This window comes from Oncorhynchus tshawytscha, linkage group LG30, assembly GCF_018296145.1.
Source record: "Oncorhynchus tshawytscha isolate Ot180627B linkage group LG30, Otsh_v2.0, whole genome shotgun sequence".
NCBI lineage: Eukaryota > Metazoa > Chordata > Actinopteri > Salmoniformes > Salmonidae > Oncorhynchus > Oncorhynchus tshawytscha.
The window spans coordinates 39,787,754-40,351,541 of NC_056458.1; the positions used below are offsets into that span (position 1 = coordinate 39,787,754).

At 43.7% G+C, this 563,788-nt stretch overlaps 8 protein-coding genes and 3 long non-coding RNA genes across 28 annotated transcripts; 6 read left to right on the forward strand and 5 right to left on the reverse strand.

Annotated features, from left to right (window-relative positions):
• Positions 1–107,826: 107,826 nt before the first annotated feature.
• Positions 107,827–111,608, reverse strand: LOC112228095. The gene is made up of 3 exons (XR_002949977.1): positions 111,391–111,608; positions 110,980–111,259; positions 107,827–108,520 (listed from the first exon to the last, which is right to left on the reverse strand). It is a non-coding gene; the product is annotated as an uncharacterized LOC112228095 (long non-coding RNA).
• A 148,355-nt stretch (positions 111,609–259,963) lies between these two features.
• Positions 259,964–267,600, forward strand: LOC121841357. 3 transcript variants are annotated; one of them, XR_006080334.1, is made up of 6 exons: positions 259,964–260,047; positions 260,508–260,577; positions 261,475–261,630; positions 261,785–261,928; positions 264,085–264,298; positions 265,426–267,600. It is a non-coding gene; the product is annotated as an uncharacterized LOC121841357 (long non-coding RNA). The 3 variants fall into 3 exon arrangements; XR_006080335.1 differs by having other exon boundaries at positions 261,788–261,928; XR_006080336.1 differs by lacking the exons at positions 259,964–260,047; positions 260,508–260,577 and adding an exon at positions 260,917–261,162.
• Positions 264,118–308,416, reverse strand: LOC112228317 (septin-8-A). Of its 3 annotated transcripts, none has more exons than XM_024393526.2 (10): positions 308,124–308,416; positions 294,838–294,952; positions 294,357–294,552; positions 293,325–293,511; positions 281,289–281,450; positions 279,846–279,942; positions 275,506–275,674; positions 274,876–275,008; positions 272,248–272,417; positions 264,118–264,280 (listed from the first exon to the last, which is right to left on the reverse strand). In XM_024393526.2, exons 1-10 carry the CDS (start codon positions 308,151–308,153, stop codon positions 264,118–264,120), a joined length of 1,422 nt encoding a protein of 473 aa, XP_024249294.1. In that variant the 5' UTR covers positions 308,154–308,416. The 3 variants fall into 3 exon arrangements, with proteins under 3 accessions (XP_024249294.1, XP_042164923.1, XP_024249295.1); XM_042308989.1 differs by lacking the exon at positions 264,118–264,280 and adding an exon at positions 269,393–270,313 and having other exon boundaries at positions 272,244–272,417; positions 308,124–308,413; XM_024393527.2 differs by lacking the exon at positions 264,118–264,280 and adding an exon at positions 269,393–270,313 and having other exon boundaries at positions 308,124–308,412.
• A 493-nt stretch (positions 308,417–308,909) lies between these two features.
• Positions 308,910–311,560, forward strand: sowahab (sosondowah ankyrin repeat domain family member Ab). Its single transcript, XM_024393525.2, has one exon. The coding sequence runs from the start codon at positions 309,051–309,053 to the stop codon at positions 310,491–310,493; it is 1,443 nt and encodes a 480-aa protein (XP_024249293.1). The 5' UTR covers positions 308,910–309,050; the 3' UTR covers positions 310,494–311,560.
• Positions 311,561–318,858: 7,298 nt separating this feature from the next.
• On the reverse strand, positions 318,859–356,264 carry LOC112228315 (protein Shroom1). Of its 3 annotated transcripts, none has more exons than XM_024393523.2 (8): positions 356,060–356,262; positions 326,366–329,085; positions 326,152–326,204; positions 325,239–325,853; positions 322,509–323,105; positions 322,170–322,275; positions 321,021–321,293; positions 318,859–320,685 (listed from the first exon to the last, which is right to left on the reverse strand). In XM_024393523.2, the coding sequence occupies exons 2-8, from the start codon at positions 328,946–328,948 to the stop codon at positions 320,431–320,433; spliced, it is 4,482 nt and encodes a 1,493-aa protein (XP_024249291.1). In that variant the 5' UTR covers positions 328,949–329,085; positions 356,060–356,262; the 3' UTR covers positions 318,859–320,430. The 3 variants fall into 3 exon arrangements, with proteins under 3 accessions (XP_024249291.1, XP_024249290.1, XP_024249292.1); XM_024393522.2 differs by having other exon boundaries at positions 322,509–323,108; XM_024393524.2 differs by lacking the exons at positions 318,859–320,685; positions 322,170–322,275 and having other exon boundaries at positions 321,150–321,293; positions 322,509–323,108; positions 356,060–356,264.
• Positions 356,265–360,030: 3,766 nt separating this feature from the next.
• LOC112228314 (AF4/FMR2 family member 4) lies at positions 360,031–390,461 on the reverse strand. 4 transcript variants are annotated; one of them, XM_024393518.2, is made up of 20 exons: positions 390,063–390,461; positions 373,479–373,605; positions 368,946–369,665; positions 368,717–368,761; positions 368,526–368,612; positions 368,180–368,213; positions 367,989–368,055; positions 367,647–367,745; positions 367,305–367,458; positions 366,263–367,129; positions 365,897–365,982; positions 365,564–365,816; positions 365,172–365,269; positions 364,820–364,883; positions 364,172–364,308; positions 363,880–363,951; positions 363,662–363,755; positions 363,447–363,490; positions 363,076–363,287; positions 360,031–362,809 (listed from the first exon to the last, which is right to left on the reverse strand). In XM_024393518.2, the coding sequence occupies exons 2-20, from the start codon at positions 373,599–373,601 to the stop codon at positions 362,682–362,684; spliced, it is 3,384 nt and encodes a 1,127-aa protein (XP_024249286.1). In that variant the 5' UTR covers positions 373,602–373,605; positions 390,063–390,461; the 3' UTR covers positions 360,031–362,681. The 4 variants fall into 4 exon arrangements, with proteins under 4 accessions (XP_024249286.1, XP_024249287.1, XP_024249289.1 ...); XM_024393519.2 differs by lacking the exon at positions 390,063–390,461 and adding an exon at positions 378,441–378,629; XM_024393521.2 differs by lacking the exon at positions 390,063–390,461 and adding an exon at positions 376,245–376,288.
• Positions 390,462–392,653: 2,192 nt separating this feature from the next.
• Positions 392,654–400,051, reverse strand: zcchc10 (zinc finger, CCHC domain containing 10). The gene is made up of 4 exons (XM_024393517.2): positions 399,840–400,051; positions 396,946–397,107; positions 396,319–396,363; positions 392,654–394,847 (listed from the first exon to the last, which is right to left on the reverse strand). The coding sequence occupies exons 1-4, from the start codon at positions 400,049–400,051 to the stop codon at positions 394,598–394,600; spliced, it is 669 nt and encodes a 222-aa protein (XP_024249285.2). The 3' UTR covers positions 392,654–394,597.
• Positions 400,052–406,026: 5,975 nt separating this feature from the next.
• hspa4a (heat shock protein 4a) lies at positions 406,027–417,478 on the forward strand. 2 transcript variants are annotated; one of them, XM_024393515.2, is made up of 19 exons: positions 406,027–406,357; positions 409,591–409,648; positions 409,748–409,888; positions 409,975–410,097; positions 410,289–410,388; positions 410,470–410,603; positions 410,698–410,942; positions 411,129–411,205; positions 411,337–411,488; positions 411,709–411,815; positions 411,923–412,056; positions 412,202–412,383; positions 413,121–413,213; positions 413,383–413,529; positions 413,948–414,073; positions 415,167–415,274; positions 415,354–415,473; positions 415,605–415,766; positions 416,580–417,478. In XM_024393515.2, the coding sequence occupies exons 1-19, from the start codon at positions 406,251–406,253 to the stop codon at positions 416,787–416,789; spliced, it is 2,526 nt and encodes an 841-aa protein (XP_024249283.1). In that variant the 5' UTR covers positions 406,027–406,250; the 3' UTR covers positions 416,790–417,478. The 2 variants fall into 2 exon arrangements, with proteins under 2 accessions (XP_024249283.1, XP_024249284.1); XM_024393516.2 differs by lacking the exon at positions 411,709–411,815 and having other exon boundaries at positions 411,885–412,056.
• A 2,811-nt stretch (positions 417,479–420,289) lies between these two features.
• Positions 420,290–436,116, forward strand: LOC112228310 (E3 ubiquitin-protein ligase RNF14). 7 transcript variants are annotated; one of them, XM_024393509.2, is made up of 10 exons: positions 420,290–420,620; positions 427,793–427,836; positions 430,601–430,678; positions 430,815–430,973; positions 431,080–431,210; positions 431,304–431,801; positions 431,899–432,127; positions 432,272–432,444; positions 434,901–435,031; positions 435,217–436,116. In XM_024393509.2, the coding sequence occupies exons 4-10, from the start codon at positions 430,823–430,825 to the stop codon at positions 435,272–435,274; spliced, it is 1,371 nt and encodes a 456-aa protein (XP_024249277.1). In that variant the 5' UTR covers positions 420,290–420,620; positions 427,793–427,836; positions 430,601–430,678; positions 430,815–430,822; the 3' UTR covers positions 435,275–436,116. The 7 variants fall into 7 exon arrangements, with proteins under 7 accessions (XP_024249277.1, XP_024249278.1, XP_024249276.1 ...); XM_024393510.2 differs by lacking the exon at positions 430,601–430,678; XM_024393512.2 differs by lacking the exons at positions 420,290–420,620; positions 427,793–427,836 and adding an exon at positions 428,608–428,626.
• Positions 436,117–443,838: 7,722 nt separating this feature from the next.
• LOC121841363 lies at positions 443,839–447,369 on the forward strand. 2 transcript variants are annotated; one of them, XR_006080369.1, is made up of 4 exons: positions 443,839–444,374; positions 445,301–445,420; positions 445,684–446,309; positions 447,064–447,369. It is a non-coding gene; the product is annotated as an uncharacterized LOC121841363 (long non-coding RNA). The 2 variants fall into 2 exon arrangements; XR_006080368.1 differs by having other exon boundaries at positions 445,684–447,369.
• Positions 447,370–450,075: 2,706 nt separating this feature from the next.
• LOC112228308 (NEDD4 family-interacting protein 1-like) lies at positions 450,076–473,772 on the forward strand. Its single transcript, XM_024393507.2, has 7 exons — positions 450,076–450,271; positions 458,225–458,312; positions 458,592–458,722; positions 461,099–461,186; positions 461,369–461,493; positions 462,119–462,185; positions 473,206–473,772. The coding sequence occupies exons 1-7, from the start codon at positions 450,242–450,244 to the stop codon at positions 473,307–473,309; spliced, it is 633 nt and encodes a 210-aa protein (XP_024249275.1). The 5' UTR covers positions 450,076–450,241; the 3' UTR covers positions 473,310–473,772.
• Positions 473,773–563,788: the final 90,016 nt, after the last annotated feature.

Genomic DNA, 563,788 nt, shown 5'->3' on the forward strand with positions numbered 1-563,788 from the left:
CAAGTAAATAAACAAACAAACACCACCCCTCTGTTTACAAACACCAATGTTCATGGTGCACAGTGGGAGGAAATAGAGATTAGGGGTTTTGGCTTTAAGTACAAGGTTTGTAAGTCAGTACATAAATCATGTAGGAGGTACTATGATTATTCCACTAAGTATACCCGTGTGAGTGGCATTGTATTACTCACCTGAAGTATATTCTCAGAGACGGCTGCAACGCATTGGTAAGATCTTGACAATGCAGTTATTTAATGTTTGTCATCACTCAATTCAAGTCATGTTGGATGTTCTACAGTTAAGAGATAAGATGGGAATGGCCAGAGATGTCTGAGACATACTCCACATTATCTGTGAGCATCTGCAATCACTGTAGAATGCACTGCATCTCCTCTCTTTAACCAAGCCCTGTCTTGTTGTTCCAAAAGTCCTGCTGAAAGAAGACCACTTATTAAGTGACAAGAGCAGCATGAGAGAGGCACACTAACCATGGCTTTAAAACACAGCCTTTGAAGAAGAGGGAGAAGAGTGATATTGTGAAGCCACCTTGCACACCACCAGTGAATGCGCACTCACAAGGCAGAGCAGATTGCTTCACAACGGAGCTAAATAAATGTGGGCTGCCCGTACGTCTTGGGATCTGACGAGTGTTAGAGAGACAAAAGGGGACGAGGAGAAAAAGCAGAGGAGTCTGACAGCCCAGAATAAATGACTCAACATCAAAACCCCTCACATCTCCCACCACATCCCCCCAGACTTGGAGGAACAGAACAAAAGCATTGTGCTACTCTGCGAGGCTGTTCATTAGGTGCTTGGATGTGTTTGCTGCATACTCTTTCGCTTCAAAGAAACCGACTCATTGCAACATCAGTGCCTTACTGCGGGAGAAAAAAAACTTTTCTGGCAGAAGGACAGTTAAGTTAAGTTTTGGGTTACAAGCAGGCTGGCCTTGTAAACTGTGAGAACTCAAAGCCACATAATAATCAAGTGCTGTATTGAGAGAGGGACAGTATTTAAATGGATTACTGGTGGATGTTAAATAGCTTACAGATGGGATGTCCAGCTATGTAAACCTAAATAACCAGATAAATATTTCAAGATCTAGGAGAACAGTAAGTTATTGAGAATAATCCAGAAGACAAATAATGCCTCCATCCATTTTATTAAAATGTCAAATGTAAAAAACAAAAACTTGAAGATGTCATTTCTGACATTGAAATGAAGCAGCTCCAGCTATTGGCAACGAAAACTGCAGGTATTGTGTGTCCTAGTGTGGGAGACAGTTAGTTACTCCAGGGGTAAAATGTATTGTGTAGCCACGCTGGTGGAAAGAACCAATCACTTGAATGTGAAAGACAACTTGATTTGTCCTTTGGAAAGAAAGAGTAATGACTGTCACAGCTTTGACCTTCAATTCCATCTTAATTAGTCAGAGGTGACCTATAGTCCAGGTACATCTGCTTTCCCAACAAAATATAACTGCTACATAACTGCTACACCGAGGCAGCAGGTAGCCTAGTGGTTAGAGCTTTGGGCAAGTAACCGAAAGGTTGCAAAATCAAATCCCTGAGCCGACAAGGTAAAAATCTGTCATTCGGCCCTCCTTCAGTTGTGTCAAATTGGTTTGAAACTCTGTGGTAGATTAGGATTATATTAATTAGCAATATATACACTGAGTATACCAAACATTAGGAATATCTTCCTAATATTGAGTTGTTGTTCATTCTTTACATGTATTTAACCCCCTTATTTTTGGCACTAAACAGTATAAACTGTTCTTCCTAATCTATATGGAATTGTTTTAAGACGGTCATACCGAGGATAATTTTGCCATTTATATATATTTGATAAAACATTATATATATAGATATATAAGAAAGATCAGGAAACATTTGATATTTTTTACATTTATTTAATTAACCCCTTATTTTTGTCACTGAACAGTCTCCATATATACTTCCATACATTTTTTCGACTTGTACCGGGGGACCTTCAGACAAGTCTTGTGAGGCCTGTGGGTGTCCTAGAGCAAAACAATATTAGTGTATGCTACAGACAGAAGTTGGCAGATTGGTTGTACCGACTTCAAACGAGTCCCAAGACGCTTCTGGGGGTCATAGAACACCATCGTGTTTGTGAGAGTCTCATCTTTCCATAGAGGGGTCATAATAGTTTGTAGGGTAAACCGTTTGAACACTACAGACGATTTTGTCAGAAGACCGATTTTATTTCGGGATGTCTCATGGTCTGACAAACACCACTATAGCTCTGTCACCTTTCACTGCAGATGCAGAAGTGTTTCATAGGCGGATGCGGTGAACTGAGACAAAAAAAAAGATATCTCTAGCTTAAAACTGACAGATTTTTATGGGAATTTGTTGTGCAAATTATATTTCTGCGGGGGCACGGACATCAACCTAAGGGGTTAACCTGTCTTCTCCCTTGCATCTACATTTAACAAGTGACATCAATAAGGGAACATAGCTTTTATCTGGATTCCCCCAGTCAGTCTATGTCATGGATGGAAAGAGCAGGAGTTCTTCATGTTTTGTACACACAGTGTATATTAGACATTATGTAAATAAAGCTGTTACATTGCCACTTATTTAATAAATACAGTTAATTTGATAGACCTAATTAAGGCTGCCATGTTTTACCCTCAATTATCCCTTCTTTGCTTAAATATTTATCTTGGACCAGACAATTACCTTATTTCCTTTCAGCGAATATAATTAATATGTCTAGAAAGTCCAGACTACAGACACTCACTTTGACAGCCACTCTATTCAGACACCGTTTCTGACAGAATCTTCTCCAGAAGTTGCACTCCATAATATCATGAAACCATACTTTTCACCTAATAATGAATTCCTTCCCAGAGATGGTGGGTTTCAAAGGTTGACCATTTATTTTCGGAATAGTTATTTCTCATCTTGGAGTTGCCAAAAAAAAAGACTACTGGAGGCATAATCCTGACTTGAGATACACACAACACAACTCAAACTTGCATACACTATGGGCTCACAAGTATTGAAGTTACACCAAATTTGAAACGGAAATATATGTCTAATCAGAGTGCTGCATGCCAGCTGTGGTCACTCCAGGACAGCATACACTCACTGGCAAGTTTATTAGGTACACCCATCTAGTACCGGGTCGGACCCCCCTTTGCCTGCGGAACAGCCTGAATTCTTTGGGGCATTTTACAACGTTTCGGAAACGTTCCACATGGACCAACATCCATGCTGACGCGATGGCATTACTCAGTTGCTGCAGATTGGACGACGGTACATTAATGCTGTGAACAGCCTGTTCCATCTCGATTTTGTGTGCCCACTGGAGCCTCTACTTCTTGTTTTTAGCTGAGGGTAATGAAACCCGGTGTGGTAGTCTGCTGCAATAGCCTATCGGTGACAAGGATAAATGAGTTGTGCGCTCCAAGATGCCATTTTGCACACCATTGTTGTACTGCACCGTTGTGTCTGTTTGTGGCCCGCCTGTTAGCTTGCACCATTCTTGCCATTCTCCTTCATCTCTCTCATCAACAAGCTGTTTTTGCCCACAGGACTGCCGCTGCCTGGATGTTTTTTTGTTTGTCACACCATTCTCTGTAAACCCTAGACACTGGCGTGCGTGAAAAGTCCAGGAGGGGTTTCTGAGATACTGGATCCAGCAGACCTGGCACTGACGATCATACCACTCTCAAAGTCGCTTAGGTCACTTGCTTTGCCCATTCTAAAGTTGAATCTCACATTGACTGAATGACTTGATGGCTGTCTGCCTGCTTCATATAGCAAGCCACAGTCATGTGACTCCATTTTCGTGAATGGGGTGGTGTACTTAATAAACTGGCCGGTGTGAAATTAAAAGTTATTTGCTTGACAAAATTCACATCAAGTAACATTTGGTTCGTTATGTTGTAATAAACAACATCTTGAAATTACATTTGGTGAATATAGTCAGTATATTAAATCTAAAGCCATACCAGGTGCATGATCTTGATAAAATGCCATAAGGTATATCCTGTCTTTCTAACAGAGCAAGATTGGCAACAAATCCTACATCCTACCCATTTTGTTAATTGGTTATCGTGAGAAAAATAACTGCACAGGAAAGGGATTTTGCTGACATGGGGAATCCATTTAAGGAGCTCTTCTTCTCTCCAAAGGAGACCCAAAATAAGCACCATTCTGTGGATTTGATAAAGCTTTAAGCAGGATGCTTGCTGCATAACCTAGATGACTGGATATTTCTGTCAGGAACCATTTAGTTTCAGATCCATCTGAGACTTGTACCTCCATCAGTGTGGGTTTGCTTATACAATAATCATATATGAATCAATTTATCCTCCTGTCCACCATGGTAAGCTTCTCCGGAACATGAAATACAGACACCGCTGCATTCGGTTCCTTCTGTGATCCTCCAGCTTTCAAGCTATTGATGCATTGATTTAATTTGACATGCTTTCTTCACTGCCTCTTCCTTGTCTAATGGAATACAGGATTACGATTTCACTGTTTGTCATTTACCTCACTGTAAATAAGTTAAATCCAATTTGTCACAGTGTTCTTACAGAGATGGTGTTTTCACTTTAACCAAAATAAAAGTGTAATGAAGGTGCGTTATACACCTGCGAACTGTTCCGCCTTGACAGTCTGTTTATCCATTTTAATGGACACCCACAGTTAACTTCTCGGAGAACTTCTCTAATTTTACAGCTTCAAATCCCCTGAAGCAAACAGCTCAGGCATTGTAAATAAAGTAATCAAACTGAACCTTGTGCATTGGAAGGACACTTCAACTCTCAATGTCAAAGCAGGTTTTCTATGGTGATGTTTCTAAAATCCGTGCTACTCCATTTAGTATATGTTACGTTAGGTGACATTACATTGGCCTACCAATGTAATAGCGGTTGTCAATAAAATATGAATTGTAGGAAAATTGTAATTCGTATAATATATTACGAATTCGAAATGTGTATGAAATAGGGCTCAGGTCCTCCGAGAGAGCGAAAGAAAGAAAAAGAGAAAGAGAGAATTAGCGAGAGCATACTTAAATTCACACAGTACACCGGATAAGACAGGAGAAATACTCCAGATATAACAGACTGACCCTAGCCCCCCTACACATAAACTACTGCAGCATAAATACTGGAGGCGGAGACAGGAGGGGTCAGGAGATACTGTGGTCCCATCCGATGATACCCCCGGACAGGGCCAAACAGGCAGGATATAACCCCACCCACTTTGCCAAAGCACAGCCCCCACACCACTAGGGGGATATCTTCAACCACCAACTTACCATCCTGAGACAAGGCTGAGTATAGCCCACAAAGATCTCCGCCATGGCACAACCCAAGGGGGGGCGCCAACCCAGACAGGAAGAACATGTCATTGACTCAACCCACTCAAGTGACGCACCCCTCCTAGGGACGGCATGGAAGAGCACCAGTAAGCCAGTGACTCAGCCCCTGTAACAGGGTTAGAGGCAGAGAATCCCAGTGGAGAGAGGGGAACCGGCCAGGCAGAGACAGCAAGGGCGGTTCGTTGCTCCAGTGCCTTTCCGTTCACCTTCACACTCCTGGACTACACTCAATCATAGGACCTACTGAAGAGATGAGTCTTCAATAAAGACTTAAAGGTTGAGACCGAGTCTGCGTCTCTCACATGGGTAGGCAGACCATTCCATAAAAAATGGAGCTCTATAGGAGAAAGCCCTGCCTCCAGCTGTTTGCTTAGAAATTCTAGGGACAATTAGGAGGCCTGCGTCTTGTGACCGTAGCGTACGTGTAGGTATGTACGGCAGGACCAAATCGGAAAGATAGGTAGGAGCAAGCCCATGTAATGCTTTGTAGGTTAGCAGTAAAACCTTGAAATCAGCCCTTGCCTTAACAGGAAGCCAATGGAGGGAGGCTAAAATCTCTTCCCAACTATTTTGCAACTGATATGGCACAGCTGTCAATTTTTTGGTCCTTAAATGAAATTGAATGAAAAATATATATTTTTATTTATCACAATTTTCTTTAACCATTTTTGGTCTTTAATGCAGGGCCGACAGATTATTTGTTCTGTCTCCTCAGGTGGATTAAACTGAAATTGCAACTAACTTTCTAAGGCTTGCTTAAAAAATAACAATATTTTGGAGAGTCTGTAACAGCTCTCGTCGGTGGAAGGAAGAGTGGACCAAAGCGCAGCGTGGAAAGTAACACCCCACAAAACCCAACCGGAAAATCACAACTTATATATTATCCCCAATCAGAGATAACGATAGACAGCTGCCTCTGATTGGGAACCACACTCGGCAAACAACAAAGAACTCTAACTCTTCGTATAGTTGCCGTTCCACTCTCGCTGCCTCCATCTGCTCCCTTGGACGGCAACACTCCCCGGCCCGTGTCCAGGGGCCTTCCCTCTCCAGGATTTCCTCCCATGTCCAGTCCTCCTGGCCACGCTGCTTGGTCCTTCTTTGGTTGGGTGTTCTGTAACGGCTCTCGTCGGTGGAAGGAAGAGTGGACCAAAGCGCAGCATGGAAAGTGTTCATGATATTTATTTTCAAGAAACACTCAAACAAAAATAACAAATCCAAAATAAATGAAAGCGAACAGTTCCGTCAGGCACAGAAACTAAACTTCCCGTCCAGAATGTCCTCCCATGTCCATTCCTCCACGCTGCTTGGTCCGTTGGTGGTGGGTAGTTCTGTAACGGCCGTTGGTGGAAGAAGGTGAGGACCAAAGCGCAGCGTGGTACGTGTTCGTCATGTTTATTCGAAACTGAACACTAAAATGTAAATCAACAAAGAGACAACCGAAACAACTCGGTTGTGCAACAAACACTAAACAGAAATTAACTACCTACAAAAACCCAGTGGGAAAAAACTACCTAAGTATGGTTCTCAATCAGAGACAACGATAGACAGCTGCCTCTGATTGAGAACCACATCCGGCCAAACAACAAAGAAATCAAAAAGAAAAATAGAATATAGAATGCCCACCCTAGTCACACACTGGCCTAACCAAAATAGAGGATAAAAGCCTCTCTATGGCCAGGGGGTGAAAATTATTATAATTTTAACAGCTAACATTTCATTGGCAATAATACAAATATATTTAACCTTTATTTTACTAGGCAAGTCAGTTAAAAACAAATTCTTATTTACAATGACAGCCTAGGAACAGTGTGTTAACTGCCTTGTTCAGTGGCAGAACGACAGATGTTTACCTTGTCAGCTCAGGGATTCGATCTATCATCTTTGCGGTTACTGGCTCAATGCTCTAACCACTAGGCTACATCCCACCCCTAATGATAAATAGATATGTGGATAGTGGACAACCTTGTTTTACTCCTCTTGACAGTTTAAAACTTTCTGAGATGTAGCCATTATTTTTCTATTTTACAACTAGGCTTACTTCTATACATAACTTTAACCGATTTTATAAGAGATATGCCAAAATTGAAATATTCTAGGCATTTATATATAAACTCCAGTCGTGCTTTATCAAAAGCCTTTTCAAAATCAGCTATGAAAACCTGGCCTGGTTTCACCAATATTTTATTAAGTATTCTATTGTTTCCTGTACGGGTCTTATATTATCTCCAATGTATTGTCCATGTAAAAAACCTGTTTGATTAGGATGAATAATATCTGACAATACCTTTTTAATTCTATGCGCCAAGCATTTAGCTAGAATTTTTGCATCACAACACAGAAGTGTAAAAGGCCTCCAATTTTTTTAATGGACTGGATCTTTATATATACCACATGGATCCAGTTTCAGTAATAATGAAATCAGACCTTGTTGCATGTCCGATAATCTACAGTTTATATAGGAGTGGTTAAACATGCTAATAATGGTCCTTTGAGTATATCAAAAAAAGTTTGGTATACTTCCACTGGTATGTCATCCAGCCCTGGATTTTTCCTGGACTTAAAAGGCTTTACTTGCATCAAGAAGTTCCTCCTCTGTAATTTGGCCTTCACATGAGTCTTTCTGTACACACCTGTGTTTGTCTTGGCTGTGTGCTTAGGGTCGTTGTCCTGTTGGAAGGTGAACCTTCACCCCATTCTGAGGTCCTTAGTGCTCTGGAACAGGTTTTCGTCAAGGATCTCTCTGTACTTTGCTCTGTTCATCTTTGCTACGATCCTGACTAGTCTCACAGACCCTGCCACTAAAAAACATCTCCACAGCACGATGCTGCCACCACCATTCTTCACTGTAGGGATAGTGCCAGGTTTCTAGACGTGATTTCAATCTTGGTTTCATCAGACCAGAGAATCTTGTTTCTCATGGTCTGAGTCTTTAGGTGCAATTTGGCAAACTCCAAGCGAGCTGTTTTGTGCCTTTTACTGAGGAGTGGCTTCTGTCTGGCCACTCTACCAGAAAAACCTAATTGGTGGAGTGCTGCAGAGATGGCTGAACTTCTAAAATGTTCTCCCATCTCCACAGAGGGACTCTAGAGCTCTGTCAGAGTGACCATCGGGTTTTTGGTCACCTCCCTGACCAAGGCCCTTCTCCCCCGATTGCTCAGTTTGGACGGGCAGCCAGCTCTAGGAAGAGTCTTGGTGGTTCCAAACTTCTTCCATTTAAGAATGATGGAGGCCACTGTGTTCATGGGGACCTTCAATGTTGCTGAAATGTTTTGGTGTCCTCCCCCAGATCTGTGCCTGGACACAATGCTGTCTTGGAGCTCTAAATCAATTCAAATCAAATCAAAGAGAGAAATGGTCACATACATTATCAGATGTTAATGAGAGTGTAGCGAAATCCTTTTGCTTCTAGTTTTGACCGTGCAGTAATATTTAACAAGTAATCTAACAATTTCACAACAACTACATTATACACGGAGGTATGAAGGAAAGAATAAGAATATGTACATATAAATATATGGATTTAGCGATGGCCGTGGGGCATATGCAAGATGCAGTATATACAGTCGTGGCCAAAAGTTTTGAGAATGACACAAATATTAATTTCCACAAAGTTTGCTGCTTCAGTGTCTTTAGATATTTTTGTCCGATGTTACTATGGAATACTGAAGTATAATTACAAGCATTTCATTAGTGTCAAAGGCTTTTATTGACAATTACATGAAGTTGATGCAAAGAGTCAGTATTTGCAGTGTTGACCCTTCTTTTTCAAGACCTCTGCAATCTGCCCTGGCATGCTGTCAATTAACTTCTGGGCCACATCCTGACTGATGGCAGCCCATTCTTGCATAATCAATTCTTGGACTTTGTCTGGGGAGTTTCCTGGCCATGGACCCAAAATATCGATGTTTTGTTCCCCGAGCCACTTAGTTATCGCTTTTGCCTTATGGTAAGTTGCTCCATCATGCTGGAAAAGGCATTGTTCGTCACCAAACTGGTCCTGGATGGTTGGGAGAAGTTGCTCTCGGAGGATGTGTTGGTACCATTCTTTATTCATGGCTGTGTTCTTAGGCAAAATTGTGAGGGAGCCCACTCCCTTGGCTGAGAAGCAACCCCACACATGAATGGTCTCAGGATGCTTTACTGTTGGCATGACACAGGACTGATGGTAGCGCTCACCTTGTCTTCTCCGGACAAGCTTTTTTCCGGATGCCCCAAACAATCGGAAAGGGGATTCATCAGAGAAAATGACTTTACCACAGTCCTCAGCAGTCCAATCCCTGTACCTTTTCCAGAATATCAGTCTGTCCCTGATATTTTTCCTGGCAAGAAGTGGCTTCTTTGCTGCCCTTCTTGACACCAGGCCATCCTCCAAAAGTCTTTGCCTCACTGTGCGTGCAGATACACTCACACCTGCCTGCTGCCATTCCCGAGCAAGCTCTGTACTGGTGGTGCCCCAGCTGAATCATCTTTAGGAGACGGTCCTGGCGCTTGCTGGACTTTCTTGGGCGCCCTGAAGCCTTCTTCACAACAATTGAACCGCTCTCCTTGAAGATCTTGATGATCCGATAAATGGTTGATTTAGGTGCAATCTTACTGGCAGCAATATCCTTGCCTGTGAAGCCCTTTTTGTGCAAAGCAATGATGATGGCGCATGTTTCCTTGCAGTTAACAATAGTTCACAGAGGAAGAACAATGATTCCAAGCACCACCCTCCTTTTGAAGCTTTCAGTCTGTTATTCGAACTCAATCAGCATGACAGAGTGATCTCCAGCCGTCCTCGTCAACACTCACACCTGTGTTAATGAGAGAATCACTGACATCAGCTGGTCCTTTTGTGGCAGGGCTGAAATGCAGTGGAAATGTTTTTTGGGATTCAGTTCATTTGCATGGCAAAGAGGGACTTTGCAATTAATTGCAATTCATTTGATCACTCGTCATAACATTCTGTAGTATTTGCAAATTGCCATCATACAAACTGAGATTTGAGTCAGTAAATTGGCAGCAGCCACCCAATGTTAGTGATGGCTGTTTAACAGTTTGATGGCCTTGAGATAGAAGCTGTTTTTCAGTCTCTCGGTCCCTGGTTTGATGCACCTGTACTGACCTCACCTTCTGGGTGATAGCGGGGTGAAAAGGCAGTGGCTCAGGTGGCTGTTGTCCTTGAGGATATTTTTTTCCTTCCTGTGACACCGGGTGGTGTAGGTGTCCTGGAGAGCAGGTAGTTTGCCCCCGGTGGTTAGTTGTGCAGACCTCACTACCCTCTGGAGAACCTTACGGTTGCCATACCAGGCGGTGATACAGCCTGACAGGATGCTCTCGATTGTGCATCTGTAAAAGTTTGGGAGCGCTGTTGCGCCTTCTTCACCACGCTGTCTGTGTGGGTGGACCATTTCAGTTTGTCCATGATGTGTACGCCGAGGAACTTAAAACTTTCCACCTTCACTACTGTCCCGTCGATGTGGATGGGGGGCTGCTCCCTCTGCTGTTTCCTGAAGTCCACGATCATCTCCTTTGTTTTGTTGACGTTGAGTGTGAGGTTATTTTCCTGACATTACCCTCCGAGGGCCCTCATCTCCTCCCTGTAGGCCGTCTCGTCGTTGTTGGTAATCAAGCCTTCCACTGTTGTCTGCAAACTTGATGATTGAGTTGGAGGTGGTAATGGCCACGCAGTCGTGGGTGAACAGGGAGTACAGGAGAGGGCTGAGAATGCACCCTTGTGGGGCCCCAGTGTTGAGGATCAGCGGGGTGGAGATGTTGTTTCCTACCCTCACCACTTGGGGGCGGCCCTTCAGAAAGTCCAGGACCCAGTTGCACAGGGCGGGGTTCAGACCCAGGGCCTCAAGCTTAATAATGAGCTTGGAGGGTACTATTGTGACGACCCTCCCACTCTGTCTGCCGTATTCTCTCTTTGTTGTTTCCTTATTAGGATGTCGGTGGGCAGAGTTGGGAGGGTCGTCAGCTACATGGGAAACACCTGGGCCCGGTATCTCCCAGGATAAATACACCACTTCCCCATTCATGGAGGAGACTCTCTCCATGCAGACACCTTTATGGATTTTGTTGTGTTTCTTGGTGGTTTTTGAGTTGTTTGCTTTAGCATCTTTTCAACACCCTGCATTATCACATTCATGCATGCAAAACACTCACTTACACTACTGATTACTGATTACACACACCATTGTATATTTTCCTTAATTGCTTTAGTTAATAAATATATATTTTGTTACGCCTTATCTCCACGTTGTCTCCCTTTTATTACGGGCTTTGAGCCGGTTCGTGACACTATGGTGTTGAATGCTGAGCTGTAGTCAATGAATAGCATTCTTATATGGATATTCCTCTTGTCCAGTTGGGATAGGGCAACGTGCAGTATGATGGCGATTGCATCGTCTGTGGACCTATTTGGGCGGTAAGCAAACTGAAGTGGGTCTAGGATGTCAGGTAGGGTGGAGGTGATATGATCATTGACTAGTCTCTCAAAGCACTTCACGGTGACGGAAGTGAGTGCTATGGGGCGATAGTCGTTTAGCTCAGTTACCTTAGCTTGGGAACAGGAACAATGGTGGCCCTCTTGAAGCATATGGGAACAGCAGACTGGGATATGGATTGATTGAATAGGTCCGTAAACACACCAGCCAGCTGGTCTGCGCATGCTCTGAGGATGCGGCTAGGGATGCCGTCTGGGCTGGCAGCCTTGCGATGGTTAACACGTTTAAATGTTTTACTCACGTTGGCCGTGGTGAAGGAGAGCCCGCAGGTTTTGGTAGCGGGCAATGTCAATGGCACTGTATTGTCCTCAAAGTGAGCAAAGATCTTGTTTAATTTGTCTGGGAGCAAGATGTCGGTGTCAGCTACGGGGCTGGTTTTCTTTTTGTAATCCGTGATTGACTGTAGTCCCTGCCACATACGTCTTGTGTCTGAGCCGTTGAGTCACTGACGCTAAGCTTGTTTTATTGCCTTGCGGAGGGAATAGTTACACTGTTTGTATTCGGTCAAGTTTCCGGTCGCCTTGCCATTATTAAAAGCCCTGTCTCATTCTCCCTGTGATCCTTAGCTGACATTGCTCAGAATGTGAATGCCAGGGTGACTTTGGAAACCACTAAATTAAAGTGTAAAGTGTTTTTCTGCTTCTGTATCCTTCCGGTAGAAGAGGCTCACCATCTACCATTCTGTTGTTTCCGGCACTGAGCTGTCCTGGGTTTTTGATAGGAAGTTCAACGCTGTTTTTCTGAGAGCATTTATATGAAAGGGAGTAAACACGCAACTCAAGTTGTTTTTGCATTATGATAACTGAAGCATGGCCACACCATGGCATGCTACTCTCATGGAATATATTAAGCTTGGTCCGTATATCATTTTACCTCAGTGTGTTTTGTGGTTCTGAAAAACAAAATAGTTGTTATGAGCAAAACCTACTAGTAACAGTCCGTTACTGTATTTCAGAACATTTCCAAACATGTTGTCAAACAATTTCACCCCAGTGTCTTATCAGATTATCAGTTGGCATTTTAAGCAGTTGTATTTCTTCTCCAAATAAGGCAGGACTCAGATTGACACTGAACAGAACATGATCTGTCCCTGTTGAACCCCTCTTGCTCTTGATTAGTTGCAAAAGGACACTGTTGCATTGGCAGACACATTACATGAATCCAAATATGTCAGATATGTGATTAATTTGGATAGACCTACTTATCTCCCAATGACATCAAGGCATGAATTCACAGGCTTATCTGAAGTCACAACTTGGGCCCAATCTATCTTATACTTTATGTGCAGTCCCCTTGCAATACTTACTCACTAAGTATGTGTGCTATTTATGTCAGGGCTATGTTGATGGCCCAAAGCATCTCTGACAGCTTTAGATACTTCTCAATTTGCTTTTCATCAAATTCTTCATTGAGGATGTTGTTGTTTAGACTTGAGATCTGGAGCATCTATTAGGTTATATTCTTGACAGAACGTCAGTTGGATTACATAGAGGCATTGATGTGTCTGGTTCTTCCATTGTAGCAATAAAAGGTTGCTACAAAAACAAGAACCTGAGAACCCGAAAGAAGCAGACAGACATATTTAAACTGTTTTATTGAATAGAGGGACAGCATTTTTTTTAGATGAAAGATCAAGTAGGTTTATTCCATTAATACAAAATGGATTTGAGATGAGCTTGGTTACCTTTGTTGTCACTCCATACTGCCAAGCCCTTATGGGTCCCAATCATTCCATTATGAATAGAGCAATTAGCTCTGAGGAAGCCTCTGCCAATTCATCACAAGAGCGTGTTCGATTTATCAACCCTTCTCGAGACTGAGCCTGATGGCACTCATATTTATACCCCTTCTGTCTGTCTGTCTGTCTGTCTGTCTTCAGCAACACTTAGCCAGCAGCACTTGATCAAAACTGACAGAGACTGAGGGCACTTTGTCCTTGTCAGTTGAACATGTGGCAAGGGTTGAGGACACTACTATTTTCGTAAACACTTTACTTGACACTGAGAGTCATAACATGTTATGACATGGTCATAACCATGTCGTAACATCTGACATAACCTGTTATAATATGGTCATAACACTGGCATAACACATATATGTATATTTAATTGGAATAAATGTGTAGGTGCCATGACCAGCCATAAAATAACACACTTTATGACACTGTCAAGAAGCATTATGACCATAATAATCACATAAGCCTATAACGTATAGGCCCTTATATCTGTCATCAGCCAAAAAGAGGGTGTCTTGACCTGCTCCTGAAAACTGCTCCTGCATTCATCCCAGTTATCAGCAACAGAGCATTGGGGTAGGTTCATGTATCACACCAATTTGTGCACGATTACAATGACAATTTAATATGGTCAATTTACATTGTTCTTATATAACATAAATACAGTTGAAGTCGGAAGTTTACATACACCATAGCCAAATACATTTAAACTCAGTTTTTCACAATTCCTGACATTTAATCCTAGTAAAAATTCCCTGTTTTAGGTCAGTTAGGATCACCACTTTATTTTAAGAATGTGAAATAATAGTAGAGAGAATTTTTTTAAATATATTTTTTAATGTTCACCTTTATTTAACCAGGTAGGCAAGTTGAGAACAAGTTCTCATTTACAATTGTGACCTGGCCAAGATAAAGCAAAGCAGTTCGACACATACAACGACACAGAGTTACACATGGAGTAAAACAAACATACAGTCAATAATACAGTATAAACAAGTCTATATACGATGTGAGCAAATGAGGTGAGATAAGGGAGGTAAAGGCAAAAAAGGCCATGGTGGCAAAGTAAATACAATATAGCAAGTAAAACACTGGAATGGTAGATTTGCAGTGGAAGAATGTGCAAAGTAGAAATAAAAATAATGGGGTGCAAAGGAGCAAAATAAATAAATACAGTAGGGAAAGAGGTAGTTGTTTGGGCTAAATAATAGGTGGGCTATGTACAGGTGCAGTAATCTGTGAGCTGCTCTGACAGTTGGTGCTTAAAGCTAGTGAGGGAGATAAGTGTTTCCAGTTTCAGAGATTTTTGTAGTTCATTCCAGTCATTGGCAGCAGAGAACTGGAAGGAGAGGCAGCCAAAGAAAGAATTGGTTTTGGGGGTGACTAGAGAGATATACCTGCTGGAGCGCGTGCTACAGGTGGGAGATGCTATGGTGACCAGCGAGCTGAGATAAGGGGGGACTTTACCTAGCAGGGTCTTGTAGATGACATGGAGCCAGTGGGTTTGGCGACGAGTATGATGCAAGGGCCAGCCAACGAGAGCATACTGGTCGCAATGGTGGGTAGTATATGGGGCTTTGGTGACAAAACGGATTGCACTGTGATAGACTGCATCCAATTCGTTGAGTAGGGTATTGGAGGCTATTCTGTAAATGACATCGCCGAAGTCAAGGATTGGTAGGATGATCAGTTTTACAAGGGTAAGTTTGGCAGCATGAGTGAAGGATGCTTTGTTGCGAAATAGGAAGCCAATTCTAGATTTAACTTTAGATTGGAGATGTTTGATGTGGGTCTGGAAGGAGAGTTTACAGTCTAACCAGACACCTAGGTATTTGTAGTTGTCCACGTATTCTAAGTCAGAGCCGTCCAGAGTAGTGATGTTGGACAGGCGGGCAGGTGCAGGCAGCGATCGGTTGAAGAGCATGCATTTAGTTTTACCTGTATTTAAGAGCAATTGGAGGCCACGGAAGGAGAGTTGTATGGCATTGAAGCTTGCCTGGACGGTTGTTAACACAGTGTCCAAAGAACGGCCAGAAGTATACAGAATGGTGTCGTCTGCGTAGAGGTGGATCAGAGACTCACCAGCAGCAAGAGCGACATCATTGATGTATACAGAGAAGAGAGTCGGTCCAAGAATTGAACCCTGTGGCACCCCCATAGAGACTGCCAGAGGTCTGGACAGCAGACCCTCCGATTTGACACACTGAACTCTATCAGAGAAGTAGTTGGTGAACCAGGCGAGGCAATCATTTGAGAAACCAAGGCTGTCGAGTCTGCCGATGAGGATGTGGTGATTGACAGAGTCGAAAGCCTTGGCCAGATCAATGAATATGGCTGCACAGTAATGTTTCTTATCGATGGCGGTTAAGATATCGTTTAGGAACTTGAGCGTGGCTGAGGTGCACCCATGACCAGCTCTGAAACCAGATTGCATAGCAGAGAAGGTAAGGTGAGATTCGAAATGGTCGGTAATTTGTTTGTTGACTTGGCTTTCGAAGACCTTAGAAAGGCACGGTAGGATAGATATAGGTCTGTAGCAGTTTGGGTCAAGAGTGTCCCCCCCTTTGAAGAGGGGGATGACCGCAGCTGCTTTCCAATCTTTGGGAATCTCAGACGACACGAAAGAGAGGTTGAACAGGCTAGTAATAGGGGTGGCAACAATTTCGGCAGATAATTTTAGAAAGAAAGGGTCCAGATTGTCTAGCCCGGCTGATTTGTAGGGGTCCAGATTTAGCAGCTCTTTCAGAACATCAGCTGACTGGATTTGGGAGAAGGAGAAATGGGGAAGGCTTGGGCGAGTTGCTGTGGGGGGTGCAGTGCTGTTCACGGGGTAGGAGTAGCCAGGTGGAAAGCATGGCCAGCCGTAGAAAAATGCCTATTGAAATTCTCAATTATGGTGGATTTATCAGTGGTGACAGTGTTTCCTATCTTCAGTGCAGTGGGCAGCTGGGAGGAGGTGTTCTTATTCTCCATGGACTTTACAGTGTCCCAGAACTTTTTGAGTTAGTGTTGCAGGAAGCAAATTTCTGCTTGAAAAAGCTAGCCTTGGCTTTTCTAACTGCCTGTGTATAATGGTTTCTAGCTTCCCTGAACAGCTGTATATCACGGGGGCTGTTCGATGCTAATGCAGAACGCCATAGGATGTTTTTGTGTTGGTTAAGGGCAGTCAGGTCTGGGGAGAACCAAGGGCTATATCTGTTCCTGGTTCTAAATTTCTTGAATGGGGCATGTTTATTTAAGATGGTTACGAAGGCATTTAAAAAAATACCCAGGCATCCTCTGCTGACGGGATGAGATCTATATCCTTCCAGTATACCCCGGCCAGGTCGATTATAAAGGCCTGCTCGCAGAAGTGTTTCAGGGAGCGTTTGACAGTGATGAGTGGAGGTCGTTTGACCGCTGACCCATTGCGGATGCAGGCAATGAGGCAGTAATCGCTGAGATCTTGGTTGAAGACAGCAGAGGTGTATTTAGAGGGCAAGTTGGTTAGGATGACATCTATGAGGGTGCCCGTGTTTAAGGCTTTGGGGAGGTACCTGGTAGGTTCATTGATAATTTGTGTGAGATTGAGGGCATCAAGCTTAGATTGTAGGATGGCTGGGGTGTTAAGCATGTTCCAGTTTAGGTTGCCTAGCAGCACGAGCTCTGAAGATAGATGGGGGGCAATCAGTTCACATATGGTGTCCAGAGCACAGCTGGGGGCAGAGGGTGGTCTATAGCAGGCGGCAACGGTGAGAGAGTTGTTTTTAGAGAGGTGGATTTTTAAAAGTTCAAATTGTTTGGGTACAGACCTGGATAGTAGGACAGAACTCTGCAGGCTATCTTTGCAGTAGATTGCAACACCGCCCCCTGTGGCAGTTCTATATTGTCTGAAAATGTTGTAGTTTGGAATGAAAATTTCAGAATGATTTATTTCAGCTTTTACTTCTTTCATCACATTCCCAGTGGGTCAGAAGTTTACATACACTCAATTAGTATTTGGTAAAATTGGCTTTAAAATGCTTAACTTGGGTCAAATGTTTCCGGTAGCCTTCCACAAGCATTCCACAATAAATTTTGGCCCATTCCTCCTGACAGAGCTGGTGTAACTGAGTCAGGTTTGTAGGCCTCCTTGCTCGCACACACTTTTTCAGTTCTGCCCACAAATTTTCAATAGGATTGAGGTCAGGGCTTTGTGATGGCTACTCCAATACTTTGCCTTTGTTAAGCCATTTTTCCACAACTTTGGAAGTATGCTTAGGGTCATTGTCCATTTGGAAGACCCATTTATGACCAAGCTTTAACTTCCTAAGATGTTGATTCAATATATCCACATCATTTTCCTTCCTCATGAAGCCATCTATTTTGTGAAGTGCACCAGTCCCTCCTGCAGCAAAGCATCCCCACAACATGATGCTGCCACCCCCGTGCTTCATGTTTGGGATGGTGTTCTTTGGCTTGCAAGCCTCCTCCTTTTTCCTTCAAACAAAACGATGGCCATTATGGCCAAACAGTTCTATTTTTGTTTCATCAGACCAGAGGACATTTCTCCAAAAAGTACGATCTTTGTCCCCATGTGCAGTTGCAAATCGTACTCTGGCTTTTCTATGGCAGTTTTGGTGCAGTTGCTTCTTTCTTGCTGAGCGGCCTTTCAGGTTATGTCGATAAAGGACTTGTTTTACTGTGGATATAGATCATTTTGTACCTGTTTCCTCCAGCAGCTTCACAAGGTCCTTTGCTGTTGTTCTGGGATTGATTTGCACTTTTCGCACCAAAGTACGTTCATCTCTAGGAGACAGAACGCGTCTCCTTCCTGAGCGGTATGACAGCTGTGTGGTCCCATGGTGTTTATACTTGCATACTAGTGTTTGTACAGATGAACTTGGTACCTTCAGCCGTTTGGAAATTGCTCCCAAGGATGAACCAGTCTTGTGGTCTTCAATTTTTGCAGTGTCTTGGGTCTTGGGGGATTTCCTTCGATTATGTCATGCAAAGAGGCACTGAGTTTGACGGTAGGCCTTAAAAGACATCCACAGGTACACCTCCAATTGACTCAAATGATGAGTCAGAAGCTTCTAAAGCCATGACATCATTTTCTGGAATTTTCCAAGCTGTTTAAAGGCACAGTCAACTTAGTGTATGTAAACTTCTGACCCACTGGAATTGTGATACAGTGAATTTATAACTGAAATAATCTGTCTGTGAACAATTGTTGAAAAATGATTTGTGTCATGCACACAGTAGATGTCCTAACCGTCTTGCCAAAACTATAGTTTGTTAACAAGTAATTTGTGGATTGGTTGAAAAACAAGTTTTGATGACTCCAACCTAAGTGTATGTTTACTTCCGACTTCAACTGTATGCTCTTGACACATAGGTTATGGTGTAATGGAATGTTTTGCCTTGTGTGGTAGGTTTTGTGGGTTTTAACGCTCTTATGTATCTGTCATAACCAGCCATAAATTAACTACCGTGGTAGGCTATGTGGGTTTTAACGCTCTTATGTATCTGTCATAACCAGCCATAAATTAACTACCGTGGTAGGCTATGTGGGTTTTGACACTCTTATGTATCTGTCATAACCAGCCATAAATTAACTACCGTGGTAGGCTATGTGGGTTTTAACGCTCTTATGTATCTGTCATAACCAGCCATAAATTAACTACTATGTGGGTTTTGACGTGGTAGGCTATGTGGGTTTTGACACTCTTATGTATCTGTCATAACCAGCCATAAATTAACTACCGTGGTAGGCTATGTGGGTTTTGACACTCTTATGTATCTGTCATAACCAGCCATAAATTAACTACCGTGGTAGGCTATGTGGGTTTTAACGCTCTTATGTATCTGTCATAACCAGCCATAAATTAACTACCGTGGTAGGCTATGTGGGTTTTAACGCTCTTATGTATCTGTCATAACCAGCCATAAATTAACTACCGTGGTAGGCTATGTGGGTTTTAACGCTCTTATGTATCTGTCATAACCAGCCATAAATTAACTACCGTGGTAGGCTATGTGGGTTTTAACACTCTTATGTATCTGTCATAACCAGCCATAAATTAACTACCGTGGTAGGCTATGTGGGTTTTGACACTCTTATGTATCTGTCATAACCAGCCATAAATTAACTACCGTGGTAGGCTATGTGGGTTTTAACGCTCTTATGTATCTGTCATAACCAGCCATAAATTAACTACCGTGGTAGGCTATGTGGGTTTTAACGCTCTTATGTATCTGTCATAACCAGCCATAAATTAACTACCGTGGTAGGCTATGTGGGTTTTGACGCTCTTATGTATCTGTCATAACCAGCCATAAATTAACTACCGTGGTAGGCTATGTGGGTTTTGACGCTCTTATGTATCTGTCATAACCAGCCATAAATTAACTACCGTGGTAGGCTATGTGGGTTTTGACACTCTTATGTATCTGTCATAACCAGCCATAAATTAACTACCGTGGTAGGCTATGTGGGTTTTAACGCTCTTATGTATCTGTCATAACCAGCCATAAATTAACTACCGTGGTAGGCTATGTGGGTTTTAACGCTCTTATGTATCTGTCATAACCAGCCATAAATTAACTACCGTGGTAGGCTATGTGGGTTTTAACGCTCTTATGTATCTGTCATAACCAGCCATAAATTAACTACCGTGGTAGGCTATGTGGGTTTTAACGCTCTTATGTATCTGTCATAACCAGCCATAAATTAACTACCGTGGTAGGCTATGTGGGTTTTAACGCTCTTATGTATCTGTCATAACCAGCCATAAATTAACTACCGTGGTAGGCTATGTGGGTTTTAACGCTCTTATGTATCTGTCATAACCAGCCATAAATTAACTACCGTGGTAGGCTATGTGGGTTTTAACGCTCTTATGTATCTGTCATAACCAGCCATAAATTAACTACCGTGGTAGGCTATGTGGGTTTTAACGGGTTTTAACGCTCTTATGTATCTGTCATAACCAGCCATAAATTAACTACCGTGGTAGGCTATGTGGGTTTTAACGCTCTTATGTATCTGTCATAACCAGCCATAAATTAACTACCGTGGTAGGCTATGTGGGTTTTAACGCTCTTATGTATCTGTCATAACCAGCCATAAATTAACTACCGTGGTAGGCTATGTGGGTTTTGAACGCTCTTATGTATCTGTCATAACCAGCCATAAATTAACTACCGTGGTAGGCTATGTGGGTTTTAACGCTCTTATGTATCTGTCATAACCAGCCATAAATTAACTACCGTGGTAGGCTATGTGGGTTTTAACGCTCTTATGTATCTGTCATAACCAGCCATAAATTAACTACCGTGGTAGGCTATGTGGGTTTTAACGCTCTTATGTATCTGTCATAACCAGCCATAAATTAACTACCGTGGTAGGCTATGTGGGTTTTAACGCTCTTATGTATCTGTCATAACCAGCCATAAATTAACTACCGTGGTAGGCTATGTGGGTTTTAACGCTCTTATGTATCTGTCATAACCAGCCATAAATTAACTACCGTGGTAGGCTATGTGGGTTTTAACGCTCTTATGTATCTGTCATAACCAGCCATAAATTAACTACCGTGGTAGGCTATGTGGGTTTTAACGCTCTTATGTATCTGTCATAACCAGCCATAAATTAACTACCGTGGTAGGCTATGTGGGTTTTAACGCTCTTATGTATCTGTCATAACCAGCCATAAATTAACTACCGTGGTAGGCTATGTGGGTTTTGACGCTCTTATGTATCTGTCATAACCAGCCATAAATTAACTACCGTGGTAGTCTATGTGGGTTTTAACGCTCTTATGTATCTGTCATAACCAGCCATAAATTAACTACCGTGGTAGGCTATGTGGGTTTTAACGCTCTTATGTATCTGTCATAACCAGCCATAAATTAACTACCGTGGTAGTCTATGTGGGTTTTAACGCTCTTATGTATCTGTCATAACCAGCCATAAATTAACTACCGTGGTAGGCTATGTGGGTTTTAACGCTCTTATGTATCTGTCATAACCAGCCATAAATTAACTACCGTGGTAGGCTATGTGGGTTTTAACGCTCTTATGTATCTGTCATAACCAGCCATAAATTAACTACCGTGGTAGGCTATGTGGGTTTTAACGCTCTTATGTATCTGTCATAACCAGCCATAAATTAACTACCGTGGTAGGCTATGTGGGTTTTAACGCTCTTATGTATCTGTCATAACCAGCCATAAATTAACTACCGTGGTAGGCTATGTGGGTTTTAACGCTCTTATGTATCTGTCATAACCAGCCATAAATTAACTACCGTGGTAGGCTATGTGGGTTTTAACGCTCTTATGTATCTGTCATAACCAGCCATAAATTAACTACTGTGGTAGGCTATGTGGGTTTTAACACTCTTATGTATCTGTCATAACCAGCCATAAATTAACTACCGTGGTAGGCTATGTGGGTTTTAACGCTCTTATGTATCTGTCATAACCAGCCATAAATTAACTACCGTGGTAGGCTATGTGGGTTTTAACACTCTTATGTATCTGTCATAACCAGCCATAAATTAACTACCGTGGTAGGCTATGTGGGTGTTAACGCTCTTATGTATCTGTCATAACCAGCCATAAATTAACTACCGTGGTAGGCTATGTGGGTTTTGACACTCTTATGTATGTAAAAATCGAATCAAATTGTATTCGTCACATGCACCGAATACAACAGGTGTAGACCTTACAGTGAAATGCTTACTTACAAGCCCCTAACCAACAATGCAGTTTGAAAAAAACAAACGAATAAGACTATGAAATAAAACGTAACTAGTAATTAAAGAGCAGCAGTAAAATAACAGCAGTGAGACTGTATACACAGGGGGTACCTGTATCAATGTGCGGCGGCACCGGTTAGTCGAGGTAATTGAGGTAATATGTACATGTAGGTAGAGTTACTAAAGTGACTATGCATAGAGACTAGTCAAGGACCATATCACCTCCACCCTACCTGACACCCTAGACCCACTCCAATTTGCTTACCGCCCAAATAGGTCCACAGACGATGCAATCTCAACCACACTGCACACTGCCCTAACCCATCTGGACAAGAGGAATACCTATGTGAGAATGCTGTTCATCGACTACAGCTCAGCATTTAACACCATAGTACCCTCCAAACTCGTCATCAAGCTCGAGACCCTGGGTATCGACCCCGCCCTGTGCAACTGGGTACTGGACTTCCTGACGGGCCACTCCCAGGTGGTGAGGGTAGGTAACAACATCTCCACCCCACTGATTCTCCCCACAAGGGTGCGTTCTGAGCCCTCTCCTGTACTCCCTGTTCACCCATGACTTCTTAGCCATGCACGCCTCCAACTCAATCATCAAGTTTGTGGACGACACTACAGTGGTAGGCTTGATTACCAACAATGACGAGACGGCCTACAGGGAGGAGGTGAGGCCCCTCGGAGTGTGGTGTCAGGAAAATAACCTCACACTCAACGTCAACAAAACAAAGGAGATGATTGTGGACATCAGGAAACAGCAGAGGGAACACCCCCCTATCCTCTCGATGGGAGAGTAGTGGAGAGGGGAATAAGTTTTAAGTTCCTCGTCGTACACATCACGGACAAACTGAATTGGTCCACCCACACAGACAGTATTGTGAAGAAGGCGCAGCAGCGCCTCTTCAACCTCAGGTGGCTGAAGAAATTCGGCTTGTCACCAAAAGCACTCACGAACTTCTACAGATGCACAATCAAGAGCATCCTGTCGGGCTGTATCACCTTCTGGTACGGCAACTGCTCCGCCCACAACCGTAAGGCTCTCCAGAGGGTAGTGAGGTCTGCACAAAGCATCACTGGGGGCAAACTACCTGCCCTTCAGGACACCTACACCACCCGATGTCACAGGAAGGCCATAAAGATCATGAAGGACAATAACCACCCGAGCCACTGCCTGTTCACCCCACCCTCATCCAGAAGGCGAGGTCAGTACAGGTGCAAAGCAGGGACCGAGAGACTGAAAAACAGCTTCTATCTCAAGGCCATCAAACTGTTAAACAGCCATCACTAACATTGAGTGGCTGCTGCCAACACACACTGCCCACTTTAATAATGGGAATTGATGGAAATTGATGTAAAATATATCACTGGCCACTTTAAACAATGCTACTTAATATAATGTTTACATACCCTACATTACTCATCTCATATGTATATGTATATACTGTACCCTATATCATCTACTGCATCTTTATGTAATACATGTATCACTAGCCACTTTAAACTATGCCACTTTGTTTACATACCCTACATTACTCATCTCATATGTATATACTGTACTCGATACCATCTACTGCATCTTGCCTATGCCGTTCTGTACCATCACTCATTCATATATCTTTATGTACATATTCTTTATCCATTTACACTTGTGTGTATAAGGTAGTAGTTTTGGTATTGTAAGGTTAGATTACTCGTTGGTTATTACTGCATTGTCGGAAGTAGAAGCACAAGCATTTCGCTACACTCACATTAACATCTGCTAACCATGTGTATGTGACAAATACATTTGATTTGATTTGACCATATTATGACAGGTTATGGCAGCCGTTATATATCATGACATATATGATTATATTATGACATATTATGACATGGTTATAACGTGTTATGACACTGGGTGTCAAGAAGAGCGTTACCTTACTTTTTACCATTTTTGTGGAAGAAGAACAGAGATTACAGCAGCTTTTGGCCAGCAGCAAGCTACAGCACAAGATACTGTAACACTCACCCACGGCCAGAATGGAACTTTTAGTATATCACGTCAGCGTGAACCATGCCAAGGTCATGCCTGCAGCCATCATGCCCCAGCAAGGCGGTCCTGAGGCTGACCGATGTTTGTCTGTGTTGTTTGATCAGGAGAGGAAGACAGCAGACAAAGGACCTGTGTCTACTCCCAAAGATTCAGGGAATGACTGATGAGTGTTATTATGCTGTGTCTGTTGTGTTAACGTTGTGACTCATCCTGCCTTTGACAACCTCTCCTATTTCTTATTCTCTTTTAATATCAATCTCATGGATGGGGAAGGGAGGGAGGCGGTGGAGGGGTTACTCTGAGAATGTTTAGTGTAACTGGCAAGTATCAAGATTAAAGAATGTGTGCAAGCAGTGATAATGACACAGACATAGCAATTTATCAAGCTTGGTTGTTTTGCTGAGACACATCAAACTAATCACTTTCCCAGCCATCCCGCAACAGCTCAGCAATAACCCGCCCCATATCGATTGAGCTTTAATGCCTCGCAGAGGAACTTTAAATTTGACTCTCTCATTTGAAATGTCAGAAGAATCCATTATTTAATGAAATGTTATTCATAACAGGAATCAATACAGTAATGCCACAAAAGCAAGAAATAGCAATTCTTTTCTCCCTGGACACTAATCATTATGCATTCTGAGTATGCAGAGAAGGGATGGAATTTTTATTTTTAGCTATTGGGTCTCCTCACTCAAACAGGATAATAGAAGTATGAAGGGAGCTTTAATTAAAGCTATTGGAATGATAATACATGCTGAATGTGGACTTGTTTTATTTAACCTACGTCAATGAAGTTTTTAAGATGGTCCACAAGATCAAGTGTTATTTTATTGCCCAATAACCTCTGCATAAGACAGAAAAATACAAACTGTATCGGGTATTATACTGTAATGTGACTAACAGTCTTATATAAAGTGCAGTTTGGCTGCATTTTTAATGCAGAGCTGAACATAATGCTAACTGACTTGGCTTAAATGTCATCAGTGGATGACTTTATGTTTAATTCTCTCATTCAATTTTAGGCTCTTAATGATTTGTTGTGTACTCAGATCAGAGTCACTGACAAGCATGAACCGAATATCAAACTGTTTCAAAATGTGGATGGCTGGCTAAAGAAGACTCTAGTGGAATAAAAGGAGGAACATTCAGCCCGCGCATGGAGAATCTGCAATGCAGGAAATGTAAAACTTGAAGTGTATTTGAGGTTCAAAAAGGCTATTTATAGTAAATGTAAATAGTAAATGTGAGATCACTTCCTTGGACCCCCAGATAAGACTGGATGAATAGTGGGGGGTATCCCAGATCATTTACTTGGATTTACTGATAATATCATAAATGATCTGAGACACCCCCACTGATTATTCAATCTTTTCTGGGGGTCCAAGAAAGTGATCTGGGTACTGTACCACGCCCACTCCAACCCATAATATCCAAATAAGTGATCTAGGATACCCCCACTGATGGTCCATGGAAGTTACCCAGAAGTCTAAATAAGTGATCTAGGATACCCCCACTGATGGTCCATGGAAGTTACCCAGAAGTCTAAATAAGTGATCTAGGATACCCTCACTGATGGTCCATGGAAGTTACCCAGACGTCTAAATAAGTGATCTAGGATACCCTCACTGATGGTCCATGGAAGTTACCCAGAAGTCTAAATAAGTGATCTAGGATACCCCCACTGATGGTCCATGGAAGTTACCCAGAAGTCTAAATAAGTGATCTAGGATACCCCCACTGATGGTCCATGGAAGTTACCCAGAAGTCTAAATAAGTGATCTAGGATACCCCCACTGATGGTCCATCGAAGTTACCCAGAAGTCTAAATAAGTGATCTAGGATACCCTCACTGATGGTCCATGGAAGTTACCCAGACGTCTAAATAAGTGATCTAGGATACCCTCACTGATGGTCCATGGAAGTTACCCAGAAGTCTAAATAAGTGATCTAGGATACCCCCACTGATGGTCCATGGAAGTTACCCAGAAGTTCAAATAAGTGATCTAGGATATATGTCAGGTGTCATGTCCAGATAACTTCCTTGGACCGTGTTCAGTAATTTTGCAATCAATGTTCATAAATTCCAATTATCTTTATCTTTCTGATACCCACAGGTTGTAAAGTTCTGGTCTTAAATAAAACAGACAGAATTCCCAGCTCACAATTGATCAGATCCAGGTTTATTTGCGAGAGCTCTGCCGTGCATACACAAATACGTTCCTTTTTATTAACATTCTAACCTACACACATACATACACACCAACATAGGGATTTTCTCATGAGTCTCACCACAGTTTATAACCACTCAGCTGACAGTTCCAGTCTCCCCCAGATACTAGAGCTCTGGAGGGGCTCTCCCTGTCCTATCTTATCTCTCCAGAGTTACAGCCAGGTCGGTTCAAACATAGGTTAATGACCCTCTTCTTTCTCTTTCTAAACCCACATACATTTCTTTCTTCCTAGATCTATGCTACATAACTCCTTCCTAATGAACAAACATTATTTAACACTACTAGAAAGACAGGTTGTAATTCTGTTAGTTATAATTCTACGTTAAATGTGATCTGGGTACTGTACCACGTCCACTCCAACCCATAATATCCAAATAAGTGATCATTATTCATAAAAAATCCCATAGTAGACTGTCATCTGGGATATCCCAGATTACTTATTTGGACTTCCAGATAACCTCATTGGACTATCACTGGGGTTATCCCAGATCATGTATTTATCTGTAATTAGTTAAAATGCTGCTTTTGAATCTTGTGATTTAGCACTCAAGTCCTATTTAGAGTTTGTGTAACTAAGCTATATATCCAATATTTGATCTCTGATACACAAACACTCTTCTTCAGATGTTCACAACAGTTGTGTTGAGGGAATGCTCATATTGTAGCTGGGTAGCCTCAAATGCCTCGTATGTTTTGTCTTTGTGTGGTTGTAAGGCATTATGCTTGGGTTCATTGGTTTCCATGATGATACAGTTTGGTATTGTTCTGAAGACTTATAGGGGATTAACCTAACGTAGCAGGCATAAAAGAAATGCCTGTAACTAGATCCTCCCTAGATCTTGACGAAAATATAAAAAAATATCATGGGAGGTTCTCTTCTGCACTGTTCAACCATTCCAGTAAATGTGGAGGAGGAGATAAGATGGAGCATCGCCTTGTTAATGTTACATCACTGGCTCTATCTTCCATTTCCCACTGAAAACCAGAACACCCGGTTCTGTCAAACCCACAGAGGCTAATAGGTCATAAAGACCAGATTTGTAAATCTTGGCATTTACAAAAGTAATTTCGGTCTCTCTTTCAAAAAGAATATCCAGTACAAAATTTACAACATCATACACTACATGACCAAAAGTATGGGGACACCTGCTCGTCGAACATCTCATTCCAAAACCATGGGCAGTAATATGGACATGGTCCCCTCTTTGCTGCTATAACAGCCTCCACTCTTCTGGAAAGGCTTTCCACTAAGTGTTGGAACATCCATTCAGACACAAGAGCATTAGTGATGTCGGACACTGATGTTGGGCGATTAGGTCTGATTCCCAGTTGGCGTTCCAATTCATCCCAAAGGTGTTCGATGGGGTTGAAGTCAGGGCTCTGTGCAGCCCAGTCAAGTTTTTCCATACCGATCTCGATAAACCATTTCTGTATGGACCTTGCTTTGTGCACGAGGCACCATCATGCCTTCCCCAAACTGTTGCCACAAAGTTGGAAACACAGAATCATCTACAATGTCATTGTATGCTGTAGTGTTAAGCTGTCCCTTCACTGGAACTAAGGGGCCTAGCCTGAACCATGAAAAACAGCCCCAGACCATTATTCATCCACCAAACTTTACAGTTGGCACTAGGCATTGGGGTAGGTAGCGTTCTTCTCATCTGCCAAACACAGATTTGTCCGTCGGACTGCCAGATGGTGAAGTGTCATTCATCACTCCAGAGAACGCATTTCCACTGCTCCAGAGTACATTGGCTGCGAGCTTTACACCACTCCAGCCGATGCTTGGCATTGCCCATGGCGATCTTAGGCTTGTGTGCAGCTGCTCGACCATGGAAACCCATTTCATGAAGCTCCCAAGTAACAGTTCTGGTACTGACATTGCTTCCAGATGCAGTTTGGAAGTCGATAGTGAGTGTTGCAACCGAGGACAGACGATTTTTATGCGCTGCGCGCTTCAGTACTCGCCGGTCCCGTTCTGTGAGGTTGTGTGGCCTACCACTTTGTGGCTGAGCCGTTGTTGCTCCAAGACGTATCCACTTCACAATAACAGCATTTACAGTTTACAGGGTAGCTCTAGCAGGGCACAAATTTGTAAAACTGACTTGTTGGGTTCCCGAGTGGTGCAGCGGTCTAGACACTGCATCGCAGAGCAAGAGGCGTCACTACAGTCCCTGGTTTGATTCCGGACTGTATCACATCCGGCCGTGATTGGGAGTCCCATAGGGCAGCGCACATTTGGTCCAGCGTCTCCTGGATTTGGCCAGGGTAAGCCGTCATTGTAAATAAGAATTTGTTCTTAACTGACTTGCCTAGTTAACTAAATTTAAAAAAAGTTAAGGTGGCATCCTATGACGGTGCCATGTTGAAAGTCACTGAGCTCTTCAGTAAGGCCATTCTACTGCCAATGTTGTCAATGGAGATTGCATAGCTGTGTACTCGATTATATACACCTGTCAGCAACAAGTGTGGCTGAAACAGCACTAATTTCAAGGGGTTTCCACATACTTTTGCATATATAGTGTAGATACCAATACTATTATATTAAAAATATGATACGTATATGATACATATATGCCGCTGAATTACAGTACCGACCATAGAAGGTTATTGGCACCTTAATTGGTGAGAACAGGCAAGTGTTAATGACTGGAGCGGAATTGGTGGAATATTATCAAGTTTCCAGGAGTTTGATGCCATTCCATTTGCTCCGTTTCGGACATTATTATGAGCCGTCCTCCCCTCAGCAGCCTCCTGTGGTGCCGACAGCCTAAAGATAAAAGGGCACCGATATTGACTTGCTGAAATCAAAGAAGTGATTACTTTGCTTGGGTCAGGGTTCGGTATGAGGGAAGGTCTGAATTAGCTGCAGCGAGGAGAACTGTTCTGAACATACCATGAAATTGAATGTCTTCCGCTGTTCTTCCACTGCAGTAGTCTGGTTTCAAAGCACCACTGTGAATTGATCTGAAACTTCGCCTCTTTTTATCAGCCCAATCGCACGGGGAGAAGAGAAAACATATTACATTTTTTTGGTGTCCAAATTTTTTCAGAAGGGGGTTACAGGTGCAGGTATAACATTCAAAATCGTATTGAATCAGATATATTAATACATTCAGTTATAATACGTGCATTTCATATTTCATACTTTCCTGAGGGCTATTACAACAACATCAAACAATCAGAGAAATGCATACAAAGACAGAATACGAAGACAGAATACGAAGACAGAATACAAAGACAGAATACGAAGACAGAATACGAAGACAGAATACAAAGACAGAATACAAAGACAGAATACAAAGACAGAATACAAAGACAGAATACAAAGACAGAGAACAGCATCAACAGTTTTATAATATTCTGCATTCACGGAAAATAAACAACTGCGCCAAAGCGTAGTTTATATTGTTTAAGAGATATACAGTATCAATGAACACCACTTCTTCCAGGGCAATGGGAGCCTCCATATTTTTCTCTATTCTCAGCCAGGGAGTGGAAGAGTCATGTCTAAACCAATTTATAATTTGGTGAAATGTTAGTGCTTGGAAATACAATTTAAAGTTTGGAACAGATATCCCAACTGCGTCTTTCCTTGTCTCTAAATGTGTTAGTTTAATCCGGGATCTCTTACCTTTACATATAAATATTGAAAATGTGCTGTGGATTTTATCCCAATAGCCGGAAGGGGGAGACGTAGAAAGCATTAAGCGCACAAAAATCATCCAAGGTAATATATAAATTTTCACAATCGAAATTCTGCCGGTTAGAGCGACTGCGATGTTAGTCCATCTACTGAGGTCTGATTTAATCAATTAGAGCATTCTGTAGAATTATTTTGCAATGATTTTACCAAAAAAAGGTAAAATATACATTCCTAAATATTTAAAAAGAGAAATTATTAGGATTTCATAAGTAAAGACAGGTTCAGAAAATGGCTGAAAAATTGCAACATTTACCTGGAGCTAACTCTGCAAATAGCACTGCTGGGTGATTTGAAGAGCCATAGTTAATATATCAATAATATAACAATACTCTTAGTAAATATTTTCATCTTTAATTTACAATCTGTAGAAACAGTGAGAATAGAGGTTTACAGCACAGTTGAGAAATCGAAGACAAATCTAAGGTGTGCGATAGTGAAAACACTGGGTGGTGTCCTTACCTTTTTTTAATAAAAGCTCAATTATTGTTGTATTTAAATTCATTCCAAATTAACCTTTCTGAACGCCTGTGTTAATCATTGAGTAATAGTTGACTTCATTTTTCCAAAGAGTTCAATAGACTTCAGGAGGAGTACCGACCAAACCAGGTGATATGCCTTTATTCATGCTATCCAATGCCCTTTTAAATTCATGGAGAGAGATTTGAGCTCCCAGGACACCAGCTTCCTCAGTTGAGAGAAGAGGAGTTCTGATATATTTTTAAAAGGACTCAATCTGGCTTGGTGTGGACTTACAATCAGGTGTAGAATTCTTAATGGAATCTTGAGTTGATTAATTTGGGTTCTGATAGTAATTTACCTGATTCAGATTCAATGGTTGCGGTATCCACTAATTGATCATTACTGTGAAGATTGTTAGCCAACAAATTGTTTATTGAGAACTCTGTAACATCATTAACAACTTTTTCCAATTCTGATATCTTCTTTAATTGTGATTTATTCAGCCCAGATGTAAATGCAGTTGCATTGTTCTTTAATAAAACCTTTGATGGCGTCACATAAAATCTGATGATCGTTGACTAAATGTTTGTTAATCGTTATGAGTTAATTCAATTCAGTTTCAAGTTGTTCACAGAAAGTAGGATTTTCTAGTAAGTAAACATTAAAGCGCCATCTTGTGTCTCTTTTAGTAGATTTTAAAATGTGTAACTGGCAGTAGTAAGCATGATGATCAGATAGGCTCATATGTTGAATTTAGATTTTCTGGATTAAAGAAATAGAGGATTAGATAATAGTAAATCGATTGGGGAGAATGTTTTGTGCCTGTTGGAATATAAAGTGTACTCTTTGACTTTGAGGTTATGAGTTTGCCAGGCGTCAATGAGGTTGTAATCAGAGAGTATTTGTTAGAAAGCATTAATTGCCTGTGGATTGTAGTTGGTCTTATTAGATTTGTCCCTCATGTCCAAAATGGCATTCAAGTCTGTCCCGCTAACTGTTGGAATTCAGTTCATTCTAACAATATGCTATTCTGAGAATATATTTTTTTGAGAGGGGGTCATATCAATTTAGGGCATACACATTTATAAAGGCAATTTTATTTTTATTATGGATACATTTAAGGGAAGTGATTCTGCCTTTTTGGTCTTCACCTTTACCAACAATCGCTCTGCAGATCCTAAGATGGCGCTGAAGAACATGGCTGACGTTTTATATTCTCCCAACCAGTTGTGCTATTTTGTTATTTTTCTTGCGTTTTGTGTAACTTATTTTTTAACTTATTGTGTACATAATGTTGCTGCTACCGTCTCTTATGACCAAAAATAACTTCTGGACATGAGAACAGTGATTACTCACCGCGGACTAGAAGAAACTTTTTCCTTTAACGAGTCCGATGAGAAGGATGTCCTGATTTCACTGGGCAGGCTTCTGAGAATCCGTAGGCAAGCGAGTAAACTCTCATTGCTATCCGTTCTTCTTGCTAACGTGCAATCATTGGAAAATAAAATTGATTACCTATTATTAAGATTATCCTACCAACGGGACATCAAAACCTGTAACAGGTTATGTTTCACCGAGACGTGGCTGAACGACGATGCAGACAATATAGAGCTGGCAGGATTTTCCATGCACTGGCAGAACAGAGATGCTACCTCTGGTAAAATGAGGGGTGGGGGTGTGTGTCTATTTGTCCATAACAGCTGGTGCGCGACGTCTAATATTAAAGAAGTCTTGAGGTATTGCTCGCCTGAGGTAGAGTATGATAAGCTGCAGGCCACACTATCTACCAAGAGAGTTCTCATCTATATTATTCATAGCCATCTATTTACCACCACAGAACGAAGTTGGCACTAAGACCGCTCTCAGCCAACTCTATAAGGCCATAAGCGAAGAAGAAAATGCTCACCCAGAAGTGGCACTCCTAGTGGGCGGGGACTTTAATGTAGGCAAACTTAAATCAGTTTCACCAAATTTTTACCAGCATGTCACATGTGCAACCAGAGAAAACTAAATCCTAGACCACCTTTACTCTACACACAGAGATGCATACAAAGCTCTCCCGTGCCCTCCCTTTGGTAAATCTGACCATAATTCGATCCTCCTGATTCTTGCTTACAAGCAAAAACTAAAGCAGGATGTACCAGCTCAATATGGAAGTGGTCAGATGATGCAATGCTACACTACAGGACTGTTTTGCTAGCACAGACTGGAATATGTTCTTGGAATCATCAAATGGCATTGAGGAGTACACCACCTCAGTCATCGGCTTCATCAGTAATTGCATTGACGACGACGTCCCCACGGTGACCGTACGTACATATCCTAATCAGAAGTTCATGGATTACAGGCAACATCCACATCGAGCTTAAGGCTAGAGCTGTCGCTTTCAAGGAGCGGGAGACTAATCTGGACTCTTATAAGAAATTCCGCTATACCCTCAGACGAACCATCCAACAAGCAGGTGTCAATACATGATTAAGATTGAATCCTACTAAACAGGCTCTGACGCTCGTCGTATGTGGCAGGGCCTGAAAACTATTACGGACTACAAAGGGAAACTCAGACGTGAGCTGCCCAGTGACACGAGCCTACCAGATGAGCTAAATGCCTTTTATGCTCACTTCGAGACAAGCTACACTGAAGTATGCACAAGAACTGTGTGATAACGCTGTCAGTAGCCGATGTGAACAAAACCTTTAAACAGGTAAACATTCACAAAGCTCTGGGCCAAACGGATTACCAGGACGTGTCCTCAAATCATGCGTTGACCAACTGTCAAGTGTCTTCACTGACATTTTCAACCTCTCCCTGACCAAGTCTGTAATACCTTCATGTTTCAAGCAGACCACCATAGTCCCTGTGCCCAAAGAACCAAAGGTAATCTGCCTAAATGATTACCGCCCCGTGGCACTCATGTCCATTGCCATGAACTGCTTTGAGGGGCTGGTCATGACTCACATCAACAGCATCCTCCCGGACACCCTAGACCCACTCCAATTCGCATACCGCCCCAACAGATCCAGAGATGACACAATCTCAATCGCACTCCACACTCCACTCAATCGCACTGCCCTTTCTCACCTGGACAAAAGGAACACCTATGTGAGAATGCTGTTCATTGACTACAGCTCAGCGTTCAACACCATAATGCCCATGAAGCTCATCACTAAGCTTAGGACTCTGGGACTAAACACCTCCCTCTGCAACTGGATCCTGAACTTCCTGATGGGCCGCCCCCAGGTGGTAAGAGTAGGCAACAACACATCTGCCATGCTGATCTTTAACAATGGGGCCCCTCAGGGGTGTGTACTTAGTCCCCTTCTGTATTCCCTGTTCACCCACGACTCCGTGGTCAAACACAACTCCAACACCATCATTAAGTTTGCTGACGACACAACAGTGGTAGGCCTAATGTCTGAGTTTTTAAAGGAAATTAAGTTTATGTATATATAATTTGATATACAGAAGAATATACATAACTGTCTTATGATTTATTTTATCTTGTTTGATATTGTAAATTTAATTGGCCCTGGCCTATAGGGTGGAGGTCAGAGAACTGGCAGTGTGGTGCCAGGACAACAACCTCTCCCTCAATGTGAGAAAGACAAAGGAGCTGATCATGGACTACAGGAAAAAGTGGTCCGAACAGGCCCCATTAACATTGACGGGGCTGTAGTGGAGCGGGACGAGAGTTTCAAGTTCTTTGGTGTTCACATCACCAATGAACTATCATGGTCCAAATATACCAAGACAGTCGTGAAGAGGGCACGACAAAACCCTTTCCCCCTCAGGAGACTGAAAAGATTTGGCATGGGTCCCCAGATCCTCAAAATGTTGTACAGCTGCACCATCGAGAGCATCCTGGTTGCATCGCTGCCTGGTATGGCAACTGCTTGGCATCTGACCAGAATGCGCTACAGAGGGTAGTGCGAATGGCCCAGTACATCACTGGGGCCAAGCTTCCTGCCATCCAGGACCTATACAAAAGGCAGTGTTAGAAGAAAGCCCTAAAAATTGTTGTTAAGGGATTTTTTTATCAATAATGACTAATTATGTATACATTTCAATCAGGACTGACTAATCGGAAAACTATTATGTTACTGTATAGATGTATGAATTTTCTTTTAATCTTAGTACTGAATATAATGAGTGTAAATATAATCAAGAATTAGAACAATGACTGTCTGTTCCTTGGTAGAAATTAATGAACTTATAGCCAGACTGGTTAGAATGCTTATCTACACAGGCAGACCTTGGCTTGGGTCGTAAATTATCTTAGTAGGGAAAGACGATGTAGGAAGGCTTGAGAACTATACAGCCATTGTACAGCTGGTTGATGAGACGGGGTAGTACGAAAACTAATGACGTCATTTTCAGTTTATAATCTGTGGTAAACTGTATCATGTTCAGTACTCTCGAGAATAAATGCTGTTTTATGCAAATAAGAGTCTTACAAATTCATCAGGAATTGACAGAGTGTTTAATTTTAATTGGGTATTAAAACATAGAGGAATATAATTCCTGTAACAATTGTCAGAAACTCCATTCACCCAAGTCAGTCTGTTTTCTCTGCTACCGCACGGCAAGCGGTACCGGAGCACCAAGTAAAGGACCAAAAGGCTCCTCAACAGCTTCTACCCCCAAGCCATAGGACTGCTGAACAATTAATAAAATCTCCACCGGACAATTTACATTGATACCCCCCTCCTTTTTTGTATACTGCTGCTACTCGCTGTTTATTATCTATGCATTGTCACTTCACCCCCACCTACATGTACAAATGACCTCAACTAACCTGTACCCCCGCACACAGACTCGGTACCGGTGCCCCCCATATACAGTATAACCTCGTTATTGTTATTCTTATTGTGTTACTTTTTATCATGACTTTTTATTTTAGTCTACTTTGTAAAATATATTTTTTCACTCTTCTTGAACTGCACTGTCCTGCAGTTCAATAAATTCGTTAAGGGCTTGTAAGTAAGCATTTCACAGTAAAGTCTACACTTGTTGTATTCGGCGCATGTGACGAATAATGTTTGATTTGATTTTGAGTTTCTGATGTATCATTATGATTACACCCTTAATTTTATTTGGGGCTGATGAAAAAGCAGCCCGTTTGTACAAATGGTTCTCTATTCATTGTGCATCAATTTGGAGCAGGTGTGTTTCTTGGAGCATTGCTATATCGATATGTATCTTGTTGGAATATCAAGACAGCTGGAACATTTAATTGGACTATTGAGGCCTTTCAGATTCCATGAGAAAATAACTAGAGTTGCCATTGTTTTTGTAAAATGTAATTGTTATCTAGAGTTTAAATAAACCAATGGATGTAAAATAGAAAGCAGGACCCACAGGGAAACCCACCCATTAGTCGCTCACCACTCAGAAGATCCTCTCTACAGGCCATTGCCCCTCTCTCCTTCCCTGCCCCGTTCTTCCCTAGCCCCCAGCTCCCCCTCCCCGGTTCCCGACGCCCTGCACTATCATTACAAGGTTGCAGCATAACGGCGAGTGGCAGCCTTAAACATTACATTTCTTTAGCAGCATTTCTTTGGGTCTGAAGGTATTAAGAAAATAAAATAATAATAATGAAGTAAAACATAAAATAAGTAACCAATTCAGACCTTTACAGTTAACTTGACGGGTAAGAGTGGGTAATAAAATATAATAAAATATTGAAAACAAAAAGAAGATATGACATAACTATGTAGGTTTAAGGTCATTCAAATAATATTGCTAATAATAAATGAAGATCTATTTCTGACTAAAAAATAGGACAGCTGTAGGACCAATAGCACTTAATCCATGATTTTCATTTATAATCAGCAATATGCTTTGAATTACCTTAAACCTTCATTTTCCCTCTAAGTTCTATATACTATGCACACAGAAAGAACAGGGTATGTGCAAAAAAGGGGACAGGAATCAACGAGAAGAAGAAAAAAACTAATTTTACCTGTAAATTGTTCTAGATAAGAGGGTCCAATGACTAAAATGCAAATGTAAAAGCAAAAAAGCAATTCTCTAGTAGTTGCCAATATGTGACTGGCCATCTCTTATTGCCAGTAGCAAAAAATATAAATATAAAATTAAATAAAAAATAGTAGAGGAATAGCTACCAATTTATACTGTCATATTTAGCCCAAATATATTCAATGCACTATAGCCACACAAGAAAGCAGTCCCAGTACGTATGACACCTCCATATATGGTGCATTGTTCATTAATTGGCATGGTGTCATCACTGTGTAAATGTCCTAGAACACAGGCAAAATAGCAAGTTCAATGCTCAGCATCAATAGTTATATTGTTCTTTGTACCCAAACATGAGAGGTGTCCTCATCCTAGTCTTATGCTGAGGGCAGCATCGTAGCCATAGGCTAGGCTGCGTGATTGTGCATGGATAGCATACCTGAATAATGAGCCAGCCATGGGGTACCATCTGTCAGCTTGTCCCCTTGTGTGTTGGGTTTGATGTGCTTCTCAAAGAAGTCTTGAGCTTCCTCTGCAGTGGACAATGTGTGTGTGTTGTGTTCTGGAAGGTCAAGATCAGTTTTTCCTGGTGGATGAAGCCTCATCTCAGGTATAGCTTGCTTAGATGGGATCTCACTTCATGGATACCTATTGAATACCTACCTGCCATGGATACCTACCTGCAAGGCAAACAATTCCCGCTTGACTTCAAAGCTGTGGATCCGTACAATCATACAGCAAGAGCAGTTGTAGAGTTGACCCATGCGGTGCGCGATGTTAATCAGCAGCAGGGAATTCAGCTTCTCCTGCACGAACAGTTCACAGAAAATATAACTTATGAAAGACGTTGCCCAATTCCACACCAGTTTCAAGTCCTGAGACCCGCAAATTGAATTTACGTGAATTTTCGAGGGATTCCGTTTTGTCTATTAGGACTTTGATGATCCTTCCTTTGATGATCTTGTTTCCAGGTCATGGAGTCGTACTGTACCTCTGTTACATTGGCTGTCTTCTCCAGACTTTCCACTTTAGTTGAATAGGTATCCATAGTGAGCACTGCCAATGATTAATTTACTGGTTTTAATTGTAAGTCGAGGGCAAACCCCTCACGAACAATCTCTCATATAGTAGCGCTCAGCTCTTTCTGTTGTCTGGTGTTGAAAGCCGCCATGTTCCACAGTTGAATTGTGGATGGACAAATTCTAGCTGCTGGAGGGAAATAGACCTGCCACACATTACCTGTCACACAAACAATGTTCCACAATATGATGTTTAGTATTGACAAGTTTTAGGAAACAAGTCTTTTAATTCATAGTCGTTTGCTAAAGAACCCATACCACCGGAACTGAATATCCAGATGGTGTCCTACTTCAGAAAATATATTTTAGGTTGAGAATCTGAACACTTGTTGAGTTTTGTGGAGGTTTTACCGGGGATATTCTGAGCTCTTTCCATACAGTGACTGATTCAAACGTCATAGTAGGATTTGATATGAGAATAAAATAGCATGACAAACTGTCAACATCAAGCTATGGATTCACCCACCAGAATAACCCAGCACCCATAATCCCTCAACTGTGTCAAGTATATTCCAAATTATGTGACAATTGACACTTCCATCACAGGAGTAGCCCTCTCTCTCACACACACTCTCTTGCTCTCCTTGATAGCTATCATATTGAAACATTGAATATTTACTCCTTCGTGAGAATGAAAAATTCCCAATGACATAAGTATAGTGTTGTGCCTGTACTTACACACAACAGGGGCACCTTCTGTCTTTGTATTATGTGCTCCTGTAAATGTCAAAGGGATTGCAGAGAGGCTGCTTGACAACAATTTAAGCACCCACAGCTATCATGTGACTGCTACTTGAAGTGTAGTGTAAAATGTCAGAATCACAACCAACCATCAGCATTTTTTTTATTCAAAGAACAGTTCATAATTAAATGTGTGTCATAATGTAGCTTTTATTTGCTGTGTTCATTCCATACAGTGACTGATTCAAACATCATACTAGGATTTGTTATGAGAATGAAATAGCATGTCAGTCAACATCAAGCTATGGTTTCACCTCTCAGAATACCCCAGCACCCATAATCCCTCAACTCTCAATAATATTCCAAATGATGTGACAAATTACACTTTCATCACAGGAGTAGCCACCTCTCACTCTCTCTCTCAATACTCTCTCAATTAAATTTCAAGTTAAGGGCATTTATTGGCATGGGATACATATGTTTACAATGCCAAAGCAAGTGAAATAGATAATAAACAGAAGTGAAAAAAATCAAGAAAAAATGTACACTAAACATTACACTCACAAAAGTTCCAAAGGAATAAAGACATTTCAAATGTCATATTATGTATATATACAGTGTTGTAATGATGTGCAAATAGTTAAAGTACAAAAGGGAAAATAAATAAACATAAATATCGGTTGTATTTACAATGGTGTTTGTTCTTCACTGGTTGCCCTTTTCTTGTGGCAACAGGTCACGAATATTGCTGCTGTGATTCCACACTGTGGTATTTCACACAATAGATATGGGAGTTTATCAAAATTGTATTTGTTTTCACATTCAAATCAAATCCAAATCAAATCAAATCAAATTTTATTTGTCACATACACATGGTTAGCAGATGTTAATGCGAGTGTAGCGAAATGCTTGTGCTTCTAGTTCCGACAATAGAGTAATAACCAACAAGTAATCTAACTAACAATTCCAAAACTACTGTCTTATACACAGTGTAAGGGGATAAAGAATATGTACATAAGGATATATGAATGAGTGATGGTACAGAGCAGCATAGGCAAGATACAGTAGATGGTATCGAGTACAGTATATACATATGAGATGAGTATGTAAACAAAGTGGCATAGTTAAAGTGGCTAGTGATACATGTATTACATAAGATGATATAGAGTACAGTATATACGTATGCATATGAGATGAATAATGTAGGGTAATGTAGGGTAAGTAACATTATATAAGGTAGCATTGTTTAAAGTGGCTAGTGATATATTTACATCATTTCCCATCAATTCCCATTATTAAAGTGGCTGGAGTTGAGTCAGTGTCAGTGTCAGTGTGTTGGCAGCAGCCACTCAATGTTAGTGGTGGCTGTTTAACAGTCTGATGGCCTTGAGATAGAAGCTGTTTTTCAGTCTCTCGGTCCCAGCTTTGATGCACCTGTACTGACCTCGCCTTCTGGATGATAGCGGGGTGAACAGGCAGTGGCTCGGGTGGTTGATGTCCTTGATGATCTTTATGGCCTTCCTGTAACATCGGGTGGTGTAGGTGTCCTGGAGGGCAGGTAGTTTGCCCCCGGTGATGCGTTGTGCACACCTCACTACCCTCTGGAGAGCCTTACGGTTGTGGGCGGAGCAGTTGCCGTACCAGGCGGTGATACAGCCCGCCAGGATGCTCTCGATTGTGCATCTGTAGAAGTTTGTGAGTGCTTTTGGTGACAAGCCGAATTTCTTCAGCCTCCTGAGTTTGAAGAGGCGCTGCTGCGCCTTCTTCACGATGCTGTCTGTGTGAGTGGACCAATTCAGTTTGTCTGTGATGTGTATGCCGAGGAACTTAAAACTTGCTACCCTCTCCACTACTGTTCCATCGATGTGGATAGGGGGGTGTTCCCTCTGCTGTTTCCTGAAGTCCACAATCATCTCCTTAGTTTTGTTGACGTTGAGTGTGAGGTTATTTTCCTGACACCACACTCCGACATTCTTTGTTGGTCTGTGTAATCTGAAGGAAGTATGTGTATCTAATATTTTTATACATTTGGCAGGAGGTTAGGAAGTGCAGCTCAGTTTCCACCTACTTTTGTTGGCAGTGTGCACATAGCCTGCCTTCTCTTGAGAGCCAGGTCTGCCTATGGCGACCTTTCTCAATAGCAAGGCTATGCTCAGTCTGTACATAGTCAAAGATTTCCTTAATTTTGGGTTAGTCACAATGGTCAGGTATTCTGCAACTGTGTACTCTTTGTTTAGGGCCAAATAGCATTCTAGTTTACTCAGTTTTTTTGTCAATTCTTTCCAATGTGTCAAGTAATTATCTTTTTGGTTTTTCATGATTTGGTTGGGTCTAATTGTGTTGCTGTCCTGGGGCTCTGTGGCGTCTCTGCGAACAGAGCTCCAAGACCAGCTTGCTTAGGTGACTCTTCTCCAGGTTAATTTCTCTGTAGGTGATGGTTTTGTTATGGAAGATTTGGGAATCACTTTCTTTTAGTTGGTAGTATAATTTTCTTGATATTGATAATTAGCGATTATTGGCCTAATTCTGCTCTCCATGCATTATTTGGTGTTTTACGTTGCACACAGAGGATATTTTTGTAGAGTGCTGCATGCAGAGACGCAATTTGGTGTTTGTCCCATTTTGTGAATTCTCGGTTGGTGAGCGGACCCCAGACCTCACAATCATAAAGGGTTCTATATCTGATTCAATCATTTTTAGCCAGATCCTAATTGGTATGTCAAATTTTATGTAGCTTTTGATGGCATAGAAGGTCCGTCTTGGCTTGTCTCTCAGATCGTTCACATCTTTGTTACCTGTGGCGCTAATTTTTAGGCTGAGGTATGGACAGTCTTTTGTGTGCTCTAGGGAAATGGTGTCTAAATGTAATTTGAATTTGTGTTCCTGGCAACTGGACATTTTTTGGAACACCATTATTTTTGTCTTACTGAGATTTACTGTCAAGGCCCAGGTCTGACAGAATCTGTGCAGAATATCTAGGTGCTGCTGTAGGCCCTCTTTGGTTGGGGACAGAAGCACCAGATCATCAGAAAACAGTAGACATTTGACTTCAGATTCTAGTAGGGTGACGCCGGGTGCTGCAGGTTGTTCTAGTGCCCTCGCCAATTCATTGATATATATGTTGAAGAGGCTGGGGCTTAAGCTGCATCTCACCCCCCAGCCCTGTGAGAAAGAAATTTGTATTTTGTGCCAATTTTAACTTCACACTTGTTGTTTGTGTACATGGATTTTATAATGTCGTATGTTTTTCCCCCAACACCACTTTCCATTAATTTGTACAGCAGACCCTCATGCCAAGTTGAGTCAAAAGCTTTTTGAAATAAAGCAAAGCATGGGCAAAGCAAAGCATGAGAAGACTTTGCCTTTCTTTGTGTTTGTTTGTCAATTAGGGTGTGCAGGGTGAATACGTGATCTGTCATACAGTAATTGGGTAAAAAGCCAATTGAACATTTGCTCAGTACATTGTTTTCACTGAGGAAATGTACTAGTCTGCTGTTAATGATAATGCAGATGATTTTCCCAAGGTTACTTTTGATGCATATCCCCCGGTAGTTATTGTGGTCAAATTTGCCTCCACTTTTGTGGATTGGGGTGAGCATTCCTTGGTTTCAAATATTGGGGAAGATGCCAGAGCTGAGGATGATGTTAAAGAGTGTAAGTATAGTCAATTGGAATGTGAGATCTCTATATGTTATCATTTCATTTAGAATACCATCATTTGTATTATGTGCTTCAACAAATGTCAAAGGGATTGCATAGAGGCTAAAGAATAAAAAACACAGGTATCATGTGTGATGCTACTTGAAGTGTACAAAATTACCCTTAACCATCAAAATGTCTTAATTCAAACAAACATGGCACTTACAATTCCCACGGGGGACCAGTACAAACAGATATGAAAATGTACTGTATGCACTCACTACTGTAAGTCACTCTAGATAAGATCATCTGCTAAATGACATAAATATAATCCAAGATGCATTTCAATGTGGATGCTGGACTGATCTACTCCCGTATCAAATCAAATCAAATCAAATTTTATTTGTCACATACACATGGTTAGCAGATGTTAATGCGAGTGTAGCGAAATGCTTGTGCTTCTAGTTCCGACAATGCAGTAATAAAAAGCAAGTAATCTAACTAACAATTCCAAAAAAAAACTACTGTCTTATACACAGTGTAAGGGGATAAAGAATATGTACATAAGGATATATGAATGAGTGATGGTACAGAGCAGCATAGGCAAGATACAGTAGATGATATCGAGTACAGTATATACATATGAGATAAGTATGTAAACCAAGTGGCATAGTTAAAGTGGCTAGTGATACATGTATTACATAAGGATGCAGTCGATGATATAGAGTACAGTATCAACGTATGCATATGAGATGAACAATGTAGGGTAAGTAACATTATATAAGGTAGCATTGTTTAAAGTGGCTAGTGATATATTTACATCATTTCCCATCAATTCCCATGATTAAAGTGGCTGGAGTAGAGTCAGTGTCATTGACAGTGTGTTGGCAGTAGCCACTCAATGTTAGTGGTGGCTGTTTAACAGTCTGATGGCCTTGAGATAGAAGCTGTTTTTCAGTCTCTCGGTCCCAGCTTTGATGCACCTGTACTGACCTCGCCTTCTGGATGACAGCGGGGTGAACAGGCAGTGGCTCGGGTGGTTGATGTCCTTGATGATCTTTATGGCCTTCCTGTAGCATCGGGTGGTGTAGGTGTCCTGGAGGGCAGGTAGTTTGCCCCCGGTGATGCGTTGTGCAGACCTCACTACCCTCTGGAGAGCCTTACGGTTGAGGGCGGTGCAGTTGTCATACCAGGCGGTGATACAGCCCGCCAGGATGCTCTCGATTGTGCATCTGTAGAAGTTTGTGAGTGCTTTTGGTGACAAGCCGAATTTCTTCAGCCTCCTGAGGTTGAAGAGGCGCTGCTGCGCCTTCCTCACGATGCTGTCTGCGTATCGTTCAACGTAACTGTTAAATCAGTCATCAAGAGCCAGAGGAGCCACAGGCATCATACAAGATGCATTTCAATGTGAGTGGTAGACTGGTCTACTGTTAATCCATCTTGGTTTCACTAGAGAGTAGTGCTAAGGTCGACAGCACCTCCCATTTCTCATTTGGAAAGTAATTATGCTGGACTTACACCTGTTATATTCCTTAAGAACCAAGTGCATTGATGAGCATAGTAACATTGTCAAAGCTTAGTATGGTGTACCATAACATCCATCCTACAGTCTTTTCCTGTTTTGTTCAAGAAACTTGTCGAGAAACCTGTCAACCAGTCAATATTTCCTCATTTTGTGACAGAATACCCACGCTATAAGCAAGGATATCGTTCCAATACAATCAGGTCTCTGGGTTGGACTGACTGGCAGAAATATTTTTTGTTAGACGTTTTCCACTCCTCTGTTGAGGTTTTTATCATGCTGCAGATGACCTTCGTTGACATGTGGAGGTGTCTGTAGGTGGAGAGCCTTGTTATTTTCCCACCCTGCACCTCATTAGTGTACTTGTGACCTTTCCAATTGAACAGAACAATGTTCAGGAGCCTTTTTAAATACTGAAATCTATCCCCCTGACATTTGAGAGAGAAAGAAAGGACATTTTCCTGGATTCTGCCACCCTTAGTTTAGTTTGGGCTATTCGAGGATAAAGGCTAGAATTTTTCTGACATCTTCAGCCTTTGTTGTCCAAACATTTCTCAGTATTGAAAAGTCAAGGTGAGTCAATTACGAGACACATCAGGTAAAGACAAACCCTACTACTGACAAATGTAACCTAATTCAAATGTTTGGACTCCCATGCTAGATGTCTCTCATGCTAGATGGCATAATCCCAATCAATGGGGCATTCAATATTGAACTGTAAAGAATCATCAGCTTTTTCCACATTGTTCAAAGGGATAACTTCCAATGCCCAGTATACTCAGTACAGAAATGGCTACCGATCCATTCCAAATATCGCTTCCTCTGCACTCGGCTGTAGTGTTGTCTCGTCTTTGACCTTGACAGTTTGTTCTCCACTTTGCATTGTGCATCTAATTAGAGCAAGTAGGACTTGTCGCCTCTGCAGGAAGGTTCGTAGCCTCAACTGTCTTCATCTCTCCATCAGAATCAGGGCCTAACATTCTCACTGTGGGACAGTAATTTCCCGCAAGTGTCCATGCATGGGGTCACACTGTATTGATCACTCCTTAACACTGCGTGAAAATTTCCCCCTACAAGATAGCGCCGATAGAGATGGCAGCTTCGCTTCTAGTCCTTAGGAAACTGTGCAGCATTTCATTTTTTATGTATTATTTCTTACATTGTTAGCCCAGCAAATCTTAAGTGTTATAACATACAGCCGGGAAGAACTGTTGGATATCAGAGAGACGTCAACTTACCAGCACAATCAGCGCTACGACCAGGAATACGACTTTCCCAAAGCAAATTCTTTGTATGTACCTCACAGGGCATTTGAACTGATTCCAGAGGCCGACCCAATACAACGCCGTCGGAGGCAAGGGCAAGAGTTGCTTTCCAAAGAGATATCTGGGATTGTAACATACTCTGTTTCACGGAGAAATGGCTAGCTGGGGACATGCTGTCGGAGCCCGTACAGCCAATGGTATTTTCAGTGAATCGCGCCGGAGAGATGTTTGTTTCTGTTGGCGCGATTCACTGAAAATCCCATTGGCTGTACAGGGGGTGTATGTTTCATGATTAATGACTCATAGTGTAATTGTAACAACATACAAGAACACAAATCCTTTTGTTCCCCTTACCTAGAATGCCTCACAATCAAATCCCAACTGTATTATTTCCCTAGAGAACTCTCCTCGGTTATCGTCACAGCGGTATATATCCCCCCGCAAGCCGATACCAAGATGGCCATCAAGGAACTTTATGCATACTGAAAACCATATATCATGAGGCTGCATTTATTGTAGCTGGGGATTTTACCAAAGATAATTTGAGAACAAGGCTACCTAAATTCAATCAGCATATTGATTGCAATACACAAGCGAGTAACACGCTCGACCATTGCTACTCTAACTTCCATGATACATAAAAGGCCCTCCCCGCCTTCCTTTTGGAAAATCTGACCATGACTCCATCTTGTTGCTCCCCTCCTATAGGCAGAAACTAAAATGGGAAGCGCCCGTGCTTAGGCCTATCCAATGCTGGTCTGACCAATCAGATTCCACGCGTCAAGGTTGTTTCGATCACGTAGACTGGGATATGTCCGATTCGCCTCAGAGAATAACATTGATGTATACGCTGACCCGGTGAGCGAGTTTATAAGGAAGTGTATAGGAGATGTTGTACCCACTGTGATGATTAAAACCTTCCCTAACCAGAAACCGTGTATTGATGGCAGCATTCGCACAAAACTGAAAGCACATACCATCGCATATAATCATTTCAAGGCGACTGGAAATATGGCCGAATAAAAACAGTGTAGTTATTCCCTTCGTAAGGCAATCAAACAAGCAAAGCATCAGTATAGTGACAAAGTGGAGTCGCAATTCAACGGCTCAAACACGAGACGTATGTAGCAGGGTCTACAGACAATCACGGACTACAAAAAGAAAACCAGACCTGTTGCGTACATTGACATCTTTCTTCCAGACAAATTAAACAACTTCTTTGGATGCTTTGAGGACAATACAGTGCCACCGATGCGGCCCGCTAACAAATACTGTGGGCTCTCCTTCTCCGTGGCCGACATGAGTAAAACATTTAAACATGTTAACCCTGGCAAGGCTGCCGGCCCAGATGGCATACCTAGCTGCTTCGTCAGAGCATGTTCAGACCAGCTGGCTGCTGTGTTTATGGACATTCAATCAATCCCTATCCCAGTCTGCTGTCCCCACATGCTTCAAGATGGTCACCATTGTTCCTGTTCCCAAGAAAGTTAAGGTAACTGAACTAAATGACTATCGCCCCGTAGCAATCACTTCTGTCCTCATGAAGTGCTTTGAGAGATGAGTCAAGGATCATATCAACTCCACCCTACCTGTCACCCAAGACCCACTCCAATTTGCTTATCACTCCAATAGGTCCACAGATGATGCAATCACCATCACACTGCACACTGCCCTATCCCATCTGGACAAGAGGAATACCTATGTAAGAATGCTGTTCATTGACTACAGCTCAGCATTCAACAACATAGTACCCTCCAAACTCATCATTAAGCTCGAGACCCTGGGTCTCAACCCCGCCCTGTGCAACTGGGTCCTGGACTTCCTGACGGGCCGCCCTCAGGTGGTGAAGATAGGAAACAACATCTCCACTCTGCTGATCCTCAACAATGGGGCCCCACAAGGGTGAGTTCTCAGCCCTCTCCTGTAGTCCCTGTTCACCCACGACTGCGTGGCCATGCATGCCTCCAACTCAATCATCAAGTTGGCAGACGACACAACAGTGGTAGGCTTGATTACCAACAACGATGAGACAGCCTACAGGGAGGGGGTGAGGGCCCTCGGAGTGTGGTGTCAGGAAAATAACCTCTCACTCGATGCAGGCAAAACAAAAGAGATGATCGTGGACTTCAGGAAACAGCAGAAGGAGCACCCCCCTATCCACATTGACGGGACAGCAGTGGAGAAAGTGGAAAGTTCCTCGGTGTACATATCACCAACAAACTGAAATGGTCCATGCGCACAGACAGTGTGGTGAAGAAGGCACAATAGCACCTCTTCAACCTCAGGAGGCTGAAAAAAATGTGGCTTTTTGTCACCAAAACCCTCATTAATTTTTACAGGTGCAGAATTGAAAGCATCCTGTCAGGCTGTATCACCGCCTGGTACGGCAACTGCACTGCCCACAACCGTAGGGTTGTCCAGAGGGTGGTACGGTATGCACAAAGCACCACCGGGGGCAAACTACCTGACCTCCAGATCACCTACAATACCCGATGTCACAGGAAGGACAATAACCACCCGAAACACTGCCTGTTCATCCTGCTTCCATCCAGAAGGTACAGGTGCATCAAGCTGGGACAGAGAGATTGAAAAACAGGTTATATCTCAAGGCCATCAGATTGTTAAACATCCATCACTCACACAGAGGCAGCTGCCTACCTACAGACTTGATATCATTGGCCAGTTTAATAAATGGAACACTAGTCACTTTAATAATGCCACTTTAAGAATGTTTACATAGCTCACGTTACTAATTTTATATGTACAGTTGAAGTCGTTTCAGGTAGCCTTCCACAAGCTTCCCACAATACATTGGGTGAATTATGGCCCATTCCTCCTGACAGCTGGTGTAACTGAGGTATGTAGGCCTCCTTGCTCGCACACACTTTTTCAGTTCTGCCCACAAACTTTCTATAGGATTGAGGTCAGGGCTTTGTGATGGCCCCTCCAATACCTTGACTTTGCTGTCCTTAAGCCATTTTTACTTTGGAAGTATGCTTGGGGTAATTGTCCATTTGGAAGACCCATTTGTGACCAAGCTTTAACTTCCTGACTGATGCCTTGAGATGTTGCTTCAATATATCCACATACAGTGCCTTGCGAAAGTATTCGGCCCTCTTGAACTTTGCGACCTTTTGCCATTATTTCAGGCTTCAAACATAAAGATATAAAACTGTATTTTTTTGTGAAGAATCAACAACAAGTGGGACACAATCATGAAGTGGAACGACATTTATTGGATATTTCAAACTTTTTTAACAAATCAAAAACTGAAAAATTGGGCGTGCAAAATTATTCATCCCCCTTAAGTTAATACTTTGTAGCGCCACCTTTTGCTGCGATTACAGCTGTAAGTCGCTTGGGGTATGTCTCTATCAGTTTTGCACATCGAGAGACTGAAATTTTTTCCCATTCCTCCTTGCAAAACAGCTCGAGCTCAGTGAGGTTGGATGGAGAGCATTTGTGAACACAGATTCCACAGATTCTCGATTGGATTCAGGTCTGGACTTTGACTTGGCCATTCTAACACCTGGATATGTTTATTTTTGAACCATTCCATTGTAGATTTTGCTTTATGTTTTCCTAACAGACCTGCCAAAACTATAGTTTGTTAACAAGAAATTTGTGGAGTGGTTGAAAAACTAGTTTTAATGACTCCGACCTAAGTGTATGTAAACGTCAGACTTCAAATGTATATACTGTATACTGTATCCTTCACCATCTATTCTTTACTATCTATTGCATCTTAGCCACTCTGTCACTGCTCATCCATATATTTGATATGTATATATTCTTATCCCATTCCCTTACTAGATTGTGTGTATTAGGTTTTGTTATGGAATTTGTTAGATATTAGGTTTTGTTGTGGAATTGTTAGATATTAGAAGCATAAGCATTTCGCTATACTTTCAATTACATCTGCTTAACATGTGACCAATACAATTTTATTTTATTTTATTTTATTGTGGTCTGGTCTGTCCCCGAGGCATTCAGACATGGTTCCTAATAAGTAGTGCTAGTTTGGCAGCATAAGACACTGAAAAGGTTAGCCTCCTCTGGCTCAACAGGCCACACATTAAAGCTGGTACCCTAATGCAAGACAGTGGGGGCAAAAGATTGGTAATTGAGAAGCTGGTGGCCAGTGATACAGAGGCCCAGTCGGTAATTGAGTGCCCATTTAATTTCCCCCTGTAAAAGATACTCAGACACAGTGATTGCTGGATACACATCTCTAGATCTGAGAGTTGCCCTTGGCAGGATGTCACTATCTCACCCCTCTTTGGTCAGAGAGACCGACACAGGAGGAACTAGCCATGAGATAATGTTTCAGGAAAATGAGGAATGTCTGCACTCAGTGTTTTCAATGAAAGTAAGAAAAATGTATTCCATCTTCATTTGACAAACATTTCAGCCTTTTCAGTAACAATGTGTACCGACACTGTAGTTGCATTGTTACCGTCTATGTAATAACACAGTTTTAGACTTATATGTGAAATGGGACAGCTTATTAGGCATATCCAGAGGGCATAAACTGTATGATTAGGTCAATTGTTGCGTAATGGGTTATCTTAACAATATGTGACTAGATGTTCTCCCACGAATGTAGATACATACACGATTCATTGCATAATGTGACTTTGTCCAGCACTCGTTGCCTGGCATTCCGAAAATGTTCTGCAAAATAGAAAAATCTACTTTAATTTCCGGAAGACCTATTTACCACTGAGAGATAGGACATGTAATAGATCAATACATTCCAAGGTTTTATTTCCAATTTCATGCTTTTCTGACTCTATCAAAAATGTGTTCCTCACTGATAAATCCCTTCCATAACTACTCCACCGTCGACAGGATTTATAAAGGCGAATCCTGACTGTCATTTCTCAGGTGTCTCATCCTAACAAATTCAGGAATCCTATTTATTAATCAAACACACTAATATGGGCCATAAGTAATATGCCATGGTTCTGGACATGGATACATATTTTCATTCAGGCAGTAGATGGAGAAAATGGGACAGCCCTATGATGGAAGACCTTGCATCAATGGTCTATCAAGCTAGCACATGCAAGGAAGTGGGGGGAGAGACTACCACTGCATGGCAATCCATCTTGGTACATTTCCATTGCATTTCTCAATCTGTGAAAAACATCTAAATAGTTAATTAATGTATTATGAAATAAACACTACTGGCAATGATAGAATCGTTTCTTTGCTTTATTTGCTTTCAAATATGTATGATTTGAAGAAAAAAAACATGTAAGTTATTCACCCCCGTGGGACATAAACACACTTTAAAACGAAAACCAGATATGGTGACTTTATTCAATTGAGTTACACAGACTAAACAAAAGACAACATTGGTTTTGTACTGAAAAGAAACAATATATTTTCTCTCACAATATCTCCATAATACAGTCTTTGATTGTTGCCCGTATTGGAAAGTTGTGATGAAGTGCAGTGGAAACGTTTTCTTCTTACAGCTCTGGATTGTGTCAAAGTTGTGAATGTCTGACTGTGGGATTCAGTTGTAACGGGAGCCAAGATACTCTACATATTTCCCTTGGTGGAAGTGTCCCATAGTGATGTTCCTATAGTGCATCATAAATAAATAGTCCAAAGGGAACCTTGCTTCCTATAGTAACCCTATTAGAAAAGCTGTCCACTCCCCACTAATCCATGGGCCATCATTATGATGAGCCTGACAGCTCTCCTTTTCTCTGCAGGGTCCCAAGTACAACCTCAATTAAGACGTTCCCCAGGCACATCCTCCAGCGATGTGTCCTGTGATGTCAGTCCTGTTTTCATATAGACAGTTTAATTCCACACACTTTGGTTTTCTGTTGTAAAATCAGGTCATTGATTGATGGTAATCTGGGATAATCTCTGCGTCGATGGAGAATCCTCATGATACATGCTTATCACTTAATTTAATCTTAAATACTGCTTCTTTTCCTGAGGGTGGGCAGAAATATCCATGAGAGTGAGAGAACACTATTATGCTTGGCAAAAGTACCACTATTAGCAACTGTAACTTCAACGACGATTACAAGAGCTGGCATACTTTCTTCTTGTTAATGCATGACACAGTAGCTCCAGTATTTGCAATTCACTCATTAGCAAAAGCTAATTATCTGTATCTAAACCATGTCTGAGTGATTTTGACTCTGTTTACCTTACAGTAGCCAACATGTCTGTGTTAGGAGATGGAAGTGAGATTATTTTTCTTAGATTATTTTTTTTCTGTGCTTTTTAAAATCTTTTACCTCTACAGGCCATTTGTGTGAGAGATAAGATAGGGAAGCACACACGCATCGGGGAAAAACACCAAAAGAGCTTTCACAAAAATAGTACCCGCAATTCACAAACTGGAGAAAGGTATTGAATCATGACATCAGTTGCAGAATGTCATTCATATCTCTTCTCTTCATGAGGCCTCTACATATACCCAGAATAATGACCTGGTGGATGTCTCCCTCAATTGAAAAGTGAAGTCTTAAAGTGCTCCTGTAAAACCTCACTACGGTCTAGGAATACATGGAGATAGGTACTGTATGACACCTCCAGAGAGGTCAGGCAGCTCACAAAACCTCTGGGGGAGAAAATGCAGGAGCAACAACGCGAAATAAACAAGTAGTCGATGCTAACATGCTGCATTGTGACATCTTTCACATTTCAATTTAGTCTCAAGCCACAATAATTCAGATCACAGACCAAACATCATGCCATTGGCTTATTAATAAGTTAAAGCCCGTGAAAAAGGTTGCTCAGTTTGACATGTGTTATTATCTATCACATTTCCTATTACGTCCATCCGCCCATGATGGGGAACTTGACTCATGCTTTGTATCGTAATGTCAGGTCAATTTATTGGTATTCTTCATAGGTTAGGGGATTAAATACAGCTCTTTTTATCTCCCAGAAAGCTTTCTCATTTACATGTTTACTCCCCAACACATAGCTTCTTCTCTGTCAATTATAATCCAAAAAGCCTATAATTGCGTAATTATTTCCAATGATCTCATTAGCCTCAGCTTTGAATTGATCTGAATAATCATCACGTACACACCAAGTGACCTCTCAGTAAGCTTCTACTGATGTGGAAGATAGCTATCCAAGCCTCCCCGGGAGTTACTTTGTTCAGTCAAGCATCACAGAATGAACCGTTCAATATTACCTCAGGACAAAAGTAGAATGGTAGGCTTAACAGGTGCTGCCATATGAAAAGGTTGAGGAGCTTAGATCTATAAATGTGAAACTTAGTTTGAGGGCTACAGTGAAAGTCTTGTGGCATGACATTTGAATGAGAACTGTTGCTTGGAAAATGTAAGCTTTTATGGTACAGAAATCACAAGCCTTCAGCGAAGAGCTGTGAATACGAGTGATACTGTGATATTTGGAAGTATTGAATTGGATCATCTACTCACTACTACAGAAAACACATGACAGTACACAGTCATTTAGGAGAAATGTGTGAACATACTTTAAAAAACACTTTAGGGAAATAAATAGAATCATCATGAGGTTCGAAACGACGTGAAATGAAAGAGAAAATTAGTTGTCTATTTTGTTGTGGCTTTATACAAGCTGAATGATTAATAATGGGGTGTAGAATGTCGGCACACACAATATTTCATTCTCTCTGTTCCAAGTCCTCCCCGTAAAGAGTGTTTTGGGAATACAGAAATAGGTTCCAGAGCAGAAACAAATTAAGTCCTTGTGTGATTTTAACTTGATATCACCAGCCAGCAATAAAGTATCGCAGAGACGTCTCCGTCATGCCAAAAACTATGCACGGCTCATAGTTGTCCTTGTGACTATACTTATACCCAAGGGATGACATGTTGTCCCTGTACTGTGCATCTATCAAACCACAGAAAGAGGTAAAAATAACAACTGCAGTCTTCATACTGTATGTCAAGCACATACATAATCACAACCATAGACATCTGAGTGAAAATGTTCAGGGAGGAAAACAGCTAATCCATGTAAACATAAAAGGGCACTTCTTTTTCTTTTTTTGTTTCACCACTGATGCATTTCACCAATTATCCATATTCCGTGGGAAGCTCTGAGGCTGCTGCCTGCCTGCACTGGGTTACGCTGTGCCTCCTGGATCCAGTGTTGGGCATTGGGTTGAAGTAGAGCAACAGTAAAGAGCTACTTGGCCGAGCGGCATTAAAACACCACAAACATGCAGGTTCATTGATTATTCAGCCTGGGAAAACACAGCTGTCAAACGTGGTTGTCTGGAGCATTGACAGTGAAAGGAGGGGATGAATGGCAGGACATTCTAATTAGTATGGTATGTTACGTTTGGTATATTATGTCTGGTATGGTTACATAAGACAGAAGGTTACAAAACTGGAAGGAGGGTGTTTGGTCGGTATAGATGAGTACGCATATAACGCAAACGTCTAGCAACGCAAAGGCCACATGTTTAAAGCTTATGACAGACAACTTTAGGATTTTAGCTAATTAGCAACTTTGCAACTTTTTATTAATTTTTAGTTACTTTGCAACTACTTAGCATGTTAGCTCACCCTTCCCCTAGCCATAACCCTAAGCTTAACCTACCTCCTAACCCTAACCTTAACCCTAACCTTAACCCTAACCCTAACCTTAACCTTAACCCACAGCCTAGCTAAGGTTAGCCACCCAGCTAACGTTAGCCACATAGCTACCTAGTTAACATTAGCAACAACAAATTGTAATTCATAAAATATCATACGAAATGGATGATGTACATCTACAAATTAACACCGTACAAAACGTAACATATCATACAATTGAGTGTCCCAGATTTTTGTTTACTATGTTACATATACCCCCGAGTCCAGGTTGCAGAGTCAGGCAGTCATAAACAAGGCAGATTTTCCATGCACATGGCTCACCTCCTCCCAACACGGGACTACATTTTAGTCTAAAAGACATGGTTGAGCTAGGATGTTTGATGTGGTGCTTTCATAGCTTAGTGAGTGGTCTCTCATGAAATTTGGGGTGGATATGAAATAGAATATGCCCTTTTTAGGTTCCTTAGAGATTAAAGTTTTCCGGGATATGCGAAGAAACCATTACTGTAATGGATCATTTCAACTAGAGCAGTATACTTTCTTCTCTAACACGTAATTCCAGGGGCAGGGTTTATTCCAACAAGTTCAAAGGATGCTTTGAGTTGGTTATTTTAAAAGTAGCATAATGAATGATTACATGAAGAAGGAGCTCAACAGTCACTGGGTGTCTGATCAAATTTCTCATTGGTAAAAGATAAAACATCCCTCAGAGTTCTGGTCCTATGGGGCCATTTCTAAAGGAACAATGCATGAGAGCTCTGGAGCTCTATGTGAAGAAGTAATTAAGAGTTTCAGACAGCTTTAGTTCACGGTTCCCACAACTGCTGGGTAGCTTGTGTGATTCATTAAAGCACCATGTGGAACACGAGGCCTCAGCAGTTACCCCTGTCTTTTTCATCCCTCCAGTAAGTCCAAAAGTGAGCTCCCCTGAGTTACATCTAGCGAGAGGGCACCTTTGGCCACGATGGGAAAGAGACCATTGTGGACACAGTTTGTTGACCAAAAGCAATCTTCTCTATTGTGCCAAAATACCCCACAGAGATGTAAACATTACATGGAAGAATGGCTCTCTGATCAGCCAGGGAGATTGGATGGTGAAGGTCAATGATTTCTCCAGCCCATTGGAGGAGGGGGGCCAGTGGAACATTTTACAAATGGCTTTGGAAGGAATGGCCTTAAAAGTACCTGTCACAGAGGATAAGCTTGATCTCTTCACTGTCTCCTACCTGTGGAAAGAAACACATTCGCCACAATGGCCACAGGTGTTAGCAGTGATAAAACCTTGAATGATCGTGTTCACTGACACATGTTTTTAATAGGGGGTTTTGGGGTTTTTCCCCAAACTTTAATCTCTGTTTAGTACATTGTGCGTGTCTCATATAAGCAGAGATTAAATACTGAACACTCTCTCCATGGTCCTTTGAGATCAATGGACATCTACCCTGCGGTAATAAGAACCTTGTACATTGTCAAACATGGTACAATTAACATTTCTCCAATAGATTGTGTGCCTTAACGTCATGTAGATATCTTACATGACAGTAAGAGTTGACGTTATACATGTATTATTACACACTGTAGAGTGTGTTATTGTGTTCACATACAATTATGTATAGTGTGATGAGTCCTGTGGGAGTTCATGTGACCTTGATTCCATATAGCCCTTTATGTCTTGTATCCATATACAGGGAGACTAAAGAGATCTGACACAGTCATAGAAGTATAATGCAGGACGTCCGTGTGGCTGTGTTGTCTAAGGCATTGCATCGCAGTTGCTAGCTGTGCCACTAGAGATCCTGGTTCGAGTCCAGACTCCAGTCCATGGGAGACCCATGGGGCAGTGCACAATTGGCCCAGTGCCGCCCGGGTTAGGGGAGGGTTTGGCCGGCAGGGATGTCCTTGTCCCATTGCGCTCTAGCGACTCCTGTGGCAGGCCGGGCACATGCACGCTGGCACAGTCGCCAGGTGTACGGGGTTTTCTCCGACACATTGGTGCGTCTGGCTTCCAGATTAAGCGGGCATTGTGTCACGAAGCAGTGCAGCTTGGCTGGGTCGTGTTTTCGGAGGATGCATAGCTCTCGACCTTCGCCTCTCCCGAGTCCGTACGGGAGTTGCAGCGATGAGACTGTAACTACCAATTGGATACTACGAAAAGGGGGTAAAAGTACAAAATAAATTAAAAGAGAAGTATAATGCAGTGTGAGATGTTATGTTCCCTGATTGAAAGAGTGTGTGAAAGTGTTCCTTCCTGTAAAACTAGAGGAAATATTTCACATCCCTACAGCAACTTCGTAACTTTTTGTTATTCTTACGAGGAGCCTTTTTCATTATCCTGGGGTTACGTTGCAAAATAAAAACCTCTATCATCAACTAGATTCAGCCAATTTTTGCTTGAGCGGATGGTCAGACGGCCAGAACATAGGAATAATTTGTGCACTGCAAATTGAACGCAAGAATCCCCCAAAAAACAGAATAATTCCACACATTGATCACATTAGGTTACATTAGACATATGTCTCTCTGTTTATGTGTGGGAATACTTGGGAGCAGGTTTCCTAAATTGAAATCACTTTGAGCTGATTATGTGAGAAAGAAGCAAAAAAAGCTTTTGCTACATCAACATGCAGTATGTACAGACAGGGCCATAATTATTGGCACCCTTGATAGGGATGAGCAAAAAATACTGTATAAAATAAATTACACAAATACTGACCTATATTGTATGCTACATTTTGGGGGGAAATTATATTATTTTATACTAATAAAATTGCTCAGAGAAAGTAATTTTATTAAACAAGTAATACAAGTAAATCTAAAGAAGATAGTGGTCAAAATTATTGGCACCCCTGTTTTCAATACTCCGGCACCCTCTGCCTTGCGAGGAAAACGGTACTGAACTTTTTTCTAAAATGTTTTATGAGATTGGAGAACACATTGGGAGAGATCTTAGACCATTCATTCAGGTATGGGATACCCAAGACCTTCATAAAAACAACCAAATGATTTGTCCTATAGCATACAGTATATGAAATGTATTTTATAAGACTGTTAGAACGTTTGAGTCTAAATGACTGCTCATTGGCTCAAAGGGGGGTCCCTCGAGACCCAGCTTTTCTAGTGTTAAGTATGATGACGGGTACTCAAATAGCCATTACACTGCAATCACTGTTGTGTAAGTAAAGGTTATATACAAAAACTGTGGGTATATAAAAAAAATCAAAACTTATTTGATTACTTATGTGATTATCATGACAGGAAAAACATGGTCTGCAGAGGCAGTTTGTGGTGACATTTTGTTGTTACTGTGAACTAGTAGGATTCTGCAGTCTCTGTTGACTACATCATGTAAGAAACCCTATACAGTAGGATCTTCATTTCAGCCAGTTTGCAACAGTGGGAAATTAATCTTGCAGCAACAGGAAATGTGAATTATTATGTGGATTATAATTAATGGACATTTTTGTAGGGGTTGATACATTTTTCTTAATAAGGGAGAAAAAAAATCCAGTCTGAAATTTCAAAGTGGAAATTACAAACTTCAGAATCCTTTTTAATCCTCAAATACACTACAAGTTTAACATTTCCTGGATTTCAGGAAAGGTCTCCTGCAACAGGGAAATCAAATAAAAATCAACTGCACTGTACATCCGTAGTTATCTTGTTCATTCGCACATACTGTATACGCTGTGAACGAGGTTCATATTTTCTTCCTTAAAGACCCATCAATTTACACACACTTCGGTGTTTGAGCTTATCACAGTCTCTGCCCTATTGCCTATTGACACTGCATACAGACACGCACACACACACACAAGCACGCACACACACACACACACACACTAAACAAATACGTATTCATTACACACCGATTCCTCCCCTTTCCCCTAGTTAGTCTCTGCCCGTCACTTGTGTATCAGACCAGGAAAGAACAGGGATTTATCATGCATGCACACTCCGACACAAACACATGCACACTCAGGCTCGCACAATTAGACATGAAAGCGTAACTAAACTGGCCCATAATAACAACAGGGTTCTCCCCTGCGTTCGTCCTCTAATAGACGACAGCAGTCACAGCTGACGACTGCCCCCAGCTGGAGAGCCAGGCCTAAGATCTCAGCACCTGTTTTCAATATTCTCAGCTCTGTTAGATGGGCTTAAGAGGTCGGAGGTCATGTAATGGTCCCCAACCCTGACGGAGAGGAGCAGTCAGGGAAGGATAGGGGCCCGGGGCCAGGGGACCCCAAACACCCAGGCAATCCCTGGGATCAGAGGAAGGTCTGCATCATCTTCTCCAGGCCTCTTGATGGATGGCGCTGATCAGCCAGTCAATGGTCAACAGTGCCATTGAGATAAATCCAGCAATAAAAGGCCCATTACCTCAGCATCACAGGTTCGTTCTTTATTGCAAAGGACTCTTTATTTGAAGCCTGATGACGACGGAGCTCCTCTTGGCCCAGCTAGTAGCCACCCAGTCACAGCCAACACCACTACCCACTAACCTGCTCTTAAATGTCTGTCAGCGCACTACCCTCTATTCTAATCTCTTAAATGAGTGGTGGATACCTAGTCAGTTGTACAACAATGCATTCAACCTAACTGTGTCTTCCGCATTTAACCCATCCCCTCTAAATCAGGAATCAGGAGAAGCTGAAGATGGAGGCCATCACTGAACTCCATGAGGGAATTGATTGCACTTCAATGATGGTGGCATTTCTTTGTCATCGCGTCAAATCAAAATCAAATCAAAACGTTTTGAATGAAATCTGGACACATACAGTGCCTTGCGAAAGTATTCGGCCCCCTTGAACTTTGCGACCTTTTGCCACATTTCAGGCTTCAAACATAAAGATATAAAACTGTATTTTTTTGTGAAGAATCAACAACAAGTGGGACACAATCATCAAGTCGAACGACATTTATTGGATATTTCAAACTTTTTTAACAAATCAAAAACTGAAAAATTGGGCATGCAAAATTATTCAGCCCCCTTAAGTTAATAAGTTACACCCATTCAGCATTGTTCACACCCTCTTAAACCAGACCCACCCATCTCTTTAAGAATCCACATGAGATCATGAGCTAAACAGTGAGTAGTGTAGTAAAAATGAGTAAAGACTAAAAGTTCAGGTTAACATTCTAGGTAATTCCAGGTAAACAGAAGAAAAAAATCCAGGTAAACAGAAAGTGTCCAGATAAAAAATATTTTATAAATATTAGATGATGCTTACCCAGACACACTTGTCTAAATTGATGGGTCATGTTTTATTTTTTAATTTTTTATTTCACCTTTATTTAACCAGGTAGGCTAGTTGAGAACACCTTTATTTAACCAGGTAGGCTAGTTGAGAACACCTTTATTTAACCAGGAAGGCTAGTTGAGAACAAGTTCTCATTTACAATTGCGACCTGGCCAAGATAAAGCATAGCAGTTCGACACATACAACAGAGTTACACATGGAGTAAAACAAACATACAGTCAATAATACAGTAGAAACAAGTGAGCAAATGAGGTGAGCAAATGATGTGAGCAAATGAGGTGAGATAAGGGAGGTAAAGGCAAAAAATGGCCATGATGGCAAAGTAAATACAATATAGCAAGTAAAACACTGGAATGTTAGATTTGCAGTGGATGAATGTGCAAAGTAGAAATAAAAATAATGGGGTGCAAAGGAGCTAAATAAATAAATAAAATAAAATAAATACAGTTGGGAAAGAGGTAGTTGTTTGGGCTAAATTATAGATGGGCTATGTACAGGTGCAGTAATCTGTGAGCTGCTCTGACAGCTGGTGCTTAAAGCTAGTGAGGGAGATAAGTGTTTCCAGTTTCAGAGGTTTTTGTAGTTCGTTCCAGTCATTGGCAGCACAGAACTGGAAGGAGAGGCGGCCAAAGAAAGAATTGGTTTTGGGGGTGACTAGAGAGATATACCTGCTGGAGCGTGTGCTACAGGTGGGAGATGCTATGGTGACCAGAGAGATACCCCTGCTGGAGCACGTGAAATAAATGTAAATAAATAAATGTAAAATAAATGCTATTACCCCCAGCCACATCCAGTGGTGGAAAAAGTACTAAATTGTCATACTTGAGTAAAAGTATAAATCATTTCAAATTCCTTATATTAAATGAGGCTGCACAATTCTTTTTTATTTTTTATGTTTATTGACGGATAGCCAGGGGCACAGTCCAACACTAAATGCTTCATTTACAAATGAAGCACTTGTGTTTAGTTAGTATTCCAGATCAGATGCAGTAGGAATGTTCTCTTGATAAGTGTGTGAATTGGACAATTTTCCTGTCAAAATGTAACGAGTATTTTGGAATGTAGTGAAGTAAAAGTAAAAGTTGGCAAAAATATAAATAGTGAAGTAATGTACAGATACCCCCCCAAAATACTTAAGTAGTAGTTTAAAGTATTTTTACTAAAGTACTTTAGCCCAAATGCCTTCACATCAGTTCATTAGCATACTTTACATACTGTTACACACGCACTTATCACATAGTATTCCATACATAAGTTAAGGCCATGCAACCTGAGTTGAAACCTGAGTGAGATACACATGTACAGTACATAAACAGATGCATGTGCCATATATTTATGTTGATGCGCCATATATTTATGCGGTGGACAGTTTATACGGTCACATGATGTTGTTGTGGCATGTCACAAAATCATGTTACGACCACACATATCAAAATTTATTTTATATATCAATATTTTGCTAAGTCTTGCTATGTGGATGGATCTCTACAGGTGTAAATGGTACAGCCAAATGGTTACTTGCATAGTAGCAATATCATAAATAGATTGTGTCAAAATAAAATAATATACAGTATGTACAAGAACAATAACGATATAATGACATCAGTGCGAGGTAATTATATGCATATAATCAGGGGTAAAGTGGCTGAGCAGCAGGATAAAAAGTAAAGGTGGCAGCAGTGTGTGGTGTCTGTGTTTGAGAGAGTCATGTGAATAGAGTCATTGCAGATAGTGCTGATAACTGGTCCATCTGAACCACGAATGAACAAGGGAATCTTTGCCCTTGATGCTGGTGCAGGTCATGTGATGTCCATAGCCTCTTTGTCGCAAAACTCCCTGATCTTCTCAAAAAGATACGTTCTATGGGAGGAAAAGATACCATCTATGGGAGGAAGGATGTCAGCATTGCGCAGCAGCTGAAACCTGGTCCCGACAGTCCAAACGCTCCTGGATCAATGAAAGAATGCCATCTATGCATCTTTGTCTCCGTTTCAGCATCACATTTCCTCCACGCAGATAATGAGGGCACACAATTAAAATTCTGAATTACGGCACAGCTATTTCCCTGTGGAAAAGGGACCACAATACATGTCATGTTGATATGATTTTCAGTTTGCTTCCATATGGCTGGCTTCACATGTGTCCAGGGATTATAAGGAAAAATCATCTAAAACAATTGCTATATTGAGCTCTTATCAATAGGCCTAGCTCTTGTCCATGTATAAATTACAGTGCATGGAGAATGCTGTTATTTCTTTCTGAAAAAAAGAAAGTAGATGCTTTTTTCACTTGGAACCGGAAGGTTCGCTCAACCTTATTCATGGTTTCCTTTAGCATGAAGGTGGTGGAATTATGAGGGGAATTAAGTCAAAAGTCAGAGTGGTGCAACGGTCTAAGGCACTGCATCGCAGTGTTGCGGCCTGGGGTTCGATCCCTGTGTCATTACAGGCTGTGCCCAAGAGTCTCATAGGGTGGCGCCCAATTAGCCCAGTGTCGACCGGGTTAGGGTTGGGTTTGGCGCAATGAGCTTTACTTGGCTCACCGCGCTCTAGCAACTCCTTGTGGCGTGCCGGGTGCTTGCAGGATGACTTCTGTCATTAGTTGAACTGTGTTTCCTCCGACACATTGATACAGCTTGCTTCCGGGTTAAGTGAGCGGGTGTTAAGAAGCACGACTTGGCAGGTCATGTTTCGGAGGAAGCCTGACTCGACCTTCGCCTCTCCCTTGCTGGTTGGGGAGTTGCAGCGATGAGACAAGATTGTAATCAAGAAAAATGAGGTAAAAATAAGAATACAGTATATATGTAGACACACCTCAATTTATTCAATCTCCATCCAGAACGAATAGTGGTTGAATATTTTCATGCTTAAGTTCAAGGTCAGAATACGCATAGAGAGAAAAAAGTGTATAAAAAGGGACTTACCTTCTATTAATGCTGTAAGGATTGTCGGTGGTGGAAGAAGAGGAGGACCAATGCACAGCGTGGTAAGTGTTCATATTTTAAATATTTGAATGAACACTGAAACAAAACAATAAACAACAAACGAACAGTCCTGTAAGGTGCAACACAACACTAAACAGAAAATAAACACCCACAACATAGAGGTGAAACCAGGCTCCCTAATGTATGTTTCTCAATCAGGGACAACGATTGACAGCTGCCTCTGATTGAGAACCATACCAGGCCAAACACAGCAATCCCAAATCAATAGAAAAAAGAACATAGACAACCCACCCAATTCACGCCCTGACCATTCTAAAACAAAGACATAATAAAATAACTAAGGTCAGAACATGACAAATGCGAGCTTCACTCAGGTCTGAATCAAGCCCGATGTGGCCTATACAAACAACATACTGCATATGTGACTGACTATGAATGTATTTGTAAGGAATGTGTCTTTGCACTGATTGTTTCCTCTGTGAAATGGTCTGCTATGTAACCTGTACTCAATGCATGCATAATATGCATCCTTCCTGGAAAAACGACATCCTGGATTGACAGTTCTCTCTGGCCAGTCTGTCACTAGGCTAGCCAAGCAAATGCCAGATTGTCAGATTGCAGAGGCTTACGAAGGCATCTGCTGCTTTGATTCTTAATTCTTTATTCCATTTCACAGACAGAAATCAATTCCTACCCAAATACCATTTGGACACAAGGGGAATCCTAATTGATGTGGAGCTCTGCTTGAATATTTGATTGAAGAGGGAAAAAATTATTTAATCCATTTTAGAATAAGGCTGTAATGTAACAGAATGTGGAAAAAGTCAAGGTGTATGAATACTTTCCAAAAACACTGTAGGCTAGTCTTTCCTTACATGTTGTATTGTACTGCTGGATATAAATATATAATACATTGAGGCAGCACATGAGCCTGTTTCCCTCTGGCCACAACTCCAGCTCCAAAACAACTGATCCCCACTGCTCGGCTGAGCAAGATCAATGTGTTTTCATGTTAGTGTTTGTTCTCCTGGGACTGTATGCTTTATGTTTCCCTGGCCCAGCCACCCCCCAAGCAAGGCTGTCCCTCTCTCCTTATAGACTTCCCACTGAGTGACTAATTCTGTCCGTCTCAGCATGGCCAAGACACCGGCACCAGCCATACAGCGTGAAATGGCTGGAGTTACGGAGTCTGTTTGGAGACTGACTCCGGACCGTCATAGCAGGGTGTCTCTCTAAGCCTCCCAGCCACACCACACCCCTCCTTCGACTTCATTAATCCCTTTCGAGTCCATTGACGCACCGGTTCATCAATCTAAGTAAAATAGTAAAAAAATCCCCATTGAAATTTGCCAGTTTAAGCTAGATATATCTGTTTTTTTGCATTGGCTGCGTCTCCATCCGTCGATGTCGCCACTCTGCATCTGCGGTGAAAGGTGTCAGATCTAGAGCGGTGTTTGTCAGACCATGAGACATTCTGAAAATCAGTCTTCTCATTTAAACGTCTGTAGCATCCGTTTTGCTCTACAACCCCCACAAGTGTCACGGGACTCGTCTGAAGGCAACCGGCTCCCGTTTTTAAAAAATCTATGGAAGTATTTTGGTAGTTTTGCGTCTACCTTAAAAAAATAGGTTAAGTATATGTAAAAAATGTAATTAAATTTAAAAAACGAGGCTTTCTTATATCTCCTAGATTTAGGACACTTCTAAACCTGAATTGGACTGTGGAAATCCGAGGGTATGGAGGCTAAGAACACATTGGATGCGCTAGGCCTTCAATGCTCATCCCATCAACTTTTGCTTGATGTTGCCAGAGAGCGACGTAGATATTATGAAGTGATTTAACTGACATGCAATATGGGATTTCTGAAGAAAAGAAACCTTCAGCCATCTTCATTAGATCTCAGGGTGTTTATGTGACACAGACCACTATTTATAACTATCTGGAGGATTCACTGAAACTTAAGTATAAAATGTGTCATGCTTCTTAGGCATTTATGGCAAAAGCATAGTCATAATGCATCTTTCAAGGTTGCATAAAGGAAAGAGAAAGCTTCCCATGCTAGCCATCTCAGTTTATGAGATGTTTCATGCTTCTTAAGCATACATTGCAAAATAACAGTCACGTTGTTTCTTTCAGGGTTGACGGAGGAATTAATGTGGCCTCGCAGGCAAGCTGTCTCACAGTAATATGGAATGGGTTCTTGAAGCATGCCATAGGCACATTTACTCCTCATGGATCAGGGGTCCCACTTTTTCTGCTGCTCATAATACAGGCAATATTGTAGCCTTGTTTCTCCACTCAGAGCCAGCTCATTTCACAGTCCTGAGGAGTATACCAGCTTACTTGCCTAAATATTCTGAAATAACTATTTGTTTTTAAGATAAGCTTGAAATGGACATGGTCTAATTGATTCAACATCTAAAAACACATATCAAAGTTTAGCTGTCATAATAAAATCAAAGTTAGCCTGCTAACTCCTTCATACTGCTTTGTGGTATAACCCTCTGGGCTTAGAGTCCCATACTTCAATTAGCTCTGTGAGATGAGATCACAGCTAATATCAGCGCTGGCAAAGACATTTTGACCAACCTTGAAATGTATGTAGCTCCCTACCCTTGCAGTTAACTGTTTCCACTTTGCTTTATCTTCATCATGGAATTCTGCAGAATTGTGGTCTTTGTTTGTTTCTCTCTGCCCACCTCTCTTCTCAATCTGCTGATGGAATCTCAGGGGTGGGTTCCCCACATGAAGAATAGCCTTTCCTTTACCTGTTACGTGGGACAAAGATTTTCTGTCCATTTCAACAATAGAATGAAAAGGAAAGGCGATTCTTCATGTGGGGAACCCGCCCCTGAGATTCCATCAGCAGATTGAGAAGAGAGGTGGGCAGAGAGAAACAAACAAAGACCACTATTTTGGAGAATTCCAGTCTCAATGCTATTTGATGAAGATAAAGCAAAGTGTTAAAAATCAATAATGTGGTCGATACGTCCCCAAGGGGGTTGACCACGGGATCCCTGTGTCTGAGGCATCATTTTGAGTTGCAGACTGAATGCATGGTGAGACTCACTTTCAATGCCATTGAAGCAGCAAACAGTAGTGTGAAATTAATATCTTGTGGAAAGGTTCTGCGTGTAAACCAAGATAATCTGTAGGGACCGAATAGGATGTGTAGGATAACAGCAGCTGTAGTAGTTCTGGTGTTTGGGTTTTACGTTATTGGTTATTTGGACAAATTACGATTTCGCTGGTATTAGCATCTTTCGAATTTCGAAAGGGGAGGGGACATTCGGCCTGTAACTTGCATAGAGAGAGAGTGGACATCCTCGTTTCGCTTCTGCTCCTCGTTCTAGCATTTCTTGATCTCTTACCTTAACATACTGTATATGGACCCCAGAACACAATCGAGCAGCTGACCAATTACTTGACATTTTAGTTATGGGTTGACCGAGATTAGTGTGAAAAGAATGAATCAATTTGTCATGTTTGAATCATACCACCCGAATCAGTATCAGAGGCCTACAGTGTATGGGTCAAAGTTGTGGTCTGAACTACAATGTATGTTCTGCCTGTATGTGTGTTATGCCTGTATGGTACCCACTGTAGGCCTAGGAGATATTGGTGGGATTCAGTTGTTTGTTACATGAAAACAACCAGCTATTTTTCACAAACACTGTCCTCAATATGCAGGTGATGTTTGTTCTCTCTGACAAGTAATACCCAAGGGAATGCATCGACAGTAGTTCTCTCTCCCTGGGAAGGAGAGGAGGTAGCTATCCCTTAACACACCCAATGTAGCGTATCCATGCAAACTGACTATTGATCCAGAGAGTGTGGACTGCATGTGGGATCGTAATGGCTTTACTTAGCGCAGGGCCATAAAACATAGGATCATCAACCAGGGATAAACTCAGGGATGATCAAATCAATGATATTGAGGTATACTCAAGAAATATTATACAGTGTCAGAATATGCTTGATGAGGTCTTGGGAGATTGGGCACCAATGGAATAGCATCGAAATCAGACAGATTGCTCACCATACAGATGTAGGATATTCATTTCAGCCTGTGTGCTACAGCAATAAAATAATCCTGTGTAACAGTATAACTTTAGACCGTACCCTCGCCCATAACCGGGCGCGAACCAGGGACCCTCTGCATACATCAACAACAGAGACCCACGAAGCATCGTTACCCATCGCTCCACAAAAGCCGCAGCTCTTGCAGAGCAAGGGGAACTACTACTTCAAGGTCTCAGAGCAAGTGACGTCACCGATTGAAACGCTATTTAGCGTGCACCGCTAACTAAGCTAGCCGTTTCACATCCGTTACACCTGCAGCAACAGAAAATGTGAATTATTATGTGGTTTGGGGTTGATACAACATTTTGCATTGCAGGAAAGTTCTCCTGCAACAGGGTGATCAAATTAAGATCCTACATCTGTACTTCCAGTCCACAAAGCCATAGGGCAATTACATGAATTAACACATTTCTCCTGTTGTCTGTAAATCATGGCAAAAGATGACAAACATCTAACGCCGACATGGTATGTATACAGAAAGCAAACAATAGTATAACATAGTAATGACCGCAGGGGTAACATATTTACAGAGGGATTCATATATTAGGGTGTATGGTAAAACTGTAATCTACTCACCATCTGATGTAAAACATTTAGACTTTGATCCATATTAATAGATTCAAATTGTGATGTATAAGTCCAGGAAAGCCTTCAATTAAGTGTCAATGCCAAGCGATGTGAAGGCACCATAGCTTAATGCATGAACAGTTCTAAATGAAATAATGCAGACATTACGATTACAACAGCTAGTTGTCATAGATGGCATATTGTATGCCCAAAAGGTTTTATATTTCATTCGTATAAGTGCACTTACAGTGCCTTCGGAAAGTATTCAGACCCCTTCACCTTTTCCACATTTTGTTACAGCCTTATTCTAAAATGGATTAAATAAATCAAAAATCCTCAGCAATCTACACACAATAACCGCATAATGACAAAGCGAAAAAAGTTTTGGGGAAATTGCAAATGTATTCAAAACAAAAACAGAAATACCTTATTTACATAAGTATTCAAACCCTTTGCTATGAGGCTCGAAATTGAGCTCAGGTGCATCCTGTTTCCATTGATCATCCTTGAGATGTTTCCACAACTTGATTAGAGTCCACCTGTGGTAAATTAAATTGATTGGACATGATTTGGAAAGGCACATACCTGTCTATATAAGATCCCACAGTTGACAGTGCAGGTCAAAGCAAAACCCAAGCCATGAGGTTGAAGGAATTGTATGTAGAGACAGGATTGTGTCGAGGCACAGATCTGGGGAAGGGTACCAAGAACATTCTGCAGCTTTGAATGTCCCCAAGAACACCATGGCCCCTATCATTCTTAAATGGAAGAAGTTTGTAACCACCAAGATATTCCTAGAGCTGGCCGCCTGGCCAAACTGAGCAATCGGAGTAGAAGGGCCTTGGTCAGGGAGGTGACCAAGAACCGATGGTCCCTCTGACAGAGCTCTAGAGTTCCTCTGTGGAGATAAGAGAAACTTCCAGAAGGACAACCAGCTCTGCAACCCTCCACCAAACTGGCCTTTACGGTAGGTTGGCCAGATGGTAGCCATTCCTCAGTAAAAGGCACATGACAGCCCGCTTGGAGTTTTCCAAAAGGCACCTTAAGACTCTCAGACCATGAGAAACAAGATTCTCTGTTCTGATGAAACCAAGATTGAGCTCTTTGGCCTGAATGCCAAGCGTCACGTCTGGAGGAAACCTGGCACCATCCCTAAGGTGAAGCATGGGGGTGGCAGCATCATGCGGGGGGGCTTTGGGGCAAAAGCCCGGACTTGAACCCGATCAAACATCTCTGGAGAGAGCTGAAAATAGCTGTGCAGCAATGCTCCCCATCCAACCTAACAGAGCTTGAAAGGATCTGCAGAGAAGAATGGGAGAAACTCCCCAAATAAAGGTGTGCCAAGCTTGTAGCGTCATACTCAAGAAGACTCAATGTTGTAATCACTGTCAAAGGTGCTTCAACAAAGTACTGAGTAAAGGGTCTAAATACTTACAGTGCCTTGCAAAAGTATTCATCCTCCTTGGCGTTTTTCCAATTTTGTTGCATTACAATCTGTAATTTAAATCGATTTTTTGGGGGGGATTTCATGTAATAGACATACACAAAATTGTCCAAATTGGTGAAGTGAAATGAAAAAATTACTTGTTTCAAAATATTTAAAAAATAAATAAAAACAGATGCGTGCATATGTATTCACCCCCTTTGCTGTGAAGCCCCTAAATAAGATCTGGTGCAACCAATTTTCCTTCGGGAAATCACATGATTAGTTAAATAAAGTCCACCTGTGTGCAAATTAAGTGTCACATGATCTCAGTATATACATCTGTTCTGTAAGGCCCCAGAATCACTAAGCCACTAAGCAAGGGGCACCACCAAGCAAGTGGCACAATGAAGACCAAGGAGCTCTCCAAACAGGTCAGGGACAAAGTTGTGGAGAAGTACAGATCAGGGTTGGGTTATAAAAAAATATCAGAAACTTTGAACATCCCACGGAGCACCATTAATTCCATTATTAAAACATTTAAAGAATATGGCACCACAACAAACTTCCCAATAGGAGGGCATTGATCAGAGAGGCAACGATAGCCCTGAAGGAGCTGCAAAGCTCCACAGCGGAGATTGGAGTGTCTGTCCATAGGACCACTTTAAGCAATTCACTCTACAGACCTGGGCTTTACGGAAGAGTGTCCAGAAAAAAGCCATTGCGTAAAGAAAAAAATAAGCAAACACGTTCTGTGTTCGCCAAAAGGCATGTGGGAGACTCCCTAAACAAGCTTTGCTTTTTGGCCATCAAGGAAAACACTATATCTGGCACAAACCCAACCCCTCGCATCACCCAGAGAACACCATCCCCACAGTGAAGCATGGTGGTGGCAGCATCATGCTGTGGGGATGTTTTTCCATCGGCAGGGACTGGGAAACTGGTCAGAATTGAAGGAATGATGGATGGCGCTAAATACAGGGACATTTTTTAGGGAAACCTTTCAGTCTCCCAGAGATTTGAGACTGGGATGGAGGTTCACCTTCCAGCAGGACAATGACCCTAAGCATACTGCTAAAGCAACACTTGAGTGGTTTAAGGGAAGCAATTAAATGTCTTCGAATGGCCTAGTCAAAGCCCAGACCTCAATCCAATTGAGAATCTGTGGTATGACTTAAAGATTGCTGTACACCAGGGGAACCCATCCAACTTGAAGGAGCTGGAGCAGTTTTACCTTGAAGAATGGGCAAAAATCCCAGTGGCATATCCCAAGAGACTTGAAGCTGTAATTGCTGCGACGTTGGGAGGGTGAATAGTTATGCATGCTCAAGTTTTCTGTTTTTTTGTACTATTTCTTGTTTGTTTCACAGTAAAAAATATTTTGCACCTTCAGAGTGAAAATCAAATGATACAAACCCCCAGAAAATCTATTTTAATTCTAGGTGGTAAGGCAACAAAATAGGAAAAATGTCAAGAGGGCGTGAATACTTCCACAAGCCACTGTATGTAAATGTAATATTTCCATTTTTTATTAGTAATAAATTTGCAAAAATTTCTAAAAACCTGTTTTTGCTTCATCATTATGGGGTATTGTGTGTGGATTGATGAGGAAGAAAAACAATTGAATCAATTTTAGAATAATGGTGTAACGTAACTAAATGTAGTAAAAATCAATGGGTCTGAATAATTTCCGAAGGCACTGTATTTGCATTTTATCACATTGTTTGTCAAAACGGACCTGACAATAAACATTTACTGGAGTTGAAATACTTCAAGGTAACATTGCGTAATGTATTTGTCTTGAAGGCCTAGTGCAGCTGTTTAACATCAATATCAAATCATTTCTGGGTATCATTTCTGGGTACCTTACTGTAATATATTTCCATTAAAATTGACAAAAATAGCTTTTTAGCCAAAAACTATTTCTCAAATATTTTTTTTAGGACTGTCTGGGAGTGGCCCAGTGGTGAGGGGAAAACTGAAAATAGCTGTTATTGAAAGAGAGGTTTGGAACTATTGGTCTATTAACCAATTTACTGCATGCTGATGTCACCATGGAAGACCGAAACTCCGACCCATGCAAACCGTCTGATTAGAAGGCCCTGTATAGATTGTGTTTTCAACCAGCTGCTATCAGGAAATAACACTGATCAAACGTTTTCACACTTTTGCAGTGTTAGTGTAATCAGATGTTGTACAATATGATATAAAACACAGCAATAACATCATTTTGACTGCCCTGGGCCTTTAATTGACACCATAATTGTTCTATATACTCATGAATGCCCTCTGCTCAAACATACTTCAATTCAATTTGGCTTCAATCAAGAAAAAAACCTTCAAGCCTCCCAGTAGTGATTTCCCCTAGAGCGGAGCGGATTGTGTGGAGTAAATCAATGGCTGCCACCTTCCCTGTGTTTATTGTGCTGGGGAGTCCCTGCAGATGAAAGCATGCAGCAGGTTAAAGTGTCGTTCTTTGTCCCAGCGTGGCTCCAGCGGCATGGAGGCTACTGGAAGAGGTCATAAAGCCCATGTGTTATTGTTTAAAACACAACCTACATTTATATATGCCCTATAAAAAGGCACATAACTGATTTTGCTTCAATCCTTGCTACCTGTAAATCATTGTGATCTAGTATTTGGGATTTTATAGTTATGGCCTAATATCTGTGATGGAAGGGCGGCCAGTATATCATTGTGTGGCCTTGAGGTATGTGTACTGCACTACATAAACACCTGTTTCTTCCTAGCCTATATAGAGGTGTGCTGTTAAATACGGCTGTGCAATCGAGATGTCTTAAAAACAATGTTATGTTACTGTTCTCAAAAAATGACCTGAAGAGTTGTACTCAAACTGTACATATCAAAAGACATATCAGAAGATGTCTACACGTTTAAAGATAAAAGGTGTAAAACCAAAACGAAAAAAAAGCTTTGTTGACATGGTCTGCTGCATCTACATTTTCCGAGCCACTGGGTCCGAAGCCTATCCTCCCCTCTTGTCGAGTCAGAGAGCACTTAACAGATGTTCTCCACCAAACTCCTTCACTTCCCTCCCTGTCACACTCACACCTGCTCCGCTACAGCAGCTGTTTACGTGGCCTTTCCATTGGCGGCGGCAATTTGTCTGTATTTTCTGTTGTGGCTTCTAGGTGCTTTAAACATGGTGAGAACATCACAGGGAAATGGTTTAGGGCAGAGGGGAAACAATTAAAGAAAACGTCAAGTCTTAAAAAAATGGTTGGGCAGGTCAAATTTGTTGTTGTCAAACTAGCTCTGGAAAAAAGAGCAGACCTTCCCTTTAATAAAATGATCTATACGCTTGGTCTCCGTGTTCATTTGAAAGGAAATGTATCAAACAAAATGACCAAAATATCCCTGAAAGGGTGAACAAATTCCTCTCACAGTGCCAGTGACTGGGGGTCTTGGTGATATACATGGATCTATATGCTGTTAACATCACCACGTCTCGGGGGGGTCTGCGGTTTGGCATTCAGTCCTGCTCGTCTCTGCTCAAACCCTGGGCCATTTGCATCACCGAGAATATGTGACACGCTCATGTATTTTGAGGTCCCACTGGGGTTCACCTACCTACTAGGAGAATTAATAAATCCCGAAGCCAGAGGACTGCCTGCCACGTTACAATGGAATGGCAATAGCATTCTCCTGACTGCATGTGACGTGAGAACTGTGATACAGATCCAGGTAGCTACAGTACACAGCTTCAATACCTTCAGGACACCACAGCAGGAAGACCAATTCAAGTGACAGATATTTTGACCTTTTTTACTACTTACCAAAAGTCAGATAAACTCATGAATACCTTGTGTATGTTTCTGCACGCAGTTTGAAGGCAGTTGAAGTTGGTTTGTGTTATAGACAGATAAAGCGTGAATTTATTTTGTTAGGCTATTTCTATAACTCAGGTTTAACTCACCTTTTTTTGTTCTAAATGAAATGTTTATCCTTTACATAATTAGGCTATCACAGCCTGAGATTGGTTTGGATGCGTGTTTGATAAGAAAGTATCCCATGCCAGGGCGCACGCAGGGCTACCTCTGTGGACCAGTCTGACTCTGAATAGAGAGAGAATGTAAGTCTACCGTCCGGAGAATCATTGAAGAGAGAAGTTGTCCTGATATTTCTTCTACCTTTCCATGCCTTGCATCATCAATAAATCAGCAGCCTTTCAACATTTTGCTACAATATTTTCCATACGCTTAAGCTATCAGTCCATCGAACACGCACACATCATGAACAGATGAACTTGGTCAAAATGTTTCTTTATTAAAGACAATAAGAAATAATGTATCATTAACTATGCATTATAGTATAACTTCCTTATTTTGAACAAAGGTCACTCAGCTTAATGCTGATAAATATAGCTTAATGCTGCAAAATAGCCTACTAAATAGGCCAAGCCTTAACAAATTAATACAATTGTCTAATTAAACTAGTAAATTCAATAAAACAAATCAATGAAATTGATCACTTGTTAAAAACATGTGACTTTTTCCCCTCACCATATCCCCAATGTGCATGAATGATATTCATGCAGACATTTTTCTTCCCTGTGCTCTCTTTAATTCAGTTTCTTCTTCACATTAAGCAAAGAAAAATGCCGTGTTTCAGAAACTCTTTTATAGACTAGTGGTTATCAATCTTTTCCACTGTGTCCTCCCCCTCTCCCATATCGAGTAGATTAGTAGTGTCTCGTTTTCAGAAAGCGAATACCGATATGCAGTTTTGTCAAGAAATGACATTTTGACAAATTTAGTTTGATGAAAGATAACCCCCCTCCCCGACAATCATTTAAAGCTGCAATATGCAACTTTTTTGAGCAACCTGTCCAAATTCACATAGAAATGTGAGTTATAGATCTTATGCTCATTGAATGGAAGTCTAAAAAGCGGTAGAGCTGTTCTATGTAGCATATTTCTATGCTTCGAGTTCTTAAGTTTTGTTTTTGCGTCTTTTACTTTCGGTTTTGTACACCAGCTTCAAACAGCTGAAAATACAATATTTTTAGTTATGTAAAATATATTTGACAGCGGGATAGATGATTTAATGATTCTCTACACTAGACTTGCTTTGTCACATAAACTGAAATTAGGCAATGTAACAGTAAACAAATGAAAAACAGCAAGAAAGAAATTGAAAATATTTATTTAATATAATCATTTATTCAGAAGGTTAAACCCATAAAACTGTCGACAATATGGCTTTATTTTGTAGTCTTACTGTAGGCCTACCAGTCTAGAGTAGATGTGCTCTAAGATGCCCTCTGGTCGTTTGAATGAGCATTAACAGCAACAACGGCTGACAGTAAAACACACTGTAACGTGCCATACCATACTGTGGCATACAGCACGTTTAACCAAGATATGACGCAACTACTAAATGAGGCCCCACGGTAGTTTCTGGAGCGATTGCTAACTAGCATTAGCACAATGACTGGAAGTCAATGGGATCAGCTAGCATTAGCGCAATCAGCTAGCTGATCCAGTAGACTTAAAATCATTGTGCTAATGCTTATAGCAACAGCTCCAGAAACTTCCTACGGACATACAAATGGTATCCATGAGTTAATCTGACAATGGGTAAGTAGTTGCCATACATGTTAGTCATTTAGCAGATGCTCTTATCCAGAGATACTTACAGAAATCAGTGAGCACAAACATATTCATACTGGTCCCCCGTGGGAATTGAACCAACCATGCTGACATTGCAAGCACCATGCTCGACCAACTGAGCCACACGGGACCATGTTGAACTATTCCTTTAAGTCAGTATTACTTTCCAACTGTAAATAATACCGCCATTGCAGGTCACTGAATCATCGATCTCCTGCTGTTAATAACACCTTTCTCCCTCTCCAACAACATCTCACTTATTCAGTTTCTATTCACACCAATGCTAGGTCTGTATTGCAGAAACAGTCAGCTTTGATTGTCTACTCAGAGCTGCAGTACGCAGGTGTAACCTTTGGTTCAGACTTTGAGAGACTATCAACACCCTAGCTACCAGAGACCAGTCATTTTCAATGAAAGGAGGAGACATGAGGAGACTAGAGAGCATCACATGTTTGTTTGTTCCTTTCATTGTTTGGACAGATAATAACCTTGCTCCCCAGCCTATTTATCTTGCCCTTAAGATCCCCGAGGGAACAACAACAACCAAGAACTCTTTCTTCAAGTAACACTGATTAATTATGAATAATGGTCGTGTCTGAACCTTGTACTGAACCCATGATTTAGTCAATAACTGTGGGAGTAAACCTTAGTAGATTGTACGGATGGCTGGCTTATTCATTTTTCAAGTTTATTTTTTGTCAGTCTGCACCAACTTTTTTGAATGTGCTACTCTACTCATCAGCACTAGGTCAAAAAGTATAGATTTACTTTACTGTCGTTTTGGAACAGGCAATACTCTTTTATCTGTGGCGATGGTGTTTCTGCATGTGATATAACCAGGGATTGGAACCAGTTCAAGGAACAGAACCGGCACCTGGAACAAAAGTGATCCATACTGTTCCGGATCAGAACCGTTATTTTTAAAGCATGGGGATCAGTTAATAATGTTATTTTACATTCCAGGCATTTTCTTCTAGTCCCACAACAAAACGCAACAAAATGCCTATGCAAAGCCCTCGCTCTGTCAATCCAAAACGTATTCCAGTGGCTGACTGCAAGCTGAAAATCTTTACCTGTGTGTTTGTAGGCTACCTGCTCTTGCCCCCTCTGAAGCACAGTCTACTGTACTGACTTTACAAGCTTGATTCAGAAGATAGTGAGCGATTGTATTATAACCTTGTATTTTTATAACCCAAACACCCCACAATAAATGAAATCTCTTAAATGTTTTAGCAAGGTTACTTTATCCTAATGTGGAGAAGCACAGTTGCTTACCCATCAGCGTAATAAAACTAAAGCGTCTCAATACTTCATCTCTTACACACTTATAATTGTCTTGCTTGAAACGGTTGTTTGCCATCAAAAGCACAAGCTGCACACCTCATAGCATAGTGTTTAATTATAATATCTATTAAATAGTCAACTAATTAACACACTGAGTATGATGAGATCACTCGATGCAGACATTAACATGACCTATTCTCTGTATTTGTCACGATGTGTATAAGAATTCTGTCTGTCAGGGTCATCTCTCTCTGTTGGGTGTCTTCAGGCTCCAACTCAACATTCTAGTTAAAATCATGACGCTCCAAACCTAATTAGGGCCCCATTACTTATTTAAATCTAACTTGTTTATGAGAGAGCAGAGGTATGAATAATCCAATAGAGATGGCCTCTAGGGGATTTGGACCCAGCTTTATTAACACCAACTCGTAAGGACGATTTTACGGCAGACCAATTATTTCTAGAACCCCAGCCAGGAACCATTTAGGAGAAAGAGAAGTGTATGACTTAACGACACAGTTTTAAAGACTCTCCCTGGACATATTTTATTTGAACCAGGGGACAGTTTCACCCTAAATGGAAGCAATTGAACTAATGCAAACCAATCATCTTCAATCTCCATGACAACAGAGTAAGTATGGCAGCCAGGCCATGCTGTGCCCAGATGGACCCACTCCTGAGACTTCAAACTGGGTCCATTTCCACATCTTTGTCTGGGTGAAGAGTACAGTCCACTCTCCATGTAAATCATATCAACCTAACCAAAGGTGCTCATGCAGACGCTTTTGCTTCCTGAACGGTATGTAGCCTATTATTGCACAAAACACCCCGTTAAGTTCCTCTTATTCTAGTGAATACAATAATGTCTCAGCTCCTCGAGTGTGGCAGCAGTTGACCCTGTTCAGAAGGCAAGGGCTTTGTCAGTGAACAGCTCTCTCATTCACTAAGCTACTCTATTGTACCTCAGTGAGGGGCTCTATAATGACTTCAATTACAGGTTTCATCATGTCACACACACATCACCACAGATGTAGGGAGTTACAACCCGTGTCTACAAGGCAAAACATAAATTACCCCCCTCCAATTGTGGTCCTGACTGTTTCAGCAATGCATCAACGTGTTTACGCAATGCTTGTCATATGTGCTTAATCCACACAAAGCAAACATGTTGCCAACTCTTCTAAACTCAGCAAAAAAAGAAAACGTCCCTTTTTCAGGACCCTGTCTTTCAAAGACAATAACTTTAATAACTCAAATAACTTCACAGATCTTCATTGTAAAGGGTTTAAACACTGTTTCCCATGCTTGTTCAATGAACCATAAACAATGAATGAACATGCACCTGTGGAACGGTCGTTAACTTCTTATGGCTGGGGGCAGTATTGAGTAGCTTGGATGAATAAGGTGCCCAGAGTAAACTGCCTGCTACTCAGGCCCAGTTGCTAATATATGCATATCATTAGTAGATTTGGATAGCAAATGCTCTGAGGGAGTATAACAGAACTCATATGGCAGGCAAAAACCTGAGAAAAAATACAAGCAGGAAGTGGGAAATCTGAGGTTTGTAGTTTTTCAACTCTTTGCCTATCGAATATACAGTGTCTATGGGGTCAAATTGCACTTCCCAAGTCTTCCACTAGATGTCAACAGTCTTTAGAACCTTGTTTGATGCTTCTACTGTGAAGGAGGGGGTAATGGGAGCTGAATGAGTCCGTCGTCTGGCAGAGTGGCATGAGCTGGTCACGTGCGTTCATGTGAGTTAGCTTGCGTTCCATTGCATTTCTGAAGACAAAGGAATTCTCCTGTTGGAACTGTATTGAAGATGTATGATAAAACATCCTAAAGATTGATTCTATACATCGTTTGACATGTTTCTACGAACTGTAATATAACTTTTGGGACTTTTCATCTGAACTAAGCAATCGCGCATTGAGCATTTGGAGTACTGGGCTAAACGCGCAAACAAAAAGGAGGTATTTGGATATAAATGATGGACTTTATCGAACAAATCAAACATTTATTATGGAACTGGGATTCCTGGGAGTGCATTCTGATGAAAATCATCAAAGGTAAGTGAATATTTATAATGTTATTTCAGACTTCTGTTGACTCCACAACATGGCGGATATCTGTATGGCTTGATTTGTTGTCTGAGCGCTGTACTCAGATTATTGCATGGTGTGCTTTTTCGGTAAAGCTTTTTTTGAAATCTGACACAGCGGTTGCATTTAGGAGAAGTGTATCTATAATTCCATGCATAATAGTTGTATATTTTAACAATGTTTATTATTCATATTTCTGTCAATTGATGTGGCTCTCTGCAAAATCACCGGATGTTTTGGAACTACTAAACATAACGTGCCAATGTAAACTCAGATTTTTGTATATAGATGTGAACTTTATCGAACAAAACTTATTGTTTAACAGGAAGTCCTATTAGTGTCATCTGATGAAGATCATCAAAGGTTAGTGTTTAATTTTATCTCTATTTCTGCTTTTTGTGACTCCTCTCTTTGGCTGGAAAAATGGCTGTGTTTTTTTGTGACTAGGTGCAGACCTAACATAATCGTTTTTTTGTGCTTTCGTTGTAAAGCCTTTTTGAAATCGGACACTGTGGTGGGATTAACAACAAGGTTATCTTTAAAATGATGTAAAATACTTCTATGTTTGAGGAATTTTAATGATCAGATTTCTGTTATGAATTTGGTGCCCTGCACTTTCACTGGCTGTTGTCATATCGATCCCGATTCAAGCCATAAGAAGATTTTAAGACAATAACAGCTTACAGACGGTAGGCAATTAATGTCAGTTATGAAAACTTAGGACACTAAAGAGGCCTTTATACTGACTCTGAAAGACACCAAAAGAAAGATGCCCAGGATCCCTGCTCATCTGCGTGAACGTGCCTTAGGCATGCTGCAAGGAGGCCTGAGGACTGCAGATGTGGCCAGGAAAATAAATTGCAATGTCTGTACTGTGATGCCTAAGACAGTGCTACAGGGGGTCAGGACGAACAGCTGATCGTCAGGGAGTGAGTGCAGTGGCAGACCACATGTAACAACACCTACACAGGATCGGTACAGACTGTCCGCAATAGGCTGAGAGAGGCTGGACTGAGGGCTTGTAGGCCTGTTTTAAGGCAGGTCCTCACCAGATATCACCGGCAACAATGTTGCCTATGGGCACAAACCCACCGTCGCTGGACCAGACAGGACAAAAAAGTGCTCTTCACTGACGAGTTGCGGTTTTGTCTCATCAGGGGTGATGGTCGGATTCACATTTATCGTTGAAGGAATGAGCGTTACACCGAGGCCTGTACTCTGGAGCGGGGTCGATTTGGAGGTGGAGGGTCAGTCATGGTCTGGGGTGGTTTGTCACAGCATCATCGGACTGAGCTTGTTGTCATTGCAGGCAATCTCAACGCGGTGCGTTACAGGGAAGACATCCTCCTCCCTCATGTGCCTCCCTTCCTGCAGACTCATCCTGACATAACCCTCCAGCATGACAATGCCACCAGCCATACTGCTCGTTCTGTGCATGATTTCCTGCAAGACAGGAATGTCAGTGCTCTGTCATGGCCAGCGAAGATCCCAGATCTCAATCCCATTGAGCACGTCTGGGATCTGTTGGATCGGAGGGTAAGGGCTAGGGACATTCCCCCCAGAAATGTCCGGGAACTTGCAGGTGGTGGAAGAGTGGGGTAACATCTCACAGCAAGAACGGGCAAATCTGGTGAAGTCCATGAGGAGAAGATGCACTGCCGTACTTAATGCAGCTGGTGGCCACACCAGAGAGTAACTGTTACTTTTGATTTTGACACCCCCCCCCCTTTGTTCAAGGACACATTATTCCATTTCTGTGAGTCACATGTCTGTGGAACTTGTTCAGTTTATGTTTTTGTTGAATCTTGTTATCTTCATACAAATATTTACACATGTTAAGTTTGCTGAAAATAAACGCAGTTGACAGTGAGAGGACATTACATTTTTTGCTAACCCTGATCTGTACTTCTCCACAACTTTGTCCCTGACCTGTTTGGAGAGCTCCTTGGTCTTCATTGTGCCACTTGCTTGGTGGTGCCCCTTGCTTAGTGGCTTAGTGATTCTGGGGCCTTACAGAACAGATGTATATACTGAGATCATGTGACACTTAATTTGCACACAGGTGGACTTTATTTAACTAATCATGTGATTTCCCGAAGGAAAATTGGTTGCACCAGATCTTATTTAGGGGCTTCACAGCAAAGGGGGTGAATACATATGCACGCATCTGTTTTTATTTATTTTTTAAATATTTTGAAACAAGTAATTTTTTCATTTCACTTCACCAATTTGGACAATTTTGTGTATGTCTATTACATGAAATCCCCCCCAAAAAATCGATTTAAATTACAGATTGTAATGCAACAAAATTGGAAAAACGCCAAGGAGGATGAATACTTTTGCAAGGCACTGTAAGTATTTAGACCCTTTACTCAGTACTTTGTTGAAGCACCTTTGACAGTGATTACAACATTGAGTCTTCTTGAGTATGACGCTACAAGCTTGGCACACCTTTATTTGGGGAGTTTCTCCCATTCTTCTCTGCAGATCCTTTCAAGCTCTGTTAGGTTGGATGGGGAGCATTGCTGCACAGCTATTTTCAGCTCTCTCCAGAGATGTTTGATCGGGTTCAAGTCCGGGCTTTTGCCCCAAAGCCCCCCCATGATGCTGCCACCCCCATGCTTCACCTTAGGGATGGTGCCAGGTTTCCTCCAGACGTGACGCTTGGCATTCAGGCCAAAGAGCTCAATCTTGGTTTCATCAGAACAGAGAATCTTGTTTCTCATGGTCTGAGAGTCTTAAGGTGCCTTTTGGAAAACTCCAAGCGGGCTGTCATGTGCCTTTTACTGAGGAATGGCTACCATCTGGCCAACCTACCGTAAAGGCCAGTTTGGTGGAGGGTTGCAGAGCTGGTTGTCCTTCTGGAAGTTTCTCTTATCTCCACAGAGGAACTCTAGAGCTCTGTCAGAGGGACCATCGGTTCTTGGTCACCTCCTGACCAAGGCCCTTCTACTCCGATTGCTCAGTTTGGCCAGGCGGCCAGCTCTAGGAATATCTTGGTGGTTACAAACTTCTTCCATTTAAGAATGATAGGTGTGATGAGTTTATTATCCACCGTCAGCCCTATTTCTTCTCTGCTTGGCATATACCACAATAGCCAAATAAACTATAACAAAGTACGCTAACATCATGAAACATGCTTATTTTTGCAACCTGACAACCGTTCTTGATAAGACTATATTTCTATTACTGGGCATAACCCATGCACATGGACAGTAAAGGATGCACTAAGAGTTGTGCCAAATGGAGCAAGCATCTGTTCAAATAGCATCACTAACCGAGACAGACACAATATCCCTGGCCCTTAGTCAACTGAGCTACAATATTAATCATTTGAATCTTGTTTGTACCACAAACTGGTACGTGTGATCATTTGGCGCCATTTAGGTGTGTATGCCTCAGGAAGGATTTTCTCCTTTGCTACATCTCCTCTCCCCTGAAGTAACCCTCAGTTTGTGTTGTATCAGCCCACCACCTGTGCTGTCACCATCCTCTCTTTCGCTCTGCCTATTTCATCTGAAGACGTCACAGGTCCATCCAGCTGGCGGTGCATCTGCCTGGGAGTAAGGTCAATTGTACATGCACAGTGTACATTATTGGGCCTGTGCAATATTAATGCCTATATTTGATAAAGATCTTAGCGATTGCAACATTACGCACATCTCTTTGTGAGATGACAGGACTGATAAATGCATAGCAATGGGGCTTTGGATCATTTTTTTCTCCCATCTCTCTCTCTCCATTGTGGGAGAGAGCATCGATAATGAATTCTACAACAAGGTACTGTATGTATGGTATCGAAAACACATTAACTACAGTGACAGGCACAACACAGGGGAGATATCAATCAAGCTATGGCATTGCCAAGGTGGCATCATCCTAAGGCTGAGTAAAAACCATGGCACATAGACCATTACCCCAAAACACAAATCCATCATAGAACAAAACAGGCGGCTTCCCCAGAAAGCCTGCAGATACCACTGAGGTCGCTTTAGTGGGTTTTTCGACAGATTGAGTTTAGACCACGTCTGTGCTTTGTTCGCAAGCCATATTTCACCAAGCAGAGAGAGAAAATGACAAAGTGAGAGAAACAACAGGAAGAAAATAGAAAACAAGGATGGGTAATTGTGCCAGGACACTTTGCCTGCACCTTGGGATTTTTTCCAGTTTCTTTGACTACTTTGTGCCAACTTCTACAAGTGGAAAGAGTGACTTTGAAAATGTTTTATGTGGTCAAAGTAGTAAAGTAGTGGTTTTTTTGCTGGGTTCTTGCAGGAAGTGAACTTTAATTAAAACGGATGACCCACACTTGGCCTATTGACAAGCAGACATTTTGTCTTCATTCGCTGCTTTCCTTCACAGTGCCTCCTTCATAAAATGGATCTAAAATCATTTTTGAACTTAACCTACCATTGACAGTGACTCATACTCTCTACATCCCATCACTAACGATGACCTGGACTTTCATACTTGGCTCCCAGGCAAAACATTTGCAGAATTTACAGAATACTTCAGAAACTGCCCTTCAAACAGATATGACATTAACTTCAAGAATGGAATCCAAGTTTGAGAGCCTCAAACTTTAGACAATGACCTTGTTGTGGTCGGGTGTACACAGTGGGTGGTGATAGGGGTCATCTTTCAAGAAACCATTACCGAGGCATTGCCCTCTCCCATCGCAGTGGGTTGCTATGTAAGTGTTTCCCTCCCTGGGAGAGACTGATATAGCAGAGATGGAGCAGCTGTTTGTCTCCTGACTCTAAGATAAAATGCAGACATTGCACTCTTCCAACTCTTGTGTAAATTAAGCTTAGTTCCTGTTAGATGTTCTGACCAGCACCGGACAGTTTTAATCCTCTAGAGAAACCTTATTCTGCTCTTCTCCCAGAAAAGTAATTATAGCCTAGGAACTTTAAATATACTATTTGCTGATGTGGTATCAGATCATCTTGTCTGTAGAGAACTTGTGGAATAGGTCATTGTCATTTTACAGAAAATGTGTCCTTTACTTTCATGTCAGGGAATTGTAATCATGCAGTAGTTACATAATCATACAGTGTAGCTTCTACATAGTTTGCCATTTCCTGTATTCATACTGTCACGTGTGTTCCCTCACCGGCCTCTAGGTCACCAGGCTGCTCGTTATGGGCCACACCTGTCACGTGTGCTCCCTCACCGGCCTCTAGGTCACCAGGCTGCTCGTTATGGGCCACACCTGTCACGTGTGCTCCCTCACTGGCCTCTAGGTCACCAGGCTGCTCGTTATGGGCCACACCTGTCACGTGTGCTCCCTCACCGGCCTCTAGGTCACCAGGCTGCTCGCTATGGGCCACACCTGTCACCATGTGCTCCCATCAGCGCATTATGACCTCTAGGTCACCAGGCTGCTTGATTACCTGGGCCACACCTGTCACCATCTGGTTCCTTCAGCGCATTATGACACCTTCCCTATATATGTCCCTCCCTGGTTCTTCCATCACCTCCTTGATTACCTTCCCTATATATGTCCCTCCCTCTGGTTCCTTCCCTATATATGTCACTCCATTTGGTTCCTTCCCTATATATGTCCCTCCCTTTGGTTCCTTCCCTATATATCCCTTTGTTCCTTCCCTCCCTTTGGTTCCTTCCCTATATATATATATGTCACTCCCTTTGGTTCCTTCCCTATATATGTCTCCCTTTGGTTCCTTCCCTATATATGTCCCTCCCTCTGGTTCCTTCCCTATATATGTCCTCCCTTTGGTTCCTTCCCTATATATGTCACTCCCTTTGGTTCCTTCCCTATATATGTCCTTCCCTATCCCCCTTTGGTTCCTTCCCTATATATGTCACTCCCTTTGGTTCCTTCCCTATATATGTCTTCCCTTTGGTTCCTTCCCTATACATGTCACTCCCTTTGGTTCCTTCCCTATATATGTCTTCCCTTTGGTTCCTTCCCTATATATGTCCCTCCCCCTGGTTCCTTCCCTATATATGTCACTCCCTTTGGTTCCTTCCCTATATATGTCACTCCCTTTGGTTCCTTCCCTATATATGTCTTCCCTTTGGTTCCTTCCCTATATATGTCACTCCCTTTGGTTCCTTCCCTATATATGTCTTCCCTTTGGTTCCTTCCCTATATATGTCCCTCCCTCTGGTTCCTTCCCTATATATGTCACTCCCTTTGGTTCCTTCCCCAGATGTCATTGTTTCTGTTTCTGTTTCCTGTCTGTGCGTTGTTTGTGTTTCTTGTTTTGTATTATGTTTCATTTATTTATTAAAAACACTCACTCCCTGAACTTGCGTCCCGACTCTCAGCGCACATCATTACACATAGGTTCACCAGAATGGTGTACCTATCAATGTTACTCTCAGATTTACCACTAAGACATGAGTAATTATGCAAGCTCACGTTGCTGTAAATCATTTGACCACTGGAAACCATAACTTAGCCAAGAGTGAGTAAAATCTCGCTGAGGTTTCCTTCATTGTCAGCTCCTGGAGCATTAAAGGGGAACTTAAATTTTGTTATATAAATAAGGCCATATTGTCACGGTTTTCTGTATGTGAAAGAGAGTCAGACCAAAATGCAGCATGGCTATTGCGATCCATGTTTAATGAAACAAAGTAAACACAAATCAAATACAAAAACAATAAACGTAAAACGAAAACTGAAACAGCCTAATACTGGTGCAAAGTAACACAGAGACAGGAACTAGGACAATCACCCACAAAACCCAACAGGCTACCTAAATATGGTTCCCCATCAGAGACAATGACGAACACCTGCCTCTGATTGAGAACCATATCAGGCCAAACATAGAAATAGACAAACAAGACATGTAACATAGAATGCCCACTCAGCTCACACCCTGACCAACCAAAACATAGAAACATACAAAGCAAACTATGGTCAGGGTGTGACAGTACCCCCCCCCCCCCAAGGTGCGGACTCCGGCCGCAAAACCTGAACCTATTGGGGAGGGTCTGGGTGGGCATCTGTCCGCGGTGGCGGCTCTGGTGCTGGGCGTGGCCCCCACTTCACCATAGTTTTAGTCCCCCACCTTGTCCGCTTCCGTGGTCTCCGAACCACGGCGACCCTACTTAATGACCCCACTGGACTGAGGGGCAGCTCGGGACAGAGAAGGGGCAGCTCGGGACAGAGAAGGGGCAGCTCGGGACAGAGAAGGGGGCAGCTCGGGACAGAGAGGGGGCAGCTCGGGACAGTGAAGGGGCAGCTCGGGACAGAGGGGGGCAGCTCGGGACAGAGGGGCAGCTGCTCGGTACAGAGGGGCTCTGGCGCCTCTGGGCAGAGGGGCTCTGGCAGCTCTGGGCAGAGGGGCTCTGGCAGCTCTGGGCAGAGGGGCTCTGGCGCCTCTGGGCAGAGGGGCTCTGGCAGCTCTGGGCAGAGGGGCTCTGGCAGCTCTGGGCAGAGGGGCTCTGGCAGCTCTGGGCAGAGGGGCTCTGGCAGCTCTGGGCAGAGGGGCTCTGGCAGCTCTGGGCAGAGGGGCTCTGGCAGCTCTGGGCAGAGGGGCTCTTCAGACTCCGGCAGCAGCGCCGGACAGGCGGGAGACTCCGGCAGCAGCGCCGGACAGGCGGGAGACTCCGGCAGCAGCGCCGGACAGGCGGGAGACTCCGGCAGCAGCGCCGGACAGGCGGGAGACTCCGGCAGCAGCGCCGGACAGGCGGGAGACTCCGGCAGCAGCGCCGGACAGGCGGGAGACTCCGGCAGCAGCGCCGGACAGGCGGGAGACTCCGGCAGCAGCGCCGGACAGGCGGGAGACTCCGGCAGCAGCGCCGGACAGGCGGGAGACTCCGGCAGCAGCGCCGGACAGGCGGGAGAGGAGGAAGGCTCTGGCAGCGCCGGAGAGGCGGGGACACCTGTAAGGATGAGCCGGAGAGACAGCCTGGTGCGGGGGGCTGCCACCGGAGGGCTGGTGCGTGGAGGTGGTGACGGATAGACCGGACCGTGCAGGCGCATTGGCGCTCTTGAGCACCGAGCCTGCGCAACCTTACCCGGTTGAATGGTCCCGGTCGCCCTGCCAGTGCGGCGAGGTGGAATAGCCCGCACTGGGCTATGTAGGCGAACCGGGGACACCATGCGCAAGGCTGGTGCCATGTAAGCCGGCCCAAGGAGACGCACTGGAGACCAGATGCGTAGAGCCGGCTTCATGGCACTTGGCTCGATGCCCACTCTAGCCCGGCCGATACGCGGAGCTGGAATGTATCGCACCGGGCTATGCACCCGCACTGGAGACACCGTGCGCTTCACAGCATAACACGGTGCCTGCCCGGTCTCTCTAGCCCCCCGGTAACCACAGGAAGTTGACGCAGGTCTCCTACCGGGCTTCGCCATACTTCCTGTGAGCCCCCTCCCCAATAAAGTTTTGGGGCTGACTCTCGGGCTTCCATCCACGACACCGCGCTGCCTCCTCATACCAGCGCCTCTCCGCCTTTGCCGCCTCCAGCTTTTCCTTGGGGCGGCGATATTCTCCAGGCTGTACCCAGGGTCCTTTACCTTCCAACTCATCCATATAATGCAGCCTCTGCTGCTGCTGCTGCTGCTCTGCTGCTGCTGGTTACCACGCCGCTTGGTCCTGTTGTGGTGGGTGATTCTGTCACGGTTTTCTGTATGTGAAAGAGAGTCAGACCAAAATGCAGCATGGCTATTGCGATCCATGTTTAATGAAACAAAGTAAACACGAATCAAATACAAAAACAATGAACGTAACACGAAAACTGAACCAGCCTAATACTGGTGCAAAGTAACACAGAGACAGAACAAGGACAATCACCCACAAAACCCAACACCAAACAGGCTACCTAAATATGGTTCCCAATCAGAGACAATGATGAACACCTGCCTCTGATTGAGAACCATATCAGGCCAAACATAGAACTAGACAAACTAGACATGTAACATAGAATGCCCACTCATCTCACACCTTGACCAACCAAAACATAGAAACATACAAAGCAAACTATGGTCAGGGTGTGACACATATGTTTAAAAAATGTGTGTACTTCCCCTTTAACAAAATCTAAAGATTCTCTATTTAGAGTCCTGGCATACCCCCGTTGTCAAGCTAGGGTTTAAATGAGTTGCCTCACAATGCGTCATATTGTTTCATCGACACCTCTCTCCACCACGCGCCTCTCCACCAGTCACACTGACTCTTCACACAGCAAGACTCCACCAGGCGAGCAGGAACATCCGCCGAATGCACCCTTCTCAAGCACACCATGACTCATCACTTCATCAACAGTCTTATGGAGAGAGAGAGCTGAGAAGAGAGAAAGAGAGAGGGATCCCTGCTGCTGTGGCATCACTGGAGGTGCTGTACCCCAGTACCGGCTTCCTGCCTTTTAATACCAAACTGTCAGCCTAAACTTAATTGGGTGGAGCGTCATCCTCAGGACATATCAATCTCAAGGTGCAGTGTGCACTCTATTTCCTTCTCCCTTTGTTTAGATACAAAAAAAGTGTGACACGACTTCTTGTAGTGACGGAAGACAGAGTGACCAAACATGACATTGAGGTGTAGTTCCGGCAGCTAGAGGGGGTGTCAGGGCCTGTTTCTCCTCTGTCTGCAGAGAGAGGAGAGGTGGATGGAGCCGTGTGATTGAGCCGTTCTAACACCCCCAAGGTCATTTTGTATCATTTCCTCCCATCCCAGTGTCCTCAGCAGCACCTGGGAGGAAATCCTTCACATCTAATTGAAGCCTGAGATTGGCCGTCTATGCTGGCAGTGGCCCTCTCCATTGCCTCAGCAAAGCATTTCATCGCTGTCCATATGCAGACTTGGCTGGGGGTGTGGTTTGAGAGGGGTGGGAGCAGGACTCCCACTGTGGTTCTGGATGTATTGTGGGTTTCACACCTTGGGAATTGGCTACCTTACACAGTTGGGTTTGGCTGCCTTCTGATTAGCACCCTACGGATGGCTACACACACACACACACACACACACACACCTTATTCCAACAAATGCCACACTCAGGGCTCTATAGTGCGACCAATGTGGTCGCATATGCGATTAAATATTTTTCTATATGACCTGGAGTTTTATTTTGGGAGCACCAGTGTGTCGAAGAAAATCCAATAAAAAAATCTATGTGTAACAATATTTTGCCGCAACACTGTTCTCTACACTGCTCAAACAACAGCGGCTGCCTCCCTCAGCTGCTTGCTTCAAGTTCCCAGGTCACATACACCAAGCCCTGGCACCTGTCACTCAGCACACAGTTCCTCCATGCTGTTTAGTCTCTCAGCATGCTGTCAATTCATGCACTAAACATACTGTATTCTTTCAAAACAAAAACTATTCTGCTCTCCATGTTGCTTCTAAATACGAATCAACCTGTTTTCTCTATTGTACTATTAGTCTGTGTATCTTGTTCTCTGCATGACGCAAGTTAGTTAGTTTAATGGAGCTGGAATGTTCCAAAAATAATACTAATTGCGAAAGGTAATCGCTAACTAGCTAAATGTACTAGCTAGGGCAAAGCAAATGTTAACTCTAATACAAGTTGCTACCAGTGGGGTTGTAGATTAGCATGTTCCTGCAATGGCGTGTCCTGAATCAGAATAGTGTTAGAAAAGTACATTGTTTCAAACATGTCTAAAAATAAGCAAAATCAGAAAGCGTACTTTTGAGATATTAGTATTAATATTTTTTATGTTGAATAAATGTATGTCAAACATTGTATTTCAGAATATATAAATACTTAAGAGCACACTATAAAGAGTATAATGACATCAAGATGTCTGTATCAGGTACAGTTCACGGATCATAAGGTCTTACAGGAGGCATATAGGTCAAAAAGGGGCTAAAAAGGCAACTTCCATCGCAATTTTCTCAGACATGGTTTTTATACAAATGTAAAAAGCATGTTAAACATCCTTTCTCCCAATTCAATTTTTATGTGAGAATTGCCAGAACAATCTGTGATTCCAAAAATATTTTCAGGCCATGCTGGCGTGGAATCACCCAAATAAATGAGCAATTATGCAAGCTCATGTTGCTGTAAACTATACTTAATTTGACCACCGGAAACAATAACTCAGTCAAAAGTGTGTAAAGTCTCTTCATCATCAGCTCCTGGTGTATTAAAGGGGACGTTCACCAATATGGATGAACTTCCCCTTTAACAAAATCAATAGATTCTCATTTCAAAATCCTGGCATACTCCCAGTTGTCAGGCCAGGGTTTAAACGAGCTGCCTCACAATGTGTCATATTGTTTCATCGACACCTCTCTCCTCCACGCGCCTCTCCACCAGTCACACTGACTCTTCACGCAGCAAGACTCCACCAGGCGAGCAGCAACATCTTCCGAATGCACCCTTCTCAAGCACACCATGACTCATCACTTCATCAACAGTCTTATGGAGAGAGAGAGCTGAGAAGAGAGAAAGAGAGGGATCCCTGCTGCTGTGGCATCACTGGAGGTGCTGTACCCCAGTACCGGCTTCCTGCCTTTTAATACCAAACTGTCAGCCTAAACTTAATTGGGTGGAGCGTCATCCTCAGGACATATCAATCTCAAGGTGCAGTGTGCACTCTATTTCCTTCTCCCTTTGTTTAGATACAAAAAAAGTGTGACACGACTTCTTGTAGTGACGGAAGACAGAGTGACCAAACATGACTTTGAGGTGTAGTTCCGGCAGCTAGAGGGGGTGTCAGGGCCTGTTTCTTCTCTGTCTGCAGAGAGAGGAGAGGTGGATGGAGCCGTGTGATTGAGCCGTTCTAACACCCCCAAGGTCATTTTGTATCATTTCCTCCCATCCCAGTGTTCTCAGCAGCACCTGGGAGGAAATCCTTCACATCTAATTGAAGCCTGAGATTGGCCGTCTATGCTGGCAGTGGCCCTCTCCATTGCCTCAGCAAAGCATTTCATCGCTGTCCATATGCAGACTTGGCTGGGGGTGTGGTTTGAGAGGGGTGGGAGCAGGACTCCCACTGTGGTTCTGGATGTATTGTGGGTTTCACACCTTGGGAATTGGCTACCTTACACAGTTGGGTTTGGCTGCCTTCTGATTAGCACCCTACGTATGGCTGCACACACACACACACACACACATATTTTTACACACACTCCCACACACCTTATTCCCACAAATCTGCCACACTGAATGATTAAAATAGAGGTAATTGTTCCTGTGCCATAGCTGCCTCACAATACGATTCTATACTATTGTGATTGTTTTCCTGAATGGGCTGAATATGTTGATGGTAGATCATTTTGATGTCCAGATGCAGACCCTTCAGCCCTATTCCAAGAAACATTCATCATCCCATACCAACCTAGTGACCAAATTGACGTTGAGGAAAATGGATGATTTATGCAAAACCAGTCCAAATATGTTGGCCGGTCAATGAAATGAGCATATGTCTGGTTCATGTCTTTAAAATGACCTCATAGTGAAAAGACCTGGTGTGGAAGAACTATCTGATCCACCAGATGGTCAGGAGAAGCAGGAATCTGCCATCAAGCTGAGAAGGCCCCCGGACACATCCTTATGGAAGAACAGGAGTGAAATACAGACTCTTGGCTAATACTTCTCCCCTCTGATCAAATAAATATGTAGGTGATACATCATGATCCCATTTTTTTGTCATAGAATATTCATGTGTCATGATTTGATTCACAACATAATGTGAAGGCAAAACGTCTTTGTGAGTAACAACCTTAACTTTGTCAACACAGTGTTTTATAATAGGAGGCTGCAATGTGAACCACTGTATGTTTCTCTTCTGTTTAAATGAAATTCATTCATTCAATAATAACACACTTTAGCAAGCTGTTCCCCACTCATGGCTTTAAAGGCTTTAAGGCAAGCCAATTATGAATGTTAGATGGGTACCTAATATGAGAAACTGCTTCTAACCAGATTCCTGGAAAGGTCACACATCTCCAGTCTGCTTTATGCTGCTCCCAGACAAGTAAGAGATAGAATCAAGAAATGGCTTCACTGTCACCACTACAGCGGTTGCAAGTATAATGGAAATTCTCCTTCATGCCTTCCAGCAGAAGCCTCACGCTACCTAACTAAGGCTCTGCTATTAAAGAGAATATATTACATGAGACACTTCTGATCTTTCAATGAATAAACACATTAGCAAAAAGAAAAGCCAAAATGGTGACTAACTGTGCAGATGATTCACTGTTGGAGATGGAGGCAAATGGCCAATAACTTTCTCCCCATTAGGCTGATCAAACTTGAGGGAGGACAAATGATGTGCGTACATACTGTCCCATCATCTGTAATCACATCTTTGCACTGTATGCTTATACAATTAGCCGATTAGCCCACTCTGGACGGTGCCATTGAAAACACTGCCTCCATTACCACTCAAAGTGTGTTTATGTGTGAGGAGCTCTCAATCTCTTAGCGAGTGACATTTCATATTTAATTAGACTGGCTCTATGTCATTAGCTTACTGTAAATGAAGTCAATAATCTTCCAGATCTCTTGTCTGGGGCGCGATGAGGCAACATTTAGGCTTTTAGGGCCTCCATTAAAGATCCAATGGCCTCAGTATCGCATCAGGAGACAGAGAAGCAAAATGGATGCTGAAACAGTACATTTCATCTGTCTTCTAAGTTATTTTTGCATGTGTAATTAAGCCTTCCACAGCCTCGCGGAAATCTAGTTAACATAACAAAAACATCTCCATCAAAATCTGTGTTTAAGCTAGAGATATCTGGGTTTTTGCATTTGCTGCATCTCAATACACCACATCCGCCGATATCGCCGTTCCGCATCTGTGGTGAAAGGTAGTAGAGCTAGAGCGGTGTTTGTCAGACCATGAGACGGTCTTCTCACGAAAACATCTAAAGCGTTATGACCCCTCTGTGAAATAAAGTTGACTCATGAACACAATGGTGTTCTCCGTTTTGCTCTATGACCCACAAAAGCGTCACAGGACTCGTCTGAAGTTGGTACATCCTCTTCTGTCAACTTCTGTCTGTAGCATCCCAACAGTTTTGGCTACACTAACATGACCCCCTCTGTGGAAAGGTGAGTCTCTCACGAACACATACATGCTTATTGTTTTGCTCTAGTATTCCCACAATCCTCACAAGACGCATGTCAATGTTGTTTTAAATAGTTTCCTGATCTTTCTCATCCCTGAGCTATAGGACAGACACTTCAGAACAAACTTCATATGAAATAGTTTTGGGGACTATCTGTTATTCCATGTAGTGTTATCTGACGCAATACGAAACATGTCCCAGTCCACGTGATGGAAGCAGTCTTGGAGTGTGGAGTCAGCTTGGTCGGACCAGCGTTGGACAGACCTCAGCGTGGGAGCCTCTTGTTTTAGTTTCTGTCTGTAGGCAGGGATCAACAAAATGGAGTCGTGGTCAGCTTTTCCGAAAGGGGGGTGAATCTGTTATTCAATGTGTTGCTATGGGCTAATAGCAGTAATGCCACATTCAATGTTTAATCAAAATCATTTTGTAATAATTCTAAATCAAATAGCTAAATGATCCTTGGTATGACCATCTAAAAACAATTATATATGTTCGCTTAGTAGAACCCCCCTCCCCCTGCTTCGACAGGGCTTAGACTCTAGAGGGTTTCATTTAAAGGACACGGTACCTCTGCAAATGTATATCATTTGTAAACTTCTTTAGCAAACCATTCATGTGTCATATTGACATATTTCGTGTGTTGTTTTCAATGTCTTGCTAACCTCTGGAAGCCATCCATAAAGTCTTAATTCCTTATCAAAGTTAAAACAAACTCATTAACTCATAGAAATGCTAATGAAATGATTACTGGCCCAACATGAATTATACGTGACTATTTAGACATGGTACATGTTATATTTAGAACTCTCTACAAGAATACTTAATGGGCCAGTGGAGTTCTAAGTCAGAGTGATCATACAGGGTGTTGGCCAAGCAACACACTTCAGAATATTCTTGCCTAATTGGCAAACAAGACTAAATGTCCAGGTAAATATGCAGTGCAGTGCAGTAAAAAGTCCCTTAGTAAGTAACCTCTCAGGAGAGAGCAGCGACAGCCACTTCAGGAGATTGCTGTGCTACCAAAAGGCCATAATTAGCAAGGACACGTATATAGCATGTGTCCATGGCTCAGTGCATCCTGACCAGGACAAGCAGAGGCAGAACACAGCCCATGACAGGACTAGCAGAGAAAGAACACAGCCCATGACGGGACTAGCAGAGGCAGACCACAGCCCATGACGGGACTAGCAGAGGCAGAACACAGCCCATGACGGGACTAGCAGAGAAAGAACACAGCCCATGACAGGACTAGCAGAGGCAGACCACAGCCCATGACGGGACTAGCAGAGGCAGAACACAGCCCATGACATGACGGGACTAGCAGAGGCAGAACACAGCCCATGACGGGACTAGCAGAGGCAGAACACAGACCACAGCCCATGACGGGACTAGCAGAGGCAGAACACAGCCCATGACGGGACTAGCAGAGGCAGAACACAGCCCAGCCCACAGCCCATGACGGGACTAGGACTAGAGGCAGAACACAGCCCATGACTAGCAGGGCACTTTCAGAGGCAGAACACAGCCCATGACAGAGGCAGAACACAGCCCATGACGGGACTAGCAGAGAAAGAACACAGCCCATGACGGAGACACAGCCCATGAGGGACAGAGAGGCAGACCACAGCCCATGACGGGACTAGCAGAGGCAGAACACAGCCCATGACGGGACTAGCAGAGGCAGAACACAGCCCATGACGGGACTAGCAGAGGCAGAACACAGCCCATGACGGGACTAGCAGAGGCAGAACACAGCCCATGACGGGACTAGCAGAGGCAGAACACAGCCCATGACAGGGACTAGCAGAGGCAGAACACAGCCCATGACAGGACTAGCAGAGGCAGAACACAGCCCATGACAGGACTTTCAGAGGCAGAACACAGCCCATGACAGGACTTGCAGAGGCAGAACACAGCCCATGAAGGGACTAGTAGCCCATGACGGAACTAGCAGAAAATAACACAGCCCATGATGGGACTAGGGACTATGACGCAGAGGCAAAACACAGAAGAGGCAGAACACAGCCATGGACGGGACTAGCAGAGGCAGAACACAGCCCATGACGGGACTAGCAGAGGCAGAACACAGCCCATGACGGGACTAGCAGAGGCAGAACACAGCCCATGACGGGACTAGCAGAGGCAGAACACAGCCCATGACAGGACTAGCAGAGGCAGAACACAGCCCATGACAAGACTAGCAGAGGCAGAACACAGCCCATGACAAGACTAGCAGAGGCAGAACACAGCCCATGACGGGACTAGCAGAGAAAGAACACAGCCCATGACGGGACTAGCAGAGAAAGACCACAGCCCATGACAGGACTTGCAGAGGCAGAACACAGCCCATGACAGGACTTGCAGAGGAACACAGCCCATGACACAGCCAGATGACACTAGGAGGCAGAACACAGCCCATGATGGGACTGCAGAGGCAGAACACAGCCAATGACACTAGCAGAGGCAAAACACAGCCAATGACAGGACTTGCAGAGGCAGAACACAGCCAATGACAGGACTTGGAGGCAGAACACAGCCAATGACAGGACTTGCAGAGGCAGAACACAGCCAATGACAGGACTTGACAGGACTTGCAGAGGCAGAACACAGCCCATGAAGGGACTAGTAGAGAAAGAACACAGCCCATGACGGAACTAGCAGAAAAATAACACAGCCCATGACAAGACTAGCAGAGGCAGAACACAGCCCATGATGGGACTAGCAGAGAAAGAACACAGCCCATGACGGGACTAGCAGAGAAAGAACACAGCCCATGACAGCTGAACATATGAAGAACTAAGAGAGCATTTGCTAATACTTAGTATGTCGTTACTAAGACCTACCGCTGGAGCTGTCAAGTCCAACTACTGCATAGGAATTAGCCAAACTAAATATTTATAATCCCTATGGGTCGACGGGAAGTAAGTGGATCCATTTATCAGGGCTATTCTAACTTTGAATCCGTCAGGACTGGAGCACAAGGAGTAATGTATTACTATGGATGTCTGTGCTGTGAGCCAGGTTGAAATCTTGTCCTGTAAAACATAAATTGCTGCAGTTCATTTAGTGTCAAGTGACTGATGGGAATAATGTAATCAGGCAAGGTGGGGACACCGTTATGCAATACTATGTTGACCCAGCAAGGCCACGTTAAATCTCTGTTGGTTTCTGCTCTTTTGGCAATATAAGAGAACCGTGTGGTGCCTCGGTGAGAGAGAGAGAGAGAGAGAGACAGAGAGACAGAGAGAGAGAGAGACAGAGAGAGAGAGAGAGAGAGACAGAGCGAGAGAGAGACAGAGCGAGAGAGAGAGAGAGACAGAGAGAGAGAGAGAGAGAGAGAGAGAGAGAGAGAGAGAGAGAGAGAGAGAGAGAGAGAGAGAGACAGAGCGAGAGAGAGACAGAGAGAGAGAGAGACAGAGAGAGAGAGAGAGACAGAGCAGAGAGAGACAGAGAGAGAGAGAGAGAGAGAGAGAGAGAGAGAGAGAGAGAGAGAGAGAGAGACAGAGAGAGAGACAGAGCGAGAGAGAGCGAGAGAGAGACAGAGAGAGAGACAGAGAGAGAGACAGAGAGACAGAGAGAGAGAGAGAGAGACAGAGAGAGAGAGAGAGAGAGACAGAGAGAGAGAGAGAGAGAGAGAGAGAGAGAGAGAGAGAGAGAGAGAGAGAGACAGACAGAGAGAGAGAGAGAGACAGAGAGAGAAAGGAAACATCACTGGCAATCTCTGTGTTAATGCTGTCGGCTGGAGGTGCCAGCAGGCTTTGGACAGACTAGATCAAGAGAGTTAGGGAGTCAAGGAGAGGCCCTAGGGAGATGAGAGGAAGGTTTCACCTGCTTCTACTGTCCGACTTTGACAAAGTGACAAACTCCCAAAACTTCTAGCAAAATAGGTTTGCCTCGCTGTCATAAATAGGTTGTGTGTTTTGAGTGAAAAGCTTCAACTAGGCACAAGATCATAAAGTCAATGTACTAAACATTTTCATCAATATTTTATCTGATGTCTTATTACCGAACAACAGCTTTACAGGGATAGTATTAGAGTATTTCTCTAGACAATGAAAGTGAGTTAAGGGCTTTCAATTGGCTCATTCATCCCCTCTATTCTCCCCTGTAACTATTCCCCAGGTCGTTGCTGTAAATGAAAATGTGTTCTCAGTCAACTTACCTGGTAAAATAAGGGTTAAAAAAATAGCCAATCCAACCATGACCTAATTGGAACAGTTTACAATGTATATTTTAGTCATTCAGCAGACACTCTTATCCAGAGCATTTAGGGTTGTGTCTTGCTCCTAGTCAGCTCAGGGATTCAAACCAGTGACTTTTCAGTTACTGGCCCATTGCTCTTAAACACTAGGCTACCTGCCACCCCAATGAGCCAAAGAGTGTTTGTCCATTTGACCCATATTCCCTCTGAAATATTTTTCCATAAACATTATGTTTATAATCCTCCCTGGCTGTTATTCCTCTTATCTAAGAAACCTGGGCATGCCTGTTTCTCAGCATTTAACTGGATAGGACATGGAAAACCTGTGTTATCACAATGTATCATTGAGATAAGAGTGAAGATTAGGGTGAACCCTGCATGTATGAAATAGCTTTGCATCATGGAGCTGAATGACGGAAAGGTAAAAGTCAAGAAAGAACGAACAAAACAGATTTGACACAGAAGCACGTTAGCATTTATTGGGATGACCCATGTTCTGGAGGCAGCTCTGCAGAGTGGTCACCAGCTGGCACAGTCATCAAATCAGAATTTTTATCATTTAAAAAAAAATATAGCCCAATCTTACTTTGCAGCTGGCACATCTAGTGGAAATCGCTCAGTTCTGCCTCCAGGACAAGACTATACCTCAACCTGCGACACAGAATGCTGTTTTTCATACGCATCCTTGAGATACATACACCTCCACTTAGCCTCATATGGTTCAACTGACAATGGACATTTTATTTCTCAATGGAAAGGAGAGTTTAATGGAAAATTCTCCTTTAGTATTGTATAACTTGTTATGGGTGCAATACAATGAATGATCCACTTCATGTGATAAGAAATCCTTATCCACAAATCCTTTGGAGCACAGCTTAAAATGATATCTTTCCAAAACACGGAATAGAGTGGAAGGTTCTATTACCCTACAGTATGGGACAGACTTAGTTTGGCCAGTGGATACGCTAAGCTCAGATGATCCTACGTGGATTGCAGCTACAGAAAGACCAAAGTTGATATGAAGCATAGTTGGAGATAATGTCTGAAACCGAGCCGCTACTCACAATATTGAGAGAAGGACACGCAACGAGACAAATGATCTTTCGTTCTCTCCCTTTTAATTTCTACTCTCGGTCTCTTTCACTATCTACCTCTCTAACAATGGTGTAAAGTAACTAAATAAAAATACTTTGAAGTACTATTTACTGTAAGTTGTTTTTGTGGTATCTGTACTTTACTTCACTATTAACCAACACTTGTACTTTGGGGAGTAATATGTTTCACGGGCTGGAAGTCATCTATCAGCAGAGTAGTGCATTGGAGACCTGGGTCTGTAATGATCCTGTTCAGGTTGAGACATTGAGAGAAAAAAATGTTTCCACTGCCACAGAGGTCACAGAGCATTGATGGACAGCCAGGGTCATTGGAACCGGAGGGAACCGTGGATTTGGGAAGCCGCCCCAAACCGAGTGACTCCCAACAGCGTCCTTTATTTTATTAGTGAAACAGAGGCACTATAATACCACCGGTGATGAACACACACTTCCTGACAGCTCTCCCAGCGTGCATGGCTCACAGACCTGCACACACATGAGCTATTATTTCACATCAGCAAGACCAGTAAAGTTAAAGAGAGCCATCAACGCTCTCTCCTCAGACAGAGTGCACATTTCCTCTCACACCCATAAGGGGAACTGCAAGGAGTCAATATGACAGGGCTATCCAGGAAGGTATATATAGAAACATCCTTTCAAATATAGATTATTTAGCTTTTGTGCAACTGTGTACAAAATGCAGATGTGAAACACCAAGTAGACTTCGAGGCTGTTTGGCCTGGAAGCAACACTGTCATCCCTGAACAAAGACTTAAGTATAGTATTTGGACATTATCCAGCTATATTTAAATATAAAAACGAACTTCATTTTAACGAACAAGTTCTTCTAAATACTGTAACAGAAACACCAGCGAGTTTAGACATGGCCATCGTCACCACCCTAACACATTCTCATCCTGGTAGAGAAACTTTCCCAAGTCCTTTACATCCGATGACCTACCTCAATGTAACATTGTGTTTCTTGTGTTCTGACCTAGTTGCTGGTTAATCTTGACTCTGATACTCTCTAAACTCAAGCACTCATCTCTGTCCTACAAAGCAGGTCCAGTTTGTCCACTTCTCCTTAAAATGGAAGCAATAGGCATATAGCATACAGAAACACATGATATGACAAATTACTACACATACACAATGTTTACTGTAATCAATACTTTCTGAACCCTCAGTGGTATGAATGGCTTTCCTCTAGAGTTGTTCATTACTTTGGATGTTCTCCATCTCTGAGGGAGCTATTTCGGACCTGCAGCGGTGAGCAGCGACGTTGTTTTTCTTCCTGGGATCTCTCTTAGCCTCCATCGCAGCCCAGGGGATTTATCAGCTGTTTTTCTCTGCTCACTGAGTATCTCTCAATCCTCCCTCCCCTCTGCTCTGCTCTCTCTGGCACCACACCCATGCCTTGGCCGTGACTTCCCAGTGCAGAGCAATGCAGAGGAGTTTTGTTCAGGTGTCAAAGAACTCCCAGAAAAGTTTGTTGGCCCTGCTTCCTTCCAGTTTTGTTATCAGGGGCATGAGGTTTTAGGTTTAAAGGGCCGCAGCACTCAGCAGTGACTAACTGCACCTCTCCCCTGAAGGACTCAAAGAGGGGAGAGGGCTTAAGGAGAGGCTTGGCAACCACTGAATCGTTGTCTTTGTCCTGACTTAAATAGCTCCCTCAGAGATGGAGAATATCCAAAAGAATGCTCAGAGGTAAATGGAGAACTGGCTCTGGATGCTGGAAAATTCCCCTTCTCAGCGCATTGTAGACAGGCCTCTCTGAGGGCTTTACAGATGATTTTGTCAGACTCACACAGACTAACAAGGGGAGAGTAAGACCAAGAAGAAACAAATCCAGCTAAATGCTGTGTGTTTCTGGTGTGGCCAGGTCCTGTTCTCTTCTCACCAGGCAGGTGTGACGGTGTCATGTAGAATCACAGAGGGATGATAGAGAGGTGGCTCTTTATTCACTATGTTTGCCTTACGTATGATACTAATGTACCTGCATGACTCTGTGCTGTATGCAATGTCTGGTGTATATAAGTCTCATAGGAGATGAATCTCCTCATCTAAAGCAGAAGTTGTGAAGTGTCCACAGAGGGACATATGTTACGTGGGTTGTCAAAGTGCAGCATTAGAAAACAGCAGTGATTCAATCTGAGAGAGGAGCGGAGCCTCACAAGGCAATTAAAAATAATCTCTTTTACAGATACACTCTCAAGACAGGATTTTAATTTGCACTCCATGACACTGTGGGTAAATCTGCAAGTTCATTTACTGTTTCATTACATTTTGCTGTGAAGATGTTTTTATATTTAAATTTGTTTCTAGGTTAACACAAATTGACGAGGACGGGGTCGGTGGGTGTTGGAATATGGGTCTGGCTCTCCGTTTTCCCTGCTAGCAGGCTGTACAGAGGCTTGAGGTTGCAGAATCCCAGCTTATCTATTGCTTATTCATGGGCCTTATTTTTTTAAATGTAATAATATGCATCAGGGTCTCTTGCAATGAAAAGACCTGCTCTAATTGGAACCTGCTTTCTATGCAGAGAATCGACTTTAAAAATTCTGTTGAGAGCGAGAAAGGGGAACATTCTGTGTCTTACCAGAGAGGGGGAAGGGTGGGTGTTGTTACAGCAGGCGCCTTTTAGGGTTTCCATTTGTATAATTCTATTAATTTAACATAATCCATCTGGGTTTGATTATTTTTTAGGAGGGCTCTGCACGGTTCACAGCCTGGGAGCCTTTTTTTTTACATTGTATCTGGGACACATAATTTTTTTTATATTCAAGGGCAAGTGCATTCAGTTAAAGTCACTATCTAGGTTTTGACAGATTTTCATGGGACTATTCTAATATCTACATAAAAATAAAACGTGCATTTTCCCACCAGATGAGTATTTCCATCAAACTGACTTGCGGATAAAAGGCTGTGCTTGATGAAGTTCTCTCTTCACCTATTTTCCCCAGGCGTGGCTGTGAGATTGTTTTGAGCTGTCACCATGCTGTGTGTGAGAGAATGGGACCGCTCTCCATAGTCCAGGCAAGGCAATGCATTGGTCTCTGCTGCTCAGTCTGCAGGTGCAATGTCAGATATTGGAGGACATTTTAAGATGGTTTGCATGCATGAGTCCATCCACTGCTGAAGAAAGAGCGAGAGACGCAGGTTTAAATGGAGCACAATGACATTTGAGACATTTACCAGATGCATGAAGGCAGCCAGGACATTTGAGACATTTACCAGATGCATGAAGTCAGCCATGACATTTGAGACATTTACCAGATGCATGAAGTCAGCCATGACATTTGAGACATTTACCAGATGCATGACGTCAGCCAGGACATTTGAGACATTTACCAGATGCATGACGTCAGCCAGGACATTTGAGACATCTACCAGATGCATGACGTCAGCCATGACATTTGAGACATTTACCAGATGCATGACGTCAGCCATGACATTTGAGACATTTACCAGATGCATGACGTCAGCCATGACATTTGAGACATTTACCAGATGCATGACGTCAGCCATGACATTTGAGACATTTACCAGATGCATGACGTCAGCCATGACATTTGAGACATTTACCAGATGCATGAAGTCAGCCATGACATTTGAGACATTTACCAGATGCATGACGTCAGCCAGGACATTTGAGACATCTACCAGATGCATGACGTCAGCCAGGACATTTGAGACATCTACCAGATGCATGACGTCAGCCAGGACATTTGAGACATCTACCAGATGCATGACGTCAGCCAGGACATTTGAGACATCTACCAGATGCATGACGTCAGCCAGGACATTTGAGACATCTACCAGATGCATGACGTCAGCCAGGACATTTGAGACATCTACCAGATGCATGACGTCAGCCAGGACATTTGAGACATCTACCAGATGCATGACGTCAGCCAGGACATTTGAGACATCTACCAGATGCATGACGTCAGCCAGGACATTTGAGACATCTACCAGATGCATGACGTCAAAAAGGACATTTGAGAATCTACCAGATGCATGACGTCAGCCAGGACATTTGAGACATCTACCAGATGCATGACGTCAGCCAGGACATTTGAGACATCTACCAGATGCATGACGTCAGCCAGGACATTTGAGACATCTACCAGATGCATGAAAGTCAGCCAGGACATTTGAGACATCTACCAGATGCATGACGTCAGCCAGGACATTTGAGACATCTACCAGATGCATGTCAGCCAGGACATTTGAGACATCTACCAGATGCATGACGTCAGCCAGGACATTTGAGACATCTACCAGATGCATGACGTCAGCCAGGACATTTGAGACATCTACCAGATGCATGACGTCAGCCAGGACATTTGAGACATCTACCAGATGCATGACGTCAGCCAGGACATTTGAGACATCTACCAGATGCATGACGTCAGCCAGGACATTTGAGACATCTACCAGATGCATGACGTCAGCCAGGACATTTGAGACATCTACCAGATGCATGACGTCAGCCAGGACATTTGAGACATCTACCAGATGCATGACGTCAGCCAGGACATTTGAGACATCTACCAGATGCATGACGTCAGCCAGGACATTTGAGACATCTACCAGATGCATGACGTCAGCCAGGACATTTGATTCACTTGATTTCTCTCCTTGTTTTCATATCATCAAAAAGATAAAGCAGACCCAGACAGCCAGTGCTTCTTTCCCAGACCCCTAAAGTCACTGGGATCTTATGAGGTGAGTTCACATCTCATATTCCATAAGGCAGAGTTCGTCTGATGCCAGTCGTCAGCAATATTCCCCCTCTGATGATGTTGTGAAATTGCACTGATCTTTGTGGAAGATCAATGTCCTTATAGCTTTAACTAACCACATCTTTGAGGCGTGCATATTATTAGCTTTGAGACCTCTGAGATTATTTTGATAGCAGACAATATATATCTTGCACAGCTTACCTGTTTGATTTTCAGCCAGTGGAGGCTGCTGAGGGGATTTTGACTCATAATAATTGCTAGAATGGAGTGACTGGAATGGTATCAAACACATGTGTGTTTGATACCAATGCAATTACTTCATTCCAGCCATTATACTCCAATCCAGCCTTTATTATGAGCCGTCCTCCCCTCCGCAGCCTCCACTGCTTTCAGCTTCCACCTCTTTGCAAAATACAATCAATCAAAAATGAAGTGTTAGGTAAGGTAGATACAGGTAGATCATGCATCAGATTATCTGTCCTCTCTTCAGATTGACTCTCAGCTGTCAGGATCAATCGTCTGAGAGTGCTTTTTGATAACCAGTCTATGGCGCAGTCCCTTTTTTGTCTGTCTCTGTCCCAATAGAAATCCCTCTGTATTGGGTAAGCTCTGATCTCAATTGGGCCATATTCTTCACAGGATAGTCATGCATTCCAGTAACTCAAACACTGCCCACAGAAAGAATGTCTTGAAAAGTTGTCTTCCAAAACTTTCCACTAACTGTATTGAGAGACTACTTACTCTCTCCCTCACACACTCTTCTAAAGTGTACATCAATCATCTCATGTTATCATCGGAATACATACGGAATACATACAACACTAGATTGAGTACATCAGTGGATGGGATTTGAAGCCAAAACTCCCTTTGGAATGAGATCTAAGAATTGCCTGTACTTATTAGAGATCAATTACTGTACAAGTTTTCAGTTTCTGGGCTTCCGTCTTACAGAGGAAACTAAAGGAATCAATATTCTACAACAAGAAGCACATCTCAAAAACATTCAAATTGTCTAAAATGTGTAACTTCGTCTGGAGTGTGGAAATGTTTTTGCCCATTTCTGTTAGTTTGTTCATGGAAAGGAAGTTTTGGCAGAGAAACAGCTCTTGACCTCTCTGTCCTTGCCCTATCTGGAAGTATTGCAGGTTTCCAGCACTCTAGTCAACTGTGTGTCCTGCCCTCCATGGTTCCCTGCCATGGTCAAACACACACAAATGTGTTCATAATGGCAAACAGACGCAAAGTCATTGACTTGTCATAAAGCCAACATCACTTTCGAATGAGATACTTCAGCAAAGCAAAGAGTCATGGGTTTGGCCTCAAGAGCTAGAACACTACAACACTTGGGAACATCTGTGTGGTTGTTTTTGTGTATGGTAAGGGGGAGGGGTTGTTTGAATATAATTACCGTTCACAGATGAGTCACTGCTAGAAATTAACTGAAACTTCTCCCAAAAATGTATCTAATTTCCAACGACAAAAACTTATCCTAATTAGTATTTCCGTCTAAACGTATCAGCAATTCAGTTGGAAATTATTTTCCAGTTGGTTCTATGCGATAAGTTTCAATAGAGAAAATAATAAAATAATAAATATGCATGTATTTTTATTTGTGTTTAGTGTTCATGTTGAGTGTGAGATAGGGACAGAGCACATTGCTATCCAGTGGAGTCAGCAGAGCAGAGGCTGGTGAGGATGTGTTCTTTTTCATCTCATCGGCCTAAAAGTAAAAGGGAGAGAGAGCTAGATAATTAGCATATAGTTGCATACAAGCGCAAACACACACACACACACGCCCTCCCCTCTCAGAGTATTGAAATGAAACTCGATTTGTGAACTTACACTGCTCTCTTTTCATAAGTTTGCCACGTCAGAGAGGGAAGTGCATTGGCAGTAAGGAGTAAAATAAATTGACATTTAAATAATCATAATCGCTTTCTCAGAGAGCGCTGTGGTTAACATCTCAGAAGGTGCAGGGCGAGGAAGCTCCAGGATAACACAATCACAGTTAAAGTGCAGGGAAAAGTCAAATCTCCCATCAAATAAGCACCAACTCAAAGCCCAGTGAGCCCCTTGCCTAAATCAAACGATGAAGATTAGAGTGAACACCAAAAACCACCTGTCATGTCACAGAACAGGGAGCATAGTCAGTTGGGAACAGCATGGGAAGGTTAGATATGTCACCTAACATCTAAAATCACTTTTCAGCTTGCTCGGATAGTACAGTAGTAAATTAGCAACCAGTGATTGCATGGCAATTTGTGTTTAATACAGCCATTAGCTACAAAGCTTATGATTAGCATTCTATTGACACATACTTTCTGTTGATAAATGACTGTACAGCCTGCGTCCTTTTTTAAGTTATGCCAAAACCATTAGCAGTTAGAGAAATATATTTTTTAAGAATAAATCATTTCTGAGGAAAAATTAGATAAGAGAAAGTTTAAGAATACACCCTCATTTTGTCTGCCACACCTCTACATGATAGGACTTCAGACTGCATAGTTATAATATATAAGCCCTTAACCAACTAGTTATAAGAAAAAAATATATATATATTATATATATATATTTAGTAAATATTTTCTTAACACACACACACACATACATATATATATATATATATATACATATATATATAGAGAGATATAGTGGGGAGAACAAGTATTTGATTCACTGCTGATTTTGCAGGTTTTCCTACTTACAAAGCATGTAGAGGTCTGTAATTTTTATCATAGGTACACTTCAACTGTGAGAGACGGAATCAAAAACAAAAATCCAGAAAATCACATTGTATGATTCTTAAGTAATTAATTTGCATTTTATTGCATGACATAAGAATTTGATCACCTATCAACCAGTAAGAATTCCGGCTTGTTCTCTATTTTTTTTATATATATATATTTTATATTTAGTAAATATTTTCTTAACTCTATTTTCTTAAAACTATGTTGTTGTTTAAGGGCTTATAAGTAAGCATTGCACACCTGTTGTATTCGGGGCATGTGACAAATAAAATGTGATTTGATATTAGAAACCACTAGGTCCTGCTGGCGATCCTAGCCAGCGAAACAGCTCGCTGCAGACCAAGTGGATAGAGTGTTGCTGCTGTTGCAGCTCTGCTCCCAGGCCTCATTAATGAACCCAATCTCCTGTGACATGACCCATGACCACCCAGCTCTGGGAACTGAAACGTAATGTAATAAGATGTATTGCTTTTCTGACTGTTCCCTCCACCCCTCCGCCTCCACCCCATACCCAAACCACCCAGCCAGCCACCCTCTTCAGGAGCTCCTCAGTGGTGACTGGAGGTCCTTTCCTAACAGAGGGCACATCCACATCCCTCACCGCTATCAGTTGCAGGTCCGATTGACACAACCGTAATAGAGAAATCCAATCAGGTATCCCACCTGCACAATGGCCAATATGGGGCTGCCTTAAAGAGATTATATTCAGCTACGGACAAAGTAGAAGAGGAGAAAGGGGGAATTGATTTTTGGGGACAAAGTGAAATAAGACCTGGGCGAGCGTAATCTCCACAAGTTGTGGTTGGGGTTGAGGAGGCGGCTCTGGGGAGAATCACTGACACCCAGAACAGGGCTGACCCATTTGTTCCTCATTGTGATGTTGGCAGCTCTTTGTACATCAATATAAAAAATAACTATCTGGAAACCGCTGGCTTGCCTCTCAAACTAATTATCAGGGAACAAATGGCTTATACTGTAGCCCCCACCTGTTTGTGTTCGCTTTCTGCATTCCTCCAGGTTTCCCAAGTTCACAAATCAGCACTTTACCTTGTGTTTAAAACAGTCCTGGACATTTTTTGCTCTCATTTTCCCTCAATAAATGTGAGATGACAGCAGGGGGATGCTCCCTCATTTCAAATCAGTCATGATGCTTTACTGAGCCAAAGCCCAAAGTTCACCAGGCCCCAAGCCTTCAAGCTACCTTGTGTCCAACGCTTCACTTGTTCCCAGAGAAATGGGATTTCTCATCACAGATAAGGCCGTAATAGCTCTATCTACAGAGTGGATTTCCAAGCCAACCATTTACTTTGAGAGGTCTAAATCGCTAAATCAATGCGGTCACTACAGCTTGGGGTTATGGCATTGCCTGAATGCTATTCTCCTGATAATTAGCTGAAAGTAGTGCTTTGTGCTGTACATTCCAACCCCTTCATTTGGGCTAGGGGTAATTGTAGGCACAAACACAATTAGCAAACAGTGTTTATCATCCTTAACTACATCAAAAGGCTCTCATGAAGGACTATTCCAAAGACACTTGCTTTTTAGGATCTCACAGATGTTTGGGGGGGTATGCAATTACAGTCTCATCACATTGACAATAGATCCAGACAAATGGAGGGTTGTGATAGGAAGAATAATCCAGACGGCACCTTTATATTGAACCATGGCCTGTCATTTGAAATGGGACTAAAGAGGGATTTTTCAGTAGGTCCCTTCCACGTCTCTAAAAGCTCATAAGGGGTTTACCTTTTTTGTCGCAACTCGCACAAGGAAAACCTGAATGACTCCTGTCCAATTTCCATAAGGAGAATAGGTGGTTGAGGATGACACATAAGAGAGGGAGGTCTGACACAAAGGACACCAAGTTAGCTGGACGGCGCGAGTCATCCTCAGCTAGGTGGATCAGATGAACCATTCAGAAAGGCACAATCCACTCCTTTGTTGTCAGTGTGAACAGATACAATACCAAGGTGCAGGTTCAGATGAATATTAATTTAATTGACATAAACAGCACATATTTAGCTATGTCCTTTTCATATACTGTAGTTGTCATGACCTTGTTATGAAGGCCCTATGACTATTCTAGTAATGCAGACTCTATTGTAAGATTATCTGTGTTTGTTCCTGAACAGTTGTGGTTAAAATCTTTATAGGTTGTTAGAATATTTTTTTATATCCAGGTGAACCCAGTGCCGTGTTATTTAGGTCAACAACCTTGGCTGGAGCAGAGGATTTGCTGCCAGACATTGTGAACCACAGACCAGACTATCCACCCAAGCTCTCCTGTTAAATGCCTGTATAAAAATGGCATACATGCATATGTATGGCACAATCTATTACTCTACCATGCATAATCATTCATTAATAATATATAATACTACTAAGTGTAAATCCTTGTATACTGTGCATTCGAAAAGTATTTAAAACCCTTGACTTTTTCCCAAAAGAATTACGTTATTATTCTAGCCTTATTCTAAAATGGATTACATTAAAAAAAATGCTCCTTTACGTTATTTACTTATGTAAATAAGGTATTTCCGTTTTTTTTATTTGTATAAATTTGCACACAAAAAAAATGTTTTTGCTTTTTCATTATGGGGTATTGTATGTTGATTGATGAGGGTGGAAAAAAACAATTAAATCCATTTTAGAATAAGGCTGTAATGTAACAAAATGTGGAAAAAGTAAAGGGGTCTGAATACTTTCAGAATGCTCTGTTTGTAGTTCAAAAATTGCACGGTAGGCAATCTTTAGAATTAGCCTTTAACAGCTAAAAGTAAGAAAATATTAGGATGTGTAAAGCATGGAATAGTCTAACAAAGAGTTGAGCTAGAACACAAATTATACAGATCAAAATCACCTAATTCATTGGCCTAGAATAGCTACCTTTATACCTTTGCAACAAAATGTCAGTTTCATGATTTATAACACAGTAACCTCTATGCATTTCAATGAGCGACTAGAAAACACAGCGAAAACCATTTCACTGCTTTGCCCAGATTAACAATCACAAGGTCACAATATGACTTCTAGCAATAATGACTGGAGTTGCAAATGAAATGTGGCCATTTCATCCGTATCTTCCAGATAGAGTCGGTTTCAATGCAATTGCTATCTATAATGATATCTGTGGTCATTTTGTATGAAGAACTACCATGCTAGGTTTGTGCAGACAGACAGAGACAGACTTCTTGTCTTGGCCTGCCTGGGCTGATATAGTACTTGGAGGACAGCTTAAGCCTGGTGTCATTCCTGGGGACAGCTGATGGGGACTATTGAGGAAACATCTTGAGCACATTCAAGCCAAACCCAACCTGCGATTCTGGTTAATATTTTTCAGTTTGGCTTTGCATTTCAATCTGGTGAAACTTGTTTCCAATATGCTGAGCTTTCACCAATAAGGAAAGTTACTTCCTGTGCAGAAAACACATTTTCAGTCACTTAAAATGCATCATGTTTTGAAAATATATTGATTTTGTATTTACAAAATACTGTATCAATTATTAATTTGTAGACAAACTGGATATTGAATTTGGTTGTCTTCTGCTTGGATAGTTCCATCTGTGCCGCTGACTTAGTCTGGCTTTAATTCCAGTTGGGCTACAAATTTATGTTGGATTCACGTCCTCTTCAACCAAAAATCTAAGTTAAAGAACAGGACTAAAGCAAATTAAACTTTAAAAGCACTTTAAATTAAGTTTGATTTGATCCTATTCTTTAAAAGTAATCATTGGTTGAGAAGGAGACGTGAATCAAACATATCAATTATAGTTTCTCAATTGCTTAGACACAATTCCTGAAACAACTCACCATTCTCAAATCTTCACACACAATTTTAAAAACCTCACACCCAGCAGTACAAATATCTAACTTCTGGGTCCCAAATTAAACTTTGCCCTCAGACAACAAACACAAGCTGTCAAAAACACAGATAACGTGACTGTTTATTACACGCTAGAGGGATTCATTCAAAACACTGCTACCAAAATGTTTAGAATAGGTTTTCAGATAAATAATTTGGAATTTGTAAAATCACAGCATTGACTAGACAGAAAACCCTTTCAGGAACACCCTGGAGAGAGAGATTCAAAACATTACTGTAATAAATGCCTCTTACATTAGTGGATAAGGGAATACTACTGTATATGCTGTTTTGGTCAAAAACCTGACCTTTGAAATGTCACACTGACAAAACATGTAAGGAAGAGTCCATGCACAGTAAAATACCCAATTTTCAAAAGCTTTATTTCCAAATTCAACAAATGTACAGGTTACTCAGCATCAGCATCAGCGTTCTCATCATCTCAGGTCTGGGTCAGGCAATAATAGCTCATCAACATCACACATTATGTTTGCTTTTGCCAGGCAGCGTGGGAAAAATGCCCTTGTGTGCCTTAGAAAACCCTGGATAGACTCCACAGACACATCACCACAGGCATCCACCATTGCCTCCAGGAGGTTTTGCTGTGCAGAGGGGTTGCTGTCACACACTCTCCAACCCCATGCTGAGAAAAATTACTCAATCAGATTCAGAAATATGCTGGCAAAAAAAGAACGGTGAACCTGGTGTGGTCATTGAACCAGAGCAGCCCGATGGAAACTCATGTTATAACAAATAACATATTGGGCTTCCTCTGGTTGTCCTGGCTCCCCTTCCTGTTGAAGAATGTTATTGTGCAGCTGATTGAAGGAGTGGTGTCATGTTGTATGGACCCAATTTGACATGGCGGTGGAGGAAGCCACGATTGCTGATGGCTGCACATAGGGTGACGTTGCCTCCCCTCCGGCCAGGAACTTGTATTATGGCACGGTGACCAATGAGGTTGCGTCCCCTTTTGCACTTTTTTGTTAGGTTGAACCTGCCTCGTCGATGAAGATGTACTCCTGTGGGTCAGCCATGGCATCCAGCTAAAAGATTCTCTACAGAAGTCCAAAAACACACATTTTACTGTACTACAAATACAGTACTGTAGTGTACTACTGTACTGGAATGAAAGATTGGTCATTTGTTACAGTAACTGCAGTACACAGAGGTGTGGACTCAAGTCACATGACTTGGACGCGAGTCAGACTCAAGTCACAAAAAAGTGTAGGGCATCAACTCTTCATTTAACAGCTTACATCGGACAGCAGCCAATCAAATTGTGCCAGCTGAGAAAAAGTTGCACGTGGCAGTGCAGAGGAACGTCTGCGGGTGAATTCAGATGGAGCCCTTGGAAAGATGATTATTATTATTTTCGGATATAAAGACTACGCTGTATCAACAAAAAATGTATTGTAACTTGCAAAACATGCAGGAAGAGAATTACAGATGGAGGCGCAACAACTTCCAACTTTGTTCGACATTTGAAGCTGCAAAAAGAACGGTAAGTCGTGGCTAATATATCCGACAGTGTCACGACCTCCACCGAAGTTGGTCCCTCTCCTTATACGGGCGGTGTTCGAAGTCGCTGACCTTCTGGTCCTTTGGTTTTATCTTGTCTTGTATCAATCACACCTGGTTTCAATCCCATTCATTACATGTTGTGTATTTAACCCTCTGTTCCCCCTCATTGTCCTTGTCGGTGATTGTTTGTTTGTAAGCATTGTGCAAGTTATGTTCTGGTGTGCGACGGTTTTTGTACCCACTTGTTTTATTTAGTTTTTCAGAGTTTGAGTAATTAAACTTCTTTGGGATAGGGGGCAGTATTTTCACGTCCAGATGAAAAGCGCGTCCGAAGTAAACGGCCTGCTACTCAGACCCAGAAGCTGCGATATGTATATTAGTAGATTTGGATAGAAAACACTGCAGTTTCTAAAACTGTTTGAATCATGCCTGTGAGTATAACAGAACTTATTTGGCAGCCGAAACCCAGAGGGCAAAGGGTTCAGATGTTTTTTTTTTGAGGTCACTCTTTTCAATGGGTTAACATTGGGAATCCAGATTTCTAATCGACTTTCCTGCAGTTCCTATCGCTTCCACTGGACGCTTCCACAGTCTTTAGAAATTGGTTGAGGTTTTTCCTTTGAGAAATTAAGTAGTAACACTGTTCAGAATGAGGCTCGAGGGAAGTGTACTCTTTGTTAGAGGCGCGTGACCTGAAAGCACGCTCCACTTTGTTTTCCTCCAGTATTGAACACCAATCATCCCGTATTCAATTTTAATCGATTAATTACGTTAAAAAAAATACCTAAAGTGGATTACAAAAGTAGTTTGAAATGTTTGGACAATGCTTACAGGTAACTTGAGATATTTTGTAGTCACGTTGGGTAAGTTGGAACCAGTGTTTTTCTGGATCAAACGAGCCAAATAAATGGACATTTTGGATATATATATAGATGGAATTAATCAAACAAAAGGCCGTTTGTGATGTTTATGGGACATGTTGGAAGAAGCTCGTCAAAGGTAAGGCATGAATTATATATTTTTTTCTGCGTTTTGTGTTGCGCCTGCAGGGTTGAAATATGCTTTTCTGTCTTTGTTTACTGGGGTGCTATCCTCAAATAGTAGCATCGTTTGCTTTCGCCGTAAAGCATTTTTGAAATCTGACACGTTGGCTGGATTCACAACAAGTGTAGCTTTAATTTGTTATTGAATGTGTGATTTTATCAAAGTTACATTTTTATAGTAATTTATTTGAATTTTGCGCTCTGCATTTTCACTGGATGTTGGCCAGGTGGGACGCTACCATCCCACATATCCCAGAGAGGTTTTTTAAACTGCTCCGTTTATACCAAGTTCTATCTCCTACGCCTGACTTCCCTGCCACCAGCACACACCCTTACAGACAACTATATAATTTATATCTTTGCTAGTATAGCATGTAGGCTAACATTGCACCCAAGATTGAGCTACAACTGGCTAGGCAGTCGGTAGCCTAAATCCTGCCTGATGTTACTGCTGTTCCTAAAACCATTGACATACGTTAGCCCACTATAACCACACAGAGTGTGTGTGTTAAGGTTAGGCGATTGTGTACATGACTATGTCGCCCGATTGAGCCCCATAGCGATCCTCGATAGTTTCTCATGGCTACCCATGTATTTCCATGAAAATATAAAGTTAATTTGGAAAGTAATAAATATGTATATTTTTTTAAATCATTAATGATTTTCCTAAGTGTAATATACTAACTATTACTCTTGTTAAAATATGAAATGGTATTACATTTAGTGAAGAGCACGTTATGACTTGTTTAGGACTCAAAACTCAAAGTTTCGGACTTGAGACTTGCTTGTCTTGACTTGGGACTTGAGTGCTAAGACTTGAGACTACTTGTGACTACTTGTGACTTGTAAAACAATGACTTGGTCCCACCTCTGCAAATTACTATACAGTACTGTATTGATATACTGGAGAGATGGGCCATACTCTATATACTGTAAAGTATAGCAATTACCTGCACAAATGGAATCGTTGCTCCTTAACTCTGTTTGAATTCCTTTCAAAATGCACATGGTACAGCTGCTTTGTTCTTATGTGGTTCTTCTGAACGATCCGGTCAATGGTGGAAATGCTGATGCTGTCAACTCCTTGGAAGACTACCTGGTCTTCAACGATTTGGGTTTGAATGTCCCTCAAACGGATGGTATTACTGGCAATCACCATATTCACCAGGGCAGTCTCCTGCTCAGCTGTGAGAAGTCTCCGCCTACCTCCAAGATGGCCGCCTCTCAGTTCTGCAAAAAATAAAATTTGACCATTACTGACCTATGGTCATCCATTACTGTGGTAAAAACTACACTGAGAACAAAGTGGAGATTCAGTCTATATGCACTGCAACATTACATGTATCAACAAGGCAAATTACCTGTTTTCCATTCAGAAAGTACGGACAATGGATGCAACCATGTAATGGCTTAGGTTTGGTTGTGCTAGCTGTCCAGCTTCTCTCATAGTCCTCCCATGTATGAGCATATGATGAACTAGGGTGACACCGATTTCATCTGAGATTTACTTGTCTTTGTTGTTGTCGTCCTCTTCCTCTATGTTGTCTTGCAACTTGCATTGTTAGGATCCATTGTTCCAAAGCACATGGGTATGCCTCTAGGCCCGCCTCTAGGCCCTATTTATTGATCCTGCAATTCTGATTGGTGTGTTAACAATTTTGAGGCTTAGTGTTTGCACCTGAAGAAAGGTGTGCTCTTTGAGTTTAGGTTGTGATGACTTGAGTTAATTATATTGAGAGCATGTGTTTGCTGAATGAATATATAGTGCAATGAATGATATATTTGGCCACTTTTGTGTTAGGTTTTGCAGAAAGAGTTTTGAATATTGAAACATGTGTGGAAACAGGTGAATAGTGTTTACGGTTAAGGGAAATGTGTGTGGGGTTTTGTGCTACAGGAACCAGTTTTTGTGTTTAAGCAATTGAGGAAAACTGTAAATGAAATTTTGGGCAAAAGGGCAAACTCCGTTCCTTCATTCATTGAATCAGATGGCTCATTCATCACAAAACCCACTGATATTGCCAACTACTTTTTTCATTGGCAAGATTAGCAAATGCTGTCACTACACATCAAAGTATATCTGACCAAATTGTGAAAGACAAGTACTGTAATTTTGAATTCCGTAAAGTAAGTATGGAGAGGTGAAAAAATGATTGTCATCTATCAACAATGTTCCCTTTTGTCTTCCCGCTCTTTCACTCAAAACCAGCCCTGTTCCTTTGTGTAACAAGCTGTCATATGTGGGACATGTGATGCAGCTGTTTTCCAGCACACCTGCTATGGCCATCCATTACAGGCCTGATAAACCCACTACAACCCAGACTATAACAGAAACATTTCTGTAAAACCCAGAGGCAGTGGAGGGTCTTGTTACCCATTACTCACCCATTGGCGAAGGCTGGGCTGTATGTGAAAGAGGGGTGATCACCACTCACCCCTAGTGATCACCACTCTTTTCGTGGGTGTTGTCAACACAAAACATCCACATTGGTAACTATAACCTCGCTCCTCATCTGTCAATAATGTTCCCTGACAGCCAACTCTAGAGAATAGCGTGTTCCATAAAGGAACCGACTGAGGACACAACCCTTATTCTTTTGCTGAGTGGGTTTGTTTGTGTGGGTTTGCGTGTGGGCCCTTGTGCGCATGCTTTTGGTCCTATCTTTTTCACTCAAATGAGAGAAACATCAAGGGAGGGAAGAGCGACAGAGGGATAAACCAGTGACAATCCAGTTGCTTTTTATAGCCGTAAAAAGGCGAAGAAAATGTACTCATTTCCCAAAGCAGATCACAGGCATGGTTGGTTTCCCAGCTCATCCCACTCCTCTCTAGCAGTCTGTTCTCTCTTTCTCTCCCTCCCTCTCCACCTCTCTCCTACTCTTTCTCACTCCTACTCTCTCGCTTTCTATCCCTTACTCTCTCGCTCTCTCTCCCTTACTCTCTTGCTCTCTCTCCCTTACTCTCTATCTCTCTCGCTCTTCTAATCTCTCTCTCCATCTCTCTCCTACTCTCTCTCTCTCCCTCAGTCCCCCAACCCCTCTCTTACTGTATTTCACACCCCTGGCTTTAAGAAGATTGTTTATCTTAAAGCTCTCCTCCAGAGGTGTAAACCTGACAGTGCTTTTAATAGAGTGTGTTTTGTGGAGCACTGGTAGAATGTAGAGACCTGTACATTTTACCCTGCTGTCAATGGGATTAACTGAGCCTGGGCTCAAAACAAAGTGACACGACTGTCTTTTAAAACACATCATCATGGTAATTCATGTAACGTGAACTCTATTTGCATCCAAACCCTAAGCTGCTTAAATTGTGTTCCAGTATTTGTTTGAATACTTCTGTGGCTATAGGACTAAAGGCATTGTCACTGATAATATGTTAGTTACCACAAAGGGAAGTGTTAGCTCAGACGAAGGTTCTGTATTTATTTTCTTAGTCAACTTTGTGTTCTGTTTCATTGTGTTCTTGAACGTAGCCCTGTCTTTCATTTTTGTACATTGATATCACCTGTGTTCGTTTCTCACCTGGTCTCATCAGCTCCCTTTTTAGTTCAGTTCATTCTTTGTGCCTTTGTGAGGTATTGTTCGTTTTGACCCTACTAAGCCTTTTCCAAACTAGTTTTTGAGAACCAGTTATAGCCTTCAGTCCTAGTTTTGATTCCCCTGCCTATTTGCCTACCTGTGTAGGTAGTCCATTGCCTGCCTGTGACCACGGTTCCTGCCTTCTGCGAAGGCGAAATAAACACCTGGAGCACTCTACGTGTGAATCTACACATTTTTCTCCCTGAGTAGTCATTACACAGACACACAGTACCAGTCAAAAGTTTGGACACACCTACTCATTCAAGGGTTTTTCTTTATTTTTACTGTGAAGACATCAAACCTCTGAAATTACACATATGGAATCATATAGTAAACAAAAAAAGTGTTAAACAACTAAAAATATATTTATATTTTAGATTCTTCAAAGTAGCCTTGATGACAGCTTTGCACACGCTTGGCATTCTCTCAACCGACTTCACCTGGAATGCTTTTCCACCAGTCTTGAAGGAGTTCCCACATATGCTGACTCTGCGGTCAAACTCATCCAAAACCATCTCAATTGGTTGAGGTTGGGTGATTGTTGTGGAGGCCAGGTCATCTGATGCAGCACTCCATCACTCTCCTTCTTGGTCAAATATTTAACTAGGCAAGTCAGTTAAGAACAAATTCTTATTTACAATGATGGCCTACCCCAGTCAAACCCAGATGACACTGGGCCAATTGTGCACCACCCTATTGGACTCCCAATCACAGCCGAATGTGATACAGTCTGGATTCAAACCAGGGACTGTAGTGCCTCTTGCACTGAAATGCAGTTTCTTAGACCACTGCGCCAACCTGGAGCCCTTGAATTCTAAATAAATCACCAACAGTGTCACCAGCAAAGCACCCCTACACCATCACACCTCCTCCTGCATGCTTCGTAGTGGGAACCACATATGCGGAGATCATCCGTTCACCAACTCTGCGTCTCACAAAGACAGTGTTTGGAATTAAAAATCTCACATTTGGACTCATCTGACCGAAGAACAAATTTCCACCAGCCTAATGTCCGTTGCTCATGTTTTTGGGCCCAAGCAAGTCTCTTCTTATTATTGGTGTGCTTTAGTATTGGTTTCTTTACAGCAATTTGACCATGAAGACCTGATTCACACAGTCTCCTCTGAACAGTTGATGTTGAGATGTGTCTGTTACTTGAACTCTGTGAAGCATTTATTTGGGCTGCAATCTGAGGCTGGTAACTCTAATGAACCTATCCTCTGCAGCAGAGGTAACTCTGGGTCTTCCTTTCCTGTGACGGTCCTCATGAGAGCCAGTTTCATCATAGAGCTTGATGGTTTTTGCGACTGCACTTCAAGAAACTTTCAAAGTTCTTGACATTTTCCGGATTGACTGAACTTCATGTCATAAAGTAATGATGGACTGTCGTTTTTCTTTGCATATTTGAGAAACACATTAAGAAGGAAAGAAATTCCACAAATTAACGTTTAACAAGGCACACCTCTTAATTCCAAATCAAATCAAATGTTATTGGTCACATGTACATGTTTAGCAGATGTTATTGTGGGTGTAGCGAAATACTGGTGCTTCTAGCTCCGTCAGTACAGTAATATCTAACAAGTAATATCTAACAATTACACAACATATACCCAATACAAACAAATCTAGTAAAGGAATGGAATTAAGAATATATACATATTTGGATGAGAAATGTCAGAACAGCATAGAGTAAAATACAGTAGAATAGTATAGGACACGGTATATACATATGACATGGGTAATGCAAGATATATAGACATTATTAAAGTGACTAGTGTTCCATTTATTAAAGTGGCCAGTGATTTCAAGTCTATGTATATAGAGCAGCAATCTCTATGTGTTAGTGATAGCTATTTAACGGTCTGATGGCCTTGAGATAGAAGCTGCTTTCTAGTCTCTCGGTCCCAGCTTTGATGCACCTGTACTGACCTTTCCTTCGTGATGATAGCGGGGGGAACAGGCAGTGGCTCGAGTGGTTGTTGCATTCCAGGTGACTACCTCATGAAGCTGGTTGAACGAATGCCAAGAGTGTGCAAAGCTGTCATCAAGGCAAAGGGTGGCTAATATATGTTTTGATTTGTTTAACACTTTTTTTGGTTACTACATGATTCCATATGTGTTAATTAATAGTTGCATTGTCTTCTCTACTATTCTACAATGTAGAAAATAGTAAAAAAATAAAGAAAAACCCTGGAATGAGTGAGTGTGTGCAAACTTTTGACTGGTACTGTACATTTTTCAAAGAAATCATACAAGTAGTGCCTTCTTCCTAAATTATTAGATGTATATGTTCAAAAATTCTCAAGAGTCAATGTAATCTGATGAATTATAACTCTACCAAGTAATTTGAGAATACAAGACCTCATGGTTTGGAAGTACCTTTTCTGCCATTGCGGCAAAGAAAGATTGCCTACATTTCATTACCATATTCAGCTCCTCCATGATACATTTTTAAAGTGTGCGTGTGTGTGCATGCATGCTCTCACGTGCGTGCCATAACCACTCTCCACTGTGAAGCAGTAGCTTTAATTCTCTTTGATCTCTCAGGGAAATGAATTCAGTCTCTTTGACAGGAATGTTGATTGACCTCTTTGAGTGTCCAGAGCCTGGAAAGTCTTCCTGCTTCCAGCCTATTCATCTCTTGCTGCTCTGCCTATTGAGAAGGGGCTGCACATGCCCTGTTCACAGATGTAAAGCATCCCAATGTTTAATGAATACCTTGCACTCCATTTCATCAACCCTCTTCAAACCTTCTAGCCATTAATTTTCAGCTTTTTACATTTTTGACTATCTTATTTTTTTGGCAGTTTCCCTTCTGTGTGTCACGTTGTTTCCATGTGCCAAAACTTAGTAGTAGGTGTCCTCTAGGATATTCCTTCTCTCCAAACCTAGATTAATAACATTTCTTTCTTCTTACACAAAAATAAAATCCTTTCAAAATTGCTGGGAAGTTGGGAAACTTCCAAATAAAAACATTTTGTATGTAAGATTTTCCCAACAATTTGCAGGAGTGGATGTACACTGTCTCTTCCTCTCTGCCGGGCATTCTGTCATTTCAGAACTACACAAGAACAGAGCCGTTTCAAAGCCATCAGGATTTGAGCTATAGCTCCTTCCCCATGCTCATCACCTTCCGAACATGTTGAAGGAAAGTGTGCACTTCGTTTTTCAGCTTTAATTATGCATCCCAATTATATCATTACTGAACTAAAGCCACATGTGATTGTCTTCATTACACTCTCCTTAATTTAACAAGGGGATGAGATCATTCTGAAGCACCTCCCTGGGTGGAATTGTAGGCTCAGCCCTAATTTATGTGCTCTCTGTCACCTCTGCCTCATGGCAAATTTAGGCATCTATGTGGATGTATGATCTCTGTGGTAACTTGTGTCTGTAAAGGGTGAACTCTACATGACTCTATGCAAAGGACTTGTATTGTCTTTAGGAATTCTGCCTTATTTACATTGGTCTCATCCTCAAATCAAATCAAATCAAATCAAATGTATTTATATAGCCCTTCGTACATCAGCTAATATCTCAAAGTGCTGTACAGAAACCCAGCCTAAAACCCCAAACAGCAAGCAATGTAGGTGTAGAAGCACGGTGGCTAGGAAAAACTCCCTAGAAAGGCCAAAACCTAGGAAGAAACCTAGAGAGGAACCAGGCTATGTGGGGTGGCCAGTCCTCTTCTGGCTGTGCCGGGTGGAGATTATAACAGAACATGGCCAAGATGTTCAAATGTTCATAAATGACCAGCATGGTCAAATAATAATAAGGCAGAACAGTTGATACTGGAGCAGCAGCACGGCCAGGTGGACTGGGGACAGCAAGGAGTCATCATGTCAGGTAGTCCTGGGGCATGGTCCTAGGGCTCAGGTCCTCCGAGAGAGAGAAAGAAAGAGAGAAGGAGAGAATTAGAGAACGCACACTTAGATTCACACAGGACACCGAATAGGACAGGAGAAGTACTCCAGATATAACAAACTGACCCTAGCCCCCCCGACACAAACTACTGCAGCATAATTACTGGAGGCTGAGACAGGAGGGGTCAGGAGACACTGTGGCCCCATCCGAGGACACCCCCGGACAGGGCCAAACAGGAAGGATATAACCCCACCCACTTTGCCAAAGCACAGCCCCCACACAACTAGAGGGATATCTTCAACCACCATCCTGAACAAGAATCTTGCTGAGATTGTGTCTGGTTGATCAGGTTCCTGTGAACTTGGTTGATTGGTCAATGGTGGTTGGTTTTAACTTGAAAAAGTTACACCTTCAGGTGTTATAAAAGGAATGAAATTCCTCTTATCGTGTATCCTACAGGCATCCAATATTTTTAATTTAAGGGAATCTCATATTAATGATTTGGCTCAAAAGCTGATTCATTAATTTGACAAGTAATGAAATAGTTGATTGCTGTCAAACAATTGGCATGCATAAAAAGGAGACGGAGAAAACTCACATTCTAGAGGTTAGTGTGCATTTGATTAGCAACACCAATTGAAGGCTGATGAGGAAAATATAAACATTTTGGAACTCTTCTCTGACGAGATGCGTTCCAGACACGTTGCTAGGGTAAAGAAACATGAGCAAAATGTTGAAAAGTTTGCCTCCTTAGAGCGAGAGGTGACGCTTTTGAAGCAGCAACGTAAAGTGCTAGAAAAAGTGTGCCAAATCAAATTTTATTTGTCACATACATTTGTTTAGCAGATGTTATTGTGGGTGTAGTGAAATCCGTGTGTTTCTAGCTCTAACAGTGCAGTAATATTTAACAGTAATATCTAACAATTTCACAACAATACACACAATCTAAAGTAAACGACTTGAATTAAGAATATAAAAATATTTGGGTAAGCACAGAGTGGCATAGACTAAGATACAGTCAAATAGAATACAGTATATTCATATGAGATGAGTAATGCAAAATATGTAAAGATTATTAAAGTGATTAGTGTTCCATTATTAAAGTGGCCAGTGATTTCTAAACTTTAAATATTGTTAATCACCAATTATACTAGAGACATGAGGGGTGCCATAGTCTGGTTTATACACCAGAAGATAATGGGTATCTGTAGGAGGAATGTATATATGGTTGAGGCAATTATGCTTGGAATGTACTGAGTGAAGGAAAGACGATCACATCTTGGCAGACACTGATAAGGGTGGAGAGACGTGGTTTATTGAGGAAGGGGGCCGAGGTCAGGTGACGTTAAGGGAGAGAGTACAGTTTATTTCCCATGTCACTTAATTTCCTGATTAGCAAGAAAAATGTCATGTTTAGAGAGAAGGAGATTCCACCCCAAATTGGGGTATATATGCTACCACAGGTGGAACCATGTCTTTGGCTTATGCAGCTGTATGACCTAATGGGGGAATAAACTTGGTTTAAGCTTTATTAAGTATCCGTGAGTTTTAATAGGTTCATTTAGAACCTGACACTATGTACAAGACATTACAGCAACGGGCCCACAGATCTGCACCGGGCCCACAGAGGCACAGCATTCAGGCTCTAGTGATATTTTGCACATCGTTAGTGGTGTTGGCTTTTCAGGCACTCCAAGATGCACGTTTTGCCGCCCCCATATTCAAACTCCCAGCCGCTGTCGAACTCCTCACAGATTAGCGAGTACATTTAGGACAGCAACAGCTCAGGTTTAAATCATTGGGACAAGGAATGCAGGCGCAGAGTCTGTCATTTCGTGCCAGTAGTGAGACTACCTTTCACCAAAATATACTGAACAAAAATATAAACGCAACATGTAAAATGTTCGTCCCATGAGCTGAAATAAAAGATCCCAGAAATGTTACATTCACACAAAAAGCTTTTTTTATCTCAAATGTTGTGCACAAATGTGTTTACATTCCTGTTAGTGAGCATTTCTCCTTTGCCAAGATAATCCATCCACCTGACAGGTGTGGCATATCAAGAAGCTGATTAAAACAGCATGATCATTACACAGGTGCACCTTGTGTTGTGGACAACAAACAGCCACTAAAATGTGCAGTTTTGTTAAACCACAATGCCACAGATGTCTCAAGTTTTGAGGGAGAGTGCAATTGACATGCTGACTGCAGGAATATCCACTAGAACTGTTGCCAGTGAAATTAATGTTAATATCTCTAACATTATTTTATAGAATTTGGCAGTACATCCAACCGGCCTCACAACTGCAGACCACGTGTAACTACGACAGCCCAGGACCTCCACATCTGGTTTCTTCACCTGCGAGATAGTCTGAGACCAGCTACCTGAACAGCTGATGAAACTGTGGGTTTCCACAACCAAAGAATTTCTGCACAAACTGTCAGTTTGCATGGCTGTCGTTCTCACCAGTGTCTTGACCTAACCTCAATTCGTAACCGACTTAATGCTCACCTTCGATGGCCACTGGCACGCTGGAGAAGTCTGCTCATCATGGATTAACTGTACCGGGCAGATGGCAGATGTGTGTACGGCGTCGTGTGGGCGAGTGGTTTGCTGATGTCAACATTGTGAACAGAGTGCCCCATGGTAGAGGTGGGGTTATGGTATGGGTAGGCATAAACTACACACAACAAATACAATTGCATTTTATCGATGTTAATTTGAATGTACAGAGATACCGTGACGAAATCCTGAGGCCTATTGTCGTGCGATTCATCCGCCACCATCACCTTATGTTTCAGCATGGTAATGCATGGTCCCATGTTGGAAGGATCTATAAACAATTCCTGGAAGCTGAAAATGTCCCAGTTCTTCCATGGCCTGCATACTCACAAGACATGTCACCCATTGAGAATATTTGGGATGCTCTGGATCGACGTGTACAACAGTGTGTTCCAGTTCCCGCCAATATCCAGCCATTGAAGAGGAGTGGGATAAACTTCCACAGGCCACAATCAACCGCCTGATCAACTCTATGCGAAGGAGATGCGTTGCACTGCCTGAGGCAAATGAGAGCTCAGTGTGTCAAATCGGAGCGCCTGTTGTCCGGACCTCTGGCAGTCTCTATGGGGGTGCCACAGGGTTCAATTCTCGGGCCGACTCTCTTCTCTGTATACATCAATGATGTCGCTCTTGCTGCTGGTGATTCTCTAATCCACCTCTGCGCAGACGACACCATTCGGAAAACTTCTGGCCCTTCTTTGGACTCTGTGTTAACTAACCTCCAGGCGAGCTTCAATGCCATACAACTCTCCTTCCAACTGCACTTAACGCAAATAAAACTAAATGCATGCTATTCAACCGATCATTGCCGCACCTGCCCGCCCATCCAGCATCATTACTCTGGACAGCTCTGACTTAGAATACGTGGATAACTACAAATACCTAGGTGTCTGGTTAGACTGTAAACTCTCCTTCCAGACTCACATTAAGCATCTCCAATCAAAAATTACATCTAGAATCGTCTTCCTATTTCGCAACAAAGCTTCCTTCACTCATGCTGCCAAACATACCCTCGTAAAACTGACCATCCTACCGATCCTTGACTTCGGCGATGTCATCTATAAAATAGCCTCCAACACTCTACTCAGCAAACTGGATGTAGTCTGTCACAGTGCCATCCGTTTTGTCACCAAAGCCCCATATACTACCCACCACTGCGACCTGTACGCTCTCATTTGCTGGCCCTCGCTTCATACTCGTCGCCAAACCCACTGGCTCCAGGTCATCTATAAGTCTTCGCTAGGTAAAGCCCCGCCTTACCCACTCGCTCCAGCAGGAATATTTCACTGGTCATCCCCAAAGCCAACACTTCCTTTGGACGCCTTTCTCTGCTGCCAATGACTGGAACGAATTGCAAAAATCACTGAAGCTGGTGTCTTATATCTCTAATTTTAAGCATCAGCTGTGAGAGCAGCTTACCAATCACTGTACCTGTACATAGCCCATCTGTAAATAGCACACCCAACTACCTCCTCCCCATATTGTTATGTGGTAGGCTTGATTACCAACAACGACGAGACGGCCTACAGGACAGGGAGGAGGTGAGGGCCCTTGGAGTGTGGTGTCAGGAAAATAACCTCACACTCAATGTCAACAAAACAAAGGAGATGATCGTGGACTTCAGGAAACAGCAGAGGGAGCAGGCCAATTCCCGACAGACGTCCTCGCGCAGACTGCAACGATAATGGTCGATCATGGCCCTGTCGTTCCATCCCGCGCCGGCAGCCAGGGACAAAAACATTATTCTACAATGTAAAAAACAGTACAAATTAAGAATAACCCTTGAATGAGTAAGTGTGTCCAAACTTTGGACTGGTACTGTATATTATTTTAAATATATATACATTTTTAGATATATTTTTCTTAATTATTCCCCCCTACCCTACCATCCCTCCCCTAATTGGAGTAAACTAATGGACAACAACATTTAGGCTTCTACTTCCAGCTTATACATACTATATACAGTGCCTTTGGAAAGTATTCAGACCCCTTTTTTCCAAATTTTGTTGTTACAGCCTTATTCTAAAATTATATATTTTTAAATAATCCTCAGCAATTTACACACAACACCCCATAATGACAAAGTGAAAGTAAAACTTTAAAAAATACCTTATTTACATAAGTATTCAGACCCTTTGCAATGAGACTCGAAATTGAGCTCAGGTGCATCCTGTTTTCATTGTTCATCCTTGAGATGTTTCTTCAACTTGATTGGATTTTTATTGATTGGACATGATTTGGAAAGGCACACACCTGTTAATATAAGGTCCCACAGTTGACCTTATGCAGGATTTTGTCGATGTCCTCTGTGGAGATCTTCCAGACCTTCCAGAAGGACAACCATCTCTGCAGAACTCCACCTATCAGGCCATTATGGTAGTGTGGCCAGACGGAAGCCACTCCTCAGCAATGACTGCAAAGCATGACTGCCCGCTTGGATTTTGACAAAAGGCACCTAAAGACTCTCAGATCATGAAAAACAAGATTGTCTGGTCTGATGAAACCAAGATTGAACTCTTTGGCCTGAATGGCAAGCGTCACATCTGGAGGAAACCTGGCACCATCCCTACAGTGGCGCATGGTGGTGGCAGCATCATGCTGTGGGGATTTTTTTCAGCAGCAGTGACTGGGAGACTAGTCAGGATCGAGACCTTGATCCTTGATGAAAACCTGCATCAGAGTGCTCAGACTGGGGCGAAGGTTCACCTTCCAACAGGACAATGACTCTAAGCACACAGCCAAGACAAAGCAGGAGTGGCTTCGGGACAAGTCTCTGAATGTTCTTGAGTGGCCCAGCCAGAGTCCGGACATAAACCCGATCGAACATCTCTGGAAAGACCTGAAAATAGCAGCAACGTTCCCCATCCAACCTGACAAATACAGGTGTGCCAAGCTTGTAGCGTAATACCCAAGAAGACTCAAGGTTGTAATCGCTGCCAAAGGTGGTTCAACAAAGTACAGAGTAAAGGGTCTGAATACTTATGTAAACTTATGTATACTTATGTACTTCTGATATTTCAGTTTATTTTTAATACATTCGCAAAAAATTCTAAAAACTGTTTTTGCTTTGTCATTATGGGGTATTGTGTGTAGTTTGATGAGGATACAAAACTGTTCAATCACTTTTAGAATAAGGCTGTTCCCTAACGAGATGTTGAGAAAGTCAAGGTCTGAATACTTTCTGAATGCACAGTATATTTGACATTAGTTTTTTTGTTACTTTTTGTCCCATCTTTCAGCTCCCCTCAACCCTCCCATCTCTCTCTGAACACCATCCAGTTTTGATTTCCATCTGCCTCATATTGTTCAACTGTGCTGTGATGTTTCACAAAATTTCTACAGATTGTAAATTAACAATAAAAATTTTTGCTAAGAATATTATTATATTATTGATCGATTGACTATGACTTTTCAGATCACCCAGCAGTGCTATTTGCAGAGTCAACTCCAGGTAAATGTTGCAATTCTTCAGCCATTGCTGAACCTGCAACCAAAATCAAGCTACATGTAGTATGGACAGCAGTGGTGTGTATTCATGTACAGTATGCCAAGGGATGCCAGGCTTCCCCCCAAAAAATTCTAAAGAAAAAAACATAATATAATTTATGTTTCGTCCTTCTGTGTTTCAACATTTTCCTTCAATTCGCAAAAGGCTGAATGTATCTCACAGGAGAAAGCATCCGAGCGAGTGAAACAGCTCCCCTGTGTCTCTCTACGTGTAGGCCATTTATCTGATGCTGTCTGGTCCAAACGAGTATGACATTGTTGCCGCCCGTATCATTGAAAACAAGGAAAGCGGATGAGCATCTGGCCTCCCTTGACAAAAAAAACTAACAAGTTGGCCAATCAGCCTTGAGCTAAATGGTCCTGGCTGAACAACAAAAAAAGTGTCAAAGGAAGCCAGCTTAGATTTGGCATCACTCCTATCAAATCCCATTTAGAGTATGTCATTGACAGAAAAACTTGATTTTAATTGTTGTGTTGTTGTCCTCCGGTGGCTAGCTAACCATCTAGCAAAAATTGTTCCTTTCCTAAATTAGCCATGGATGGAGATAGGGATTTGGACTTGTGGTTTTACTTAATTATCTGTACTGGCCAATGATTATAACGGAGATTCTGATCCAACCATTAATTCATCCATTGTTGTACCCCTGGATTGAGAGGATGAAAGTTCAAAATGTAGCTAGATGTAGCAGACTAAGGTTAACTAGCTAACGTTGCTCATGAATGGAATTTAGGCTACCGAGCAAGCATTTTAGCCAGGTAGCCTAGGACAACAAAAAAGGTACTGTATGACAGAGTGATAGACTGTTTCATCAACATGAAAGAGAGGAGGATGGCATTGGCATTTCTCTACAAGTAGGGGGAGTTTTCTACTTGCACGAACACGCACGCACACACAGAAATCAGGCTTCCTCAGTGATTTAATTTTGTATAATAATTTAAAATGGAAAAACTCTGTTTGAATCCAGTGTCGTTTTGTGCATCAGTTCATTAACCATGTGCCATGGAATCGGTAGGTTGAAAATCTCTTCCCAACTATTTTGCAGTCTATAAGGCACAGCTATACATTTTTAGGTCCTTAAATTAAACTGGTGTACCTTTTTATTTATTACAATTTTCTTTAACCAATTTTGGTCTTTAATGCGGGGCTGACAGACAAGTTCCTTACTTTCTCCCCCTACCTGTATCTGATGGTCCGTTTCAGCAGAGGGAGAGAGCTGCCTTTCCTCCAGTGAGACTGACCAGAGAGATGAGACACCGTCTTCCACCTGATGGCGAAACTCGAGTCGCATCGCATTATTTCTGCCTCATGCACAAATTGATGTTGTTCCTTTGACCAGAAAAGTGAAACATTTCTCGATATTAAAATAGACACCACGATCTGCTAATAATGATAAAAACTCAGGGCTACCGATACACTGGCTACTCCTTCATTGGAGCTTCAGCGCGGGTGGAAGTAGGGAGAAGCAAGTTTTATGTTTTGTAATAGTGTTGAATAAAAATGGTGTTGACAGTGCTGACTAAAAACGTAAAACATGAACTCACAAAAACAGCAGCTGTTTATTGTATTCTTTGACAGTCTCTCTCTGGTCGTGGTTTTAAAAGTGGTATAAAAGTTATGAAATATCATGTAGGCTAGTATGAAACTTTGATGTGGGGTCATGGAAGCTGTAGGCACAGTGATTTGAACTATCCGATTGGCCGAACTATCCGATTGGCCGGCGCAGTAGGTGCACTTGATTTAGCTACAGCTCTACTGGTACACCTGGAAGACAGAGTCTGTCCCTTCAGACAAATGAAATGGTTCAAAATGGGAACACTATCCAGCAACAGGGCTTCTGAATAAAGTGCACTTACCACCAACAGCCCAAGACAAGAAATAGGTGTACAAGGCTTCATCATTGGCCTTTCAACAGAAATGTTTGGTGATCGACTAGGAATGCCTTGAAGATCGACCAGTCAATTGCGATCGACCGGTTGGTGACCACCGCTGTATATAATGACAAGATGTTCTTGTCTCCGTGGTAACAATGGGAGTCGTTGTCCCAAAGGCAGGAAGGTAGGCATTCTGCTTATCATTATGCTAATCGCTGTCTTCTCGCATGGACAGATTTTGATGTGAGTGGACCCTTTCGCTTCTCCTCTTCCTCTCTGGTTTCTTGTATACTGGTCACACCACAGACAGGGAGAACAAGTACAATACTTACTTTTACTGAAAAGTGTTATATTGAAGGATATTGTGTCTCAAACTTCCAATACCAAACTACAGATGGTCATTAGATGATATTGTTACAGTTGCTGTGTGTAAACATCTCCCATTTCGAGCCCTGGGCACATCAGGAGCTGAGTGATGAAATGATCATAAGGTATTATAGCCGGGCATAAACCCACACAGACTTTGTATCAGCAGCCCCCTGTATTTTCACAAGACATTAAAAAATATATATATATATTACACTTGCTGCTGTTTTTACAGTATGCATCTGATTCCAAAGGAAATGCATTTTGAGAACATCCATAATGTATTATATATAGGGAATGTATGCATGTTACAGAACTCATGTCAACTGCCAGCATGACGTTGAGAAAAATGCTTTAGGTTTGATCAAGGGTCTCGTCTCCTGGGAGACGGAGGAGAGAGGGGGGTGTAGTGAGGGTGGAAATGCATTTAATTAAGCCCTGTGTGTCTGAATGGGCTGTATATTTGGCATTCATAGATGGGAGGGTTATTTATATACAAAAGTAGTGTTAATCCACCTTCGCTTTTCGAACGGTGCTATCAAGATATGAAGCATGAGAACTTCCCATGCTAGCCCACCATCTAATTACCCTACTCACTGCATCACACAGACATGTCTCATCTCCAGACTCACTTTAATGGTGTCAAGGTTTCTCACAGGAGGTTTTTCTGATTTTTTTTGCCTTTTAAAAATATCCCCTCTCCATAGTTAGATTTTTCACAACATGTTCAAAGTGAGACATGAGACGACACTGCCCCCCGGAGGAGGAGGTTGGAAGGACTTGGTTATATAATGGAGTTGGTTATATAAGGGAGCAGGAGGAATCATAGCAGAATGCATATGCTGATGAGACCAGATGCAGTAATGTCATGCATAATGTTTTGATGCTGCGGGAAACTTCCCTCCCTCCCTGGAAATAAAAACGAGCATTAAATGTGATTAGAAAGCACGGCCTCAGAAACTTTCAAAGGCCCACTCTGTAAGATATGCATACAATATAAAAGGGGGTACCAACAGAATTGGAAACAATGCCATTTTAACATACCATATAGCACTATTCTGATGAAGGTATTTATACATATATGGGTATCATTAATTCATTGAAAAATTAGAGCAATGTGTACTGACTGGGACGTTAAACCCTCACAGAAGAGCTTGAAACTGAACAAGTTCTCTAAAATACTGAACCTGGTGCTACTGCACATGAATAACTGTATCCCCATGTAAGATATTGGACTACACTCTATTCTGTACATAGGCAGTCACCTTTCTTTGATATTCAGTATGGATATAGAGTTGCATCCTGAGATATACTGTATATTTTTATTTGACCTTTATTTAACTAAGAACAAATTCCTATTTTCAATGATAGGAACAGTGCCTTGTTATTTAGAGGTATGTAATCCACAGCATATAATGGCTCAACACCTTGCTGAGCAATACCCTGCTCTACCAAGCATACCAAGCATACCCTGCTCTATCAAGCATACCAAGCATACCCTGCTCTATCAAGCATACCCTGCTCTATCAAGCATATTCCTTTAACATAACCTCCACTGAAACCTGCTAAACCATTATATATTCACTATAGTTTAGGCAGGGAGAGGAGAGGTAGAGGGAAAGGGAGAAGAGAGGAGGGATGGAGGGAAAGGGAGAAGAGAGGAGGGAGAATTGGACACTTTATGGAAGCGATACTTGCTGAATGCATTTCACTGATTGTTTTATTGTTGCCATGGAGTGCTTTTAGTCCAAGAAAACACTCTGGTACTTTATGAGCCTGGAAACATTGACAGGTGAAAAAGTATAGCTTGATGATCACGGTCGTGATTTGATTAACAGCTATGCGGGATAATGGCTTTTATACTGAAAGTTATTACTTGAATTGTGGGCCAATGGGTGATTAGGAACAGATCGAATGTTATGGTTTGCTCATCATCAACACCATGATGGGAAGGAAGACATTGAAAAGTCCATCTCCATTTAAGTTTGTGCCGATCATGCACAGTAGCATGGATGGCCGTTGAATGCCATGTACAGTAGCATGGATGGCCGTTGAATGCCATGTACAGTAGCATGGATGGCCGTTGAATGCCATGTACAGTAGCATGGATGGCCGTTGAATGCCATGTACAGTAGCATGGATGGCCGTTGAATGCCATGTACAGTAGCATGGATGTCCGTTGAATGCCATACACAGTAGCATGGATGGCCGTTGAATGCCATGTACAGTAGCATGGATGGCTGTTGAATGCTATACACAGTAGCATGGATGGCCTTTGAATGCCATGTACAGTAGCATGGATGGCCGTTGAATGCCATACACAGTAGCATGGATGGCCGTTGAATGCCATGTACAGTAGCATGGATGGCCGTTGAATGCCATACACAGTAGCATGGATGGCCGTTGAATGCCATGCACAGTAGCATGGATGGACGTTGAATGCCATACACAGTAGCATGGATGGCCGTTGAATGCCATGTACAGTAGCATGGATGGCCGTTGAATGCCATGCACAGTAGCATGGATGGCCGTTGAATGCCATGTACAGTAGCATGGATGGCCGTTGAATGCCATGTACAGTAGCATGGATGGCCGTTGAATGCCATACACAGTAGCATGGATGGCCGTTGAATGCCATGTACAGTAGCATGGATGGCCGTTGAATGCTATACACAGTAGCATGGATGGCCGTTGAATGCCATACACAGTAGCATGGATGGCCGTTGAATGCCATACACAGTAGCATGGATGGCCGTTGAATGCCATGTACAGTAGCATGGATGGCCGTTGAATGCCATGTACAGTAGCATGGATGGCCGTTGAATGCCATGTACAGTAGCATGGATGGCCGTTGAATGCCATACACAGTAGCATGGATGGCCGTTGAATGCCATGTACAGTAGCATGGATGGCCGTTGAATGCTATACACAGTAGCATGGATGGCCTTTGAATGCCATGTACAGTAGCATGGATGGCTGTTGAATGCCATGTACAGTAGCATGGATGGCCGTTGAATGCCATACACAGTAGCATGGATGGCCGTTGAATGCCATGTACAGTAGCATGGATGGCCTTTGAATGCCATGTACAGTAGCATGGATGGCCTTTGAATGCCATGCACAGTAGCATGGATGGCCTTTGAATGCCATGTACAGTAGCATGGATGGCCTTTGAATGCCATGTACAGTAGCATGGATGGCCTTTGAATGCCATGTACAGTAGCATGGATGGCTGTTGAATGCCATGTACAGTAGCATGGATGGCCTTTGAATGTCATGTACAGTAGCATGGATGGCTGTTGAATGCTATACACAGTAGCATGGATGGCCTTTGAATGCCATGTACAGTAGCATGGATGGCCGTTGAATGCCATGCACAGTAGCATGGATGGCCGTTGAATGCCATGTACAGTAGCATGGATGGCTGTTGAATGCCATGTACAGTAGCATGGATGGCTGTTGAATGCCATACACAGTAGCATGGATGGCTGTTGAATGCCATACACAGTAGCATGGATGGCCTTTGAATGCCATACACAGTAGCATGGATGGCCGTTGAATGCCATACACAGTAGCATGGATGGCTGTTGAATGCCATACACAGTAGCATGGATGGCTGTTGAATGCCATACACAGTAGCATGGATGGCTGTTGAATGCCATACACAGTAGCATGGATGGCCGTTGAATGCCATACACAGTAGCATGGATGGCTGTTGAATGCCATGTACAGTAGCATGGATGGCTGTTGAATGCTATACACAGTAGCATGGATGGCTGTTGAATGCCATACACAGTAGCATGGATGGCCGTTGAATGCCATACACAGTAGCATGGATGGCCTTTGAATGCCATACACAGTAGCATGGATGGCCGTTGAATGCCATACACAGTAGCATGGATGGCCGTTGAATGCCATGTACAACTTGCATGCTACTCGCTGAAACGTGTTGATCAGTAGACTATCTGATTATCTTCCTATACCTGATCTTCTGTATGTAAAGTCAACCTCCTCATTTTATATCATACGTCTACCACTGCTTTGTATTGAATGTCACCTCCCTTATGAAAAAATATTGTAGTTAGAGTGCAGTAAAATGGCAGTTCAACTGCAGTACACTATGTCCAAAATACCCCATTTGACTGCAGTTACTGCACTTTTACTGCAGTTTCAAAACTGAAATATTTTTTGGGAAGGGCTGAGCAAGCAGGCCAACCAGAGATTCACTATTTGGAAGGGCTGAGCAAGCAGGCCAACCAGAGATTCACCATTTGGAAGGGCTGAGCAAGCAGGCCAACCAGAGATTCACCATTTGGAAGGGCTGAGCAAGCAGGCCAACCAGAGATTCACTATTTGGAAGGGCTGAGCAAGCAGGCCAACCAGAGATTCACCATTTGGAAGGGCTGAGCAAGCAGGCCAACCAGAGATTCACCATTTGGAAGGGCTGAGCAAGCAGGCCAACCAGAGATTCACTATTTGGAAGGGCTGAGCAAGGGCCAACCAGAGATTCACTATTTGGAAGGGCTGAGCAAGCAGGCCAACCAGAGATTCACCATTTGGAAGGGCTGAGCAAGCAGGCCAACCAGAGATTCACCATTTGGAAGGGCTGAGCAAGCAGGCCAACCAGAGATTCACTATTTGGAAGGGCTGAGCAAGCAGGCCAACCAGAGATTCACCATTTGCCTCTGCAGGTGCAGCCAGGGCCATTTCCCACACAACATAACCCCTTTCAGTAGCAGGTGTTGTATTGCTTGCATTTAAAGTGTGAGAAGGTGAACCGTAACCCTAATTAGCGTCTCTTACTAGACAACATATAGTTCAAGGCAATCTGTTTTCTTTCTTAAGTGTTTGACTGGGGGGATTAGCATGTGACCCCACAACCACGGGGTCAGCACTATACTGGCTAATTAGAGCAACTCTAAAACAACTTCACCATGGTTCCCATCCTAACCTACTGGAACAAGCCAATTATTCTGTGCAGAGTGAAACTCTGTCTCTGCAGTAAGCAAGTGGAAAATCTGGGGCAATATGTATCAACGATGTCAAAGGCAAAACTACATAAAGGTCCCTGCTGATCGGCAAAGAATCGGCACATAACTTGGTACGTGCCATCTTGGGTTTAGGGTATGTCATGAAAAGTGATTTTATTCGAGGACAAAGTTAATATGTAAACAAGATACTAATTATGAAGCAGCATTTGTGGCTCGGCTTGGCGCAGGCACCGTGAACATGTCAGACAGTGTGCCAGTACAGACTCCTGCCTGCTAGATAGTAACTAGAGGAGAGAGCCAAGCCTCTGGTCACTTTAGTCCTTGTGGGACAGGGCCAAAATTATGTAACAAATAATAGCTTATGTAACAAATAATAGCAAATAATAGGGACAGACAGCTCATGGACAGAGGGAGGAGAAAGTATCTGCTCCCCACTGTGACCTTAATTCATCTCCCTTGGCCTCCTCATATTTCTCTCTATATCAGAGAACTGACTGGGAAGGAAGATAGAAAGTTAGTTAGACTCTCTGTACTGTGGCTCAACTCATTTGTGGTCTGTGCTCATGTGGGGGAACAGAATAATGTGACTTCAGTAGAAATGAAAGGCTTAATTAACGTGTTTTTGAGTGGAGCAGCTGAAGAGGGGCAGAGAGACTGGTAGGTATTTGTATTTATTGTGGATCCCTAATAGCTGCTGCCAAAGCAACAGCTAATCTTTCTGCAGTCCAGCAGAATTAATGCAGTTAATAGGTGGAGATGGAGGAGAGGGACAGAGACTGGTAGGTAGAGAGGGAGGAGAGGAACAGAGAGACTGGTAGGTAGGGAGGGAGGAGAGGGACAGAGACTGGTAGGTAGAGAGGGAGGAGAGGAACAGAGAGACTGGTAGGTAGGGAGGGGGAGGAGGGGACAGAGACTGGTAGGTAGGGAGGGAGGAGAGGGACAGAGACTGGTAGATAGAGAGGAGGAGAGGAACAGAGAGACTGGTAGGTAGGGAGGGGGGAGAGGGACAGAGACTGGTAGGTAGAGAGGGAGGAGAGGAACAGAGGGACTGGTAGGTAGGGAGGGAAGAGAGGAACAGAGAGACTGGTAGGTAGGGAGGGAGGAGAGGACAGAGACTGGTAGGTAGAGAGGGAGGAGAGGAACAGAGGGACTGGTAGGTAGGGAGGGAAGAGAGGAACAGAGAGACTGGTAGGTAGGGAGGGAGGAGAGGAACAGAGAGACTGGTAGCTAGAGAGGGAGGAGAGGAACAGAGACTGGTAGGTAGAGAGGGAGGAGGGAACAGAGACTGGTAGGTAGAGAGGGAGGACGAGAGGAACAGAGACTGGTAGGGAGGGAGGAGAGGAACAGAGACTGGTAGGTAGGGAGGGATGAGAGGAACAGAGACTGGTAGGTAGAGAGGGAAGAGAGAACAGAGACTGGTAGGTAGAGAGGGAGGAGAGAAACAGAGACAGAGGAGAGGAACAGAGACTGGTAGGTAGGGAGGAGGAGAGGAACAGAGACTGGTAGGTAGGGAGGGAGGAGAGGAACAGAGACTGGTAGGTAGAGAGGGAGGAGGGGAACAGAGAGACGGGTAGGTAGAGAGGGAGGAGAGGAACAGAGACTGGTAGGTAGGGAGGGAGGGAGGAGAGGAACAGAGACTGGTAAGTAGAGAGGGAGGAGAGGAACAGAGAGACTGGTAGGTAGAGAGGGAGGAGACGAAGAGACTGGTAGGTAGTTAGGGACAGGAGGAACAGAGAGACTGGTAGGTAGAGAGGGAGGAGAGGAACGGAGAAGGGTAGGTAGAGAGGGACAAGAGAAACAGAGACTGGTAGGTAGAGAGGGAGGAGAGGAACAGAGACTGGTAAGTAGAGAGGGACGAGAGGAACAGAGAGACTGGTAGGTAGAGAGGGAGGAGAGGAAGAGAGAGACTGGTAGGTAGAGAGGGAGGAGAGGAACAGAGACTGGTAGGTAGTTAGGGACAGGAGGAACAGAGAGACTGGTAGGTAGAGATGGAGGAGAGGAACAGAGAAGGGTAGGGAGAGAGGGATGAGAGAAACAGAGACTGGTAGGTAGAGAGGGAGGAGAGGAACAGAGAGACTGGTAGGTAGAGAGGGAGGAGAGGAACAGAGACTGGTAGGTAGTTAGGGACAGGAGGAACAGAGAGACTGGTAGGTAGAGAGGGAGGAGAGGAACAGAGACGGGTAGGTAGAGAGGGAGGAGAGAAACAGAGACTGGTAGGTAGAGAGGGACGAGAAAAACAGAGGGACTGGTAGGTAGGGAGGGAGGAGAGGAACAGAGACTGGTAGATAGAGAGTGACGAGAGGAACAGAGACTGGTAGGTAGAGAGGGACGAGAGGAACAGAGACTGGTAGGTAGAGAGGGAGGAGAGGAACAGAACGACTGGTAGGTAGGGAGGGAGGAGAGGGACAGAGACTGGTAGGTAGAGAGGGAGGAGAGGAACAGAGGGACTGGTAGGTAGGGAGGGAAGAGAGGAACAGAGAGACTGGTAGGTAGGGAGGGAGGAGAGGAACAGAGAGACTGGTAGGTAGAGAGGGAGGAGAGGAACAGAGACTGGTAGGTAGAGAGGGAGGAGGGGAACAGAGACTGGTAGGTAGAGAGGGAGGAGAGGGACAGAGACTGGTAGGTAGAGAGGGAGGAGAGGAACAGAGAGACTGGTAGGTAGAGAGGGAGGAGAGGAACAGAGACTGGTAGGTAGAGAGGGACAGGAGGAACAGAGAGACTGGTAGGTAGAGATGGAGGAGAGGAACAGAGACTGGTAGGTAGAGAGGGATGAGAGAAACAGAGACTGGTAGGTAGAGAGGGAGGAGAGGAACAGAGAGACTGGTAGGTAGAGAGGGAGGAGAGGAACAGAGACTGGTAGGTAGTTAGGGAGGGAGGAACAGAGAGACTGGTAGGTAGAGAGGGAGGAGAGGAACAGAGACTGGTAGGTAGAGAGGGAGGAGAGAAACAGAGACTGGTAGGTAGAGAGGGACGAGAAAACAGAGGGACTGGTAGGTAGAGAGGGAGGAGAGGACAGAGACTGGTAGGTAGAGAGGGACGAGAGAAACAGAGGCCGGTAGGTAGGGAGGGAGGAGAGGAACAGAGACTGGTAGGTAGAGAGGGAGGAGAGGAACAGAGACTGGTAGGTAGGGAGGGAGGAGAGGGACAGAGACTGGTAGGTAGAGAGGGAGGAGAGGAACAGAGGGACTGGTAGGTAGGGAGGGAGGAGAGGAACAGAGAGACTGGTAGGTAGGGAGGGAGGAGAGGAACAGAGAGACTGGTAGGTAGAGAGGAGGAGAGGAACAGAGACTGGTAGGTAGAGAGGGAGGAGGGGAACGGAGACTGGTAGGTAGAGAGGGAGGAGAGGCACAGAGACTGGTAGGGAGGGAGGAGAGGAACAGAGACTGGTAGGTAGGGAGGGAGGAGAGGAACAGAGACTGGTAGGTAGAGAGGGAAGAGAGAAACAGAGACTGGTAGGTAGAGAGGGACGAGAGAAACAGAGACAGGGAGGGAGGAGAGGAACAGAGACTGGTAGGTAGGGAGGCAGGAGAGGAACAGAGACTGGTAGGTAGGGAGGGAGGAGAGGAACAGAGATTGGTAGGTAGAGAGGGAGGAGAGGAACAGAGACTGGTAGGTAGGAAGGGATGAGAGGAACAGACACTGGTAGGTGGAGAGGGAGGAGAGGAACAGAGACTGGTAGGTAGAGAGGGAGGAGAGGAACAGAGACTGGTAGGTAGAGAGGGAGGAGAGGAACAGAGACTGGTAGGTAGAGAGGGAGGAGAGGAACAGAGACTGGTAGGTAGAGAGGGAGGAGAGGAACAGAGAGACAGGTAGGTAGAGAGGGACGAGAGGAACAGAGACTGGTAGGTAGAGAGGAGGAGAGGAAGAGACTGGTAGGTAGTTAGGGACAGGAGGAACAGAGAGACTGGTAGGTAGAGAGGAGGAGAGGAACAGAGACTGGTAGGTAGAGAGGGACAAGAGAAACAGAGACTGGTAGGTAGAGAGGGAGGAGAGGAACAGAGACTGGTAAGTAGAGAGGGACGAGAGGAACAGAGAGACTGGTAGGTAGAGAGGGAGGAGAGGAAGAGAGAGACTGGTAGGTAGAGAGGGAGGAGAGGAACAGAGACTGGTAGGTAGTTAGGGACAGGAGGAACAGAGAGACTGGTAGGTAGAGATGGAGGAGAGGAACAGAGAAGGGTAGGGAGAGAGGGATGAGAGAAACAGAGACTGGTAGGTAGAGAGGGAGGAGAGGAACAGAGAGACTGGTAGGTAGAGAGGGAGGAGAGGAACAGAGACTGGTAGGTAGTTAGGGACAGGAGGAACAGAGAGACTGGTAGGTAGAGAGGAGGAGAGGAACAGAGACTGGTAGGTAGAGAGGGAGGAGAGAAACAGAGACTGGTAGGTAGAGAGGGAGGAGAAAAACAGAGGGACTGGTAGGTAGAGAGGGAGGAGAGGCACAGAGACTGGTAGGTAGAGAGGGACGAGAGAAACAGAGGACGGTAGGTAGGGAGGGAGGAGAGGAACAGAGACTGGTAGGTAGAGGGGAGGAGAGGAACAGAGACTGGTAGGTAGGGAGAGGAGAGGAATAGAGACTGGTAGGTAGGGAGGGAGGAGAGGAACAGAGACTGGTAGGTAGGGAGGGAGGAGAGGAACAGAGACTGGTAGGTAGGGAGGGAGGAGAGGAACAGGGACTGGTAGGTAGGGAGGGAGGAGAGGAACAGGGACTGGTAGGTAGGGAGGGAGGAGAGGAACAGGGACTGGTAGGTAGGGAGGGAGGAGAGGAACAGGGACTGGTAGGTAGGGAGGGAGGAGAGGAACAGAGACTGGTAGGTAGGGAGGGAGGAGAGGAACAGAGACTGGTAGGTAGGGAGGGAGGAGAGGAACAGGGACTGGTAGGTAGGGAGGGAGGGAGGAGAGGAACAGAGACTGGTAGGTGGAGAGGGAGGAGGGAACAGAGGACTGGTAGGTAGGGAGGGAGGAGAGGAACAGAGACTGGTAGGTAGGGAGGGAGGAGAGGAACTGAGACTGGTAGGTGGAGAGGGAGGAGAGGAACAGAGACTGCTAGGTAGGGAGGGAGGAGAGGAACAGAGACTGGTAGGTAGGGAGGGACGAGAGGAACAGAGACTGGTAGGTAGGGAGGGAGGAGAGGAACAGAGACTGGTAGGTAGGGAGGGAGGAGAGGAACAGAGACTGGTAGGTAGGGAGGGAGGAGAGGAACAGAGACTGGTAGGTAGGGAGGAGGAGAGGAACAGAGACTGGTAGGTAGTTAGGGACAGGAGGAACAGAACAGAGACTGGTAGGTAGAGAGGAGGAGAGGAACAGAGAAGGGTAGGGAGAGAGGGATGAGAGAAACAGAGACTGGTAGGTAGAGAGGGAGGAGAGGAACAGAGACTGGTAGGTAGAGAGGAGGAGAGGAACAGAGACTGGTAGGTAGAGAGGGACAGGAGGAACAGAGACTGGTAGGTAGAGAGGGAGGAGAGGAACAGAGACTGGGTAGGTAGAGAGGGAGGAGAGAAACAGAGACTGGTAGGTAGAGAGGGACGAGAAAACAGAGGGACTGGTAGGTAGAGAGGGAGGAGAGGCACAGAGACTGGTAGGTAGAGAGGGACGAGAGAAACAGAGGCCGGTAGGTAGGGAGGGAGGAGAGGAACAGAGACTGGTAGGTAGAGAGGGAGGAGAGGAACAGAGACTGGTAGGTAGGGAGGGACGAGAGAAACAGGGACTGGTAGGTAGGGAGGGAGGAGAGGAACAGAGAGACTGGTAGGTAGGGAGAGAGGAGAGGAACAGAGACTGGTAGGTAGAGAGGGAGGAGGAACAGGACTGGTAGGTAGGAGGGACAAGAGGAACAGAGACTGGTAGGTAGGGAGGAGGAGGAACAGGACTGGTAGGTAGGGGGAGGAGAGAACAGGGACTGGTAGGTAGAGAGGAGGAGAGGAACAGAGACTGGTAGGTAGGGAGAGAGGAGAGGAAACAGGGACTGGTAGGTAGGGAGGGAGGAGAGGAACAGGGACTGGTAGGTAGGGAGGGAGGAGAGGAACAGAGACTGGTAGGTAGGGAGGGAGGAGAGGAACAGGGACTGGTAGGTAGGGAGGGGAGGAGAGGAACAGAGACTGGTAGGTAGAGAGGGAGGAGAGGAACAGGGACTGGTAGGTAGGGAGGGAGGAGAGGAACAGAGACTGGTAGATAGGGAGGGAGGAGAGGAACTGGGACTGGTAGGTGGAGAGGGAGGAGAGGAACAGAGACTGGTAGGTAGGGAGGGAGGAGAGGAACAGAGACTGGTAGGTAGGGGGGACGAGAGGAACAGAGACTGGTAGGTAGGGAGGGAGGAGAGGAACAGGGACTGGTAGGTAGGGAGGGAGGAGAGGAACAGAGACTGGTAGGTAGGGAGGGAGGAGAGGAACAGAGACTGGTAGGTAGGGAGGGAGGAGAGGAACAGAGACTGGTAGGTAGGGAGGGGAGGAGAGGAACAGGGACTGGTAGGTAGAGAGGGAGGAGAGGAACAGGACTGGTAGGTGGAGATGGAGGAGAGGAACAGAGACTGGTAGGTAGGGAGGGAGGAGAGGAACAGGACTGGTAGGTGGAGAGGGAGGAGAGGAACAGGACTGGTAGGTGGGAGGGAGGAGAGGAACAGAGACTGGTAGGTAGGAGGGAGGAGAGGAACAGAGACTGGTAGGTAGGGAGGGAGGAGAGGAACAGTGACTGGTAGGTGGAGAGGGAGGAGAGGAACAGAGACTGGTAGGTGGAGAGGGAGGAGAGGAACAGGGACTGGTAGGTAGGGAGGGAGGAGAGGAACAGAGACTGGTAGGTGGAGAGGGAGGAGAGGAACAGAGACTGGTAGGTGGAGAGGGAGGAGAGGAACAGGGACTGGTAGGTAGGGAGGAGGAGAGGAACAGAGACTGGTAGGTAGGGAGGGAGGAGAGGGAACAGAGACTGGTAGGTAGGGAGGGAGGAGAGGAACAGAGACTGGTAGGTAGGGAGGGAGGAGAGGAACAGAGACTGGTAGGTAGAGAGGAGGAGAGGAACAGGGACTGGTAGGTAGAGAGGGAGGAGAGGAACAGTGACTGGTAGGTGGAGATGGAGGAGAGGAACAGAGACTGGTAGGTAGGGGAGGGAGGAGAGGAACAGAGACTGGTAGGTGGAGAGGGAGGAGAGGAACAGAGACTGGTAGGTGGAGGGAGGAGAGGAACAGAGACTGGTAGGTAGGGAGGGAGGAGAGGAACAGAGACTGGTAGGTGGAGAGGGAGGAGAGGAACAGAGACTGGTAGGTAGGAGGGAGGCGAGGAACAGGGACTGGTAGGTAGGGAGGGAGGAGAGGAACAGTGACTGGTAGGTGGAGAGGGAGGAGAGGAACAGAGACTGGTAGGTGGAGAGGGAGGAGAGGAACAGAGACTGGTAGGTAGAGAGGGAGGAGAGGAACAGAGACTGGTAGGTAGAGAGGGAGGAGAGGAACAGAGACTGGTAGGTAGGGAGGGAGGAGAGGAACAGAGACTGGTAGGTAGGAGGGAGGAGAGGAACAGAGACTGGTAGGTAGAGAGGGAGGCGAGGAACAGGGACTGGTAGGTGGAGAGGGAGGAGAGGAACAGAGACTGGTAGGTAGAGATGGAGGAGAGGAACAGAGACTGGTAGGTGGAGAGGGAGGAGAGGAACAGGGACTGGTAGGTGGAGAGGGAGGCGAGGAACAGGGACTGGTAGGTAGGGAGGGAGGAGAGGAACAGTGACTGGTAGGTGGAGAGGGAAAATAAAACTCTGCTCATTAGTTTACCATGTTTAGTTTCAGTTTGTGTAATTATCAGTTCTGCCTGCCTTTGATCACTGTCAGTTGTAAGAAAATAAATGAACATGAAGCTCATCGTTCTCTCACGCTGAAAGGAAGTGACCTCTTTGTGATGAGAAAAAAAAGACAGCAACAAAGGAAAGGAACATTCTCTTACAATAACAAGTTAAGACATCAAATACCAAGGTCCTGTTTAAGGGTAAATAAACAAATATACACATCAAAAAAACATCTCCAGTCAAACGATCCTTCACTACATCAACTTTAGCCACAGGGGGAAATCAATCAAGCAAGTAGCAGAGGTTAGGTCATTTCCGCTAGTAATTCATTATCGTTATATTTTATATTGTTCCTACTATAATGACAGACAGACCAACTAGATCACAAATTAAAAACATAACTTGTAACAGTCATCTCGCTAGTTGACTCTAGGTAACTAAGCATTAATGTCCTAGTCGCCTCTCCACCGGCTCTGGAGAGCCTCTATATATCTGCACCGAGGGGAAGCTGGGAATATTAGAAGAACCACCTAATTGACAAATAACTTGCTGTGCATAGATCTCCCGTGAAACATGAATATTTTAGCCTTATATATAAAGATGTCTAGTTAGGTACCTTGCTTTGAAGTAGCCAACCTTATCCATTTGAGCCCTGATTTATTGAATTAGGGAATAATTTTATGAAGACAAAAGTATTTGTTTGTAATGTTGTGGTATTTTAAATTGAGGGTGGCAACCATCCTACAGGATAGCTACTGTGTGTGCAGGCTTTTGTTCAAGCCCTGGTCTAACCACATTGTAGACTAAACATCAGCTGCTCAACAGGACCTTGATAAGCAGACTTGGGTGTTTCAGGGCTGGATCAGAAGCCTGCACACCCAGGATCTCTCCAGATGGAGGGTTGTCAACATGTGACTAAGAGCACAGTTCTATGTGGGGGGCTAAGTGCATTGATCAAGGACAAAACAGCAGGAGGTGGTAGGTCTACATGGGATCAGACACAGCAGCTTTCCAGGGTCAATAATGTTGACTTTTTCATGTAGGTTATGATAATAGTCAATTTGGTTAATAAGGATCGGTGTCCCGCTAGCGGAACAACTTCCAGTGAAACCACAATTCAAATAAATAATCAGAAATATTATGGATTTGAAACATTTAGGTACATATAAGTGTCTTATATTGGCTGAAAGCTTAAATTCTTGTTAATCTAATTGCACTGTCCGATTTACAGTAGTTATTACAGTGAAAACATGCCATGTGATTGTTTGAGGACGGCGCCCCACATCAAAATATTGTTACACCGGCACAGGTTTCATACATTCACAGATAAAGATGAAATATTCCTGATTAGTCATCCAAAGGGTCCCAGCTATAACATGTAGTGTCGTTTTGTTAGAATAAATCCTTCTTTATATCCCAAAAAGTCTGTTTAGTTGGCGCCATCGATTTTTTTATTAATCCACTCGTTCAACATGGATTTCTAAGACTGTGTCCTTCTACTAAAACTGTTATTTCTTATTTGTTTTTGAAGTTACAAGCCTGAAACCTTGGACCACAGCCAATTGTATGCAAGGAACAATGCCGCTAACGTGGCTAGTCTTATGAGCTAGCTAGTTAGCTAGGTAGTCTTGTTAGCTAGCAAGCTAGCTTGTTATCTATGCTGGTTGTTTGCCTGCATAACTGATATGTGTATTTCATGTATTGTGGATAACATTTACATTTACAGTGGGTGAGCTCCATTCCTGACAGGCTGATCAGATTCAGCAGCATTCTTACTTATCAGCCTCTGAGGCTGCTATAAACCTGATCAGCCTGCCAGGAATAGAGCGCACCCAGTCTTGATCATATACATAATGCACTGACTGCTAATCTGCGTGCAAGGAGCTTTACCTATGAATCCTGACTTATCAGCCTCTGAAGCTGCTATTGCATCTGATCAAGCTCTGAGGCTGAAATTGGATCTAATCAGCCTGTTAAGAATGGAGCTCACCCACTCTGCAAATGTAAATATTATCCATAAAAGATGAAGTGTCCCTTACACATACAATGCCATGAAAAAGTATTTGCCCCCTTTCTAATGTTCTCAACCTTTACATATGTTTTGATACTGAATGTTATCAGATCTTCAACCAAAACCTAGTATTAGCTGAGTGAACAAATAACACAACAATTACATACTTATTTAATTTACTTCAGAAACAAAGTTATGCAACACCCAATGCCCCTGTGTGAAAGAGTAATTGCCCCCTTACACTCAATAACTGGTTGTGCCACCTTTAGCTGCAATGAATCCAACCAAGTGCTTCCTGTAGTTGTTGATCAGTCTCACATCGCTGTGGAGGGATTTTGGCCCACTCTTCCATGCAGAACTGCTGCAACTCAGTGACATTGTGGGTTTTTAAGCATGAACTGCTCGTTTCAAGTCCTGCTACAACATCTCAATTGGGATTAGGTCTGGACTTTAACTTGGACATTCCAAAACTTCAAATGTGTTGCTTTTTAGCAATGTTCATGTAGACTTGATTGTGTGTTTTGGATCATTGTCTTGCTTCATGACCCAGCTTCACTTCAGCTTCAGCTCACAGACACATGGCCTGACATTCTCCTGTAGAATTCTCTGATACAGAGCAGAATTCATGGTTCCTTCTATTAAGGCAAGTCGTCCAGGTCCTGAGGCAGCAAAGCCTCCCCAAACCATCACAGTACCACCACCATGCTTGACCTTTTTTACGAGGTTCTTGCTGTGGAATGCAGTGTTTGGTTTTCGCCAGGCATAATTGGAACCAAGTCGTCCAAATAGTTATACTTTTGAATCATCTGTCTATCATGAATACATCCACTCCTATTTATATAGTTTATCTCATGATCGACAAAATAACTTTTGTTATGCAGTGATCATGAGATAAATAAGTTGTGATTTTGACATATTGACCAAAGTAGGGGTAGCTGAAATTCATATATTTTACATAAGATACTGTAAACATTGAAAAGTATGAATTTGACTTTTAAAATTGTTCTAAGGTATTACTGTGTCAAAACAATAATCTTCATTCCAGACAATTTCTGTGTTATTTTGTTATTATTGTGGATCAAGGCCCCGCCATGACAACTCTGCAGTTTGAGCGACATAATATGGTCGATAATGTAGGACAAGGGTGGGCTATAATTTACAACATTGATCAGTAATCTGAAATGATGTTGTTGATGCTAGTGGGTCAGCAAAGAATACCACAACAGGCTCTCAGTACATGTCAGAGTCACCATGGGAAAACTCTATAATAAGACCGTAACAAACCATAACAAATCATAGTCTTTTGAGCAGAATAACTCCTAATAGCGATGGATGTTCTCTACTGTGACTCACCATTGGCAGTCACTGTACTGAGGCCAGTAAATTTAAGAAGCAATTAATGTAATGCCTTAACAAACGTTCACGGAGCACTCAGTTGGATAAGTAGGACTGTCCATAGCCCATTCACTGGCCTAAGTATAGACAGAGAGAAATCCTACAGACTAAGCAAAACACTTGAGGCCAGATTTACTAAGGCGAGGGTCACAAAGACGTCTTCTGCAATTGCAATGTACTACAATACAGGGAAAGCCTGAATTGAATTAATTGACATGAATAAGGATGTGGGTTATGGTAGAGGTAGTAGAGGTTAGGGTAGAGGTAGTAGAGGTTAGGGTAGAGGTAGTGGTAGTAGGGGTTAGGGTAGAGGTAGTAGAGGTTAGGGTAGAGGTAGTAGGGGTTAGGGTAGAGGTAGTAGGGGTTAGGGTAGAGGTAGTAGGGGTTAGGGTAGAGGTAGTAGGGGTTAGGGTAGAGGTAGTAGGGGTTAGGGTAGAGGTAGTAGGGGATAGGGTAGAGGTAGTAGAGGTTAGGGTAGAGGTAGTGGGGTAGGGGGGGGTAGAGGTAGGGGGTTAGGGTAGAAGTAGTAGGAGTTAGGGTAGAGGTAGTAGGGGATAGGGTAGAGGTAGTAGGGGTTAGGGTAGAGGTAGTAGGGGGTTAGGGTAGAGGTAGTAGGGGTTAGGGTAGAGGTAGTAGGGGTTAGGGTAGAGAGGGTAGTAGGGGTTAGGGTAGAGGTAGTAGGGGTTAGGGTAGAGGTAGTAGGGGTTAGGGTAGAGGTAGTAGGGTTAGTGGTAGTAGGGTTAGGGTAGAGGTAGTGGTAGGGGGGTTAGGGTAGAGGTAGTAGGGGTTAGGGTAGAGGTAGTAGGGGCTAGGGTAGAGGTAGTAGGGGTTAGGGTAGAGGTAGTAGGGGTTAGGGTAGAGGTAGTAGGGGTTAGGGTAGAGGTAGTAGAGGTTAGGGTAGAGGTAGTAGAGGTTAGGGTAGAGGTAGTGGTAGTGGGGGTTAGGGTAGAGGTAGTAGGGGTTAGAGTAGAGGCAGTAGGGGTTAGGGTAGAGCTGGTAGGGGTTAGGGTAGAAGTAGTAGGGGTTAGTGTAGAGGTAGTAGGGGTTAGGGCAGAGATAGTAGGGGTTAAGGTAGAGGTAGTAGGGGTTAGGGTAGAGGTAGTGGGGGTTACGGTAGAAGTAGTAGGGGTTAGGGTAGAGGTAGTAGGGGATAGGGTAGAGAGGTAGTAGAGGTTAGGGTAGAGGGTAGTAGGGGTTAGGGTAGAGGTAGTAGAGGTTAGGGTAGAGGTAGTGGTAGTGGGGGTTAGGGTAGAGGTAGTAGGGGTTAGGGTAGAGGCAGTAGGGGTTAGGGTAGAGCTGGTAGGGGGTTAGGGTAGAGAGGTAGTAGGGGTTAGGGTAGAGGCAATAGGGGTTAGGGTAGAGGTAATAGGGGTTAGGGTAGAGGTAGTAGGGGTTAGGGTAGAGGTAGTAGGGGTTAGGGTAGAGGTAGTAGGGGTTAGGGTAGAGGTAGTAGGGGTTAGGGTAGAGGTAGTAGTAGGGGTTAGGGTAGAGGTAGTAGGGGTTAGGGTAGAGGTAGTAGGGGTTAGGGTAGGTAGTTAGAGGGGTTAGGGTAGAGGTAGTAGGGGCTAGGGTAGTGGTAGTGGGGTTAGGGTAGAGGTAGTAGGGGTTAGGGTAGAGGTAGTAGGGGTTAGGGTAGAGGTAGTAGGGGTTAGGGTAGAGGTAGTAGGGGTTTGGGTAGAGGTAGTAGGGGTTAGGGCAGAGGTAGTGGGGGTTAGGGTAGAAGTAGTAGGGGTTAGGGTAGAGGCAGTAGGGGTTCGGGTAGAGGTAGTAGGGGTTAGGGTAGAGGTAGTAGGGGTTAGGGCAGGGGTTAGGGCAGAGGTAGTAGGGGTTAGGGTAGCGGTAGTAGAGGTTAGGGTAGAGGTAGTGGTAATGGGGGTTAGGGTAGAGGCAGTAGGGGTTAGGGTAGAGCTGGTAGGGGTTAGGGTAGAAGTAGTAGGGGTTAGGGTAGGGCAGGTGGTAGTAGGGGTTAGGGTAGGGCAGGTAGTAGGGGTTAGGGTAGAGGTAGTAGGGGTTAGGGGTAGAGGTAGTAGGGGTTAGGGTAGAGGTAGTAGGGGTTAGGGTAGAGGTAGTAGGGGTTAGGGTAGAGGTAGTAGGGGTTAGGTTAGGGCAGTAGAGGGGTAGTGGTAGTGGGGGTTAGGGTAGAGGTAGTAGGGGTTAGGGTAGAGATAGTAGGGGTTAGGGTAGAGGTAGTAGGGGTTAGGGTAGATGTAGTAGAGGTTAGGGTAGAGGTAGTGGTAGTGGGGGTTAGGGTAGAGGTAGTAGGGGTTAGGGTAGAGGCAGTAGGGGTTAGGGTAGAGCTGGTAGGGGTTAGGGTAGAAGTAGTAGGGGTTAGGGTAGAGGTAGTAGGGGTTAGGGTAGAGGTAGTAGGGGTTAAGGTAGAGGTAGTAGGGGTTAGGGTAGAGGTAGTGGGGGTTAGGGTAGAGGTAGTAGGGGTTAGGGTAGAGGTAGTAGGGGTTAGGGTAGAGGTAGTAGAGGGTTAGGGTAGAGGTAGTGGTAGTGGGGGTTAGGGTAGAGGTAGTAGGGGTTAGGGTAGAGATAGTAGGGGTTAGGGTAGAGGTAGTAGGGGTTAGGGTAGATGTAGTAGAGGTTAGGGTAGAGGTAGTGGTAGTGGGGGTTAGGGTAGAGGCAGTAGGGGTTAGGGTAGAGCTGGGGTAGGGGTTAGGGGTAGAAGTAGTAGGGGTTAGGGTAGAGGCAGTAGGGGTTAGGGTAGAGGTAGTAGGGGTTAGGGTAGAGGTAGTAGGGGTTAGGGTAGAGGTAGTGGGGGTTAGGGTAGAAGTAGTAGGGGTTAGGGTAGAGGTAGTAGGGGATAGGGTAGAGGTAGTAGAGGTTAGGGTAGAGATAGTAGGGGTTAGGGTAGATGTAGTGGGGGTTAGGGTAGAGGTAGTAGGGGTTAGGGTAGAGGTAGTAGGGGTTAGGGTAGAGGTAGTTGGGGTTAGGGTAGAGGTAGTAGGGGTTAGGGTAGAGGTAGTAGGGGTTAGGGTAGGGTAGTAGGAGATAGGGTAGAGGTAGTAGGAGATAGGGTAGAGGTAGTAGGGGTTAGGGCAGAGGTAGTAGGGGTTAGGGTAGAGGTAGTAGGGGTTAGTGTAGAGGTAGTGGTAGTGGGGGTTAGGGTAGGGGTTAGGGTAGAGGTAGTTGGGGTTAGGGTAGAGGTAGTAGGGGTTAGGGTAGAGGTAGTAGGAGATAGGGTAGAGGTAGTAGGGGTTAGGGTAGAGGTAGTAGGGGTTAGGGTAGCGGTAGTAGGGGTTAGGGTAGAGGTAGTAGAGGTTAGGGTAGAGGTAGTGGTAGTGGGGGTTAGGGTAGAGGTAGTAGGGGTTAGGGTAGAGGCAGTAGGGGTTAGGGTAGAGCTGGTAGGGGTTAGGGTAGAGGTAGTAGGGGTTAGGGTAGAGGTAGTAGGAGATAGGGTAGAGGTAAGGGTAGAGGTAGTAGGGGATAGGGTAGGGATAAGGGTGAGGGTAGGGGTAAGGTTAGGGTAGGGGTAAGGTTAGGGTAGGGATATGAGTTAGGGTCGAGGTGAGGGTTTATCTTTCCATGTTCTTTTTTCATATTGCTTTTTGTAATGTATAAGGAATGTTATATTACATCTCCTCTTTTACAGTATGGAGATCAAAAAGTCAGCTTGATTTAACTCTAGGTAAGAATTTAAATCTCATTATAATGATCACATATTCTGAGGAGTAAATACTTGAGTTATTGTCTAGAGATGTCAACATCAGATATTCATTAGCACCTTGGTAACGTTTTCTATTTCCACAAGCCACTAAGCTCTAACCTGAGCGTGTCTCAAAATAACCAGTGGGCAAATGAAGCCCACTTTCATGCAAATGAGGCTTGGTGAACTACAGATGTGTTTGCAGAAGACACTCCAATCTCAGATACAGTTCGCACAGATATTTATTAAAGCCAATATCCAAGGGACCTCTTATTCATGATTGTGAAGCTTACATTATGTGTTTGACTCAGCAGTACTCTGTGTTATCTGGTCTAATTCTGGAATACATACATAGGGAGGGCTTGAATATGGCTTCATAAGAGATGTTTGTATGGTAATAATCTCAGAGGGAGGGTTGGTTATAAGAAACAAGAAATCAATAACAATAATTGACACAGCATTTAGAATATCTCAACACTCACTGACTACCACATTGGTGCTACCGGAGTTGAATGCATTTACTGTTCAAATTCTCTCATGGTAGAAACTTCTTCAGTGTAAAGCAATGTAAAAATGTGAATTTCCTGGATACTTGAGGCATTTCCAGAGATGATCTGTGTGTTGATATGGATTGCATGTTCAAGATGCCAGCGGTTAGGATTTCTGAGACTACCTGAACATATGGTTTTAGCCAATATAACACTTGGTGAATTCACTACATGATATGTTGTCTTACATGACACTCTTAAGATGTGTTATAGTGTGGACACTATACAAATCATTCCTACTGAATATGTGGTGTACTTAACTGCAGTATTGTATTATTACTATTCATGGGAACGTTGCTATTATGGACATTGGTGTTGACCGTGACTTTTACCCACCCAGAGTCTGTACATATAAAGTGACTCTACCTCATGTTGAGTTGGGTATATCGCTCTCCTGTTTTCTACCGTTTGGATATGGCTGTAAACATTTATTTTTTGGTTTGACAGTAGAGGCAATGAACGTTGAAACACATGTGGATATTCCTTGTAAAGTTACCACATCTTTTGGAGGATAAAACTTTGAGGTCAACTTGTACGAGACGCTGCGCAAGCTAGCTAAGAAACAGTGAGTTAGCCAGTTAGCTAGTTTTATGAGCAACGGAGAGTAGGAGCCACCAGAGGGAATCGGCGACAGTGAGAATCACTAACAACAACTGTAAATCGCTACCGAGGATCAAGGGCAAGTTGGTGTTACATATGTGGAAAGGTTGGAACACTTTTTCTTGGCAAATGGAATTACAGATGAGGGTAAACAGTGCTCTATTCTCTTGAGTGTGTATAGGGCTAAAGCCTATACCCTAATGAGGAATTTGGCTACACCACGGAGGACGAGATAAATTCCTTTTGTTGCTCTGGTCGCTCTCCTTCAGACTCACCACAATCCAAAGCCTTCAGTGATTGGCCAGAGGTTCAAGTTTAATTGCCATCTTCAGAAAACAGGTCAGTCTGTTGCCAACTTTGTTGCTGAATTACGTCTACTCTCTGAACATTGTGAGTTTGGGGCTGTGTTAGAGGACATGCTCTGTGACAGATCATTCTGTGGCATTAATGAGGACAGCATACAGCTCCGTTTGCTGGGGGAAGCCACACTGACTTTCAAGAGAGCATTGGACATATCTTAAGGGAAGGAGATGGCAGCTAGCAACGCTAAAGATGTTCAAAAAGGCAACAGTGCAGTGCAGTGCATCAACTAGGGGGGCAGCAGGGAAAAGGGAAAAAACAGTGTAATGTTTCAGATGTGGGGGAACACATTATGCAAATTATTAAGTTCACAGACACCATCTGTCACAATTGCCGCAAAAAAGTACATTTAGCTGGAAAGTCCAGGGGTGCTAAGAGCAATCCAGAGGGTGAGCAGACTGGGAAAGGCAAGTTCAAATCAAAGAAGCCGCAGTCAGCAGCACACCACCTAGAAAGAACAGAAGAGGAGGATGAGGATTGTTCCTACAACATGTTTAATGTGAGTGAGCTGCGCTCAGAGCCTATTTATGTTACAGAAGAGGTAGATGGAGAAGAGATGAGGATGGAGGTTGACACAGGGGCCTCTGCATCTGTCATCAGTGAGGAGACATACAGAAAGACCTGGGACTCAGAACAGACTCGCGCCATCACACTGGCAGGGATCATACTGCGTACCTACACCGGAGAGACCATACCATTGCTGGGGGCTCTAGAGGTGTAAATTGCATACAACAGCCAGGAAACGAGAGCACGGCTCCTGGAAGTGAAAGAGAATGGGCCCAGTTTACTAGGGCGTGACTGACTCAACAAAATACAACTGAACTGGGGTGGGATAAAACACAGACAAGTGACTGAGGATGTAATTCAAAGGTACCCTGAGGTTTTCAGAGATGAACTGGGCACGCTGCATGGTACTGCAGTTAAGTCGTTTGTGGATCAACAGGTCGAGACTCGTTTTTTTCAAGCCCAGGACAGTCCCATAGCCACTAAAAAAGGAAGTGGAGGATGAGTTGGAGCGACTGCAGGAAACAAACATTATTCCCATTCAGTTCTTCCGCTGGGCAGCTCCAATCATTCTCGTTCTGAAAAGTGACGGCACTGTGCTTTTATGCTGGACTGTGCTTACAAGCTGGATGCTTACCCCCCCTCCATTGGTGGAGGACCTGTTCGCGACGCTTGCAGGAGGCAAGATGTTTTCTAAGCTTGATATGAGCCACTCCTACCAACAGCTCCTGTTGGATGAGGATTCAAAAGAATATGTCACAGTCAATACTCACAAAGGCTTGTTCAAATACAACTGCTTGGTTCTCGGAGTGGCGTCCAGTCCGGCCATTTTCCAGAGGACAATGGACAATCTGTTGCAGGGGATCCTTCATGTAGCAGTGTGCCTGGACAACATCCTGGTTACAGGGAAGACGGAGGAGGAGCAATCTGGACCAAGTGTTAAAGAGACTTTCTGACCCAGAGCACCATCCAATCACAGAGCGTGACATGCCCAGGTCACAAAATCACAGCACAGGGTCTGTGTCCTGTGGAGGACAAAGTCAGAGAAATTAAGGATGCTCCAAACCCCAAGAACTTATCAGAACTCGGGTCGTTCCTGCTCATGGTGAACTATTATGGTAAGTTCCTCCCTGAGCTGTCAACAGTGTTGGCTCCACTGTACCAGCTGCTCCGCAGAAGACTGTATATGTAAGTGGGGACCAGCACAAGAGAAAGCTTTCAAGGAAGTAAAAGCACTACTACAATCAGCACAACTGCTGGTTCACTTCGACCAAAACATAGAGATCATCCTGTCATGTGACGCCTCGCCCTATGGTGTCGGGGCAGCACTCTCTCATCAGATGGAGGATGGGTCAGAAAAGCCCATTAGATTAGCATTGCGCACGCTGACAAGTGCTGAGAAGGGATATTCAGTTAGACAAGGAAGGTCTAGCCATAGTCTTTTCTGTAAAACGTTTTAATCAGTACCTCTACAGTCACCATATGCACTGACCACAAGCTCCTGATGAGCCTTTTCAGTGAATCGAGATGTATTCCCCCAATGGCTTCAGCAAAGATACAACGCTGGGCTCTTACACTGTTAGCTTACCAATACACCATTGTGTACAGAGCGGGGAAGGACAATGCAAACGCAGATGCGCTCAGACGTCTCCCGCTACCAGAGATGCCCCCCACAGCTGTGGTGCCTTCCGAGACAATTTTCCTAACTGAGAGATTGTCACACTCACCTGTGAATGCCAAATAGATTAAACAGTGGACAGACAGTGATCCTATCCTGTCCCAAGTAAAAGGATTCCTTATGCAGGGTTGGCCTCCTGTCATAGAGGATGATGGACATAAGACCATATGCAAAGCGCAAACTGAGATGAGTGTGCAAGATAGCTACATGCTCTGGAGGCTATTCATAAGTCATGGATAAGGTTCATGAGGCTCAAACAGGTGCCTCTCTGAGTGCCAGATCAACCAGAAGATGGCTCCGTGGGAGTGGCCTGACTGCCCATGGTCCAGGCTGCACATAGACTTTGCAGGCCCTTTTATGGGTTACATATTCCTTGTCATGGTTGACGCGCACTGCAAGTGGCCGGAGCTCAAATTATAATTGTCTTGAGGCACACATTAGGAGCAACATCACAGCAACAATAACCATCGAGAAGCTGAGCCTGGTGTTTGCAACCTATGGTCTGCCTGACTCTCTAATGTTAGACAATGCCACAACCTTCACCTGTGACTGGGTTCAAGAATTCATGCAGAGAAACAGGATTCACCATGTCTGCAGAGCTCCGTTTCACCCGGCCTCCAACGGCTTGGAGCAGGGTAGACTCCAGCAGAAAGCCGAAACCTCACCTGTACCTGCTGCCGCTAGACATCAAACCACGAGTGGAACGGAAAGCTGAAACCTCACCTGTACCTGCTGCCGCTAGACATCAAACCACGAGTGGAACGGAAAGCTGAAACCTCACCTGTACCTGCTGCCGCTAGACATCAAACCACGACTGGAACGGAAACAGAAGAAACAAGAAGAGAGACATGATGCAAGGCAGAGACAGTTAAAGCACAATGACACTGTCTACTTCCGCAACTTCACAAGAAGCCACATCTGCCGGCGCTATGACAAAGAAAAATACAATGTTTTCAGACAAAACAGCTGTGGGTGGTAGAGCACAAGTTGAAACACCACAGGAAAAAGTGTCTGAGGAATAGGAGCATTCAGTGGCTCCAGGAGAGGGTGATGGACTTTTTCTTACAAACACCAGACCTACTCCTGTGCCCTCAGACCCAGCTCCACTAGGACACCAGGAGTACTGATCAGATCACAGCATAGTCACAAGGTCTCCTGACAGACTAACTCTAAAGTTCAGACTAGGAGACTCATGGTGTCAGTGTTTGAACAGCAGACATAGTTGAAAGAAAAAGGACTGTTATCTTTGTTTGTTTACATTTGCAGTAACAGTATTGTGAAGAAAAGACGAGGAAACTGTTGTTTTTTACTTATATACTTAATGTATTTTCCTTGCAGGGGGATTGAAATTAAGCAGTATAGTGTGGACACTATACAAATCATTCCTACTGAATATGTGGTGTACTTAACTGCAGTATAGTATTATTACTATTCATGGGAACATTGTTATTATGGACATTGGTGCTGACCGTGACCTTTACCGTCCTGTGATGTGTTCTAAACAAACAGAGGAAAAGCTCAAACCAAGTTAATTCTCCCACTGGGTCAAACAGCTGCAAAGACAAAGACATGTTTACACAAGCACATATACACTATATGTTGCAGCAGGTAGCCTAGTGGTTAGAGTGTTGATTAAGTAACTGAAAGTTTGCTGGATCAAATCCCTGAGCTGACAAGGTAAAACATCTATTGTTCTGCCCCTGAACAAGGCAGTTAACCCACTGTTCCCCGGTAGGCTGTCATTGTAAATAGGAATTTGTTATTAACTGACTTTCCAAGTTAAATTAAGGTAAAATAAATCAAAAATTACACCCTCCTACTAGACGATGTCAACTCCTTGCACATCTAGACAGCCAATAAATCTCTGTTGCTAGTAAGGAAATTAATTGGTTCCTCTCACTGGTGAAGGCATGGCGCCGGCTCCTGCTAGAACCTTTGTGTGCATGTAAGTAAACTCAGCAAAAAAAGAAATGTCCCTTTTTCAGGACCCTGTCTTTCAAAGATAATTAGTAAAATCCAAATAACTTCACAGATCTTCATTGTAAAGAGTTTAAACACTGTTTCCCATGCTTGTTCAATTAACCATAAACAATGAATGAACATGCACCTGTGGAATGCTCGTTAAGACACTAACAGCTTACAGACGGTAGGCAATTATGGTCACAGTTATGAAAACGTAGGACACTAAAGAGGCCTTTCTACTGACTCTGAAAAACACCAAAAAAATATGCCCAGGGTCCCTGCTCATCTGCGTGAACATGCCTTAGGCATGCTGCAAGGAGGCATGAGGACTGCAGATGTGGTCAGGGCAATACATTTCAATGTCCGTACTATGAGACGCCTAAGACAGCGCTACAGGGAGACAGGACGGACAGATGATCGTCCTCGCAGTGGCAGACCATGTCCAACAACACCTGCACAGGATCGGTACGTCTGAACATCACACCTGCGGGACAAGTACAGGATGGCAACAACAACTGCCCGAGTTACACCAGGAACGCACAATCCCTCCATCAGTGTTAAGACTGTCCTCAATAGGCTGAGAGAGGCTGGACTGAGGGCCGGTAGGCCTGTTGTAAGGCAGGGCATCACCAGCGTCGCCTATGGAAACAAACCCACCGTCGCTGGATCAGACAGGAATGGCAAAAAGTGCTCTTCACTGACAAGTCGCAGTTTTGTCTCACCAGGGGTGATGGTCGGATTCACGTTTATCGTCGAAGGAATGAGCGTTACACCGAGGCCTGTACTCTGGAGTGGGATCAATTTGGAGGTGGAGGGTCCATCATGGTCTGGGGCAGTGTGTCACAACATCATCGGACTGAGCTTGTGGTCATTGCAGGCAATCTCAGTGCTGTGCGTTACAGGGAAGACATCCTCCTCCCTCATGTGGTACCCTTCCTGCAGGCTCATCTTGACACGACCCTTCCGCATGACAATGCCACCAGACACACTGCTCGTTCTGTGCGTGATTTCCTGCAAGACAGGAATGTCAGTGTTCTGCCATGGCCAGCAAAGAGCCCGGATCTCAATCCCATTGAGCACGTCTGGGACCTGTTGGATCAGAGGGTGAGGACTAGGGCCATTCCACCCAGAAATGTCCGGGAACTTGCAGGTGCCTTGGTGGAAGAGTGGGGTAACATCTCACAGCAAGAACTTGCAAATCTGGTGCAGTCCATGAGGAGGAGATGCACTGCAGTACTTAATGCAGCTGGTGGTTAATTTTGATTTTGACCCCCCCTTTGGTCAGGGACACATTATTCAATTTCTGTTAGTCACATGTCTGTGGAACTTATTCAGCTTGTCTCAGTTTTTGAAACTTGTTATGTTCATACAAATATTTACACGTTAAGTTTGCTGAAAATAAAATCCTCAGATCCTGCAGTGCCAGACGTGTCCCCCTGCTTAAGCCAGTACATGTCCAGGCCCGTCTGAAGTTTGCTAGAGAGATCCAGAAGAAGTTTGGGAGAATGTCATATGGTCAGATGATACCAAAATATAACTTTTTGGTAAAAACTCAACTCGTCGTGTTTGGAGGACAAAGAATGCTTAGTTGCATCCAAAGAACATGAACAAGAACTGTGAAGCATGGGGTTGGAAACATCATGCTTTGGGGCTGTTTTTCTGCAAAGGGACCAGGACGACTGATCCGTGTAAAGGAAAGAATGAATGGGGCCATGTATCGTGAGATTTTGAGTGAAAACCTTCTTCCATCAGCACGGGCATTGAAGATGAAACGTGGCTGGGTCTTTCAGCATGACAATGATCCCAAACACACCGCCCGGGCAACGAAGGAGTGGCTTCGTAAGAAGCATTTCAAGGTCCTGGAGTGGCCTAGCCAGTCTCCAGATCTCAACCCCATAGAAAATCTTTGGAGGGAGTTGAAAGTCTGTGTTGCCCAGCAACAGCCCCAAAACATCACTGCTCTAGAGGAGATCTGCATGGAGGAATGGGCCAAAATACCAGCAACAGTGTGTGAAAACCTTGTGAAGACTTACAGAAAACGTTTGACCTCTGTCATTGCCAACAGAGGGTATATAACAAAGTATTGAGATAAACTTTTGTTATTGACCAAATACTTATTTTCCACCATAATTTGCAAATTAATTAATAAAAAAATCCTACAATGTGATTTTCCGGATTTTTTTCTAATTTTGTCTGTCATAGTTGAAGTGTACCTATGATGAAAATTGACTCTCTCATCTTTTTAAGTGGGAGAACTTGCACAATTGGTGGCTGACTAAATACTTTTTTGCCCCACTGTACATTCCTTTTACAGTCATCAACAAGTTCTAGTCTGGTAACATGAATAACTGTATTTCAAGCTAGAATCCAACAGATGTCATCACCCAAAAATGGTACATTTAACATGACAATACCTCATGTTGAGTTGGTTATATCCTGTTTTCTACCGTTTGTCTATGGCTCCAGCTGGGCTGACGCTGCTATCTAGGGTCTCCGACAGGGCTGACGCTGCTATCTAGGGTCCTCCAGCAGGGCTGACGCTGCTTTCTAGGGTCCTCCAGCAGGACTGACGCTGCTATCTATAGTCCTCCAGCTGGGCTGATGCTGCTATCCCAGGATCCTCCGGCTGGGCTGACGCTGCTATTCTAGGGTCCTCCGGCAGGGCTGACGCTGCTATCTAGGGTCCTCCGGCAGGGCTGACGCTGCTATCTAGGGTCCTCCGGCAGGGCTGACGCTGCTATCTAGGGTCCTCCGGCAGGGCTGACGCTGCTATCTAGAGTCCTCCAGCTGGGCTGACGCTGCTATCTAGGGTCCTCCGGCTGGGCTGACGCTGCTATCTGGGGTCCTCCGGCAGGGCTGACGCTGCTATCTAGGGTCCTCCAGCAGAGCCGCGCTGCTATCCAGTATCCTCTGGCAGGGCCGACGCTGCTATCTAGGACCTCCAGCAGGGCCGACGCTGCTATCTAGGGTCCTCCAGCAGGGCTGAAGCTGCTATCTAGGGTCCTCCGGCCGGGCTGACGCTGCTATCTAAGGTCCTCCAGCTGGGCTGACGCTGCTATCTAGGGTCCTCCAGCAGGGCTGACGCTGCTATCTACGGTCCTCCAGCTGGGCTGACGCTGCTATCTAGGGTCCTCCAGCTGGGCTGATGCTGCTATCTAGGGTCCTCCGGCTGGGCTGACGCTGCTATCTAGGGTCCTCCAGCAGGGCTGACACTGCTATCCAGTATCCTCCCGCAGGGGTGACGCTGCTATCTAGGGTCCTCCAGCAGGGCTGACGCTGCTATCTAGAGTCCTCCAGCTGGGCCGATGCTGCTATCTAGTATCCTCCGGCAGGGCCGACGCTGCTATCTAGGGTCCTCCAGCAGGGCCGACGGTGCTATCTAGGGTCCTCCAGCAGGGCTGATGCTGCTATCTAGGGTCCTCCGGCAGGGTTGACGCTGCTATCTAGGGTCCTCCAGCAGGGCTGACGCTGCTATCTAGAGTCCTCCAGCTGGGCTGACGCTGCTATCTAGGGTCCTCCGGCTGGGCTGACGCTGCTATCTGGGGTCCTCCGGCAGGGCTGACGCTGCTATCTAGGGTCCTCCAGCAGAGCCGCGCTGCTATCCAGTATCCTCTGGCAGGGCCGACGCTGCTATCTAGGACCTCCAGCAGGGCCGACGCTGCTATCTAGGGTCCTCCAGCAGGGCTGAAGCTGCTATCTAGGGTCCTCCGGCCGGGCTGACGCTGCTATCTAAGGTCCTCCAGCTGGGCTGACGCTGCTATCTAGGGTCCTCCAGCAGGGCTGACGCTGCTATCTACGGTCCTCCAGCTGGGCTGACGCTGCTATCTAGGGTCCTCCAGCTGGGCTGATGCTGCTATCTAGGGTCCTCCGGCTGGGCTGACGCTGCTATCTAGGGTCCTCCAGCAGGGCTGACACTGCTATCCAGTATCCTCCCGCAGGGGTGACGCTGCTATCTAGGGTCCTCCAGCAGGGCTGACGCTGCTATCTAGAGTCCTCCAGCTGGGCCGATGCTGCTATCTAGTATCCTCCGGCAGGGCCGACGCTGCTATCTAGGGTCCTCCAGCAGGGCCGACGGTGCTATCTAGGGTCCTCCAGCAGGGCTGATGCTGCTATCTAGGGTCCTCCGGCAGGGTTGACGCTGCTATCTAGGGTCCTCCAGCAGGGCCGACGCTGCTATCCAGTATCCTCCGGCAGGGCCGACGCTTCTATCTAGGGTCCTCCAGCAGGGCCGACGCTGCTATATAGGGTCCTCCAGCAGGGCTGACGCTGCTATCCAGTATCCTCCCACAGGGGTGACGCTGCTATCTAGGGTCCTCCAGCAGGGCTGACGCTGCTATCCAGTATCCTCCCGCAGGGCCGACGCTGCTATTTAGGGTCCTCCAGCAGGGCTGAAGCTGCTATCTAGGGTCCTCCGGCAGGGTTGACGCTGCTATCTAGGGTCCTCCAGCAGGGCCGACGCTGCTATCCAGTATCCCCGGCAGGGCCGACGCTTCTATCTAGGGTCCTCCAGCAGGGCCGACGCTGCTATCCAGTATCCTCCGGCAGGGCCGACGCTTCTATCTAGGGTCCTCCAGCAGGGCCGACGCTGCTATATAGGGTCCTCCAGCAGGGCTGACGCTGCTATCCAGTATCCTCCCACAGGGGTGACGCTGCTATCTAGGGTCCTCCAGCAGGGCTGATGCTGCTATCCAGTATCCTCCCGCAGGGCCGACGCTGCTATCTAGGGTCCTCCAGCAGGGCTGATGCTGCTATCTAGGGTCCTCCGGCAGGGTTGACGCTGCTATCTAGGGTCCTCCAGCAGGGCCGACGCTGCTATCCAGTATCCCCGGCAGGGCCGACGCTTCTATCTAGGGTCCTCCAGCAGGGCCGACGCTGCTATCTAGGGTCCTCCAGCAGGGCTGACGCTGCTATCCAGTATCCTCCCGCAGGGGTGACGCTTCTATCTAGGTCCTCCAGCAGGGCTGACGCTGCTATCTAGGGTCCTCCGGCAGGGTTGACGCTGCTATCTAGGGTCCTCCGGCTGGGCTGACGCTGCTATTCTAGGGTCCTCCGGCAGGGCTGACGCTGCTATCTAGGGTCCTCCGGCAGGGCTGACGCTGCTATCTAGGGTCCTCCGGCAGGGCTGACGCTGCTATCTAGAGTCCTCCAGCTGGGCTGACGCTGCTATCTAGGGTCCTCCGGCTGGGCTGACGCTGCTATCTAGGGTCCTCCGGCAGGGCTGACGCTGATATCTAGGGTCTTCCAGCAGAGCCGCCGCTGCTATCCAGTATCCTCTGGCAGGGCCGACGCTGCTATCTAGGGACCTCCAGCAGGGCCGACGCTGCTATCTAGGGTCCTCCAGCTGGGCTGACGCTGCTATCTAGGGTCCTCCAGCAGGGCTGACGCTGCTATCTACGGTCCTCCAGCTGGGCTGACGCTGCTATCTAGGGTCCTCCAGCTGGGCTGACGCTGCTGCTATCTAGAGTCCTCCAGCTGGGCCGATGCTGCTATCTAGTATCCTCCGGCAGGGCCGACGCTGCTATCTAGGGTCCTCCAGCAGGGCCGACGGTGCTATCTAGGGTCCTCCAGCAGGGCTGATGCTGCTATCTAGGGTCCTCCGGCAGGGTTGACGCTGCTATCTAGGGTCCTCCAGCAGGGCCGACGCTGCTATCCAGGATCCTCCGGCAGGGCCGACGCTTCTATCTAGGGTCCTCCAGCAGGGCCGACGCTGCTATATAGGGTCCTCCAGCAGGGCTGACGCTGCTATCCAGTATCCTCCCACAGGGGTGACGCTGCTATCTAGGGTCCTCCAGCAGGGCTGACGCTGCTATCTAGGGTCCTCCGGCAGGGTTGACGCTGCTATCTAGGGTCCTCCAGCAGGGCCGACGCTGCTATCCAGTATCCCCGGCAGGGCCGACGCTTCTATCTAGGGTCCTCCAGCAGGGCCGACGCTGCTATCTAGGGTTCTCCAGCAGGGCTGACGCTGCTATCCAGTATCCTCCCACAGGGGTGACGCTGCTATCTAGGGTCCTCCAGCAGGGCTGACGCTGATATCCAGTATCCTCCCGCAGGGCCGACGCTGCTATCTAGGGTCCTCCAGCAGGGCTGACGCTGCTTTCCAGCATCCTCCAGCAGGGCTGATGCTGTTATCTAGGGTCCTCCGGCAGGGTTGACGCTGCTATCTAGGGTCCTCCAGCAGGGCCGACGCTGCTATCCAGTATCCCCGGCAGGGCCGACGCTTCTATCTAGGGTCCTCCAGCAGGGCCGACGCTGCTATCCAGTATCCTCCGGCAGGGCCGACGCTTCTATCTAGGGTCCTCCAGCAGGGCCGACGCTGCTATATAGGGTCCTCCAGCAGGGCTGACGCTGCTATCCAGTATCCTCCCGCAGGGCCGACGCTGCTATATAGGGTCCTCCAGCAGGGCTGACGCTGCTATCCAGTATCCTCACACAGGGCCGACGCTGCTATCTAGGGTCCTCCAGCAGGGCTGATGCTGCTATCTAGGGTCCTCCGGCAGGGTTGACGCTGCTATCTAGGGTCCTCCAGCAGGGCCGACGCTGCTATCCAGTATCCCCCGGCAGGGCCGACGCTTCTATCTAGGGTCCTCCAGCAGGGCCGACGCTGCTATCTAGGGTCCTCCAGCAGGGCTGACGCTGCTATCCAGTATCCTCCCGCAGGGGTGACGCTTCTATCTAGGTCCTCCAGCAGGGCTGACGCTGCTATCTAGGGTCCTCCGGCAGGGTTGACGCTGCTATCTAGGGTCCTCCGGCTGGGCTGACGCTGCTATTCTAGGGTCCTCCGGCAGGGCTGACGCTGCTATCTAGGGTCCTCCGGCAGGGCTGACGCTGCTATCTAGGGTCCTCCGGCAGGGCTGACGCTGCTATCTAGAGTCCTCCAGCTGGGCTGACGCTGCTATCTAGGGTCCTCCGGCTGGGCTGACGCTGCTATCTAGGGTCCTCCGGCAGGGCTGACGCTGATATCTAGGGTCTTCCAGCAGAGCCGCCGCTGCTATCCAGTATCCTCTGGCAGGGCCGACGCTGCTATCTAGGGACCTCCAGCAGGGCCGACGCTGCTATCTAGGGTCCTCCAGCTGGGCTGACGCTGCTATCTAGGGTCCTCCAGCAGGGCTGACGCTGCTATCTACGGTCCTCCAGCTGGGCTGACGCTGCTATCTAGGGTCCTCCAGCTGGGCTGACGCTGCTATCTAGAGTCCTCCAGCTGGGCCGATGCTGCTATCTAGTATCCTCCGGCAGGGCCGACGCTGCTATCTAGGGTCCTCCAGCAGGGCCGACGGTGCTATCTAGGGTCCTCCAGCAGGGCTGATGCTGCTATCTAGGGTCCTCCGGCAGGGTTGACGCTGCTATCTAGGGTCCTCCAGCAGGGCCGACGCTGCTATCCAGGATCCTCCGGCAGGGCCGACGCTTCTATCTAGGGTCCTCCAGCAGGGCCGACGCTGCTATATAGGGTCCTCCAGCAGGGCTGACGCTGCTATCCAGTATCCTCCCACAGGGGTGACGCTGCTATCTAGGGTCCTCCAGCAGGGCTGACGCTGCTATCTAGGGTCCTCCGGCAGGGTTGACGCTGCTATCTAGGGTCCTCCAGCAGGGCCGACGCTGCTATCCAGTATCCCCCGGCAGGGCCGACGCTTCTATCTAGGGTCCTCCAGCAGGGCCGACGCTGCTATCTAGGGTTCTCCAGCAGGGCTGACGCTGCTATCCAGTATCCTCCCACAGGGGTGACGCTGCTATCTAGGGTCCTCCAGCAGGGCTGACGCTGCTATCCAGTATCCTCCCGCAGGGCCGACGCTGCTATCTAGGGTCCTCCAGCAGGGCTGACGCTGCTTTCCAGCATCCTCCAGCAGGGCTGATGCTGTTATCTAGGGTCCTCCGGCAGGGTTGACGCTGCTATCTAGGGTCCTCCAGCAGGGCCGACGCTGCTATCCAGTATCCTCCGGCAGGGCCGACGCTTCTATCTAGGGTCCTCCAGCAGGGCCGACGCTGCTATCTAGGGTCCTCCAGCAGGGCTGACGCTGCTATCCAGTATCCTCCCGCAGGGGTGACGCTTCTATCTAGGTCCTCCAGCAGGGCTGACGCTGCTATCTAGGGTCCTCCGGCAGGGTTGACGCTGCTATATAGGGTCCTCCGGCTGGGCTGACGCTGCTATTCTAGGGTCCTCCGGCAGGGCTGACGCTGCTATCTAGGGTCCTCCGGCAGGGCTGACGCTGCTATCTAGGGTCCTCCGGCAGGGCTGACGCTGCTATCTAGGGTCCTCCGGCCGGGCTGACGCTGCTATCTAGGGTCCTCCAGCTGGGCTGACGCTGCTATCTAGGGTCCTCCAGCAGGGCTGACGCTGCTATCTACGGTCCTCCAGCTGGGCTGACGCTGCTATCTAGGGTCCTCCAGCTGGGCTGACGCTGCTATCTAGAGTCCTCCAGCTGGGCCGATGCTGCTATCTAGTATCCTCCGGCAGGGCCGACGCTGCTATCTAGGGTCCTCCAGCAGAGCCGCCGCTGCTATCCAGTATCCTCTGGCAGGGCCGACGCTGCTATCTAGGGACCTCCAGCAGGGCCGACGCTGCTATCTAGGGTCCTCCAGCAGGGCTGAAGCTGCTATCTAGGGTCCTCCGGCCGGGCTGACGCTGCTATCTAGGGTCCTCCAGCTGGGCTGACGCTGCTATCTAGGGTCCTCCAGCAGGGCTGACGCTGCTATCTACGGTCCTCCAGCTGGGCTGACGCTGCTATCTAGGGTCCTCCAGCTGGGCTGACGCTGCTATCTAGGGTCCTCCGGCTGGGCTGACGCTGCTATCTAGGGTCCTCCAGCAGGGCTGACGCTGCTATCTACGGTCCTCCAGCTGGGCTGACGCTGCTATCTAGGGTCCTCCAGCAGGGCTGACGCTGCTATCTAGGGTCCTCCAGCAGGGCTGACGCTGCTATCCAGTATCCTCCCGCAGGGCCGACGCTGCTATCTAGGGTCCTCCAGCAGGGCTGACGCTGCTTTCCAGCATCCTCCAGCAGGGCTGATGCTGCTATCTAGGGTCCTCCGGCAGGGTTGACGCTGCTATCTAGGGTCCTCCAGCAGGGCCGACGCTGCTATCCAGTATCCTCCGGCAGGGCCGACGCTTCTATCTAGGGTCCTCCAGCAGGGCCGACGCTGCTATCTAGGGTCCTCCAGCAGGGCTGACGCTGCTATCCAGTATCCTCCCGAAGGGGTGACGCTGCTATCTAGGGTCCTCCAATAGGGCTGACGCTGCTATCTAGGGTCCTCCGGCAGGGTTGACGCTGCTATCTAGGGTCCTCCAGCAGGGCCGACGCTGCTATCAGTATCCTCCGGCAGGGCCGACGCTGCTATCTAGGGTCCACCAGCAGGGCTGACGCTGCTATCTAGGGTCTTCCAGCTGGGCTGACACAGCTATCTAGGGTTCTCCAGCAGGGCTGACGCTGCTATCCAGTATCCTCCCACAGGGGTGACGCTGCTATCTAGGGTCCTCCAGCAGGGCTGACGCTGCTATCCAGTATCCTCCCGCAGGGCCGACGCTGCTATCTAGGGTCCTCCAGCAGGGCTGACGCTGCTTTCCAGCATCCTCCAGCAGGGCTGATGCTGTTATCTAGGGTCCTCCGGCAGGGTTGACGCTGCTATCTAGGGTCCTCCAGCAGGGCCGACGCTGCTATCCAGTATCCTCCGACAGGGCCGACGCTTCTATCTAGGGTCCTCCAGCAGGGCCGACGCTGCTATCTAGGGTCCTCCAGCAGGGCTGACGCTGCTATCCAGTATCCTCCCGCAGGGGTGACGCTTCTATCTAGGTCCTCCAGCAGGGCTGACGCTGCTATCTAGGGTCCTCCGGCAGGGTTGACGCTGCTATATAGGGTCCTCCGGCTGGGCTGACGCTGCTATTCTAGGGTCCTCCGGCAGGGCTGACGCTGCTATCTAGGGTCCTCCGGCAGGGCTGACGCTGCTATCTAGGGTCCTCCGGCAGGGCTGACGCTGCTATCTAGAGTCCTCCAGCTGGGCTGACGCTGCTATCTAGGGTCCTCCGGCTGGGCTGACGCTGCTATCTAGGGTCCTCCGGCAGGGCTGACGCTGCTATCTAGGGTCCTCCAGCAGAGCCGCCGCTGCTATCCAGTATCCTCTGGCAGGGCCGACGCTGCTATCTAGGGACCTCCAGCAGGGCCGACGCTGCTATCTAGGGTCCTCCAGCAGGGCTGAAGCTGCTATCTAGGGTCCTCCGGCCGGGCTGACGCTGCTATCTAGGGTCCTCCAGCTGGGCTGACGCTGCTATCTAGGGTCCTCCAGCAGGGCTGACGCTGCTATCTACGGTCCTCCAGCTGGGCTGACGCTGCTATCTAGGGTCCTCCAGCTGGGCTGACGCTGCTATCTAGGGTCCTCCGGCTGGGCTGACGCTGCTATCTAGGGTCCTCCAGCAGGGCTGACACTGCTATCCAGTATCCTCCCGCAGGGGTGACGCTGCTATCTAGGGTCCTCCAGCAGGGCTGACGCTGCTATCTAGAGTCCTCCAGCTGGGCCGATGCTGCTATCTAGTATCCTCCGGCAGGGCCGACGCTGCTATCTAGGGTCCTCCAGCAGGGCCGACGGTGCTATCCAGGGTCCTCCAGCAGGGCTGATGCTGCTATCCTAGGGTCCTCCAGCAGGGTTGACGCTGCTATCTAGGGTCCTCCAGCAGGGCCGACGCTGCTATCCAGTATCCTCCGGCAGGGCCGACGCTTCTATCTAGGGTCCTCCAGCAGGGCCGACGCTGCTATCTAGGGTCCTCCAGCAGGGCTGACGCTGCTATCCAGTATCCTCCCACAGGGGTGACGCTGCTATCTAGGGTCCTCCAGCAGGGCTGACGCTGCTATCCAGTATCCTCCCGCAGGGCCGACGCTGCTATCTAGGGTCCTCCAGCAGGGCTGACGCTGCTTTCCAGCATCCTCCAGCAGGGCTGATGCTGCTATCTAGGGTCCTCCGGCAGGGTTGACGCTGCTATCTAGGGTCCTCCAGCAGGGCCGACGCTGCTATCCAGTATCCTCCGGCAAGGCCGACGCTTCTATCTAGGGTCCTCCAGCAGGGCCGACGCTGCTATCTAGGGTCCTCCAGCAGGGCTGACGCTGCTATCCAGTATCCTCCCGAAGGGGTGACGCTGCTATCTAGGGTCCTCCAGCAGGGCTGACGCTGCTATCTAGGGTCCTCCGGCAGGGTTGACGCTGCTATCTAGGGTCCTCCAGCAGGGCCGACGCTGCTATCAGTATCCTCCGGCAGGGCCGACGCTGCTATCTAGGGTCCACCAGCAGGGCTGACGCTGCTATCTAGGGTCTTCCAGCTGGGCTGACACTGCTATCTACGGTCCTCCAGCAGGGCTGACGCTGCTATCTAGGGTCCTCCAGCAGGGCTGATGCTGCTAACTAGGGTCCTCCAGCTGGGCTGACGCTGCTATCTTGGGTCCTCCGGCTGGGCTGACGCTGCTATCTAGAGTACTCCGGCTGGGCTGACGCTGCTATCTAGGGTCCTCCAGCTGGGCTTACGCTGCTATCTAGGGTCCTCCGGCAGGGCCGACGCTGCTATCTAGGGTCCTCCAGCAGGGCCGATGCTGCTATCCAGTATCCTCCGGCAGGGCCGACGCTGCTATCTAGGGTCCTCCAGCAGGGCTGACGCTGCTATCTAGGGTCCTCCAGCAGGGCTGACGCTGCTATCTAGGTTCCTCCGGCAGGGTTGATGCTGCTATCTAGGGTCCTCCAGCAGGGCTGACACTGCTATCTAGGGTCCTCCGGCAGGGCTCACGCTGCTATCTAGAGTCCTCCGGCTGGGCTGACGCTGCTATCTAGGGTTCTCCGGTTGGGCTGACGCTGCTATCTAGGGTCCTCCGGCAGGGCTGACGCTGCTATCCAGGGTCCTCCAGCAGGGCCGCCGCTGCTATCCGGTATCCTCTGGCAGGGCCGACGCTGCTATCTAGGGTCCTCCAGCAGGGCCGACGCTGCTATCTAGGGTCCTCCAGCAGGGCCGACGCTGCTATCTAGGGTCCTCCGGCCGGGCTGACGCTGCTATCTAGGGTCCTCCAACAGGTTGGGCATCCATTTCCTACAGCTTGATTCCATCTGGCATGCCTAGAAACCTGAGGGCAACAAAAGAGAGAGGGATTATTCAGCCGTGAATCGGATGTTAGTGCCCTCTGCCCTTGTATGGAACTGTATCGCTATGTGTGGGCTTTGCCGGTGTGAGTGATACTTGTTACCATTCCGCCCCTGCGCACCTTGCCAAGTGTGTTTATGTGTTTGGATGTTTGTTGTGAGCGGAAGTCACTTTCCATCTCTTGTTTATTCCCTTCAGCCTGCATCGTCGTCAGAGTGCCTTCATACTCTGACCACCACCTTTGTTCCTCCTGGCCTACTCCCTTCAGCCTGCATTCTTCTCTGCTTTAGTCACCATGAGGATAATTATCACCCCCAGTGACACTGGAACATGGGACACAGTAGACAGTATGATTTTTACGCTGAGGCTAGTGGCTAGGAGGTTGCTCTCCTTTCCCCCACCCGCCCTCCACCAGAGGTCATAGTTCACAAAAAAGGTTTAAGTTTGAAACGAAAGCATCCGGGTGCTCCTCCGAGGGATGGCTAGAGTGCAAAGCTGTCATCAAGGCAAAGGGTGGCTATTTGAAGAATCTCAAATATAAAATATATTTTGATTTTTTTAACACTTTTTTGGTTACTACATGATTCCATATGGGCAATTTCATAGTTTTGATGTCTTCACTATTGTTCTACAATATAGAAAATAGTACAAATAAATAAAAACCCTTGAAGTAGAAGGTGTTCTCAAACTTTTAAGTGATGTGATCTGTGTAAGTGTAAGTGATCTGTTTATAACAGTTTGATGGTGTTTTCCAGGAGGCGGTGATGTGGCTGAGAAGACAAATGGCAGAGGTCTTCCACCTCCCCTCCTCTCCTCCTCCTCTCCTCCTCCTCTCATTCTATCTGTCGGGGAGGAGAGACATGAAGGGAGTCAGGGCTGTCGATCACACACACATGAATCTTACTCCAGAGTCCCATCCCCAGTGGCCCGCTTAGTACTATCAAAGGTCCGCGCTTCCGCCAAGTCATCGGGGGGCTTGGGGGGACTTGGGGGGCGCCACTGGAGACTTGGAAGCTCCCCCAAGCCCTGACAAGCATTTCAAATCAGAGTCAATCAGAGTAAAGAAGCACCATGCTATTTGACATCATCCTGGAGCTGAGGAAGCACATTAGCCTCTCCTCACAGTCTGCAACACACACACACACACACACACAAAAACACACACACATACACAAACACATTCAAACACACAAACACACATACACAAACACTTTAATTCACTCTCATACTTGTGTATGCTGTGCAAGTAAGCTGTATACTCAGCTACATTTTCTCCAGCATTGCGCTTATAAAATGTTGGCAACAGGGTGGTAGGGGAGTGGAGGATGGTGAATGGGGAGAATGGAGAGGGCATAGATAGCTCAATGTATCTACCATGAAATGAGATTAGAGGTGCTGCACTTCTCCCCAGTCGTGTTGGTGCACTCCAGTCCTTTATTTCACCCTGGCCACTGAGACACTAATATATGGAGACGCTGAACGTTCAGCTGCAACAGAGCACTTTATTCCTGGCCACCTTCCATTACACACGGGTCACTACGGAAATGTCACTCTACACTCTGAGAGGAGAAAATAACAGGAGATTGGCTTCTACCCTGCTGACGTCTGGTTCTCACTCTCTCTCTCTGTTCACTTGACTTTCCACCAAACAATGTATTAGCATACCATCCACAGACTGAAGCAGAGTAGGAAAAGGCTTTGGCAAACCTCGAAGAGGCACAATTATTTTGTGTATGCGGTCCTATAAAAAGAGTGGAAAGTTGGCCGCAAAGGGGGAAGGTTAAAAAGTACTTGTTGGGGTTGTGAACTGGACAGAATCTGATACACAAGGACAAGCTCTTTCCGTTGTCAGTTAGTATGCGTTAAAATTGTTTATGCATGCTTCCGTGCAGACGTATTTATTGTCTGAGAACCAGGTCCAACAGCATTGCCCTGTGTTTGCTCTGATCCCTTACACTGCTGAGAGCTGCTGCTCGTGGTGCTGAATGCTCATTGGACTTCGAGTGGTGAATGATTGCCCACTAAGCAGCTCAAATTGAAGAGAAAGGGGCAGGGAGGTCAAGGGGAGAAGGTGGATTTGTACACACAGGTTTTTGTGCGGCCGTGTGTAAGTCTGAGTTTGTATGTGAGTGTGTCTGGCTGGCTGTGTTCGTATCTGAGAGAAACTACTGACTTGAATCCGAATGAGCAGTAGGTCTCCTCAGGGCCAACGAACTCTCTGTCAGCCAGCCTAACAGTGTCTCTGTCAGTCACTAGTTCTCTCTCTCTGTCAGCCAGCCTAACAGTGTCTCTGTCAGCCAGGAGTTCTCTCTCTGTCAGCCAGCCTAACAGTGTCTCTGTCAGCCAGTAGTTCTCTCTCTCTGTCAGCCAGCCTAACAGTGTCTCTGTCAGCCAGTAGTTCTCTCTCTCTGTCATCCAGCCTAACAGTGTCTCTGTCAGCCAGTAGTTCTCTCTCTCTCTGTCAGCCAACCTAACTGTGTCTCTGTCAGCCATTAGTTCTCTCTCTCTGTCCAGCCTAACAGTGTCTCTGTCAGCCAGTAGTTCTCTCTCTCTGTCAGCCAGCCTAACAGTGTCTCTGTCAGCCAGTAGTTCTCTCTCTCTGTGTCCTGCCTAACAGTGTCTCTGTCAGCCAGTAGTTCTCTCTCTCTGTCAGCCAGCCTAACAGTGTCTCTGTCAGCCAGTAGTTCTCTCTCTCTGTGTCCTGCCTAACAGTGTCTCTGTCAGCCAGTAGTTCTCTCTCTCTGTGTCCTGCCTAACAGTGTCTCTGTCAGCCAGTAGTTCTCTCTCTCTGTGTCCTGCCTAACAGTGTCTCTGTCAGCCAGTAGTTCTCTCTCTCTGTCAGTCCAGCCTAACAGTGTCTCTGTCAGCCAGTAGTTCTCTCTCTCTGTCAGCCAGCCTAACAGTGTCTCTGTAAGCCAGTAGTTCTCTCTCTCGGTCTCCAGCCTAACAGTGTCTCTGTCAGCCAGTTGTTCTCTCTCTCTGTGTCCAGCCTAACAGTGTCTCTGTCAGCCAGTAGTTTCTCTCTCTCTGTCAGCCAGCCTAACACTGTCTCTGTCAGACAGCAGTTCTCTCTCTCTGTCAGCCAGCCTAACAGTGTCTCTGTCAGCCAGTAGTTCTCTCTCTCCGTCTCCAGCCTAACAGTGTCTCTGTCAGCCAGTTGTTCTCTCTCTCTGTGTCCAGCCTAACAGTGTCTCTGTCAGCCAGTAGTTCTCAGCCAGTAGTTCTATCTCTCTCTGTGTCCTGCCTAACAGTGTCTCTGTCAGCCAGTAGTTCTCTCTCTGTGTCCAGCCTAACAGTGTCTCTGTCAGCCAGTTGTTCTCTCTCTCTGTGAGTCCTGCCTAACAGTGTCTCTGTCAGCCAGTTGTTCTCTCTCTCTGTGTCCAGCCTAACAGTGTCTCTGTCAGCCAGTAGTTCTCTGTCTCTGTCAGCCAGCCAGCCTAACAGTGTCTCTGTCAGCCAGTAGTTCTCTCTCTCTGTGTCCAGCCTAACAGTGTCTCTGTCAGCCAGTAGTTCTCTCTCTCTCTGTGTCCAGCCTAACAGTGTCTCTGTCAGCCAGTAGTTCTCTCTCTCCATCTCCTGCCTAACAGTGTCTCTGTCAGCCAGTTGTTCTCTCTCTCTGTGTCCTGCCTAACAGTGTCTCTGTCAGCCAGTAGTTCTCCCTCTGTGTCCAGCCTAACAGTGTCTCTGTCAGCCAGTTGTTCTCTCTCTCTGTCAGCCGGCCTAACAGTGTCTCTGTCAGCCAGCCAGCCTAACAGTGTCTCTGTCAGCCAGTAGTTCTCTTTCTCCGTCTCCAGCCTAACAGTGTCTCTGGCAGCCAGTGACCAGCATGCCAAGGCCCAGCCGCAGCCACCGGGAAGAAAACTGCCCAAGCATTATAACAAATCAGGGAGTTTAGTAGAATGAACACAAACACTAATAAAGGCACTGAAGCAGCCAATGGAAATAGAGAACAGGAAAGCCTCCACACCTTCAAACAGAGGAATATGTAGCTATATGGATGGGTACTAAAGTCCTCCTCTACTCCCTACTGCATATAGCCCACACTTTCCTGAATAAACAGAATGTCACCTTCATTCTCAGAGTCCAGTTGTGATCAGTCTCACTGCCAGTTCAGCGAAAGTACCACAGTTACATAAGTGTAGTTTAATTAAGCAATAAGGCATGAGGGAGTGGCCAATATACCACGGCTGAGGGCTGTTCTTAAGCACGACGCAACGCAGAGTGCCTGGATACAGCCCTTAGCCGTGGTATATTGGCCATATACCACAAACCTCGGAGGTGCCTTGCAATTATTGCGATTATAAACTGGGTTACCAATGTAATTAGAGCAGTAAAAATACATGTTTTGTCATACATGTGGTATACGGATATACCACGGCTGTCAGCCAATCAGGATTCAGGGCTCGAAGCACCCAGTTTATAACACCATTCATACCACAGTGTTGTTGAATACTCGTTTCTGATTGGCTAGAAGAGCATTCTAGAATAGACATTAAAACCAGATAACTGGACAGTTGGAAAAGATATTGGGACAGATGTATCCCTCTTCCTCCCTGTGTGCCTGTGAGACTGTCATTATCGAAAGAGTACAGATTGCTTATCTCGGCTCTGGCGAATCCTTACAGTATATTGATCCATTGTCAATTTCCCCTGCAACTGCTGTGATTCCTAATAGAATAGACTCCTTTAGGCCTGTGTTTTATACAATTGTGTCTATTAATGGTTTCAGTACTATACGTACCTCACGTTTTTTAGAGACTCTCAACAAGTTCACTGTGTGACGTTGAAGGTGTTGTTGACTGTGGGAAGGACAGAGAGTTAAGACAGAAGAGACTTTACTTACATCTCAGACCTGAGGCCAACTGCAGAGGGTCCATCACTTCAGTCTGGGGCTATCCCAACTACAGACCAGCGACCCCCGGGGTGGTGCAGCAGGGAGAAGACACAGAAAGCTTTATATCAGAGTAGAAGAAAAATATATATACAAATCTTCATGGATCTGAAATGATATGATGGATCAGGGATTTTTGGCAATGTAAAGTAATTATACTGAAAGCAACGTGTAATATTCACAAAATGATAGTGATGACGTTGATGGTAATGTGTTAATGAAATGCAAAATGTTATATATTTTTCCCTGTACATCATGAGTTGGCTAAATAATAATGAGAATACATTGTCAGTTGCAGGCAGCAATTACTATAGAATATATATATATAATATATTACTATATTATAGCCAGTGTAAAACCATTTCAGCATCGAGAACACAAACACATTATCTTTATCAATTCAGTTTGATGTCCAAGCCTATTTAACCCCCGGCATGTTCTGAAACTGCAATGAGAATGTTCACGCCAAAATATCAAACTGACTGTGACCGAAATAGCTTCACAGGAAGGTGAAATAGCCTGCAACAACAGAGCACATGCACACAGAGAAGGGATTTGCCAAAATAGGATGAATAAAACAACTTAAAAAGGAGCGAATGTAATCCTTGCTGAGAGAAAATAGACTCAAAGGATTTTAAAACAAGTTGGGGAGGAGCAAGCTGAAACCTTGAAGGTCATGGATGAAGAGCACATGGACTTGACAGGGAGCTCTCTGTCCCTCTCACTGTCTCTCTCTATCTCTGTATCTCTCACTCTGTCCCTCTGTCTGTCTCTCTCCCTCTCTGTATCTCTCCCTCTGTCCCTCTCACTCTGTCCCTCTCACTCTGTCCCTCTCACTCTGTCCCTCTTACGCTGTCCCTCTCACTCTGTCCCTCTCCATCTCTGTCTCTCCCTGTATGTATCTCTCCCTTTCTGCGTCTCTCCGTCTCTGTATCTCTCCGTCTCTGTATCTCTCCCTCTCTCTCTATATATCTCTGTATCTCTCCCTCTCTGTATCTCTCTGTCCCTCTCTGTATCTCTCTGTCCCTCTCCCTCTCTGTCCCTCTCCCTCTCTGTATCTCTCCCTCTCTGTATCTCTCTCCGTATCTCTCCCTCCCTATGTATCTATCCCTCCTCTCTGTATCTCTCCCTCCTCTCTGTCCCTCTTCATATCCGTCTCTGTCCCTCTCTGTCCCTCTCACTCGCTGTCCCTCTCACTCGCTGTCCCTCTCACTCGCTGTCCCTCTCACTGTCTCTCTCCATCTCTGTATCTCTCACTCTGTCCCTCTGTCTGTCTCTCTCCCTCTCTGTATCTCTCCCTCTGTCCCTCTCACTCTGTCCCTCTCACTCTGTCCCTCTCCATCTCTGTCTCTCCCTGTATGTATCTCTCCCTTTCTGCGTCTCTCCGTCTCTGTATCTCTCCGTCTCTGTATCTCTCCCGCTCTCTATATATATCTCTGTATCTCTCCCTCTCTGTATCTCTCTGTCCCTCTCTGTATCTCTCTGTCCCTCTCCCTCTCTGTCCCTCTCCCTCTCTGTATCTCTCTGTCCCTCTCTGTATCTCTCTGTCCCTCTCCCTCTCTGTCCCTCTCCCTCTCTGTATCTCTCCCTCTCTGTATCTCTCTCCGTATCTCTCCCTCTCTATGTATCTATCCCTCCTCTCTGTATCTCTCCCTCCTCTCTGTCCCTCTTCATATCCGTCTCTGTCCCTCTCTGTCCCTCTCACTCGCTGTCCCTCTCACTCGCTGTCCCTCTCACTCGCTGTCCCTCTCACTCTCTGTCCCTCTCACTCTCTGTCCCTCTCCCTCTCTGTCCCTCTCCCTCTCTGTGTCAGCATTCAGATCAGAACAGCAGAGCTGAAGGTATTTAACCCATCACTGTACACCCTGATTAACACCTTTTCAAGTCCTTCTGTCAAAACGATGACACCCAATGTAAGCCCACACCCACACACATGGACACACACACACACACACACACGGACACACACACACGGACACACACGGACACACACACATGCAGGATGAAGCATTTCATCCAACAGCACCCACCCTCTCCATCTAACTCCTGATCATGCAAGGAGAGGGGGTTATTGGAATTGAACATCAGAAAGTCCTGATGCTTGTCATCGATTGATAGCTTTCATCTGTTCGATGGGTGAGTGCATACATGCATAATCGCAATTACAGGGCCCTCCGATCTTTAATCTTCCTCTGATTCATTTCATTTTACCATTCATTATTCGTTTGAAGCTGCAAATGTATATTTCAAATCAAATCAAATATGTTATTAGTCACATGTGCCGAATACAACCTTACAGTGAAATGCTTACTTTACGAGCCCTGAACCAAGAACGCAGTTTAGAAAAAATACAGATAAGAATAAGAGATAAAAGTAACAAGTAATTAATGAACAGCAATAAAATAAAAATAGCGAGACTATATACAGGGGGTACAGATACAGAGTCAATGTTAGTTGAGATAGTATGTACATGTCGATAGAGTTATTAAAGTGACTATGCATAGATGACAACAGAGAGTAGCATGCAAATAGTCTTCAGTAGCCATTTGATTAGATGTTCAGGAGTCTTGTGTATTGGGGGTAGAAGCTGTTAAGAAGCCTCTTGGACCTAGACTTGGTGCTCCGGTACCGCTTGCCGTGTTGTAGCAGAGAGAACAGTCTATGGCAGGCGACAATTTTTAGGGCCTTCCTCTGACACCGCCTGGTATAGAGGTCCTGGATGGCAGGAAGCTTGGCCCCAGTGATGTACTGGGCCGTTCGCACTTCCTTCTGTAGTGACTTGCGGTCAGAGGCCGAGCAGTTGCCATACCAGGCAGTGATGCAACGAGTCAGGATGCTCTCGATGGTGCAGCTGTAGAACCTTTTGAGGATCTTTTCAGTCTCCTGAGGGGGAAGATTTCTCTTTCACATTGGGAGTGAGTACATGCCCTGTCCCATCATATGACTTTAAACCAGCTTCCTATTCTGTCTCAGTGTTGAGGGTTGTACACTTTTAGATGGAAAGTGAAGAATTAAATGTAAAGTTTTTGTAGAACTGTCAGTCTGACCCCTTTCTGTAATATTACAGTTAGCTTCATTATCAACTCAGAGACTTTGTGTTTAGCTGTAGAGTTTTCACAGGGCCACATGTGATCAAAGACAGAGCTTAACTTTATATTCAATGATACCTTGTGTAGCCCTTTCCTGCAGTCAAATGACCTAGGGATCCTGAGTGACGCTACAGACCGGGGTTTGATCCCGGGCTGTATCACAACCGGCCGTGATCGGGAGTCTGTAAAACAGAGTCAGTATAGTACAGTCAGCATTAAAATATCCCAGCTTTTTGAGAAAGTACAGTCTCTGTTGACTCTTTTTGTAGATCAGGTCTGTACATTTTCTCCACTGAAGCTTATTGTCCAAGAGGACACCCAGGTATTTGTATTCCTCTACAATCTCTATATTCTGACCTCTGATAGATGTTGCAGAGGTAGGTGTTGTACACTACTGAAGTCTATGCACATATCTTTGGTCTTGTTGGTATTGAGGACCAAGTGTGATTCCTCACACCACTATTTTTATTATTAGTCATTTTTGTTTGTTTTTTGCCCCCAACCCCCCAAATTCTTTTACAAAACTTGTTTAGTTATTTTTATTGTTGGACATGTAAAAACTGTAAAAACTCTAGCAAATCAGTGATGTTAATTGTTGAAATCTGTTCCAAAGTATTCCCATGCATGATAGAGAGATATACACTGAGTGTACAAAACATTAGCAACACCGTCCTAATATTGAGTTGCTCCCCCTTTTGCCCTCTCTCAGTTCATCAGGGCATGGACTCCACAAAGGTGTTGAAAGCGTTCCACAGGGATGCACATCTACACTGATTGAAGTGGATTGAACACGTGAGCTCAGTAAAGGGATCACAGCTTCCCCCTGAATTCACCTGGTCACTATGTCATGGAAAGAGCAGGGGTTCATTATGTTTTGTACACCCAGTGTAGGTGTACAGTACCAGTCAAAAGTTTGGACAAACCTACTCATTCAAGGGTTTTTCTTTATTTGTACTATTTTCTACATTGCAGAATAATAGCGAAGACATCAAAACTATGAAATAACACATGGAATCAAGTAGTAACAAAAAAAAGTGTTAAACAAATCAAAATATATTTGAGATTTGAGATTCTTCAAAGTAGGCACCTGCAACCTTGATAATAGCTCAAATCAAAATCAAATCAAATCAAATTTTATTTGTCACATACACATGGTTAGCAGATGTTAATGCGAGTGTAGCGAAATGCTTGTGCTTCTAGTTCCGACAATGCAGTAATAACGAACAAGTAATCTAACTAACAATTCCAAAAAACTACTGTCTTATACACAGTGTAAGGGGATAAAGAATATGTACATAAAGATATATGAATGAGTGATGGTACAGAGCAGCATAGGCAAGATACAGTAGATGATATCAAGTACAGTATATACATATGAGATGAGTATGTAAACCAAGTGGCATAGTTAAAGTGGCTAGTGATACATGTATTACATAAGGATGCAGTCGATGATATAGAGTACAGTATCTATGTATGCATATGAGATGAATAATGTAGGGTAAGTAACATTATATAAGGTAGCATTGTTTAAAGTGGCTAGTGATATATTTACATCATTTCCCATCAATTCCCATGATTAAAGTGGCTGGAGTAGAGTCAGTGTCATTGACAGTGTGTTGGCAGTAGCCACTCAATGTTAGTGGTGGCTGTTTAACAGTCTGATGGCCTTGAGATAGAAGCTGTTTTTCAGTCTCTCGGTCCCAGCTTTGATGCACCTGTACTGACCTCGCCTTCTGGATGACAGCGGGGTGAACAGGCAGTGGCTCGGTGGTTGATGTCCTTGATGATCTTTATGGCCTTCCTGTAGCATCGGGTGGTGTAGGTGTCCTGGAGGGCAGGTAGTTTGCCCCCGGTGATGCGTTGTGCAGACCTCACTACCCTCTGGAGAGCCTTACGGTTGAGGGCGGTGCAGTTGCCATACCAGGCGGTGATACAGCCCGCCAGGATGCTCTCGATTGTGCATCTGTAGAAGTTTGTGAGTGCTTTTGGTGACAAGCCAAATTTCTTCAGCCTCCTGAGGTTGAAGAGGCGCTGCTGCGCCTTCCTCACGATGCTGTCTGTGTGAGTGGACCAATTCAGTTTGTCTGTGATGTGTATGCCGAGGAACTTAAAACTTGCTACCCTCTCCACTACTGTTCCATCGATGTGGATGGGGGGGTGTTCCCTCTGCTGTTTCCTGAAGTCCACAATCATCTCCTTAGTTTTGTTGACGTTGAGTGTGAGGTTATTTTCCTGACACCACACTCCGAGGGCCCTCACCTCCTCCCTGTAGGCCGTCTCGTCGTTGTTGGTAATCAAGCCTACCAGCTGTGTACACTCTTGGTATTCTCTCAAGCAGCTTCATGAGGTTGTCACCCGGAACGCATTTAAATTAACAGGTGTGCCTTGTGACAAGCTAGGGGTGGTATACAGAAGATAACCTTATTTGGTAAAAGACTAAGTCCGTATTATGGCAAGAACAGCTCAAATAAGCAAGGAGAAATGACAGTCCATCATTACTTTAAGAACTTTGAAAGTTTCTTGAAGTGCAGTCGCAAAAACCATCAAGCTCTATGATGAAACTGGCTCTCATGAGGACCACCACAGGAAAGGAAGACCCAGAATTACCTCTGCTGCAGAGGATAAGTTCATTAGAGTTACCAGCCTCAGATTGCAGCCCAAATCAATGCTTCAAAGACTTCAAGCAACAGACACATCTCAACATCAACTGTTCAGAGGAGACTCCGTAAATCAGGTCTTCATGGTCAAATTGCTGCAAAGAAACCAATATTAAAGGACAGCAATAAGAAGAAGAGACTTGCATGAGCCAAGAAACATGAGCAATGGACATTAGACCAGTGGAAATCTGTCCTTTGGTCTGATGAGTCCAAATTTGAGATTTTTGGTTCCAACCACTGTGGCTTTGTGAGTCGCAGAGTAGGTGAACAGATGATCTCTGTATGTGTGGTTCCCACAGTGAAGCAGGAGGAGGAGGTGTGGATGTGCTTTGCTGGTGACAATGTCTGTGATTTATTTAGAATTCAAGGCACACTTAACCAGCATGGCTACCACAGCATACCACTGCAGCGATACGCCATCCCATCTGGTAGCCATGCTACCACATAGTGGTGTAGCGAGTGACTCAGCAGTCTAAGGCACTGCATCTCAGTGCTAGAGGCGTCACCACAGACCCTGGTTTGATTCCATGCTGTATCACAACCGGCCATGATTGGGAGCCCCATAGGGCGGTGCACAATTAGCCCAGCGACGTCCTGGTTAAGGTTTGGCCAGGGTAGGCCCTCATTGTAAATAAGAATTTGTTCTTAACTGACTTGCCTAGTTAAATAAAGGTAAATATTGTTTGTTTTTCAACAGGACAATGACCCAACACACCTCTAGGCTGTGTAAGGGCTATTTGGGCAAGAAGGAGAGTGATGGAGTGCTGCAATAGATGACCTGGCCTCTACGATCACCCAACCTCAACCCAATTGAGATGGTTTGGATGATTTGGACCGCAGAGTGAAGGAAAAGCAGCCAACAAGTGATCAGCATATGTGGGAACCCCTTCAAGACTGTATGAAAAGCATTCCAGGTGAAGCTGGTTGAGAAAATGCCAAGAGTGTGCAAAGCTGTCATCAAGGCAAAGGGTGGCTACTTTGAAGAATCTCAAATATAAAACACTTTTTTGGTTACTACATGATTCCATCTCATTTCATAGTTTGTCTTCACTATTATTCTACAATGTAGAAAATAGTCAAAATAAAAACCTTTTAAAAGCAGATCGCCAAATTCAAATTAAATTATTAGAAATATTTATATTTCAAGCCACTATGCGCGGCACAAATGATAATTCATGCCTTACTTTTGAAGATCTTCTTCTGTTGGCACTCCAATATGTCCCATAAACATCACAAATGGTCCTTTTGTTCGATTAATTCCGTCGTTATATCTCCAAAATATCAATTTATTTGGCGCGTTTGATTAAAAAAAACACTGGTTCCAACTCGCGCAACATGACTACAAATGTTCTAATAAGTTACCTGTAAACTTTGTCCAAACATTTCAAACAACTTTCCTAATCCAACTTTAGGTATTTGTTTATGTAAATAATCAATCAAATTTAATACGGGATAGACTGTGTTCAAGAGCAGATAAAATGAAAGTGGAGCGAGCTTCAGGTCACGCGCCCCAAACAAAAGAGTACATTTGGCTGTACACCCAGAAAGGAAAAGGCTACTTCTTCACTACTCAAAGGAAAAACATCAACCAATTTCTAAAGACTGTTGATTCCCTGGATGGATTGTGCTCGGGGTTTCGCCTGCCAAATCAGTTGTTATACTCACAGATATTATTCAGACAGTTTTAGAAACCTCAGAGTGTTTTCTATTCAAATATACTAATAATATGCATATCCTAGCTTCTGGGCCTGAGTAGCAGGCAGTTTACTTTGGGCACACTTTTCATCCGGATGGGAATATACCGCACCCTATCCCTAAGAAGTTTTAATGAGTTGGTGTATCCAAAGTTTTAACTGGTATTGTACATGACTGTAATGAACACGATGGGAGACAGAGAGGTGGTTTCAAGCGCAGGGGCAGCAGGTGTTTATTAGTAAAGGACCACAGGAGGAGGCAGGTAGCTGGGTCCAGGGGCAGGCAGAAGGTCATACACAGGAGGAGGCAGGTAGCTGGGTCCAGGGCAGGCAGAAGGTCATACTGGGTCAGGAGGGCAGGCAGGTAGGAGGAGGCTGGGTCCAGGGGCAGGCAGAAGGTCATACACAGGAGGAGGCAGGTAGCTGGGTCCAGGGGCAGGCAGAAGGTCATACACAGGAGGAGGCAGGTAGCTGGGTCCAGGGGCAGGCAGAAGGTCATACACAGGAGGAGGCAGGTAGCTGGGTCCAGGGGCAGGCAGAAGGTCATACACAGGAGGAGGCAGGTAGCTGGGTCCAGGGACAGGCAGAAGGTCATACACAGGAGGAGGCAGGTAGCTGGGTCCAGGGACAGGCAGAAGGTCATACACAGGAGGAGGCAGGTAGCTGGGTCCAGGGACAGGCAGAAGGTCATACACAGGAGGAGGCAGGTAGCTGGGTCCAGGGGCAGGCAGAAGGTCATACACAGGAGGAGGCAGGTAGCTGGGTCCAGGGGCAGGCAGAAGGTCATACACAGGAGGAGGCATAGCTGGGTCCAGGGGCAGGCAGAAGGTCATACAGGGGAGGCATGTAGCTGGGTCAGGGGCAGGCAAAGGTCATACACAGGAGGAGGCAGGTAGCTGGGTCCAGGGGCAGGCAGAAGGTCATACACAGGAGGAGGCATGTAGCTGGGTCCAGGGGCAGGCAGAAGGTCATACAGCTGGGTCCAGGTCATACACAGGAGGAGGCAGGTAGCTGGGTCCAGGGGCAGGCAGAAGGTCATACACAGGAGGAGGCATGTAGCTGGGTCCAGGGGCAGGCAGAAGGTCATACACAGGGACTCCAAAAAGGTAACAGTACAGGCAGGGAAAAAGGCTAATAATGTAGTCCAGAAGATCAGTCAAGAGGTTGATGACAGGAAATCTGGTAGGCAAAAGTACAGGCAGGGAATAGGCAAAAAAGCGTCATTAGTGAGGATGGCCAAAAAACTACAATACACAGGAGGACTCATATGGAACTTAACAGGGCTCCAGATAGAATGGGTATCAAAACAATCCATATCTCACAGTGATGGGGTGGGGTGCAATGAACTGAACTAAATGTGTGAACAGGTGATCAGAATTCAGGTGATTGGGATCTGGAGAGTGAGCTGCGTTCAGGGGATCTATGTGTTTGAGAGTGTGAGTTGGAAGCAGACGTTACAATGACGGTATGAAAATCTGGTTAACGCCCAACTCTGTCATAACCATACCCTCTGTTTGATATGAGTCTTTCCATTGCTAGACACAAACAATGTTTTGTACACTCAGTGTATGTGATTGTATACAAATGTAAGCAAGGTTTGAAATAATTATGTTTTAGTCAAATATTATATCAGTTTGGGCTTCTGGCAGTCAATTTGCAATCTACACATGATTTGTATTATGTCCCAGCCTGCTGACCATCCACTCAAGAAAAAGATTGGACCGTTGTTAAATCTAGTTGATGGCCCCTGGAGTACTGTAAAGATCAGATGACAGAACCCTTTATATGTCATGATAGGAGGAGGATGTTTCTACAGTAGGCATCCTTCAGATGAGCAGCTTTAGGGAAACGACTGTTCCTCTATTTAAAGCTGTGACAGGTTGTGTGATAGGAGCAGTGAATGTCACAGACCTGTTAGTGGTTAGCAGTGCTTATATTAAGGATGTGGGGTGTCATCACCTTCTCAATTAACAGATACAAAAACAGACACCCAAATGTTTTAGACAGAGCACCGGTAGGAGGGCAATTTGTGATGCCATGGAAATTAATTATGACATCCCACATGCGAAACAATGGCCTGCATTTTTCATCAGCGATTGCCATTAAAGTTCATTCGAAGGCATCCGTCGAAAATGACTAGACAGAATCTACATTATGTAAATCGTGTCATGCAAGTTGACAAGATCAGCACGCAGATGCACCATGTGAGATTCAATTATAAGTAATCATCATTTGTCAGATTAATTTGCCACTAGATTAATTCTGATGATCAGTTTTCGACAAAATATTCCTTTCGATGAATTCATTTAACAGCATTATGACAGGCGCCTGGAAGCATTTACCAACAGCACATCCAGATCTGTCAAAACAAGTAGACAATATTTTACCTAAAAGTCTTTTATTCACATATTTGCATATTTGAGATATGCATCATTACACTTTATTCACAAAAAAGAGTTGAAGCAGATGGGATTTCAAGTTGATCACTTAACTGACTTGTGTTATATGAGTTACTTGTAGGAATGCTCTCCTTGTTACAGCGTCATGTTTACAGTAGTTCCTCGTCTTCTCTCTTCTCCTTCACCACTCCCTTTCTAAAAGAGAGCGAGAGTATGATCAGAGAAGAGACTGACAACCAGACAGGCAGACATGAGTTAGAGGTTTTCCTTCTTAAGTGTTGTAGATGGCTACCTGAGGTTCTGAAGTCAAGGAGAGTTCATCTCTGGGATGAATCAACTCTCTTAATGTTCTCTGAAATGGAGGCATTGTTGTGCTGCAGCACTAATGAATATCACTTAGCAATTTGGCCTTTTAGACAAATCATGAACATTATGTAGAATGAGTTGTAGAAATGCTCTCCTCGTTACAGTGTCATGTATATTCCCTCATTTCCTCATGTGTCACTGACAGCCCACCAGACAGACACAACATCGCTAAATGTAAAACACTGCAGGCAAGGGAGGCTAGACTGTCTAGTTACCACTGTTGGCTGGAATGAATATTAGGAAGCCTGTACTCTTTCATCAGTGTGTATAACATCAGCAAGACAGGGCATGGTCAGTCTTGTTGGTCAGTCTTGCTGGTCAGCATTGCTGGTCAGTCTTGCTGGTCAGTCTTGCTGGTCAGTCTTGCTGGTCAGCCTCATCAAGTCCTTTTGAATGTACAATTGAGGTCAGCATGACATCATGAAATTGTGTCTTTCTTTTTGGGACACCAGTATATCAGTTAGTTAAGGGAAGGATGTTGAGGTCCGATATGGACAAACAGTTTTGCAACATAAGTGGGGAAGTTTTTTTGTAACTGAAGGCACACACACACACAGAGAACAGCAGCCATTCAGCCCAGCCCAAACTCCTACAGATCCTAGTCTACCATCTATCTGCCTTTGTTAAACTTGGTCAATCACTTTTCCGTAAATGGAAAGCATTAGACAACTTGGAAAAGCACTCCAGCTCCATTTTAGCCGATAGGATGCATAACCCAATTTGCACCGGCCTCCAGAGCCATCATGAAGATAAAGAGCTCTGGTGAATGGGCTAGGAATGGGGATGGGTTGCAGCCTGCAGACGCCAGCCAGCGGCAGACACCACTCATTACCCATCCAGGCTGGAGGGGAATGAGTCTCACTGGATGACTGAGGAGGCCCTGAGGGTCTTTCTGGAAGAGGGAGAGTATGCTCAGAGAAGAGACTGACAACCAGACAGGCAGACATGAGTTAGATGTTTTCCTTCTCAAGTGTTGTAGATGGCTACCTGAGGTTCTGAAGTCAAGGAGAGTTCATCTCTGGGATGAATCAACTCTCTTAATGTTCTCTCAAACGGAAGCATTGTTGTGCTGCAGCACTAATGAATATAATTTAGCAATTTGAACATTATGGAGATTGAATTAGATTATTTAACTCCTTACGTTAAAGGGTTAACGACCATTTAGTCAAATAGGCTCCATTCATGCTTCCATCCATTCCCAATGAGATCTCCTATAGGTCAGCACTGCCAGGAACAGATTCTGACACCCGGAGGAAGGCCCTCAGGTGCACATTAGTGAACAGGGAATGGAGAGGGAACATTCTTACCTCTGGCAGTTTGCAGCGACATCGCTTCCCCAGCAGTTAGTGGGGGTCCCATGACTCATTCACATGTTCTACAGAGAAAGTGCATTCCTGTTCTACACTTCATAATGATAGAGATTCCATCGAACCACAGCCTCCACCACTGACATTGCAAACAAGGAAAATGTTTTGTACATACAGAACATTTGATGCTGTGTGAGAGAGGAGGGAAATACAAAAAATAGATCGCAGTGCTAGCTGTGCCACCAGAGATTCTGGGCTCGAGTCCAGGCTCTGTCGTAGCCGGCCGCGACCGGGAGGCCCATGGGGCAGCACACAATTGGCCCAGCGTCGTCGGGGTTAGGGAGGGTTTGGCCGGCAGGGATATCCTTGGCTCATTGCGCACTAGCGACTCCTGTGGTGGGCCTGGCACAGTGCACGCTGACCAGGTCGCCAGATGTACGGTGTTTCCTCTGACACATTGGTGCGGCTGGCTTCCGGGTTGGATGTGCATTGTGTCAAGAAGCAGTGCGGCTTGGTTGCGTTGTGTTTTTGGAGGACGCATGGCTCTCGACCTTCGCCTCTCCCGAGTCAGTACGGGAGTTGCAGCGATGAGACAAGACTGTAACTACTACCAATTGGATACCACGAAATTGGGGAGAATAAAGGGGTAAAAAAAAAGAAAGAAGAAGTACTAGTGTATTTGTGATGACTCTTTAATGTCACAGATTCCATCGAACCACAACCTCCACTCCTGACCTTGACTCCATAGAACATGTTCTCTACAGTACATGCATCACATTGAGTACAGTTGCGTAAGAGAGCTGAGAAATATAAATGTTACTAAATGTTACTGAAGAAATGAAATGTTAGTGTGTTGGTGATGACTTCTCTAAATTCTCTAAAACAACGTTGGGGGTGGCTTATGGTAGAGAAATGAACATTCAATTATCTTGAAACGGCTCTGTTGGATATTCCTGCAGTCAGCATGCCAAGTGCATGCTGTGGCATTGTGTTTTGGGACAAAACTGCACATTTTGGAGTGGTATTTTATTTTCCCCAGCACGAGGTGCACCTATGTAATGACCATGCTGTTTAATAAGCTTCTTGATATGCCACACCTGGTGGATGGATTATCTTGGCAAAGGAGAAATGCATACTAATATTTTAGTGCATTTTAGAGGAATACGTTATTTGTGTATATAGAACATTTCTGGGATCTTTTATTTCAGCTCGTGAAAAATGGGGCCAACACTTTACAGTTGTTTTTGTTGTTTAATTTCCCTCACAGCAAGCAGAGAATGCTATGGAAGTAGCTAGCAACTCCTATGAGATTTGGTAGGGATATTACTTTGCATCCTTACAAACTTACTTTTACATGTTATGGTGATAAAATATTATACATTATGCATATCCTATTGTTGTCCAGCTGTGCTCTCCCTGAATTGTTATATATTTTCGCTGGCACTGTGTAACGATCTTCTTCATCTGAGGAACAGGAAAGATCGGACCAAAACGCTGCGTGGTAAGTGTCCATGTTAATTTAATATAACTGAACACGAAATACAAAATAACAAAGTGAAACAACGAAAATTGAAACAGTCCTGAAAGGTGACACAACACAAAACAGGAAACAACTACCCACAAACACCAGGTGGGAAAAGGCTACCTAAGTATGGTTCTCAATCAGAGACAACGATAGACAGCTGCCTCTAATTGGGAACCATACCAGGCAAAACACAGAAAAGAAAACATAGAAAAACAACATAGAATGCCCACTCCAACTCACGCCCCGACCAAACCAAAATAGAGACATAACAAAGAACTAAGGTCAGGGCGTGACACACTGAGCATATGTACTATTGCAAAATACTGTCTGTTTACAGTAAAGGGAGAAGTGTCCCTGTCTTGAGCTTTGCAGTCACCTCTCGTTCCTTCTGTGATTATAGTCTGTCTGCAGAGATCAAAACAGGTACAATCTGTTTACAGCCCTCCATACTGATATAGCCCCCAACCCTTCCGTTCCGCGGCTTATTGTATTTTCAGCATTGGCACACACAACAAACTGGCTACAAAAAGTGCACTTGTAGCTCTCTCTGTCTCTCTCTCTCTCTCTCTCTCTCTCTCGCTCTCTCGCTCTCTCTACTTTGTTTCAACTCTCTCTCTCTCTCTCTTTCTACTTTGTTTCAACTCATTATCTTTCTCTCTCTATGTCCCTCGAGTCCCTCTAGCTCTCTCTCTACTTTGTTTCAACTCGTTCTCTCCCTCTCTTTGTCCCTCGTCCATTTCTTTCTCTCTCTACTTTACGTCTCAACTCACTCCCTCTCTCTCTCCATCTCTCTGTCCCCTTGTTTATCCTCCTCCCTTCTCTCTATCTTTTCATTGATCCTATTTCTCTTCCTCCTCTTCTTCCTCCTCCTTTTTCCAAGGCCCCAAAGGCTAACACTGCTCCGATTCCCAGCTTTCGCTGTCCTTAAAGAAAATGGCATTAGTAAGATGACTCAGTGCGACTGTGACGCACTCAGGCGTAGTGGGAGTCAGGCGCCAGAGGCAGAAGGTACAGAATAGTGCTTTTATTACGGCACAGGGAAAATCGTACACGCCAAATGCCGGGCGCACAACCACGATATGCCCAAAAACAGGACCTAACTAGTCCGGAGAAAAACCCAACATGAAACCCACTGCCACACATTAACACAGTGGAAAAATAAGCACAAAGAGCAGGCGGGCCTACCGGCTTAAATAGCCCAACTAAAAACCTCAACAAGAAACAGGTGAAACAAATAAGACAAAACCAACAGAAAAGGGAAAAGGGATCGGTGGCAGCTAGTAGACCGGTGACGATGACCGCCGAGCGCCGCCCGAACAGGAAGAGGAGCCACCTTCGGTAGGAGTCATGTCAGCGACGACGGCGAATGGAGTGGCCCCGAGGCTGGAGGGGCTCCAGAAACAACCAGGCGTGAAGGGTGGTAATGTTTAAAGATAATGAAATGGGGTGTAGGGGGGCTTCTCAATCACACCTCCCCAGAGCTCCAGACATCCCCTTGACACGGTTAGGGGGAAGGCTTCCATCCAAATGCAGTTGCACATCTACCAGAGGTGTTGGTGTAAATGTGACGACACAGGATCCACAGTAGTTCCTACTTCACAGCAGAGTCATTTCATTGTATTGCTGTTTTGCAGAAATGTCTTCTTGGACATTAACTTTCATGTGCCTTAATTACAAACTTGTATGATATCTATAAATATAAATAAAAAAAGTATAGATTATTGAGGGAGAAAGCACTGAGCTATATAGGGAGAAGACAGGATCATTCCTGTCTAGCCATGATTGGCTGAGATAATGGAGAGGTTGGCCATGCGTTTACGATTCTTAAAGAGATGGTTGGCGTCTGAACCATGTTTAATAGGAATAAACAAAGAAGATCTCTCTATCAAGTGCAACATTTTCCAGGAAATGTCTTCTACTTGTCTCCGAAGTGGGATAACAAGTTTATCAACTTTCAAAGCAGCATAACTTTCCCATGTTTCCTCCAACTACAGTTTATGACATACAAATTTGAAGCTCGGAGTCTTTACTTCTATAAAATCACTTCCATTTGACATAAGCCCCCATAAAGAAATCTGCTCACAAATAGGCTGCACACCAAAGGGTACACTATTCCCTACAAAGTGCTCTTTGGACCAGTAGCCAATAGGGTGCCAGTTGGGATGAAGACACAGTATTCACTATGGACAGTGAGAGACAGATTATTGACAAGCACCAGGCATTTGTTGAGGGGAATGATGGATTGAGACCATATCGCCACTGAAAAGAGCTTGTCATCAAAAAAACATCTAAAGTATGCAAATGCATTGTTTAGTTCAAGGTCAGTGCTGATGGTTGCTTGTGAAAAAGACACTGAATACAGAAATGTCCCAACATTGGTACACAGAATCTGGTCTGCACACAGGTATGGAGGGAGTGGGTCTTAAATCAGCTTAAATTGCATCCACGAATCGCAGTCAAGAAGCCATCAATCACAATTGCAATCACCATGCGATGGATGTGAAGACAGCCGTGCAATAATTTAAATTTGAGGATATTTCAGGCCGGGCATGTGTGTAGCTCTCCGCCCCTCAGATACTAACAGGTAATGAGAGCTTTATGGGATTCATTCCGTTGTCCGAGACAATAGAATCCCAGTGGGAGTCAGCAGAGAAATAAGAGAGGTTGGAAAATTGTCAGATGACATGAAAATAGAGCTGTTTGGCCAAGCACACCAGTGCTGGGTTTGGTGTTGAAAAGCAAAGCATATGCAGAAAAATGGGGTTAGGGTTAGGGTTTACCTTCAGTAAAATATGGTCCTGGGTCCCTTGTTAAGGTCAATAGCATCATGAACTTTACCCAGTACCAGGACATTTTAGCCAAAAACCTGGTTGCTTTTGCCAGGAGGCTGATGCTTGGATGCAAGAGGATCTTCCAGCAAGACAATAACCACAAGTACTAATCAAAATCCACAAAGAAATTGTTAATTGACCACAAAATCAACAGCCATCTAAATCTCCGGACTTGAACCCCATTGGATACCTGTGGTTTGAACTGAAGAAGACAGTCGATAAGAGCATATGAAGGATGTCAAGGATTGATTCATTTAACTAGGTAAGTCAGTTAAGAACAAAATCTTATTTACAATGACGGCCTAGAAACAGTGGGTTAACTGCCTTGTTAAGGGAAGATTGACAGATTTTTACCTTGTCCACTCTGGGATTTGATATAGCAATCTTGCGGTTACTAGCCCAATGCTCTAACCACTAGGCTACCTGCCACCCGCGTAAGGATCTGGAAAGATTCTGTATGGAGGAATGGTCTAAGATCCCTCCCAACATGTTCTCCACTCTCAATACACATTTGAGAAAAATGCTCAATATAGTTAACATCATTTTTTTACGTTTAAAGACTCTTGGAAGATTAGTTCAAATGAGGGCTAAAAGAGATCCTGATCAATCCTTCTCAAAGGGATGGTTCTAGAGTATTGAAAACATGGTGCCAATTCTAATTTTTTGTTTATTACTTGTTAAACAAAATCTCTTTCTACGAACAATTGTATTAGTGTTAAATAAAATAATTTCCCCACATTTAAGAGCATATAAAATAGCTCAGTATTTGTATTCTTTATTTATAATACAAATACTGCCAATAATTATGGACCTAACTGTATATTACTGTGGCAGGCGTTGTGCCTGCTATGACGGAGATACCAAATATTTCCCTCGGGTTGTGAGTGGACTACAGATGAGTGGGTGTGATGCGCTTTAGGAGATACCACACCACACTAAGCACTCAAAGAGGATTCATCACTCTGTGAATCTGTCTGTTAATCAGTGTGTGAATCTGTGTGTGAATTTGTGTGTGTATGTGGAGGGGTGTGTGTGTGTGTGTGTGTGTGTGTGTGTGTGTGTGTGTGTGTGTGTGTGTGTGTGTGTGTGTGTGTGTGTGTGTGTGTGTGTGTGTGTGTGTGTGTGTGTGTGCAAGTGTGTGCTTGTAAATGGGACTTCTGAATACAGAGGTAAGTATGAGAAGGACAGTATGCTGGTGATAGCTAGAAACACTGTTCTACAAACAAATGAAAGGTCTCAGAATAGTCTGCCTGAGAGTTACGAGTGAGATTGTAAACAGGTTAGGAGTGAGATTGTAAACAGGTTAGGAGTGAGACTGTAAACAGGTTTGGTAGTGAGATTGTAAACAGGTTAGTAGTGAGATTGTAAACAGGTTAGGAGTGAGATTGTAAACAGGTTAGGAGTGAGATTGTAAACAGGTTAGTAGTGAGATTGTAAACAGGTTTGGAGTGAGATTGTAAACAGGTTAGGAGTGAGACTGTAAACAGGTTAGGAGTGAGATTGTAAACAGGTTAGGAGTGAGATTGTAAACAGGTTAGGAGTGAGATTGTAAACAGGTTAGGAGTGAGACTGTAAACAGGTTAGGAGTGAGATTGTAAACAGGTTAGGAGTGAGATTGTAAACAGGTTAGGAGTGAGATTGTAAACAGGTTAGGAGTGAGATTGTAAACAGGTTAGGAGTGAGATTGTAAACAGGTTAGGAGTGAGATTGTAAACAGGTTAGGAGTGAGATTGTAAACAGGTTAGGAGTGAGACAGTAAACAGGTTTGGTAGTGAGACTGTAAACATGTTAGGAGTGAGACAGTAAACAGGTTAGGAGTGAGATTGTAAACAGGTTAGGAGTGAGATTGTAAACAGGTTAGGAGTGAGATTGTAAACAGGTTTGGTAGTGAGATTGTAAACAGGTTAGGAGTGAGATTGTAAACAGGTTTGGTAGTGAGATTGTAAACAGGTTTGGAGTGAGATTGTAAACAGGTTAGGAGTGAGATTGTAAACAGGTTTGGTAGTGAGATTGTAAACAGGTTAGGAGTGAGATTGTAAACAGGTTAGGAGTGAGATTGTAAACAGGTTAGTAGTGAGACTGTAAACAGGTTAGGAGTGAGATTGTAAACAGGTTTGGTAGTGAGATTGTAAACAGGTTAGGAGTGAGACTGTAAACAGGTTAGGAGTGAGATTGTAAACAGGTTAGGAGTGAGATTGTAAACAGGTTTGGTAGTGAGATTGTAAACAGGTTAGTAGTGAGACTGTAAACAGGTTTGGTAGTGAGATTGTAAACAGGTTTGGTAGTGAGATTGTAAACAGGTTTGGAGTGAGACTGTAAACAGGTTAGGAGTGAGACTGTAAACAGGTTTGGTAGTGAGATTGTAAACAGGTTTGGTAGTGAGATTGTAAACAGGTTAGGAGTGAGACTGTAAACAGGTTAGTAGTGAGACTGTAAACAGGTTTGGTAGTGAGATTGTAAACAGGTTAGGAGTGAGATTGTAAACAGGTTTGGTAGTGAGATTGCAAACAGGTTTGGTAGTGAGATTGTAAACAGGTTTGTAAACAGGTTAGGAGAGAGACTGTAAACAGGTTAGTAGTGAGACTGTAAACAGGTTAGTAGTGAGACTGTAAACAGGTTAGTAGTGAGACTGTAAACAGGTTTGGTAGTGAGATTGTAAACAGGTTAGGAGTGAGACTGTAAACAGGTTTGGTAGTGAGATTGTAAACAGGTTTGGTAGTGAGATTGTAAACAGGTTAGGAGTGAGACTGTAAACAGGTTAGTAGTGAGACTGTTAAACAGGTTAGTAGTGAGACTGTAAACAGGTTAGGAGTGAGATTGTAAACAGGTTTGGTAGTGAGATTGTAAACAGGTTTGGAGTGAGATTGTAAACAGGTTTGGTAGTGAGATTGTAAACAGGTTAGGAGTGAGATTGTAAACAGGTTAGGAGTGAGATTGTAAACAGGTTTGGTAGTGAGATTGTAAACAGGTTAGGAGTGAGATTGTAAACAGGTTAGGAGTGAGATTGTAAACAGGTTTGGTAGTGAGATTGTAAACAGGTTAGGAGTGAGATTGTAAACAGGTTAGGAGTGAGATTGTAAACAGGTTTGGTAGTGAGATTGTAAACAGGTTAGGAGTGAGATTGTAAACAGGTTAGGAGTGAGACTGTAAACAGGTTAGTAGTGAGACTGTAAACAGGTTAGGAGTGAGATTGTAAACAGGTTTGGCAGTGAGATTGTAAACAGGTTAGTAGTGAGACTGTAAACAGGTTTGGTAGTGAGATTGTAAACAGGTTTGGTAGTGAGATTGTAAACAGGTTAGTAGTGAGATTGTAAACAGGTTTGGTAGTGAGATTGTAAACAGGTTTGGTAGTGATATTGTAAACAGGTTTGGTAGTGAGATTGTAAACAGGTTTGGTAGTGAGATTGTAAACAGGTTAGTAGTGAGATTGTAAACAGGTTAGTAGTGAGATTGTAAACAGGTTAGTAGTGAGATTGTAAACAGGTTAGTAGTGAGACTGTAAACAGGTTAGGAGTGAGATTGTAAACAGGTTAGTAGTGAGATTGTAAACAGGTTAGTAGTGAGATTGTAAACAGGTTAGTAGTGAGACTGTAAACAGGTTAGTAGTGAGATTTTAAACAGGTTAGGAGTGAGATTGTAAACAGGTTAGTAGTGAGATTGTAAACAGGTTAGTAGTGAGATTGTAAACAGGTTAGGAGTGAGATTGTAAACAGGTTAGTAGTGAGATTGTAAACAGGTTAGGAGTGAGACTGTAAACAGGTTTGGTAGTGAGATTGTAAACAGGTTTGGTAGTGAGACTGTAAACAGGTTTGGTAGTGAGATTGTAAACAGGTTAGGAGTGAGACTGTAAACAGGTTTGGTAGTGAGATTGTAAACAGGTTTGGTAGTGAGACTGTAAACAGGTTTGGTAGTGAGATTGTAAACAGGTTAGGAGTGAGACTGTAAACAGGTTAGGAGTGAGATTGTAAACAGGTTAGTAGTGAGACTGTAAACAGGTTTGGTAGTGAGACTGTAAACAGGTTAGGAGTGAGACTGTAAACAGGTTAGGAGTGAGACTGTAAACAGGTTAGGAGTGAGACTGTAAACAGGTTAGGAGTGAGACTGTAAACAGGTTTGGTAGTGAGATTGTAAACAGGTTAGGAGTGAGACTGTAAACAGGTTTGGTAGTGAGATTGTAAACAGGTTAGTAGTGAGACTGTAAACAGGTTTGGTAGTGAGACTGTAAACAGGTTAGGAGTGAGACTGTAAACAGGTTAGGAGTGAGACTGTAAACAGGTTAGGAGTGAGACTGTAAACAGGTTTGGTAGTGAGATTGTAAACAGGTTAGGAGTGAGATTGTAAACAGGTTTGGTAGTGAGATTGTAAACAGGTTAGGAGTGAGATTGTAAACAGGTTAGGAGTGAGACTGTAAACAGGTTAGGAGTGAGACTGAAAATAACCTCACACTCAACGTCAACAAAACTAAGGAGATGATTGTGGACTTCAGGAAACAGCAGAGGGAACACCCCCCCATCCACATCGATGGAACAGTAGTGGAGAGGGTAAACAAGTTTTAAACAGGTTAAGTGAGATGTAAACAGGCATACACATCACAGACAAACTGAATTGGTCCACTCACACAGACAGCATCGTGAGGAAGGCGCAGCAGCGCCTCTTCAACCTCAGGAGGCTGAAGAAACAGGTTCGGCTTGTCACCAAAAGCACTCACAAACTTCTACAGATGCACAATCGAGAGCATCCTGGCGGGCTGTATCACCGCCTGGTATGGCAACTGCACCGCCCTCAACCGTAAGGCTCTCCAGAGGGTAGTGAGGTCTGCACAACGCATCACCGGGGGCAAACTACCTGCCCTCCAGGACACCTACACCACCCGATGCTACAGGAAGGCCATAAAGATCATCAAGGACATCAACCACCCGAGCCACTGCCTGTTCACCCCGCTGCCATCCAGAAGGCGAGGTCAGTACAGGTGCATCAAAGCTGGGACCGAGAGACTGAAAACAGCTTCTATCTCAAGGCCATCAGACTGTTAAACAGCCACCACTAACATTGAGTGGCTACTGCCAACACACTGTCAATGACACTGACTCTACTCCAGCCACTTTAATCATGGGAATTGATGGGAAATGATGTAAATATATCACTAGCCACTTTAAACAATGCTACCTTATATAATGTTACTTACCCTACATTGTTCATCTCATATGCATACAGTTGATACTGTACTCTATATCATCGACTGCATCCTTATGTAATACATGTATCACTAGCCACTTTAACCTGTTAAGCTTTCCCTGTAAACTTTTGGTAGTGAAATTCTGTTAAAAAGGTTTGCGCAACATTTTGGCATCCTGCTACTCAGGCCAGGAATATAGTATATGCATATGATTAGTATGTGTGGATAGAAAACACTCAGACGTTTCCAAAACTATTTAAATCACGGCTGTGACTATAACAGAACGTCTGTTTCATCGTTAAGCGCAGGAAAATCTGATCACTGGAGATGGAAAAAGGTATCCATGCGCCACTCCCATGAATTGTTAAAGGTGAACCGTAATATATTAGGCCAAGCGTGCAGTACCTAAACAGCTACCACAGGATATATAGAGTCTCCTCATTTGAATCTGAATTGATTCTTGGTAGATCCGCCCAAAGGGAACCGATTCTCTCCGACCACCGACCTAGGCATTGTCTCTGTGTTTTTCCGGACATTTTTCCACACGGCAGGCTATCGAATTTACATGGCCAGTCCTGATGATTTTTATAGCTTATTAACGTTCCTAGTTATACCTAAAGTTGCATTAGAAAGGTATTTCACACAGTGTTTTGTGAAAGTTTATCAGCGCGAATTTTTAACTTTTAAAAAGGCTGACGTTACGTTATGAAACACTCTTTTTTCCAGTTTTCCACACAGTCTTCATAGATCGATATCAGGCTATATATGGACCGATTTAATCCAAAAAAAGACCCAGTATTGATTATGGGACATCAAGGTGTGCAAAGAAAGAAGATGGTCAAAGGTAATTAATGTTTTATATTTTATTGTGCGGTTTGTGTAGCCCGACTATGCTAATTCTTTTGTTTACATCCCCTACGGGTCTTTTGGGGTGTTGCATGCTATCAGATAATAGCTTCTCATGCTTTCAAGGCCAAAAGCATTTTAAAAACCACTGACACGGTGGCTAGATTCACAATGACTGTAGCTTTATTTTAATACCAAACATGTGTATTTTAATGAATCGTTTGCCACTTTAACTAATACTATTAGCATGTAGCTTCCCGCATGTGCATTTCTAGAGCTCTAGGTGGGACGTCTGCATCCTCAAGTAAGCTCAAGAGGTTTTAACTATGCCACTTGGTTTACATACTTATCTCATATGTATATACTATATGTACTCGATATCATCTACTGTATCTTGCCTATGCTGCTCTGTACCATCACTCATTCATATATCCTTATGTACATATTCTTTATCCCCTTACACTGTGTATAAGACAGTAGTTTTTTGGAATTGTTAGTTAGATTACTTGCTCGTTATTACTGCATTGTCGGAACTAGAAGCACAAGCATTTCGCTACACTCGCATTAACATCTGCTAACCATGTGTATGTGACAAATAAAATTTGATTTGATTTGATTTGAACATAGAGAGAAGAGATGGAGGGATAAAGGGAGGAATAAGGGATGAATAAGGGAGGAATAAGGGAGGTGTAGACGGAGAGAAATGCAGGCTGTTGTGAAGGTCGACAGACATCTTTTGTGTTGTGCCCCTACTGGGAGCACGTTTCCAGCATGCCTCCCTCTCCCACCAGCACAATGAGATCAGTTCCAGTGGGATGCCAGCTCGCATGTGCACACACAAATCCTGCACTCACACGGCTTGCAACCTGACTAGGCAAGAAAAGCACTAGGACGGAGAGAGGAGGGGAGAAAACACAGCAACTCTTCAAGGGAGGAGAGAGAGAGATGGGTACGTTGCAGAGAGAGGGAAAGAGAAAGGAGGTAAGGATGGAGAGAGAGAGAGAGAGAGATGGGTACGTTGCAGAGAGAGGGAAAGAGAAGAGGAGGTAAGGATGGAGAGAGAGAGAGAGAGAGATGGGTTGCACGTTGCAGAGAGAGGGAAAGAGAAGAGGAGGTAAGGATGGAGAGAGAGAGAGAGAGATGGGTACGTTGCAGAGAGAGGGAAAGAGAAGAGGAGGTAAGGATGGAGAGAGAGAGAGAGATGGGTACGTTGCAGAGAGAGGGAAAGAGAAGAGAGGAGGTAAGGATGGAGAGAGAGAGAGAGATGGGTACGTTGCAGAGAGAAGGGAAAGAGAAGAGAGGAGGTAAGGATGGAGAGAAGAGAGAGAGATGGAGAGAGAGAGAGATGGGTACGTTGCAGAGAGAGGGAAAGAGAAGAGAGGAGGTAAGGATGGAGAGAGAGAGAGAGATGGGTACGTTGCAGAGAGAGGGAAAGAGAAGAGGGAGGTAAGGATGGAGAGAGAGAGAGAGAGAGATGGGTACGTTGCAGAGAGAGGGAAAGAGAAGAGAGGAGGTAAGGATGGAGAGAGAGAGAGATGGGTACGTTGCAGAGAGAGGGAAAGAGAAGAGAGGAGGTAAGGATGGAGAGAGAGAGAGAGAGATGGGTACGTTGCAGAGAGAGGGAAAGAGAAGAGAGGAGGTAAGGATGGAGAGAGAGAGAGATGGGGTACGTTGCAGAGAGAGGGAAAGAGAAGAGAGGAGGTAAGGATGGAGAGAGAGAGAGAGATGGGTACGTTGCAGAGAGAGGGAAAGAGAAGAGAGGAGGTAAGGATGGAGAGAGAGAGAGAGATGGGTACGTTGCAGAGAGAGGGAAAGAGAAGAGAGGAGGTAAGGATGGAGAGAGAGAGAGAGATGGGTACGTTGCAGAGAGAGGGAAAGAGAAGAGAGGAGGTAAGGATGGAGAGAGAGAGAGAGATGGGTACGTTGCAGAGAGAGGAAAGAGAAGAGAGGAGGTAAGGATGGAGAGAGAGAGAGATGGGTACGTTGCAGAGAGGGGAAAGAGAAGAGAGGAGGTAAGGATGGAGAGAGAGAGAGAGATGGGTACGTTGCAGAGAGAGGGAAAGAGAAGAGAGGAGGTAAGGATGGAGAGAGAGAGAGAGAGATGGGTACGTTGCAGAGAGAGGGAAAGAGAAGAGAGGAGGTAAGGATGGAGAGAGAGAGAGAGAGATGGGTACGTTGCAGAGAGAGGGAAAGAGAAGAGAGGAGGTAAGGATGGAGAGAGAGAGAGAGATGGGTACGTTGCAGAGAGAGGGAAAGAGAAGAGAGGAGGTAAGGATGGAGAGAGAGAGAGAGAGATGGGGAGAGAGAGAGAGATGGGTACGTTGCAGAGAGAGGGAAAGAGAAGAGAGGAGGTAAGGATGGAGAGAGAGAGAGAGATGGGTACGTTGCAGAGAGAGGGAAAGAGAAGAGAGGAGGTAAGGATGGAGAGAGAGAGAGAGAGATGGGTACATTGCAGAGAGAGGGAAAGAGAAGAGAGGAGGTAAGGATGGAGAGAGAGAGAGATGGGTACGTTGCAGAGAGAGGGAAAGAGAAGAGAGGAGGTAAGGATGGAGAGAGAGAGAGAGATGGGTACGTTGCAGAGAGAGGGAAAGAGAAGAGAGGAGGTAAGGATGGAGAGAGAGAGAGAGATGGGTACGTTGCAGAGAGAGGGAAAGAGAAGAGAGGAGGTAAGGATGGAGAGAGAGAGAGAGATGGGTACGTTGCAGAGAGAGGGAAAGAGAAGAGAGGAGGTAAGGATGGAGAGAGAGAGAGAGATGGGTACGTTGCAGAGAGAGGGAAAGAGAAGAGAGGAGGTAAGGATGGAGAGAGAGAGAGAGATGGGTACGTTGCAGAGAGAGGGGAAAGAGAAGAGAGGAGGTAAGGATGGAGAGAGAGAGAGATGGGTACGTTGCAGAGAGAGGGAAAGAGAAGAGAGGAGGAAAGGATGGAGAGAGAGAGAGATGGGTACGTTGCAGAGAGAGGGAAAGAGAAGAGAGGAGGTAAGGATGGAGAGAGAGAGAGATGGGTACGTTGCAGAGAGAGGGAAAGAGAAGAGAGGAGGTAAGGATGGAGAGAGAGAGAGAGATGGGTACGTTGCAGAGAGAGGGAAAGAGAAGAGAGGAGGTAAGGATGGAGAGAGAGAGAGAGATGGGTACGTTGCAGAGAGAGGGAAAGAGAAGAGGAGGTAAGGAGGAGGAGAGGATGGAGAGAGAGAAAGAGAAGAGATGGGTATGTTGCAGAGAGAGGGAAAGAGAAGAGAGGAGGTAAGGATGGAGAGAGAGAGAGAGAGAGAGATGGGTACGTTGCAGAGAGAGGGAAAGAGAAGAGAGGAGGTAAGGATGGAGAGAGAGAGAGAGATGGGTACGTTGCAGAGAGAGGGAAAGAGAAGAGAGGAGGTAAGGATGGAGAGAGAGAGAGAGAGATGGGTATGTTGCAGAGAGAGGGAAAGAGAAGAGAGGAGGTAAGGATGGAGAGAGAGAGAGATGGGTACGTTGCAGAGAGAGGGAAAGAGAAGAGAGGAGGTAAGGATGGAGAGAGAGAGAGAGATGGGTACGTTGCAGAGAGAGGGAAAGAGAAGAGAGGAGGTAAGGATGGAGAGAGAGAGAGATGGGTACGTTGCAGAGAGAGGGAAAGAGAAGAGAGGTAAGGATGGAGAGAGAGAGAGATGGGTACGTTGCAGAGAGAGGGAAAGAGAAGAGAGGAGGTAAGGATGGAGAGAGAGAGAGAGAGAGAGATGGGTACGTTGCAGAGAGAGGGAAAGAGAAGAGAGGAGGGTAAGGATGGAGAGAGAGAGAGAGATGGGTACGTTGCAGAGAGAGGGAAAGAGAAGAGAGGAGGTAAGGATGGAGAGAGAGAGAGAGAGGGTACGTTGCAGAGAGAGGGAAAGAGAAGAGAGGAGGTAAGGATGGAGAGAGAGAGAGAGATGGGTACGTTGCAGAGAGAGGGAAAGAGAAGAGAGGAGGTAAGGATGGAGAGAGAGAGAGAGATGGGTACGTTGCAGAGAGAGGGAAAGAGAAGAGAGGAGGTAAGGATGGAGAGAGAGAGAGATGGGTACGTTGCAGAGAGAGGGAAAGAGAAGAGAGGAGGTAAGGATGGAGAGAGAGAGAGAGAGAGAGATGGGTACATTGCAGAGAGAGGGAAAGGGAAAGAGAAGAGAGGAGGTAAGGATGGAGAGAGAGAGAGAGATGGGTACGTTGCAGAGAGAGGGAAAGAGAAGAGAGGAGGTAAGGATGGAGAGAGAGAGATGGGTACGTTGCAGAGAGAGGGAAAGAGAAGAGAGGAGGTAAGGATGGAGAGAGAGAGAGATGGGTACGTTGCAGAGAGAGGGAAAGAGAAGAGAGGAGGTAAGGATGGAGAGAGAGAGAGAGAGATGGGTACGTTGCAGAGAGAGGGAAAGAGAAGAGAGGAGGTAAGGATGGAGAGAGAGAGAGAGAGATGGTACGTTGCAGAGAGAGGGAAAGAGAAGAGAGGAGGTAAGGATGGAGAGAGAGAGAGAGAGATGGGTACGTTGCAGAGAGAGGGAAAGAGAAGAGAGGAGGGATGGAGAGGATGGGTACGTTGCAGAGAGAGGAAAGAGAAGAGAGAGGTAAGGATGAGAGAGAGAGAGAGATGGGCACGTTGCAGAGAGAGGGAAAGAGAAGAGAGGAGGTAAGGATGGAGAGAGAGAGAGAGATGGGTACGTTGCAGAGAGAGGGAAAGAGAAGAGAGGAGGTAAGGATGGAGAGAGAGAGAGAGATGGGTACGTTGCAGAGAGAGGGAAAGAGAAGAGAGGAGGTAAGGATGGAGAGAGAGAGAGAGATGGGTACGTTGCAGAGAGGGAAAGAGAAGAGAGGAGGTAAGGATGGAGAGAGAGAGAGAGATGGGTACGTTGCAGAGAAAGAGAAGAGAGGAAGAGAGGAGAGAGGATGGAGAGGAAAGGAGAGAGAGAGAGAGAGAGAGATGGGTACGTTGCAGAGAGAGGGAAAGAGAAGAGAGGAGGTAAGGATGGAGAGAGAGAGAGAGAGATGGGTATGTTGCAGAGAGAGGGAAAGAGAAGAGAGGAGGTAAGGATGGAGAGAGAGAGAGAGAGAGAGAGAGGAAAGAGAGAGAGGAGTATGGGTATGTTGCAGAGAGAGGGAAAGAGAAGAGAGGAGGTAAGGATGGAGAGAGAGAGAGATGGGTAGAGAGAGGGAAAGAGAGAGAGGGTATGTTGCAGAGAGAGAGGAAAGAGAGAGGGAAAGAGAAGAGAGGAGGTAAGGATGGAGAGAGAGAGAGATGGGTACATTGCAGAGAGAGGGAAAGAGAAGAGAGGAGGTAAGGATGGAGAGAGAGAGAGAGATGGGTATTTGCAGAGAGAGGGAAAGAGAAGAGAGGAGGTAAGGATGGAGAGAGAGAGAGAGAGATGGGTATGTTGCAGAGAGAGGGAAAGAGAAGAGAGGGGTAAGGATGGAGAGAGAGAGAGAGAGATGGGTACGTTGCAGAGAGAGGGAAAGAGAAGAGAGGAGGTAAGGATGGCGAGAGAGAGAGAGAGAGATGGGTACGTTGCAGAGAGAGGGAAAGAGAAGAGAGGAGTTAAGGATGGAGAGAGAGAGAGAGATGGGTACGTTGCAGAGAGGGAAAGAGAAGAGAGGAGGTAAGGATGGAGAGAGAGAGAGAGAGAGGGTACGTTGCAGAGAGAGGGAAAGAGAAGAGAGGAGGTAAGGATGGAGAGAGAGAGAGAGATGGGTACGTTGCAGAGAGAGGGAAAGAGAAGAGAGGAGGTAAAGAGAGGAGGTAAGGATGGAGAGAGAGAGAGAGAGAGAGAGGGTACGTTGCAGAGAGAGGGAAAGAGAAGAGAGGAGGTAAGGATGGAGAGAGAGAGAGATGGGTACGTTGCAGAGAGAGGGAAAGAGAAGAGAGGAGGTAAGGATGGAGAGAGAGAGAGAGATGGGTACGTTGCAGAGAGAGGGAAAGAGAAGAGAGAAGGTAAGGATGGAGAGAGAGAGAGAGATGGGTACGTTGCAGAGAGAGGGAAAGAGAAGAGAGGAGGTAAGGATGGAGAGAGAGAGAGAGATGGGTACGTTGCAGAGAGAGGGAAAGAGAAGAGAGGAGGTAAGGATGGAGAGAGAGAGAGAGATGGGTACGTTGCAGAGAGAGGGAAAGAGAAGAGAGGAGGTAAGGATGGAGAGAGAGAGAGAGATGGGTACGTTGCAGAGAGAGGGAAAGAGAAGAGAGGAGGTAAGGATGGAGAGAGAGAGAGAGATGGGTACGTTGCAGAGAGAGGGAAAGAGAAGAGAGGAGGTAAGGATGGAGAGAGAGAGAGAGAGAGAGAGAGATGGGTAAGAGAGGAGGTGCAGAGAGAGGGAAAGAGAAAGAGAAGAGAGGAGGTAAGGATGGAGAGAGAGAGAGATGGGTATGTTGCAGAGAGAGGGAAAGAGAAGAGAGGAGGTAAGGATGGAGAGAGAGAGAGAGATGGGTACGTTGCAGAGAGAGGGAAAGAGAAGAGAGGAGGTAAGGATGGAGAGAGAGAGAGAGGGTGGGTATGTTGCAGAGAGAGGGAAAGAGAAGAGAGGAGGTAAGGATGGAGAGAGAGAGAGATGGGTATGTTGCAGAGAGAGGGAAAGAGAAGAGAGGAGGTAAGGATGGAGAGAGAGAGAGAGATGGGTATGTTGCAGAGAGAGGGAAAGAGAAGAGAGGAGGTAAGGATGGAGAGAGAGAGAGATGGGTACGTTGCAGAGAGAGGGAAAGAGAAGAGAGGAGGTAAGGATGGAGAGAGAGAGAGAGATGGGTACGTTGCAGAGAGAGGGAAAGAGAAGAGAGGAGGTAAGGATGGAGAGAGAGAGAGAGAGATGGGTACGTTGCAGAGAGAGGGAAAGAGAAGAGAGGAGGTAAGGATGGAGAGAGAGAGAGATGGGTACGTTGCAGAGAGAGGGAAAGAGAAGAGAGGAGGTAAAGATGGAGAGAGAGAGAGAGAGAGAGAGAGAGAGAGTGAAAAACGGATTTTGTGAAACCGACGGCTTTGTTTATGTTGCATTGCGATGCACTCCTGCATCATTTTTTGCTTGCGGACAGGCTTGTTCCTTTAATACAACGTGTCATGCATATAAACACAGTGAATTAATCAGCAGTAACACCACCCGCAGCCCAAACACATGTACCGAGTACAAATCCCAAGTGTGCTCTGTCACTGACTTGTCAAAGAGAATTAGCGTTTTCATACTTATATGTTCCAACTCAGACATGCTGCTTCATGTGATGACACAGGCTGGAGCAGTGTGTTTACCTTCACCTTAGGGAACTGATGCCCCTCTAACAAAACCTGACGCACACTGTGTGTGTGTGTGTGTGTGTGTGTGTGTGTGTATTGGAAATGTAAAATCCATAAAGCCCTGAAGCTCGTATATGCTTCAACCCCTGTACAATGGGCCCCTGTACAATGGGAACTGTACAATAGGAACAGCAGGAGAAACAATGTCTATGGCAGAACACAATTCATCCCACCAATATAGCAACAATGCTCCCTCAGTCACTCGCTCGCTCCCTCCCTCCCTCACACACACACACACAGTGTACTTTGCATACCTCAAGCATGCTACGTTCACTGACAGTATGTTGTTGTTTTAATCAGTAGTAAGTCATATGAATGGTAACTGTTTACACGATGTCTTAGTGATAACACTGCGTGTTAAGGGTCATTGGAGAATGCAGCCAGACCTCCTCGTGGACACCCCATCTGGAGAGAGATATTGTTTATTTTTATTAAACTTTTCTATATTATCTACTTCACCTGATTTGGCAATGTTAACATACGTTTCCCATGCCAATAAAAAGAGAGAGAGAGAGAGAGAGAGAGAGAGAGAGAGAGAGAGAGAGAGAGAGAGAGAGAGAGAGAGAGAGAGAGAGAGAGAGAGAGAGAGAGAGAGAGAGAGAGAGAGAAAGAGAAAGAGAAAGAGAAAGAGAAAGAGAAAGAGAAAGAGAGAGAGAGAGAGAGAGAGAGATGGTGACAGAGAGAGGTCACCCATGTCTCTAATCGGCCTGATGAAGGAGGAGGCCTCAGCTCTGCTACTGAGAGGACTTTATTCCCTGTGCGTTGACTTTGGGGCAGAAGTCTGTTCACTACCATCATCAGACTCTCATTAGTGTCAGCAGGGCAGGACCGAGCCGAGGAGAGGATGAGAGGGGGATAAGAGCAAAGGAAGGATGGAGGGATCCATGGAGCACTCATTTCAGCTAACAGCAATCTGGAGCCAGCGAGAATCAGTTCTAAACATATGAAGTACAACAATATAAATAGACATCCTTACTGGAGAGCTCAGTGACTTTCAACGTGGCACCGTCATAGGATGACACCTTTCCAAAAAATGAGTTTTTCACGTTTCAGCCCTGCTAGAGCTGTCCCGGTCAACTGTAAGTGCTGTTAGAGTGAAGTGGAAACATCTAGGAGCAACAAAGGCTCAGCCGCGAAGTGGTAGGCCACACAAGTGTACAGAATGGGACCGGCAAATGCTGAAGCACGTAGCGTGGAAAAAAACTGTCTCTGGAAGCAACGTCAGCACAAGAACTGTTAGTCGTGAGCTTCATGAAATGGGTTTCCACAGCCGAGCAGCCGCACACAAGCCTAAGATCACCATGGACAATGCCAAGCATCGGCTGGAGGGGTGTAAAGCTCACAACGCCACTGGACTCTGGAGCAGTAGAAACACATTCTCTGGAGTGATGAATCACACTTCACCAACTGGCATTCAGATGGACCAATCTGGGTTTGGCGGATGCCAGGAGAATGCTACCTGCCCCAATGCATAGTGCCACCTGTAAAGTTTGGTGGAGAGGAATAATGGTCTGGGGATGTTTTTCATGATTCAGGCTAGGCCCCTTAGTTCCAGTGAAGGGAAATCTTAATGCTACAGCATACAATGACTTTCCTGTTTCAGCATGACAATGCCCTTGTGCACAAAGCGAGGTCCATAAAGAAATGGTCAAATCAAATCAAATCAAATGTATTGGTCACATACACATGGTTAGCAGATATTAATGCGAGTGTAGCGAAATGATTGTGCTTCTAGTTCTGACCATGCAGTAATATCTAACAAGTAATCTAACAATTTCACAACAACTACCTTATACACACACAAGTGTAAAGGAATTAATAAGAATATGTACATATAAATATATGGATGAGCGATGGCCGAACAGCATAGGCAAGATGCAGTAGATGGTATAGAGTACAGTATATACATATGACATGAGTAATGTAGGGTATGTAAACATTATATAAAGTGCCATTGTTTAAAGTGACTAGTGATACATTTATTACATACATTTTCCCTTATTAAAGTGGCTAGAGATGAGTCAGTATGTTGCCAGCAGCCACTCAATGTTAGTGGTGGCTGTTAAACAGTCTGATGGCCTTGAGATAGAAGCTGTTTTTCACTCTCGGTCCCAGCGTTGAGGCACCTGTACCGACCTCGCCTTCTGGATGATAGCGGGGTGAACAGGCAGTGGCTCGGGTGGTTGTTGTCCTTGATGATCTTTTGGCCTTCCTGTACCATTGGGTGGTGTAGGTGTCCTGGAGGGTGGCAGGGTAGCCTAGTGGTTAGAGCGTTGGACTAGTAACCAGAAGGTTGCAAGTTCAAACCCCTGAGCTGACAAGGTACAAATCTGTCGTTCTGCCCCTGAACAGGCAGTTAACCCACTGTTCCTAGGCCGTCATTGAAAATAAGAATTTGTTCTTTACTGATCTTGCCTAGTTAAATAAATAAAGGTAGTTTGCCCCCAGTAATGCATTGTGCAGACCTCACTACCCTCTGGAGAGCCTTACGGTTGTGGGCGGTAATACAGCCTGACAGGATGCTCTTGATCGTGCATCTGTAAAAGTTTGTGAATGTTTTTGGTGACAAGCCAAATTTCTTCAGCCTCCTGAGGTTGAAGACGGGGTGTTGTGCCTTGATCACCACGCTGTCTGTGTGGGTGAAGCATTTCAGTTTGTCCGTGATGTGTACGCCGAGGAACTTAAAACTTTCCATCGTCTCTATTACTCTCCCGTCGATGTGGATAGGGGGAGGCTCCCTCTACGGTTTCCTGAAGTCCACGATCATCTACTTTGTTTTGTTGATGTTGAGTGTGGGGTTATTTTCCTGACACCACACTCCGAGGGTCCTCACCTCCTCCTTGTAGGCCGCCTCGTCGTTGTTGGTAATCAAGCCTACCACTGTAGTGTCGTCTGCACACTTGATGATTGAGTTGGAGGCGTGCATGGCCACACAGTCATGGGTGAACATGGAGTACAGGAGAGGGCTGAGAACACACCCTTGTGGGGCCCCAGTGTTGAGGATCAGCGAGGTGGAGATATTGTTTCCTAACCTCACCACCTGGAGGCGGACGGTCAGAAAGCCCAGGACCCAGTTGCACCGGGCGGGGTCGAGACAATGACGAGTTTGGAGGGTACTAGGGTGTTAAATAATGAGCTGTAGTCGATGAACAGCATTCTTACGTAGGTATTCCACTTGTCCAGATGGGATAGGACAACATGCAGTGTGATGGCGATTGCGTCGTCTGTGGACCTATTGTGGCGGTAAGCAGATTGGAGTGCGTCTAGGGTGTCAGGTAGGGTGGAGGTGATATGATCCTTGATTCGTCTCTCATAGCACTTCATGATGACAAAAGTGAGTGCTATGGGGCGATGGTCGTTTAGCTCATTTACCTTAGCTTTCTTGGGAACAGGAACAATAGTGGCCCTCATGAAGCTTGTGGGAACAGCAGACTGGGATAGGGATTGATTGAATATGTCCGTAAACGCATCAGCCAACTGGTCTGCGCATGCTCTGAGGACGTGGCTGGGGATGCCGTCTGCCCATGCTCTGAGGACGTGGCTAGGGATGCCGTCTGCCCATGCTCTGAGGACGTGGCTAGGGATGCCGTCTGCCCATGCTCTGAGGACGTGGCTAGGGATGCCGTCTGGGCCTGCTCTGAGGACGTGGCTGGGGATGCCGTCTGGGCATGCTCTGAGGACGTGGCTGGGGATGCCGTCTGGGCATGCTCTGAGGACGTGGCTGGGGATGCCGTCTGGGCATGCTCTGAGGACGTGGCTGGGGATGCCGTCTGGGCATGCTCTGAGGACGTGGCTAGGGATGCCGTCTGGGCATGCTCTGAGGACGTGGCTGGGGATGCCGTCTGGGCCGGCAGCGTTGCGAGGGTTAACATGTTCAAATGTTTTACTCACGTCGGCTGTGGTGAAGAAGAGTCCGCAGGGTTTGGTAGCGGGCCGTGTCGGTGGCACTGTATTGTCTTCAAAGCAAGCAAAAAGAAGTAGTTTAGTTTGTCTGGGAGCAAGACATCGGGGTCCGCGACGGAGTTAGTTTTCTTTTTGTTGTCTGTGATTGACTGTAGACCCTGCCACATACCTCTCGTGTCTGAGCCATTGAATTGCGATTCTACTTTATCTCTATACTGACACTTAGCTTGTTTGATTGCCTTGCGGAGGGAATTTATTTTGACCTTTATTTTAACTAGGCATTCATTTAAGAACAAATTCTTATTTTCAATGATGGCCTATGAACAGTGGGTTTACTGCCTTGTTCAGGGACAGAACGACAGAATTTTTATTTTTTACCTTGTCAGCTCAGGGATTCGATCTTGCAACCTTTCGGTTACTAGTCAAACGCTCTAACCACTGCACTTGCTAATAAACTCACTCACCGAATCAGCGTATACATCAATGTTGTTGTTCGATGCTATCCGGAACATATCCCAGTCCACGTGATCGAAGCAATCTTGAAGCGTGGAATTAGATTTTTCGGACCAGCATTGAACAGATCTGAGCACGGGCGTTTCCTGTTTTAGTTTCTGTCTGTAGGCTGGGAGCAACAAAATGGAGTCGTGGTCAGATTTGCCGAAAGGAGGGCGAGGGAGGGCTTTGTATGCGTCGCAGAAGTTAGAGTAACAATGATCCAGAATTTTTCCAGCCCAGGTCGTGCATTCGATATGCTGATCAAATTTAGGGAGCCTTGTGGTTTATCGAGATCAGTGTGAAAGAACTTGACTGGCCTGCACAGAGCCCTGATCTCAACCCCATCAAACATCTTTGGGATGAATTGGAACGCCGACTGCGAGCCAGGCCTAATTGCTCAACATCAGTGCCCGACCTCACTAATGCTCTTGTGGCTGAATAGAAGCAAGTCCCAGCAGCATTGTTCCAACATCTAGTGAAAAGCCTTCTCAGAAGAGTGGAGGCTGTTATAGCTGCAAAAGGGGACCAACTCCATATTAATAACCATGATTTTGGAATAAGATGTTCGACGAGCAGATGTCCATGAAAATGTATTTAAAAAAATGTATTGAACCTTTATTTAACTAGGCAAGTCAGTTAAGAACATTCTTATTTACACTGACGGCCTCCACCAGCCAAACCCACACAACGTTGGGACAATTGTGCGCTGTCCCTATGGGACTCGCAACCACGGCCGGTTGTGATACAGCCTGAATTCGTAGTGACGTCTGAAGCACTGAGATGCAGTGCCTTAGACTGCTGCACCACTCAGGAGCCCTATGTAAGCTGCATAGAACATGAAACATGTTTGATCATGTTCCCATGATTCCACAGTTCTCCAAGTTTCTATATGTTGCTACAAATGCAGCTATTATGCAGTCATTGTCCTATCATTCAACCAGTTAGGTGCTGATTTTCTAAAACGTATCTCAGAAAACTCTGGTTTGATTGAATAGGGACCTTAGTTCAGATTAGGTAAGTGGGAGCAGGGACTATGGGAGTGTTTCAAAGAACCAGAAGTTCATTCGTAATAAGAGAGAGGGTGGGAGAGAGAGTCCAAAAGGTAGCAGCGATTTCCCTGAAATTCACACAAGCTGACAGCTGAGCACCTTGGTGCCCTCTCTCTCTCTCTGTCTGTCTGTCGTCAACAACATTTCTCCTAAATTTCTCACACCCTTTACCTGCTAACACTTTGGGTTGGTGCTACTTTTGTGTCGGTGTTATGGCCTTATTTAGCTCTGGATCTAAAGCCCTCCAGTATCAAATCAATGGAAGGTTGAATAGAGGGTATCCATAATAACTTCACCCTCCTTCCCTACCTTCTATATGTACCATCTGAACTACACTCCTGCTCTGACCATTCATCAAAGCGGCAACCAATATATCAACAGTATCATAACATGTCAATGTTCCTTATGACTGATTATTTGTGAATTCCCCAAACCCCGAGGTCTCCTTTCATTGGCTGTTGGCACGGCAAAAGGATGAGGGCAAGGTGATCGTCAGGTAAAGCAGCTTTTGTGTCTGAAAGACACCATGGTGACCTCGTGGTGACCTCTGCTCACGACCCACTCCCCATCGCTCCACTACTCTTAATAATGCCAACCAGGCAGGCAGCTGCTTAGAGGCCACAATAATATCAGCCAGGCAGCCAGCTGCTTAGAGGCCACAATAATGCCAGCCAGGCAGGCAGCTGCTTAGAGGCCACAATAATATCAGCCAGGCAGCCAGCTGCTTAGAGGCCACAATAATATCAGCCAGGCAGCCAGCTGCTTAGAGGCCACAGTAATATCAGCCAGGCAGCCAGCTGCTTAGAGGCCACAATAATATCAGCCAGGCAGCCAGCTGCTTAGAGGCCACAATAATATCAGCCAGGCAGGCAGCTGCTTAGAGGCCACAATAATGCCAGCCAGGCAGCCAGCTGCTTAGAGGCCACAATAATTCCAGCCAGGCAAGCCAACTGCTTAGAGGCCACAATAATATCAGCCAGGCAGCCAGCTGCTTAGAGGCCACAATAATATCAGCCAGGCAGCCAGCTGCTTAGGGGCCACAATAATGCCAGCCAGGCAGCCAGCTGCTTAGGGGCCACAATAATAGCCAGCAGCATACCATCCTGCATACCACTGTTAGCTTGCTTCTGAAGCTAAGCAGGGTTGGTCCTGATCAGTTCCTGGATGGGAGACCAGATGCTGCTGGAAGTGGTGTTGGAGTGCCAGTAGGAGGCACTCTTTTCTCTGGTCTAAAATAAATATCCCAATGCCCCAGGGCAGTGATTGGGGACACTGCCCTGTGTAGGGTGCTGTCTTTCGGATTGGACGTTAAACGGGTGACCTGACTCTCTGAGGTCATTAAAGAGCCCATGGCACTTATCGCAGGGGTGTTAACCCTGGTGTCCTGGCTAAATTCCCAATCTGGCCCTCAAACCATCACAGTCACCTAATAATCCCCAGGTTACAATTGGCTCATTAATCCCCCTCCTCTCCCCTGTAACTATTCCCCAGGTTGTTGCTGCAAATGAGAAAGTGTTCTCAGTCAATTACCTGGTAAAATAAAGAATAAATAAATAAAAAATGCCAGCCAGGCAGCTGCTTAGGGGCCACAATAATGCCAGCCAGGCAGCCAGCTGCTTAGAGGCCACAATGACTGTGAAGAAAAGTGCCATCTGAAAGCTCGGCCTGCACTTCCATCCCGCTGTGCTCTGGGACGTGGGACAAACAGAAGCTGTGTCCCAAATGGCACCCTATTATTTCATATAGTGCACTCCTATGGGCCCCGGTCAAAAGTGGTGAACTGCAAAGGGTGTAGGATGCCATTTGGGATGCATCAAGAGTGGGGAACACTCTGCAGCAGATCAGAGCACCCTCTCTAAAGACTAGTCCATTTCCCAGGGCCACTGCCTGCCTGGGGATTACAGTGTAAGGTCTGCCAGTCATCTTCTCCATACTGGACAGGCATAAGGATCATTAGAGGTAGTAATAGCAGTGGTTTTATGATGACTGATACTTATGTCATGTTTAATGGAGATTTCAGAGGCAATGAGCAATAACATAGCTTGGGTCGGCCCGATCTAGAAAACGATAAAAGGTAGCCAATTAAAATGTTAACAAGGGAAATTAGGCCTATTAACAGAGTTCGGAGTGGCATTTGAGTGTATGACAAGGTGGATAAAACCTCTTTGGGCTGACATTCCGTTAACGGGATGATATTACAACAGCCAGTGAAAGTGCAGGGCGCCAAATTCAAAACATCAAAAATCTCATAATTAAAATTCCTCAAACATACGTGTATCTCATACCATTTTAAAGGTAAGGGAACACCCCCCTATCCCCCCTATCCACATCGATGGAACAGTAGTGGTAGCAAGTTTTAAGTTCCTCGGCATACACATCACAGACAAACTGAATTGGTCCACCCACACAGACAGCATCGTGAAGAAGGCGCAGCAGCGCCTCTTCAACCTCAGGAGGCTGAAGAAATTCGGCTTGTCACCAAAAGCACTCACAAACTTCTACAGATGCACAATCGAGAGCATCCTGGCGGGCTGTATCACCGCCTGGTACGGCAACTGCTCCGCCCACAACCGTAAGACACTCCAGAGGGTAGTGAGGTCTGCACAACGCATCACCGGGGGCAAACTACCTGCCCTCCAGGACACCTACACCACCCGATGTCACAGGAAGGCCATAAAGATCATCAAGGACAACAACCACCCGAGCCACTGCCTGTTCACCCCGCTATCATCCAGAAGGCGAGGTCAGTACAGGTGCATCAAAGCTGGGACCGAGAGACTGAAAAACAGCTTCTATCTCAAGGCCATCAGACTGTCAACACACTGACTCAACTCCAGCCACTTTAATAATGGGAATTGATGGGAAATTATGTCAAATATATCACTAGCCACTTTAAACAATGCTACCTAATATAAAATGTTTACATACCCTACATTATTCATCTCATATGTATACGTATATACTGTACTCTATATCATCTACTGCATCTTTATGTAATACATGTATCACTAGCCACTTTAACTATGCCACTTTGTTTACATACTCATCTCATATGTATATACTGTACTCGATACCATCTACTGTATCTTGCCTATGCCGCTCTGTACCATCACTCATTCATATATCTTTATGTACATATTCTTTATCCCCTTACACTTGTGTGTATAAGACAGTAGTTTTGGAATTGTTAGTTAGATTACTTGTTGGTTATTACTGCATTGTCAGAACTAGAAGCACAAGCATTTCACTACACTCGCATTAACATCTGCTAACCATGTGTATGTGACAAATAACATTTGATTTGATATGATTTGGGGTTAATCTTGTTGTTAATCCCACCACAGTGTCCTATTCAAATATGCTTTACAGCAAAAGCACCACAAACGATTATGTTAGGTCACCACCAAACGACAATAAACACAGCCATTTTTTCCAGCCAAAGAAGGCAGTCACAAAAAGCACAAATAGAGATAAAATGAATCACTAACCTTTGATGATCTTCATCAGATGACACTCATAGGACTTAATGTTACACAATACATGTATGTTTTGTTTGATAAAGTTCATATTTATATCAAAATAGGAGTTTACATTGTCGCGTTACATTCACACATCATTCAACAGAAATACGCATCATAAATGTAGATGAAAATACAAGTTATACACATGGAATTATAGATATTCCTCTCCTTAATGCAACCGCTGTGTCTGATTTCCAAAAAACTTTACGGAATAGGCAAACCATGCAATAATCTGAGACAGCGCTCAGAAAAATAGTCAAAATAGCCGCCATGTTGGCGTCAACATAAACAAGAAATTACATGATGAATATTCCCTTACCTTACCTTTGATGATCTTCATCAGAAAGCATTCCCAGGAATCCCAGGTCCACAATAAATGTTTGTTTTCTTCGATAATGTCCGTTATTTATGTCCAAATACCTACTTTTGTTAGCGTGTTTGGTATACATATCCAAACGCTCATTCTGTTCAGCGTTATGTCGGACAAAAACTTAAAAAAGTTATATTACAGGTCGAAGAAACATCAATCATTAGGATTTTTTTACATATAGCTTCAATAAAGTTCCAACCGGAGTATTCCTTTGTGTCTTGATGAGCAATGTAACGCAAGTGGATACCATGACGAATGCGCATGATCAGAAAATGGTTGACTGCCAGACACCTGGTACATTCTGCTCTCATTCAGTCCCACAACACAGTAGAAGTCTCATTCAAATTTCTATAGACGGATGACATCTAGTGGAAGCCCTAGGAAGTGCAACATCATAAATATCTCAAGGGGATTTCAATGGGAACTGTGGTGAATACATACCAAATTCAGATTTCTCACTTCCTGTTTTGATTTCTCCTCAGGATTTTGCCTGCCATATGAGTTCTGTTGTACTCACAGACATCATTCAAACAGTTTTAGAAACGTTCAAGTGTTTTCTATCCAATACTAATAATATTATGCATATATTAGCAACTGAGGAGCAGGCTGTTTACTTTGGGCAACTTATTCATCCAAGCTATTCAGTACTGCCCCCCAGCCATAGGGAATGTTCCAAAAATAAACAAGTTATTTATTTCTGTAGGAAACAGACCATTTTCAATCTTTCTGACATTTATACTGTATAAAGTACTATTCCAGGCCTGCCATCTGTCGTATTCATGGAGAATATGTTGCTTGATATCCCCATCTCTACGTCATTGTATATTTCCATGGGGTTATATTAAGCGGAGAGAAGTGTTTTACGGTCTAATTAGCCGGGAGAGCTAGCTGCTTTATGCTGTCGCAGCCAAAGCGTGTGTGTCTGTGTTTGGCTCCGACTTGACATGCGAGCCACACTCCCGCTGTGGAAATCAGCGCATGATTTGCTATCATAACCTACAATGAACCAGCATCGTACATCTGAATAGGGCATCACAAGCTGTAACTGGAGCTAGGGTCTCCAGAAGAGAGGGAAGGAACAGAGAGCTGTCCCCTGGTGAGGTGATCATCTCTCTGTGTGAACTCAGGCACACACGCATTGCCTTAGTTGCTGAATGGGACAGGACTTTGCAGGGACGTCATACACCCCAAAAACCTGAGGGGGCACAGACTATGTGAGGATGGCTGGGGGGTAGTCCCGGTAGGGGGGCTAGACCACCCCATCCTTAAGTTGAATTTTTAAAAATGTATCAAACACCTGAAACCGCATTTTCCTGAAATCTAGAGCCATAATAATTATGTTTAATTCTATGTAAAAAAAATATGTAAATGTTTCTGCATATCTAAGCATACCTCTTAAGAAATGAGTCTTGAGTCTATATACTTGGTATTAAAATGAGTATGTTATCCGTCCACTGTGTCTGCATTGAGACAAGATTTCCTAGTCCCTTCTTTTAGGCAAATGTTTCATAGCTATTCTTTTAAAATAATATGTATTTATTTATTGTAAGACACATATTGATGCAATCAGTCAGTGGTGCCACCTGTCAATGATTTACAGGGAGGAATAAAGGGAAGGGAAAGGGGGGAACCTAGTCAGTTGTACAACTAAATACCTTCAACTGAAATGTGTCTTCCACATTTAGCACAACCCCTGTGAATCAGAGAGGTGTGGGGGGCTGCCTTAATCAACATCCACGTCTTCAGCGCCCAGGGAACAGTGGGTTAACTGCCTTGCACAGGGGCAGAACGACAGATTTTTACCTTGTCAGCTTGGGGATTCGATCCAGCAACCTTTCTGTTACTGGCCCAACACAATAATGATCATTTAAATTATTTGTCTACACTTGTAAGATATCCAAACACAATGCATGTCTGACTACCTCCAGAGGTGGTCAGGAAGATCTGATCAGGATCAGATCACAATGTGTCTTTAATTGTCTACACCTGTCTACAATGTGAATGCGGACAACATCAGGACAAAGTATGCAAGTTAGAGCCAGGTATAAACGGGGCTAGTATCTATTGCTTGCTTTTCTAAAGTCTTCCAACCTTGCCATCAGGCATGCCAGCAAAGATAGTTAGACAAGTTAGCAACACTAACTTGATTGATAGCTTGAAATGGTTTATTGGTACCTAGTTATGAGGTTGGGAGATTGGTTTTAGCTAGACCAGATAGGTTACCAATCTCATAAAATTGCTAGGTTGGGTAGTGTTATTACAGAGAAACGGCAACAAAAAAATTAAAATACAAAAATAGATTTTTTAAAACAGGACAAATCTGAGGGGGCACGTGTCCCTGTGCATCCTATTGGCATGACGCCTCTGGAACCTTGCCAGTCTGTCACCCCAGAGCGTATGTGTTTCTCTCTCTCTCTCTGTGTGTGCACACGTATGTTTTTTGTGAGTGTGATATGCTTGTGTGTGTGTGATGGCAAAGGGGGCTGTTTATTGAGGACAGTGCTCCCCTGATGAGGTAGAGGAAGTGATGTGGAACGAGGGACAGCTAAATGCAGATGGAGGTGGAAGAAAAGTGAACAAACAGCAAAAGCCAACGTCATGCGTTTAACCTTTACAGGAGATACACGCAGTAGCACGCCAGGGATCTGCAGGATGTGGTGTGTAATGGTCCAGTGCTAGAGGACCAAGAGGAAGGAGGTGCAGGATTAGAATTCCGCTCAGCAACGGGAGAGGTTATTGATTGCAGGTTGGCCAGAGGTATAATGACATTATAGAGTGTGGTATGTCTGACTCAGCTCTGTCCATCCTTCACACTCTGCCCAGGCTGTTTTATATCCTCACCAATCTCCATCCTTCACACTCTGCCCAGGCTGTTTTTAATCCTCACCAATCTCCATCCTTCACACTCTGCCCAGGCTGTTTTTAATCCTCACCAATCTCCATCCTTCACACTCTGCACAGGCTGTTTTCAACCCTCACCAATCTCCATCTTTCACACTCTGCCCAGGGCGGTTTCTTTCCTCACCATTCTCCATCCCTCACACTCAGCCCAGGGCGTTTTATATACTCACACTGTCCATCCCTCACACTCAGCCCAGGGTGTTTTATATACTCACACTGTCCATCCTTCACACTCAGCCCAGGGTGTTTTATATACTCCCACTGTCCATCCTTCACACTCTGCCCAGGGTGTTTTCAAGCCTTACCAACTTATATGTAATGTTTTCCAGGGGAGCCATCATCCACACCCTCCCCACCTACCACCATTCGTTACCATCTCACCCATCCTTCACTATCACCAGCCACCCACAGCCAGTCTGTTTCCTGCTTGTATCCTTTCTGTCTGACCCTCTACCCACAGCCCAGAGAGCTGACTGACTGAAGCCCCCTTCCCCATCTCTCCTGTCTACCACAGGGCCCTACTTGGGTCTATTGATCCTGAGAGCAGGATTGAGGGCTGCCTGGAACAACACACTTTCTCACAGTAACAGGAGTCAAAGGCAGGTTCCGCCTGTCCATTTCCATTTCAAACAGCCCTCCCATGCATTCTGAATTAAGAGAGGGCTAGAAAGAAGACAAAGACAGCATTTAAGGGACAATTGACCTTTGTGAAAGATAATGGGATGCAGTTTGAGGAGAGAGAGAATATCTTTTAAAATATCAAACTATATTTTCCTGAGGATATCATTGGTAAAATGATTGCACTGATTAAATGACTGGGTCAAATGATTGCAGATCATTTTGGGGACATTGGGCAATAGTGTTTTTCTTTCAATATCACAGTAACATGAAGTACCACCACACACTGTATTGCTTTTCAAGGTTGCTTTATTTTCATACTCATGCTTCATGATTTGGTATTTCACAGGGGAAAGAGATGAAAGAAATGTGCAGTTTGTCAGGAAGCTTGCTGGCCTTTGGTGTACGTTACCACAGTCCAGTGCATCCCAAGGAGAGTCGAGAACTGAAGGAGAACTGAAGTGAACATGGGAACCGATGAAGCACAAACAGTCAAACCAAACTTGGGCAATTACGCCAGCCATCAGTCACCGTGCTCAGGCAGGCAGGCTGCTGTGTAATCTGTTTCTCTGTGACTTTGATGTTTTTGATCAAACCCTCCCTGCGCTTTCTGCCCCCAGGATGGGAGACCGACAGAGACACTTTTTGGTTAATTAGGTTACCAATAGAGTATCTTTCTTCCTACTTTCTGTCTCAACTATCTTCTCCCTCTTTCTGATGCTCCAACCTCAGCTCTGAGGAGACAGCTGGTGTGTGTGTGTGTGTGTGTGTGTGTGTGTGTGTGTGTGTGTGTGTGTGTGTGTGTGTGTGTGTGCACAAGACACCTTTCATTTTCTTAAGTGAAGAGGCAGCTGGAGAACAGACAGTGCAGGTACAGCCAGAGCACAGCCCCTCTCCTGCCTCATCCCGCTACAGCCCCTCTCCTGCCTCCTCCTGCTACAGCCCCTCTCCTGCCTCCTCCTGCTACAGCCCCTCTCCTGCCTCCTCCTGCTACAGCCCCTCTCCTGCCTCCTCCTGCTACAGCCCCTCTCCTGCCTCCTCCTGCTACAGCCCTTCTCCGGCCTAATCTACTTCTCACACCCTGCTCCTCCTGGGTCCATAAGTCATCATACCACTTTATCCCTCCTGGGGATGTTCAACTGTGCACACAAACAGTGACTCGCTCATACAAACGGAGAAAGTCCATCGAGTTGGGGGGTCTTGAAATAAAAGCACACAGTAGCAGACGAGGTTGTAACAGTTCTGGTAGCCATAAAACATTAGTTTCAACATACCTTACTATCTCCAATGATTGTAATAGTGTAATGTGTTCACTATAGTGACTACAACCGGAGAAGAACAGAAGTGTTTATTCAAAGCACTGTTCCAATACTGAGGGACCAAGCTGCCTAGGGGGGTGCTATGTATTCAGGGACTATGCAGGATAAAGGTTTGCATCAAATGAAACCACATTTTGCATGAAAGGCACTGTGGATAATTGTGCAGCAGCAGCAGCTCCACTTCAGAGATGGCCTCACGGCAGAACAGAGGACCCTCAGTGCTTACAGAGAGGTGGGCAAGCGGACTAATCTATTCCAAAGACAGGCAACGTCCTCCCCTGCAGATCAGCCAGGTCTAGGGGAGGGTGTCAGTCGGTCCTTTCATGAGAGCCCAAGGGTTGGACCTCTCCCACAACCATCCCACTGCATGGTTGCCTTGACATAGGATTATTCACGCCCCTCTGCCCCCTCAACAACCCCTGATTGAAACGCCACTGCCTGCTTTCCTATCCTTCTTTTGTCAGCCATTGATTTCTCTGGGTTGATCTAATCCCATGTTCATGGAGCTAGCTATTAAATAAAGAGGGAGAACCAAAGAGAGAGAGAAAGAGAGAGAAAAACAGACAGAGAGTGAGAGAAAAGAGAGAGAGAGAGAAAAACAGACAGAGTGAGAGAAAAGAGAGAGAGAGAGAGAGAGAGAGAGAGAGAGAGAGAGAAGAGAGAGAGAGAGAGAGAGAGAGAGAGAGAGAGAGAGAGAGAGAGAGAGAGAGAGAGAGAAAAGAAAGAGAGAGAGAGAGAGAGAGAGAGAGAGAGAGAGAGAGAGAGAGAGAAAAGAGAGAGATGGACGGAGAAAGATGGAGCTACATAAGCAGAGCTTTGTATCACAAAGTTTGACGTTGGATCAAGGGGCAGCCTCTTTACTGAAGAAGCGATGCACTACCACCCACTGCCCTTGTAACATTCATGACATCACCCTGAAGAAGTGATGCACTACCACCCACTGCCCTTGTAACATTCATGACATCACCCTGAAGAAGTGATGCACTACCACCCACTACCCTTGTAACATTCATGACATCACCCTGAAGAAGTGATGCACTACCACCCACTGCCCTTGTAACATTCATGACATCACCCTGAAGAAATGACTGACCCACTGTTATAACATTCATGACATCACCCTGAAGAAGTGATGCACTACACCCACTGCCCTTAGTCAGCACATTCATGACATCACCCTGAAGAAGTGATGCACTACCACCCACTACCCTTGAGATCTCCATGTCATTCTGACATCACCCTGAAATGATGCACTACCACCCACTGCCCTTGTAACATTCATGACATCACCCTGAAGAAGCATAGTGATGCACTACCACCCACTACCCTTGTAACATTCATGACATCACCCTGAAGAAGTGATGCACTACCACCCACTACCCTTGTAACTGGCACTTCATGACATCACCCTGAAGAAGCATAGTGATGCATTCCACCCACTTTATAACATTTTTCATGACATCACCCTGAAGAAGTGATGCATGGAGATGGACTACCCAGAGCAAACATTCATGACATCACCCTGAAGAAGTGATGCACTACCACCCATCTACCCTTGTCATTCATGACATCACCCTGAAGAAGTGATGCACTACACCCACTACCCTGGTCTACATTCATGACATCACCCTGAAGAAGCATAGTGATGCACTAACCCACTACCCTTTAAACATCATGACATCACCCTGAAGAAGTGATGCACTACCACCCACTACCCTTGTAACATTCATGACATCACCCTGAAGAAGTGATGCACTACCACCCACCCCTTGTAACATTCATGACATCACCCTGAAGAAGCATAGTGATGCACTACCACCCACTACCCTTGTAAATTCATGACATCACCCTGAAAAGTGATGCACTAAAAAACTAAAAATAAACATTTGACATCACCCTGAAGAATGATGCACTACCACCCACTACCCTTGTAAATTCATGACATCACCCTGAAGAAGTGATGCACTACCACCCACTACCCTTTTCTGGTAACATTCATGACATCACCCTGAAGAAGCATAGTGATGCACTGTGCCACCCACTACCCTTGTAACATTCATGACATCACCCTGAAGAAGTGATGCTCCACTACCACCCACTGCCCTTGTAACATTCATGACATCACCCTGAAGAAGTGATGCACTACCACCCACTGCCCTTGTAACATTCATGACATCACCCTGAAGAAGTGATGCACTACCACCCACTACCCTTGTAACATTCATGACATCACCCTGAAGAAGCATAGTGATGCCGAAACGTTGGTGGTTTCCACCCAATAAATGACTGAGAGGTTATACATATGGAGTGTGCTTCTCTCTTTGTTTTTATAGCTTACAGTTTGTTCCCCGTTAGTCAGCACCTCTACACTAAATCATTTTCTCTGGGTGTGCGGCAGCTCATACTTTTTTTTTAGACTACCACCCACTACCGTCATGAGATCTCCATGTCAAATTTCTGTCTTTTCTCTCTCAATCAATTTGTCCACTCTGGCCTCAGGAGTGTTGAAACGACTGTACACATACATGAATAGTTAGACTTATGGCCCCTTCTGACAACTATAGGCTTTTCCTTCTCTTGATGTTTTTTTTCTTCTGTCGGAGTAGTAGGGTTGCTCGGTACAGACACCTGTATCTGGCACTCTCAAGGCACCCCTGTAAGAGGCTCTAGATATCATTCCACTTTATAGAGTTTTTTCGAAGACAGATGCTGCCTGCCTAGCTGCTGCATGGAGATGGAGAGACAGAGCAAGGAATGTCTCTGCCAATCACACAGTGGGACAGTGGGGGTGTAACTCTGCTGGCATCTAGTGGTCAGGGTGAGAGTCTCCAGTCAGAGTGGGTAGTGGGAGTCAGAACACTCAGTATGGTCTAATAAAACAACTGCCCTCATTATGACCAAACTCAGGTTAAACATCATATTCCCTACCCATGGCCAAGTCAGTCCTAGCTCCACTGCTACCTACCAGCTTCTCCCTTCCCTCCCCTCGTCTCCCCTCCCAATATATAACTGCCCCAGTAATAATAGTAGTGGTAATACAGTAATGAAATAGAGGAGTAGCATCTGTCACATGAGAGCGCGGAGCTCAGTTGTAAAAAAAATAAATGTAATAAAAAAATAAAAAATAAACATTTGCAAAGAGAATGCATGTGCTTCACATTCGTGATTATGAGGGGTAAATGTGAAGTGCGGCGTGACTGCAGGGCATAATGACTTCAGATGGGTTTTTCTGGTTGGCAGCAGCTGTCTTCTGCCAATTAGAAGCAGTGTGTGATGAGTGTCTATCTGTGCCCCTCTGGGCGCCCACCCATTGCTACAGAGCAGGGTCCTCCTGCCACCCCCACGCTCTGGATGCTCCACGACAGACAGGCAGCCACAAACTCGTTCCCTCTGTCATCAGACTAAATATGGCTGAAACATGGTGAAGAGGGGAAGAGTTGATGAGAGGGGGATCGAGGGGTGGAAAAAGTTTGATAGGAGGATGGAGAGACAGATGAGAGGAGGTTTGAGGGATGGAGAGACAGATGAGAGGAGGGTTGAGGGCTGTAGAGACAGATGAGAGGAGGGTTGAGGGTTAGAGAGACAGATGAGGAGGGTTGAGGGTTAGAGAGACAGATGAGGAGAGGGTTAGAGAGACAGATGAGGAGGGTTGAGGGTTAGAGAGACAGATGAGAGGAGGTTGAGGGATGGAGAGACAGATGAGAGGAGGGTTGAGGGTTAGAGAGACAGATGAGGAGGGTTGAGGGATGGAGAGACAGATGAGAGGAGGTTGAGGGTTAGAGAGACAAATGAGAGGGGGTTGAGGGATGGAGAGACATATGAGAGGAGGGTTGAGGGATGGAGAGACAGATGAGAGGAGGGTTGAGGGTTAGGAGAGACAGATGAGGAGGTTGAGGGTTAGAGAGACAGATGAGGAGGTTGAGGGTTAGAGAGACAGATAAGGAGGGTTGAGGGTTGGAGAGACAGATGAGAGGAGGTTGAGGGATGGAGAGACAGATGAGAGGAGGGTTGAGGGATGGAGAGACAGATGAGAGGAGGGTTGAGGGTTAGAGAGACAGATGAGGAGGGTTGAGGGATGGAGAGACAGATGAGAGGAGGTTGAGGGTTAGAGAGACAGATGAGAGGAGGGTTGAGGGATGGAGAGACAGATGAGAGGAGGGTTGAGGGATAGAGAGACAGATGAGAGGGGGTTGAGGGTTAGAGAGACAGATGAGATGAGGGTTGAGGGATGGAGAGACAGATGAGAGGAGGGTTGAGGGTTAGAGAGACAGATGAGAGGAGGGTTGAGGGATTTAGAGACAGATGAGAGGAGGGTTGAGGGTTAGAGAGACAGATGAGAGGAGGGTTGAGGGATTTAGAGACAGATGAGAGGAGAATTGAGGGACGGGGTGAGAGAGAAAGACACTGAAGGACAAGTGCCAAACACCCTTTTTGTGTTTCACATTACTGTCGTCCCTGGCTGGAGTCGTTTCACTAGAGAGGGCAATGAATTTGCTCCACTTGAAAGACGGCTCGAAACAAAAGCCAGTGTTCTTGACCCATCAGTGATGCTAATCGCATCATTCCAGGCCTTGCTACCTCCATCCCCTCTGCTCTGACAAATAACACAGAAAACCCCATTTTCCCCCATTTGTTCTACATCAAAGTTGTAGCAGTTGTCTCCTTTCAAGGTTAGGCTGCCTATCAAACTATTGGTTGCATAACCCGCCTTGACAGAAGCAATGAGAGTTAGAAGAACAAAGAGTAAGAGGCGGCTGGTGGCACGGGTAATTGGGGAGGATGGGCTAGTGGTACTGGCTGGAGTGGAATCAAACACATCAAACACATGTTTTCGCTCCGTTCCGGCCTCCCCTCAGAAGCCTCCTATGGTGGGAGTGAATTGAAAGTTCCCTGGATCCCTGGCTAGACCACATGATTACTGCCAGAGTATGAGGCCACACGTCAAGATAGGAAGAAGCTTGTTTTTGGGGCGGCCCTGTGGCCCTGAGAGAGCCCTGTATTTGGGAGACACACACACTGTCTGGCAGCAGGAGAGGGGCCTGGCAAACAAAGGGCCAGTGTTCACCACTGAATTCCTGCAAGCTCTGAGAGCTGAAAATGAGAGCCAGTATCTGGAAGTATAACCATTACGTAGTCATTCTGATTACTGGCATGGCGATCTGATACGATAATGGCTCCCTCGAGGAGAACTCTTTGAATGGATGGATGGAGCTGCTTAATCTTTCGGTAGTGCCCTTCAATAACCTTGTTGTGGGGTCTGGATGAGTGATGTAGACCCCAGGAGGGGCCAGCACAGGAGAGCAGAGAGGAGAGAGACAGAGGCTAGAGGGGCCAGCACAGGAGAGCAGAGAGGAGAGAGACAGAGACTAGAGGGTCCAGCACAGGAGAGCAGAGAGGAGAGAGACAGAGACTAGAGGGGCCAGCACAGGAGAGCAGAGAGGAGAGAGACAGAGACTAGAGGGGCCAGCACAGGGCAACAGAGAGGAGAGAGACAGAGAACAGAGGGGCCAGTGAAGGACAACAGAGAGGAGAGAGACAGAGAACAGAGGGGCCAGTGAAGGACAACAGAGAGAGAGAGACAGTGAACAGAGGGGCCAGTGAAGGACAGCAGAGAGGAGAGAGACAGAGAACAGAGGGTCCAGTGAAGGACAGCAGAGAGGAGAGAGACAGAGAACAGAGGGTCCAGTGAAGTACAACAGAGAGGAGAGAGACAGAGGGGCCAGTGAAGGACAACAGAGAGGAGAGAGACAGAGAACAGAGGGTCCAGTGAAGGACAACAGAGAGGAGAGAGACAGAGAACAGAGGGTCCAGTGAAGGACAACAGAGAGGAGAGAGACAGAGAACAGAGGGGCCAGTGAAGGACAACAGAGAGGAGAGAGACAGAGAACAGAGGGGCCAGTGAAGGACAACAGAGAGGAGAGACAGAGAACAGAGGGTCCAGTGAAGGACAACAGAGAGGAGAGAGACAGAGAACAGAGGGGCCAGTGAAGGACAACAGAGAGGAGAGAGACAGAGACTAGAGAGGACAGATCTGTATCATTTAATATTAGGGTTAGGCATTTGGGTTAGCAGTGTGGTTAAGGTTAGGTTTTATGGCTTTGTGCTGTGCAAGCTAGTTACCACTCTGCAGAGCTGCCTCTGGGGCAAAATGTATGCGATGTGAGTATCTGCTTTTCAGCTTGCTTTTATGGTAGACTCATATCCTCCGGTATGTGTGGAATGGAAAAAGGGGCATTTGGTTGTATCCCCATACCATCCTAATGATGAGATGGATAGGTTTTAATCAGGACACAGACCAACCTAAACATCTCTAACTCACTATCGACTCCTCCCAAAACAGTTTGCTTACCACAAAAAAAGTCATTACATATCCACCTCAGCATAATCTGCTCTCTCAATCCACTTCCTGGACTTTACATTACCTACAGTTATTTCATTTTTAAGTTGGATTATGACAACAAGGCACATTAGTAATATTTGGTAACCTGGCAACAGGTATTCATCAGCATTCGCAGTGTATACAGAGCAATGTTGGACTCAATCAAATTGTGAAAACAACTAACCTAATTTACTCCACCCACTCAAGGGCCAGCAGATGTTTGTGTTAAGATCTTTTTGAAATCTTCTAACCTAGAGAATAGCAGTAAAACAGGGTGAAAACCTCTCTCAGAACTAACCCTTATTAAGGATCAAGCTGTTACATAAGTCGTCAGTGAGTAGCAGGAAAGGCTATAGTGTTCTTTCAGTCAATTAAGAACAATGACCATTCGTTTTGGAATGTCACAACATAATAGAAACCAGGAAGACAATGACATCCCTTCAGCCCTGTCATAATACTGTCGCCCTCCAGTCTACTCTGATTGGCTGGGCCAGCTCTGCAACCTCAGTGCCCGTGGCTCCAGCGGCTTCTGGGAGCTGCTCTGGTCCAGAAGGCTGGAGTTTCTACTAATCTCTAGAGAAGGTTGTGTCAGACAGCTCACTGTGGCTTGCTGCCATCTAAAGTGCCTCCTGAAGGGCACAAATAGAGATGACATCTCCTGGGATGTTAACAAGCCACTCCGAGCTGACTAGAGCTGGATGGAGAAGGAAGGAAGCTCCTATCTGTTTTCTTTCAGATCAAATAATGACTAAATGATGACAAAGTGATTCCATTTGTTCTTTACATAAACCATATGCACGAATAACCAGGTTTCCATTCAACCATTTCATGCGGATTAATTACCTGACTAATAAAAAAAAAGTTGCGACGGGGCTGATGGGCACAGTTCAATTTCATTCATGTCGACGGAGAATTTGTTCAGTTGACAAGGCGGGATCTTTTTGTGTCGCTAAAAATTGTTATGCGAGAAATGGAAGTGTAAATACTGATATAACAACCACCATATCCAGAGTAAACGAGGAGACACCTGATGGTGAGACATTTTACTACCACTACGATGTGGGAAAGCATGAAGAGTTTCTAGGCAGATGAAATACATGATGGTGCTGATGAACAGTGGTGAGCTTGATGCACATCTCTGTTATTTGAATTCTGGTGACATGATGATTGATGCATGGCTGCCAATTATCAAATAAAAGTAATCTGACTTCTATCCATACCTCATCATATAAGCTTTCCTGTCCACTACATCAGAGAACTGTTGTCTAGAGAGCATGCACCAAAACCAACGTTGAAAGTGCAATGGAAAGCCATTTAACTTACATGGGTACATGGGAACCTAACCACAACATAGTGTTATATGTGCACCACGTCATCACACACAACCTTTTATCCACAACAAGTCTGTTTGATGGAAACACAGCTTTGGTGAGAAAATACACATACTGTTTTAATGCTGATTTTACAATATTCACATTCAAATCTGTCGCCAATTGGATGGAAACATACAGTTGAAGTCGGAAGATTATATACACTTAGGTTGGAGTCATTAAAACTTGTTTTTCAACCACTCCACATATTTCTTGTTAACAAACTATAGTTTTGGCAAATCGGTTAGGAAATCTACTTTGTGCATGACACAAGTAATTTTCCCAACAATAATTTACAGACAGATTATTTCATGATTAATTCACTGTATCACAATTCCAGTGGGTCAGAAGTTCACATACGCTAAGATGACTGTGCCTTTAAACAGCTTGGAAAATTCCAGAAAATTATGTCATGGCTTTAGAAGCTTCTGATAGGCTAATTGACATCATTTGAGTCAATTGGAGGTGTACTTGTGCATGTATTTCAATGCCTAACTTCAAACCCAGTGCCTCTGATTGACATCATGGGAAAATCAAAAGAAATCAGCCAAAAAATTGTAGACCTCCACAAGTTTGGTTCATCCTTGGGAGCAATTTCCAAACGCCTGAAGGTACCACGTTCATCTGTACAAACAATAGTACGCAAGTATAAACACCATGGGACCACACAGCTGTCATACCGCTCAGAAAGTAGACACGTTCTGTCAGTTCTGAAAGTGCAAATCAATCCCAGAAAAACAGCATTTTTGGAGAAATGTCCTCTGGCCTGATGAAACAAAAATAGAACTGTTTGGCCATAATGACCTTCGTCATGTTTGGAGGAAAAAGGGGGAGGCTTGCAAGCCGAAGAACACCATCCCAACCGTGAAGCACGGGGGTGGCAGCATCATGTTGTGAGGGTGCTTTGCTGCAGGTGGGACTGGTGCACTTCACAAAATAGATGGCATCATGAGGGATGAAAATTATGTGGATATATTGAAGCAAGACATCAGGCAGGAAGTTAAAGCTTGGTCACAAATGGGTCTTCCAAATGGACAATGACCCCAAGCATACTTCCAAAGTTGTGGCAAAATGGCTGAAGGACAACAAAGTCAAGGTATTGGAGTGGCCATCGCAAAGCCCTGACCTCAATCCTATAGAAAATTTGTGGGCAGAACTGAAAAAGCGTGTGCGAGCAAGGAGGCCTACAAACCTGACTCAGTTACACCAGCTCTGTCAGGAGGAATGGGCCAAAATTCACCCAACTTATTGTGGGAAGCTTGGGGAAGGCTACCTGAACCAAATGACACAAGTTAAGCAATTTAAAGGCAATGCTACCTAATTCTAATTGAGTGTATGTGAACTTCTGACCCACTGGGAATGTGATGAAATAAGTAAAAGCTGAAATCAATCATTCTCTCTACTATTATACGGACATTTCACATTCTTAAAATAAAGTGGTGATCCTAACTGACCTAAGACTGGAAATTGTTACTAGGATTAAATGTCAGGAATTGTGATAAACTGAGTGTAAATGTATTTGGCTAAGGTGTATGTAAACTTCCGACTTCAACTGTAGCTATTGTTAGCCTAACATGAATTCAATACAACAAGATTCATCAGAGAATATGGGAGTGAAGCCAATCATGCACCAACACATGTTTTGAGAGGCTTTAGCACAGAACATTAAATACTGAAATACATTACATTAGATGTTTGCAAATATATCACCCAATATGCAGCTGATGGGCAGCAGTAGGAATTCCAATGCAATCCGAAGCAGAATCCATTCCAGTGAAGGGTAATTGTTTTCCAGGTCAGGCAGACGTAAAGACGTCTGAAGACAGGTTCAAAACGCCGTCTCTTATTAGCATACATGTACAAGCAGTCGCCGCCAGCTCAGATCAGCATCACAATTACAGTCAGGTGGTAAACAAAATAGATCCCACGTTTGCCCTCTCTCTCCCCTTCTTCCCCCACTCCCTCCCTCCCCCATGCCGCCATCTGCTGGGCCCGCAGCCATGATTAGAGCTCGGTGGCACAGCGGTGCCGTGCTGGGAGGTAATGGTTTAGGACATGCCCAACAGGTGACCTCCTAATTAGTCTGCGCTCCCACCACCCGCAGGTCCGGCACAGTAATTGCTGTTGCCCACCGCTGCCCTCCCCCCGACGCGGCCGCCCCTCTCACCTGGCCAGCCACTCGCCGTCCCACTCCCCTGGCCAGCCACTCGCCGTCCCACTCCCCTGGCTCGTTAGCTGAATGCAACGTTAGCGGGCCCATTTAAAAGCACTCAGCGATAGGAGACTCTCCTCCCTGATCCTCACTGCTCGGCCCTGCAGTTAGACTCTGCTTGTTTTATGGATCAAGAGAGGCGCACTTTAGACTGCGTTCTACACCCCATTGGCCCTGTCAGTATAATAGACACCATTAAGACATTAGGTGAAAATAAGCCAATTTGGTCGAGCCCATCAATGTGTTGTGAATCTATCACAATCTTGACCCATTTGTTCCCACTTTTTCCCAAACTGGCCACTATGCAAATATTATGCTCATTAGTAACCCTCCATATTGCAAATTTGGGGGTGAAAAGTATGCAAAAAGCATGTTTTATGGCAACATGCTCTGCCTATAATACAATTAACAGACATTTATCCCCATTCCTCAGCCCCAATATCTATATATACACTGAATAAACAAAAGTATGTGGACACCCCTTCAAATTTGTGGATTCGGCTATTTCACCAATTGCTGACAGGTGTATTAAATCGAGTATACAGCCATGCAATCTCCATAGACAAACATTGGCAGTGACTTTCAACGTGACACCGTCATAGAATGCCACATTTCCAACAAGTCAGTTCGTCGAATTTCTGCCCTGCTAGAGCTGCCCCGGTCAACTGTAGCCGCAAAGTGGTAGGCCTCACAAGCTCACAGAATGGGACTGCCGAGTGCTAAAGGGCGTAGCGCATAAAAATAGCTTGTAAAAAACACGTATACAAACACAAATTAACATTAATGCTGAAGCGGGGAACAGAGCGGGGTAACAGACAGATATAGAGGAGGTAATGACAGAAGTGATTGAGTCCAGGTGAGTCCGATAGTCACTGATGCCTGGACGGGGGGACGGCAGGTGTGCGTAATGATGGTGGCAGGAGTGAGCAATGCTGGGGAGCTTTCGCCTTCGAGCGCCAGGGAGGGGGACCGAGAGCAGGCGTGACAGCGAAATCCATACAGAAATGGTTTGTCGAGATCGATGTGGAAGAACTTGACTGGCCTGCACAGAGCCCTGACCTCAACCCCATCGAACATTTTTGGGATGAAATGGAACGCAGACTGTGAGCCAGGCCTAATCACCCAACATCAGTGCCCAACCTCACTAATGCTTGTGACTGAATGGAAGCAAGTCCCCGCAGCAATGTTCCAACATCTAGTAGAAAACCTTACTAAAAGAGTGGAGGCTGTTAAAGCAGCAAAGGGGGGACCAACTCCATATTAATGCCTATGGTTTTGGAATGAGATGATCGACGAGCAGGTGTCCACATACTTTTGGTCATGTAGTGTACCTCAGCCCACTTACACCCCCCCAGCTCTGTATACCCTAACCCTAACACCCACATGCAAATATCCTAATATTGATACAATCAAGTACCAATACACCCATATCCTAGCCCTAAATGCCCTATTTGTTACCAATAGACCCCAGTTCCTTTTCCAATACACCTCATCCCTGTTACTTACCTATCTCAGCTCTGTAACCCACTTTCCTTAGGCCTGTTTTCCCCAAGTCACCAACAGTAGTAATCTATATCCAGCTATTCACTGCACATCCCAACTCTGTTATTTGCATATCTTGATCCCATGACCTCTGACCTGTATATATATAAAAAATGTTTTAAATCATAGTATAGTGATATAACACATGTGCCTCAGCCTCATTCACTTTTTTCCTACCACAAACATGTTGCCAGAAAGGATTTAAATGGGCAATAGACGTCCATCCAGACCCATTACCTGTATGAGTATGAGCCATGTGTATCCCTATTAATCATATAAACCAGGTAAATCCATGGGCATACTCATAGAAAACAGGTCTTCCCCAGGGCTCACGTCTCAACATCCATACAAACCAGGTCTACACTTGTACTTCAGCCATAATATTCTTCCAGAACAAGTGTAAACCTGCACATCTAACCCAATATAGATTTTTTTCAAAACAGGTCTACTGCTACATGTCAGCCTCAATTGTCATAAAAATAGGTGTACTTCCTCATTTAAGTCCCAATATTCATACAAACCAGGTCTACCCCTGTATTTCAGCTCCAATTTAAATACCTACAACGTCTGGACCTGTGCTTGAACCCAATTAGTTAACAAAGCCATGTCTAAATGTGCCGAAGCCTGAATACCCAAAAACTGCAAACCAGGTCTACACCTACACTTCAGCTCCAGTACTCCTACAAACCAGGTCTACCCCTGCACTTCAGCTCCAGTACTCCTACAAACCAGGTCTACCCCTGCACTTCAGCTCCAGTACTCCTACAAACCAGGTCTACCCCTACACTTCAGCTCCAGTACTCCTACAAACCAGGTCTACCCCTACACTTCAGCTCCAGTACTCCTACAAACCAGGTCTACCCCTACACTTCAGCTCCAGTACTCCTACAAACCAGGTCTACCACTACACTTCAGCTCCAGTACTCCTACAAACCAGGTCTACCACTAGTACTTCAGCTCCAGTATTCCTACAAACCAGGTCTACCCCTACACTTCAGCTCCAGTACTCCTACAAACCAGGTCTACCCCTACATTTCAGCTCCAGTACTCCTACAAACCAGGTCTACCCCTACACTTCAGCTCCAGTACTCCTACAAACCAGGTCTACCCCTACATTTCAGCTCCAGTACTCCTACAAACCAGGTCTACCAGCTCCAGTACACTTCAGCTCCAGTACTCCTACAAACCAGGTCTACCCCTACACTTCAGCTCCAGTACTCCTACAAACCAGGTCTACCCCTACACTTCAGCTCCAGTACTCCTACAAACCAGGTCTACCCCTACACTTCAGCTCCAGTACTCCTACAAACCAGGTCTACCCCTACACTTCAGCTCCAGTACTCCTACAAACCAGGTCTACCCCTACACTTCAGCTCTAGTACTCCTACAAACCAGGTCTACCACTACACTTCAGCTCCAGTATTCCTACAAACCAGGTCTACCCCTACACTTCAGCTCTAGTACTCCTACAAACCAGGTCTACCCCTACACTTCAGCTCTAGTACTCCTACAAACCAGGTCTACCACTACACTTCAGCTCCAGTATTCCTACAAACCAGGTCTACCACTACACTTCAGCTCCAGTACTCCTACAAACCAGGTCTACCCCTACACTTCAGCTCTAGTACTCCTACAAACCAGGTCTACCACTACACTTCAGCTCCAGTACTCCTACAAACCAGGTCTACCACTACACTTCAGCTCCAGTACCCTACCTACAAACCAGGTCTACCACTACACTTCAGCTCCAGTACTCCTACAAACCAGGTCTACCCCTACACTTCAGCTCCAGTACTCCTACAAACCAGGTCTACCACTACACTTCAGCTCTAGTACTCCTACAAACCAGGTCTACCACTACACTTCAGCTCCAGTATTCCTACAAACCAGGTCTACCCCTACACTTCAGCTCCAGTACTCCTACAAACCAGGTCTACCACTACACTTCAGCTTCAGTACTCATACAAACCAGGTCTACCCCTACACATCAGCTCTAGTACTCCTACAAACCAGGTCTACCCCTACACATCAGCTCCAGTACCCCTACACTTGATGTGGGCCTGCCAATCACAAGCAAGGAGCTATGAACCCTTATACTCTTACATTCATGAAAGGTCTTAATTAGTTTACAAATGGATGGATTAAAAGCTAAATATTGCAAATACTGAATGGTGAAGCAGACAAGATCATTTGTCTTGGTTTTAATTACACAACAGTCAATTACCTTTCTTTACAAATGTAATTCCATCTTTAATTTGGTTAAATGGATTTGTAGCCTACTGGAAGAGAGAACCTTGACTTAACTGTCTAAATACTATTCAGAGCATATAAACCGTTTGTATTTCTAAACGGCTTCAGAGACACACAATTCCATGGTAACAGAAGGATGCAGAGACTCAGATTTGTCACTTTGAAATGTGTCAAACAATAACCCTTGATTTCAAGGTTAAACAAACCATACAACTATATGCAAAATGTCTACTTTTAACAATTTACTCAGGAAATGTTACAAAAACATATTACAAGATCTTGGGACTATCTGCATTTTTGTCAAAATGTTGTTATTGTCATTGGCTTGTTCTGTTCAATGTTCTCTACCTATATAGTACTCTAAATAACCCAATTCATGTTGTTAAGGTCAAAGGAATACAATATAAAAATTGCTGACACCATTCAAACCAATGAGGTTTCGGGAACTTTAAAGCCAATTATCTCAATCATCTTTTTGCAGATATAACCTTATAGTCCCAATCTCTTGATTTACTTGAGGAACAGTGCAGATGAAAAGCTTGGTAAAAAAAAATGACAGTACAAACAGCACAAACTGTCATTCTGTACCAAACTTTGCATCTGAACTGTTATTCAAGTAAATGTGTTTTTGTAAAATGTTCAGTGGACATTTATAAAAGTAGTCATTGTGTATAGAGTTGTACGCTTTGTTTCACTTTGCAATCATTGATTTTGGTTTGGCATACATTTTAAAGTGAAAAATCTGAGTCTCAGCATCAATCTGTTACCATGGAATTGCCCGTGGGGTGTATTCATTAGTACACACCGTAGGAAAATGTTTTGCAACGGAAACACGTTTTTTTTATATAGGTAGGTCCCTACTGTTAAGCCGTCAGGTGTTGAGTGGTCAGGAGTCATAATTTCATTTATTTAGCATACCGTACAAACACATAATAGACTATTTCTCCCCCTCTGTTTGTGTAATAAAGCACTGGTCCATTATGTTGCCCTCTAAGGTAATAATGTGTTTTTGACAAAGAACTGTGGAAACACTGGAATAAATCCTTCCTTCCAACTAAAAATCTAATTCTCATTCTATTAAAGAGATTCTCCGGTACTTCTGTATACGGTTTAGCCAGTAGTTCTGAAAACAGCACCCACGAGCCAAAAGTGGTCCCGAAACCTGCATACTACGTCACAAATGTGCAGATATGTGCACCACGTCATTGCTCTCTCTCTCGCTCTACTGTGTGTGCGTCTTGCTAGCTGTCACTTAAACATCGAGGGGCTGAAGCGGTTAGGCTGAAACTCAAATTGCCAATGGGCTGGCCAATGTGGGCAGGGGGATTTAGAGAAAATGGTGCAGCAGAACTTTCAAACTAGGGATTTTATGGCCAGCTGAGGCAAGACAGTAATTCTGCTCATAGATTATGGATATATGAACTGCACATTGACACATCCAGCCCAAATACTACTCGCCAAAGTTCAGGAGCAAGTCTTCTTTTCAATAGTCCCAGTGGATAATATGACTGTGTCACAAACTACTGAGTAGAGAATACAGTGAGAATAGCATACAGAGTAGGGTTTGAGGTGGGCCTCAGATGCTTAAAAAGGGTACTAAGAACACTTTGTTGGAGATTCAAAGAACTCAGAGCACATCTTCCCACAAACATCACCTGAGAGACCTACTATCCATTTCAGCCGCGTCTCTTTCCCATAACCACACAGTGTCCGTATTGGAGGGGGGAGGAGGGTGGTGATGGGGGAGGGGTGAGAGAGGGATGCAGGCAGGCAGGCAAAGGCCAGGGAACATCTGGGGAATTGCGCCCAGCTATCTGTTTGTGTTTGCCGGCCAGTGCATCTCAGACCCAGTGGTGCTAGTGTTGATGTCTGACAGGCAGGCAGATCATCTTCAAGGAGACACCAGGCCAAGAGCTGAAAGAGCCATCAGCAGGACCCGTCTGCGTCTTAAATGGCCCTCTACATGGTGTATTACTTTTTACCAGAGCTCTATAGGCCCTGGTCAAACGTAGTGCACTGTATAGGGAATAGGGTACCATTTGGGATTCAATCTCTGTTTGCTGCCTCTGTGCTGCCCTCCTGCCTGCCTCTGTGCTGCCCTCCTGCCTGCCTCTGTGCTGCCCTCCTGCCTGCCTCTGTGCTGCCCTCCTGCCTGCCTCTGTGCTGCCCTCCTGCCTGCCTCTGTGCTGCCCTCCTGCCTGCCTCTGTGCTGCCTGTCTCCCTGGGCTTGCGAGGTGCTGCAGTCTCCACTTTGATCTCCCAGGCAGAGCTCTGTGTTAGACTGCAATATCACAGCACAGCCTATGTGGTTATCATATGAAATGCTGGGCTATCTGACCACTCCACCTCTGGCTGAGCCAGGAGATCCAGCATGATGCTTAATTGATATAGCGGGAAGATAAAAATGGCAGGGGAGAGTAGAGTAGAGGTTGCTTCTCTCTGTTTTAGTGGAGAGACTTCACTCAGGGGATGTGCCTAAAGCCCCGAACTAATGCTACAATTTCTCTTAAAGAAATAATAACATGGACGCTCATTAATTACACACATTAAGGGCTAGGGGCAGTATCCTGAATTTCCGGATGACTGACGTGCCCAAAGTAAACTACCTGTTACTCAGGCCCAGAAGCTAGGATGTGAATATACAGTGGGGCAAAAAAGTATTTAGTCAGCCACCAATTGTGCAAGTTCTCCCACTTAAAAAGATGAGAGAGGCCTGTAATTTTAATCATTGGTACACTTCAACTATGACAGACAAATTGAGAAAAAAAATCCAGAAAATCACATTGTAGGATTTTTAATGAATTTATTTTCAAATTATGGTGGAAAATAAGTATTTGGTCACCTACAAACAAGCAAGACTTCTGGCTCTCGCAGACCTGTAACTTCTTCTTTAAGAGGCTCCACTGTCCTCCGCTCGTTACCTGTATTAATGGCACCTGTTTGAACTTGTTATCAGTATAAAAGACACCTGTCCACAACCTCAAACAGTCACACTCCAAACTCCACTATGGCCAAGACCAAAGAGCTGTCAAAGGACACCAGAAACAAAACTGTAGACCTGCACCAGGCTGGGAAGACTGAATCTGCAATAGGTAAGCAGCTTGGTTTGAAGAAATCAACTGTGGGAGCAATTATTAGGAAATGGAAGACATACAAGACCACTGATAATCTCCCTCGATCTGGGGCTCCATGCAAGATCTCACCCCGTGGGGTCAAAATGATCACAAGAACGGTGAGCAAAAATCCCAGAACCACACGGGGGGACCTAGTGAATGACCTGCAGAGAGCTGGGACCAAAGTAACAAAGTCTACCATCAGTAACACATTACGCCGCCAGGGACTCAAATCCTGCAGTGCCAGACGTGTCCCCCTGCTTAAGCCAGTACATGTCCAGGCCCGTCTGAAGTTTGCTAGAGAGCATTTGGATGATCCAGAAGAAGAGTGGGAGAATGTCATATGGTAAGATGAAACCAAAATAGAACTTTTTGGTAAAAACTCAACTTGTCGTGTTTGGAGGACAAAGAATGCTGAGTTGCATCCAAAGAACACCATAACTACTGTGAAGCATGGGGGTGGAAACATCATGCTTTGGGGCTGTTTTTCTGCAAAGGGACCAGGACGACTGATCCGTGTAAAGGAAAGAATGAATGGGGCCATGTATCGTGAGATTTTGGGTGAAAACCTCCTTCCATCAGCAAGGGCATTGAAGATGAAACGTGGCTGGATCTTTCAGCATGACAATGATCCCAAACACACCGCCCGGGCAACGAAGGAGTGGCTTCGTAAGAAGCATTTCAAGGTCCTGGAGTGGCCTAGCCAGTATCCAAATGATTAAAATTACAGGCCTCTCCCAGCAACAGCCCCAAAACATCATCTTTTGCAAGTGGGAGAACTTGCACAATTGGTGGCTGACTAAATACTTTTTTGCCCCACTGTAATTGGTAGCAAACACGGAAGTTTCTAAAACTGTTAGAATCATGTCTATGAGTATAACAGAACTGACATGGCAGGCAAGAACCTGAGGAAAATCCATCCCAAATTTTTTTTTTGTGGTCACAGGCCTTTTCAAGGCCAGCCTATGGGATATACAAAAAATAGGACCCAGATTGCAGTTCCTATGGCTTCCAATAGATGTCAACAGTCTTTAGAAAGGGTTTCGGGCTTGTTTCTTGAAAAACTAACAAGTAGTTGTAGTTTATCCAAGGTGTTCTCATCAGGACATGTAGACTTTCGGCATGTGTGAACGAGGGTGCACTCTTCGTTATTTTCCTTTTCTATTGAACACTGTTCTTTCCGTCTGAAATATGATAATTTATTTACATATTAGGGTACCTGAGGATTGATTAGAAACCTTGTTTGACTTGTTTGGATGAAGTTTACCGGTAGCTTTTTGGATTTCTTTGTATGCATGTTGAAGGAGTGGATTACTGAAATCAATGGCACCAACTAAACAGACTTTTTGGATAGAACAAAACAAACATTCATTGTGTAGCTGGGACCCTTGCGATTGCAAACAGAGGAAGATCTTCAAAGGTAAGTGATTTATTTTATCGCTATTTGTGATTTTTGTGAAGCCGGTGCTGGTTGAAAAAGTATTTTAATGTGGGGCACTGTCCTCAGATAATTGCATGGTATGCTTTCGCCATAAAGCCTTTTTGAAATCTGACAACGCGTTTGGATTAACTTGTTATGGCTGCAATCCCGTTAACAGGATAATTGTCATCAACAACCGCTGAATTGCATAGCGCCACATTCAAACAATATTACTAAACATATTTATATTCATGAAATGACAAGTGCAATATAGGAAAACACAGTTTAGCCTTTTGTTAACCCACCTACTGTGTCGGATTTTGAAAATATGCTTTACAGTGAAAGCAATCCAAGCGTTTGTGTAAGTTTATCGATTGCTCGACAAAACATTATATACACTTAGCATCAAGTAGCTTGGTCACGAAAATCAGAAAAGCAATCAAATTCATTGTTTACCTTTGATGATCTTTGGATGTTTTCACTCACAAGACTCCCAGTTACATAATAAATGTTCCTTTTGTTCCATAAAGATTATTTTTATATCCAAAATACCTCCGTTTGTTTGGCGCGTTATATTCAGAAATCCACAGGAAAGAGCAGTCACGACAATGCAGACAAATTCCAAATAGTTTCCGTAATGTCCACAGAAACATGTCAAACGTTTTTTATAATCAATCCTCAGGTTGTTTTTAAAATATATAATCGATAATATATCAACCGCAACTGTATTTTTCAGTAGGAGAGGGAAAGGCAATGGCTGCCCAAACTCTGTTGTGCGAGCAAAACTCATGCGAACACCTGACACGATGTTATCTTTCTGGCTCATTTTTCAAAATAAAAGCCTGAAACTATGTCTGAAGACTGTTGACACCTTGAGGAAGCGATAGGAAAAGGAATCTGGTTGATATCCCTTTAAATGGAGCAAAGGCAGGCTATGGAATATTGATTTTCCTCAGGGTTTCGCCTGCAATATCAGTTCTGTTATACTCACAGACAATATTTTGACAGTTTTGGAAACTTTAGATTGTTTTATATCCAATACTACTACTAATAATATGCATATATTAGCGACTGAGGAGCTGGCCGTTTACTCTGGGCACCATTTCATCCAAGCTACTCAATACTGCCCCTGCAGCCATAAGAAGTTAATCGGGATAGGGGGCAGTATTTTCACGTCCGGATGAAAAGCGTGCTCAAATTAAACTGCCTGTTTCTCTGGCCCAGACGCTAGGATATTCATATAGAAAACACTGAAGTTTCTAAAACTGTTTGAATGATGTCTGTGAGTATAACAGAACTTATTTGGCAGGCGAAACCCCGAGGACAAACCAACCAGGAAATGTGTTTTTTGAGGTCACTCTATTTTCAATGGTTTTTATTTGGGAACCTAGATTTCTGAGGCACTTGCTTGCAGTCCTTATCGATTCCACTGGATGTCAATAGTCTTTAGATATTGGTTGATGTTTTTCCTTTGTGTAATAAAGAAGTAAGGCTGTCCAGAACGAGGCTCGAGGGAAGTGTACTGTTTGATAGAGGCGCGTGACCAGAAAGCACAATACTTTTTGTGTATCCGGTATTGAAAGCTGTTTATCCCATCTTAAGTTGTTTTTTGAAATTTGTTTGAAATGTTTGGACAAAGATTACAGGTAATTTATGAGATATTTTGTAGGCATGTGGCGCGAGTTGGAGCCGGTGTTTTTCTGGATCAAACGCGCCAAATAAATCAACATTTTGGAGATATAACGACGGAATTAATCGAGCAAAAGGACCATTTGTGATGTTTAATGGACATTGGAGTGCCAACAGAAGAAGATCTTCAAAGGTAAGGCATGCATTATATGTTATTTCTGAGTTTTGTGTTGTGCATGGCGGGTTGAATTCTGATGGTCTGTGTTTGTTTGATGGGGTGCTGTCCTCAGATAATAGCATGGTTTGCTTTTGCCACAAAGCCTTTTTGAAATCGGACACGGTGGTTGGATTAACAAGAAGTTTACCTTTTAAAATGGTGAATAATACTTGTATGTTCGAGGAATATTAATTATGAGATTTCTGTTATTTTGAATTTGGTGCCCTGCAATATTACTGGCTGTTGTCGAGGTCCCACATATCCCAAAGAAGTTAACAAGAAGTTAAGCTTTTAAATGATGTAAGACACTTGTATGTTCATGAATGTTTAACATTACAATTTTGTCATTTGAATTTGGTGCGCTCCAGCTTCACCAGATGTTGTCGATTTTTATCCCGCTAGCGGGATCCGAGCCCTAAGGGGTCCTTAAAGATGGGCTGTATTGTCTGTATCCACAACCGACACCACTATACGTTCCTGAATACAATGGCTTCTGGAATGGAGAGGCGGTGTGTCACGCCCTGACCATAGAGAGCCCTCAGTTCTCTATGGTGTTTAGGTCAGAGCGTGACTAGGGGGGTGTTCTAGTCATTGATTTTCTATGTGACTGGGTTGTATGGTTCCCAATTCAATCTACTGCAAAGATAGCCTGCAGAGTTCTGTCCTACTATCCAGGTCTGTACCCAATCAATTTGAACTTCTACTTTTAAAAATCTACCTCTCTAAAAACAAAGTCTCTCACCATTGCCGCCTGCTATAGACCACCCTCTGCCCCCAGCTGTGCTCTGGACACCATATGTGAACTGATTGCCCCCCATCTATCTTCAGAGCTCGTGCTGCTAGGCGACCTAAACTGGAACATGCTTAACACCCCAGCCATCCTACAATCTAAACTTGATGCCCTCAATCTCACACAAATTATCAATGAACCTACCAGGTACCTCCCCAAAGCCTTAAACACGGGCACCCTCATAGATATCATCCTAACCAACTTGCCCTCTAAATACACCTCTGCTGTCTTCAACCAAGATCTCAGCGATCACTGCCTCATTGCCTGCATCCGTAATGGGTCAACGGTCAAACGACCTCCACTCATCACTGTAAAACGCTCCCTGAAACACTTCAGCGAGCAGGCCTTTCTAATCGACCTGGCCGGGGTATCCTGGAAGGATATTGATCTCATCCCGTCAGTAGAGGATGCCTGGATATTTTTTTTAAATGCCTTCCTAACCATCTTAAATAAACATGCCCCATTCAAGAAATTTAGAACCAGGAACAGATATAGCCCTTGGTTTTCCCCAGACCTGACTGCCCTTAACCAACACAAAAACATCCTATGGCGTTCTGCATTAGCATCGAACAGCCCCCGTGATAGGCAGCTAAGGAAAGCTAAGGCTAGCTTCATCAAGCAGAAATTTGCTTCCTGCAACACTAACTCAAAAAAGTTCTGGGACACTGTAAAGTCCATGGAGAATAAGAACACCTCCTCCCAGCTGCCCACTGCACTGAAGATAGGAAACACTGTCACCACTGATAAATCCACCATAATTGAGAATTTCAAGAAGCATTTTTCTACGGCTGGCCATGCTTTCCACCTGGCTACTCCTACCCCAGTCAACAGCACTGCACCCCCAACAGCAACTCGCCCAAGCCTTCCCCATTTCTCCTTCTCCCAAATCCGTTCAGCTGATGTTCTGAAAGAGCTGCAAAATCTGGACCCCTACAAATCAGCCGGGCTAGACAATCTGGACCCTTTCTTTCTAAAAATTATCTGCCGAAATTGTTGCCACCCCTATTACTAGCCTGTTCAACCTCTCTTTCGTGTCGTCTGAGATTCCCAAAGATTGGAAAGCAGCTGCGGTCATCCCCCTCTTCAAAGGGGGGGACACTCTTGACCCAAACTGCTACAGACCTATATTTATCCTACCATGCCTTTCTAAGGTCTTCGAAAGCCAAGTCAACAAACAGATTACCAACCATTTCGAATCTCACCATACCTTCTCTGCTATGCAATCTGGTTTCAGAGCTGGTCATGGGTGCACCTCAGCCACGCTCAAGGTCCTAAACGATATCTTAACCGCCATCGATAAGAAACATTACTGTGCAGCCGTATTCATTGATCTGGCCAAGGCTTTCGACTCTGTCAATCACCACATCCTCATCAGCAGACTCGACAGCCTTGGTTTCTCAAATGATTACCTCGCCTGGTTCACCAACTACTTCTCTGATAGAGTTCAGTGTGTCAAATCGGAGGGTCTGCTGTCCGGACCTCTGGCAGTCTCTATGGGGGTGCCACAGGGTTCAATTCTTGGACCGACTCTCTTCTCTGTATACATCAATGAGGTCGCTCTTGCTGCTGGTGAGTCTCTGATCCACCTCTACGCAGACGACACCATTCTGTATACTTCTGGCCCTTCTTTGGACACTGTGTTAACAACCCTCCAGGCAAGCTTCAATGCCATACAACTCTCCTTCCGTGGCCTCCAATTGCTCTTAAATACAAGTAAAACTAAATGCATGCTTTTCAACCGATCGCTACCTGCACCTACCCACCTGTCCAACATCACTACTCTGGACGGCTCTGACTTAGAATACGTGGACAACTACAAATACTTAGGTGTCTGGTTAGACTGTAAACTCTCCTTCCAGACCCATATCAAACATCTCCAATCCAAAGTTAAATCTAGAATTGGCTTCCTATTTCGCAACAAAGCATCCTTCACTCATGCTGCCAAACATACCCTTGTAAAACTGACCATCCTACCAATCCTCAACTTTGGCGATGTCATTTACAAAATAGCCTCCAATACCCTACTCAACAAATTGGATGCAGTCTATCACAGTGCAATCCGTTTTGTCACCAAACCCCATATACTACCCACCATTGCGACCTGTATGCTCTCGTTGGCTGGCCCTCGCTTCATACTCGTCGCCAAACCCACTGGCTCCATGTCATCTACAAGACCCTGCTAGGTAAAGTCCCCCTTATCTCAGCTCGCTGGTCACCATAGCATCTCCCACCTGTAGCACACGCTCCAGCAGGTATATCTCTCTAGTCACCCCCAAAACCAATTCTTTCTTTGGCCGCCTCTCCTTCCAGTTCTCTGCTGCCAATGACTGGAATGAACTACAAAAATCTCTGAAACTGGAAACACTTATCTCCCTCACTAGCTTTAAGCACCAACTGTCAGAGCAGCTCAGATTATTGCACCTGTACATAGCCCACCAATAATTTAGCCCAAAAAACTACCTCTTTCCCAACTGTATTTTATTTATTTATTTATTTTGCTCCTTTGCACCCCATTATTTTTATTTCTACCTTGCACATTCTTCCATTGTAAAACTACCATTCCAGTGTTTCACTTGCTATATTGTATTTACTTTGCCACCATGGCCTTTTTTGCCTTTACCTCCCTTCTCACCTCATTTGCTCACATTTTATATAGACTTGTTTATACTGTATTATTGACTGTATGTTTGTTTTACTCCATGTGTAACTCTGTGTCGTTGTATCTGTCGAACTGCTTTGCTTTATCTTGGCCAGGTCGCAATTGTAAATGAGAACTTGTTCTCAACTTGCCTACCTGGTTAAATAAAGGTGAAATATATATATTTTTTTTAATTACAGGTAATCGTTGCCTCTAATTGGGGATCATATTTAGGAAGCCCTTTCTCCCACCTGCTTTGTGGGATATTGTGGTTGTGTTTGTGGTTGTTGCACCACTGATGTCACGTGTTTGTTGTTGGTTTATTGTTTTTTGGTTGAAGTTTTCACCGTAATAAAGATGTGGAACTCTACACACGCTGCACCTTGGTCCGTCCATTACAACAATCGTGACAGAATATCCCACTACGAAAGGACCAAGCAACGTACAACGGAGGGAAAAGTGAGTTGGACCTGGGAAGAGATAATGGGAGGTTGCGAGACACTTCCTTTGCAGGAGTCACAGAGTAATCGGGGAGGACAGCGACGACGCCGGGGGCCGTGGCCACAGAAACCCCAAGATGTCTGGTGGTGGCACATGGAGTGGCTGGATGAGCAGCAGAGAGTGCCAGAGCCCAAATGGGAGTCGATGGAGGAGTGCAATGAGGGATACCAGAGAGAAGAGTTAGCGAAGAGTATGCTGCAGCGCAGGCATGCTGAAGAGCACCTGTGCCAGCTCCTCGTACTCACCCTGAAGAGCCAGAGACCGTCAGGGAGGCAATGGAGAAGTTGGGAGAGAGAGAGAGGAGAGAGATGTTGTGCAGGTGTGTTCTGCTCAACATTCGACCTGAAGAGACTGTCAGCAGTCTGGTGAAGTCTGTGCCGGCTCCACGCACCAGGTCTCCAGTGCGCCTCCCCATTCCTTTACGTCCTGTGCAAGCTCCCCACACTCACCCTGAAGCGCGTGTCACCAGTCCCGTGCCACCTGTGCCGGCTCCACGCACCAGGCCTCCAGTGTGCCTCCCCAGTCCGGTACGTCCTGTGCCAGCTCCCCGCACTCGCCCTGAAGTGCGGGTCACCAGTCCGGTACCACCTGTGCCAGCTCCACGTACCAGGCCTCCAGTGTCCCTCCCCAGTCCTGCTCCTAGGCCGGAGCCTTCCTCTGCGCCGGTCCCCAGTCCAGGCACGGCGTCCAGTCCCGCTCCATGGCAGGAGCCTTCCTCTGCGCCGGTCCCCAGTCCAGGGACGGCGTCCAGTCCCGCTCCATGGCAGGAGCCTTCCTCTGCGCCGGTCCCCAGTCCAGGCACGGCGTCCAGTCCCGCTCCATGGCAGGAGCCTTCCTCTGCGCCGGTCCCCAGTCCAGGCACGGCGTCCAGTCCCGCTCCATGGCAGGAGCCTTCCTCTGCGCCGGTCCCCAGTCCAGGCACGGTGTTCAGTCCAGCTCCATGGCCGGAGCCTTCCTCTGCGCCGGTGCCCAGTCCAGGCACGGCGGCCAACCCAGCTCCATGGCCGGAACCTTCCTCTGCGCCGGTGTCCAGTCCAGGCACGGCGTCCAACCCAGCTCCATGGCCGGATTCGTGGTCGGGGCAGGGACTACGATCCGCACCGGAGCTGCCACCGACACTAGTCACCCCCCCCTACCCTCCCCATTTGGTTTCAGGTTTTGCAGCCAGAGTCCGCACCTTTGGGGTGGGGGGGGGGGTACTGTCACGCCCTGACCATAGAGAGGCCTTGGTTCACTATGGTGTTTAGATCAGAGCGTGACTAGGGGGGTGTTCTAGTCATTGATCATCTATGTGGCTGGGTTGTATGGTTCCCAATTAGAGGCAGCTGGTAATCATTGCCTCTAATTGGGGATCATATTTAGGAAGCCCTTTCTCCCACCTGCTTTGTGGGATATTGTGTTTGTGCTTGTTTCACCACTGATGTTTTCATTGTTGGTTTATTGTTTATTGGTTGAAGTTTTCACTGTAATAAAGATGTGGAACTCTACACACGCTGAACCTTTTATTTATTTTGGGGGTTATGGTTTTTCATACATAACATGGCAAGCAATACGTGCTTGGTTGTGTCACATGGGAGCTCAAAACTATGAGATTTCATAATATATGAAAATATATGAAAATGTTACAAATGTAACATTCCTTTATTAGTTGGTTTATTGTTGAAAATGTATTTCATCTTTTGAGGTGACCACGTACACAGTTTATTTTTAAATTGCATTTTTCATTGTTTGTCCTCTTTATTAACATAAAAATAATAATGAACCAACAATATGAACATTATTGTTTGATGATACGTCATATACTTTACATGTCATATCTATTATATTTTTCCAATGACAGTTATATCAGATCATTGGAGAAATCACTGCAGTGACAAACACGGCTTAATACAATAACAAAAGGAATTTCCACACCAGACATATACCACGGCTGAAAACAGATTGACAATAGTGAGTATATAAACATCTGAGAAGACAAGCGAACAATACAGTCGCCAATACAGTCATCTGGAAGAAAATGCTATTTAAATAGTGCTGGCAACTCATATATGAAGTTATAACATGCTCAATCATCTCATTGCAATAAGTGAATGACCTGTTTCATCTGATTGCTTATTGAGAATGTTTCCATTTGAAAGGATAGTGACATATTCTGTCAACACAAATACTCCCAGATCACTTTCCAGAAATACCCGTTAAGGGCCATGGAGATGGGACTAAAATTGCAGTGGACCATCTCTGGCTGGTAAAAAGGACGATGTGCAGTGCCAGACGCTTTCTGAGCACTGACAACCAGAAGCGGGGGAATAATGTTGCTTGACTCGGTAGGGAACACTGATGATTACATGCCAGTCAGACGCAGGCTCTGTAGGTGTCTTGAATAAGGAACACTGCCCACTGGGCACAGATGTCAATTCAACGTCTATTCCACGTTGGTTCAACGTAATTTCATTGAAATTATGTGGGAAATTATGTGGGAACAAACGTTGATTCAACCAGTATGCGCCCAGTGAGTGATGATGACATGCAAGTCAGACAGGCTGAATGCTGCCAGTACCTCATTTAATGAAAAGGCTATTTTCATCCAATACTGGCAACTGCAACAGTTCCATGCAGAGCAAATAAAAACATAACACCTGGACATCAAACCCCCAAACTAATATCTCTGGTCACACTGACTCATCCGTTTTATTATGACAACCCCGACAAATGGCAACGAGTCTGGTTCATTTTGTCAGAGTATATGAAAAATGAAGAGTTTGGCAGATTGAAATGGCTTGGAACCTCATATTGGATTGAATTTAGTGTGTTAACATGTTCAGAGTACTAGGAGCATCATGCACAAGGCTGTGGATGCCCACACACCATCTTCACTTTTACAACCCCCCCCATTTTCCAGGATATCATATGTCAGATTATTTCTAAATGTGCATAAACCCCAGCTCCAGCTAAGTAAATCAAAGAAAATGCAAGCAGGAAACGTTTTCACTGTTTGCATTGACATGAGAGGCAACTTAGCCCCAAATCATGAATAATGCATACAGAATGTACTCAAGTGTTTCCCCTATAGCCACCACTGCGAAATTGTTGCCATCGCTGCAAAAAAATATGTCATTTATTTAGATCGCTTGGCCTTCAGATCACGTGCATTATAATATAATAATAGAGAGGGGAGATGAGGATGAATTATTGTTCAATTACATATTATAACATTGTGCAGGAATAATTCTTTAAACTTAATGCAAATATTATAAAAACTATATATATATAAATAAAATGTAAAGTGTTGGTCCCATGTTTCATGAGCTGAAGGAAAAGATCCCAGAAAATGTCCATATGCACAAAAAGCTTATTTCCCTCAAATGTTGTGAACAAATGTGTTTACCCTCCCTGTTAGTGATCATTTCTCCTTTTGCCATGCTAATCCATCCCCCTGATAGGTGTGACATATCTAGAAGATTATTAAACAGCATGATCATTACACAGGTGCACCTTGTGCTGGGGGACAATAAAAGGCTACTCTAAAATGTGCAGTTTTGTCACACAACACAAAGTCACTCAAGGTTTGAGGCCCAGGACCTCCATATTCGGCTTTTTCACCTGCGGGATCATCTGAGACCAGCCACCCGGGCAGCTAATGAAACTGTGGGATTGTACAACAGAAGAATTTCTGAACAAACTGTCAGAAACTGTATAAGGGAAGCTCATCTGTGTGCTCACCGGGATCTTGACCTCACTGCAGTTCGACGTCGTAACAGAATTCACGGATACATGGCAGACTGCGTGTATGGCGCTGTGTGGGCGAGCGGTTTGCTGATGTCAACGTCACAAACAGAGTGATCCATAGTGGCAGTGGGGTTATGGTATAGGCAAGAATAAGTTGGGGTGTCATAATACAATAGAGACACTGAACACAGCTGCAATTGCCGATGGCAATTTGAATGCACAGAGATACCGTGATGAGATCCTGAGGCCCATTGTCGTGCCATTCATCCGCCGCCATCACGTCATGTTTCAGCATGAAAATGCACAACCCAATGTCGCAAGGATTTGTACACAATTTCTGGAAGCTGAAAATGTCCCAGTTCTTCCATAGCCTGTATACTCACCAGACATGTCACCATTTGAACATGTTTTGGATGCTCTGAATCAACATCTACGACAGTGTGTTCCAGGTTCCGCCAATATACAGCAACATGGCACAGCCACTGAAGACTAGTGGGACAACATTCCACAGGCCACAATCAACATCCTGATCAACTCTATGTGAAGGAGATGTGTTACCTCCTTTTTCTTCTGTGTTATTGACTGTATGTTTGTTTATTCCATGTGTAACACTGTGTTGTTGTTCGTGTCGCACTGCTTTGCTGTATCTTGGCCAGGTCGCAGTTGTAAATGAGAACTTGTTCTCAACTGGCCTACCTGGTTAATTAAATAAAGGTGAAATAAAATAACAAAACTATATAAATAAATGTGTCACGCTGCATGAGGCAAATGGTGGTCACACCAGATACTGACTGTGTTTTTGATCCACATCCCTACTTTTTTTTTTAGGTATCTGTGACCAACAGATGCATATCTGTATTGCCAGTCATGTGAAATCCATACATCAGGGCCTGGTGAATTTATTGATGTCCTTATATGAACTGTAACTCAGTAAAAAAAATGGTTCCATGTTGCGTTTATATTTTTTTCAGATGAAAATATATTTGACATTTGAGAGCTTGACAGCTTTGACAGCTTTGCACACTCTTGGCATTCTCTCAACCAGCTCATGAGGTAGTCACCTGGAATGAATTTCAATTCAAATGTGTGCCTTGTTAGAAGTTAATATGTGGAATTTATTTCCTTCTTAATGTGTTTGAGCCAATCAAAGAGCAAGAAGATAAATAACAATATGGGGATGAGGTAGTTGAGTGTGCTATTTACAGATTGGCAGTGTACAGGTACAGTGATCGGTAAGCTGCTCTGACAGCTGATGCTTAAAGTTAGAGAGGGAGATATAAGTCTCCAGCTTCAGTGATTTTTCATTCCAGTCAGAATTCGTTCCAGTCATTGGCAGCAGAGAACTGGAAGGAAAGGCGGCCAAAGGAAGTGTTGGCATTGGGGATGACTTGTGAAATATACCTACTGGAGCGCGTGCTATGGGGGGGGGGGTGTTGCTATGGTGACCAGTGAGCTGTTTTAAGGTGGGGCTTTACCTAGCAAAGACTTATAGATGACCTGGAGCCAGTGGGTTTGGTGACAAATATGTAGCGACGGCCAGCCAACGAGAGCATACAGGTCGCAGTGGTGGGTAGTATATGGGGCTATGGTGACAAAACAGATGGCACTGTGATAAGACTACATCCAGTTTGCTGAGTAGAGTGCTGGAGGCTATTTTGCATTTAGTTTTATTGCATTTAAAAGCAGTTGGAGGCCACAGAAGAAGTGTTGTATGGCATTGAAAATCATTTGGAGGTTTGTTAACAGTGTCCAAAGAAGGGCCAGATGGATACCGATTGGATTCGTCTGAGTAGAGGTGGATCACAGAGTCACCAGCAGCAAGAGTGTTACATTGATATATACAGAGAAAAGAGTCGGCCCGAGAATTGAACCCTGTGGCACCCCCATAGAGACTGCCAGAGGTCCGGACAACAGGCCCTCCGATTTGACACACTGAACTCTATCTGAGAAGCAGTTGGTGAACCAGGCTAGGCAATCAATTGAGAAACCAAGGCTATTGAGTCTGCCAATAAGAATGCGGTGATTGACAGAGTTGAAAGCTTTGGCCAGGTCGATGAAGACGGATGCACAGTACTGTCTTTAAATCGATGGAGGTTATGATATCGTTTAGGATCTTGAGCGTGGCTGAGGTGCACCCATGACCAGCTCGGAAACCAGATTGCATAGCGGAGAAGGTACGGTGTGATTTGAAATGGTCGGTGATCTGTTTGTTAACTTGACTTTCAAAGATTTAAGAAAGGCAGGGCAGGATAGATATAGGTCTACAACAGTTTGGGTCTAGAGTGTCTCCCTCTTTGAAGAGTGGGATGACCGCGGCAGCTTTACAATCTTCGGTGATCTCAGACGATACGAAAGAGAGGTTGAATAGGCTAGTAATAGGGGTTGCAACAATTTTGGCAGATCATTTTAGAAAGAGAGGGTCCAGATTGTCTAGCCCAGCTGATATACAGGGATCCATATTTTGCATCTCTTTCAGAACATCAGCTGTCTGGATTTGGGTGAAGGAGACGTGGGGGGCGGGGGCAGTTGCTGCAGAGGGTGCAGAGCTATTGTTCGGGGTAGCCAGGTGGAAAGCATGGCCAGCCGTAGAAAGAAATCTAACCAGACAGGTTTGTTTGTATATGGCAACCTAATTGCCCCCCCACCCCCACCCCAATCATTAACAGTTCAACAGTTCTGCATGTGCATGAATATAGAATACCAGTTTATTGACAAATATATTGACAGAATAGAGCTATTGCAATCTCTTTCAAGTAGAACACATTACATTTAGTAACACATGCATCCATCCATACACAACACACTTAACAGCTTATGCATTGGAATGTTGCAATGTATTCAATGCTTTTCATTCATCCTGCATGTGTCATGCAACATGAAAGAAAATGTAATGGGGAAAATGAATACTGCTGTAAATTTTGCTGTGTTTGTACAGCACCAGCACCAAAGGTTATACCACTTAAACAATTCTCATGAGACTTGGCTGTGGTTGGGTATCTAGCCAAGCTAGACAAGGCAAAAAGGTTTCTTCCACACGTAAAAAAAAAACAACCCTGTCTGCCTCTTCAAGCAGCTGGCATCTGAAACCACCGTAAAACTGCCTTTACGGTATGCGTCAAATCATTCTGACCTCACAATAGCTAACACCTCCATATGGACAGCGCTCTGTAATGTGCATGCACATTTGCATTCATCAAACACATGTATGATTTGATCTATGTTAGCCGGCTGCTACCTAGCACACTACTGGCCAGCCTTACCCTAAAACAGGCTCTGTGTGGAGGTTCTCCACAGCCAAGACAAACACGACTGAATCGCATTAGCGGTGGATGGCTGGAGATTAGTGCCGGTGTATGATCTGTCCTGGATAGTTTTCATCAGTTCCTAATCTGCCTTGTAGGGATCCATCACCACGATTCCAAATGAACCCTCTCATCCCCCCACAATCAACCTTGCAGATGACACTGCTGAAACTCTGTCAATACTTCCATTGTGACAATGACATTGAAATTGTTTATCCAACTTCCCAAAAGAAATTCTGCATGGCAATTTAAACATCAAGCTCTCTAATCAACATGATCCCTGTGTCTGGCTGTCTGTGACAAGTCACTGTTCCAGTGTGGCAACCGGCAGCATTTCAGCCCACCGCCACAAAAAAATGTCCTAATTTCAGGAAATGATGAAAAACAACTATTTGAGCTAGCAGAGTAAACAGGGTTATCTAAATAAACCCTTTACAACATCAGAGTCCATCAGATCATTAATGAGCACCTTGCAGGCAGGTACTGCAATGATGAGGACTGTGTTGCTCTACTCCATCCACAGAGATGAGAAATTATGATGACAGCTGTAGCCTAATTATAAGGTGGGAGTAACAAGGGAGGCATTCATATTTCAGAGACTGCTTCATATGGAGACTAGCTATTCATGTTAAAAAAATGTTTTGGGTTCAGTTCTGACACCTTGGTCTCCTCCCACATAGCTGCGTGGTTTATTGTGACCCCAGCTTTGTCTCAGAAAGCTGATGACATCATCCACACAAAGGATCTGTTTCCAAGGTTATTGGAACTAAGCAACAATGTCGGTTCAATTGTTATGTAAAGAAAGAAATGGTTTAATTTAGAACATGTACTGTACATACTGTTCAGGCATATTGTAATTCATTTTGAGTCGGAGAGAGAAAACAACAGTTACGTGGTCGCTTTTCAAGAGCGTAGATGTGAAAGATTAGCATATTCATTGGAGTAGCATTGTTAGCTTCATGTTTTGTCTTGTCACCTTTTCCAGCACAAACTATCAGAATGAATCATTATTATTATTTTTTTTAACTAGGCAAGTCAGTTAAGAAAAAATTCTTATTTACAATGACGGCCTACCCGGGCCAAACACGGACAATGCTGGGCCAATTGTGCACTGCCCTATGGGACTCCCTATCACGGCCAGATGTGATACAGCCTGGATTTGAACCAGGGGCTGTAGTGACGCCTCTTGCACTGAGATGCAGTGCCGTAAACCTCCCTTCATTTACAGGGTACCATAATCATTGTGTTCCTTACCAGTCAGTCAACTTCGGTACAACATACTATGTATGGGGAGTCGCACTCTTGCTGGACTTTGGTTGTCGGACCTAAAATCCCGCCTGACAAGGCCAATGAAATCCGCACCTCGCTGGAAGCCACGCCTTCCAAAGATGATAAGTGTGACAGTGGTTTTTGACCAGAGCTGGCACCTCCTCTTGACAATGCTTCGCTCTTTTCTAACACTTTGCTAGAAATTTGCATAAATTAGAGTAGAGCTGACCTTTTTCTACCGCTAGCAGGTTTTTCGCTGCTCACCTTCCCACAATTCCCCACACATTTCTCCACATGCCCTTGGGGGGACTTTCGAGACCAGGCTAGCTAGCTAACAAGCTCTGCATATTGTGCCAGCCAGGTCAGCTAACTCAAGGAGGTGAGCTAGCTACCGCTAGCTATTCTGGCTACCTAACAGTGGAATTGCTTTGGTAGCTTGTTTAGTATATGTAGCTAGCTTGGTTATTCTAAACGGACCGTGCTGTAATCAAAGAGGCTAGCTAACTGTCATTGGAATTTAATCATTCCTATATGTGTTCATTGACCAATTCAATTAAAATCACTCTGTCTATTTCTAAGAATTTGTAAGATCCGTATTTGCATAAAATAGACAGAGACCAGTCTATTACAAATTAGTCAATAGTATTTATTCTCGGAGCGCGCTGCCCATAGAACCATGTACAACAGTTTATATATAAAATATGACGTCATAGGTTATAAAATGAATCTCCTCCTCTCGACCAAGACAAAGCAGGTTCAACAGTTCATTCCAACTTTCTAGCGCACATACATGACACACAATATAACTGGATTAACTCCTGAAGTCTCACCATAATTTATTACCACAGTTCCAGATACGGAAAACCCGGAGAGGCTCTTGCTGTCTTATTTGATCGCCACAGAGGTATAGTTGAGTCGGTTCAAACATAGGTTAATGACCCTCTTTGCTTACTTTAGACACACACAACACATTCCTCTCCAACCTAATGGTGTGGTGTTTATTATGTTTAATTACTCCTTGTTCATGCTACATAATCTCTTTCTTATGAACTAACATTATTAATCAGATATTGTAAAACAGGGTAGAGTTTAATTAGTTATAGTTATATTTAAATGTAGATATTGTTTAGTCATTATTCATAAAATTCCTAACACTAACAGCTTAAACTAGAAGCCTCATCATGGCTAACTGGGAGATTGATATACCTGCACAGCGTCCTATTTGAGGGAGGGAATCCCCTCCCGTCTCCAGACGTGGGCAATCTGAGTGGTTTCTATGTTGGATCCAGGACACCTGGTACAAACGGAATTTCCTGGTTCTGAAAAGGGGTCGGACCTTTACGCCAAGTTCAAGGCCTATATGAATTCAGAATGCTCAAGAGTAGCCGGATATTACAGGGGAGGGTCGGGCTGGGGGCAAGCAATGTTACACACATACATGTTGGTGTCCCATACTCAGTCTTTAGGCTTCATAAGAAACCAGAAATAGAGCCGTCTGACTCCATCTCGGCGCATTCTGTTTCTGGGTCTCGAGGTAGAAAAGAGTGATTCCCGAGTGAGTCTATCCCCATAGGGGTGTCCAGGTTCTGGCTCTGATTAGCGCAATTTCGGCAGGGTCACGCAATGTGTTTTCACCCGTGCCAACACCTTCTGGGGAAGATGACTTCTGTGATAGAAGCCATTTCCCTTGGGGCTATTGTTGTTGCAGCCTTTCCAGCGCTAGAAGCATCTCACAGCCGATCGTTTTGGATGTCCCTGTCGAGCCTACGGGTCCTGGCCCAAGGGTCTTCTATCCAGGTGGGGCCCTCTCTCTTAGGAGTGGTGGGTACAACCCTGGGTTGTCTCCCAAATATGGGAAATGTTCGGCAGGGACAAAATAGATCTTTATGCATCACAAGGAAGTGCACTTTGTTGTTCGTTTCTCTCGATGAGGGACTCAAGCACTTCATTGGGAATGGACCCACTAGAGCACCATGGACCTGGTTCAGCCCACCTGGAGAGGGTGCACCTGGCGGGCTTGTTGTTGATTCTTGTGGCTCCTCGTTGCCCAAAGAAACCTCAGTTCACATAGATCATTCTCCTTTTAAAAACTTGGGACTGACGTGCCCAAAGTAAACTGCCTGTTGCTCAGGCCCTGAAGCCAGGATATGCATATGCATAAAGAAGACACTTTGAAGTTTGTAGAAATGTTAAAATAATGTAGGAGACTATAACACAATAGATATGGTAGGAGGGAAATCCAAAGAAAAACCAACCGGAATTTTTTTTTTTGAGAGCCCATGCTCTTACAATGGAAAGTATAGGGAAATATTTAATAATATCCGTTTGTGACAATCTTTTCATACGTTTTGCTAATCCAGCTCAAGACAGGGCGCTCTCTAAGTAGTGTCTCTCCCACTGGATTGTGGAGACTATCTCCCTGGCCTATCGCAGGGTCAAGGGTTACCTAGCTGTGTACTCTCCCACTCCACCATGCGTCTGGCAGCGCCTTGGGCGTTGTTTAAAGTTGGGCATCACCACACAGTTTTGTGAGGATTTATGCTTGGATGTCACTGCTTCTAGTGTGCTTACAGCTGGGATATGGGAGAGTCACAAGGCAGCACACAGTGGTGTGCACAATACCCAGATTGCTGCTTCTTGCAGGTCAGGTCTGGGTGGTCTGTCATGGGCCCTTTCATTTAGTATCCTTTGGGGTCAGCTTGGGGAGTGACTTTATTTCCCCATAGTATGTTGTGTCGAAGTTGACTGACTGAAAGGGAACGTAGCGTCATGACTAGAACTACTGTTCCCTGAAGGGTAAACACTTGTTTGCCCCCTTCACCTGGGCTTGGAGAAAAGCGGCATTGAAGGGATTTCATTGGCCGTGTCAGGTGTGAATTGAAATACTTCAACCTAAGTCGTGAGAGAAATCCCTATGTTCTACCACGTTTCCCTCCTTCAGAGAACAGTAGTTATAGTGTTATGTTTTTCATCATCCTTAAATCTCCTTGACATGTTTATATTACAGAGATGAAGATTGCACAAAAAAGTACTGAGAAAGGCTTGTAAGGACAGAGCCAGCTGATTTTGAAGTGGGACACATACCTTTGCTTAAACCAAATCATGTGATTGCTCTGAAAATGGATCCACCCATAGCACCACTGCGTCACTGTAGCAAGTGATTTAGTACCTAAACATCTAAATGTCCAAGCTCCATCGACTCCAATTACCATGACATAACCGAAAAGGGGGAGTGGACTAATTCAATAAGCTTGTGGAGTAAAAAGGTAGCACTTAAAAGTCTCCAAAATACTTTCAGTGTGAGTTACTGTATACCCACACTGGCAGAGCTGGGCAGCGACTAAATTGATGGTTTGATGTTTCAGAAGTTCCTCACTGATGCACCTCTGCATCAGTCATGATATCATTATATAATATGCTGTTGCTTAGAGATGTCCTCAGTGGTGATAATAATGATGAATACCATAGGACAAGGTTTCTGTGCACCAACACTGCCATCCATTAGAGGAGTGATGTACTGCACTCTCTCCCACACACTCCTCCGCAGAAGAACTCCTTCCTATCTGCATCTATTTTACAGCCATGGTGTGGTAGCGAGGGCTAAGAAATCAACTCTAGAGTGGATAATGTAAAATGACATGAAAAATAAACAACAACAAAAATACTGAAATGTAATCTGAGGGTAGATAACAAACAGGGGCTATGTTGATTTTCACAATAAATGATTGAGGTCATTGGTAGAATTGAGTCTGATTGCAACTTCAATAATATACATAGACTCATGGCTAGAGGGACATGTAAACCTGGAAAGTAATCAGCATTTTGAAGCGAAAAATAACAATATTAGAGAAACATGTCCTTCTCATAGAGAAAGAGAAACATGTCCTTCTCATAGAGAAAGGGAAACATGTCCTTCTCATAGAGAAAGGGAAACATGTCCTTCTCATAGAGAAAGAGAAACATGTCCTTCTCATAGAGAAAGAGAAACATGTCCTTCTCATAGAGAAAGAGAAACATGTCCTTCTCATAGAGAAAGAGAAACATGTCCTTCTCATAGAGAAAGAGAAACATGTCCTTCTCATAGAGAAAGGGAAACATGTCCTTCTCATAGAGAAAGGGAAACATGTCCTTCTCATAGAGAAAGGGAAACATGTCCTTCTCATAGAGAAAGAGAAACATGTCCTTCTCATAGAGAAAGAGAAACATGTCCTTCTCATAGAGAAAGAGAAACATGTCCTTCTCATAGAGAAAGAGAAACATGTCCTTCTCATAGAGAAAGAGAAACATGTCCTTCTCATAGAGAAAGAGAAACATGTCCTTCTCATAGAGAAAGAGAAACATGTCCTTCTCATAGAGAAAGGGAAACATGTCCTTCTCATAGAGAAAGGGAAACATGTCCTTCTCATAGAGAAAGGGAAACATGTCCTTCTCATAGAGAAAGAGAAACATTCCTTCTCATAGAGAAAGAGAAACATGTCCTTCTCATAGAGAAATGGAAACATGTCCTTCTCATAGAGAAAGAGAAACATGTCCTTCTCATAGAGAAAGAGACACATGTCCTTCTCATAGAGAAAGAGAAACATTCCTTCTCATAGAGAAAGAGACACATGTCCTTCTCATAGAGAAAGAGACACATGTCCTTCTCATAGAGAAATGGAAACATGTCCTTCTCATAGAGAAAGAGAAACATGTCCTTCTCATAGAGAAAGAGACACATGTCCTTCTCATAGAGAAAGAGAAACATTCCTTCTCATAGAGAAAGAGAAACATGTCCTTCTCATAGAGAAAGAGACACATGTCCTTCTCATAGAGAAAGAGAAACATTCCTTCTCATAGAGAAAGAGAAACATGTCCTTCTCATAGAGAAAGGGAAACATGTCCTTCTCATAGAGAAAGAGAAACATTCCTTCTCATAGAGAAAGAGAAACATGTCCTTCTCTACTATAACATTGAGTAAATAATGTATCTGTGTACAGAACAACCATCTTATCTCCATTGTCCCAAAGCAGAGCTACACACATTCAGCCACAACCTATTCATAGCCTCCAGCCTCCAGTCATCCAGACTGTACTGTACACTGCCAGCTGGATGTTATAGGGAACAGGACAGTGTTGATGATACTACAAGCAATGGCTTCTATAATCCAAGTTGTACAGTCTTTTAGGGACAGTTTGCAGCAGTGAGAGATGATGATTATTATACAGTTCATTGGGAAAGTACTCAGACCCCTTGACTTTTTCCACATGTTGTTACATTACAGCCTTATTCTAAAATTGATTTTAAGGCTGTAACGTAACAAAAATGAGGAAAAAGTCAAGGGGTCTGAGTACTTTCCCAATTCACTGTATTCCCTCCCCAGGAAAGGAGGAGTCGGTCATTGAAAAAAAAAAAATGAATTAATGATACAATGACAAACCATTTTGATGAGAGACTTTCCAGAGTTAGTGAGTGAAGCAAATGTCTAAGCCTCGCCCCAGGCAACATTTACATTTGCTTCACTGAGGGAAAATTGGCTAAATGTGTCACCAGTCATGATCTCCATCAGCCCCTAAACAGAGCGTGCCCCCTGGCTCACATGGCTAATGGAGCAGCACTGAGTTCAATGAGAAGGCCCCTAGAGAGTCAAATGTGTGATTGATAACATTTTTGGCAAACCAAGTTAAGATTTATGGATAGTGTTGAAAAAGGACGGCCTGGTATTTATTGTCTGGATGATGTCTCCCTCAAGTGGTTGGTTGGATGTAGTACTCCTAAACGCTGCCAGAAATAATACATTCTTCATCAAATAAATCATTAAATCTACATGACAGAAAGTCCTACATCAAAGAAGCTTGACAATGAGCAAAAAACTATTTTGCTTGACTTTCTTCATCATGGTGGACCACTAAGAACAAACGTCTGACATTCCAGCTGGATCTAAAGCATTCCTATTAAATGCAGGACAGCATGCCACCTACGTCTTCCATCTCTGTACACACAAGACTAATATTACATTATTCATACGTGACATTTCATGCATTTACAGAGTTATGACTTCAAGGGCAACAGCCAGCGTGAATGTGCGGTAGAGTGAACAGCTCTTACAAAATGCCGAGGTGAAAACATCTCCTTCTAATGTTTCCAACCTCAGGGGACAAGTTGCTTTATAGACTGCCTGCCAATCACCAAGAACCGATAGAATGAGCAGCATCCTGGAATGATCTTATCTGTCTACCAGACGCTTACAGAACAGCGGGAATTCTACTAATCCAAAGTATTACACACAGTTGACCCTCCCCCTTAACAATGTGATAATACCTACTGACTGTGGTTATTCCTGAGGAGATCTAGCAAACTGAAAGTACATAGGTTTGATCAAAAAACCTTAGCGTCTGAGACCAAGCATGAATCCACATGCAATCGCGAAATATGCAGCCTATCTCCGCTGCACTGTATCAGCACAATGGACAGCGCCCTACACACTAAAGCGAGGCCGTTTTGGTAACTAATATATGCTACAAGATAGATAGGGTAATTCACATAGTACAAACAGCCTTTGTGAATGCAGCCGTACACACAGATGCCTTACCAAAATAAGGCAAACTAAATGCGGAAAGTAATAGCCTGGTGATTCATGCATGCAATCAAAAATACTGAATAGCAGTTTGGCTTAGAATACTGACAAGAATGAGAACAGAACAAAACAGCAGATCGATACTAATAGGCCTAGTAAACAAAACAGCAGATCGATACTAATAGGCCTAGTAAACAAAACAGCAGATCGATACTAATAGGCCTAGTAAACAAAACAGCAGATCGATACTAATAGGCCTAGTAAACAAAACAGCAGATCGATACTAATAGGCCTAGTAAACAAAACAGCAGATCGATACTAATAGGCCTAGTAAACAAAACAGCAGATCGATACTAATAGGCCTAGTAAACAAAACAGCAGATCGATACTAATAGGCCTAGTAAACAAAACAGCAGATCGATACTAATAGGCCTAGTAAACAAAACAGCAGATCGATACTAATAGGCCTAGTAAACAAAACAGCAGATCGATACTAATAGGCCTAGTAAACAAAACAGCAGATCGATACTAATAGGCCTAGTAAACAAAACAGCAGATCGATACTAATAGGCCTAGTAAACAAAACAGCAGATCGATACTAATAGGCCTAGTAAACAAAACAGCAGATCGATACTAATAGGCCTAGTAAACAAAACAGCAGATCGATACTAATAGGCCTAGTAAACAAAACAGCAGATCGATACTAATAGGCCTAGTAAACTAAACAGCAGATCGATACTAATAGGCCTAGTAAACAAAACAGCAGATCGATACTAATAGGCCTAGTAAACAAAACAGCAGATCGATACTAATAGGCCTAGTAAACTAAACAGCAGATCGATACTAATAGGCCTAGTAAACTAAACAGCAGATCGATACTAATAGGCCTAGTAAACTAAACAGCAGATCGATACTAATAGGCCTAGTAAACTAAACAGCAGATCGATACTAATAGGCCTAGTAAACTAAACAGCAGATCGGTACTAATAGGCCTAGTAAACAAAACAGCAGATCGATACTAATAGGCCTAGTAAACAAAACAGCAGATCGATACTAATAGGCCTAGTAAACTAAACAGCAGATCGATACTAATAGGCCTAGTAAACAAAACAGCAGATCGATACTAATAGGCCTAGTAAACAAAACAGCAGATCGATACTAATAGGCCTAGTAAACAAAACAGCAGATCGATACTAATAGGCCTAGTAAACTAAACAGCAGATCGATACTAATAGGCCTAGTAAACTAAACAGCAGATCAATACTAATAGGCCTAGTAAACTAAACAGCAGATCGATACTAATAGGCCTAGTAAACTAAACAGCAGATCGATACTAATAGGCCTAGTAAACTAAACAGCAGATCGATACTAATAGGCCTAGTAAACTAAACAGCAGATCGATACTAATAGGCCTAGTAAACAAAATATCAGATCGATAAAGGCATGGCAAAATATATATTATGGCAAATTACATTAACAGTTAACAAGCACAGTAAACAAAAAGTGAATGGAGACCCAAATAACCAAAACAGCCTACAATGAGATACAGCCACGCACAGCTGTCGTGACAAATAAATAGGCCTATAGACCCCCTTCAAACATGGAAAGTCATGGCGCTCATGAGTTCAGCAACACGTTGTGATATGGCACAATACACTTCTGTGGATCAAATTCCACCCACGTAATAAATTAAGCAATGCCAGCCTACCATAAACACGTCTCCAATATGTACAGTTCCATTTATGACCACGAAAATCAATAGGCTACCACACCCAGAGAGCCTCTGTATTGCCCTCTGTAATGATCATAATATGAAACAAAAACAGCCTATAGACTGCATTGGATGCTGGACAGTTTGAAGCATTAAGTGACTCAGTCTGTATAGAGTTGAAGTCGGAAGTTTACATACGCCTTAGCCAAATACATTTAAACTCTGTTTATCACAATTCCTGACATTTAATCCTAGTAAAAATGCCCTGTTTTAGGTCAGTTAGGACCACTTTATTTTAAGAATATGAAATGTCAGAAAAATTGAGAATTTTTTTTTTTTCAGCATTTCTTTATTTCATCACATTCCCAGTGGGTCAGAAGTTTACATACACTCAATTTGTATTTGGTAGCATTGCCTTTAAATTGTTTAACTTGGGTCAAACGTTTCGGGTAACCTTCCACAAGCTTCCCACAATAAGTTGGGTGAATTTTGGCCCATTCTTCCTGACAGAGCTGCTGTAACTGAGTCAGGTTTGTAGGCCTCCTTGCTCACACACGCTTTTTCAGTTCTGCCCACACATTTTCTACAGGATTGAGGTCAGGGCTTTGTGATGGCCACTCCAATACCTTGACTTTATTGTCCTTAAGCCATTTTGCCACAACTTTGGAAGTATGCTTGGGGTCATTGTCCATTTGGAAGACCCATTTGCGACCAAGCTTTAACTTCCTGACTGACGTCTTGAGATGTTGCTTCAATATATCCATATAATTGTCCTTCCTCATGATGCCATCTAGTTTGTGAAGTGCACCAGTCCCTCCTGAAGCAAAGCACCATCACAACATGATGCTCCCACTCCCATGCTTCACAGTTGAGATGGTGTTCTTCAGCTTGCAAGCGTACCCATTTTTCCTCCAAACATAACAATGGTTATTATGGCCAAACAGTTCTATTTTTGTTTCATCAGACCAGAGGACATTTCTCCAAAAAGTACGATCTTTGTCCCCATGTGCAGTTGCAAACTGTAGTCTGGCTTTTTTATTGCGGTTTCGGACCAGTGGCTTCTTCCTTGCTGAGTGGCTTTTCAGGTTATGTCGGTATAGGACTCATTTTACTGTGGATATAGATACTTTTGTACCTGTTTCCTCCAGCAACTTCACAAGGTCCTTTGCTGTTGTTCTGGGATTGATTTGTACTTTTCGCACCAAAGTACATTCATCTCTAGGAGACAGAACACGTCTCCTTTCTTAGCGGTATGACGGCTGTGTGGTCCCATGGTGTTTATACTTGCATACTGTTGTTTGTACAGATGAACGTGGTACCTTCATGTGTTTGGAAATTGCTCCTAAGGATGAACCGGACTTGTGGAGGTCTACAATTTTTTTTCTGAGGTCTTGGCTGATTTCTTTTGATTTTCCCATGACATCAAGCAAAGAGCCACTGAGTTTGAAGGTAGGCTTTGAAATACATCCACAGGTACACCTCCAATTGACTCAAATGATGTCAATTAGCCTATCAGAAGCTTCCAAAGGTATGATATCATTTTCTGGAATTTTCCAAGCTGTTTAAAGGCACAGTCAACTTAGTGTATGTAAACTTCTGACCCACTGGAATTGTGATACAGTGAATTATAAGTGAAATAATCTGTATGGAAATAAGTGTTGGAAAAATTACTTGTCATGCACAAAGCAGATGTCCTAACAGACTTGCCAAAACTATAGTTTGTTAACAAGAAATTTGTGGAGTGGTAGAAAAACGAGTTTTAATGACTCCAACCTAAGTGTATGTAAACTTCCAACTTCAACGGTGACAGCCAATGTTAAAATATACCTTAAAGTCATATGGCCATGGTATGTCCATGGCTTTGATGCAGACTGAAATATGGTCGTTTACTGACATCTAGTGGTGGTGATACGCAACTGCAGGTAATTTGAGTCAATATTCTGCAGGATTCAGTGCTGTTCAATTTTTTCCGTGGTGCATGCAGTTAATTTATCAGTGACTTTGCTAGCAAGAAGGCTCAGCGGTGGGCTCTTGGTGAGTAAGGCTGAGCAAGGGACAGTGATAACTGTTAAATAGCATTGTTATGGATATTGGATCACTACACCCATGATGCCCACAGGCTGAGAACAAGACTGAGAACAGACTAAGAACAAGATATATCTCAAAGTAATGGCTGGATTGCCATACAATTTGTTGTGCACAATTAAGACCCCAAGTGGAAGAAACCTATTGATTTGGTGACCACTTGACCTTTTCCTCTAGAGCCACCATCAGGCATTTTCCATTTCCACTTTTACAGCTGCTTATTTTCTAGTTGGTATGTATACTTAGTTAAATTTGCTGCTGAAATTATTATTTTGTTTGTTATATCATTCTATAGGTGATAATGTTCATTTATTTTAATTGAAGAGGTTAATGTATATTTAAGTTATATTTATTTTAAGTTATTCATGTTAAGAGAATTGTGCATTAGAGAATTGTACCATTAAAATTACATTTAGACTGTAAAAGATGTCCTTTAGCACATTTCTTATAGAGGGTATCAGTCTTGCATCAAATAGTGAATTCCACTGTATGCAGAATGTTGCATGCATGACTGCACAATGTTATATTTTCACAGCTCACTGTCAGTAAATATCCTACGGTAAATATTGGACTACAAGAGAGTTGCAAGCCTGCAAAGGTAGAGTTATTTAAAGCTTTGAATGGCTCGATTGAGTTCTGGAGGTGTGTGGTTTCAGCAATTACGCAGGATTGGTGTGGCCTGTGGTGGTGGGGCCCAATGTTCTATATTTTCATGGTGCCCAAAATCCCTGGCAGCGCCCCTGATTATGGCAGCCTCCCAAACCTCTCTGATTCAGACGGTTGGGTTAAATGGGGCGGCAGGGAGCCTAGTGTTTAGAGCGTTGGATTAGTTACTGAAAGGTTGCAAGATCGAATCCCCGAGCTGACAAGGTAAAAATCTGTCGTTCTGCCCCTGAACAAGGTAGTTAACCCACTGTTCCTAGGCCGTCATTGAAAATAAGACGTTATTCTTTAACTGACTTGCCTAGTTAAATAAAGGTAAAATTATTATTATTATTATTTTTTTAAATGCGGAAGACATTTCAGTTGAATGCATTCAGTAGGTTTCCCCCTTTCCCCATCACTGCCTTCAGCAGCCCTGTATCCTCAAGTCTTGCTTGTGTTGTACGAGCGCATGCATTTGATGTTAGAGAGGAACTTTACAATGCGGTCACAACTTTTAACAACCAAAGACACAGTAGCCAGGTGTCCCCTTCTCCTTTGGCTTTGTTTGAATACTTTGACTAAGCAAATTTCTGATATCCAACATGGCAGCAGCAGATTAGATGGTCAGAGCTATCTAAATTGGCTAGGGCTAATAAACACTAAACTTTTTACAGCTAGCTAATAAGCTAACTAAACTCTGTAGTGGTGGGGCGTGAGGCAGAGTTGAGTGAAGCAACTTCAATGGTAAACTTGACCCCGGCCTTATAAATCAAAATCAACTATTACAGGTATCACGTAATTCCCTTAGCCTACCACAGACGAGAAGCGTTTTTTCCTGCTTTTTATGGAAACCCAAAAGAGTCATACCTATCCGCCCCAGTGGCTTTCCATAGCCCTCCTACACACACCGTGGTGAGCTCTATCAATTGTGCTTACACATTGCATGTGCTGACACAGCGCAGCGGAGATACAGATTTTGTGCCAACCTGTCATTCAATCATTTGAAGTTTTTTTCTATTTTTATATAGGGACATAAAACTAAAACTGAAGGGGCACAAGTTTCAGCTGAGGGGGCTAAGCCACCTTTTGGCCCCTAGTGGAGCCAGGCCCAAGGGTACATTGACTACATTGGTTGGTTGGAAAATGTTAGCCAATAGTGGCAATGTCTACAATATACATATACCAACCGAAAGTGTGGACTGCACTGTCTTTGTCCATGGACTCCTTACAAGGCAACAAAAATGAAATGTTGTAATTTGGGTGAACTATCCATTGAATATTGTCCATAATCTTTATTATCGTCCAATTAATATACCAATTAATATAATTAACAGTGAAAATTAGACAATACAAATGGTAAATATAAATCATTCATCTATTTGCGCTAACTTCTTTTTCCTTCTTTGTTTCTTCCTAAGGTTATCTTGATGGATTGATACAGTAGGACAGCATATGCATAGTATACTAAGGTGTGGTGGGGTGATGAAAACAGAACAAAAGCAACCGGATACTAAACCTCACCGACATCAGAGATAAAACCCAACAATAGCTTTAAACTAAAAAGAAAGAACATATGTTTTGTACACTAAATAATGACAAGGAAACCATTATTATTCAGTATCCACAAGTAGTCTGTTCTCCAACGCATGTGAAACAGTCTTTACACGCAACTAAATCATGTATTTGTTGTAACATATAGTGTTCACGTCAATGCACCTTTCTTTTACAAAATAATGTCTAAAATGTAACAAAATTGTGTCTATTGATATCCTTCATTGAGGGCCTTATATATCGTAAAGCACATTTTATTTGGGGAGAACAAATGCCACCAGAGAGAACTGTGCCACCAACTGTGGTTGGAGGTATAAACTTGTTTCAGTTTCATGGTTAAGAGGGATTTATGAGGTGTATGGGCCCTGGGGGAGGCATTGTAAATACTTACCAGCCTGTGAGTAAATTATTTTGGAGCCATCAGTCAGACCTGTTACCAACATAGGAGCTCTGACCTGTCAAATGGGGAACCTTTCTGAGATCATAGTATCTAGGCCTACATTTCTTTGATTACAGTCATGTGATGCTCAACACAAACACTTCATATTTTACTGTTTTTATCAGAGCGAAGGCGTAAAAGGAACATAAACAGTGTTTATCCTTTTGAATGTGACTGAGACAATCTTGTCTGTCTAATAAAATAATTGTTAATCAACAGAAAATAAATTGTGACGTTTTGCTGCGAGAAGGAACAGATTCAGATTCGGAATGGCCGATTAATTAGGGCCGATTTCAAGTTTTCATAACAATCGGAAACCGATTTGGCCATTTAAAAAAACATATATTTTTTTACACCTTTATTTAATCTTTATTTAACTAGGCAAGCCGGTTAAGAACACATTCTTATTTTCAATGACGGCCTAGGAACGGTGGGTTAACTGCCTCGTTCAGGGGCAGAACGATAGATTTTCACCTTGTCAGCTCGGGGGATCCAATCTTGCAACCTTACAGTTAGCTAGTCCAACGCTCTAACCACCTGCCTCTCATTGCAGTCCACAATTTGCGCCTGTTACGCAAATGCAGTAAGCCAAGGTAAGTTGCTAGCTAGCATTAAACTTATCTTATAAAAAACAATCAATCATAATCACTAGTTAACTACACATGGTTGATGATATTACTAGTTTATCTAGCGTGTCCTGCGTTGCATATAATCTGACTGAGCATACAAGCATACAAGTATCTGACTGAGTGGTGGTCTGCAGCAGCAGGCTCGTAACCATTCATTCAAACAGCAATTTTGTGCGTTTTGCCAGCAGCTCTTCGTTGTGAGTCAAACATTGCGCAGTTTGTGACTTCAAGCATATCAACTCCCGAGATTAGGCTGGTGTAACCGATTTGAAATGGCTAACTAGTTAGCGGGATGCGTGCTAATAGCATTTCAAACGTCACTCGCTCTGAGACTTGGAGTAGTTGTTCCCCTTGCTCTGCATGGGTAACGCTGCTTCGAGGGTGGCTGTTGTCGTTGTGTTCCTGGTTCGAGCCCAGAGGTTCGGAAGCTATACTGTTACACTGGCAATACTAAAGTGCCTATAAGAACATCCAATAGTCATAGGTTAATGAAATGCAAATGGTATAGAGGGAAATAGTCCTATAATAACTACATCCTAAAACTTCTTACCTGGGAATATTGAAGACTCATGTTAAAAGGAACCACCAGCTTTCATATGTTCTCATGTTCTGAGCAAGAAACTTAAACATTAGCTTTCTTACATGGCACATATTGCACTTTTACTTTCTTCTCCAACACTTTGTTTTTGCATTATTTAAACCAAATTGAACATGTTTCATTATTTATTTGAGGCTAAATTGATTTTATTGATGTATTATATTAAGTTAAAATAAGTGATAATTCAGTATTGTTGTAATTGTCATTATTACAAATAAACAAAAAAAACAAATTGTCCAATTAATCGGAATCTGCTTTTTTGGTCCTCCAATAATCGGTATCGGCGTTGAAAAATCATAAATCGGTCGACCGCTAGTGTAGACATTATTAAAGTTGTAAATGACTATTGTAGCTGGAAACGGCTGATTTGTTTAATGGAATATCTACATAGATGTACAGAGGCCCATTATCAGCAATCATCACTCCTGTGTTCCAATGGCACATTGTGTTAGCTAATCCAAGTTTATCATTTTAAAAGGATAATTGATCATTAGAAAACACTTTTGCAATTATGTTAGCACAGCTGAAAACTGTTGTGCTAATTAAAGAAGCAATAAAACTGGCCTTTTTTCAGACTAGCTGCGCATCTTCAGCGGGTTCGATTACAGGCTCAAAATGGCCAGAAACAAAGGACTTTCTTCTGAAACTCTTCAGTCTATTCTTGTTCTGAGAAATGAAGGCTATACCATGTGAGAAGTTGCCAAGAAACTGAAGATCTTGTACAACTCTGTGTGCTACTCCCTTCACAGAACAGTGCAAACTGTCCCTAACCAAAATGGAAAGAGGAGTGGGGGGCCCCGGTGCACAAATGAGCAAGAGGACAAGTACATTAGAGTGTCTAGTTTGAGAAACAGAAGCCTCACAAGTCTTCATCTGGCAGCTTTATTAAATAGTACCCGCAAAACACCGGTCTCAACATCAATAGTGAAGAGGCGACTCCGGGAGGCTGGCCTTCTAGGCAGAGTTGCAAAGAAAAAGCCATATCTCAGACTGGCCAATAAAAATGTACTTTTAAGATGGGCAAAAGAACACAGACACTGGACAGAGGAAGATTGGATGAAAGTGTTATTGACAGACGAATCTAAGTTTGAGGTGTTCAGATCACAAAGAAGAACATTCGTGAGAAGCAGGAAAAATTTAAAAGATGCTGGAGGAGTGCATGACGCCATCTGTCAATCATGGTGGAGGCAATGTGACGGTCTTGGGATGCTTTGGTGGTGGTAAAGTGGGAGATTTGTACAGGGTAAAAGGGATCTTGAAGAAGGCTAAGGAAGGCTATCACTCCATTTTGCAATGCCATGCCATACCCTGTGGAAGGCACTTAATTGGAGCCAATTTCCTCCTACAACAGGACAATGACCCAAAGCACAGCTCCAAAATATGCAAGAACTATTTAGGGAAGAAGCAGTCAGCTGGTATTCTGTCTATAATGGAGTGGCCAGCACAGTCACCAGATCTCAACCCTATTGAGCTGTTGTGGGAGCAGCTTGACCGTAATGGTATGTAAGAAGTGCCCATCAAGCCAATCCAATTTGTGGGAGGTGCTTCAGGAAGCATGGGGTGAAATCTCTTCGGATTACTTCAACAAATTGACAACTAGAATGCCAAAGGTCTGCAAGGCTGTAATTGCTGCATATGGAGATACTTTGACGAAAGCAAAGTTTAAAAAATCATTACTTATAACCTTGTCAACATCTTGACTACATTTCCTATTCATTTTGCAACTAATTTCATGTATGTTTTCATGGAAAACAAGGACATTTCTAAGTGACCCCAAACTTTTGAGCGGTAGTGTATATATTGTCTTATCAAATTCAAGCCTGACCTCAACTACTGCAACTTATCAGTGTCGGCTGTGTGTGTTTTGTTGCAGATATCCAGAGATGAGCGTGGGAAGAAGACCTACTCACCGAAAGTACTGACTGTCATGTAATGCCATGTTATTGATAGGAAATATGCACTGTCAGCATTACTGCAAAAGTGGTTTTAGACCTACTTGTTTTGTGGTATCACTGATCTATGCCATGTCTGTAAAATGGTCAAATGATTTCCATCCTATGCAGTAGCCTAACACTCAACCTTTCTATGCTTACATCTAAGCCTAAGCAGTTGTTTTGTGTTGTATTCCTGTGAATCGAAATAATACAAAATGGTTTCAGAATAGTGGTTGAGGGAGAACAACCAGAACAGGTAAGCATAGCTTACTGCCCACTGTAGGCCCCTTTGTAATGTAATGTCCCAATTTTCTGTACTCAAGAGAGTGCTGAAGGAAAACAACTTGATTAGGTTTCAGTTTGAAAACAATATTCATAATAATAACTTGATTTTATGCACATAAAAAAGTAGCTCAAATAATATTATTTGATACTTATTACAGTACATTTTGTAGGTCCATTTTCGGTGGAGGTTCGACGTTTTATGACTGTTCTCGTATCTTTGACCCCTGACATGACGAAAAGGTAGGCATAGGGGCTGAATTTGGGTTCTCTTATTGTGGTGGCTTTATTTATATTTAATTTTTTCCCGTGTTTATATGCTGGTTTTTTTTGTGTTTGTCAGTATAAGACTGCATGGAATTAAGTGTGAGCTATCCTACAATATTTTACTGACAACATTCCATCTTGTTTGATTTAATCATTTTGCTATGGTAAACATGGAAGATTAAAACTTGAACATAAATACGCCTGTTGTCAAAGAGAAACATACCTGCATTTCGAACGGAAGAAGTAGGTAGAAAGAGCTCAGCATGCAATAATTGGCTGTAGCTGCGACCAGCTGCTCACTATCCAACCCATGTTGTGTGTTCTGTTTTGTGCATAATAAGCCAAAGTAGCTTTGCGCAGAACTTAGAGTACATTACTTTAAAAATGTGCAATGTTTTTGTACACCGCGCGCCAAAAAAAGCAGAAAATTGCGTGCAATTGTTTACAAAAATATAACGCGTGTTTCTTGATTTCCTGTATTCAATCCATCAATGGAGCGCTTTATGAGCTTGTAGCTACACTGTTGACAAATCACTTCGCACCTTATCCACAATCCATTCAGTGGGTATATTCTGTTCAGAAATCAGGTGTTTAGAATTGTGTATTCACTCTATCCAAATTTGAAATTTCCAACGTGGGACAAGATTAACCTTTTGCGAGGAAGAAAACAAATATTAGTGCTATTTTTGATTGGACATTGTAACCTAATACATTTCAGACAGGGTTTTGTGACAAAGTGTTTATGACGTGGATGTTCAATGTAGCCTATGATTTTTTTGAAATCTTCAATTGTGTTTAGCTACTCTGTGATGCATATCATAATCTCATTGTAAATGTCATGGCCTGTAACACTAAACAGTGTGTCCCTCTCAGGTGGTGGAGAAGCCTGGCCAGCACCAAGGTCACATTGAAGAACCCAGGAGCTTTCCAGAAGCAACGTTTTGATGGCTTTATTGGAGGGTGCACTGGTCAGGGAGAGGCGCTTGTAAAGTACCAGTCTTTAAGATTAGAATCTACAAGGAGGATGAGGTGGGATTTTTTTAATCTCTTGTAAATTTAACATCAAAACATAATTTAACAGTAAACACAGAACAAGTGTATTCTTTCTTATAATTGATCAAAAAACAACAATGTTTGTTTAATACAATACATTTATTGGCTTCCTTGTTGCTGTCTGTTGAAGCAGGTGATTGGGTCATTCAAGGACCTTGTTGTGCAGAGCGGATGCAACTTTTCAATAGCTGAGATTCTTTGCATGGAGAGTTTTATACTAGATGAGCTGAACTGGGACCTGTATGCCACGACACCAATCGACTTCCTTTGCATGGTAAGTAGCTGTTAAAACGTCCTCGATGCTTTGACGGGCTCACACAGCAGTAGAAAAGCACAAGGGACACACACACTTCATCTCGTCAAAGATGTCCATTGTTAACTTCTCCCCCTCTTGGAGAATTGGTCCTATAAATTGTGTATTGATTTGACTTGTGCCCCCCTGTGATATGTCTCTGTCCACACTTGACACCATTGGAAAGCTGTCGTCTAAAACATGGGGATTGAGTGCTCTGTAGATCATAGATCAGGCCAAGGCACTTATCTGACTGTAAAGTAGAACCCTGGTTGCTAACAAAGGGAGAGCCATTTGATATAGAATTTGTCTAACCCACTCCCAAGTACAATCTTAACAAAACGCATAACCTAGATCAGTGGTATTCAAACTTTTTCAGCGGGAACCCCATTTTTTTTTTTCAGCCAGAAATACTAGGGACCCCATTTTTTTTCTATAAGGATTACTTGCAAACCCACCCCAAATCTAATGGCACGACCTTATATCGGTATATTCCGATTTTTACATCAACCATGTCACGCCCTGGTCTTAGTATTTTGTGTTTTCTTTATTTATTTGGTCAGGCCAGGGTGTGACATGGGTTTATTTTGTGTTGTGTTTTTGTATGGGGGTTTTTCGTAGGTTTTGGGATTGTGGCTTAGTGGGGTTCTCTAGCATAATCTATGGTTGCCTGAGGCGGTTCTCAATCAGAGGCAGGTGATTCTCGTTGTCTCTGATTGGGAACCATATTTAGGCAGCCATATTCTTTGAGTGTTTTGTGGGTGATTGTTCCTGTCTCTGTGTTTATTGTCACCAGATAGGCTGTATAGGTTTTCACATCCCGTTTCTTGTTTTTGTATTATCGTGTTTCATCTTCATTAAAGATGTATCGTATTAACCACGCTGCATTTTGGTCCGACTCTCTTTCGACGGAAGAAAACCGTAACAAACCAATAACCTTTAATTCATTACATTTTCATCTCTTATCAAAATGAAAAGAAACCAATAAATATATTTACTAAATGAAATAGCATTTTTCTAATTATCTTTCTCAAAAACATTTGTATATTGTCCCATACAATAATCTGTACTCTTCATTTTTTGTTCCAAAAATATATATATCATAATTTTGGCAACCCCACTGCAGTTCCCCCTGGGGTCACAACCCAGACTTCGAATACCACTGGCCTAGATGAACTGGAATATTACCATGCGGTCAGGTATGCACATTTAGTGTAGTTAAATTCCATGCTGCATATTTTCAGATTTGGCACACTGGAGTTTGACTTCTTGGAAAGATCCATACTTTATACCACTCTACAAACTGGAAGTCAAATAAGTGTTAAATACTAATCGCACTACCAGACATATTTAATATTTTAGTAATAGTTATTTCCATCATAAATCTTTCTTTGTTTTAATGTAAGACGTCTCTGCAATGTTCTCTTCACAAACCACAACCATTGGCCAAAACACTCTGGAATAGAATTCTGTCTGTGTGAATTAGTGTTTAGTGTTGTTTCAAACCAGGGCCAAAGGAAAAATGTCCTCAAATTATAACAACATAACATTGTGCTGAATACTAAAATATTTCAGAGGTTGATGAACACCAGTTAGTTGTGTGTAGATTATAGTGTAATCCATAAGAACTATTCCATATTGTCCTAGCTCACAATAGGTAATATTATTACAAAATACAAAAAGTATTGTAGAATTTAAAAAAAGAAACATGATACATAAAAAAAATTCTAGTAAAATACAAATAAATTTCCTCTTAATACTTTTCAAATAAATACTTTCCAACAATAAGTATTTCACAATTACATTCCCCTGAAAATGTACCTTGCATTGAACTTAAATAAAGTGTATGCAACCAATAAAATGTGATTTGGTGTAGTCATGTCTCCATTGTCTTTCAAATCACAATGGGTACTATCTATAGGGATATTGGCGCATACTTTCCACCTTAACACATTTGGGGGGGGTTACTAAGATTGCAATGTAATATGGGAATGGCTGGTAAAGGGAAGAAGTGGGAAATTGTCCATGATCGATATGAATTGGTGATGATTGAATGAATTAAACAGTGGGTGGATATGTAGTAATTTTGGTCTCCATTTTTCTGTATGATTGCGGTTCCATGCCCTGTTGATCTCTAGACATCCCCACCTTCCCACCATGGGTCCTGAGACTCAGAAGAGGCCTTGCTTCCAGGTGGCATTGTGGACCAGGCAGGTGCAGCACTGTATGGCCTGCCACCAGCTGTCGCATTTCAAAGGCTCCACACTGGCCTTGGCCATCATTACCTTGGAGTTGGAGAGACTCACCCCAGACTGGTTCTCCGTCTTCACCGATCTGCTGAGGAAAACACAGGTAAGACACGCAACGCCTCTCTTTGCCGCTATCGCCACCCCTCACACTGTTCAAAACGCTTGTATGTTTGGTGTTGTGCTTTAGTGTTTGCTGTGTAATTATTTGACCAAGTTGGTGCTCATGTAAGTTAATATTAGGAAAGTATGTTAGAGGTAGTATTTATACAGTACCAGTCAAATGTTTCAGCCACACCTACTCATTCCAGTGTTTTATTTATTTTTTACTATTTTCTACATTGTAGAATAATAGTGAAGACATCAATACTATGAAATAACACAGTAACCAAGAAAGTGTTAAACAAATAAAAATATATGAGATTATTCAAAGTAGCCACCCTTTGCCTTGATAACAGCTGTGTACACTCTTGGCATTCTCTCAACCAGCTTCATGAGGTAGTCACCGGGAAGGCCTTATTAAAAGTTAATATCTGGAATTTCTTTCCTTAATGTGTTTTAGCCAATCAGTTGTTGTGACAAGGTAGGGGTGGTATACAGAAGATAGACATATTTGGTAAAAGACCAACTCCATATTATGTCAAGAACAGCTCAAATAAGCAAAGAGAAACGACAGTCCATCATTACTTTAAGACATGCAGGTCAGTCAATCTGGAAAATGTTGTTTCAAGTGCAGTCGCAAAAACCATCAAGCACTGTGATGAAACTGGCTCTCATGAGGACCACCACAGGAAATGAAGACTGAGAGTTACCTCTGCTGCAGAGGATCAGTTCATTAGTTTCCAGCCTCAGATTGCAGCCCAAATAAATGTTTGTTTCTTTTATTTAACACTTTCTTGGTTACTACATTATTCCATATGTGTTATTTCATAGTTGATGTCTTCACTATTATTCTACAATGTAGAATATAGTAAAAATAAAGAAAAGCCCTTGAATGAGGTGTGTCCAAACCTTTGACTGGTACTGAGTGTGTGTGTGTATATATATTCAGTTCTCACTTTATCAATAAGACAGGTCTGTCTATGTTCCTGGTTGGTTCATACTGTATGTCTATCAATATATGTTATTTTTTACAGTTGAGTTTAAAACATGGGAACCCACACACAATTAACTACATCTGTCATGTGTTTTCATTTGACAAAATCTCTTGTGATGTTTGTTTTTCTGCACCAGATTCAGAGCATCCACTGCAAGGAGATGGTTGACAAATAACACAGTACTTCACCAGCCTGGAGTTCTCCCTGCCAGCCACAGAAGTGTACATATTTTAACATGACCAAGCAGCACCAGGATGATGAGGGGGGCCTGCAGGGAGACTGGGACTCAGGCAGACCGGGAGACACAAGTTCTACGATGGTTTTGGGTGCCTATACAATGACGTGTTGGCTCTGGAGGTCAGCGGGGTTCCCCATGAGGCCCACCAGAATGTGAGCCAGTATCCTGTTGGACTGATGAACAGGTCTGAGTGCATGTGTGGGGGATTGTGTTTATATTTTGCGATTGAGGACATAGAATACTTTATCATGAACGTGGAACTGCCTCTTCCTTACCTATTTAGAGCTTTTTATATACAAGATTTTTTAGTTTTTACTTCCTTGTACTAAAACATGTTTGTTCTGTTGACCTCCAAGTTATTCAGTAACTACTTTTACAAAATGCTTTATTTACAAGTGACAATGTGCTGCAAAGACGTTTTATTATTCATTTAAAGGTGGTCACATCTCAGGAGCAATGTGAGGAAGTGTTAACACGTGCTTCTTTATTTACCACTAGCATTGAGCTTAGGTTTGGGATACAGTGGAGTATTGTAATGCTGTCAAATACATTGTCATTGATGTTTAGGTTTTCCAAATTGTGTGACGATCTCTTCGGTCGTTTCTGATAAAGCAGCAATGTTACTCTTTTGTCCCCAGAATGAAACTATAACAGAGAAACATTACATTTCATGATCACACTTGTTAATGAAAATGATCCATAAGCCATCATCCCTTTCCACCTTATTTTTCCAAACTGGCAAAATAACTGAATTCCATGATTATGCAATATAGTCTGCCATTTCAATTGGTCATGTTGGTAAATGGATGACAGAGCTCTGTTCTACTTTGGGTTGAGTTTTGTAATCATGTTTTTGAATTTGCCCTCAGGAGAAAATAGACTTCCTGCTCAAACCTCTTACAATCCAGTAAATAAATGTCCCCCCTCCCAAATCCAATAAGACATGTACAAAGCACATCTTTCATCCCATCATAATACAACTTGTGATTTGAAAAGGCAGTAGCTTAAAGCAAATGACATGGAGTTATGCCAACAAAAGCCTTCGGATGAAATTGACATTGCTCATAAAGGCCTAACAAATAATATTTTTCAAATGAAGTGGTTAAATGAAACCTTAAATAGGGAAGTGCTTTGAGGTTAGCTGGGAGGAGTACGACAGGGTCATCAGTGAGCTGTAACTGTCTGGATGACACTGGCACAGCACGAACCTCACCCAGCAGCTGAGGGCTAACCCACTGCAGAGGTCAGCATGTGGTGGTGTAGAGCAACATCCTCTTTCAACCATTGGTCATGGCCCATTTCCCAAAAGGAAAGGTTAAAAGCAGAGGGCTACTCCTTACTGCATGGATACCATGAGCTCTCCATTTCTATTGGCCTAAACTTACCTACTGAACAACTTCTCAAAGGGGGTATTGAGCAGGTATGCAAAAATAACATCTGTCATCTCTCTCAACAATCAAATGAATCATGGGATAGGGACACATCCAAGGCGAGGGCTTGCATTTATTTCCAATAAAAAGTGAGTACATCTTTCTTTTAGCCTTTCGATGTAAACATTTCTACTGCAAGTCTTGGCCTCTATTAGACGCTGCTTTGCATATGGGTAGTGTAAACTGTCTTCTCACATCAATGGCTTATGGTACATCAAACATACAGCATTATGTGCTTCATCATATACATTTTAATAAAGCCAAGTAAGCTCAAAATATTCACATACATGTTTCTGGATGAATATAAAACAGCACCAGTATTTATTGTATATTTTAGGACTAGTTTACTCGATGGTACCTACATATACGTGTTTGCAAAAATATAAATATACAGGTATTGTACTTATCAGTTTTGTTATTACTATTCATGACTAAGGTCTGGTCTAGTTTGGCACAGAATTCAGACCCCACTCTATAAGGTGTATGGCCACTGTCTAACATCAGATAGAGGAACACTGGTGTATGGCCACTGTCTAATGTCAGATAGAGGAACACTGGTGTATGGCCACTGTCTAACATCAGATAGAGGAACACTGGTGTATGGCCACTGTCTAACGTCAGATAGCAGAACACTGGTGTATGGCCACTGTCTCAACGTCAGATAGCAGAACACCGGTGTAAGGCCACTGTCTAACGTCAGATAGCAGAACACTGGTGTATGGCCACTGTCTCACGCCAGATAGCAGAACACCGGTGTATGGCCACTGTCTAACGTCAGATAGCGGAACACTGGGCCACTGTCTCACGTCAGATAGCGGAACACTGGTGTAAGGCCACTGTCTAACGTCAGATAGCGGAACACTGGTGTATGGCCACTGTCTAACGTCAGATAGCGGAACACTGGTGTATGGCCACTGAACGCCAGATAGCGAACACTGGTGTATGGCCACTGTCTAACGTCAGATAGCGGAACACTGGTGTATGGCCACTGTCTAACGTCAGATAGCGGAACACTGGTGTATGGCCACTGTCTAACGTCAGATAGCAGAACACTGGTGTATGGCCACTGTCTAACGCAGATAGCAGAACACTGGTGTAAGGCCACTGTCTAACGTCAGATAGCAGAACACTGGTGTATGGCCACTGTCTAACGTCAGATAGCAGAACACTGGTGTATGGCCACTGTCTAACGTCAGATAGCGGAACACTGGTGTATGGCCACTGTCTGGATAGCGGAACACTGGTGTATGGCCACTGTCTAACGTCAGATAGCAGAACACTGGTGTATGGCCACTGTCTAACGTCAGATAGCGGAACACTGGTGTATGGCCACTGTCTAACGTCAGATAGAGGAACACTGGTGTATGGCCACTGTCTAACGTCAGATAGCGGAACACTGGTGTATGGCCACTGTCTAACATCAGATAGAGGAACACTGGTGTATGGCCACTGTCTAACATCAGATAGAGGAACACTGGTGTATGGCCACTGTCTAACGTCAGATAGCAGAACACTGGTGTATGGCCACTGTCTAACGTCAGATAGCAGAACACTGGTGTATGGCCACTGTCTCACGCCAGATAGCAGAACACTGGTGTAAGGCCACTGTCTAACGCCAGATAGCAGAACACTGGTGTATGGCCACTGTCTAACGTCAGATAGCAGAACACTGGTGTATGGCCACTGTCTAACGTCAGATAGCAGAACACTGGTGTATGGCCACTGTCTCACGCCAGATAGGGAACACTGGTGTATGGCCACTGTCTAACGTCAGATAGCAGAACACTGGTGTATGGCCACTGTCTAACGTCAGATAGCGGAACACTGGTGTATGGCCACTGTCTAACGCCAGATAGCGGAACACTGGTGTATGGCCACTGTCTAACGTCAGATAGCAGAACACTGGTGGCCACTGTCTAACGTGATAGCCACTGGTGTATGGCCACTGTCTAACGTCAGATAGCAGAACACTGGTGTATGGCCACTGTCTAACGTCAGATAGCAGAACACTGGTGTATGGCCACTGTCTAACGTCAGATAGCAGAACACTGGTGTATGGCCACTGTCTAACGTCAGATAGCAGAACACTGGTGTATGGCCACTGTCTAACGTCAGATAGCAGAACACTGGTGTATGGCCACTGTCTAACGTCAGATAGCAGAACACTGGTGTATGGCCACTGTCTAACGTCAGATAGCAGAACACTGGTGTAAGGCCACTGTCTAACGTCAGATAGCAGAACACTGGTGTATGGCCACTGTCTAACGTCAGATAGCAGAACACTGGTGTATGGCCACTGTCTAACGTCAGATAGCAGAACACTGGTGTATGGCCACTGTCTAACGTCAGATAGAACACTGGAACACTGATAGTGGTGTATGGCCACTGTCTAACGCCAGATAGCAACACTGGTGTAACAACGTCAGATAGGTGGTGTATGGCCACTGTCTAACGTCAGATAGCAGAACACTGGTGTATGGCCACTGTCTAACGTCAGATAGCAGAACACTGGTGTATGGCCACTGTCTAACGTCAGATAGCGGAACACTGGTGTATGGCCACTGTCTAACGTCAGATAGCAGAACACTGGTGTATGGCCACTGTCTAACGTCAGATAGCGGAACACTGGTGTATGGCCACTGTCTAACGTAGATAGCGGAACACTGGTGTATGGCCACTGTCTAACGTCAGATAGCAGAACACTGGTGTATGGCCACTGTCTCACGTCAGATAGCAGAACACTGGTGTATGGCCACTGTCTAACGTCAGCTAGCAGAACACTGGTGTATGGCCACTGTCTAACGTCAGATAGCAGAACACTGGTGTATGGCCACTGTCTAACGTCAGATAGCAGAACACTGGTGTATGGCCACTGTCTCACGTCAGATAGCAGAACACTGGTGTATGGCTGGTGGTGAGTTGAGTCCACCTGGTAGTGTCTACCAGTAAATGCTTAGCCATTAACATTACATTAACTGACAACATGGGAGAACAAGGTAATACATGTCAGTACCAAAAAGCATTGCATGTTGAAAGTCCATGATTTGTTGTGCCTTCAGTCACAAAACCAGTGATGGTGAGCAAAACAGATCAGTAAGTCACAAACAAGAAAAAGAAAAACTGAACAAAATGTATTAAAAAAAAAAAAAAGACAAATCATAATATGAATGATCCTAGAAGGGAATGGCCACTTTCAGCGAGTCAGCTCTCTCGCTCAATCTCTTCATATCCTGTCCCATCAGCATCTTTGGTCCATGTGTACATTGTCATGAAGGAATGTATAAAAACATTTAAAACGTTGACGTCGCTATGATGATGGAAGACAAATCCATGGTTGGCTTGGGCCCGTATATTAACTGAAAGAAAATTGCAAAGGAAATGACAATGACAAAATAAAGTGAATGAAAACACTGCAGTGAAATCATGCAGTGAAAATGTATACCACATTCTTTCAGAAAAATGTATGACTTCATGAAGGTAAAGTATAATGAAAGTGAAATGAAAGAATAGAGAAAATAAGTGGATTGTCCCTCAGAGAATCATAGCTTCACTAACAGCAGAATAAATGAAAGTGGCAATTCTCAGAGCTGTCAAGGGAGGGAGCCCTTCAAACCCATTGTGAAGAAAAACACTTTATGGCACTGTAAATGTAAAGTTCTAACATAAAAACGGGGTTTCTCAACTAAACATTACTTTGGCCTACAATAATGTAGTTAAAAACAATCCAAGCACTACCTCTGGAACTACAGAATCTGTCAGACTAACCCCAAAATGGATCAACTGTTTCACTAATATAACTGCCATTGCACATACACTACATGGCCCAAATTATGCAGACACCTGCTTGTCGAACATCTCATTCCAAAATCTTGGGCATTAATATGGAGTTGGTCTGCCATTTGCTGCTATAACAGCCTCCACTGTTCTAGGAAGGTTTTCCCCTAGATGTGGGGATTTGCTTCCATTCAGCCACAAGAGCATTAGCGAGGTCGGGCACGGATGTTGGGCGATTAGTCCTGGCTCACAGTCGGCCTTCCAATTCATCCCAAAGGTGTTCGATGGAGTTGAGGTCAGGGCTCTGTGCAGGCCAGTCAAGTTCTTCTACACCAATCTCGACAAACCACTTCTGTATGGACCTTGCTCTGTGCACTGGGGCATTGTGATGCTGAAACAGGAAAAGGCCTTCCCCGAACAGAATCATCTAGAATGTCATTGTATGCTGAAGCGTTAAGATTTCCCTTTACTGGAACTAAGGGGCCTAGCCCGAACCATGGTCAACAGCCCCAGACCATTATTCCCCTTCCACCAAACTGTACAGTTGGCACTATGCATTGGGGCAGGTAGCGTGATTCATCACTCCAGAGAACGCGTTTCCACTGCTCTAGAGTCTAATTGCGGTGAGCTTTACGCCACTCCAGCCAATGCTTGACATTGGGCATTGTGAACTTAGGCTTGTGTGTGTGCGACTGCTCACAAAGCTCCCAACAAACAGTTCTTGTGCTGATGTTGCTTCCAGCGGCAGTTTGGAACTCGGTAGTCAGTGTTGCAACCGAGAACAGGGGTCCTGTTCTGTGAGCTTGTGTGGCCTACCACCTCGCGTCTGAGCCGCTGTTCCTTCTAGAAGTTTCCACTTCACAATAACAGCCCTTACAAATGACCGGTGCATCTCTAGCAGGCCAGAAATTTGACAAACTGACTTGTTGGAAAGGTGGCATCCTATGACAGTGCCAAGTTGAAAGTCACTGAGCTCTTCAGCACAGGCCATTCTACTGCCAATGTTTAGCTATGGCTGTGTGCTAGATTCTATACAGCTGTCAGCAACTGGTGTGGCTGACATAGCAGAATCCATTAATTTGAAAGGAAGTCCACATACTTGTATATAAACTCAGTACCCAGTTTATTAGGTACACCACAGTGTATTATCCACTACTAGATGTTGCCTCACAGAGAACCTGCCTCTCCAACCAGGAGCTGCAGAGTTGAGGTATTTTCCATGTCTGCTCATATTCACATAACTCTATTTCAGTATACAATAAACACTGCACCCTGGTATGGAACTTAGGGGGAGCAGAGAAGAATACCACATATGATCAGGACACGGACTCAGCCATCTCTTTACAGCTTCTGCTTCTCACATAGTTTAAGTCAATCCACTACTCCCTGCGATCTCAATTCACTCCTCTTGGGGAAAAAGGGAGTGAAAGCTAAACCTAACGTAAGAGAGGTTGAGGTTTGGGAGGAATATAGGGAGAGAGAGGGAGATGAAAAGAGATGAATGGAAAGCACTTACTTTTTTTTGTCCTTGTCCTTCTTGAGTGGCTGGGCTAAGGACAATGTCTCAGCTGCCACTTTCCTGCGGTTGAAGGCGTTCATTTCCTCCTCCAGGTCTCGCCTCTTCTCCTCCACCTTCCTCTTCTCCTCCTGGTGCATGTGCTTCAGCTGCTCAAACTTGTTGTGTAACTGATAGCGGCAGAAAGATATGCTATCAGGCCAAGAGCTAAAACTTGATCCACAATCCAATCACATATTGAAAGTTCTGCACAGGTATAAACATGCCTTGTTACATTTTACTGTATGTACAGTGCCTTCAGAAAGTATTCACACCCCTTGACTTTTTCCACATTTTCCTGTGTTACAAAGTGTGATTAAAATGGATTTAATGTACTTTTTTTTAATCAACGATCTACACAAAATACTCTAATGTCAAAGTGGCAGAACATTTTTTACTAACAGAAAATAAAACACTCATATCTTGATTAGATACATATTCAACCTCCTGAGTCAAGACATGTTAAAATCACATTTGGCTGCAATTACAGCTGTACATCTTTAAGAGCTTTGCACCACTGGATTGTACAATATTTGCCCATAATTCTTTAAAAAAGTATTCATGCTCGGTCAAGTTGGTTGTTGATCATTGCTAGAAAACCATTCTCAAGTCTTGCCATAGATTTTCAAGACGATTTAAGTCAAAACTAACTAGGCCATTGAGGAACATTCAATGACATCTTGGTAAGCAACTCCAGTGTATATTTGGCCTTGAGTTTTAGGTCATTGTCCTGCTGAAAGATGAATGTCTCACCGTGTCTGTTGGAAAGCAGACTGAACCAGGTTTTCCTCTAGGATTTTACCTGCCTGATTTTTTCCGTTTCTTTTAATCCTCAAAAAAACTTGTCCTTTTTTTAAACCTTTATTTAACTAGGCAAGTCAGTTAAGAACAGATTCTTATTTACAATGATGGTCTACCCCGGCCAAACCCTAAACTGGACAACGCTGGGCCAATTGTCCACCGTATCATGGGACTCCCAATCACAGCCGGTTCTGGAATCAAACCAGGAATCACTGCACCACTCGGGACCCCACAAACATAACGCTTTTTATTCAGGACAAAAAGTTCATTTATTTGGCCACATTTTTTGCAGTATTACTTTAGTGTCTTATTGCAAACAGGATGCATGTTTTAGAATATGTGTGTTCTGTACAGGCTTCCTTCAATGTTGTTGATCCATCCTCAGTTCTCTCCTATCACAGCCATTAAACTCTGTAACTGTTTTAAAGTCACCATTGGCCTCATGGTGAAATCCCTGAGCAGTTTCCTTCCACTCTGGAAACTGAGTTAGGAACGACGCCTGTATCTTTGTAGTGACTGGGTGTATTTATATACCATCCAAAGTGTAATTGACAACTTCACCATGCACAGAAGGATAGTCAATGTCTTATTTTATTTTTGACCCATCTACCAATTGGTGACCTTCTTTGCGAACCACTCACTGCTCGACCTTACATATGTGTGGGTTACAGAGATGAGGTAGACATTCAAATTTTATTTTTAATTATTATAATTTTTTAAATGTACTCTTTATTTAACTAGGAAAAACAGTTAAGAACAAATTTCTATTTACAATGACGGCCCTCCGGGGGAACAGTAGCTGCCTTGTTCAGGGGCAGAGCGACAGAATTTGACCTTATCATCTTGGGGATTTGATCCAGCAACCTTTCGGTTACTGGCCCAATGCTCTAACCACTAGGCTACCTGCTGCCCCTAATAGCGAGTCCAAGCTACTTATGTGACTTGTTAAGCAAAGACATTCCAGCTTTTCATTTTTTATTAATTTATAAACATTTCTAAAAACACAATTCCACTTTGACGTTATGGGCTGTTGTGTGTAGATCAGTGACACCAAATCTCAATTTAATAAACTTCAAATTCAGGCTGTAACAACAAAACGTGGAAAAAGTCAAGAGGTGTAAATACTTTCTGAAGGCTCTGTAGGTTTCAATGTCAAGCTCACCTTATCTACATGTAACTGACTAAATAAAGGAAACACCAACATAAAGTTTCTTAATGGGACATTTGGCCACCACAGCTTCAATGTATCTTACCATACATTCTACAAGTGTCTGGAACTCTATTGGGGGGATTCTTACACAATAAATTCCATAATTTTGTGTTTTTGTTGATGGTGGTTTCAGCTGCCGCTGTCTCAGGTGCCCCTCCAGTATCTCTCATAAGTGTTCAATTGGTTTGAGATCTGGTGACTGTGATGTCCATGGCATATGGTTTACATCGTTTTCATGCTCATCAAAAAATTCAGTGACCACTCGTGCCCTGTGGATGGGGGCATAGCCATGATGACCAAAATAATGGCCTACCCAGCATTTTTATACATGACCCTAAGCATGATGGTATGTTAATTACTTAACTCAGGAACCACACAACTGCTTTCAATATTCTTTGTATCCCTCATTTACTGCCAAAATAATGTTCCCATTATTTTTGGCAGTTACCTGTATGCACACCACTGACATATTTACAGTATATGGAACTGAATCCTCAATAAGACAGCAAACCCATTTACTGAAATACTTCACCCCCCACCCACAATCCCCCATTCCCAGCCAGCAGCTACACCCTCACCTCTCTCTCCTTCTCTTTCAGCTCTGCCTCAGTCTCCTTCACTTTGTTGACAAACATCTGTCGCATCTCCTCCTCTTTCTTCTGCAGGTCTCCCATGAACTCTTTCCTCTTGGCCTCATAGGTCTCCTGGAGACTGTGGACAGGGAAGAGAGAGAAAGAGAAATGGATTACTATATCTGTTTTTCAATTTCAAGGCCATCAGACTGCTAAACATTAATCACCATCTCAGAGAGGCTGCTGCCTACATTGAGACCCAATCACTGGACACTTTAATAAATGGATCACTAGTTACTTTAAACAATGCCACTTTAAATAATGCCACTTTAATAATGTTTACATATCTTACATCACATGTATATTCTGTATTTTAGACCATCTATTGCACCTTGCCTATGCCGCTCAGACATCGCTCATCCATATACTTATATGTACATATTCTCATTTACCCCTTTAGATGTGTGTGTATTAGGTAGTTGTTGGTGAATTGTTAGATATTACTGCACTGTCAAGAACTAGAAGCACAAGCATTTTGCTACACTCGCATTAACATCTGCTAACCATGTGTATGTGACCAATAACATTTGATTTGATTTTTGTTTGTGTGTTCTGTTCTCAGCCTCGCTGCCTCACCTGAACGGCTGACAGTCGGGGTCTGTATCTGTGAATCCCATCTCCTCCAGTTTGCAGCGGCGGTAGAGCTCGTAGTGGCGGGCATGAGTCTGCTCTCTCAGATCCTCCATGTTCACCCTGATCAGCATCTCACGCAGCTTCACAAAGTCACAGTGGCTCTCGTTCTCCACTGGACGGGACAGCACAGAGACAATACAATGTCAATGAGCCTATGTTACTAATGTCTTTCGGGGGACACATGGCTCTTGACCTTCGCCTCTCCCAAATCTGTACGGGAGTTGCAGCGATAAGACAAGACTAACTACCAATTGGATACCACGAAATTGGGGAGAAAAAAGGGAGACAAAAATATATTTGTTTTTATTAATGTCTCGCGGGCCGGATTGAAGTGCCCGGCGAAGTGTGCCCCCCCCCCTTAAGCTAGAGGGTAGTGTACATTAATTATTACACTTCTGGATGTTTATGTTCCACTAACTCTCTGAGAAAAAGCTCTCTCATGCATCCCATTGTGTGGACTGGAACAGGAAGCATTTCCTGCTTTCTGACTGACATAAGTGGGGAAGAATTTGCCCTGGAGAAGACCAGAGGGAGCACATGGGCTACAGTGGTATACTGTAGGATATAGTGGAACTAAATATCAACCCCAGCTGTGAGCGCTGTGCTGGATGTAAGGATGTTGCTAAAAATAGTGCCAATTAGAGAGGCATTTCGCACGGAACATGATTACATTCCACATGATAGCCACTACACCGTGAGGGTAAAACATCCTTCAGTAAACAGAGACTGTGAAAATACTGTTTGAGGGAGAAATGACACACAAACAAATGAACAATACTTTGAAGAATTTGAGGAGGAAAAATGGTTGACATCTGGCATCTAACAACCTCTCTGGTAAACTCTCCCCGCTGAGATCTGAGGTGATGACCCCTGCCCAAAGCCCCCAGAAATCCTGAACCGCCAGGGCAGGGGATTCACACATTACACACACTGTACAGAAATAGCTGGGAGGGAAGAAATACCAGCGGTCTGCTATCTGTCATAGTCGTCTGGGCGTCACAAAAAACAGCAGTGAGATCCTGGGGTGAGATTAGGAAAAGCCCTCAAAAGTCATTTTTGTTTTTGTAAAGACTTTCTCTGTTTCTGGGTTATAATAACCCACAAATGACTTAGGAAAACAATCAAAACAGTTTTTCTATGGGGTAGGGGGTTCGGACTAAAACTGACTATCTTAGCGACGGAGATTCAATCAAGTAAACACAACATAGCATTCGTGAAACGTTATTTTGTTCAAATATTATTTGAAAATTTAAGTTAATTGATTGCTCCTGAATTGGCCATTTGAATTTATAGGATTCAGATAATATTCAATAAATATAGTACCAACATCCAAATTGGACCAAACTTCTTCCTACCAATGAGTAAGACATTAGGAATCAATTTTTTGTCAAAAGACACCCACGTACCCCCCCACACTCCATGTCAATCCCACCTCAACAACCAGTATGCAGTATCAGTTCTCTGTTTGACAAGTATGAAGCTGCGGCTTGGAGTATTGCTTCTCCTTACCATGTAATGTATTCCCTGTGAATCTGGTGATGTATCCTTCCCACTGAAATTAGCAATTAAAATCACATTTTTGGGGTGAGTCAAAAGCCACCCACGGACCAGACCCTCCACACCAATCCTACACCTACAACCAGTATACAGTATCAGTTCTCCATGTTTGACAAGTATAATGAAGCTGTGGCTTGGAGTATTGCATCTCCATACTATGTAATGTATTCCTTGTGAATCTGGTGATGTTCTTTTCCCCTGGTAAAAAAGTAAAACTTAAATAAAGTACCGTAAAACTTAAATTAATAGCCCCGGTGTTGCCTAAATCACTGAACACAAAAGGCGCTTAGAGACCGGCTTCTATTTAAGCTTGGCGTCTATTTCCTTAATGCACACATATTTTGCTCATTTGCATAGTTAACTGTTCAATTCCAGCATTCACTTCCAACATTTTAATCAATGTCTTCTTTACACATTGTCACGTTTCTTTTGTATTAGCATGCCTCCATTTCAGAATAATACAATTTTTTCCTTGACAGAATAATTATTCTCCTGACTGTGCATGTTTGGCGATCTTTCTTTCGCCACTAGAGGGCGAACTAACACTTTCTGGGGGTCTGTACTCCCAAAGCTGTTGACTATTTTTTTGCTTGCTGTTAGCAACCATTGGCTAGCTTTTTCTTACTGGTTAGTGCTATCCAGGATCCTTGGGACATCCCTACCCTAAACCCTGACCCCATGGCCTTACCCTAAACCTAACCTTAACTCTTACCTAACCATTTACATTTTCAACTTCAAAATGGGGGGTAAGGATGTCCCAAGGATCCCGGATAGCAAGGACCAGTTCTTACTGGCGATAAAAACCAACGGATGATAGCCATAATATTTTTGTCATTATTATTATTTATTACATTAAATAATTCAGTAACCATTATACCTCATAAAAAATTCATGGTAACTTCATAAACACTTCATTTAGACTGTGTTTATTTGAAACAGGCTTTTATTTTCTGAAATGTGTGCCGTTGCACGGCTATTTAAAGGGATACTGTAGGCGGCTATTTGAGCCTCAGCGTTTAATTGAAGTTTTACGGTAATTTGAAAGGACCAGGTTTTAATCACTAGATGCCGCTGTCCTGCTATACCGCCACACTTGTGTTTATTAAATAGATCACAACATTTCCTTTTCAACTTGTAGAAAAGGGTTAGGGTTACAATTCAAGCCAGTCATCCATGAAAGCAATTCAGTTTGTCCTAATAGCAACCTGATGCTTCAACCCAACTCAACTCTACTTGAATAATCCAACAAGTGGCTGCTCTCTGAGATGGCTATCCCTATGCAATTGTCATATGAAGACTTTTCCTACAAGCTCAACACTTTGATGGAGAAATAGGCTAAGGACTAAAATGTTGTGACAACCTTAAAATAATTGATTGCATGGTCTTGAGTTTTTCAATAAAATGATCAGGAAATAGCTCTATATGTTTGGTGAATAGTGACATTTATCATTTAACCCAATACCATTACCATTATGAAACACTAAACAGTGTGTGTGTGTGTGTGTGTCTGTGGGGGACGTTTACCATTGAAATTCATAACATTTAAACCATTAGAACTGCTGTAGCCTAATGGTTTGCTTGTTTTCCAGGAATGGCCTAACAGTAGCTAATCAATAACTTTTTTGAAGGGAATAAATCACACACAAAAGGGGCCGTTTCTTGGACAGTTTAAGCGTGAAAGGAGGACATACGGAATTACTTTCATGGAGGACTGGCTTGAATTGAGGATGACCACACCATTTCTTTTCATCATGATCCAAATCTATTGGTTTTCTACCCAAAGTTGCAAAGAAAATTGTGATTTATTTAATAAAACACAAGAGACAAGCAAAATAGATAAACGAGTGTAGCAGGTATAGCAGGAACATTGGCATCTAGTGGTCAAAACCTGTTACTTTCACACTACTTTATGGTAAATAATGCAAGTGATTTTAATTACTAATTTCAGTGGGGGGGATACATCACCAGATTCACAGGGAATACATTACATAGTAAGGAGAAGCAATACTCCAAGCTGCAGCTTCATACTTGTCAAACAGAGAACTGATACTGTGTACTGGTTGTTGAGGTGGGATTGGCATGGGGTGTGGGGTGTACGTGGGTGGCTTTTCACAAAAAAATGGATTCCTAATGTCTTATTCATTGGTAGGAAACAGTTGAGTCCAAATCAGATGTTTTGTACTATATTTATTGAATATTATATGGGTGCATTCAATTAGCCTAATTTCTCTGATATAAAACTACATTTCAACAAAATAATGTTTCTAGGAATGCCAATCTTACTTGATTCTAACTACAGAAACAATTTTTGAACAATCAGTTGGCGGGCGTCATGGAACGACTGATTGGAATGCTCTCCTACAAGACCGGGTTTATAAATAAAACTAAACCACTGTCCTGGGAGGATTGGGGAATGGAAACAATGGGCACAGGATAATGGAGAGACCGTTCTGAATCTGAAAACTCCCAGCTGGGTTAAAATATTCTACCAGCAGTGCTCTGTGACATAATCTAATTATAACGTTTAGAGTCCCTGTCAACCACAGCTGAAGGTCTATAAACAAAGCAAACAATGTACTGTAGCAGTGTCCCTGTAGTAATACTACCAATAGTGCATTCATCGGCCTATGCCATTTCCCCAACACACTAGGGAATCTGTCTGAGCAAGCAGTTCTCTCCTGAAATGGAAAGAAGAGCCAAGAGGTACAGAAAGAGGAGATACTCACCTTGTACTACTCCCCAGGGGTACTGCCTGGCCCTCACCGTTTTGTTTCCCACTTTAACCTCCTCGACGCTCCCCACCACAGCGAAGGGAAGGTGAGCCTGAAGGAGTTCAAAAGGTCAACAGCTCTGACCAAAAGCTGCTTTCAAACAACAATCTGTCTCTCACACAGGTTACACTCCTTCCTTACAGCTTAGTCAACATATTTATTAGGCAGGTCTAACTGCTTAGACAGATGGAGATGTTTGGAATTTTTTACCCCTTTTTCTCCCCAATTTCGTGGTATCCAATTGGTAGTTACAGTCCTGTCCCATCGCTACAACTCCTGTTCGGAATCGGGAGAGGCGAAGGTCGAGAGCCGTGCGTCCTTCGAAACACAACCCAGCCAAGCTGCACTACTTCTTGACACAATACCCGCTTTACCCGGAAGCCAGCTGCACCAATGTGTGGGAGGAAACACAGTACACCTGGCAAACGGTTCAGCGTGCATTGTGCCCGGCCTGGCAAACGTGTCAGCGTGCATTGTGCCCGGCCTGGCAAACGTGTCAGCGTGCATTGTGCCCGGCCTGGCAAACGTGTCAGCGTGCATTGTGCCCGGCCTGGCAAACGTGTCAGCGTGCATTGTGCCCGGCCTGGCAAACGTGTCAGCGTGCATTGCGCCCAGCCCACCACAGGAGTCGCTAGTGTGCAATGGGACAGTAACATCCCTGCCAGCCAAACCCTCCCCAGGACGACGCTGGGCCAAATTGTGCGCCGCCCCATGGGTCTCCTGGTCGTGGCCGTTTGTGACAGAGCCTGGACTCGATTGGATCTCTAGTGGCACAGCTAACACTGCGATGCAGTGCCTTAGACCACTGCGCCACTCGACAGGCAAGATGGCCATGTTTACTAGCAGGTGTAACTGCTTAGACAGACAGCCATGGAAGAGAGGAAAAAGACAACAGGAGAGAAAATATGAATGTTTAATTTAGAATACAACTTTGGTTGTAACAACGTTGCCATAGACAACACAAGAATAACTCTAGGCCAAAACAGTGTTGACATGGGCTGTGTTTAACATCTGGCCAGCAGTATTTAGAGGCATGTCTTGTTGGCCTGATTAATAACATGGTTCTGTATTTCTCCCAGAATTACTCTGGCCAGTGAGATCCTACATCATGAGAAAAACACATTCATCAAAGCAACCTCAAGAATGAAGTGGTAAGCCAAAACTGTCTAGAGCCCAGGTAATGAGGCCATCTAGCCTGAACACAGAGCTATAGGGTGGGTCCCGTAGACACTAGACAGGCCAGACAGACCAGATCAACTGATTTGCTGCTCTACCAATTCTCCATCAATGCGGTACACAGAGGAAGTTTCAAAGGGAGGAAACTATGTGCAGCTATTAAAACCATAAAACCATATATTAAAACCACCTATAGTGAGGGAAAAACAGTGAGTGACTCACATTCATGGAGGAGTTGATCTCTGTGACTGCGTGGTCATCTGTGGGGAACTGATAGATCTGCACTCCGTTGCTCACCAGCTCACTCATGATTTTAATCTTGAATTTATGGAGCTCGCTCTTGGAGATTGTATCGGCTTTAGCGATGATGGGGATTATATTCACCTAAAAAGGAGAGAAAGGAGAGCATTCTGGCCATTAGGATAAACTCCATCTGGTTTGCTTTTTAGGTTTTTCTACAAATTGTACATCTTTAGAAATTCTGCTATGATTTAACAAAGGTTTCATGGCGATTGTATCTTAAAATTAAAGATCAATGCATACCAGAGAATCTGAATTTGTCAGAGTATCATCAACAAATACTTGAAGTACTGAATGTCGCCATAAGCAAACCACGACAGGTTGATCTCAGTCAAACCCACACAGAACAATAAAACAAACAGCAATTAAGAAAACAAACTGACCGGGGTCCCATCTCAGCACTAAAACAGATGGGAAAATAAACACATTCATATGACAGTATTGCTTTGGCTCCTCAGAGTACTGGGACGATGTAGATAATTATCATAGATTAAAATCACTGACGTCCTATAGCCAGGAGGTGATGAGAGACAATTTGTTAGGGTCAAAAAGGAGGCCTTGTTCGATGTAACCATTCAGCATCATTTTGCTACAAAACAGATGTCATGGTTGTTTTGCATAGATGCCTCCGTCCTTTACACAATGTCTATTGAGGTAAAACAGCAGATGCTCATCTCATCCCTAAACCAGACCACCTTACAATACTATATTTAGGTGTTGGTCCCTCAGTGCTGTGAACCTGTCAACATTCTACCTCAATAGTCTTTATGGAAGTATAAGTTAAACCCCATTGCCTGTCTGCTTTACATCATAGACATATAGGCTGATTTTCAGTCTGCCCTGTGTCCCCTGTGAAAAGGCTCATTAGTGACAGCTCAGAGAGCGATAGAGCCATGCTGTTGGCTGAGGTAAGCTGCCATGCTGTTGGCCTAGACTTGGGCGATATCCAGATTTATACAGGGGTATTTAAAAATACAGACCGTATGATTTTCAATACTGTTTAAAAAAACTAAATGTTATATACACAGTATACAGTGCATTCGGAAAGTATTCAGACCCCCTGAACGTTTTACACATTTTGTTTAGGTTACAGCCTTATCCTAAAATGGACTAAAAATATACAATCTACACACAATAGCCCATAATGATAATGATAAAGCAAAAACAGGTTTAGACATTTTAGAAAACGTATTAAAATAATAAATAAAAATATATCACATTTACATAAAGTATTATGACCCTTTACTCAGTACTTTGTTGAAGCACCTTTGGCAGCGATTACAGCCGAGTCTTCTTGGGTATTACGTTACAAGCTTGGAACACCTGTATTTGGGGAGTTTCTCCCATTCTTCTCTGCAGATCCTCTCAAGCTCTGTCAGGTTGGATGGGGAGCGTCACAGCACAGCTATTTTCAGGACTCTCCAGAGATGTTAGATCGGGTTCAAGTCCAGGCTCTGGCTGGGCCACCGAAGGACATTGAGACTTGTCCCGAAGCTACTGCTGCATTGTCTTGGCTGTGTGCTTAGGGTCGTTGTCCTGTTGGAAGGTGAACCTTCGCCCCAGTCTGAGGTCCTGAGCGCTCTGGAGCAGATCTCTCTACATTTCTCCATTCATCTATCCTGACTAGTCTCCCAGTCCCTGCCTCTGAAAAACATTCCCACAGCATGATGCTGCCACCCACGCTTCACCGTAGGGATGGTGCCAGGTTTCCTCCAGATGTGACACTTGATGAAAAGGAGTTCAATCTTGGTTTCATCAGACCAGAGAATCTTGTTTCTCATGGTCTGAGAGTCCTTTAGGTGCCTGTTGGCAACCGCCAAGTGGGCTGTCATGTGCATTTTACTGAGGAGTGGCTTCCGGCCGGCCACTCTACCATAAAGGCCTGATTGGTGGAGTGCTGCAGAGATGGGAGAACCTTCCAGAAGGGCAACCATCTACACATCGGGTTCTTGGTCACCTCCCCGATCAAGGCCCTTCTCCCCCGATTTCTCAGTTTGGCCAGCTCTGAGTCTTGGTGGTTCCAAACTTCTATACAGTGGATTCAGAAAGTCTTTAGACCCCTAGACTTTTTCTACATTTTGTTAAGTTAGCCTTTTTCTACAGCCTCATTCTAAAATGTCTTAAATAAAATGTTTATCTATAGGTGTATAATGACAAAGCGAGAACAGGTTTTTAGAAATGTTAACAAATGCATAAAAAAAAAAAAAAAACTGAAATACCTTATTTACATAAGTATTCAGACCCTTTGCTATGAGACTCGAAATTGAGCTCACCTTGTAGGACGTACAGCAATAAAGTTAATTATTGAAAATATGTTGCATAAAGCATGACGACCATTTCAGATATTAAAACCTTTTTTCCCTTTATGTAAGGTCACAACTACAGTACGTCTGTATTGTTTTACCACAGAAAAGACAAAACAGTGTAGATAAAAATGGGTAGAAACAGTGTGCAGGTGAGGTTGGAAGCCACACCACAAATACAAGTAAATCAGCCTAGAGCAATACCAAAGTATTTGATGCAAGAACTGCTAAAACCATGTGCGCCTCACAAAAGACCTCATCCAACATCATCCCATGTCCAGTTTGACATAAAAAGTCAGCAGGACCGTCAGAGAGCAGACAGACCTTGTGCAGCAATTTGATAAAGACTGAGCTTTAGCCAGAGTGTGGAAAGCTCTCAATCTCAAGTAGATCTAAGGATATCAACCATGTAGTGTTTTGGATCAGCTACCACAAACCCAACTTAAACCGAGAGAAGAAGAAACCATTTGCTCGTTTGGATCGCAGACAGAGGCACACACATTGACAGTTGATTTCAGGTGTAGTGCTGAGACCCTAGAATGGACATCATGTTATATTCCACAGAAGTCGAGAAGTAATAGAAGAGAGAAAACACGTAGTACTGTCACCAATGACAATGTAGATGCACAAAACGTGTATTTACTTTAATAACGTTACAATCTTTGTTGCATTTATTTGTGTAATTACTACCTTTTTATTTTAATTTTAATGATGTGCAATTACTTTTATTACAATCTTATGTACAGCTAACATTCTTCCTGTTGTTCCTGTCTGAAAAACTGTATATAGGAATACGTTTTACGGGCTGTGATGTGTAAAGCGTGTCAGAGCAGTAACAACTGCTATAGCCTAGCCTTTTCCAAATTCTCTGGGCCAACACCGGATAGCCCACACTTTTTCTACTTTGAAAGTTGTATTTGCCTTTTTTTGGATGAAATAAGTAACAAGTTAATTTACAATAAAGTCATACAATCATCTGAGCATTGATGTTTCCAAATCTGGATTATTTATTGAAGTCAAGTGAAGGAGAAAAGTGAAAGATTTTTTTTTTAAATACAGTTTATAAACAAGTAACTATGGGTGACAGGTTACACCTTGACCCACTCTATACTTTAGATAGGGCCCAACTGAAAATTACTATTAGAACCAATCTTTAAGCTAAATTATAAAATGTACTGTGTGTGTGTGTGTGGCATACATAATACTATTCCATACAGCTCAATGGCAAAAGGGCCTGTTTCCACAACAATAAAGTATTTTAAGCAGACGAGACAATACTTACAGTATTTTTCAACATAGCATCTAAAAGGACTCATGTCAGTCATGTTTGCAAAAGCTCCAAGCTGTCCAAACACTGAATAGTCGTTATAATAATCATCACTCAAGGTGTTCATCACCAAAAACATCAGTGATGATAGACAGGTGATGATAGACAGGGCTCCCCCCCCCTTAAAGTCTAGCCCCATTCCCAGTGCAGAAGTTGCCATCACAACTCTGAGATTAAATGACTCATCTTCCAAGGCAGCGATGATGCACAGTTTTATGTGCTCGGGTATCTCTGAGTGGTACATGTTGAAAAGCCTGTTTTCCAGCCTGCCCTCTACTCCTGCTGGATGCACTGGAGTTCTCCAAGGAAATGCTGAAAAACAGGACCGTATGACAGTCCTTGGGGTTTCAGGCCCCTTTGACTCCACCTCTTGTGAGCAACCATGAAAACATCTCTACAGGGTCAGATGACACCTTCTTTCATCACTGCCTGTCTGATGGTGTCCCTGTCAGGACTTTTCACCACCCCCAACACATTGGTGCATGCCCAGTGTTCACCACCCCCAACACATTGGTGCATGCCCAGTGTTCACCACCCCCAACACATTGCTGCATGCCCAGTGTTCACCACCCCCAACACATTGCTGCATGCCCAGTGTTCACCACCCCCAACACATTGTTGCATGCCCAGCTGCTTCATTATGCTATTCCATATAGCCTTAGAAACACAATACAGGAATTGGTAGGAGTGACCGCAGCTCGCCAACCATTCTCCACCACTTCCGAAAAGCAAGCTCCTTCCCCTGTGCCTTACCCCCTTATAGGAAATGGGATACAAACAAGACAATATGCATTAGTTGTCAAAAGGACTAAATAATACTTGTTTAATGACAACATTGTCATGTTGAAGGTAGAGCGTGGCCTGTGTGTTCATTTAGAAGGAGGGTTATTTTAAGAAAAGATCCAACATTATTGATCCACACTAAAATGCACAGAAACACAACTGATCAAAGAATTAGCAGGTTTCACGCATGAGACAGTAGTTTTACAAGTCAAATAATTACCATACACCACATGGCAATAAAAACACAAGGCATGTCTCCCACCCCAACCCACATAGCTGCAACCACATCCCCTTCTCCTGCTCTCACCACATAGCTGCACCTCCATCACCCCTCCTCTCTCCCCCGATATCGATAAGACAGTTTTAGTTAACTTAGCCAAAAAGATGCTCAACACATTTTAGTTCCACACAAATAACTCACCATTGAACCTCATCGACACCCATTCCAATGAGACGCTCACGGATCAATGACGTTTGAAGTAGGCCTCACCATTTCTCTGAGCCAACAAAAGTTTCAGGAGTCCTGGAAGACAATCGTATATTCACCCTTGGCAATTTTCTCGTCCTTCTCACTTTGACCAGTGAAAACGGCGGCAATTCCTTGAGAGTTCAGAATACGAACCTGATCCTCGATTATTGACTTCAGAGAACTACTATTACAGACGATTTCTCCACTTTCAATAAATCGCAGACTGTCGGCCACCCTTAATACACTAAACTTGTACCATAGCCTGTAGCTAGACACACCAAAATGTATATTTTCTTCAATAGAATGTTCAAGGAGAGGGGTTATAATGCCTTCATTGATTCAATGTTGTGTATAGAGCACGCTTCTGGCAAAATGGAATACAATTTTTCCTCCATATTTTCTCCAATGTTGAAAACTAGCTAGCATACGAAACAACTTTATACAAAATGTGTCCTACCCGGTTGGAAAACAGTGACGAACACATACCACCCTCTAAATATCCTGATAAAAAGGACTTCACTTGGAGTAACAAGGACATGTCCAGACAGTCAAGAATTGACTTCTGGTTGATTTATAATTAATTAGATAACACTGTAGCCAAGGTATCCATTGAACCATCAATTTGTACTGATCATAAAGTTACATTCTTATCTTTAAATACTAATGGATCTGAAGTTAAAGCAAATTGAAGCTATTGGAAAGTCAATAGTAGACTGTTGAAAGATGATCATATCAAGATGGATGCAAAAGATATTATACAAGACAATTGGAGGAAAGCACATCTATTTAAGTCTCATGGGAAATACTGGGAATTAATGAAGTATGAAATAAGACAAACAGCCATGAAGAGAGGTAAAGCAATTGCTGAACTTAAGATTGAGGGAAGATGAATTTAAGTTTGAAATACTTTCTCTAATCTCTATGGAGGACCTTGGTCAGTTATTTTCTTTACAACTAGAAATGGACTGAATGTATGAAGAGAGAGTAAAAGGGACATTTGTAAGATCAAGAAGGAGATGGTTGGAGGAAGGTGAAGAAAAAACACATAAGCAATTTAGAGAGAGAAAAAAAATATATCTGAATTTACCTCTATTCATAAGCTTAATATAGATGGCAAAGAAAATGAAAACCCCAAAGATATTTCAAAATAGGTTTCAGAATTCTATGGTCATCTTTTCACCTGTCCTACTAGTGACATATCTCCCTTTCTAGACTCTGTCAAAGACTATGCAAAATTAGAAAGACTTCCAAAAGTCTTGTAATACAGTTTTTATTTCATTAATAGAAATAAATTAATCAGCAAGTTAAGCGAACAAATCTCCAGGGAATGATGGCCTTTAGTGAAATCTAGAAATATTTTCAGGAGGACATTGTTGAATTTATATTTAATATTTTTAAGGAGGCAATTGATTTAGGGTTCCTGCCTGTTTCTATGACACAAGGCCACTTTCTGTAATACCCACACCAAACAAAGATCCTATGATGTTAGAAAATTGGAGACCAATCACATTAATGAACGCTACTTGCATCCATTTTTGCATCCATTTTTGCAATAAGACTTAAAGGTCTTGACCTAATCATTGACGATACCCAGTCTGGTTTTATGAAGGGCAGACATATAGGTAATAATATTCTACTAGTATTGGACTTGATAGACAACAATGAGCACATTATGGAAGATAGCTTTATTTTATGTGTAAACTTTTACAAGGCTTTTGATACAGTTGAAGATTATTTTATTTTTGAGACTGATTTTTTTTTGGGGGGGGTTGGTCAATATTTTCAAATCTGGTTTCTCTCTGAATATTAGGAAATGTGAATCATTTACGTTGAAAAGATGTGACAAAGTATGTAATATTCCTATAAAAGATGTGATTACATATGTTGTTATTAAACTTAGCAAAGATCAGAAAGAAAGGGCCAACTTAAATCTTTCCTATTGTAGAGGACATTTGAAAGAGATTTAACTCCTGGTTATTAAGAGATCTGTCTTTATCTGGACGTGTACTTTTGTCCAAATCTGAAGGTCTGTCCAGATTAGTTCTTACCTCTCTTGGATGTAACTAAAATGGTTGATACTAAATGATTTAACTTCATATGGAGGAATAAAGCTCATTATTTAAGAAAAGTGGTAATGTGTAGAACCCAAGGTGAGGGAGGGTTGAATGCTCTGGATATTAAAACCTCTACTATAATCTTTAAGATCAAAATGGATACAAAACTATTTAAGAAATAAGGATTGCATTTGGAATATAATCCCTAATTTAACATTCCAACAGATTGGTGGTCTAGAATTCTTACTCAAATGCAACTTTGATGTGGGTAAGATTCTTATTAAGCTTGCTAACTTTCATAAACAAATACTTCACAAGCATTAACATCTGCTAAACACATGTATGTGACCAATAACATTTGATTTCTTACTTGGAACCTCATGTACAAACATCATTTTTCCCCACATAGGTATACAATCTGGAATAATAGAGACATAAAATACAAAAACAAGTCTATTTTTCCAGAACTGGTTTGACAACAGCATTATCTGGGATAAACAATTATTGAATAATGATGGACAACTATATGATTATCCAGAACTCATGAGAACACAATGTTAAATTCACTCCTGAGGAGTATCAAATTGTTGTTAGAGCTGTCCCTACAGGTGCTATTCTTCTTTTAGGAGAATAGAATAGTACTCAAAGCGGATATAACAGTACTGTTGAGGATTTTGTAGAAGGAATTTACATTTTAAACTATAAATGTAATAACATATATATAAGGAAAACAGTCAAAATGTTGCTATTCCCTCTGCTAAAATATACTGGAGTGCAGCCCTAGGACAAGTGAACTGGAGTGCAGCCCTAGGACAAGTGAACTGGAGTGCAGCCCTAGGACAAGTGAGCTGGAGTGCAGCCCTAGGACAAGTGAGCTGGAGTGCAGCCCTAGGACAAGTGAACTGGAGTGCAGCCCTAGGACAAGCTGGAGTGCAGCCCTAGGACAAGTGAACTGGAGTGCAGCCCTAGGACAAGTGAACTGGAGTGCAGCCCTAGGACAAGTGAACTGGAGTGCAGCCCTAGGACAAGTGAACTGGAGTGCAGCCCTAGGACAAGTGAACTGGAGTGCAGCCCTAGGACAAGTGAACTGGAGTGCAGCCCTAGGACAAGTAAACTGGAGTGCAGCCCTAGGACAAGTGAACTGGAGTGCAGCCCTAGGACAAGTGAACTGGAGTGCAGCCCTAGGACAAGTGAACTGGAGTGCAGCCCTAGGACAAGTGAACTGGAACAAAGCCTTGTTGTGGTCTGTTAAATATTGTTTTTCTAATAAGGTGAAAGAAGTATCATACAAACTCATTCATAGAATCGACCCTGTAAAGACCTTTATTATACACAGATTTAAATAGCTATTGATAACAAATGTGTATTTTGTGGTTGTGACCCAGAAACTCTTGACCATTTATTTTGGGACTGTTCTTATGTCAGAAGATTTTGGAGCGAGTTAGATTTTATTTGAAACGAAACGACTATTAATGTTAATTTGAGAGACTCTGATATTATGTTTATTTTGATCCAAATGATTTAACTTTCATTGTTCATTTGTTTATTTTTCCTAGCAGATTAGTTATCCATAAAATGAAGTAAACAGAGAACAAACCCCTCTTCACATTATTTAAGAAATGATCAGTAAGTGAAAAAACAAAAAAGCAATACCATAAAACTTTGACAAATTGAAAATGTATCTAGATATGAAATACCCGTCTGTTAGGTTTATGTATCTTTGAATTTGTTTTGTTCTTAATACAAATAAATAATAAAATAAAAAATAAAGACCCTTCAACGGGCGTATAGGGGGGAGGGTTCTTAAAATGTAACATCAACTCCCAGCGGACAATTCAAAATGTTGCTGCTAAATTCTCCAGACCTCCAGGGAAGGCGTGACACCAATGTGATTTTAGAAGTATGACAACTACACCGCTTATAAGTATGAGAAATCTAAGATGTGTCAAATAAATGATATCCAGCTCAGGACTCCAGCTATTCATTTGGTTTGCTAACTTGCTAGCTAAGTGGCTAGATGTCAAGATCAAGCGTCTTGGTTACAGCAGAGACATTCAATCCCCTCCTGGACCAAGATCCATGTTGCCTAAATTGTTGTGTGCGTAAAAAATGTAATAAAACATTTATTTAAATACTGAGTGTAAAAAACATTAAGAACACCTTAAAAACGCTGCTAGTTTTTGACATTGAGTTAAAATGAATTGAGGCTGTGGACTCGACAAGGTGTCGAAAACATTCCACAGGGATACTGGCCCATGTTGACTCTAATGCTTCCCACAGTTGTGTCAAGTTGGCTGGATGTCCTTCGGGTGGTGGACCATTCTTCATACAGTTCTTTAACTGTCAAACCGGTCACCTGGCACCTACTACCATCAACCATTCAAAGGCACTGTTTTGTCTTGTCCATTCACCCTCTGAATGGCACACATACACAATCCATGTCTCAATTACCGCAAGGCTTAAAACTCCTTCTATAACCGGTCTCCTCCTCTTCATCTACACGGATCGAAGTGGATTTAATAAGTGACATCAATAAGGGATCACAGCTTTTACCTGGTCAGCCTGTCATGGAAAGAGCAGGTGTTCTTAATGTTTTGTACACTCAGTGTGTATGTATTTGACAGTATGAAAATCTGGATAACGCCCAACCCTATCATAACCATACCATCTGTTTGATATGAGTCATCGCATTTCTAGACACAAACAAGCCTGGCATTTCCTCTCCACCATTCCTAGAACAGCTTTATAGGCCATACAACTGGCCTGATACAGTGGGGCAAGAAAGTATTTAGTCAGCCACCAATTGTGCAAGTTCTCCCACTTAAAAAGGTGAGAGATGCCTGTAATTTTAATCATAGGTACACTTCAACTATGACAGACAAAATGAGAATTTTTTTCTCCAGAAAATCACATTGTAGGATTTTTAATGAATTTATTTGCAAATTATGGTGGAAAATAAGTATTTGGTCAATAACAAAAGTTTCTCAATACTTTGTTATATACCCTTTGTTGGCAATGACAGAGGTCAAACGTTTACTGTAAGTCTTCACAAGGTTTTCACACACTGTTGCTGGTATTTTGGCCCATGCCTCCATGCAGATCTCCTCTAGAGCAGTGATGTTTTGGGGCTGTTGCTGGGCAACACAGACTTTCAACTCCCTCCAAAGATTTTCTATGGGGTTGAAATCTGGAGACTGGCTAGGCCACTCCAGGACCTTGAAATGCTTCAAACGAAGCCACTCCGTTGCCCGGGCGGTGTGTTTGGGATCATTGTCATGCTGAAAGACCCAGCCACGTTTCATCGTCAATGCCCTTGCTGATGGAAGGAGGTTTTCACTCAAAATCTCACGATACATGGCCCCATTCATTCGTTCCTTTACACGGATCAGTCGTCCTGGTACCTTTGCAGAAAAACAGCACCAAAGCATGATGTTTCCACCCCCATGCTTCACAGTAGGTATGGTGTTCTTTGGATGCAACTCAGCATTCTTTGTCCTCCAAACACAACGAGTTAAGTTTTTACCAAGAAGTTATATTTTGGTTTCATCTGACCATATGACATTCTCCCAATCTTCTTCTGGATCATCCAAATGCTCTCTAGCAAACTTCAGACGGGTCTGGCACTGCAGGATTTGAGTCCCTGGCGGAGTAGTGTGTTACTGATGGTAGGCTTTGTTACTTTGGTCCCAGCTCTCTGCAGGTCATTCACTAGGTCCCCCCAGTGTGGTTCTGGGATTTTTGCTCACCATTCTTGTGATCATTTTGACCCCACGGGGTGAGATTTTGCGTGGAGCCCCAGATCGAGGGAGATTATCAGTGGTCTTGTATGTCTTCCATTTCCTAATAATTGCTCCCACAGATGATTTCTTCAAACCAAGCTGCTTACCTATTGCAGATTCAGTCTTCCCAGCCTGGTGCAGGTCTACAATTTTGTTTCTGGTGTCCTTTGACAGCTCTTTGGTCTTGGCCATAGTGGAGTTTGGAGTGTGACTGTTTGAGGTTGTGGACAGGTGTCTTTTATACTGATAACAAGTTTAAAACAGGTGCCATTAATACAGGTAATGAGTGGAGGACAGAGGAGCCTCTTAAAGAAGAAGTTACAGGTCTGTGAGAGCCAGAAATCTTGCTTGTTTGTAGGTGACCAAATACTTTTATTTTCCACCATAATTTGCAAATAAATTCATTAAAAACCCTACAATGTGATTTTCTGGATTTTTTTTCTCATTTTGTCTGTCATAGTTGAAGTGTACCTATGATGAAAATTACAGGCCTCTTTCATCTTTTTAAGTGGGAGAACTTGCACAATTGGTGGCTGACTAAATACTTTTTTGCTCCACTGTATATGAGCTTGGTAGGGTCGTAATAGGAGTTGGAGTACTGGATGTATTGTCTGGTTTGTCAAGTGTCAGCCGGAGTATTTCACCTGCCCTCTTTGGGGTCAATAAAACGTGACTGCACTAGTAACTAGTAGTGACACTCTCTTTCCCTCACCCTCATTCATGCTTCAACTGCAATAGTGACAAGATTCATTCCACCAGTTCACTAATTGTGGCAATGATCATTCAGGTGTTTCCAATAGACCGCAGTCAATTTTAGGGATGGGTACGGTTAATCGATTAATCAAATATCCAAACGGAGGTTAGAATTAGACTACTTCAGTGAGTGTATATTTTTGGAAAAAATAAATGGTAGGGCTATTTTATAACAATGTAAAAGCTAAGTTATATTCAAATTATCCTAAACTATGGATCTGCTGCCCAATACTCAGTTATTCACATGAAAAGCAATGATCTTCATAGGGATAAGTTACAACAAACATACTTGTTTATGTCTGCCAGATACTAAAATTTGATCTGGAATGTCTGTCAGCTGGTCCCCACCCCAACGTGAAGAGCTAGCTATTCCACAACTGTGAGAAATCCACACCAGTCAAAGTAAAAGGATTTCAGCATCTATACAAGTCAAACAATAGGATGATGTGTGTTTTCTGCCCACAAGGCATTGGTGGTAGTGATCCTTTACCTTGCTGTCCAGTTTCTTCATGGTAACTAAATCCAAAGACTTCAGTGAATGCCCCGTGGGAGCAATGAAGTACAGACAGATGTGGACCCTCCCGTCGTGGTAGTTGAAGAGGGAGCGCTTGATTTTCAGCTCTTCCTGCAGGTACTTTTCAAACTGTGTGTCGATATAGTCCACTATCGGTTTATAACTGAAAAAATAAAATAAATGTTGTTTTACTAAGTGGTTATTGGTTTGACATTTTGGTCCCACTATCTCATGTTCTTTCTTTGTTTCTTTCAAAGTTTGACAGTGGGGATATCAGATGCCTGTGTGTGTACAGAAATAACCTGCATCTACTCAGGTTAATCTGACCTTACACTATCAAGTATCACAAATTGTAAATACTTAAGAGGTCACAGAGAACATTTAATATGCCAGTGTGTTTAGTCTAGCATTCTACAGATGAAGTGAGACAAATAACATAGAAAGTCACTGATCAACCCTGGAAATCAGATGAAATCAAAAACCTAAAGTATTAGCCATCCCTGTGTCCATCATTATACTGTAGCTTGGAGGGCAGGTAAGTGATATGGAGGCTTTCCAAGAACATATGTACAATGTTTAACCTTCCCCTCTTTACATCTGAGCTATTTTCCCAGAATGCATCATTGATGACCTTTAAAAGGCTGTTTGGGATGCATCGCTGCAGCAGTGTTTTCCCAAACACGATGAGTTACGGCCTGTTCCTCCCACTGTATCATTCAGGGGGGGTGTGAGCCCTCTTGCTGCAGAGGTTACACAAACACTCAGTCTGACAGCTGTAGTTCAAACCAAGAATGTCCTCATCATTCTACACCCCCCTCCATTCAGGGGGAGATTAAGTCCTCAAAATGACATTAGTTTAACTGTGCTTGTCTTGTCTACATTCCAGGCAATGTAAGCAATTTACTCCAAAAGATGGCATGCACTGTGAGAGTATGAACACGATAAAGAGCCTCCATACTTCCAACTATTTATCAGCTGAATATCTGATTCTCAGCATCAGCTGCTTACCTCTCCTCTTTGTTGATCTGGTCCCCGAACCCCACAGTGTCCACAATAGTCAGCTTGAGGTGGACGTTGCTCTCCTGGAGGTCATATGTTCTGGGCCGCATACACACGCCATTCTGGTAGTGGCTGGCCTCCTCGTTCTCAAACATTGTGTTAAAAAGTGTATTCATTAACGTCGACTTGCCAATACCCGTTTCCCCTAGAAAGCATGAGAGGGAAAAGTGTTGTTAGGTCTCAGTAACTCTCAGGAGGGACATTCTGATTACAGCCTCTTCACAGCAGCACAGACATTTGTTCTCTTTCGAGTCAATGGAAGAAACAACCCTGGCTGCATACCAAATGGCACCCTATCCCCTACATAGTGAACTACCTTTTACCAGAGCCCTATAGGTAGTGCACTATATATAGTAGGAAATACAGTGCCATTTGGGATACAACCCATGAGACACACAGTTAGTGTTCTAGCATGTGGTTTGATACTCACCTACACAGAGGATATTGAAGCAGAAACCCTGTGTCACCGATTTACTGACCAACTGATCGGGAAGGCTGTCAAAACCAACATGGCCACCCAAACTGAGATTACGCTTTTCTTCATTCTGAAAAAAATACAAGATTAAACAAATCAAAAATCACGGCAAAGCTGGAGATACGCGGGGGGGAAAACAGAGGAAATGGACGGTACGTACTGAATCGAGAACTTAAGGATTATGGAATACTACTGCCACGCTAAATTGTTTCCCTGTGCATATGAAATGCTCTTATAATTCTACAGACATGTAGCTCCTCATAATGTGCCTTGAATTATGAGATGAGCACTCTGGCCGAGGTTGGTGGAATAATCCTTCAAAACAGGAGCTGGCATCTCTGCACTGAGAACAGGCACCAGAGATTCCAACAGTCAAATGACTTTGGTTTAATTGAGGTCATACCAAAGAAATCTGTCACCCGCAAAGGAAGTTAGCCTGCTACTCTCATGTGAACAGCACATCTCTAATTATGGATGATTTGTGGGGAAGCAATAATGTAGTCCCTTATCTTGCTCATCTCAGATGGATAGCACCTTGAGATCAATGGGTCCATCCATGTCTGGCTTAGCCTTTCCCACGAAGGCTGCATATTTGGGGGCTGATTTCACCGGACACAGCCTGAGAGCTGAGCGGTGTAGGCAGGCAGGCCAATGTGTAACTAGAATCGACTGAGGGCCACAAAGGAAATGCACACACAAAAACTACCCTAGTGTGTCATCTCAAGGATCATGCAAAACTGTGGACGTGGACACAAACTCCCCAGATATGAACTCTGATTGAATTACGCACGTCAGAAAAGCTGAGACAGAGGCATCCATCCTTGCTCTATAGTAAAGGAAAGAGGTCAGTATAGGAGTACAAAGTATGAGAGGAATGAGAAGGTGCTATTCAGAAAGCCTCTGTTTAAAAAAGTCCGGAGGTAAGGAAACAACACTTCCCATGTGAATCACTGGATCACAGAGAAATAGCTGAGTGTAAACGATGCCAAAAAAATGTAAATGCTCCTTTATGGGAAACTTTGTACAGTCCCTTGCTTCATCCGTGACAATATATTACACAAATTACAAATAACTCAAACAAGGGCAAAACCTGGATCTTTGAACCAGACAGACTGACAGAGACCTCCAGTAGAGTAAGCCTGACTTGAAAAACGATTTTCCATCCCCAGCTGAAGTCTCTCTGCTTCAGTGAACTGAAACACGACAACTCATCAGCAACATCCGGACACCACTACCACCATCACTACTACTGCTACTACCGCTACCATCACTACTACCACCATCACGACTACAATTACTAATACTACTACCACCACCATCACTAATACTATTGCCGCTACTACTGCTACTGCCACTACCATTACCTCTACCACCATCACTACTATTATTGCCGCTACTATTACCACCACCATCACTAATACTATTGCCGCTACCATTACCTCTACCACCATCACTACTATTATTGCCGCTACTATTACCACCATCACTAATACTATTGCCGCTACTACTGCCACTACCATTACCTCTACCACCATCACTACTATTATTGCCACTACTACTACTGCCACTGTCACTAATACTATTGCCACTACTACTGCCACTACCTCTACTACCACCACCACCACTACTATTGCTGCTACTACCATTACCTCTACTACTACCACTGCTACCATCACTACTACTACCATCACTACTGCTACTACCACCATCACGACTACAATTACTAAAACTACTACTGCCACTACTACTACCACCATCACTAATACAATTGCCGCTACTGCCACTACCATCACCTCTACTACTACTACCATCACCAAGACTACTATTGCCACTACTACTACTGCCACCATCACTAATACTATTGCCGCTACTACCGCTACTGCCACTACCATCACCTCTACTACTACCACCATCACCACAACTATTGCTGCTACCACCACCATCACTACTACTATTGCTGCTACTACTACTGCCACCATCACTAATACTATTGCCGCTACTACTGCTACTACAATCACCTCTACTACTACTACTACCACCACCATCACCACTACTATTGCTGCTACTACTACCACCATCACTACTACAATTGCTGCTACTGCTACCACCACCACGACTACTATTGCTGCTGCTGCTACTACCACCATCACTACTGCTACTACCACTACTACCATCACTACTACTACTACTGCTACCACCACCACCACCACAACTACTATTGCTGCTACCACCACCATCACTACTACTGCTACTACCACCATCACGACTACAATTACTAATATTACTACCACCAAATCAAATCAAATTTTATTTGTCACATACACATGGTTAGCAGATGTTAATGCGAGTGTAGCGAAATGCTTGTGCTTCTAGTTCCGACAATGCAGTAATAACCAACAAGTAATCTAGCTAACAATTCCAAAACTACTACCTTATAGACACAAGTGTAAGGGGATAAAGAATATGTACATAAAGATATATGAGTGAGTGATGGTACAGAGCGGCATAGGAAAGATACAGTAGATGGTATAGAGTGCAGTATATACATATGAGATGAGTATGTAAACAAAGTGGCATAGTTAAAGTGGCTAGTGATACATGTATTACATAAAGATGCAGTAGATGATATAGAGTACAGTATATACATATACATATGAGATGAATAATGTAGGGTATGTTAGGTAGCATTGTTTAAAGTGGCTAGTGATATATTTGACATCATTTCCCATCAATTCCCATTATTAAAGTGGCTGGAGTTGAGTCAGTGTGTTGGCAGCAGCCACTCAATGTTAGTGGTGGCTGTTTAACAGTCTGATGGCCTTGAGATAGAAGCTGTTTTTCAGTCTCTCGGTCCCAGCTTTGATGCACCTGTACTGACCTCGCCTTCTGGATGATAGCGGGGTGAACAGGCAGTGGCTCGGGTGGTTGATGTCCTTGATGATCTTTATGGCCTTCCTGTGACATCGGGTGGTGTAGGTGTCCTGGAGGGCAGGTAGTTTGCCCCCGGTGATACGTTGTGCAGACCTCACTACCCTCTGGAGAGCCTTACGGTTGTGGGCGGAGCAGTTGTCGTACCAGGCGGTGATACAGCCCGACAGGATGCTCTCGATTGTGCATCTGTAGAAGTTTGTGAGTGCTTTTGGTGACAAGCCAAATTTCTTCAGCCTCCTGAGGTTGAAGAGGCGCTGCTGCGCCTTCTTCACGATGCTGTCTGTGTGGGTGGACCAATTCAGTTTGTCTGTGATGTGTACGCCGAGGAACATAAAACTTACTACCCTCTCCACTACTGTTCCATCAATGTGGATAGGGGGTGTTCCCTCTGCTGTTTCCTGAAGTCCACAATCATCTCCTTAGTTTTGTTGACGTTGAGTGTGAGGTTATTTTCCTGACACCACACTCCGAGGGCCCTCACCTCCTCCCTGTAGGCCGTCTCGTCGTTGTTGGTAATCAAGCCTACCACTGTTGTGTCGTCCGCAAACTTGATGATTGAGTTGGAGCGTGCATGGCCACGCAGTCGTGGGTGAACAGGGAGTACAGGAGAGGGCTCAGAACGCACCCTTGTGGGGCCCCAGTGTTGAGGATCAGCGGGGTGGAAATGTTGTTGCCTACCCTCACCACCTGGGGGCGGCCCGTCAGGAAGTCCAGTACCCAGTTGCACAGGGCGGGGTCGAGACCCAGGGTCTCGAGCTTGATGACGAGCTTGGAGGGCACTATGGTGTTAAATGCCGAGCTGTAGTCGATGAACAGCATTCTCACATAGGTATTCCTCTTGTCCAGATGGGTTAGGGCAGTGTGCAGTGTGGTTGAGATTGCATCGTCTGTGGACCTATTTGGGCAGTAAGCAAATTGGAGTGGGTCTAGGGTGTCAGGTAGGGTGGAGGTGATATGGTCCTTGACTAGTCTCTCAAAGAACTTCATGATGACGGAAGTGAGTGCTACGGGCGGTAGTCATTTAGCTCAGTTACCTTAGCTTTCTTGGGAACAGGAACAATGGTGGCCCTCTTGAAGCATGTGGGAACAACAGACTGGGATAGGGATTGATTGAATATGTCCGTAAACACACCAGCCAGCTGGTCTGCGCATGCTCTGAGGGCGCGGCTGGGGATGCCGTCTGGGCCTGCAGCCGTGCGAGGGTTGACACGTTTAAATGTTTCCCTCACGTCGGCTGCAGTGAAGGAGAGTCCGCATGTTTTAGTTGCGGGCCGTGTCAGTGGCACTGTATTGTCCTCAAAGCGGGCAAAAAAGTTATTTAGTCTGCCTGGGAGCAAGACATCCTGGTCCGTGACTGGGCTGGTTTTCTTTTTGTAATCCGTGATTGACTGTAGACCCTGCCACATACCTCTTGTGTCTGAGCCGTTGAATTGAGATTCTACTTTGTCTCTATACTGACGCTTGGCTTGTTTGATTGCCTTGCGGAGGGAATAGTTACACTGTTTGTATTCGGTCATGTTTCCGGTCACCTTGCCCTGATTAAAAGCAGTGGTTCGGGCTTTCAGTTTCACGCGAATGCTGCCATCAATCCACGGTTTCTGGTTTGGGAATGTTTTAATCGTTGCTATGGGAACGACATCTTCAACGCACGTTCTAATGAACTCGCTCACCGAATCAGCTTATTCGTCAATGTTGTTGTCTGACGCAATACGAAACATATCCCAGTCCACATGATGGAAGCAGTCTTGGAGTGTGGAATCAGATTGGTCGGACCAGTGTTGAACAGACCTCAGCGCGGGAGCTTCTTGTTTTAGTTTCTGTCTGTAGGCAGGGATCAACAAAATGGAGTTGTGGTCAGCTTTTCCGAAAGGAGGGCGGGGCAGGGCCTTATATGCAGGACGGAAGTTAGAATAGCAGTGATCCAAGGTCTTTCCAGCCCTGGCTGCGCAATCGATATGCTGATAAAATTTAGGGAGTCTTTGTTTTCAGATTAGCCTTGTTAAAATCCCCAGCCACAATGAATGCAGCCTCCGGATAAATGGATTCCAGTTTGCAAAGAGTCAAATAAAGTTTGTTCAGAGCCATCGATGTGTCTGCTTGGGGGGGAATATATACGGCTGTGATTATAATCGAAGAGAATTCCCTTGGTAGATAATGCGGTCGACATTTGATTGTGAGGAATTCTAAATCAGGTGAACAGAAGGACTGTCCATCACTACTATTGCTGCTACTACTACTACCACCACTATTGCTGCTACTACTACTGCCAACATCACTAATACTATTGCCGCTACTACTGCTACTACCATCACCGCTACTACTACCACCATCACTACTACTATTGCTGCTACTGCTACCACCACCACTATTGCTGCTACTGCTACCACCACCACTATTGCTGCTACTGCTACCACCACCATCACTACTACTACTACCACTGCTACCATCACTACTACTGCTGCTACTACCATCACTACTGCTACTACCGCCATCACGACTACAATCACTAATACTACTACCACCATCACTACTATTGCTGCTACTACTACCACCACCACTACTATTGTTGCTACTACTACTACCACCACCACCACGATTGCTGCTACTACAACCACGATTGCTGCTACTACTACTACTACGACTGCTACTACTACTACTACTACTACGATTGCTGCTACTACTACTACGATTGCTGCTACTACTACTACTACTACTACGATTGCTGCTACTACTACTACTACGATTGCTGCTACTACTACTACTATTGCTGCTACTACTATTGCTGCTACTACTACCACCACCACCATTGCAGCTACTAATGCTACTACTGTCACTACCACCATCACTAATACTATTGCCGCTACCTCCATTGTCACTACTACTACCACCATCACTAATACCATTGCCGCTACTACTGCTACTACCATCACCTCTACTACCACCACCATCACTACTACTATTGCTGCTACTACCACCATCACTACTACAATTGCTGCTACCAATACTACCAACATCACTACTACTAATACTACCACTATTGCCGCTACTACTACTGCCACTACCTCTACTGTCACTACTACTACTACCACCACCATCACTAATACTATTGCTGCTACTACCACCATCACTACTACTATTGCTGCTGCTACCAATACCACCACCATCACTACTACTATTGCTGCTCCCCCCACTACCATCACTACTACTATTGCTGCTACCAATACCACCACCATCACTACTACTATTGCTGCTACTGCTACCACCACCATCACTACTACTATTGCTGCTACCAATACTACCACCATCACTACTACTATTGCTGCAAACCAATACCACCACCATCACTACTACTATTGCTGCTACTAATACTACCACCATCACTACTACTATTCCCGCTACTGCTGCTACTGCCACTACCTCTACTGTCACTACTATCACTAATACTATTGCAGCTACTAATGCTACTACTACTGTCACTCCAGCCACTGTCACTACTACTACTACTACTACTACTATTATTATGACTGTCAATACCACTACTACTGTCACTACTACTACCACCACCACCAATACTATTGCAGCTACTACTGCCACTGCATCTACTGTCACTACTACTACGGTCACTCCAGCCACTGTCACTACTACTACTACTACTACTATCACTGTCAATACCACTACTACTGTCACTACTACTACCACCACCACCAATACTATTGCAGCTACTACTGCCACTGCATCTACTGTCACTACTACTACGGTCACTCCAGCCACTGTCACTACTACTACTACTACTATCACTGTCAATACCACTACTACTTTCACTACTACTACCACCAATACTATTGCAGCTACTACTGCCACTGCATCTACTGTCACTACTACTACGGTCACTCCAGCCACTGTCACTACTACTACTACTACTACTACTATCACTGTCAATACCACTACTACTGTCACTACTACTACCACCACCACCAATACTATTGCAGCTACTACTGCCACTGCATCTACTGTCACTACTACTACGGTCACTCCAGCCACTGTCACTACTACTACTACTACTACTATCACTGTCAATACCACTACTACTGTCACTACTACTACCACCACCACCAATACTATTGCAGCTACTACTGCCACTACATCTACTGTCACTACTACTACGGTCACTCCAGCCACTGTCACTACTACTATCAATACCACTACTACTGCCACTACTACTACTGTCACTACTACCGTCACTACTACTGCTAATGTCAGTTCATCTACAGTCACTCCAGCTACCGTCACTACTACAGTCACTCCAGCTACCACTGTCACTCCAGCTACTACTACTACGATCAATACTAATGCCACTACCACTGTCACTCCAGCTACCACAATCAATACTACTGCCACTACCACTGTCACTCCAGCTACCACGATCAATACTACTGCCGCTACCACTGTCACTCCAGATACCACTACTACGATCAATACTACTGCCACTACCACTGTCACTCCAGCTACCACTACTACGATCAATACTACTGCCACTACCACTGTCACTCCAGATACCACTACTACGATCAATACTACTGCCACTACCACTGTCACTCCAGATACCACTACTACGATCAATACTACTGCCGCTACCACTGTCACTCCAGATACCACTACTACGATCAATACTACTGCCACTACCACTGTCACTCCAGCTACCACGATCAATACTACTGCCACTACCACTGTCACTCCAGCTACCACTACTACGATCAATACTACTGCCACTACCACTGTCACTCCAGATACCACTACTACGATCAATACTACTGCCACTACCACTGTCACTCCAGCTACCACAACTACGATCAATACTACTGCCACTACCACTGTCACTCCAGCTACCACTACTACGATCAATACTACTGCCGCTACCACTGTCACTCCAGATACCACTACTACGATCAATACTACTGCCACTACCACTGTCACTCCAGCTACCACAACTACGATCAATACTACTGCCACTACCACTGTCACTCCAGATACCACTACTACGATCAATACTACTGCCACTACCACTGTCACTCCAGCTACCACAATCAATACTACTGCCACTACCACTGTCACTCCAGCTACCACGATCAATACTACTGCCACTACCACTGTCACTCCAGCTACCACTACTACGATCAATACTACTGCCACTACCACTGTCACTCCAGCTACCACAACTACGATCAATACTACTGCCGCTACCACTGTCACTCCAGCTACCACTACTACGATCAATACTACTGCCGCTACCACTGTCACTCCAGCTACCACTACTACGATCAATACTACTGCCGCTACCACTGTCACTCCAGCTACCACTACTACGATCAATACTACTGCCACTACCACTGTCACTCCAGCTACCACTACTACGATCAATACTACTGCCACTACCACTGTCACTCCAGCTACCACTACTACGATCAATACTACTGCCGCTACCACTGTCATTCCAGCTACCACGATCAATACTACTGCCGCTACCACTGTCACTCCAGCTACCACTACTACGATCAATACTACTGCCACTACCACTGTCACTCCAGATACCACTACTACGATCAATACTACTGCCACTACCACTGTCACTCCAGCTACCACTACTACGATCAATACTACTGCCGCTACCACTGTCACTCCAGCTACCACTACTACGATCAATACTACTGCCACTACCACTGTCACTCCAGCTACCACTACTACTAGTGATGCTACCCGCACTACTACTACTGCTGCCACTGCTGCTACTACTACAAATACCACTACTACTGCCACTACCGCTGCTGTCAATAATACTCCTACTACTACCACTGTCAATACTACTCCTACTACTGTCAATACTACTACTACTACTACTGTCACTACTACTACTACTACTGTCACAACTACTAATACTACTGTCACTCCAGCTACTGCCACTACTACTGCTGCTACTGTCACAACTACTACTACCAGTGCTGCTACTACTGATAGTGTTGCTACTACTACTACTAGTGATGCTACCGTCACTACTACTAATTCTACTGCTGTCACTACTACTACCACCACTGCTGCTGCCGTCACTACTACTAATTCTACTGCTGTCACTACTACTAATTCTACTGCTGTCACTACTACTACCACCACTGCTACCGTCACTACTACTAATTCTACTGCTGTCACTACTACTACCACCACTGCTGCTGCCGTCCACTACTACTGCTGCCACTGCCGCTACTACTACAAATACCACTACTACTGCCACTACCGCTGCTGTCAATACTACTACTACTGCTGTCACTACTACTACCACCACCACCACTACTGCTGCCGCTGTCACCACTACTACCACCACTATTACTGCTGCCACTGCCACTACTACTACTGCTGCCACAGCCGCTACTACTACTACCGCTACTACTGCCGTCACTACTACTACTGCCACTACTACTACTGCTGCCACTGCCGCTACTACTACTGCTGCCGCTACTACTACAAATACCACTACTACTGCCAATACTCCTACTACTACTGTTGTCACTACTAGTACCGCTGTCACTACTACTACTACTGTCACTCCAGCTACTGCTGCTGTCACTACACCTGCTGCTGTCACTACACCTACTACTGTCACTACTGTCACTAATACTACTACTACTACTGTCACTCCAGCTACTGTCACTACTACCACTACTACTGCTGGCACTACTACTACTACTACTACTACTACTACTACTACTACTGTCACTCCAGCTACTGCTGCTGTCACTGCTACTGTCACTACTACTGCTACTGTCACTACTACTGCTACTGTCACTACTACTACTACCACCACCACCACCACCATCACTACTACTACTGTCACTACTAGTAATGTTGCTACTGCTGCTGCTAGTGCTACCACTAGAACTGCTAGCGCTGCTACTGCTGCTAGTGCTGCTACTACTGCTAGTGCTGCTGCAACACCCACTACTAGTGCTGCTGCTGCTACACCCACTACTGCTGCTGCTACTACTCCTACTACTCCTCTGCTGCTACTGCTAATTCTGCTGTTAGTGCTAGTGCTGTTAGTGCTAGTGCTGCTGCTGCTCGTGCTGCTGCTACTAATACTGCTAGTGCTGCTACTAATTCTGCTGCTAGCGCTGCTACTGCTAGTGCTGAAATTGCTACTACTAGTACCGCTGCTGCTACTACTACTGCTAGTGTTGAAATTGCTGCTGCTAGTGGGGCTGCTGCTAGTGTTGCTGCTACTAATACTGCTGCTAGTGCAACTAGTGCCGCTACTACTACTAGTACCGCTGCTGCTACTACTGCTCGTGCTGAAATTGCTGCTGCTGCTATCAATACTGCTGCTAGTGCGGCTGCTGCTAGTGCGGCTGCTGCTAGTGCGGCTGCTGCTAGTGCGGCTGCTGCTGTGCGGCTGCTGCTAGTGCTAGTGCTGCTGCTGCTAATACTACGCTGGTGCTGCTGCTAGTACTACTGCTATGCTGCTACTACTGCTGTTAATGCTATTGCTGCTACTGCTAGTGCTGCCATTGCTGCTGCTGCTGCTAGTGCTGCTGCTGCGGCTAGTGCTGTTACTACTACTACAAGTGCAGCTGCTACTACTACTACCAGTGCAGCTACTACTGCTGCTACTAGTACTAGTGCTTGTGCTACTACTAGTGTTTCTGTTACTACTAGTGCTGCTGTTGCTCCTAGCGCTGCTGCTCTAGCGCTGCTACTACTACTGCTGCTAGTGCTGCTGCTGCGGCGGCTAGTGCTGTTACTACTACTACAAGTGCAGCTACTACTAGTGCAGCTACTACTACTACCAGTGCAGCTACTACTGCTGCTACTAGTACTAGTCCTTCTGCTACTAGTGCTGCTACTAGTGCTACTACTAGTGTTTCTGTTACTACTAGTGCTGCTGCTGCTCCTATCGCTGCTACTACTACTAGTGCTGCTGCTGCTACTAGTGCTGCTACTACTACTACTACTACTACTGCTGCTACTACTACTACTACTACCAGTGCTGCCACTACTGCTAGCTCTGCTACTGCTGCGCTGCTACTGCTACTGCTGCTAGCACTGCTACTACTGCTGCTGCTACTGCTGCTGCTACTACTAGGGGAAAGGGGATACCTAGTCAGTTATCCAACTGACTAACCCAACCACTCTGAATCAGAGAGGTGCGGGGGGCCGCCATAATTGATATCCACGTCTTCGCGCCCAGAGAACAGTGGGTTAACTGCCTTGCTCAGGGGAAGAATGACAGATTTTTACCTTGTCAGCTCGGGATTCAGTCCAGCAACCTTTCAGTTACTGGCCCAACACTCTAACCACAAGGCTACTACTGCTGCTCCTACTACTACTGGCACTGAGTCTAATGGAGAAATCTTAACACGTGTTTTATTTTTTGCCAGTACATATGTAGATGGTTAAGATTGTGGTCATCGCATGGCACCAGGCATCCAAGAGAGAAGAGAGAGAAGAGAAGTCCATCTTTTCTTTTGATCAAACACACTCGTGCACAGAGCTGTCTGTCTGGCAGCAACTTCTCAGTCTGTCTCCCGTCACACGCCTCTGCCCAACAGGAAAAACAGAAACAGGACCGGAGCCAGCAGAGGCCATTTTATGAGACAGAAGCACACCAATCTGTAGGTGTCACAAAATACAAATAGAGACAATTATAACGCAGGTCACAAAGCACATTTTCATTAGAGTACATGTGCAGCTATAACATCAGAGGGGGGTGGTGGCCTCCACAGGACAACACAGATCACTGACTCCCAATACACACAGCCTGAAATAATCCATGTTTTCCGACAGTGGATGTGACAGCCCTGCCTCCAGACTGTCCTGTGGTAAATATAAGACTGATGACCCAACAACAAGAAGCTGTCCTCACAATCTTTATCCAGAGACTGTTTGAAACATCATGGGGATATACATACGAGTGTCAAAGAAATAGTACATTTCCAAGACAATAATGGTACCAGTTTTCTAAGCGGATGATTTTCTTTAGAGATTGTCTCATGTCAAAAATCTCACACTAACTTGTGGTACTTCACATATCTTTGAATCTAGTATCATATGCATCAATAAAGCCATAATTAGACAAATTTAAAGCAAAATGAAGTTAAGTTCCAAGGAATATTGTGGCAATAAAGCTCATAAGCAACAATCAATGTGGCTCTAATTGCAAGAATATCATGTAGGCCTCATGATACAGCTGATGTTATTAGGGGTCAGTAAGAATCAAACATGCTACAACTGCTATGGGCAATTCATTCATTCATTCATTCATTCATCCCCCTCCTCTCCCCTGTAACTATTCCCCAGGTCGTTGCTGCAAATGAGAATGTGTTCTTAGTCAACTTACTTGTAAAATAACAAATAAAAAAATGAAGGCCAAAATAGATCTCTATAGTAGAATACTATCGATGCACTCCTACTACTCCTTTTGTTTGGACACATTGATTGTTTCCCATAGCTATGTGCACCCTGCTGTGTTCAACCAGACATCCTCACTATCAAAAACCAGTCACAATGAACAGAGTGCCCCAGTTTGGCTGGGGTAGGCCATAATTGTAACTAATAATTTGTTCTTAAATGACTTGCCTAGTTAAATAAAAGGTTAAATTAAACGATGAACAAAAATAAAGTGGAGAAAAAAATCATCAAAATGGCTATGTTCTGAGTATTTTGAATTACTGAACAGAAAGATGCCAACCTTGTTTTCTACTTCAAATTATTAGACTGGCTTGCTGTAAATAGCAGTTAAATCTCCATCACAACGTTGACATAGTTAAGTACGTTGGTTAGCCTATAAGCATCATTTTAGACTGCTTAAACAGGAAGTTACAATGTAACCACAAGTCAACACCTTTGTTTTTCAAAAGGAACCATGTAAAACATAAAACCAACTAACGGTTAGTAAAACAATGTTGCTACATTGTAGCCGGTGTGGGGTAGGCTAAATGCTTGACATAGGAGACTTTGGGAAAACTACAATTGTCTGTGCCATACGGTGGTAGAATATGTGAGCACCAATAAACAGTTGATGCAACTCAATGAGGAATGATACTAATGCACATTTATACTGCCGGTATTAACTATTGACGGCCCATATGTAGGCCTATTCATTCAGAAGCTCGCAAATAATTAATAATCCATGTCCTGAGCAGAACCCCATCAGGACCAACCAACGTGAATCCCTATTGATAGTCCACACTTCCAGGAATAATTAGAATGTACTTTATATAGCTGTATATTACTCATAGGCGGAAATTATATCAGTGTGTACTTACAGAAAATATGTCTACGTCCGTAGCAGCCATGGTGCGAAATGTATGCGTTTTAATGCCGATCTGGGCGAAAGGAAACTGCCCTCGTCTCACTCTCTCTGTAAACTAGCTGACACAGTGGAACAAGCTTGATTGCGCTTCCAATATGGCTACTTCCTGGAAACTCCCATTTGCCTTCGGAGCTACACAATCCAGAAGGACAGGACTGCGCGCTGAAAATATGGACCGTTCTGACGGTTGTAATTAAATCACCTTTGACAATTTGCAATACTGTATCATTGACGTTTACGCGCTGATGATATGAAAAGCCATCGATGAACTATATTGCCTCGCAGGTCGCTCATGGGATTTGTAGTTTGCGGAGCCGTAGCTGCCTTTTTAAAGTCAACGTTTTGTTTTGGCTACTTTAAAAACGATTCACCTATATTGAGTTACAAAATGTTACTTTTAGTGAATATCGAGACATGAACCCTAAAATATATTGCCTAAAAACGATAACTCGCATTCTACACCACTTCAGAAAAAGTGATGTGAGCCAGGTCTGAGGTCTTGAAACAGTGTAACCTTGCATTTCTACTGTTTTTGAAACATTGTATCACCTTTTCCTAAAATATTGTAACGCATAATTGTGTCAATGTTTATCATTCTATGCATATGATATGTGAAATAAATATGAGAATGGTAACTTTTTGTTAGCTACAGGAACAGTTAATGTTAGACGACTACAGGCTACTGCCCCAGACACCTCTGAGCACCGCCCGAAGACAGAAGTCTGCACACATTATTCAAATTAATTCCACGTGTCACCGGAAACTGCAGGTAGGGCGACGGTATAGTTTCTGACAGGTATCGCGGATTATATGTATGATAAGACTTTTCACTTTCGGTTGTTCCTTCTGAATTGACATTTTTGGTTGTAGGGTGCTCAAAATGGATTTCACTCAAGAAGCTATTATCTCGCTGTTGATAGAAGAAGGGGGGAAGTTGAAGAATTCCGAGTTGCTGACTAAATTCAAAGATTCCTTGAACTGCACTGATCCCGCAGAGAAGAAACAGAACAGGGATCTATTCAAAAGGTTTGTGAACACTGTTGCTGTCGTGAAAGAAATTGAAGATGTCAGGTATATTGTACTAAAGAAAAAATATCAGCATTTGTTACAAGAAACAGAGGATGTTCAAAAGTCTGAAAGTGAAGAGGTCCCCGAGCCAGGTGAACACTCACCTGTATGGAACAGCGAGAACAATGCACATTCTCAAAATGGAGGAAGTGAGATAAGTTCTGAAAATGTCCAAGAACCTGTTATTACAAGTGTCGGTGAATGTGTCTCAAATGACAGTGCCATGCATTCATTTATAGAGCTGGCATTTAAAGAAAAAGTGGATTTCAAACCAAAAAGGTCACTGAATTTCAACATAGACCATACTTCTGATGTGCAGAGAGAATATATCCCCTCTGGGGGGGCTGTGTATCCTGGGAAGACAAAGAACCCTAGTGTGCAGAAGCCATTTGCACTGCCTTTACGAATGCCTCCAAACTTGGCCAGAGTAGAGATCCATAAACTCAAATCTGAGGATGACGATGGCCCTCCAAGGAGAGCTGGATCCACTGACCAAGATGCACACAGCTCCTCTAGAACCAAGAGAAGACCATCCACTATGAGTGTGGGTTTAAGCTCTCCGCTACCAAGGAGGGCTGTCAAGATCACCAACCCTTCTGAGGAGCCCAAGTACACATCCACAGTCCCCCTGGAAGAGGCAGAGCATGAGTGGCTGGTGAGGTCTGCTGCTGGACACTGGAGACGGGTGTACGGCCTGCTCCTCAGAGACACACAGCTGGCAGAGAAGAAGGACTTCATGTCCGGCTTCACAGCCCTTCACTGGGCAGCCAAGTGTGGTAACAGTGAGATGGTGGGTAGTATCATCAACATATCCAGGCAAGGTGGAATGGACCTCGACGTCAATGCCAGAACATATGGAGGGTACACGCCACTGCACATTGCTGCTTTGCATGACCAGGAGTTTGTGTTGGCCATGCTGGTGCATGAATACGGAGCGGATGTGAATATAAGGGACAATTGTGGAAAGAAGCCATATCACTACCTGCGCAAAGGGATTTCTTCTGAGGTGAGGGAGCTGCTTGGTGAACCTAAGGTCCAGCCCCAGGAAGTTCTCCAAGCGGAAAGGGAGGAGCTAGATATCTTCCCAGACCTCTCCAAAGGCTTGCATACGATAAGTCGCCTCTTCAATCCCCATATGGAAAAAAAGAAAAAGCACAAGCAAAGACCCTCTGTCTATTTGCTGGGTGTCAACCCGAGGGATGAGAGAGATGAGAGTTCATCCAATCACAGAGAGACCTCAGATGCATTTAAGTAACATGAGTCTGATGTGAAATACAATAATACAGTTTGATATTTTGCACAAAATCTATTTAGATTTTCATGGTTTTTACTCTGATATAGATACAAACATATGGGGTTATGAGAGGAACATTCAGTTGTGTTGAACTTCGTTTTTTTATAAATCAACAAGTGCAACCATCATAATTTCATTACTCCTTTTTAATCAAACAATACTTATTACTAGTATGGAAGGTATAGTATGAAATGTGCTACTCTCTCTGTGTCGTGTAATCAATATCATTTATAATGTATCTAATCGTGTTAATATTGAATAAGTAATGCATGACTTCATATACGAAGGTAATGCATTTTTTGCTTGATGGGATTTAACATCAATTTCAGCAGATCAAAAAAGAAAATCCATGAACACATTATTGTATGTGTCCCTGTACTAAACCTGTACATGAGAGATGAATATGATTCATGTCTGGATATTAACATTGCCTTCACTCTCAGGGGTCGTCATTTGTGTCATCTTTTCAGATCGATTTTCTGTCTAAGAAACACATTTGTTTGAAGAGGTTGCCGCAGTACTGAATAATTGTGAAAGTGAACAATACTATGTGGCCTTACTGTTTAAGATTCCTGTAGTATGAATGTGTTATGATGAGTGAATATTGATACATTTTTTAAAGGATTGATTTTGGTGAAATGCAAAGATATACTCTGAAATATTTATCTGTGATTTTCAAGTCACATGCATCTTGTCTTTCTTCCATGTCTTATACAATACTTACTTTACTAATAATCTAATTTGTTAGTTTTAGTAAAGAAAACATTGTTGATGTACAGTGCCTTCAGAAAGTATTCACACCCCTTGACTTTTTCCACATTTTGTTATTTAAATTCAGCCTGAATTTAAAATGTATTAAATGTAGATTTTGTGCCACTGGCCGACACACAATACCCCATGTGGAACTATGTTTTTAGAAATGTTTACACATTAATACAAATGAAAAGCTGAAATGTCTTGAGTCTATAAGTAAGTATTCAACTCTTTTGATTATGATAAGCCTAAATAAATTCAGTACTAAAAATGTGCTTAACAAGTCACTTAAGTTGCACAAACTCACTCTGTGTGTAATAATAGTGTATAACATGATTTTTGAATGACTACCTCATCTCTGTACCCAACACATATAATTATCTGTAAGGTCCCTCGGTCGAGCAGTGAATTTCAAACACAGATTCAACCAAAAACACCAGGGAAGTTATCCAATTCCTGGCAAAGAAGGGCACCTATTGGTATAGATAAAAAGCAGACATTGAATATATTTTATTTTTGAATTCACCTTTACTTAACAAGGAAAGTCAGTTAAGAACAATTTCTTATTTACAATGACAGCCTACCCCGGCCAAACCCTAACACTGGGCCAATTGTGCGACACCCTATGGGACTCCAAATCACGGCAAGTTGTGATACAGCCTGGAAGCAAACCAGGGTCTGTAGTGACAGCTCTATCACTGAGATGCAGTGCCTTAGACCACTCCACCACTCGGGAGCCTCTTGAGCATGGTGAAGTTATTCATTACTCCTTGGCTGGTGGTTCAATACACCCAGTCACTACAAAGATACAGGCGCCCTTCCTAACTCAGTTGCCAGAAAATAAGGAAACCGCTCAGGGATTTGACCATGAGGCAACTGGTGCCTTAAAAATAGTTACAGAGTTTAATGGCTGTAGGAGAGAACTGAGGTCAGATCAACAACATTGTAGTTATTCCTGGGGCGGCAGGTAGCCAAGTGTTTAGACCATGGGGGCCAGTAACCGAAAGTGGATCAAATCCCTGAGCTGACAATGTAGAAATCTGTCATTGTGTCCCTGAGCAAGGCAGTGAACCCACTGTTCCCCGGGCGCCATGGATGTCGATTATGGAAACCCCCGCACTTCTCTGATTCAGAGGGGTTGGGTTAAATGCGTAAAGCATTCAGTTGTACAACTGACTAGGTATCCCCTGAACAATACTTACCTAAATGACAGAGTGAATAAAGGAAGGCTGTACAGAATACAATGTGTTATGTGGGGCAAATCACTGAGCACCACAGTGAGGGTAAAAAAGCATTTGATCCCCTGCTGATTTTGTACGTTTGCCCACTGACAAAGAAATGATCAGTCTATTATTTTAATGGTAGTTTTAAAAAATGTTATAAATTGATTTGCATTTTAATGAGGGAAATAAGTATTTGACCCCCTCTCAATCAGAAAGATTTCTGGCTTCCAGGTGTCTTTTATACAGGTAACAAGCTGAGATTAGGAGCACACTGTCTTTTATACAGGTAACAAGCTGAGATTAGGAGCACACTGTCTTTTATACAGGTAACAAACTGAGATTAGGAGCACACACTTAAAGGGAGGGCTCCTAACCTCAGTTTGTTACCTGTATAAAAGACACCTGTCCACAGAAGCAATCAATCAGATTCCCATCTCTCCACCATGGCCAAGACCAAAGAGCTCTCCAAGGATGTCAGGGACAAGATTGTAGACCTACACGAGGCTGGAATGGGCTACAAGACCATCGCCAAGCAGCTTGGTGAGAAGGTGACAACAGTTGGTGCAATTATTCGCAAATGGAAGAAACACAAAAGAACTGTCAATCTCCCTCGGCCTGGGGCTCCATGCAAGATCTCACCTCGTGGAGTTGGAATGATCATGAAAACGGTGAGGAATCAGCCCAGAACTACATGGGAGGATCTTGTCAATGATCTCAAAGCAGCTGGGACCATAGTCACCAAGAAAACAATTGGTAACACACTACGCCGTGAAGGACTGAAATCCTGTAGCGCCCGCAAGGTCCCCCTGCTCAAGAAAGCACATATACATTCCCGTCTGAAGTTTGCCAATGAACATCTGAATGATTCAGAGGGCAACTGGGTGACTGTTGTGGTCAGATGAGACCAAAATGGAGCTCTTTGGCATCAACTCAACTCGCCGTGTTTGGAGGAGGAATGCTGCCTATGACCCCAAGAACACCATCCCCACCATCAAACATGGAAACATTATGCTTTGGGGGTGTTTTTCTGCTAAGGGGACAGGACAACTTCACCGCATCAAAGGAACGATGGACGGGGCCATGTACCATCATATCTTGGGTGAGAACCTCCTTCCCTCAGCCAGGGCATTGAAAATGGGTCGTGGATGGGTATTCCAGCATGACAATTACCCAAAATACACGGCCAAGGCAACAAAGGAGTGGCTCAAGAAGAAGCACATTAAGGTCCTGGAGTGGCCTAGCCAGTCTCCAGACCTTAATCCCATAGAAAATCTGTGGAGGGAGCTGAAGGTTCGAGTTGCCAAACATCAGCCTCGAAACCTTAATGACTTGGAGAAGATCTGCAAAGAGGAGTGGGACAAAATCCCTCCTGAGATGTGTGCAAACCTGGTGGCCAACTACAAGAAACGTCTGACCTCTGTGATTGCCAACAAGGGTTTTGCCACCAAGTACTAAGTCATGTTTTGCAGAGGGGTCAAATACTTATTTCCCTCATTAAAATGCTAATCAATTTATAACATTTTTGACATGTGTTTTTCTGGATTTTTTTGTATTTATTCTGTCTCTCACTGTTCAAATAAACCTACCATTAAAATGACAGACTGATCATGTATTTGTCCGTGGGCAAACATACAAAATCAGCAGGGAATCAAATACTTTTTTCCCTCACTGTATATTCAAGCATGGTGGTGGCTGAAAAGAAACAGAATAGAGCTAAGCACAGGCGAAAACCTGGTTCAGTCTACTTTCCAACAGACACTGGGAGACAATTTTACCTTTCAGCAGGACAATAACCTAAAACACAAGGCCAAATATACACTGGAGTTGCTTACCAAGGCGGCACTGAGTGGCCTAGTTACATTTTATTCTTAAATCGGCTTGCAAATGGCTGTCTAGCAATGATCAACAACCAATTTAACAGAGCTTGAAGAATTTTTTGAAGAATGTGCAAATATTATAGAATCCAGGTGTGCAAAGCTCTTAGAGACTTACCCAGAAAGACTCACAGCTGTAATCGTGAGACAAATGTGATTCTATGGGAGTGAACATTATTTATAACATTATATTTATAATAAGGATTACATGGAGAAAACCGGACCTGTCTGAGATGAAAATATATTTTACCTAATCCCTTCCTGAACACTTGAAAAAAAGTGCTGTTATAGATCACATTATATAATCTGACCTGTTTTATATTAATCAAAGTCTTCAGCTAACTAGGGGTAGGCCTGTGCTTTTTGCAATTTTCTTTAATAAAAAGTAAGCCTATGGCATACCCTCTCATACCCCCTTAATTTGAGTCTTGGTTTTAACTTACCTGTTCGACAGACAGCAGTGAAGGGCAGTTAACGTTAGGACTAGCTCTTATTCCTTAAATAGGATTAAATAGACTCCAACACAAAGCCCTCTTGTTGTTAGTAAAGTCTAATTAAAATGAGATGGTTGAAATGAATTATGCCTACTCGAATTTTCCTACTTTCAGCACCATGAGCTGTCCATTTGTGATCGATTGTGTTACGGCTGCTGCTTCAAGTTTCAGCACCACAATGTAATTTACTCAAATTTGGTTAATTTTGAGGTCAATAACTCTGATAAATAGGCCTACAACATGGGCAATAAACAACTTGTATTTGAATTTTAAAAATGATAGAAGTAGCAAGCTATCAAAGTTGACCTCCGACCTCTTCTAATCTTTGGCTCTCCTTATCAAACTGAACAAAACATAGGCTATAGGCTAGTCCCCACGCAAGACTAAACCTAATCAACAAGCCTTTGACTCTCCTCCTGAACGGCCACCATAGTCCTACACAGCAAAGCCATTGGTTAGGCAGCACACAAAACAGTTTTTGATCAGAAGAGCAGAGCAGGCTGGGGCTCAGGTTTGGAATATCCATTGCAGTGTGTAATGCAGCCTAGTTTTAGGTTTCTTCGAGCATGCACTTCTTAGCCTATAGGCTATGGATCATTTGAGGCCACACTAAGTAGCCTATAGGTGCACTTGATATTGCGCGCCCAGTGGAGAATCAGAGATTAGGGGCGACACCGATATATAGCCTAATAAGCAACTAATTCTAAAACACTGAGGAATATTGACATTTCATCAATTACAAATTACATGACCCTCTCCTGGACTAGATTTAAAAAAAATACTAAACCCTCCACTTGACTGAAATGAAAAAACATGACCCTCCCCCATTTTCTTCCAGGTACCCATTATGTAAATGTGTTCCATCCCTTTCTGTTTTGTTTTCTCCAATACATTTGCTAATATTTCTAAAAACATGTTTTCACTTTGTCATTATGGGGGATTGTGTGTAGATGGGTGAGAAACAAATATATTACATTTATTTTGAATTCAGGCTGTAACAACAAAATGTGGAATAAGTTAAGGGGTATGAATACTTTCGGAAGGCACTGTAGATTCAACCATCTACTGAACTCAGGAATCCCAAATATCAGCATGTGAAATGTCTCCCTGTTGGTTTCGTGGCTTCATACAGGCAGCACGAGATTGTGATTCAGCTAACTGAGCGTGGACACTGAGGCTGAAGAGATGAGAAGTGAACAGACTTACTCAAGCTATGTTCCTGGCATTTTCATGACGTCACCTCCCTCTGTGCCAAGCCAGTTCTCACCCCGTGGTCAGAGCAAATGTTTCCACTGCAGCAAGGCCTGGGGCAAGAAGGACACAGTACTGGTTGCTGTTTAATACACAACATTCACTGGACCTCTACCCACAGTCCTACACTTCTGTAGCCAGAATATTCACTGGACCACCAACCGTCACCCCCAGTAGCTTGAATATGAGATCTGTCTCTGAAATGTACAGTATCACACAGGTGTTGCCATCGTTGTGTTGCCATCGTTGTATGCATTGTTTGTCAGTGCAGAATCCCAGTTAGTTGTATGTCCTTTTTGCTTCCGTTGGTCTACGCTAGGCGTGATCTCCTCTGGTAACCGTGGGAGTCAGATGAAAGGTACTTTGGGATGGGAAGTGAGATAGTGGTTGGTGTATTCTGGCGTCTCTCCTTCCCCTTGGTTTCTAGAGTGATGTGACATTCAGCACCTCATAATAGGCATTTGTTGTTGTTCACTAACAAACTTGGTAGCGTTCCATCAGAGATGCTAACGAGGCCAGAGAACATGGGGCGATGCCTCTCTTCAACGCGCCGATCCAATCCCACTGAATTAGAGCAACACAGCCTCTCTCCATATAACATGTAACATATTACGGAAGAGATACAGCAATAACTGTTATTAACTTCTATTAACCGTGTGAACCTGTTAAAGTTGTTTCAAAACGTCTAAACTAGTCAAATGTACTTCAGAACATTTTTATTTAGCGATAGCAAACTCACGGTTTGGTGGAAGGAGAACGTTTAATGTATTCACAATATAACAAACACCATGGAATTCAAAATTCCAAGCAACAAATGAAGCACTCTCCACAAGGCAAACAAAACACAAAACAGAGGGGCGACAGTCAGTCAGACACAATGAAGACAGCCAGAGGAAATGCAAGTATAAAGGCTCATTGTCATCACAAGACTGGGATTGATTGAAAACCAATGAACGTGTCATTCATTGTGATCATCTCTCTCTTTAATCGGGTCTCTGTCTCAGTTACAAAACCCTACCCCCACTAAACAAACAATACCTCTTTCAAAAACAACCCTTTTGTGGGGATTTTGAAGAAACACTTTTTGACAAATGAATAAAAGAAGTGATAAGTTAAACAATAACGCATGTTTATATACATAACAGGAAATAGCATGGGTCAGTTAAACGTAAGAGTGTGCACTTCTGTTGGTCCTATGCTGTCTCTCTGCTCCCTATCATTGGTCTTTCGCATGCCTCAGGAATTCCTTCATGCCATATAAACAAGAAGTCTGAGGCAGAGTCCCACTCACTTAACTGTTGAGGCCGTCGTCTGTACAAAGTTTGTTTACCAAACCGAAATGGACATCGCCGTAAATCTACAAAGAAATGTTTAGGGTGAGAGATGAGCAGCATAAATCTTAATATTTTGTGGAAATGTATGTTTGCGTTCTCTTCTCTCCAATCATTTGACATTTCACAAAACATTTCACACCATTCAGTACATTGAATTTTTTTGTTGTTGCTCAAAACTGGATTTTCAGAGTCCTCAAACAGAAGATCCACACATGGGTGAACGTGATATATAGTCTCGCTATTGTTATTTCACTGCTGCTCTTTAATGACTTGTTACTTATTCTTATCCATATTTTTTAAAACTGCATTGTTGGTTCGGGGCTCGTAAGTAAGCTGTTGTATTTGGCGTATGTGATTAATACAATTTTATTTGATATAGTACATGAGCACATGTACACTACATGACCAAAAGTGAACATCTCATTACAAAATCTTGGGCATTAATATGGAGTTGGTCACCCCTTTGCTGTCATAACAGCCTCCACTCTTCTGGGAAGCCTTTCCACTAGATGTTGGAACATTGCTGCGGAGACTTGCTTCCATTCAGCCACAAGGGCAGTAGTGAGGTTGGGTGATTAGGTCTGGCTCGCAGTCAGCGTTCCAATTAATCCCAAAGGTGTTCGCTGGGATTGAGGTCAGGGCTATGAGCAGGCCAGTCAAGTTCTTCCACACTGATCTCAACAAATCATTTATGTATGCACCTCGCTTTGTGCACAATGGCATTGTCATACTGAAACAGGAAAGGGCCTTCCCCAAGATATACCTTTACTGGAACTAAGGGGCCTAACCCAAACCATGGAAAACAGCCCCAGACCATTATTCCTCCTCCACCAAACTTTACAGTTGGCACTACGCATTGGGGCAGATATCGTTCTCCTGGCATTTGCCAAACCCAGTCGTCCATCACAATGTCAGAAGAGTGATTCATAATTTCAGAGAACGCGTTTCCACTGCTCCATAGTTCAAGGGCTGCGAGCTTTATACCATGGTGATCTTAGGCTTGTGTGCGGCTGCTCAGGCATGGAAACCCATTTCATGAAGCTCTAGAAAAACAGTTATTGTGCTTATGTTGCTTCCAGAGACAGTGTGGAACTCGGTAGTGAGTGTGCAACCGACAGACAGACAATTTCTACGCACTATAGCACTAGGCGGTCCCGTTCTGTGACCAACCACTTTGTGGCTGAGCCATTGTTGCTCCTGCACATTATCAGTACTTCCAGCTCTAGCAAGGCAGAAATTTGACGAACTGACATGTTGGAAAGGTGGCATCCTATGACGGTGCCACATTGAAAGTCACTGAGCTCTTCAGTAAAGGCCATTCTACTGCCAATTTTCTTCTATGGAGATTGCATGGCTGTGTGCTTGATTTAGCCAAATCCACTAATTAGAAGGAGGTGTTCCAAGGGTTTTTCCTTTATTATGATAACTAGAATAATAGTGAAAACATCAACTATGAAATCACACATATGGAATCAGGTAGTAACCAAAAAAAAGTGTCAAACAAAGCAAAATATATTTTACATTTCAGACTCTTCAAATAGTTACCCATCGCCTTGATGACAGCTTTACACAGTCTTGGCATTCTCTCAACTAGCTGTATGTAGAGTATGAGGAGAGCAATAAAATATTTATCTGTGAATGAATAGGATTGGGAAAACAAACAAGTACCAAACACAAAGAAAACTCACGGTACTGTTACACAACAGGAAAAGGCTTCGCTCATCCTAATCCCCTCACAATGAACACATATCAATCAGAGTGCTGCAAGTAAGCCTTGCTGGATCATCATTAAACACAGAATAATAACAGCTCTCTGTGCTTTCACTTGGTCAAATATTCAATAGAAATGAATAAAACCACAACATTGATCATATCAAAACAGAACGACATCACACAAGACATTCATCATTATGGAAATAATGTCTAAAATGAAGATTTATTGTAGTGCAACTCCAAACAAGTCAAAACGAATAATACGTTCCCTGGTGAGGAGGGCCTTTTCTGGGTAAGGCTGACATTGAAGGTCAGCATGGGGATTCCATATTATTAGAGTGAACAGATTCACTGCTTCTAGAGCCTAAAATAAAACATCTGGTGGAAGGAGGTAGAGGACCGACAGGGAGAGTTCTTGGGCATTTCATTTTGAATCATTTAAAGTAAGCTTAGTTTGTGAGATCCAAAGGATATTTCAAGCAAATAATCTGGAATGGAAATGCATCATTTCATTTAAAAAAATAAGAGTTACCTCTTTAGTGGAACTTTGTGAGACCACAATACATGACTGTAGCTTAAATAGCACTGGTAATACTGTACATAATCGGCCTCGTTGAATGTGCTTATGTACCATATAAAACCCATCATGCGGAAAATTCCTCTACAAATCAGTTGAAAAAAATAACATTGGCTGGCATAAGGCTTAGCGTTTGAAATAAGTGTTTTCAAAAGAAAACAGAAATGTGCAGTTACATATCAAAGTGCTTTTTTCCATTCACCTTTTTGGTTTTTATCTATAGTGCCTTCATTTTAAATGCATAAAAAAACTACAAATATATGGAGATTAAATCTACTGCCTATTTTGACAGATATACAGCATTTATCACCCTCTTTTAGATTCTGACAAACACATACAGTCTAGTATGAATGATGAAAAAGACCACAAGGCCAGAATATAATCCTAAAGCTTATTTTATATATATATATTCTTTTCTTTTTTAAATTGCAGGCAGAGGTGAAAAGGACATCAAATGAAAAGTGATACAAGGTGATGTACAGGACATTCCACATTGTAGTCCTAACTTTAAAACCCTTCTAAGACACATATATTCCTTATACATACGGACACCCATGTGATTGTGCTGGCTGGTAACAACCCAGGATGGATGAAGCAGAGGGGGTTCAGGACTCTATAAGCCCAGAGAGGTGATGGATGGCTGGGGGAAATGAGTAGAATGGGGACCTAGTGGTGGTCCTCACAGAGGGAGGGTGTTGAGCAGGGACTCTAGCTGCTCTTCCCCCAGACGCTGCGTCTCATCTAGGTCCTTCATCCTGATGAGGAGCGAGGCCTTGGTCTGGACGAAGTGCCGGTAGTCCTGGAGCTGCTCGGCTGTCAGGCAGCGAGACAGGAAGTTAGACACCATCTGCTCCCGTCTGTCCAGGTTGTCCTTCAGGTCTTTGGCGTCCTCCCGCTGCTTACACAGTAGACGGTGACGGTTGTCCAGAGAATCCTGCCAAGGAAATTTAAAAAAAAGATTGGATGAAATTAAGCACAACATTCCCTAAAATGTCTACTCATTAGCCAATGTGTACTAGTAGTGTAAATGGAAAGGCGTTTTGCTGTTCATGGTGCAGTATTTCTTTAGGTCAACAGAGGGCAGGGTAGATAGAAATGTGCATGGAAACTGGTTGAGTTTCAGTGACTCAATGTAAATCCCAGCACTGCTGATAGCAGCAGAAAATACAGTGCACTAAAACACACTCAGGAGTCAATGTGAAATTCACAGAAAATAATTCAACTATGAGCCTATTGAATGCACATCTGTTCAAAGCATGTCTCTCTCACTTTCTCCTCTGCGTCGGTGTGCTGGTCCACGGTACTCAAGGTGTTCTGCACGCGGGCTAGCCGGGCGGACAGACACAGCAGCAGGCTAACCACACGCTCCAAGTCTCCTACGAACAGGCAATAGCGCTCCACCTCCACCGCTGTGCAGTGCTCCCGAACCAGGGCCTCCACGGCCTCGCCACGCAACCCGTTCTCCTCCACCTCCACCTGCAGGGCACCACGGGGCTCCTCCAAGGCCAACAGGCGCTCCTCAATACACGTCACTAGCAGCCTCTATAGGAAGGGGAGGGAACACTATACATTACAATACAGTCTGCTTGTGGGTGTGTGATTTGTGCAAGAGAAAGAGAGGGGACATAAGGCTTGTCACGGTCTTCTCAAAACAAACAGGATATAAAATAGGAGTCTGACAGTTTCTGGTATCTCAATAATCTGGTAAGACGTTAAACTGAAGCCAAACAAAGTTGAACTGCATCCAGGGCACAGTTTTCTAAATGTTTTATCCAGAATGATAGACTCCGTAATCCTCTTTTTGGCTATACAGGATTAAATCGATCTGGCATTTGAGCCAGTTTGAGAAAATAACCTGATAGGATCCTTTCTGACCCAGATACCACAATATCACAGAATCCACATGTTCAGTTCTTTGAACAGGCCTCCACCTCGCCATCTACTGGGCAGGTTGTGGTACTACTTCCCAACTCTCAACAGAAAACAAAGCTGATTAAAACTACACAAATAAAGGTTGATAAAAAAACATGTATAAAAACATACAATCCTGATTAAAGCTCAGATTGGATTACCAAATTGTTATCCTATCCAGAGGATCAGAATATAACTTTTCAGTTTTGAAAAACCCAATTCTAACCTTTAATCCTATCCGATTGCTACAATCCGATCGGAAAACTTTTGAAAAACTGGGCCCTGATGATATTCAGATCACATGAGGTTGGTATCTGGAGCAGAAAAAGTGGAATGTTACCAAACACATGGTTTCCGTGTTTGCTGCCATTCCATTTGCTCCGTTCCGGACATTATTATGAGCCATCCTCCCCTCAGCAGACTCCACTGATTCAGATGACATCATCAACTGGAAGAGATCAAGTAAATATACTTCTATTACAAAAAAAGAATGCAGAGCTAAATGACCTTCTTCTCTGTGACATCCATCTTGCTTTGTGGCTCTGGTTGGGGTTGGACTTTCTCATCAACAGGAGATGTGGGAGGTGCTTCAGGATCATCCACTGTTTTAGAGCTTTAGGAAGACACACACAGTGATATTGATGTATATGGATGAGATCAACCATGGAATAATGTCCATGCGTCTTTAGCATGGACACGTGTCTTTTAATCTGTCCAGGTGCAGTGAGGTAACTGCCGCTGATCCAGGAAGTGGCCATCAGACACCTGAACAGTACAATATAACAGCTGCTGATACAGGACGTGGCCATCAGACACCTGAACATTACAACATCATGAGATACTCACCCGTCAGCAGCATGCAGTGTCATGATGTCTCTCTGCTTCTTCTTATAGTACTCCTCCATCAGCAGAGTGTCTTCTGACAGGAGCTGCTCCATCAGCATCAGCACCGTCTTACGATTGGTCAACGGGTACAGCACCCGTGCCAGCGATTGATCCGTTGTGACCACCTCCTCCACCAGCTCCTCCCACTTTGTATCCTCGGTGGTGGGTGTCTTTTCTGGGCTCTCCGTCTCTCCTGCTGGGGTCTCCTCCTCCCCCTCCTTCTCGGTTTCCTTGTCTTCTCCTGGGTGTTGGCCCTCTCCACTCTGGCAGGTGTCAGTGTCAGGGACTGGTGTGGTGGAGGAAGTTGTAAGGGCACTAGCTGCTGTAGCATGGGCTAGAGTTGGAGTCTCTCCCTCGGTCAGATTATCAGAAAGGGCTGGGCCCTGATCCTCCACTTGGCTCCCTGGTTCAGGTGGTATGACCCACAGAGTCGGGTCTGTGGTGACTCCACAGCTCAGGGAGACTTCCTGAGAGGCCTCGGGCTGAGTCGTCTCAATGGGCTCGTCCACCGACTGCTCTCTCTCCATAGTGTGTTGTATAGGAGGGGCGGTTTTCACACTGCTGGAATAAGAGCGATATTAGAAAATGGAATATCAACAGTGATCAATAGCCATTGTTACTTTATACGGTGCCCTCCACTAATATTGGCACCCTTGGTAAATATGAGCAAAACAGGCGGGGAAAAATAAAAAAATCTTTGTTTATCTTCTTGGTCATCCATTCAAAATATTCACAAAAATCTAACTTTTAAAAATAAATTCTTAACTTCAAACAAATATTTTTCTCAAATATATGTGTGCCACTATTATTGGCACCCTTTCATTCAATACTTTGTGCAACCTCCCTTTGCCAAGATAACTCAGAGCGGTTTTCTCCTGTAATGGGTAATGAGGTTGGAGAACACATGACAAAGGATCTGAAACCATTTCTCCATACAGAATCTCCAGATCCTTCAGACTCCCAGGTCCACTGGGAGCTCATCCCACAGGTTTTCTATGGGGTTTAGTACAGGGGACGGGGTTGGCCACAACAAAACCTTGATTATGTGGTCAGTCGACCATTTTTGTGTTGATGTGGAGGTGTGCTTTGGATCATTGTCCTGCTGGAAGATCCAACCAAGGCCCAGTTAAAGCTTCCTAGCAGAGACAGTCAGGTTTTGATTTAATATCTGCTGCTACTTGGAGTCCATGATATTATGTTTCCTAACAAGTTGTCCAGGTCCTTTGGAAGAAAAACATGCCCACAACAAAGATAAACCACCAGACTTCACAGTGGGGATGAGGTACTTTTCTGCATGGCTATCTTTCGGTCTACTCCAAACCCACCTCTGGTGTTTGTTTCCAAAAAGCTATATTTTACTCTCATCTGACCATAGAACCCAGTCCCATTGAAACTCTATTTTAGTCTCATCTGACCATAGAACCCAGTCCCATTGAAACTCTATTTTGGTCTCATCTGACCATAGAACCTGGCCCCGTTGAAACTATATTTTGGTCTCATCTGACCATAGAACCTGGCCCCGTTGAAACTCTATTTTGGTCTCATCTGACCATAGAACCCGGCCCAGTTGAAAGTTCCAGTAACGTTTGGAAAACTGTAGGCGCTTGAATTTGTTGTTTGATGACAGCAAAGGCTTTTTATGTCAACCCTCCTAAACAACTTGTGGTTACGTAGGTGGCGTCTGATTGTAGTTTTGGACCCAACTAACGTCTACAATTCTCCATGCTGATAGTTAACATCTCCAGTTGATTTAAACTTCTTAAATTATTGCCCTGATAGTGGAAATGGGCCTTTTCAACCACTGAGCTATTTTCTCATAGTCAATTCCTGATCTGTGCAGCTCAACAACCTTTTGTCACTCATCATTACTGTATTCTCGGGTCTTTCCCATAGTGATGGATGACTATGGGAACTTGGCCTGTATGTCACCTCATATTTATACCCCAGTGAAACAGGAAGTCTTAGCATACCATTTAAGTGTTCCTAAGCATACCATTTAAGTGTTCCTAAGCATACCATTTAAGTGTTCCTAAGCATACCATTTAAGTGTTCCTAAGCATACCATTTAAGTGTTCCTAAGCATACCATTTAAGTGTTCCTAAGCATACCATTTAAGTGTTCCTAAGCATACCATTTAAGTGTTCCTAAGCATACCATTTAAGTGTTCCTAAGCATACCATTTAAGTGTTCCTAAGCATACCATTTAAGTGTTCCTAAGCATACCATTTAAGTGTTCCTAAGCATACCATTTAAGTGTTCCTAAGCATACCATTTAAGTGTTCCTAAGCATACCATTTAAGTATTCCTAAGCATACCATTTAAGTATTCCTAAGCATACCATTTAAGTATTCCTAATCATACCATTTAAGTATTCCTAATCACTCAGGTGAACTTAAAAATGTAAAATAAGAATGGGAATATACTTTAGTTAGGTTTTACTCATAAGATGTTTGAGTTTGAGAAAAATATTTATTTCACATTTCTTTTTTTCAATCATTTTACTTCAATTAAAAAAGGTTTGATTTTTTGAATGAAGACCAAGAGGATACACAGCAAAGACATTTTTTTACAGCCCGTTTTGCTCATATTTACCAATGGTGCCAATATATGTAGAGGGAACTATACATTAACTTAATGATGAGAATTTTGTTTGGAGAGTGAGGGTCACTTTATCATAATATAGTTACATACTTCGAGCCAGTCTTGCTCCCGCCAGTGCCCCTGGGATGGGTATGTATGGAGGGAAAAGTTGAGGTGGACTTGACCAATCTCTCACTGGACTGCTGACCATTAAGGTACGATGGGAGTGGGACGTCGCAGGAGAGCCCAGTGGTCTCTACCACCTCTTTAACCAAAGGGACAAAGTTGTATGATCCAGGGGACCCATCTGAATGAGCCCTGACCTGAGACGAGGTGTTTGATACTGGGGAATTAGACGTAGTGGACTCCCTGGTGCTTTTTGTCATCTCCCTACTTTTCTCCCTACTGCCCAGCTGTGGTGCAGAGTCCTGCTTGAAGAGGGGCTTCCTCTGGGTCTCGCTGAAGGACGGTACGCTGCTTTTTTCCTGGCCTGGTCCTGGGGCTCCCTGCCTGCTGTGGAGCTGGCCCAGCTGCTCAGAGGTCTTACTGAGGACTGAGGAGCTGCTGACCTGGGACACACCCAACTCCTCCAGGGACTTTCCCCGCTTGACCACCATCCGGACCCGCCGACCCATCACCCGGACTCGCTGACCCTCAGGGACAATCTTCGCTTGGTCTCTCCTTACCACCACACTCTCCTCATCCACTGGCCTCTGAGTCTGAGCACTGAAAAGTTATACAGAGATTGTGATGAGCTAGAGATGCTTTGGAGACTTACATTCCTGGTTCCACTCAGATATTCTATGCCTTTATCTTACCCTAACCATAGCTGATGAAAAAAAGACTCCCTGAACATAGCTGAAATGAAGTTTGATGTTTTGTCTACATACGTCATAGATGGTGTTCACTTTCAGTGCTGCAATAAATCACATCTGAGCAAACATCCATGTTCAACAGCAAGGCATACAGTAAATCTTACAGGCGCAGATACTCCCACTTTCACAAACAAGTGAGGGCAACATACCTGGACGTGTCCATAGCATTGACTGGTGAGGGATCATTCATGTAGTTGTGACCCTGTAGCCAAACATACCAAGAATCCCCATTCATAACACCCTTTGAACATCTGTGTTACATTCAGTAAAGTGACATGGTCCTCTATAAAACTCAATACAAGTCTACAAATCCTATTCAATTATTTTAAATGCAATAATATCAAGAGTTCTGATAAGGCTTACCTGAAATGCATGGGGTGTTGAGGTGAAGCGGTTTCTGAACAACTCAGGTGGATCTGGTTGGTCCAGAAGACTCTCCTCAGAGGCAGACTTCCCCTGAGAGGGGCTGGTTGACTCTCTCCAGCTAGCCTGGTGGGAATGACCTCCGGACTGAGAGGAGCTGAATTGGGCATGCTTCATGGAGCTGGAGGTCGAGTCCAGGACGCATCCAGCGGAATGGGGCCTGTACAGCTTCTTCTTGGGGCCTCCTTTATTCCCAGACTGAGGCTTGGGACCCCAGTCAGATGGCTTCCCAGCCATGGAGTGCCCCTGTTTGGGGGATTGAGAGGCTTGAGGGGCAGGCTGCTGGGGCTCAGCCACCTTGAGACCCGTCTTGCGCTCCATGTAGGCCACCAGGGCCTTGTGCTGGAGGTGCTGCAGGGAGGTCTTGGAGAGGCTGGAGGTGGACAGGGCCCTGCCTTTGGTCTCAAACATCTTCCTCCTAGCTGCCACCAGGCCCTGTTCTCCCAGCTCCTCATCATCACCTGAGAGTACCAGCAGTCCTACTTCACCTGAGTCACCCAGCTGGTTCAGCTTCTCCGGCTCGGAGTAGCACAGCTCCTTCTGCTCTGGAGTCAGACGCCTCCTGCCCCCGATACGAGCCAACTGAGGCTGGGCAACGTTCTCTGGCCTCTCTTTCTCAACCTCCTTCAGCATTTCCTTTATGTCCTCCTTATCTGTCCCCTCAGACTGTGTTGGGGAGGGGGTGAGTGTGTCTGCTGAGGTCTCAGAGTCCTGTGAAGAGGAGACTGTGTGAAGTACCGTGGGCCTGAGCTCACTCTGCCTCACTCTGTGGGGCCAGGACAGCTGCAGGTCACTCCTCTTAAAGGAGGTCTCCCTGAGGACCTGATCCTGGGCGCCCTTCAGTTTCTCCTTGTAGTACTTCTTAAAGGAGTCGTCCAGCGTGTTGCAGGGGTGGGCGATAGCCTCCGAGCTCTCCTCCTTGGATGTTTCACCCTGTGATGTCCTATCACTACAGCTAACAGGAGCTTGCCTTTCCTGATGAGCAGCATTGAGGCCTGCATCTTCACCTTGCATACCGACCTCAATGTCATTTTTGAGCTTCAAATTCAAATTCAGGCCCGTCCTGTTGGCTCCAGTGAGGTGGTACAGCAGCGGGGTGTTTTCCTTGTTGATGTTCTGGCTGGCAACGCCTCCTAACGGCCGCCTCCTCCCTGCGTTGACTTGTTCGTCTCTCTTGTGGTGGGTGGCCTGCTCCATGCTGATTGGTGGAGGGACTTCCTGGTTGTGGGAATTTGATAACAGCGGACAGTTCTCCTCTGGGCCGCAGGAGAAGATGTGGTGGTTAGGGCTGTGATGCCTGCCGATCTCTCTGCTCTGGATCTTGAGACTTTGTTGTAAAGCATCGGAACTGCGGGAGCGCCGGTTTAAAATGTGAGCGGGGCCATATGAAATCCTACTCTGAATCTGTTTCGCCTCATCTTGGCTTCTGGAGTTTATATCTTGACGCTTGGAGTAAAACTCCCTGACATCGGTTTTTGTGGTGTCATGGGTGATATAGTTCCTCTGTTGGGTGTTCCTGAACATGTGGTCCATGGTGCTGTGCAACCTCTCCCTGTCCACAGGCTCAGACACAGGGCTCTCACTGCCTTCTGACACACACAGAGAACCATGGTTCAGACTGGACTCTGACGACTTACAAACACCTGTAACGAAGTAGAACTGGCCCTTGTGTTGGATGCTGCTGTTGGCCATGTTCTGTGCCACATGCAAGGGGATGGCAGATGGCGGTGGCTCCGGCAGGAGGGACCCGCGGGGCTCTTGCACCCTCTTACAGTGACCCTCCGAATGGCCGCCACCGGCACTACCAGCCTGCTGATTAGGGTGCTGCTCAGGCTGACTCGTGCGAGGGGGTGATCGGCTTAAGACGTTTGCTGACGTTTGCTGCTCAGGGTTCTTATCCGTGTGGTCAGAGTTGACTGGGTCCCTGTGATAGGGCTGTGAGGCCCTACGACCATAGACTAGGTCAGGCCTGAGACAGGCAGCATCAGGATTATCTGTCCGGGGTCGTGGAGGAGACCTGTCTGCCAGCTGGCCCTCGGGACTGTGCTGCGACCTGCAGTTCTCCAGGTTCCTGGTGACTATGAAGCTGTCCAGGCGGTCGGGGGGCAGAGGAGGAGGGGGTGGCAGCTTTTCTTGATTCTGATCACAGTACTGTGTTGCACTCAGGCAGCCATTGTTGTTGCAATACTGGTTTGAGATGGCCTCCATGGAGCGGTAGAGCTGATCCATGCTCTTGGCGTCAGAGTCGAGGACGTTGGGGTGGTAGATGGCCTTCACATACTTCAGGTCAGCATAGTGCAGGCTGTGGTGCTGGAGGTCATCTGGAAGGAAGGGGGAGGAGTAGTCTGGGGCGTTGGAGCCCCCAGAGAAGGAGCTGTAGGCCGAGTCGCCCTTGCCGTGGTGGTATGTGAACTGGTCGATGCTGCTGGTGGACTTGGCTGGGGACAGCCGACTCAATGGTAGGCTCAGAGGGTGCAGGTCCAGGTTGCTCATTTTCTCAAAGTTTAAATTATAGGAATCCATCTGGCTTTGGAAACTGAAGTGTGGACACAGGTGAAATGGAGGTGACACCGACACATTCACCTTCAGTCTTTCACTTCAGAACTCAGGGTCATTTTCTGCCTTCTAAGCTTCTTCAGTAGTGTGCTTCTTGAATAACTCTTGGAAAACAAAGAAAAGCAAAAACAGAAGAGTTATCTTAACAGAAATTAAATGTTATTTAACATGCTCCTTTTCCTCCTCCTACAGCTGGGATGTGTGGAAAACCCAACAGAAAACTCATAGGAAATGAGCTGCTTTCTCAGCGTAGCGACTGTGTTGACTACTAATACTGTGTTTGTGTTAGATTCTCATCATGGCATGTCAACTGGGGCAACACCCGCTATATCAAAAAAAGGTACAACCACAGAGCCTTTCATCTACACACAATTAAAATAAATTCTCAGAGGATTGCAGGGTTTCTCTGCATACAATTTCATATTCCCCCCCCAGCCCACCTATGTCCAAATAGTTTTTAAAAAATACAACATTTATTATTTCTTTTTTTTACGGTGTAACACTTGGACAGGACACATTTCTGTCAGGTGTGCAGTGTTTCCCTGTATTCATTTAACAGTACTCCAAAAAAATATTTATACCTACCATACATACCCGTGCAAAAGTTTGGGGTCACTTAGAAATGTCCTTGTTTAAAGAATAGCTCATTTTTTGTCCATTAAAATAACAAATTGATCAGAAATACACTGTAGACATTGTTAATGTTGTAAATGACTATTGTAGCTGTAAACGGCTGATTTTTTATGGAATATCTACATAGGCATACAGAGCTCCATTATCAGCAACCATCACCATCACTTTTAAAAAGGCTAATCGATCATTTGAAAACCCTTTTTTAATTATCTTAGCACAGCTGAAAAAACTTTTTTGCTGATTAAAACGGGCCTTCTTTAGACAGGCTGAGTATCTGGAACATCAGCATTTGTGGGTTCGATTAGGCTCAAAATGGCCAGAAACAAAGGACTTTCTTCTGAAACGCTTCAGTCTATTCTTGTTCTGAGAAATGAAGGCTATTCCATGCGAGAAATTGCCACTGGAGATCTCATACAACGTTGTGTACTACTCCCTTCACAGAACAGTGCAAACTGGTTCTAACCAGAATAGAAAGGAGCGGGAGGCCCCGGTGCACAAATGAGCAAGAGGACAAGTACATTAGTGTCTAGTTTGAGAAACAGAAGCCTCACAAGTCCTCAACTGGCAGCTTTATTAAATAGTATCCACAAAACACCAGTCTCAATGTCAACAGTGAAGAGGCGACTCCGGGATGTTGGCCTTCTAGGCAGAGTTCCTCTTTCCAGTGTCTGTTCTTTTACCCATCTTAAGATTTTATTTTTATTGGCCAGTCTGAGATCTGACTTTTTGTTTGCAACTCTGCCTAGAAGACCAGCATCCCAGAGTCGCCTCTTCATGGTTGATGTTGAGACTGGTGTTTTGCGGGTACTATTTCATTTGCAAATGTATTTAATATAAAAAACAGAAATACCTTATTTACATAAGTATTTAGACCCTTTGCTGTGAGACTCGAAAACGAGCTCAGGCGTATCCTGTTCCCATTGATCAATCAAGTTGTAGAAACATATCAAGGATGGAGTCCACCTGTGGTAAATTCAATTGATTGGACATGATTTGGAAAGGCGTGCGCACACACACACACACACCTTGTGACAAATAAATTTGATTTTACCTTAAAAAGGTTCCACAGTTGACAGTGTATGATAGAGCAAAAACAAAGCCATGAGGTCGAAGGAATTGTCCATAGAGCTCAGAAACAGGACTGTGTTGAGGCACAGATCTGGTGAAGGGTACCCAAACATTTCTGCAACATTGAAGGTCAAGAACACAGTGGCCTCCATCATTCTTAAATGGACGAAGTTTGGAACCACCAAGACTCTTCCTAGAGCGGGCCGGCAGGCCAAACTGAGCAATCGGGGGAGAAGGGCCTTGGTCAGGGAGGTGAGCAACCTTCCAGAAGGACAACCATCTCTGCAGCAGTCCACCAATCAGGCCTTTATGTTAGAGGCCACTCCTCAGTAAAAAGGGACATGACAGCCCGCTTGGAGTTCGCCAAAAGGCACCTAAAGACTTGCAGACCATGAGAAACAAGATTCACTGGTCTGATGAAACCAAGATTGAACTCTTTGGCCTGCTGAATGCCAAGCACCACGTCTGGAGGAAACGTGCAGAGAAGAATTGGAGAAACTCCAAAAATACAGGTGTACCAAGCTTGTAGCGTCATATCCAAGACAACGCTGTAATCACTGCCTAAAGTTAATCAACAAAGTACTGAGTAAAGAGTCTGAATACTTGTGTAAATGTCATATTTTTGTATTTGTAATAAATTAGCAAAAATGTCTAAACCTGTTTTTGCTTTGTTATTCAGGGTATTGTGTGTAGATTCAGGGGGCAAAACAGTTGAATCAATTTTAGAATAAGACTAATGTACAAAATCAAGGTGTCTGAATACTTTCTGAATGCACTGTACAGCATGGAACACCTGTTAGAGGTGCCTGTGAAACCAGACCCTAATTACAACTTTGAGGTGTACATCACAGCGCACAGAAAATGCCTGGAATTCCATATCTACTTGGCAAACATACTGTATTTGGGGATTAGTCATGTGTGTAATGACTATTTTATGGTTAGCCACAACTGAAGCACTGCATGTTGCACTGTGTGTTGGTTTAACTTATCAGGAAACCAACCAAGCACATACACCGTACTCAATGAAATGTGTTTGAATGACTAGACCTAATGAAAAACATACTGACCACATTAAAAACGTTTTTTATTTTATTACTAAAATGATAAAATATGTTGAGTGTTTGGTGTTAGATACAGAAAGGATGTAAAAACATGTATTTGTTTAACAGGGTAAATCAGTTAAGAACAAATTCTTATTTACAATGACAGCCTACCCCGGACGACGCTGGGCCAATTGCGCCGCCCTATGGGACTCCCAATCACGGCCGGATGTGATACAGCCTGGAGTCGAACCAGGGACTGTAGTGATGCCTCTTTCACGGAGATGCAGTGCCTTAAACCACTGCACCACTTGGGAGCCCCTGTAGTAAGCTGTGGTTTATTTTATTGTTTCAATAGAATTTTATAAAACATACAAGTTCCCCTCGAGAGTTGCCTCTCAAACATCCAAGATCCCCGCCCCCCCCAGTTCCCCTCGAGAGCTGCCCCTCAACCATCCAAGATCCAATCCAAAATCAAGGACATTTTCCTCATTCTGTATCAGGAAGCAATAACAAGTTCCAAAATAACTTTCTCCAATAACTTAAATATTTTAAATTTCATGTTGGCCTTGTTTATGTTCCTGCAACGGAAGAGATTCACTAAGCTTTCATTAACAGTGAAACTTGTCTTTCTGCCCAAAATGGTGTTTACAATACAGATATTACCAAACATCAAAATAATGATAAAGTCCACCAACAGGCGGCCTTAATGTGGGGTGATGGTAGACTAAGAAGAATGCAGGCCTCCTGGCGATTAGTCACACATACAAACAGATCAGTGTGGCCAACACAAAGACAAGCCAATGAGCACCACAGTCCTCTATGCCGACCAGGGTTCACTCCCTCATGGGCCAACACAGATAAACAAACAAATTGGTCAAATAACCACCATTCAAAATGGCTGAGGTTGCTCTGTTCTAAGTCCCACCACACCCCAAAGTGTGACAGAGCTCACCCTAGTCCCCTGGTTTGCAGCAGACTGTATGAAAATCTCCAGCTACCAGGTGCACATGTATACAGACCTCCCAGGTCTAGTTAGTGATGTTAAAAGGGGTTTGTTTGTGTGTGTTGTGGAGTGACACCCGTTTCTCCATGTGCAGCGGCTGCCTGGGCCTGCCAGGCTTCTCCCCAGTCCTGAACTGCTAGCTAGAACACATTAATGGGACCAAACAGGCCAGCGCTCATGTGGAAGTGATGGGAAGGACAGCCGGTGACAAAATGTCAGAGAGGACAGAGGCTAAATGTCCCAGACAAATACACTAACACGCACACCAGCAAACTGAACAAACCATCACAGTGACTTCCATTAGAGTCGACTCAACTCATACCAACAGATCTAAAATAGAATTATCTTTGAAGAGCACCAGACGGAAACAACTTGCCAAATCCACTGACCAATTTGTTCACGTTTTTGATTCCGTATGAGAAAAATAATAAATGACACCAAATTTCCAAGTTAAACACTTGAATTTAATAAAACTATTAGGGTTAGAATGAGGAAAATGAAGGAGCAAAACAAAAAAACAAGTTACCAGGAGAAGATGTAAAGAAGAGTTCCAGAGAAAAGAGTCCTTCTCCCCCCCCCAAGACCAAGCAGAGGCGGCGATCGCATGCCTGTGACGTCTGTCCGCCTTGCTGATGCACAATGAGCTCTGTGGCAGAGGGAACATTTCACCACAGATAGCTAGTGCTGTCCGGAAAAAAAGGCCATGCATTCCTCGCTGGCTTCAAAGACAGACAGGGCCCAGGCACGATTCATTCCCAGGGTCCTAGGCACATGGACAGCAGCCAAGCAGCAGGGGTGGGTGCTGCTCTCGCCCAAACACTCAAAGACCGACAACCAGGAGGACCCAAACACCATTTTCCATCCTCTCCCCTATTGCAGGCCCCAAACATTTGTCTTAATTTCCAAACACATTGGGCCTAGAAGTTAGATTTTACTCACTTGTGTCAGTGCAAGGTCGTGCAGATGTTATGACATTATGCTCATTGCCTGACTGATAAGCATCTAGACCCATTTCACCAGCTTTCATCATGGTCAACAGAGTGCAAACTCACAGCTAGTCTAGAGATGTAGGTTTTTTTACTGTATGATAGTGGCCTGTATGTATTTATCTGATGAGGACTTGGTTGTTATGCTTAATATTTTGGTTCATGCTGGAAGTGTCTGGTCTGAAGGGTGGTGTGAGGTGCTCCGTTGTTATGGTCACCTCTGTGACCTGCTGCCATTCTCACCTGTCAACCAACTGAATGAGTCAAAGGCTAAACACCACATGAGAGCAGGGCTATTCTTAACATCCACCACTGACAGACCCAGTACATCTACATGTTTTTGTGCAAGCATGCACATGACTATTGACTGACACACACACACACACCACTGAAGGGCAAGTTCAAATCAACATTTTAAGTGATGTAGTTTAAGACCCTGCAGTGACTTGATGTGGGACTGATGCATTCGGAAGGTATTCAGACACCTTTACTTTTTCCACATTGATACATTTTAGAATAAGGTATCAAAATCCCCCCTCAATCTACACACAATGCCCCATAATGCCAAAGCAAAAACAGGTTTTTTAGAAATGTTTGCAAATCTATAAAAAAAATGTTTTTAATGAAATATCACATTTACATAAGTATTCAGATTTGAAGTTGGCCGATTTAAAAAAATCGTCATGGCCGAATAATTAGGGCCAAATTCAAGTTCTCAACAATCGGTAATTGGCATTCTTGGACGCCAATTACATTGCATTCCACGAGGAAACTGCGTGGCAGGCTGACCACCTGTTACGCGAGTGCAGCAAAGGAGCCAAGGTAAGTTGCTAGCTAGCATCAAACTTATCTTAGAATTTTTTTTTTTTTTTTTTTTTTTTTTTAAATCAATGTTAACATAATCACTAGTTAACTACACATGGTTGATGATATTACTAGGTCAACTATCTTGTTCTGCATTGCATATAATCAACGCAGTGCCTGTTCATTTACAGCCTACTTCGCCAAACGGGTGATGTTTTAACAAAAACAGTGCCTGTTCATTTACAGCCTACTTCGCCAAACGGGTGATGTTTTAACAAAAACATCAGTGCCTTTCTTAAAATCAATACACAGAAGTATATATTTTTTTAAACCTGCATATTTAGTTAAAATAAATTCATGTTAGCAGGAAATATTAACTAGGGAAATTGTGTCACTTCTCATGCGTTCATTGCACGCAGAGTCAGGGTATATGCAACAGTTTGGGCCGCCTGGCTCGTTGCAAACCAATTTGCCAGAATTTTACATCATTATGACATAACAGCAATATTTAGACTTAGGGTTGCCACCCGTTCAATAAAATACGGAACAGTTCCGTATTTCACTGAAAGAATAAACGTTTTGTTTTCTAAATTAGTTTCCGGATTTGACCATACTAATGACTAAAGGCTCATATTTCTGTGTTAATTATATTATAATTAAGTCTATGATTTGATATATTGGATTGAGCAGTGGTAGGCAGCAGCAGGCTCATAAGCATTCATTCAAACTTTACTGTGTTTGCCAGCAGCTCTTAGCAATGCTTGAAGCACAGCGCTGTTTATGACTTCAAGCCTATCAACTCCTGAGATTAGGCTGGCAATACTAAAGTGCTTATTAGAATATCCAATAGTCAAAAGGTATATGAAATACAAATGGTATAGAGAGACAGAGTCAACGCGTCATAATTCCTATAATAACTACAACCTAAGACTTGTTAACTGGGAATATTTAAGAACTGGGAATATTGAACCAGCTTGAACCAGTACCAGCTTTCATATGTTCTGAGCAAGAAACTTAAACGTTAGCTTTTTTTACATGGAACATAATGCACTTTTACTTTCTTCTCCAAGACTGTTTTTGCATTATTTAAACCAAATTGAGCATGTTTCATTATTTATTTGAGACTAAATAGATATGTATTATTTTAAACCTAAAATAAGTGTTAATTGTTCATTCAGTAGTTGTAATTGTCATTATTAGAAATATAAATATTAAAAAAAAAAAAATTAATGGCCGATTAATTGGTATCGGCTTTTTTTGGTGCTCCAATAAATCGGTATCGGCGTTGAAAACAAATCATAATTGGTCGACCTCATTCAAACCCTTTACTTTGTACTTTGTTAAAGCACCTTTGGCAGCGATTACAACATAGTCTTCTTGGGCATGATGCTACAAGCTTGGCACACCTGTATTTGGGTAGTTTCTCCCATTCCTATCTGCAGATCCTCTCAAGCTTTGTCAGGTTGGATGGGGAGCTGCACAGATATTTTCAGTTCTCTCCAGAGATATTCATTCGGATTCAAGTCCGGGCTCTGGCTGGGCCACTCAAGGACATTCAGAGACTTGTCCTGAAGCCACTCCTGTGTTGTCTTGGCTGTGTGCTTAGGGTCGTTGTCCTGTTGGGATGTGGACCTTCGTCCTAGTCTGAGCAATCTGGTGCAGATTTTCATCAAGTTCTGTACTTTCATCAGGATCTGTACTTTGCTCCATTCAGCTTTGCAGCGGTCTAAGACACTGCATCTCAATGCTGGAGTTGTCACTACAGACCCTGGTTCGATTCCAGGCTGTATCACAAGCTGTATCCAGGCTGAGTCCCATAGGGTGGTGCACAATTGGCCCAGCATCGTCCGGGTTTGGCTGGGGTAGACTGTCATTGTAAATAAGAATGTGTTATTAACTGACTTGCCTCGTTAAATTAAAGGCTAAATAATAAAAAAAATCCTGCGATCCTGACTAATCTCATAGTGCCTTCTGCTGAAAAACATCCCCATAGGTGCCTTTTGGCAAACTCCAAGCGGCCTGTCATTTAAAAGGGTCTGAATACTTTCCCAATTAACTGTATGGCAGCTATACTGTATGTGGCACCATTCAGGACAGACTTAGTCTACTTCACATGGTAACAAACCATTTTATACCTGGCAACTAATCTCCATTGCACCCAATCATAGACAGGCATTCAATTAGGGAAAAGACAGAGAGAGGGAGGGTGCTTATTAGGGAGGGGTTAAAAACCTCAGTAAGAAGATTTGACTGCAAGACCGGGTAAGTGCATTTCGGATACGTAATTCTTTTCAGCATGACCTCCATTTTAGTGCCTAGGTCGAGAATGGGCCAAACAACTGTGGCCTCAACAAGGGAAAATCATGACATGCATTAAGAGACAAAGAATTGGAGATGCAGATTTGCTCATCCTTAGTTCCAGGACTTTCCTCATGGTCCCAAGGTGAGAGAGAATGTCACTGTTAAAGACAAATCAAACAAACATTGAGAGGAAGAGCTTTGTGAAAAGGTGGAGATATTCAGTTACTGCAGAGCAGTCAGTGAGAAATGACACAAAACATCACCAGACCCTGGGTGATAGTGACAGGCTAACAGGCTCTAATAAGCACCACATTCTCACAAATTAATATTGGAATGTGCCCACCAAGCATGGCGGGGGACATCAGCTTGACACTGTGGGACGATTTCTGTCCACTCTGGTAGGAGTGCCCAGTACCAGTTGATATTTTACCTTTATAGCACACAGAGAGCAAGTTAGAACATTCTGCACTCCAAAAAAACACCACAGTTAAGCATTCTGACTCATCCTAAAGCTGAAGCTGGGCAAACATTAACTTGTGAAGCCTCCTCCCCCAGAGCTTATGGATGAAACAAGAGCAGGGCTGTAGCCTAGTGGTTAGAGCGTTGGGCCAGTAGCCGAAAGGTTGCTAGATCAAATCCCCAAGCTGAAAAAGGTAAAAATGTGTGGTTCTGCCCCTGAAAAAAGGCAGTTAACACACTGTTCCTAGGCCGTCATTGTAAATAAGAATGTTCTTAACCCTTTATTTAACTAGGCAAGTCAGTTATTACTTATGACATCTTGTTACTTTCATGTACAGAAAAATATAGAGTTAAGTTTGTATTAAGAGCCCGAGGCAGTAAACTAGCAATATGACACTAAGAGGATAAACCTAGACATTGTACTCAGTACAAACAACGTGAAGCTGCGGGGCAGGCCATATTCAGTGTGTTTATTTAGGGTAACAACCTAGCTAATCTCCAGCTAGTCCTACCGGACTTGTGTCAACCAGCCACACAGAATTAGGCCATCTTGAGGGAAACATAGAAAGTACAATGGTGTCTTCACTTGGGTCGGTGAAACTCACAACCCTGGGCAGATCATTCACCATTTCATACACTGGATTAAATAATGACAGTGTCAACATTAAGCATAACCTTATGAACTAGAGGTGACACAACAGCAGTGACAGAAGCGGGCTACGGAATGTGTGAGGGGAGAGAAAGAACGGCAGGCTGTGGAAGACAAACAAACAATTGAACCACTTCCTGACAGGAGGCTGATGTAGGTTGAAAAGAGTTGCTCTGCTGGCATGTCTTTTTCTCAAGACCTCACAGTACTCCTGTCCTTCCCAAACTCCTTCCTACGACAATGTTGTGCCACAGCCTTTACAGAACCAGTCCAATTCAGAAAGTATGGGAGAGTCATCTCTATAGCGGTCTCTGAGCATTTACACAACTGCCCCCCCCGATGGTCCAGACCCTGCCATTGTGCCTGCCGTAGTATGCCTGACTTCCCAGAGAATTTATTACAGGGTAGTCAGTGAATAGGATACTCCTAGATAGAACATCTTACCCCACCACACAAACCCATTAGAGACAGAAACCCTGTCAGAGCTCAGAAAATTATCACATTAGAGATTGTATATAAACTGTGGAGGAAATATGTCCTGTGTCGAATATGTAACTAGCCCTCACAACATACAATATTTTCCTCATTAAATGGTATACTTATTGTCCATTAGAAGCAATGTTCTTTCAGTTGGACGAATATGCATGATACGTTCCACGATTAAGCCAAAGTGGGAGGGCAAATTAATTACACTACATGTATTTATTTATTGAACCTTTATTTAACTAGGCAAGTCATTTAAGAACAAATTGTTATTTACAATGACTGCCTTCAAAAAGGCAAAAGACCTCCTGCAGAGACAGGAGCTGGGATTAAAAATAAATTACATAAAAGGACAAAACACACATCACGACAAGAGAGACACAACAACACCACGTAGAGACCTAAGGCAACATAGCATGGCAGCAACACATGACAACACAGCATGGTAGCAACACATGACAACACAGCATGGTAGCAACACAAAACATGGTACAAACATGATTGGGTACAGACAACAGCACAAAGGGCAAGAAAGTAGAGATAACAACACATCACGCAAAGCAGCCACAACTGTCAGTCAGAGTGTCCATGATGGAGTCTTTGAATGAAGAGATTGAGATAAAACTGTCCAGTTTGAGTGTTTGTTGCAGCTCGTTAATGTGCAGGCCTTTTAACAGAGAGATACTGCAATCAAAGTGAGCCAAGATTTAAGGCAGAAAGCATTTAGTAATTGCAGTTCTCCCTTCATGACATAGTAATAAAATACCAAAAGTAAAGTAGGAAAGTTAAAATAGGAGTAGCCTAGATTTCTGACAAGAGGAGAGAGCTCCCAAATTTGATCAAATCTGGCACATTCGCCTTAATCACTTTCACAATAGTACATCACGTTTGGGCTTTCACATTTTCCTTTGTCATCAGAGGTGGTAGCCTTCGGCTGTGTTTACACAGTTTAAAACAGCCCCCCCCACACAAATTGGTCTTTTGACCAAACACATCAGATCTTTTTCAGAGCTGGTCTGATTGGTCAAAATAACAATGAGTGAATCAATTATCAGAATTGGTCTGACAGTGTAAATGCACCCTAAGTGACCTTATCGTGATTCAGAGGGATTAGGTTCAATGGGCTAGACACATGTCAGTTGAATACAATACTCTTTCCCCTTATTGCCAGGAGATCAAGGTCATTGTCTAGCTCCCTCCAATAACCTGTATTCAGACAGCCATTTTAGGCCCAGGATGACAACCTCCCCTTCACTCTCAGGTGGTAAAGGAAAGCTATGTAAAACAATAATGTACTTTTGAAGGACATTGTTAACAACACACCAAGACCTCTTTAACACAACCATGTACGTAATCCTCAAGAGAGATTTGATGATTCAATTCAACTGTGTCCCTAGTCAGTGGACAACAGAAACCCAGAGGACAACAGAAACCTAAATCAAAGTTAGCCACCGGACCAGAGGTTGTCAGTCAGACATGGTGTTCTTTGTTAACGCTGCAATGGCATGTGCATGATCGCATTCATGGAACCCACTCCTTATCACGGACACTTTAGCCAGGAGCACGAGCACTGGCCTCATTAGCCACGAGCACTAGCCTCATTAGCCACGAGCACTAGCCTCATTAGCCACGAGCACTAGCCTCATTAGCCACGAGCACTAGCCTCATTAGCCACGAGCACTAGCCTCATTAGCCACGAGCACTAGCCTCATTAGCCACGAGCACTAGCCTCATTAGCCACGAGCACTAGCCTCATTAGCCACGAGCACTAGCCTCATTAGCCACGAGCACTAGCCTCATTAGCCACGAGCACTAGCCTCATTAGCCACGAGCACTAGCCTCATTAGCCACGAGCACTAGCCTCATTAGCCACGAGCACTAGCCTCATTAGCCACGAGCACTAGCCTCATTAGCCACGAGCACTAGCAGCGGCCTCATTAGCCACGAGCACTAGCAGCGGCCTCATTAGCCACGAGCACTAGCAGCGGCCTCATTAGCCACGAGCACTAGCAGCGGCCTCATTAGCCACGAGCACTAGCAGTGGCCTCATTAGCCACGAGCACTAGCAATGGCCTCATTAGCCACAAGCACTAGCAATGGCCTCATTAGCCACAAGCACTAGCAATGGCCTCATTAGCCACAAGCACTAGCCTCATTAGCCACGAGCACTAGCAATGGCAATTACTGCACACATGGAAAGGAATGTGCTTGATAAAGCTGACAGGTACAGCAGGTACATAAGCCTGTAGCTGACAGGTACATAGGCTCTACTGGTACAGGTTGTATTATGTCATATATCTCCATTTAACATCTTCACTGGGAGATGGGACTACAAATACTAGTGTAAATCCCAACACCCCAACGGTAAAATGGCACAGGGTAACCCTACCTAGCCTTCATAAAAAAAAAGAAAGTCCAGTCACTCAGGTTACCCACCAACAGGTGTCCAGTCACTCAGGTTACCCACCAACAGGTGTCCATCCAGGTGACATCCTCCAGCTACAACTCAAACGGACCCTCCTTTCAATGGCTGAAACAGACCTCTTTCCTCTGACAACGGATGACATAATGGGATGGACGTCAATGCATGGTCTCAACATATTGACAAGCTGTTTTTACATCGTCAGTCTGCTTCCTGATGAGAAGCAGAATTCCTGCGATTGTTGGCCACTCGTCACAAGGATATAAGCAGGGATTCTTCTGCTCTCAGTTGGCCACTGTTCAATAGTACTTATTCATTAGCGATAAAGCAGAGCTTAACCACACCCCCATCACAATCAGACGCCTGAAAAAATGACAATGTTGTCCCCTACAGCTCCAGCCACAGTCCTGATCCTCAATGTATTCCCATTGTATGCCGCCAACTCCACTGTAAAACCATCATATGATGAAATTAGACCCCTTCAAGCCACATAATGGCTTCTTTAATAAAAATCTTAACCATCGTTCCGAAGAGTCAAGTGATTTCTAATCTCCATTGTGTGCAGTCTGCCACCGTGGCTAATTTTGACTGGGTTCCTTCATACAGAGCCCAGGCAAAGAGAGGGAGAAAGCTGTGAAACAGAACCCATAGAGATTCAACATCACCCCACAGCATTACCACAATGCAACACCGCCTGAACTGTGTAACCTGAAATGAAAATGAGAGAACAGATGAGAAGAGGTTAAAAAAAAATAGGGGGAAAATAAAATCTAAATTGAGTTTGTCACGTTGTTGGTAAACAGGTGTAGACTAACAGTTAAAAACTTAACTGGTACTTTACCAACAGAGTTAAAAGATAAAACATTTAGAAAAATAAATAAACACCGACGAGGAATAACAATAGAGTAACAATAACATAACTATGTACAGGAAATAGAAAACATGGCTATATACAGGAAGTAGAAAATAACATGGCTACATACTCAAAGTACCAGTACGGAGTCAAAGTGCAGGAGTGAGGTCATTGAGGTAGCTATGTGCATAATACACTTAGTGTAGAAAACATTAAGAACACCTTCCTAATATTGAGTTGCATCCCCCCTTTTGCCCTCAAAACATTCTAAATTATTCGGGGCATGGACTCTACAAGCTGTCGAAAGCGTTCCACAAGGATGCTGGCCCATGTTGACTCCAATGCTTCCCACAGTTGTGTCAAGTTGGTTGGATGTCCTTCGGGTGGTGGACCATTCTTGATAGACACGGGGAAAAACTGTTGAGCTTGAGAAAACCCAGCAGCGTTATATTTTACGTATATATTTAACCCCCCAATTTCGTGGTATCCAAATTGGTAGTTACAGTCTTGTCTCACCGCTGCAACTCCCGTACGGACTCTGAAGAGGCGAAGGTCAAGAGCCATGCGTCCTCCGAAACGCAACCCAACCGCACTGCTTCTTGACACAATGCCCACTTAACCCAGAAGCCAGCCACACCAATGTGTCAGAGGAAACATTGTACACCTGGCGACCATGTCAGCGTGCATAAGATGTTTGATGTGCAGGTGTCCACATACTTTTGGTCATGTAGCGTAGCGATTAGCCCAGCCAACGAATATGGTCGGCAAGCTAGAGCCCAACTACTGGAGACTAGCTTGAACAACGAACACAAATCTACTAAAAACACAACCACGGATCAAAGCAAAGAGAGAGCAGAGACTAATAAATTGATGGCTGGGGCCCATCCAAGAAATAGTGCATTGTGGGTAGTTTAGAAGCTATTTATTAACCTATGTAATTACCTAAAAACATAACCGTTTGTACATATAGGTAACCAGATCATGAATACAACTAAAGTTAAAAGTATTTGACCACACTGTGTTGTTCCATTGGTGAGTAAAAACTCATGCTTCCTACCTTTTTAAAAGCAAACAGAGTTCAAACCGTTTCTACATTTAGAAAAAGGGCAAAAATGACATCTATCGGTCACTAATGGTGGGTGGTCCCTGTAACACATCGCGCCGACAGCAAGCGAACGAACCACCCTGTAATGTCCAGACCGACAATCGTTTGGGTGATTTTTCTCCTTTAGAGTTAGAAGAAGCGAAGATTAGTTATTGGAAACAGAGTGGAATGTAGAAGGCTGCTTGTTTGTGAAACCTGTATATGGACCGGGTCTTTGATGACATGGTTAACACAATATTGATGTACTCACGGCATCTGCCATTGCACATTACTTGACTGGCATGAGGAGGAAAACCAAGATAAGATTGATTACGACAGTTGTTAAGAGTGCTCTACCAGCAGCCACTAGATTTGTAATAAACTTACTAAAATGATGATAGGGGATCAATGTAACTGTCCAAAATAGTCTTGTGTGTTGAGGATGATATCGAGTCATCTCACTTCCATGACGCATCACTGCAGGAATATGAATGACCCTAACAGCAGCTCTTGCTGATTGGTTCAGACAAGGTGCAGTATGGGGGAATTTCTCCAGAGTGCAGTGTTAAGTGTACCTCTCCGAGAGAGATTGGGACTGACAGAGGCCCGCTGCAGGAGACCAGGATGTCTGACATTTCATACACGCTTGGGAGACAGGAGAAAGTCTACCACAACCTACAGTTCTCAGGAAGCACTGTGCTTCTCAAGAGAGTCAGTGTCTCATTGAAGATCCCTGCACCCCTTCCTCATCTTTAAATCATAGTTCCCCTTTGCAGTAGGACTCGGGCTCTCATCTAGACTAAGGCTGGCTTGTTGTCAAATCCCTTTTGTGATTGAAAAAAAAAGGGGTTCTTATGTCTCGTGGAACAAATGGATATGGAGTAAGCATAGACCCTGCCAGGTGAGATTATCAGTCATGGAGTCACCTTTGTACCCAAAGGACCCTCCATGTGATCTGCAGGGTCAAGCCTCGTGTCACATGTCCACAGTGAAGTTCCATTTCTCATGTGACAGCTTTGCAGCCCTCCATTTACACTGACATCTAACTTTCAAATCAGTGGTCTTTCTTCCTCCTATTCTCTCTCACTCAACGAGCTGTATAAGGCCATAAGCAAACGAGAAAATGCATATCCAGTGGTAGCGTTTCTCATGGCCTGTGGTTTTAATGCATAGAAACTGAAATCCGTTTCTTTTTACCAGCATGTCACCTGTGCAACTAGAGGCGACAAGACTCAAGATTGTGTTTGTAAAGTAAAAGCAAACGCATACAAGGCTCTCTTTGCCCTCCATTTGGCAAATCATCTCACACTTACAAGCAAAACCTTAAACAAAGAAAGTACCAGTGACATGATCAATAGGGAGGTGGTCGAATGAAGCGGATGCTAAGCTACAGGACTGTTTTGCTAGCATTGACTGGAATATGTTCAGAGATTCACCCGATAATATTAAAGAGTTTACCACATCAGTAGTCAGCTTCATTAATAAGTGCATTGACGACATCGTCCCCACAGTGACTAAATAAACTCCGCAAAAAAAAGAAACGTCCTCTCACTGTCAACTGCGTTTATTTTCAGCAAACTTAACATGTGTAAATATTTGTATGAACATAAGATTCAACAACAGACATAAACTGAACAAGATCCACAGACATGTGACAGAAATTGAATGTATCCCTGAACAAAGCGCGGGGGGGGCTGTAACAGTCAGTATCTGGTATGGCCACCAGCTGCATTAAGTACTGCAGTGCATCTCCTCCTCATGAACTGCCCCAGATTTGCCAGTTATTGCTGTGAGATGTTACCCCACTCTTCCACCAAGGCACCTGCAAGTTCCTGGACATTTCTGGTAGGGGGGGGCGGCTAGCCCTCACCCTCCGATCTAACAGGTCCCAAACATGCTCAATGGGATTGAGATCCGGGCCCTTCGCAGGCCATGGCAGAACACTGACATTCCTGTCTTGCTGGAAATCACGCACAGAACGAGCAGTATGGCTGGTGGCATTGTCATGCTGCAGGGTCATGTCAAGATGAGCCTGCAGGAAGGGCACCATATGAGGGAGGAGGATGTCTTCCCTGTAACATACAGCACTGAGATTGCCTGCAATGACAACAAGCTCAGTTTGATGATGCTGAGACACACCGCCCCAGACCATGATGGACCCTCCACCTCCAAATTGATCCCACTCCAGAGTACAGGCCTTGGTGTAACGCTCATTCCTTCGACGATAAACGTGAATCAGACCATCACCGCTGGTGAGACAAAAGTTGCGATTTGTCAGTGAAGAGCACTTTTTGCATTCCTGTCTGATCCAGCGACGGTGGGTTTGTGCCCATAAGCGACGTTGTTGCCGGTGATGTCTGGGGAGGACCTGCCTTACAATAGGCCTACAAGCCCTCAGTCCATCCTCTCTCAGCCTATTGCGGACAGCCTGAGCACTGATGGAGGGATTGTGCGTCCCTGGTGTGACTTGAGCAGTTGTTGTTGCCATCCTGTACCCGTCCCGCAGGTGTGATGTTCAGATGTGCCGATCCTGTGCAGGTGTTGTTACACGTGGTCTGCCACTGCGAGGATGATCAGCTGTCCGTCCTGTCTCCCTGTAGCGCCGTCTTAGGCATCTCACAGTACGGACATTGACATTTATTGCCCTGGCCACATCTGCAGTCCTCATGCTTCCTTGCAGCCTGCCTAAGGCACGTTCACGCAGATGAGCAGGGACCTTGGGCATCTTTCTTTTGGTGTTTTTCCAGAGTCAGTAGAAAGGCCTCTTTAGTGTCCTACTTTTCATAACTGTGACCTTAATTGCCCACCGTCTGTAAACTAAGTGTCTTAACGACCGTTCCACAGGTGCTCCACACATCCTTCTTCAGTGATTTAAAAACACCAATCGGGACAAGTTCTTCCAGTTTAAAAGTATTTTGTAAGGTGTTCCAAGACGATGGCGCAGAGTACATAAAAGCCCTTTTACCAAATTCAGTTCAGACATTTGGAACAGTTAGCAGGATAAAGTCCAGCGAACGAAGAGAGTACCAACCACATTTCTGAACAATAAAGTCTAGCCCAAAGAGGTTAACTTCCTGACTGATATCTTGAGATGTTGCTTCAATATATCCACACAATTTTCCCCCTTCATGATGCCATCTATTTTGTGAAGTGCACCAGTCCCTCCTGCAGCAAAGCACCCCCACAACATGATGCTGCCACCCCAGTGCTTCACGGTTGGGATGGTTTTCAGCTTGCAAGCCTCCCCCTTTTCCCTCCAAACATAACGATGGTCATTATGACCAAACAGTTCTATTTTTGTTTCATCAGACCAGAGGACATTTCTCCAAAAAGTACGATCTTTGTCCCCATGTGCAGTTGCAAACCGCAGTCTGGCATTTTTATGCTGGTTTGGAGCAGTGTCTTCTTCCTTGCTGAGTGGCCTTTCAGGTTGTCAATATAGTACTCGTTTTTACTATGGATATAGATACTTTTGTACCTGTTCCCTCCAGCATCGTCACAAGGTCCTTTGCTGTTGTTCTGGGATTCATTTGCACTTTTCGCACCAAAGTACATTCATCTCTAGGAGACCGAACAAGTCTCCTTCCTGAGCTGTATGACGACTGCGTGGTCCCATGGTGTTTATACTTGCGTACTATTGTTTGTACAGATGAATGTGGCAGCTTCATGCGTTTGGAAATTGCGCCCAAGGATGAACCAGACTTGTGTTGGTCTACAATTTCTTGGCTGATTTCTTTTAATTTTCCCATGATATCAAGCAAAGAGGCACGGAGTATGAAGGTAGGCCTTAAAAGACATGCACAGGTACACCTCCAATTGACTCAAATTATGTCAATTAGCCCATCAGAAGCTTCTAAAGCCATGACATAATTTTCTGGAATTTTCCAAGCTGTTTAAAGGCACAGTCAACTTAGTGTATGTAAACTTCTGACCCACTGGAATTGTGAAAGTGAATTATAAGTGAAATATGGTCTGTAAACATGTGTTTGAAAAATGACTTGTATCATGCAAAGTAGATGTCCTAACAGACTTGCCAAAACTATAGTTTGTTAACAAGAAATTTGTGGAGTGGTTGAAAAACAAGTTAATGAATCCAACCTAACTGAGGTAAACTTCCGATTTCAACTGTAGGCGTACAGAGGTCCACTATCAGCAACCATCACTCCTGTGTTCCAATGGTACGTTGTGTTAGCTAATCCAAGTTTTTCCATTTTAAGATGCTAATTGATCATAAGAAAACCCTTTTGCAATTATCTTAGCACAGCTGAAAACTGTTGTCCTTATCAAAGAATTTTAAAAAAACGGCCTTCTTTAGACTGGTTGAGTATCTGGAGCCAGAAACAAAGACCTTTCTTCCGAAACTCTTCAGTCTATTCTTGTTCTGAGAAATGAAGGTCTAATCCATGCGAGAAATTGCCAAGAAACTGAAGATCTCGTATAATGCTGTGTACTACTCCCTTCACAGAACAGCGCAACTGGCTCTAACCAGAATAGAAAGATGAGTGTGAGGCCCCGGTGCACAACTGAGCAAGAGGACAAGTACATTAGTGTCTAGTTTGAGAAACAGAAGCCTCACAAGTCCTCAACTGGCAGCTTCATCCTCTTTCCAGTGTCGGTGTTCTTTTGCCCATCTTAAGATTTTATTTTTAATTGGCTAGTCTGAGATATGGCTTTTTTTTTTTGCAAATCTCAGACTGGCCAATAAAAATAACATCTTAAGAGGGGCAAAAGAACAGACACTGGAAAGAGGAACTCTGCCTAGAAGGCCAGCATCCCGGAGTCGCCTCTTCACTGTTGACATCGAGACTGGTGTTTTGCGGGTACTATTTAATGAAGCTGCCAGTTGAGGACTTGTGAGGCGTACTTGTCCTATGTTAAGTGTCTCAGAGGATTCCATTAACAAAAACCCTGTTCTATTAGATATGCAACTCCATAACCCAGTACCGAGCACATTGAGTGTCCTTCCCTATTAGCATGCTGAAAGTCTTGTCAAAAGGTTATGTGAAATAACTTTGTATTTGATCAAACAATCTTTCCCAAAAGTTTGCTAAGCACTTGTCACAGGCTGATTGGTTTTTAGTGCTATGCTGAGGTTTACATGGCAGTGACATTTCCATGAGTCAATGGTACCGAGTGGGCTGCCCACAGTAGGCTTCTTCCTTAGTTTCAGTGCAAACAATTATTGCAGGCAATACCCTCGGAGCTAACAGTTTAAAGAAACATAGATTGGGTTACTTTAATGTACTGCACTTCTATTTCTCTGGTATATAATACGATTTCCATGTCCTTTGTTTGTTATAGTGACTGGGAGGACAGGAGTATTACCAATCCCAGACCATCAAGTCTCTTAAGCAGTTCACCATGTTGGAGATAATCCTGGAACCCCTGCAGTTAGGGTGAATCACATCTCTTTTAAAGAGTTCTCCCACAGCAAGTCAAAATTGTCACAACAGAAGACCTTCCTGTCTTTGTAGAGTTTCTGACAGGGTTTGGCAGCGCAGTAGCTGTAACGTTCCAAACCATTTCTATAGCATGGCAGGGGGCCAGAGATGACTGTTCTCTTCCCTGTGCAAACAAGGGTGTTCAAGAAAATGTTGTAGTTGTCCTTCAGTTTTCCGAAAGCGAATGCTGTTAAATCTTATGCGAGTGACAATGTTGCCAATGTTAGAATAGTTGGCTTGAACGGTGGGCAGGAAGGAGTTGATGTATTGGACACGGGCGCCTGGGCGACAGTGGACCTTGGTCGGACAACAGGCAGGTCAAAATCTATCAGCATCGAGCTGCCCACAACGATTGTGGTTGTGATGGAATCCGATGGGGAAGGTGTGCCTCAACTCACGCCAGCCTGACTCACCACACATTTACCAGTAGCAGCAGATTGTGTCAGAATCCCCTGGGAGATGGAGGGCCCAAGACCTTGTTTTTTTCTCTTTGGTCAGCAACCGTCTGACCTGTGGAGGGAGGCCCAGGAAGGCTGCTGGTCATTGGTGTACTCCAAGGACCAGAGCTGACGCCTAGGGCCAGTATGTCGGCCTCCAGAGGGGAAAAGCTGTTTAATAGCCTAATCGGATCTTCTAGGATATATGGAGGTCAACCAGACTGCCTCCCACCCGACCTTCTTCCCCTTGCCAGTGTCCAGTCTCCCACTGACCGCGGAGTTGAGCTTACAATCTGTCCTATGGATTGGAGCAGGTCAGTACCGCGCATCTCATCGACCCCTTGGCGGTAGGAGGCATTCAGAACTGACATTATGTTTCTGAGCTGCTTAGAAAGTACATATTTTTTTCCCCTGCACCTGAGCTATCAGCCGGAAAATCTCTTCCCTAAGCTGCTTGATGATAATCTTTGTCAGTTCCAAATGTATTTAATTGTTAATTTATCAGTTCCACCTTATTTTCCTCCTCTTGCGTAGATATCATCTCGCACCTATTGCATTTGAGCCCAGAGAGACACAAATACCACTCGTGTCTTGACTCTAGCAAAGCTAGAGTTATCTTGCTCTGTTAGCATGATGGCTAACAGCTAACTATTGTGTATTTTTAGAATGCATAATGTAGGTATGCATGTAGGGGTGAGACGGACAATGTACGATAGAGGGAGAGGCAAAATGAGACAGAAAATAAGTGCTGGAGAGAATGTGGGGGACAAGGAGTATGCTGCATTGGTTTAGCTAATGTGTGTGTTCTGTGCTGCATGCAAGTGTGTATGCAAACATGTTCCCTCACAGACCTGTGGTTGTCCTGACCACTGCGGAGTGTGCCGGACCGGACAGGACAAAGAGAGGCTGTTTCAGCAACAGGACAAAACCCCTGTGCCCTCCTTGCATTATTTAACAAGCTCTAAGGTGATGGCATTCCTTCAATTAGAGATGTTGATAGACTGGCCTATTATTACACAACAACTACACCATAGTTTAGTTAGAATACAATAAACTCATAATTCACACCAATATAGCTGCGAACAGCAATGAACGGGGTTCACAGGATGTCAGAAAGGATCAGTTGGAAAGCAAAGCAAGCGCTCCATAATGTAGGACCTATTTTCCTTTGTGCAATCAGTGAAAATATTACCATGTTGATTTAAATCTCAGTTGGTACACTCCACATTAGCATTCCAAAATAATTAAATATATTTTCACAGACGTAATATGCTGACTGCGCAAGCAGCAGTACTTTTCGTTTCTAATTTTACAGAATAAAATTTCCACTTTTCACTACGTTCAGACCATATAATAGGGCAACAATATGTGATTATACAGATCTACTAATCACAATGTCTGCATAACTTAAATCTAAAATGAATTTCCATGAGATGGCGTCTACGAAGACAGAGACGCTTAACATTAGCACTGCCGAAGTCACTGACATGAGAGAATTGGAATGGAAACCCCACGTACCGACGCTCATGCTGTTACCAGGCATACAAAACCAATGGAGGCAGAGTAATTCATCACGAACAGTGAACAGACAGCCCTATAGCATGCAAATACTGTGGAAATGCACACGCACGAGGCAAAGAGTACTGCCCTGCCTACAGAAAACCATGCAGAGCTTGTGGAACTAATAATCACGTCGCAAAAGTGTGTCTCAAAAAGCCAAAAAAGGGTGAGTGAGGGTGAGATTCCATGTGTTGATGAGCAGAACATTGAGTGACATTTACATACATGAATCCATTGAGTCTGTACACTCAGAGGGAATAAATGGTTTGTGACAGTACGATTACACAACAAGCTGCAACAATGTCAACTGGATGCCGGTGCTACGTGCATTGTAATGAGCTACAAAGACAACATATATATTTTGCCAGCGATACTAGACTAAAGCTGTACTCAGGAGAGCTAATGAGCATCTTTGAGACCTAACATGTTATTTCGGGGACACAAACACAAGCTGGAGTTTGAGATTGTGAAAACCAGTCAACATCCTCTCCTCTCAGGCTCTACACGTGTGGACTGATGCAGCCTGGGACTGATGCAGTTCACCCTATCAAATGACCTGCACATCGTGGAGCATGTCCAGCATTGACCCCTGTCCAAAGAACAGCTACTCAGCAAATATGACAATGTATTCAATGGGCCGTTGAATAGGAACCTGGGGAGGTACATTTTCAATTGGATGAGAGCGTCACTCCAGCCCAGTGTGCTTCTCACAATGTGCGCATTGCAATGAAAGCCCAGCTAAAGAAGGCCCAGCTAAAGAAGTATGAGGCCAATGGCCACATGACATCTGTGACTGAGCCAACTAACCGGATCAGCAATATGGTCATAGTGAAAAAGCCAGAGAAGCGGAGGGTCTGCATCGACCCAAAAGCATCTGAACCAAGCACTGAAACGCTCCTACATCACCTACATCTACATCATGCCAACACTGGAGGATGTCCTCTACAAGCTTCCCAATGCCAAGACTTTCACCTTGGTGGATGCACGAGATGCATTTTTGCAATGCAAGCTGGACACAGAGAGCATCTTTGTGACTACCTTCTGGACCCCCTGGGGTCGGAAACGTTGGCTTAAGCTCCCGTTTGGTGTCTCAGTGGCGCCTGAGGAATACCAATGCAAGCAGCATGAGTCACTGGCTGGGCTCAAGGGCATTGAATGCATCGCTGATGATGTTCTGATCATAGACTGATGACAGACGAAGAAGCAGAACGCTACCACAATGTGAAGCTCTTGGTACAGATGGAGTGCTGCCAATCAGTTAACTGCAGCTTCTTCAGGCCAATGCGCAGCTTCAAGGTGAAAGACTTCCACATTCTCTCGGCCAAAGGCCTGAAGCCGAACCCAAACAAAGTCAGAGCAATCGTCAACATGCCAAACTCGTCCGATGCAAAAGGAGTGTAGCGTCTCATCGGCTTCGCAAATTATCTTGCAAAGTTCATGCCACACCTATCGGCAGTCCATGAGCATCTGCGCCGGTTGCTGGACAAAGACACACCATGGCACTGGCTACCCAAACAAGAGGCCGTGGAGCAGGAGATTACATCTCTGGCTTCATCCATGGTAGTGTTGCACTACTATGACATTACGAAGCCTGACTCCAGCCAAAGTGGACTTGGATGCTGACATGCACGAAAGCTAGCCCGATGAGAAAGTGCCTCAGCATCGTCTTCTCCTGCCAGTGCTTACATCACTACTTATATGGCCGAGAGCTGGTCAACGCTGAAACTGACCACAAACCACTCATTGCCATATTCAGTAAACCTCTCCTCAAGGCGTTCAAGAGGCTTCAAAGCATACTCCTTACTCTACAAAACTACAGCATGAAGGTCGTCAGGACCAGAGATGTACATCAGCGACACACTGAGCAGGGCAAAAGCACAACTTAAAAGCCACTTATCTGTTTGCTACAGCAGGAACAAAATGGTCATTATCCCCAAATCACTACATCCAGAGATCAATCAAATTTATTTATAATGCCCTTTTTACATCAGCTGATGTCACAAAGTGCTGTACAGAAACCCAGCCTAAAATCCCAAACAGCAAGCAATGCAGAAGCACGGTGGCTTGGAAAAACTCCCTAGTAAGGCCGGAACCTAGGAGGAAACCTTGAGAGGAACCAGGCACGAATACACTCCAGTCACGTTTGAGGTGACGCATGTTAATGCCAGGCACATGAAACATTATACTGGCCAACATGCATGCAGAAATTAAAGACGTCAGCAGCTGTACAACATTCAACAAGTACACTCATAAACAGCCAAAGGAAACCATGATTTCATATGAACTGCCCACAAGAGCCTGGCAAATCATCAGCATGGACTTCTGTCCTTTTGTCTCTGACTGAATATCTTCTCATTGTTGATCACTACTCTGACTTTTAGGAAATGTAACTGCTCCCTGACTTGTAGGTAGAGACGGTCATGAAAGGTGCAGTTTGCAAGGCAAGGCCAGTCTGACAAGGTCATCATGGACAATGGCCCACAATTCACTGCACAGTTCAAGCATTTTGCCTCAGAATGGGAGTTTGACCATGTGACCTCGCCTCCAAGGCACCCAAAGGCAAATGGCAAGGCAGAGTCAGCTGTCAAGATTGCAAAAAACCTCTTATGCGGACTCTCCTTCACTGCAGCCGACGTGAGGAAAACATTTAAACGTGTCAACCCTCGCAAGGCTGCAGGCCCAGACGGCATCCCCAGCCGGGCCCTCAGAGCATGCGCAGACCAGCTGGCTGGTGTGTTTACGGACATATTCAATCAATCCCTATCCCAGTCTGTTGTTCCCACATGCTTCAAGAGGGCCACCATTGTTCCTGTTCCCAAGAAAGCTAAGGTAACTGTGCTAAACGACTACCGCCCCGTAGCACTCACTTCCGTCATCATGAAGTGCTTTGAGAGACTAGTCAAGGACCATATCACCTCCACCCTACCTGACACCCTAGACCCACTCCAATTTGCTTACCGCCCAAATAGGTCTACAGACGATGCAATCTCAACCACACTGCCCTAACCCATCTGGACAAGAGGAATACCTATGTGAGAATGCTGTTCATCGACTACAGCTCGGCATTTAACACCATAGTGCCCTCCAAGCTCGTCATCAAGCTCGAGACCCTGGGTCTCGACCCCGCCCTGTGCAACTGGGTACTGGACTTCCTGACGGGCCGCCCCCAGGTGGTGAGGGTAGGCAACAACCTCTCCACCCCGCTGATCCTCAACACTGGGGCCCCACAAGGGTGCGTTCTGAGCCCTCTCCTGTACTCCCTGTTCACCCACGACTGCGTGGCCACGCACGCCTCCAACTCAATCATCAAGTTTGCGGCCTACAGCCTACAGGGAGGAGGTGAGGGCCCTTGGAGTGTGGTGTCAGGAAAATAACCTCATACTCAACGTCAACAAAACTAAGGAGAGGATTGTGGACTTCAGGAAACAGCAGAGGGAACACCCCCCTATCCACATCGATGGAACAGTAGTGGAGAGGGTAGTAAGTTTTAAGTTCCTCGGCGTACACATCACAGACAAACTGAACTGGTCCACCCACACAGACAGCATCGTGAAGAAGGCGCAGCAGCGCCTCTTCAACCTCAGGAGGCTGAAGAAATTCGGCTTGTCACCAAAAGCACTCACAAACTTCTACAGATGCACAATCGAGAGCATCCTGTCGGGCTGTATCACCGCCTGGTACGGCAACTGCTCCGCCCACAACCGTAAGGCTCTCCAGAGGGTAGTGAGGTCTGCACAACGCATCACCGGGGGCAAACTACCTGCCCTCCAGGACACCTACACCACCCGATGTCACAGGAAGGCCATAAAGATCATCAAGGACAACAACCACCCGAGCCACTGCCTGTTCACCCCGCTATCATCCAGAAGGCGAGGTCAGTACAGGTGCATCAAAGCTGGGACCGAGAGACTGAAAAACAGCTTCTATCTCAAGGCCATCAGACTGTTAAACAGCCACCACTAACATTGAGTGGCTGCTGCCAACACACTGACTCAACTCCAGCCACTTTAATAATGGGAATTGATGGGAAATTATGTAAAATATATCACTAGCCACTTTAAACGATGCTACCTAATATAATGTTTACATACCCTACATTATTCATCTCATATGTATACGTATATACTGTACTCTATATCATCTACTGCATCCTTATGTAATACATGTATCACTAGCCACTTTAACTCTGCCACTTTGTTTACATACTCATCTCATATGTATATACTGCACTCAATACCATCTACTGTATCTTGCCTATGCCGCTCTGTACCATCACTCATTCATATATCTTTATGTACATATTCTTTATCCCCTTACACTTGTGTCTATAAGGTAGTAGTTTTGGAATTGTTAGCTAGATTACTTGTTGGTTATTACTGCATTGTCGGAACTAGAAGCACAAGCATTTCGCTACACTCGCACTAACATCTGCTAACCATGTGTATGTGACAAATAAAATTTGATTTGATTTACGCAAAACCTTGCATGACAGCAACGACCCCTGATAAAAACCTGTTACCCAAGGACTTGCGTGACAGCGACGACCCCTGGAAAGCCATCTTACAGTGGAGGCAGCAGAAAGCAGCAGCCCAGCTGTCCAAACTACAATCCCCATAGCTAACAAGCTACTTCAGCCCTGCATCATGGTTGGCCCCACAGAAAGCAACTCGCTAAGTGCTTCTACGACCGGACTGCTCGAGACCTACCAGAGCTGGAGGTGGGTGTAACGATATGGATGAAACCTCTGCCGGGAGACAACACAGGACTTTGTAGGCTGGGAACATGCCTACAGAGAGTTGCACCATGTTCTTACCTGGTGGATGTTGGTGGCTCCCTCTATCATTGTAGTCAGGTAGATCTGCACATAGCAGAGCAGACAACAAACCAGAACACGCCATACACTCACCTGGATGAGCTGGATCACAGTCCAGTCCAGCCAACTGAAGGTGAGGCTTCTACCCCACCAAGCTCTCCAGCTTGTGGCCCTAATTCTACCCCTGTCAGAGACCACACTTACTCACGGGTGGGTAGGCTGTGTAAGCCACCGGACAGGCTCACTCTGTAAATCGGGGATACCATTTTATGTCTGGACTATGAAGAAAGTTCAAGGTAGTTTCGTGTCTGGAATTTACTCATGGCCTCTAGTTTGTGTGTCAAATTAGAAACAAAAGTTCCCAATCTATGCTTCAGTTATTTGAACATGTCAAGGGGAAAAAAAGTCTACCAATAACAGCTTCGCTTTGAACCCCAAATAAGTAAATGGTATAGTGAAAGTGATCAATATATTGTTTTGGGACGATTTTACAAATAGCCTGGCTGACGCGAACCACGTGACTACTCGAGAGCTGGTGTCAACCAGACTATAACAAATATGCTTCCTTTGCACAATGAATTATCGATCTCAAATGCCTTAGTGCTATCAATCAGGCTATGATCATCTGAAAATACTGTAAGCCATCTGCCTAGCTATAAAACGAAAAGTTTTACTTGGATGGTTACAATTACGCAGTGTAGTTCTGTAATTTCACGATTTAATAAACATCACTATAACTAAAACGCTACATTATATGTATGTATATACAGTTTGGGAAATATTCCGAAAGCATTTCACAACTGATGATACAACAAGTGTAATTTTTGGGAGCTATAGTCAAACTGTATGGTTAGGTTGAAATGATTTTATGACTTTGTGGCTGTGCCAACTAGTGACCACTCTGCAGAGCTGCCTCCAGAACAAGATTCATGACGAAAAACGCTAACCTGCAAAGAATTTCCTGACCAGGACCGAAACAGGTTGGTAGAGAATATAGCGAAACCGACACACCTGCTAAACTTCATAATAACACACATACCTGGGTGATCGACGTTGAAGGAATCTGCGAATCCTTGCGTCGCTCAGGTATGATTCACCTTCTTATTTTTGACTGAAATTGAATAAAAACAAAACCGTTTCCCCTCATTTCAAATATTAAATAAATCGACAAACGGTTTTTGAGGGAAAAAAAACACAGCTAATACGCTTCCCGTATAGCTACTGGCTACATTTAACAGCCACACAGGAAAGTCTGACAGGTAATAGAATTCCAGCCCAACCAATGAGCAGATGAGTGGGCGGAGCTTTCTGAATATTAGTCCTTTTATTAAATATTCCCTTTACAAATTGATTGCAAGTCATGAAGTATGACTTAGAATTCTACTATGTTATTTCAAATAACTTATTCAAACATTAAGGGGAGTTAGTTTAGATGTTCTTTATCTCCAACCCATATAAATAGGTTATAAAAGCTAATGGTTTTATGAAATGCCTATGGGATGTTTGTATAATAAGCAACAACTGCAGGTTTCTTACACACCATAACAAAAGACCAACTGTAGTCAAGGTTTCAAGTTTTAATGTTGCGTGCACAAGTACAATCAAATGCCTTTCTTGCTAGCTCTAAACCCAACAATGTAGTAATCATTATTACTAAAAAATAACATAAGGTAGAACAAAAACACAAAAAATAAGAAGAACATGGGGAAGTAAGTAAGATATTTACAGGGTCAGTTCCAATACAATATTTACAATGTGCAGAGATACTGGAGTGGTAGAGGTACAGTGCCTTCAGAATGTATTCATACATACCCCATGACTTATTCCACATTTTGTTGTGTTACAGCCTGAATTCAAATTTGATTAAATTCATTATTTTCTTTCAACTCATCTATCTGCACACAATACTCTATAATGACGAAGTGAAACCATTTGTATTCCCACCAGACTCAATAGATGTTAGAATCACCTTTGGCAACAATTAGACTTTATGGGTAAGTCTCTAAGAGCATCGCACACCAAGATTGTACAATATTTGCATATTATTATTTTTTACAATTATTCAAGCTCTGTCAAGTTAGTTGTTGATCATTGCTAGACAGCCATTTTCAAGTCTTGCCATACATTTTCAAGCATATTTGAATCAAAACTGTACCAGGCCACTCAGGAACATTCAATGTCATCTTGGTAAGCAACTCCAGAGTATATTTGGCCTTGTGTTTTAGGTTATTGTCCTGCTGTTAGATTTGCTCCAAACACTACGCTTTGTATTCAGCACATAAAGTTAATTTCCTTGCCACATTTTTTACAGTTTTACTTTAGTGAAAAAATGATGTACGTTTTGGAATAGTATTATTCCGTACAGGCTTCCTTCTTTTCACTGTCATTTAGGTTAATATTGTGGAGTAACTACAGTAGTAACTATAGTTACTATTATCACAGACATTAAACTCTGTAACTGTTTTAAAGTCACCATTGGCTTCACAATGAAATCCCTGAGCAGTTTCCTGAGGTAGTCATTCAGAAATCACTATTATTGCACACAGAGTGAGTCCATGCAACTTATATGGCTTAAGAAATATTCTACCCCTGAAATTATTTAGGTTTGCCATAAGAAAAGGGTTGCATTCTTATTTATTCAAGACATTTCCGTTTATAAATTTTCATTCATTTGTAAACATTTATGAAAACATAATTCCATGACATTATGGGTTATTGTGTGTAGACCAGTGACACAAATTCTCAATTTAAACTATTTTAAATTCAGGGTGTAACACAACAAAATGTGAAAAAAGTCAAGAGGTGTGAATACTTTCTGAAGGCACTGTAGAAATGTATAGGGGTCATTTAATTTAACTTTTATTTAACTAGGCAAGTCAGTTAAGAACATTGTTATTTATAATGACATAAGATAAGGTGACTAGGCATCAGGATATATGACAGTAGCAGCAGCATATAGGATGTTTATATATATGTGTATTCAGTATAAATGTGTGTGTAGGTTATGTGTGTGTCAGTGTGCGTGAGTGTGTAGAATCCTGGGAGTGTGCATAAAGACAGTGCAAAAAATATACAATACAAGGGTCAACTCAGATAGTCTGTGTAGACATTTTGTTAGCTATTTAGCAGTCTTATGGCTTGGGGATAGAAGCTGTTCAGGAACCTGTTGGTGTCCGACTTGAGGCACCGGTACCACTTGCCGTTCTATGGCTTGGGTGACTGGAGTCAAACGATTTTCCGGGCCTTCCTTTCACACAACCTGATATAGAGGTCCTGGATGGCACGGAGCACAGCCCCATTGATGTACTGGGAAATGTGAACATAGAATCTGAACATCAGCGTCTATTCCCTTGGAACAAATGGGTTACTGTTCACCAACCAGATAAATGTGGGTTGAAATTTAATTATTTTAAGAGCTTTTGTACACTAGAGCTATACAAACTACTGTGAATACTTTCAGCAATGCACAACCTAGCAAAGTTAAACACGCTGTAATGCTGAGGACCCAACAATATTGTTAAATCACTTACAGAGAAAGTAACCGTAGATGCAGCTCTTTGGCTGTGGATATGCTTTGGGAATCTTCCACTCAAATGACCAGTGGACTTTGTCAGGCAGACCAGAAAGCACCACATTTGTTTAAATTCTAAGACGGTCTCCAAACCAAGACAGACACAGTCAATGTAGTGACATGACAATTAATGTCCACGGTGTGGCTACGGTATGAAAGTGACGCTTCTTTGCTCCTAGTTTTGTTGGCAAAGAATGAACCTTAAAATTGCTTTATCGAAGTCATGAAAACCCGCTCATTAAAATGTACGTGTTTCAGAGTGAATTCACTTTCCAAGTGCGAAGGCGAAAAAGTTACAACTGTCTCATTACTAACGACAGAACTACAAACACGAACCACAACTCTCACTATCTGTATACGTCACGTCGAGAGTCTACAAAAACTATATATTTTGCATTTTGAGAAAGTACTGTCTGGCAAAATAAAGTTCAAAATAAAAAATAAACACAACCGTTGAGTGAGTCGAGTCAACTTGAGCAGGCTAACTGTAGGAGTTGTTGCTAATTCAACATTTCGGCGATGTGTTTTACTTTTGACCGTCAACATATTTTGATAACAGGAATCAAGTATGAGCAAATCAATACACAAACAATTTTATATATCTTATATGACCAGGTTTTCACGAATTTGATGCTATAATCAAAAAGGTAGTACCGTATGGGGTCAAGACATTGCAATATAATCCGTTTCTAAACCCAGAGGTGCAACATCGCGAGACTTAAGGGAAAGCTTGCGACAAGGCCGAGGTTTGGGAAGTCAATGAGAAAAGTGAACTTCTGTATGGGTACAGGGCTTGACAGAAATGGTAGCAGGTGAATGTTTAACTTTTGTTGCACACATATCCAGATGCTTCGTACCATTTTGCGGAATTAAGAAGCCAGAGACCAGAAAGGGCCCTGTGTCACTAAAATTGGCTGTGATCAATGAATGTAAGGTTTCTACATGCAGTCAAAATTACGTTCTTAAGTTACAAGTACTGTATATTGATATTATGTATTAGAAACATGTCAATTTAAATACCATATATATTTTATTCTCAATAAGGCAAAATATAAAGAATATTCAGACAGACTCAAATCCCATTAGTAACAAGTAATACTTCACAATTTTAAATGACATGTTATTCCAAGTTTGAATAACAACCTCAAAAGAGTACCATTACTTAATATTGCATCCATAATATATATATATATATATATATGATATCTCGGTTCTCAATATTTTAAAACTAACCCAATTTAGACTGCTGTACTGCTGTATGCTGATGGTCTGAGAAAAATGAAGCGCAACATACTGTATTAACTTCTACAACTGCTTAACAGAGAAATACCTCTCATTCAAAAGACATCTCAGATCCATTTCAAAAGGCAAACAGCTTTCTCACATGCAGTAGAGATGTACAGTTGATCAAAAGAAAAAACATCTCACGCCAACTTCCATTCAATCTGATCAACAATAAACATTTAATGGATTTACATGTCTCCATATCAAATACAGAACATACATTAACACTTGATTCTAAAGACATTGATGATGATGACAATGATAATGACAGAGTGGTGAGCAGGAGACATGGCATACAATACAGTAACAAAAGTGATTGATATGGTTCAAAGACTTGTGTCATCGCTTACATTTTGGAAGAAAGCTCACAGATGTTCACAAATGTGCATATCTATCTTAAATGACACAGATGCATCAATACAAATGTTTAACTGTAGTAAAAATTCTCCCTAAATGAATTGTTTTATATACAATTTGTACAAATTTCTATTTAAATAGCAACATGCAAGTGTTACGTCTTTCTATTTAATTTCATAACATTTTATTTTACCCTGGATGTCTTCAAGTTATAACTAATTATACTGACCATATTTAAATGTAACAAAACAACCCATACTACGATATCTTTTACACAAAATAGAAAGGGGCAGAAAAGGGCAGAAAAACTAATAAATATGAGTGAAAGACTTACGAGAAGTGTTAAAATGATCCCAATCATCTTTTGTACATCTAAATATATTGAACAAGCCTTGAAGCTGTACTTAAAAGTGTACCAGTGTATGAAAACATAGGAGTGGCTACACGAGCACGCACACCCAGAGGAATATCTATGAGAAAAGTGGCCTCCAGCTTAAGGTATAAAATGGCTTCATAAAGCCATCCATGTTTGGTTACTAAAACAGAGCTATATATACACATATACCAGTAACTCAGTGGACAAGCATGATGCACAAGCTAAAAGCATTGGACATTTCTGTCAAACCAAACAGGTTTTGACCGACAGTTAAAAACAAGAGCGGAAATTCCTGATTTCAAACTAAAAGCCCAAAAATGATTTAAAGATTTTAGTTTAAAAAAAAATCCTGCATAGATAAAAACAATCTTCCTCTACTCTTTGAGTGTAAGAAGAAATAACAGTTTTCCCCAAATGAAAGACAAGGGAGCCAATGAGGGGGAAAAAGGTACTAGTGTTTCCAGCATCTGTATTCTGTAAGTGGGCTAATAAGAAAAGTCCTTCACAATACAATACCACTTATGAATTAAGTACATTTTCCTGTTCAAAATCACTTATGTCCACATTTGCCTTGCTGACAATACAAAGTAACAGAAGAACACGTAAATATTAGGCCAGTTTACCACTACATTAGCGCAATTTGTTATATTATATAACCTGTACCATAAATATATAGACCATAGATTACTTAAGTTTTGTAGTACACAAATTACTATTATACTATGTAGAGAACCCAGTAATCACCTTTAAACATTTAAATATTACATTTTCATATACAATAGAAATACTTTGCATCTCATAGCTCTTTCAACCCCGTTTTCAATCATTTTAAATCTGAAAGTTTGAACAGCACTTTGAACAGAGCAACTGCTTGGTACATAAATAAAATCTATATTGGCCATGTATTTTTCGACTGAAATATAACACTCATGTAATCTGCGTATGGCTAATGAGCACCACCAACGTGTATGCTACATCAATTATTAGAAGAATTGTTAATTGTGGTCTTAAAATGCGAGTGCATTTATGTCATTCCTTGCACTTAACTTCCTGCTTTCACTGGGCAATTTTTGCAGAAACTATACAAATAATTACATTGTGTTCCAAGGATAACATTTGCCATACCAACCACACCCTGCTGTGCCTTAAAAAAATACACTAACAGCAACCCTTTCCAGTACAGATCTATAAGGAATAAAAAGGAACAATAACACCTTGTTTAGAAATGAACATCTCACAGGGCAATTCATAGGAAGAACTCATTGACAGATAAGAAATATATTGTGGTGCTTCAGAACGATGAAAGTAACTTCAACAAAATCAATTGAATGGTGTATCACAGGCTAACTCCAATATGGTCAGCCGCAAGCTACCTCTTCTTCAATGGCAACTGTTAGAGTAATGTGTGTATGTGTCAGGGATATCTGTCAGGCAAACCAAGCTCTCGTCACTTTACACACCATCAGTGCAGCCTTCAACCCACTGATCACAGCTTGAGTCCAGTACTATTCCAAAATCATGTTTGGAAGCTTAAAATTATTCTTTAAAATGTTTGGCTGGATCTGCATTTCAACATATGGTATATTCTAGTTCCCTGTATATCTGATACAAGGCACAAAAAAGATAAGAGACAGACCTTAGTTTTAAAGCACCTTTGGTTTGAGGGAGGTACTTTGGTAAAAATAATAACACATTAAAAGCCGAATGTGAATAATGTGCTTATAGCCTATAGAATAAAATGTATTTAGTGTGTTTCATATATAATAATTCAACAAAGGCATTGGGCCAAATAGAAAAATGGCTTTCGTTTGCACAATGCAAAGATATGACAAAGGAAAATGCTGATAGTGGATATAGCTAGAATGTACCAATAGATCTGTGCAGTTGGAATCCTCCTCCGTGTCGGACAGTCGTAGGTGCAAGATGCTCCATATCGCTCAGTGTTTTTGGCAAGCTGGTGTAGAAAATGGACACAGTGTTATAGATATGTCTGAGGCAGATAAGTTCACATGTGCATGGAGGGGCAGCAGTGCATTGTGGTGGACGGTGTGTGTGTGGAGCGTATAGTGTCCTTCAGGGAATGAGCTTAGCGTCCAGCCGTAGCCAGTGTAGGCCCTGCCGCGTGAAGCGCACCAGTTCAGTCATGCTGCTGGTGTTGAAGATCAAAGGGCCCATCACCTTGTCCAACTCCGCAAAGAACTCTACAAAACAGACAGGAGACATAACATAACACGTGAGCAAGGTAAACACTTAAGAGACCTCTAGCCTAGGAATGGCTTGCCAGGTCAACACGTCCAGAGCTAGTTTAATTTAGATTATGGATTCATCCTGGAGCCTAATATAACATCTTAAACAAGCAGTAGATAGGATATTCATACCTTGGAAGTTGGACTAACACCCCCATATACATTCCATAGGAAAGAAGGAAGAGACCCCCCCGCTAGAAGAGAGCAAACGAGTCAGGTACCTTTCTGCTCTTTAGACAGCTGCTCTGCTTGGTCCCACACCTCAGTGGCGAACAGGAAGTTGGAGGTGACCTGGACGTAGCTGGCAGCCATCTGGTGGATGCGCTGGGGGATTGTTACAGAGGAGCTGCCGCTGGATGTGCCTGACGAGTAGCTACCAGCACTACCTGGGGACAGCTTGGGAGAGACTGGCGAGGGCATGCCTGCCGCTTTACTGGGAGACAGAGAGAGATAGATGGCTGGTAAGCGGGGGAATCGCAACCGCTCAAAACGAGATGATTCAGCATAACGTCTAGACCATTAATTGACAAGTGAAATACATTTAAGAAGACTGTTAGTCTCAAGACAGCATACAACTAATGAAATGTCTCACCTTCCCATTCCAGGAGAGGGAGCTTGGGTGTTGGTCAAGGAATTCTGAAAAACAAATTGAAATGCAGAACAAACATTTGCCATTTGTTAAACAAATATAAGCAATGCAAATTGACTATCATTCTGCTCATCCATATAACACTTCATTCAAGGAACACACATTTCAAGAGACAATATCACAATACCTATGAACTTGCACCAAGGAAAATAAATTACCTTCAGATGCTCTGTGAGTGTTTTAGAGTATTTCAGTGCACTCTCTTTTCTCAGCTTGAACAGTCGCAGGTAGAGGAGGGACTGGCAACGCAGGCTGGAGCAGCAGGGAGAGATGGATGAAATAAGCATAAGCAGTGACTCAATGAGCAGGGGAACATTGACGCTCCAGTCCAGACACTCTAAATGGAATCTATCAAGCTATGAGTCAGGACACCTACCACAACACAGCTAGCCGTTTGTCTGCTGACGTAGCGTCTGGGGCCATGTAGCTCTTTAACTTCATAGTGTACCTGAAAACACACACACAACGAGAGACCTTAAAGACCGGTTCCCAGCATTCTAAGGTTTCATAATAATAATGTCAATACTGTAAATTCTGTAAATAATTTGTCCATTTATGCAATGCTGGGTCTATGGTGTCTATGAAATGTAATTGCTACCATGAAGATATTTGCTATTTGATACTGAAATGATGTCGTTAAAACATGTTGTAGAGAAGTTTGTTCTTACTTGATGAGCTCCACGGTCTCGGCATACATGGGGAAGGGGGACTTAGCCTCCTGGGCACTCTTCTCCAGTGCATTTCCACACTCAATAAAGGACACCACAGCATCCAGGTAGTACACAGCCTTCTCAAACCGGTCCATCTGCACACAGGAACACCACACATTATGAAAACTGGCTCTTAAGCAACTGATTCCCTCTCACTCAAATTTGGGACAGTTAGTAGCAAGGGGAATGCTTCATGACCAGTGCTTGTGATGAAATTAAAATGTTGGTTGTCTTGAAATATCATTATGTAGATTTCAAACATGGTTAATGGGTTCCCTGGATAGTGTAGAATAGGATGAGACCGCATCCAGTCCCCCAATAAGGGCAGTGAGATGCACTTAAGCATCTGATGATAATCCCCAGGGTGCACTATTGATACCAAGTGTGGGCAATTATAACTACTCTAGCTGCTCCACTTTCAGTAGCCAGAGGAGCCAATAAGATGATGTAAAAGCACTACACAGTAAAACCATTGTAACTGTTCCGATTTCAGAGCGTGTGCAAAATAATGACTAAATTCCCAAGCTTTTCGTGGAAAAACAGTAAGCATACTCTTGGTTTCACATAACAGCTAACATACTGTATACGTATGCAATCATTTCTTACCAGAGCATCTGCGTTGTGTTTCAGTTTCTTGGCCTCTTGTAAGTAGTGATCGGCAGAGTGAATCCTGAAACAAAACAGGTTCGCCCGTCAGCTTTTGCAATTATTTCCTGTACTTCGAAAAATTACATAAAAATTAAGTACTTTCCCCCCCTAACTATTCCAATAGACTCTACGAACTACACAGCAATATATAGGCAGGAGGGGGTGAAGATACTAGGCCATGTTAAGCGGCCTGTTTTATTTACACAGGCACATCCCAGGGGCTTCACATCAAAGGCAACCCTATAACTACAGCTCTACACACTGGCTAACAGCAGGTTATCCACAGTGGAGAGGAGGCGGCCCTTCTTACCTGTCCTCAAACACCAATTTTGACCTCAGGGACTTTGAGCCGTCCGAGGAGAGTGGTGGCACAGCAACCTGGTTATCAGAGCCCTTTGAGGATTTCTCCTGCAGAGACAACAAAAAAAGTTTATAATCCTATAAGGGATATTTTATATGACCATATAACAAATCATGCAGTGGTGAAAGTGGTGAGCTACAAATGTCATATTTGTGTCCTTCCCAAATGTATTTGGAGGGCATGGCAGTGGGTGGACATTTTGTGCGAGATTTGAGCCAGCTTAATACTCAGTTCAGCTGGTAACGGGCACTCCAGTGACATGTACGCACGTTTGTATAAAATGGTGTCTAGTAGAGCAAGACAGTGGGCCAGACAGCTAGACTAGACTGACACACACAGACCTTTCCCTCCCGGGTGCTCCTGGCCTGCTTGTCCCCGCCTTTTGTGTGTTTGGAAGTGGAGCTGCTCTTGGTGCTGTGGCCTCCCTCCTTGCCGCTGCTGGCCCCGCTGGACAGGGAGGTGGATGACTGGCTGACCGTCCGCTTGCGGCTCTGATGCTCTGCCTTGGGCGTCCTCTGCAGCCCTCCTGACCCTGATATGGAGGGAGAGGGCACCGGCTCCTCCTTCACCTTGGCGTCCATGACCCTCTTAGACCTGGTGTGGGTGTTTATCAATGATACCATTCAATGTTCACAATGTTGGAGTTTAAAAGTTAACGTGATCAAAATACTCACTCTTTGCTGCTGGTCTTGTGGTGAGATGAGGATTTGTCTTCAAGTCTGGACTTCTTGCTATCAGACTTGGTGTTCTCGTCTTCATTCTAAGTTGATTAACAGAGGAGAGGAAAGGATGATTTATTGTGGGTGCATTTGAAAGGCTGTAAAATAGATAGATATGGTACTAGACTGGGTATCAGCTGAACATGTAATATCACATCACTCTTCAAACTGCAGCTTATAAACTGCAGGAAGACGGCCAAAAGTAATTGACATTCAAGCTTAACGTACCCTGTCATAGCAATCTTTTTCACCAATTTGCATAGTAAACCAAAGTCAAGTCCAAACATGACATGAATAGCAGTGTGCTGTGGCAGGACATACCTTGTGTTTCCTCTTGCCCTTACTGGAGATCCTCTCAGAGGGCAGCTTCTGGAAGTCCTTGCTGTCTCTGTCCACGGAGCAGTCCCTCTCTACTTTGGGCTCTACTAGGTCTTTGTAAGGCCGTCCAGGGACACGGGAGAGCAGGGTCAAGTCAATCTTCACCATGAGCCCCTGCTGCTGCCTGACGGGGAAGCGGTCGTCTGGGTCGCTGAGAGGAGAGAGCAGCTCCTTCTCTTCCATAGGCGAGAACACACACACTGGAGTCCTGATGCTCTCTGTGTACTTGGGGGTCTGCGACAACGAGGGAATGCTGTCGTTCTCCTCTGATTCTGAGGAGGAAGAGTCCGTGTCCACAAACTTCCTGGACTTCTTGATGGGCGCCTTGCTCTTGCGCTTGTCAACAGCCGGTCTGGGCGAGGACTTGGGCTCCTTCTTGATGTTGGGTTTGCGGGAGCCTTTAGTGGCGGCTTTGGGCCGATGGGGAGGGATCTCTGGAGCAGGTTCACTCTCCACCCTTAGCCCCCCTTTAGGCTCCTCCACCACAGGGGGCTTCTCAGACTTTTTGGGCTGTTTTTTACCCACCGTCCTGCGCTGGCCTGCGCCACCCTCGCTCTGAGCCGGGGATTTCTGCCGGCCACGGCCGCTCTCGGAACCCTTCTGTGCTGCTCTTAGGTCTCTGCTAGGTGTGGGCACCCCTGAGTCCTTAGACCCTCCCTGCCCGCTGTATCCCCGGCCTGAGCTCTGGTCCCGCCCCTCCTTTTTGTACTTGGTGGGTACATTATTGTCCACTGGGGAGGCCGGAGAGAACTGCTTAGCTTTCTTGAACCAGTTGTCCAACTGCCATTTATTGGCGGTGGCTGGTTCAGGCTGTGAGGAGAAGTGTGGAGATAAGACTGGGATCTACAAAAGCATATTCTGCACTCCTCAACAGGTCAGCTGCAAGAAGATAATTGTACTGAGCAGGAACAATTGTCATTGGTTATTATTATTAATAATGATAGGTCAAAGGGAAGAGAGTAGTTAAAGGTCTGAGCAGGCTTACCTCTGGTGATGCAGGGCGAGGTGGCTCATTGGCCTCGCTGTCCGTGGAACTGCTCTCGCTCTCACTGTCTGATCCAGAGCTGCTCTCTGAGCCACTGTGACTGCTCGAGTCGTCCCGCGAGTGCTCTGCTCCTTCGCTGTTATTACTGTTGTTACTGTGGGACAGAGACACGCAGTTAGTTAGTGGACAGCAAGCTGGGGCTGTTCTTGTGAAGGCATCATCAGTTAGTAGTTACACATTAAAATAGTTAGCTATTCTTCTAGCATTTCTTTTCAGTTCTGAGTAGGGAGAATCATATCAACAATGTGAGCTCCAATGGGTCTCCGTCTGAGAAGCCACTACCTTGCCGATGCGTTTCTGGAAGCGTTTTTGGCCGAGTCATGTTCCCCATCACTGTCCTCATCACTGCTGAGCTTCAGGTCATCCTCCAGCAGAACATTACTGGAACATTACAAGGCCGTGTATGTTACACATTAACACCAAGTATGGCTTCTTTATCACACAAACAACTATTGGGAGAACTAAGCAATAAGGCTCCTATTCTGTGTCCCTCAATGCTTGCGAGTCTATGTCAAAGCCATGAAAAGACAAAGTGCTTGGAGAGAGAAACTGTGTCACCCGTCTGGATCATTAAGCAGCTGGCAGCTAACCATAATGTTCAGGGAGAAGGGGAGGGACACTCACTTGGCCTGATCCCCGTCGCATGGCGCTGCCTTGGACTGGTGGCTGCTCAACGTTTTGGTTTGTCTCTCTGGAGGTGAGGAAGGGTGAGATGAGAACTCTTGAGCATTACGACAATGGTGAAATCAACCTGTATCCAGAGGTTCAAGATGCGAGAGACTTATCTTGTATGTAAAGTCCTGGGCAATACTTACTGTGTGCACCTGGAAAACTTGCATGCTGAGTGTCCTAAATGTGAGACATGGTCAAGAAATGTTTAGATTATACAGAGACATTATAAGTCAAATAAACTACACTGCTCAATTATATTACAAAACAGCTGTTTATTGATTGTGCTATAGTGTTAAACTATTTACCATTTATATATAGAGCATTCCAATATACACCCCCCGCCCCAAAAAAATAGATTTTACATATTGTACCAATGACTAGGGCAAAAATAGTGCCGGCTGAATTCAGATCTTTGCAAGAGATGGAAATTCTCATATTTGAATAATCCTCAACCTCTGTACGTCACTAAGGCCTGCTCTGCAGTCTGACCTTGGAAGGGAATGAAAACTTTGAAGGCTCCGTTTTACAGGGGGTGTGGATGGCTGTCAAAGGAGGGGGCCAGGACTGAGTCATTTCCTGGAGGTAAAAATAGAAAAGGTAAAAGTGAAGACCTTAATGACTGGGTGAAAAAAAACTTGCATTTCTTACAATACATGTTATCATCTGAAAAACATACTTACCTTTAAAATCTCATCAACACAATTAGCATCCCCAGTCATGGGACCCTACAAATAACAAAGATCATACCACTGTAAGAAAAGTTTTTAAAAATGGCTTGTAAAACAACAACTGTTAGTGTGTCATCTTTCATCTTGTAAATTATTACGTGGCATGCTAACATAATTACATTGTAATGAAACAAGTTTTATTCTGTAGAATGTTCTACTCAGTCTAGTTCTGTGTTTTTACCTCAACAGGCTGCGAGGGGATCTTGAGCTTGGAGAGCGAGGCCTTGCCGTTAGACTTCATCTCCCCCATGGTGCTGCTGTGGGACTGGCCGCTGTACATCTCTGACGAGGTCTTGGGCTCCACCGTCTCCTGGCCATCCATGGGACGCACATAGGCTGTGGGCTTCTGTAGCATGGAGCTGGGCTTGGACATAAGCGAAGGGGGGAAGGCCTGGCTGGAGTGCGGGCCGCTGGGGAAGGACGTGTGCACACGCGATGGGGAGTCCCAGTTGGCCTCGCGCTCCCGTGGGGACTTGGAGCGGTAGCGCTCTTTGCCGTGGTGCTCAGCGCCCAGTGAACGGGAGTGACTGGAGCTCAGGGAGCCCTTGGCTGGGCTGGACGTGTGGGACTTGGAGTGTTCTGAGCCATGCTTACTGGACTTCTTGTGTTCCCGCTCGTGTCTTTGGCTACTCCTGCTACCGCTGTGGCTGCCCTGGAGGCTGGATCTCTTGGAGGACTGGGAGGACGAGGTGCTGGCCGCTGGGCCTACTGGAGTCCATTTACTGTTCTGGCCACTGCCTCGCTGCTCCCCAAATAGAGACTGGCCCGACTTCTCCTCGGAGGATGAGCCTGAGGGTTTGCCACCGAGTTTTGGAATTGTGTCTCCGATAGGTTCCTTCATCTCGTCGTAGTTTCCAAGCATACTCTGGATACGACTGGACAGTTTATCTTCTTTGCTGGACTGCACAGACAAAAACAGAGAGAGAGAAAGGATCACCTTCAGGACAGCAGTTAAGGCCTTGAATTAATTTACGTAGTCAAATACAGTGCCTTTAGAAAGTATTCAGACCCTTTGACTTTTCCACATTTTGTTAGATTACAGCCTTGTTCTAAAATGTATTAATTTGTTGTTTCTCCTCATCAAGCTACACACACACAACACCCAATAATGACAAGGCAAAAACAGGTTTAGAATTTTTTTTGCTAATTTATATAAAAATATCACATTTACCTAAGTATTCAGACCCTTTACTGAGTACTTTGTTGAAGTACCTTTGGCAGCGATTATAGCCACGAGGCTTCTTGGGTATGACGCTATAAGCTTGGCACACCTGTATTTGGCAAGTGTCTTCCATTCTTCTCTGAAGATCCTCTCAAGCTCTGTCAAGTTGGATGGGGAGTGTTGCTACACAGCTATTTTCAGGTCTCTTCAGAGACGTTCGATCGGGTCAAGTTTGGGCTCTGGCTGGGCCGCTCAAGGACATTGAGGCCCGAAGCCTCTCCCGAGTTGCCTTGGCTGTGTGCTTAGGGTCATTGTTCTGTTGAAAGGTGAACCTTTGCCCCAGTCAGATATTGTGCGCTCTGGAGCAGGTTATCACCAAGGATCTTGCTTCGTTCATCTTTGCCTCCCTGCTGCTGAAAAACATCCCCACAACATGATGCTGCCACCACCATGCTCCACCGTAGGGATGGTGTCAGGTTTCCTCCAGATGTGACGCTTGGCATTCAGGCCAAATAGTTCAATGTTGGTTTCATCAGACCAGAGAATCTTGTTTCTCATGGTCTGCAAGTCTTTAGGTGCCTTTTGGCAAACTCCAAGTGGGCTGTCAGGTGCCTTTTTACTGAAGAATGGCTTTCGTCTGGCCACTACCATAAAGGCCTGATTGGTGGAGTGCAGGAGAGATGGTTGTCCTTCTGGAAGGTTCTCCAATCTCTGCAGAGGAACTCTAGAGCTCTGTCAGAGTGACCATCAGGTTCTTGGTCACCTCTCACTAAGGCCCTTCTCCCTAGACTGCTCAGCTCTAGGAAGTGTCTTGGTGGTTCCAAACTTCTTCCATTTAAGAATGGAGGCCACTGTGTTCTTGGGGACCTTCAATGCTGCAGACATTTTTTGGTACCCTTCCCCAGATCTGGGACTCCAATCAAGTTATATAAGGCTATATAAACACATTTGATTTGATGATCAATGGAAACAGGGTGCACCAGAGCTCAATTTTGAGTATCATTCAAAGGGTCTGAATAGTTATGCAAATAAAGAATCTATTTTTTATTTTTAATACATTTGCAAAAATGTCTAATGAACTGTTTTTGCTTTGTCATTAAGAGCGATGCGTGTAGATTGCTGAGGATTTATTTTTATTTAATACATTTTAGAATAAGGCTTTAACAAAATGTGGAAAAAGTCAAGGGGTCTGAATACTTCCCGAAGGCACTGCACATGAATGAAATATGCTACCCAAACGTATTTATTGTGGCAAAACAAATGACAAATTACCCTTTTTTTCTTTTGAGGCAAGAGATCCTTCAATGTTTCTTATAACATAAAAAAACTATTAGCCCTCTAAAAGCTTAATCAATATTGAAGAGAGCCCTATCAACTAATCAAACAAGGGATGATTGGCTTATTCAGCTGCCTCACGACCATTGAGGTCCATCTGCATAGAGAGATAAGGCCCTTCCATGGCTACACTAGAGGTTAATCAATCACTCCCACTACAGATGACAAGAGGTAAACCACAGAGTGTGGTGCATATCCAATTTCATATGGGGGCCCCAAACCAATTATTTCTGACACATACAAGCTGTGGGGTGAGAAACACAAGCCAATATCTGTAACAGGAAATGTAAGAACACGTGCTACACAGAGCTTGTCTGACATGGATGGAAAGACAGCACTTGTGAGGAAAGGAGAAAAGATCCCATTCACACTAGTGATTGGGGGTTGCCTTGCAATATGTTGTTTGTGTACAATGCTTAAGTGTGCCACCATGCAAGGCCTACACTTTGATAGAAGGGTTTTTGGTAGCAAACAAGAAAGCAAAAAAGGTCACATCTAACCTTATCTTTTACAATTCATGCACCAGTTTTAAAACGACATTTACAAAGTGCTCAGGAGAACACTTCAAAAATGATATCATCAGAGAGCAATATACTTCAAAGAGAAAAGCAACAGGCCTAAAGTCATTCTACAATGACATTTAAGATCACATTTTTCTTCTGACTAGGGAAAGGTGAGCTGCATCTGTTCTAGCAGTGTAAAAATGTCAAATGTAAAACTTCAATGGATCTTTAAAGTAAGAGCCATGGAATTTAGAGGAGGACAAAGTAAACTAATTTTACTTGACCATGAATACTACTGGTCACGACTCATGTCACTTAACTCTCTAGAAAATATCACAAAGCGGCATTCTACTGCCCAGATGAGAAGTTGGGAGCTTAAGTTAGCCAGTTGATGTTTCCCATTTCTACATTACATACCTCATTTTGTAACGGCATGTGTAAAAAGTGAACCCAGGGCTCTAAAAACTGCTGAACACAGCACGGCTGCCATGGTTGTCTATGGATGACGGTGGGAGAGCCACTTCCCTGGGTCCTATTCTTAAATCGGCAAATCAGCTGCTTACCTTTCACTATGTGGGGGCAAAAGACTTGGCTTTCCAGGTAGGACTCACCTTTCCATTTGCTACCTGTCAGGATGCATTCCAAGCCGTCCTTCATGGGTCCTCTAGCTAAGAGAGGAGCCACTAATCTCTGTTCAAATCTGGTTAGTGGCAAAGATTAGACTCAGCCAGAGGCTGAAATAATTGAGTTGGCGGGTTGAGATCTCTGGCCCACATCAGTGCTCATGGTGAACGTGCATCCCTAAACCAACGTTACTGTTGTTTAGTTCAGTGGTTCCCAACCAGGGGTACTAGGTCCCCTGGGGATACTTGAGAAGAATCATGACACCATAGGCTTACTGGTCAAAATGCACATGGGGGGGGGGGATTCTTCAGGGGTACAGTAACCAAAAAAGGTTGGGAACCAGTGGTTTAGTTGACTACAGAGGCCTGGTAAGCATCAACATCAATAAGTGTTTGGTCTACTACTGAACCGCGATATGATAGGGCACTGTGCCATACACGCATCCTACAGATACCAGTATGCAGGTCCCCTTTACATGTGGACTGTTTATTGCCCACAATGACCTAGCAATTTGATGGGACAAAAGGGGCTAGGGGGTTAAGCACTTACCTCAGGCTCTTTTGTGAGGAGGAGTAAGGAAGGAAAGACGAACTAAAAGGGCCTCAGCCAGCGAGGGCAGGACACCTCAGCCAGCGAGGGCAGGACACCTCAGCCAGCGAGGGCAGGACACCTCAGCCAGCGAGGGCAGGACACCTCAGCCAGCGAGGGCAGGACACCTCAGCCAGCGAGGGCAGGACACCTCAGCCAGCGAGGGCAGGACACCTCAGCCAGCGAGGGCAGGACACCTCAGCCAGCGAGGCCTGGGCCTTAAATTCCCCCTGAGCAGCAAGCAACAGCCCTGGGCCCACATTACCTGCAGCTGATGCAGTTCCCCAAAACAATGCACTTACCTCACTCTCTCCCTGCCACTGTTCAGATATAAAAACAAGTAGGGTCTTCTCTGTTTTAAAAAGAGTTATCAATCAATGAATCCTGCAAATCAATCATAGAATAAAGCGAATACTTAGACTATAGGAGAAACAAAAGTCTGAACTCCAATAGTTAACTAAATGACAGAAGCAAAACAAAATGAATAACAAAATAAACTTACAACTTTATAAGGTTCAGGAAAGAGAGGGGAGTGAGCTGGAAAGGCCTCTCCTCCCTGCTGGATTTCTTGATTTCGCCTTTCTCTTTCTTTCATACGGAGCACATTCCGGTCTTCACGGTTCATGTTGCTAACAACAGAGACACAGTCACTAAGCGTGGAGAAGAGAAAATGGCAGCTTCCAAATACTTCTGTCTACATGAAAAAACACCAAGTGACACTGCAGAGTACACAAAGAAATACTGACACAACAACTTAGGGGAAGGGCATGTTCCAAATGGCTTAAAAGGGGACTAGAACATCTAAACAAGTCTATAGAGTTATTACAATGATTCATGGTGATCAAAATGATACCATTTGTTATGGTATATGTTGGAACAACTGTGGGACAGAGATAACACAGTTAAGTCAATAGAATTAATGAAATTAGCATTTGAACAGCTAGGCTATCTGCGTACACTGCTTCTTAACTACCCACTTCAATTTTCTACAGTACATAACCCACCCTCCAATATATCAAGCCAATAAAATTATGCAACAAATCATAATTTCATGTTGTTCGTCATTTGTCTTCATCTATAGCAGTATAGTAGATAATATTTCTGATGGCATGTGAAAACAAGCTTTTGGCCATTATACGCAGCAGGTAGCCTCACGGTTAAGAGCATTGGGCCAGTTACCGAAAGGTCTCGTTCGAATCCCTGAGCTGACTAGGTGAAAAATCTGTTGATGTGCCCTTGAGCAAGGCACTTAAACCTAATCGCTTTGGATAAGAGCGTCTGCTAAATGAAAAAAAAAATAATGTACAATGTATGTGGCCAAAAGACATTCTGCCAACAGGACCATCAACATAATTTCTACTAACGGCTGGTAAATCATCACTGCAAGAATCCCAGGGAAAACGTGTATACATTCTAATCCTGAGTTCTATTATTGTGGTTTTAAAAAATTCCTTCCACGAGAGATAAGGTGTGGCAGGCATCACCTGAACAGTGGGATCTATTAGAGATCTCCATGAAGTTAACTTTAAGGTTTGTTTGTAGTTTCCCAAAAATATGCCCACACTTTGACATACGCAGGCCTACCCTGGCCTCTCTGTTGCAGTGAAGAGCAGAACAATGATTTAAGGAGTGATGACAGTAAGATTAACCTGTCCCCCACCTCCACTCAAAACGTGTGCTGTTTAACTGTTTCCTGGTTAGACTAGGCTACATAAGGCCTATGGCAATTCCCTGACTGCTCAATACACTATACGCTACAGGGTTGAGTCATCACTGAAAGCAGATGGTTTTATATCTTCCATTAACCATACATGTCAGGAACGGGAAGTGTCAAAAGTCATAACTGGTACAGTCATTAAACTGCTTCTTTACAATGGCCACCATTAAAACAAAATGTATACCATTCAGTATCATCAACACATTCGGCCACATCACGTGGCCTTTTAGCGTATGGTCCGAATAATGAGTAACAGGAGATAGGTAAATAAAAACCTACCAACGTTTTCCCAAAGACCTTCAGATAAGGAGCAGGTGTTGCCTAACTAAAAGGATTCAGAAAATGATGAGGGAATGCTGTCATTCGTATTTATAGATGCATACTACTCATTTACTCAGTGGGACAAAGCTGACTGATCAGATATACAAATATCCTGGCCCTCAGTAAAAGCTCCCCTCAATATTCATCCCATTAAATGACCTGCTGTATATTTTGAGGCAAGTGGGGGCTTAAAGAAAATTATCTGGAGAGCATTAACAACCCTACTTCGGGTTTCAATGGCACCTGTGCATTCCTGTCTGCCGGCTAAGTACCCCAAGGCTCAATCCTATGCCCCAAGCTCGTCTCAATTTACATCAACAACATAGCTGAGGCAGTAGGAAGCTCTCATCCGTTTATATGCAGATACAGTCTTATACTCAGCTGGCCCCTCCACGGATTTTGTGTTAAACGTGTCCCACAAGCTTTCGCTGGCCTTAACCTTGTTCTGGACACCTCCAAAACAAAGATCATGCGGTTTGGTAAGAAGAATGCCCCTCAGAGGTAGTAATCACAGGTGTGATTACTACCTCTGAGGGTTTAGAGCCTGAGGTAGTCACCTCATACAAGTACTTGGGAGTATGGCTAGATGGTACACTGTCCTTCTCTCAGCACATATCAAAGCTGCAGGCTAAGGTTAAATCTAGACTTTGTTTCCTCTATCGTGATCACTCCTCATTCACCCCAGCTGTCAAACTAACCCTGATTCAGATGACCATCCTACCCATGCTAGATTACAGATATGTCATTTATAGATCGGCAGGTCAGGGTGCTCTCGAGCGGCTAGATGTTCTTTACCATTTGGCCATCAGATTTGCCATCAATGCTCCTTATAGGACACATCACTGAACTCTATACTCCTCTGTAAACTGGTCATCTCTGTATACCAGTCGCAAGACCCAGTGGTTGTTTATAAAACCCTCTTAGGCCTCACTCCTCCAGATCTGAGATATCTACTGCAGCCCTCATCCTCCACATACAACACCCGTTCTGCCAGTCACATTCTGTTAAAGGTCCACAAAGCGCACACATCCCTGGGTCGCTCCTCTTCAGTTCACTGCAGCTAGCGACTGGAACGAGCTGCAACAAACACTCAAACTAGACAGTTTTATCTCAATCTCTTCATTCAAAGACTAAAATCATGGACACTCTTAATGACAGTCGTGGCTGCTTCACGTGATGTATTGTTGTCTCTAGCTTTTTGCTTTTTTCTGTTCCCAATAATGTTTGTACCATGTTTTGTGCTGCTGCCATGCTGTTGTTGTCTTAGGTCTCTACGTAGTGTTGTGGTGTCTCTCGTCGTGATGTGTGTTTAATCCCAGCCCCCATCCCTGCAGGACGCCTTTTGGTAGGCCGTCATTTTTTCTTAACTGACTTGCCTGGTTAAAGATTAAATAAAAAAATCAATTAAATACCGGTAATCAACAAGCCAATAAAATACATGACACTGGAATGAGGCCTTACACTTAACTTTGACTTGTGTTTAGCATGTCAGTTGTCAAGTTTCAAGATATTGGACTTTCAAAAAGCAGTGTTACTTGCCGCCTCATGATGAGGTGGCAAGTGACACTTCGCTTCTTGAAAGTCTAATATCTTGAAAACTTCACTGCTGACATGCCAAACACTTTGGGACCGTATCAACAGTGAAACAAAAACAGAAATATAGTTTGAGTGGATTTTTCCTTTAAATTGAAACTGGGCCAGTAGAGGCTGCTGAGGGGAGGACAGCTCATAGTAATGGCTCGAATGGAGTCAATGGAATGGTATGAAACACAGCAAAAACATGGTTTCCATGTGGTTGATACCAGTCCAGCCATTATTATGAGCCGTCCTCCCCTCAGCCGCCTCCACTAAACAACACACTGTAGCAATACGTGGACCAGCTTAATCTGATCTATACTGAACAAAAATACAAAACGCAACATGTAAAGTGTTGGTCCCATGTCTCATGGGCTGAAATAAAACATCCCAGAAATTTTCCATAAGCACAAAAAGCTTTTTTCTCTCAAATTACAGGCACACGTGTTTACATCCCTTTTAGTGAGCATTTCTCCTTTGCCAAGATATTCCATCCACCTGACAGGTGTAGCATATCAAGAAGCTGATTAAACAGCATGATCATTACACAGGTGCACCTTGTGCTGGGGACAATAAAAGGCTACTTTAAAATGTGCCGTTTTGTCACAACACCACAGATGTCTCAAGTTTTGAGGGAGTGTGCAATTGGGATGCTGACTGCAGGAATGTCCACCGGAGCGGTTGCCAGAGAATTTAATGTTAATTTCTCTACCATAAGCCGCCTCCAACGTGGTTTTAGATTATTTGGCAGTACATCCAACCGGCCTAACAACCGCAGACCACATGTATGGCATCGTGTGGGTGAGCAGTTTTCTGATGTCAACGTTATGAACAGAGTGCAGTGGGGTTATGGTATGGGCAAGCAAAAGCTAGAGACAACGAACACTATTTTATTTTATCGATGGCAATATGATTGCACAGAGATACCGTAGCAAGATCCTGAGGTCCATTGTCGTGCCCTTCATCTGCCGCCATCACCTCATGTTTCACCATGATAACGCATGGGACCATGTCACAATTCTGGTTCTGTACACAATTCCTGGAAGCTGAAAATGTTCCAGTTCTTCCATGGCCTGCATACTCAGACATTACACCCATTGAGCATGTTTGGGGTGTTCAAGCTCAACATTTACAACAGCGTGTTCCAGTTCCTGCCAATATCCAGCAACTTCGCACAGCCATTGAAGAAGAGTTGGACAACATTCCACAGGCCACAATCAAAAGCCTGATCAACTCTATGCGACAGAGATGAGTCTCCCTACATCAGGCAAATTGTGGTTACGCCAGATACTGACTGGTTTTATACATACCTTTTTTTAAGGTATCTGTGTTCCTAGTCATGTGAAGGTTAGGGCCTAATGAATTCATTTCAATTGACTGATTTCCTTATATGAACTGTAACACAGCAACATCTTTAAAATTGTTGCATGTTGCGCTTATATTTTTGTTCAGTATATATTACTAATACTGAAGACACTGCTACCAAACATGAAAGACTATACCTGTGTGTAATGTGTTACCTTGAAAAAGGTTCCTTTTACTCATATTTTAGTACTGATTTTAAAAAATTAAAAAGCTGTGCTACCAAAGAAGACCTACTGTACTGGTAATAAGGCTTCCTGAACTCACTTCTATATGACAAACCGATACACTAACAGGTGTCTGAAGACCATGAGTTTAGGGCCATGCTTCTTTGAGAAACTGACAATTCCACCCTTCATATCGCCAACTATCACAATTTGATAATGAAGTTTGGTGACAGTCTGACTAGCACAACAGCTAGATAAACTCTCTTTACAGGAAATGTAGACGGAAAACCAACAAGAGAAACCAACTAGTTGTGTTGCTTACCCTGACAGAGGCAACAGGGCGCAAACCACTGAAACATTAGAAAGGGGATTCAGTGAAACTCCAGGGAATTCAGAAGTGTTGTCATGCTCTGCCAGTCTGCTCTCTGGTAGTATTCCTTTAACGAGGAGACGTTCTCAAAACTGGGTTTCCTGATCTACAACGGACATTACAGTAATTCCTTGGAGTAGAGATAAATCTGACTCAGGGAGAGGGAGGTTACTGCTAGTTCACAGGAGATACCACCCTGCCGAACAGCGGGTGTGCCAAAGGCAGGGGACAATAGGTGAAGTTGAAAGGAGGCTCTGTGTGTGAGAGAGATGGGGGGTTGCCTGCATGAGTGCACAATGTGTCATACACTCTTGTAGGCGTTTGAGATATATAATTGGGATAAATTAGTTGTAATGCAGTAACGCAAAATAGTACTGACAAGAGGTTACGGGTCTTTGTAAGTGTTAATTAAGGAAATAATTTTAACAGAGAATAATTCTTACAAGATGGAATGACATGCCTAACACTGTGCTAGGACAAGATCATCAAGTGTGCCTTTACATCACAAGCCCAGCAGTAGACCAGAAGAAAAAAAACAGCCCTTCTAAACTAATTCATCTAATCTAAACAAAATCAATAGAGTAAAAAGACAATCAAAGGAAGATGAATAAACGGGAACAAAACATACGCCTGGGTCTAAAATAGTGGAACAATCACGTTAGTGAATGTCTTAGCCTACACTTTAGGAGGAAAAATATGGAAAGTGTCAACAACCTCTTCCTGGAAAATGGAACAGTCCATTTAGTTCCATAAAAGGATATGTTATGCCATTGAGCCTCACCTCTTTGTGATGTCATGACTGAGGATGCCAAAGCCTTCATGACTGAGGATGCCAAAGCCAACCAAAGTCTGTTTTCCCATCAACAAACTCCCTCCCCCAATATGCCCTGGAGCACTGGGTAAACTAGCAGCAATGTGTTTAAAGTAGGGCCCATTATCTACTAGTAGATGGGTCAGCCCTGCTCAAAACACACTTCAGGCATTTCCAAAGACAGACATTTTTTATCATCAATATGACGACATTGGCCTAAAATCCATAAGTGTAAAAAAAAAAAATTGTTCACCTTTATTTAACCAGGTAAGCTATTTGAGAACCAGTTCTCATTTGCAACTGCGACCTGGCCAAGATAAAGTATAGCAGTTCGACACATACAACAACAGAGTTACACGTGGAATGAACAAAACATAGTCAATAATACAGTAGAAAAAAAGAAAAAACAAAGTCTATATACAGTGAGTGCAAATAAGGTCAAATAAGAGAGTTAAAACCTCTAGTGACTCCCCATCCCGCATGCAGGAGTGTAATCATTGCCTGACACTAATTAGCATAACGCAACGGACATAAATATCCCTAGAAAATATTCCTATTGAGACACAGCTTAGCCTTTTGTTAATCACCCTGTCATCTCAGATTTTCAAAATATGCTTTACAGCCAAAGCTAGACAAGCATTTGTGTAAGTTTATCGATAGCCTAGCATAGCATTTTGTCCAGCAGGTAACTTGGTCACGGAAATCAGAAAAGCAATCAAATTAAATTGTTTACCTTTGATGAGCTTTGGATGTTTTCACTCACGAGACTCCCAGTTAGATAGCAAATGTTCCTTTTTTCCAAAAATATTATTTTTGTAGGCGAAATAGCTCTGTTTGTTCTTCACGTTTGGCTGAGAAATAACCCGGAAATTGCAGTCACGAAAACGGCGAAAAATATTCCAAAATAGCTCCATAATATCAACAGAAACATGGCAAACGTTGTTTATAATCAATCCTCAAGGTGTTTTTCAAAAATCTATTCGATAATATAGCCATCGGGACAATTAGTTTTTCAGTAGGACCGATTGGAGTAATGGCTACCTCTGCATTTTACGCGAGAATCTCTCTGGGAGCATCAGGTGACCACTTGCGCAATGTAGCCGCTTACGGTATTCTTCAACATAAATGCGTAAAACTACGTCACAATGCTGTAGACACCTTCGGGAATACGGAGAAAGAGTAATCTGGTTGATAGTCCATTCACTGCTCAATAGTGACTCATTGGAACGCAGCGCTTTCAAAAAGGAGGCAGGAGGCACTTCCGGATTGGATTTTTCTCAGGCTTTCGCCTGCAACATCAGTTCTGTTATACTCACAGACAATATTTTTACAGTTTTGGAAACGTTAGAGTGTTTTCTATCCTAAGCTGTCAATTCATCTTGTCCTGACAAAATATCCCGTTTAAAACGGGAACGTTTTTTTTCTCCAAAAATGAAAATACTGCCCCCTAGTCACAACAGGTTTTAACCTCTTGGAGCTCGGGTCTTTTTTTTCAACATTTTGTTAAAAATCGCGCATTTTCAACGTCCTGCTACTCATGCCAGGAATATAGCACATGCATATGATTAGTATTGTTGGATAGAAAACACTCTGAAGTTTATAGAACTAGTTAAATCATGTCTGTGGCTATAACAGAGCGTGAGGGGCAAGCGAAAGCCCAAGGAAAACTGTTCACAAAAAAAATATAATGATATCCTTCTGCCAGTTGCCTGTATTGTCAATGGGAAGGGAAAATAGATGGCGATGAGGTTGCAATGCCTACAGCTTCCACACGATGTCGCCAGTACTGTCATTTGCATTGCTTTTAATCCTTGGTCAGATGAGAAATAGACCCTGCCTGTCATCAAGTACACATCTTGAACTTTTGAGAGAGAGAAAACGGAGCTTCATTTCAAGAACTGCTGCTATTGAATACAGATCGCCCCGTGATCAATTTGAACGATTATTAACGTGTACTAATACCTAAAGTAGGCTTATAAAAGTAGTTTGAAGTGTTTTGTCGAAGTTTTATCGGCAACTTTTTGAATTTAAAAAAATGACGTAGCGTTTTGTAAAGCTGTTTTTTTCCTGGATCTGACTCGCTTCATAAATGGACATTTTGGGCATACATGGACGGATTTAATCGAAAAAAAGACCCAATTGTGATGTTTATGGGACATATAGGAGTGCCAACAAAGAATCTCGTCTAAGGTAATGAATGTTTTATATTTTATTCCTGCGTTTTGTGTAGCGCCGGCTACGCTAATTCCTTTGTTTACGTCTTTTTCCGGTATTGCGGGGGTGCATGCTATCAGATAATAGCTTCTCATGCTTTCGCCGAAAAGCATTTTAAAAATCTGACATGTTGGCTCGATTCACAACGAGTGTAGCTTTAATTGAGTACCCTGCATGTGTGTTTTAATGAAAGTTTGAGTTTTAGCGAGTACTATTAGCATTTGGCGTTGCGCATTTCCATTTCCTGTAGGCTATGTGAGACGCAGACGTCTCACCTTGCCCTAACAGGCAATGAATAGGCCATGGTGGCGAAGTAATTACAATATGGCAATTAAACACTGGAATGGTAGATGTGCAAAAGATGGACGTGCAAGTAGAGATACTGTGGTGCAAAAGGAGCTAAATAAATAAATACAGTATGGAATGAGGTAGATAGATGGGCTGTATACAGATGGGCTATGAACAGGTGCAGTGATCTGTGAGCTGCTCTGACAGATGGTTCTTAAAGCTAGTGAGGGAGATGGGAATCCCCAGCTTCAGTGATTTTTGCAGTTCATTCCAGTCAGTGGCAGTAGAGAACTGGAAGGAAAGGCGACCAAAGGAGGAATTGGCTTTGGGGGTGACCAGTGAGATATACCTGTTGGAGCGTGTGCTACGAGTGGGTGCTGCTATGGTGACCAGTGAGCTGAGATAAGGCGGGGCTTTACCTAGCAGAGACTTGTAGATAACCTGTAGCCAGTGGGTTTGGCGACGAGTATGAAGCGAGGGCCAGCCAACGAGAGCGTACAGGTCGCAGTATATGGGGCTTTGGTGACAAAACAAGATGGCACTGTGATAGACTACATCAGTTTGTTGAGTAGAGTGTTGGAGGCTATTTTATAGATGAAGTCAAGGATCGGTAGGATGGTCAGTTTTACAAGGGTATGTTTGGCAGCACGAGTGAAGGAAGCTTTGTTGCGAAATAGGAAGCCGGTTCTAGATTTAATTTTTGATTGGATATGCTTAATGTGAGTCTGGAAGGAGAGTTTACAGTCTAACCAGACACCTAGGTATTTGTAGTTATCCACGTATTCTAAGTCAGAGCCGTCCAGAGTAGTGATGCTGGATGGGCGGGTATCGGTTGAATAGCATGCATTTAGTTTTATTTGCGTTTAAGAGCAGTTGGAGGCCACGGAAGGAGAGTCGTATGGCATTGAAGCTTGTCTGGATGTTAGTTAACACAGTGTCCAAAGAAGGGCCAGAAGTATACAGAATGGTGTCGTCTGCATAGAGGTGGTAATAACTAGACCTACATGAGTGGAAGTGGAAGAAACCAGAACCTAGCCTAATTCAAAGGCCCTAACCAATAAATAGCCCTATCAAATCAGATTTTTTAAATAATTGTCTATGACCAGTAGGCTAATTGAATGCAATGAGAGTTTTAGACCAATAGACCACTTTCTGTGCTTAGAAACATTGCAGCACAAGGGAAATGCACGCATGTTGGTGGCAGAAGGGTGAGTTCTTATATATAAAAAGCTTCTACGTATGAGTGCATTTCAAACTAATTTTGGATTATAATTGGATTTTAAGGCTCTTATGAATGTCCTGCTTAATATGTTTGTGTCAACATTGCAAATCAACCGCATTATACTTTAAAAAAACACTTCAACCAGTAAAATGGCTCTTTGGCTAGCTTTCGCTACAGCCTATATCAGTGAGCGTTAGCATACTAGCTAACTGCAGCTGCATCCTGAACAATTATTTTGCAAAGATCACAACCAAATATAATCTTAGCGACGTTCAAGCAAGAATCAAAACATAATTGTAAGTGTATGAGAACCCCAAAAAAGTTATTTTGTTTAGAAGTATCAAAAATGTAAATCTAGGCTGTTGAATGGGCGCAAATGGCGATGGCTTTATATTTGACATTTTAGTCATTTAGCAGACTCTCCTATCCAGAGCGAATTAAGAGGAGCAATGAGTGCCGAGTGCCTTGCTCAAGGGCACATTGGATTTTTCACCTAGTCAGTTCAGGGATTCAAACCAGCAACGTTAGTTACTTGCCCAACGCTCTTAAACGCTAGGCTACCTGCCACCTTCTTACTGCCGCCAAGAATCACTTGCATCTGTGTCTCGTGTACGTGAAAAGGGTCTATAGCCGACACCTTGTCAACTTTAGCCTGATCCCAGTTCTGTTTGTTTTTGCCCACTCCATTGCTCATTGTCAAGCCAAGGCAGCCTGAAAATGAAATTCCTGGAAAAACGTTAGAGACGACAACGGCTGAAATCTGAGGATACCACTCAACTGCGCGCAGCAGGATGTGTGCCACTCTCCGAATGGAAACACTAGGCCTAAGTGGACATTAATGACTTGAGCAAATCCATTAACACAGCTTGGGAAATACTATTTCCGATGCTTTAAATATAAAAATTAAGGTGGACAGTCAGAAGCAGTTTGGGAGAGTCAATTGTTCGCAGGACTTTATCCTGCTAACTGTTCCAAATGTCCGAACAGAATTTGGTAAAAGAGTTATGTACTCTGCGCCATTGGCTTGGAACGCCTTAACAAATACTTTTAAACTGGAAGAACTTGTCCCGATTGTTTTTAAAATCATTGAAGGATTGAGGCTGATTCCCTGACCTGTCAATGTTCTTAATTAGCTGTTTTATGATTTTTTATATACTCTTGTGAATTGAATGTTTTTTTACTCGATGACCTGTAGTTTTTCATGTTGTTCATCTGTAATTGTGTAATGACTTGGTGCTGCCTATCTTGTCCAGGACGCTCTTGAAAAAGAGATTTCAAATCTCAATGAGCCCTTCCTGGTTAAATATATTGGTAAATAAAAATATGCTTATACATTCAATGGATTTTTTAAAAATTAAGATTGGCCCATTTCAAAATGGTAAAGGGGAAGTAAGATCATTCTTAACCCTTCAAATAATGCCAAGCTCTTTCTTACTAACATATTGATAAAAGCTATCCTGGTTTTAAGTCGATTATGTAAGTAACGCCGTCTTAAATGTAGCTGAGAGTTCATGGCAATTTGTTTTAGAAGACCCTCAAACTTTTACAGATGCAAGCTGACTGTAGGTTTTTGAATATATATTTAAAATATTAGCAAATGTTATTAGACAAAGACAACCAGAGAAACATACAGCAGGGAGTTCCAATATGATCAGAAAACTAGACAAGTTATATACACTGCTCAAAAAAATAAAGGGAACACTTAAACAACAATGTAACTCCAAGTCAATCACACTTCTGTGAAATCAAACTGTCCACTTAGGAAGCAACACTGATTGACAATAAATTTCACATGCTGTTGTGCAAATGGAATAGACAACAGGTGGATATTCTAGGCAATTAGCAAGACACCCCCAATAAAGGAGTGGTTCTGCAGGTGGTGACCACAGACCACTTCTCAGTTCCTATGCTTCCTGGCTGATGTTTTGGTCACTTTTGAATGCTGGCAGTGCTTTCACTCTAGTGGTAGCATGAGACGGAGTCTACAACCCACACAAGTGGCTCAGGTAGTGCAGCTCATCCAGGATGGCACATCTTGCCACAGCTCGCATTGAAGGTTTGCTGTGTCTGTCAGCGGTGTCCAGAGCATGGAGGCGCTACCAGGAGACAGGCCAGTACATCAGGAGACGTGGAGGAGGCCAACAACCAAGCAGAAGGAACGCACCTCCGCCTTTGTGCAAGGAGGAGCAGGAGGAGCACTGCCAGAGCCCTGCAAAATGACCTCGAGCAGGCCACTAATGTGCATGTGTCTGCTCAAACAGTCAGAAACAGACTCCGAGGGCCCGACGTCCACAGGTGGGGGTTGTGCTTACAGTATTTCCATTGATAATTTGTGTGATTTTGTTGTCAGCACATTCAACTATGTAAAGAAAAGTATTTAATAAGAATATTTCATTCATTCAGATCTAGGATGTGTTATTTTAGTGTTCCCTTTATTTTTTTGAGCAGTGTAGATAGATAGATAGCTAGCTGAAAACGACTGGCCATAATTCATTTTATTAGTCACCTCAGGGATCCTACTTGAAAACATCACAGATAAGCCATTTCCAGTTTTGCTAATCGCTCATCAGTCAATAGACATGAAATCACACAATTACACTAAAACTGTGTAGGACATCAAATACTTCATAATAACAACCCAAATGTTGTGGCAAAGTTGCCCTTTAACAAAACCCACCTCTGATTGTTCTTGTCATTTCAGACAGCTCAAACAAGCCTAATCTAGCCAGAGACAACATGTCACATTTGAACATAAAGTAGTAGGCCTAGACTTTATGATGTAGCTTGCATGATATGCTGTCGTACAACTTTATTGTATCCAGAGTCCAAAGGAACAAATGCTGCATCATGGGCTGGTGAGCTCATGAAGCAATGAGCAGCATATGTTTTGCTGTGACCGGAAAAGACCTTATGACGCAGCTGATGGCTTATTAGTTTAACCAAGAGCTTGCCATTGGTGATGTAAGGGCATCAAACTACTATCCTATGACTAGCCTACAGTATATAACCAATTGACAAGGCTAGATTGTTTGTAAAATGCACAGTGTAGAATACATTGTTCCAAGGCCGTCATTGAAAATAAGAATTTGTTCTTAACTGACTTGCCTAGTTAAATAAAGGTAAATAATTAGAAACAACTTCTTAATATTGAGTTGCATCCCACCCTTTTGCCCTCAGAACAGCCTCAACTACTCTAGGCATGGACTCCACAAGGTGTCAAAAGCGTTCCACAGGGATGCTGGCACATGTTGACTACAACGCTTCCCACAGTTGTGTCAAGTTAGCTGGATGTCCTTTGGGTGGTGGACCATTTCTGATGCACATGAGAAACTGTTGAGCGTGAAAAACCCAACAACTTTCCATATCTTGACACCTGGCACCAACTACAATAACCTGTTCAAAAGACACTTCAATATTTTGTCTGGCCCATTCACCCTCTGAATCGCATAAACACACAATCCATGTCTCAACTGTCTCAAGGCTTAACACTCCTCCTTTAACCACTCTTCTCCTCTTCAGTGACATCAATAAGGGATCATAGACTAACCAGGTGAATGCTGTAATGGAAAGAGCAGGTGTTCCTAATGATTTGTACACCAAGCGTATATACGAATATAAACTAGTCTGACTAAAAATAAAGAAGCCCTATGCACAGCAATGCATCTAGGTTGAGGTGCTGGTTTTGGTAGGAATATATATATATATATATATATAAAATTTATTTTTTTAAAGAGTCTAATAGTCTAGTCTGAATACTTTAGAGACGGGGTTTGAAGCTGCTTTTTTGCTGCCACCCAGTAGGCCAAATCTGCAGTTTCATCAACCCTTGACTGCAATCAAATTGAATCTGACAGGTGTAGACTAACATGATGACCAAGCCAGCTCTGCATGTGTGCATGTGGAATTTGTCTATACGCACCAGACGCGATCAGGACACGCTGGTTGAAATACCAAAACAAACTCTGAACCAACTATATTAATTTGGGGACAGGCCATAACACATGAAACATTAATGGACATTTAGCTAGCTGTTGCTATCTTATTTGTCCTAAGAACCATTGAGTTGTTATTTTACCTGAAATGTACAAGGTCCTTTTTTTCTGGACCTTTGACAAATATCGACCCATTGAGTCACACAAAGTCATGTGTTCTCTACTTTGACCATTAATCCACAGAAAAGGGGAAACCTAGTTAGTTTCTAGTAATCTCTCCTAATTCAGTCATCTGTGAATTGTATATGGTGGTTGGCAACCAACTTTAAAGTGCATTACTGCAACCAACTGGACTGAAGCATGGACCTCGTTCATCTTTCAATCACCCATATGGGTATATGCTCCTAAAAACCAATAAGGAGATGGGAGAGGAAGGACTACTACTGTGATTATTATTATTTGACCATGCTGGCATGCTGGTCATTTATGAATATTTGAACATCTTGGCCATGTTCTGTTACAATCGCCACACGGCACAGCCAGAAGAGGACTGGCCATCCCCTCATAGTCTGGTTCCTCTCTAGGTTACTTCCTAGGTTTTGGCCTTTCTAGGGAGTTTTTCCTACACCTGCATTGCTTGCTGTTTGGGGTTTTAGGCTGGGTTTCTGTACAGCACTTTGAGATATCAACTGATGTACGAAGGGCTATATAAATCAATTTGATTTGACTAGCAGCACGCCAAGCATCTAAAATAGAACCAAGACGCTTGTTGACGCGCACGAGCAGTTTGGAAGACTTGATTGAATAACATGTGTACAATTCTTTAGCAACACAGCCGGTGTGTTCAGCATGTAACAGTGACATACTTACTTACGGGCCGGGCCCTTCCCAACAACGCCGAGAGAAAAAAAACAATATATTATTTCCAACCTGAAACCCGCCATTTAAGCTTACAGATGTAAAAAAAAAAATAACTATAGCCTAAACTTAGGGTTGTCAAAGTTTTTGCTATCTTGGATGGATGACTAGCCCTGTGCATTCTTGCAAAATGCAACAAAAAAAACACATTTAGACTACATTCACTCACTGACAGACCATCTGCTAGTATGACATTTGTTAAAACAAACTCTACAATGATTGAATAATCCTTAACTCACCACCAGATAAAACAATACCCTAAAAATGTCTCATAACTCAGCTGTAAAGGCACACTTGAGAAGCTCACACTTGGCCTCAAAACAGTTAGGTTAGCTGACACCACTGAGCAAACTTAAACGGTGTACATATCACCAACAAACTGAAATGGTCCACGCACACAGACAGTGTGATGAAGAAGGCGCAATAGCACCTCTTCAACCTCAGGAGGATGAAGAAATTTGGCTTCTCACCGAAAACCCTCATTAACTTTTACAGGTGCACAATCAAGAGCATCCTGTCAGGCTATATCACCGCCTGGTATGGCAACTGCACCACCCACAACCACAGGGCACAATGTTTCACCGGGGGGAAAACTACCTTCCCTCCAGGACACCTACAACACCCAATGCCACAGGAAGGTAAAAAATATCACATACAATAACCACCCGAGCCACAGCCTGTTCACCCATCTAGAATGCGAGGTCAGTATAAGTGCATCAAAGCTGGCACAGAGATTGAAAAACAGCTTCTATCTCAAGGCCATCAGATTGTTAAACAGCCATCATAAGCACAGAGAGGCAGCTGCCTACCTAAAGACTTGAAATCAGTAGCCACTTTAATAAATGGAACACTAGTCACTTTAATAATGCCACTTTAAGAATGTTTACATATTTCACATTACTTATCTCATATGTATATACTGTATTATACACCATCTATTATATACTATCTATTGCATTTTGTTCATAAACAGAAAACTGCCCCACTTATTTACATTGAAACAAGAAAAACGATTAAAACTTACTGTCTACTGTACCAAGAATTATGCTTGCCACCAGAGGGCATGTCTCAGTGAAATGTGTAATTATGTAGCAACTATTAAAACTTGAGGTTGCCCTTCCCCCACCGTAACACTTAAAATGGCTTCCTAGACCCAGAAAGTCAACAGTCGTTGGAGAAAAATTAAGATATTTAGCTCCGTTTTGCTTTTTTTATTAAATGGGACATAAGTGAAGACACTGGGGTTCACATTGAAGAAAGTATAACTAAACACATGATTATTGTTACAGCAGTGCTCATGTAAAGGGCAACCCCAAAAACATGTTAAGAGTATAGTACTACATGACCACTAAGCCAGGGATGCATGTAATGCCATCATGCATTGGTCTGGTTTGATATAAAAATCAGAGGACAAATACCTTCAAAGAAAAATTGATTCGTTTGTGTATCAACACCCAGTGAGTGGGTCATTTAGGCAGAGAGGGTTGGTTCTCAATCCTTTTTTTTTTACAGGCAAAGGCTGATGAGTGCCTTGATAGATTTTTATATTGTTTTTTTGTTGCAATGACAGATTCAAAGTATTGACTTTATTAGTTGTAAACATTACAACAAATACTAATTTACTTCGGACACATTCCTGTCTAACTTGTTTGCTGTAATAAAACAAGTGAATTTATTAAATCACATGTTCAACGACTTCCAAATAAAAATGACCAGAGATTATCGCTGAACGTCTGACTCGCGGCTTCAGACAGTTGACAAAACACTCATGAACGATACCGTTAGCCAACTTGCTAGTTGTCCCAAGCTTCCATGCAAACTTACATATCAACTAGTTAACTACAGTAACCACAAGTGTAAATTTAATATTTGCCCCATAAAGTCGGAAAAAGACTTGATTCTGTCAACAAATGTTAACATTTGAATAACATTGTCAACGGTACGAAAACTTTCAATGGGACGTGACCATGGATTGGTAATTAGCTTGCTAGCATTGGCTAACGACGTACAACGTAAACTAGAGATATCCTGTTGCTCGCTAATAGTAACTACCACTTGCTCGATATTACTGGCAACCTAGCCACCTTTCATATACACACTATCTAAATTGCAATGCAAATAAATTGTTACCATAACAGCTAACTAGTATATAACAGTAAACATTTTAACTAATGTTAGTTGTTTATTACCTCTTGTCTTCTTTTTAGGCCCAAACCATTATAGCTATTGGAAAGCCCTTTCTCTTTGTCTTTTCCACTTTCCAGTTAACGAAATGGACCCGACAAAAATGTAACAATAATAGTAAAAATACTCAAAACGTGTGAACAGGCTACATCCTCTATCAAGTATTGCTGTGATAACAGCAAAATAATTAGTCATTATTTTTTCTATCCATTTTTGTAACAAAAGCTAGCAAGGTGCCTAACTAGGCAGCGATGAGTAGATGCATGAAAGCCAGCAGCTGGGATGAATTCGGTTCCCTAAACTTGATCACGTGATCATGGCGTATTCTCAGGATTCCGATCTTGAATACTATTTTTAGAAAGTCATATTGTTATTGTGTTTTTAATAGATACATCAATGAATGAATTAATCAGACAATAAAATTGCTAAAAGGAAGTTATTCTGAATGCGTTCAACGAATTTAATCATTTGACCCAGGCGTCTTCTTCTTCTTCAAATGTCTGTTGTCGGGTCGCAACCAACTGAAAGGTGTTGCATACACCGCTTCCTACTGTACTGGAGTATGATTGGTTAGTTGCCCTACCAACTAACCCTACACTCATTAAAAAAAACTCACCACTATTCCACTACTTGGCCCTATTTGACGGGACAAAATCGTTCAAAACACCCTGTAACCCATCTACAGTAAAATCTCATACACCCAAGTACTTCTCTGCAGCTGCCACCACATCTATTTTCTGTGATTGACGTTCCATTTCTGTGGTACAGCTGATAACCATGGCTATAAAAGCTCAGAAACCAACCTTACTGAAGCACACATTATTCCTATCACTCTATTTTGGCCTCATGCCCTGTATCCGTCTTCCTCTCATTTTCACTGCATCAGCATATGACACCTGTACTACTCTGATCCTGGCAAACTCAACCTGCGTTTCTCCCACCAGACAATTCTGACCATGGGTATCCCTACAGTTAACACATTCTACATTTTCATTTGAGTAATTTAGCAGATGCTCTTATCAGAGCGACCTACGGGAGCAATTAGGGTTAAGTGACTTGCTCAAGGATACAGACAGATTTTTCACCTAGTCGTCTCGGGGATTCGACAAAGTGACCTCTCAGCTACTCGCCCAAACACTCTTAACCGCTAGGTTACCTGCCGCACACACAACTGTTTCCACCGATACTACACATTATGTGGTGTCACCCAACCTGACACCACAAATGGATCAGCAAGACTGCAAGAATCCATTCTCCCCATAAATCTCACTGGGCCAGAATCATCTTTATCATCATCAGGACGAGGCTCGACCTTGGGCATCTTCAGCGCACCTGCCACCACAGGTAATTCGTAGTACATTATTTTTATTACTGTACATTACACCAATCTTCTTCCCAACAGTGCTTCCCTCTTGCAGTATTGACATATTCAACAGCGCTTAAGAAATATATTACCTTTAACAGTGTTATCTTGTGATCGGTGCCATTAATGATTTGTGATTGGGTTATTATAGGGTTTTTATTGGGTCCGATGTTCCTTTCCTTCTTACTCGCTGTCCATTTCCACATCTTCACACTTTCTCAGCTCATCCGCTGTAGTAGTAAACTGTTCGAATTGTTATTTTCTTACACTTTCCTCCTTGTTGTGTCACCTCAAAAACCCTGCAAACATTCTAGTCGTAGGTCCCACACACCTCCACCATGCTTCAATAAGAGAAAATCATGTGACCTCAAACAGGTCATAGGCTTCATTATGTTTTGCAACTTGTGTTATGTTTTCTGACCTTTAGGCCCATTGAAGTGCCATCCCACCGATCAGGACTCAAACTCAGATCACAGATTAAAAGTATATTTACCTAGGGGTGGCCTGATCAGGACTAAGTCCAACACATTACTGCAGTTCCCCAACTCCTCAAATATCCCCAACAGCACATATTTGTGTTGTAGCCCCAGACAAGCACATCTCGTTCAACTTGTCAACTAATCATCAAGCCCTAAATGAGTTGAATCAGTTGTGCTGTTGGGGGTACTCGAGGACCAGAGTTGGGAAACACTGCCTTATGGAATTGTAGCCATTTTATTTAAGATAGCTACAACATGATATTGCAGCAAATTTGGGGGTAACAAACTGGGACTTTAACTTGGGCCCAGGGATGATCATCCCAACACCTTAGCCGTTACACCAAGAGATCCATTCACTACCCTCTAGTCTACCTGGCCCTTCCTTTGGGAAAACACAACCCCAGCCTTCTCTATCATTAGCCCCACGCCCGGGCACACATTCGATTGCCCTACAGTGCTGCCATCCTCTACGGAAAAACATTTTGCAGTCAGTTTTTTACGAGCGGTTTTGCAGTGTAACTGTAGTTACAGTGCAGTACAACTGCAGTTATCCTGCAATTACTATATCCAAAAATACCAGTTGACTGCAGTTACTGCACTTTTACTGCAGCTGCAAAACTGCAATCTTTTTGTTTTGTAAGGGTAACACCAGTGCATACAATTTACTATTACTTTCCAAGGTACTCTAGTGCTATAAATGGTTGACTTTGTTCCATCTGAGAAACAAAAAACATGAAAAATACCAACAAGTGAAGACACTTGCAACTGCCAATTTATTCAAAAATGATTAAAGGATGTGGCACTAGGTAACAAACAAATCAAAAGCACAACTAACAGGGGGGCAGGGGGATTCATTGGCATGATCACCGTTTGGCTATGCCAAACAGAGTCCATGCTAAATTCCTAAAATGGCAGTTTATTAACAGTCAATAACATTTTTCTGTTTATAATCATCTGGGGGTAAAACATGTTTTAATAATAAAAATAATCAATAATGATTGTTTCAGGAATCGTACTGGGAGAAAAACAACACGAAAAGAAAACATCTGAGCCAGTACAGTACAGTTCTGGTTAGCATGATAGTGTGAAAAGGGTCAATGCATCTAATGCTGCAGGCCCTCCAAATGATGCATTACATATCTTTTAGTAGCTACATAAATGCACATTTGAAGTGTCACTCAAAAGCAATGGAAGTACAGCAGGTTATGTAAAATGCACATTTTTAAATCTAGACCAATTATCAAACTGATTTGAAACTAAGTTGAGATATGACCACACTTCTTCACTGACTGTACAAGGGAGAAATGCAGGAGAGAGAACACATTCTGGTAAATACAAAATTCTTCACTGTTGGTCAGGGTTGGGGAGTAACGGATTACATGTAGTCAGTTAAATGCAATCTTAATTTAAAAACAATTTAACCAATCCGTTACGTTACCAGCAAACATATTGTAACCAGATTACAGATCCTTTTGAAAAACTAGATTACTTCTTAGATTACTTGTAAATTCTGAAAGGACGTTGACACCTTTCTATTCTCACTAAGCAGGTTTCCAGTAAAGTACCAAAAAAAAGTCACGACAGGCTCATGTAAACAGCAAATTTGTCAATAAACTTCCAAAATGTCAACAAAGCTAAATACGCTAGACAAGGAGGGGGTCTTTTTGGGTATGCAAAATTCATTGTGTGAGAAATGGCGCTTTTATGTGCAACTGTTGATTAATTAAGCATTATATCTAAGTAAACTTGGAGTCACGCAATGATATTTTGTGTGGTCCTCCCATTACCACTCAGGAAAACATGCAGTTTACTAGGTTACATGCAGTTTACTAGATTATTACTTTTTTTAAATGTGTGATGAACTTCACAGGGTGGTGAAAGTACAAGGTGATGAGCTTGTTGCTCCTTTCAATAAATATCGGAGGGTGTTATTCTGGTGAAATGACGACCAATGTTTGATTGCCGTTTGACAAATTAAAATAATCTCGCTCTTTTGTCCATAATAGTCTCATCATATAGGCTACACCTGAACTCTATCTGCGAGCTCTTGTCTAGAGCGCACATTCGCTATATAACTCAATATTGTTTCTGACAAAACTATCAGACGAGTTGAAAATTCAACGGAAAAACATCTAACTTGTATTTTCTATTCGGTACATGGGAATTTAACTGCAAGAGTAATTTATGTGCACTACGTCATCACACGCAGGCTTTTATCCACAAAAAGTCAATTTGATGGAAACATTTCTGCTGAGAGAATGCAGAAATGTTATTTATGCAGCCGTTTTAATATTGGCATTAATCTGTTGCCAATTGGATGGAAACCTAACTAATGACATTCAATTTAGAATTGAAAAAAATGCGCAAGTTTAAGTTTGTTCCACCTGAGCGAGTCTGGTCCTTGACTTGTGAACACTACCATGACACACGAAATGCATTTGATGGATCCCCTTTTTAAATGCCTCTTAAGAAAGTAATCCAAAAGTAACCAAAACTAATCAGATCACATTACGGATTACAATTGGACAGGTAATTAACTAGTAACTAACGGATTACATTCAGAAAATAACCTACCCAAACCTGCTGCTTGTTCATTACAATTTACACCGTATGCTTCGTAAGACAACTCCTGAACAGCTAGAGGGTCAGAGTGGAGCTCAGGTTAATGTCATGGTGGAACACAATACATAAATATTTTTCATTTCTTCTTTTTCTTCTTGGGAGGACCTTGATCTGAATCACTTCCTTCTGATGAATCAGAGGCCGAGCTGCTTGAACTGCTAGAGGAAGAGGAGCTAGAGCTGTCAGAACTGTCACTACTGCTGTCACTGTTGTCCGACGAAGAGCTTGAGGAGTCACTACTGTCAGACGATGAGTCACTGGAAGAGCTGTCAGAGTCACTGCTGCTACTACTACCACCACCACCACCACCACTTGCATCCTTTGACCTGAAAGCAAGTGGCACAATTTACAAAACCATTATTACATAAGCAGAATAGTGAATACATTACAGAAGGCATATTGCAGGCATAGCCTAGATCTCTACTGCATATTTAAGAAAAGTGTGTTGAGTGGACTATGCTCTACCCATTTCAGATCTAAACTCAGCAAAAAAAAGAAACGTCCTCTCACTCTAACTGCGTTTATTTTCAGCAAATTTAACATGTAAATATTTGTATGAACATAAGATTCAACAACAGACAAACTGAACAAGTTCCACAGATATGTGACTAACAGAAATGGAATAATGTGTCCCTGAACAAGGGGGGGTCAAAATTAACAGTCAGAATCTGGTGTGGCCACCAGCTGCATTAAGTAATGCCTTTTTTTTAACCTTTATTTAACTAGGCAAGTCAGTTAAGAACAAATTCTCAAATTTTTACCATGTCAGCTCGGGGATTCGATCTTGCAACCTTTCGGTTACAAGTCCACCGCTCTAACCATAAGGCTACCTGACGCCCCGCAGTGCATCTCCTCCTCATGGACTGCACCAGATTTGTCAGTTCTTGCTGTGAGATGTTACCCCACTCTTCCACCAAGGCAAGTTCCCAGACATTTCTGGGGGGGGGACCTAGCCCTCACCCTCTGATCCAACAGGTCCCAGACGTGCTCAATGGGATTGAGATCCGGGCTCTTCGCTGGCCATGGCAGAACACTGACATTCCTGTCTTGCAGGAAATCATGCACAGAACGAGCAGTATGGCTGGTGGCATTGTCATGCTGGAGGGTCATGTCAAGATGAGCCTGCAGGAAAGGTACCACATGAGGGAGGAGGATGTCTTCCCTGTAACGCACAGCGTTGAGATTGCCTGCAATGACAACAAGATCAGTCCGATGATGCTGTGACACACCGCCCCAGACCATGACAGACCCTCCACCACCAAATTGATCCCACTCCAGAGTACAGGTCTTGGTGTAACGCTCATTCCTTTGAGGATAAAAGCAAATCCGACCATCACCCCTGGTGAGACAAAACCATGACTCGTCAGTGAAGAGCACTTTTTGCCAGTCCTGTCTGGTCCAGCGATGGTGGGTTTGTGCCCATAGGCGACGTCGTTGCCGGTGATGTCTGGTGAGGACCTGCCTTACAACAGGTAGTTGAAAGGCCTCTTTAAAGTCCTAATTTTCATAACTGTGACCTTAATTGCCTACCGTCTGTAAGCTGTTAGTGTCTTAACGACCGTTCCACAGGTGCATGTTCATTAGTTGTTTATGGTTCATTGAACAAGCATGGGAAACAGTGTTTAACCCCTTTACAATGAAGAGCTGTAAAGTTACTTGTATTTCTACAAATTCTCTTTGAAAGACAGGGTCCTGAAAAAGGTCTGTTTTCTTTTTTTGCTAAGTTTATCTACAACAGTCATAATGTTGGAACAATTATGGGGTTTAGAGCTTTAAAGGTGACGCTGTGACAATTACCTTTTCTTCTTAGTTTTTTTCTCATTGGAGCTTTCCTTTCCTGGTCTGAATAGTGAATAGAGATTGAGTTAGTTACAACATGCCATGGCTGAAAAAATTCCAAAGATTATTCTAAACCAACCAGGGGAAAATAAAAGTGAAAAGAAACTTGGCAACACTTATGAATCATTGTACAGAGGAAATGAACTCCCAATGACATTATACTGCATCTCCTCTAGATAGCAGTACTAGACAGTTGAGGCTGGGTTACAGTAATAGCCTTGTAAATACTGTCACAGACTAATTACCGCTGTAACCATACAGCAAACCATCTGTAAGCTCAGGCTATTGCAGTAGACTGTAGCCACAAAATACAGATTTGAAGTCATCAAAATCATGACTATGCAGCCTATTCAAAAGTCACATCAAATGGTAGACCCCAGAGTCACGTTCATTAGGGTAAATGTTTCTTATTGGAAATGCTCAAGTAGTAGGCCTACCTCTCCGTTTCCAAAACATGTCTCCCTAATAGACACGACCAAGGTGACTTTCCACAGTGTTAACATCTTCCGAACTCAAAAGTGATCTATCAGGCTGACTTATTAGTTAGACAGCAGTCACCCAAATACATACTTGTGGCTGACTTACCCTGTGGCATTGACCTGTTTATTTTGATTTTCTTTGAGTTTATTTTTCATTTCTGTTGTCCTTGATGGCCTGTGAAGGTATTTTCGTTTGCCAGTACACTCATATGTCCAGTGTCCAAACTCCAAACACTTCTGACACCGAACATGTTGTTTATTTGCCTCCCTGTTTGAAAGAGAGACATGAGTAAGAGTTATTTATAACTGTAGGTAGACTTTAACATAGTGTACACCCCACCCCCTCCCTATGTTAATGGAACCTGGCCCCTCATGGTAGCAAAAGTTGGATAATCCCTGCAGTTGCTTGGGCCAAATCAGAATAAGTGGAGTCGGGACACTTTTTCAGAAGAATTGAGTAGCTTCCCTGACTCTCTAAAGCCTTTGTTAAGAGATCTTGAGAATAATGTAGCGCAGGTAGTTGCTGGCTCAAGCACTATGCCTGTTCCCCAGTCACTAGTGACGGTACTTGAGTTTTTAGGAAAAGGCTATAGGGGCACTCCTGACTTGCAAACAAGGGTTAGCCTCAGGATTTGAGCGTGAAATGCTTACACTCTTGTCTCTAACATGTAGGCTCAGCATTTTTACAAACAGCCCCGTTACAAGTCATTGTTGAACTAACTAGATGTCAACTTATTTTTCACAGGGAAGCGTTATTGACCCGACCTTAAGAATGCTGGTCTGTATATATTTTTCCTCACAAGCAACAAACAATATGGCCGAGCCTAACCGAACTACAGACCAAATGTTGTCCCAAGCAATCAGAGTGTAAATATTGTATTCAACATACTGGTTTGTAGAGACTTGCATCTTTTTAAGGCAGACTTCTTTCAAACTAAATATCCATGGGGTAACCATGGTAACAGGCTGATGTTTAGTCAAGGTCAAGTTCTGTTTTAGATTTTGGTTAGTTGTTTTGCAAGTCAGCAGTGTCCTTGTAGTCTCTTCCGAGTAGTTTGTTAGCTGGCTGTAATAAACAAATGAACACCTGAGCTCAATTTCAAGTCACATAGCAGAGTCTGAATACTTATGTAAATAAGGTTTGTTTTTTTAAAACATTTGCAGAAATTTCTAAAAACCTGTTTTCGCTTTGTCATTATTGGGTATTGTGTGTAGATTGCAGAGAAATGTTATTTTTAATGCATTTTCAAATAAGGCTGTAATGTAACAACATGTGGAAAAAGTCAAATGGTCTGAATACTTTCTGAATGCACTGTATATGGTTTGGTACTGAAGTAAAGTTAGTTTTACATTGAATATTCAGTTCTCTCGCCAATAGCTATTGAACAAAGCACGCCATGACAATTGTATATCCTAAATCACCAGAGGATGGAGAATAGACATCTTTGTGTGAATTGTTTTATTTATTCAGATTTCAAATGGATTGTTCTCCATCAGAGACAATAGTCAGGTGAACAATACTTTCCTGTGGATATTTTGTCTCAGACTTTTAGTTACCTAGCAAGCAAGTTAGCTAGATAGTTAAGGCATCCGCATACTAACATTAACTATGTTCGGTTTGCTCTTAGCAGAACTTGGCTAGGTAAAGTGAACGTCTGACTCGCACACTCCTTCAAGACATTCACTTGAAAAATGAGAAAAAAGCTTCAATATTACTGTGTCACTCTTGAGACGCCGTAGCCAGTATACGCTTCCTCAAAATAGATTTTAAAAGTTATATATTTCTTTAGTTCTGGTTTTGCCGAGCAGTTATTTGTCACACAATTTTACATCTAAGTTGTTTGGTGCAGGATTTCTCAAGCAAAAAAAGTTGTATAAAAATCCCTAATATTGACCAATTACTGACAAAGGGGTGTATGTTTTGGCTACCAAACTTCAGCTTGCCTAAAGAAAGTGCACAAACCAGTAGGGTCCATCTGCTGACCAAGTATTACATTCCGCGCCCACTACGCATAACTTACTACATGTCGTGCTTACCGCTGTGTACCAGTGTTATATTTTTTTAATTTAACTCGGCAAGTCAGTTAAGAACAAATTCTTATTTACAATGAGGTCTACTGGGGAACAGTGCCTTGTTCAGGGGCAGAGTGACAGATTTTTACCTTGTCAGCTTGTGGATTCGATCCAGCAACCTTTCGGATACCAGCCCAACACTCTACCAACCTTACTGCGAGGGAAGTTGCTAACAGAACCGCAGGAAGGCGAGTTGGTGCTCGATAATAATAACTAATAGGAGTTGTCAGGGTGAAAAATGCGGCCTGTTTTTTCATGATTACTTCAAAACTACAGCAAGCAGCTGGGCCATATGGTATATGAAACTGGGCTCCACAGCAGATGCAATTAACTAGTTTTTAATGTCATGGTTCCTGCCTAACATTATTGTGCATTAGCGCCACCTACTGTACTGGAGCACCCACACCTGTTCTAGCTTAAACATTCACCCAGATATAATGGGGATTCCAAACGCCCCAAATTGCAGGCCGCAATTGCACCCTTCCACGAACAGCCAGAAAAAAACCTTTGCTTAGACCAAAACGTCACAATTTAGTCATAAATACACGAACCTTTCGGATGGGAAGCATAAGGACGCTTTTACCCAGCTAACGTTAGCGCTAGCTAACTTATGTGTCAGCTATCCAACGTGCAGACAGTATATCTATGCTTGTTAGCCAAATAAACATATACTATTTATTAAATGTAACCATTTAATAAGTTAATTTTGTACATCATTATTGCCCACATCTCTAACAACGTTGTAGGTAACGTTACAGTAGCTAGTTAACGTTGGCTAGCGTTCAGTAATAATATTGTTAACTAATTAGCCAGATATTCGCACCTCAGCATTACTTATTGCTCCAAGTAAACACGGTGATCACTAAATACAATGAATCGAGTAAGTACACCAAATTTCTTAAGCTTTTTAGTAATAACCAAACTTACGCTTGCCGACGGGCAATAATTCTGTGCATGGGTGTCGCCATGTTGCAATTTGGTTGAAATGTAGCTACTTCCGGGATGGCGAAACAAAAAGATTCTGATTGGGCGACATGAGGACACCACCAACCAATCAAAAGCCTATGGTTGATGCCAACGATGTGTATAAACCCTGGACGACGCACAGGGGAGCTGTATTGAAGCCACCACGCAACCATCTTGGTACTCCTCATTTGTAAAAAATATTTTGGAATCTATAGTTTGGAAGCTATAGAAATGTATTCAATAATGTCTACATTCGTTTTTGACACATTGATTTATTCTATTACAGACACCTTAATGTGTACTTTTACATTAAATTATGTAAGCAACACACACATATCTATAAATATTAGAGAGTACCCTTTGTTACTGTCCCCACCACAACAGAAAAAAATACTTAAATATATGTACTTTTGTCCTTGAAACACTTAAGTGAATTACTGTAGAATTCCATTCATCCCTATGGAGAACTGCTCCTACTAGGGAGTGCCAATATGGCCGACTGGTGGCTTCAAAGCCACTCAATGGCCAATAGACAGCATTAGCAATTCAGGGTTTATTATAATTATTTTACCAGGTAAGATTTTACCAGGTAAGTTGACTATGAACACCTTCTCATTTTACAGCAACAACCTGAGCAATAGTTACAGGTGAGAGGAGAGGGGATGAATGAGCAAATTGGAAGCTGGGGATGATTATGTGGCCTTGTTAACACCACAACTCTTACAATAAGTGCCATGGGATCTTTAGTGACCACAGAGTGAGGACACCCAGTTAACATCCCACCCAAAATATAGTACCCTACACAGGGCATTGTCCTTGATCACTGCCCTGGAATATTGCTATTTTTAAACCGGAGGAAAGAGTGCCTCCTACTGGCCTTCCATCACCACTTCCAGCAGCATTTGGTCTCCCATCCAGGACCATCGCTACTTAACTTCAGAGGTAAGCTAGCTGCGGGATACAGAGTAGTATGCAGCTTGTTGCACTTCTATGTTGAATAGTTATCCCAACAAGACATCTCATCTACTGACTTGTTATTAAAAGTGGATAAATATTCAACTTATTTTCATTCATCCTTGACTATTAGAATATATGTCAAATAGTCATCAAGTACGACCCAGCAAACAAATCAAATCGTATTTGTCACATGCTTACTTTCAAGCCCTTAACCAACCAGTTTAATGAAAAATAGGAATATACTTCCAACATTTTTTTCCCAAATGTAAACAAATAAAATAACAATAACGAGCTTATATATATCAGCTGATGTACGAAGGGCTATATAAATAAATTTGATATATCAATGTACAGGGGAACAGGTTAGTCGACCTGTTCAACCTAGACTTGGCGCTCCGGTACTGCTTGCTGTGTGGCAACAGAGAGAACTATCTATGACCAGGGTGGCTGAAGTCTTTGGCAATTTTGAGGGCCTTCCTCTGACACAGCCTGGTATAGATCCTGGATGGCAGGAGGCTTGGCCCCAGTGATGTACTGGGCCGTACGCACTACCCTCTGTAGCGCCTTCACGGTCAGATGCCGTGAAGTTGCCATACCAGGTGGTGATGCAACCAGTCAGGATGCTCTCCATGGTGCAGCTGTAGAACATTTGGAGGATCTGAGGACCCATGCCAAATCTTTTCAGTCTCCTGAAGGGGAATAGGCATTGTCGTGCCCTCTTCACGACTGTCTTGGTATGTTTGGACCATGACAGTTCGTTGGTGACACCAAGGAACTTGAAGCTCTCAACCTGCTCCCCTACAGCCCTGTCGATGAGAATGGGGGCATGCTCGGCCCTCCTTTTCCTGTAGTCCACGATCATCTCTTTTGTCTTGATCACGTTGAGGGAGAGGTTGTTATCCTGGCACCACACTGCCAGGTCTCTGTCTCACCTGCTCCCGATAGGCTGTCTCATCATTGTCTGCAAACTTAATGATGGTGTTGGAGTCGTGCTTGGCCATGCAGTCATGGGTGAACAGGGAGTACAGTAGGGGACTGAGCACTTACCCCTGAGGGGCCCTGAGAATCAACATGGCAGATGTGTTGTTACCTACCCTTAACACCTGGGGGCGGCCCGTTAGGAAGTCCAGGATTCAGTTGCAGAGGGAGATGTTTAGTCCCAGGGTCCTTAGCTTATTGATGAGTTTTGAGGGTGCTATGGTGTTGAACGCTGAGCTGTGGTCAATTAATAGCATTCTCACATAGGTGTTACTTTTGTCCAGGTAGGAAACGGCAGTGTGGAGTGCAATAGAGATTGCGTTATCTGTGGATCTGTTGAGGCGGTAGGCAAATTGGAGTGGCTCTAGGGTTTCTGGGATAATGGTGTTGTGAGCCATGATCAGCCTTTCAAAGTACTTCATGGCCTTTCAAAGTACTTCAGTCATTCATGCAGGTTACCTTGGAAGAAACTTCACTGACATTTGGTCAACGCATGCTTGGAGTACACATCCTGGTAATCCGTCTGACCCTGCGGCCTTGTGAATGTTTACTTGTTTAAAGGTCTTCCTCACATCGGCTATGGACTGTGATCACACACTCGTCTGGAACAGCATGCTTCATGCATGCTTCAGTGTTGCTTGCCTCGAAGCGTGCTTAGAAGTTATTTAGCTCATCTGGTAGGCTGGTGTCACTGGGAAGCTCGCGTCTGTGCTTCCTTTTATAGTCCGTAATAGTTTGCATGCACTGCCACATCCAACGAGCGTCGGAGCCGGTGTAGTAGGAGTCAATCTTAGTCTGTATAGATGCTTTGCATGTGTGATGGTTCATCGGAGGGCATAGCACGATTTCTTATAAGCATCCTGGTTAGCGTCGTGCTCCTTGAAAGCAGATGTTGCCTGTAATCCATGGATTCTGGTTGGGGTATGTACGTACGGTTACTGTGGGGACGACGTCAACAATGCACTTATTGATTAATCCAGTGATTGATGTGGTGTACTCCTCATTGCCATCGGAAGAATCCTGGAACATATTCCAGTCTTTACTAGCAAAAGAGTCCTGTAGCTTAGCATCAGTGTCATCTGACCGCTTCCGTATTGAGCGAGTCACTGCAACTTCCTGCTTTAATTTTTGCTTGTAAGCAGGAATCAGGAGGTCAGATTTGCCAAATGGAGGGCAGTAGCGCATGGGAGAGGGAGTCTAACAGAAAGCGGGTGCGGGTAGGAGCGGGATGATGAAATCTGTCCCGCTCAGACCTCTACTGTGCACCATGACAGTGAAGCCTGCAATGCTAGAGAATTTTATTACTGACTGTGTCAGTGTGAAAAATGGGGAATTACCTAGGGAAACTGACAGATCAATAAAGTTACATTGCCATACGGACTAATGCAACCCACAATGCAATGAAAAAACATCAGAATATCAATCTTCAATCATTTGGCCGATGGTTTCATCATTTGATTCAAGTCTAGTTTGATTGAGGCAAAAATACTAGCTAATGTAAGCCAACTTTTGGCCAGCTCTCTCTAACGGTACATCAACTGGCGAAAGTTGATATACTTCTGAAACGGGACTAAACAAAGGCTACAAAACATTTCCAAACAAACAACTGCTGTTAGATAGCGATAATAGCCACCTCATATTGCTATCTGACAGATAACTAGAGCTAACCTGGCTGTGGTAGCTACTCACAAGCATAGCTTATTCATCCACCTCAGTCGAGAGGGGATGAAACATTAGCTAATGTTACATGTCAGTTACAATACTATCTCAGCACTGCAAATAAACACTAGTTTAATTTTTTTTCTGTTAAGTTAAACAGCAGTTACCTTGCCAGCTACATCAGTCAACTAAAGAGTAGCCAGTTTCTGTTCTGCTGCCTGTTACAACTTGGTGAAAGAGCGCAACACGGAAACACTGAACCATGCTCAACTCTCCCATGCTGGTCAAGCCAGCATTCCAGAAGCTTTGCCTTCACACAGCCTGTCAGCCCGCTCTGTGGTGTCTGCTTAGTCCTAAATCCAGTAGGATAAACACTCCAAACAGTCTACCCAACCACTCTGAGGTTTTCACATGGTCCTAAAGCACACCGGTACCGCGTTTTGTATCATATTCCAATGCTTAAACTGGGGGGCAGAAATGCAGTTTCAGAATGTGGGGGGGCATGTCCCTGGGCAACAATTACATCTTGTTTTAAATAACAGTCCAAACAACATGTAGGCCTGTTAGAACACAACATTTATTATGAATGAAATGTACAGGCAAATCCTTACGGAATCTTAGTCCCTTAGCCTGTATCTAGGGTACTAACGTTAGCAATGCTAGCTAGCTAAGTAGCGAAACCTGCGGCATCTAAAATAGTGTTTTCAACAATAACAGACAAACACACCTTCAGTGACTGTACAACCAACAACACTGGAGGCCTATTGGAACGAATAAAACGTTTACAGTGTTTGAGAGGATCAAAACCATAATGCATCATGGGTAAATTGTGAATGGCTGACTGATCTAGAATAATAATGAATAGTTATTTATGATGCATGTTTCTCAGTCGCCTGCAATGTTGAACAAGACCATAGGCTATTTTGAAAGCGCAAACCTGAGTGCAATTTCGGTTGGTAATGGTGGGAGTGGTTTTGCCAAATGGAATCATGGGAGTTTGAGCCTTGAACAACAGAAAAATATTGGAGTAAACTGACTATAAATATCAAGCTGTAGGTTTTTGAGCGTTGATTTAAAATATTTACAGATGTTATTAGACGCAGACAACCAGAGCAACACATAGCAGGGAATTCCAATATGAGCAGAAAACTAAAGACATGTTATATACTGTAGGTAGCTGAAAATGACTATCCATAATTGATCTTTGATATTGGGGATCCGTGGGACGGCCCAACTCTGACGTTACCCCATTGAAGTTGACGTTTAAAATGTTTAAGGTAAGAGTTAAGGTTAGAGTTAGGTAAGGGTTAAGGTAAGCAAGGGGTAAGAGACTCACAGGCGGTTGGTGGCACCTTAATCGGGGAGGACGGGCTCGTGGTAAAGGTTGGAATGGTATCAAATACATCAAACCAATGGTTTCCATGTGTTTGATGCCATTCCATTCACTCGGTTCCCGGCTATTACTATGAGCCACCCTCCCCTCATCAGCCTCCTGCAGGGGGTTAGGGTTTAGGGACATCCCAAGGATTCTGGATAGCACTAACCGTCCATCATAATTTGTAGAAGGCCAGCATCCCGGGGGTTTCCTCTTCACTGTTGGTGTTTTGCGGGTATTATTTAATTCAGCTGCCAGTTAAGGCTTCTGTTTCTCAAACTTGACACTCTAATGTACTTGTCCTCTTGCTCAGTTGTGCACCGGGGCCTCCCGCTCCTCTTTCTATTCTGGTTGAGCCAGTTTGCACTGTTCTGTGAAGGGAGTAGTACACAGCGTTGTACGAGATCTTTAGTTTCTTGGCAATTTCTCGCATGGAATAGCCTTTATTTCTCAGAACTGATGAGTTTTCAGAAGAAAGTTCTTTGTTTCTGGCCAGTTTGAGCCTGTAATTGAACCCACAAATGCTGATGCTCCAGATACTCAACTAGTCTAAAGAAGGCCAGTTTTGTTGCTTCTTTAATCAGAACAGTTTTCATCTGTGCTAACGTAATTGCAAAAGGGTTGTCTAATGATCAATTAGCCTTTTAAAATTATAAACTAGGATTAGCTAACACAACATGCCATTGGAACACAGGAGTGATGGTTGCTGATAATGGGCCTCTGTACATCTATGTAGATATTCCATAAAAAATCAGCCGTTTCCAGCTACAATAGTCATTTACAACATTAACAATGCATACACTGTATTTCTGATCAATTGTATGTTATTTTAATGGACAACAAAACATGCTTTTCTTTCAAAAACAAGGACATTTCTAAGTGACCCCAAACTTTTGAACGTGTGTGTGAACGTGAATGTGTGTGTGTGTGTGTGTGTGTATGTATATGTGTGTATATATATATATATATATACGCATTTTACATGCTAACTTTGACTTAGCAGCAGTTAATATACTGCCATATGTGAGTACTACATATCATTAGTTGGAGAAAAGTTAAAAAATGCATGGTTTAGAACGACATCTTTCCGATAGAAAGGTCCAGAGCCATCGAGAACTATTCAATTCTCGCGATATTGCATTGAGATTCCGCGTGAACTCACAAAACCACCTTGTAGTTGAAGTAGATCTTGCTGTCTACCGCCCGGTGTGCACAGCTATCAGATTATTCAGTACAGTGCCGCGGATTATGAATTGAAGTACACTTCTGATTTAACAATATCCACTGATTTTTGTACGTCTTTCCAAAAATAATTCAAACACGTTTCTGTTATTTTAAGGAGTTATTGACGTCAACATTTCATACAATTGTAGAATACAGGCAAGGTAACGTTAGCGTGGAAGATGTCAGTGGTGGGAATTGATGTGGGCTTTCAAAGCTGCTATGTTGCTGTAGCTCGAGCCGGAGGAATTGAGACCGTGGCTAACGAATACAGTGACCGAAGTACACCGTAAGTAAAATATTTTAAAACTCGTTTCCCTAGTCTAGACTAGCCATACACTTGAGACAAATACAATTGGTTTGTGAGAGTGGCCAGTTTCTGTTTTTGCGGCCTGGACAACTAGCTGCTAGCTAGTTCGTTAACAGTTGTGTGTACAGGGTACTGCACGTGAATTCAGCTGCATTACGTTAGCGAGCTAGCTAACGTAATGCAGCCATCTAATCCATTTAATATCACCATCCCGCTTTTATCAGATGGATTTATTTCACATGTGTATTGAACTAGTTAATGGTTGCTATTAAACTAGCAGTTACTTATGAGTTCGCCTGCTATCATAGTTAGCCAGTTAGCTAGCTCACCGTTTTACTGTACTGGCTCACTTGCTATGACGACATCCGTCAGTCGCCGGTAGGAATATTCTAGCAAATTTGCAGTGCGTATAACTGCGTGGTAAAGTACACCATTAAATGAAATGTTTATTTTTTTACCTTTTATTTAATATATATATATATATATACCATATTATTAGTTTATGGCACTACTGGCCACTTACTGTCAGATTTAAGTCAATATTAACATCAACTTGTTCAGCGATTTTTATATTTTGTGGCATTTTTTTCTTCTTCAACAATTTAAGAAAGTTGACAGAAAATTCCATGCGATAACTGCCTAAAACGGTCATAAATCAGGTTCCATCAAACCTATGCAAGTAAAGTACATGTCGGACAAAACATGTAATGACCGGCCTGATGGCAACAGAACATTTTTCGTTAAACTTCCGGACGTCGACAAAAAAATACACTAGACAAGTTGGTATCTTTTAGTGTCGATAAAATTAATTATGCGAGAAATTACGGTGGAATTGCTTTTATGCGCAAATATTAACATAGCCATCATATCGAAGTACACTTGGAGTCACGCGATGACATTTGTGGTCCTACCACTATTACTGAAATGAAAACATGCAGTTTATTAGGCTACAGATAATACCAGTTTTGATTCATTTCACAGGGTGGTGAAAGTGCAATATTCGATTCCCACGTGGGACCAGTACAAAAAAATAGTATTAAAAACGTATGCACTCACTGCTGTAAATCGCTATGGATAAGAGTGTCTGCCAAATGACTAAAATGTAAATGTCTTAATGCGCCTTTCCAATAAATATAGGGTCTTATTCTGGTGACATGATAATCGATGATTGGTTGCCGTTTGATTGCCGCTCTTTTGTCTATAATGATAATGTAGGCTATACATCCGCAGGTAGCTAGAGTGCACGCCCAATACCAGAGTGCACACTGGATATATAATGCAACATATTTTGTGAGAGAACCATCAGTACAGTTGAAAATGTAACTTGTATTTTTTTATTTGGTACGTGGGAATTGAACAGCAAAGGGTATTTGTATGTGCACCAAGTCAACACGCACAACCTTTTTTTATTTTCAAGAAGTCAATTTGATGGAAACATCTCTGCTGGAAAACTGCGCAAATTGTTGTTATGCGGATTTTAGAATATTCTAATGAAAATATGTCGCCAGTTGGAACTAAAAAATGTCTGACTTGCTACATGGTTGTAGTTATACAAGTTCCGCGTTCTATCAATTAGCAAATTTACATGCCTGAGTTTGCTAGAACCGTCTAGCAGGGGTAAGATACGTTTCCATTGGGGGAACAAAAGAAACAGCTGAACGTCATGACGTCACACCTTGTCGACTTCTAGAGTCTTCTTCAGGCTGCATGGATAGAATGAAATAATTGATTGCATAACACCGGTGAAACTTGCTTTCCTATAGATAAGAAATAACTGGATGTTTAAACTGGCATCCAGTCAATCAGAAATAAAAGTCGAAGCAATGCAGGCACTTTTGAAAGTCGGGACAATCCTTGTCCAGCAAATAACATTATATTTCTAGTTGATTTTTTTTTTTCAAGCAGTTGGTATTGAGATATATATTTGAGAAATTCTGTAAATTGAAAGATACTAATTTAAATGTCTAAAATTTTCAAGGATGTATAGATTTTTGTAACACACAAACAGAAACACCGGGTTTTTACATTCAAAGACAAGAGTATCATTACCTTATTCTTACAGAGCATAGTATTCAATATGGCAAAGGAATAAGTTAAATCTACTGTAAAATATATTGAATAGGATGTTTTTTATTCATTTTATGGATGTAATATTTAGCAAGAATCATAATCGAATTCATCACATACTTTTCATTAGTGGAGAATCTTGGACAATCTAAAACAAAAAGAACATCACAAGCTTGCAGATGGATGTCGCTACCCTATATTTTACCAAGTCCAACACTGGGAAAAACAAATGTTCAAGATTCTGTCCCAGATTGAAATTTATATTTACAAGTACTTGTTGGATGTGTAATAATCTGAGTTACTTTAGTGTTTCCATCACTTTGTTAGCACGTACAGTGCATGTGTGAAGTATTCAGACCCCTTGACCCTTTTCAAAACATTTTAAGTTAAAGCCTTCTAACATTAATTAGTTTTTTCCCCCTTATCAATCTACACACAATACCCCATAATGACAAAGCAAAAACAGGTTTAAAAGGGAAATATCACATTTACGTAAGTATTCAGATCCTTTACTCGGTACTTTGTTGAAGAATCTTTGGCAGTGATTACAGCCTTGAGTCTTCTGGGGTATGATGCTACACGCTTGGCACACCTGTATTTGTGGAGTTTCTCCCATTCTTCTCTGCAGATCCTCTCAAGCTCTGTCAAGTTGGATGGGGAGCGTCGCTGCACACCTATTTTCAGGTCTAGAGATGTTCAATCGGGTTCAAGTTTTTTAACGTGCAAAATAAATTTATGCAGCAGAGGTCTTGATCCAGGAGGGGATTGATTGTCTCTGCTGTAATGCTAGAAAACCAAATGCGTAGTTGGAGCCCTGAGCTGAACATAATCTATTTGGCACATCTTCGATAGAAATCTTGTCAGAACTTATAAGCAGTGGTGTCGCACGCACCTTTTTGTTGTTGACAGTATTGAAAATCATACTGTCTGTATTTCAAAATACCCTGATATACGGTAAACTGCCCAAGCTTAATGTGGGCTAAACAATTTAATGTGATGACTTGCTAAGTTATAGATTACTTTACTTCTCTCAGTGTCTGAATTTTACATAGGCTAATTCACACTAAGATATGGGATGCCATAGAATCTAAAGCAGCATGCACACAAGGAAGGATCTTATCAATTATCTTGTTCACCTTTTTCAGAGCATGTGTGTCCTTTGGACCACGGAATCGTTCAGTAGGCGCGGCAGCGAAAGGCCAGGTAAGCCTTGCTTTAAGACGTATCGCTAATATAAGTCATTTGTGAAAATAAAGTAGCATGTTATTTGACCATGGCATTTGTTCTTTTTCTTTTTGAAAGGTTGTAACAAATTGTAAGAACACTGTTCAAGGGTTCAAGCGATTCCATGGCAGGGCATTCTTAGACCCCTACGTCCAGTCAGCAAAATCTAGCTTGGTTTACGACCTGGCCCAGATGCCTTCTGGGATGACAGGCATCAAGGTAAATGATCAGAAGTGAAGATGTGGCTGAACAGGGAGCTGGTTTGAGATATTCATTTTTACTTCATTGTTCAATTTATCTACTAGGTGATGTACATGGAGGAGGAGAAAGTCTTCAGCATTGAACAAGTCACTGCCATGCTGCTGACCAAACTGAAGGAGACTGCTGAGACTGCAATGAAGAAACCTGTGGCTGACTGTGTCATCTCTGTAAGAAATTTTACTCTATCTTCACGCCTGTCTAAGTAGATGTATTCTTTTTTGGGTTAACAAACTCTCATGCCTACAGCGATGCCTATGCCCTATAGAAAATATGCAGTTACATGTGCGCACACTCACAGTTTAGGCAGTCAAGGGCTGTGTTTTTGTCAACTGTCATAATTTCCCCTAATGTCCTCCAGGTCCCCAGCTTCTACACTGATGCAGAGAGGAGGTCTGTCATAGATGCAGCTCAGATTGCAGGGCTCAACTGCCTACGACTCATGAATGAGACCACTGCAGGTAATGCCATTACCATGCCAACACTGAACAATGTTATCCCATGTAAATCTTGGTCTGAACCAATTTCTCTGTCTATTCCAGTTACACTGGCATATGGGATCTATAAACAGGATCTCCCTGCCCCTGAGGAAAAACCAAGAAATGTGGTATTTGTAGATTTGGGCCACTCTGGTTATCAGGTCTCTGTCTGTGCATTCAACAAAGGAAAGCTCAAGGTGCGTTTTTGATATGTTCAAAGACAACGTAACAAACACACACAAAAAAAAGAGAGAATAAGGCATTAAGTACATTTTTTTTGTTCTTTTTCAGATGCTAGCTTCTGCGTTTGATGCAGAATTGGGTGGCAAAGACTTTGACGAGGTGTTGGTGAACCATTTCTGTGAAGAGTTTGGCAAGAAGTACAAGCTGGATGTGAAGACCAAGCCCAGAGCCCTGGTTCGTCTCTACCAGGAGTGTGAGAAGCTCAAAAAGCTGATGAGCGCCAACTCCTCTGATCTGCCACTCAACATCGAGTGCTTCATGAATGACATCGACGTGACTGGGAAACTCAACAGGTTAGTGGAGCGTAAAACAAGTCCTTTCATTTATCTCGGTACGTCTACATTACACATTTGGCCATCCACAGTGGAAAAGCCATGTGTCAGGAAGTGGTTTCATTCGGTGCATGTGTATCATCATGATACAAGCAGCTGCATGTGTGTACGGTATCTATTAATATCCCATGACCACTGTTGTTCCAGAGGCCACTTTGAGGAGATGTGTGCAGGGCTTCTGGCCAAAGTGGAAGCTCCCCTGCACAGCGTCATGGAACAAGCCAGTGAGTAGCTGTAGTAATAGTAGCTGGTATATCCCTGAGCTGCGTGCACAAGCGCAGGCTGTTCATGTTCTTGCTAAGACCTGGATTGGTTGTTTAAATCTGACTACTAATATGTTTCATACATTGTCCAGAGCTGAAGAAGGAAGACATCTACGCTGTGGAAATTGTGGGCGGGGCCTCCAGGATCCCTGCCGTCAAAGAAAGGGTCAGCAAATTCTTTGGAAAAGAGCTGAGCACGACATTAAACGCAGACGAGGCTGTCGCAAGAGGATGTGCACTGCAGGTATCATGTCATGACTCACTGTCCCCAATGATTTCTTCAGCAAATGGCTAAAAATGTCACGCCCATGTCTCTCACTCATGGAGCTGTAGTTGTTGACCTGATGTTTACTGGCATAGCACAAACAATTAGCAGGTGATAACTTTTCCAGTTGACATACCATTAAGTACAGTTGTTAAACACTTAGCGAACATATTATAATGCAGGTAGTTTATCTCCTTAGTGTGCAATCCTGTCCCCTGCCTTCAAAGTCAGAGAGTTTTCCATCACGGATGTCGTCCACTATCCCATATCCTTGAAGTGGAACTCTGCCGCAGAGGAGGGGTTAAGGTAATGATTTCTTCTTCACATTTGACATTGGCTTATTTAACACTGATTGCACTGAACTCTGATTGGCAGAGACTCACGTCATCTTCTGGTCTACTCTCCTCCATCAGTGATTGCGAGGTATTCCCAAGGAACCATGCTGCACCCTTCTCCAAAGTGTTGACATTCTACCGGAGAGAGCCCTTCTCCTTGGAGGCGTACTACAACAACCCCAAAGAGCTGCCGTACCCGGACCCCACAATAGGTACCAGAACAAACAGTCCTGAAACTTTAAATGCTTCTAATAAGCTATAAGCTTGCACCTGTTCAATTCATTTTGTACTTTTAATGGTTGTCTCTGAGGCCAGGTTACTGGGTGTCTTCTAATACTCCACTTGTGAACTCGTCAGGTCAGTTCATCGTCCAGAAAGTGGTTCCCCAGGCAAATGGTGAGAGTTCAAAGGTCAAGGTGAAGGTCAGGGTGAATGTCCACGGGGTCTTCAGCGTGTCCAGTGCCTCTCTAGTAGAGCTCCTGAAACCTAATGAGGGAGAGGAGCCAATGGAGACAGACTCAGCCGGGAAGGAAGAGGAGGTTTGTGTGCACTGTTTTCGCACAGCGCTTACATAGGCTATGGCCTCTGCCAGGCTTTCACCTCACCTTCGGTATAAAAGCCTGTGGAAGTTCCTGTCAGAAAGAGGCCAAAAGAAGGTGGAGGGTATCCAGGTTGTTTGTTTTCCCAACAATTAGAATAGGCACTTTCAAACAGGCAGCGATTGGAAACCGAAAGCCAATAATTTTCTTTGTTGCCATTGTGGGGTCGTGTCATTTCAACCAAATTATAAATATTCATGGGGCAAAATGTAGTATGCTTGCACCATTAATTAGTTTATCTGGATAATTAGCACTTCTGATGAGGAATGGAAGGGGTGGTTGTTTTTGAATAATCATCTACCCACACCCAATCAGTCAGCAGCCGCTGGCAATCAGCGCTCCACTCATATCCACTTTTCCAATATGAACTTCCCCAGGCTCTGGAGAACAACTTGAGGGAGGCCTGGAAGCCTAGGCTACATTGGCAATAATGCCTATACTTTACCCACACCCAATTTATTGGACAATGAATCAACCCAGACATATTCAGTAAAAGGGCAATTAATTCATCTGTCATGTCTCAACAAGTTAAACCTGCTTCAGAAAATATATTATTGTATTGTCCTTTGCCTGCTTGTTTTTCTTGTGTTATCTGACCATCTGTGCGTTGTGATGTCAAGCTAACGTTTGGTGTTAACGCCACATGGATGGAGAGCTAATAAAATGTTTCTCTTCAGAGTAAGATGCAGACTGAACAAGATGACCAAAAAGCCAAAGGTGATGGACAGAAAGACGACGCTGACAAGAAGTCAGAGACTGAGGAAATGGAGGTGACTGACTGACTACATATTTTCAACATTCTGGGGGGGGATGTGTTTTGTGTGTATGTATTCATGATAAAGGTATGGGACCAGTGCACATTTACCTAAAACGTAGTGTGTGTGTGTGTGTCTATATTGGCTTATAAATGTATATATGTGTGTGTGTTTTTTATCTCAGACATCGGAGGATGGAAAACAGGAGAAGAATCACGCTCCATCGGCAAAGAAACCCAAAGTGAAAACGAAGACTGTTGAACTCCCAATCGAAAACAGCCTGCACTGGCAACTAACCAATGACCTGGTCAATCTGTTCATGGAGAATGAGGTAATGTTCTAGGACACCATAACTAGTATCAACATTAATACATTTTTCCAGTATTATCTGATTGGCTTAGCATCACTGAGACAGGATATTTTTCTGAATGTTGTTCTCATTAGTTGAAAATCTGTCCTGTATTGATATAATCCATGTATTATTGTCTGTTATTGTTTTACAAGCATCATTTTAATATGCAACACTGTATATCATACCACTATTGTACAGTATAAAGAATTTCTCTACCTTTGTCTGTAAAATTAGGTTTAATGGGTTGCTTAAGCATGTTCATCTGTGTCCACTGAGAGTTGTATAGTAGGAAGGAAAGTAACACATTTGTTTTTATTTAAATGTTACAATTTAGCAGGTGCTCTTATCCAGAGCGACTTAGTAAGTGCATACAAATGTATATTTGTGTCCACCTCAGGGTAAGATGATTATGCAGGACAAGCTGGAGAAGGAGAGAAACGATGCCAAGAACAATGTAGAGGAGTACGTCTATGAGATGAGGGACAAACTGCACGGAGTGTTGGAGAAGTTTGTCAGTGAATCTGTGAGTATATTCCCTCAAGCTGGCTGAGTAGAAAAGCACTAGCTAACAGCAAGGCTAAGCCACATTTATTTGTATTATTCCCAGTGTATTATATACCGTAATTGCTGGACTATTAAGCGCACCTGAATATAAACCGCACCCACTGAATTATTAAAAAATGTGTATTTTGTACATAAATACGCCGCACATGTCTATAAGCCGCAGGTGCCTACCGGTACATTGAAACAAATGAACTTGGTCACTATCTTCCTCCTCCTGTGCACTGAAACCATTGAAGTCATCTCCTTCGGTGTCGGAGATGAATAGCCTCAGAATTGCTTCATCCGATGTTGGATCGTTTTCATTGTCGCTCTCGTCACTTTCATCCGGAGGCAAATACCCTGCTGAGCTCATGCTGCCCCTTCAACATGCAGCAGTCCAGCCTTTCAAAACCTGTTGATGATAGTGGATTTTTTGACAATGCTCCACGCTGTCAGGACCCACTGGCAGACTTGACCATAAGTTGCTCTTCGCATGCAGCCCGTTTTAGTGAAGGATTTCTCCCCACTTGTCATCCAAGACTCCCACTGAACAAGGAGCGCCACCTTAAATGCACGATTTACACTGATGTCGAGTGGCTGCAAATACTTTGGGCGATCTGCTTTTCTTCCCTCTGAAAGCCTTTGTTGTCTTTTTGCACTGAGTCAGTTCCTCACGCTGCTGTTTCCAACGTCTTATCATCGACTCATTAAGGCCAAGCTCCCGTGCAGCAGCTCTCTTTACTTTTCCAACAGCCAGATCGATCGCCTTCAACTTGAAAGCTGCATCATATGCATTTCTCCGTGTCTTTGCCATGATGAGGGTGACAAAATTACTACCGTAATCAGAATGATGGGAAGTTTGAGCGCGCTCGATTTTACGTCACATTATGTGAAGGTGCTCAGTTTTTTGGCAGCATGAATCTTGTGAAAGCGGGAAAAATCCATAAATTAGCCGCGTCATTGTATAAACCGCGAGGTTCAAAGCGTGGGAATAAAGTAGTGGCTTATAGTCCAGCAATTACGGTAACCTTTACATGTATTGTGGAGTTACTAAAAGTTTTTACTAAATGTAGGACCGAGACACCTTTGCATTAAGACTTGAGGACACAGAGAACTGGTTGTATGATGACGGCGAGGACCAACAGAAACAAGTGTACATCGACAAACTGGCTGAATTAAAGGTAACATTGCCAGTCAATTCCTGTCTCTGATTCTAGGGTGTATTTTGTTATGTGACTGAACCAAATGTCCCTTCGACAGAAACTGGGGCAGCCCGTCCAGGAAAGATACATCGAGGCTGAGGAGAGACCAAAAGCATTTGATGAACTCGGAAGGCATATCCAACAGTACATGAAGATTGTAGAAGCTTACAAAACAAAGGTAACCTCTAAGATCTTGTTATTGCATAGTTGTGCACATGTAGTTTTATCAACTGAGTCACTGGACATGTAATGATATATCTCAATGTCTCCCAGTATTGAAATGTTCCTTATGTCTGTCTTGACACCCAGGAGGAGCAGTATGAGCATTTGGACGAGTTGGAGATGTTGAAGGTGGATAAGCAGGTGAACGACGCCATGATTTGGATGAACAGCAAAATGAATGCGCAGAGCAAACAGAATTTTACCCAGGAGCCTGCCGTCAAAGTCCAGGAGATTCAGGCGAAAACAAAGGTTAGTGCAGACAATAGGTTTGTATAGTCTGTCAAGGACTCCGTTCTGCCTGGTGAGGTCATATGGTCGGGGACAACTCCAGGTCCTAATATGGCATATGGTCATCCAAAGTTCAGAATGTCCCTAAGCTCACTTTTTAATGTTCATATTCTGTCAACTCGTACCCAAATAATGTTGTGGACTCACTGTATACTCCTATTTCTGGCCAAAGCATAAATTGGAGAAGAAAAAAACCACTTCAAAACCCCCACCTCAAACACAGTTTCAAAAAGGTTTACTATTTCCTCATTGAGGATGATTTCATCCTGAGGAAGATGAGCTGGCCATCAGTGGTCTACTCATGCGAATATTTTTGACGACCGGCATCCTTCTGTTGTTGGGGTATGCCCAGACCATTCCAACACAAAGCTCCTTTTTAATATACTTAATGCTGTAATATAGAAATTTGGGGGGGCGAACCTGACCACGTTCACACAAATGTTAGTTGTAGATCTGTCATTCTTATTGAAAGCAAGTCTAAGAAGTTGTAGATCTCTTCTATGTGCTCTATTTCTATGCTTTTTGCTCTTACATTTTCATGTTTGCATCTTTCGGTTTTATACACCAGCTTCAAACAGCTGAAAATACAATAGTTGGAGATATTGAAAATATTTTTCAAAGAGGTTTAGATGGTACAATGATTCTCTGCACTAGACATTGCATGTTTTGTCACAATTACCATGTTTTGGAAGGAAGACCATTTCACTAATATTGTAATTCATTCTAGGTAATATTTCATAAAGTTCATTTAACATCCTCTTTCCATCTGTTTAGGAGCTTTACTCAGCTTGCAACCCTATCGTCTCAAAACCCAAGCCCAAAGTGGAGATCCCCAAGGATGAGAAGGAAGAGCAGAATGGACCTATTAATGGACAGGAGGACACAGATGCCCAGCCAGGCAGCCCAGAGAAGGGTGCAGCAGGGAGCACGGTGGCTCCTGAATCTGCAGAGGGCAACAAAATGCCTGAGATGGACATTGACTAACTGCTGCAGCTGCCCCAGCCTTCTCTCCCCACCCGCCTCGCACCTCTGAGTTCTTACTGATTATAGCCTTTCTTTTGATGACACAGTCAAACTGTTCCTATAAGTACTGTCAATCAGCCTTCTTGGCAAGTTCCACTATTTTTTGCTGAATACAATGAATGCATATTGATCAAGCTGTTTGACATCAAATATTGTGAGTGCTGCAGGATGGAAACTTGCTTTCTGTGTATTGCTTCAATGGCCATTTAGTAAGGAATGTTCTCAGCATCTCTAGCCTATTTCCACTGAGATTGAAATATTAAGAGGTCGTAAGCAGTGAAAAAACTAGTACAGAAGTTTAGTGAAAAATGTTAACTTATGTTTGAATGGGGAAGGGGGTTGAAGCTTGAAATGTATGCTTATTCCCTGTTGGATAAATGTTGAGGACACCCTGATGGGAGAGAAATTGGATGGAATAAAGGTTAGTGTATTCAGAGATGATAGAGGCACCAATTATCTGTCTACTATATGTTTAATTAGATTTGTCATGCAATATTTCAACATAAGGCTGTCACATTTAAAGGCAATGGTCTGTGGGTTGTTCTCTGGTATAGCCTTGTTTTGTTTTTCTACTCTGTACAATGGTGTGAATACCAATTTGGTGCTGTTACCACTCACCAAACGCAAAATAAATACATTTGTGTATGAGATTTATGTTCAAGTGCTTAAGATTATTTGAAAATGCAATGAGGAACATGTTTTCGGTGAGAGAATACTCCAAGGGACCTGGAGTGGAACACATTGTATAATCCTTTTCCTTTCGTGGAATTCAAAGTTCTGGTTTGCTGTTATTATACTGTCAAATTCACAAAGGTGGCATAAACCAAATGCAATGTTTAGATGTTCTATTGCTTTAAATCTCAAATCGGCAAATCCCTTCTATGGCCAGTGGTGGTTTTGAGGAACAAATAGGCCACTTAATAGGCATTATTTTTGGATCACCCCCTCAGCTCAGTACATAAAACCAACAGGTGTGTGCAGAGGGTGAGCCCTCATCCCCACTAGCTGGGTTTCTTTTTTTTCTCTGTTCCAACCACCATGACCTACAGACACAGCTTCACCAGTGCTATTCTGGATACACTGGTTAACCCTTAAAGCACCAACATATTTTTTGCTGATTGCAAAAAGACTTTCAAGCAGTAGCACTATTTTATTAACCTTTTATTGGTTTAAAGTCCCAAAATTGGCATATACACTGCTCAAAAAATAAAGGGAACACTAAAATAAAACATCCTAGATCTGAATGAATGAAATATTCTTATTAAATTTCTCTTTACATAGTTCAATGTGCTGACAACAAAATCACACAAATTATAAATGGAAATCAAATTTATCAACTCATGGAGGTCTGGATTTGGAGTCACTCAAAATGAATGTGGAAAACCACACTACAGGCTGATCCAACTTTGATGTAATGTCCTTAAAACAAGTAAAAATGAGGCTCAGTAGTGTGTGTGGCCTCCACGTGCCTGTATGACCTCCCTACAACGCCTGGGCATGCTCCTGATGAGGTGGCGGATGGTCTCCTGAGGGATCTCCTCCCAGACCTGGACTAAAGCATCCGTCAACTCCTAGACAGTCTGTGGTACAACGTGGCGTTGGTGGATGGAGCGAGACATGATGTCCCAGATGTGCTCAATTGGATTCAGGTCTGGGGAACGGGCAGGCCAGTCCATAGCATCAATGCCTTCCTCTTGCAGGAACTGCTGACACACTCAAGCCACATGAGGTCTAGCATTGTCTTGCATTAGGAGGAACCCAGGGCCAACCGCACCAGCATATGGTCTCACAAGCGGTCTGAGGATCTCATCTCGGTACCTAATGGCAGTCAGGCTACCTCTGGCGAGCACATGGAGGGCTGTGCGGCCCCCCAAAGAAATGCCCCCCCCCCACACCATGACTGACCCACCGCCAAACCGGTCATGCTGGAGGATGTTGCAGGCAGCAGAACGTTCTCCATGGCATCTCCAGACTGTCACGTCTGTCACGTGCTCAGTGTGAACCTGCTTTCATCTGTGAAGAGCACAGGGCGCCAGTGGCAAATTTGCCAATCTTGGTGTTCTCTGGCAAGTGCCAAACATCCTGCACGGTGTTGGGCTGTAAGCACAACCCCCACCTGTGGACGTCGGGCCCTCATACCACCCTCATGGAGGATGTTTCTGACCGTTTGAGCAGACACATGCACATTTGTGGCCTGCTGGAGGTCATTTTGCAGGGCTCTGGCAGTGCTCCTCCTGCTCCTCCTTGCACAAAGGCGGAGGTAGCGGTCCTGCTGCTAGGTTTTTGCCCTCCTACGGCCTCCTCCATGTCTCCTGCTGTACTGGCCTGTCTCCTGGTAGCGCCTCCATGCTCTGGACACTACGCTGACAGACACAGCAAACCTTCTTGCCACATCTCGCATTGATGTGCCATCCTGGATGAGCTTCACTACCTGAGCCACTTGTGTGGGTTGTAGACTCCGTCTCATGCTACCACTAGAGTGAAAGCACCACCAGCATTCAAAAGTGACCAAAACATCAGCCAGGAAGCATAGGAACTGAGAAGTGGTCTGTGGTCACCACCTGCAGAACCACTCCTTTATTGGGGGTGTCTTGCTAAATGCCTATAATTTCCACCTGTTGTCTATTCCATTTGCACAACAGCATGTGAAATGTATTGTCAATCAGGGTTGCTTCCTAAGTGGACAGTTTGATATCACAGAAGTGTGATTGACTTGGAGTTACATTGTGTTGTTTAAGTGTTCCCTTTATTTTTTTTGAGCAGTGTATTTTAAAATGTTCACATTTATAGTGAAATTTGATGTTTTTAAAAATATTTTTCATGTTTTTAACAGATATTTTGATCAATTTCATCCTAGCCACTTATGAGCATTTGTCTGTCACACAAATGCAACACTTTGAATGAATAACAGTCAGAGGCTGAGAAATTGGCGATTGAGCTAATGTGACATACCGGTATGACCTAAGATGGCCAACGATATGGGTGCCAGTTAGACTTTTAGCTCTAACTTTGGAAAGAAATGGGTGCCGGTGACAGACTTTTAGCTCGAACTTTGGAATGATATGGGCTATGAACTCAGTTCCAATTGCATCTGAAAGATGAGACTCGACTCGGTATAGAGACCTTGACTGGAAGCTAAATATATATTTACATCTTTGAGTTATTTTTTAGTTATAGTGGCTGCCACACCCATCTCTCTTTCTACATCTGTGCAAAATTTGGTGCTTTTATCACACAGTTTACTATTGAGTCCACATTTTCAGTTTAGTGGCACCACTAATATACAAAATAGATTAATTTTAATTCCGCCATATTACTACAGAAATCATTGTAAATAATGTTTTTTTGTTGTTGTCAGTAACTAGTTGTTTGACAAAGGCCTTGAATTGCAGGATCAAAAAAAGGGTTTCGAAATTATGACGTTTGGCCACTTGGGGTCATAATTTACCCTTGGGTTAAGGCTGCACTCTACAACATGGTCACTCCGCACCGGCATCCTACAGGTCAGGCAGCCGGTGGCACCTTAATTGGGGAAGACGGCTCACAGTAATGGCATCTAACACATACATGGTGTCCATGTGTTTGATACCATTCACTCCACCCATTACCTGGCAGATCTAATGACGCTCCATTATGCGTACCAACGAGTTTGTTTCCAGGTCGGAAATGTCCGATTTGTCTTGAACGTAGCATCATCTTCCAACGAGTTTCCAGTCGGGAGTTTCCGCATTGTCTGGAACGCGACAGAAGTATGTCATCATCCAAAAGTCTTTAGTGGGGCTGGAATATAAGGTAAATAACACATAGTTACATTACGACGATCTAAGAAAATGCTTGTAATCTACATCTTTTAACCAGTGACTGATTACTCATGATAGCTACTATAGCTAACAAATGAAGGTGTGTAGGCCAACATTTCTACCCTAACAAACGGTAACTAGTGAGTTACCTACTAGTATGCTGTTAACATTAGTTAGCTAATTTAGCTACTATCAATACGACGGTCAAGGCAGTTAGCCCTTGAGATCGTGTTAGGGCCTAGGGTTGTTACTGAGCCACTCTAGAACATAGTTCTTTCTATTTGAAGCCGTGTCGGTTGCTAGCTTCCATACTTGTTAGTCAGTTAACGTTTGTAGCTAGATAACGTTAGATACGTTTTTACCCAAACTCAGTCCAGGGGTGGACGTTTTTGCTTTAGCACTACACATCGGATTCAAATAATCAAAGCTTGATGATTAGTTGTTCCTTTGAATCAGCTGTGTAGTAGGGCAAAAACCAAAACGTGCACCCCTTGGGTCCCTGGGACTGCTTTTGGGACACCCTGTGAGTTGATTCTCTTTAACAGGGGTGTCAAACTCATTCCATGGAGGGACATGTCAGCTGGTTTTTGTTTTCTATAAAGTTACACTGGCTGTGATAGTTAGGTTTAGACTGGCAGCCCAATTCTGATTTTTCTTTTCTCCCACTAATTGGTATTTTGACACATTACATCAGATCTTTTTTGATGTGATTAGTAAAAAGATCAATTCATGAAAAAAATATATCTTAATTGGTCTGCCTAACTATCACCGAAGACATGGCCCCCCCTTTGAGAGACTAGTCAAGGATCTTATCACCTCCACCTTACTGCCACCCTAGACCCACTGCCACCCTAGCCCCAATAGGTCCACAGATGCAATTGCCATCACACTGCACACTGCCCTATCCCATCTGGACAAGAGGAATGCTGAGCTGTATGTACAGCATTCTTACAAAAGTATTCAACCCCACAGTACCATCCAAGCTCATCATTAAGCTGGAGGCCCTGGGTCTCAACCTCGCCCTGTGCATTTGGGTCCTGGACTTTCTGATGGGCTGCCCCCTGGTGGTGAAGGTGGGAAACATCTCCACTTTGCTGACCCTCAACACTGGGGCCCCACAAGGGTGCGTGCTCAGCCCCCTCTTGTACTCTCTGTTCACCCATGACTACGTGGCCATGCACGCCTTCAACTCAATCATCAAGTTTGCAGACGACACAACAGTAGTGGGCTTGATTACCAACAACGACGAGACAGCCTAAAGGGAGGCGGTGAGGGCACTCTGAGTGTGGTGTCAGGAAAACAACCTCTCAACCAATGTCAACAAAACCAATGATTGTGGACTTCAGGAAACAGCAGAGGGAGCACCCCCTTTTTAAGTTCCTCGACGTACACCACGGATAATCCCAAATGGTTCACTCACACAGACAGCGAGGTGAAGAAATTTGGCTTGTCACCTAAAACCTTGACAAACTCTTACAGATGCACAATTGAGAGCATCCTACCCAGCTCTATTGCTGCCTACAGACTCACTTGTCACGTTAAACAATGCCACTTTAATAATGTTTACTTATCTTACATATGAGATGATAGTGTATATACACTGTATCTTATACCATCTATTGCATCTTGCCTATGCCGCTTATCCATATATTTATATGTACATATTCTTATTCCATCCCTTTAGATTTGTGTGTATTAGGTAGTTGTTGGGGAATTGTTAGATATTTACTGCACTGTCGGAACTAGAAGCACAAGCATTTTGCTACACTCGCATTAACATCTGCTAACCATGTGTATGTGACCAATAAAATTTGATATAACTTTAGCTGGCTAAGTGCCTTGACATACATTGTTCTGATTTGCTGTTAGTATAATGTAAAATTCACAAAGGTGGCATAAACAAAATGCAATGTTTAGATGTTCTATTGCTTTAAATCTCAAATGGGCAAATCCCTTCTATGGCCAGTGGTGGTTTTGAGGAACAAATAGGCCACTTAATAGGCATTATTTTTGGATCACCCCCTCAGCTCAGTACATAAAACCAACAGGTGTGTGCAGAGGGTGAGCCCTCATCCCCACTAGCTGGGTTTCTTTTTTTTCTCTGTTCCAACCACCATGACCTACAGACACAGCTTCACCAGTGCTATTCTGGATACACTGGTTAACCCTTAAAGCACCAACATATTTTTTGCTGATTGCAAAGAGACTTTCTTTCTTTACCTTTTGTAACAATTAATTGGTTTAATGTCCCCAAAATTAGTATATAAACGCAGCCTCTGACTGACAACCAGTTTCAGAAAAATGTCAATTAATTTGGGGCTGCAGCCTGATGTCCGAGTCATCCACAGGAGGTTGGTGGCACCATAATTGGGGAGGATGGGCTCGTGGTAATGGCTGGAGCGCTGTTGGTGGAATGGTATCAAACCCATTTGCTCCATTCCAACCGTTATGAGCCGTCCTCCCCTCAGCAGCCTCCACTGCCATCCATCCCACTGGGAAGGAGAGAGAGGAGATCCATCAAGAGTTCATTTTTATTTGACTATTAATCAATCAATAATTTGTTAGTAATAGAGTTAATTGGTTCCTCTCTGGCCTCACCTCTGTGCGCCACTCTCTCTCCTGACTTAAATTTGATGGCCAATGTTAGCTAGCTAGCTTGCTAGATACAGGGCTCGAGACTAACTTTTTTTTTGTCACCGTCCCAAAGTGCAATTTTAATCCGTCCCAAACTGAAGATGAACCATCCCAAATTAAAAAATATGTTTTGATATGCTAACATGGGTCCACTCATAGGACCGAGGTCATTCATAGTGATTTAAAAGGCAAATAAGAGTAGCATACCGGTACTACTGACAGATAAATGGGGCTGTCAACTGATTCAGAAATTCACATTTTAATTTATTGTTTCTAAAAAATCCAACATTGGAATAATATTTTTATACATTCTGCATAGTTATATAAATAATTAGGCTACATGTAAAATTATAGCCAAAGATATTTCAGGAATAATGCCAGAGAAGCCTGTTTGGAGAAAAATATTGGCAAGGGTGTTATGCCCGAGATGAAGTTGAGGGCAGGGAATATCCTCAACACCGGCTTTGAGGGCATTATCAATTTTATACAATGGGTTACCAACATATTCAAGTGATGACTGACAAATGTTCATACTATTTCATCCTTCCACAAGATCTAGTCCCGTCACAAATCTAGGGTTTCTAGAGACACGACCCAGTCGTTCATTCTAAGTATTCCATTGCCATTCTGGCTTGCAATGTTCTTATCCCATGCTTGCTAGCTAGCCAACTACGGCTAACTTAGTCATGTCAAAAAGTACAACCAGAATAACAGCAAAGTAGCTGCATTTGTTTAAGCTGTTTTCTAGTGACATTTATTTGGATGCATCCTTAACAATGAGCTAATGAGGCGCGATTTCACCTGGTATAGAAACTGCTCACTCGTCAGGACACTGTTGTTCAGGGGAGCTAACTAACTAACACAGCTACAGTAACACAATCATTTCAAACTGAAGCTGGAAAGACGGCAAACAAGCTGCGTTTCATTGTACCTTTTTTTAAATTGACTTACATTTTTTATATATCCATAAAAATGATGCCAGCTGGTTCATGATTTCGACTGGCTGAGAAACACTGTCTCTTCCCGACTCCCGACACGTTCGTTACTATGGGACAGCAGAATATTGAATATTTAAACAAATTCAATGTTGCAAATGTCAAACTTATTTATACAAATCTTCACTGTTGAAAACAAAATGTTAGTCTAAAAGAAATGTGAGATGTCTAGATGCTTTTTATAATGGAGATCAAGTTTATAAGTTGCCTGGCTGGGCTGATAGTGGATTGCGCAGTCAGATGGTGCAGAGTTAATAGGCATTTTTTTAACATCATAGATTTAGCTGGTGGCAACTTGTGGAATAGACACCGGCTGGAATGCGGTTTTAACCAATCAGGATTAAACCCACCTGTTGTATAAATGCATATTGATTACAGCCTCATGTTCACACCAATGCTAACTGACATGAGGGAGGTGCCAGAGAATGTAGCCGAACTATAACAAGACTTTTAATTACAGAAATATTGGCTAAAGGCCAGTCATGTTTGTCATGTGATTGAGTCTTTGAATGAAGAGATAAAACTGTCCAGTTTGAGTGTTTGTTGCAGCTCGTTCCGGTCACTAGCTGCAGTGAACTGAAAAGAGGAGCGACCCAGGGATGTGCGTGCTTTGGGGACCTTTAACAGAATGTGACTGGCATAATGGGTGTTTTATATGGAGGATGAGGGCTGCAGTAGATATGAGGTGGGAGTGAGGCCTAAGAGGGTTTTATAAATGAGCATCAACCATTGGGTCTTGCGACGGATATACAGAGATGACCAGTTTACAGAGGAGTATAGAGTGCAGTGATGTGTCATATACGGGGAATTGGTGGCAAATCTGATGACCGACTGGTAAAGAACATCTAGCCGCTCGAGAGCACCCTGACCTGCCGATCTGTAAATTCTGTCTCCGTAATCTAGCATGGGTAGGATGGTCATCTGAATCAGGGTTAGTTTGGCAGCTGGGGTGAATGAGGAGTGATCACGATAGAGGAAATGATAGAGGTCTACATTTAACTTTAGCCTGCAGCTTTGATATGTGCTGAGAGAAGGACAGTGCACCGTCTAGCCATACTCCCAAGTACTTGTATGAGGTGACTACATTGGGCTCTAAAGCCTCAGTGATTACTACCTCTGAGGGGCATTCTTCTTACCAAACCTCATGACCTTAGTTTTGGAGGTGTTCAGAACAAGGTTAAGGGTAGAGAAAGGTTGTTGGCCACTAAGAAAGCTTTGTTTTAGAGCATTTAACACGAAGTCCGGGGAGGGGCCAGCTGAGTATTACTGTATTATCTGCATATAAATGGATGAGAGAGCATCCTACTGCCTGAGCTATGTTGTTGATGTAAATTGAGAAGGATCGAGCCTTGGGCTACTCCCTTAGAGACAGGCAGTGGCTGAGACATAATTTTCGGACTTCATACACTGCACTCTTTGAGAGAGGTAGTTAGACACCAGTCCTCCTTAGCCGACCCACAAGAATGGAATGGTCTACCACAGTGGTCACCAACCTTTTCAAGCCTAAGATCACATCCCAAGTCCAAATGTTAACCAAGATCTACCGTTTGCAAAAAATTACGAAAAAACAATGCCACAATGTAGTTCCACTTTGACATTCTTTATTTTGTTACCTGTCAGTCACAAGCAAATTATGTATTTTATTATACAAATAGTATAATCAGAAGTGCAACTACCATTCAACATTTTAAGTCATATTACATTTTTCAATATTTCTACAGGCCTATTACCTATGTACACCCTGGCCCATCTACTGTTGTTAGCCCCAATTCTGACTTGTGCTCTGATATCCGCTTTACTGATTTCTGCTTTTGTAAAAGCCTGGGTTTTCTGCACGTTAACACTAGAAGCTTATTACCTAAAATAGATCAATTGAAAGTGTGGGTTCACAGCTCCAATCCAGATGTGTTGGTTATTACTGAGATGTGGTTAACACAGGGGCCCCTCAGGGGTGGGTACTCAGTCCCCTCCTGTACTCCCTGTTCAGCCACGACTGCATGGCCAATCACGACGACTCATTAAGTTTGCTGACGACACAATAGTGGTAGGCCTGATCACTGACAATGATGAGACGGCCTATAGGGAGGTCGGAGACCTGGCCGTGTGGTGCCAGGAAAACAACTTCTCCCTCAATGTGAGCAAGACTAAGGAGCTGATCGTGAACTATAGGAAAAGGCTGGCCGAACAGGCCCCCATTAACATCGACGGGGCCGTAGTGGAACGGGTCGAGAGCTTCAAGTTCCTTGTTGGTGATGTGGACACCAATCTATCATGGTCCAAACATACCAAGACCGGGTCCCCAGATCCTCAAAAAGTTCTACAGCTGCACTATCGAGAGCATCCTTACCAGTTGCATCATTTCCTGGTATTTCCTGCTTGGCATTTGAACGTAAGGCGCTACATTGGGTAGTGCGAATGGCCCAGTACATCACTGGGGCCAAGCTTCCTGCCATCCAGGACCTATATAATAGGTGGTGTCAGACTCCAGTCACCCAAGTCAGACTGTTTTCTCTGCTACCGCATGGCAAGCGGTACTGGAGCACCAAGTAAAGGACCAAGAGGCTCCTCAACAGCTTCTACCCCCAAGCCATAAGAATGCTGAACAATTAATAAAATCGCCACCGGGCAATTTACGTTGAACCCCCCTGCCTTTTGTACACTGCTGCTGCTCGCTGTTTATTATCTTCACCCCCACCTACATGTACAAATGACCTCAACTAACCTGTACCCCCGCACACAGGCTCAGTACTGGTGCCCCCTGTATATAACCCCATAATTGTTAGTTTTTTTATTTATTATTACTTGGTAAATATTTTCTTAACCAACAGTGCAGTTCAAGAAGAGTTAATAGCTTTGTAAGTAAGCATTTCACGGTAAAGTCTACACTTGTTGTATTCGGCACGTGACAAAGTTTGATTTGACTAAAAAAAGCTGAGGATAGGTGGTTAGAATAGTATGGGAGGCCAAAAGTATGTATCCAATAGAGTCAGTCTCAAGTGTGGGAACAAACAGTCTGTCCCATGGTTGGGTAAGAAAGTTTGTAGTCAACAACGTATGCAGGAGTCATGAGGCAAAATGCACAAGAAAAAAATGTGAATATATAACTACTTAGAGCTAGCCGTCGTAAGTTCAGAGTCACTCGCCACAACAGTGAGCGTGTGCTGGAGGCAAGCAAAAGCTCGGGAGAGAGGGGGGAGTGTGGTGGGGGTACCTGTACCAGACAGGGGGAGATTGGCCAGTGCAGACGGTGAACAGATCGCCAGGTGGCATCCAAGCAGCAGGCAACGGGAGGAGCTTTTATTTCTGGAGGCAGAAATGTAGAAAATGCCAGTAAATGGTCTTTGAACAGCAGGAGGGGGCTTCAGAGGATGCTTCAAAGACTCCTGCCACTTGTTGGGTCCAAAGGCCTCGACACCTTTTAATTCACACCTTAGTGATGATTGAATTTGTCCTCTGAGCCTTAACTCCGCATTCAGTCCCCGTAAAGTAAAATATTATTGTCATGTACTTACTTTTTTTTTCTTTTTTTTCCCAGGGCTTTCAAAATACCATCAAACAACACTATTTACTCAGTTCCAGGTTGGTTGGTGTAACTCAGGTCTCTGTTGTTTGTTTGCTAGAGCACCCTCTGTATAGCTTGGAAAAGGGAAACCTTGGCAGCAGTAATCTCTGGTTAATTTTGGTCAAAATGAGGTTGTAGGTGTTGATCTGGAGCGAAGGCCATGCTGTGGAGGGGAGCATCCTGGATATGTACCTGCTGAAAAATCCAACTTTATCTACCTCCAAATCTATCCTTTTTGTAAAAAAAAATATGTTGAAAAATGTGAGCTCACATGCAGCTGTCTGTCTCGCTCTCTCTCTCTCTGGGGGGGTGTTTTTGTAGGCGATAGTTCTGCACAATTCGTAATATCGTTCCAGAACATTCCCACAATCTGAACCGTCCCAGACATATTTTGTTTATCCATGGACGATGGGACACCCATTAATTTTGAGCCCTAACTATATACCCAGAGAGAAAGCACACCGTTTGATCCTCTTTCTGAAATTATTTGATTGTTTCTCAGTTTCTCTCCCTTATTGTGTTGGCTCTAATAATGATTGGTAGGACTGAGGGGCAGTGAGGATGCAAAGAAAGAGGCAAACACAAATTAGAGCAAGAAGTAAGCTATCAAATCAAGCTTTATTTATACAGAACATGTCATACATGAAATGCAATGTGCATCACAGGAAAAACAAATAAAAAATCCTATGAAAATAAAAGCTGAAATATTTACTTTCAACTCGCTTGCATTTGCATTTCAGCTTTGGTCCAACAGAATCTGTCATATGGACACCAACACATTGAGACATTATTTTAGTGTAATAAAGGGTAAGTACACTTTTCTAACGATGCCCTTTTTATGTCTCAACTACTCAAATTGTGTGCAGAGCAGACACTACTAAAACAAGTATTAATGAACATTGATTCTGGAAAAATGAATTATCAGTTTGTCACTCGCAGCATTGGGGTACCACATACTGCTAGCAGTATTTTAGCCAAAGATTGTTATACTAGCTGTCTAGTCAAGTTGGCTAAACTTGAAATCTAAAGATTAGCTGGCTAATCACTATCACATGGGCTTGAGAAATAGTTGATGAGACCTGTGTTCATTCTCAATAGCCTAATGCCTGCTACAAGAAGTTTGTCACTATTAGTGAATGTGCATTATGCATGGTTCTAGTTACATTAGTAACAAAAAATGACATTTTCAGAGACCGACTTGAAAGCCAGATTAGTGACTATTGCAAAAACAAAAAAAGCAGGAGAAATGATTAATTAAATTATTATTGGGCCTTATGGTTGTGGAAGGCTTATATTTAGCCTAGGTATAACTTCACAAGCCCTGCATTCATTAGATTATTGCTGACTGTTGAAATGCAGTGTATTTGACCTGTTTTAATAGTAAAACTCATTTAAAGAAAGGTGTGGTGTGTGTGAGATATATATATATATATATATATATATATATATATATATATATATATATATATATATATATATATATTAGTGAATCGCCCATAAGTTTGAAAAAAAAAATTGATTAAATTTTTAGCCCATATTGCCCAGCCCTAGTTGAAACTGCTTGTCAGACAGGAAGATGTGATCTCTCAACTTTGTTGGCGTGAGAGGCAGGGGGAGGGGCTTGGTGCGTGTAAACCAAAAAGGAAGAGGTGCTGGGAGAGGTTTCACTCTTGCTAAAATGAGGCCAATGCATTTCTATTGGCTTTTTTTGGACCTAAGCTTATATTGCCTGCCTTCCCGCATTTGGGACAACGACTCCCATTGTTAGGGTGGAGATATGAATCTCGTCATTATATACAGATCTCTGGTGTAAATGGCAAGGTGCCCAGAGGAGCAAAGGAGTTTAGACATGAGAACAAGCAGATTTAAAAATAATAAAACCTTGATTCTTGCAAAACGGGCATTTTGGAATTTTGCGCAAAAACATACATTTGAATTTATTCAATATATCACCCAGCCCTAATTTATCAGGCCATCAATGGTCGAGAAGAGCACTCTCTAATTAGTCTGAATAATAGTGATGAAGTTAGAAAAATGTGCACGTCTGACATTTCTAATTGCCTTGTTATATTTGCCTAGTTGCTCTATCAGAATATCAAAATGGACTTGCAACTATGACTTTGTCCACTTCTGCTCTGTCTTTGTGTAATTTCTCTTAATTTATTAGTTTCCTCACTCATCCAAGGTGCTCTCCGATTGGAAGTGGCCTTTTTCAACCATACTGGAGTTATGGCATCAATGGTTGCCCTTAATTTACTATTAAAGTTATCAACTAAATCATCACGAGAGGCAGGCATAATAGGTGATTCTGTAGCAACTTCAGAGATAAGATAGTGTTTCTTAATAATGCGTTCAGTATTACCCTGTGTTATGGGCAACAAGGTAGTAAAAAAGACAGTGGTGATCAGATAAAGCAACATCAACAATCGAGGATATATCAATAGAAAACCCCTTGGTAATAAACAGGTCCAATAGAAAGCCCCTTGGTAATAAACAGGTCCAATAGAAAGCCCCTTGGTAATAACCAGGTCCAATAGAAAGCCCCTTGGTAATAACCAGGTCCAGAGTACGGCCGCGGTTCTGGGTGGGCCCAGTAACATGTTGGATAAAGTCCATAGAGCTCAAAAGATGTATCAATTCAGTGGTCTTTGAGTCAGTCTCTTAGTCAACGTGAATATTAAAGTTGCTGGCGTATCTGCCCTCTCATTGGCTAAAAGGGTCTCACCTGATCTTGCCTCCTGACTGCCTTCCATTTTTGAAGACATTTCTTTTCATTGCTAGAGTGGCCACTACAGTATCAGGTGTATATATAACGGATCATCGGTGGTTGACTGAAGACATCACAGCACAGATTGATAGGTAAACTTCCTGCTTTGCTCCTATAGGTACACTCGTAATGGCCCCCAGTCCACCCATCATACCATCATTGACATGAATGGCGACGTTCTATTCATTCTTCTTTCCATGGTTTAGTTTTACTGTTGTTGCCTCACAGGAATGTGAATGTCGGAGGACCAGGCAGCGCAGAAGGATGAGCTGCTTGCTCTAGCGAGTATTTACGACGAAGAGGAGTTTCACGGAGCTGAATCGGCACAAGGTGGAGAAATACAACTATGCCATGAACTTCCTCCTTATTTCAAGTTGATAGTCAAAGGTAAGGCTGTGTTTACTTTCCTCTACATTAATACTACTTGTTCCTTTTTTTAAATATTTTTTTTAATCAACATTAACCTGAAATTGAATGTGTTTCTTTCTGTCAGGAGACAAGCACACAGAATATGACGTATCTTTCCTACCTCCCCTGGTGCTTAACTTTGAACTTCCTGCCGACTACCCTTCCTCCTCATCTCCGGTCTATACACTCAGTTCCAAATGGCTGTCAAGGGACCAGGTGAGGCAGACGCACCATTGTAAGAAATCAAATAACATCTTTCATCAACATTCCCCTTGTCTTCCTGACAAACCCTTTTTTTCTACCCCTCAGATGACTTCTCTCTGCAAGCGTCTGGATGAGCTGTGGGGGGAGAACCAGGGCTGTGTTGTCCTCTACACATGGATCCAGTTCCTCAAGGAGGAGGCGTTTGCCTTCCTGGATGTCAAGTCTCCACTAGAGGTTGTTAAGGCAGGCAAGGCTGCTGTGAAGCGGGCGGGGACTATAATCGGGGAGGAAGGCAAACTGGAGTCTCTGCTGGAGCTGGACCCCCGTGCTGTGCTGGTGGTGGACCCCCGTACTGATATCCTACCTCAGCTACTGGACTTTGACGAAGCTCAAAGGCAGAAGGTGTTTGATGGCAAGGCGTTCTGCTGTAGTATCTGCTTCATGGAGAAGCTGGGCTCGAGCTGCCTGTGCTTCAAGGAATGCCAGCACGTGTACTGCAAGGCCTGCATGACAGAGTACTTCGGGATTCAGATCCGCGACGGCAACGTTCAGTGTCTTAACTGCCCCGAGCCCAAGTGCACCTCCTTGGCTATGCCCTCACAGGTAACTTTTGACTCCACTCTTAAATGAGCTCTTATGACAATAATGAGCTCTTATGGTCCTCTTATGAGTACTGACTAATACACTGCCCCTTGTACAGGTCAAGCTCCTTGTCGGGGAGGAGTTGTTTACTCGTTATGACCGTCTCCTGCTTCAGTCCAGCCTGGACCTGATGGCTGATGTGGTGTACTGCCCTCGCCAGTCATGCTGTCAGGCTGTGATGGTGGAGCAAGACACCACCATGGGCATCTGCCCTGCCTGTCAGTATGCCTTCTGCACCCTCTGCAAACTTGGATACCACGGCCTGTCCCACTGCAAGGTCACAGCAGGTAAAGGAAATAATTGTACATTGTATTACATAGTCTATATTACATTACCTGACATGTTAATGAGTTATCTGCTGTGCACAATCTAAGTGGAGGTTAGAATAATGGTTTTGGTATTAAGAGGGGCCTCTCTCTCCTGCCATGTAGATGAGCTGCGAGGCCTAAGGGATGAGTATATCTCTGCCAGTGCCGAGGGGAAGAAGTTCATGGAGCAGCGTTTTGGGAAGCGGGTTATCCAGCGTGCCGTGGAGGAGTCCTTCAGCAGGGACTGGCTCTATGAGAACTGTAAAGGTTGCCCGCGCTGTGGTACTAACATACAGGTATGTTGCGCTCTGCACAAGAAGACTGTGTTATTTAGTTTGGATATGTTTTGCTGCTCCTACATGAGGTTGCAAGTAGCCTAGCGGTTAGAGCGTTCGGCCAGTAACCAAAATGTTACTAGTTCGAATCCCCAGTAAAACACATTTTTTGATTTGCTATTGAGCAAGGCACTTAACCCCAATTTCTCTTTTGTCACCATCAATAATGGCTGACCCCATGACCCCTATCGGAGTGTCTCCAGGGGAGTTTGATATGCAAAAAACACGTTTCCCTTTCACACCACACACTGTACAGGTTACACACTTGTACATGTGTGAAACAGGACAGATATTAAACACCCTCTCTTTGACCTGATCCCAAGGATTAAAGTTCCATCATATGGATTCTGAAGAGGTCGTTTTTGAGATCATTGTAGATGTCCAATAACAATCTCTGCACTCGTGGAGGTGACACAGTAGATGTCCTTGACTTGCCAAAACTATAGTTTGTTAACAAGAAATTTGTGGAGTGGTTGAAAAACGAGTGTAAAATTAGTTTGACCAATTTAAGGAATTAGAAGGCTGTTTCAACAGCCCAACATGTTTCTGGTAAGATTTTAGTTCTGCTTGGATGCATATTTTGTAGTTGAAATGCTGTTTTTATAATGCTGATAAAGATGGCACCTCCTACAGACTATAGGCCTAGCTAACTGCTCATTCTCTCAAGATGCTGAAATAAATAAATCATATTTCTCCACTCCTGTTCCCAAGTCAAACTGTTGCCTACATCTGGTGTATCATTTTACTGCAATAAATACTTAATTCTGCAGGAGTTAATATTAAGGCTATGTGAGCAGTTATAGACAGTGTTAGGGTCGCATCAATTCGAATCTGGTATCAGGATAAATATGACAATGAGTCACCGATTTGTATGCTATGTATTTTTTATTAGCTAAGCAATAAGTGGTAAATGCAATTTTCGTATATACGGGCTCTCTGTCCCACCTCGCAGGGCAAACAGAGAACTGACTTGTTCTTGACAAAGATATTATAAATGTACTCTGACAGAAATAGTTCCTGCTTCCGAGCCGGCCTGTCAGAGTAGAGACTGGGCGTGGTTTAGATTCACCCAGCCTATCGTTGATTGTTGGCGTAGAGCTGGTCCCAGCCCCCTTAAGCGCTTCAGTGGTCAGTGATGTAGCTGTGTAGAATATGCAGTTATCAGGCACCTGGCTCCTGTTATCTAACAAAAGACCATTTGTTCTTGCAACACTACGTTCTGAATGTGCCCCCCCCCCCAACTCATTGCACAGTTCCTGTCTTCATGTTATTCTGTATTTTTCCATCATGAGAAAGGCACATGGCCCTGAAACCGTTAACAATGTTTCAAGTCCGATATGTTACATAACACATACATACATCCACACAAGCCAAGAGCAGATAATATTCAATCACATATATGGTAACGGGCTATAGTGCATAACACAGAATCCTCATAATAGTCAGTGTCTAGATTTTAGTTTCCATTTAACCCTTCTGAACAGTAGTTGACTACAGTTCGTTCCCTTGACGTGACATAGGCCTGTTTGAAGTCCCCATCTTTGAATGTCAAATTTGTATAGTGCTTCACAACCATCACGTACTGTAACCTCACTGCTATCATCCTCTTTTACAACTTCACCAAATCTTTCCCAAACATTCCTTTTTTTGCCCTCTTTATTGTCAACTCTGACATTGTCCTTTTTGCCTCTGTGGATCGACATGAACTTTGTCTGCGCGTCTCCAAAAGTGTAGGCTATTTTGCGCGCGTACAGTTAGGCCCTAAAGTTTAGGCTTATGCACTATTGCCAGAGAGCTGAAAATGATGTAAGAAAAAAATCTATGTAGCATATAAATTGAACAAGAATTATAGATTTATGGATTTTTTTTTTTTTTAAGGCATCATTTTCTCTTTATTAAACTCGCATGCCACCCACCCTTCATCCACACAATATTTTATGGCCCTACACCCGTCTGCCCCGTGGATATAAGCATCATTTGGGCTACAGGTATTCCTTCTTTTTGCTAATTGCACATTTGATAATATAGAATATGAATAAGCTATACACATGGTCCAATATGGTAAAATAATTGTTATTGGGCCAATTTCTGGAAGTGGAATTTATATTTTAGCATTTTATTTGAATTAATTTTGGAGTAGAATGTCACCAGAACTGAGCTTCTCAGTCCTTCTACATAAACATTTATCCCAAGGAGGACCATGGACCCCTAGAGCAAGGGGACTCAAATCAGTACAGAATGATCTTCTTTCCTTAACTATGATGGTCGTGACTTTCTAACATGAAGGGGAGGTTAACTTGGACCCAGACAATCGATCTGGCAAGTTTCAGTCATGGGATTTTTTGGGTTGTTTTAACCCCCATGATTCTATCTATAGGTTAATTTGATTGATCATATTCTCTGGTTTCTCTGTGTAGAAGGTAGATGGCTGCAATAAGATGACTTGCACCTCGTGTAAGCAGTACTTCTGCTGGCTGTGTCTGGGCCAGCTCACACTTGTCAACCCCTACAGCCACTTCAATAACCCCTCCTCGCCTTGCTACAACCAGTGAGTAGCTTTGTTATTGTCCTCTTTCCTTTTTTGGAAGGCTTCATTGACGTTTGGCTTTGTGTGGCCATTTAGATGTACGATAAATCAGGATTATGCTCATAGAATGTTTATCTAACCTTTTTATTGACTTCATAATTAGTAAAAATGACATTTTACTTATGTGTTTCTTTGGTGTTTTCTAGGCTGTTCCAGGGTGTGGATATTGATGAAGATGATGCCTTGAGTGATGAAGAGGACTGATGTGTGCAATACCTCAGTGTGCTTCGTTTGTTTGCAATTTATCTCACCCTCACGACACAAACTGCATATGGATTTAGCCAACGCCACCATTTCTCACCATTATTGATCAGGCATTTACTATGCCAAAATATATCAGTCATTTCTAATGGTTAACTGGCTAGCAGAGAGCGATTCCCAGGTTATACAGGCACATTACCTTACTCCATACAGAATTCAAAAACTCAGGGCCAGTATTTTTCTGAAAGCATGCTCGTGAAGACGGCGTTCTAATGTGATGGGTTACAGTTCTAATGCTGAGTTTAGATGATTTGAACAGATAATGTTGCCATGTTTTATCAATCTCAATTTAAAAAGAAAATTCTGGGATCTTGGGTGAAATCTTAATATCAAGAACGGAGAACAACATTTCTGGAAGTTTTTACTATTTATTTTGATCATGAGTTAAAATCTATGTGGAAGAATATGTGTACACCCGGATACCATCCAAACCATGAGCTAACAACTTGATGTGAAAAAGGTAAATATAGCGTTGCCAAATGTGACATTCAGCCAATGGCTAATATTTAATGTTATGTTGCTGGAATAGGATTTTTAGACACACTTTTTAAAAATGTTTTTGTTCCTTTTTCACCAAAGGTACACTCACACTGATTAGTTAAATATTTTTCCAGTACAAAAAGATTAGTCCTTAATCACATTTCCTAGTTACTACCTCACATGATCATTTTCATCCAAAAAGTGGTTGTCTTGTGTTTTAATAACCATATACAAACGACTGTTTTGATTTTATGATGGGGGTTATAGGACATTTTGCCTGTTTCTCAATACACTTTTTATGGCGATTGGACTCCTTGTTTGTTTTGTCACACTGTATTAACAGTGAATGTGTGATTACAGCAAATCAACTTTCCTGTCCATGGCCCGGTTAACGAAGTGTTTTAAGGCTACATTAATCGTTAGAACCTTCGTAGGAACATCCTTATATCTTCGAGCCATTGTTATTAACGTTGTACTTGAAAATGCATGTAATCTCACGCCTGCCTGACCATGCATAGAACAACTAAGTGCATGCTTTTTTTTGCCCTCTCGTGTCAGTTTATACACTTTATGCATATGTAACAGTATAATTTTAGACCGTCCCCTCGCCCATACCCGGGCGCGAACCAGGGACCCTCTGCACACATCAACAACAGTCACCCACGAAGCATCGTTACCCCATCGCTCCACAAAAGCCGCGGCCCTTGCAGAGCAAGGGGAACCACTACTTTAAGGTCTCAGAGCAAGTTACGTCACCGATTGAAACGCTATTTAGCGCGCACCACAGCTGACTAGCTAGCCGTTTCACATCCGTTACACATAGAATCACATAGTTTATCCATCTCTTTATGTCCGCCGAGAACTTCAGAACAAAGTTGACTACAACGTTCCCAATGTCTTTGCAATTCATACAATCAATCAAATGCATGTATAAAGCCCTTTTTACATCAGCCGAAGTTACAAAGTGCTGTACAGAAACCCAGCCTAAAACCGCAAGCAATGCAGATGTAGAAACACGGTGGCTAGGAAAGGCCTAGAAAGGCCAGAACCTAGGAAGAAACCTAGAGAGGAACCAGGCTATGAGGGGTGGCAAGTCCTCTTCTGGCTGGGCCAGGTGGAGATTATAACAGAATATGGCCAAGATGTTCAAATGTTAATAGATGACCAGCAGGGTCAAATAATAATAATCACAGTGGTTGTAGAGGGTGCAACAGTTCAGCATCTCCAAGACTAAATGTCAGTTGGTTTTTCATAGCCGATCATTCAGAGTTAGAGACAGCAGGTATGGTAGAGAGAGAGTCGATAACAGCAGGTCGGGACAAGGTAGCACAAGGTGAACAGGACAGGGTTCCATAGTTGCAGGCAGAACAGTGGAAACTGGAGCAGCAGCACAACCAGGTGGACTGAGGACAGCAAGGAGTCATCAGGCCAGGTAGTTCTAATGCATAGTCCTAGGGCTCAGTTCCTGAGAGAGAGAATTAGAGGGAGCATACGGACACTGGCTAAGACAGGAGAAATACTCCAGATATAACAGACTGACCCTAGCCCCCTGACACAAATTATTGCAGTATAAATACTGGTGGCTGAGACAGAAGGGGTCGGGAGACACTGTGGCCCTGTCCGACGATATCCCCGGACGGCCAACCAGGCAGGATATAACCCCACCCACTTTGCCACTAGAGGGATATCTTCAATCACCAACCTACTACCCTGAGATAAGGCCGAGTATAGCCCACGAAGACCTCCCCCACGGCACGAACCCAAGGGGGGTGCCAACCCGGACAGGAAGACCTTGTCAGTGACTCAACCCACTCAAGTGATTGCACCCCTCCTAGGGACAGAATGGAAGAGCACCAGTAAGCCAGTGACTCAGCCCCCGTAATAGGGCTAGAAGCAGAGAATCCCAGTGGAGAGAGGGGAGCCGGCCAGGCAGAGACACCAAGGGCGATTCGTCGCTCCAGTGCCTTTCCGTTCACCTTCACACCCCTGGGCCAGACTACACTCAATCATAGGACCTACTGAAGAGATGAGTCTTCAATAAAGACTTAAAGGCTGAGACCGAGTCTGCGTCTCTCACATGGATAGGCAGACCATTCCATTAAAATGGAGCTCTATATGAGAAAGCCCTGCCTACAGCTGTTTGCTTAGAAATTCTAGGGACAGTAAGGAGGCTTGCGTCTTGTGACCGTAGCGTACGTGTAGGTATGTACGGCAGGACCAAATCGTAAAGATAGGTAGGAGCAAGCCCATGTAATGCTTTGTAGGTTAGCAGTAAAACCTTGAAATCAGCCCTTGCCTTAACAGGAAGCCAGTGTAGGGAGGCTAGCATTGGAGTATTATGATCAAATTGTTTGGTTCTAGTCAGGATTCTGCATCATTTATTGGACAGAAAGTTTCTGATTTTTGAAATGTTACCAAGATGGAAAAAAGCTGACCTTGAAATACTCTTGATATGTTCGTCAAAAGAGAGATCAGGGTCCAGAGTAACGCCGAGGTCCTTCACAGTTTTATTTGAGATGGCTGTATAACCATCAAATTAATTGTCAGATCCAACAGAAGATCTCTTTTATGTCTTGGGACTTAGAACAAGCATCTCTGTTTTGTCTGAGTTTAAAAGGAGAACATTTGCCGCCATCCACTTCCTTGTGTCTGAAACACAGTCTTCCAGGGAGGTCAATTTTGGGGCTTCACTATGTTTCGAAATGTACAGCTGTGTATTGTCCGCATAGCAGTGAAAGTTAACATGTTTCCAAATGACATCACCAAGAGAGAAAATATATAGTGAAAACAATGGTGGTCCTAAAATGGAACCTAGAGTAGCACACAGTTGATTTGTCAGAAGACAAACCATCCACAAACTGATACCTTTCCGACAGATAAGATCTAAACCAGGCCAGAACTTGTCCGTGTAGACCAATTTCGGTTTCCAATCTCTTCAAAAGAATGTGGTAATCAAATGGTATCAAAAGCAGCACTAAGGTCTAGGAGCACGAGGACAAATGCAGAGCCTTGGTCTGACGCCATTAAAAGGTAATTTACCACCTTCACGAGTGCAGTCGCAGTGCTATGATGGGGTATGAAACCAGACTGAACTGTTTTGTATACATTGTTTGTCTTCAGCAAGGCAGTGAATTTCTGCGTAACAGCTTTTTCCAAAAATGTTGAGATGAAAGTGAGATTCGATTTTGGCTGATTTTAGTTTTTATTTATTTTTTCTGGGTCAAGGTTTGGCTATTTCAAGTGAGGCTTTATATTACTGCCACTTTTAGTGAGTTTGGTACACATCCGGTGGATGGGGAGCCGTTTATTCTATTCAACATAGGAGGGCCAAGCACAGGAAGCAGCTCTCAGTAGTTTAGTTTGAATAGGGTCCAGTATGCAGCTTGAAGGTTTAGAGGCCAAGACTATTTTCATCAATGTGTTAAGAGATATTGTATTAAAAAACGTGTGTCTCCCTTGATCCTAGGTCCTGGCAGTGTTGTGTAGATTTAAAGAGGAGTCCGTAATTTGCTTTCTAATGCTCATGATCTTTTCGTCAAAGAAGTTCATTAATTTATCACTGCTGAAGTGAAAGCCATTCTCTCTTGGGAATGCTGCTTTTTAGTAAGCTTTGCGACAGTATAAAAAATTCATTTTGGATTGTTCTTATTCTCCTCAATAGGAAAAATAGGATGATGGAGCAGCAGTGAGGACTCTTCAATACTGCACGGTACTGTCTTTCCAAGCTAGTCGGAAGACTTCCAGTTTGGTGTAGGGCCACTTCTGTTCCGGTTCTCTGGATGCTTGCTTCAGGGCTCTGGTATTTTCTGTATACCAGGGAGCTAGTTTCTTATTACAAATGTTGTTTTGCTTTCAGGGGAGCGACTGCATCTAGGGAATTGCACAAGGTTAAATTGAGTTCCTCAGTTAGGTGGTTAACTGATTTTTGTCCTCTGACGTCCTTGGGTAGGTGGAGGGAGTCTGGAAGGGCATCTAGGAATCTTTGGGTTGTCTGAGAATTTATAGCACAGCTTTTGATCATCTGTGGTTGGGGTCTGAGCAGATTATTTGTTCCGATAGCAAATGTAATAAAATGGTGGTCCGATAGTCCAGGATTATGAAGAAAAACATTAAGATCCACATTTATTCCACGGGACAAAACAAGGTCCAGAGTATGACTGTGGCAGTGAGTTGGTCCGGAGACATGTTGGACAAAACCCATTGAGTCGATGATGGCTCCGAAAGCCTTTTGGAGTGGGTCTGTGGACTTTTCTATGTGAATATTAAAGTCACCAAAAATGTGAATGTTATTTGCCATGACTACAAGGTCCGATAGGAATTCAGGGAACTCAGTGAGGAACGCTGTATATGGCCCAGGAGGCCTGTAAAACAGTAGCTATAAAACAAGTGAAGTATAAAATAATGCTTCAAATGAAAACCGAGATGACTGCATTAAATATAAATAGCCTAAAGGAGGCTATAGGCCTAGTTCTTTCATATTGAAATACATTTGATGTTCAATACACTGACTTCTATTTTGCTACTTTTAGGCTATTGTCTGAAATGTCTCAATATATTTCATGACGTGTATCCTAACATTGGGGATTTAATGTGCATTTTTTATGGGTAAGCATTAGAATAAACCGCCTCAATATTTGCAGCCGTAGATGTTCATCTCTATAGGAGCTGATCTGTCATGTGAAATAGTCATATTTGATTTTAGATCTGATCAGCAACGCTATCTTTCGAACCTATCTGTATCGACGCTCCGACTCACTAGCAACTGTTCTCTACATGCTGCTTTGGAAAATGCATGTTACATCTTCGGCTGTTGTAAGAAAGATGCATCGTTAAAACAGTCGTGGGCCTAAATTCCATCGCTATCGGGAAACTGAGCCAGGTCTATTCCTATGCTTGTAAAGGTGCTTTTGGACCATGATACTGCTGCATGCAGCTACAGTTTTTTTCATATCTTGTCCCATAGTCGCACCCATCTGCTGGTCGAAATTCTCCTTTGTTATTCTCATAGTCTTTAACACAGGAGGGAGTGCTGAGTCATACAGGAATCCAAAAATGATTAAAAACACAAATCATTGTTGGACCAAAAGTACTGAACTAACATGATACGTTTTTATACATTTTGCTGATTATGTTTGCATTCTTACATGGAAGGTTCTGACTTCAATTAAATCCCGAGTGGTACACTAGCCTTCAAAGCAGGACCAATGAGTTATCTTTGATAAACAAACATAAATAGCTACAGATTTTCTGGTTCATTAGGAAAGCTAAAATAAAATGTGTTTTCGATTGTTAGGTCAATCAAACCATGCTTATCATATATATATATATATACACACACACACAAAAAGTATTTAGCAAAAGTATTTGGCAAAAAAAGTATTTAGTCAGCCACCAATTGTGCAAGTTTTCCCACTTAAAGATGAGAGAGGCCTGTAATTTTCATCATAGGTACACTTCAACTATGACAGACAAAATGAGAAAAAAAATCCAGAAAATCACATTGTAGGATTTTTTAATGAATTTATTTGCAAATTGTGGTGGAAAACTTTTGTTATTGACCAAATACTTATTTTCCAATACTCCATTTTAATGCCTATGAATTTGGAATGAGGTGTTTGACGAGCAGGTGTCCACATACTTTTGTAGACACTGGTATGGTGCTGGAGATAATGAATGAGGTTGAAATGTCGCGGAATTGGCCTTTAAGGTCAGGCTTTTATTGGGAATTAAGTGAAAGGCCATACCTAGTCAGTTGCACAACTGAAGTGCATTCATCCGAAATGTGTCTTCTGCATTTAACCCAACCCCTTTGAATCAGAGAGGTGCAGGGGTCTGCCTTAATCGATGTTCAGGTCTGAACCTTCCATTTTAGAATGTAAATATATTTATTTAGTTTCCTGCCATGAATGATACATGTTATGTAAAACAATTTAGTAGATCAGGATTTGTCACTCATCTACAAAATGTTAGAGAATTGAGAACATTGTTTTTACTGTGTCATGATGCAACAGACAGTACAATGTAACTGTTGTCTTTGATTCAACCGGACCCTATAATCTGTGCTTCATCATAAACCGCTCTGGACTGGTCTCCATGCCTTTCATATGGCCCTATTTATTATACACAATAACCTTATTTCTACACACACTTGTGGTGTATTCCCACTTGGGAAGAGGACACGGTGGCGGAGAGACAAGACAGAGACGGGAGAAAAACAATGCAGTACTAAAGAAACAAAGGGAGCCGACATTGTAGCAAGATATTCAAAAGCAGTCAGTACAACAGTTTAATCCCTTCGGCTAGAGTTGCTGACAGTGGCTAACCCTTTAAAATGGCCCCTGTCCTACCTCATGATGTTGGAGCGCCCCCTGTCTTTATACATAAAGATACCTGCTTTCAACAGGCCAGTTTCACCCGCACAAATCCTCCCACAGGACTGAATTGCCTTGGCTTCCCCAAACACACACAGCAGGCCAAAGCCGAACAAGGTCAGTGATATTTGAGACAGATTGATGAGTAGCTTGCATTGATGGCAAAATACTGGATGGATGGTAGTATCAATCAAACCTGGATGTTAATGAACTCAAACTGTTAAACGTAATGATTTCAGACTTCAACTATATACACAGCTCAAAAAAATAAAGGGAACACTTAAACAAAACAATGTAACTCCAAGTCAATCACACTTCTGTGATATCAAACTGTCCACTTAGGAAGCAACACTGATTGACAATAAATGTCACATGCTGTTGTGCAAATGGAATAGGCAACAGGTGGAAATTATAGGCAATTAGCAAGACACCCCCAATAAAGGAGTGGTTCTGCAGGTGGTGACCACAGACCACTTCTCAGTTCCTATGCTTCCTGGCTGATGTTTTGGTCACTTTTGAATGCTGGCGGTGCTTTCACTCTAGTGGTAGCATGAGACTGAGTCTACAACCCACACAAGTGGCTCAGGTAGTGCAGCTCATCCAGGATGGTACATCAATGCGAGCTGTAGCAAGAAGGTTTGCTGTGTCTGTCAGCGTAGTGTCCAGAGACAGGAGACATCAGGAGACGTGGAGGAGGCCGTAGGAGGGCAACAACCCAGCAGCAGGACCGCCACCTCCGCCTTTGTGCAAGGAGGAGCAGGAGGAGCACTGCCAGAGCCCTGCAAAATGACCTCCAGCAGGCCACAAATGTGCATTTGCCAGAGAACACCAAGATTGGCAAATTCGCCACTGGCGCCCTGTGCTCTTCACAGATGAAAGGTTCACACTGAGCACATGTGACAGACGTGACAGAGTCTGGAGACGCCGTGGAGAACATTCTGCTGCCTGCAACATCCTCCTTTCATGACCGATTTCGCGGTGGGTCAGTCATAGTGTGGGGGGGCATTTCTTTGGGGGGCTGCACAGCCCTCCATGTGCTCGCCAGAGGTAGCCTGACTGCCATTAGGTACCGAGATGAGATCCTCAGACCCCTTGTGAGACCATATGCTGGTGCGGTTGGCCCTGGGTTCCTCCTAATGCAAGAGGAAGGCATTGATGCTATGGCCTGGTCCGCCCGTTCCCCAGACCTGAATCCAATTGAGCACATCTGGAACATAATGTCTCGCTCCATCCACCAACGCCATGTTGCACCACAGACTGTCCAGGAGTTGGCGGATGCTTAGTCCAGGTCTGGGAGGAGATCCCTCAGGAGACCATCCGCCACCTCATCAGGAGCATGCCCAGGCGTTGTAGGGAGGTCATACAGGCACGTGGAGGCCACACACACTACTGAGCCTCATTTTGACTTGTTTTAAGGACATTACATCAAAGTTGGATCAGCCTATAGTGTGGTTTTCCACTTTCATTTTGAGTGTGACTCCAAATCCAGACCTCCATGGGTTGATAAATTTGATTTCCATTGATAATTTTTGTGTGATTTTGTTGTCAGCACATTCAACTATATAAAGAAAAAAGTATTTAATAAGAATATGTCATTTATTCAGATCTAGGATGTGTTATTTTAGTGTTCCCTTTATTTTTTTGAGCAGTGTATATTTTATCTAGAAATGTGTTTTTTTTTTTAAATGTTAGAGGTGGTGATGATCAGTTCACTGAATGATTCAGTGATATCATTGTCTGTTAATTGTTGTACCTTTAAACTATGTGTTTACCTTGATGAACACAGAAGACGTTGAGGAGGCCGTAGGAGGGCAACAACCCAGCAGCAAAATGGCTCCCTTTATCTGTGATAACTTGAGTGACCAATGAATATGTGTATTTAATGGAGGGTATTACATTTTTTAAATATGTGCAAATAAGACATTGAAGATGAATCATTTACAGTTGTTGGAATACAGGAATGACAAGACAATTTAGAGTTGATGTATCGCAATTAAGCATAGGATCCACTGTATACCACATCTTCACACCAGAGGAACCTGACCCAGCCAACAAGCCTGCAGAGGACAGAGGGACCAACCAGTCACGTCATGATTGAAGCTGACCGAGAGCTATCAGTCATGGTGCAGGAAATATGGGATAAAGACGTCAACAGACTGAAACCAGGGACAGACTACCGGATCTCTCTGCAGGTAGAAAAACTATCCGAACGGGACTACTGTATGTGGATGACTTTAAAAAAAAAAATAAAAAAAAAAATTTACTGACGGCATTCCGTGACAGATTGTGCAAATATATTTTACTCCAAAATAACTTATGTATGTTTTTGCTAATAGTAAGGCCACAGGCATTGTTTGCTGTAAGGTCACAGCACATTGAACAAATCCAGACCCCTAAAATGCTCTATATTGTTGCTGTTGTGGTCTTTCTAAAGCAGGGTTCAGCAACTGGCGGCCCACGGGCCGGAATTTGGCCCGCTTTTGATTTGGCCCCCCAAGACATTTTTGTTGTTGTTGTTGAGAAATCGCTTTTTTTCCTTCTTTTTTTCCCCCATTGTTGGACATAAGACTGTAAAAACATCAGCAAATCAGCTCCAAGTGATTTTAATTTTGGAAATCTGTTTCAAAGTATTTCCATGCATAATAGCGAGATATACTGTATGTGATCGTACACAAATGTTTCAAGGTTTCAAATTATTATTATTATGTTTTAGTCAAATATATTTGTTTGAGCTTCTTGCGTTTACATTTTTTGGTCTACAAATTATTTATAATTATGTTCCGGCCCCCTGACCATCCGCTCAAGAAAAAAAATGGCCTCCTACTGAATCTAGTTTATGATCCCTGTTCTAATGGACACAATAGCATGTTAGACACTGTGCCACAGATAGATGGAGAGTCCAAGTCCAGTGAAAACATGCTGCTGTGGGAATCTCCTGACACATAAACAAATGTTGAGTTGCAGCTTCAAATTGCACTGGGTCATGCTTCATTTATTTCAAGAGGAGACAATGTTTCTAAACAAAAGTGGACAGCTTCATCCCTAGGTCATTGGTGGGAATGCTTACATATTTGTAATGTGTAACTGATTTCCTCTTCCTCTGCTGTGCTTTGTGCAGGGGAAAGCCGGGACTGAATGCTGACATGAATGATGACAGTGATGGAGCTGGATATCCTCTATTCTCGTTTGTCAATGAAAGCATTTTCAAAAAGGAGTCTTTCTTCGGTAAACGCTTGAGGTGTGAGAGTTAGCGCTTCCATTTGTATGAACTTTTGATTTCAACCGTTTCCTGTGTGTTACCATTATTTTCCTTTGGAAATCCTATCATATCTGCAATGTATTATGTACGTAGAGAGTAGCAGGAGTTCAAGTATAATTGAACATGATACAAACAGGATGTGTACTGACATCCAGGAGGATTGGATAGACAAAACAAAATATTCCTTTTGTATGATCAGAACACATGCTACCCTCGAAACCGATCTGCATGTCCTCTTCCAGCCTTTATCTCTCAACTGGATAACTATGAAAGTGATACTGGTGAGCCTGAGACTGTAACCCTAGAGGAGGAAGCTGAAAACCACAAGTTTCTGGACTGCATGCTTCGAATGCCCACCCTGAAGTTATCAGTTAAAACATATGGTGGAGAGGTCGGTAACAAGAATACTGTATCTTTATTTAGTCTGGTGAGTAGGAACATAAGTCAAATCACAGATGCATGCAGAAAAAGTTAAAAACCATTTTAATGTCACATCAATTCACAGGGAGAACCATGGCCAAGTTGGAACCTTTACAAGCTAAAGTGAGTCAATCAACACCCCATGATTGAAATTTTCTCGATATGTTTCTCTCATTTTTAGATTGCACATAAGTACCTAGTAGAGAAACAGCTCTCCCCAGAGGGATTACCGGAATTCAAGGAGCAGCTGTACCGTATCTGGTTTGTGCTGTACGCCAGACGAGGAACTAGCAGGTGGGTATAAAACTCTTCTCAAGGAGCAGCTGTACCGTATCTGGTTTGTGCTGTACGCCAGACGAGGAACTAGCAGTGGGTATGAAACTCTTCTCAAGGAGCAGCTGTACCGTATCTGGTTTGTGCTGTACGCCAGACGAGGATCTAGCAGTGGGTATGAAACTCTTCTCTTGTGTAACTGTTACTTTTCAGATGTCAAAATAGTTCTTCATTAGGCTGCTAAATGTTTTCTCTTCACTGGTTAGGGTTATGTTTGTTCAATGTGAAATCCATTCACAATTAAAGAAGGCTGTATTGTCACCTCAGTCTCCTATTTATTTAGTCTTTATGCCTGTCTTTTCAAATGGCATACAGTGTGGACTTAGGACTCGAGACTTGGCCCGACTCAAGGCACACATTTGATGAATTGAGACTTGACTTGGCAGGAAAGAAAATAACTTGAGACTTGGAGCCTCGAGACTCGGGACTCAACTTGAGATTGATGTCTCGAAAGGGTTTATCTTACTATATGACACAATGAAAATGGCCTGTTGCTGTTTCATTCAATGACTAGACAAAATATAGTTCTATAGTCATCATTACATCTAGGGAAAATATGACCAATCACTCAAGCTTGAGACTTGGGAGGAAAAAACAACAACTTGTGACTCCACATGACTTGAGATTACAATGACTTGACTTGCCCTTAGCTTTTGTGTATTCCTAGGAGTAGAGTAGTCTATTTTCACTTATGCTATACCGTATGTGAAGCCGCAGATTGTGCTATCATGTCATCATGTGCATCACCAAGCTAATCTAAGTGGTGGATGACCTCTCATTACTCTTCAATATCATCCCTTCAGGAAGAGGGTGGAAAAGCAGTGGTGTTCTATGTTCCAGCCTCATAATGTTCTCCCATGTTCCTCCAGGCCGGACTCCTCTGGGTTTGAGCATGTCTTTGTCGGAGAGACCAGAGGGGGCCGCACAGTCATCGGCTTTCATAACTCGATCCAGTTGTATATGCAAGTGAATCTGGGAAACAGTGATTAAAGGCTACACTACAGTGTGAATGCAAATTCTCCCCAGGTTAGATTTTTTTTAAACTGGCATGATGAATGTATGTTTTGATTATCATGTTGAATCAGATGTGCGACTTTGATGAGTTGACAGTTAACAATTCCAGAGTATTCTTTAGAAATGATGTGAAATACACTGCTCAAAAAAATAAAGGGAACACTTAAACAACACAATGTAACTTTAAGTCAATCACACTTCTGTGAAATCAAACTGTCCACTTAGGAAGCAACACTGATTGACAATAAATTTCACATGCTGTTATGCAAATGTCATAGACAACAGGTGGAAATTATAGGCAATTAGCAAGACACCCCCAATAAAGGAGTGGTTCTGCAGGTGGTGACCACAGACCACTTCTCAGTTCCTATGCTTCCTGGCTGATGTTTTGGTCACTTTTGAATGCTGGCGGTGCTTTCACTCTAGTGGTAGCATGAGACGGAGTCTACAACCCACACAAGTGGCTCAGATAGTGAAGCTCATCCAGGATGGCACATCAATGCGTGCTGTAGCAAGAAGGTTTGCTGTGTCTGTCAGCGTAGTGTCCAGAGACAGGAGACATCAGGAGACGTGGAGGAGGCCATAGGAGGGCAACAACCCAGCAGCAGGACCGCCACCTCCGCCTTTGTGCAAGGAGGAGCAGGAGGAGCACTGCCAGAGCCCTGCAAAATGACCTCCAGCAGGCCACAAATGTGCATGTGTCTGCTCAAACGGTCAGAAACATACTCCCTGAGGGTGGTATGAGGGCCCGGCGGTAGAGTAAAGAGTGAGACCAGGCTGCTGAAATAGCAAATGCTACCATGTTTTGGAGTCTTGATGTCACAAGCTCACAAGAGAGGGACAGTGAGTGTGTGTGGCCATGTATTTATTTTACTAGGCAAGTCAGTTAAGAACACATTTTATTTTCAATGATGGGGAAGATACAAGAAGCTGTGGGAGTTGTGGAAGATTGGCATCTAACATGGGGTTTAGGATGCCTGTGGCCAAGTCCTGCTTTATGGTGTATTCTAGGAGAAAAGTTCTATATGTTAGGTTGTAAATATACAGTCAGGATATAGGTAGGGTGTCTGAGTTTAAGTATTTAGGTATGTGGTTTGATGAAAGGCTTACGTGGAAGAGACATGCTGAGCATATTTAAATGAAGTGCATGAAGGTGCTGAACCTCATGAGGGCAGTGGCAGGATAGGGGGTCGTACAGACAAACATTGTTGTATATGTACCAGGCATTGATCAGGTCATCTTTGTGTGTTATGGGTGCTTTGTATATGGATCAGCAGCCAAAACAGTACTACAGCGCCTGGATAGGATACAGTCAAGAGCCCTGAGATTATGTGTGGGTGCCTTCAAAATTATACCTGTTGAGGCATTGCAGGTGGATAGTAGGTAACTGCCACTGAGGATAAGATGGGACAAACTTGCATTAGCGTACTGGGCGAGGTTGAAAGGGAGTTAAGAAGGACATCATGCAGTCAAGGCAACTGCGGAATGCTGAGAGCGAGGAGTGGGTAAGCAGAAGGTGGTAGAATATGGACTGGGGAAGAGAGAGATAGGGCCGGAAATTGCATTGGGGAAGGTTCCTCCGTGGTTGTTTCCGAAACCAAGTGTAGATGTGGACATGATTGAAGGCAGGAGAGAATGGGGTGAGGACGTGAGACGGTGTGTGGAAAGATATATAGATAATCTGTTTGATTTGTTTTTAAGGACATATACAGATGGTTCAAAGGCTACAGTCAGTGGTAGGCTGGGGTGAGGGGTGTATATCCCCGATTTCAATATTAGAGTATGTAAGCAGGTCAACTGATTTTGTGTCAGTGTATGCGGCCAAGTTGATGCCAATTGGTTTGAGATGGGTGGAGGAGGAGAAACCACTCAGTCTGTTAATGGGATTGGAGAGGATAGGAGTGGTGGTAAGCTTTTACTGGGTTCCTGCCCATGTGGGTGTGGAGGGTAATGAGAAGGCCGATTTGGTGACTAATGCTGCGTTTAGACGAGGGACGCTAAATCATCATACCTGTCAGCATAGTGGGATGAGAAATCAAGAGAGTGACAGCAAAAGAAAGCAAACACGACAGTACGTGTTGCTATGGTGATTTCAGTAAACAATCAGTGCAAATCAACATCTGAAAGAAAACAACCCGACAGCAGACCAGACGACGTTGCGTTGTTTAGTAGGAATTCCCCAAAGGAAATTTGCAAATGAATGCGCTAATTAGGAAATTTGCAAATGAATGCGCTAATTAGGAAATTTGCAAATGAATGCGCTAATAGGACATTTGCAAATGAATGCGCTAATAGGACATTTGCAAATGAATGCGCTAATAGGAAATGTGCAAATGAATGCGCTAATAGGAAATGTGCAAATGAATGCGCTAATAGGATCTCGCTAGCTCCTGCTTGGTTCTGCTAACCCCATTGCTTGTGTTGCCCACTATGGCTCATTTGTTCCCGTTTGAAACGACAGGTTGAGATCTATCTTGGTTTAGATATAAAAAACTTTGATATAAGTGTGCTGTGAGGAGAGAGGGAGTAGATTTTCAGGTCCCGCTGGGCCGCAGGGAAGTCAAGTCCTTGATCCAGGCAAAAGGGCTCAATCTTTGGCAAAGGGAGTGGGATGCTTGTAGTAAGGGAAGGCAATTGCATTGTGCACACCAGTCAGTAAAGGAAGAGGTGGGGAGAATGGGATGTAGGAGAGAGGAAGTTGTGTGGAGTAGACTACAGTTTGGGATCGCAGGTTTGAATGCAACATTGTGAAGATAAGGTAATGTAAGTAGGCCGTGATTGGCCTCACACTTCAGTACAGTAGGTGGCGGTGTATGCACCTTAAACGTTGGATGCGATCTGCCAGCCCAATCCCAAAGAAGAAGAACAAGACGAAGAAGAAGAAACAACGAGGGGAGGGACCTGAGCAGAGACAGTGTCCCGAGGAAAGAGTTTACATTACAGCTATAATTTATGAATTGAATAACGTTACATTGGTGATAATCTAATTGATTTATTGTTTAAATACAAGGATTTTCCTCTGTTCATATCAGGATGTCTGAGCCAAGCGCTAGATATCAGCAGGTGAGTAAAACGTTTCTCGTGTCTTTGAGTTAACGTTGGCAAGCATTAGCTAACAGCTAGCAAACGTTAGTAAGAGGTTTGCAAGAAACACTGGTGATGGGATGGCTCTAGCTAGGCCTCGTTGTTTTGAATGGCACCATGATTGAAACGTCAGTTAACAAATTAATATAAACACGTCATGATGCTTTATAGCTACATTAACATGTTAGTCGTTGTTTTCTTGGTTAGCAATGCATTTTTGCTAACTTGGTCAACTTTCGTAATGGTAATGTTTTGATAGTGTAACTAACGTTAGCTAATAATGCTAGCTAACAAGCTACACTACATTTTATTTGATTTTTTTACATTTACTCCCATGTCTCCCCAATTTCGTGATATCAAATTGGTAGTAGTTAGTCTAGTCGCATCGCTGCAACTCCCGTACGGAGAGCCATGCGTCCTCCCCCGAAACATGACCCTGTCAAGCCGCACTGCTTCTTGACACACTGTTCGCTTAACCCGGAAGCCAACCACACCTATGTGTCGAAGGAAACACCATATAACTGACGACCGAGGTCAGCGTGCATACGCCCAGCCCGCCACAAGGAGTGGCTAGAGCGTGATGGGACAAGGACATCCTTGCCGGCCCAACCCGGACGACACTGGACCGATTGTGCGCCGCCTCATGGGTCTCCCGGTCACGGCTGGCTTCTGCCTAGGTTTGAACCCAGGTGTGTAGTGACGCCTTTAGCACTGAGAGGCAGTGCCTTAGGCCGCTGCGCCGCTCAACATGACCAAAGGTATGTAGACAACTGCTCATAGAACATCTCATTCTAAAATCATGGGCGTTAATGTGGAGTTGGTCCCACCTTTGTTGCTATAGCAGCTTCCACTCTTCTGTGAAGGCTTTCCACTATATGTTGGAACATTGCTGCAGGCCTTGATGTTAGGTGATTAGCCCTGGTTTGCAGTTGGTGCTCCAATTCATCCCAAAGGTGTAAGATGGGGTTGAGGTCTGGGCTCTGTGCAGGTCAGTCAAGTTCTTCCACACTGATCTCGACAAACCATTTATCTATGGACCTTGCTTGGTGCACGGGTGCATTGTCATGCTGAAACAGGAAAGGGCTGTCCCAAAACTTGCCATAAACATGGAAGCACAGAATTGTCTAGAATGTAGTTGTATGCTGTAGCTCTAAGATTTCCCTTCACTGGAACTAAGGGGCCTAGCCCAAACCATGATTCCTCCTCCACCAAAGTGTACATTTTGGCATTATGCATTAGGATAGGTAGCGTTCTCCTGGCATACGCCAAACTCAGATTTGTCGTTCTGACTGCCTGATGTTGAACCGTGATTCATCACTCCAGAGAACACACCTGCTGGACCCTTTATGGAGAACAACATAGGACAATGGGTTGAGTCTTGTGATGCTAACAGATTGGCAACGGCTCTTCTGAATCGTGCCCAGATATTGCCACTACTGTGGGATAGATCCTCCAGTCTGAAGGAACTGGACCTCCTCTGGAGAGAGGCCTGCTGCCTGATTCTCCACCCCTGGCAGGTGTATTTGCCAGCAGCAAACCACCCTGCATACTACTGTTGGCTTGCTTCTGAAGCTAAGCAGGGTTGGTTCTGGTCAGTTCCTGGATGGGAGACCAGATGCTGCTGGAAGTGGTGTTGGAGGGCCAGTAGGAGGCACTCTTTCCTCTGGTCTAAAAAATAAATAAAAATATCCCAATGCCCCAGGGCAGTGATTGGGGACATTGCCCTGTGTCGGGTGCCGTCTTTCGGATGGGATGTTAAACGGGTGTCCTGACTCTCTGAGGGCATTAAAGATCCCATGGCACTTATCGTAAGAGTAGGGGTGTTAACCCTGGTGTCCTGGCTAAATTCCCAATCTTGCCCTCAAACCATCACGGTCACCTAATAATCCCCAGTTTACAATTGGCTCATTCATCCCCCTCCTCTCCCCTGTAACTATTCCCCAGGTCGTTGCTGCAAATGAGAACGTGTTCTCAGTCAACTTACTTGGTAAAATTACTGATTCATAAAATATTGCTCTGAAGAATGTGAGGTGTCTGTTTGCCCAAAGCAGTAGTTACCTGGTGCAGTTGATGTGTGAAACTACTGGTTGTGTTCTCTGTCCCGTATCCGTCCTCTCAGTACTGGGAGGAAGTGCCAGAGTGCAAAATGAATCACCTTGAGCTCCAGCTCATCGATGTGAGCCTTTGTCCATGGTGCTGATTAGAGGTTGACCGATTACTATTATTACGCCGATACCGATTATTGGAGGACCCCAAAAAAAGCAGATACCGATTAATCGGACGATTTTAAAGAAAAATAATAATAATTATAATTATAAAAATAAATGAATAATAATAATACTAATAATAAATTAAATATTTTTTAAATTAAGAAATTGTTTGATTTATTTGGTATAATGACAATTACAACAATACTGAATTAACACTTATTTTAACTTAATATAATACATCAATAAAATCAATTTAGCCTCAAATAAATGAAACATGTTCAATTTGGTTTAAATAATGCAAAAACAAAGTGTTGGAGAAGAAAGTAAAAGTGCAATATGTGCTATGTAAGAAAGCTAACATTTAATTTAAATTCCCTGCTCAGAACATGATAACATGTTAAAAGGAACCACCAGCTTTCATATCAGTCTTCAATATTCCCAGGTAAGAAGTTTTAGGTTGTAGTTATTATAGGACTATTTCTCTCTATACGATTTGTATTTCATATTGTATTTCTTATAGGCACTTTAGTATTGCCAGTGTAACAGTACAGCTTTCGTCCCTCTCCTCGCTCCTCCCTGGGCTCGAACCAGGAACACATCGACAACAGCCACCCTCGAAGCAGCGTTACCCATGCAGAGCAAGGGGAACAACTACTCCAAGTCTCAGAGCGAGTGACGTTTGAAATGCTATTAGCGTGCACCCCGCTAACTAGCTAGCCATTTCACATTGGTTACACCAGCCTAATCACGGGAGTTGATAGGCTTGAAGTCATAAACAGCGCAATGCTTGAAGCATTACGAAGAGCTGCTGACAAAACGCACAAAATATCTGTTTGAATGAATGCTTACGAGCCTGCTGGTGCCTACCATTGCTCAGTCCGACTGCTCTATCAAATAATAGACTCAATTTTAACATAACACACAGAAATACGAGCCTTAGGTCATTAATATGGTCGAATCCGGAAACTATAATTTCGAAAACAAAACATTTATTCTTTCAGTGAAATACGGAACCATTCCTGATTTCATCTAACAGGTGGCATCCATGAGTCTAAATATTCCTGTTACATTGCACAACCTTCAATGTTATGTCATAATTACGTAACATTCTGGCAAATTAGTTCGCAATGAGCCAGGCGGCCCAAACTGTTGCATATACCCTGACTCTGCGTGCAATGAACGCAAGAGAAGTGACACAATTTCACCTGGTTAATATTGCCTGCTAACCTGGATTTCTTTTAGCTAAATATGCAGGTTTAAAAATATATACTTCTGCGTATTGATTTTAAGAAAGGCATTAATGCTTATGGTTAGGAATGGTTACAGTTGTGCAAATATTGTGCTTTTTTTCGCAAATGCGCTTTTGTTAAATCAACCCCCGTTTGGCGAAGTTCTCTGTCTTTGTTTGGAAGAAAGTCTTCACACAGTTCGCAACGAGCCAGACGGCCCAAACTGCTGCATAACCCCTGACTAGAAAAGTGACAAAGAAATTCACATTAGCAGGCAATATTAACTAAATATGCATGTTTAAAAATATATACTTGTGTATTGAGTTTAAGAAAGGCATGGATGTTTATGGTTAGGTACACGGTGGAGCAACGACAGTCCTTTTTCGCGAATGCCTACCGCATCGATTATATGCAACGCAGGACACGCTAGACAGACTAGTAATATCATCAACCATGTGTAGTTAACTAGTGATTATGATTGATTGTTTTTTATAAGATAAGTTTAATGCTAGCTAGCAACTTACCTTGGCTTCTTACTGCATTCGCGTAACAGGCAGACTCCTCGTGGAGTGCAATGAGAGGCAGGTGGTTAGAGCGTTGGACTAGTTAACCGTAAGCTTGCAAGATTGAATCCCCGATCTGACAAGATAAAAATCTGTCGTTCTGCCCCTGAACAAAGCAGTTAACCCACCGTTCCTAGGCCGTCATTGAAAATAAGAATGTGTTCTGACTTGCCTACTTAAATAAAGGTGTAAAAAAATATATTTTTAAAAAATGGCCAAATCGTTGTCCAAAAATACCGATTTCCGATTGTTATGAAAACTTGAAATCGGCCCTAATTAATTTTCCATTTCGATTAATCGGTCAACCTCTAGTGCTGACCATACACCATGTAATCATGACTGATTTCCAGACTGCTCCCCATCCCTTTTGGAAGGCATCTGGTCAGTCACCCGGTTGTGAGATGCAGTTAGAAGAACTCCACTGGGAATTTGAAGTGTTGGGTGCCACCATTGTATTTCTCTCCTCCAGCAATTCATTGAAATGTCTAGTTTTTTGTCTTTTTCAAATATATCACTCTTTCTGGAGAGAGTGTTGCTCGCATGATTTGAGTGTCCGATGTCAAGCCCAGGAAGTGCACACACTGAGTGGGTACCAGAGAACTATTTTCCAAGTTCATTGTTAGTCCCAACTCAGAGGTGATGTGGGACCATGGATGTGTGTGCCAAGGCTTTGTGACCCTGCACATATTAGCCAATTGTCTAAGTAGTTCAGGACCCTGACTCCTGCTTGGCGATGGGGGGGCTAGCGCTTCACTTATGTACTTGCTGAAGGGTAGAACTCAAATCTCAGATTTTGCACCAAAAAATATTGCGTAGATCCTGCAGTTTTGTGCTGGTTCTACTTCTTCAATTCCATGTTTTTTTCAGGAGCAAGGAGATTTCTGAACAAAGTGTTTGCTTTTGAGCAGGGTTGTGAGGTGTTGTTTAAGACCCTCCTGAAGTGTGGGAGTCAAAAATATGTTGTAGAGTGTGTAACACTCGTTGACCTTTTTCAGCTGGAAAGGTGGTGCTCAGGGAAACAGTGTTGCACTACATAGCCCAAGATGCAGAAACAGAGGGGACACCGCCTGCATATGGTGCGCTTCTGCATCTTGGGCTATGTTGTGCTCCACCTCTTCGGTAGGGCTGAGTGTTTGAGTCTGGTTTCTTGGAATCCCAGTTAAGGCTGTGGGACGTGAGTAATCGTTTGCTGGCTGATGCATTCTATGGTTTGAAATTAAGCTCCATCTGTGCTTCTCTGCGTTCCTACAGTTTTTTTCTAATTGAAAGTCACTATCGCTGCTGAATTGCTAAGCCTTTTGGCTGAAGCAGTGCTGTCATGTGTCCTGCGTAGGATGCAATCAGATGCCCTGCGTTGTTTGTTAGGCTGCTCTGTTGACATGGGTGGAATGACATCCTGTGTACAGCACTGAATCAGTGTGGAAATAACAGATTTCACACAAGAGAAGTGTTCCAAGAAAAAGGTAACACCGTAGCTTTTTGTCTCTGTATGCTTCGATTGCCTCGGTATTGGCTTTGGATGCTTAGAAAGTACCCGTTGTGCTTCGGAGTCGAGACTCCCGCCTATATGAAGCCATCTGACTGGCAGTCAAGAATGGACTGTCAGTCTCAGCGTTGGTGGACTTGGTCAAGCGAGGACTGGTAGCCTACAGCACCGCTGAGCACTGTGGTCACAGCAGAACTCCAAGTGAGAGAATGGGAATGCTAGATCAACGGGCTAGTGTGCAGGGACTGGCCCAACATGGCGGGTCAACAACCACCAACAAACCAACTAGGTACCTATGTGTGGCTAATTTAGCTAGCTAGCTACGAGCTAACTTTTGCGGTAGCTTCGAGTATATCCCGATAACTAGCTAGCTAGCGAACACACAAGGATGGAAATTCCGGACAAAAAAAACAATACAAATTAGCTAGTATGGGCCAGCACAATAACGACAGTGGGGGTCTAGATTAGATCAAAATCAACAATTCCTAAAACTGGGAAGTGATGGCTTGTGAACCCATTTAATTCCGTGTTGTAGCTTGTGAGATACTATTTGATTGTGTATGTGTTCTATGTTGGAGGATATGTCTGGATGTCCATGCTCAATGTTTTTATGCTGTACAATGTTTTATTTGTATTGTTTTGTGTGTGGGGAAAAATAAATCTAACTTTAACAAACAAATCAACTACTCACAGCCAGGGCTCGAAATTAAGGGCGTCCTAAAATGTTTAAACACCATTCTCTAATACTTACCTGATGCGAACAGTTTTTATAATGCGACAGAGATGGATATACAGACTAATGGTAGAAACTTAGAGAATATCTGAAGATGCAACAATAGAATTCTGCCTTACTGACTTTGGGCAGTAGAAGAATGCTTTCAATGGCATATCAGAAAGTCTGCTTTGTTTCTGTGGTCGGATTTGGAATGTAGTCTATTAAAAGCAAGGTCAGATATGCAATGTAAAACGTCCAGGTTTCAAACAGTGCTATGGCTGGCTCGGCATCGCATATGTAATGATTTTAGGTTATGAAAATGTATAATATTAGAATATCATTCCAATGTTGGGCAAGTAGGTCTATTAGAATGCACATTTGACTCTCTCCCAGCTCGTCTGCGGGTCCGCCAGCCCGGAGCGGATATTTCGCGTGCAGGGAGTTGCTGTGCCATTTGCATTGTCTGTATGCTATGGCTAGCTACTATGGTATTCTAGAGAATATGGTTGTATCTCCTGAACCGAATGCACACAGTAAAATGTTGAAAGCATTTCTGCCTCGCGCTGCAACACTGCCTGGCTGGGGACTGTGTGCGCACACGTGAAGAGCTGAGTGACAGATTCATTTTTAGAATTGCTGCGCACAGGCATACAGTCTACAGAAGTGAGACTTTGAGCTTGTGTTCCTTGGCTATTTATATTGTTTTGTTCACAAGCTAGGTTGTTTTTCAATGTTTAGTTTCAACTGCTAGGGAAGAGAAGCACCCCGGATACTAGTCAGAGGCACAAACATGACTGGAGTCGCATTACTACGGTAACCTCCCGCCCTTAAAGGGGCAGTTGAACATTTGTGTCATCTGTGATATTTTGATATAAGACTCATGTCACAAAATAAATTAAACAATATACCACGAGATGCTAAAAGTTTTTCTTAACAAATGAAGGTTATGAAATCTACACCAATTACTCTAAAAGCACTGGAAATGACCTAGTCTTAGCCCCATGTTGGCATATCAAAACATCAAAATAAAAGATTGTATTTTAATTTTGGGAATGATCAAGTTCTGTTTGGGGCAGTTGAAATTGCACTCCGGGATGGTGAGGAAAACAGTTAGTCGCACCATACCTCATTTTATAGTGATCGTCACCTGGGTACTGTAAGTGCGTGGCGTGACTAAACTTCTTTTATATTATGCTTTTTCAATCATATCCCGTGAAGGGGAAGGAGTTCCCATAGATCGTTCAGCGACCTGTTATGATAATGAAAGAAATAACAACCAAAATGGGGAACTGTCTGCTTGCCATTTTGTCAAATAAGTAGGTGGTCATGTGAGTTTCTGTCAAAGCATGATGCTGAAACCGAGTGTGACCACTTCTTCTTTTTATTCTACGAGAGGGAACGAAACAGCAAACGTCGACAGTGCACAGCCTCGTCTCTTCTGATTACAGAACATCAGCCTTCATTTTCTGTTAATTTCCTGATGATTCTACATGCTGAATCGTGACAGTTCGTCACCCAGCAGGTGATCTACTGAGAACGGCCAGCGTTCGGTATTTTGTGTTCTGGTCCAGAAGTCTGATATAATATGTACTCGCCTGACCCTTTAGCTTAGAGCCTGAATAAAACAAGAGCACTATCTCCAGGGCTTGAACTGATATCTTCACTAGGTCATGTTGATGTTCTCTGTTACCTAGGCATAACCAGTTTTTTTGACTCTTCCCCTATTCAGCTGCCCAATGAAGAGGAGCCAGAGGAGGTTCTCCAGGTGGCAGCTGAAGCCCCGCCCCCTTACAGCAGCATTGCAGCAGATAATGCAGGTAATAGTTCAATGCATACACAAATACTCACATCACAGTGGAGTGTTATTGGTTGGCCTGGGGGTCAATGTCTTTACCTTTGCCCCCAGAGTCATTGGACATTTACAGTCTAGAACTAAACTAGGACAAGTCATAAAAAAAGATACTTGACAGAGGAGATTTCCCTGCTAGCCTAGCATTAGGTTTACTTATGGTGTTACAGCAATTAGCCTACCAAAAAGGGATATATGGCACTCAAGTGTAACACAGTAGCCTTTTTAACTTATTTACCTCTCTTAGCTTATTTTGACTACAAAGAGGATGGGGGGTTCCCCAAGCCACCGTCATACAACGTGGCCACAACTCTCCCTTCCTATGACGAGGCAGAGAGAACCAAGGCTGAAGTCCATGTTCCCTTGGTTTCTGAAAGGGTGAGTCTTCCAGCACTATAAACTCCACATAGCCATCCCTTGTGGTTTTGCTGGACTATTTTCTGTTCATCCAGGTTCTGTGTTGTTCCTCAGTGTTGTGGGTGTGGCAGAAAGGAATTCAGTCCCTGTCTATTGGCGTGGCTGATCTCCCAAGTAACCGAACTTGCCTCAGTTTTGTGTACTATTTACATTGAGCTGGATGCAGGCTAGCTTCTGAAAGTGACTCCATGAACCCCATTGCATATAATATAATATAATATAAAAGTAGGCCTGTTTAACCATGGGTGTGTGTAGGTATACAGTGCCTTCGGGAAAGTATTCAGACTTGTTCCACATTTTGATATGTTACAGCCTTATTCTAAAATGGATATCCTCATCTATCTAAACATAATACCCCATAATGACAATGCAACAACAGGTTTTTAGAAATGTTTGCAAATGTATTAAAAATAAAAACACATATTATTTACATCAGCATTCAGACCCTTTGCTATGAGACTTGAAATTGAGGATCAGGTGCATCCTGTTTCCATTGATCATCCTTGAGATGTTTCTACAACTTGATTGGAGTCCACCTGTGATTTAAATTGATTGTACATGATTTGGAAAGAGGCACACCTGTCTATATAAGGTCCCACAGTTGACAGTGCCAGATCTCTAGAGTTCCTCTGTGGAGATGGTTGTACTGATGGCAGATTCTCCCATCTCCACAGCAATCTACTAATCCGGCCTTTATGGTAGATTGGCAAGACGGAATCCATTCCTCAGTAAAAGCCACAGAGCCTCCTTGGAGCTTTGCCAAAAGCCACCTAAAGACTCTGACTATGAGAAACAAGATTCTCTGGTCTGATGAAATCAAGATTGAACTCTTTGGCCTGAATGCCAAGTGTCTCATGTGAAGGAAACCTGGCACCATCCCTACGGTGAAGCATGGTGGTGGCAGCCTCATGCTGTGGGGATGTTTTTCAGCGGCAGGGACTGGGAGACTAGTCAGGATTGAGGCAAAGATGAGCAGAGCAAAGTACAGAGAGCTCCTTGACGAAAACCTGCTCAGGACCTCAGCCTGGGGTGAAGGTTCACCTTCCAACAGGACAACGGCCATAAGCAACACAGCCAAGACCACGCAGGAATGGCTTCGGGACAAGTCTCTGAATGTTCTTGAGTGGCCCAGCCAGAGCCCGGACTTGAACCAGATCGAGCATCTCTGGAGAGACCTGAAAATAGCTGTGCAGCAATGCTCCCCATCCAACCTGACAGAGCTTGAGAGGTTCTGCAGAGAAGAATGGGAGAAACTCCCCAATTACAGATGTGCCAAGATTGTAGCGTCATATCCTAGAAGACTCAGTGCTGTAATTGCTGCCAAATGTGCTTCAACAAAGTACTGAGTAAAGGGTCTGAATACATATGTCAATGTGAGCTTTTTAAGGTTTGTATTTTTAATAAATTAGCAAAACTGTCAAACTGTTTTTGCTTTGTTATTACAGGGTATTGTGTGTAGATTTAATCCATTTTAGAATAAGTCTGTAATGTGTAAAAAGTCACGGGGTCTGAATACTCTCCGAAGGCACTGTATAACTGTACTCGGTATAGGTCGAGTCTGTTTTGAAATGGTGGGGTAATGCGTTGTTGGCAGGCACGCCCTAATAATCACTGTCGGACACGCCCTGAGAGCGATGGCTCATCTATGCCCTCTAGTGGGAAATGTTTTTGCCTTACCAGCTTACGTGTCGTCCATTTAAATGACTGGTCTGTATTTTTGCCACACTGCGTGCTATGTGTACAGCATGGAACGGTTGGAGACTTTTGATGTACTAACTCGACAGTAATGCTGTGGACGTGTGTGGAATAGAATAGTACCATAAGAACAGGATGTGGCAGCCATTTGCAGAGACCCGTCTGTCGGCCTGTAGTGCTGTATTTCCTGATGGGACATTAAATGTTATTCTTATAACTACATTGACTCCTGAGTGGTACAGCGGTCTAAGGCACTGCATTGCCGTGCTAGATGCGTCACTACAGACCCTGGTTTAATCCCGGGCTGTAACACAACCAGTCGTGATCAGGAGTACCATAGGGTGGCGCACAGTTGGCCCAGCGTTGTTAGGGTTTGGCCGGGGTAGGCCGTCATTGTAAATAAGAATTTGTTCTTAATTGACTTGCCTAGTTTAAATAAAGGTACATTTTAAAATGAAAATGACAATTTGAATTGAAACCTCTCCAGCTGAATAACTTGTACATCCACTACATTAGGGCAATGTAAAGAGAAGAACGTGTTCGTAGCATAAATGTTTGCTGTCTTGGTTGATATAGTGCTATGAGGTTTCCATCATTAAAAATGACTTGATGATATTCTCCACCATTTCTTTATCTCTGCAGGATGATGACTTTGCAGCCAGGGATGACTTTGAGGATGCGGACCAGCTACAGATAGGCAACGATGGGATTTTCATGTTGACCTTTTTTAGTAAGTCACATCTTGACTGGGTTTAGTATAATACACCCAGCAAAATGAAGAGGCGCGTCATGTATTTATTTGATGATAAAGGTATTGATGTGATCTAAGAATAGTATTTGTGTTGAAACAGCCCATCCTATTCGACCATATGCACAGGTCTGTTTTTAAAGCCCCTTCTCTCTACTCTTCAGTGGCATTCCTCTTCAACTGGATCGGTTTCTTCCTGTCCTTCTGTCTGACCACCTCAGCAGCTGGCCGCTACGGAGCCATCTCTGGCTTCGGCCTGTCACTCATCAAGTGGATCCTCATCGTCCGGGTAACATATCACTAACATTTCAGTTTACCCATTCAACTATTGGGAGCATATTTACAGTAGCCTGACAACACCCGCTAAATGATTCCGCTGTTCTGTAGATTGCTACATTCTTTAGTCTGAGACTGCAATCATTTGAAGTCGTTTGTGGTGACTAGGGGCACGATTTGGATCGTCTCTAACTAATCCGTGTATCAAAGCCAATAATGCATTTTCTAACCTCCGCTTTACCCACGTGGCTATGTCCCAACCCATGGTGAAGGGTCAGGGAAGTACTCAGATCCAGACTCATTGCAGAGGAGAAACTACCGCCTGTGGGCATGGCCAGGCAATATTTAGTGCGTGCCTATATATTTATTTATTTTACACAAGATATCACTACCAACGCCCTCTGAGCTTTAGTTTCAAGTTTTATTGTCACATGCACAGGATACAGTGAGTGTAAAACACTGCAGTGACATGCTTAACTTGAGCTCTTTCCCAACAATCAAAGTTGGCATCTTGGAGTAGTGATCTGATGGCAAAGCACTTCAGTTTGGTGTAGTTTTCCCTCTTCCAGAACCCAAGATCACGTTCATGTTTACTCTGAGTGGTCAACTTATCTGTTCATGTTTGTTTTTTTACCCAGTTCTCCACCTACTTCCCTGGGTACTTTGATGGGCAGTACTGGCTGTGGTGGGTGTTCCTGGTAATGGGTAGGTACAACCACTTCTCTGTTTGTTGTTTTCAATTGTAGTACTAGACATGTAAATGCATTGTTGCATTGGTGTAGAGGGGTCTTATAAATTAGGGTACCAGTGAGGTTTTCCTACACTGGACAACTTGTTACAGCTGTTTAAGTCATTGATAATAATCTGCCAGTTTATTTTCATTTACATTAATAAATAAATGGGGATCAGAGCTATTTTCAATAAAAATTCACGAGTTGATTTTAAAACCTATGTTGACAGATTTGTCAAATTGTTACATAAACCGTGCATTTATGGCAATGTAAATTATATCATATATTAAGCAATAATCAGTTAGTTAAATCTCATTTAGTTATCGGACAGTTTTATTTGTATACACTGCTCAAAAAAATAAAGCGAACACTAAAATAAAACATCCTAGATCTGAATGAATGAAATATTCTTATTAAATACTTTTTTTCTTTACATAGTTGAATGTGCCGACAACAAAATCACACAAATTATCAATGGAAATCAAATTTATCAACCCATGGAGGTCTGGATTTGGAGTCACACGCAAAATTAAAGTGGAAAACCACACTACAGGCTGATCCAACTTTGATGTAATGTCCTTAAAACAAGTCAAAATGAGGCTCAGTAGTGTGTGTGGCGTTGGTGGATGGAGCGAGACATGATGTCCCAGATGTGCTCAATTGGATTCAGGTCTGGGGAACGGGCAGGCCAGTCCATAGCATCAATGCCTTCCTCTTGCAGGAACTGCTGACACACTCCAGCCACATGAGGTCTAGCATTGTCTTGCATTAGGAGGAACCCAGGGCCAACCGCACCAGCATATGGTCTCACAAGGGGTCTGAGGATCTCATCCCGGTACCTAATTGCAGTCAGGCTACCTCTGGCGAGCACATGGAGGGCTGTGCAGCCCCCCAAAGAAATCCCCCCCCCCACACCATGACTGACCCACTGCCAAATCGGTCATGCTGGAGGATGTTGCAGGCAGCAGAACGTTCTCCACGGCGGCTCCAGACTGTCACGTCTGTCACGTGCTCAGTGTGAACCTGCTTTCATCTGTAAAGAACACAGGTCGCCAGTGGAGAATTTGCCAATCTTGGTCTTCTCTGGCAAATGAAAAACGTCCTGCACGTTGTTGGGCTGTAAGCACAACCCCCCACCTGTGGACGTCGGGCCCTCATGGAGTCTGATTCTGACCGTCTGAGTAGACACATGCACATTTGTGACCTGCTGGAGGTCATTTTGCAGGGCTCTGGCAGTGCTCCTCCTTGCACAAAGGCGGAGGTAGCGGTCCTGCTGCTGGGTTGTTGCCCTCCTATGGCCTCCACGTCTCCTGATGTACTGGCCTGTCTCCTGGTAGTGCCTCCATGCTCTGGACACTGCTGACAGACACAGAAAACCTTCTTGCCACAGCTCGCATTGATGTGCCATCCTGGATGAGCTGCACTACCTGAGTCACTTGTGTGGGTTGTAGACTCCGTCTCATGCTACCACTAGAAAGCACCGCCAGCATTCAAAAGTGACCAAAACATCAGCCAGGAAGCATAGGAACTGAGAAGTGGTCTGTGGTCACCACCTGCAGAACCACTCCTTTATTGGGGGTGTCTTGCTAATTACCTATAATTTCTACCTGTTTATTCCATTTGCACAACAGCATGTGACATGTATTGTCAATCAGTGTTGCTTCCTAAGTGGACAGTTTGATTTCACAGAAGTGTGATTTGACTTTGAGTTACTTTGTTTAAGTGTTCCCTTTATTTTTTTGAGCTGTGTATATTTATATATTTTATTTTTTGTATAGAGATCTCAGAAATTCAGTGTAACTAAACATTTCGTGTCTCCTTATGCTACGGGGTGAAAACAGTTTTCATGGGCACATAATCATGTATGCATTGCGAAATCAAATGCTTCTAACTGGAAGTCACCTTACTTTGATGCCTTAAACCTAAATCGATACTGTCATTAACGTGGTTTTTCTTTAATTATGCATAATACTTGTTGGATGCGCAGTTGGTGTCCAGCTGATTAGTTACATGGAAGACATTTTCAGAATGACAGTCACGTGATGAACAGCTGTTGTGGAAGCACATGCGAGCAACAACAGTCCAAGTGCTGGAAAAAAGGTGCTTGTGAGGAATGTCCATAATATTTAAGTGTTTCATTCGTTATGTCGGTGAAGACAGTTGTGCCTGGATCCACGTTGGATCTAATATCCCTAGAGAATTTATGTTGATCTGTTGTCTGCTTGATTTACAGCAGGGTCTCGTTAGATTAAACAAAAAAGCAGCAAGTTAATGTTTTTATGCCTTGGATTGGACGCTGAGTCTACTGTGCACTATTGTGTAGGATAGACTAGTACGCAACACCCAAACGCTATTCCTAGTTATTATTCTGGATATAATGATAATGGGCTTATTCATGATATGATCAGGTAATGAAATAACAACATACATTTTGTTTTCCATGGTAGACCTGCAATTTTACACCATTCAAGGGGCTTGAAGTAGCCTACTTGAATTTGGAAATTCAAGTACTGTAATACGCCTACCTTCTTAAAATGACATTTCCTCAATTTGGTGCATAAAAAGTTATTGTAGCCAGTTTATAAGTTCTCCTGGTCCCTCAAACTTATTTGTTTTTGTTAGAGATGTGGCCACTTTCGTTTGTTTCCCATCTATTGGAAGGTGTTGTGCTCCTCTTGCAGTAAAACCATGTGTGGTTATTACGAGGACGACATCTGTTGGCATCAACTTGGTTTTCCATACAAATCCTTTCATTAAAAAAGAAACATGGTTTTTTGGTCAGTCTCTCATTGTAAAAACTGCGTTAGTGAGTTTCAAATGGTGAGATTAATGCTACGGCTATTCATGGCTTTATGTGTCCCTGCGTTGGCCCTATATGTACAATTATATCAATTATACAATTGTGTAATGTTCAGGGCCTTGGAAATTACAATTAAGTGCTTGGAAAATTCTCTGAAAGTCCTTGAATGACTTGCCAATGTCTGTTTGAACCCTGCTTAAAGGATGTATAGTCCTAGACCTATGTTGGTGTATTGGTAGGCTAATTTGCATATATTCACTTTATTCCTAAGTGCACATGGAACTGCACGAAAGTCCATTCTATTTGTTTCAAACCATATAGATTTTTAAAAATCCTAATTGTCACACATTGGCCCATTTTTATTTATAGAAATACCCAGCGGTATCTATGAGGTTTGAATATTTTCACGGTATTTTACAAATGTTCCATCCCGAGAATAAATCACTTTTCTCCTCGTTAACCCAGTATTTCCCGCTAAAACCGGAAGTGTCATTCAAAAGCATAATTTTTTAAATTGACCTTTTCTTTAACTAGGCAAGTCAGTTAAGAACAAATTCTTATTTTCAATGACAGCCTAGGAACAGTGGGTTAACTGCCTGTTCAAGGGCAGAATGACAGATTTGTACCTTGTCAGCTCGGGGGTTTGAACTTGTAACCTTCCGGTTAAACCTTCCGGTTACTAGTCCAACACTCTAACCACTAGGCTACCCTATATAAATAGGTACAGTAGGGCAATTGGTGGCTGACTAAATCCTACAATGTGATTTTTCTGGATTTTTTTTTCCTTCTCGTTTTGTCTGTCATAGTTGAAGTGTACCTATGATGAAAATTACAGGCCTCATCTTTTTAAGTGGGAGACCTTGCACAATTGGTGGCTGACTAAATACTTTTTATATGCCTGGATTTGATTAATTCAAGCCTGAAGCTTCCTGAGCCATACATGAATTACATTTTAATGAGCTCAAGCCCAAATGATTGTAGTGTTATCCAATACATATATGATGTAGGCTACTGCACAACAGAAAAGCCCATAGATGTAGCGTATATGTTCTCTTGGGTAAATAAATGAAACTAGCTTCAGTAGGCCAATCTTTTTGAGTGTGAACTGTATTACTGTACTGTATTGTATTATATGGACTTGAATTAGGCACATCATTCAAACCATGATAACGCAGGGAGAGAACATGCGATTCTGGGTCCGCACATGCTAGCTAGAGAGTTAGCTAGAGAATTCGATTTTAATTTTGAAATATAGTAGGGCCTATTTTTATAATTGGTAGGCTGACACATTCACTACCATTCAAAAGTGGGGTCACTTAAATACCCTTGTTTTTGAAATACTCACTTTTTTTGTCCATTTTAAAATAACATTGATCAAAAATAGTGTAGACATTGTTAATGTTCTGAATGACTATTGTAGCTGGAAACAACTGTTTTTTTCAATGGAATACCTAAATAGGTGTACAGAGGCCCATTATCAGCAACCGTCACTCCTGTGTTCCAATGGCACATTGTAATAGCTTATCGTTTTAAAAGGCTAACTGATCATTAGAAAACCTTTTTGCAATTATGTTAGCACAGCTGAAAACTGTCCTGATTTTAAAGAAGCAATATAACTGTCCGCATTTAGACTAGTTGAATCTGGAGCATCAGCCCTTGTGGGTTCGATTACAACCTCAAAATGGCCAGAAACAAAGTACTTTCTCCTGAAACTCGTCAGTCTATTCTTGTTCTGAGAAATGAAGGCTCTTCCATGTGAGAAATTGCCAAGAAACTGAAGATCTCTTACAACGCTGTGTTCTACTCCCTTCACAGAACAGCGGAAATTGGCTTTAACCAGAATAGAAGTGAGAGGCCCCGCTGCACAGCTGAGCAGGAGGACAAGTACATTAGTTTCTACTTTGAGAAACAGATTCCTCACAAGTCCTCAACTGGCAGCTTCATTAACCTCTTTACAGCTCCCCCCCCCTACTTTGTGCAATTTCCGCCTGAAGACATACCCAAATCTAACAGCCTGTAGCTCAGGCACAGAACCAAGGATATGCATATTATTGGTACCATTTGAAAGAAAACACTCTGAAGTTTGTGTACATGTGAATTGAATGTAGGAGAATATAACACAATAGATCTGGTTTCGATAAAACAATGGAAAAAAAACATACCTTTTTTTTCTTATCTTAAAATGAACAGGATAAAACAAACATTCAGATAGGATGATGGGGACAATTTCAGTGAAAAATATAAGAGGGCAACAGTACTTGTGCAACGTTTCAGAATGATAACTTCCAAAATGAGTGTGCTACATGACATTTACCATGCCACACAAGTAGCCCAATGTGGCCAAATTGGTGAAGGTATACATTTTGAAACAAATAACTATGTACAAAATACCAAAATGGTATTCTAACACACCCCCCAAAAAAGAGAAAAATAAATGAAAAAATAAATAATTGTTTATTAAAAAATATATGAAAAATTTAAAAAAAAATATATATATAAAAAAAAATATATATACACAAAAACATGGGTAACTATTTACACACTTTCAATATTTGGAAGACCCTCAGTCCTCAATCAAATCTATTTATATAGCCCTAGCCTAAAACAGCAAGCAATGCAGGTGTAGAAGCACGGTGGCTAGGAAAAACTCCCTTGAAAGGCAAAAACCTAGGAAGAAACCTAGAGCGGAACCAGGCTATGAGGGGTGGCCAGTCCTCTTCTGGCTGTGCCGGGTGGAGATCACAGTAGTTGTAGAGGGTGCAACAGGACAGCACCTCGGGTAAAAATGAACAGTTTAGGGTTCCATAGCCGCAGGCAGAACAGTTGAAACTGGAACAGCGGCAAGGCCAGGTGGACTGGGGACATCAAGGAGTCATCATGCCAGGTAGTCCTGACGCATGGTCCTCCGAGAGAGAGAAAGAGAGAATTAGAGAGGGCATACTTAAATTCACACAGGACACCGGATAAGACTCCCATTTGGAGTCGGTGTCACTGTGAAAGAAAATGTTCAGTTAGAATAGTTTCACATATGAACCCTGTATCAACAGGTATAATAAACAGATATATATATATATATGAGAGAGAGAGTGTTGAAGGTTGAATATATTAGGTTGAATATATCATTATTACCTGCTAGATCTACTGTCTCTTTTATATTACAACAGACCAGCTGTATCTACTGTCTCCATTTCACTTTGGCCATTGATGTGGTCCTGCCCTCTCCTCAACAGCCTCAAATAGGCTATTTCATGTGGGTTGGGGTGGGGCGGCAGACACGAGCATCTCACATTTCATGACATTACATGTTTATACATTGCTTCTAAAATTGAAAAAAAAAATCGCAAATAATATTTTATATTATTAATTTCAAAGGGCATTAGCATGATAAGAACTTACCAGTCCAAAACGATGTCCTCTCCCATTCAAAAAATATTCCTCCACAATCGCTAAATGAATTGTCCTACAACAATCTCTGTCTTGGGCCTCCCGGGTGGTTAAGGGCGCTGTACTGCAGCGCCAGCTGTGCCATCAGAGACCCTGGGTTCACGCCCAGGCTGTGTCGTAACCGGCCGCGACCGGGAGGTCCGTTGGGCGACACACAATTGGCCTAGCATCGTCCGGATTAGGGAGGGCTTGGTCGGTAGGGATGTCCTTGTCTCATCGCACACCAGCGACCCCTGTGGCGGGCCGGGCGCAGTGCGCGCAAACCAAGGTTGCCAGGTGCACGGTGTTTCCTCCGACACATTGGTGCGGCTGGCTTCCGGGTTGGATGCGCCCTACTGTGTTAAGAAGCAGTGCGGCTAGGTTGGGTTGTGTATCGGAGGACGTATCACTTTCAACCTTCGTCTCTCCCGAGCCCGTACGGGAGTTGTAGCGATGAGACAAGATAGTAGCTACTAAACAATTGGACACTACGAAATTGGGGAGATGATGATGATTTGCCCGCTGTTTTGTTGATTGACTGTCTTAACTGCGCGTTCACCAAACAATGCAGTGCGTAACATGTGTTTCTCCTTCCAGTATGAAACTTCAATAGCAAATGACTCACTTTACGCTGGAGCTTACTACATCTTGCAACACATAAACATGGCGTATTGCCGTTTAGCTCAGCTCATTGGCTATCTACCCAGCTAGATCAGTGGTCATTGGGTTAAGACAGTCAATCAACGAATCAGCGGGCAAATCATTGGTGCGCAATGATGTCATGACTTGTCTTCAAATCGGTTTCTTTCAGTCAGTACGTCCCGCGAAATGGCCCATCACGTTTGATTGTGTTACAAACAAACCAGTTGATTGCAGTGAAACCAAACATGACTGGAAAAGTCACGTTCTGTGTGGGTTATTTACCTGGAATGTGTTAAGTTGAATGAGACGGAATTCACGACAAGCGGTTCACAAAATATTTAGTGTCAGGCTATAAAACAGATTTTATCAATCAAAGGCTCATTCATTGTGTAACAATGAGCATTGGAATTGCAAACAGACGAAGATCGTCAAAGGTAAACTATTTATTTTAATGCGGTTTGTGATTGTTACGCCTGTGCTGGTTAAAATTGTTTTTTTTTATGGGGCTATGATAATCAGATAATCGCATTGTATTCTTTCGCAGTAAATCCTTTTTTAAATCTGACAACGCAGTTGGATTAGCAAGATTCTAGGCTTTCGATACATGTGAGACTTGTATTTTCATGAATGCATTTTAATTAACAAGTGTGCCTTGATAAAAGTTCATTTGTGGAATTTCTTTCCTTAATGGATTTGAGCCAATTAGTTGTTGTGACATGGTTGGGGTGGTATACAGAAGATGGCCCTATTTGGTAAAAGACCAAGTCCATATTAACCAGTTGCGACGAGCAAACCCGTATCCGGGAGCGTAATCATAGCCTCAAATGCATTAGCATAACGCAACGGACATAAATAGCCCTAGAAACTTTTCCTATTCATGAAAATCGCAAATGAAATAAATATATTCAAACACAAGCTTAGCCTTTTGTAAACAACACTGTCATCTCAGATTTTCAAAATATGCCTTACAGCCAACGCTAGACAAGCATTTGTGTAAGTTTATCATGGCATAATGCTATGCTAGGCTCTGTTGGTAGCAGGCAACATTTTCACCAAAATAAGAAAAGCAACCAAATTAAATAATTTACCTTTGAAGAACTTTGGATGCTTTCACTCAGGAGACTCCCAGTTAGATAGCAAATGTTCCTTTTTTCCAAAAATATTATTTTTGTAGGCGAAAAAGCTCCCGTTTCTTCACCATGCTTGGCTGAGAAATCGACCGAAAAATGCCTTAACAAATATCTTGTTTAAAACGGGAACGTTTTTCATCCGTAAATTAAAATAGCGCCCCCTAAATCCAACTGGTTAAGGCAAGAACAGCTCAAATAAGGAAAGTGAAATGACAGTCCATTACTTTAACTTCTTGCAGATTAGTGGTACACTGGTGTTTTCAAAAACTTTCGGTGAAATTGCAGAGCGCCAAATTCAAATTATATGACATATATATTAAACTTTTCTTGAAATCACAAGTGCAATACATCAAAATAAAGCTTAACTTGTTGTTAATCCAGCCACCGTGTCAGATTTCAAAAAGGCTTTACGGCAAAAGCAAACCATGCGATTATCTGAGGACAGCGCCCAGCACACAAAAGCATAACAAATCATTTTCAACCATGGAGTTGCGACACGAAAGTCAAATAGCGATATAATATATGCCTTACCTTTTGAAGATATATGCATATCCTAGCTTCTGGGCCTGAGTAACAGGCAGTTTACTTTGGGCATGCTTTTCATCCGGACGTCAAAATACCGCCCACTATCCCAAAGAAGTTACGACACAAAGGTCAGTCATTCTGAAATATGTCAAGAACTTTGATAGTTTCTTCAAGTGCAGTTGCAAAAACCATCAAGCGCTATGATGAAACTGCCTCTCATGAGGACCCCCACAGGAAAGGAAGACCCAGCGTTCCCCCTGCTGCAGAGGATCAGTTCATTAGAGTTACCAGCCTCCGATAATGGCAGCCCAAATAAATGCTTCACGGAGTTCAAGTAACATACACATGAACTGTTTAGAGGAGGCTGTGTGAATCAGGCCTTCATGATCAAATTGTTGCAAATAAACCACTACTGAAGGACGCCAATAATAAGAAGACTTGCTTGGGCCAAGAAACACAAGCAATGGACATTAGACCGGTGGAAATCTGTCGTTTAGGTCCGATTTGTCCAAATTTGAGATTTTTGTTTCCAACTGCTGTGTCTTTGTGAGAGACGGAGCAGGTGAATGGGTGATCTCCGCATGTGTGGTTCCCACCATGAAGCATGGAGGAGGTGGTGTGGGGGTGCATTGCTGTTGACACTTGTGATTTATTTAGAATTCAATGCACACTTAACCAGCATGGCTACCACAGCATTCTGCAGAGATACACCATCCCATCTGGTTTGCACTTAGTCCCACTATCATTTGTTTTTCAACAGGACAATGACCCAACACACCTCCCGAGTGGTTCAGCAATCTATGGCACTGCATCTCAGTGCTTGAGGCGTCACTAGAGAGAGAGCCTGGATTCGAACCAGGGTATCACAACCGGCCGTGATTGGGAGACCCATAGGGCGGAGCACAATTGGCCTAGCGTTGTCTGGGTTTGGCTGGTGTAGGCCGTCATTGTAAATAAGAATTTGTTCTTAACTGACTTGCCTAGTTAAAAAAAAAAAAAATTAATTGACAAAGAATGAGAGTGATGCAGTGCTGCAGCAGATGGCCTGGCCTCCACAATCAGCTGACATCAGCGCAATTGAAATAGTTTGAGTTGGACAGCAGAGTGAAGGAAAAGCAGCCAACAAGTGCTCAGCATATGTGGAAACTCCAAGACTGTTGAAAAGCATTCCAGGTGAAGCTGGTTGAGATAATGCCAAGAGTTTGCAATTCCTTCAAGGCAAGGAGTGGCTACTTTGAAGAATGTGTATATATTTATCATAATATTCCTCATGTTATTAGCCTAGTAGGCTCTTTCTATTGTTTAATTTCTTCCTCGCTTTCAACAGTTAAATTATATGTTTTGTTGTCCTCATCTTCGTCATTCTAAAGACATCCTTGAATATTATAAGACTAGAATTAGATGGAGAAGGATCTCACTTCTCTTGACGAAGATAATTGAATAGTTATGGGTCTAAATAAATAACTGCTGTAGCCTACTGCCATCGTGCGTTTGCTCTTTCAAACTACCCTTGATTTCTATTGGCTGCTGTATTTAACATTCAACATACAAACTTGCTACCTCTTTGAAAAGTCTATTGGTATAAAAAATGTCCAGCAAGCTATTCTAGTCTAGCTTTTCCTGCATGGGACTCCAAGAGCTAAGGAGCGTTTTTTTTTTTTTTTTTTTTTTTACGAGGCTAGTGGAGCACAGGTGCTTGCGTATTGCACAAGAGACTGAGGCTAGAAGTTAGAAGCTTATTATTCATAAGCCATCATTAATTTTAAAACATATAAGGCTAATACTGCATTAAATGTAATCCCTGAAAGAGGTAGGCCAGGACATATAGGGCTATATATCGCTCTAGAACTGGATTATCTCTTTTGGATGCAATGAGAGATTTAAAGCAACGATATTTGAGTGATGGGCTGTTTTTAAAACTCTGCAGCTGCAATAAATTAAAAAATCTTTACTTTAAATAAAATGTGACCCTGAAAGCCAGGTGGAGTTGGGTAAATTAGACGCACATTCGATCTTTATATTATAGACTATGCTGCCGCAAATGTAGGCCTACCCGTCACAAGAAAAACAGTTACCATGATGAGAAGATCTGCATGCAATTGTGAACTGCGCTCCAATCTGAGATGGGTCTGTGCCCATCCTGAGCATTGATGATTCATCATGCAGAGGCCGTAGAGAAGACCGATTTAGACATCTCATATAATTTAACAGTTCCAGCTCATGCCATGCTGTTCATATAAATAATGTATTATAATTTACCGGTTTCTTGCAGTTATTTTTCCCAGGAAGAGAGTGGGTTACTGAGATTTACCTCCCAAAACGTGTTCCCGCCATTCAACTCTATCTATTGAATGGACAGTATGCATGGAGATTTAACACTCACACTAGCTAGAATGCCTTGTTTGATGCTGGGAGTTGACTTGCTGGCCCAAAAAAACATTGTAGAAAAATGACTCCTGTATTCTGTCTTCCAGGATTCCTGCTCTTCCTCAGAGGATTCATCAACTACGCCAAGATACGCAAAATGGCTGACTCGTTTTCTACTCTCCCGCGAACCAGAGTCCTTTTCATCTACTAAAAGTGGAAATCTGACTTCTATAGAGAAGTTTGCTCTGGCTTCTAAACTCCGTCACGGGAGGCTGAGAAATGTTTTGCTGTCGTTGAATCGGACGATACACTTTCAGTCTCTTGATGTAAACTGGTGGATGCTGACAATTCTGTAACTATTCAATCATTAGTGGTTTGTCAAGTGCTATTTGCAATCAAGTCTGTGATGTATAAATAATGCCTTACATATTATTCTAAGTTTGTAGCAATGGTTATGTACTGTGCCCCTTTTAGCCAATAGGGGGTAGTCTTGTCTTTTTCTGTCCTCTTTCAAAGTGTTTGATATGGAGACTGCTCAGCTGTATGCTGAACCTGTGACACTACCATTGAGTTCTGTCTGTGGATCGGAGCATTGAGTCATTTATCAAAAGCAGTGCTTTTTTCTTGATGTGTATATGATAATGAAATTAAAGTGTCTTAAGATGTGTCTTCAATGTGTAGAAAACTGAATGATTTTGTATTCAAGTGTCATTTTCACTCTGGAAATCCTAGTTAATACAGTGATCGAGGTAGGCATTGGAACCTTGTTGCTAGGGTTTGTCAGTGCATTTCAGACATTTTAAGGAGTATCCGAGGAATTGATTTAACCTTTTTATTTAAGCAGGGAGTCACCTTGAGACAAAGCTCCTTTAAGGGAGGCCTGCACGGCTACCAAAAATTGGTTGAACTGTTCAGGTTTATGTACCAATCGTATTTGACACTCATCAATCCTTAACTTGCATCGATGGTTTTGATTGGGACAGGTTTTTGTACACAACCCTTGTAAATCAGTATTCGGGTTTATTATCACCATAATTACCTATCTCTACAGTCTACTGCATTTCGTTATTTAACAATCGTTCTGGGGTATCTAATGTATTACTGCGGGTAAGACTGAGGTAGTTGAGATTGATGTTGGCGTAGTAGAGTACACATCTGCAGTGAATAGTTCCCTCCATGTTTGGGGTTGCTCAATGAATCTGGTGTAAAGCACATGAAGATATAGGTGCTGGGTGGTTCCTTAATGTATTGTATGATCAATTGAGTTACCTGGTGTTTTCACTACCCTATCTATAAGGACAGTGGGAGGGAGAAGCTGATGTGCTTATGCCCTGATTTCTTAATTTGGCTGTACGTGGAGTGAAAGAGCCTTCACCAAAAAAATGTTTGATGGTTTGAAGTGCACTTCTCCCCGATGTTGCAATGTTTACCTAAATTGCTCAAGTCTGAAGATTGCAATAGCTAATCTTCAAGAACAGCTAGCCTACCATGGCTGAACTGTTGTACACCTACAATTTGTTCAACACATTTATTTATAAACATTTGAGGGACTGAAATAATGCATCACCAAATTGAAATCCCACGCTTAAATAATGTGAGCCTGCATGTACCCTTCAGAGAATTTGTGTGTTCTAGATTTCATTAAATAAATCACTTTGTCAAAATATGCTGACAACGTAGTTTTATTGAGGAAAGTTTTCTGACATATGTGGTTTTACCTACCGTATTTGAATGCGCTGGCTAAGTAACTGAATAAGAACACTTTCATTGATATCTTCTCTTCTGCATTTTGGGTTAACATGGTCTACACCCCATAGCATCACGTCGGCAATAAAGTAGGCAGAGGTGAAGGGGTGGAGCTTGTTACTTGTCATCTAAAAGAGTTATCTTCTGTCAACTTGTATCCTATACCTAGCCTGGGTTAAAAGAAAGTATATATAGATAACATTCCACTTCTTGTTCACTGTGTCATATGCCTAAGATATATGTTTAGCGTGGTAAGGAGTGGAATGATATCCTAACTGACTGGTACCAAGACTATCCTATCGCTGTTTTCAACGTACACTACATGACCAAAAGTATGTGGACATCTGCTTGTCGAACATCTCATTCCAAAACCATGGGCAGTAATATGGACATGGTCCCCTCTTTGCTGCTGTAACAGCCTCCACTCTTCTGGAAAGGCATTCCACTAAGTGTTGGAACATCCATTCAGACACTCATAATCCAAGATGGCGTAGCAGTCAGATGTCTTTGTCCTGTCGTGTCCCTTGTATATATCGTTTTACATATTTTTCGTCGCATATCCTTTAAAATATTTTGCTAAACCTCATCTAAATACTCTCCTGCAACCCACCTCACCCAATGTGGCGTGGATCTGCTTTTTTTCCCCTAAATTATTTATATTTACTTCGGATCTGGAATCCCTCAACTGAATCTAGCCAGCTAACTACCAGCTATCAGTCAGCAAACCATTGCCAGCGGTCATCAGCTAACCTTCAGCTCGGAAAGCTCTCGTCAGTTCGAACAACGTGACTCTAACCAGAACATAACGGACCTGTTATTTTTATACCCGGATTCCTACCGCAAACGGAACATTTTCATCTGGATCTTCACAACTAGCTAACCGCAATCCCGGATGACTACTCCTGGTTAGCGTTTCCATCCCAGAGCAAGCACCAATTTAACTTGAAGCTAGCCCGGCCAGGGCTCCTGTGCTACCACCAAAGCATACTCCAGGGCTACAATATCGGCCTGCTAGCTACCTAGAGCTACTTGGAACCCTACTAATTCCACGACTGGGCTATCGACGTCACCGCACGAAGAGGCAAAAACAGACTTACCCCCATCGTGACGCCCCCCTCCAAAGGCTAACTTTCTAGCACCTGCTATCCGCTTGCCTGCTAACCCGGTCTGCTAACTGCCAAACTGCTGGGCTCTGGTCTGCTAACTGCTAGCTTGCCTGCCCGGTCTGCTAACTGCTAGCCCTTGCTAACTGCTTGCTTGCTAACCCGGTCTGCTAACTGCTAGCTTGCACTGGTCTACTAACTGCTAGCCCATGCTAACTGCTTGCTTGCTAACCCGGCCTGCTAACTGCTAGCTTGCTCTGGTCTACTAGCTGCTAGATTGTTTAGCTCCGGCCTACTAACTGTTAGCTTGTTAGCCTGCTAACTGTCTGAATCGCCGTGTCCCCAGCCAGCCCAACCACTCACTGGACCCATATGTTCACTTGGCTACGCATGCCTCTCTCTAATATCAATATGCCTTGTCCATTACTGTCCTGGTTAGTGATTACTGTCTTATTTCACTGTAGAGCCTCTAGCCCTGCTCAATATGCCTTAATTAACCAACCATTTTGTTCCACCTCCTACATATGCGATGACATCACCTGGTTTAAACATCTCTAGAGACTATATCTCTCTCTTCATTACTCAATGCCTAGGTTTACCTCCAATGTACTCACATCCTACCTTACATTTGTCTGTACACTATGCCTTGAATCTATGCTATCGTGCCCAGAAACCTGCTCCTTTTACTCTCTGTTCTGAACGTGCTAGACGGCCAGTTCGTATAGTCTTTAGCCGTACCCTTATCCTACTTCTCCTCTGTTCCTCTGGTGATGTTGAGGTTAATCCAGGTCCTGCAGTGCCTAGCTCCACTCCCACCTCCCAGGTGCTCTCATTTGTTGACTTCTGTAAACGTAAAAGCCTTGGTTTCATGCATGTTAACATTAGAAGCCTACTCCCTAAGTTTGTTTTACTCACTGCTTTAGCACACTCTGCCAACCCAGATGTCTTAGCCGTGTCTGAATCCTGGCTTAAGGAAAACCACCAAAAACCCTGAAATCTCCATGGCTAACTATAACGTTTTCTGCCAAGATAGAACTGCCAAAGGGGGCGGTGTTGCAGTCTACTGCAAAGATAACCTGCAGAGTTCTGTATTACTTTCTAAGTCTGTACCCAAACTATTTGAGCTTCTACTTCTAAAAATTCACCTGTCCAAAAACAAGTCTCTCACTGTTACCACTTGCTATAGACCTCCCTCTTCCCCCAGCTGTGCCCTCGATACTATATGTGAACTGATTGCCCCCCATCTATCTTCTGAGCTCGTGCTACTAGGTGACCTAAACTGGGACATGCTTAACACCCCGGCCATCCTACAAACTAAGCTTGATGCCCTCAATCTCACACAAATTATCAATGTTTCTACCAGGTACAACCCCAAATCAGTAAACACGGGCACCCTCATAGATGTCATCCTAACTAATTCGCCCTCCAAATACACCTTTGCTGTTTTCAATCAAGATCTCAGCGATCACTGCCTCATTGCCTGCATCCGTAATGAGTCTGCGACCAAACAACCACCCCTCATCACTGTCAAACGCTCCCTGAAACACTTCTGCGAGCAGGTCTTTCTAATCGACCTGGCCGGTGTATCCTAAATGACATTGACCTCATCCCGTCAGTAGATGATGCCTGGCTATTCTTTAAAAGTGCCTTCCTCACCATCTTAAATAAGCATGCCCCTCTCAAAAAATGTAGAACTAGGAATAGATATAGTCCTTGGTTCACGCCAGACCTGTCTGCCCTTGACCAGCACAAAAACATCCTGTGGCGTTCTGCATTAGCATCGAATAGCCCCCGTGATATGCAACTTTTCAGGGAAGTTAGGAACAAATATACACAGGCAGTTAGAAAAGCTAAGGCAAGCTTTTTCAAACAGAAATTTGAACTCAAAAAAGTTATGGGACACTGTAAAGTCCATGGAGAATAAGAGCACCTCCACCCAGCTGCCCACTGCTCTGAGGCTAGGAAACACTGTCACCACCGATAAATCCACTATAACTGAGAATTTCAATAAGCATTTCTCTACGGCTGGCCATGCTTTTCACATGGCTACCCCTACCCCGGTCAACTGCCTGGCAACCTCCACAGCAACCCCACAATTTCTTCTTTACCCAAATCCAGATAGCCGATGTTCTGAAAGAGCTGCAAAATCTGGACCCCTACAAATCAGCCGGGCTAGACAATCTGGACCCTCTTTAAAATGATATGCCGAAATTGTTGCAACCCCTATTACTAGCCTGTTCAACCTCTCTTTCGTATCGTCTGAGATTCCCAAAGATCGGATAGCTGCAGCGGTCATCTCCCTCTTCAAAGGGGATGACACTCTAGACCCAAACTGCTACAGACCTATATCTATCCTACCCTGTCTTTCTAAGGTCTTCGAAAGCCAGGTTAACAAACAGATTACTGACCATTTCGAATCCCACCATACCTTCTCCGCTATGCAATCTGGTTTCAGAGCTGGTCATGGGTGCACCTCAGCCACGCTCAAGGTTCTTAACGACATCATAACCGCCATCGATAAGAGACATTACTGTGCAGCCGTATTCATCGACCTGGCCAAGGCTTTCGACTGTCAATCACAACATTCTTATTGGCAGACTCGACAGCCTTAGTTTCTCAAATGATTGCCTCGCCTGGTTTACCAACTACTTCTCTGATAGAGTTCAGTGTGTCAAATCGGAGGGCCTGTTGTCTGGACCTCTGACAGTCTCTATGGGTGTGCCACAGGGTTCAATTCTCGGGCCGACTCTCTTTTCATCAATGATGTTGCTCTTGCTGCTGGTGATTCTCTGATCCACCTCTACGCAGACGACACCATTCTGTATACTTCTGGCCCCTCCTTGGACACTGTGTTAACTAACCTCCAGACGAGCTTCAATGCCATACAATTCTCCTTCCGCGGCCTCCAATTGCTCTTAAATGCAAGTAAAACTAAATGCATGCTTTTCAATCGATCGCTGCCCACACCTGCTCGCCCGTCCAGCATCACTACTCTGGACGGCTCTGACTTAGAATACGTGGACAACTACAAATACCTGGGTGTCTGGTTAGACTGTAAACTCTCCTTCCAGACTCACATTAAGCATCTCCAATCCCAAATTAAATCTGGAATCGGCTTCCTATATCGCAACAAAGCATCCTTCACTCATGCTGCCAAACATACCCTCGTAAAACTGACCATCCTACCGATCCTCGACTTCGGTGATGTCATCTATAAAATAGCCTCCAACACTCTACTCAACAAACTGGATGCAGTCTATCACAGTGCTATCCGTTTTGTCACCAAAGCCCCATATACTGCCCACCATTGCGACCTGTACGCTCTCGTCGGTTGGCCCTCGCTTCATACTCGTCGCCAAACCCACTGGCTACAGGTTATCTACAAGTCTCTGCTAGGTAAAGCCCCGCCTTATCTCAGCTCACTGGTCACCATAACAGCACCCACTCGTAGCACTCGCTCCAGCAGGTATATCTCACTGGTCACCCCCAAAGCCAATTCCTCCTTTGGTCGTCTTTCCTTCCAGTTCTCTGCTGCCCATGACTGGAACGAATTGCAAAACTCTCTGAAGCTGGAGTCTCTCATCTCCCTCACTAGCTTTAAGCACCAGCTGTCAGAGCAGTTTACAGATCACTGCACCTGTACTTAGCCTATCTGTAAACAGCTCATCTATCTACCTACCTCATCCCCATACTGGTATTTATTTATTTATTTTGCTCCTTTGCACCCCAGTATCTCTACCTGCGCATTCATCTTCTGCCGATCTACCATTCCAGTGTTTAATTGCTATATTGTAATTACTTCGCCACCATGGCCTATTTATTCCTTAACTTACCTAATTTGCACTCACTGTATATAGACTTTTTGTTTTCTTTTGTTCTACTGTATTATTGACTGTATGTTTTGTTTATTCCATGTGTAACTCTGTGTTGTTGTATGTGTCGAATTGCTACGCTTTATCTTGGCCAGGTCGCAGTTGCAAATGAGAACTTGTTCTCAAGTAGCCTACCTAGTTTAAATAAAGGTGAAATAAAAAATAAATATAAAAACAAGCGCATTAGTGAGGTCGGGCACTGATGTTGGGCGATTACCCCTGATTCCCAGTCGGCGTTCCAATTCATCCCAAAGGTGTTCGATGGGGTTGAGGTCAGGGCTCTGTGCAGGCCAGTCAAGTTCTTCCACCGATCTCAACAACCCATTTCTGTATGGACCTCGTTTGTGCACGGGGGCATTGTCATGCTGAAACAGGAACCCAAAATGTTGCCACAAAGTTGGAAGCACAGAATCGTATAGAATGTCATTGTATGCTGTAGCGTTAAGACTTCCCTTCACTGGAACTATAGGGCCAATCCCGAACCATGGAAAACAGCCCCAGATCATTATTCCTCCTCCACCAAACTTTACAGTTGGCACTATGCATTGGGGCAGGTAGCGTTCTCCTGGCATCTGACAACCCAGATAAGTCTGTCGGACTGACGGTGAAGCGTGATTCATCACTCTAGGGAAGGCATTTCCAATGGCGGCTTTACACCACACCAGCCGACACTTGGCATTGCGCATGGTGATCTTAGGCTTGTTTGCCACTGCTCGGCCATGGAAACCCATTTCATGAAGCTCCCGACTAACAGTTCTTGTGCTGACGTTGCTTCCAGAGGCAAATTGGAACTCTGTAGTGAGTTGCAACTGAGGACAGATTTTTACTCACTACACGCTTCAGTACTCGGCGGTCCCGTTCTGTGAGCTTTCATGGCCTACCACTTCGCTGCTGAGCCGTTGTTCCTCCTGGACTTTTCCACTTCACAATAACAGCACTTATAGTTGACCGAGACAGAAATTTGAAGAAAGGTGGTAATCCTATGACGGTGCCACTTTGAAAGTCACTGTGCTCTTCAGTAAGGTCATTCTACTGTCAATGTTTGTCTATGGAGATTGCATGTCGGTGTGATTGATTTTTATACACCTGTCAGCAACGGGTGTGGCTGAAAATGTTCAAATCCACTCATTTGAAGGGGTGTCCACATACTTTTGTATAAATAGTGTATCAAGTGACATTTAGATTTGATGGAAATGAGCCGGGTTACTCTTTCTGCTTCAGTGTTATGGCCCATGTGTACTGGCTCCCAGGTGCTAAGTGGCCATCACCTCATTTCCCTGTCCTGTGTGACTTCCTTGGGGAGAAGCACTTAGTACTTGCTATTGGTAACAACCCACATCAGCCTGATGTAAATTGCAGGCAGTCAAATAACCTCATTGTAAAAAATAAACAGATTTCAGGGGAAGGGATTTAGCAAGCAGGTTGGTGTGGAGGTAGGTGTGTCGCCTGTTACCACTGACATGTGAGTCATCCTGGCCCTCCCCATCTCCCATTCCCTCGCTCCCTTCATATGGGTACTGTGGTGTGTGTGTGTGTGAGAGAGAGTTTGTTGGGGGATGGGAGGCAGGGGCTGTGAAAGGGGCTGACTACTGATAAGGTCAGCCTGACAGTGGGAGGAGAGGAGAGGATGCTAGCTAGCACTGGCTGGTGGGTGGAGAGGAGAGGATGCTAGCTAGCACTGGCTGGTGGGAGGAGGGAGGGAGGGCTGGTCGCCGGGGGTTACGGATGAGCAGCGGTGACTCATTGTCGAGCTGCCGTTGCCACGGGGGAAAGACAGCAGAGACGCTCTACACCCCACATGCTGGCTTGGCGCTCCGCTCAGCACACCCCCTCAGCTTCGCTTTCATCTTCATCCTCACCTGCTCCTCATCCTCACCACTCTGACTCACTCCCCCTCAGCCTCGCCTACCCCAGTGGCATCATTTCAAAACAGGCTTACATTGTTAAAGTGAATCATGCCTTTTTGTCTCTGTGCTAAACCTGGCAGGAAACATCTGAATGTTGCTCATGAATGAAGTTATTTTGGAGTGTCGCAACCCTTGTCTTCCGCATCTCATTTGTTATTTCGCTGGTGAGGATGATTGTGTGTTTGTGAATGACACTTGCTCCGTGGTGTTGGTATGTGTGTGTGAGACAGAAAGCTGGTTCAGTCGGGGGCAGAGACGGGGGGGAGAAGGAGACGTCACACTATGCTTCTGCAGTGCATCAAGGGAACTGGCCTGTCTGACTCATACTAGAGGAGCAGGGTGAGGGAGGGGGTCTGCTCTTTTCTCCTATCCCTCCCCCCTCTGCTCTAGCAGTGATATAATCCAGGTGAATTATTCATATACAGTACCAGTCAAAAGTTTGGACACACCTACTCATTCAGGGTTTTTCTTGATTTTTACTATTTTCTACATTGTAGAATAATAGTGAAGACATAAATTATGAAATAACAAATATGGAATCATGTAGTAACCAAAAAAGTGTTAAAACAACTCAAAATATATTTTACATTTGAGATTCTTCAAAGTAGCCACCCTTTGCCTTGATGACAGCTTTGCTCACTCTTGGCATTCTCTCAACCAGCTTCATGAGGAATGCTTTTCCAAAAGTCTTGAAGGAGTTCCCACATATGCTGAGCACTTGTTGGCTGCTTTTCCTTCACTCTGTGGTCCAAATCATCCCAAACAATCTCAATTTGGTTGAGGTTGAATGATGCAGCATCATCATTCTCCTTCTTGGTCAAATAGCCCTTACACAGCCTGAAGGTGTGTTTTGGGTCATTGTCCTGTTGAAAAACAAATGATAGTCCCACTAAACTCAATCCAGAATGGATGGCATATTGCTGCAGAATGCTGTAGTACCCATGCTGTTTAAGTGTGCCTTGAATTCTAAATAAATCACAGACAGTGTCACCAGCAAAGCACCATCGCACCTCCTCCTCTATGCTTCACGGTGGGAACCACACATGCAGGGATCATCCGTTCACCTACTATGCGTCTCACAAAGACACTGCAGTTGGAACCAAAAATCTTTCATTTGGACTTATCAGACCAAAGGGCAGATTTCCACTAGTCTAATGTCCATTGCTTGTGTTTCTTGTCCCAAGCAAATCTCTTCTTATTATTGGTGTCCTTTAGTATAGGTTTCTTTTCAGAAAATCGACCATGAAGGCTTGATTCAGGCAGTATCCTCTGAACAGTTGATGTTAAGATGTCTGTTGCTTGACATCTGTGAAGCATTTATTTGGGCCGCAATCTGAGGTGCAGTTAACTTTAATGAACTTATCCTCTGCAGCAGAGGTAACTCTGGGTCTTCCTTTCCTGTGGCGGTCTTCATGAGAGCCAGTTAAATCATAGCGCTTGATGGTTTTTGCAACTGCACTTAAAGAAACTGTCTAAGTTCTTGAAATGTTCTGCATTGACTGACCTTCATGTCTTAAAATAATGATGGACTGTCATTTCTCTTTGCTTATTTGAGCTGTTCTTGCCTTAATATGGACTTGGTATTTTACCAAATAGGTTTATCGTCTGTACACCACCTCTACCTTGTCACAATACAACTGATTGGCTCAAACGCATTAAGAAGGAAAGAAATTCCACTAATGAACTTTTAACAAGGCACACCTGTTAATTGAAATTAATTTCAGGTGACTACCTCAAGAAGCTGGTTGAGAGAATGCCGAGTGTGCAAAGCTGTCATCAAGGCAAAGGGTGGCTACTTTGAAGAATCTCAAATATATTTTGATTTGTTTAACACTTTTATGGTTACTATGTGATTCTACAATGTAGAAAATAGTAAAAATCAAGAAAAACCCTTGAATGCCTAGGTGTACAAACTTTTGTTTGTGTGTGTGTGTGTGTGTGTATAAACAGCAAAAAAAGAAACGTCCTCACTGTCAACTGCGTTTATTTTCAGCAAACTTAACATGTGTAAATATTTGTATGAACATACCAAGATTCAACAACAGACATAAACTGAACAAGTTCCACAGACATGTGACTAACAGAAATGGAATAATTTGTCCCTGAACAAAGGGGGGTTCAAAATCAAAAGTAACAGTCAGTATCTGGTGTGGCCACCAGCTGCATTAAGTACTGCAGTGCATCTCCTCCTCATGGACTGCACCAGAATTGCCAGTTCTTGCTGTGAGATGTTTACCCCACTTTTCCACCAAGGCACCTGCAAGTTCCCGGACATTTTTGAGGGGACTGGCCCTAGCCCTCACCCTCCGATCCAACAGGTCCCAGACGTGCTCAATGGGATTGAGATCCGGGCTCTTCGCTGGCCATGGCAGAACACTGACATTCCTGTCTTGCAGGAAATTACGCACAGAACGAGCAGTATGGCTAGTGGCATTGTCATGCTGGAGGGTCATGTCAAGATGAGCCTGCAGGAAGGCTACCACATGAGGGAGGAAGATGTCTTCCCTGTAACGCACAGCACTGAGATTGCCTGCAATGACAACAAGCTCAGTCCGATGATGCTGTGACACACCGCCCCAGACCATGACTGACCCTCCACCTCCAAATTGATCCTGCTCCAGAGTACATGCCTCGGTGTAACGCTCATCCCTACGACGATAAATGCGAATCCAACCATCACCCCTGGTGAGACAAAACCGTGACTCGTCAGTGAAGAGCACTTTTTGCCATTCCTGTCTGATCCAGCGACGGTGGGTTTGTGCCCATAGGCGACATTGTTGTCGGTGATGTCTGGTGAGGACAGGCCTACAAGCCCTCTCTCAGCCTATTGCGGATAGTCTGAGCACTGATGGAGGGATTGTGTGTTCCTGGTGTAACTCGGGCAGTTGTTGTTGCCATCCTGTGCCTGTCCCGTAGGTGTGATGTTCGGATGTACCGATCCTGTGCAGGTGTTGTTACAAATGGTCTGCCACTGCGAGGACGATCAGCTGTCCATGCTGTCTCCCTGTAGCGCTGTCTTAGGCGTCTCACAGTACGGACATTGCAATTTATTGCCCTGGCCACATCTGCAGTCCTCATGCCTCCTTGCAGCATGCCTAAGGCACGTTCATGCAGATGAGCAGGGACCCTGGGAATCTTTCGTGTTTCAGAGTCAGTAGAAAGCCCTGGCCTTCTGGCAGAGTTCCTCTGCCCAGTGTCTGTGTTCTTTTGTCCATCTTAATCTTTTCTTTTTTATTGGCCAGCTCTGCCTAGAAGGCCAGTCCCACTCTTTCTATTCTGGTTAGAGCCAGTTTGTGCTATTCTGTGAAGGGAGTAGCACACAGCATTGTATGAGATCTTCAGTTTCTTGGCAATTCCTCGCATGAAATAGCCTTCATTTCTCAGAACAAGAATAGACTGACGAGTTTCAGAAGAAACTCTTTTTAATATGATAAACTTGGATTAGCTAACACAACGTGCCATTGGAACACAGGAGTGATTGCTGATAATGGTCTTCTGTACACCTATGTAGATATTCCATAAGAAAACTGCCTTTTCCAGCTGCAATAGTCATTTACGACATCAGCAATGTCTACACTGTATTTCTGATCATTTTGATGTTATTTTAATGGACAAAAAATGTGCTTTTCTTTCAATAACAAGGACATTTCTAAGTGACCCCAAACTTTTGAACGGAAGTGTGTGTGTGTGTGTGTGTGTGTGTGTGTGTGTGTGTGTGTGTGTGTGTGTGTGTGTGTGTGTGTGTGTGTGTGTGTGTGTGTGTGTGTGTGTGTGTGTATTTTGGCCCATTCCTCCTGACAGAGCTGGTGTAACTGAGTCAGGTTATTAGGACTCCTTGCTCGCACATGCTTTTTCAGTTCTGCCCTCAAATTTCCTATAGGATTTAGGTCAGGGCTTTGTGATGGCCACTCCAATACCTTGACTTTGTTGTCCTTAAGCCATTTTGCCACAACTTTGGAAGTATGCGTGGGGTTATTGTCCGTTTGAAAGACCCATTTGCGCCCAAGCTTTAACTTCCTGACTGATGTCTTGAGATGTTGCTTCAATATATCCACATAATTTTCCTCCCTTATGAGGCCATCTATTTTGTGGAGTGCACCAGTCCCTCCTGCAGCAAAGCACCCCCACAACATGATGCTGCCACCCCCGTGCATCACGGTTGGGATGGTGTTCTTCGGCTTGCAAGCCTCCCCCTTTTTCCTCCAAACATAACGATGGTCATTATGGCCAAACAGTTCTATTTTTGTTTCATCAGACCAGAGGACATTTCTCCAAAAAGTACGATCTTTGTCCCCATGTGCCGTTGCAAACCGCAGTCTGGCTATGGCGGTTTTGGAGCAGCGGCTTCTTCCTTGCTGAGCGGCCTTTCAGGTTATGTCCATATAGGACCCGTTTTACTGTGGATATAGATACTTTTGTACCTGTTTCCTCCAGCATCTTCACAATGTCCTTTGCTGTTGTTCTGGGATTGATTTGCACTTTTCGCACCAAAGTACGTTCATCTCTAGGAGACAGAACACGTCTCCTTCCTGAGTGGTATGGTGGCTGCATGGTCCCATGGTGTTTATACTTGCATAACATTGTTTGTACAGATGAACGAGGTACCTTCAGGCGTTTGGAAATTGCTCCCAAGGATGAACCAGACTTGTGGAGGTCTACAATTGTTTTTCTGAGGTCTTGGCTGATTTCTTTTGATTTTCCCAAGATGTCAAGCAAAGGGGCACTGAGTTTGAAGTTAAGCCTTGAAATACATCCACAGGTACACCTCCAATTGACTCAAATGATGTCAAGTTAGCCTATCTGAAGCTTCTAAAGCCATGACATAATTTTCTGGAATTTTCCAAGCTGTTTAAAAGCACAGTCAACTTTGTGTATGTCAACTTCTGACCCACTGGAATTGTGATACAGTGAAATAATCTGTCTGTGAACAATTGTTGTAATAATGACTTGTGTCATGCACAAAGTAGATGTCCTAACCAACTTGCCAAAACTATAGTTTGTTGACAAGAAATTTGTGGAGTGGTTGAAAAACGATTTTTAATGACTCCAACCTAAGTGTATGTATACTTCCGACTTCAACTATGTATATATATATATATACATACAGTGGGGAGAACAAGTATTTGATACACTGCTGATTTTGCTAGTTTTCCTACTTACAAAGCATGTAGAGGTCTGTAATTTGTATCATAGGTACACTTTAACTGTGAGGGACGGAATCTAAAACAAAATCCAGAAAATCACATTGTATGATGTTTAAGTAATTAATTTGCATTTCATTGCATGACATAAGTATTTGATACATCAGAAAATCAGAACGTAATATTTGTTATAGAAACCTTTGTTTGCAATTACAGAGATCATACGTTTCCTGAAGTTCTTGACCAGGTTTGCACACAGTGCAGCAGGGATTTTGGCCCACTCCTCCATACAGACCTTCTCCAGATCCTTCAGGTTTCGGGGCTGTCGCTGGGCAATACAGACTTTCAGCTCCCTCCAACGATTTTCTATTGGGTTCAGGTCTGGAGACTGGCTAGGCCACTCCAGGACCTTGAGATGCTTCTTACGGAGCCACTCCTTAGTTGCCCTGGCTGTGTGTTTCGGGTCGTTGTCATGCTGGAAGACCCAGCCACGACCCATCTTCAATGCTCTTACTGAGGGAAGGAGGTTGTTGGCCAAGATCTCGCGATACATGGCCCCATCCATCCTCCCCTCAATATGGTGCAGTCGTCCTGTCCCCTTTGCAGAAAAGCATCCCCAAAGAATGATGTTTCCACCTCCATGCTTCATGATTAGGGGGGTGTTTTTTTCGGTGTTGTACTTATCCTTCTTCTTCCTCCAAAACACGGCGAGTGGAGTTTAGACCAAAAAGCTCTATTTTTGTCTCCTCAGACCACATGACCTTCTCCCATTCCTCCTCTGGATCATCCAGATGGTCATTGGCAAACTTCAGACGGGCCTGGACATGGCTTGAGCAGGGGGACCTTGCGTACGCTGCAGGATTTTAATCCATGACGGCATAGTGTGTTACTAATGGTTTTCTTTGAGACTGTGGTCCCAGCTCTCTTCAGGTCATTGACCAGGTCCTGCCATGTAGTTCTGGGCTGATCCCTCACCTTCCTCATGATCACTGATGCCCCACGAGGTGAGATCTTGCATGGAGCCCCAGACCGAGGCTGATTGACCGTCATCTTGAACTTCTTCCATTTTCTAATAATTGCGCCAACAGTTGTTGCCTTCTCACCAAGCTGCTTTCCTATTGTCCTGTAGTCCATCCCAGCTTTGTGCAGGTATACAATTTTATCCCTGATGTCCTTACACCCTCTCTGGTCTTGGCCATTGTGGAGAGGTTGGAGTCTGTTTGATTGAGTGTGTGGACAGGTGTCTTTTATACAGGTAACAAGTTCAAACAGGTGCAGTTAATACAGGTAATGAGTGGAGAACAGGAAGGCTTCATAAAGAAAAACTAACAGGTCTGTGAGAGCCAGAATTCTTACTGGTTGGTAGGTGATCAAATACTTATGTCATGCAATAAAATGCAAATTAATTACTTAAAAATCATACAATGTGATTTTCTGGATTTTTGTTTTAGATTCCGTCTCTCACAGTTGACGTGTACCTCTGATAAAAATGACAGACCTCTACATGCTTTGTAAGTAGGAAAACCTGCAAAATTGGCAGTGTATCAAATACTTGGTCTCCCCACTGTATATATATAATGTTTATATATATATTTACATATATATATATATATATATATATATATATATATATATATATATATATATATATATATATATATATACTGTATATGTTCGTCACAGCCCTCCCCCATTTCCTCTCTCTCCCAGCTGACTGAATGCATGAATGGACCTCTCTCCTTTCGCTGGGTGGAGGATGGGAACGAGGGAGGGGGGACACACGGAGCCAAGCAGCAGTGTCACACATTCATTCACAACTAAAAAAAGGCAAGCTAGAGCTCCCAAAGCAGCTGGGCTGAATATGTCTGGAATGAGTTATATTCTGATCTCATCCATTGCCACCTACGTAGGCTGTTTCTATGTGTACAGTATTTGTGAATGGGTGTTGTCCTTTATTCATTCATACTGAAATGCCTGTAGATATTTGCCATCTTGTATCATGTATGTGAATTTCTGTAATTGTCTTTTGTCAAATACCGGCGCAACCTGCATGCATTCCAGTGCCACATTAACTGAAAGGAAGTGGGTCAAGGTAAAGAGTCTAGAATGGAAAGAGCCCAGCATGTAGCATCTTCGTCAATGATTTGTGGATACACTTCTGTTAATGTATCCCTGGATAACCAGTTGGGCTCTGTAGACTGTGTGTGTGTGTGTGTGGGTGTGGGTGCGTGGGTGTGTGCGTGATGCTAATAGAGGAATGTATTTGCGTGTGCTCATTGTCAGTCAGCAGACTCTGGCCATCTCTGCCTTGATCGTGTATGAGTCAGTGCTGCAGTCCTCTGTGGGAGGGGCTAGGATTCAATCTCCTGCTGGAAGCCTGGCCAAACACACACACCAACGCTGCATGCTGTCACATCCGGCCCTCCGCTCCAAAGTGTGGCCTATAATTAGCTGCCTGCATAGCTTATAGCTTTGCGGTGATCTAACCGAATGGATTTGGATGCTGCTCCTTAGAGAGCTGGAGGGAGAGAGAGAGAGAGAGAGAGAGAGATGGAGGAGGCTTGGGCAGAGAGTGTGTATGTTTGTGTGTGTGTGAGAGGAGGTGGGGTGGATATACAGCTTGTAGGAGGGAGTGTCTTAAGAGCATGCTCAGTTGGAGTTTGGAATGTCACAAGCAATGACAATCCTATCGCTGTGCCTCTATTGTCCTGTGTCAATGCTCTTTGATCTTCATGTCCCTCCCTCCCTCTGCCCATGGAATACAGCAACCACAATGTAATGGCTTCAGGATGATTTCATAGATGCCAACAATGATAGGCAATGTTATATTTGGATACAACAGGATGTTCTTAACACCTCTTGTACACTGTACAGAGAAACACTTATAAGCACTCTCCATAAGAGAGCCTTGGCTATGACTCATCCATCCATTCCCACTGTCATCCCATTTGTCTCCCATTGTCATCCCACTGCAGAGGTGGTCAGTCATCAGTCAGTCCTTCCCCACTGCCGGCCTGCCTCCCCCCTAATGCCGGCCTGCCTCCCCCTTACTGCCTGCCTGCCTCCCTCCCTACTGCCTGTCTGGCTGCCCCCTACTGCCGGCCTGCCTCCCCCTTACTGCCTGCCTCCCTCCCTACTGCCTGCCTGGCTGCCCCCCTACTGCTTGCCTGTCTCCCTGCCTGCCCTTCCCTGCTGCCTGCCTCCCTACTGCTTGCCTTCCTTCCCCTTTACTGGCTCAAATAGCCAACCAATCAGCCTGTTACCAACTCTTTGAAAATGTTTGGAAAAAATGGTGCTTAAGCAGCTACTATGCTATTTTTCAGTAAACAAATTGACAACAGACTTTCAGCACACTTATAGGGAAGGCCATTCAACAAGCACATCACTTACACAAATGACTGATGATTAGTTGAGAGAAATTGATGATAAAAAGATTGTGGGGGCTGTTTTGTTAGACTTTGAAATCAAATCAAATGTTATTTGTCACATGCGCCGAATACAACAGGTGTAGACCTTACCGTGAAATGCTTACTTACAAGCCCTGAACCAACAATGCAGCTCAGTAAATAGAGTTAAGAAAATATTTACTGAATAAACCAAAACAAATCTAAGAATCTAAAAGCAACATTTAATTGTTCTGCAGTCTTATGGCTTGGGGGTAGAAGCTGTTAAGGAGCCTTTTGGTCCTTTACTTGGCACTCTGGTACCGCTTGCCGTGCAGTAGTAGAGAACTGTCTATGAATTGGGTGACTAGAGTCTGACAAATTTTTGGTGCCAACCTCTGACACTCTGGCCAAGCATATAGGCCTAGTATTTAGGTCCTGGATGGCAGGAAGCTTGGCCCAAGTGATGTACTGGGCCGTACGTACTACCCTCTGTAGCGCCTTACGGTCAGATGCCGAGTTCGGCCTGTTCGGCCCTCCTTTTCCTATGGTCCATGACCAGCTCCTTTGTCTTCCTTACATTGAGGGAGAGATTGCTGTCCTGGCACCACACTGCCAGGTCTATGACCTTCTCCCTATAGGCTGTCTCGTCGTTGTCGGTGATCAGGCTGTTGTGTTGTCAGCAAACTTAATGATGGAATAGGAGTCGTGGGTAAACATGGAGTACAGGAGTGGACTAACCACACACCCCCGAGGGGCCCCAGTGTTAAGGATCAGCGTGGGAGATGTGTTGTTGCCAACCCTTACCACCTGGAGGTGGCCCATCAGGAAGTCCAGGATCCAGTTGCAGAGGGAGGTGTTTAGTCTCAGCTTAGTGATGAGCTTTGTGGGTACTATGGTACACTGAGCTGTAGTCAATGAACAGCATTCTCACGTAGGTGTTCATTTTGTCCAGGTGGGAAAGGGCAGTGTGGAGTGCAATTGAGATTGTGTCATCTTTGGATCTGTTGGGGCGGTATGCGAATTGGAGTGGGTCTAGGGTTTCTGGCATGATGGTGTTGATCATCAAGTTTGCGGACGACACAACAGTGGTAGGCTTGATTACCAACAACGACGAGACGGCCTACAGGGAGGAGGTGAGGGCCCTCGGAGTGTGGTGTCAGGAAAATAACCTCACACTCAACGTCAACAAAACTTGATTGTGGACTTCAGGAAACAGCAGAGGGAACACCCCCCATCCACATCGATGGAACAGTAGTGGAGAGGGTAGCAAGTTTTAAGTTCCTGGCATACACATCACAGACAAACTGAATTGGTCCACTCACACAGACAGCATCGTGAGGAAGGCGCAGCAGCGCCTCTTCAACCTCAGGAGGCTGAAGAAATTCGGCTTGTCACCAAAAGCACTCACAAACTTCTACAGATGCACAATCGAGAGCATCCTGGCGGGCTGTATCACCGCCTGGTATGGCAACTGACCAGCCGTAAGGCTCTCCAGAGGGTAGTGAGGTCTGCACAACGCATCACCGGGGGCAAACTACCTGCCCTCCAGGACACCTGCACCACCCGATGCTACAGGAAGGCCATAAAGATCATCAAGGACATCAACCACCCGAGCCACTGCCTGTTCACCCCGCTGCCATCCAGAAGGCGAGGTCAGTACAGGTGCATCAAAGCTGGGACCGAGAGACTGAAAAACAGCTTCTATCTCAAGGCCATCAGACTGTTAAACAGCCACCACTAACATTGAGTGGCTACTGCCAACACACTGTCAATGACACTGACTCTACTCCAGCCACTTTAATCATGGGAATCGATGGGAAATGATGTAAATATATCACTAGCCACTTTAAACAATGCTACCTTATATAATGTTACTTACCCTACATTGTTCATCTCATATGCATAATACTGTACTCTATATCATCGGCATCCTTATGCAATACATGTATCACTAGCCACTTTAACTATGCCACTTGGTTTACATACTTATCTCATATGTATATACTGTACTCGATATCATCTACTGTATCTTGCCTATGCTGCTCTGTACCATCACTCATTCATATATCCTTATGTACATATTCTTTATCCCCTTACACTGTGTATGACAGTAGTTTTTTTTGGAATTGTTAGTTAGATTACTTGCTCGTTATTACTGCATTGTCGGAACTAGAAGCGCAAGCATTTCGCTACACTCGCATTAACATCTGCTAACCATGTGTATGTGACAAATAAAATTTGATTTGATTTGATTTGATGTGAGCCATGACCAGCCTTTCAAAGCATTTCATGGCTACTGATGTGAGTGCTACAGGGTGGTAATCATTTAGGCAGGTTACCTTCTCTTTCTTGGGCACAGGGATTATGGTGGTCTGTTTGAAACATGTAGGTATTACAGACTCGGTCAGGGAGAGGCTGAAAATGTCAGTGAAGACACTTACCAGTTGGTCTACGCATGCTTTGAGTACACGTCTTGGTAATCTATCTGGCCCCGCAGCTTTGTGAATGTTGACGTGTTTAAAGGTCTTGCTCATCGGCTACGGAGAATGTGATCACACAGTCGTGCAGAACAGCTGATGCTCTCATGCATGCTTCAGTGTTGCTTCCCTCGAAGCGAGCATGAAAGGAATTTAACTCATCTGGTAGGCTCACGTCACTGGGTAGCTCACGGCTGGGTTTCCCTTTGTTGTCAGTAATAGTTTTCAAGCCCTGCCACATCCGACGAGCGTCAGAGCTGGTGTAGTAGGATTCAGTCTTAGTCCTGCATTGACGCTTTGCCTGTTTGATTGTTTGTCTGAGGGCATAGCGGGATTTCTTGTCAGCATCCGGATTAGTGTCCCACTCCTTGAAAGTGGCTGCTTTGCCTTTAGCTCGGTGCGGATGTTGCCTGTAATCCATGGCTTCTGGTTGGGATATGTACGTACGGTCACTGTGGATTTGATGTCGTCGATGCGCTTATTGATGAAGCCGGTGACTGAGGTGGTATACTCCTCAATGCCATTGGATGAATCACGGAACATATTCCAGTCTGTGCTAGCAAAACAGTCCTGTAGCGTAGCATCCGCGTCATCTGACCCTTTCCCTGTTGAGCAAGTCACTGATACATACTTTCTGCTTTAGTTTTTGCTTGTAAGTAGGAATCAGGAGGATAGAAGTATGGTGTGGTCCTGTGTTTGGGCCGTCTTTTGTATGCGCCTGGCTTTTGGCGTGAACGTTTTTGTACCGGAATACATTATAAGATTATCCTAAAACCTCTGCTCTCTGCGCCTGACTCCACACCCACTACTCCTAGAAGACGTGACAGAAGCCCTCACCCCATTCCATGGAGTCGGCAGGAGCAATGACCACCCCCCTTCCATCTATGGAGGAGCGCGTCCGCCATCCTCCATCGTATCGGGTCAGCGATGGACCAAATGATGGAGAGAATGGATCGATGGGAGAGGAGTGGTCTCCCTACCTCGCCTCCAGCTCCTCCTTTGACGACTCAACCCACTCCTCCAGCGGCGTCCGGACCCAGCGCACTCCGTCTCGCGCCCCCGAGGGAGTACGATGGAGCGCCTGAAGGGTGCCAGGGATTTTTGCTCCAGCTCGAGCTCTACCTGGCTACCGTTTGGCCGACGCCTTTGAGTGAGGAGAGTGTGAGCGTCCTCGTCTCCTGCCTGACGGGCAGAGCCCTGGAGTGGGCCAACGCTGTTTGGAATAGCCCAGACTCTGCCAGGGACCACTACCCAGAGTTCACCCTCTAGAGGGCCGAGCGGCAGGTGAACGGCTGTTCCACCTTAAGCTGGAGAAGAGGAGCACGCAGGACTTTGCTCTGGAGTTCCGGACCTTGGCTGCTGGGGCGGGGTGGAATGACATGGCCCTGATGGACCACTACCGGTGTAGTCTCCGGGAGGACATCCGCAGGGAGCTAGCTTGTCGGGACGTCACTCTCTCCCTCGATGACATGTCAATCCGACTGGACAATCTGCTAGCTGCTCGCGGGCGTTCAGAAAGGGTCCTGTCAGTTCCAATTCCTGGCCCTCCCGCTCCCATACCTATGGAGTTAGGGGGGGTTCACATCGAGGGGGACCGGAGGAGGAGGCTCCTCCTGCACCAGCTGTGGTCGGAGAGGACACACTTCCGATCGGTACTGGAGGAGCTCGTCTGGGAGTCGAGAGGGCAGGCAGAACACTTCTCGGTCACCCCAGGTGAGTCAGCACCAAACTCACCCAGAGCTCCCTGTTGGTCACCTGTTTGTATAAAAAAGAACGTTTTCTACCTCTCTCCAGCATAAGGCGCTAGTCGATTCAGGCGCAGCTGGGAGATTTATGGATCCCGGACTCGCCCATAGTTGGGGATTCCGCTGGTGCCGATAGATCCACCTTTCCCCGTGCACTCCCTAGATAGCCGACCGTTAGGGTCAGGGCTGGTCAGGGAGGCCACGGTTCCATTGGACATTGTTACGCAGGGGGATCATAGGGAGCGGATTAGTCTCTTTCTTATCGATTCACCAGGGTTTCCAGTGGTGCTGGGGATTCCCTGGATGGGTAGTCACAATCCCAGGATTTCATGGAAACAGGGGGCTCTCCAGGGGTTGTCAGAGGAGTGTTCAGGTAGGTGTATAGGAGTTTCCATCGGTGCCACGTCGGTGGAAAGTCCAGACCAGGTTTCCACTGTGCGCATCCCCTCAGAATATCTGTAAGAAGAGGGCGACCAAATTACCACCTCATCAACGGGGGGATTGCGCGATAAACCTCCAGGTAAACGCTACACTTCCCAGGAGTCACGTGTACCCATTGCCACAGGAGGAGACATTGGCTATGGAGACATATGTCAGTGAATCTCTGGGACAGGGGTACATTCGGCCTTCCAAGTCACCCGTCTCCTCGAGTTTCTTTTTTGTGAAAAAAAAAAGTACTGCTCCATAAGGACATGTTTGTTTTTGAGATACCTCTTAGCACGCCACACAATTCTAGCAGTATCAGTGGAGGAGAGAGTGACTTCATCACTACCTGTATTTGTGAGCGGTATTGTTGTGAGAGGTATTGACATGTTGAATGCACCGAGGTGTCTGTTTGAACTACTGGCACACAGCTCGGACACCCATGCATACCCGACAAGACATGTCACAAGAGGTCTCTTCACAGTCCCCAAGTCCAGAACAGACTATGGGAGGCGCACACTATTACATAGAGCCATGACTACATGGAACTCTATTCCACATCAAGTAACCCATGCAAGCAGTAAAATTAGATTTAAAAAACAGATTAAAAAACACCTTATGGAACAGCGGGAACTGTGAAGCAACACAAACATAGGCACAGACACATGCATACAAACACACGATAACATATGCATTATCCACACACGTACAAATGGATTTTGTGTTGTGGATATGTGGTAGTAGAGTAGGGGCCTGAGGGAACACACTTAATGTGTTGTGAAATCTGTTGTGAATGTATTATAATGTTTAAATTTTTTTATAACTAACTTAATTTTTCTGGCCCCCAGGAAGAGTAGCTGCTGCCTTGGCAACAGCCAATGGGTATCCATAAATACAAATACATAATACAAATGGCACTTGCTCATGCATGTTAGGTGCATCTATTTTCTGCCCTCCTATCAGAACTAATGATTTCACTTTGACCCATTTAAAAGGTTGGAATAGGAGACACAGACTCTGTAACGAGCAGTTCATCCATGGTCATTATCAATCAAGGCTCCGCTGGGATCCTTCCATTGGCCTCAGATCAACATTTACAGTGGGACACAGTGAAAAGCCATTGGGGTTGTTTTAGTTCTCTGTACACACATTCCACTCCCATGACATCATGCTCAGGAGGGTTGTGTCCTCTTGATAACTCCACTAAAGAGGCATGAGGAAAAAAACCCAAGGAAGTAGAATTCTAGTGAGCCTATAAAATAATGTGATTGACAGATGACAGTTGACATGTGTTGTGCTTGGTGCAGGAAGAGAGGTGGTGTGGTGGATGGGAGCCTGTTCATCGAGGCCTACTCTGTGCTCCCAGGAAGCTGTCAGCAGCTGAGGTGTTGGAGAAACAGCCAGTCATTGTGAAGTGTTGCATCGTTGAGAGGAAGTGCTGGCCGGAGGAGGAGAGTGAGGCGGAGGGCCAGGAAGGGTAATGAAGGTGTAATTTGGGAACCATCTGTGAGGTGCCTGAAGGGGTTCCTCTCCGGAACTCCCCTGCGGAGGGGCACAGGTGCTGGATGCCGGGTAGGTGCACCCGGGGTGCGAGGGTTGAGCTGGAGCTGAGCGTGTCAGTGTGTAGTGAATAGACAAAGGGAGAACCTGTGGGCGAGGCTGGAGGTCCACTCCATGCATGCTGGGTGTGTATAGAGAGAGTAGAGAGGTTTTATCAGTGAGAGAATTTGGGCTGTGGTTCCTCTTTATTGCTGAGACCCTCCTGGGTTGATTGTGTGTATTGAGGCCCAGGGCTGAGCCCTAATTGGCAGTGACCTCACTTGAAAAAAGGGCGATTTTTGCGGATCCCCTCTCGCATGGATGGTTATGAGGTGGTGTGCCGGCTGTCCTCTTCTGATCTTTGATGTGGGGGATAAAGATGGGAAATGGGAGAGGTCCTAATCTTAAGTGGTTAAGCTGGAGTCTTTGAGTGGCCTTTAATGGTCTTAAATTAGCACAGATGACTGAGAAAACATGGACAAAAGAGAGCATTATTAAATACACAGACACTGTTTTCACGTGTTCCTGCTGCCTTCCTTGGCCTGTGGAATGATCGTGCTTTTGTTTAGCTGTGCATTTAGTTTCAGGAAAGGCATTACTATATGCTACACAGAGAAAGGCTGTGTATTTTTTAAACTTTCTAAATGTATAGGCAGTGGAAATCCTTGTTAATAAATCAGGGGGCTCTGCATCCATGGTAATACTGATATCCCAGGGTTCCTCACCTCTCACATTTCATGAATGACCAATCAGTGTTATGGGCTTATGGCTGTGGATAGCAACCAATACCACATTTCTTGATTACAAGTTTGGGAGTGTGTATGTGTTTGCTTATGTAAATAACCCATGAAGAAGTGGATAGTGAAGAAGAGGATGATGAAGATGATCAGTTATATTTCTTATTGTTTATCATATGATCAAATCATTTTAGCAAATTGGCCTTCTGTGAGCAATGGATGGATAACACCACCAAGTTCTGTGCAGAATCGATCTCTTCCTCTCTTCTGATTAATTTTGTCTCTGCTCCCTCACTTACACATTCAGAGAAGGGATTCTTCCCATTCCGTAAGCCATAGGAAATCTGCCCAAACCCAAAACGCCCGCCCACTACCTCTGAGGTGAGGCAGGTGTGGGAGCTTGCCGGCGAGTTTAATGCTTGTTTTTAATCCTTTTGTGTCCGCCCCCCCCCCCTCCCCTCCCCTCCCCTCCCCTCCCCTCCTGCCCCCACTTCCTCCTAAATGTGCATGGTGGCGGCTAGCTCCTTCCTGCTTTGAAACGCTCAAGTCAAGCGTGCTGGCTCTCTCACTGGTAATGAGTTTAAGAGGCTCTGCTGAGCCACCCGGGCTTCCTGAATAATAGTCCTTCCGCTGGCTCTGTCCTTGTCGGGGAATGTGGCAGGTGGCTGGGTTGGGCAGACTTTTGTCTGTCTTGTTTTCTCCCTCCTTTTTGGACAGGACAGAACAAGGCCTTTAAACCCCACACACCAACCCTACTCCAGCCACAGTGTGTCTGTCTCTCTATAACCTGTGTTGTGATCAGCAGCTTCAGCTTTGGAGGACTGTGAAGTCAAAATCAAATCCAACTTCACATGCGACGAATACAACCTTACAGTGAAATAATTACTTACAAGCCCTTAACCAACAATGAGGTTTTAAGAACAATAAGTGTTAAGTAAAAAAATAGATAAGTAAAAAAATAAGTGATTTGTTTAATGGAGATGCATTAACTAAAGTATTGTAATTTTTTATAAACAAACTTTTAACACTCTTAACTTTCAAACAAGATACTGAATGTAGCCTAAAGTATATTGATACTTTTTGTTATTCTCCTTGTACTTGCCTGTAGTTGAGTGTTGGTAATGACCCCACTCACTGGATCGATTCCCCGAGCTGACAAGGTACAAATCTGTCGTTCTGCCCCTGAACAAGGCAGTTAACCCACTGTTCCTAGGCTGTCATTGTAAATAAGAATTTGTTCTTAACTGACTTGCCTATTTAAATAAAGGATAAACAAACAAACAAACACGACTAAAGTGGCCACAGTCTCCACTGTCTCCTGGGGCCGGAGAGAGCCTTTCCCCTGGAGCAGGGCTAGTTGTTTTCCCAGGGAAGAGGATTGTGTTCATCTACAGGGGCACAGATTTCCTCTAATCTGGCATGCCTCACATTCCCAATTTCCTACACTGATCTGGTGACTTTTCCCCACTCTGTGATGCTGCTGCCATGGTCAGGGCCTCAGGGCCTGCCTCCCTCCCTCCCTGCATGCTCATATATAGCCTACCACGGCCATGGATAGGCCTCCCATAGTCCTCTCACAACATGAGGAATTTCTCTTTTCCCCCTGAGGCTGTACATTTCCATCTACTAGTAGTCTGTCGGTCTGTCTCTGTCTGTCTGTTTGAATAGAGCTTTTATCATGTGTAATTCTACAGTCTATTATTCTATGTTCCTGCTGCAGAACTGACAAAAACAAGTAGAAGACGTGCTCTCTGCTTATCACAACCCCCATAGAAGTCCCTATGCACATCGACTTTATTCCCATGGTCCGATAGAACACAATGGTTCTTTGGTCAAGAGCATGACAGGGTGTCCCTGGCAGTGAAGCGTGAGAGGTTTTGTCTGGTAGCCGCCCTCCTTCACGCCATGGCTCTTTATTCACCGGTGCCTGGGGATGGAATGTGGCGACACCGAGTGCTGCGATGATGGAGACGCTGGCTGCTGGGATCGTGGTGCAAGTCCTCTTCCTATCAGAGTGCATCCTGAATGGCACCCTACATTCTATATAGTGAAATACTTATCCTATGGGCCAAGGTCAAAAGTAGTGCACAAAATAGGAAATGGGGTTCCATTTTGGATGCAGATCGGTCTCCATTAATGTTGCTGTAGCCAATGGGGAAAAATATCAGAAATCTGAAGTATGAGCATACTGGAATTATCTATGTTCAGATCCCTCAGGCGTCATACAAGTCAAGACCTCTCCAAGCCCAAAGCCAGAGACACTGTGGATGAATTAACATTAGCCTTTAATAAGTTTGAGTGTTTGGGACTACTGTCTGTCTCCTGCCCTCCACGTGCCTCGGCAGCAGCAGCTCTCCAGTGATTATTAAAGTGTGTGTGGTTGGAGGACAGAGGTCCTACCGGATATTTTCCCACAGTTCAACTCTGGGATGTTAATTGCTATTTTCTTTGTACATGAGAATAGATGTTCTGGGCTCAGCTTGGTTGTGCTTTCATTACGACTGATTACCTTGTGGGACGGGGATCCACGTCTGTCTCCCTGGGCCACGTGTTCAACCTGAGGAAAGGAGAGGAGAAGAGAAGAGAGGAGAGGAGAAGACCGGAGAAGAGAGGAGGAGAGAAGAGAGGAGGGGAGAAGAGAGGAGGGGAGAAGAGAAGAGGGAGAGAGAAGAGAGGGAGAAGAGAAGAGGGGAGAAGAGAGGAGGTGAGAAGAGAGGGGGAGAGAGGAGGGGAGAAGAGAGGAGGGAGAAGAGAAGAGGGGAGAAGAGAAGAGGGGAGAAGAGAAGAGGGGAGAAGAGAAGAGGGGAGAGAGAAGAGGGGAGAAGAGAAGCCTTACGAGCACCACCGTCTGACCCTGCCTCTAACTTTGATGTCCATCTCACAATATTTGCACTCCAGGTTGAAATGGGACCCATCTGCAGCAGGCTATTTGCTCCAATTGGCCAGTGTGCACCACACTGCACAAAAATACAGGCCCACGCACAGACACACACACACAGGCATACAGACACACATATACACATTTAAAGGCATGCACGCACACACACACACACACACACACACATGCACACGTGCACACGAGCACACATGCAACCCCCACACAGCACACAGCTCGACATGGCTTATTGGCCACTTCATCAGATGGTAAATAGAAGGTAGCGGAAGCATGGGAACACTCTATCAGCACAGTATCGCCAGTCCTGTTTACTCTGCCAGTCTCTATCTGTCACATGAGTGCGGCCCGGTCCCATAAACATTGCCCTAGAGTGGAGCACCCTGGGATAGCGGCGGATGCCACGTGAACACTGGAGATATGCTCTCTGTAAAGCCTCTTGGACCGAGTCGTTTGCCACCTACATTATACACGTGTCCTTCCCAGAGCAAAACACAAACAGTGCTTTTCATGTCCAAATCAACATCTGTATTCTGAGAGGAAATAAAGTAAGCCACTGTGTCATTGATTTAAATGATTCTTGTTGTTACAGCAGCTTCGAACTAGGTAGATGTGAGCTCTAATTCAACCTTTAGTCAACAGCTTAATGTGACTTTGATCAGTCAAGTTTTATTTTCGGGCCTTAACAGACATTACAGAAGTGTATACAACATGATTTCTGTGGTTAACCTTTTCTCTTTCCCATCTTACATCTTGATTGAAAAACAGACCTCTTGGCTAATCAAGATGTCCTCCAATGAGTTAAACCTATGAGAGGAATAAACAGAGAGCTCCGATGCCCGGGGATAACTCCCAGGACAAGCCCCGCTGATTGAAAGGAATGATATCAGCATCTCCCTTTGACCCAACCTGCGTTTTCACTATCATTCTCCACAGAGGATGAGGGAGGGAGGGAAGAGGAGGCGGGTTGAAAGGTGGTGGGTTTGAGGATGGTAACAAGCTCAACCCTTGTGGCAGTAAAAGGAACTACGAGACAGGTCCAACAGGAATCCCTCACGGCACTTCCTGCCGCTCAGAGGCCATAATCAAGTCTGGCTGGCTCCAGCTCATATCCCACGGCAACAGGCCAGGGTCACGGCAGCTAGGCTACCCGCTGCTGCCTAGGCTAGGCCGCCAACGGCAAGGACGGTGACGGGAGAGGTGGGAAAGGTTGCTAATGTTCAAGCTGGGTGGACCTCTTTAAGCAACTGCTGGTAGTCTGTCTGCCTCACTGTGGCAGATGATGGTTGCCACCTGCGGTGCAGTGGAAAATCAAGCTTTACGGGGACTGTAGGAGAGATGGGTTCATTAGATGGAGCTCAACAGTGTAATGTATGTTAATGATAATGGCCTTTGTAAAATAGGGCAGGGTTAAACCTGTGTCTGATAGCTAAGCTAGGTTGTTTGGTTGGATATTGAATCACTATAAGGCTGCAGGGTAGAGCAGTATGGATGGTGTCTTAACTGGCTTGTCAACTCACCACCATCAACCAAACACTGGTACTCTTTCTTTTTTTTCTTGTGGTATCCAATTGTCACAGTCTTGTCTCATCGCTGCAACTCCCCTATGGACTCGGGAGAGGCCACTGCTTCTTGACACACTGCTCTCTTCACCCGGAAGCCAACCGCATGCACCAATGTGTCGGTGGGAACACAGTCCAACTGACGACCGAAGTCAGCTTGCAGGCGCCTGGTCTCACTAGACCACGAAGAGACAAGGAAATCCCGGCCGGCCAAACCCTCCCCTAACCCGGACGACACTGGGCCAATTGTGCGCCGACTCATGTGACACAGCCTGGGATTGAACCCGAAGCTGTAGTGACACCGTAGTGACCGCTGTGCTGTAGTGACCGCTGTGCTGTAGTGACCGCTGTGCTGTAGTGACTGCTGTGCTGTAGTGACCGCTGTGCTGTAGTGACTGCTGTGCTGTAGTGACTGCTGTGCTCTAGTATGCTAACATATAATACAGCTGCAGTCTATACACACTGCTGTGCACAGTGACCGCCCTAGTATGCTAACATGTATGACTGCTGTGCTGTAGTATGCTGCACTGTAGTGAATACAGCTCTAGTATGCTAACATAGAATACAGCTCTAGTATGCTAACATAGAATACAGCTCTAGTATGCTAACATAGAATACAGCTCTAGTATGCTAACATAGAATACAGCTCTAGTATGCTAACATAGATTACAGCTCTAGTATGCTAACATAGAATACAGCTGCAGTCTATACACAGGTACACAGTACCGCCCTAGTATGCTAACATAGAATACTGCTGCAGTCCATACACAGCTACACTGTACCATCCTAGTATGCTAACATAGAATACAGCTCTAGTATGCTAACATAGAATACAGCTGCAGTCTATACACAGGTACACATTACCGCCCTAGTATGCTAACATAGAATACAGCTGCAGTCCATACACAGCTACACAGTACAGCCCTAGTATGCTAACATAGAATACAGCTCTAATATGCTAACATAGAATACAGCTCTAGTATGCTAACATAGAATACAGCTGCAGTCCATACACCGCTACACAGTACAGCTCTAGTATGCTAACATAGAATACAGCTGCAGTCCATACACCGCTACACAGTACAGCCCTAGTATGCTAACATAGAATACAGCTGCAGTCCATACACAGCTACACAGTACAGCCCTAGTATGCTAACATAGAATACAGCTCTAGTATGCTAACATAGAATACAGCTGCAGTCTATACACAGGTACACAGTACCGCCCTAGTATGCTAACATAGAATACAGCTGCAGTCCATACACAGCTACACAGTACAGCCCTAGTATGCTAACATAGAATACAGCTCTAATATGCTAACATAGAATACAGCTCTAGTATGCTAACATAGAATACAGCTGCAGTCCATACACCGCTACACAGTACAGCTCTAGTATGCTAACATAGAATACAGCTGCAGTCCATACACCGCTACACAGTACAGCCCTAGTATGCTAACATAGAATACAGCCCTAGTATGCTAACATAGAATACAGCTCTAGTATGCTAACATAGAATACAGCTGCAGTCCATACACCGCTACACAGTACAGCCCTAGTATGCTAACATAGAATGCAGCTCTAATATGCTAACATAGAATACAGCTGCAGTCTATACACAGCTACACAGTACCGCCCTAGTATGCTAACATAGAATACAGCTCTAGTATGCTAACATAGAATACAGCTCTAGTATGCTAACATAGACGGTCAATTATAAAGTGGCCCGCAAGGACAAGTGACAACTGGAAGGTGAAATAAATGACCATGAAAATGGTGGGACAGAGCGAGAGCGCTCACTAACATAACTTAAACCTTCTATCTCTACTAAGCTGCTGCAATTACCAGCAGGCTGTACAATGTAAACAAACTCTGCATTTTATGACCACGATAATAAAGGGACCTAAATATTTTATCTAAACCATAAACATAACTGCAATGCACTGTGTGCATGACACATAGAAAACAGTTAGCCTGGCTACGTAGCTAACGTAGTTGCTAGCAATGACGATGCATAAGCAATTACAAATTACAACTTTATAATAAACCAGATTACTTCATCACCCCCTGACAGCATACATACAGTATGAGAAACATGACATATTCTTACTTACTTTTAGATGCACACACAAATACAGTTAAACATGCCTCAACAACTTCTTATCACTTGTGTGGATAAACACAAACTGTCTGTTCTCTGTCTTCACCGAAACTCACAGGCTGGAGGCGGGATTTACAACAAGCAGGCTAAATAGATTGTCTCTGAATGGATTAAAAGTTAGGGGTGATTGAATGATGAGCTGTCGGACATTCTAACTAAAGGGGCAAACTAGGGGTGCATAGGGAAATACTAAATCTGAAGGTCTGGCTTTTTCTACAACCTTAGATGACCTGAGACTCATATCTGTGATGGAATCCTGGGCTGTCATTGGAGGGCCATGAGTTTTTTCCTGACCATGTGTGACCTGACCAGGAACAACTCTGGGGTCCTAGTTATAGGGTATAAGCCAGGCCGCTGGAGTTTTTCCTGTGACGGTCAGTCACGTAATCAGGAAAGACCCCTAGCCCAATAGCCTAGTCATTACATGTTTCTTGTCGTTGACATTTCCAAACCATGGTCAGAGCTAATTTCTCCTCTCCTCTCCTCTCCTCTCCTCTCCTCTCCTCTCCTCTCCTCTCCTCTCCTCTCCTCTCCTCTCCTCCCTCTCCTCTCTCCTCTCCTCTCCTCTCCTCTCCTCTTCTCTCTTCTCCTCTCCTCTTCTCTCTTCTCTTCTACTCTTCTCTCCTCTTCTCTCTTCTCTCTTCTCCTCTTCTCCTCTTCTCCTCTTCTCTTTTCTTTTCTATTCTACTCTTCTCTCCTCTTCTCCTCTTCTCTTCTCTTCTCTTCTCTTCTCTTCTCTTCTCTTCTCTTCTCTTCTCTTCTCTTCTCTTCTCTTCTCTTCTCTTCTCTTCTCTTCTCCTCTCCTCTCCTCTCCTCAGTGCTTTCAGTGGGGCATGCTGCCCTAAGTTTACTCCTGGAGCCCGTGAATTCTGGGAGTGTGTCTGGGTCCCACAGTGAGTAGACTGGAGACAGACTGCCAGTGGGGAGGCTAACTGGCCAAGTGCTGCTGAGGAGTAGGGAGGGATGGACCCTCTACTGGACTGGAGCATTACGAACTAGTGCTCCATTTAAAAACCTATCCACCAGGGCCTAGGCTAAACAAACAGAGAGAGACTGGCTGACTGACCCACCACAGGGATCTGGTGGCAGGCTGGAGATATGCTGCTGATGTGATAGACATCCGCTGAGCGATTCACCATTCAGTAGCATCTGGAATATTAACATGCCCTTGAAATATATTCCTGACAGGCCTGAACCACGTTTCTTCTCAATGCCAAGGTGTCGTCTTACAGAGAAAAGTTGTGACAGTGAATCTGGAGATCGAAGGACTTTACAGTTGTAAACGTTTTATTTTTCACAACCCACTTTTTTTTCTTCCACAACAGTTTTCCATTTGGAGTGAGGGAGCAGCGCTGACAGTATTTATAGCCTGGTGTTCTACCCGAAATGATCAGTGTACCACAAAATAACTTCCTCAGTCCTCACCGCAAAATAACAGGATGCCTTCAATTGTGTGTATTTATTAATTTTAGCAAGGGATCACTAGCTTTATAAATAGCCATATTCCTTCAGCACTCCAGTCAGCTGTGTAAACTTCCTCTTCTGAGTATTTGTCTCTCTCCCCCTCACTCTGCTTGCTCCTGAGGGAAAAAGAGTAGGTGAACACAGAGTCCCAAGACAGCGGTGAATTGTCCGCTAAGTCGAGCCGAGCCAAGCGCCCCCACAACTCCTGCCCACTTGGCGCTAGCGTCTGGCCTCCATTAAAAATCCATTCTGGCAGGTCAGAGGTGAGAGGTCACAGTGTGTTAATGGGTTAGGTGGGGGGTCCTTTCTGCTTGGCTGGTCATCATAACCATACACAAGCCCTCAACCTCCCCATACTGTGTATTTAATATCCAATCAACACATGACAAAACCCAGGTTACACTGTTAACTGTCCCTGCATCACATATGACTGGTATTGTTGTATTGCATCAAAGGTATTTGTCTACAACCAATACACTGAAAAGGATGAAGGATGAGTAGTTGACAAACCCAGTAGTAGAACTGAAGTGATGTGCTTTACTGGATGATATGTACTTGACATTTTCATTGAACTTTCTAACTGTACTATCTTTCAAAGTCTCTTGCAAAATAAGATGCATGATAGATCAGAGCAGAACCACCATAGGCATGTGTAATATTATGTGAATGCTCAGCTCATAGTACTATAAGTAAGGGCCCCTCTCGCTACACCTCTCTCTCTCCCTCTCTCAGCACCCCTCTCTCTGCCTCTCTCTCTCTGCCTCTCTCTTGCTCCCTCTCTCTGCCTCTCTCTCTCTGCCTCTCTCTCGCTCCCTCTCTCTGCCTCTCTCTACACCCCTGTCTCTATCTCCCCTCCCATCTCTCTCCACCCTCTCTCTCTCCCTCACTCCACCCCTCTTACTGTCTCGCTCTCCACCTCTCTTTCTCTCTCCACCCCTCTCTCTCGCTCTCTCTCTCTCTCTCCACCCCTCTCTCTCTCCCTCTCTCTCCCACCTCTCTCTCTCTCTCTCTCTCTCTCTCTCTCTCTCTCTCTCTCACCCTCTCTCTATACCTCTCGCTCCCTCTCTCCACCCCTTTCACTGCCTCGCTCTCCACCTCTCTTTCTCTCTCCACCCCCCCTCTCTCCCTCTCTCCACCTCTCTCTCTCCCTTCCTCTACACCTCTTTCCACCTCTCTCTCTCTATCTCTTGCTATCTCTCTCCCTCCCTCTCTCTTCACCTATCCATCTCCCAAGCTCCAGCACATCTCCACATGGGGCCTGTGGGTCAGTAAATCACAGGAACAATATTTCAGCACAGGACAAATCTTGTCCGGGAACAGCCTAATATAATAGCAGACACTCCACCTGGAGAAGATGTTTGACTGTGGCTGTACACTGCAGCCCTGCAACCCTCTGCCCTGCAGCCCTCCCCATTCCAGTTCTGAGTCTGACTCCACTTAGTTACCCCTATGATCATAGATGGAGATGTTGTCTTCAGACTGCAACTGTCTCCCTGAGCTTAACAGTATATGTCTGTTTGTATTAATCACCCTGTTTTTCTAAAATGTAGGTATAGCTATTATACCAGCTTCGCTATGGTGCACCAGCGACATGCTTGAGACTAATAAATGTGTGTGCTACTGTGGGTGATTGGAGGGTTTCCTTGTTATGTTGACACGGATGTGAAATTAATAGGTGTAGAAGTGTGTGTGTGTTTGTGCACGTGTGTGTGTGCGTACTGTACATGCATGTGTGTGTGTGTGTGTGTGTGTCAGAGTAGTTGCCTGGTTGTGCAATCAACATGTGCCTGGGTGCCTAGGGCCCGGTGCTTGTTAATCTGCTCTCCTTCCTGCTGTCACGTTAAACAAAACAAACAGGGAATTTATCTGCCCTTCTCCACGAAGCGAGCGAAGCTTGCTGGGAGCCGACACACGTCACCAGAGGCTCACTTCAGCCAAGAGAGGGGATCATATATCTCCCCCTGATCACAGGCGGCTCTTTTATTTATTCTGCAGAGAGGATGTTGCACTTAGGATATGATACAACATGTCACTGAGGAATTGTCCCTCCTCGACCATACCGCTGATTTAAAAACAAGCTTCTTAGACTCATCATCGACCGTGCCAGCTCCTCCAGGACAATGTTCCCTCCCTGGTGTCTCGCTGCTACCTTCCACTGCCAAGTTCTCCTCTTCCTCCTACTCCTCCTCCTCCTCCTCCTCCAGGACAGTGCTCCCTCCTCCTCCTCCTCCTACCCCTCCTACCCCTCCGTCTCTAGGACAGTGCTCTCACCTGCTCCTCCTCCTCCTCCCCCAGGACAATGCTCCCTTCCTGCTCCCTACCATCACCAAGCCCTCCTCCTCACATCAGAGAGATGGTCCCTCTAGGGTAGATGGGTGGGGGCCTCTGGAACCCTCTAGAAGAGACAGGTGGGGGCCTCTGGAACCCTCTAGAAAAGATGGGTGGGGGCCTCTGGAACCCTCTAGAAGAGATGGGTGGGGGCCTCTGGAACCCTCTAGGAGAGACGGGTTGGGGCCTCTGGAACCCTCTAGAAGAGATGGGTGGGGGCCTCTGGAACCCTCTAGAAGAGATGGGTGGGGGCCTCTGGAACCCTCTAGAAGAGACGGGTGGATGCAGATTATGAAGCTGTAAAACCAAAGGGACCGCTGCTACTCTGCTCGAGGAAGGAGCTGAATTTGGGTGAATCACCCTGGGGTGATGTGGTCTCCATGGATGTAAACCTAATGTCTGCATGTGTTCACAACGTTTATGTCTTCAAGTTGCTCTGCACTGTCATTACTAGCTATCCAAGATGAGCTGTAAATCTCTGATGTGTACAGACAGGCATTCCCAGTACACCCAGGCATCCCCTTCCCAGTACTATCCTCAATCTCCATGCAGTAACTCTTGAATAACTTAATTTAGTTGATAGTGTTGCATTTCAGATCTTTATATTCATTGTAGCAAACTGCAAAGTCACTTTCACAACCCTCAGCTTTGACTGAGCTATTCTCCCCGAACATAAGTGGGCCACAAGCACAACATACTCATTACAGTAAAAGCCAAATATCAACCATATGCAGAAAAGCCACATCAAACACCCATGTTTGCTTCAGAAAAATCATAATAATGACGAAACAAAAAAAGTTAGTACTTAAAATGCTTTTATCCCCATTTCAAAAACATTGAAACATGAAAAATAAGTAATTCAAGGAATAAATAAATAATGTATGTATGTTACATGCCCCCTCCAGAGCCAGACATGCTGACTTTGTTGGGCGACCATAAAATACACGGCCTGCTCCTGGGTTAGGGCCATTATTTCCTTATGTTCATTTTTTCTCTCTACCCTTCTCTCTCTTTCTGCCTCTCTCTCTCTCTCTTCCTGCCTCTTTGTCTCTCCCCTCTCTCTGCCTCTTTTCTCTCTCACACCTTTCTCTCTATTCACTCCTTTTTCTCTCTCTCCCTCACGTTCTCTCCATATCTCTCTCTCCCTCACGTTCTCTCCATATCTCTCTCTCCCTCTCCCTCTCTCCATATCTCTCTCTCCCTCTCCCTCTCTCCATATCTCTCTCTCCCTCTCCCTCTTCTCTCCATCTCTCTCTCCCTCTCCATATCTCTCCATCCCTCTCTCCATATCTCTCTCTCCCTCCCATTCTCTCCATATCTCTCTCTCCCTCTCGTTCTCTCCATATCGCTCTCTCCCTCTCGTTCTCTCCATATCTCTCTCTCCCTCCCGTTCTCTCCATATCTCTCTCTCTCCCTCTCGTTCTCTCCATATCTCTCTCTCCCTCTCGTTCCCTCCATCTCTCTTTCTGAGAGGTCAGGGGTCATGTTACCTTTTACAGTTTCTCACTGTGCACCAGTCTAATAAATAGGGCAGGGAGGTGTAGAGGACATGCTTATCCACTGCTCAGCTCACGGTATCAGCGCTCCCTTTTCCAGAGCCAATACATTTGGGAATTAGTTTGTGTGAAGGAAGTATCCATATCTCTCTCATTTGGTTCCTCTTGTGGGAACGTTCTTGGTCCATATTCTCTCTCTCCCTCCCCTGTTCTCTCCATTTTTATTGCTCTTGAAAACATCTTGCTATGGTTCCCTCCCCTGGGAGGTTTTATTAATGTTGTGAGAACGGAAACGATAGGTTATGTTTCAATAAGCCTTTTAATAACACTTCTATCGTAGTTTGGGTTAACTGTTTTGACCTCCAAACACAGATCGGACAGATGGAAATGAATCTGCTTAGGTATTAATCATGGACACACATGTATTTTTTATTGTGTCACAGTGTCAGTAAGTTTCAAACCTATGATCTTCTGTTCTCTATCCATGGAATTAGTCCACTGTGATACCAGGATGGAGCTAGTATGACATGTATTTTAACTCATACTAAGCTGTTCATTTTAATTCAAACACACACAATTTCTTTCAACTTATTTTTATTTTTTATTGAGCAAAATATTAAAGTGAACTATCATTCCAACAGGTCTCACACCTCCAGGATCCATATTGACCATCAGTAGGAGACATCAATGATTGAGATGGTTTGGGATGCTGACCTGGCCTACATGAACACAATCACCTGACATCAATCCAATTGAGATGGTTTGGGATGAGTTGGACCACAGAGTCCCAGTCAAAAAGTGCTCCATATCTCTCTCTCCTTCAAAAATGTTGGAAAAGTATTCCAGGTGATCTTGAGAGAATGCCAAGAGTGTCCCTCAAGGCAAAGTTCTCTCCATATAAAAAATATCTAATATAACTCTCGTTCTCTCCATATGTGTCTTTCAAAATCTCCCTGTCTCCATTATCTACAATGTAGAAAATAGCAAAAATAAAGAAAAGAAAACTCTGGAATGAGTAGGTGTGTCCAAACTTTTGACTGGTATGGTCTCCATATTTTTGTTGTTGTTGTATTTTTCTCCCCAATTCTATCCATACAATCTCTCTCATTGCCAACTCCCACGATCGGGCTTGGGAGAGGCAAAGGTCCATCTCTCTTTCTGACCCGAGGTCAGGGTAAGTCCTATGAGTTAGGTTAGACTGCAGTTTCTATGTCTGTGCACCAGTCTAATAAATAGGGCAGGGAGGTGTTCCTCAGAGATCTGTTTCATGCTTTTATCCACTGCTCAACCCTTGATATAACTTGGCAATTCACTTCTTAGGCGTAGCAGCTTCTTTCAGTATTTTTTCTGCGATTAAATACGATTTCTGATCTTAGGGACTAAAAGCTATTCCAAATAGGGGTGCCTGGCGATATTAGTTCTTTCCACCTCATTAATTTATCTACATTTTCCCAAATACTAATGGAATTGAGAATCATTGGATTGTCTGTTTTTTATTCAATGCCTTGGACCTGAAGTAGTGAATATATTCATAAGGTATTACATTTATGGCTTCATGCACAAGGATAGTCTGCTGTCCATTGTTGAAGTGAACACAGTTGTGAAGCCCAGTAATACATCTTCATCTGAGGTAGTCCAAGACCTCCAGCTTTATAAGGGAAGTGTAAAACAGTCAATTTGACTCTTGAGGTCTTTCCTGGAGAGCAGGCCATTTATTTTCTTGAAAAAGTTGGATGACCATGAGTGCACGTTTCAGTGGACAACAGTTCGTAGATCTGATTTATTTCAGATGTCCAGGAGGAACAAGAGAACAATGACTTAGAAGAGGAGGAGGTATCAGAAGAAGAAGATGGGGAAGAATACAACGCAGAGCACAATGCATCATCTTCAAATGAAGAAGAATACAACCCAGAGCACGATGCATCATCTACAGATGAAGAAGAATACAACACAGAGCACAATGCATCATCTACAGATGAAGAAGAATACAACCCAGAGCACAATGCATCATCTACAGATGAAGAAGAATACAACAACCACAATGCATCATCTACAGATGAAGAAGAATACAACACAGAGCACGATGCATCATCTACAGATGTAGAAGAACACAACCCAGAGCCACAATGCATCATCTACAGATGAAGAAGAACACAACCCAGAGCCACAATGCATCATCTACAGATGAAGAAGAACACAACCCAGAGCCACAATGCATCATCTACAGATGAAGAAGAATACAATGCATCATCTACAGATGAAGAAGAATACAACCCAGAGCATCATCTACAGATGAAGAAGAATACAACCAGAGCCACAATGCATCATCTACAGATGAAGAAGAATACAACCCAGAGCACAATGCATCATCTACAGATGAAGAAGAATACAACCCAGAGCACAATGCATCATCTACAGATGAAGAAGACAACCCAGACACAACATCATCTACAGATGAAGAAGAATATCACACAAGCACAATGCATCATCTACAGATGAAGAAGAATACAACCCAGAGCACAATGCATCATCTACAGATGAAGAAGAATACAACCCAGAGCACGATGCATCATCTACAGATGAAGAAGAATACAACCCAGATCATCTACAGATGAAGAAGAATACAACCCAGAGCACAATGCATCATCTACAGATGAAGAAGAATACAACCCAGAGCACAATGCATCATCTACAGATGAAGAAGAATACAACCATTCAGAGCACAATGCATCATCTACAGATGAAGAAGAATACAACCCTACAGATGAAGAAGAATACAACACAATGCATCATCTACAGATGAAGAAGAATACAACCCAGAGCACAATGCATCATCTACAGATGAAGAAGAACACAACCCAGAGCACAATGCATCATCTACAGATGAAGAAGAATACAACCAACAGAGCACAATGCATCATCTACAGATGAAGAAGAATACAACCCAGAGCCACAATGCATCATCTACAGATGAATACAACTACAGATCATCTAAGATGAGAATACAACCCAGAGCACAATGCATCATCTACAGATGAAGAAGAACACAACCCAGAGCCACAATGCATCATCTACAGATGAAGAAGAACACAATCTACAGATGAAGAAGAACACAACCCAGAGCACAATGCATCATCTACAGATGAAGAAGAATACAACCCAGAGCCACAATGCATCATCTACAGATGAAGAAGAATACAACCCAGAGCACAATGCATCATCTACAGATGAAGAAGAATACAACCCAGAGCACAATGCATCATCTACAGATGAAGAAGAATACAACCCAGAGCACAATGCATCATCTACAGATGAAGAAGAATACAACCCAGAGCACAATGCATCAGAATACAACCCAGAGCACAATGCATCATCTACAGATGAAGAAGAAGAATAGATGAAGAAGAATACAACCCAGAGCCACAATGCATCATCTACAGATGAAGAAGAACACAACCCAGAGCACAATGCATCATCTACAGATGAAGAAGAATACAACCCAGAGCACGATGCATCATCTACAGATGAAGAAGAATACAACCCAGATCCACAATGCATCATCTTCAGATGAAGAAGAATACAACCCAGAGCACGATGCATCATCTACAGATGAAGAAGAATACAACACAGAGCACAATGCATCATCTACAGATGAAGAAGAAATCCCCCAAGCTGAAAGAGACATTTTTGTCAAAGAACAATAAAATAACATGGTCCTTGTCACCATATGACAACCAGGGCAGGATGGCAGCACAAAATGTCATAAGGATGATCCCAGGGCCCACGAGACATGTAGTTGCCCATGCCCAGGACATCGCCTTAACATTCTACATGTTCATCACACCAGCCATCGAAAAAATCATCCTGGAGATGCCAAATTTGGAAGGTTTCCGTAAATATGGAGACAACTGGAAAATGTTGGATGAAATTGACCTGCGTGTCTACATAGGGCTGCTAATCTAATCGGGTGTGTATAGGTCCCGAGGTGAGGCTACATGTAGTCTCCGGGATGCAGAGAGTGGAAGGGAGATTTTCCGTGCCACGATGCCACTGAAAGTCTTTCACACTTTCTCATGAATGCTACGATTTGTTAACTGTGAGTCAAGACCTGCAAGACATGTGAGAGACAGACTGGCGGCCATAAGAGAGGTCTGGGAGAAGTGGGTGGAGCATCTGCCATACCTCTACAACCCTGGGCCTGAAGTAACAGTGGAGGAGCAACTGGTTCCATTCAGAGGTACATTTTTATTTTCATATCTGTAATGTAAGTGGTTTTCACTGTTCATTATTATTATGCATTGCTGTAATATCATTGATTCATCTGATTGTTTTCTGTGACACTGATACTAATTACTGACAGTAAACTCTCTTGTTATAAGGTCGCTGTCCTTTCCGGCAGTATATGCCCAGCAAGCCAGCAAAGTATGGCCTCAACATATGGGTGGCCTGTGACGCACAATCCAGCTGCGCTTGGAAGATGCCAGTCTACACAGGGAAGCCAACCAGTGGAGGTCCAGAGAAGAACCAGGGGATGCGGGTTGTACTTGATGGGACAAATGGACTGAGGAGGCACAATGTCACAATGTCAATGTCACAATGACAATTTCTTCACCTCTTATGAACTCAGCCAGCAGCTCCTGAAGAGGAAGATCACTATGGTTGGCACAGTTAGAAAGAACAAGCCTGAGTTCCCCACTGCACTCCTCGCAACAAGGGTGAGAGAGGCCTTCTCATCAAAGTTTGCCTTCACTCCCACCACCACTCTAGTTTCTTACCTCCCAAAGAGGAACAAGAATGTGGTCGTCCTGAGCATACTGCACAAAACTGCTGAGATCAGTGATCGGGAGGACAGGAAGCCAGCCATCATCCTAGACTACAACCACAACAAAAGAGGCGTGGACAACCTGGACAAGGTGATTGGAACTTACAGCTGCAGGAGGATGACTTCCCGCTGGCCCCTGGTCATCTTCCATAACATCATTGATGTGTCCTTCTACAATGCCTTTGGGATATGGAACAAGATCAACCCTACCTGGATGCTTGATAAGCGGAACAAGAGGAGAGTGTTTCAGGAGCAGCTGGGAAAGGCACTTGTAACCTCACACATTCAAAGAAGGGAGCACCTCCCCCTTCACAGCAGCCTATGCAGCACTTGTGAAAGCTGTTCAGGGGGCTGAATCTTGTCCTGATCCACCTGAGGCTGCAGCTGTGGCAGGCAAGAGGAGGAGATGCCAATTCTGCCCCCCAAAGGACCATAAAACAAATACTATGTGCTGCACATGTGAGAAATACATCTGTAAAGTCCATGCACACACACTTGCATACTGTCCTACATGTGTTAATTAGAGTTGATTGATTTATGTTCTTCACATTTTTGTTTTGTATCTATTATTTTATTTTATTGTTATTTATTGTTGTTGTTTATACACCTTGTGGGTGGGGGCAATGGTTAAAAAATGTGAGAAGACGAGTATTTTGTATTTGAATTCCTCATTGTACAGTATGGAAGAATATATCACTATGTTGCCCAAAAAAGTTCAAGACTGTTATTGTTTCCATTCAATAAAATGCATTTAAAACTACTTTCCTGACATTTCTGCTACTTCCTTAGGCTACACAAGTGCAATCTCTTGCTAAAAAAATGTATGTTTACACCTATGCAGTACCTTTAGCAATAAAAGTAATAAACCTCTACTTTAGTAAAGAAAACAATTATAACAGGTGTGTTGTAATAAAAATGAGTGCTGTCCACTGATTAAATGCAGTCTTTCTGCAATGTGAAGAGAGAAAACCCAGATATTCACAAAGTATGTGTGTGTGTGTGTGTGTGTGTGTGTGTGTGTGTGTGTGTGTGTGTGTGTGTGTGTGTGTGTGTGTGTGTGTGTGTGTGTGTGTGTGTGTGTGTGTGTGTGTGTGTGTGTGTGTGTGTGTGTGTGCGTGTGTGTGTGCGTGCGTGCACGCGTGCGTGCGTGCGTATGTCTGTGCCAATGTTTGTGTTGCTTCACGGTCCCCGCTGTTCCATAAGGTGTTTTTATCTGTTTTTTTAAATAAAATTTTACTGATGCGTCGGTTACTTGATGTGGAATAGAGTTCCATGAAGTCATGGCTCTATGTAGTACTGTGGAATAGAGTTCCATGAAGTCATGGCTCTATGTAGTACTGTGGAATAGAGTTCCATGTAGTCATGGCTCTATGTAGTACTGTGGAATAGAGTTCCATGTAGTCATGGCTCTATGTAGTACTGTGGAATAGAGTTCCATGTAGTCATGGCTCTATGTAATACTGTGGAATAGAGTTCCATGAAGTCATGGCTCTATGTAGTACTGTGGAATAGAGTTCCATGTAGTCATGGCTCTATGTAGTACTGTGGAATAGAGTTCCATGTAGTCATGGCTCTATGTAGTACTGTGGAATAGAGTTCCATGTAGTCATGGCTCTATGTAGTACTGTGGAATAGAGTTCCATGTAGTCATGGCTCTATGTAATACTGTGGAATAGAGTTCCATGTAGTCATGGCTCTATGTAGTACTGTGGAATAGAGTTCCATGTAGTCATGGCTCTATGTAGTACTGTGGAATAGAGTTCCATGTAGTCATGGCTCTATGTAATACTGTGGAATAGAGTTCCATGAAGTCATGGCTCTATGTAGTACTGTGGAATAGAGTTCCATGTAGTCATGGCTCTATGTAGTACTGTGGAATAGAGTTCCATGTAGTCATGGCTCTATGTAGTACTGTGGAATAGAGTTCCATGTAGTCATGGCTCTATGTAGTATTGTGTGCCTCCCATAGTCTTTTCTGGACTTGGGGATTGTGAAGAGACCTCTTGTGACATGTCTTGTGGGGTATGCATGGCTGTCCAAGCTGTGTGACAGTAGTTTAGACAGACAGCTCAGTGCATTCAACTCTCATAAATAAAAGTAGTGCCAGGAGAGATTGACATGCATATTATTAATATTAGCTCTCTGTGTACATCCAAGGTCCAGCCGTGCTGCCCTGTTCTGAGCCAATTGCAATTTCCCAAAGTCCTTTTTTGTGGCACCTGACCACATGACTGAACACTAGTCAAGGTGTGACAAAACTAGGGCCTGTAGGACCTGCCTTGTTGATAGTGTTGTTAAGAAGGTAGAAACTAGGGCCCGTAGGACCTGCCTTGTTGATAGTGCTGTTAAGAAGGTAGAAACTAGGGCCTGTAGGACCTGCCTTGTTGATAGTGTTGTTAAGAAGCTAGAAACTAGGGCCTGTAGGACCTGCCTTGTTGATAGTGTTGTTAAGAAGGTAGAAACTAGGGCCTGTAGGACCTGCCTTGTTGATAGTGTTGTTAAGAAGGTAGAAACTAGGGCCTGTAGGACCTGCCTTGTTGATAGTGTTGTTAAGAAGGTAGAAACTAGGGCCTGTAGGACCTGCCTTGTTGATAGTGTTGTTAAGAAGGTAGAAACTAGGGCCCGTAGGACCTGCCTTGTTGATAGTGTTGTTAATGTTGTTAAGAAGGCAGAGCATCGCTTTATTATAGACAGACTTCTCCCCATCTTAGCTACTACTGCATCAATATGTTTTGACCATGACAGTTTACAATCTAGTGTTACTTCAAGCAGTTTAGTCATCTCAACTTGCTCAATTTCCACATTATTTATTACAAGATTTAGTTCAGGTTTAGTGAGTGTTTTGTTCCAAATACAATACTTTTAGTTTTAGAAACATTTAGGGCTAACTTATTCCTTGCCACCCACTCTGAAACTAACTGCAGCTCTTTGTTGAGTGTTGCAGTCATTTCAGTTGCTGTAGTAGCTGACGTGTAGAGTGTTGAGTCATCCGCATACATAGAAACTCTGGCTTTACTCAAAGTCAGTGGCATGTCATTAGTAACAATTGAAAAAAGCAAGGGGCATAAACAGCTACACTGGGGAATTCCTGATTCTATCTGATAGGCTTCCATTAAAGAACACCCGCTGTGTTTTGTTAGACAAGTAACTCTTTATCCACATTATAGCAGGGGGTGTAAAGCCATAAAACATAAACACGTTTTTCCAGCAGCAGACTATAATCAATAATATCAAAAGCTGCACTGAAGTCTAACAAGACATCCCCCACAATAATTTTATCATAAATATCTCTCGGCCAATCATCAGCCTGTTGTGTAAGTGCTGAGGTGTTGAATGTCCTTCCCTATAAGCATGCTGAAATTCTTTTGGTGGCTTGTCATTATTGATAGACAACAATAATTGATTCACCTCTTCCACACTGACTTTACGGAATTCAAAAGTATAATTATTGTCTTTCATAATTTGGTCTAATATACTTGGATATGTAGTGTCGGCGTTTGTTGCTGGCATGTCATCACTAAGTTTGCTTAACTTGCCAATGAAAAAGTAATTAAAGTAGTTTGCAATATCAGTGGGCTTTGTGATGAATGAGCCATCTGATTCAATAAATGAAGGAGCCGAGTTGACTTATTTCCCCAAAATTTCATTTAAGGTGCTCCAACGCTTCTTACTATCATAGTGTAGTTTCTCTTTTTATTTAGTTTAGTCACAGGATTTCTTAATTTGTAGTATGTTTGCCAATCAGTTGGGCTGCCAGACTTAATTGCCATACCTTTTGCCTCATCCCTCTCAACCATACAATTTTTCAATTCCTCATCGATCCAAGTGGATGTAACAGTTTTTACAGTCCTGTTCTTAATGGTGCATGCTTATTAGTAACTGAAATAAGTAGTTTCATAAATGTGTCAAGTGCAACTCATTACACACCACAGACCAGCAGCATCTGGTTGCCCCTCATTACACACCACAGACCAGCAGCATCTGGTTGCCCCTCATTACACACCACAGACCAGCAGCATCTGGTTGCCCCTCATTACACACCACAGACCAGCAGCATCTGGTTGCCCCTCATTACACACCACAGACCAGCAGCATCTGGTTGCCCCTCATTACACACCACAGACCAGCAGCGTCTGGTGGCTCCTCATTACACACCACAGACCAGCAGCGTCTGGTTGCTCCTCATTACACATTACATTTTTTTCATGAGTGGGCAGCTTGATGAAAGCCAGTCCATATTTAAATCACCCAGAAAATATACTTCTCTGTTGATATCACATACATTATCAAGTATTTTGCACATATTATCCAGATACTGACTGTTAGCACTTGGTGGTCTACAGCAGCTTCCCACAAGAATGGGCTTTAGGTGAGGCAGATGAACCTGTAGCCACATTACTTCAAGAAGTATTTAATATTAGATTGTCTCTAAGCTTTACAGGAATGTGGTTCTGTATATAGACCGCAACACTGCCCCGTTGGCATTTCTGTCTTTTTGGTAGATGTTATAACCATGCATTGCTACCACTGTATCATCAAAGGTATTATCTAAGTGAGTTTCAGAGATAGTCAGAATATAAATCTGTTACAAGCAAGTTATTGACTTCATGGACCTTGTTTCTTAGGCTACATATGTTAATATCGGCTATTTTTAGCACTTTTCTGGGTTGCTTGATTGTTTTTAATGCTTTACTGGGAAGCTTATCAGAGGTAGACTTACTCATGCTATTTACATTGGAGCTGATAGTGCAGGGTGAGCTGCATAAAGTTGTCTTCCTACTATTGCACACCGCCTCAGTGCCAACAGTGTAACTCTGGTTTATAGGCTCATGATTACTGCTTACAACAGCTGTAGGATAAACAGATGTATTCAGTGCAATTAGGGGTACATAAATTAAATTACTTACATTGTGTTTGCCAATGTCCCTAAGATCATGTACATTTGATTCAGCATTATGACGACTCATTGTCACAATGGTAGGGATTAATTTGGGGCGGCAGGTAGCCTAGTGGTTAGAGTGTTGGACTTATAACCGAAGATCGAATCTCCAAGCTGACAAGGTAATAATCTGTCGTTCTGCCCCTGAACAAGGCAGTTAACCCACTAGGCTGTCATTGAAAATAAGAATTTGTTCTTAACTGACTTGCCTTGTTACGTAAAGGTTTTAAAAAAAGAGCTGGTCTTGGATCATTTACCATTTCAACGCAGCCTTGAAACGCATGGAAAGAGTCCAGGAGCCAAGATGATTTGGATGGACTCTGTCATTCCTGTAGAGTATCTTCTGTTTCCAGAAGTTGTCAAAGTTATAAATAAAAGTGACTCCAGCAGGGCTACAGTAGTCTTTTAGCCAGATGTATAATGCCAGCAGTCTGCTGAATCTTTCACACCCATGGTCCAACGATGGTACTGGTCCTGAAATTATTGGCTGTTTTTTGGTGTTTTTTGGTGTCTTTTAATGTTAAAAGCAGTTCTTTAAAATCCATTTTCAAATGTTCCGAACTAGCCCTGCTGATGATGGTTGACTGCTCTGGATGGTACGTTCCTCATCCACTTTCTTCAATTTCCAAGCAAGCATTTCCCCTGAACTTTTATTCACCTTGCTCAACATATTGTAGCATGGATTTCATGGCAGAAATCTCAGCAGAGCAGGTGTTTATTGTGTTATATTCAAGCTTCAACGTGTTCAACTGTTGAAGGGTGTCAACATTTCTATCTAAACTGTGTTTTCTTTCTAAGTCGTGAATTTTATGTTCTATTATTTCTAATTCTTCATGGGTCTTGTTTTCTTATGTGAAGAGTAAAACAGGACACAATATCTCATATATGCTTTAAGAGCTTCCCAGACAACAATTGGGCATACTGCATTATCTACATTTATTTCCAAAAACATGTCTATCTGTGTGTTGAGATATGAGGTAAACTGCTTGTCTCCAAGTAGCATTATGTTGAATCACCATGTATTTGTTATTAGCATAGGAGGTTTGAGCTTAAACGTGAAAGACAATGTGCTATGGCTCATTATTATTCTAGGAAGGCATTTACATTGAGTCAGTTAATGAGTTTACAATAAAAAAGTGAATTCTTGAATATGAGTATAGGAGGTGAGATTAGTAAGTGTATTGTCTTTCCGTTTCAGACCCATCTCTTTGATGTTGTGGTTTAATACCTTAGACATGATAGGAAGAGGATATAGTTAAGTTGATGACTTGCATTCAGCACACAGTTAAAATATCCCCCCATATAATGTTCCCATTACATTGATATAGTTTTAGTATAAGGTCATTAATGAACTCTGGGTTGTCTTCATTTGGTCATTAACATTTCAGTAAAATTACTTTTATTGTGCCAGGTTTCCTTTTACCATTATAAAACTTACATTTGGTTCTTTAGTAGTTTCTGTAGACTTAAATGGGATTTTTTTTTAAATCAATGAGAATTGATACTCCTCTAGACATTCCATGTCACACATGTTAATGTCTTCAAATCTTAAGCATTATCCACAACAAGTGATATTGAGATAAGTCCATATCAGTGGAAGCTGCTGAAGGGAGGACGGCTCATAGTAATGGCTGGAATGGAGTCAATGGAATGGTATCAAACACATCAATCACATGGTTTCCATACCATTCCATTGACTCCATTCCAGCCATTATTATGAGCCGTCCTCCCCTCAGCAGCAGCGCGCATCCAACCCGGAAGCCAGCCGTGCACCTGGCAACCTTGGTTAGTACACACTGTGCCCGGCCGCCACAGGAGTCGCTGGTGCGCGATGAGACAAGGACATCCCTACCGGCCAAGCCCTCACTAACCAGGACGATGCTAGGCCAATTGTGCGTCGCCCCACGGACCTCCCGGTCGTGGCCGGTTACGACAGAGCCTGGGCGCGAACCCAGGCTCTCTGGCGCTCCAGCACAGCGCCCTTAACTTGTTTTTTTTAAATGTCTTATTTTATTTATACATTTTTTGTCAGTGTGTTATCTCTGACAGTAGAGGGGTCTGGGTTGCTGCGTGATCAGCTACCTTACACATTCCCAACCACTTCCGAGTGAGTGTCAGTACTAAGTCTTCATGCTATGTGCGGTGAATTAGTATAATTTGTTTTTTATGAAGTAAATATAGTGATTATTATTGAGGAGTCCTGTCTAGGGCTGGTTCTGCCTTCTGAGATACAGTAGATGAGACACTTCTAAAGTACGCATTGATACTGTACTTTTGGCCATGTAGTGTCATTTGTCCAGGCCAGCGTGATAGGCCTGCCTCTGTTTTTAGTTTTAAGCCAAAGGAAAGGAATAGGTTATTCCTCTCAAAGTCAATAACAACAGAAAAACACTTGCCAACACTAAAAAGCACTTGCCAACACTGTGTTAATTGAGATCATAATTAATTAGATTACTTAGGCATTAGGCATCACTATAGTACATTAAAGAGATCAATTATTTCAACTCTCCATATAATTAGCCAATGCAATAAACGCAAACAGATGCAGGCCTATAACCACTGGTGTAGCCTATAGTTCCATTCTGTACTGCACACAACCATGATGTGGGGTGCACTCGTTTTGACCCACCGGGGGACAGAGCAGCGGATCACTAAGCACTGGGTGGTATAATGACTTGTAACATCAATGCATTATCTGTCCACTCTGGGAACCTGTAGAGCCAATGTATGGAGTCATATCCGATTCAAACGTCGAACTGCAACGAAATGGTCTATCCAATTCTAAATTCAGTCACTGCTTGACTGCTCTCTAACCAAAAGTTTAACCACAGAAGATGAAAGGGGATGTTGAAAGGTGAATGATGGCTGACAGTGAAGAGGGTGAATAGTTTTTCAGTAGAGAAGCTTACCAACCAACTAGCTAGCTAGCCAACTATGATCTCAATATTGAAACTGAAGTAGGCAGTTATTTAGCCTAGCAGGGTATTGATGAGGCAAGCTAGGTTAACGCCAGCAAGCTAGGAAGCTAACTAGTTAACGTTAGCTAACCAGCTAGCTTACTAACGTTTGACCCTGTGATTTAACCAAATGTGATTTTGTTCTCTACCGTCTCTGGTTTAACAAAGAGCATTGTAGCTAAGTCGAAAAGGGATTTAGTAGAGGAGGAGGACTTGGAAGGTGTTAGGAAAGTGGAAGAGGCAGGGTGAGAACAGACAGGGAAGACCCTCAGTGGGGAAGAGAGCTGTGATTTTTGTGTTTTTGTGCAGTTACAATACATTAGATGAGGTGATGTGAGTAAGACCTTAAACAGGTCATCATTCACAAGGCCGCAGGGTCAGATGGATTACCAGGATGTGTACTCCGAGCATGCGCTGACCAACTGGCAAGTTTCTTCACTGATATTTTCAACCTCTCTCTGTCTGAGTTTGTAATACAAACATGTTTGAAGCAACCATAGTCCCAAGAACACTAAGGTAACCTGCCTAAAAGACTACCGACCCGTAGCACTCACGTCCGTAGCCATGGAATGCTTTGAAAGTCTGGTCATGGCTCACATAAACACCATTATCCCAGAAACCCTAGACCCACTCCAATTTGCATACCGCCCCAACAGATCCACAGATGATGCAATCTCAATTGCACTCCACACTGCCCTTTCCCACCTGGACAAAAGGAACACCTATGTGAGAATGCTACTCATTGACTACAGCTTAGCGTTCAACACTATAGGCCCTCAGAGCTCATCACTAAGCTAAGGACCCTGGAAATAAACACCTCCCTCTGCAACTGGATCCTGGACTTCCTGACGGGCTGCCCCCAGGTGGTAAGGGTAGATAACAACACATCCGCCATGCTGATCCTCAACACGGGGGCCCCTCAGGGGTGGGTGCTCAGCCCCCTCTTGTACTCTCTGTTCACTCATGACTGCACGGCCAGGCATGAGTCCAACACCATCATTAAGTTTGCTGATGACACAACAGTGGTAGGCCTGATCACCGACAACGATGAGACAGCCGATAGGGAGGAGGTCAGAGACCTGCCCGTATGGTGCAAGGACAACAACCTCTCCCTCAACGTGATCAAGACAAAGGAGATGATTGTGGACTACAGGAAAAGGAGGACCAAGCACACCCCCATTCTCACCGACGGGGCTGTAGTGGAGCAGGTTGAGAGTTTCAAGTTCCTTGGTGTCTACATCACCAACAAACCAACATGGTCCAAGCACACCAAGACAATCGTGAAGAGGGCACAACAAAACCTATTCCCTCTCAGGAGATTGAAAAGATTTAGCATGGGTCCTCAGATCCTCAAAAGGTTTTACAGTTGCACCATCGAGAGCATCCTGACAGGTTGCATAACTGCCTGGTAGGGCAACTGCTCAGCCTCCGACCGCAAGGCACTACAGAGGGTAGTGCGTACGGCCCAGAACATCACCGGCCAAGCTTCCTTCCATCCAGGACCTCTATACCAGGCAGTGTCAGAGGACGGCCCTAAAAATTGTCAAAGACTCCAGCCACCCTATTCATAGACTGTTTTTTCTGCTACCGCACGGCAAGAGGTACCGGAACGCCAAGTCTAGGTCCAAGAGGCTTCTAAATAGCTTCTACCCCCAATCCATAAGACTCCTGAACAGCTAATCAAATGGCTACCCAGACTATTTCAATTTCTCTCCATCCCTTTTTCCATGCAAGTCCGCTGTCACTAATATGTGGTGGTGAAGTTGTCCTCTGCTCAGTTGACAGAGACAGGAGCAACAGGAGTCCATTCTGTTCCAAGTTGGATATCTTGTCTCTCCTCTATGCACAGCACTCTGGGGACTACCTGCGGGTAACCATGACATCCACCAATCACTCCCGTAACTTAACCATTAGTGGTACTGAGAGTTCCTCTAATTTATTTGAAGCTGTATGAAGGCATTGTGCATAGGACATTTGTCACTTTGACAGGATGATGACCAGCTGCTGTCTATTACTGGTTAGGAAGATGATTCTCGACTGAATGCATGTGATAGTAATTTATTAAGCAATAAGGCTTGAGGGGGTGTGATAACTGCGTTGCGCCTAAGAACAGCCCTTAGCAGTGGTATATTGGCCATATACCACAAACCCCCAAGGTGCCTTATTGCTATTATAAACTGTAATTAGAGCAGTTGAAAAAAAGGTTTTGTCATACCCCTGGTATACGATCTGATATACCATGGCTGTCAGCCAATCATCATTCAGGGCTCGAACCACCCAGTTTATAATGCTAAACAATATGACTAGTGTAGGTAACGGATGAAGTGAAAACCTATAGGAGGATGGCTCTCCACGAGGTCAGTTGGGCATTAGATGAAAGCAGGCTGTTCAATATTGAGCCATACTGACTGACATTTGGCATGGATTGGTACAAGGCAATTCCATGGTAACAGATTTTTCACTTTAAAATGTATTTCAAACAAAAACCAATGATTGCAAAGTTAAACAAGCCATAGAACTTTATGCACAAGGACTAATTTGAACAATTTACACTTTTTTTACCGAAACACATTTACTTGAAGAACAGTGCAGATGCAAAGTTTGGTACAGAATGACTGTTTGTACTGTCATTTGTTACCAAATTTTGCATCTGCACTGTCCTCAGATGGGCTCAGTCCCACATTGTGTGTTATCACTTATTTAGCTAAATTATTATCCATAGTTGCCTCTTTTGATACAGCCACAGCAGTCTTAAAATGGACTCTTACCTTCAATGCAACATTAAGATGTTAAAACATTGAAACTTTATTGAACTTTGTCTGTGACATTCCCTGACAGGAGACAGGTCAGTGTGTGTAGAGAGAGCAGGTTTGATCAGGTGGAGTCAAGCTTCTACATCATCGCCCTGGACCACTACACCAACGAGGCAGAGGATGCCAAGTTTGGACCAGTGAGTCACCAACTCATCTTATGCCTTACACAACTCTGAACATATGTATCGCTCCACCTTCCTTAAACTCCAGTGGTGTACTTTTTACTTTTACTTGTACCTTTTTACCAATGTCTATTGATTGTACAAGGATTCTATTCTATTGTACAACGACTCTATACTAAATCTAATTCCATCTCTTGTATAGGCCTGCCCTCTCCGTTGATAATGCTGATGCCCCACTGTGAGAACCTAGAGATATTCACTGGTTCTGAGGGAGGTGATGTGGCCATTAACAGTACCTGGGATACTTTCCAACAGCCAGAGGGTGGTCAAGACATCTGACTGGAGAACAGCCAGAGGGTGGTCAAGACATCTGACTGGAGAACAGCCAGAAGGTGGTCAAGACATCTGACTGGAGAACAGCCAGAAGGTGGTCAAGACATCTGACTGGAGAACAGCCAGAGGGTGGTCAAGACATCTGACTGGAGAACAGCCAGAGGGTGGTCAAGACATCTGACTGGAGAACAGCCAGAGGGTGGTCAAGACATCTGACTGGAGAACAGCCAGAAGGTGGTCAAGACATCTGACTGGAGAACAGCCAAAGGGTGGTCAAGACATCTGTCTGGAGAACAGCCAGAGGGTGGTCAAGACCTCTGATGCAACTCCCTCTTTAGAGTGTCAGCTCTGCTGCACCTGGGAGCTGAAGGTAAGGGACCGAACTCCCAACAGTCATATATGCTTAAACATACTTGTATTCTCATTTATGTGTTTCTTAAAGACTCAAAAAAGAAATATAACCACTCTCAAATGAATAGACAGAGCTATGGGTACAAGGACTGACCATCGCACCTCCTTCTAAAACCCCACTGGAGGAGACGACCCAATGTTCCTCACCTCCTCCCTCCTCCAATGAGTTTTTCAGAAGGGATGCGAGTAGAGAGGAAGTGAGGAGTTGAGCAGAGATTAATTGGGACAGAGCTCATGTCATTGTTTTAGGTGGAATCTTATGTTGAATGTTTGCACATGTCTTTGTTCTACTTGGGTTCTTTCCACAGATGGCTCTAGCTTGCTGAAAACATCTGATCTGATGAGACTCCCTATGCGATTTCACTCCTGTATAACTGACTGTATTACATAAAACTTCCAATGCCAAATTGAAATGTTTTGGGATTCTGTAATTGATAAACAATGCTAGTTCCCAATCCGACAATTACGATAAATCAAATTTGTTATCCATAGCGCAATGTTTGGTGAATGTCTGGTGTTTTGCCTCAGTCCTCCTTTGAATACTTTGTGTACTGATTCAGTTCTAAACGACCATCATGGAGTCCATTCTCACCTGCTCCATCAATGGAACTGATTGTCCAGTCTGCTGAGAGGGTCATTGGCTGCCACCTGCCCTCTGTCCAGGTCCTGCATGACTCCTGGGCCAGGAAGAGTGTAGGAAAGATCATCGCCGACACCTTCCACCCCCTCTTCCACACCACCCTTTGGCAAATGGTTTAGGTCAGTCACAACCAAAACCTCACGCCACCTGAACAGTTTCTTCCCATGCTCCGTGGCCCTCACCAACCGGCTACCTGGTCCACGGTGATCCTCTCATCCATGGACTTTGCACTCTGCACTATTTATCCACAGACTATGCACACTGCACTATTTATCCACAGACTATGCACACTGCACTATTTATCCACAGACTATGCACACTGCACTATTTATCCACAGACTATGCACACTGCACTATTTTTCCATCCACAGACTATGCACACTGCACTGCACTATTTATCCACAGACTATGCACTATTTATCCACAGACTGCACTATTTATCCACAGACTATGCACACTGCACTTTTATCCACAGACTATGCACACTGCACTATTTATCCACAGACTATGCACACTGCACTGACACTGCATTTTATCCACAGACTATTTATCCACAGACTACACTGCACTATTTATCCACAGACTATGCACACTGCACTATTTATCCACAGACTATGCACACTGCACTATTTATCCACAGACTATGCACACTGCACTATTTATCCACAGACTATGCACACTGCACTATTTATCCACAGACTATGCACACTGCACTATTTATCCACAGACTATGCACACTGCACTATTTATCCACAGACTATGCACACTGCACTATTTATCCACAGACTATGCACACTGCACTATTTATCCACAGACTATGCACACTGCACTATTTATCCACAGACTATGCACACTGCACTATTTATCCACAGACTATGCACACTGCACTAACACAGAACTGCAAATGGCTCTTTTTGCCACATCTCTTACATGCATAATTTTTAATGTAGCTTACAGTGTTCATAGTGTACATATTGTATGTGGAAATTCTGCGTCTATATATTTTGTCTGTATATCCTGTTTATCGTCTGTCTGTATATCCTGTTTATCGTCTGTCTGTATATCCTGTTTATTGTGGCAGAACCATTTCACAGAGTCAAATTCCTGTACATGCAAATGTATTTGGCTAATAAAGCTGATTCTGACATGTTAAACTGAGTTTAGCTGGTTTATCAGCTTCATGTCCGTTTATATTGTATTATATGGGACTGGTTATGTACTGGATGAACTGTAGCAGGTAGCAGGTTCTCCCTTTCCTCTTCATTTTATTCAAGATGCCCATGTGCTGTGTGTGTGTCCTTGGGTTTAATACCCTGAATATTGGATCCTGCTGCAATTAGTGAACACATTTGATGGTGTTTGCTAGAGTTGACTGTCTGCTTTTCGTTTTACATACGTATTTTGCTGTCTGACAAGTAATTAATTAGCTAACTTAAGCAAGTAGATTCCACTCGACTGAATGTATAGCCTATAGCTATATGAATTTAATTCCCAATTAATTTGGCTATCAATATTCTTGGTTTCCCAAGTCTTCTGGTGCTTACTGCTTAGCCAGCATGCTAGCTAAACAGACAGCTCTGCAGTGCACCTGTTTGAAGACACGCAAACAAGGGTTGTAAAGCCAATCACAACACTGAAATGGCCAAGTGCAGGAATTAGTTAGTTCATCCATCACGCCAGTGAAAGTGACCTATCTGAGGTTTCTAGATGCACCCGCCTTTAAGCCCGACCCCCATCCGCTTGAAATCAAACCCAAAGGTTCCAAGACTTGAAAGAGAGTGATTTAAGAAATTGAGAGTGAAAACTTGACAATGACAAGAGACTATTGCTGGTGGACAATTGAATGCATTACAATGTATATTTTTTTTTACACATTTGAATCACGTTTAATTGCTTACACTTGTATGTGTATTATTTAAGAAATATTTATTTTTGATCTGTGACAATGACGTTCGCCTCACTCAAAGGCACACTTGCAAGTGCTGAAGTTTAATTTGCGCTCTCGACTGGCCTGTGCACTCGCTGGAGCTGTCCCCTGTTCGCTCGAGCCATAGACATTAAAACCAGTGGATTGTGATAGTGCTCTTCTCATCCATATATTCCTATGGAAAACCGCTGAGCTATAATAAGAACTAGAGACAGCCTCCAAGATGGCCGACTGTTGTTTTCAAAGTCATCTATTCGTGGGGGCTGACATCTTGCTAGTTCCAGTTTCAGGAGGCCCTTTAGTACATGCACACTAGTACTGGAGCACAGCCTGAGGCCCCCTGAGCCCTGCGCATGCAAGAGCGGGGACGTGCATTCCAGCACAAGCTAGAGCTGGGTCTTGAATCTTGATTAGTGGGGGAGGGGAAATCTGCAGGCATGATGCACCACCACACAACCCTGACACAACCACTGAAAACATGAAGAATATTTTGTGTATTCAAGTAAGTTATTCAGGACTTCTAACACAACCCATAACAACAAACAACTTAATGCAGCCATAGCTTGGTAACATCAGGTGTACTGTAGTCCTGTACTGTAGTCCTGTACTGTAGTCCTCTACTGTAGTCCTGAACTGTAGTCCTCTACTGTAGTCCTCTACTGTAGTCCTGTACTGTAGTCCTCTACCATAGTCCTCTACTGTAGTCCTGTACCGTAGTCATGTACCGTAGACCTCTACTATAGTCCTCTACTGTAGTCCTGTACTGTAGTACTGTACCGTAGTCATGTACCATAGACCTCTACTGTAGTCCTCTACTGTAGTCCTCGACTCTAGTCCTGTACTGTAGTCCTGTACTGTAGTCCTGTACTGTAGTCCTCCACTGTAGTCCTGTACTGTAGACCTCTACTGTATTCCTGTACTGTAGCCCTCTACTGTAGTCCTCTACTCTAGTCCTGTACTGTAGTCCTGTACTGTAGTCCTCTACTGTAGTCCTGTACTGTAGTCCTCTACTGTAGTCCTGTACTGTAGTCCTCTACTGTAGTCCTCCACTGTAGTCCTGTACTGTAGACCTCTACTGTAGTCCTGTACTGTAGTCCTCTACTGTAGACCTCTACTGTAGTCCTGTACTGTAGTCCTCTACTGTAGCCCTCTCTCTGAAACCCTCTACTCTAGTCCTGTACTGTAGTCTTGTACTGTAGTCCTCTACTGTAGTCTTGTACTGTAGCCCTCTACTGTAGTCCTGTACTGTAGTCCTCCACTGTAGTCCTGTACTGTAGTCCTCTACTGTAGTCCTGTACTGTAGTCCTCTACTGTAGTCCTCCACTGTAGTCCTCCACTGTAGTCCTGTACTGTAGTCCTCTACTGTAGTCCTGTACTGTAGCCCTCTCTCTGAAGCCCTCTACTGTAGTCCTGTACTGTAGTCCTGTACTGTAGTCCTCTACTGTAGTCCTCCACTGTAGTCCTCCACTGTAGTCCTCCACTGTAGTCCTCTACTGTAGTCCTGTACTGTAGTCCTCTACTGTAGTCCTGTACTGTAGCCCTCTCTCTGAAGCCCCCTACTCTAGTCCTGTACTGTAGTCTTGTACTGTAGTCCTCTACTGTAGTCTTGTACTGTAGCCCTCTACTGTAGTCCTGTTCTGAAGCCCTCTACTCTAGTCCTGTACTGTAGTCTTGTACTGTAGTCCTCCACTGTAGTCCTGCACTGTAGTCCTGTATTGTAGTCCTGTACTGTAGTCCTGCACCGTAGTCCTGTACTGTAGTCCTGTACTGTAGTCCTGTACTGTAGTCCTGTACCGTAGTCCTGTACTGTAGTCCTGCACCGTAGTCCTGTACTGTAGTCCTGTACTGTAGTCCTGCACTGTAGTCCTGTACTGTAGTCCTGCACCGTAGTCCTGTACTGTAGTCCTGCACCGTAGTCCTGTACTGTAGTCCTGCACCGTAGTCCTGTACTGTAGTCCTGTACTGTAGTCATCTTAATTCAGCAAATCACAAAGGTGTTTTGTATTTTGCTACATTTTTTGTTGTTGTTGAAGATTGATCACACCAAGTGGACGGTTCATCAGACCTTGGTATAGGCTACAGTAGGTTCTGACTCGGTCCCCTTCCCGGTGGGTTTGTTTTTAGATCAGAATACTTTCCCTTATATGTAGAAGATGAATAGTACAGGAGTGTAATGATGCTGTGTCTGGTGCTCACCATCCTGACCTGTCCTAACTAACTGAGTTGACCCTGCCTCTTAAGTGCACTGAAGTGCCAGTGCATCAGTAGATCCATGGATGAAATGTTGCTTTTAATTTGCACTCAAATGGTTTAAGATGTTTCCTCTGCCTTTCAATAAAAGCTCTCAAACATGATTTTGTTTTTCTGATATTTTATATATATTTTATTTTATTGAACCTTTATTTAACTAGGCAAGTCAGTTAAGAACATATTCTTATTTACAATGACGGCCTGCCCCGGCCAACGCTGGGCCAATTGTGTGCCGCACTATGGGACTCCCAGTCACGGCCGGATGTGATACAGCCTGGATATTAGGGGGAGTCATAGCCCAAGATGTACTCTTAAGGAGCCTAACGTTGCTGTTACTCCTTAAGGTCCAAGGACCTTATGTTATTTTCAGAGGTAGACTGGCTCATGCAGCCAAAATAGCCAAATACTCCATCTAAACATGAATCGATTCTCAATTACGATATGGATCTAGAAACATAAAGCACTTTACTTTCATATCACATCAAAATAATTTCAAAAATGTCCGTGGCAGCACGTTTCAGATGGACTTCTTCCATTACACACAGGTGTTCGGAGCATGCTAATTAGTATAGGTGGTCCCTCCATCTGCAGTCTGTCTTCTGTAAACAAGTGCTGTAACATGGAGATGTGGCCATGTGGGAACACTAACCCTAACACTATTAAAGGTGTGTATCCATTTAATGTTTTGTTTTAATTTTTTTTTTTTGCTGATATGAAAGATACGCTCCTTATGCTTCTGGAACCATATCGCAATTCAGAACCGATTCACCTTTAGATGGAATTTTTGTCTGTTTCGTGTTAATGTTCAGACCGAGCATAGGGGCTCTTGACAAAACTCCCCCGTACAGAAGTCGCCTTCGTTCAATGACTCTTATGTGTAATGTAAATGGAACTGAGAAGCATGATCAAGGGCTAGGAAAGTCAATGCTGTCTCAGTCTGCCTTGCAAGATGGTCTGGGGTATTAATACACACATAATTGTGTTATTCAAAGGCTGTCACATTCCTAGGATATCCGGGCAGCAACGTTATCCAAACAATAGCATTACTTGTTGAGTCAGATGAGCATGAGCATCATTTTATTTAGATCTTTATTCTTATAAATATATGGGTTGATCACATCAGACCCAAAGCAAATGAGCAGTTACTGGAATTATCACTATAAGATAAAGTGAATAACAAATATTAAACATGGGAGACATACAAGACATGAAATAATACATTTTCTTTCATTCACACCAAATGACATAAGGGTAACTCTTGTGATTGCCATAGCAACGGAGTTTATTGGGATTTGTTTCAATACAGCTCACGCAAACAAACTGTATCTCAAAATAAGAAACAAAACATCCATAAAAGCATTCATATTTGATCATTACTCTAGACCTCGAGGCCCATCTGCTAACCAGAATAGTATTGCTAACTGAAGTGCCTGAAGTGCCTGTGAAAGGAAGCTACAACACACCGGCGCCGACAGAGATGGCCGCCTCGCTTCGCGTTCCTAGGAAACTATGCAGTTTTTTTTTTTTTTTACATGTTATTTCTTACATTAGTACCCCAGGTCATCTTAGGTTTCATTACATACAGTCGAGAAGAACTACTGAACATAAGAGCAGCGTCAACTCACCATCAGTATGACCAAGAATATGACTTTCGCAAAGAGGATCCTGTGTTCTGCCTTTCACCCAGGACAATGGAATGGATCCCAGTCGGCGACCCAAAAAAACGACTTCGTAAAAGGGGGAAACGGAGCGATCTTCTGGTCACACTCCGGAGACGGGCACATCGTGCACCACTCCCTAGCATTCCTCTCGCCAATGTCCAGTCTCTTGACAACAAGGTTGATGAAATCTGAGCAAGGGTAGCATTCCAGAGGGACATCAGAGACTGTAACGTTCTTTGCTTCACGGAAACATGGCTCACTGGAGAGACGCTATCGGAGTCGGTGCAGCCAACTTGTTTCTCCACGCATCGCGCAGACAGAAACAAACATCTTTCTGGTAAGAAGAGGGGCGGGGGCGTATGCTTCATGGTTAACGTGACGTGGTGTGATCATAACAACATACAGGTACTCAAGTCCTTCTGTTCACCTGATTTAGAATTCCTCACAATCAAATGTCAACCGCATTATCTACCACTGGAATTCTCTTCGATTATAATCACAGCCGTATATATTTCCCCCAAGCAGACACATCAATAGCTCTGAACGAACTTTATTTGACTCTTTGCAAACTGGAATCCATTTATCCGGAGGCTGCATTCATTGTGGCTGGGGATTTTAACAAGGCTAATCTGAAAACAAGACTCCCTAAATTTTATCAGCATATCGATTGCGCAACCAGGGCTGGAAAAACATTGGATCACTGCTATTCTAACTTCCGCGACGCATATAAGGCCCTGCCCCGCCCTCCTTTCGGAAAAGCTGACCACGACTCCATTTTGTTGATCCCTGCCTACAGACAGAAACTAAAACAAGAAGCTCCCGCGCTGAGGTCTGTTCAACGCTGGTCCGACCAATCTGATTCCACACTCCAAGACTGCTTCCATCACGTGGACTGGGATATGTTTCGTATTGCGTCAGACAACAACATTGACGAATACGCTGATTCGGTGAGCGAGTTCATTAGAACGTGCGTTGAAGATGTCGTTCCCATAGCAACGATTAAAACATTCCCAAACCAGAAACCGTGGATTGATGGCAGCATTCGCGTGAAACTGAAAGCCCGAACCACTGCTTTTAATCAGGGCAAGGTGACCGGAAACATGACCGAATACAAACAGTGTAACTATTCCCTCCGCAAGGCTATCAAACAAGCTAAGCGTCAGTATAGAGACAAAGTAGAATCTCAATTCAACGGCTCAGACACAAGAGGTATGTGGCAGGGTCTACAGTCAATCACGGATTACAAAAAGAAAACCAGGCCCAGTCACGGACCAGGATGTCTTGCTCCCAGGCAGACTAAATAACTTTTTTGCCCGCTATGAGGACAATACAGTGCCACTGACACGGCCCGCAACTAAAACATGTGGACTCTCCATCACTGCAGCTGACGTGAGGAAAACATTTAAACGTGTCAACCCTCGCAAGGCTGCAGGCCCAGACGGCATCCCCAGCCGCGCCCTCAGAGCATGCGCAGACCAGCTGGCTGGTGTGTTTACGGACATATTCAATCAATCCCTATCCCAGTCTGTTGTTCCCACATGCTTCAAGAGGGCCACCATTGTTCCTGTTCCCAAGAAAGCTAAGGTAACCGAGCTAAACGACTACCGCCCCGTAGCACTCACTTCCGTCATCATGAAGTGCTTTGAGAGACTAGTCAAGGACCATATCACCTCCACCCTACCTGACACCCTAGACCAGGGGTGTCAAACTCAAATACCCAGTGGGCCAAAATGTAAAACCTGAACAAAGTCACGGGCCAACATTGAACAAATTAACCTTTTAATATGGACCCAAACAAGTTTTGCTTTAACATTGAATATGGAACAAGCATCGCTTATTACCATACAATATATAATTTAATAGTGGAGACATGCAAAATCGAATTTCAAATGAAAAAACACATCAATGGCATTCATTTATTAAATAAATAAAATTTAAATAAAAATTGTATGCCTCTTTTCTATTTGCAGCCTTCTGATTTAAATACCAAAATAAACTTTTTCCACTGGCTAATAATTTTACAAATAAAATGATAATAAATCAATCAACCATTCAAGCCCATGCCTTGTAGCAAAAAGTGCATAAAGAAAATGTTAATTATTGCACACTGGTCTAATCTGATGTGCCCAAGCCAGATACCTGGCATCTCTTCTTGGACATGTTCATCAATGTCTGGGCTCAAGCTCTGAGCTGAAGAAATCCTCAGTATCAAGCGAAGATGTTCATCAGTCAGACGTCTCCTGTGAGTTGTTTTGGTCATCTTCATCGAGGAGAAAAGTTGCTCGCATAGATAAGTGCTGCCGAACATGGAGAGCATCTGAGCAGCTTGGGTGCGGAGCTGAGGCATTGTGTCAGGGATGAACCGTGGAAACTGTGCGGCGCCCACAGCATCATACTTTGACTTCAGCGTGTCGTTGCACTGGAGTTCAATCAGCTCCATTTGGATGTTGGTTGGTGCATTTTCCACATCAACTGCGAAGGGATTACTAAGCAGTTCAAACTTGCATTTCTGGGCATCGAAGTCGGCAAATCGCCGGCTAAACTCAGCGGCGAGAACACTGAGTTTTTCAGCAAACTGTGCGCATGGGAACACGGCGGTAGAGATCTGCGCTTTTATGGATTGGCAGCAGGGAAAATGGCAAGGGTTTCCTTGCAGCATCTGATTCTCCCACAGGCACAGTTTAGTTTTGAAGGCCCTCACTGCAGCGTACATGTCTGTGATGATGCGCCCCCGCCCCTGAAGCTGCAGGTTCAGCGCATCGAGATGGCTCGAGATGTCACAGAGAAAGGCCAGCTCACACAGGAACTTTTGCTCCCGGAGCTCTGCTGTATCCTTCCCTTTGGTTTCCAGGAATTGACATATTTCCTCACGCAGCTCGAAACATCTGTTCAGTACTTTTCCTCTGCTTAGCCATCTCACCTCTGTGTGATACGGCACGTCTGCGTATTCCGAACCACACTCCTCCAGAAAAGATTTAAACTGGCGGTGATTTAGACCTTTGGCTCTTATAAAGTTAACTACCTGTGTTACTGTGGTCATAACATGTTCCATCTTTAGGGCTTTGGCACACAGTGCTTCCTGATGTATGATGCAGTGGTAAACAGTTAGCTCACCTGCACAGTTCTCTTCCCGCATCTTCTCCCGAACCATGCCCACCAGTCCACTCTTTTTACTGCACATCGCTGGCGCACCATCTGTCGTTAATCCAACGAGTTTATCCCAAGGCAGCTTTATTTCAGTTACACATTTGGAAACCTCCTCAAAGATTTCCTTTCCTGTGGTTGTGCCATGCATTGATATGAATCCTAATAGCTCCTCCGTAACACACAGATTTGAGTCCACTCCACGGATGAAGACTGACAGCTGAGCAGTATCAGATGCGTCGCAGCTCTCATCCACAGCGAGGGAGAACGCAACAAAATCTTTTCCCTTTTCCATCAGCTGGTCATACAGATTGGTGGCAAGATCACATGTGCGATCAGCTACTGTGTTCCTGCTCAGGCTCACGTTTGAAAATGCTTGTTTTTTCTCTGGGCATACGAGGTCACAAACCTTCATCATGCACTTTTTCATGAACTCTCCCTCATTAAAGGGCCGGGCTGATTTTGCGATCTCTGCTGCCACTATATAACTATATAACTATATAACTATATAACTGGCGCGCGAAAACAGCAGAGCATTATGGGATTTGTAGTATTAGTGGTGAATGCGCTGTATAATACCGGCCGGCCAGCTCTAGTAGTAATTTGGTATTGTCTCGCGGGCCAAATATAATTACCCCGCGGGCCAAATTTGGCCCACGGGCCAGAGTTTGACACCCATGCCCTAGACCCACTCCAATTTGCTTACCGCCCAAATATGTCCACAGACGATGCAATCTCAACCACACTGCACACTGCCCTAACCCATCTGGACAAGAGGAATACCTACTTGAGAATGCTGTTCATCAACTACAGCTCGGCATTTAACACCATAGTGCCCTCCAAGCTCGTCATCAAGCTTGAGACCCTGGGTCTCGACCCCGCCCTGTGCAACTGGGTACTGGACTTCCTGACGGGCCGCCCCCAGGTGGTGAGGGTAGGCAACAACATTTCCACCCCACTGATCCTCAACACTGGGGCCCCACAAGGGTGCGTTCTGAGCCCTCTCCTGTACTCCCTGTTCACCCACGACTGCGTGGCCACGCACGCCTCCAACTCAATCATCAAGTTTGCGGACGACACAACAGTGGTAGGCTTGATTACCAACAACGACGAGACGGCCTACAGGGAGGAGGTGAGGGCCCTCGGAGTGTGGTGTCAGGAAAATAACCTCACACTCAACGTCAACAAAACTAAGGAGATGATTGTGGACTTCAGGAAACAGCAGAGGGAACACCCCCCTATCCACATCGATGGAACAGTAGTGGAGAGGGTAGCAAGTTTTAAGTTCCTCGGCATACACATCACAGACAAACTGAATTGGTCCACCCACACAGACAGCATCGTGAAGAAGGCGCAGCAGCGCCTCTTCAACCTCAGGAGGCTGAAGAAATTCGGCTTGTCACCAAAAGCACTCACAAACTTCTACAGATGCACAATCGAGAGCATCCTGTCGGGCTGTATCACCGCCTGGTATGGCAACTGCTCCGCCCACAACCGTAAGGCTCTCCAGAGGGTAGTGAGGTCTGCACAACGCATCACCGGTGGCAAACTACCTGCCCTCCAGGACACCTATACCACCCGATGTCACAGGAAGGCCATAAAGATCATCAAGGACAACAACCACCTGAGCCACTGCCTATTCACCCCGCTATCATCCAGAAGGCGAGGTCAATACAGGTGCATCAAATCTGGAACCGAGAGACTGAAAAACAGCTTCTATCTCAGGGCCATCAGACTGTTAAACAGCCACCACTAACATTGAGTGGCTGCTGCCAACTCACTGACTCAACTCCAGCCACTTTAATAATGGGAATTGATGGGAAATGATGTAAAATATATCACTAGCCACTTTAAACAATGCTACCTAATATAATGTTTACATACTCTACATTATTCATCTCATATGTATATGTATATACTGTACTCTATATCATCTACTGCATCTTTATGTAATACATGTATCACTAGCCACTTTAACTATGCCACTTTGTTTACATACTCATCTCATATGTATATACTGCACTCAATACCATCTACTGTATCTTGCCTATGCCGCTCTGTACCATCACTCACTCATATATCTTTAATGTACATATTCTTTATCCACTTACACTTGTGTCTATAAGGTAGTAGTTTTGGAATTGTTAGCTAGATTACTTGTTGGTTATTACTGCATTGTCGGAACTAGAAGCACAAGCATTTCGCTACACTCGCATTAACATCTGCTAACCATGTGTATGTGACAAATAAAATTTGATACTAGACTTTGAGACACAGCCACAGTGTGTGTCTTCGATGTGAAGAGGTGTTTAAGGTGCCCCCCGGGGGTCGGCGGAAGGCAAAGAAATCCTTGCGGGCGTACATGATGATGTCGCTCGGTTTTCGTAGGAACTGCAAGATGTCAGCCATAATGGCGAGGAGATCCAGGTGCTGCCGCAGGTATGAGGCATGCTCCGCTTTCAACTCCTTGTGTAACACTACGTGTAACACACACAAGTCAGGTCACGTTGGAAACTTAGGGGTTAGTAGTTTGAGAGTAAGGGGCTAGGCCAGGGTGACAGTAGGGGGTAATGGGTATGGTGTAGGGAAAGACAGGAAATTGGAATGCCTCTGCATGTCCTACTAACACACCAGACGGCTCTTATCAAACACTGGCTTATCATCCCTCACCTCTGATACACATACGCCCAAACATGTAAACAGGGGAACACGCCTAATAGTGTGTGTGTGCGTGTGTGTGTGTGTGTGTGTGTGTGAGTGTGTGTGTGTGTGTGTGTGTGTGCGTGCGTTTGTGCGTGTGTGTTTGTGTGTGTGTGCGTTTGTGCGTGTGTGTTTGTGTGTGTGTGTGTGTACAGTGCCTTGCAAAAGTATTCATCCCCCTTGGCATTTTTACTATTTTGTTGCATTACAAAATGTAATTTAAATGGATTTCTTGGGGATTTCATGTAATGGACACACACAAAATAGTCCAAATTGGTGAAATGAAATGAAAAAAAAAAAATCTTAAAAATAAAAAACTGAAAAGTGATGCGTGTATATGTATTCACCCCCTTTGATATGAAGCCCCTGAATAAGATCTGGTGCAACCAATTACCTTCAGAAGTCACATAATTAGTTAAATAAAGTCCACCTGTGTGCAATCTAAGTGTCACATGATCTCAGTATATATACACCTGTTCTGAAAGAACCCAGAGTCTGCAACACCACTAAAAAAGGGGCACCACCAAGCAAGCGGCACCATGAAGACCAAGGAGCTCTCCAAACAGGTCAGGGACAAAGTTGTGGAGAAGTACAGATCATAGTTGGGTTATAAAAAAAATCTGAAACTTTGAACATCCCACGGAGCACCATTAAATCCATTATTAAAAAATGGAAAGAATATGGCACCACAACAAACCTGCCAAGAGAGGGCCGCCCACCAAAACTCATGGACCAGTTCAAGAAGGGCACTAATCAGAGAGAACCCTGAAGGAGTTGCTAAGCTCCACAGCGGAGATTGATGTATCTGTCCATAGGACCACTAAATCAAATCAAATCAAATGTATTTATATAGCCCTTCGTACATCAGCTGATATCTCAAAGTGCTGTACAGAAACCCAGCCTAAAACACCAAACAGCAAGCAATGCAGGTGTAGAAGCACGGTGGCTAGGAAAAACTACCTAGAAAGGCCAAAACCTAGGAAGAAACCTAGAGAGGAACCAGGCTATGAGGGGTGGCCAGTCCTCTTCTGGCTGTGCCGGGTGGAGATTATAACAGAACATGGCCAACATGTTCAAATGTTCATAAATGACTAGCATGGTCAAATAATAATAATCACAGTAGTGGTCGAGGGTGCAGCAAGTCAGACCCTCAGGAGTAAATGTCAGTTGGCTTTTCATAGCCGATCATTAAGAGTATCTCTACCACTCCTGCTGTCTCTAGAGAGTTGAAAACAGCAGGTTTGTGACAGGTAGCACGTCCGGTGAACAGATCAGGATTCCATAGCCGCAGGCAGAACAGTTGAAACTGGAGCAGCAGCATGGCCAGGTGGACTGGGGACAGCAAGGAGTCATCATGCCAGGTAGTCCTGAGGCATGGTCCTAGGGCTCAGGTCCTCCGAGAGAGAGAAAGAAAGAGAGAAAGAGAGAATTAGAGAGCATACTTTAATTCACACAGGACACCGGATAAGACAGGAGAAGTACTCCAGATATAACAAACTGACCCTAGCCCCCCGACACAAACTACTGCAGTATAAATACTGGAGGATGAGACAGGAGGGGTCAGGAGACCCTGTGGCCCCATCCAATGATTCCCCCGGACAGGGCCAAACAGGAAGGATATAACCCCACCCACTTTGCCAAAGCACAGCACCCACACCACTAGAGGGATATCTTCAACCACCAACTTACCATCCTGAGGCAAGGCCGAGTATAGCCCACAAAGATCTCCGACACGGCACAACCCAAGGGGGGGCGCCAACCCAGAGAGGAAGATCACGTCAGTGACTCAAACCACTCAAGTGACGCACCCCTCCTAGGGACGGCATGAAAGAGCACCAGTAAGCCAGTGACTCAGCCCCTGTGATAGGGTTAGAGGCAGAGAATCCCAGTGGAAAGAGGGGAACCGGCCAGGCAGAGACAGCATGGGCGGTTCGTTGGTCAAGAGCCTTTCCGTTCACCTTCACACTCCTGGGCCAGACTACACTCAATCATATGACCAATACACTCCACAGAGCTAAGCCATACACCCTACAGAGCTGGGCTTTACGGAAGAGTGGCCAGAAAAAAGCCATTGCTTAAAGAAAAAAATAAGCAGACAGATTTGGTGTTTGTCAAAAGGCATGTGGGAGACTCCCCAAACATATGGAAGAAGATACTCTGTTCAGATGAGACAAAAATATAGCTTTTTGGCCATCAAGGAAAACACTATGTCTAGGGAAAAACCAACACATCTAATCACCACGAGAACACAATCCCGCAGCATCATGCTGTGGGGATGTTTTTCCATCGGGAGGGACTTGGAAACTGGTCAGAATTGAAGGAATGATGGATGGCGCTAAATACAGGGAAATTCCTGAGGGAAACCTGTTTCAGTCTTCTAGAGATTTGAGACTGGGACAGAGGTTCACCTTCCAGCAGGACAATGACCCTAAGCATACTGCTAAAGCAACACTTGAGTGGTTTAATGGGAAAGGGTTAAATGTCTTGGAATGGCTTAGTCAAAGCCCAGACCTCAATCTAATTGAGAATCTGTGGTATGACTTAAAGATTGCTGTACACCAGCGGAACCCATCCAACTTGAAGGAGCTGGAACAGTTTTGCCTTGAAGAATGGGCAAATATCCCAGTGGCTAGATGTGCAAAGCTTATAGAGACATACCCCAAGAGACTAGCAGCTGTAATTGCTGCAAAAGGTGGCTCTACAAAGTATTGGCTTTGGGGGGATGAATAGTGATGCATGCTCAAGTTTTCAGATTTTTTTGTCTTATTTTTTGTTTGTTTCGCAATAAAAAAATATTTTGCATCTTTAAAGTAGTAGGCATGTTGTGTAAATCAAATGATACAAACCCCCCAAAAATCCATTTTTAATTCCAGGTTGTAAGGCAACAAAATAAGAAAAATGTGAAGGGGGGTGAACAATTTCCAAAGCCAGTGTACCTGTGTGTATTTGGGGCGGGAGTATTTTGACAGAGAGACAGCAAGGGCTCCAGTGCCTTTCCGTTCAACTTCACACCCCTGGGCCAGACTACACTCAATCATAGGACCTACTGAAGAGAGGAGTCTTCAATAAAGACAACGTTTGAGATGGAGTCAGTGTCTCTCACATCGATAGGCAGACCATTCCATAAAAAATGGAGCTCTATTGGAGATAGCCCTGCCTCCAGCTGTTTGCTTAGAAATTCTAGGGTCAATAAGGAGGCCTGCATCTTGTGACCGTAGCGTACGTGTAGGTATGTACGGCAGGACAAAATTGGAAAGATAGGTAGAAGCAATGTAATGCTTTGTAGGTTAGCAGTAAAACCTTGTAATCAGCCTTAACAGGAAGCCAGTGTGGAAAGGCTAGCACTGGAGTAATATGAGCACATTTTGTGGTTCTAGTCAAGATTCTAGCAGCCATGTTTAGCACTAACTGAATTTTAGTTGGAAGTAGCTCTTTCAGTAGTTTAGTTGTAATAGGGTCCAGTATGCAGCTCGAAGGTTTAGAGGCCATGATTATTTTCATCAATGTGTCAAGAGATGTAGATTTAAAAACTTGTGTGTCTCCCTTGATCCTAGGTCTTGGCAGAGTTGTGCAGACAACTGAGCTTTGGAGGAATACGCAGATTTAAAGAGGAGTCCGTAATTTGCTTTCTAATGGGAGGGGGCCGAAGACAATCACTCGATACAATACACATCATTCTAGCTGATTTACACGCCGAAGCTATGTTGCACTTGGTGACCTCTGACTGTTTCATCCTAACATTGTTGGTGCCGACGTGGATAACAATATCCCTAAACTCTCTACACTCGCCATTTTTAGCTTTAGCCAGCACCATCTTCAGATTAGCCTTAACGTCGGTAGCCCTGCCCCCTGGTAAACAGTGTATGATCGCTGGATGATTCGTTTTAAGTCAATACTGCGGGTAATGGAGACGACAGTGACTAGGGTTTTCAATTTGTCAGAGCTAATGGTGGGAGGCTTCGGCATCTCAGACCCTGTAATGGGAGAAGGAGAGACCAGAGAAGGCTCGGCCTCTGACTGCGACCCGTTGCTTAATGGGGAGAACCGGTTAAAAGTTTTTGTCGGCTGAATGAACGACACCGGTTGAGCATTCCTACAGCATTTCCTTCCAGAAGCCATGACAAAATTGTCTGGCTGCAGGGACTGTGCGAGGGGATTTATACTACTATCTGTACTTATTGGTGGCACAGCCGCTGTTTCATCCTTTCTTACACTTAAATTACCCTTGCCTAACGATTGCATCTGAAGCTGGGCTTGCAGCATAGCTATCCTCGCCATAAGGAGATCGTTCTCCTGTATATTATGAGAACAGCAACTGCAATTAGAAGGCATAATGTTAATGTTACTACTTAGCTTTGGTTGGTGAAGGTCCTGAAGAACCACGTCCAGATAAAGCGTCCGGGGTGAAAAAGCTGAACGAAAACAGTTGAGCCAAGGAAAAAATTAAAATCTAAAACGGTAATAAAAAATGTTAAACCGTAAAGTTGGCAGGTAGCAAAGTAAGGTTATCAACAAACCGCACAACAGCACGTAAACAAGCACACAAGTTGTAGACAAACACACACACACACACACGCAATTCAAATCAAATCAAATCAAATCAAATCAAATTTTATTTGTCACATACACATGGTTAGCAGATGTTAATGCGAGTGTAGCGAAATGCTTGTGCTTCTAGTTCCGACAATGCAGTAATAACGAGCAAGTAATCTAACTAACAATTCCAAAAAAAACTACTGTCATACACAGTGTAAGGGGATAAAGAATATGTACATAAGGATATATGAATGAGTGATGGTACAGAGCAGCATAGGCAAGATACAGTAGATGATATCGAGTACAGTATATACATATGAGATAAGTATGTAAACCAAGTGGCATAGTTAAAGTGGTTAGTGATACATGTATTACATAAGGATGCAGTCGATGATGTAGAGTACAGTATCAACGTATGCATATGAGATGAACAATGTAGGGTAAGTAACATTATATAAGGTAGCATTGTTTAAAGTGGCTAGTGATATATTTACATCATTTCCCATCAATTCCCATGATTAAAGTGGCTGGAGTAGAGTCAGTGTCATTGACAGTGTGTTGGCAGTAGCCACTCAATGTTAGTGGTGGCTGTTTAACAGTCTGATGGCCTTGAGATAGAAGCTGTTTTTCAGTCTCTCGGTCCCAGCTTTGATGCACCTGTACTGACCTCGCCTTCTGGATGGCAGCGGGGTGAACAGGCAGTGGCTCGGGTGGTTGATGTCCTTGATGATCTTTATGGCCTTCCTGTAGCATCGGGTGGTGTAGGTGTCCTGGAGGGCAGGTAGTTTGCCCCCGGTTTGCCCCCGGTCAAGTAGCTATCAAGTAAAACATCACCACATGACTAGCTAGTAGCCAAGTTAATAAGTTGTGTATTAATGGTTAGCTAGCTATCTTTTTCACAGAGACACACAATAGTAGCAAACCCACCAGTACAGTAGCAAACCCACCAGTACAGTAGCATTACAGTAGCTTTAGCTAGCTAGTTAATTGGCTATGTCAGCTATCTTTTTCACAGAGACACACAAACCCTTACTAATATTGGCTAGATATCAACTAGCAAGCTTATCGGTACAGTAATGTTAGCTAGCTTCAAATGCTAGCTAAAGAATTTAGTTGACTTATGTGAACAGCTGCTATTAACGTTAGCTTGCTAGATTGCCATTATCAAGTCACTCAACTAGCTAGGAAAAACAATGCTTGCTTGTGTAGCCACAAACAGTTGTGATCATTTGGCCACAAACACAAATTAAACTCACCTGAGTGAGATGAGATCACTGAGCTATAATAAGAACAAGCAGGTCCCAGACAAGAGCGTGACTGATTACCATTGTTTTTCCTTCTGCATGTGCATGTGACACAATCTTGTATAAAACGTAACAAACTTCAGCTGTGAGTGATATAAAAAAAAATGTTTGCCTCGAAGTCAATTCATGGAAAAATGCCAAGAGTGTGCAAAGCTGTCATCAAGGCAAAGGGTGGCTACTTTGAAGAATCTGTTTAACACTTTTTTGGTTACTACATGATTCCATATGGGTTATTTCATAGTTGTAATGTCTTCACTATTATTCTACAATGTAGAAAATTGTAAAAATAAAGAAAAACCTTTGCATGAGTAGGTGTCCAAACTTTTGACTCGTACTGAATGTATATTTTTTAGCATGCTAGTGTCATAATTTTGCAGTTTGCATTGAATTGTGAGGCATATCAACCCCACAAGTGATCAAAGTTCTTCACTCACTCCCTCAAGCTAAATCGATGGCCAAGGGGGCAACGTTTGTGAATTGGACCTCCACATAAGATGGCAATCAAACTGCACCCGGTTTTGACTGGGATTCCCCAGAGGGAAAGTGGCTAGTGCAAGGGCTGAGGGGGTAAAAATAACGTGTTTGGACTGCAGCCCATATTTCTTCTCTCTTAACTCTAGCCTCGTTCACATTACCCATAATCACGCCATTACATTGCGCCGGATGTTGTGCCACATTTCAATGGGGACGTCCACAACGTTGTGTCGCATTTCAATAGGGACGTACATCCTGGAGTTGAATCTCAATGCCCCCTTGCGGATGAAGGCTCCATTTTCATCTTCTTCTGTGGCCAGTCTGTCGAAGAAAAGGAAGTTACCAAGCCACAGAAGAGGATGAAAATATGTGGTTTTCGTGATGGCTTTACAATTACCCAGTCCTATAAGTGAGTACTATTTTAATAGTAATGTTAAATAATACACATTGCCTGTTAAGTTTGTTTTGATGATAATTATTAGGTGGAGGTCGATAGCTAGGTATCTTCAACCTAGCCTAGCTTTTAGCTAGCTAGCTAGCTGTTCTGCAGTGCAAGCTAACTTGACTTGCTATAAAGTTAGAAAAACAAATTGAAGAAAAAGTAACTTAACAAAACAGCCTCAATTCGTTGGGACATGGAATATACGAGGTGTCAAAAGTGTTTCACAGAAATGCTGGCCCATGTTGACTTCAATGCTTCCCACAGTTGTGTCAAGTTGGCTAGATGTCCCAGACCATTCTTGATACACACAGGAAACTGTTTAGTGTGGAAAAACCCAGCTTCATTTCAGTTCTTGATGCAAACCGGTGGGTCTGGCACCTACTACCATACCCCGTTCAAAGGCTCTTAAATCCTTTGTTTTGCTCATTCACCCTCTGAATAGCACACCACAGGAGGCTGCTGAGGGGAGGATGGCTCATAATAATGTCCAAAACGCTCCAGTCATTAACACAAGCTCGTCCTCCCCAATCAATGTGCCACCAACCTCCTGTGTGGCACACATACAGTAGTGTAAATACTTTAAAGTACTACTTAAGTCATTTTTGGGGGTATCTGTACTTTACTATTTTATATATTTGACTACTTTTACTTTACTACATTCTTTAAGAAAATATTATATTTTTTACTCCATACATTTACCTTGACACCCAAAAGTACTCATTAAATTTTGATTGCTTAGCAGGATAGGAAAATGGTCCAGTCCACGCACTTATCAACAGAACATCCATGGTCATCCCTATTGCCGCTGATCTGGTGGACTCACTAAACACACAGGCTTCAGTTTGTAAATAATGTCTGAATGTTGGAGTGTGCCCCTGGCTATCCGTAAATTTAAAAAACAAGAAAATGGTGCCTTCTGGTTTGCTTATTATAAGACATTTGAAATTATTTATAATTTTACTTTTGATACTTAAGTTTTTTTTAAACAAAATACTTTTAGACTTTTACTCATGTAGAATTTTACTGGGTCACGTTTCCTCGAGTCAATTTCTATTATGGTATCTTTACTTTTACTCAAGTATGAAAATTTGGGTACTTTTCCCACCTCTGCACACATACACAATCCATGTCTCAGTTGTCTCAAGGTTTTAAAATCCTTCTTTAACCTGTCTCCTCCCCTTCATCTACACTGATTGAAGTGGATTTAACAACTGAAATCAATCAGGGATCATAGCGTTCATCTGGATTCACCTGGTCTGTCCATGTCGTCGTTCTTAATTTTTTGTGTATTTGCCTTGTCTTGAATGAAAAGGTCATATTTTGAAATCTCCCAAAGTAAAAGGGATCTCTGATGAGAGAAAGGCTCTCCTCGATCTTGCATTACGAACACTACACTTGTCAGTTCAGTTGCGAGGCAAGACTCAATGAAGATGACTGGTGTAATGAAATACATCACAATGTATACAAGGCATGAGTGTTTGCTCGCGCAATGATGTTTCATCTTGCTCGCGCTTGCCATCTCCCACACATTCGACTTTTGAATGGGATTTTATTCCATACAAAGTGAGTGTGTCCATTAATTCACATTTTTCAGCGTTTATCGGCTACATGTTCAGTTGGCCTAGCTACATTTCTTGTAAATTCCACCATGGGATTCAATAAACTAAATCATTTCAGTATAATCTTTCAACAAATAGCTGGAAGTAATTATTGAAAGGTGCGTAATCTCTCTCTTTCAGGTTGGCTTCTCCCACATAGCCTGCTAGTTTGTCACTCTCTTTCAGGTTGGCTTCTCCCACATAGCCTGCTAGTTTGTCACTCTCTTTTAGGTGGGCTTCTCCCACATAGCCTGCTGGTTTGTCACTCTCTTTCAGGTTGGCTTCTCCCACATAGCCTGCTAGTTTGTCACTCTCTTTTAGGTGGGCTTCTCCCACATAGCCTGCTGGTTTGTCACTCTCTTTTAGGTGAGCTTCTCCCACATAGCCTGCTGGTTTGTCACTCTCTTTTAGGTGGGCTTCTCCCACATAGCCTGCTAGTTTGTCACTCTATTTTAGGTGGGCTTCTCCCACATAGCCTGCTAGTTTGTCACTCTATTTTAGGTGGGCTTCTCCCACATAGCCTGCTAGTTTGTCACTCTATTTTAGGTGGGCTTCTCCCACATAGCCTGCTGGTTTGTCACTCTATTTTAGGTTGGCTTCTCCCACATAGCCTGCTGGTTTGTCACTCTCTTTTAGGTGTGCTTCTCCCACATAGCCTGCTAGTTTGTCACTTTATTTTAGGTGGGCTTTTCCCACATAGCCTGCTACTTTATCTCTCTCTTTTATAAACTCAGCAGTTGCCCATATTTCTTCAATGTTCATTCAACCAATTCATTATTCATTGTACTTTCTATAGGAGAATAAAAATAAAATGATAATTGACGCGTGATGATATCATGTTGCCCACATTGATAACACTTTTATAAACCTACGTAGCTTCTGTTTTACCACAGAAAATTGTGTGTTACTTTCACCGAGTGTTACTTTCATCCTGGCTCTCCCCTAATAGTCCATCGTTGACCCAGTTCAATAGTCCAGTGCCACATCTGACGTACATCGTCTGTTGAGAGGCTGTCCTGTCCTGTAGTCTATAAAGTTCATTCATTGCAATTTCCATCGTTCTCCTTGTCCAGGATGTCCAGGAATCGGGTAGCTTCTTTTGCTGATTTCAGCGTGATATCTATTTCCTTCCGTTTGACCCGCAGTTGTGCTGGGTACACCAGAGAGAACGGGATTTGTTTTTCCCATTTTCTTTGTCCCCTGCGATGATGCCTCTTGGTTTGTTGCTCGTGTCCCCCCTCGGGCCACCTGTTCGATGTGCTTGTTCAATTGTGGGAGCCCGTGTGAAGTTCTCCTGACCCAGTAGTTGTGGTATTACCTTTTCCAGGAATTCTTCCATTCCGGTTGTATCCTGCTTTAATCTTTCATTAAGCCCCGTAATTATGTATTTAATGTTCAGCCACGGTTTTCTGGAGCTTTTCCCCTGCGATTATCTCCAAGGTTTACCTGGTTTTGGCCTCCACACGTTTGCCCAGTTCGGTCATATCAGTTAAGATTTTTTGGATATCATCAAATATTTTCTTCAGCTGCTTACACAGTTTCTCATTGCCAGTGCAAATGTCTATTAGTTGGATCTCCATACTCACTTTAGTCGAGTCAGCAGCTACTTGGTCCATGGTTTTGCTGTGTTTGTTTTTCTCTGTTTCTTGATCTAGTATTTGCCATAACACACAGTTGCCAACATTAGGTTTTAGTTGCTTGTTTACTTTTTAAGAAGCATATTTTAGTAAATAAAGAGAATGTGAAATGGACCAATAAACAAGATAGAGGATAGAAGGAGTTTAGTTGACACTGAGAACCAGTGGTGCCTAGAGTTGTGGGTAAACTCTAATTTTGCCAAGAATTTCGCAAACAGCCCGCACAGCAAAGGAAAGGCGCCCAGTGTACATAAAAATGTTTCAAAAAAAGAGAAACAGTGACATACACTCTGAATGACCTACAATTATGAATCCAATATTGTTTTTTCACAGTCAGGTAAACCCAAGCTGTACTGTACATGTAGGCCTACAATTGAAACAGATATTTGAGGCTGTCAACTGAGTCAGAAATTCACAGGTTTTCGCTCTCAAAGTCACACATTTTTTGTAAAAAAAAAAACAACTAACTTGGATGTTCTAAGTCCACAAAAATGCTTAAACCACATCAGGAGACCACTTTTGGGTTTTGGGCAAAATCTAAGAAATTAGTGTAGTAATTCAAGTTTGCAGGTACCTAGCACTGTTGTTTGATTAGTTTTTTTTTTTTTATGTAGCACATAAGATGGAGTTTACAAAACAAATCTCCACTTGATTGATTCAAATAAATAATCATGATATCATTCTGCCAGGTAGGCATAGACTACTTTGTAGCTAGTTAACATTTATTTGACAAAATTTTGAGAAAGCCTTTCCATCTACCAGAATCTTGTTTCCTGTTCCTTAATAGCTTGAAATCTGGACATTTTACTTCATATTATGAGGCATGTCTTACCTTGCCTCAACGTTGCCTATAGCCAAAATCCCACCATAGAAATGTGGAGGCAGTTCTTTTTTTACAGACTTCCTGAAATGAATTCTCTTGTTCTATTGGTTTTCTTTCTATTTCATCATTGTCTAGCAGGCAAATGCATTATCCTAGTCATATTAGCAACCCATGATCATTACTGCATCTTTAGATCTCCCCTCTCTACATTTCTAACAGATATTTCCATCTTTGTCCATGAAACCGCTCGCATGTGGGGTGCACATTTTGGAACTGTGTTGCACCATTCTAGGCCTACCGCCGTGTCCACATTGCTGCACTGAGCATTTGGAGGCAAACATTCTAATCTGTTCCATTAGCTTTATTAATTGATACAGTGTATCCCTCTACTACACTACTTTGATACACATCCTGGCTGTTAATAAGTCGGTATACAACATATTCCTGCATATACCATCCACTACACCACTGCTGAGAATGGAATGTAAATGTTTTTAAATAACATTCTTTGAACGTTACCAATGTTTTCTTTTGTTTTTTTTAATGGAAAGTTTTCTTAATGTTCTTGAGGACATGACTTCAAAGAAAACCATGAGGAAACCTGCAGAAAACGTTACGCTGAAGTACTGAAATTCCCACCTAAGAAACATGTGGTCCTCAGAGCGTTATATGCTAGCTGGGAAGTAAATGCTGTCTCCTCCTCTCCTTTCTCATCCTCCCCATCATTCTCCCCCACCTCCTCCTCTGTAGGCATTGCTGAAAATGTGTCCATTTGAAATCAGTTTAATAGATCTAGTCTAGGGAATTACATTATGACACTGTAAATCCATTACCTGAGGAAAATGATTTCTGATTGCCACATCACCCGTGAAACATGTTCCAATCCTTATCCCCAGGAAGAGAGAGACCGACCGTTGGTGCTTATCAGACCCACTCATGAGGATGTACAACTGGCTTTAATGACTGAAGAACGGCTTGGCTCCAATCAGCACTGCATGGCCTCCTGGCTTTTATTTTCCAAAATCCATTTCAATCATATCTCTCACCCCAAAAAACATCATGATCTGAACTTTAGAATTCTGGACAGTGTTCTGCTGCATGTAAAATAAGACGATCTGCAGGGACCAGATTCTGACTGCGGAAATTATTCATTATCAAAGGTTTTATGGTCATATTTTTCTCATATAAGCTGTGGGAGAAAGGGATTGCCAGAGGAAACGTATTGGCTCTGCTTGTGTTCCCACTGAAAGGGTTGGATGGCTTAAAGAGGAGATGACCTGCTGACAGTTCTCTCTCTCCCCGTTTCTCTATCTATCTATCTATCTATCTATCTATCTATCTATCTATCTATCTATCTATCTATCTATCTATCTATCTATCTATCTATCTATCTATCTATCTATCTATCTATCTATCTATCTATCTATCTATCTATCTATCTATCTATCTATCTATCTATCTATCTATCTATCTATCTATCTATCTATCTATCTATCTATCTATCTATCTATCTATCTATCTATCTATCTATCTATCTATCTATCTATCTATCTATCTATCTATCTATCTATCTATCTATCTATCTATCTATCTGTCTGTCTGTCTGTCTGTCTGTCTGTCTGTCTGTCTGTCTGTCTGTCTGTCTGTCTGTCTGTCTGTCTGTCTGTCTGTCTGTCTGTCTGTCTGTCTGTCTGTCTGTCTGTCTGTCTGTCTGTCTGTCTGTCTGTCTGTCTGTCTGTCTGTCTGTCTGTCTGTCTGTCTGTCTGTCTGTCTGTCTGTCTGTCTGTCTGTCTGTCTGTCTGTCTGTCTGTCTGTGTCTCTGTCTATCTGTAGCAGCAACAGGATAAGGTTAAAAAGGGAATAGTACAAATTGCACAATGAAACATCTCTTTGTGTGTTGGAGTGGCTACATGGTGTTTATGCCTAGTGAGGGAGGCCTCTTCTCCGCTGCTCTGCTCTTGCCTGACCGTGTTTGTCCTGGTCCAGAACCCGCCCCTTCTGGGACCACAGCCATGTGCTTTGGAGGCCCTCAGTAAGGAAACCACACAAGAGAGACATAGCAGGGGGCAGAAGGTTCCCCCCCAAAAATCCCTGCTGCTCCCATCCAAGACACCAGCAAGAAAACCAAACTGGATGTGGTGAAAATGTCAAATTACTAAAGGAAACTAAAGGGAAACCTCAGGCAAGTGAAAAAATACGGACGTTTGTGTTTTACAACATACTGTTCAAAGCAATGGAGGAGAAGTAAGCAAGAGGGGGTGAGACTGATATGGGGAAAAATAAGATGGTATGATGGCATGGATAGAAATACAATTGCAATATGAGCTTGTATATTCATACCATATTGAGTGTTTCAGTACTGAAGATGGAAGTGTTAAAAGAGGCTGGTGTTTGCTGGGTGTGTTTGAAGAAAACAGTGTCTGCCTCTGCACTGGGCTGTCTCCACAAAGGCTCCATCCCCAGCAGTTATGGAGGACAGAGACCGCTAACAGCTTCCTGCTCAGTCCATAACAAACAGCGAGAGGCCAGGCCCCCGAGGCTTCCTGTGTCCCACACACAGCCCACAAATAAACACAATCACGTTATTTCACCGCTTGTCTCAATCCCCCCTCCACACACACAACCCCTCGCTCCACGCTGCTGCACGGAAAAAGAACTAAGCCCAAATTGGTAAACACTATTTATTCTCTCGTTAAAAGGGAAACGTTACGTGCTGACCCTCTAAGAAAACTCTAGGTGGACTCTCTACATGTCCCCGTGTTTTATGTAGCTAGTCGTATCAGGGAAGTAGTGTCTCTTTCTTCTTCCAAAGATAGAGAAAACAGTGATTATGTTCTGTGATTATGTTCTGTTTCATATAAATATATACTGTATAATAAAATAAAATCTGTGAGAAGTAGGCTGTCACGCCCTGACCTTAGAGAGCCTTTTTTTTTACCCCTTTTTCTCCCCAATTTCTTGGTGTCCAATTGTTTAGTGGCTACTATCTTGTCTCATCGCTACAACTCCCGTACGGGTTCAGGAGAGACGAAGGTTGAAAGTCATCCGATACACAACCCAACCAAGCCGCACTGCTTCTTAACACAGCGCGCTCCAACCCAGAAGCCAGCCGCACCAATGTGTCGGAGGAAACACCGTGCATCTGGCAACCTTGGTTAGCGCGCACTGCGCCTGGCCCGCCACAGGAGTCGCTGGTGGGTGATGAGACAAGTATTTCCCTACCGGCCAAACCCTCCTTAACCCGGACAACGCTACGCCAATTGTGCATCGCCCCACGGACCTCCTGGTCATGGCCGGTTACGACCGGTTACGACAGAGACTGGGCACGAACCCAGTCTCTGCTGGCGCTGCAGTACAGTGCCCATAACCACTGTCCCACCCGGGAGGCCCTAGAGAGCCTTTTTAAGTCTCTATTTGGTTTGGTCAGGGTGTGATTTTGGGTGGGCATTCTATGTTCTTTATTTCTATGTTTTGTGTTTCTATGTTTTGTGTTACTATGTTTTGGCCGGGTATGGTTCTCAATCAGGGACAGCTGTCTAACGTTGTCTCTGATTGGGAATCATACTTAGGCAGCCTGTTTTGCCACCTTAGGTTGTGGGATGTTTTTTTTGTTTGTGTTAGCTCTGCGTAGCCTACGGAACTTGATGGTTGTTTTGTTTGGTGTTTGGATTTAATAAAGAATCATGAACATGGACCACGCTGCACCTTGGTCCACTTCTTCCGACGAGCGTTACATAGGCATTGGCCCATAGTCGAAAAAGAAATTAAATTCACGAGCACAACAATGCCTACTCCACCCATGCTCTACCAAGGTTTTCCAGCACACAGCTTTGATCTACTACAGTAGCTATGTTGGTCTATTGTCCTTCAAACAATGTGCATGCAATTCATACTCTTAGAGGAGTTACTCCCACAATAATGTGATTTGTACCGAATACAAGTTAATGTATTTGATACGTCACACACCACACTAGTCCCATTCCACTACCATTTAAAACTTGTTTTTGATTATGTGAATGCAAGCTTTGCTTTTATACTTACAAGACCATCATGCTTGATTGAGCAAGTTGTTTTGTTTTGTGGTGCCTGCCTGTATTTCCTTAAACCTTTATTTTAGCGATACATGTCATTGAGAAAAACATGGTTTTTTTTGTCAGTATTTGCCCAACATAACAACAGGTGATCACTCATATATAGAGGTCTTTAGAGCCTGTCTGTACTCCTGATTTCTGTAACCATTAGTTTGCCTGTGTAATATTGACATGAGCTCAGAAACACTTGTTTTGCCAACATGGTCCTGTTTTATCAATTTTTGTGCTGATCAATGGGCAGTTTATTACCTCTGTCAAATAAATATGTCGCTTAAAGTTATGTTTGTATTTGTATTAATTTTTGCAATAAAGATGATGACGCTACAATTATATATTTACAATAGGCCTATATCTTAAAATACATATAGCCTTATGATATATACACTATATATAAATGTATGTGGACAGCCCTTCAAATGAGTGGTTTTGACTATTTCAGCTACACCCGTTGCTGACAGGTGTATAAAATCAAGCACACAGCCATGCCATCTCCATAGACAAACATTGGCAGTAGAATGGCCTTACTGAAGAGCTCAGTGACTTTCAACGTGGCACCGCCATAGGATGTCACCTTTCCAACAAATCAGTTTGTCAAATTTATACCTTGCTAGAGCTGCCCCGGTCAACTGTAAGTGCTGTTATTGTGAAATGGAAACGTCTAGGAGCAACAACGGCTCAGCCGCAAAGTGCTGGGCCACACAAGCTCACATAAGCTTAAGGTCACCATGCACAATGCCAAGTGTCACCTGGAGGAGTGTAAAGCTCGCTGCCATTGGACTCTGGAGCAGTGGAAGCATGTTCTCTGGAGTGATGAATCATGCTTCACCATCTGGCAGTCCGAAGGATGAATCTGGGTTTGGCAGATGTCAGGAAAACACTACCTACCCGAATGCAACTATAAAGTTTGGTGGAGGAGGATAATGGTCTCGGGATGTTTTTAGTTAGTTCCAGAGAAGGGAAACTTTAATGCTACAGCGTACAATGGCATTCTAGACGATTCTGTGCTTCCAACTTTGTGGCAGCAGTTTGGGGAAGGCCCTTTCTTGTTTCAGCATGACAATGCCCCAGTGCACAAAGTGAGGTCCATACAGAAATGGTTTGTTGAGATCAGTGTGGAAGAACTTAACTGGCCTGCACAGAGCCCTGACCTCAACCCCATCGAACACCTTTGTGATTAATTGGAATTCCGAATGTGAACCAAACCTAATCGCCCAACATCAGTGTCCGACCTCACTAATGCTCTCGTGGCATTCCTGGGTCAGATGAATGACACAGAGGCACCGGTGAAGGAAACCTGGCAAGCGCATAATTAGCAGACAAAATCAAACGCTGTTTACAATCACTCCCCCGATTAGCAATTGCAATGTATATACGCCTCTGCTAATTTAAGCCAATCATTTGGCATGTCCATGTAGTGTTCACTTCCTTGTATCCGTTCGCTATTCATTTCCAGCTGGCCCTCATCGGGGTGCCATTAGAGCAGGCAGGGGGAGAGTTTCACCCACCGCATGGGGAAAGCAGAGAGAGAGGCTAATAAGAAGTCATTAGGAAGACAATCGCTCGCTCGCTCTCTTTCTCTCTCTCTCTCTCTCTCTCTCTCTCTCTCTCTCTTTCTCTCAGCTGATTGACCGACAGGGTTCAATGATGTGATATGCAGGTGTACAATAGAGATCTACATAGGACTTCCAGCATGTGTTAGGTATTTACCTCGCCTGCATGCAATATTATGGGTAGATTATTGTGAATGGAATATACACCATAGAGTTTTAAAGAGGGAGACATGTTGGTCCCTCAGCACATGAGTACAGAGATTACACTCTTAGAGAAAAAGGTGCTATTTAGAACCTAAAGGGTTCTTCGGCTGTCCCCATTGGAAAGCCATTTGAAGAACCCTTTTTAGTTCCATGTAGAACCCTTTTGGTTCCAAGTAGAACTAATTTTGGTTCCATGTAGAACCCTTTCCACAGAGGGTTCTACAAGGAACCCAAAAGGGTTCTACCTGGAAATAAAAAGTGTTCTCCTATGCGGACAGCCAAAGAACCCTTTTGGAACTAAAAAGTTCTTAAAACCTTCGTATTAGGTCTTCCCTGTTTTCTGGGTGTATTTTGTGTAAGTGCTGCCTAACCGTTCCTCTATCTCAGTGGACCATCCTAATAACATCTGTACATGTGTGTATGTCTTTATGCATGGCCAGTGCTGTTTGTCCTGCTGAATGTGTTTTTCATCTTGATCTGGTTAACCTGCGACCTGCCTCCTTTTACCCATTGAAAAAAACATCCTGTCTAAATATTTGAGCAGGCTCTCTGTGTGTGTGTGGGCATTTGTGTGTGTGTGAGCGTGCATCCGGGCGTGTGTGCGTTTGTGTGTGTGTATGCGCGTGTCCCTGTGTGTGTGTGTGCATTCAGAGCTCTTCCTGGACCATGTCAGCTGAGATTAATGTAGATTCACTAATGCATAGAGTGGGAGGCATCCAGGCACACATATGAAACCTTGAACAGGAGCTCCAGTGAGAGGCAGACCTCAGCTGAAAAATAAATAAAAAAATTCCTTCATGCATTATTAGGAGCTGCTGCTCAAGAAGTAGTTTCACCACCACTTCAAAACTAGAATCAGTGGCCAGAAATCTGTTCCCTGGGCTGCTTCTGCCCAACAGAGTCTTTGAATCCAATTAAGGGGGGGCAGACATCGAGACAGAGGGGTCTGACAGAGAGACAGGGAGACGGAGAGACGGAGGTGTCAAACAGAGGGACAGAGGGGTCAGTCAGAAAGCTAGACGGGTCAGACAGAGTGACAGATAGACAGAGGGGTCAGACAGAGAGACAGAGGGATCAGACAGAGGGGTCAGACAGAGAGACAAACAGAGAAACAGAGAAACAGAGAGACAGAGGGGTCAGACAGAGAGCTAGACGGGTTAGACAGAGTGACAGATAGACAGAGGCATCAGACAGAGAGACAGAGGGGTCTGACAGAGGGGTCAGACAGAGAGACAGACAGAGAAACAGAAAGACAGAGGGGTCAGACAGAGATACAAACAGAGAGACAGAGGGGTCAGACAGAGGGGTCAGACAGATAGAGAAACAGAGAGACAGAGGGGTCAGACAGAGAGACAAACAGAGAAACAGAGAGACACTCTCTGCCAGTCAATCAGACCATCAGCTCTCTCTCATGCCGGCCCCTGGCTCCAGCCAAACTGCGTGGGGTCACCACCAACCATTCACATGACAGTCTCCACCAGTAATAAGCCTTTTCTCTGCCATGAAGAAAGGGGGTTTTCGGGCCAAATATGGGGGACCCTGGGAACAACAGTCAGCCATTGTGTGGGAACTGTGGAGGGGAGTATACACTCAGACTGTAAGGACAGCTTGCTGTGGGGCTGCCAGAGTAGGCAGGCAGGGGGAAAGGACCCTGGCCACCATTGTGCGGCCTGGACAGAGGTGTCTTTGTCTGGGGCATCGTCGCCTAGCAGGTGCTCTTTCCCCCCCTCCTCTCACTATGGGGAGCTCCTGTGTCCAGGACCCTGGGGGCAGGAAAGAGCCATGCGGGTGGGCGGATGAGCGCCCCCTCTCTCCCAGCTGGCCCCCCTCTCCCATGGGATAGAGCGAGAGATGGGGGAAGGGGGGTAGAGAGAAAGATAGAAAGATGGACAGAGCATGATAAAGAATATAGGAGATCGAAAGAGAGAGAGATGCTCTGACCGTCAGACAGGAAGGGCATTATTGATCGTCTCTCTTCCACAAAGGAAGGAAATCCTCCATTAACTAAACTTTATAAAACTTATCTCCCTTTGCACTCTATGAGAAAGGGAGGAGGGACAGGGATATGGAGTGAGGGAGAGAGAGACAGAGAGAGAGCGAAAGAGAGGGAGCGAAGGATGGGTTAAGGAGAGAGAAAGACACAGGAAATAGAACGTGAGAAAACTGTGAGGGAGAGATTAACACACTAATCCAATATCCGATGCTCCTGGACGACAGGGTGGGCGCTGAAGGATGTGTGTCGTAAGCATTTCACCGTGACCCACCACATCCTATACACGGCACCACAGCAGCCCGGGCCAGAGAAACATGCTGCCAGCCGGCCCTCCGGCCAGCTCCAGCTCCAGCTCCAGACCTGACCTGACCACCACTTGCTCATACACAACACCTCCCCTCCCCTACTCATGTCCTGGCTTTACAAACCTCTCTGTGTTCTCTGGAAACCAAGCATCTCTCTCTCTCTCTCTCTCTCTCTCTCTCTCTGTGTGTCTGAGCCATGGCCACTCCCACACTCAAACAGGGCCGGGGGTATTTTTAGACATGTTATGTTATGAGACTTCAGGAAGATTTGTCGTCACAGACCCAGTTATTTTAACAGTGGTGAGAAAGACAGACAATCACCACTATAACAGGGGGGATGAGGCCATAAGACAGGAGCGCTGGGAGTACATAGGAATCCACATTAAAGAGGCTCACGTCTAAAAGCAGACTTAGACCCATGATGAGACATGCCAAGTTAGCCCTCTCCTAGGTGCCATAGCCCCACACGCTGTCGCTGCTGGCAGAGATCTCATGGATCTGAGGTTGGAGAAGATGAAGTGTGGTATTATGCTCAGGGAACGTCTGGGAAGTCTTCTCGTGGTATAGTTGTGTTACCGAGGTGTGTTGGGTCTTAAAAGGGCTGTTGGCATGGCGATGATCATTGTAGCTTGTGATATTCTGCATCCTAACAATGTACCCACTCTTGTGCTTCATTCTATACCCATTCCATTACACTCCAGTGTTGTGGGGTAAAACCAAAAGGAAGCATACTAACTAACCGATGATCATTCATCAGAGAGCAAGTAGAAAACTATCCCACATGAACGGGAACTGACTAGGCAGATGTGTGTTGTGTGTGTGTGTGTTCAGCTGCTCTATGAGTCCTCTTAAGTGGTGTTATCAAAAGCTAGGTTTACCTAACATCCAGCCCTCATGCCAGGTTCTCCTTATTGTAGGGTAAATCCATTTCAATTCAATCATTTTTTGACCGAACCTCAAATCAAATCAAATTTTATTGGTCACATACACATGGTCAGCAGATGTTAATGCGAGTGTAGCGAAATGCTTGTGCATCTCTTTTGATTTGAATGAAATCTTTCTTACATATTTGGCAGGTTGACATTTATTGTTATGAGTATTGTCCTGGTTGCAGAACTGAGCAATTTCCTCTTAGCTAGGCCAGCTGCAAAGTCCAAATTGGCTATATTGTAAAACTTTATGAAAACAACAATGTGCTTTGGTCTTAATGTAGGGTTAGGTATTAGGGTTACAAGTGTGGTTAAGGGTTAAGGTCAGGGTTAGGTTCAGTGGAGGCTGCTTAGGGGAGGACGGCTTATAATAATGTCTGCAACTGAGCAAATGGAATCATCAAACACATGGAAACCTTTCCACTCATTCCTCTCTAGCCACGAGCCCCTTCTCCCTAATTAAAGCACCACCAACCTCCTGTGGTTGTAGAAGTGCTCAGAAAGGGACTTTTTAGACCTGAATGCCAAAACATTCAAGAGATAAAGGTGCTGAAAGTTAACCTATTTTGCAAACCCCACCATACCATGAGACATCCATGTCTTCATCACTGTAAAAGATAAACAGTTGAGATTGATATAATTTAAAAGCTTATGAGCAGGGTTGTCAAACTCATTTCTTATTTATTTATGTTTTAGTATTTTTTTTATTTTAAACTTTATACATCAATTATCTAAAAACGTGTAAAAACTTTTTAAAAATCAGATACACATATGTTGCAGCTTAGACTATTTGACATTGTCTGTAGTTTTTGTGTTGTGCCCACCATTGGTTGTGATTGTGGTAGTAATTGAAGGTAGAAATGCCAATTCAATTGAAATATAAATGGTGTACCAGCCTAATTTCAGTGGTGTGAAGGGTTGAGTTCATTCTATGAATTCTATTTCTATGATTGAAATAAGTGTTTGCATGCTGTGTCTCTTCTGATGATTTCAATCATGGTCTAAGCTGCAACATACGAGAATGTGAAAAAAAAATCTGAGTTTACGCATTAATGGTTTAAAAATGATGAAAAGGTTTAAAAATGGTTATTAAAAAACTTTTTAAATGAAATTATAAAATAGTTTGAGACAACCCTGTTCATCAGCTTTTAAATGATATCAATCTCAACCGTTTATCTTTTCTAGCAATTAAGACATGGATGGTGCCGGAAGAAATGGCAGCAGTTTTACAGGCGCCCAACCAATTGTGCTATTCTGTGTTTTTTTTTGTGTTATTTGTAACTTATTTTGTACATAATGTTTCTACCACCATATCTTACTGGAAAAAGAGCTTCTGGATATCAGGACAGCGATCACTCACCTCGGATAAGACAAAGATTTTTTCTTCAACAAGCAGGACGCACAGGACATACTCTGAACACCAGACAAGGCCAACATCCCAGTAATTGGATAAAGGAAGAGATGCAGGTACAGAAGACACAGAGCGGTGTGCCTCGTAAGGATCCGCAGAAGGTGAGTGGGAAAGCTGCCGTTAATAATGTGCAATCATTGGACAATAAATTAGACGAGGTACGATCACAAATATCCTACCAACGGGACATCAAAAACTGTAACATCTTATGTTTCACGGAATCGTGGCTGAATGGTGACATGGATATTCAGCTAGCAGGATATACGCTACACCGGCTAGATAGAACAGTACACTCCAGTAAGACAAGGGGGGTGGTCTGTGCATATTTGTAAACAACAGCTGGTGCACGAAATCTAAGGAAGTCTCTAGATTTTGCTCGCCTGAAGTAGAGTATCTTATGATAAACTGCAGACCACACTATTTGCCAAGAGAGTTTTCATCTATACTTTTCGTGGCTGTTTATTTACCACCACAGATGGATGCTGGCACTAAGACCGCACTCAGTCAGCTATATAAGGAAATAAGCAAACAGGAAGTCCAAAGGCAGCGCTCCTAGTGGCCAGAGACTTTAATGCAGGGAAACTTAAAATCAGTTTTACCTAATTTCTATCAACATGTTAAACGTGCAACCAGAGGGAAAAAGATTCTAGATCACCTGTACTCCACACACAAAGATGCGTACAGCGCTCTCCCTCGCCCTCCATTTCGTAAATGTGACCACAATTCTATCCTCCTGATTCCTGCTTACAACCAAAAATTAAAGCAGGAAGCACCAGTGACTCCAGTCTATAAAAAAAGTGATCAGATGAAGCAGATGCTAAGCTACGGGACTGTTTTGCTATCACAGACTGGAACATGTTCCGGGATTTTTCCTATGGCATTGAGGAGTACATCCCATCAGTCACTGGCTTTATCAATATGTGCATCGAGGACGTCGTCCCCAAAGTGACTGTACGTACATACCCCAACCAGAAGCCATGGATTACAGGCAACATTTTCACTGAGCTAAAGAGTAGAGCTTCTACTTTCAAGGTGCGTGACTCTAACCCGGAAGCTTATAAGAAATCCTGCTATGCCCTCCGACGAACCATCAAACAGGCAAAGCATCAATACAGGGCTAAGATTGAATCGTACTACACCAGCTGCGACGTTTGTCTTATGTGGCAGGGGTTGCAAACTATTACAGACTACAAAGGGAAGCACAGCCGCAAGCTGCCCAGTCACACGAGCCTACAAGACAAGCTAAATTAATTCTATGCTCGCTTTAAGACAAGCAATACTAAGGCATGCATGAGAGCATCAGCTGTTCCGGATGACTGTGTGATCACGCTCTCCGTAGCCGACGTGAGTAAGACCTTAAACAGGTCAACATTCACAAGGCTGCGGGGCCAGACGGATTACCAGGATGTGTGCTCTGGGCATGTGCTGACCAACTGGCAGGTGCCTTCACTGACATTTTCAACATGTCCCTGATATAGTCTGTAATAACAACATGTTTCAAGCAGGCCACCATAGTCCCTGTGCCCAAGAACACTAAGGCAACCTGCCTAAATGACTATAGACCCGTAGCACTCACGTCCGTAGCCATGAAGTGCTTTGAAAGGCTGGTAATGGTTCACATCAACATCATTATCCCCTATTCCCGCTCCAATTTGCATAACGTCCAAACAGATCCACAGATGATGCAATCTCTATTGCACTCCACACTGCCCTTTCCCACCTGGACAAAAGGAACACCTACGTGTGTCACGGCTGGCTGAAGGACTGGACCAAGGTGCAGCATGGTAAGCGTACATTTTCTCTTTATTAAAAATGACGCCGACCAAACAAAGAACAAAACCAAACCGTGAGGCTTTGGGCTATGTGCCCTGAACAAAGTCAAAGTTAACTTCCCACAAAACAGGTGGGGGAAAAGGGTACCTAAGTATGGTTCTCAATCAGAGACAACGATAGATGGCTGCCTCTGATTGAGAACCACACCCGGCCAAACACATAGAAATAGAAAATCATAGAACATAGACTGCCCACCCAAATCACACCCTGACCAAACCAAAATAGAGACATAAAACGCTCTCTACGGTCAGGGCGTGACAGTACCCCCCCAAAGGTGCGGACTCTGGCCGCAAAACCTGAACCTATAGGGGAGGGTCTGGGTGGGCATTTCTCCGCGGTGGCGGCTCTGGCAAGGGACGTAGACCCCGCTCCACCTCTGGCTTGGCCCACTTAGGTGGCTCCTCAAGAGCGGGGACCCTTGCCGCCGACCCCGGACTGGGGACACTTGTAGCGGGCCCCGGGCAGGAGGGAGACTCTGGCAGCTTCGGACAGGAGGGAGACTCTGGCAGCTTCGGACAGGAGGGAGACTCTGGCAGCTCCGGACAGTAGGGAGACTGGCAGCTCCGCACAGGAGGGAGACTGTGGCAGCTTCGGACAGGAGGGAGACTCTGGCAGCTTCGGACAGGAGGGAGACTCTGGCAGCTCCGGACAGGAGGGAGACTCTGGATGCTCCGAACAGGAGGGAGACTCTGGCAGCTTCGGACAGGAGGGAGACTCTGGCAGCTCCGGACAGGAGGGAGACTCTGGCAGCTTCGGACAGGAGGGAGACTCTGGCAGCTCCGGACAGGACGGAGACTGGCAGCTCCGCACAGGAGGGAGACTGTGGCAGCTCCGGACAGGAGGGAGGCACAGGACTCACCGGGCTGGGAAGACACACAGGAGACCTGGCTCTGGGAGAAGACACAGGACTCACCGGGCTGGGGAGACATCCAGGAGGCCTCTTCCTTGGCCGAGGCACCGGATACACTGGGCCGTGGAGGCGCACTGGTGGTCTCGAGCGCAGAGCTGGCCCCACCCGTTCTGGCTGGATGCCAGCTTCCACCCAGCAAATGCAGGACGCTGGCACCGAGCACACCGGCCTGTGAATGCTCTGCCTCAACACCGTGAGCATCACCCCATAGCATGGGGCCTGACCGGTCCCATGCTCTCCACGGTAAGCATGGGGAGTTGGGTCAGGTCTGCTTCCTGACTCTGCCACACTCCCCGTGTGCCACCCCCAAAAATGTTTTGGGGGCTTCCTCTCGAGCTTCCTTGCCAGCCGTGTTCCCATATACCGCTGGTTCCTCTCTCTGGCTAACTCTGCTCTCCTAGCTGCCTCCAGACATAAAACGAGACATAAAACGCTCTCTACGGTCAGGGCGTGACAACGTGAGAATGCTATTCATTGACTACAGCTCAGCGTTCAACACCATAGTACCCTCAAAGCTCATCACTAAGCTAAGGATCCTGGGACTAAACACCTCCCTCTGCAACTGGATCCTGGACTTCCTGACGGGCCACCCCCAGTTGGTGAGGGTAGGTAGCAACATATCTGCCACGCTGATCCTCAACACTGGAGCCCCTTAGGGGTGCGTGCTCAGTCCCCTCCTGTACTCCCTGTTCACCTATGACTGCGTGGCCAGGCACAACTCCAACACCATCATTAAGTTTGCAGATGACACAACAGTGGTAGGCCTGATCACTGACAACGGAGAGACAGCCTACAGGGATGGGCAAACATGTATGGAAAGTTTGGTTCAGATCAAAAGGGATGCTGTCAAAAATGGATTTACCCTGTAGCCTATGTTACAAATCCCCTCCAGCCAGAGTGGTCGCCTCCCCTCCCCAGCCTACCCCCTTCAGGTTGGGGGACACAAATCACCATCAGGCCCCCGGGTGAATCTCTGTCCTGTGTGGATCGACCCTGCTTTGGCCGTTTATCAGATGGGCCGTGTGCCCGCTGTTAGCCCACGCAAGGTAAACTAAGGGGACAAATGATACATGCGCTTGTCCCTTCTTTCCTGATCATGGCAACAAAGCGTCATTGTAACTTGGAGGCAGCAGACACACAGTGGATCTTTATCTGTGGGTCCTGTGCATCCGAGTCTTTGTTCCCCTGGCTTTCTGTGAAGTCATACCTGTTACATAAGGGTCCGCTTCCTGTTTTACTGAACTGATGCGTTTGTGTAGCCATTGTGTTGGCTCTTTAATAACTTACATAGACCGTTCCGAAGACGGAAGAAGGCACAGCAGCTGTGTTGTGATGAGGGGAGAAGGCACAGCAGCTGTGTTGTGATGAGGGGAGAAGGCACAGCAGCTGTGTTGTGATGAGGGGAGAAGGCACAGCAGCTGTGTTGTGATGAGGGGAGAAGGCACAGCAGCTGTGTTGTGATGAGGGGAGAAGGCACAGCAGCTGTGTTGTGATGAGGGGAGAAGGCACAGCAGCTGTGTTGTGATGAGGGGAGAAGGCACAGCAGCTGTGTTGTGATGAGGGGAGAAGGCACAGCAGCTGTGTTGTGATGAGGGGAGAAGGCACAGCAGCTGTGTTGTGATGAGGGGAGAAGGCACAGCAGCTGTGTTGTGATGAGGGGAGAAGGCACAGCAGCTGTGTTGTGATGAGGGGAGAAGGCACAGCAGCTGTGTTGTGATGAGGGGAGAAGGCACAGCAGCTGTGTTGTGATGAGGGGAGAAGGCACAGCAGCTGTGTTGTGATGAGGGGAGAAGGCACAGCAGCTGTGTTGTGATGAGGGGAGAAGGCACAGCAGCTGTGTTGTGATGAGGGGAGAAGGCACAGCAGCTGTGTTGTGATGAGGGGAGAAGGCACAGCAGCTGTGTTGTGATGAGGGGAGAAGGCACAGCAGCTGTGTTGTGATGAGGGGAGAA

Bases quoted from the DNA above. Each gene is read 5' to 3' on its own strand.
- LOC112228317 (XM_024393526.2), bottom strand. From the start codon at position 308,153: ATGGCTGCTACGGACGTAGACATATTTTCT. The intron at 281,451-293,324 runs GTAAAGGATCAC...TCTCCTTTTTAG, and splicing joins TGAAGAAACTGGACAGCAAG to GTGAATATAATCCCCATCAT. The intron at 272,418-274,875 runs GTGAGGGTGTAG...TGCCGCTATCAG, and splicing joins TGAAAGAGAAGGAGAGAGAG to TTACACAACAAGTTTGAGCA.
- sowahab (XM_024393525.2), top strand. From the start codon at position 309,051: ATGGATTTCACTCAAGAAGCTATTATCTCGCTGTTGATAGAAGAAGGG.
- LOC112228315 (XM_024393522.2), bottom strand. From the start codon at position 328,948: ATGGATTCCTATAATTTAAACTTTGAGAAAATGAGCAACCTGGACCTG. The intron at 326,205-326,365 runs GTAAGCCTTATC...GTTTGGCTACAG, and splicing joins CAACACCCCATGCATTTCAG to GGTCACAACTACATGAATGA. The intron at 323,109-325,238 runs GTATGTAACTAT...CTCTTATTCCAG, and splicing joins GGGAGCAAGACTGGCTCGAA to CAGTGTGAAAACCGCCCCTC.
- LOC112228314 (XM_024393518.2), bottom strand. From the start codon at position 373,601: ATGAACCGTGAAGACCGGAATGTGCTCCGTATGAAAGAAAGAGAAAGG. The intron at 369,666-373,478 runs GTAAGTTTATTT...TTGTCTGTGCAG, and splicing joins TTCCTGAACCTTATAAAGTT to TCCAGCAAAGAAGATAAACT. The intron at 367,459-367,646 runs GTAGTGGCTTCT...TCTGTCCCACAG, and splicing joins TCCAGAAACGCATCGGCAAG to TAACAACAGTAATAACAGCG.
- zcchc10 (XM_024393517.2), bottom strand. From the start codon at position 400,051: ATGGTTGCGTGGTGGCTTCAATACAGCTCCCCTGTGCGTCGTCCAGGG. The intron at 396,364-396,945 runs GTAAGTCAGCCA...TTCACTATTCAG, and splicing joins AAACAGGTCAATGCCACAGG to ACCAGGAAAGGAAAGCTCCA. The intron at 394,848-396,318 runs GTAATTGTCACA...ACTTGCTTTCAG, and splicing joins AAAAAAACTAAGAAGAAAAG to GTCAAAGGATGCAAGTGGTG.
- hspa4a (XM_024393515.2), top strand. From the start codon at position 406,251: ATGTCAGTGGTGGGAATTGATGTGGGCTTTCAAAGCTGCTATGTTGCT. The intron at 406,358-409,590 runs GTAAGTAAAATA...CACCTTTTTCAG, and splicing joins TACAGTGACCGAAGTACACC to AGCATGTGTGTCCTTTGGAC. The intron at 409,649-409,747 runs GTAAGCCTTGCT...TCTTTTTGAAAG, and splicing joins GCGCGGCAGCGAAAGGCCAG to GTTGTAACAAATTGTAAGAA.
- LOC112228310 (XM_024393509.2), top strand. From the start codon at position 430,823: ATGTCGGAGGACCAGGCAGCGCAGAAGGATGAGCTGCTTGCTCTAGCG. The intron at 430,974-431,079 runs GTAAGGCTGTGT...TCTTTCTGTCAG, and splicing joins TTTCAAGTTGATAGTCAAAG to GAGACAAGCACACAGAATAT. The intron at 435,032-435,216 runs GTGAGTAGCTTT...GGTGTTTTCTAG, and splicing joins TCCTCGCCTTGCTACAACCA to GCTGTTCCAGGGTGTGGATA.
- LOC112228308 (XM_024393507.2), top strand. From the start codon at position 450,242: ATGTCTGAGCCAAGCGCTAGATATCAGCAG. The intron at 458,313-458,591 runs GTAATAGTTCAA...TACCTCTCTTAG, and splicing joins CATTGCAGCAGATAATGCAG to CTTATTTTGACTACAAAGAG. The intron at 462,186-473,205 runs GTAGGTACAACC...TCTGTCTTCCAG, and splicing joins GTGGGTGTTCCTGGTAATGG to GATTCCTGCTCTTCCTCAGA.